Raw genomic sequence first — 434,701 nt, 5'->3', positions numbered from 1 at the left:
GAGGCAGTGTGCAGTGATGCCCAACACCTTTTTCTCTCTGACTCTGAAGAGGCAGGTGGGCCAGTGCCTCCGGTGACCACAGCGCAGTACGCATCTGATGATGAAACTCAGGTGCCGCTTTCTCGTGCGTACTGTGCTGCTGAGACTACCCAGGAGGAGCAGTTGGTGGCAGAGGGTAGTGGAGATGATGAGGTCCTTGACCCATCGTGGCGTGAGGAACAGGAAGGTGGTGGGAGCAGCTCAGAGGAAGAGCTTCCTCTTACGGGCCAAAGAGGGAGAGGGAGGGGGAAGACTGCGGAGCCTGTAGCCTCCACTTTGGCACCCGTTAGGAGCCTGTCTCTTTCCAAAGCCAAAAAGGGCGCTCCCAAGACTTGCAGTGCCTGGTCCTTTTTTGACACAGTTGCAGATGACATTTGTTTTGTCAAATGCAAGCTGTGTCATCATAAAGTAAAAAGAGGGAAAAATGTCAGCAACCTCAATACCACAAATATGTGGAAACATGTGCGGACCAGGCACGCGGTGGAGTTACAGAAACACACTGAAGATGTAGGCCAACCAACAGCGGCAGCTACCACCTCTTCAGCTCGTGTTGCCTCTTCCTCCAGCTCACGCACAGCTGGTTTGGCTTCCTCCCAGAGACCTTGTGTAATTCCACCCACAGCACCACCTTCCCAGTCATCCTCACACTCCCAGTCTACTCTACAGCCATCGGTAGTACAGGCATGGGAGAAAAGGCGGGCATTCTCGGCCAACCACCCCCGAGCACAGGCTCTGAATGCAGGCATTGCCAAACTGTTGTCCCTGGAAATGCTCTCGTTCAGGCTGGTGGAGACTGACAGCTTCCGTGACTTGATGGCATTGGCAGTCCCACAGTACAAGGTGCCCAGCCGCTTTTACTTCAGCAGGCAGGCTGTCCCTGCCCTGCACAGGCATGTTGAGGCAAACATAAAACATGCGCTACTGAACGCCGTCAGTAGCAAGGTCCACCTCACCACCGATGCGTGGACCAGTCAGCATGGACAGGGGCGATATGTTTCCCTCACTGCCCATTGGGTTAATGTTGTTGAGCCAGGTACAGATCGTGCGAGTGGCGCAGGACGTGTCCTGCCCACTCCAAGGATTGCAGGAATCCAGTCTGTACGCATCGACTCCTCCTCTTACACCAGTTCCTCTGATTCCTCTCTGCAGGATCCGTCACAGTCCACCCCCACATGGACCCGTGAACGTTTACCTATGACCGACATGAGCACAGCCGTGGCCAAACGTCAGCAGGCCGTCTTGAAACTAGTTTCATTGGGGCATCGAAGCCACACAGCGCAGGAGCTCTGGAATGCCATAAAGCAGGAGAGCGATGTGTGGTTACTGCCAGCGAATCTCCAGCCAGGCATGGTAGTGTGTGACAATGGCCGAAATCTGGTGGCAGCTTTGGCCCTTGGCAACCTCACTCACATCCCATGTCTGGCACATGTGCTCAATTTGGTTGTGCAGAGTTTTCTGAGGGACTATCCGGATCTTGATGCCCTGCTGCACAAGGTCCGCCTAGAGTGTGCTCACTTGCGGCGTTCCAGCTTGGCCAGATCCCGCATTGCTGCTCTGCAGCGCCGATTCCGCCTTCCGGAACACCGCATCATATGTGACCTACCTACCCGGTGGAATTCCACGTTACATATGTTGGAGCGGTTGTGTGAGCAGCAGCAAGCAGTTATGGAGTACCAGCTGCATCAGGCGCAAAGAAGTCGCAGTCAGCGCCGATCAGACTTCACAACCACAGAGTGGGCCACTATGAAGGACGTCTGCCAGGTTTTGCGTCCTTTTGATTATTCCACGCGGATGGCAAGTGCAGATGATGCACTAGTCAGCATGACTGTCCCCCTTATCTGCCTGCTTCAGCAAACTTTGCAAGGGTTAAGGGATGATGTGGTGGAAGAGGTGGAGGATGAGGAGTCACCTTTTCCATCAGCTTCTGGAGAGTCAGCGCCACGTGGTTCCTCACAAAGGGGTACGCAGGGGCCAATTTGTGAGGAGGATGAGGAGGAGTCAATGGAGGAGGAAGAGCTCCGTCCAGAGGAGGGAGCGACACAATTGTCCAGTGGTCAGTGTGTACAGCGAGGGTGGGGTGATGACGAGCGGGCAGAGATCATGTCTCAAGCAGGGGACAGCGTTTCTGGGCCGGTTGGCACTCTGCAGCACATGGTGGATTTCATGCTGCAGTGCCTGAGAAACGACCGCCGCATCGACCACATTCTCAACATGCCTGATTATTGGGTGTTCACCCTCCTCGATCCTCGCTACCGGGACAACGTCCAAAACCTCATCCCTGCGTTGACCCGGGAGCGTAAATTGCGGGAGTACCACGACACACTGGTGAATTCCATCATCTTCTCCTGTCCAACTGAGAGGAGTGCTGCTAGTGCTTTACAAAGCAGCTCAGTGCGTCGAGGCAGTGGGGGAGGCTCTGCCCAAAGAGGGAGCAGAAGCAGTGCCTCTGCCCAAGGCAAGCCCAGTATGGCACAACTCTGGCACACTTTTGTGTGCCCGCCCCAAATGTCTACACCATCACCGGCGGCTCCAGTCAGCAGGAGGCAACGGTTCCGTCAGATGGTGACAGACTACATGGCTTGCCCTCTTACTGTACTCCCAGACGGCTCTTCCCCGTTCAAGTTTTGGGTCTCTAAGCTGGATACATGGCCAGAGCTAAGCCAGTATGCATTGGAGGTGCTGGCTTGCCCTGCGGCTAGTGTCTTATCGGAACGTGTCTTTAGTGCCGCAGGTGGTGTACTAACAGACCGTCGCATGCGACTATCCTCCGATAACGTTGACCGGCTTACTTTCCTGAAAATGAACCAGGCCTGGATCTCGCAGGAATTTGCCACTCCTCTGCCTGATTAAGTAATTGGGTGTCATCCAGGTCTCCTGCTGTGTTCATCTTTCTACCACCTGAACTGCTATTCCTGGGCTCCAACACCGCCAGTTGCGGCTCAGAAGTGCAGGCTGCACAGTCAAAACATACGACCCAGTGTTATTGGGTTTCAGTAACGTCAGCTGATCCCCAGCTGTGTAGCCGGCAATGTGTCCTGCGACCGCCACGCTGGCACAACAACCTAAATGTAAGGGAACCTGTCCCCCCCCCCCCCCCCGTCGTTTGTTACTGAAAGAGCCATCTTGTGCAGCAGTAATGCTGCACAAGGAAAAGGTAGCTCTTTTTTTTTAGCTCTTTGCACACGCAGAACTTAACACTTATAAAATGTGTTCACTGATACCGTTATACCGTCCCGGAGCTGGGACTTTCCTTCGTAATGTGACGCAGCACAGCCGTCATTCCTACCCCCTTGGTGCCATGCGCTGCCTCCTCAGCGTTGTTTTAAGCTGTCACGGAGCCTGCGCTGTTCTGTTATCCCTTGGGCATGCCCTATTTGCGCTGCCTGTCTTCTGACATAATTTGGTGTCAGGCTGGCTGCGCCTGTGCGGCCGCGGTGCCCGAGATCCCGCCTCGCAGTGTCTTCTGATTGAGTCACACTGCGGGCCTGGGATCCATGGGCATGCGCAGTGCATATCTTCCCCTCGGGCTCTCGCTCATTTCCCTCCGCCTTCTTTAGACTGTGCGCCGTCAGCTGATCCCTAGCATGCCACGGCCGTGACACCGCACAGTCTGAAGAAGAGGGAAGGAGGGGAGTGAGAGTCGAGGTTATGCACTGTGCATGCCCATGGTTCCAAGGCCCGCAGTGGGATTACGTTAGATGAGACTGCGAGGTGGGATCTGGAGCAGCGTGGACGCACAGGCACTGACAGCCTGACACCAAATTATGTCAGAAGACAGGCAGCGCTAATTGGGCATGGCCAAGGGCTAACAGAACAGCGCAGGCTCCGTGGCAGCTTAAAACAACGCTGAGGAGGCAGCGCACGGCATCAAGGGGATAGGAATGACAGCTGTGCTGTGTCCCATTACGAAGGAAATTCGCACCTCCGGAACGGTTTAACGGTATAAAGGGACACATTTTTAGTGTTTACTTCGGTGTTTGCAAGGAGCATAATTAAAAGAGCAACCTTTTCCTTTTGCATCCTTAGTGCTGCACAACATGGCTCTTTCAGCTACAAACGTCTTGGGGGGGGGGGTTAAAGGTTTCCTTTCAACTTGCTCCAATCAGGCTTCGGCCTACACTCTGGTCCTCTGCTCCTCCTGCTGTCCCTGGGCTCTAACACCGCCAGTTGGTGCCTGGAAGTGCTGTGTGCACAGTCAACAGTCGCTCCTCTGTTATTGGGGTTCAGTAACGTCAGCTGATCCCCAGCTGTGTGTGCGGCAATACCTCCAATCTGCTCCTCCTGCTGTCCCTGGGCTCTAACACCGCCAGTTGGTGCCTGGAAGTGCTGTGTGCACAGTCAACAGTCGCTCCTCTGTTATTGGGGTTCAGTAACGTCAGCTGATCCCCAGCTGTGTATCCGGCAACGTGTCATGCGACCGCCACGCTGGCACAACTAAAATGTAAGGGGACCTGTCCCCCCCCCCCCCTAGGCGTTTGTTACTGAAAGAGCCACCATGTGCAGCACTAATACTGCACAAGGGAAAGGTCGCTCTTGAAATTATGCTCCTTGCAAACGCTGAACTACACACTCATGTAATGTGTCCCCTCACACCGTCCAACCGTCCCGGAGGTGGGACTTTCCTTTGTAATGTGACACAGCACAGCCGTCATTGCTACCCCCTTGGCACCGTGCGCTGCCTCCTTAGCGTTGTTTGATTCCGTCATGGACCCTGCGCTGTTATGTTATCCCTTGGCCATGCACAGTTTGCGCTGCCCGTCCTCTGACATCATTTGTTGTCGTCCTGGCTGCGCCTGTGCGTCCACGCTGCCCGAAATCACACCTCGCAGTGTCGTCTAATGTGATCCCACAGTGGGCCTGGTATCCATGGCCATGCGCAGTGCATATACTAGCCTCTCACTCCCCTTCTTCACGCTTCTTCAGACTAGGCGGCGTCAGCTGATCCCTAATAGCATGCCACGGCCGTGACGCCGCACAGTCTGAAGAAGCAGGAAGGAGGTGAGTGAGAGGCGATGATATGCACTGCGCATGCCCATGGATCCCTGGCCCGCAGTGGGACTACATTAGATGACACTGCAAGGTTGGATCTCGGGCAGCTTGGACGCACAGGCACTGCCAGCCTGACACCTACATGATGTCAGAAGACGGGCACCGCTAACTGTGCATGGCCAAGGGATAACATTACAGTGCGGGCTCCGTGACAGAACCAAACAACGTTGAGGAGGTGGTGCCCGGCACCAAGGGGGTTGGAATGACGGCTGTGCTGTGTCACATTACAAAGGAAAGTCCCACTTCCGGGATGGTTTGACGGTGTGAGGGGACACATTATATGAGTGTGTACTTCAGCGTTTGCAAGGAGCATAATTTTCGGAGCCACCATTTTCCATGTGCAGTATTACTGCTGTACAAGATGGCTCTTTCAGCAACAAATGCCTGGGGGGGGGGGTTAAAGGTTCCCTTTCAACTTGCTCCACTGCAGGCTTCGGCCTACACTCTGCTCCTCTTTGATTCCCTGGGTTTCAACACTGTCAGTTGCCACCTGGAAGTGTTGTCTACACAGAAAAAAACACTAGGTGATGTGTCAGTGGGGTTCAGCACCGCCAGCTGTTCCCCTGCTGTGTAGTCGGCAACGTGTCCAGCACAAGCCACGCTGGCACAACAGAACAAAAGCTGCCACCAGTGCAGGCTTCGGCCTACACTCTGCTCCTCTCCTCCTCCTGCTGACCCTGGGCTCAAACACCGCTAGTTTTTGCCCGGAAGTGCTAGCTGCACAGAGAAAAACACCAGCCAATGTGTTAGTGGGGTTCAGCAACGCCAGCTGTTCCCCTGCTGTGTAGCCGGCAACGTGACCTGCAAACGCCATGCAGGCACAGGAACTGAAATTAAAAGGGAACCTGGCCCCACCCCCCCAGGTGTTTCTATGTATAACAGCCACCTAGTACAGCAGTACTGCTGCATTTGTACAAGGTGGCTGACTTTTTCTCCTTGCCCACGTGGAACTCAACACGTACAAAATGTGTCTCATTGAGACCATTCCACTGTCCCTGAGGTGTGACTTTCCTTTGTAATGATACGCAGCACCCCCCTTGGTAGCGTTTCCCGTCTTTTGTCATCATGGTTAGCTGGCTGCGCCTGTGCATCCGCCCTGCTAGAAACAACGCCCCTCGTTGTCATATTTATTTTGTCAGCGAGGGTGTGGTTTATGGGCACGAGCAGTGCATATGTTCGCCTGTCTTAACTCATCTCCTTCCGCCTTCTTCAGACTGTGCGGCCTCCTGGCCGTGGTAGGCGATAAGGGATCAGCTGAGGCCGCCCAGTCTGGAGCAGGTGTAAGGACATGTGTAAGCGGCAAACCTATTTACTGCACAAGGCCACGAATCCCAGCCACGCAGTGTGATTTTTTGAAAACACACTGTGGGTCTGGGATTCATGTCCATCGCTAACCGCAACGGCCGACATGAAATGAGGTCAGAAGACAGGAAGCGCTCACAGCGCATGGCCAAGGGATCACAATAGCGCAGACTCCTGTACAGCAAATAACAACGCTCAGGAATCTGCGCCCAGTACCTAGGTGCAAATTTTGACACCTGTGCTGCGTCTCGTTAAAAAGACAAGTCACGCCTCCACAACTGTTTGACAGTATAATGGGCTAAATAGTGTACGTGTTTTAGTCAGCGTGTGCAAGGAGCAAAACAAATAGAGCAACCTTTTACTTGTGCAGCATTAATGCTGCACAAGGTGTGGCTCTTGTACCTTGCAACACCTGAGGGGGGGGTTAAAGGTAACCTTTGAAATTGGTTCAACTAGGCTTCGGCCTACACTCTGCTCCTCTACTCCTCCTGCTGACCCTGGGCTCAAACACCGCTAGTTTTTGCCCGGAAATGCTAGCTGCACAGAGAAAAACACCAGCCAATGTGTTAGTGGGGTTCAGCACCGCCAGCTGTTCCCCTGCTGTGTAGTCGGCAACGTGTCCAGCACAAGCCACGCTGGCACAACCGACCAAAAGCTGCCACCAGTGCAGGCTTCGGCCTACACTTTGCTCCTCTCCTCCTCCTGCTGACCCTGGGCTCAAACAACGCCAGTTTCTGCCCGGACATGCTAGCTGCACAGAGAAAAACACCAGCCAATGTGTTAGTGGGGTTCAGCACCGCCTGCTGTTCCCCCGCTGTGTAGCCGGCATCGTGTCCAGCACAAGCCACGCTGGCACAACCGACCAAAAGCTGCCACCAGTGCAGGCTTCGGCCTACACTTTGCTCCTCTCCTCCTCCTCCTGCTGACCCTGGGCTCTAACACCGCTAGTTTTTGCCCGGACATGCAATCTGCACAGAGAAAAACACCAGTCAATGTGTCAGTGGGGTTCAGCAACGCCAGCTGTTCCCCTGCTGTGTAGCTTGCAACGTGACCTGCAAACGCCACGCAGGCACATGAACTGAAATTGAAGGGAGCCTGCCCCCCACCCACAGGTGTTTCTATGTATATCAGCCACCTTGTACAGCAGTACTGCTGCATTTGTACGAGGTGGCTGACTTTTTCTCCTTGCCCACGTGGAACTCAACACGTACAAAATGTGTCTCATTAGAGACCATTACAATGTCCCTGAGGTGTGACTTTCCTTTGTAATGACACGCAGCACCACCCTTGTTAGCGCTGCCCGTCTTTTGACATCATTGGTTAGCTGGCTGCGCCTGTGCATCTCCCCTGCTCGAAACAACGGCCCTCGGTGTCTTATTTTTTTGGACAGCGAGGGTGTGATTGATGGGCATGTGCAGTGCATATGTTTGCCTGTGTTCACTCATCTCCTTCCGCCTTCTTCAGACTGGGTGTCCTCATGGCCGCGGCAGGCGATAAGGGATCAGATGAGGCCGCCCAGTCTGAAGCAGGTGTAAGGACATGTGTGAGCGGCAAACATATTTAGTGCACCAGGGCACGAATCCCAGCACCGCAGTGTGATTTTTTAAAAACACACTGTGGGTCTGGGATTCATGTCCATCGCTAACCGCAACGGCCGACATGAAATGAGGTCAGAAGACAGGAAGCGCTCACAGCGCATGGCCAAGGGATCACAATAGCGCAGACTCCTGTACAGCAAATAACAACGCTCAGGAATCTGCGCCCAGTACCTAGGTGCAAATTTTGACACCTGTGCTGCGTCTCGTTAAAAAGACAAGTCACGCCTCCACAACTGTTTGACAGTATAATGGGCTAAATAGTGTACGTGTTTTAGTCAGCGTGTGCAAGGAGCAAAACAAATAGAGCAACCTTTTACTTGTGCAGCATTAATGCTGCACAAGGTGTGGCTCTTGTACCTTGCAACACCTGAGGGGGGGGGTTAAAGGTAACCTTTGAAATTGGTTCAACTAGGCTTCGGCCTACACTCTGCTCCTCTACTCCTCCTGCTGACCCTGGGCTCAAACACCGCTAGTTTTTGCCCGGAAATGCTAGCTGCACAGAGAAAAACACCAGCCAATGTGTTAGTGGGGTTCAGCACCGCCAGCTGTTCCCCCGCTGTGTAGCCGGCATCGTGTCCAGCACAAGCCACGCTGGCACAACCGACCAAAAGCTGCCACCAGTGCAGGCTTCGGCCTACACTTTGCTCCTCTCCTCCTCCTCCTGCTGACCCTGGGCTCTAACACCGCTAGTTTTTGCCCGGACATGCAATCTGCACAGAGAAAAACACCAGTCAATGTGTCAGTGGGGTTCAGCAACGCCAGCTGTTCCCCTGCTGTGTAGCTTGCAACGTGACCTGCAAACGCCACGCAGGCACATGAACTGAAATTGAAGGGAGCCTGCCCCCCACCCACAGGTGTTTCTATGTATAACAGCCACCTTGTACAGCAGTACTGCTGCATTTGTACGAGGTGGCTGACTTTTTCTCCTTGCCCACGTGGAACTCAACACGTACAAAATGTGTCTCATTAGAGACCATTACAATGTCCCTGAGGTGTGACTTTCCTTTGTAATGACACGCAGCACCACCCTTGTTAGCGCTGCCCGTCTTTTGACATCATTGGTTAGCTGGCTGCGCCTGTGCATCTCCCCTGCTCGAAACAACGCCCCTCGGTGTCTTATTTTTTTGGACAGCGAGGGTGTGATTGATGGGCATGTGCAGTGCATATGTTTGCCTGTGTTCACTCATCTCCTTCCGCCTTCTTCAGACTGGGTGTCCTCATGGCCTCGGCAGGCGATAAGGGATCAGATGAGGCCGTCCAGTCTGAAGCAGGTGTAAGGACATGTGTGAGCGGCAAACATATTTACTGCACCAGGGCACGAATCCCAGCACCGCAGTGTGATTTTTTAAAAACACACTGTGGGTCTGGGATTCATGTCCATCGCTAACCGCAACGGCCAACATGAAATGAGGTCATAAGACAGGAAGCGCTCACAGCGCATGGCCAAAGGATCACAAGAGCGCAGACTCCTGTACAGCAACTAACAACGCTCAGGAAGCTGCGCCCATGCAAAAAGGTGTTGTTTTCGACACCTGTGCTGCTTTTCTTTAAAAAGACAAGTCACGCCTCCACTACTGTTAAACAGTATAATGGGCTAAATAGTCTACGTGTTGCATTCAGCTTGTGCAAGTAGACAAATTAATAGAGCAACCTTTTACTTGTGCAGCATTAATGCTGCAGAAGGAGTGGCTCTTGTTCTTTGTAACACCTGAGGGGGGGTTAAAGGTAACCTTTGAAATTGGTTCAACTAGGCTTCGGCCTACACTCTGCTCCTCTCCTCCTCCTGCTGACCCTGGGCTCTAACAACGCTAGTTTTTGCCCGGAAATGCTAGCTGCACAGAGAAAAACACCAGCCAATGTGTTAGTGGGGTTCAGCAACGCCAGCTGTTCCCCCGCTGTGTAGCCGGCATCGTGTCCAGCACAAGCCACGCTGGCACAACCGACCAAAAGCTGCCACCAGTGCAGGCTTCGGCCTACACTTTGCTCCTCTCCTCCTCCTCCTGCTGACCCTGGGCTCAAACACCGCTAGTTTTTGCCCGGAAATGCTAGCTGCACAGAGAAAAACACCAGCCAATGTGTTAGTGGGGTTCAGCAACGCCAGCTGTTCCCCCGCTGTGTAGCCGGCATCGTGTCCAGCACAAGCCACGCTGGCACAACCGACCAAAAGCTGCCACCAGTGCAGGCTTCGGCCTACACTTTGCTCCTCTCCTCCTCCTCCTGCTGACCCTGGGCTCAAACACCGCTAGTTTTTGCCCGGAAATGCTAGCTGCACAGAGAAAAACACCAGCCAATGTGTTAGTGGGGTTCAGCAACGCCAGCTGTTCCCCCGCTGTGTAGCCGGCATCGTGTCCAGCACAAGCCACGCTGGCACAACCGACCAAAAGCTGCCACCAGTGCAGGCTTCGGCCTACACTTTGCTCCTCTCCTCCTCCTCCTGCTGACCCTGGGCTCAAACACCGCTAGTTTTTGCCCGGAAATGCTAGCTGCACAGAGAAAAACACCAGCCAATGTGTTAGTGGGGTTCAGCACCGCCAGCTGTTCCCCTGCTGTGCAGCTTGCAACGTGACCTGCAAACGCCACGCAGGCACATGAACTGAAATTGAAGGGAGCCTGGCCCCCACCCCCAGGTGTTTCTATGTATAACAGCCACCTTGTACAGCAGTACTGCTGCATTTGTACAAGGTGGCTGATGTTTTCTCCTTGCCCACGTGGAACTCAACACGTACAAAATGTGTCTCTTTGAGACCATTCCACTGTCCCTGAGGTGTGACTTTCCTTTCTAATGATACGCAGCACCCCCCTTGGTAGCGCTTCCCGTCTTCTGACATCATTGGTTGGCTACTTGCGCCTGTTCGTCCGCCCTGCCTGAATAAAATGCTCCTCGTTGTCTTAATTATTTTGACTGCGAGGGTGTGATTGATGGGCACGAGCAGTGCATATCTTCGCCTGTCTTAACTCATCTCCTTCAGCCTTCTTCAGACTGTGCAGCCTCATGGCCGCGGCATGCGAGAAGGGATCAGCAGAGGCCGCCCAGTCTGAAGCAGGTGTAAGGACGTGTGTGAGCGGCCAAAATATTTACTGCTCAAGGCCACGAATCCCAGCACCGCAGTGTGGCTTTATGAAAAGACACTGTGGGTCTGGGATTTATGGCCATCGTTAACCGCACCGGCCAACATGAAATGATGTCATAAGATGGGCAGCGCTAACAGGGCATTGCCAAGGGATAACACAAGAGCGCAGACTCCTGTACAGCAAATAACAACGCTCAGGAAGCTGCTCCAAGCACCAAGGCGTTATTTTGGACACCTGTGCTGCGTCTCATCAAAAAACCAAGTCACGCATCCACTACAGTTTGACTGTAGAATGGGGTAAATTGTGTATGTCTTTCATTCAGCGTGTGCAAGTAGACAAATTAATAGAGCAACCTTTCACTTGTGCAGCATTAATACTGCACAAGGTGTGTCTCTTGTACTTTGTAACACCTGAGGGGGGGGTTAAAGGTTTCCTTTGAAATTGGTTCAACTAAGCTTCGGCCTACACTCTGCTCCTCTCCTCCTCCTCCTGCTTCAACACGGGCTCTAACATCGCTAGTTTTTGCCCGCAAGTGCTAGCTGCACAGAGAAAAACACACGCCATTGTGTTAGTGGGGTTCAGCAACGCCAGCTGTTCCCCCAGTGTGTAGCCGGCAAAGTGTCCTGCAAACGCAACGCAGACACAAAGCTGCCTCCAGTGCAGGCTTCGGCCTACACTCATCTCCCCCTGCTTACCCTTTGCTCCAACACCGCTAGTTGGGGCTCTAGGAAGACAATCTTTAATAGGCAAGGCAACGCATCCGGGTTCCAGCACCGCCAGCTGGTTCTCGGCAGTGTTCTTGTCACAGGTACTCCCTCGTGCCAAGCCTGGTTTCAGCACCGTCAGCTGTTTCCGGGTTGTGTCAACTTCACTGAGACGCCTATGCTTGCCCCGTCGTGGTGCGGTCGAGTTAGCCAACTCCAGGGTGCCTCCAGTTTAGGAGCTTCCTATGTGGGCTGCGTGAACTGGTAGTCAAGGCTGGTTCTGTAGTGCCAGTAGGCCCAGCTCCCCCTGTAGGACTGTTGGGGTTCGGTAACTGCGGCTGCCTCGCGGCCTAGCTGTTCTCTCCTCTCCTGTGGGCCTTGGGGTCCACCACCTGGTTCCAGCACCGTCAGCTGGTTCCGGGCCGAGCCTTTGGCTTAGGTGCCTCCTCCTGGGTATCCGAGTTCCGCCAACGCCAGGCGGTCCTTGGTAGTGCTTTTAAGCGCGGGCACCTACAGCTTAGTAACCGGGTTCCAGCACCGTCAGCTGGTCCTCGGTCGTGCCATTGGCTCTTGCACACTGGGGCAACGCATCCGGGTTCCAGCACCGCCAGCTGGTTCTCGGCAGTGTTTTTGTCACAGGTACTCCCTCGTGCCAAGCCTGGTTTCAGCACCGTCAGCTGTTTCCGGGTTGTGTCAAGCTCACTGAGACACCTATGCTTGCCTCGTCGTGGTGCGGTCGGGTTAGCCAACTCCAGGGTGCCTCCAGTTTAGGAGCTTCCTATGTGGGCTGCGTGAACTGGTAGTCAAGGCTGGTTCTGTAGTGCCAGTAGGCCCAGCTCCCCCTGTAGGACTGTTGGGGTTCGGTAACTGCGGCTGCCTCGCGGCCTAGCTGTTCTCTCCTCTCCTGTGGGCCTTGGGGTCCACCACCTGGTTCCAGCACCGTCAGCTGGTTCCGGGCCGAGCCTTTGGCTTAGGTGCCTCCTCCTGGGTATCCGAGTTCCGCCAACGCCAGGCGGTCCTTGGTAGTGCTTTTAAGCGCGGGCACCTACAGCTTAGTAACCGGGTTCCAGCACCGTCAGCTGGTCCTCGGTCGTGCCATTGGCTCTTGCACACTGGGGCAACGCATCCGGGTTCCAGCACCGCCAGCTGGTTCTCGGCAGTGTTCTTGTCACAGGTACTCCCTCGTGCCAAGCCTGGTTTCAGCACCGTCAGCTGTTTCCGGGTTGTGTCAACTTCACTGAGACGCCTATGCTTGCCCCGTCGTGGTGCGGTCGAGTTAGCCAACTCCAGGGTGCCTCCAGTTTAGGAGCTTCCTATGTGGGCTGCGTGAACTGGTAGTCAAGGCTGGTTATGTAGTGCCAGTAGGCCCAGCTCCCCCTGTAGGACTGTTGGGGTTCGGTAACTGCGGCTGCCTCGCGGCCTAGCTGTTCTCTCCTCTCCTGTGGGCCTTCGGGTCCACCACCTGGTTCCAGCACCGTCAGCTGGTTCTCGGCAGTGTCTTTTGCTCTTGTACCTTCTGCTCCCCATCCTGGTTCCAGTACCGTCAGCTGGTTCCGGGCAGAGCCTTTGGCTTAGGTGCCTCCTTCTGGGTATCCAAGTTCCACCAACGTCAGGTGGTCCTTGGTAGTGCTTTCAGGCACGGGTACCTCCTGCTTAGTAACCGGGTTCCAGTAACGTCAGCTGGTCCTCGGTAGTTCCATTGGCTCTTGGACCTTCGGCTACCCATCCGGGTTCCAGTACCGTCAGCTGGTTCTCGGCAGTGTCTTTTGCTCTTGTACCTTCTGCTCCCCATCCTGGTTCCAGTAACGTCAGCTGGTTCCGGGCAGAGCCTTTGGCTTAGGTGCCTCCTTCTGGGTATCCGAGTTCCGTCAACGTCAGGCGGTCCTTGGTAGTGCTTTTTAGCACGGGTACCTCCTGCTTAGTAACCGGGTTCCAGTAACGTCAGCTGGTCCTCGGTAGTTCCATAGGCTCTTGAACCTTCGGGTAGCCATCCGAGTTCCAGTTCCATCAGCTGGTTCTTGGCATTTTCTCAGCCTTCTTGTACCTTCTGCTACATTTCCAAGTTGAAGACCCTAACGTCGACGACCCGGAAGACCACCACGATGACGACGACACGGAAGACCACCCCGATGACGACGACGACGACGGCGGAGACGACGACGGCGGAGATGACGACACTGGAGACGACGACCCTGGAGACGACAACATGGAAGACCGAGAAGCAGAAGAACAAGAGGCTGCAGAACAAAGAGCAGAAGAACATTAAGCATAAGACTTAATATCAGAGCAAAAGATATTATCTAAATTATATGCAGAAGAAGACTAAGCAGTGTATGGGGGTGAGTCCGTTCCTCCTCGTGGTGCCCCTGGATAAAGCCTGATGCTGCAGGCCAAACTGAACGCGGACAAATGTAACTTTTGTGACTGGCAGAACGGAAGGTGTAATCTTCAAACTTTTATAGATAACAACTACGGGAATGCCTGTCACAAATGAGAATATGATGAAGAAGTAGAATAGGAAGAATAATAACAGTGGAATAAAAAGAATATGTAGAATAAGAAGAATAATAATAGTTGAATAAAATGAATATGAAGAATGTAATAAAAAAAAAAAATAGGTAGAAGATGAAGAAGAAGATGAATAAGGTGAAGAAGTTGATGTCAAAGATGCTGATGATGATGAAGATGAAAGTGTGGGAAAAGAAAAAAAAAAAGAAAAAAAAGAAGGGGAAGGGCGTGGAATAGTGAAACATCAATATCTGACAAAATAAAAAAAAAATTTACATAGTCAATATCTTTGTCACTCCGAACGTCTTAAAAAAAAACAAAAAACATGCTATTCTATTTGATTGGGATAAACCTCTATGACTTTAATGTCTCCGCCACCTCCCCAAATACATCCGGCATTATTCTTAGTTGTTTTCCTTCATGTAGAATGAACCTACAAGGAAAGAAAGGGTTTATTTTAATTCCGATATTTTGGTCCCATTGACTTGCATTGGGATCGGGTATCGGTATCGGCGATATCCGATATTTTTTGAATATCGGCCGATCCAAACCGATACCGATACTTTCCGATATCGGAAGGTATCGCTCAACACTACCTATTATGCATTAGTGTGCAATGTCTAGACCAACCATGCTTGATAAATCCTTTTAATGGGAATTTTAGGTGGCAGTGTAGGGTTTGTGTTGCTCTATCAACATACTGTTGTTTACAAGTGGATTGTATGAGGTACAACACATAACGGGATTGGCAACCCAGATGCGTTTTAAATGGAATAACCTCCCCTGTGTGAACAGACTGGAAGATTTGTGCCTCATGTGTGATACCAAACTTACAAATGACCAGACACGATTCTCATTTGGATTTAATATTTAAAGCAAATAGAAAAATGTGTATTAAATGATTACTTCACACTTACAAACATAAAAGTAACAGGAGTATTTATTATACATAATAAATAAAGCATCTATCATGAATTATTACACTGTGAGACAGATCTTGTGTCCTGCTTGATTTTTACCATCAATATAATTTTCTGCATGAATTTCACATCTCCAGGCCAGCATGCACAACCCAGGTCTTGATGAATCAGTCCCATTATTTATAAATAAAAGATGTCTGAATGCTGCAAATGACAGACGTCATTTTTTATTTCACAGGATCCCTAAGCTGTATGTTAATGGTGATTATAGTACATAGTGGGACACAGCATAGGTATTGATATTCTGCAAAACCGCAGAGTGTATGTTTACAGGGTAACAAAGACAATGGCCCCAATTCATCAAAATGTCAAGAAATCTGGAGTAAGACACTTTGAAAAATTGCTAATTTTTTGCACAACAAGGGGTTGCTAAAAAAAATAATAGACTTTTGTTGTTTTTACGCCAATTTCTGCCAGATCCGTCAAAATGGGTGGAGCAGGGGAGGGACGGGGTATGATGATGCCCACTCATCTAATTTATGATGAGTTGTGGAATACCTTATGCCATGACTATTACTCCAGTTCCCCTCATAGGGCAGACTCTGACGTCAGCACACCAATCTTGATGAATCAGGCCCAATGTGTGCGGTTTCCATCAATATATCAGCAGATATATTTCAATGCCTAACAAATTATATTTAAAACTTAAAATAACAGTGTAGTATGTGAAAAACACAAATTCTGTTTTTAAAAAAGTTCATATATATTTCAATGTATAAAATAACTGATTACAATTGTTCACACTAGTTGGTACTTCAACACAATATTTTTATACTTCCCTCTCTAGGCCAAGTAAGCTATACAGATTTGCGAATACATTTACAAATTTATAAGCATATTTATTTCCACTGGCTTTGTAACATTTTAAGAAGTGCTTGAAAAGTCATAATCTCAAACCATCACTTTTTAGATGACTGTCAAGAATAGGTGTCTCCAACTTCTCTTTCTTGTTTCTCATTGACCTAAAATGAAAAGTTTTGATTAATTATTTCTACTGAATAACAATCATCCTAAAACTCATGAAAATAAGAAAATAAAAAAATTGATAAATAAACTACAGGCTATATTGTACACTGTGTTCACAATTATTAGATAATTTGTATTTTTGATGATTACTTATATTATTAAACAACTACAGCGCTGTTGGTCAGTCCAAAAGGTTAATAAACCTGAAAATTTAAGAAGTTAAAAGTGAAGTTTTGTCTTTCGTGGGATAACATAAATAATAAGCCAAGTTTTTCAGCACATTTTTTCAGCTAAAAAAGCCCCCCTCAGCTTATACTCGAGTGATGGTCTCACAAGATGGAGGGGGAGTGGCAGCGGCAGAGCAGGAGCTAGCTGCTGTGGCTAGAGCCTGTGCCCGCTGCTAAAGAGAAATGAATATTCACTGTCCTGGCAGTGAATATTAATTTCTATTTAATAGCGGGCACAGTAGTTGCAGGCACCAGCTTCTAGCAGCTGCTGGGCAATCAAATATGCCCGCTACTCAAGTGTATGAATATTCACTGCCCTCCACTCCCATGGACGAGAGGGCAGTGAGTATTCTGGCAGCTGTCCTCTGCTTGTTAGCAGCACATTACATCACTGCCATGCACTGCTTACAAGCATAAATCAGTTGCTGGCATCGGAACAAGACGCTGCGAGGGAGCGCAGGAAAGTAAGTGGGATGTTTTGGTTTTTATTATGTTTTTGTGATGGGGCTATGCATACCAGGATAGGGATGAGGAGACCATGCACACCAGAATAGGGATGAGGGGGCCATGCATACCAGGATAGGGATGAGGAGGCCATGCGTACCAGGATAGGTTTTAGGGTGCCATGCACACCAGGATAGGGATGAGGAGACCATGCATACCAGAATAGGGATGAGGAGGCCATGCATAACAGGATAGGGATGAGGAGGCCATGCATACCAGGATAGGCTTTAGGGTGCCATGCACACCAGGATAGGTATGAGGAGACCATGCATACCAGGACAGGGATGAGGTGGCTATGCACATCAGGATAGGGATGAAGAGGTCATGCATACCAGGATAGGTATGAGAAGCCTTGCCTACTAGGATGGGGATGAGGAGACGATGCATACCAGGATAGGGAAGAGGAGGCCATGCATACCAGGATGGGGATGAAGTGGCCATGTATACCAGGATATGGATGAGGGGGGCATGCATACCAAGATAGGGATGAGGAGCCATGCATACCTGTATGGGGATGAGGATGCCATGCATACCAGGATAGGGATGATGAGACCATGCATAGCAGGATAGGGATGAGGGGGCCATGCATAACAGCATAGGGATGAGGTGGTCATGCATACCAGGATAGGGATGAAGAGGCCATGTATACCAGGATAGGGATGAGGGAGCCATGCATACCAGGACAGGGATGAGAAGCCATGCATACCAAGATGGGAATGAGGGGACAATATATACCAGGCTTATACTCGAGTCAATATGTTTTCCTAGATTTTTGTGGTAAAATTAAGTACATAGGCTTATATTTGTGTTGGCTTATATGAGTATATACGGTAAATCTTTCCATCTCAGTAATTTATTTTCATCTGTTAAAATGAGAATAATAACCATTGTAATAGATACCAATATAGCCGCACTTTTCAATAGCAGTTATTAACCTTCCATCTATGGAGTCTGTCAATTTCTTAATCTGTTGACTATAAACTTTTTGGCAACACCAACCACATCCTCCCAAACATTGTTCAGAGAGGTATACTGTTTTCGTTCACTTTAAATCTCTATTAAAAGGAGGGTCCACAAGATCTCAATAGGGTTTAGGTAATTTGAGAAAAGAGCCATGTTATAATTATTTCATCTTTAATATCTTTACAGGTTAGCCAAGGAGTGGAAGACTTCTGTGCATGCCTTGGAGCTTTGTCCTGTATAAAAATCATGGTTTTCTTGACAGATGTAGATTTTTCCTGTACCACTGCTTGAAGAATGTGTCTTCTAAAAATTGGCAATAGGTGTTAGGAGTCGAGTTTCCTCTGCTGCACAGGGGGAATCTCGATCCGTGTCTGCTGCGGTCTCCCATTCGGTATCGGCCGCAGTGGGCTCTGCTCAGCGGAGACGTCGCTCCCAGCGTCTCGCTGGGGCTGATTCGGTGCATAGGGTCACTACTGCCTTTTCTGGCTTTCCTATGGTACCCTGCACTGATCTGCGGCGAGCGAGCCTCTCTGGGACTAAGTCCTTGTTTACTCACACTGAGCATGCCCAGGGCAGGGTCTCCCATTGGAGGTCGAGGGCCACATGTTCGGTCACATGCTCAGGTGCTGCAGTACATTCCATTGGTCCTTCTGGAAGGTCCTGAAAGGGCAAAACATGCTCAGGTACTGCAGCACTTTCCATTGGTCCTTCTGGAAGGTCCTGAAAGGGCAAAAACTTCAGTAGCAGCTTCCTGTGCTGCAACTATATAAACTGCGCATGACCGCACGGCCATGCGCTAGTATCGTCTTTTGCTATATGCTTTGCGCCAATGTGGTCATGTGTTTGTATGTGTTCAGGGACCCGGCTGAAATAAGCCCCTAGAATGCTGGCACCTCCGGCGAGGAGATTGTGTATAAGTGTGTTCAGGGACCCGGCTGAAATAAGCCCCTAGAATGCTGGCTCCTCCGGCGAGGAGATTGAGTATGCATGCATGACCACTCACTGCTCACATCTGGGTAGTTGGCTTGTGCCTCTGTGAAAGTCTAACAGGGCACAGAGCTCACCTCTCGCGGTTACTCTGTGAAGCTAACAGAGTTAGTATATACCGCCATATAGGGCCGCCATTATTTAGCAGCAGGTACTTTCCTGCACGGTGGATCCCAGGTTGCGAACGCACCAATTCCTTTTAATAAACAATATATTTGGTGCGTTCCGCCAACCCTAACAGTATACTAGCGCCAGGATCTGGCTAAGTAATGGCGGATGAACAGCGATTGCAGGGGTACATCCAGCTGCTGGAGGGCCGGTTGGCGTCTCTTGAGCGTGCAACCTCGGCGGTGGATGTTACCGCAATAGCTGTTCAGGCTGCTAGCGTGGCTGCAGCAGCTTTACCCACTGCCACCTCTGTTCCGACCCTATCTCACCTTCCTTTGCCTGAGAGATACTCGGGGGACAGTAAGTCCTGTAGGGGTTTCGTGAGCCAATGTGGTATACACCTCGAGCTTCTGGCTGCACGTTTCCCTACTGAGCGGGCAAAGGTGGGATTCATAATCTCTCTCCTGTCGGACAGAGCGTTGGAGTGGGCTACGCCGCTGTGGGAGCGCAACGATCATGTGGTGCGGAGTGTTCCTAGGTTTCTGGACACTCTGAAACAGGTCTTTTTAGGACCTCAAGTCACCCATGATACAGCGCTCCAACTGCTGGCTTTGACTCAGGGTTCAACCATGGTCAGCCATTTTGCTGTTCACTTCCTGACATTAGCGTCTGAGTTGGAATGGCCAGATAAAACCCTCATTCCCGTATTTTGGAGGGGGCTGGCTGACCATGTGAAGGACGCTTTGGCCACTAGGGAGATTCCCGCCACACTGGAGGAGCTCATAGCCGTATCTACTCGTATTGACCTCCGTTTTAACGAGCGGAGGTTGGAGCGAGCCCAGTGTAGGCAGAGGTTTCGGCTGGCTCCCACCTTCGCCAAACCTTTGGAATCTCCAGTCCAGGCATCCGAGTCACATGAGGCCTTAGAGGTGACACGAGCGGGATCCAAGTCTCAGTCTGCCCGTGCACATAAGGTCCGTCATGTTTGCCAGCAGTCAGGACACCTTGCCTCCAAGGGTCCTCAGCGGTCGGGGAAACGTCAGCGTCTAGTGGCAGTTGGAGGAGGTACACTAGACACGGCGACGTTTGCCTCAAAGTTGTCCTTCAAGGGGACAATTACCATAGGCCCATCCACTCTTATGGTCGAGCTATGCGTGGATTCTGGGGCAGAGGGTAACTTTATGTCTTCCGCTTTTGCCCAGCGTCACGCAATACCCTTGGTGATGCTCGCCAAGCCGGTAACCGTTCGAGTGGTAAATGGGTCAACACTACCTTCACAGATTACCCACCAAACCATTCCTTTCACGCTATCTGTGTCTCCATCACATCAGGAGATAATCTCCCTATTAGTCATTCCTGAGGGAATTGATGAGGTCCTGTTGGGGATACCATGGCTTCGCTACCATTCTCCTCATATTGAGTGGTCCTCTGGGAGAATTTTGGGTTGGAGTAAATCTTGCGAGGGTAGATGTCTGAGGGAGTGCGTACAGTTTGCTACTACACAGGTACCCGCAGATCTTTCCTCTCTCCCCAAGCACTATTGGCCCTATGCAGACGTGTTCTCCAAAAGAGCTGCGGAGACCCTTCCGCCTCACCGCCCCTATGACTGTCCTATTGATCTCTTGCCTGGTGCTGAGCCTCCCCGGGGTCGAGTCTATCTGTTATCTCTCCCGGAGACGGAGGCAATGTCCCAGTACATCCAGGAGAATCTGGCAAGAGGATTCAATAGGAAGTCAGTGTCACCGGCAGGGGCAGGGTTCTTCTTCGTACAGAAGAAGACTGGAGACTTACGTCCATGCATAGACTACAGGGGTCTTAACGCCATCACCGTTAAGAACAAGTACCCACTACCCCTGATATCTGAGCTGTTTGATAGGCTACGGGGAGCGAGGGTATTTACAAAGTTAGATCTGCGGGGTGCTTACAACCTGATTCGCATCCGTGAGGGGGATGAATGGAAGACGGCTTTTAACACCAGGGATGGGCACTATGAATATCTGGTGATGCCCTTCGGGCTCTGTAATGCCCCAGCCGTTTTCCAAGACTTTGTGAACGACATCTTCCGGGATATGCTCACCACCTCGGTCGTAGTCTATCTGGATGATATTCTCATCTTCACTCCAGATATTGACTCCCATCGGAGAGATGTTCGCAAAGTCTTCGACCTCTTACGGGCAAACTCCCTCTACACCAAGTTGGAGAAGTGTGTGTTTGAGCAGGAGTCCTTGCCTTTCCTTGGTTATATCATCTCTGCCCAGGGTTTGGCTATGGATCCTGCCAAGCTACAGGCTGTAATGGACTGGCAGGAACCCCATTCTCTTAAAGCGGTGCAGCGCTTTATGGGGTTCATTAATTACTATCGCCAGTTCATTCCACACTTCTCAACTTTGGTAGCTCCCTTGGTTGCCCTCACCAAGAAGGGAGCAAATCCCAAGTTGTGGTCAGAGGAGGTCTCCAAAGCCTTTCTCTCGATCAAGTCACACTTCGCTAGCGCTCCCATCCTACATCGCCCCGATGTTGATAAGCCATTTATCTTGGAGGTGGATGCCTCATCCGTTGGTGCTGGAGCAGTCCTTTTCCAAAAGGATGCTCAAGGTCGGAAGCATCCTTGCTTCTTCTTCTCCAAGACCTTCACACCAGCGGAGAGGAATTATTCCATCGGGGACAGGGAGTTGCTGGCCATGAAGTTGGCTTTTTCGGAGTGGAGACATCTCTTGGAGGGAGCTCGCTTTCCCTTCCAAGTCTTCACTGACCACAAGAACTTGGTGTATCTGCACACGGCCCAGCGGCTGAATTCTCGCCAGGCTAGATGGTCCCTGTTCTTCTCCCGGTTCCATTTTACTCTCCATTTCCTCTCCGGGGAGAAGAACGTTCGTGCTGACGCTCTCTCCCGCTCCGTGGTGTCATCGGAGGAGGAGGAGGAGGAGCCTCGGCTTATTGTCCCTTCTGAGAGCCTGAGAACTGTAGCTCTGGTTTCGCTAGAGTCTGTGCCCCCTGGCAAGACTTTCGTACCAGCTAACTTGCGACCGGAGGTTCTCTCTTGGGCTCACTCCTCCAGAGTGGGTGGGCATTTTGGGACCAAGAGGACATCTGAGCTTCTGGCGAGAACATACTGGTGGCCGCATATGGCCCGAGATGTCAAGGACTATATTCAGGCGTGCGTTTCTTGCGCCCAGAATCGGTCTCCTCGGCAATGGCCTGCAGGGTTGCTTTACCCTCTACCGGTGGCAGACAGGCCCTGGGAGATGGTCGGGATGGACTTTGTGGTGGGTCTACCCAAGTCGCGTGGCTGCTCCATTATTTTGGTTGTCACCGACCATTTCTCCAAGATGGTGCATTTGGTGCCGCTTCCTCGGTTACCCTCAGCACGGGCCTTGGCGGTGTTGTTCATTAAACATGTTTTCCATTTGCATGGTATGCCTGATAAGATTGTCAGCGATCGGGGTCCCCAGTTCGCATCTCGGTTTTGGAGAGAGCTCTGCCGTTTACTCAGCATAGAGTTAAACCTCTCCTCTGCATACCATCCCGAGACAAATGGGTTTGTGGAGAGAACCAACCAGACTCTGGTGACATATTTGCGACATTTCGTCTCTGCTAGGCAGGATGACTGGGCATCTTTGCTACCTTGGGCGGAATTTGCCCTGAACAACGCCGTAGCCGATTCCACTGGTCAAACTCCTTTTCTCCTTAATTACGGCCAGCATCCGCGTGTCCCTGTGCCCATGCCCGTGTCATCCACCGATTCTAGGGTGGCAGACTGGGCGGTGGAGGCACGTGACATCTGGGACCGCACACAGGATGCCATCCGGGCCTCCAAGGAGAGAATGAGGGTTTCGGCTGATACACACCGGCGCCCCGCTCCGGTCTTTGCTCCTGGCGACTTAGTGTGGCTCTCCGCCCGTAACATCAGGCTGCGAGTTGAGTCCACTAAGTTTGCTCCTCGCTACATTGGCCCGTTTAAGGTTCTGGAACAGGTCAACCCTGTGGTCTACCGTTTGGCTATTCCTCCACGCCTTGGTATCATCGATACTTTCCACGTTTCCCTCTTAAAGCCCGTTCATTTGTCCCGGTTTTCCGAGTCATCTGCTGGGACATCGGGTTCATCCACGGATGAGTTTGAGGTGAATGCTATTGTGGGGTGCAAGGTGGTACGTGGCAAGAAATTTTATCTGGTGGACTGGAAGGGTCACGGCCCAGAGGATAGAACCTGGGAGCCTGTGGAGCACATTCGGGGTCTGCTGCGGTCTCCCATTCGGTATCGGCCGCAGTGGGCTCTGCTCAGCGGAGACGTCGCTCCCAGCGTCTCGCTGGGGCTGATTCGGTGCATAGGGTCACTACTGCCTTTTCTGGCTTTCCTATGGTACCCTGCACTGATCTAAGTCCTTGTTTACTCACACTGAGCATGCCCAGGGCAGGGTCTCCCATTGGAGGTCGAGGGCCACATGTTCGGTCACATGCTCAGGTGCTGCAGTACATTCCATTGGTCCTTCTGGAAGGTCCTGAAAGGGCAAAACATGCTCAGGTGCTGCAGCACTTTCCATTGGTCCTTCTGGAAGGTCCTGAAAGGGCAAAAACTTCAGTAGCAGCTTCCTGTGCTGCAACTATATAAACTGCGCATGACCGCACGGCCATGCGCTAGTATCGTCTTTTGCTATATGCTTTGCGCCAATGTGGTCATGTGTTTGTATGTGTTCAGGGACCCGGCTGAAATAAGCCCCTAGAATGCTGGCACCTCCGGCGAGGAGATTGAGTATGCATGCATGACCACTCACTGCTCACATCTGGGTAGTTGGCCTGTGCCTCTGTGAAAGTCTAACAGGGCACAGAGCTCACCTCTCGCAGTTACTCTGTGAAGCTAACAGAGTTAGTATATACCGCCATATAGAGCCGCCATTATTTAGCAGCAGGTACTTTCCTGCACGGTGGATCCCGGGTTGCGAACGCACCAATTCCTTTTAATAAACAATATATTTGGTGCGTTCCGCCAACCCTAACAATAGGTTTAGGAGTTGATTTTAACGTGACATTTTATCATTCATTTAATTTTTACATTGTGTTTGTTGCCATTTTTCTGTATCCTATTCTTGATTTACTAAATTTATTGTAATGGTTGCTGTGTTTAGTAAAATAACAATATTGTTGGTAGAAAAATGTATTCCTCTTAGTGATATATTAATTTTGGCATATATACAATTTTAGTAAATGTTATGTAACAGAGGAAAAGCTTTTTGTTGCTAGCTTCATGAGCGACTTGCCTGGATTAATTCATCTGACTTAATTAGCTTGGCATACCATTGAGCGTTAGTTTGATGTCAAGTCCTTTTCCTAAACTCTAGTATTGTTTTAGTTATTACTAGCTCTTTATTGTTTTTGACACTTACCAATAGAGATTGAATTTTCAAAAAGAGCAAATGTGCTGCCGCTAAGTATATTGGGGACTTTAACTTGACTGGAGTTGTGGGAAAAAAATCAAAATGGTCATGCTGGATTTTAACTTGAACAATATTTTGTTCTTACAGGAGAAAACTCTCTTTGAGATCGGTTTGACAATGGCCTCTCTTATGGCATCTCATTGCATAAATTGGGGTGCATTGTACTGCAGAATAAGCCAAGGTACCAAACACAGCCAATCATTGTCCAGATTGTCTCTGTGGCTTAGGAAAATGAGTCCTAAAGGGAAGTTCTCATTAGAAAATGACCTATTCTTTAGGCATTTTACTTAAGTGTATTTTTGAATATGCAAATACCCTCTTCAAAGACATTACATTAGCCTGCTCTCTCATGCCTCAGCAGTGTAGGAAATAGTGCAGGGCAAAGTTTTTTTTTTTACTGAGACGTGAATTGAATCTCAAAATGTTTGAATTTGAGTGAAACTCGATTCTACATGGATTGATCCACTCATCTCCTTTGATCTTGTCATGAAATTCCACACAGACTCAATAATGCTGAGATTAGGGCTCCGTAGGGCCCATAATATGTTAGCTATAAAACAGTATGTAATTCAGAAGTGTCGCTAGAGTTTTGGTTCTGGGCAGGGGCAAAACTTCTGAGTCGGTCCCTAACCACTTAACCCTGATTAAAACTATCGTGGCAATCCCTAAGGCTGGAGTGACACACAATGTATAAAAATACGGTCCATTTTTTACAGACCAAATACACAGAAATGTTCCCTGAACAGTGATCCCTATGTCATCAGTTGGAAAGGTGTGGCTGCATATTTTGCGCATGTAAACCTCCGTATGGCATCTGTACGGCGAGATTTTCTCGCCAGCTTGCAAAATAGACATATAATGGATCCATGGGCTCAAATATTTGTGAAAACATGTATACACTCTATATATATATACATATACACTCTATATATGTACCTATATATATATGTCAGTGAGACACATATATATTGTAACGTGGCTAAAGGTTGTGTAGTCGACGGGAGGTATGTGTCACATAGATGGCTTGTCGCTGTGATGTAACCTGGAGTGTTTTCTTTGATGCACATAACCATGCCTATCTATATGTGTTTCAGGACCTGTGGTGATGTCATAACCACATGTCTAATCATGTGATGGGTTCCTGGGTGTGGTTAGATCCATATAAGACAGGCTAATGCTTAACACAGAGGTGTGTGTGTGTGTGTGGAGGTGAAACCCTCCAGAGTGTGTAAAGGGTCCAGGACTGAGCCTGAAGGACTGGACGCTAGTTTTCCTTTTCCTGAGCTAAAGGCTATTTGCTTTTCTGTTATTTACTATGTGGTTTATGGAGCAATAAACCCTGTGAACTTTTAATGGAACGTGCCTCCTGAGTGTCAGCCGTCGCACCTGAGCGAGTACAATCCCTACAATATATATATATATATTTAATAGAGCGCTAGATAGCAGAAAAGCCGGTAATTCGATTGCCGGCTTTTGCTATCTCCTTACCAAACCCGACAGGATCTGAGACATGGTTTACATACAGTAAACCATTTCATATTCCTTATTTTTTTACATATTCCTCACTAATAATGTTAGTAGAGTGTGTGTGTGTGCAAAATTTGGGAGTGCTAGGTGTTAAAATAAAGGGTTAAATCACAGAAAAAACTGGCGTCGGCTCCCACGCCAGAATGGGAAAGACAGTGACTGAGGGCAGATATTAATAGCATAGAGAGGGACCATGGTTATTGCCCCCCCTGGCTAAAAACATCTGCCCCCCAACCACCTCAGAAAAGGCACGTCTGTAAGATGTGCCTATTCTGGCACTTAGCTGGTGGGATATGTGGTAATAAGGGGTTAATGTCACCTTGTTAATGTAAGGTGACATTAAGCCATGGTAGTAATGGAGAGATGTCAATAAGACACCTATCCATTATTAATCCAATAGTAATAAATGGTTAAATAAACACACACACATTATGAATAAAGTATTTTAATTAAATAAATACACATGGGTTTCAATATCTTTATTGCACTCTCAATCCAACTGACGACCCTCGATATTCTGAAAAAATTAAAAAAAAAAAAACCAAAACACAAATATCCCATACCTGTCCGCCGTAGTCATGTCCCACGATGTAAATCCATCTGAAGGGGTTAAATAATTTTACAACCAGGAGCCTGCTAATGTAGCTGCCCCTGGCTGTAAAAACTGGGGAATGAATGGAATGCAGCTTCGGTAACTTGCGGTGCTGCGCCCCCTGGTGGCATAAACTCATATGAACTCTAGCGTGGGAATTTTTCTGAATATTTTCTCACGCTAGCGTTCATATGAGTTTATTCTATGTGTAGACATTTATTTTAGCTATTCTATTCTAACCTGTCAGTGTGATTTTACTGAATTACCAGCTTTTCTATAGAACACTGGTGCGTATTTCTCGCAAGTCACACGCATGGTCCGTGTGTAATCCGTATTTTTCTCACCCCCATAGACTTTCATTGGCAGATTTTTCGCACAATACGCTGACAAACGAAGCATGCTGCGATTTTCTCAGCCCGTAAAATACGGCCGAGAAATATACGGCTGATGGAACCAGCCCAATATTGAAACCTTAGTCCGTGTGTAATGCGTTCTTTTTGCACCTCTCATACGTCCGTATTTCTCTCTAGTGTGACCCCGGCCAAATAGTGGATATAGCAGAACCTCAGCAGATGACCACGCTGTTACTAATAAAAATCTCAATACAAGGACCAACACTGATATTATCACCATATAGTGACCACATAGTGGTAGATACCAATCCTGCAGAACATGTAAGAGATTACAGGACAGTTATACAGTGGGTACAGAAAGTATTCAGACCCCTTTAAATTTTTCACTCTTTGTTTCAGTGCAGTAATTTGGTATATTCAAAAAATTACATTTTTTTTCTCATTAATGTACACGCTAGACCCCATCTTGACTGAAAAAAAACAGTAATGTAGAATTTTTTGCAAATTTATTAAAAAAGAAAAAAAATTATTAAAAAAGAAAAACTGAAATATCACTTGGTCATAAGTATTCAAACCCTTTGCTCGGACCATCATATTTACGTCACATGCTGCCCATTTCCTTGTGATCCTCCTTGAGATGGTTCTACTCCTTTATTGGAGTTCAGATGTGTTAAATTAAACTGATAGGACTTGATTTGGGAAGGCACACACCTGTCTATAAAATACCTCACAGCTCACAATGCATGTCAGACCAAATGAGAATCATGAGGTAAAAGGAACTGGACAAGGAGCTCAGAGACAGAATTGTGGCAAGGCACAGATCTGGCCAAGGTTACAAAAGAATTTCTGCAGTACTCATGGTTCCTAAGAGCACAGTGGCCTCCATAATCCTTAAATGGAAGAAGTTTGGGACCACCAGAAGTCTTCCTAGACTTGGCCGTCCAGCCAAACAGAGCAATTGTGGGAGAAGAGCCTTGGTGAGAGAGGTAGAGATGCAGTAGGGAGATGGGAGAAAGTTTCACAAAGTCCACTATCACTGCAGCCCTCCACCAGTCGGGCCTTTATGGCAGAGTAGCCCGACGAAAGCCCACATAGAGTTTGCTAAAAAACACATGAAGGACTCCCAGACTATGAGAAATAAGATTCTCTGGTCTGATAAGACGAAGATAGATGTTTTGGTGATAATTCTTAGCGGTATGTGTGGAGAAATCCAGGCACTGCTCATCACCGGCCCAATACAATCCCAATAGTGAAACATGGTGGTGACAGCATCATGCTATGGGGGTACATTAATGAGAAAAAAAAGTGAACTTTTTTGAATTTACCAAATGGCTGTATGAAGCAAAGAGTGAAAAATTTAAAGGGGTCTGAATACTTTCTGTACCCACTGTATTTTAGATGACCTACAGCTGACGTTCTTTTTGAGAGTCATTCACTTTTCCTGTCTTTTCCATCTGGCCCAGACTGACATGACAACTTTTACAGCCAGGACTTACAACAAAAACACATCTGACTTCTCACTTTTCAGGCACCGTCCCCATCTATCCCCAACCTTCAAAATCTCCTCATCTTGCTAAAAACCCCAATACTGAGCCACTGCTGCAGTATGTGTTCCTATTACTGCACCTACTGTGAGGTGCTGTGTGCCACCTAAATGGTAAAACAAACCTCTAGAATATATGAATGCCCTGTGCAAGTGCGCTAGAAAACAGTGTACACATTTTGCCCCCTAGAAAGTAATAATGCCTTTTGTGTACCCCTTTGACAGTCACAATAACCAGAGTGCCCCTATAACAATAAGTGCCCACTTAACATTTAGTAATTTTCTGAGTCCCCCATTCAGGTTCCCTCTACACTGCATGATTCTTCCCTATACACAGTACAATGCCCCCACACAGTACGCTGACCCCTTAGTATCCCCAACACTGTATGATGGCCCCCTCACTGTAATCTCCAGCACTGTATGATGGCCCCCAAATAGCCTCCATATAGTATAATGCATCCCATAGTCCTCCATATAGTACAATTCACCCATCGTAGACCGCTATGTAACGCTCGAGCAACTCGATGGCGCGAGCGAGGATTGTGGCCCCACTGCGCCACAAACCAGACTTATCCTGGAAAGGCGTGACTAAGCAGCTACCTTGGTGTTCACTGGAGCCTCTGATGGTGAGGTTAGGCTTGTGCGGCAGGTAGCTTCCAGGTACCACTCCAGGGCAGCGTCTGGCAGTAGCAGCTAACCCCTAAGGGAACAGGACATTGCAACGACAGGGGCTGGCAAGCAGGACTGCCACTAGGAATTTTGGGGCCCCATACAGGCAAAATTTTCAGGCCCCCTTGAGACACCGCCCAGGCTCAACCTCAGCTCCGCCTCCACCATTCCAACCATGTACCGTCCCACCGCCCACTCTTGGAAAACCTCAACTTCTTTACCACATCCTCAATTAATCAGATATTAACAGTTCCCATCAAACACCAAATCACATTCATAACCAGCAGCTTTTGTTCTGGCCAAAAGAATTTTTAAGCCACCACAATGACACGGTAGACTCTTTTGGTCGAGCTCTACTCTACTCTAACCTATTAAATATAAATATATTTGTATGTATTTTTCTTTAAGGGAATGAGTCACATACATTTTTAAAAAAAATGACCATTAATACAACATAGAAGGGACAAATACCATCACACCATGACCAGACCACATATTGCCACCACATAGTGAACAAATAATACCACATTCAAGGAATAAATACCACCACAGCATGACCAGATCACATAATGCCACCACAATACAGTACAGTATAATACTGAGCATTAATAAATACAAAACACAATACTAAATAACATCATACACAGGAACTCTGTATAAAGTGCCAGTGTAAAGGTAATACAGAGATCACCGGAGACATTATGCACAGGAGCTCTGTATATAATTCACAGGTAATACAGGGATCACCAGTGACATTATACACAGGAGCTCTATATATAATGTATAGTTTACAGGTAATACAGTGATTATCAGTGACATTATACACAAGAGCTCTGTATATAGTGTCCATGTACAGGTAATACTGTGATCACCGGTGATATTATGCACAGGAGTTCTGTATATAGTGTACAGGTAATACAGTGATCACTAGTAACATTATACACAGGACCTCTGTATACAATGACAGTGAACAGATAATATAGTGATCACTGGTGACAATATACACAGGAGCTCTGTACATAGTATACATATAGTGTCCGTGTACAGGTAACACACTGACTCACCAGTGACGTCTCTAGCTGAAGTCATTCATCTTTGCTTTTCTTTTTCATGCAGCGCAGACTGCCACCACTTCTTCCAGCCAGGACTCATCTCTGCATAAAATAACACATGAAGTTATCTAGAGCACAGCTTCCAGAGCACATTCCCTATTTTTTCCCTTTCTCCTACAGTACACATTTGAATACAGATGTGCACCCATAATTAATATGTAATTGGTTATTATGCAACCCACCATTCCAAATATAAATTATAATCTGCTTCTGAGCCCCTTCTAACTATACATAGCCACTTTCTCCACCTAATAAATATATAAATTAATTAGCACCTGTACTCTTTCCCCCAATTCATTACCAGCCACTGCATACTCAATGCCTCCCACTATGTACCTCCCACTCTAACCCTAAACCCGATTCATTATATTTACATTCCCCTCCTGCCTCAATTCACTGTCAAGTCTTCTCTCTCTCCCACCCTCTATTCATTATCAACAGCTCTCCCCCGCATTCAATACATAATTTTCTCCCTCACCCTCAAAATTCATCATTATTTGCTCTCCCCCAGATCATCATTTGCTCTCCCCACCTTACACCTTCAATTCAATTGCTGTCCCCCATCCCTCACTCTCAATTCATCATTTGCAGTGTCCTGACCACTCCCCCACTTCATCATGTGAAGTTCCCTTCCCCCACTTCATTATGTGCAGTCCCCTTACCCCACTTCATCATGTGCAGTCCCCTTTACCCCCCATTTCATCATGTGCAGTCCCCCTTACCCACACTTCATGTGCAGTCCCCCTTAGCCCCCACTTCATCATGTGGAGTCCCCTTTACCCCCATTTCATTATTTGCAATCCTCCTTTCCCCTCAGTTCATTATTTGCAATCCCCCTTCCCTCCACTTCATCATGTGTAGTCACTCTCACCCCCACTTCATCATTTACAGTTCCGCCTTCCCCCTCACCCATTTAATTCATTTAGGAAAGAAAACAAAAACTTTTTATGCTTACCTCACAGACGTTCCCCAGCAGCACAGCTCTGCTTCCAGCATCCGGTACATGTCAGCGCATACGCGATGACGTCACTGCGTACACGCCGTCACCTGACATGAAGTACACAGAAGATGGAGGGAGTGGGACTGTGCAGCCATCAAGGTAAGATTGCAGTGCACAGCTCCAAGAAAGCTCACGGGCCCCAGCCCTGAGGTGTGCGCCACAGCGCGTACCACTTTAATGCATGATGGGGCCTGTTAAGCAGAAACACAAACGGGGCCCCAGACCTGCGGGCCCCTCTGTGTTCTTCTGCTCACCGAGCCCCAAACAGCAGTAAGGGCAGTAATGCTTTGATGGTGGCCCTGTGGGCAAGTACTATAGATATTCTGTCTGGCTCAGCTGATGTATAGTTAGGCAAGTACTGGCGAGCATGGGTGATGTACAGACAGGCACGGTTGACACTCTGGCAGGCAGGCATGGCTGACACTCTGGCAGGTAGGTGGGTGGGCACAGTTCAAACTGGAGGGACAGGAACAGTTTCGAGAAGGACTGGGACACAGGCAGGTACAAGTGGGATACAGGGATGTGTAGGACCCAGTACAGATTGGACAGACAAGGAGTAACAGGTACAGAACAGATGCAGAGCCGCAGGTGTGGAACAGATGCAGAGCTGCAGGAGCGGAACAGATGCAGAGCTGCAGGTGTGGAACTGATGACAGGACCAGAATCAGGCAAGTACTTACAATGAAGTAGCAAGTGTACACAAAGAGCACTAACATTTTCCAGAGACAACAGAATAGAGATAGGTGCTGGTTCAGATATTGCAGGTTTTTTTTAGATAAGTGTCAGTAGAGACACTACAGGTCTTTAGCGATAGAAGCTGGTTCAGACACTGCAAGGGACAAACACAACAGGTAGGGAAGGATCCAGACTTGGATATAAACAGGTACAGGGATAGGCCCTAATTCAGACAAGGACTGATACAGGTTCAGGATACAGGATTCAGTAGTTGAACACAGACTGAAAGAGAATGTTGCTCAGGCACCTTCCCATTGGTGGAGATTATTGATGAGCAAGTATGCTCGTTACTCGAGTTTCTCTGAGCATGCTCAGGTGGTCTTCCAGTATTTCGGCGTGCTCGGGAAGTTTCGGGAAGGACTGGGACACAGGCAGGTACAAGTGAAATACAGGGATGGGTAGGACCCAGTACAAATTGGACAGACAAGGAGCCACAGGTATGGAACAGATGCAGAGCCGCAGGTGCAGAACTGATGACAGGACCAGATTCGCGCAAGTACTTACAATGAACTAGCAAGTGTACACAAAGTTCACTAACGTTGTGCAGAGAAAACAGAATAGATATAGGTGCTAGTTCAGATATTGCAGGTTTTTTAGATAAGTGTCAGTACAGACACTGCAGGTCTTTAGCGATAGAAACTGGTTCAGACACTGCAAGACTAGGTAATAGAGACAAGGACAAACACAACAGGTAGGGAAGGATCCAGCCTTGGATTTAAACAGGTACAGGGATAGGCCCTAATTCTTACTAGGACAGGTACAGTGTTATGACCTGGTGGTTAGGAGCACCAGGAACGACCTGATGGTTAAACTCACACAAGACAAGCTCTGGGATGTGGGAGCTCTGCTGACCGCAAGCCCTAATCCTATCACAACAACTAGAAATAGCCGTGGCACATTCCTGACTCTACCTAGACGCCTCTTCGCAGCACTAAGAGCTAGCTAGCCCTAGAGATAGAAAATAAAGCCTACCTTGCCTCAGAGAAATTCCCCAAAGGAAAAGGCAGCCCCCCACATATATTGACTGTGAGTAAAGATGAAGTCACAAACGCAGAAATGAAACAAGTTTCAGCAAAGGGAGGCCAGACTTACTAAACAGATAGAGGATAGGAAAGGAATTTTTGCGGTCAGCACAAAAACTACAAAAGACCACGCAGAGTGTGCAAAAAGACCTCCGCACCAACTAACGGTGCGGAGATGCCACTCTGCATCCCATAGCTTCCAGCTAGCAAGACAAAATCATGATAACCAGTTGGACAAGAAAACAATGAACAAATAATAACTATCAGGAACTTAGCTTCTGCTGGAGAAGACAGGTCACCAGGAAGATCCAAGAGCGAACTGAACCAATGCAGGAACATTGACAGCTGGCATGGAGTAACGATCAAAGTGGAGTTAAATAGAGCAGCCAACCAAAGGATAAACCACGTCACCTGTGCAAGGAATCTCAGAAGCAGCAGCTTCACTCACAGCCACCAGAGGGAGTCCATGGACAGAACTCGCCGAAGTACCATTCACGACCACAGAAGGAAGTTTGACAACAGAATTCACAACAGTACCCCCCCTTTAAGGAGGGGTCACCGAATCCTCACCAGAACCCCCAGGTCGATCAGGATGAGCCAAATGAAAGGCACGAACTAGATCGGCAGCATGAACATCAAAGGCAAAAACCCAGGAATTATCTTCCTGACCATAACCCTTCCATTTGACCAGGTACTGGAGTTTCCGTCTCGAAACACGAGAATCCAAAATCTTCTCCACCACATACTCCAACTCCCCCTCGACCAACACCGGGGCAGGAGGATCAACGGAGGGAACCATAGGCGCCACGTATCTCCGCAACAACGACCTATGGAACACATTATGGATGGCAAAAAAAGCCGGAAGGTCCAAACGAAATGACACAGGATTAAGAACTTCAGAAATCTTATATGGCCCAATGAAACGAGGCTTAAACTTAGGAGAGGAAACCTTCATAGGAACATGACGAGATGACAACCAAACCAAATCCCCAACCCGAAGTCGGGGACCAACACAGCGCCGGCGGTTAGCGAAACGTTGAGCCTTCTCCTGGGACAATGTCAAATTGTCCACCACATGAGTCCAAATCTGCTGCAACCTGTCCACCACCGTATCCACACCAGGACAGTCCGAAGGCTCAGCCTGCCCTGAAGAGAAACGAGGATGGAAACCAGAATTACAGAAAAAAGGAGAAACCAAAGTAGCCGAGCTGGCCCGATTAATAAGGGCGAACTCAGCCAAAGGCAAGAAGGACACCCAATCATCCTGATCAGCAGAAACAAAGCATCTCAGATATGTTTCCAAAGTCTGATTAGTTCGTTCGGTTTGGCCATTAGTCTGGGGATGGAAAGCCGAAGAAAAAGACAAATCAATGCCCATCTTAGCACAAAAGGACCGCCAAAACCTCAAAACAAACTGGGAACCTCTGTCCGAGACGATGTTCTCTGGAATGCCATGCAAACGAACCACATGCTGGAAAAACAATGGCACCAAATCAGAGGAGGAAGGCAATTTAGACAAGGGTACCAAATGGACCATCTTAGAGAAGCGATCACAAACCACCCAAATGACCGACATCCTTTGAGAAACAGGGAGATCAGAAATAAAATCCATGGAAATATGCGTCCAGGGCCTCTTTGGAACCAGCAAGGGCAAAAGCAACCCACTGGCACGAGAACAGCAGGGCTTAGCCCGAGCACAAGTCCCACAGGACTGCACAAAAGGACGCACATCCAGTGACAAGGAAGGCCACCAAAAGGATCTAGCCACCAAATCTCTGGTACCAAAGATTCCAGGATGACCAGCCAACACCGAACAATGAACCTCAGAGATAACTCTACTAGTCCATCTATCAGGGACAAACAGTTTCTCCGTAGGACAACGGTCAGGTCTATCAGCCTGAAACTTCTGCAGCACGCGCCGCAAATCAGGGGAGATGGCAGACAAAATTACCCCCTCTTTAAGAATACCCGCCGGCTCCGGAACACCCGGAGAATCAGGCACAAAACTCCTTGACAGGGCATCAGCCTTCACATTCTTAGATCCCGGAAGGTATGAAACCACAAAATCAAAACGTGAGAAAAAGAGCGACCATCGAGCCTGTCTAGGATTCAACCGTTTGGCAGACTCGAGATAAGTCAAATTCTTGTGATCCGTCAAGACCACCACGCGATGTTTAGCTCCTTCAAGCCAATGACGCCACTCCTCGAATGCCCACTTCATGGCCAACAACTCTCGATTGCCAACATCATAATTGCGCTCAGCAGGCGAGAATTTTCTAGAAAAGAAGGCACATGGTTTCATCACCGAGCCATCAGAACTTCTTTGTGACAAAACAGCCCCTGCTCCAATCTCAGAAGCATCAACCTCGACCTGAAACGGGAGCGAAACATCTGGCTGGCACAACACAGGGGCAGAAGAAAAACGACGCTTCAACTCCTGAAAAGCCTCTACAGCCGCAGAGGACCAATTGACCACATCAGCACCTTTCTTGGTCAAATCAGTCAACGGTTTAGCAATACTAGAAAAATTAGCGATGAAGCGACGGTAAAAATTAGCAAAGCCCAGGAACTTCTGCAGGCTCTTCACAGATGTCGGCTGAGTCCAATCATAAATGGCCTGAACTTTAACAGGGTCCATCTCGATAGTAGAAGGGGAAAAAATGAAACCCAAAAATGAAACCTTCTGAACTCCAAAGAGACACTTTGACCCCTTCACAAACAAGGAATTTGCACGAAGGACCTGGAACACCATTCTGACCTGCTTCACATGAGACTCCCAATCAACCGAAAAGACCAAAATGTCATCCAAATATACAATCATGAATCTATCCAGGTACTCTCGGAAGATGTCATGCATAAAGGACTGAAACACAGATGGAGCATTAGAAAGCCCGAATGGCATAACCAGGTACTCAAAATGGCCCTCGGGCGTATTAAATGCTGTTTTCCATTCATCGCCCTGTTTAATTCGCACAAGATTATACGCCCCTCGAAGATCTATCTTGGTGAACCAACTAGCCCCCTTAATCCGAGCAAACAAATCAGACAGCAGTGGCAAAGGATACTGAAATTTGACTGTGATCTTATTAAGAAGGCGGTAATCAATACAAGGTCTCAAAGAGCCATCCTTCTTGGCCACAAAAAAAAAAACCTGCTCCCAATGGTGACGACGACGGGCGAATATGACCCTTCTCCAAGGATTCCTTTAGATAACTCCACATAGCGGCGTGCTCTGGCACAGATAAATTAAACAGACGGCCCTTAGGAAACTTACTACCAGGAATCAAATTAATAGCACAATCGCAATCCCTATGAGGAGGTAGGGCACCGGATTTGGGCTCCTCAAATACATCCCGGTAATCTGATAAAAACTCAGGGACTTCAGAAGGAGTGGAAGGCGAAATAGACAACAATGGAACATCACCATGTACCCCCTGACAACCCCAGCCGGACACAGACATAGATTTCCAATCCAAAACTGGATTATGGACCTGTAGCCATGGCAACCCCAAAACGACCACATCATGCAGATTATGCAACACCAAAAAGCGAATATCCTCCTAATGTGCAGGAGCCATGCACATGGTCAATTGAGTCCAGTACTGAGGCTTATTCTTGGCCAAAGGCATAGCATCAATTCCTCTCAATTGAATAGGATACTGCAAGGGCTCCAAGAAAAAACCACAGCGCCTGGCAAACTCCAAGTCCATCAAATTCAGGGCAGCGCCTGAATCCACAAATGCCATAACAGAATAGGACGACAGAGAGCAAATCAGAGTAACGGACAAAAGAAATTTAGACTGTACCGTGCCAATGGTGGCAGACCTAGCGAACCGCTTAGTGCGCTTAGGACAATTGGAGATCGCATGAGTGGATTCACCACAGTAAAAACACAGCCCATTCCGACATCTGTGTTCTTGCCGTTCAGCTCTGGTCAAAGTCCTATCACACTGCATAGGCTCAGGCCTATGCTCAGAGAATACCGCCAGATGGTGCACAGCTTTGCGCTCCCGCAAGCGCCGATCGATCTGAATGGCCAAGGGCATAGACTCATTCAGACCAGCAGGCGTGGGAAATCCCACCATGACATCCTTAAGGGCTTCAGAAAGACCCTTTCTGAAAATTGCCGCCAGGGCACACTCATTCCACTGAGTAAGCACAGACCACTTTCTAAACTTCTGACAGTACACCTCCGCTTCATCCTGACCCTGACACAAAGCCAGCAAGATTTTCTCTGCCTGATCCACTGAATTTGGTTCATCATAAAGCAATCCAAGCGCCAGAAAAAACGCATCAACATCACGTAATGCAGGATCCCCTGGCACAAGGGAAAATGCCCAGTCTTGAGGGTCACCACGCAACAAAGAAATAATGATTTTTACTTGTTGAACGGGGTCACCAGAGGAGCGGGGTTTCGAAGCTAGAAACAGTTTACAATTATTTTTGAAATTCAAGAACTTAGATCTATCCCCAGAAAATAAATCAGGAATAGGAATTCTAGGCTCTAACATAGGATTCTGAACCACAAAATCTTGAATGTTTTGTACCCTTGCAGTGAGATGATCTACACAAGAGGACAGACCTTGAATGTCCATATCTACACCTGTGTCCTTAACCACCCAAAGGTTTAGGGGAAAAAAAAGACAAAACACAGTGCAAAGAAAAAAAAATGGTCTCAGAACTTCTCTTATCCCTCTATTGAGATGCATTAATATTTTGGGCCAGCTGTACTGTTATGACCTGGCGGTTAGGAGCACCAGGAACGACCTGATGGTTAAACTCACACAAGACAAGCTCTGGGATGTGGGAGCTCTGCTGACCGCAAGCCCTAATCCTATCACAACAACTAGAAATAGCCGTGGAGCGTTCCTGACTCTACCTAGACGCCTCTTCGCAGCACTAAGAGCTAGCTAGCCCTAGAGATAGAAAATAAAGCCTACCTTGCCTCAGAGAAATTCCCCAAAGGAAAAGGCAGCCCCCCACATATATTGACTGTGAGTAAAGATGAAGTCACAAACGCAGAAATGAAACAAGTTTCAGCAAAGGGAGGCCAGACTTACTAAACAGATAGAGGATAGGAAAGGAATTTTTGCGGTCAGCACAAAAACTACAAAAGACCACGCAGAGTGTGCAAAAAGACCTCCGCACCGACTAACGGTGCGGAGATGCCACTCTGCATCCCAGAGCTTCCAGCTAGCAAGACAAAATCATGATAACCAGCTTGACAAGAAAACAATGAACAAATAATAACTATCAGGAACTTAGCTTCTGCTGGAGAAGACAGGTCACCAGGAAGATCCAAGAGCGAACTGAACCAATGCAGGAACATTGACAGCTGACATGGAGAAACGATCAAAGTGGAGTTAAATAGAGCAGCCAACCAAAGGATAAACCACGTCACCTGTGCAAGAAACCTCAGAAGCAGCAGCTTCACTCACAGCCACCAGAGGGAGTCCATGGACAGAACTCGCCGAAGTACCATTCACGACCACAGAAGGAAGTTTGACAACAGAATTCACAACAGTACAGGTTCAGGATACAGGATTCAGGCCTGGGTATACAGCCCCCAGGGTGACAGAAAATAGTACAGGAACAGTACAGGACCTGGCAACTCAGTAGTTGAACACAGACTGAAAGAGAATGGTGGAGATTAGTACTGAGCGAGTATGCTTTTTACTCAAGTTTCTCCGAGCCTGCTCGGGTGGTCTCCAAATACAGGTAGTCTCCTGTTTGTTAGGCATGTATTCAAGCTGTCTAGCAGCCACAAATCATGCAGCTGCGTCGACATAAACTAAATATCCGAGCACGCCAAAATACTCAGAGACCACCTGAGCATGCTTGGAGAAACTCAAGTAATGAGCATACTCGCTCATTACTAGTGGAGATGCCTTAAGTACCAGGTGCCTCTTGGCAACAGGCTGGGGACACATTAGGGATGCACACACTGTCTCTTTAATCAGGAAGAGTAGGAGCCGCCGCTCTAAGCATATAGCCAGGACATATGCACACAGCAAGCAGAGGACATATGGTTTACAGCATACAGCAAGCAGAGGGCGGAACTCAGTGCATGACCAGAAGTCGGTGTATCTGCCTATTGCGGGATGGGAAGGCAAGCAGTGATGCTGGCAGGGATGTTACACTCTATATAGTTTAATGCACATCACATAAGCCTCCATATGGTATAATGCATCCCATGGTCCTCCATGCAGTATAATGCACTCCCCATAGGCCTCCATATAGCATAATACACTCTCCATAGACCTTAATATAGTTCGATGCACTCCCCATAGGTCTCTATATAGTATAATGCACTCCCCATAGGCCTACAAACATATAATGCACTCTCCAAGGCCTCCATACAGCATGATGCACTCCCCATAGGCCACCATATAGTAAAATGCACACACCATAGGTCTCCATATAGTATAATGCACTGCACATAAGCCTCCATTTAGTATAATGCACTCCCCTTAGGCCTCTATATAGTATCATGCACTTCCCATAGGCTTCCATATAGCAAATGTACTCCCCATAGACCTCCATATAGTGTAATGCACTCATAGTAGGCCTCCATATAGTATAATGCACTCCCTATAGGCCTCTATCTAGTAAAATGTACTATCCATGGGACTCTATATAGTACACTTCACTCTCTAAAGGTCTCTATATAGTATAATGCACTCCTCATAGGCCTCCATACAGTATAATGCACTTTCCATAAAAAATACAATACGCACCGCTCCTCCTCTCAGCACAGAAGACGCCAAGTACTGACATAATCGTGACCGCTGTCAGTGTCTGTGCCATTGACTTCAGAAGCAGAGGGAGAATGATGGGAGAGGGGCTCTCTGTCTTATCATTGCTTTCAACTGTATCGTCATCCATCAAGTCTCCCTGCTCTGTCACAGAGTGTATGGGTATACTGCGCACGCTAATACTGTTACAATAGAGTAGCTCCTGGTGGGCCCCTCAGAGCGTGGTCTCCGTGGCGACACCCTCTTTTTCCCCCCTCCGGTAGCTATGCTACTGATACATATATACTGTACCGTATATAAATAATAAATTATATAAAACAGATATAGGTTTCTATACAGTAAGTAATCAGCCCACAAAGAATGATAGATAACCACTAGCGATGGAAGTAAATATTCAATGGTAAAACAAAGGCTCACCCTCCAAATGGTGGTGAGCATTTTATATGGTTGATATTTTATATATACTGTTTTATATTTAACATAATACAGTGTGTTCTATCTTCATTACCCTGGGGTTCCAATGGTAGCTCACCCACCAATTGTACATCTGGAATTATTGACATTTTACTGTTTTTAGTATTTATATTCTAATAAAATTTGTAAAAATTATTATTTGAAACTTTATACTTTGCACTAGCACACATTTTTGGCTAATATTTGTTGAATTTGCCTCTGATGGTGATACTAATATTCATTATTCTGTAAGATTACAAATTTCAGGTTTTCATTCTTTTAAAACAGTCTTTCTCAACTCCGGTCCTCATGACCCACCAACAGCTCAAGATTTCAGGATCTCTTAGTATTTCACAGGTGATAATTTCATCACCTGCTTCAGCATTAACTCCATCACCTATGGAAATCCTGAAAACTTGGCCTGTTGGTGGGACTTGAGGACTGGAGTTGAGAAACCCTGGTTTAGAATAAATTTGAAGCCAGACAGACATCCTCTTTATGGTATTGCATTATAGATAAGTATCTGCCTATATTTCTCAGCATTGAGGACATTTAAGAAGTGGCATTGTAGAGGATTGTAGACACAGTGAGTGGACCAAAAAAACTTAACACAACAGATGAAAGGCACATCAAGCATATATTCCCTAAAAATCAAAAGATGTCCCTTAGCGCCAGCAGCTCAGAACTGGCAGCAACACCCTACTACACCTATCTACTGCTTGAAAAAGTCTTCCACTTCGAGAATTCCATTCATACAAAGACTACAGCTTAAAACTATACCTTCAATGTGGAAACAAGCCCAAGCGACTCAACAGTCCGCAAAAATATATAAACTGGGGTGCAGGAAAATGGCAGCAAAAAGGCAGTTTGTTTGCCAAAGATTTGTTTGTTTGTTTGTAGGCAACATTAAAGTACGCATGTGAGGTTGAACGGAAACATCCCCGAAGCAAAGCATCCTGAAGATAAGTATCGAGAGAGCAGTTATTCCATGGCAAAGAACTGACATCCATCTTCTCTCTTCACACAAGTACAACTTCTGACCTCTGATTGCCGTCTCATCTCCTTAAAAATATTCTAATGGTACAACTTCCCACCTCTGATTGCTGTCTCATCTCCTGCAATATATTCTAATGGTACAACTTCCCACCTCTGATGGCTGTCTCATCTCCTGTAATATATTCTAATGGTACAACTTCCCACCTCTGATGGCTGTCTCATCTCCTGTAATATATTCTAATGGTACAACTTCCCACCTCTGATTGCTGTCTCATCTCCTGCAAAATATTCTAATGGTACAACTTCCCACCTCTGATTGCTGTCTCATCTCCTGTAATATATTCTAATGGTACAACTTCCCACCTCTGATTGCTGTCTCATCTCCTGCAATATATTCTAATGGTACAACTTCACACCTCTGATGGCTGTCTCATCTCCTGTAATATATTCTAATGGTACAACTTCCCACTTCTGATTGCTGTCTCATCTCCTGCAATATATTCTAATGGTACAACTTCCCACCTCTGATCGCTGTTTCATCTCCTGCAATATATTCTAATGGTACAACTTCCCTCTACTTGCTGTCTGCTGTCTGTCATCTGCCGCTTTACCATCTAGAAACATATTTTAATGTGCCTGCTGATTCATTGGTATAATTCATTTGGTGCATTGTACTTAATACTCACAATTGCATAACCATGACTGGGATCAGTGTAGATGTTATCTGGCGGAAGGTGCTATAGCAAATAGCTGTAGCCAGGCCCAATGTCTTTGATCATCTAACCACCTGGTGTGCTGGCCCCAGCTTCCAAATTATCCCTGATCTGTTCCCACAATTCATCTCTTCTGACCCAGTATTCTGGACTATAAATTTAGACATCTCCTTGTGATGGTGCCCCCATGTGGGGGTGCATGCAAACATCCCTGAAGCAAAGCATCAAAAAGATAAGCATCGAGATAAAGCAATTATTCCTATTCCATGGTTAGTTAGGGCAGGAGTCAGGTAACTCACACATTGCTCTCACTTCTATCCATGTGCTTTATTCCTATCCTCCTATTTCGCCTTGCCATCCACATTCACGGCACCATTCCCCCTCCATCACGACTCATATACATCAGCTCCTCTCCTTCCCTCTCCCATGTACAACTCCCATGCACTTCACACCTTCCTGAAAAACCTCAGCCCATCTTGCCCAAATACACTGCACAAAATATCTTCGTACAATTCCAATGCCTACTTGCTCTTTATCTTCCTACTCCTACTGATTTCAGGGGACATCTCCCCCAACCCTGGTCCACCATCCCCCAACCTCAACCCCTACCCTACCTCACATCGAAACTTTACTAATCTTACTAATACTCCCGGCTTTAAAAACTGAGGTAAAAATATTGCGGTTCAGATCTATCACAACCTATCGAGATACATGACAGGAAATCGGGCCTCCTGATGAGCCAGAGAAGCGAAACGCATTGAGGCTAAATATATACTAGGCAGGCGGCATTGCACCTGAACGATGAGTATTAACTCTATCTATATTTGTATGCTCTAGCTCTTGCAATGTGTTGTGCATCTGAAATGGGCAGAAGCCTGTTGGCTAGTGATTGATCAAGTATATCTGCATTGCTTGGTGTTCACCATTTTTTTCTATTCAAAACCTAATCTATTTGGTGAAAAATGTCATTTCAAATTGCATTGTAGCTAGGGCTAATGAAATTGCGGTTATTATACAAAAGGCATCTTTGTTAAATATCATCTATCATCAGGGTTATAATTGCATTTTCATTGCCGTAAAAACGCCTATGTACATGTTCTCTCATTGTTTTTATTTTTCACAGTGTGGGGTTTAGGTATCCCTAGTCACAGGTGTGTTCTATGTATAGCCTATAGGGGTACCTTTAGTGCAATATTGTTTGGGTAGAGGGACCCTGTGGGTCAATCAGGGTCAATCTAGGGACCCCAGCGCCAGCCATCGCGGAGCGGGGGCGCCAATACGCTTCCCCTAGGGTGCCAACCCCCGCACACAGGCAGCTTTCAGCATAGACACACATTAGGGCATGTCTCTTTCCCTATCCCAGTTTTTTTCACGGTGTGTTGTTTGTGTTTAAGCCATAGGTTGTTGGCATTTTAAATAATATTTAATAAAATCTGTATTTTAGGGTATTATATGATTATATACAAAATTATTGCCCCACTGTATTTATTTAAACTGAATAATCTTACTAATATTAGTTGCACTCCTTCATCTCCTTTTAATTGTGCCCTTTGGAATCCAAGGTCTGTATGTAACAAGCTTCCTTTCCTAAACAATTACATTTTGAAAAATGCTCTTAATCTTTTGGCCCTCATGGAAACTCTGACTCAGGACTCTGACACTGTCTCTCCTGCTGCCATTTCCCATGGTGGCTTACAATTCTCACATTCCCCGAGACCCACAAACAGACATGGTGGTGGAGTCGGCATACTCATATCCCCACAATGCACTTTCCAGGTCATCCCCCCAGTTCTATCACCCTCATTCCCTTCTTTTGAGGTCCACAGCATCAGGCTCTTTCGTCCCCTCTCTCTCAGAGTAGTAGTCATATACCGGCCCCCAGGCTCACCCACCGACTTCCCGAACCACTTCTCAGCCTGGCTGCCGCACTTCATGTCCTCAGAACTACCAACCCTTATCCTGGGAGACTTCAACATCCCCATTAACAGCCCCACTTCCACATCTGCATCCCAGCATCTATCACAGCACACAAAGACGGTAACACCCTTGACCTGGTCTTTGTCTGGCTCTGTTCAATCTCCTACCTAGATAAATCACCGCTTCCACTCTCTGACCACAACATTCTCTCCTTCACACTCACAATTACTTGCCCATCCCAGCGCACTCCTACCTACCACACATTCATAAATCTATGTGCTATTAACCCTCATACACTTTCAGACTCCCTACACTCATCATTGTCCCCAATCTCCTCTTTTTCCTGTCCTTAATCTGGCTGTACATCACTACAATGACACTCTTAGAAGCATCCTTGACCAAGTAGCTCCCCTTGCCCTCAGAACCTCCAAACACAGAGTAAAACAGCCCTGGCTCACATCGCAAACCTGATTTCTCCAGCTATGCTCTAGGTCTGCTGAACGCTTATGGAGGAAAACTTGCACACCAGAAAACTTCATACACTTCAAATTTATGTTGATAACCTATAATGCTGCCCTTTGCCTCTCCAAACAGACCTAGTTTACCACTCTGATCTCCTCACTACCCAACAACCCCAAGAAACTTTTTGACACCTTTCACTCCCTCCTTAGGTCCAAAAGCACAAGCCCCTATCACAGACATTTGTGCTGATGACCTGGCCTCCCACTTTATAGAGAAAATAGATAATATCCATCAGGAAATCTGCTCCCACCCACCAAGTGCAATGACTCCCATCCCTCCCTGCAATTCCCCTGGCTCACTCTCCACATTCGATCCCATCACAGAAGAAGAAGACTCCAAGCTCCTCTCTTCTTCTCATCTGACTACATGCACTACCAACTACAATCTTTAATCTCACCCTCTCCTCTGGCATTTTCCCCTCCTCCTGCAAACACTCTATCATTACTCCATTACTAAAGAAACCTGCCCACGACCCATCCTGCACAAAAAAACTATAGAGCAGTCTCCAATCTTCCCTTCATCTCTAAACTCTTGGAGAGCCTAATCTACTCCCGCCTTACCCGTTACCTCTCCACTCATTCCCACCTAGACCCTTCACAGTCTGGTTTCCACCCCCTACGTTCAACAGAAACTGCACTCATCAACGTGACCAACTACCTTCTGACAGCAAAATGTAACGGTGACCACTCTCTGCTCATTCTTCTCGACCTTTCAGCAGCTTTCGACACTGTTGACCACCCTGATCTACTCTCTAGGCTCCAGTCAATAGGCATTAAGGAAACTGTTCTCTTCTGGTTCTCTTCCTATCTTTCTGACTGCTACTTCAGTGTTCTGTTCGCTGCCCCCACTTCATCTCCTCTTTTTCTCACTGTCAAGGTAGCTCAGGGCTCAGTCCTTGGCCCCCTTCTCTTCTCTCTCTACACGGCCCCAATCAGTACCATCTTTATGCTGATGACACACAACTAGACAAATTCAAATGAAGAAAACTAGACAAGTCATCCCCTGACCTTACCCCACTGTACTGCAGAACGCCAGTGACTGTCTGTCCGCAGTCTCCAACATCATGTCCTCTCTCTATATGAAACTCAACCTCTCCAAAACTGAACTTCTTCTGCTCCCGCCATCTACTAACCTCCCTAAATCTGACATTTCCCTTTCCGTGGTTGGCAGCATGATAAACACCCCGGCAGCAGGCGCGCTGTCTGGGTGTTATGTTTGATTCCGATCTCTCCTTCACATCCCATATACAATTTCTTGCCCGCTTATGCTGCTTACATCTAAAGAACATCTCTAGAATCTGCCCTTTTCTCACCATGGAAACAACAAAAACCCTCACTGTCACCTTGATCCACTCCCGCCTGGACTACTGCAATGCTCTATTAATTGGCTTCGCCCTTACTCGACTTTCCCCTCTCCAGTCTATCCTTAATGCAGCAGTCAGGGTTGTCCATGTAGCTAATCGGTATTCAGACGTGTCCGCTCTTCGCCATTCATTACACTGGCTGCCCATTCATTATAGAATCCAATTCAAAGTACTTGTTCTCACCCACAAAGCTATCCACAGTTTTTGGTTTTATAATTGTTCTCTTGTTTCTACAAGACTGGGGAGTCCACCACTCCTCTGTGGGTCATTTGCATTGTAGCTGTTCCATCTTGCAAGTTCTACATTGATATTTTCTCTCTGAACCCTGTTCATACAGGTACTATACAGATGATCAGGTTTTTAAATACATCAGATAGGGATTATATACATTAGACAGGACTGCTCTATTATGGGTATACCTTGGCGATTGGTGGAGCAGCTTAACATACTTTTTTGCAAAAAAAGTATTAACTAAATACCCTGTATTTTTTCATTTTTTGACTAGCACTTGCTTATTTACTGTGACTTTTTTACAACAGAGTATTTTCTGACCTCTCTGTGCGCTTTTGTGTCTTCAAGTTCTTTGGTGGTGTGAACAGGTTTCTACAGACTTGTTCACTGTGCAAGTAGCCCATGTGTTTTTGGTTTTATAATTGTTCTCTTGTTTCTACAAGACTGGGGAGTCCACCACTCCTCTGTGGGTCATTTGCATTGTAGCTGTTCCATCTTGCAAGTTCTACATGGATATTTTCTCTCTGAACCCTGTTCATACAGGTACTATACAGATGATCAGGTTTTTAAATACATCAGATAGGGATTATATACATTAGACAGGACTGCTCTATTATGGGTATACCTTGGCGATTGGTGGAGCAGCTTAACATACTTTTTTTGCAAAAAAAGTATTAACTAAATACCCTGTATTTTTTCATTTTTTGACTAGCACTTGCTTATTTACTGTGACTTTTTTACAACAGAGTATTTTTTGACCTCTCTGTGCGCTTTTGTGTCTTCAAGCTTTCCACAGTGCGGCACCCCCTTACATCTCCTCCCTCATTTCGGTCTATTGGCCTAAAGGTACCTTCACACATAACGATATTGTTAACGATATCGTTGCTATTTGTGACGTAGCAACGATATCGTTAATGAAATCGTTATGTGTGACAGCGACCAACGATCAGGCCCCTGCTGGGAGATCGTTGGTCGCTGAATAAAGTCCAGAACTTTATTTCGTCGCTGGACTCCCTGGAGACATCGCTGGATCGGCGTGTGTGACACCGATCCAGCGATGTCTTCACTGGTAACCAGGGTAAACATCGGGTAACTAAGCGCAGGGCCGCGCTTAGTAACCCGATGTTTACCCTGGTTACCATGCTAAAAGTAAAAAAAAACAAACACTAGATACTTACCTACCGCTGTCTGTCCTCCAGCGCTGCGCTCTGCACTCCTCCTGTACTGGCTGTGAGCCGGAAAGCAGAGCGGTGACGTCACCGCTCTGCTTTCCGGCTCCCAGACAGTACAGGAGGAGAGCAGAGAAGCAGAGCGCAGCGCTGGAGGACAGACAGCGGTAGGTAAGTATCTAGTGTTTGTTTTTTTTTACTTTTAGGATGGTAACCAGGGTAAATATCGGGTTACTAAACGCGGCCCTGCGCTTAGTTACCCGATGTTTACCCTGGTTACCGGCATCGTTGGTCGCTGGAGAGCGGTCTGTGTGACAGCTCTCCAGCGACCAAACAGCGACGCTGCAGCGATCCGGATCGTTGTCGGTATCGCTGCAGCGTCGCTAAATGTGAAGGGGCCTTAACCGACCGCTGCGCTCTGCAAACGACTTTCTACTAACCTCTGCACTAATCCGTACCTCCCACTCCCGACTGCAAGACTTCTCCCATGCTGCGCCAATCTTCTGAAATTCTCTACCCCAAGATATTAGGACCACCACAATTTGCATAGTTTTAGGCACTCCCTCAAAACACATTTGTTAGGAGCGGCCTATCACTTTCACTAATCAAGTCATTTGATGTTTGTGTGTGTGTAGCCCATTCACCACTTCCATCTATCCCCCACCCCCTGAAGATGGCTGGACCATCATTGTAAATACATCATTGTAAATACACACATGTACTTTGTATCTCCCCCACCTCATTGTAGATTGTAAGCTCTCACGAGCAGGGTCATCTTATTTTGCTTTAATTATTGTATTGTTAACATTGTTACTTATGACTGTTGTGTTTGAAACTGTTAAACTGTAAAGCGCTGCGGAATTCGTTGGCGCTATATAAATAAAGATTATTATTATTATTATTAATAAGTATGCTGCAGGTTCCTTACAAGTTTGGGGCTGCATTTTAGAAAAAGAAGTTGGGATTTTGATAAAGATTAATGGTGCCCTCAATGCTGCGAAACGCAGGAAGATAACCTAACTTAACCATTATGCAATACCATGAGAGAGACGTCTGTTTGGCTTTAAATTTATTCTGCAGCAGGACAATGCTCCAAAACATACAGCCAATGTCATTAAGAACTATTACTAGGATAAAGAGGAATAAGGAACCCTGCAAGTGATATGGCCAAAACCGTGCCAAGATTTCATCATCGAGTCTATCTTTGATCATATGAAAAAGCAGGATTTGCATAAGCTAACATTCACAGAAGATATTTGGTTGGTTCTCTAAGATTTTTTGGAGTAACCGCCCTGCCAAGGTCATTCAAAAACTGTGTGTAAGTGTATCTAGAAGAATCGATGACTTCATGCTGTTTTGAAGTCAAACAGTGGTCACAGAGAATATGGATTTTATTTAGATTTCATTTTCTTTCCATCTTGCTGATAAAAAAATATTAACACTTCTATTGTTGAAAGCATTCTTAATTTGCAGCACTGCCAGAAACTTTTGCACAGTATTGTACATGTGACACAAAAACATAACTTTAAAAATAGAGAATTTTCTAATGATAGCTTCTTTTTAAAGAGCTAACTTAATATTATGTTTATTATGGAAAAATATAGAAATAGTATTTACCTTCCAAGATTTTCAACATCTTCAACTGTTTCTGGTAAAGAAATACCCATTGTCTCAGGCAATAACAATACTAGTCCACCACAAGCAAGGCCAAGTATACCTACAGAAAACAAAAATATGCATTGCATTATATCAAATAACCATTGCGTAGATGATTTTACAATGTTTGCTTTTTTTGCTTTTTTTCAACATGCTAGCTGTGTTACCAACATGGCATGATTAAGAAGGTGCTTTGGTCAGATGAGACCAAAGTAGAACTTTTTTTTAGCTAAATGCAAAATGCTATGTGTGGTAATAAAATAATTAACACTGCACATCACCTCTATACACTATCCCCATCGTCAAATATAGTGGTGGCAGCATCATGCTGTAGGGATGATTTTCTTCAGCAAGAACAGGGAAGTTGGTCAGAGTTGGTAGGAAGATGGATAGAGCTAAATACAGGACAATACTGGAGGAAAACCTGTTAGGCCGGTTTCACATGTCAGTGGCTCCGGTACGTGAGGTGACAGTTTCCTCACGTACCGGAGCCACTGACACACGTAGACACAGTGAAATCAATGCATCTGTGCAGATGTCATTGATTTTTTGCGGATCATGTCTCCGTGTGCCAAACACGAAGACATGTCAGTGTTCGTAGGAGCGCACGGATTACACGGACCCATTAAAGTCAATCGTATCCGTGTGCAGTCCGTGTGCCGTGCAGGAGACAGCACTACTGTAAGCGCTGTCCCCCCACTGGTGCTGAAGCCGCGATTCATATCTTCCCTGCAGCAGCGTTTGCTGTAGAGAAGATATGAATAATCATGTTTAAAATAAATATCCATGTGCCCAACCCCCTCCCACCCCCTGTGTGCCCTCCCGCTGTTGTTAAAATACTCACCCGGCTCCCTCGCTGGCTGGCGCTGCTTCCTTTCATGTGGGGCCGCCCATTACAATCATGAATATGCGGCTCCACCTCCCATAGGGGTGAAGACGCATATTCATTACTGTAAATGAGCGGCTCCACGTGACCGCTCATACAGTAGAAGGTGCGGCCAGGACAGGAAGCAGCGCCAGCCAGCGAGGGAACCGGGTGAGTATTTTAACAACAGCGGGTGGGGGCACAGGGGGTGGGAGGGGGTGGGCACATGGATATTTATTTTAAACACGATTATTCATATCTTCTCTACAGCAAATGCTGCTGCAGGGAAGATATGAATCGCGGCTTCAGCACCAGATGCAGGGGACAGCGCTGTCTCCTGCATGGGGCGTGTGGTACCCAGTGGGCACACGGGCGGCACATGTGTGCCGCACGTGTGCCACACTCATGTGCCACAGAAACGCACCGGCACACGGACACGGATAATTCGGGTACCAATTTTTCCGGTATCGGAATTATCTGGACGTGTGAGACTGCCCTTAGAGACTGCAAAAGACTTGAGACTGGGGCATAGGTTCACCTTGCAACAGGACAATGATCCAAAACATACCACCAGAATAAGGGTATGTGCACACGTATTCTTGGCCACTGTGGATTTTTCCGCAGCAGATTTGGTAAATCTGCAGGGCAAAAATGCTGCGTTTTTGCTGCAGATTTATCGCGGATTTACTGCGGCTTTTCTGTGGTTTTCACTGCGGTATTACAACTGCGGTTTTCCATAGGGGCAGCTGTAAAACCCCTGCGGAATCCACAGAAAGAAGTGACATGCTGCGGAATGTAAACCGCTGCGTTTCCGCACGTTTTTTTCCACAGCATGTGCACAGCGTTTTTGGTTTCCCATAGGTTTACATTGAACTGTAAACTCATGGGAAACTGCTGCGGATCCGCAACTGTAGAAACGCTGCGGATTTGCAGCAAAATCCGCATCGTGTGCCCATACCCTTACAGTGGAATGGTTGAGACTAAAGCGTATTCATGTGTTTGAATGGCCCAATCCAAGTCCAGACCTAAATCCCATTGAGAAAATTTCTATTCATACATAGTGATGAGTGGACCCGTGGATGTTAGGGTTCGACAGGTTTGACAAATATGCTGTTAAAAGTTTGGTTTAGGTCAAAACATGACCCCTAACTTGAACCCAATGCAAGTTAATGGAGACCCGAAGTTTGGTGCAGTAAAATGGTTCTAAAATGGCCATAGTAAGGGACAATTGCCCTGCAAACAAATATGGATAGGTAAATTACTTAAATCCCTTAAATTTCAGTAAACATTGATTTAATTAGTTTCCCCAACAGACTTGATAGCATGAATAGAATGGTATGAGGCTAGATAACACACAGTACAAAACAATGTAAAGGTACCGTCACACTGAACAATATCGCTAGCGATCCGTGACGTTGCAGTGTCCTGGATAGCGATATCGTTGAGTTTGACAGGCAGCAGCAATCAGGATCCTGCTGTGCCATCGTTGGTTGGAGCAGAAAGTCCAGAACTTTATTTAGTCGCTGGACTCCCGCAGACATCGCTGAATCGGCGTGTGTGACGCCGATTCAGCGATGTCTTCACTGGTAACCAGGGTAAACATCGGGTTACTAAGCGCAGGGCCGCGCTTAGTAACCCGATGTTTACCCTGGTTACCGGCGTAAACGTAAAAAAAAAACAAACACTACATACTTACATTCCGGTGTCTGTCCCCCGGCGCTGTGCTTCTCTGCACTGTGTAAGCGCTAGCCGGAAAGCAGAGCACAGTGGGCTGTGCTTTCCGGCTGGCGCTCACAGTCAGTGCAGAGAAGCACAGCGCCGGGGGACAGACACCAGGGTAAACATTGGGTTACTAAGCGCGGCCCTGCGCTTAGTAACCCGATGTTTACCCTGGTTACCAGGGGACTTCGCATAGTTGGTCGCTGGAGAGCTGTCTGTGTGACAGCTCTCCAGCGACCACACAACGACGCTGCAGCGATCGATATCGTTGTCTAGATCGCTGCAGCGTCACTAAATGTGACGGTGCCTTAAGTCAATGTGGACTATTCTTATCAATGTCATGTGTGAATATCCATACATTCATTGAAACCCATACAGAGTTAAATCACATTAGTGAGAAAAGCAGACAGCTGTGAGCTGTTGTTATTATTCTGGGAAAGGGCCAATATCCATGGATTTTCCCAACTTACTAATATCAGCTCACAGTTGTCTGTGTAGCCTTTACTGGTTATTAAAAATGGGGGTCCAAAATTAGAATGATGTGGGGTCCCCCCTATTTTTAATAACCAGCTGAGGGAAAGCAGACAGCTGGGGCTGGTGTTATTATTCTGGGAAGAGGCCAATATCCATAAAAGTTCACAGCCTATTAATATCAGCTCAAAGATGTCTGCATAGCCTTTACTGGTTATTAAAAAGGGACCCCCAAAAAGATTTTTGGGCCCCCCAATATTTACTAACCAGCAAAAGCTATGTAGACAGCTGAAGGCTGATATTAATAGGATCATAAGGGGCCATGGATATTGGCATCCTCCCAGACTAACAACATCAGTCTTCAGCAGCCCCAAGTGCAATTTCTGGCACTTAGCCTTGACGTGTCCCACTTGCCCTGCCCTGGTGTGTTGGCAAATAGGGTAATGGCTTGGGGGTTAATGTCAGCTATTTCATGTCCGCTGACAATAAGCCCAGAGGTTGGTAATCGAGAGGCGTCGAAAACACACCCCCATTACTAACCTCGTAGCCAAAAGTAATGAAAGGCACACACAGAGAAAAATCATTTATTTGAACAAAACACTACCCGAAAAATTCCCTCTTTTACCCAATTATTAAGATAAGATTAGAAATAGAAAATCAAAGTAATCCTAACTTGTTCACCATTAATCCATAATGATGAGGTCCCATGATGATCCCCAGGTGTGCTACATCCAGATGCAGTGCTGAGCGGTGACATTAGTAATGTGACCGCTCAGCACGAGCAGCTGGAATATACTGATAGTAGTGTGTGAATCTGGCTGCTGCGAGGAGCGATGACATCACTAAGGTTGTTACAGTTCATTGCCGATGAAATGCGGGAACCTTACTGAGGTCACCTAAGTTGACAGGTGCTGGTTTTTCTTGAGTACAGCGCAAGTGCCAGACTAATGCCGGACTAATGAGCAGTTGCTTATTTGTCCGGCACTCGCGCTGAACTCGTGAGAACTGGCGCACGTGAACTTAGGTGACCTTAGTTGACCTTACTAACAAACAGGCAATCCCTGCATGTGCTACCTCTGTCAAACAGCAGCGAGACATGAAGCCGCGAGTTCTCAAACATATTTTTCGAGCATACCGAAGGCACTCGGTTAGCACATGAGCATGCTTGGATGATACCTTAACCAAGCACAACCGCTCTTCCCTAGTACCTAGGTTACAGTTAGCACTCATATGTAGCAAAAAAACTGTAGTGGGGAGTGTCTACAACATGTCTCCAGAAGTGCAATGTCTCCAGAGGCACAAGCTGAGCACAATATATTGGTTTGGCATATTTGAAAGTCTCACTCTTCAACACCAACTGCTGTTTTCTCCTGGAAAACACCAAAGATGTTAAAATGTTACTATACCTATAGAACAATTCTTAAAGGGGTTGTAAATTTCAGAATGGGGTTATGTGGGCAGGGGTTCAGTCAAATAGTGTTCTTTTCCTCCGGAGCTCTGACATGTGACCAAACTGCACAACACATATCAGGTGTTGCCGCATTCATGGTACCATAACTGCACCCGCCCCAACCAATGACAAAATAACAACGACAAAGCAAAATTTGGCAGTAAAAGACCTCTTTGTATATTTTTGGGTTACCAATTAAATTAACCACTTTCTGACATCAGACATAATGATCCGTCCCTGTGCCCTGGGCCTATTTGACCAGTGACAGAGCATTACATCTGATCGATCACCCATGTACGCGGGGGTGTGCAGGCAATCGTCGCCGGGTGTTAGCTGATTCACAGACCGCTCCCGGAACTTTAACCCCAGAAATGCTGCGATCTAACAGCCTCACTGCCTTTGGATTGGAGACCCTGTGGCATGATGTGGGGTCCCGATTGTTGTCATGTTGACATGTTGTCATAATGACATCCGGGTCATCAGACCTAGCAAACTTGCTGATCATGCCCAGTGCATGATGAACAAGTGTGTCTGTCAGTGCAGAGCTGACAGTTTCTGCAGCATGGGGATGCTGCTTCATCTCCATTCTGCAGAAGTGATCAGCCTGTAAAAGATGATTGTTCCTTAGTGGAACAAAGTAAAACAATGTAGATAAAAGTAAAATTTAAAAAAAAAAATAATTGCTAAAATATGTATAAAAAATAAAAATACTACTACTACTACTACAACTACTACTACTACTACTACTACTATTACTACTACTACTACTACTAATAATAATAATGAAAAATCAAAAGATACTGCATCTCTAAATAAATATTTGAATGAAAAAAAAAACAATAAAAGTACACATATTTGGTATCGCCGGGTCTGCAAAGACCACTAGTTAAACCCTTTAGTGAACACAATAAAAAAAAATTAAAAAAACAAGGCAACAATGCTTTATCATCATACTGCCAAACAAAGTGGATTAAAACGCAATAAAAAGACAGATATAAATAAACATGGTACTGCTGAAAACGTAATCTTATCCCACAAAAAAGAAAGCCACCATACAGCTCCATCAGTGGAAAAATAAAAAAGTTATAGCTCTCAAAATAAAGCGATGCAAGCATAAATATTTTTTCTATAAAATAGTTTTTATTGTATAAAAGCGCCAAAACATAAAAAAAATATATATGATGTAATTGTACTGATCTGAAGAATAAAACTTATCAATTTTACCACACACGGAATGGCATAAACCCCCCCCCCCCCCCCCTAAAAAAATCCTGAATTGCTGTTTTTGTTTATTCGGACTCACAAAAATTGGAATAGAAAGCAATCAAAAAATGTCATGTGCCCAAAAATGGTACCAATAAAAACGTTAACTCGTCCTGCAAAATCAAGCCCTCACATGATTCTGTGGGCCATAATATGGAAAAATTATAGCTTTCAAAATTTGGTGATGCAAAAAATAGTTTTTGCAATAAAAAGCGTCTTTTTGTGTGTGTCAGCAGTCAGACATAAAAACTCGATGTAAAGCTGGTATCGCTGTAATCGCACTGACCTGAGGAATAAAGTTGCCTAATCACTTATACCGCATGAGGAATGGCGTAAAAAATAAACAAAAAACAATGCTGATTTTTCATTCTGCTTCCCAAAGATCGCAATAAGGCTCAGTGCACATTTATCCTGCGCTCTGCGCTGAGCTCTTGCACAGCGGTTTCTGTGTAAATCTCTGAAATATGTGCTTCAGACAGAACCCCTGGCGGAAGATTCCCTATACTGAGACAAATGGAGGCCGTGTGGACGGCATCTGACCTGTGATCCAGCGGTGTCCGTCTTGTTAGGATTGCATAAAAGTGCCGTCGGCCACAGTTTTGTGCACTTCTGAAAAGGACACCGCTAAACAGAGGCCAGATGGAGTCCAGAGTAACTCTGCTGTCTCATTATAGTGAATAGGTCCCTCAGGGATCTGAATCCCATCAGTCGGAGATTTGGATGGAAACCCCAAAGTAAGTGGCCAGTGTAGAGTGCCAGATAAATGTGAACCCAAACATTATGTAAAATGTTCCCAATAAAAGCTTCAACTCAATCCATGAAAAAGCAAATCTCCTCTCAGATCTGTCATCTGTTAATGGAAATATAGGGGGCTTCCAAAGGCTCTGGAAAAGTGAAATACCTACTCATACGCCAAAAGAAATTCAGCAAATTTTCCACTCCCACATAAAAATGCCCCCCCTCCCTTCTGAGCCCCACAATGTACCTAAATCACATATTGCGTCCACGGTTGGCACTTCTGAAGCGATGAGAGCCTGCCTAACTTACGGGTGCACGCCTCCAGAAAAACAGGTTGGGCATAACGTACTGGTGACTGCAACATACTAGTCACTACAGCATACTTTTCACTACAAAAGCAGTTTGCAATTCTCAACATTTATTGCTGCTTGTTTCAACATAAAAATACCCATGGGTTCAAAATCATTACTACACCTATAGGTAAATTCCCCAAGGGATATAGTTTTTCCTAATGGGGTCACTTGAGAGGATTCTGCTCTTCTAGCAATTAGGGGCTCTGTATATGGATCCACAAACAGTTCTAGGAAAATCTGCCCTCCAGGAGGCAAATAGCGCTCCGTTCTTCCTGAGTCTCTCTGTGTGGCTAAGTAGTACTGTACAGCCACATATGGAGTAATGCCACGTTCAGTAGAAATAGTGGGCCTCAAAAGTAGTATTCTCCCACATATGGGGGTATCGGCGCACTCAGGAGGAATTGTACAACAAATTGTAAGGTGCAATTTCTCCTGTTACCCTTATAAAAATGCAATATTTTGTGATAAAGACATATTTGTGGGGAAAATTGGATTTTTTTTTATTTTTACGGCTCAACGTTATAAACTTCTGTGAATCACATGAGGGTTCAATGTGCTCACCACACATCTAGATCAGTTCCCTGATGGGTCTAATTTCCAAAATGGTGTCACTTGTGGTGTTTTTTCAATCTTTAGGCACATCAGAGGCTTTCCAAATGCGACATGGCGTTCTCCAATTGTTCCAGCAAATTTTGCATTCAAAAATCAAGTGGTGCTCCTTCACTTCCGAGCTCTGCCGTGCGCCCAAACAGTGGTCTTCTCCCTCATTTGGGGTATCAGTATGCTTAGGAGAAATTAGACAACAAATTTTGGGGTCCATTTTTTCCTGTTACCCTTGTCAAAATAAAAAAAATTGGATCTGAAGTATTTTTTTTTTGTGAAAAAAAGTTAAATGTTCATTTTTTTTCCACATTCCAAAAATTCTTGTGAAGCACCTGTAAGGGTGATAAACTTTTTGAATGTAGTTTTGAGCACCTTGAGGGGTGCAATTTTTAGAATGGTATCATCTTTGGGTATCTTCTATCATATAGACCCCTCAAAATGACTTCAAATGTGATGTGGTTCCTACAAAAAAACGGTGTTGTAAAAATGAGAAATCGCTAGTCAACTTTTAACCCTTATAACTTCCTAACAAAAAAATGTTGGTTTCAAAATTGTGCTGATGTAACCCAGATATGTGGGAAAAGTTAATTGTTAAGTATTTGTGTGACATATCTCTGTGATTTAAGGGCATGAATATTCAAAGTTGCAAAATTTCAATATTTTCAAAATTTTTGCCACATGTTCGTTTTTTCACAAATAAGCGCAAGTCATATCAACTAAATGTTACCACTATTATGAAGTACAATATGTCACAAACAAAACATTCTCAGAAACACTGGGATCCTTTGAAGTGTTCCAAAGTTATTATCTCATAAAAGGACAGTGGTCAGAATTAAAAAATTGGCTTGGTCATTTGCCAGCAAACTACTCTCAGGGGTAAAGGGGTTAATAAATATTACTTTAAAATGTTCAATTCATCTCAATTCCAATAAAGAAAATATTAAAAACACATTAAGACCAGTGTCCACCTAGCGTTAGCTAGGCGACCTCCAACCAACAAAACAAAACACCTACCAGCAAAACACAACAATAGGGGCGGTCGGGACAATGATCTTCTTTCAGGATTCTGAGGTAAACTGCCCGGAACTGGCATATGCCGGGTTAAGTAGCGGTGTTTGAGCCTGCCAAAATACCCCTCTGCCAATCAGAATCCTATTGCCAGGCAGAAGCTAATCACGTGACCCCTGTTTTTTCCATAGCCAATGGGACACCAAATACATTCATTACCCTGAAAACATATCCAATTACCTGGTGCAATCATCAAAAACTTGATAAAAAAAATCATCAATGCAATATACCACCCTGTCCATTGTACTCCTTAGCAACAACCCACTGCAGAAAAGTGGAAAAGCAACTCAAAATAAAAACATGACAATGTGAAACCCATAGGTAATGACTTATTACAAAAAAACCTTTGTTAAACTGAAATCCTAACAAATTAAATCCCATAGGCGACACTGGTAACAAACTAAAAGCCGATATAATATCTGTCTTTGATAAGACCTCATGACCAAACTATCTCAACAAAACCAGTGCTGTATCAAATGATGAACAACACACTGATGCCTCTGATATATCCACTGAGTCATTTAATGCCGTCTTCAATGGATAAAACAAACCCAAGCGAGATAACCAAACATTCTTAAACGATGGTGAAGAAAATGGACCTTCCACCCTACCCTCCCCCACCTCCTTGCAAATTTTTGAAAGAACCACCTCTTTATTCAAATTGACAGATTTAGATTATCAACCCATGAGCATCCACCACTAGGGTTGAGCGAAACGGGTTGTTCATTTTCAAAAGTCGCCGACTTTTGGCAAAGTCGGGTTTCATGAAACCCGACCCGACCACTGTGTGGGGTCGGCCATGCGGCACACGACTTTCGCGCCAAAGTCGCGTTTCAATGACGCGAAAAGCGCCATTTCTCAGCCAATGAAGGTGAACGCAGAGTGTGGGCAGCGTGATGACATAGGTCCTGGTCCCCACCATCTTAGAGAAGGGCATTGCAGTGATTGGCTTGCTGTCTGCGGCGTCACAGGGGCTATAAAGGGGCGTTCCCGCCGACCGCCATCTTACTGCTGCTGATCTGAGCTTAGGGAGAGGTTGCTGCCGCTTCGTCAGAAGCAGGGATAGCGTTAGGCAGGGTCCATTAACCACCAAACCGCTTGTGCTGTAGCGATTTCCACTGTCCAACACCACCTTCGGTGTGCAGGGATAGTGGAAGCTACATTTTTTTTTTCCTCAGCGCTGTAGCTCATTGGGCTGCCCTAGAATGCTCCCTGATAGCTGCATTGCTGTGTGTACGCCGCTGTGCAAACCAACTGCTTTTTTCAAAGCACAAATCCTCTTGTTCCTTCCTTTCTGCACAGCTATCTTGTTTGTTTGTCCACACTTTTTATTTAATTTGTGCATCAGTCCACTCCTTATTGCTGCCTGCCATACCTGGCTGAGATTACTGCAGGGAGATAGTAATTGTAGGACAGTCCCTGTTTTTTTTTTTTTGTGGGAGATTAAGATTGGCAATTTGGCATTTCTGCTAGAGTGCCATCCCTGTGTGTGCCATCTCTCTCACATAGTGGGCCATAGAAAGCCTTTTCATTTTTCATTTTTTTTTTTTGTGGGAGATTAAGATTGGCAATTTGGCATTTCTGCTAGAGTGCCATCCCTGTGTGTGCCATCTCTCTCACATAGTGGGCCATAGAAAGCCTTTTCATTTTTCATTTTTTTTTTTGTGGGAGATTAAGATTGGCAATTTGGCATTTCTGCTAGAGTGCCATCCCTGTGTGTGCCATCTCTCTCACATAGTGGGCCATAGAAAGCCTTTTCATTTTTCTGTTTTATTGGGTTTCTAAATACTCCCAGAAAAAATAAAAAAATCAGTGGGAGATTAATATTGCCCTTTCTGCTTGTGTGCCACTCCTGACTCCTGGGTGTGCCATCTATCTCTCTCAAATAGTGGGCCATAGAAAGCCTATTTTTTTTTTATTGTGTTTCAAAATTCTCCCTGAAAAAATAAAAAAGAAATTAGTGGGAGATTAATATTGCCCTTTCTGCTTGTGTGCCACTCCTGACTCCTGGGTGTGCCATCTCTCTCTCTCAAATAGTGGGCACTGGGCCATAGAAAGCCTATTTTTATTTTATTTTATTGTGTTTCTAAATTCTCCCTGAAAAAATCAAAAAGAAATCAGTGGGAGATTAATATTGCCCTTTCTGCTTGTGTGCCACTCCTGACTCCTGGGTGTGCCATCTCTCTCTCTCAAATAGTGGGCACTGGGCCATAGAAAGGCTATTTTTTTTTTTTTATTGTGTTTCTAAATTCTCCCTGAAAAAATCAAAATGAAATCAGTGGGAGATTAATATTGCCCTTTCTGCTTGTGTGTCACTCCTGACTCCTGGGTGTGCCATCTCTCTCTCTCAAATAGTGGGCACTGGGCCATAGAAAGGCTATTTTTATTTTTTTTGGTTTCTAAATTCTCCCTGAAAAAATCATTTTATTTTATTTTGTTTCCAAATTCTTCTTGAATAAATCATTTTATTTTATTTTGTTTCTAAAGTCTCCCTGAAAAAAAAAATCAGTGGGAGATTAATATTGGCCTTTCTGCTTGTGTGCCACTCCTGACTCCTGGGTGTGCCATCTCTCTCTCTCAAATAGTGGGCACTAGGCCATAGAAAGCCTATTTTTTTTTTTTCATTTTATTGTGTTTCTAAATTCTCCCTGAAAAAATCAAAAAGAAATCAGTGGGAGATTAATATTGCCCTTTCTGCTTGTGTGCCACTCCTGACTCCTGGGTGTGCCATCTCTCTCTCTCAAATAGTGGGCACTGGGCCATAGAAAGGCTATTTTTTTTTTATTGTGTTTCTAAATTCTCCCTGAAAAAATCAAAAAGAAATCAGTGGGAGATTAATATTGCCCTTTCTGCTTGTGTGTCACTCCTGACTCCTGGGTGTGCCATCTCTCTCTCTCAAATAGTGGGCACTGGGCCATAGAAAGGCTATTTTTATTTTTTTTGGTTTCTAAATTCTCCCTGAAAAAATCATTTTATTTTATTTTGCTTCCAAATTCTTCCTGAATAAATCATTTTATTTAATTTTGTTTCTAAAATCTCCCTGAAAAAAAAAATCAGTGGGAGATTAATATTGGCCTTTCTGCTTGTGTGCCACTCCTGACTCCTGGGTGTGCCATCTCTCTCTCTCAAATAGTGGGCACTGGGCCATAGAAAGCCTATTTTTTTTAATTTTATTGTGTTTCTAAATTCTCCCTGAAAAAATCAAAAAGAAATCAGTGGGAGATTAATATTGCCCTTTCTGCTTGTGTGCCACTCCTGACTCCTGGGTGTGCCATCTCTCTCTCTCAAATAGTGGGCACTGGGCCATAGAAAGGCTATTTTTTTTTTATTTTATTGTGTTTCTAAATTCTCCCTGAAAAAATCAAAAAGAAATCAGTGGGAGATTAATATTGCCCTTTCTGCTTGTGTGTCACTCCTGACTCCTGGGTATGCCATCTCTCTCTCTCAAATAGTGGGCACTGGGCCATAGAAAGGCTATTTTTATTTTTTTGGTTTCTAAATTCTCCCTGAAAAAATCATTTTATTTTATTTTGTTTCCAAATTCTTCCTGAATAAATCATTTTATTTTATTTTGTTTCTAAAGTTTCCTTAAAAAAACAAAAAAAAAAAAAAAAAATACAGTGGGAGATTAATATTGACATTTGTGCTTGAGTGACAGTCCTGCGTGTGTGGTATCTCTCTGATTTGGTGCCACAGAAAACAGAGTGTGTAACATTGTGCCTGATTTTCCTTGCGGTCTCAACCAACTGTAAAGGGATATCTAAATCATACTGAAGTTATAGCTCACCGTGTAAGTTGTTTTACAGGAACAAATACCGTTACTTTGGTTAAGTTTTTAAAACAATGAGGAAGTCTGGTGGAAGAGGTCGTGGCCGTGGGCGTTCATTGTCAGCTGGTAATGATGGTAGTGGTAGTGGAGCATCAGGTGGTCGTGGGAAAAAAAATATTGCACCTAAGTCTAGAGCTGTGGAGTCAGGTTCGTCGTCTGGCTACAGAAGGCCTCGAACGCTCCCTTTTCTGGGAGTAGGAAAACCGCTTTTAAAGCCGGAGCAGCAAGAGCAAGTTTTGGCTTACCTTGCAGACTCAGCCTCTAGCTCTTTTGACTCCTCTTATGAAACTGGTAAATGTAAAAGCAGCGCGTCGTTAGTGGATGTTCACGGTCAGGAATAAGTCGCTTCCTTGTCCTCTTCAGCAAAAACAACAACAAGAGAGAAGGATGCAGCAGGTGACACAACGGGTTACTTCATGGAGCTCTTTACACATACCGTCCCTGGCTTAGAAAGTGAAACCGTTAACAGGCCATGCCCATTACAAGTAGATTCTGACATGGAGTGCACTGATGCACAGCCACAGCCAGACTACTATGCTGGTCCTTTGACTCAGACCACAACATTGCCCTCTCAGGGTACTGATCCAGAATCAGACCCTGATGAGACTATGTTGCCCCGTCACGAACACTATACCACCGACCTACACGGTGACACAGACGAAGTTGCACACGAGCTAGAAGAGGAGGTTATAGATGACCCAGTTGTTGATCCCGATTGGCAGCCATTGGGGGAACAGGGTGCAGGCGGCAGTAGTTCTGAAGCGGAGGAGGAGGGGCCGCAGCAGGCATCAACATCGCAACAGGTTCCATCTGCCGGGCCCGTATCTGGCCCAATACGCATGGCAAAGCAAAAAACTGTTGGAGGACAGCGTGTCCATCCGGTTAAAGCTCAGTCTGCAATTCCTGAAAAGGGATCCGATGCTAGGAAGAGTGCAGTCTGGCATTTTTTTAAACAACATCCAATTGATCAGCGCAAAGTCATCTGTCAAAAATGTTCAACTAGCTTAAGCAGAGGTCAGAATCTGAAAAGTCTCAATACAAGTTGCATGCATAGACATTTAACCACCATGCATTTGCAAGCCTGGACTAACTACCAAACGTCCCTTAAGGTTGTAGCACACTCGGCCAATGAAGCTACTCAGCAACGCAACATCCCTTCCGTCACTGTAAGGCCACCATTTTCTGCACCTCCGGCAGTATCTGTGCAGGTTTCTTTGTCATCCCAAAGCAGTCAGGGTCAGGGAATCACCAGTTTCGTAGGAGGAAATACTGCATCTAGGGCACCGGTGGAAACAATACAGTCTCCAACCGTCTCTCAGTCTGCCATGTCCACCGGCACACCCGCTAGTTCCACGATCTCCAGCTCTCCAGTCCAGCTCACCCTACATGAGACTCTGATTAGAAAAAGGAAGTACTTATCCTCGCATCCGCGTACACAGGGTTTGAACGCCCACATAGCTAGACTAATCTCGTTAGAAATGATGCCCTACCGGTTAGTTGAAAGCGAAGCTTTCAAAGCCCTGATGGAGTACGCTGAACCACGCTACGAGCTACCCAGTCGACACTTTTTTTCCAGAAAAGCCATCCCAGCCCTGCACCAGCATGTTAAACAGTGCATCGTCCATGCACTCAGGCAATCTGTGAGTACAAAGGTGCACCTGACAACAGATGCATGGACCAGTAGGCATGGCCAGGGACGTTATGTGTCCATCACGGCACACTGGGTGAATGTGGTGGATGCAGGATCCACAGGGGACATCAATTTTGGGACAGTTGTGCCTAGCCCACGGTCTAGGAAACAGTTGGCTCTAGGCGTTCGCACCCCCTCCTCCTCGTCCTCCTGCAGAAGCGAGAGCTCTTCCACAGACCGCAGTCGTCAAACCACTCCATCGTCAGCTGTCACTGTTGCACACCAGTTGTCCCATTATGGGGCAGCTACTGGCAAGCGTCAGCAGGCTGTATTGGCTATGAAGTGTTTGGGCGACAACAGACACACCGCGGAAGTTCTGTCCGAGTTCTTGCAGCAAGAAACGCAGTCGTGGCTGGGCACAGTATATCTTGAGGCAGGCAAGGTAGTGAGTGATAATGGAAGGAATTTCATGGCTGCCATCTCCCTTTCCCAACTGAAACACATTCCTTGCCTGGCTCACACCTTAAACCTGGTGGTGCAGTGCTTATTGAAAACTTATCCAGGTTTCTCCGACCTGCTTCTCAAAGTGCGTGGACTTTGCTCACATATCCGCCGTTCGCCTGTACGCTCCAGCCGTATGCAGACCTATCAGCGGTCTTTGAACCTTCCCCAGCATCGCCTAACCATAGACGTTGCAACAAGGTGGAACTCAACACTGCACATGCTTCAGAGACTGTGCGAACAGAGGCGGGCTGTTATGTTTTTGTGGGAGGATACACATACACGGGCAGGCAGTAGGATGGCAGACATGGAGTTGTCGGGTGTGCAGTGGTCGAAGATACAAGACATGTGTCAAGTCCTTCAGTGTTTTGAGGAATGCACACGGCTGGTTAGTGCAGACAACGCCATAATAAGCATGAGCATCCCCCTAATGCGTCTGCTGATGCAAAGTTTGACGCACATAAAGGATCAGGCGTCTGCACCAGAGGAAGAGGAAAGCCTTGATGACAGTCAGCCATTGTCTGGTCAGGGCAGTGTACAGGACGAGGTAGCGGGTGAAGAGGAGGTGGAGGACGAGGAGGATGATGGGGATGAGTATATTTTTAATGAGGAAGCTTTCCCGGGGGCACTGGAAATTGGTGGCGTGGCAAGGCCGGGTTCTGTTTTTTTGAGGGACACAAGTGACGTAGATTTGCCTGCAACTGCCCCTCAACCAAGCACAACCGCAGATTTGACAACTGGAACTTTGCCCACATGGCGGATTATGCCTTGCGTATCCTCAAAAGGGACACACGCATTACAAAAATGATGAACGATGACGATTACTGGTTGGCCTGCCTCCTTGATCCTCGCTATAACGGCAAATTGCTAAATATTATGCCACATGAGAACTTGGAACTAATATTAGTAACAAAACAATCAACTCTTGTTGACCGTTTGCTTCAGGCATTCCCAGCACACAGCGCCCGTGATCGTTCTCACATGAGCTCCAGGGGGCAGCAGACCAGGAGTGCTAGGGGTGCACACATCAGAAGTGGCGTTGGACAGAGGGGTTTTCTGACCAGGTTGTGGAGTGATTTTGCTATGACCGCAGACAGGACAGGTACTGCTGCATCAATTCAAAGTGACAGGAGACAACATTTGTCCAGTATGGTTACAAACTATTTTTCATCCCTTATCGATGTTCTCCCTCAACCGTCATTCCCATTTGATTACTGGGCATCCAAATTAGACACCTGGCCAGAATTGGCTGAATATGCATTGCAGGAGCTTGCTTGCCCGGCAGCTAGTGTCCTATCTGAAAGAGTATTCAGTGCTGCTGGTTCAATATTAACCGAAAAAAGGACTTGTCTGGCTACACAAAATGTTGATGATCTAACATTCATTAAAATGAACCACAACTGGATTTCTAATTCTTTTGCCCCACCTTGCCCGGGCGACACCTAGCTTTCCTATGAAAAGCTCTTGCCTGTGGACTACTGTGAATTACTTATCAAATGTCTTAATTTGCAGCAGCTGATTGTCCAGCATACGACACGTTTATGTGACGCCCAAGAGACCGGGGTACCCAGCACCGGACCAATGGGGTCTGTCTGTTGAGGGGGGTGTCACGGGTGGCTTGACCCGGTGCTGTGGCCTCAGGCAATGCACAGTGTAAAGGGTATCGTGAGGGAACAGGCACTTACTTGATCAGCAGCAGGTTCTCCCAGCGGTGATGATCCCAATCCTGGATAGATGGCTATTGTCCAAATGAAAGACTGAGGCACTGAAACGTTTAACCAGTTTACTTTAACAAAAAAGGATTTACAACCAGTCCTGTCACCGGAGTCTGTATGGGAACTCTGAGTTACTTTGACCCTGCTGGGGTCTTCGCCTCTTATTGTACGCAATATCTGTGTGGCCCTGCTGCTGTATGTGAACTGGCTGCCGGCCCAATCTGTCCACTCCGGGTCCTGGTTCGACGGGCAACCCAAGTCCTTTTATCGGCTTACCCCCTCCAGGAGTACCGCTGAACTCTGTGTCTGTTGCTGCGTCCGACCCTAGTGAAGCTGATATCACCTCACGTTTTTCCGGTTGCTGTATTATATGTAATGAATACAGCCACGGATCCGGTATCCGTCTTTGCGCCTGTTCTGGGTAGTGATTAATGCTACCCGGTTCTCACAATGTCCTTTTTCTCTATCCCTCTTCTCCTCAGGCCGGTGATTTGGGCCTGGTAACAGTCACAAGGCTGTTAGAGATTCAACTGTATGACCTCTCACTTTCAGCTCCTTAGCCCAACTGCCAGTTCTTCTCTCAGACCAGAATGGATCAAGGGGAGTCTCTGGAGCTCCCCCTTCTGGCCGGAGGTGGTAGTGCAGTCTTGCTATTTTAGTATTTGCATTTACTGTCAGTAACTATTTTTGTGGCAAATACCCCTAGGGGTGCCACATTTACACCTACCTAAATGGCCAAACTCCCCACACGGGGCCGTGGTATCGTGACTTGGCGCAAGCACCCGTGAGAGTGCTCTTTGTCTGAAGAGGTGGGTGTGCCCGCTTTTGGTCGACAGCACTGACACTGGGTCCCTCATAGTACAATAAACTGTCTCTGGCGGTGGTGGTGCGCACCCAACGTCAGACACACTGTTGTAACATGAGGGGCCCTGGGCCTGTACCTCTGGCCACAAGAGAGTTCACCCACCCCCAGGTCAAACATTGCTCTACCACTTCCACAATTATCTCTCACACTTCCACCAATGTTTAGACTATGCGCTGACATCCTTCCATTCCTGCCACTGACAATACCATTGTGTTGACATGTATGATGGTACTTAACATAGTGAGGGGCAGTGTCCTCTATTTACCCAAGTAATTAGTAGGTCAGAAACTACGCAGAGGATCCCACCCCTGTACCTAAAGATTGCACCCTTTTGTGTTTTCGTTGGGTTTTAATGTGAGACATTCACATTTATGTATTGTTTTGGACTACTAACTGGCAGACACTCATTACAATCAGCCTCCGCTGACCTGGCCACTGCTGCCCGTGTTCTCCTGGAACCAATTTAAAATTGCCTACAGCCAGCCCAATTTTTTTATGTTAGGCCTTCGAAGCCTGTCTGCGGTCCCTTCTTCCACTAGGTCTCCACTGACCAGACCACTGCTGCCCGTGTTCCCCTGGAACCAATTTAAAATTGCCTACAGCAAGCCCAATTTTGTTATGTTAGGCCTTCGAAGCCTGTCTGTGGTCCGTTCTTTCTACTACTACTACACTGACCAGGCCACTGCTGCCCGTGTACCCCTGGAACCAATTTAAAATTGCCTACAGCAAGCCCAATTTTGTTATGTTAGGCCTTCGAAGCCTGTCTGCGGTCCGTTCTTTCTACTACTACTACACTGACCAGGCCACTGCTGCCCGTGTACCCCTGGAACCAATTTAAAATTGCCTACAGCAAGCCCAATTTTGTTATGTTAGGCCTTCGAAGCCTGTCTGTGGTCCGTTCTTTCCACTAGGCCTCCACTGACCATGCCACTGCTGCCCGTGTACCCCTGGAACCAATTTCGAATTGCCTACAGCCAGCCCAATGTTATTATGTTAGGCCTTTGATGCCTGTCTGCGGTCCCTTCTTCCACTAGGCCTCCACTGACCAGACCACTGCTGCCCGTGTACCCCTGGAACCAATTTAAAATTGCCTACAGCAAGCCCAATTTTGTTATGTTAGGCCTTTTATGCCTGTCTGCGGTCCGTTCTTTACACTAGGCCTCCACTGACCATGCCACTGCTGCCCGTGTACCCCTGGAAACAATTTCGAATTGCCTACAGCCAGCCCAATGTTATTATGTTAGGCCTTTGATGCCTGTCTGCGGTCCCTCCTTCCACTAGGCCTCCACTGACCATGCCACTGCTGCCCGTGTACCCCTGGAACCAATTTCGAATTGCCTACAGCCAGCCCAATGTTATTATGTTAGGCCTTTGATGCCTGTCTGCGGTCCCTTCTTCCACTAGGCCTCCACTGACCAGACCACTGCTGCCCGTGTACCCCTGGAACCAATTTAAAATTGCCTACAGCAAGCCCAATTTTGTTATGTTAGGCCTTTGATGCCTGTCTGCGGTCCCTTCTTCCACTAGGCCTCCACTGACCAGACCACTGCTGCCCGTGTACCCCTGGAACCAATTTAAAATTGCCTACAGCAAGCCCAATTTTGTTATGTTAGGCCTTCGAAGCCTGTCTGTGGTCCGTTCTTTCCACTAGGCCTCCACTGACCATGCCACTGCTGCCCGTGTACCCCTGGAACCAATTTCGAATTGCCTACAGCCAGCCCAATGTTATTATGTTAGGCCTTTGATGCCTGTCTGCGGTCCCTTCTTCCACTAGGCCTCCACTGACCAGACCACTGCTGCCCGTGTACCCCTGGAACCAATTTAAAATTGCCTACAGCAAGCCCAATTTTGTTATGTTAGGCCTTTTATGCCTGTCTGCGGTCCGTTCTTTACACTAGGCCTCCACTGACCATGCCACTGCTGCCCGTGTACCCCTGGAAACAATTTCGAATTGCCTACAGCCAGCCCAATGTTATTATGTTAGGCCTTTGATGCCTGTCTGCGGTCCCTCCTTCCACTAGGCCTCCACTGACCATGCCACTGCTGCCCGTGTACCCCTGGAACCAATTTCGAATTGCCTACAGCCAGCCCAATGTTATTATGTTAGGCCTTTGATGCCTGTCTGCGGTCCCTTCTTCCACTAGGCCTCCACTGACCAGACCACTGCTGCCCGTGTACCCCTGGAACCAATTTAAAATTGCCTACAGCAAGCCCAATTTTGTTATGTTAGGCCTTTGATGCCTGTCTGCGGTCCCTTCTTCCACTAGGCCTCCACTGACCAGACCACTGCTGCCCGTGTACCCCTGGAACCAATTTAAAATTGCCTACAGCAAGCCCAATTTTGTTATGTTAGGCCTTCGAAGCCTGTCTGCGGTCCGTTCTTTCTACTACTACTACTACACTGACCAGGCCACTGCTGCCCGTGTACCCCTGGAACCAATTTAAAATTGCCTACAGCAAGCACAATTTTGTTATGTTAGGCCTTCGAAGCCTGTCTGCGGTCCGTTCTTTCCACTAGGCCTCCACTGACCATGCCACTGCTGCCCGTGTACCCCTGGAACCAATTTCGAATTGCCTACAGCCAGCCCAATGTTATTATGTTAGGCCTTTGATGCCTGTCTGCGGTCCCTCCTTCCACTAGGCCTCCACTGACCAGACCACTGCTGCCCGTGTATCCCTGGAACCAATTTAAAATTGCCTACAGCAAGCCCAATTTTTTATGTTAGGCCTTCGAAGCCTGTCTGCGGTCCGCTCTTTCTACTACTACTACACTGACCAGGCCACTGCTGCCCGTGTACCCCTGGAACCAATTTAAAATTGCCTACAGCAAGCCCAATTTTGTTATGTTAGGCCTTCGAAGCCTGTCTGCGGTCCCTTCTTTCCACTAGGCCTCCACTGACCATGCCACTGCCGCCCGTGTACCCCTGGAACCAATTTCGAATTGCCTACAGCCAGCCCAATGTTATTATGTTAGGCCTTTGATGCCTGTCTGCGGTCCCTTCTTCCACTAGGCCTCCACTGACCAGACCACTGCTGCCCGTGTACCCCTGGAACCAATTTAAAATTGCCTACAGCAAGCCCAATTTTGTTATGTTAGGCCTTTGATGCCTGTCTGCGGTCCCTTCTTCCACTAGGCCTCCACTGACCAGACCACTGCTGCCCGTGTACCCCTGGAACCAATTTAAAATTGCCTACAGCAAGCCCAATTTTGTTATGTTAGGCCTTCGAAGCCTGTCTGCGGTCCGTTCTTTCCACTAGGCCTCCACTGACCATGCCACTGCTGCCCGTGTACCCCTGGAAGCAATTTCCAATTGCCTACAGCCAGCCCAATGTTATTATGTTAGGCCTTTGATGCCTGTCTGCGGTCCATCCTTCCACTAGGCCTCCACTGACCAGACCACTGCTGCCCATGTACTCCTGGAACCAATTTAAAATTGCCTACAGCAAGCCCAATTTTTTTATGTTAGGCCTTCGAAGCCTGTCTGCGGTCCGTTCTTTCTACTACTACTACACTGACCAGGCCACTGCTGCCCGTGTACCCGGAACCAATTTAAAATTGCCTACAGCAAGCCCAATTTTGTTATGTTAGGCCTTCGAAGCCTGTCTGCGGTCCGTTCTTTACACTAGGCCTCCACTGACCATGCCACTGCTGCCCGTGAACCCCTGGAAACAATTTCGAATTGCCTACAGCCAGCCCAATGTTATTATGTTAGGCCTTTGATGCCTGTCTGCGGTCCCTCCTTCCACTAGGCCTCCACTGACCATGCCACTGCTGCCCGTGTACCCCTGGAACCAATTTCGAATTGCCTACAGCCAGCCCAATGTTATTATGTTAGGCCTTTGATGCCTGTCTGCGGTCCCTTCTTCCACTAGGCCTCCACTGACCAGACCACTGCTGCCCGTGTACCCCTGGAACCAATTTAAAATTGCCTACAGCAAGCCCAATTTTGTTATGTTAGGCCTTTGATGCCTGTCTGCGGTCCCTTCTTCCACTAGGCCTCCACTGACCAGACCACTGCTGCCCGTGTACCCCTGGAACCAATTTAAAATTGCCTACAGCAAGCCCAATTTTGTTATGTTAGGCCTTCGAAGCCTGTCTGCGGTCCGTTCTTTCCACTAGGCCTCCACTGACCATGCCACTGCTGCCCGTGTACCCCTGGAACCAATTTCGAATTGCCTACAGCAAGCCCAATGTTATTATGTTAGGCCTTTGATGCCTGTCTGCGGTCCCTTCTTCCACTAGGCCTCCACTGACCAGACCACTGCTGCCCGTGTACCCCTGGAACCAATTTAAAATTGCCTACAGCAAGCCCAATTTTGTTATGTTAGGCCTTTGATGCCTGTCTTCGGTCCCTTCTTCCACTAGGCCTCCACTGACCAGACCACTGCTGCCCGTGTACCCCTGGAACCAATTTAAAATTGCCTACAGCAAGCCCAATTTTGTTATGTTAGGCCTTCGAAGCCTGTCTGCGGTCCGTTCTTTCCACTAGGCCTCCACTGACCATGCCACTGCTGCCCGTGTACCCCTGGAACCAATTTAAAATTGCCTACAGCAAGCCCAATGTTATTATGTTAGGCCTTTGATGCCTGTCTGCGGTCCCTCCTTCCACTAGGCCTCCACTGACCAGACCACTGCTGCCCGTGTACCCCTGGAACCCCCATCGGGGACAGCGATGATAATGTGTGCAAAACTGTAAAGCGCTGCGGAATATGTTAGCGCTATATAAAAATAAAGATTATTATTATTTAACCAATTTAAAATTGCCTACAGCAAGCCCAATTTTTTTATGTTAGGCCTTCGAAGCCTGTCTGCGGTCCGTTCTTTCTACTACTACTACACTGACCAGGCCACTGCTGCCTGTGTACCCCTGGAACCAATTTTAAATTGCCTACAGCAAGCCCAATTTTGTTATGTTAGGCCTTCGAAGCCTGTCTGCGGTCCGTTCTTTCTACTACTACTACACTGACCAGGCCACTGCTGCCCGTGTACCCCTGGAACCAATTTAAAATTGCCTACAGCAAGCCCAATTTTGTTATGTTAGGCCTTCGAAGCCTGTCTGCGGTCCGTTCTTTCCACTAGGCCTCCACTGACCATGCCACTGCTGCCCGTGTACCCCTGGAACCAATTTCGAATTGCCTACAGCCAGCCCAATTTTATTATGTTAGGCCTTCGAAGCCTGTCTGCGGTCCCTCCTTCCACTAGGCCTCCACTGACCAGACCACTGCTGCTCGTGTACCCCTGGAACCAATTTTAAATTGCCTACAGCCCAATTTTATTATGTTAGGCCTTCGAAGCCTGTCTGCGGTACCTCCTTACACTTGTCCTCCACTGACCAGGCCAATGCTGGCCGTGTACCCCTGGAACCCAGCTGAAAGTGCATGGAGCCTACTTTTTTTCTTTGTTTTATATTTTTAAAAAAAAGATGAACTACTCTGTACCACGGTTCAAGCTACCCAGTCGACACTTCTTTTGCGAGAAAAGCCATCCCAGCCCTCCACCGGCATCAAAAAGTCTGCATTGTCATAGCACTCAGGCAATAAAACAGTAGAAAGGTGCACCTGACAAGAGACACATGGACCAGTAGGCATTTCCACAAAAAGTTACGTGTCCATTACGGCGCACTGGGTTAATGTGTTGGATGCATGGTCCACAGGGGACAGCCTACAAAGTCTATCTGCAGTCCCTAATTCAAATTGTCCTCCGCTGACCAGAGCACTGCTGCCCGTGTACCCCTGGAACCTATTTTTAATTGCATAGAGCATCCTTTTTTTAATAGTAGGCGTACAAAGTATGTCTATGGTCCATAATTTTAATAGTCCTCCACTGAACAGACCAATGCTGCCTGTGTACCCCTGTAACCTTTTTTTAACTGCATTGAGCCACATTTTTGGGTTAAGGCCTAATAACTGTGTCTGTCTGCGCCACTCAATACAGCTGTCCTCCTTTGAAAAAATCTGAGCATCAATAGTCTGGTTTTCAGCCTCTAGGAATTGGAAAACTGCATTGGGGCTACTACTTCGGTAGGGCCTACTAACGGTCTCTGCCGCTCCAAGGTGTTCTCCAGGTTTCCTCTCCATTGATTCAATCTTCATGCTCGTGTTTAGTAGTTGTTGAAACTACACTGCATTAGGCCTACATATTGGGTATGGGGTGTAGAGACGGTGTGTTCCACTCCAAGGTGTTCCCCAGGTTTCGTCCACATTGCTTCGATCTTCTGACTCTCGTTTAGTAGTTGTAGAAAACTACACTGCATTAGGCCTACATATTGGGTATGGGGTGTAGAGACGGTGTGTTCCACTCCAAGGTGTTCCCCAGGTTTCCTCACCATTGCTTCAATCTTCTGACTCTCGTTTAGTAGTTGTAGAAAACTACACTGCATTAGGCCTACATATTGGGTATGGGGTGTAGAGACGGTGTGTTCCACTCCAAGGTGTTCCCCAGGTTTCCTCGCCATTGCTTCAATCTTCTGACTCTCGTTTAGTAGTTGTAGAAAACTACACTGCATTAGGCCTACAAATTGGGTATGGGGTGTAGAGACGGTGTGTTCCACTCCAAGGTGTTCCCCAGGTTTTGTCACCATTGCTTCGATCTTCTGGCTCTTCTGAAGTAGTTGTTGAAAACCACACTGCATTAGGCCTACTAGTTGGGTTGGGGCCTTCTATCTGTGTCTGCCGCTCCTTGCTGTTCTCCTACTGTGAGCAAAGCTGTGCCGCCGGTTTACTACTGTTGCCAATTTTGAACTGCATTTAGAATACTTACTGATTTGGGCCTACTCTCTGTGTCAGCCTCTCATTCCAGTTGTCCTCCACTGAACAAAACAATGCCCCCTGTGTAGTCCTGTTACCAATTTTGCACTGCATTTAGCCCACTTTATTCTTTGTGCCCATATCTGTTTCCCCCTCATCCTGCCCATTGCCCAGCCAGTGATAGATGAGTCTGCTGGTACTTTGACCCATAACGCAACATTCCCTGTGCACGCTACACTGCAAGATTGTGACCCTGCTGAAAGTCAGGTCCCCCTTCCCGCATACAATACCACCTTACACGGGGACAAAGAGGAAGGTGCAGATGAAGGTGCAGGTTCATTCATCAGGTGGGGGGAGGAATACTCGTTGGCGACGTCACTGGCACAGGGCCCCTCATAGTACGCAAAAGTGTTGCTGCCGGTGGGAGGCGCCCCCACCGTGCAAACACACCGCTGTACTTTGAGGGGCCCTGTGCCAGTGCCAATGCCAACGAGTGGGCCCCCCTGCTTGCTCAGGATCACAGCACTTGCAAAGTTGAAATACCTACCTCTCCCTGCTCCACTGCCGTGACGTGGTCCAGATGTCCTTGGCCCACTAATTACTTGAACAAGCCCTACCCCCCACAACTTTAGCCAAATGACCCCCAATTTCAAATGCCTTACAATTATTATAAGCTAAATTACGATTGACAAGCTTCAGTAGCAAGAATGGATGTTTTTGCCAATACAATGGGCTCTGTACATGTTTTCCTGGCCTCTACTCACTGCCGACTATGCTCCCCCATTGACTTGCATTGGGTTTCGTGTTTCGATCGATCCCCGACTTTTCGCGATAATCGGCCGATTCCACTCGACTCGACTTTTGAGATAGTCGGGTTTCGCGAAACCCGGCTCGACTCTAAAAAGGTCAAGGTCGCTCAACTCTATCCACCACCATTAAATTCCACCAAAATATTTTTCCTAAACATGTAATCATATAATAACCGGGTGCTCCCACCAACATTCCTATTTGCTTCCAATATGATGTCCACATATTGGAAAAGACCTGAACATTTTTCAGGACACTTCTTTCCAATACAAATGGAAAAATACAGAATGCTTGCAACCAATGCTTTACAACAGTTTTTCTCTTCTCCTTCACCTCTTTTCCTTCAGTTTTATATAAATCCTTGCAAATCGGCAGGAGGGAAAACAAATCAATAGGCACACATCTGCAATGCCAAAGCCAACAATTCTGACTGGCACATTCCAATGACCAACATTAAGTTGATTAAATTCAGCAACATTCGTACCACAATAAATGGCAGGACTAACCCATGTAGCTGCAGCCCTACCACCCACACATGTTTTCCTTATTAGGCTTTTGTTACCTTCTGCAAATTTAGCTAGATCAGCTTTTGAAAAACATCAACATGTTACACTACTAGCCCCACTATCCATGGGACTACTACCTCTCATAACTCAGCAGCACTGCTAAAGAAAACCCCTCAGCACGCTGTGTTCCTGACATCTCAACCGCTGATGGGTCCAACTTTACGCTCTGCTCTGCTCCATCTACGCAGTGAATTGGATCTTCAGTCTTCTTTTCAGAGACTCTTGAGGTGAATAGCAATGGCATTGCTTCCGGGTCCTCTTCAGTAACCTCTAACCCGCAGCCACAGTATTGTCATCTTTTCTCACCACCTGTTCTTTTCTTCACTCTGATGTCGCAGTGACAACTTCCCATGCGCCTCTCTGGGACCGGAAAGATGGGCTTCATTTTCCTGCTGGTATCTTCGGAGCCATTCCTCACCCCTACTCTCTGCAGCTTTCCTCAGCAGCTGATTCTAAAGGTCTTCCATCAGAATGACAATGTTCTTCTTCCAGGATCCTGAAGTAAACTTCCCGAAACTGGCTGTGCAGTTGGGGGTAAAGTAGCTGTGTTTGAGCCAGCCAAAATACCCCCCTGCCAATCAGCAGAAGCTAATCACGTGACCCAAGGAAATAAATCACCTGTACATAACAAATCTTATAATACAAATTAACCCTATAACCATGAAACAAAGAGAGAGATAGGAAAATGGAGAGTAGGAGCGAAGAGGGTGGGGGGAGCACGATCACATGTGCCCCAAAACTATTTGTTTTCAGGAACTTTTAAGGAAAATTGTGTACCAAAATATGGGGACATTTTCACCTATTTCCTCTCTTGAAAATGTAAAATCTGGGACTAAACCAACATTTTAGTGATAAACATGCAATTTTTTGTCCTCACTGTCAAGGGGTATAAAATTCTATGGTCGCACCATGCTCCATACATTTCTATATTAATTATTTGAGTTATGTAGTTCATAAATGTTTGTAAAATGGGGTCACTTATGGGTGTCTCTGCTGTTTTGACACCTCAGGGGATCTGCTAATGTGACATTACACTCACATACCACTCCAGCAAGAACTTGCACTTCAAAATGGCGTTTCCTCCCTACGTTACTTTGGAGTGTGCCCGAACTGTAGTTTCTGACCACACATGGGATATTATCATGCTCAGGAAATATTGCACAATTTATTGGGTGATCTGTTTTCTGAAATTACTCATTGTGAAAATTAAAAATTGGGACCAAAGGAACATTTTAGTGAAAAAAAAAATTAAATTAACTTTTCAATTTTACAGCCACTATTTGTAAAATTCTGTGAATCACCCTTGAGTTTAAATTGCTGAATATAACCTTAGATTAATTCATTGAGAGCTGTAGTTTTCAAAATAATCACTTGCAGGGGGTTTCTGCTTTTTTGGTATCTCGGGAGCTTTGCAAATAGGACATGGCATTTGCAATATATTATAGCCAAAATTCAAAAAGTCATAGTGCTCCTTTCCTTCTGAGCTTTACTATGTGCCCAAACAGTAGTTTCTGATCACTTATAGGATATCAGTGTACTTAGTATAAATAGCACAACAAATCACAAAGTGCAGTTTCTACTGTTTTTTACTTTGAAAATGAAAAATTTGGAATTTAAGAAACATTTTTGTGGGAAAAAACTAAATTTTTCATTTTCATTGAATAATGTTTTAAAATTCCACAAAGCAACTGTGGATTCACGATGGTCTCTACACCCCTAGGTGAATTCCTCCATGGGTGTAGTTTCCAAAATGGGATCACTTGTAAAGGGTTCCTGCTGTGTTGACTCCTCAAATGCACTGCAAATGCAACATGACATCCATAATCTACTGCAGCCAAATTTGCATTCCAAAAGTCAAATAGTGCAGCTTGCGCTTACAGCCATGTTCCCAAATTGTCATTTCCAACAATATTTGGAATATTGGAAAATTTGGAAGAATGTGTACAACACTGTTTTTTCTCATCAGGGACATCAGCGTACTCAGGAAAAATCACGCAACAAATTTTCTGGTCCATTTTCTGCTGCTACCCTTGTAAAAATTTGAGGCTAAAGCAACATTTTAATAAAAAAATATAATTTGTCATATTTTTCTTCCAGTTTGCAATAGAGTTCTAATCATCTTCATATCTAAAAAACAAACAAAAAAAACAAAAACAAAACAGGAGCCTTGCACACTGGCCAAATTATGACCAGGGGAATATCTGTTGAAAAGGACTCATGGAATCGTTCCGTACCTGTTCTGGATCTTCTCAGTGTGAAAAGAACTCAACCCATTTAGGGATATCATTGTACCACTATAATTAGCTTGTTCATATCTTACCAAATATGATGAGAGGAAGTTCCACCCATAGTTCTGCTAATCGGAAAAGTAAAAATGGTGCAATAATCCCTCCCAGGTCGCACATGCCCGAACACAAGGATACACCAAAGTTTCTGTAACATTTAAAAGGGACTAAATTAGTTAATGTACATCTTTGAGTAAAATAACATACAACTTTTTTGCTATAATTATAAAAACATAGTTTAAACAATTTAGATGCTATTAAAAATGTATAAAATATAGCATGCAAAACTTTTAAAACTTCTAAAATACCTACAATAGAAAAATGATTTTATGCTTAGTTTTTTTTGCTATGTTCCTTGATTAACACTTTTATCATTGGCTATAAGTAATAAAACAATCAGATCATTACTTGACCTTCATTTACTTGATAAAATTGATAGATGTGCCCTCATACTGTATTATTGATAAGTCACCTCCTCGTCAGGTATTTGGTAGAGATACGTTCAGGATGATTTATTGTGCTTAGCAAAAACAGATGTTCACAGCTCAGCTCAAATTTGGGCAAAATTTACCATCCTGATATTCCCTAATAACAACGGGGCCGGCAGTACATTCATTTATATCTTAACAGAATTGATAGAGCTTGTATCTGGAATTAGTCACTGACACTGCTTGGCTCCAAGTATCATGAGAAGATCTGGTTGAGTAATATTCTCCTTTTCTCTGGCTTATTTAAAATAGTTTTGACATTCTGTGGTATTTCAGAAAAACTTTAGCTTTAAACAGATTTATCTACTTTTTAACTTTTGAAAATCTTTTTATTGATTTTCAACCAAGGAACATTAACATTGACAAAAGTGACAAACATATAGCAGATATTGGAGACACCGTAACACTTCAGATCAAGCCTCATTCAGACTTTTATTTTTGAAGTAAGTCTTATTCATATGTTTTCCATGAATAGAATAATCTATGGAGTTAATCACATGTTCATGTTTTTTTATAAACTGCACAGAGCAACTGGGTGCAATTCTTAGTGTGGCAGCCCAGGAGTCCGATTGCAACAGTGGCATTGCCTTCCTCAGGGGGGGTGATGCCATGCCTGGAAGCAAGGAAGGATCCCCTTAGCAGATAAGACAATCAGCATGCAACATCTTTCCTGACTCCAGACCAGAAGGGGGAGCTCTAACCCGGTTTTCAGGGGACCTTCCCTGTAAGTTCTGGTCTGGAGGCAGAGTTAGTCAGTTTCAGTTTCAGTCAGAGAGCAGACAGTGAAGGAGGAAGAGGCAAGAGTGAGGAGAATCTGGGGAATTGGAGCTGCGACTGAGCTCACTCCAGGACAAAGCGCGAAAGACCGGATACCGGAGTCCATGGTTGTGTGGGAACTACAGATCCCACAGCAAAATCCGGAGGGCAGGAGATTGCAGGTCTCCTGGCCCGAGCTGACACCCGGAGGCACAGCAGCATACTAGAGCCCAGAGTCACCATGAGGGAGTGACACCTGGAACGAGCTCAAGCTGCCTGTCATAAGGGTAGTGCTTCACTTAGTGGACAGAGAGGGACTTGGGGAGAACTAAAAGCACCAAGTGCCCAGAGGACAGCACAGTAGGAAGGCCTCCAACCCCACCTGGCTAGGTGGACTCTAAATTGCTTCCAGGCTGCCCGGATCTCCATCACCAGCTGTGACTTGTGCCCTGGACTGCACCTTCAACCTTGGAATAAAGGCAAAGAAAACTGCAACCCTTGTGTCCTCTAGTCATTCCCGCACCCTCAGTCCTGCACCCCAATGTCCACAAGTCCATTACAGAACTGTACCAGTAACCCTGGGGCCCCACTCCACCTGTGGGGAGCAAAACAGACCGCGGTCTCCTAAAGCAGTGTTGAACATTTATAGCCGAACACCACAGGTGGCATCATATACAATCCCTCAAACTACCCCTTTCTTATTTTTATTGCGCGCCCAAGGCCACGGACCAGGTCACTGCTGCCGTGACCTCCCTTTTAAGAGCTGTGCAACCCGGTTTTGAGTACCCCACGGCCCTAGCGGGTGTGGCATTAGCATCTGTATTATCCTGTATATATACCCTGCACAGTGCCACTTCTCCTGTCCCGTATACTGGGTGTAATCCTCAGTATCTGTATTATCCTGTATATATACAGTGCACAAACCCACTCCTCCTGCCCTATATATAAACTGCACAGTACCATTCCTCTTGTACTGTATACTGGGTTTAATTCTCAGTATCTGTATTATCCTGTATATATAAACTGCACAGTGCAACTTCTCCTGTCCTGTATACTGGGTGCCATTCTTAGCATCTGTATTATCCTGTATATATACCCTGCACAGAACCACTTCTCCTGTCCTGTATATTGGGTGTAATCCTCAGTGTTCCTATTATCCTGTATATATACACTGCACAGTACCAATCCACCTGTCCTGTATATATACACTGCACAGTACCGCTCCTCCTGTACTGTATACGGAGTGTAATTCTCAGCATCTGTATTATCCTGTGTGTATAAACTGCACAGTGTAACTTCTCCAGTCCTGTATACTGGGTTCAATTCTTAGCATCTGTGTTATCCTGTATATATATACACAGTACCACTTCTCCTGTCCTGTATATTGGGTGTAATTCTCAGTATCTGTATTATCCTGTATATATACAGTACACTGCACAGTACTATTCTCCTGTTCTGTATGCTGAGTGCAATTCTTAGCATCTGTTATCCTGTATATATACACTGCACAAGTACCACTTCTCCTGTCCTGTATACTGGGTGTAATTCTTAGCATCTGTATTATCCTGCACATATACACTGCATAGTACCACTTCGCTTATCCTATATACTGGGTGTAATTCTCAATATCTGTATTATTTTGATAATATATACTGCACAGTGCATGTTCTCCTTTCCTCTTTACTGGGTGCAATTCTTAGTATCTGTATTATTCTGTATACTGTATATACACTGTATTGTACTACTTCTCCTGTCCTGTATATGGAGTGTAATTCTCAGTATCTGTGTTATCCTGTATATATACACTGCACAGTACCATTCTCCTGTCCTTTATACTGGGTGCAATTCTTAGCATCTGTATTATCCTGTATATCTACATTGCACAGTACCACTTCTCCTGTTCTGTATTGAGGGTGTAATCCTCAGTATCTGTATTATCCATTATATATACTGTGAGGCATTGACAGGTGTTATATGCGAGGGTCGCTATATGTCACCCAGGATGCGCACTGAAACATATTAAGACCACTGGAGTCCATTTCAGTCATAGCTATAGCTGTGATTGCAGTGCAAAATAAAAGTAAGCTTGGTCTTGGGCAAGCTATTTGCCGAAGGCAGATTTAAGAAAACCCGGCAAGGGCTTTTATTTTTGTAGCAAACTACAGGATGGTAGTGGGGCAGTTCACTCCCTCCATCCCAGGTTTTACAACTGGCCCATGACCACAGAGTCCATGTTAAAATCCCTGCAGAAAAGGGTTGAGTGTGTCAGTTTGGAGTTTGCAAGTTGTAGAGCAGGTGGCTCTGTGCAACCCAGGTCTGTGTGGAGCTAACTCAGAGCCAGGAAACTCAAGGCGGCTGACGTACCCAAAAGACACGGCGGTGTCATTATCCATGGAAACAGGTTCTGAGTTCAGGACTGTGTTTACGGAAACCAGGCTGCAATCTGGAGGACAATATTCCTTTGTGTGAGTTTTTTTGGGAAATTAAAGACATTTGCTTTGAACTTTCCTGTGGTCCCTGCCTACCTGTCTCACTGCATCAACCTTGCTGCACTATATTACCCTGCACAGTACCACTTCTCCTGTCCTGTATACTGGGTGTAATCCTCAGTATCTGTATTATCCTGTATATATCACCTGCACAGTACCAGTTCTCCTGTCCTGTATAATGGGTGCAACCATATATACTCGAGTATAAGCCAACCCGAGTATAAGCCGAGGCACCTAATTTTGCCACAAAAAACTGGGAAAACCCATTGACTCGAGTATAAGCCCGGTATGCCTTGTCCCCTCATCCCTATCCTGGTATGCATTCTCCCCTCATCCCTATCCTGGTATGCATGGCATCCCATCCCTGTCCTTGTATGCATGGCTCCACATCCCTGTCCTTGTATGCATGGCTCCCATCCCTGTCCTTGTATACATGGCTCCCATCCCTGTCCTTGTATGCATGGCTCCCCATCCCTATCCTTGTATGTATTGTCCCCTCATCCCTATCCTGGTATGCATGGCATCCCATCCCTGTCCCTGTATGCATGGCTCCCCATCCCTGTCCTTGTATGCATGGCTCCCCATCCCTGTCCTTGTATGCATGGCTCCCCATCCTTGTCCTTATATGCATGGCTCCACATCCCTGTCCTTGTATGCATGGGTCCCATCCCTATCCTTGCATGCACGGCTCCCCATCCGTGTCCCTGTATGCATGGCTCCCCATCCCTATCCTTGTATCCATGGCTCCCCATCCTTGTCCTTATATGCATGGCTCCACATCCCTGTCCTTGTATGCATGGGTCCCATCCCTATCCTTGCATGCACGGCTCCCCATCCGTGTCCCTGTATGCATGGCTCCCCATCCCTATCCTTGTATCCATGGCTCCACATCCCTGTCCTTGTATGCATGGTTCCCCATCCCTGTATGCATGGCTCCTTATATGTGAGTCACCCACCAGGGCCTGGGGGCATTCGGTACCGCGTCAGGTCACACTTAAAGGGGATGTCACGGTGGCTGCGACCCAGTCCGTGGCCCTGGGCGCCCAATTAAAGGGGAAAGGTCTTTTAAAGGGATTTGTAATAAAGTTTGCGTTTGTGATGCCACCTGTGGTTCTCAGTCAGTAGGGACCGACGCTGTGATGTTACTGCAGCATAGATGGTAACCCTTTCCACAGGTGAAGCGGGTCCCCATGGCTCCCGATGTGCTGTGCAGAGATGATGTATGCTGGCAAATAAATGGAGCACACAGAGTTCTAACGTCGTTACCTGGTTTACTGATGATAGTAGTCCACAGTCCAGGGTACCAGGAACAGGTGGTGATGTGGTCTGGCCAGACTGGAGACAAAGGTAGATCCCTCTCCCAAGTGAGGTCCATAAGCCTTCCTATTCGCACTCGTACACGAGGTCCTTGCTGCCTGTGGCTTCCATACAAAGTCCTCTTTCTCCTATCCTGGGACAGTTACCTGTATGATGGGCAGTGTGAGCCTTTTTATAGGGTCTCTATCATGACCCGGGCTCCTAGTATACTGATGCACCTTCAGGTGTGGGTGCAAGCAAATAACATAAAGTCCTATGCCCTCCGGTTCTGCCGTGTGACCTGGAGTACAACACAGCCTCGGGTTCCCGGGGCCCGGTTCCTGCACTTCGGCTCTGACGGTGCCTGGTCACAGTTCCCCTCTGAGCCCCTTTCCTTCCTCTGTGCTTCCTCTGTGCTTCTTTTCTCTGATGCTTCACTACATCCAACCCCTCGGGTTCACTTCCTTTTCCTGGAGCTGCCGCTCAGTCATGGCTGCATGGCTCTGCTCTCTGCTCTCCACTCCTCTCCCTTCACTGTCTGCTCCAGACTGAGTTAACTCCTCCTCCAGACCAGAACACTTAAAGCTCTGGAAGCTCCCCAGAATCCAGGTTCAGAGCTCCCCCTTCTGGCCTGGATTCAGAATGTGCTGTATGTAGGTGCTTTACCTGGTAAAGGGAATCCTCCTTGCCTCCAAGCATGATATAGCCCCCTCCGAAAGGAAGGCAACATCACTGTAACAACCGATTACCTGGGGTGATACATATGCATGGCTCCTTATCCATTTTCCTTGTATGTATGGCTCCCCTTCCATGTTCTTGTATGCATGGCTCCTATAAAAAGAAAAAAAACACATCCTACTTACCTTTCCTGCGTGCCCTTCCTGCAGCTCCTCCAGCCGAGCGATCAAATGTCACGGCTCATTAAGGTAATGAATATTCACTCCACGCCTATGGGAGTGGAGAGAGGTGAATTTTTATTACCTTAATGAGCTGGGGACATTTGATCACTCGGCCAGAGAAGCTGCTGGCGCGGAACGAGATGCACCGAGGGCGTGCAGGGAAGGTAAGTAGGATGTGTGCTGGAAGCCGGGGGCTGTTACTGTAACTGTGCTCGCTATAAGAGAAATGAATATTCACTGCCAGCGCAGTGAATATTAATTTCTCTTTAGCAGTGGGCACAGGCTTTAGCCGCAGCCGACGGCTCCTGCCTCTGTGACCCTCTGCTTTGCCGCTCCCCCTCCCCCGCATTGCACAGTACCACTTATCCTGTACTGTACACGGGGTGTATTCCTCAGTGTCTGTATTATCATGTATATATACACTGCACAATACCACTTTTCCTGTCCTGTATACTGGGTGCAATTCTTAGCATCTGTATTATTCTGTATATATACACTGTGCAGTTCTACTTCCCCTGCCCTGTATACTGGTTTCAATTCTTAGTATCTGTATTATTCTGCATATATACACTGCACAGTACCACTTCTCCTGTCCTGTATATATACTCTGCACAGTACTACTTCTCCTATCCTGTATACGAAGTGTAATTCTCAGTATCTGTATTATCCTGTATATATACACTGAACAGTACTACTTCTTATGTCCTGTATACTGGGTGCAATTCTTAGCATCTGCATTACCCTGTATTCAGTTATATGAAAAAGTTTGGGCACCCCTATTAATCTTAAGCTTAATGTTTTATAAAAATTGTTTTTTTTTGCAATAGCTATTTCAATTTCATATATCTAATAACTGTTGGACACAGTAATGTTTCTGCCTTGAAATGAGGTTTATTGTACTAACAGAAAATGTGCAATCTGCATTCAAACAAAATTTGACAGGTGCATAAGTATGGGCACCCTACCAGAAAAGTGAAATGAATATTTAGTAGATCCTCCTTTTGCAAAAATAACAGCCTCTAGTCGCTTCCTGTAGCTTTTAATGAGTTCCTGGATCCTGGATGAAGGTATTTTTGACCATTCCTCTTTACAAAACAATTCCAGTTCAGTTAAGTTTGATGGTCGCCGAGCATGGACAGCCCTCTTCAAGTGATCCCACAGATGTTCAATGATATTCAGGTCTGGGGACTGGGATGGCCGTTCCAGAACAGTGTAATTGTTCCTCTGCATGAATGCCTGAGTAGATTTGGAGGGGTGTTTTGGATCATTGTCTTGCTGAAAGATCCATTCCCTGCGCAACTTCAACTTTGTCACTGATTCATGAACATTATAGTCAAGAATCTGCTGATACTGAGAGGAATCCATGCGTCCCTCAACTTTAACAAGATTCCCGGTGCCGGTATTGGCCACACAGCCCCAAAGCATGATGGAACCTCCACCAAATTTTACTGTGGGTAGCAAGTGTTTTTCTTGGAATGCTGTGTTTTTTGGCCGCCATGCATAACGCCTTTTTGTATGACCAAACAACTCAATCTTGGTTTCATCAGTCCACAGGACCTTTTTCCAAAAATAAATTGGCTTCTCCAAATGTGCTTTTGCATACCTCAGCCGACTCTGTTTGTGGCATGCTTGCAGAAACGGCTTCTTTCGCATCACTCTCTCATACAGCTTCTCCTTGTGCAAAGTGCGTTATATAGTTGACCGATGCACAGTGACACCATCTGCAGCAAGTTGATGCTGCAGCTGTCTGGAGGTGGTCTGAGGATTGTCCTTGACTGATCTCACCATTCTTCTTCTCTGCCTTTCTGATGTTTTTCTTGGCCTGCCACTTCTGGCCTTAACAAGAACTGTACCTGTGTTCTTCCATTTCCTTACTATGTTCCTCACAGTGGAAATTGACAGGTTAAATCTCTGAGACAGCTTTTTGTATCCTTCCCCTGAACAACTATGTTGAATAATCTTTGTTTTCAGATCAATAGACCGTTGTTTTGAGGAGCCCATGATGCCACTCTTCAGAGGAGATTCAAACAGGAGAACAACTTGCAAGTGTCCACTTTAAGTAGCTTTTCTCATGATTGCATACACCTGGCTATGAAGTTCAAAGCTCAATGAGGTTGGAAAACCAAAAAAAGTGCTTTAGTAAGTCAGTAAAAAGTAGGTAGGAGTATTTAAAACAAGAAAATGATAAGGGTGCCCATACTTATGCACCTGTCAAATTTTGTTTGAATGCAGATTGCACATTTTCTGTTAGAACAATAAACCTCATTTCAAGGCAGAAACATTACTGTGTCCAACAGTTATTAGATATATGAAACTGAAATAGCTGTTGCAAGAAAAACAATTTTTATAAAACATTAAGCTTAAGATTATTGGGGTGCCCAAACTTTTTCATATAACTGTATATACACTGCACAGTTCTACTTCACCTGCCCTGTATAATGGGTTCAATTCTTAGTATCTGTATTATTCTGTATATATACACTGCAAAGTACCACTTCTCCTGTCCTGTATATATACCCTGCACATGCACAGTACTACTTCTCCTGTCCTGTATACTGGGTGCAATTCTTAGCATCTGTATTACCCTGTATATATACACTGCACAGTACCACTTCTCCTGTCCTTTATACTGGGTGTAATTCTCAGTATCTGTAATATTCTGATAAAATATACTGCACAGTACTATTCTCCTATTCTGTTGTTGGAGAGGCGACATGAGACTTCGTGAGGGTCAGTATTGTTTTTTTATTATTTGTATTCCTATGAGCCTTTGGATAAGGGATGACTTTCCAATCGCTGGGGATTCGATGCTGGGACCTCCACGATCCCGAGAATCGGAGCTCTGTACAGCACCATGTAAATAGAGATGTGGTCAATCATACGCACTGTGGCACCATTCACATATGGCCAAGTAAAGCAAAATTCAGTGTTTGGTGGTGGGGAGTGTTATAGTATGTTGACTGGACGGGTCTGTGCGGCAGGGCAGCTTTTTTGTCTCAGTCCAGCCCTGCCCCAATGTATTTGTGTCCATTTAAAGCTCTCAAAATATTTGAGGTATTTTCATGTCATCAATGCGGGTCCTGATCAATGACTACCTTTTCCAAGCATTCTCTATCTCCAGCAGCACTAGGCAATGTTGTCCTTTGTCGAAATTATTGTTTATTCTTACTATGGATACATTACTCCAGAATCTCAGAGCATGCAATGAGTGCTGAAGGATGAGGTGTGGAGGTCTTAAACACAAAACAACAGCTTGCCTTGCTGAGAACTTGCCTTTGCTCATCTCTAGCCACTGCTGCATTGGAAATTTTAGAAGGATACACGAAAATCACTAATTTCAAGGTCAAAATGGAAAAACCTGCATTTACACTGCAAGATTATCGTGATCGATGATTCCTAGGAAAGCTCGTTTGAAGATAATCTTGCAGTCTAAACAAGATGTAAAATGTTTATTTATTGGGTGAAATAATATTTTGGTTTCCACAAAAGATCATTGTTCTTGGCAGTGCATTGTCTTGTGTAAACAACATTCGCAATGCTGAGGAGAACCATGACAGACTTTGTGCACAGAGTGAGCTATTACGGATTACTCAGTGCACTGATGAGTAATATTTACCAATCGGCAGTCATTTGATGCTGCCAAATTGGGTAATGTAAGCCCACCTTAAATTGTAAACACTTAATGACACCCTCTCTTCCAACATAAACACACAAGTTGCCTCCAATTCCCCCCTTGATTGGTCCTGCCATTTTCTACACATTTCCTTGGAATTAAAATATCACATAACCTGCGGGCGCTATACAAAAACAACTTTCCTCCTTTGCTGCAAAGCATATCAATGATGCTCTTGTCATGGTCAAATTTTATGCTTTCTGGCTTTGCAGAAAAAAACAAGCAAATTGTATTTTCTGGCCTAAAATGAAACACTTTCCTACAGGCCTTTGGTTTTGGGATACGGATAGTTGACATATTTGCTCTATAGTTTTATATAACTATTTTCTGCTATCTACAATGTCATGTCTGCAGCACCCTTGGTGCAGCTGTGAGGTCGGAGACTAAAGAAAGCTGCTCATTGTGAGATGCAATTTCTTAAATTTTCATATAGAAATGGAGTATTGGCATATGCACTGTTTCAAGCAACAGTTATGAGGCCTGGAAGTACGGAGTGGCCAGCTGATGTATAAAAGGCATATGGTTTTACGCCGATTTGACTATCTCTGTTAAAGAGGCCTCACTCCCAGATATTTGTCTGGGTCGGCCTCTACCGAGGACAGCAGAATAAAAATCGGAAAGTTGTGGAAGGGATGCAGGAACAGAATGTCTCAAAAAGCAGTGTACAGACCTCAGGTGCATGCAGGAAAAAAATCACTTTTACTGGAGCAGTTGATGATGGTGAATAACAGCTCTTCGCAGTTATTCAGTACACTGGGCCAACAGCCCCTCATGGTTTGATGACCTCAGCTCTTCTTCAGCAATGTGTAGCAGCTCTCCTCACTTTTGCTGCATATAGTGCTATATGTACACTAAAACTTCTCCCTGCCTGGACCTTGGCATCCACGGCACCTCAGGCTTACAGGAAAGCACCTCAGCTCTCTTCCCACCGCTGGCCACTAAGGATCGGATCAAGACATCTCTCCTCTGATCCCTAACCTACATCGTCTGGCAGTTGAGCACCTCTTGAACAGCGCAGGACACTATGTCCCTTGCGGCTGCACAGATTTTGGTGGAGTCCTGACAGCGATCACATGAAAGACACTGCCTGACCCCCTTGATCTCCAGCAATCACTCGATCCCAGGGATGCAGGGTTTCTCCTCCTTGACTCAGTAGTGCTCCTGCAGGGCTGCTACCCACCAGACTTCACAATAGCCCTTACACTAATTACATGTGTGTGTGTAAAAATGGTTGAAGAGCTGGCTTTTCATACCATCAGAATTCACAGACATTTGTGATGCCTGACTTTGCAGGGTGCCACACAATAATTGTATCATAAAGTAAAATTCTGAGCTTTTTATAGTCCTATACTTGCACTTGGGCTAGTTTAAATGGAACCTGTCACTCTTGTCATGCTGCCCAAACCACACCACGAGCAGCATGAATCAAAGCCTGGCTGCGTGACTGCAGCCATATATGTTTTCTCTGAAGTGCTCCGGTGTTTCAGAGAAAACATAGTTCAAAGAGCAGGGCGGGGACCATAGAAGAATACGTGACTAGTCTGGTGCCCCCCCCCCCCCCCCCACCGAACTGCATATGCTCTTGAAACTGTGTTTCTGAGAAAAACATACATGGTTTCAATAATATAGCCAGGGTCTGGTCCTTGCTGCCCATGGTTTGGACAACATGAATCGACTGACAGGTTACCTTTAAACTAGCCCAACTGCAGATATAGAGCTATATGTGACATGCAGAAGTAGTGCTAAATGCTGTGCTTCAAAAGCATCCAGCAACTAGAGGAGTTAATGTGATACTCCTGGTTCCTGGTTGTCACAGTGGTATTGCTTTCCTCACGGTAAGAGTGATGTCACGCTTGGAAGCAAGGAAGGATCTTCTTTATTAGGTAAACACAAGCATGCAACATGTTTACGCTCCAGGCCAGAAGGGGGAGCTCTGATCCAGCTTGTGGGTGGCTCCCCTATATATATTCTGGTCTGGAGGGAAAGTGAGTTAGTCCCTGTCAGAGAGACAGAGGAGAAGGGAGTAGAGGGGCCATGCAGCCACGAGGGTGCTGCAGCTCCTGAAAGGAAAGAGATAGAACAGAAAACTGAACAAGCTGTAGAGAGCATGGAGGGGAAGAGAAGTGCAGGAGAGTGAAGAACTAGGGGATTAGCTGTAACTGAGCTACCACTCTACTGAGCACAGATACCGGTAGCCGGAAGACCTGGGTTGTGTCATACTCCAAGTGGCACAGCAGAAACTGGCAGGACAGCTGGATTATATATCACCTGTCCGCCTTACCCCTGAGGGCACAGTAGCGCATAGAGCTCGGGTCGTGATAGAGACTCTGTGAAAGGGCTCGAGGTATCTGTTGTACGGGTAGTGTGCTACCAATCTGGAGGACAGAGAGAACATGTGAGGACCTTGTGAGAGGCTTAAAGCAGGACTACACCACAGAGCTAGAAAAAAGGCTTCTAACCCTGCCTGGTAAGGGGGACTCCCAACTTGCTTCCAAACCGACCGGACCATACCTGCACCTGTGATCTGGTACCCTGGACTGTGGCTGCCTGAATCTTTCAGTAAACCAGGTAAAGAGACTGCAAACCTGTGTCCTCTGTTTCTTGCTTTACCACCCACCATCTTCATCTATACACTGGGAGCCCTGGGGACTCAGCTTCACCTGTGGGAAGCTATACCATCTTAGCTGCCATATCATCACCCTAGAGGACCCCTTTAAGCAGCGTCAGTCATCACTGACCGAGAACCACAGGTGGCGTCACAAACAAACTTTATTCACAAAAACCCTTTAATGACATTCCTTTTTTACTTGGGCGCCCAGGGCCACGACTGGGTCGCCGCCACCGTGACATCCCCTTTAAGTACCGGACACGGCACCGAGTACCCCACGGCCCTGGCAGGCGTTCCATTAACACAGTCATAGGAGACAGGGAGTGGTTAGCACAGCCCCAGGGGGATTGTGGGAAACTTGTTTTCTATTCTGGCAGCAGCCAAAGGGATGAGTAGTGTGTTTCTGTGATCTGTCTCACAAAAGTTCAGGCAGGTGAACCATGGGGACACAGGATTCCATTACAGAGTGGAGTTGGGCTAACCCCCTGTACTGCTAGTTGAGAAAGTCTATCAGGAGCAGTAAGATAAGGACGTTGTGTTACAGGGATAATCTCCCTCAGCAAACCCTCCCCCCTCCTCCATTACACTGTGCTAGAAGGAATGCTGTGTACTACTGTGCCTTTGTAAAGAGTCTTCATCTGTGCTGAACTGTGCTATCAAAAGAGACTGTTAGTCAATGTGCCTATAAGAAGCAGCTGTACTGTTTATAAAGCCTGTGTGTAAGAGACTTGAATTATACTGAATGTGCTGTGACATTAATCTACACTGTTCATGTCCATGAGGACTCTGTCAATTGTATCTGTGTGAGCAAGAGGATCCATCTTGTGCCTGAGGAAGCTACAGTACATGGTCGCCCTGAGTAATGGTTCCCCCAGAGTTCCAAAGAACTCATGAGACCTGTTCCGCCCCTATCTGAACCTAACGGCGTGCTCGTAACATATAAAAAGCTCATAATATCAATTTATGATACAATTATTGTGTAAATATCTAATAGTACAGCTGCTTTAACAGGGTTAGTGGCTTTAAACCACTTTATACACATTCTGCAAAAAAGTTGTGGGTTCCAGAGTTGGAACTCACTGCTGATATACATTTATGGCTGATCGTGTCATATTAGCAACATTTCTATGTATTTATGTCATTTATTACCTCAGTGATGTTGGATATAGTTCCATATTTATAAAATAAACTATTTCAAAGGCCATGGTGATTCCCAGTCGTCCTAAAGTGGCTAGTGTTATTTTTAGCCACAAATAATCTGCAAATGAATAGATATTTATTAGAGTAGAGTCTGTAAAATGAAAACAGTGTATTTGTTTCCAAAATCAAGTAAAAGGTCTAGTAAGTGGTCAAGTCTGTATGTATGTCTATTTGAAATATACAAAATGGACAATTTATTAGAGATGCCCATGTACTAGCTTTGGTCTTTATGTGAATTTGTCACATCACAGATTCTAAGGGGGGACTGGATTCATCAAAGTTTTTACGCCAGTATTCAGGAGTAAAAAAGATGCTACTTTTGGCTTGCAAACTCCATTTTCACCCACCTCCGATAAAGTGGGCAGAGCTTGGTCAGGATGGGGTCATGGCAAACACCGCTCATCAAATCCTTAACAAGTGTGTTAGGGGTCGAGTTCCCGCTTCTGCACAGGGGGAATCTCGAGCCACTTCCGCTGCGGTCTCCCATTCTTGTCCAGCCGCAGTGGAGCCTGCTCAGCAAGGACGTCGGTCCCAGCGTCTTGCTCATTCTCACTCTGTTCTGAGAGTTAGTGCTGCTTCTCCAGTCTCTGCCTTTAAAGTCAGTGCTGGTCAGCAGCGAGCGGACTTCTCTGGGACTAAGTCCTTGTCTGCATGTACTGAGCATGCCCAGCGTAAGGTCTCCCGTTGGAGATCGAGGGTCATGTGCTCAGGCTCTGCAGCACATTCCATTGGTCCTCTTGGCAGGTCCTAGAAGGGCAAAAGTGCTGTGGCCACTTCCTGTGCTGCTGTTATATAAACTGCGCATGACCGCACGGCCATGCGCTAGTATTGTTTTACAATTGCTTATGTGTGTATGTTGTGAGTGCAAGTCGTCCTTGGAAACCCCTACCCTATTGAATGTCTGTTCGCGGAAGGTGTATGGCTGCTACCTAGCGCCCGACTTAGCCTACAGCACTAACACACATCACAGCGTCCTGTAGCTGTGCCTGCCAGTACGGCGCCGTGCGCCTGCCTTGCGCTTTCCATACCCGAGTCTGGGTGGTTAGTGGCGTCCGTTAGTGCGGCATCGCTCGCACTCTTGTGCACAGATTGCTTAAGGTTCTCTACACACCCAGTTGCGGTGTTACGCCAGCAAGGGTCTAATCGGGCTCCAATCCCTTCTGGGGTTAAGTCCGCTGACCACTTGCTCGCGCACTAGTGCGGTACTGCGGTCCTGTGAATTAACAGGATCGCTTTCTTCACGCTGGGTGAGGTTTAACCCACGCGTGTATACTTTAGTGTACCGCCATATTGTCTGCTAATTGCTAGCAGCAGGTTCTCACCTGCACGGTGGACCCCGGACTGCGAACGCACCTTTATCATCTGTCTTGGTGCGTTCCGCCAGTCCTAACAGAATACTAGCGCCAGGGTCTGGCTAGTAAAATGGCGGACGATCAGCGTTTACAGCGGTACATCCAGCAGCTGGAGGGAAGGTTGGCGGCTTTTGAGCGTTCAACCTCAGCTTTGGATGTTACTGCTGTCGCTGTTCAGGCTGCAAGTGTGGCTGCAGCTACCTTGTCCACTGCCGCTCCTGTACCGACGCTATCTCGCCTCCCGCTACCAGAGAAATTTTCTGGTGACAGTAAGTCCTGTAGGGGTTTCGTGAGTCAGTGCTCAATACATCTCGAGCTTCTGGCCTCTCGTTTCCCTACAGAGCGGGCTAAGGTGGGCTTTATAATTTCCTTATTGTCGGACAGGGCGTTGCAGTGGGCTACGCCGCTGTGGGAGCGTGGCGATCATGTGGTGCAGAGTGCTCCGTTATTCCTGAGCACTCTGAAACAGGTCTTTCTTGGACCTCGTGTCACCCATGACACGGCGCTCCAACTGTTGGCACTGACTCAGGGCTCGTCCTTGGTCAGCCTTTTTGCCGTCCATTTCCGCACTCTGGCATCTGAGCTGGAGTGGTCGGATAAAGCCCTTATCCCTATATTTTGGAGGGGGCTGGCTGACCACGTTAAGGACGCTCTGGCCACTAGGGAGATTCCCGCCACACTGGAGGAGTTAATAGCAGTATCTACTCGCATTGACCGCCGTTTTCACGAGCGGAGGTTAGAGCGAGCCCATTGTAGGCAGAGGTTTCGGCTGGCTCCCACCTTCGCCAAACCTTTGGAATCTCCAGTTCAGGCTCCTGAGGTTCAGGAACCTAAGGTGGTGTCACGAGCGGGATCTAAGTCCCAGACTGCTCGTGCACTCCAGGGTTGCCAGGTTTGCCAACAGTCAGGACATCTTGCCACCAGATGTCATCAGCGGTCGAGGAAACGTCAGCGTCTAGTGGTAGTAGGTGGAGGTGCACTAGACACTGCGACGTTTGCCTCCAAATTGTCCTTTAAGGGGACAATTACCTTTGGCTCATCCTCCCACTCGGTAGACCTCTGCGTGGATTCTGGGGCGGAGGGCAATTTTATGTCTTCTGCCTTCGCCCAACGTCACGCAATACCCCTGGTTATGCTATCCCAACCAGTAACGGTACGAGTGGTGAATGGGTCGACACTCCCCGCACAGATAACACATCATACCATCCCTGTTACTCTGTCCCTGTCGCCATCCCATCAGGAGATTATTTCTCTACTCGTCATTCCTGAGGGTATTGATGAGGTTCTGTTGGGGATACCTTGGCTACGGTACCACTCTCCTCACATCGAGTGGTCCTCAGGCAGAATTCTGGGATGGGGTGAATCATGTGGGGGTAGGTGTCACCGAGAGTGCGTTCAGGTTGCTACTACTGAGGTACCCGCAGATCTATCCTCTCTCCCCAAGCAATATTGGTCTTATGCAGACGTGTTCTCCAAGAAGGCGGCGGAGACCCTTCCGCCCCATCGCCCCTATGACTGTCCTATCGATCTCTTGCCTGGTGCTGAGCCTCCCCGGGGTCGAGTCTACCCATTATCTCTCCCGGAAACGGAGGCAATGTCTCAGTACATACAAGAGAATCTGGCAAGAGGGTTCATTAGGAAGTCAGTGTCACCTGCTGGGGCAGGGTTCTTCTTCGTGCAGAAGAAGAATGGAGAACTACGTCCATGCATAGACTACAGGGGTCTTAATGCTATCACAGTTAAGAACAAGTACCCTTTGCCGTTGATATCTGAGCTTTTCGATAGGCTTCGGGGAGCTAGAGTGTTTACGAAACTAGATCTGCGGGGTGCTTACAACCTGATTCGCATCCGTGAGGGGGACGAGTGGAAAACGGCATTTAACACCAGAGATGGGCACTATGAGTATCTGGTGATGCCCTTCGGGCTCTGTAATGCACCTGCCGTTTTTCAAGACTTTGTCAACGACATCTTCCGGGATATGCTTTCCACCTCGGTTGTAGTCTATCTGGATGATATTCTCATCTTTTCTCCAGATATTGACTCCCACCGGAGAGATGTTGGCAGAGTCTTCGACCTCCTACGGGCAAACTCTCTTTACGCAAAGTTGGAGAAGTGTGTGTTTGAGCAGGAGTCCTTACCTTTCCTGGGCTATATCATCTCCGCCCAGGGATTGGCTATGGATCCTGCCAAACTACAGGCTGTGATGGACTGGCAAGAGCCCCATTCTCTTAAAGCGGTGCAGCGCTTTATGGGGTTCATAAACTATTACCGCCAGTTCATTCCCCACTTCTCAACTCTGGTGGCTCCCTTGGTAGCCCTCACCAAGAAGGGAGCGAATCCCAAATTGTGGTCGGAAGAGGTCTCCAAGGCCTTCACTTCTATTAAGTCCCACTTTGCTAGCGCTCCCATCTTACATCGTCCCGATGTGGATAAGCCATTCCTACTGGAGGTGGATGCCTCGTCCGTTGGTGCTGGAGCAGTCCTCTACCAAAAGGATGCTCAAGGTCGGAAGCATCCATGCTTCTTCTTCTCCAAGACCTTCACGCCAGCGGAGAGGAACTACTCCATCGGGGACAGGGAGTTGCTAGCAATGAAGTTGGCCTTTTCGGAGTGGAGACACCTTCTGGAAGGTGCGCGGTTTCCCTTCCAAGTTTACACGGACCACAAAAATTTGGTCTATTTGCAGACAGCCCAGCGGCTAAATTCTCGCCAGGCCAGATGGTCCCTGTTCTTCTCCCGGTTCCACTTTTCCCTGCATTATCTCGCCGGGGAGAAGAATATCCGTGCTGACGCTCTCTCTCGCTCCCTTATGTCAACTGAGGAGGAGGAAGAGGAGCCTCGGCTTATTGTCCCTTCCGAGAGCCTGAGAACCGTGGCGCCGGTATCGCTAGAGTCTGTGCCTCCGGGCAAGACTTTTGTGCCCATTAATTTGCGACCGGAGGTTCTCTCTTGGGCTCATTCGTCCAGGGTGGGTGGACACTTTGGGACAAAGAGGACATCTGAGCTACTGGCGAGGACGTACTGGTGGCCGCATATGGTCCGGGATGTCAGGGATTACGTTCTGGCGTGTGTCTCCTGCGCCAAAAATAAATCTCCGCGTCAAAGGCCAGCTGGTTTGCTCTATCCCTTGCCGGTGGCAGATAGGCCCTGGGAGATGGTCGGGATGGACTTTGTTGTGGGTTTGCCCAAGTCTCGCGGCTGTACCATCATTTGGGTCATCACCGATCATTTCTCAAAAATGGTGCATTTGGTGCCGCTGCCGCGGTTACCTTCTGCACGGGCCTTGGCAGCGTTGTTCATCAGACATATCTTCCGCCTACATGGTATGCCAGACAAAATTGTCAGTGACCGGGGTCCCCAGTTTGCGTCTCGGTTCTGGAGAGAGCTCTGTCGTCTTCTCAGTATTGAGTTGAATCTCTCTTCCGCTTATCATCCCGAGACGAATGGGTTGGTAGAGAGGGCCAACCAGACCTTGGTCACATACCTGCGACATTTTGTTTCAGCCAGGCAGGATGACTGGGCATCCTTGCTATCATGGGCAGAGTTTGCACTGAACAACGCCGTTGCCGACTCCACTGGACAAACCCCATTCCTCCTCAACTATGGTCAGCATCCACGGGTACCTGTGCCTATGCCCGTGTCTTCCGCCGACTCCAGGGTGGCAGACTGGGCTGTGGAGGCACGGGATATTTGGGACCGCACTCAGGATGCCATTCGGGCCTCTAAGGAGAGAATGAGGTCCTCCGCTGATGCTCATCGGCGCCCCGCCCCGACCTTTGCTCCTGGCGACTTGGTGTGGCTCTCCGCCCGTAACATCAGGCTGCGAGTTGAGTCCACTAAATTTGCTCCTCGCTACTTGGGTCCATTCAAGGTCCTCGAGCAGGTTAATCCTGTGGTCTATCGTTTGGCCCTTCCGCCACGCCTGGGTATCACCGACACCTTTCATGTGTCCCTCTTGAAACCCGTGTATATGTCCCGCTTTTCCGAGTCATCTGCTGGGACATCGGGTTCGTCTACGGACGATTATGAGGTGAACGCTATTTTGGGGTGCAAGGTGGTGCGTGGTAAAAAATTTTATTTGGTGGACTGGAAGGGTTATGGCCCCGAGGACAGGTCCTGGGAACCTGTTGAGCACATTCGGGCCCCGCAGCTCATTGCTGCCTTCGAACGTAGCGAGGCCCAAGGAGGGGGGGGCCCTAGGAGGGGGGGTAATGTTAGGGGTCGAGTTCCCGCTTCTGCACAGGGGGAATCTCGAGCCACTTCCGCTGCGGTCTCCCATTCTTGTCCAGCCGCAGTGGAGCCTGCTCAGCAAGGACGTCGGTCCCAGCGTCTTGCTCATTCTCACTCTGTTCTGAGAGTTAGTGCTGCTTCTCCAGTCTCTGCCTTTAAAGTCAGTGCTGGTCAGCAGCGAGCGGACTTCTCTGGGACTAAGTCCTTGTCTGCATGTACTGAGCATGCCCAGCGTAAGGTCTCCCGTTGGAGATCGAGGGTCATGTGCTCAGGCTCTGCAGCACATTCCATTGGTCCTCTTGGCAGGTCCTAGAAGGGCAAAAGTGCTGTGGCCACTTCCTGTGCTGCTGTTATATAAACTGCGCATGACCGCACGGCCATGCGCTAGTATTGTTTTACAATTGCTTATGTGTGTATGTTGTGAGTGCAAGTCGTCCTTGGAAACCCCTACCCTATTGAATGTCTGTTCGCGGAAGGTGTATGGCTGCTACCTAGCGCCCGACTTAGCCTACAGCACTAACACACATCACAGCGTCCTGTAGCTGTGCCTGCCAGTACGGCGCCGTGCGCCTGCCTTGCGCTTTCCATACCCGAGTCTGGGTGGTTAGTGGCGTCCGTTAGTGCGGCATCGCTCGCACTCTTGTGCACAGATTGCTTAAGGTTCTCTACACACCCAGTTGCGGTGTTACGCCAGCAAGGGTCTAATCGGGCTCCAATCCCTTCTGGGGTTAAGTCCGCTGACCACTTGCTCGCGCACTAGTGCGGTACTGCGGTCCTGTGAATTAACAGGATCGCTTTCTTCACGCTGGGTGAGGTTTAACCCACGCGTGTATACTTTAGTGTACCGCCATATTGTCTGCTAATTGCTAGCAGCAGGTTCTCACCTGCACGGTGGACCCCGGACTGCGAACGCACCTTTATCATCTGTCTTGGTGCGTTCCGCCAGTCCTAACAAAGTGTCAACATTCGGTATGCCCCAAATCGTATTCTAGCATGGACTGGAGAAAAATTTGTGGCAAGGTGCACATCCCATCTGGCATTAAACAAAACATTAGGTTGTGTAGGTAGACATTTATAAAGGGCATTTTAGGTATTGCGCCACCACTTTAAGGACATATCACATTGCATCCCACCAACTGATCCCTTCTAATATCTTAGTACCTGTGGATATGGCAGCTGTTATTAAACATGCAATGCCTGCACCAGCATTACTCAAGGCAAATGGAAGTCTTCTGCCAACACGATCAATAGAGAAGAGAATAAGGAAGGCAGCTGGTAATTCCACAACTGCAGAAATAAAAAAGTCCATATACAGACTTCCAGATACAATCCCCAGCCGCATGACAAGACCTTGGTAGATGACGGCACTTGTGAACCTGCAGGAAACGAAAAGAAATGGAATGTTGGTAAGTTAGCCACGTGCAATGAAACCGCCATGTTCACATACATACAGTATATACAATGGGCCATTACTAATCAAGAGGTAGACACAACATGCTCAGCAGGGATAGAGATGGTGACACACGATCCCTTAATGTCCCCATCTCTATCGCTTAATGATCGGTGTATGCAGCCATCATTTTCCCCAAACAGCCGCTGGTGGAGCCAAACTATGCCTGTTGCTATTAACCTATTAAATGCCACTGTCAGTCTCAAGTTACAGTGTGTGGCCTGAGGATGCTGGAGCCCTTCGTACCTATCATTACAATGCTTCTATGAAGACCAGCCTCTGCTAGGCATTCATAGGAGACTGATTTTTACTATATGTTGTAATAAAGTTCAGGTTCAAGTCCCCTAAGGGAACTAAAAAATACAGTAAAAAAGTCAAAATAATATTTTAACCCCATATCCCCAAAGGCATTTTCATTTCTGCATTTTCGTATTTTGCTCCCCTTCTTCCCAGAGCCATAACAATATGTTTAGGTTCTTTTTCTATGTAAGTGGTGAAAAAAAATTCCAAAGTTTTTTTTTTTAATTAAATTGGGCCATTTTCCAATACCCGTAATATCTCCATTTATCGCGATCTAGGGTTGGGTGAGGGCTTATTTTTTGCGGGCTAAGCTGACATTTTTAATGAGGCTATTGCATTTCATTTCATTTTAATGCAATGTTACGGTGACAAAAAAAACTTAATTCTGGCGTTTTGACTTTTTTCTCATTACGCTGTTTAGTGATCAGGTTAATTCTTTTTTTATATTGATAGAACGGGTGATTCTGAATGCGGTGATACCAAATATGTGTATTTTTAAATTTGTTTACTTGTCTTATTTTGAATGGGGCGAATGGGGTTGATTTGAACTTTTATTTTTCTAATATTTTTAAATATTTTTATTTATTCTCCATGGGAGACTAGTAGCTGCAGTACTTTGATCTGCTCTCCTACACACAGACTCACTTGCTATGAGCACCGACCACCAGGCGGCGTTCATAGCAATCTGTCTATGACAACCATAGAGGTCTGCTTGAGACCTCTGGTTGTCATGCCAAACCATAGGTGAACTGCGATCACAAGACAGGGTCACCGATAGGTGAAATTTCCAGCGCACTTGCTGGAAGCGCAAGTTAAATGAGATTGACAGATGCATTTAACGGGTTAACAGCCGTGGGTGGATCGCGATTCTACCCGCGTCTGTTGCAGGCACATGTCAGCTGTATAGATCAGCTGCCATGTGCCCAGAAAGTGGGAGTCTTACATCGGTGTACTATTACGCCTGATGTCGGAAAGGGGTTAAAGAAAATTTAAAAAAATTAAAACAACATAAAAAAATTGATTCACACCCCTTTTTCCATATTTGGTATTTCCACTTGTGTAAAAGTTTAGCTATGAAAATATACGGTAATATTTATTGACCCACCCACTTTGATTTTTCTTTTGCCCATTTTCCTGCACATTGCATCACATGGTAAAATAAATGGTGTCCTTCAAAATTACATTATGTCCCATGAAAAACATATGGTTATGTCAGCAGAAAAATAAAAATAAGTTATGGGTCTTGGAAAAAGAGGAAATAAAAACAAACGTGCCAAAGCAAAAAAATCAAGGGTCCTTAAGAGCCATAAGGTGTGATATTATCATTGTATGGGAGCGGGAATCGGCAACATTATAAGCGTATTGTGGTCAGAATGAGGGATATTATAAGTGTATAGGGGCCAGAATGGGGGATATCATATATGTTTAAAGATTAGAATGGGGGACTTTTTAAGCGTATTGTGGTCAGATTTGGTGGGCATTGTAAGTGTATGGGAGATTTTATATGTGGAAATACGTGTAAGGTGCGGCAAAATAGGGGACATTAGTGTATCGGGTGCCACAATGATGGACATTAGAAACAATGCACTATTAATATGTGGTCATGGTGTGGTAATATCTGTACCTTGTACAGGTCCTTCTCAAAAAATTAGCATATAGTGTTAAATTTCATTATTTACCATAATGTAATGATTACAATTAAACTTTCATATATTATAGATTCATTATCCACCAACTGAAATTTGTCAGGTCTTTTATTGTTTTAATACTGATGATTTTGGCATACAACTCCTGATAACCCAAAAAACCTGTCTCAATAAATTAGCATATTTCACCCATCCAATCAAATAAAAGTGTTTTTTAATAACAAACAAAAAACCCATCAAATAATAATGTTCAGTTATGCACTCAATACTTGGTCGGGAATCCTTTGGCAGAAATGACTGCTTCAATGCGGCGTGGCATGGAGGCAATCAGCCTGTGACACTGCTGAGATGTTATGGAGGCCCAGGATGCTTCAATAGCGGCCTTAAGCTCATCCAGAGTGTTGGGTCTTGCGTCTCTCAACTTTCTATTCACAATATCCCACAGATTCTCTATGGGGTTCAGGTCAGGAGAGTTGGCAGGCCAATTGAGCACAGTAATACCATGGTCAGTAAACCATTTACCAGTGGTTTTGGCACTGTGAGCAGGTGCCAGGTCGTGCTGAAAAATGAAATCTTCATCTCCATAAAGCATTTCAGCCGATGGAAGCATGAAGTGCTCCAAAATCTCCTGATAGCTAGCTGCATTGACCCTGCCCTTGATGAAACACAGTGGACCAACACCAGCAGCTGACATGGCACCCCACACCATCACTGACTGTGGGTACTTGACACTGGACTTCAGGCATTTTGGCATTTCCTTCTCCCCAGTCTTCCTCCAGACTCTGGCACCTTGATTTCCGAATGACATGCAAAATTTGCTTTCATCAGAAAAAAGTACTTGGGACCACTTAGCAACAGTCCAGTGCTGCTTCTCTGTAGCCCAGGTCAGGCGCCTCTGCCGCTGTTTATGGTTCAAAAGTGGCTTTACCTGGGGAATGCGGCACCTGTAGCCCATTTCCAGCACACGCCTGTGCACGGTGGCTCTGGATGTTTCCACACCAGACTCAGTCCACTGCTTCCTCAGGTTCCCCAAGGTCTGGAATCGGTCCTTCTCCACAATCTTCCTCAGGGTCCGGTCTCCTCTTCTCGTTGTACAGCGTTTTCTGCCACATTGTTTCCTTCCAACAGACTTACCATTGAGGTGCCTTGATACAGCACTCTGGGAACAGCCTATTTGTTGAGAAATTTCTTTCTGGGTCTTACCCTCTTGCTTGAGGGTGTCAATGATGGCCTTCTTGACATCTGTCAGGTCGCTAGTCTTACCCATGATGGGGGTTTTGAGTAATGAACCAGGCAGGGAGTTTATAAAAGCCTCAGGTATCTTTTGCATGTGTTTAGAGTTAATTAGTTGATTCAGAAGATTAGGGTAATAGGTCGTTTAGAGAACCTTTTCTTGATATGCTAATTTATTGAGACAGGTTTTTTGGGTTATCAGGAGTTGTATGCCAAAATCATCAGTATTAAAACAATAAAAGACCTGACAAATTTCAGTTGGTGGATAATGAATCTATAATATATGAAAGTTTAATTGTAATCATTACATTATGGTAAATAATGAAATGTAACACTATATGCTAATTTTTTGAGAAGGACCTGTATGTGGTATTATTGGTATTTTGGTCTGGTATAGTGGGTTTTGTTTAATTACTAGATGGTGGTTATATACAAAAACTGTGTGGTGATAATATATGGCCATGATGTTGTACATATTTAAGCCCTTGAGTAGTGGTATTATTGGTAATATTGGCCTTGGTATATTGAATGTTTTTCAGTACAGTATGATGGTAATACAGTCATGGCCGAAAGTGTTGGCACCCTTGAAATTGCTCCAGAAAATGAAATATTTCTTTCAGAACAATATTGCTATTACACATGTTTTTTTAAACACATATTTATTTCTTTTGTATGTATTGAAATAACACAAAAAAACGAGAAAAAAGGAAAATTGGACTTAATTTCACGCAAAATCCCCAACATGGGCCAGACAAAATTGTTCATATCCTCAAATTAATGGGATAGTACGTCCGAGGTCAGATCCCCTGCTTTGATGCGGGCTCCGGCGGAGAGCCCACATCAAAGCCGCGACATGTCAGCTGTTTTGTGCAGCTGACATGTGCGCGCAATAGCGGCAAGTGGAATCGCGATCCACCCGCCGCTATTAACTAGTTAAATGCCACTGTTAAACGCTGACAGCGGAATTTAACTACCGCTTCCGGCCATGTGGCCGGAAATGCGCACATCGCCGACCCCGTCACATGATCGGGGGTCAGCGATGCATCGGCATAGTAACCAGAGGTCTCATTTAGACCTCTATCGTTGCTGATGCTGGCTTGCTGTGAGCACCACCCTGTGGTCAGCGCTCATAGCAAGCCTGTAATTCAGCTACATACTGTAGGAGCGATCTGATGATCACTGCTACGTAGCAGAGCCGATCAGGCTATGCTAGCTTCTAGCCTCCCATGGAGGCTATTGAAGCATGGCAAAAGTAAAAAAAAATGTTTAAAAAAATATGAAATAAAAAAATATAAAAGTTTAAATCACCCCCCTTTCACCCCATTCAAAATAAAACAATAAAAATAAAGTCAAATATACACATATTTGGTATCGCCGTGTTCAGAATCGCCTGATCTATCAATAAAAAAAGGATTAACATGATCAGTAAACTGCGTATCGAGAAAAAAAAATTGAAATGCCCAAATTACGTTTCTTTGGTCGCCGCAACATTGCATTAAAATGCAATAATGGGCGATCAAAAGAACGTACCTGCACCAAAATGGTATCACTAAAAACATCACCTTGGCACGCAAAAAATAAACCCTCACCCGACTCCAGGTCACGAAAAATGGAGACGCTATCAGAAAATGGGGCAATTTTTTTTTTTTTAGCAAAGATTGGAATTTGTTTTCACCACCTAGATAAAAAATAACCTAGACATGTTTGATGTCTATGAACTCATAATGACCTGGAGAATCATAATTGCAGGTCAGTTTTAGCATTTAGTGAACCTAGCAAAAAAGCCAAACAAAAAACATGCATGGGATTGCACTTTTTTTGCAATTTCACCGCACTTGGAATTTTTTTCTTATTTTCTAGTACACAACATGGTAAAACCAATGATGTTGTTCAAAATTACAACTTGTCCCGCAAAAAATAAGCCCTCACATGGCCAAATTCACAGAAAAATAAAAAAAGTTATGGCTCTGGGAAGGAGGGGAGAGAAAAACAAACATGGAAAAACGGAAAATCCCAAGGTCATGAAGGGGTTAATATTTGGTTGCACACCCTTTGGAAAAAAATAATTGCAATCAATCGCTTCCTGTAACTTTCAGGGTATGTGCACACGCTGCGGATTTTGCTGCGGATCCGATGTGTTTCCGTAGCTGCGGATCCGCAGCGGTTTCCCATGAGTTTACAGTACCATGTTAACCTATGGGAAACGAAATCCGCAGTGCACATGCTGCGGAAAAAAACGCGCGGAAACACCTGCTCCAATAGAAAACTGCATCTGTAAAGCCACAGCGGAATCCGCAGTAGAAACCACGATAAATCCGCAGGAAAAACCGCAGCGGTTTTGCACTGCGGTTTTTCCAAATCCGCTGCGGAAAAATCCGCAGTCCTCCAGAATACGTGTGCACATACCCTCAACCATCTTCTTATACTTCTGAACTAGAATTATGTACCACTTGTCTTTAGCAAAATGCTCCAGTTCTCTCATATTAGGAGGGTGTCATCTACCAACAGCAATTTTAATATCTCTTCCCAGGTGTCCAATGTGATTTAGATCCAGAATCATTGCTGGCCACTTCAGACCTCTCCAGTGCTTTGTTTCCATTCATTTCTGGGTGCTTCTTGAAATAGGTTTGGGGTCATTGTCATGCTGGAAGACCCAAGACCTAGGATGAAAACCCTGCTTTCTGACACTGGACACTTCATTGTAACTCACAATCATTAAGCTTCATATTTCAGTGTCAGAGGCAGCAAAACAACCCCACCATATTTGACTGTAGGTACAGCATTCTTTTCTTTGCAAGCCTCATTTCGTTTTGATAAACAGTAGAATGATGTGCTTTACCAAAAAGCTCTATCTTGGTCTCATCTGTCTACATGACGCTTTCCCATAAGGATTTTGGCTTACCCTAGTACATTTTGGTAAACTGCAGCCTAACTTTTTATGCCTCTGTGTCAGCATTGGGGTTCTCCTGAGTCTCCTGCCTCAGCTCTTCATTTAATTCAAATGGCAACGGATAGTTAGCGCTGATATTGATGCACTTTGAGCCTGCAGGACAGCTTAAATTTCTTTGGAACTTGATTGGGGCTGCTTATCAACCATTGGACTATTGTTGCGTTGGAATCTGTCATCAATTTTTCTCTGCCGTCCACATCCATGGAGATTAGCTACAGCGTCTTTGGTTGTAAACTTCTTGATTAAGTTGCGCACCATAAACAAAGGAACATCAAGATCTCTGGAGATGGATTGTTGATATTGTTCAACAATTTTGGTTCTCAAGTACTCAGACAGTTTTCTTCTCCTCTTTTGTTCTCCTTGCTTAGTGTTGCACACACAGGCAATTAATGCAAAAATTCAGTAAACTTCTCCCCTTTTTATCTTGTTTCAGATGTGATTTTCATATTGCCCACAACTGTTACTTTCCACCGGTGAGTTTGAATGAGCATCTCATGCTTGAAACAAAGTTGTTTACCCGCAATATTGGAAAGGTGCCAACAAGTTTGTCCTGCCTATTTTATCAGGTTTGGGTGAAATTATGTCCAATTTGCCTTTTTTATCAGTTTTTTGTGTTCTTCAAATACACACAAATAAACATGTGTATAACAAGACATGAAGACGTGTAATTGCAATAATTTTCTGGAAGAAATACGTACTTGATTTTCTGGAACAATTTCAAGGGTGCCAACACTTTCGGCCATGACTATATTTGCTATTTGGTAATTGTATGACTATTATTTAAAAGTATTACTTGGAAAATGATATCATAATTGAGTTTACTGTGAGATTTACTGTATATATTCTATCTGTATTTTTTGGCTCTAACAACACAACTTGGGCTCATGCATATGACCAACATTCTGGGGGGCAGCCCAGGTCCAAATCTTACCCTTGGGCCAATAAGATTCTAGCTATGCCATTTGAAGTGAGTTTTCATAATATTTGTCTCCTACTAGAATCAGGGTAAAGGGGGGAGGATCCTGCTGCAGACAGACACTGGATTGCCAGAAGGAGAGAGAAACGTCTGATTTCCTGAGACACATGTCAAATAATTTGTTATGTATTTCTTAGTTTTGATAGCAATACAAGACAAAATAAAACCAATGGACTGAAGGTGATTTAGAGAAAAATTACTGAGAATGTCCAATACTTTGTGTCCTTAAAGAGGTTTTCCAATGAACAAAATTAATTTTGAAGTTGATTTTAATCAATATATCTTGGAATAATAATAATTTCCACAATCAGATGTGTTTAAAAAATGTTCTTGTGATGAGGTAATCTTATAAATGTGCCCCTGCTGTGTACTGTGGAAATGCTGTGTCTCACAATGCAGGGTCATGGTCTGATCATACCACATTTCCCGGGCAGGGGAGGAAGAAAAAGAGACTACAGATAACACAGCATGGAATAACAGCTGATTCTTTTTGTGACATATAGTATTTCCCTTCCTGTTTTGTTTTAAAATGTTTTACCTCAAAGAAATAAACATTTGCAATCACCTGCTGTAATGTAAGTATACTTTTCTGCTTCCTCCTGTAATGACGCTGCCTGGTGTAATAGAAAGACAGCCTAGGGGGCACTAGCGGGAGCGCAGGGAGAGGGAGGAATGAGACACGCCGTGCACACAGGACCTGAACTAGGCTGGTCACGTGATCACTGCAGAGACAATGGGGCGGAGCTACCACGCGAGAATGGGGGGGGGGGTCTGCAAGAAATGCAGGACACAGAGTATAAAGACATAAATGTAGTCGAAGGACACAGTCAAATGGTCGGGAGCCAGACGGGAGCGAGGTGCCAAGGGGCAAAACAGCAGATTAGTCAGAGACAAGCCAAGGGGTCAGAAGCATTAAATAGCCTCCCCAGAACCAAAAAAGAGGCGGACTAATTTAACCCAGACCTGACCAGAACCAGCCCATCCAGAGTTATGACAGTCCCCCCCTCTCGAAGGGGGGCCACCGGACCCCCAGGTTTCTCAGGAAACAGCATGAAAAGACCGCACCAGACGGTTGTCATGAACCGAACGGGCAGGAACCCAAGAACGATCCTCAGGACCATACCCTTTCCAGTGCACCAGATACTGGAGAGTACAATGGACCATCCAAGAGTCCACGATGCCCTCCACTTTCTGATCATCGACCAACACGGGTGGTGCGGGACCCAATGACTCCTCATCAACGGCCCCCAATGGTTTCAGCAGGGACCTATGTAACACATAGGAGATCTTAAAGGACGATGGGAGACGCAAACAAAATGCCACAGGGTTGACCACTTCCATGATTTCAATGGGGCCAATAAACTTAGGTCCCAATTTCGCCGAAGGAACCCTAAGCCTAAAGGGAATCTGTCACCTACTTTTTCATATATAAGCTTCAGCCACCGCCACCAGGGGCTTATCTACAGCATTCTGTAATGCTGTGGATAAGCCCCCGATGTAACCTGAAAGATAAGAGAAACAAGTTAGATTATACTCACCCAGGGGCGGTCCAGGTCCGATGGGCATCGCAGGTCCGGGTCTGGTGCCTCCCATCTTCATGCGATGACGTCCTCTTGCTTCTGTCGTGGCTCCTGTGCAGGTATAAGAGCAAAGTACTGCAGTGCGCAGGTGCCGGGAAAGGTCTGACAAGCCCAGTGCCTGCGCACTGTAGTACTTTACGCTGCCCTCAACAGGGCATATAAAGTATGCCTGGCCAGGAGCCGCGACAGAAGCAAGGAAGAGGACGTCATCACATAAAGATGGGAGTCGCCGGACCCGGACTGTGACACCCATCAGACCGGGCCGCACCGGACCGCCCCCCCCAGGTGAGTATAATATAACTTGTTTTTATTATCTTTCACGTTACATTGGGGGTGTATCTACATCATTACAGAATGCTGCAGATAAGCCACTGATGGCAGTGGCTGCAGCTTATATATGAAAAAGTAGGTGACAGATTCCCTTTAATGTTCCTTGTGGACAACCAGACTTTATCCCCAACCCAGAGAGAAGGTCCCACAGCCCGTCTCCTATCTGCATAAAACTTTAAACTTCCTCTGAGCCTCCTCAATGTTCCTTTGGACCTCCAGCCACAAATCCCTCAACCACTGTACAGCAACATCAGCCCCAGGGCACCCGGAGTCCAAATGAGAGAACTCGCCAAAGTGTGGATTGAACCCTTAATTGCAGAAGAAAGGGGAGATGCCTGTGGAGTGATTCACATGGTTATTAAAAGGGAACTCCGCTAACAGCAAGGCATTATGCCAGTCCTCCTGTCGGGAAATGGAAAGACAGAGCAAAATTTGTTCCAACGACTGGTTGGTCCATTTTGTTGACCGTTGGTCTCAGGATGGTATGCGAGTGAAAAAGACAATGCAATACCCAATTTTTTGCAGAATGCTCTCCAAATCCTGGACACAAACTGCAGTCCACGATCAGGCACCACACTCAAGGGCACACCATGCAAATGAACCACATATTGTACAAATAACCTAGATAGGGTTTCTGCAGAAGGTAAAGCCACCAAGGGCACAAAATATGCTTGTATAGAAACCTGTCCACCACTACCCATATGACAGTATTACCCTTAGAAGAGGGAATATTGGTGATAAAATCCATTGAAAAATGTGCCCATGGTCTATCAGGAATTGGCAAAAAGTACCAATTCCACGGCCGGCCGATTATGTGAGTTGTTAGCGCGGGCACAAACTTCACATGCAGACACAAACTTCTTCACATCAGATGTAAGCAAAGACCCCAGGATGACCACACAATGCTGAGTCATGAAACTCCTGAAGAACCCTGAGACGAAATTGAATTGGGATAAATAATTTATCAACCGGTTTGGATGGGGGCATGAGATTGGGCTTCTCGAATCTCCCATTCCAATCCAGATGACACATCAGCCACCACCACCCCAGGTTGAAGAATCGAGGATGGAGGTTGGGGAGGAGAAACCGGATCCAGGCACTGGGACAAGGCATCAATACTTACATTTTTGGATCCAGAACGAAAAGTGATCGAAAACTGGAACTGGGAGAAAACAGAGATCATCTATCCTGCCTAGGGGTCAAACTCTTAGCCGATTCAATGTACGCCAGGATTTTGTGATCAGTAACAACCATAATGGGATGAGCCGCCCCTCCAAAAAATGCCTCCATTCTTCAAAAGCCAACTTGACCGCAAGAAGTTCCCGATTGCCCACATCATGATTTCTCTCTGCTGGGGAGAACTTCTTGTAGGAGAAGGCGCATGGTCTCAAATTGGTCAATGTGGCGGGCCCTGGGACAACACCTCTCCCATCCCCATCTCCGAGGTATCAATCTCTACTAGGAAGCGCTCAGATGGATCTGGTGTACCAGAACCGGAGCAGTCATTAAACATTTTTTAACAGTAAAAACGCTGCTAACGCTGAGGAAGACCAGTTCTTATCGTCAGCGTCCTTCTGTGTCAAATCGGTGAGGGATTTGACTACCTGTTAGAACCCCTTAATAAACCTCTGGTAGTAATTGGCAAATCCCAAAAGCATTGCAGTCCTTACAGGTCATGAGGCTGAACCCAATCTACAATGGCCTGAACCTTCTTGGGATCCATGCGAAACCCTTCCTTGGAGACAATGAACCCCAAGAAAGACACTTTCTGAACAAAAAATGAGCATTTTTCCAACTTAGCAAAGAGCAGGGTCTCCCCGAGTCTCAGGAGAACTGTCCAAAGATGACCAATATGGGCCTGCTTATCGGATGAATAAACCAGAATATCATCCAAATAGTAAACCTATAGGGGGGGGGGCAAACGAAATCAATACTCCGCCATAATATATATATAAGAAAACCAATGAAAGATGGACACCCGAGCTAAAATAAACAATTTTTATTGAAGACAAAAATCTAAAAAAGTATATAAATACAACAATACAGACAACAATAGAACAGATGCAATGAAAAAAGAAAGGCAACACTAGTGCCACGCACAAGAAAAGATAATCAGGTAAACTTTACACAGGATACATATAAATATATGCCTATAAATAATCAAAGTAGGTGAGCTGATTACTCCACATGCGTACAGATCCAAGATAATAATTGTGCATATAGCTAATAGAGCATAGGAGTAGCTACACCAACATTAAAAGGCTCCATGGCATACCACATCAAAAAAGGGGGGGGGGTCCAGAGTATACACATACAAGCAATTACTTTCATATAAACCTCGCACCATCAGGAAACCCATATAGCCTATTGAAAATAGTATGAACCAATATTATACCGGGGACGTCCCATAGATACACAGTGGGTAAAGCCAGGCTAGATCCCGGATGGTAGCAAAGGATAGAGGTGGAGAGTAAGAAATAGTAAAAGATTGAAAACACTGAACCAACCTGTTACTTGTGCGTGGTAAGAGGGGCCCCAACGCGCGTTTCGCATATGTTGCTTCCTCGGGGGGCGCCCCCCGAGGAAGCAACATATGCGAAATGCGCGTTGGGGCCCCTCTTACCACGCACAAGTAACAGGTTGGTTCAGTGTTTTCAATCTTTTACTATTTCTTACTCTCCACCTCTATCCTTTGCTACCATCCGGGATCTAGCCTGGCTTTACCCACTGTGTATCTATGGGACGTCCCCGGTATAATATTGGTTCATACTATTTCCAATAGGCTATATGGGTTTCCTGATGGTGCTAGGTTTATATGAAAGTAATTGCTTGTATGTGTATACTCTGGACCCCCCCCCCTTCCTTTTTTGATGTGGTACGCCATGGAGCCTTTTAATGTTGGTGTAGCTACTCCTATGCTCTATTAGCTATATGCACAATTATTATCTTGGATCTGTACGCATGTGGAGTAATCAGCTCACCTACTTTGATTATTTATAGGCATATATTTATATGTATCCTTGGTAAAGTTTACCTGATTATCTTTTCTTGTGCGTGGCACTAGTGTTGCCTTTCTTTTTTCATTGCATCTGTTCTATTGTTGTCTGTATTGTTGTATTTATATACTTTTTTAGATTTTTGTCTTCAATAAAAATTGTTTATTTTAGCTCGGGTGTCCTTCTTTCATTGGTTTTCTTATCATCCAAATAGATAACCACAAACTGCCCAATAAAATCAGAGAACACAAAATTGATGAAATTTTGGAAGCCCGCAGGAGCATTGGTCAAACCGAATGAATAACTAAATTTTCGAATAAACCTTCAGAAGTGAGGAATACATTCTTCCACTCATCCCCCTCCCGTACCTGAATCAGGTTATATGCCTCCCCCCCCCCTCAAATCCAGCTTAGAAAACCATTTGGCCCCAGACAATTGATTACACAAGTCCAGAATGAGTGGAAGGGGATATGTGTTTCTCACGGTAATCTTATTAAGTTCCCAAAAAGTCAAGGCATAGGCGGAAGCCACCATCTTTTTTAAAAAAAAAAAGAATCCTGTGGCAACAGGAGACACGGAAGGGCGGATATGTCCCTTGCGGAGACTTTCAGATATGTACTTCTTCATGGTGGACCGCTCAGGACCAGAAAGGTTGAACAATGGGGCCTTAGGCAACTTAGCCCCTGGTATAAGATCGATGGCACAATCAAAAGGGTGGTGCAGTGGCAACCCCTCAGCCTCACTTTCAGAGAACACGTCCTCGAAGTCCTTCAGGTACTCCGGAATATCCTCCAGACCGACAGACAGCACAGATACAGAAATCAAACAGTTATTTTTACATTTAGGCCCCTATTTAACAATCTCCCAGGCCTCCCAGTCAATGACTGGATTATGACATTGCAACCAGGGGAACCCCAAGACCAACCCGGCAGGGAGATTGTCCAGAACAAAGCAGGCTCTATGCTCCATATGAACACGGCCCACCTTAAGGACGAGCTCCTTATTAATGGAAAGGATCCCGTCCTTGGTGAATGGTGTAGAGTCAATAGCCATGCCCTTCATGGGTTTCTCCAATCTAACTGTCCCTATCTCACAATGGGCCACCAACTTAGAGTCAATCAGATTTACAGTAGACCTGCAATCCACAAAAGAAGAAGAGAGGAAAAAACAATTGCTCACACCAAGTTCCACTTTCAATAACAATATGACGATTGAGGAAGACAATACCTGTAAGTCTGGGCAGCCTTCTTGGCAGCTACCCAGACCTAAGCATTTCCTGAGACCTTGAAAACTGGTGGACAGGAGGGGCGGTCTCTTCTCCAATGGCCCGGAGCTCCACAATAAAAACAGAGATTTTTCTCCCTTTGGTGTCTCCTCTCCCTTTCCTTTGTGGAGACAGCCCCTACCTCCATGGGCTCAAATGATGATAAGGGTTCAGGCTTAATTGTTAACAACGGAGCCTCCTGATGCACCACTTCCCTCTCTCTCAGCCTATGATCCATACAAACGGCCTGTGTCACAGCTTCTTCCAGAGAGGTGGTGGATACAGGGCTAGTGCATCCTTTAAATGCTCAGACATTCCCTTCAAAATATCCCTCTGAGTGCCGAGTCATTCCAAGAAACCTCTGGGGCCCACCTCATGTACTCAGAACAGTATCACTTGGCAGAGAGCTTCCCTTGAGTGAGACCCATAATCGTGTCCTCAGCCAATCTCACTCGATCGGTTTCATCGTAAATGAGACCCAAGGCCTCGAAGAACCGATCCACAAACAATCTCTCAGAAGAGATTGGAGGTATGGAAAAAGCCCAGGACTGCGGGCCCTCGCATAACAAAGATATCACTATCCCCACCCTTTGACTCTCATCCCCCGAAGACCTAGGACACAGGGAAAACAATAACTTGAAACTCTCCCTAAAGACCCAGAATTTACTTTTACCCCCAGAAAAGGTATCTGGTAATTTGACCGAGGGTTCAGGAGAAGAAAGGGAAACATCTGAGACAACCCCATCCATATTGTCAGATGGAAATGAGGCACCCTGAACCTCACTAACTGTATCCGACAAATCCTTTTGCACCTATCAGTGAGAAGCAACCAAAGCTCTTTGCTCCACTGACAGATTCTGCATCATCATTTTGGTCAGGTTAGCTACCTGATCTGACAGAGCCTGGAGCGGATCCATATCAGAGAAAAAGGGAAAACAAAAATGCAGAATCTCCTTAAATGTTTTGGGTTGGTTATAATGTAATTATGCTGCTGTGCACACAGGACCTGAACTAAGCTGGTCACGTGATCACTGCAGGGACAATGGGGCAGAGCTACCGCGTGAGAATGGGGAGTCTGCAAGAAATGCAGGACACAGAGTACAAAGACAGAGACATAGTCAAAGGACAAGCCAAGGGTCGGGAGCCAGACGGGAGTGATAAGTAAGATTATCTCAGCACAGGAACATTTTTTTAAATACATACAATTGTGGAAATGATTATTATTCCAAGATCTATTGATCAAAATGATCTTTGTTCACGGAGCAACCGCTTTAACCCTGCTGTGGAACCATGGGGTCATATAGACCAGAGGTCCCCAACTCCAGTCCTCAAGGCCCACCAACATGTCATGTTTTCAGGATTTCCTTAAGGCCCCTTCACATTAAGCGACGCTGCAGCGATACCGACAACGATCCGGATCGCTGCAGCGTCGCTGTTTGGTCGCTGGAGAGCTGTCACACAGACCGCTCTCCAGCGACCAAGGATGCCGGTAACCAGGGTAAACATCGGGTAACTAAGCGCAGGGCCGCGCTTAGTAACCCGATGTTTACCCTGGTTACCATCCTAAAAGTAAAAACAAACAAACACTAGATACTTACCTACCGCTGTCTGTCCTCCAGCGCTGCGCTCTGCTTCTCTGCTCTTCTCCTGTACTGGCTGGGAGCCGGAAAGCACAGCGGTGACGTCACCGCTCTGCTTTCCGGCTCACAGCCAGTACAGGAGGAGTGCAGAGCACAGCGCTGGAGGACAGACAGCGTTAGGTAAGTATCTAGTGTTTGTTTTTTTTTACTTTTAGCATGGTAACCAGGGTAAACATCGGGTTACTAAGCGCGGCCCTGCGCTTAGTTACCCGATGTTTACCCTGGTTACCAGTGAAGACATCGCTGGATCGGTGTCACACACGCCGATCCAGCGATGTCTCCAGGGAGTCCAGCGACGAAATAAAGTTCTGGACTTTATTCAGCGACCAACGATCTCCCAGCAGGGGCCTGATCGTTGGTCGCTGTCACACATAACGATTTCATTAACGATATCGTTGCTACGTCACAAATAGCAACGATATCGTTAACAATATCGTTATGTGTGAAGGTACCTTTAGTCTTGCCCAGGTAATAATTGCATCACCTGTGCAATGCAATGGAAATCCTGAAAACATGACCTGTTGGTGGGCCTTGAGGACTGGAGTTGGGGACCTCTGATATAGACCCTAGCGCTGAATAAATTGAAATATTTCTAAAACTGCTCAATCTCAGACATTGACCTTTCAAGTAACATATTTCTGCATATGTTGATGATATTTTGAATTTGTTTTTCAATTTTGTTTCAAAGTTATTTTAAATGTTCTGTTTGGGACTCTCCTGACCCCGTAGTACCTTTATTGTCTGACATTCTTTTTTTGAAATTGTCCTGTTTATTCACAGGTTTTGTAAAACAATTGTAAATAAACAATGGCTAGTCACTTCCAAGTGACACCAGCAGTGTTGCAGGACAGCGCAAACGGTGCTATGTTTGTCCTCGGTCGAAGGACAAAAAGAAGAGATTTGTTTGCATGACTTCAAGAAGTTCATTTGTGAAAAACATGGCACTATGGCGTGCAGTGAATGCAAGGGCTAAATTTATTGCTAGATCATTTGTTGTCATTATGTTTTTACTAAAATCCACACAGTTGCAGTTACTTTGCATTTTTTTATTGAATTTGAATATGTTTAGTTATTAGTAAAGCATTTTGGTATAAATTTCAGTTTGTGTTTGGTGATGACAAATAAATCACTTCAAAGTTAGGTTTGATTTCATAACTGTGCTCTGAAATGATGGCAGAATACAACTTGATTATTCTGAACAGCCAGCATGTTCATTTTAATGAAATATGATGATTTTGAGCCTGGGGTCATATAGACCCCATGGTACCAAAGCAGTGATTTTTTTCATGGTTCCACAGCAGGGTTAAAAGCACATGCTGTACTAATGTAACGTTGCCCTGTGTGATACAGTCATGGCCAAAAGTATTAACACCCCTGCAATTCTGTCAGATAATACTCAGTTTCTTCCTGAAAATGATTGCAAACACAAATTCTTTGTTATTATTATCTTCATTTCATTTGTCTTAAATGAAAAAAACACAAAAATAATTGTCCTAAAGCTAAATTGGATATAATTCCACACCAAACATAAAAAGAGGGTGGACAAAAGTATTGGCAACGTTCGAAAAATCATGTGATGCTTCTCTAATTTGTGTAATTAACAGCACCTGTAACTTACCTGTGGCACGTAACAGGTGTTGGCAATAACTAACTCACACTTGCAGCCAGTTGACATGGATTAAAGTTGACTAAACCTCTGTCCTATGTCCTTGTGTGTACCACATTGAGCATGGAGAAAAGAAAGAAGACCAAAGAACTGTCTGAGGACTTGAGAAACCAAATTGTGAGGAAGCATGAGCAATCCCAAGGCTACAAGTCCATCTCCAAAGACCTGAATGTTCCTGTGTCTACAGTGCGCAGTGTCATCAAGAAGTTTAAAGCCCATGGCACTGTGGCTAACCTCCCTAGATGTGGACGGAAAAGAAAAATTGACAAGAGATTTCAATGCAAGATTGTGCGGAAGTTGGATAAAGAACCTCGACTAACATCCAAACAAGTTCAAGCTGCCCTGCAGTCCGAGGGTACACCAGTGTCAACCCATGCTATCAGTCGGCGTCTGAATGAAAAGGGACTGTATGGTAGGAGACCCAGGAAGACCCCACTTCTTACCCCGAGACATAAAAAAGCCAGGCTGGAGTTTGCCAAAATTTACCTGAAAAAGCCTAAAACGTTTTGGAAGAATGTTCTCTGGTCAGATGAGACAAAAGTAGAGCTTTTTGGGCAAAGGTATCAACATAGAGTTTACAGGAGAATAAAAGAGGCATTCAAAGAAAAGAACACGGTCCCTACAGTCAAACATGGCGGAGGTTCCCTGATGTTTTGGGGTTGCTTTGCTGCCTCTGGCACTGGACTGCTTGACCGTGTGCATGGCATTATGAAGTCTGAAGACTACCAACAAATTTTGCAGCATAATGTAGGGCCCAGTGTGAGAAAGCTGGGTTCCCCTCAAAGGTCATGGGTCTTCCAGCAGGACAATGACCCAAAACACACTTCAAAAAGCACTAGAAATTGGTTTGAGAGAAAGCACTGGAGACTTCTAAGGTGGCCAGCAATGAGTCCAGACCTGAATCCCATAGAACACCTGTGGAGAGATCTAAAAATGGCAGTTTGGAGAAGGCACCCTTCAAATATCAGGGACCTGGAGCAGTTTGCCAAAGAAGAATGGTCTAAAATTCCAGCAGAGCATTGTAAGAAACTCATTGATGGTTACCGGAAACGGTTGGTCACAGTTATTTTGGCTAAAGGTTGTGCAACCAAGTATTAGGCTGAGGGTGCCAATACTTTTGTCTGGCCCATTTTTGGAGTTTTGAATGAAATGATCAATGTTTTGCTTTTTCTTCTTTCTCTTTTGTGTTTTTTCATTTAAGACAAATTAAATAAAGATAATAATACCAAAGAATTTGTGATTGCAATCATTTTCAGGAAGAAACTGAGTATTATTTGACAGAATTGCAGGGGTGTTAATACTTTTGGCCATGACTGTAGCTGTAGGTGAGTGTCATGTGTCTGACACCCTGACACGTCACAGACAATTGTGGGTCCTGGCTGGGTGTCAGTGTTGTGAGGGCCTTGTGCCCGTGCAGGCGATCAGTAGCCGATGGTATTGGCCGGCCAGGACCATGAGTTTCACAGATTAATGAAGGACACTTCCATGCAAACATGGGAACTTTACTGAATTTAATAATTATGTACAAGGAATAGTGAGTACCCAGTCTTAAGCATGTTTCATTCACAGCAAGAAGCCTTTTCACAAACATTGTTTTCTTCCACGGTAGTCTGCTCCAGGGCCGGTACAGCACACTGTTTTGCCCTATTTCGTCACTGCCTAGCTTGTCGCCACAGTATAATTCAGTGAGTTTTTCTACACCCGCTCAGAGGCTCCACGTCCTATTACTATGGATGGTCTGGATCCACTGCTCGGGACCCTCACTAGTCCCACAGTCTCAGTCCGCTTTAGGTCACTACCTTCGGCATTTATAAAACTCAGGGTTGCTTCTTGCCATCCTATCCAAGAACCCATTTAAGGTGAAAAGCCGTTCTCTGTCAGTTCCCGTCTCCTTCTAGCTGTGGATCACCCTTTAGCAGCACTGCACACTCCTTGCTCTCCAACTTTTCACTGACTTCACTGACTCTATCCAGGAAGTAATCTGCCTTGCCTGTCACTATTCCCTCCCACTGTGGGCTATTCCCAAATATTAATTATATCATTACTCTCTCTGCCTCTGCCGGCTACCCGTGGCTGGGCAGACTACAGCTTCATACTAGCAATGCAAAACATCTCTATACACTAAACCTTTTACACTTATAATACTTATCCTATACTAACACATCCTGCACTGCACATTGCTTACGTTACTTAGGCAAACATCTTACTCTTCATGTTACACAATATGTACACAAGATGCAGGCCATTATTCAAATTACACATCACATCTTACACAGCACTGATGTCATCAAGGTGGAGCAGGGCAATATGTCCATCTCCTTACACTTACAAATCCTGCTAAATTTAAAAAAGCGCACAGAAGTCTGAATCTATAAGAAATGAAAATGTAGCAAATATTCCAGTGCTTGTCATTTTACAAAGGTATTTAATGCTTTTACTAATGATTAACATCAACAATACAAATGTTAGGCTAAAACAAAATTTTACAAGAATTTTTTAATTTAATTATGTCTTACCAGGCATACATCAAAATTAAAGTGCACTTCCTCATTTGCGGTGTTCTGACCAAATCCATGCAAGCAGGATTTGTGACATTCTCATCAGGAACAGTTATCTAAAGGGAAATGCAAAATGATGGCATGCGTGTTACAACAACTCATAAATACTAAATGCTGAAAAATTTTGTAAACTTAGTAGTCCGTACACAATTTGTGCCAGCAGTAAATAGATAGAAAAAAGCAGGTAGTCTGATGGATGTAGAATGTAATAAAAAGAATACGTATAGTGTCTATTCATATTAGTTTTTGTATTATTATAAATACATAGGCAAACAAGGCCTGGTTGAATAGTCACAATTGTCACCAGATCTTACCCAGAAAGAAAACAATTCACAATTGATAACATAATTATAATTCAACTGTATACCTACTTCTTCACCCCTTCCATACCTGTTATATATGTATTGTAATGCAACTACTTTCATGTACGTGCATTAATGACGCAAAGACCCAAGAAACTTAAATGTCTTTATTTGACAACTGTGGCTGTGATTACAACGCTCTCCAGCAGGCTCAGTATGTTTCTATGCACATCTTGAGAAACATATAATGACACTCATATATAATTCCTCTCACTCCACACGCCCCCGAGGAAGATATTATGAAACGTGCGTTGGGGTGGAGGGAAGAACTGCCAGACCCCGCGGCAACACGCTGGACCCTATATCTGGATTTCCATCTCCATAGGTAAATTCCATTACTTTTTCTTACACTTGTTAAGTATTTCATGACAGGATCTTTAGGCTGATATTGACAACACTATATGGGCACTTGCGCACTCTGTCTGTCATGCTGATATTTCAAAAGGAGACTGTTGAGCACAATCTAGTTTGGGATTTTTTTCACTATTTTTTTACTACATGGTAGATAGGTCTATTGACAGGCAAATAGGATATAGTCCAGTAGAGCTTATACTGACATTTATGTCAAAAAAACACACATGTGGTTGACTCTGTCAGGTCTTCCCTCACATAAGAGGCATCTTGTTAATATTTTTAATGAAGTTAATGTGTTTTAAGAATGTCTAATAAAATAATGTGATTTTTAAATGAACACATCTCTTGGAAGTGGTTTTTGTTGTATGTCCCTGGTAATGCAATGATCTAGGTCATACTGTTGGATTTCTTTGATGCGTTCATGTAACCACAATTTTTTGGACTCTGTTTGATAATCTTATGATGCCCCTCACTGACTCACATAACCCACTCTGTTCAAACTTGGGCATTGAACATCTGTTTTCATGCAAGGTGCCTGTGACAGGGCATCTTCAATTTCTTGCAATTTCATGGCTTTTCCACTGAGAAACTAAAGTTTTGGAATGACAAAAAACATCTGATGACACAGGCATTCCTCTCCTTGGCATTTCTCAACCACTCCAGAGGTAAAAGGTCAGTTACCAGGCAGAACTGCCGCTCGAGTAAGTAATAGCGTAGTAAACCCAAGGCCCACTTAATGGCCAAGCACTACTCTTTTACGCTATAATTTTTATGTGCCGGGGTACATTTTTTTACTCAAGAAGGTGACTGGATGTTCCTCTCCATGCACCTCCTGAGAGAGAACCACTCCTAAGCCTACTTTAGAGGCAACTGTTTGAACAATAAAACTGTTCCTAAAGTTGGTGCTAATGGAGACAGGCTGTAATCACGACGCCAGCTTCATGTACTGGATTGGTTCCTCCTCCTGAGAGTTCCACAGAACCATGACCAATTTTCTTCCATTTAAGTGATTGGTCAAAGGTGCCGATCTCCCGGCAAAATTAGATGTAAATTGTCAGTAATGCCCAATGATGCCAAGGAATGCTCTTACCTGTTTCGTAGTGAGAGGACGGGGACAGTTTTGAATGGCCTCAATTTTGTTTATTTGTTTTTTCATAGTCCCATGGCCAATTACGTAGCCCAAGTTACAGGCTTCTTTGAGACCTCTTGCACATTTTTGGGTTTTGCCATCAAGCCTGTGGCTGTGAGTGAATCCACTACCATTTGCACCTGGGACAAATGGGTATGCTAGTTGGCACTATAGATGATATCATCCAAGTACGCCGATGTATATTTCTGATGGGGCTCTAAAACTATGTCCATCAGCCTCTAAATTGTTGCTGCGGCCCCATATAACAAAAGAAAGAAATGTCCAGCTTCACCGAGTCCGTAAAAAAGCGTTTTCCTTATTCACAAACTTTAAACATGGAGGATACAGACTTCAGCACAACCATATGGGTAAGAATCTCAACGCGTTTCTGGAGACTAGGCTCCCATATAATCTAATAACCCAAAAGGCAAGGCAATATAATGATAGAGACTCTCCGGTGAAGGCGGTATTTTCTTTCACTGACTATGTCAGATGCATCTGCCAGTAACCCTTGGTCCGATCAAGTGTTGTGAAGCACTGGGCCTTGACACATCACTCAATTTTCGGAAATCGTTACAAAATCATAACGATCCGTCCGGCTTTGGAATCAGTACAATGGGAATAGCCCCCTCATTCTGGGACTCCTCAATCACTCCTAGCTGGAGAATTTGTTTCACCTCAGCCATGATGGCTTGCCTCTGGTCCTACAGCACATAGTACAGTTTCATTCGTACCCCTACCTCAGGCTCAGTAACAATGTCATGGTGGATCACAGGGCAGTTCTGAAAATATTTCTGTATTCTGCTGCACTAATTACCGAGCCTCCTGTTGCTCCTGTTTAGAGAGAGCGTCACTTATTTTTACTTCATTCTGGGCCTCCTTCCAGACCACTGTAAGAGAGTCCACAGTCGATACGACCGGAGTCGTGTCTGTAACCATACGTTCTTGAGGTTTCCACACCGTTAACAGGGTTACATGATATCGTTTCTTGGGTTTCCTCTTTCCGGGCTGATATACCCTGTAATTCATCTCTCCAACCTTTTCCCAGACTTTATATGGCCCTTGTCACTTGGCCATAAGCTTACTTTCTGCGGTGGGCACCAAAACTTAAAGATTTAAGGGTTTTGTTGAATCTTTCCGCTAGACCATCTGTCTGTGGGTGGGACACAGATGTGCACAATTACTTGATTTGGAGCAATTTACACAATGCCTTTGTGATCATGGCTATAAAAGGAGTTACTTCATCCATAAGGATCTCCTTAGGTACTCCAAGGCGACAGAACATAGCAAACAGCTCCAGATCTTTAAGTTTTGCCGAGGTGTGACAAAGCGGAATTGCCTCCGGGTAACTAGTAGCATAGTCTACTACCACTAATATATGATGGTGGCCATGGGCTGACTTTACTGTGGGCCCTAAGAAATCCATGGAAATCCGCTCAAAAGCTACCTCTATAATAGGCAGAGGGACCAATGGACTACAGAAACTTGTAGTGGGTGTGGTCAGCTGACTCTCTGAGCAAGACTCTCAACACCTCTAAACCTCTGCATAAATCCTGGGCCAAAAGAACCATTGTAGTATACTCTTTTGCATCTTTTTAACCCCTAGGCAGCATGTGTCTGTGGATCATCTCGAGCACCGCCCGGTAGTAAGATTGACGCACTGCCAGCTGTTCCACTACTTTGTCCTGGATTTTGCCAACTGGATATAGCAACTCTTGAGCCATCCCATTTACCTCTATCACCATTTCCTGTGCCCGGGTCAGTAGGGGATCCTGGAGCGGAGCTGTTCTAAAAGTCCCCCCGGAAACTTCCAGCTCCAGGATTTATGTGGTCTCCTTGACCTCTCCTGCCAATACTTCTAGGGGTTTACACTCTTTTCCCTATGAGAGTGATCCCCACGGCAGGTATCCCCAACTCATGATCTTCAGGTTCTACTTCCAGACAGACATTTACTCTCCCATAGGGACCAGAACAGGGGCAAGTCTCTTCCCAAAACATTCCCGTAAGGAAGGGTCTTTACTATTACTACCACATGATTAACGTCCTCGCATGGAGTGAAAAGGGTAACCTCCACCGTCTGATACTCCCGGAGTTCACCGTGTATACAAATGACCCCAATGTTCTTCTCAGCGGGTTCTAACCTGGAGATCAATGGCCCAAGGATGAGTGTCCCCAGGTTCCCTGAGTCCAAGAAAGCCTCAGCCTTGTGTCTGTTGATGTGCACCTGGAACAGATGGTGTTCACCAGCTGGGACAATGGTGTCCGTGTTGTAGAATGTCAGAGCACACATTGAAACCCTGCAAGTATACCCACAGCCCATGGGTTCAGCAGTCAGGGGGCAGTTGACAGCCACATGTCTTGGTCTTTGGCACCACCAACACCTGATAGAGATGGCACCGCTAGTCCATGAGTCCGGTTTAGGTGAAACTGGTCTCCTGCCACCCTCATTCCGGGGAACCCCCTCATTACGGGCTCAGTTCCAACTAACCCCAGCAGATGGTTCTGTCCCTTTTCCAGGCTGTTGGGCTTGAAAAAGTCAATGTGGGGCAGAGGCCCTATCCTGGATGGCTATATAACACTCGATCAGGCACATCAACTGATCTAGGTTAGCCGGGTTCCTTTGTCCCACCCAGCGCTGTATGGCTATCGGCAGAGTTCATACTACGTGGTGGACTACTACCCTCTCTATCATCTGGGCTGGGCTCAAGGTCTCAGGCTGGAGCCATTTTTTCACTAAATCCAACAAGTTGGGCCTTCATAAAGGTACACTGGAATACTCTCTGTATCCATACAAAAGTATTAACCCCCATCCGGACGAAGATCTCACCTTTGAGTTTTCTATAGTCCTGGGCATCCTCCTGGGTGGGGTCAAAATAGGCCTTCTGAGCATCTCCCATCAGGAACGGGGCTACTACTTCAGCCCACTGGGAGGTTGTCAATTTCTCCTGCTCTACTTCCAGGTCATCCTCCAGACTCGGGATGGACTTGGGTCGGTGGTGGGGGGCGTCTCTCCCAGGGCCACAATCTGTTGTAGAATCAGGCTGTTAGCCTGCTGCTGCTGTTGTTGCGTGTTTCAGCACTCTTGGCTTCAACGAAGGCAGAGTGCCGAAACACGCATCGGGATGGATCCAGGAGAGGGAGCTTTGCATTATACCTGTAAACACTCTCATTATCGTTCAAGCTTTTTCACACTATTATGAAATACTTCTCCTTTTAAACACTTGGCTAACATGTTGTTTCACCATGCCCTAATACTACTCTTTAGCACTATGACCATGTATACTAATACTGTGGATCAATAGTGATACCTACTGGAGATGTGTTACACCAGCACTTTATTAATACTTGTACTATCCCTGTCCAACACCTTGTGTATATTTCAAATGCATGACTGATCCTTTATATACTTGAATGCATAGGTCTCAGCATTTTGACTTACTATTTAACATTTAGCCTTTTGCTCACTCTAGACTTTTTCATGTCTGGGTCGATTTTCCATGCTGTTGCTGTTGTTGTTACTGCTGAAACTTCTGCTTTTGCGCATTGGTGAGGACCAACTGCTTCAGTAATTCCTCCTCTTGTTCACAGGCCTGATTTGTAATGTTACAGGCATAATCACGGACATGCAGCTTTCTTTGTGGTATGCCTTAGTTCACATTGCCCACAATCTCCACCATATATAAGGCTGCAACTTTCATGTCTTTCAGTAATGAGGCAGTGACCCAACAAATGCCCTGTCACAGGGCATTAAAGTCCTCTTTTTTACATCTTTTTGTGCTGTTTCCCTTTTTGTTTACTGTCTGAAAGGCCATTGGAATGCTGGTCCGGGAAGCGTGCACGCTTTAAGGTATTTTTTCTGGTGCTGTTCCTCTTTTTCTACCTACCTATATATATATATATATATATATATATATATATATATATATATATATATATATATATATATACCTTGACTACTGCAACATCCTTTTCTGTGGCCTCCCTGCTAGCACCCTTGTACCTCTCCAGTCCATCCTTAACCCTGCTGCCGACTAATTCATCTCTCTCCTCGCTACTCCTCCGCTTCCCCCCTATGCAAATCCCTTCACTAGCTCCCATTCCCTCAGCATATCCAGTTCAAATTACTAACACTGACCTACAAAGCCATCCATAATCTGTCTCCTCCATATATCTCTGAACTAATCTCCCAATATCTTCCCTCACGTAATCTCCGGTCCTCCCAAGACCTCCTTCTCTTCTCCACACTTATCCGCTACTCACCCAACAGCCTCCAAGACTTCTCCAGAATATCCCCCATCCTGTGGAATTCTCTGCACCAACACATCCGACTATCAACCACATTCGGATCCTTCAGATGGAATCTGAAAACCCACCTCTTCAGGAAAGCCTACAGCCTGCACTGATCCCGCTGCCCCCTCACCACTTCTGAGGCTACCGCCTCACCAACACCGGAGCTCCTACAACCCTCAACCTATTGTCTCCATCCCCACCATCCTGTAGAAGGTAAGCCCGCAAGGGCAGGGTCGTCACCCCTCTGTATCAGTCTGTAATTGTTAGTTTGCTTACTGTAAGTGATATCTGTAATTTGTATGTAACCCCTTCTCATGTACAGCACCATGGAATCAATGGAGCTATATAAATAAATAAAAATAATAAATATATATGTGTATGTGTTTGTGTGTGTGTGTATATATATATATATATATATATATATATATATATATATGTATATATATATATATATATATATATATACAGTACAGACCAAAAGTTTGGACACACCTTCTCATTTAAAGATTTTTCTGTATTTTCATGACTATGAAAATTGTACATTCACACTGAAGGCATCAAAACTATGAATTAACACATGTGGAATTATATACTTAACAAAAAAGTGTGAAACAACTGAAATTATGCCTTATATTCTAGGTTCTTCATAATAGCCACCTTTTTCTTTGATGACTGCTTTGCACACTCTTGGCATTCTCTTGATGAGCTTCAAGAGGTTGTCACCGGGAATGGTCTTCCAACAATCTTGAAGGAGGTCCCAGAGATGCTTAGCACTTGTTGGCCCTTTTGCCTTCACTCTGCAGTACAGCTCACCCCAAACTATCTCGATTGGGTTCAGGTCTGGTGACTGTGGAGGCAGGTCATCTGGCGTAGCACCCCATCACTCTCCTTCTTGGTCAAATAGCCCTTACACAGCCTGGGTCATTGTCCTGTTGAAAAATAAATGATGGTCCAACTAAACGCAAACTGGATGGAATAGCATGCGGCTGCAAGATGCTGTGGTAGGAATGCTGGTTCAGTATGCCTTCAATTTTGAATAAATCCCCAACAGTGTCACCAGCAAAGCACCCCCACACCATCACAGCTCCTCCTCCATGCTTCACGGTGGGAACCAGGCATGTAGAGTCCATCCGTTCACCTTTTCTGCGTCGCACAAAGACCCGGTGGTTGGAACCAAAGATCTCAAATTTGGACTCATCTGACCAAAACACAGATTTCTCTTGTCTAATGTCCATTCCTTGTGTTCTTTAGCCCAAACAAGTCTCTTCTGCTTGTTGCCTGTCCTTAGCAGTGGTTTCCTAGCAGCTATTTTACCATGAAGGCCTGCTGCACAAAGTCTCCTCTTAACAGTTGTTGTAGAGATGTGTCTGCTGCTAGAACTCTGTGTGGCATTGACCTGGTCTCTAATCTGAGCTGCTGTTAACCTGCGATTTCTGAAGCTGGTGACTCGGATAAAGTTATCCTCAGAAGCAGAGGTGACTTTAGGTCTTCCTTTCCTGGGGCGGTCTTCATGTGAGCCAGTTTCTTTGTATCGCTTGATGGTTTTTGCCACTGCACTTGGGGACACTTTCAAAGTTTTCCCAATTTCTCTGACTCACTGACCTTCATTTTTTAAAGTAATGATGGCAATTTGTTTTTCTTTACTTAGAATTTGTATTATGGCAAGAAAAAAGCAGCTAACAGTCTACTCAGTGAGACTATCAGCTGTGTATCCACCAGACTTCTGCACAACACAACTGATGGTCCCAATCCCATTTATAAGGTAAGAAATCCCATTTATTAAACCTGAGAGGGCACACCTGTGAAGTGAAAACCATTCCTGGTGACTACCTCTTGAAGCTCATCAAGAGAATGGCAAGAGTGTGCAAAGCAGTCATCAAAGCAAAAGGTGACCATTTTGAAGAACCTAGAATATAAGACATAATTTCAGTTGTTTCATACTTTTTTTGTTAAGTATATCATTCCACATGTGTTAATTCATAGTTTTGATGCCTTCAGTGTGAATGCACAATTTTCATAATCATGAAAATACAGAAAAATCTTAAAATGAGAAGGTGTGTCCAAACTTTAGGTCTGTACTGTATATATATATAGTACTCAGCATAAAAGCATAAATGAGCATGCCCCCTCTGAGAAGCAAGATTTAATTAATATCCCACTGAACACAAACTCAATTTCCAAATTGTTGACAACATTGAGTTTCATAGAAGTAAGGTTTATATTATAACTTTTATTACAAAGGCTTAAGCTTTTTCCTCAAATTAATTGATGCAAAAATGAATACATTCCACAAAAAAAAACTACATCTAGTATTTTGTATGACCTCCATGATTTTCAAGGGTATCACCGAGTTTTCCAAGTCTTGAGTCATGGATTGAACTAGTTGGTGACATATTGAAATATTTATCTTTTTCCATTCTTCAAAAACAGCCTCTTTCAGAGCCTGGATGCTGGATGGAGAATGATGCTCAACTTGTCTCTTCAGAATTCCCCATAGGTGTTTAATTGAATTTAAATGAATAATAATAATAATAATTTGGGTCCAATCAGGAGACATCCTTGGCCACCGAATAACTTTCACCCTGTTCTTGTTAAGAAATACAACAGCACCTTAGATGTGTATTTTAGATCATTGTCACATTGGAAAAGTGAACATCTACTAAGGACACAAAGTGATGGTCGCACCTTCTCTTTCAATACTGAGCAATATATCTGTCAATTCATGATACCATCTGTTAGGAGTCGAGTTTCCTCTGCTGCACGGGGGGAATCTCGATCCGTCTCCGCTGCGGTCTCCCATTCTCCTCCAGCCGCAGTGGAGTCTGCTCAGCAGGGACGTCGATCCCAGCGTCTCACTCAGTCTGACTCTGTGCGAATAGTTACTGCTGCTTTTCCTGCTTCTGCCATTGAAGCCAGTGCTGGGCAGCGGCGAGTGGACGTTTCTGGATCTAAGTCCTTATTTGCACACACTGAGCATGCCCAGGGCAAGATCTCCTGTTGGAGATCGAGGGTCACATGCTCAGGTACTGCAGCACATCCCATTGGTCCTTTTGGCAGGTCCTGAAAGGGCAACACTTCTGTAGCTGTTTCCTGTGCTGCAGCTATATAAACTGCGCATGACCGCACGGCCATGCGCTAGTATTGTCTTGTAAATATGTGTGTGTGTTGTGAGTGAAAGTCACTCTTTAAATAACCCTCCCTATTGAATGTCTGTTCGCGGAAGGTGTATGTTTGCTATCTAGCGCCCGACTTATCCAACAGCACGTAACACACATTACAGCTACCAGTTGCTGTGTCCGCCTGTACGGCGCCGTGCGCTTGCTCTGCGCTTTCCTGACCCAAGCCTGGGTGGTTAGTGTCGTTCATCTGTGCGGCACCGCATGCACTCTTGTGCCTTAATGTTATTATTTAGTTTCCTTACACACCCAGTTGCGGTGTTGTGCCAGCAAGTGTCTAATCGGACTTCAATCCTAGTTGGGCTTGAGTTTGCTGACTCCTTGCTCGCGCTCTATGTGCGGTACCGCGGTCCTGTGACGCAACAGGATCGCTTCCTTCACGCAGGGTGTAGTTAACCCGTGCGTGTATACTTGTAGTACCGCCATATAGTCCGTCTTACTAGCAGCAGGGTTTTTCCTGCACGGTGGACCTCGGACTGCGAACGCACCTGGTTCCATTTCATCTTGTACTTGGTGCGTTCCGCCAGTCTTTAACACCATCAATGAAATGTAGCTACCTGACATTAGCAGCACTCATGCAGTCCCACATAAGGACATTGCCACCATCATGTTTCACTGTAGGCACCATGCATTTTTCTTTGTTCTTCTCACCTTTGCGATGGCAAACAGTTTTGGAGCCATTAGTTCTAAAAACATTTATATTTGGGTCTAATCACATATATAGTATAGAGTTCCAATAGTGTTCATATTTTTCAACATGATCCCTTGTAAATTGTAGGGTTTTTTGTTCATGTAATCTAGGAAAGACTTCCTTCATGGACAACACCCATGCATGCCATTCCCCTGAAGTGTACTCCATATTGTGTCATTTTGTACTATGGTATCCAGTAGAAAATGTTGACTGTGAAAGGAAACTGAAAGGTTTTCTGAAAAAATACAGTATGTTGGGATATACTAATTTATCCTGAACACTGAATATACAAACACACATGTACATATATTTTCTTATTTATAGCTCCTGTGGAGGGCTAACCACAAACTGCTTTTTGTTTAACCATCACCATACCCCAAAATCCACAACCTAATCCGGAGTGCGAAAGAGTACATCTATTAGGTCCAGCGAAAGCCTAATTGGGTGTAAGAATGACAAGCAATGATAAGCAATACAGGAGAACTGCAGTGTAGTAAGCAAGTGATCAAGCATGTTCTAGTACTGGAAGATGAGGAAAAAGGTGTGTACTCCAGCTCCATAAAATCTTGAAATTTTTTATTAGTGCATATAAATGTAGCGTGATTAAAATCCTTGCTCAAAGGTGGATGCAGTCATGAGGATAGACAACGCGTTTCGATCGATGCGATCTTAATCATGTCTAACAGCATATGAACATTGCCAGTATTTATAGTACTAAGAAACCAATCACTGTGGATTTCACAATCACATGACTGAAAAGTCGCAGGTCCTACTACATAACCATCCAACAATAAAACTAAATATAGATAAATAAAAATCATTCAACAATAATGATATAATATTTTGTTTTTCTTATTTAAACCTAACGGTGATCTTGTTTGTAAAGTGTATATCCAATACGCCTCCCTGGTAAGTAAGCGTCTTTTGATATCCCCACCACGATTAGAGCATTTAACCAATTCTATGCCCTGAACAGCCATCGCTGCAATGTTACCTCCGTGGCAAGTAGCAAAATGTCTGGCAACCATAGATACATTTCTATTACCACCATATAAATTACTTGTGTCTCTTAGGGTACGTTCACATTTGCGTTGTTGTGTGTTGCATCGGCGACGCAACGCACAACGCATGCACAACGCATGAAAAAATGCATGGTTTTGTGATGCATGCGTCCATTTTTGGCTTGCTTTTGGACGCAAAAAAAAATGCAACTTGCTGTGTCCTCTGCGCCCTGACGCTTGCACCAAAAATGACGCATGCGTCACAAAACGCAAGACAACGCATGTCCATTCGCCCCCATGTTAAATATAGGGGCGCATGACGCATGCGTCGCCGTGGCTGCGCCCGACGCAACGCTAATGTGAACGTAGACTTATGTGTTCTGAATGATTATTCAACTGATAAGGTATATGAATGGGGACAATGGGAGAAATCTCGCAAATCTCCCCGTCCAATTTTAAAACAGCATTTTGCTCAGAAAAAAACAACATATAGACTGCAAGTGAGCTTTATGTCCTCAGAATCTGATTTAACGGACACATATGCAAGTACATCGGATGCCTCAGTTGAATATAATACAAATGAAAATAGGAAGAGAAACTATAGGATGTCAAAAAACGTAAGAGGAGAGGAGGGAGAAAACATAAAAAATCCACCAGGAGTAACTACTCGCCACAAGAAAAAATTCAAGTAAATGAAGAAAATAGTGTGGTGAATTTATCCAAACGTTAATTTACAAAAGATCAACTAGGAGTGCTTGCCTTAGGTTTCAATTTTGTGCCTGACAAGAACTTTAACCATTTCATGACTATTTTAGATATCAATAAATTCATTAGAAATCTTACTATCAAAAAACATTTTTTCTCAGAGGAAATTGAAAATGTCATGGCGTTTGGGGAAAATAATGAAAACAAATACGAAAACTTTGACTTTAAAGATCAAATGGCACTTATTACTCTGCAAGGTCTATCATCTGAACAAGTCCCAATGGAAAAAGAAAAAAAGAATCAATCTGATAGCCTCAAAATAAAAAATCCTTACTTCTACCAATACAGACCAAAGTGGAATGTATGGAGGATTTCCAAGAAATGATAGAAAAAGATCTAAGAAAATTAAAAGAAGAATGTGATCAAAAAATAATTACCAAAAGATCCAATCTGACATTTAATAAAAAAAAAAAGCCGTCCAAGAATTAAAAGACATGAAGAATGTTGTGATAAAAAGAAGTGACAAAGGAGGAATGATTGTCATTGTAAATGAAGTAGATTATATCACCAAAGTGGAAGAACATCTTGCAGATTACAACACATATGAAAAACTTGACAGCAATACTACTAAGGAATATAATTTAAAGATTAGTAGAATGATTGAAGAAGGCTTGAGCTTGGGTGTTTTTACACAAAAAACAAGCAGAGCATTTATATGTACCATTTCCTATTTTACCAACACTATATTAGACCCATAGTTTCAGGGGTCGGATCTATGACTGAACATATGTATGAGTGGTTGGATTCATCATTGCAACCGTTAGTAAGAAGGACGCCAGGTTACATCAAAGACTCTAGAGAAGTACTAAAAACTTTCTCCAGAAAAACATGGCAAGAAGGTTTTTCGTGGCTCTGTTGTGATGTAATTTCACTTTACATGAGCATACTACATGATGTCGCCATGAGAGCCTTGGAGTTTCATCTTAATAACTATAACCTTTATTAACAGGATTTGATACAGTATATATTGCAAGTGAAATTTTTTTACTTAAGCATAATGTTTTTTCATTTAATAAGACTATTTACAGACAAAGAACTGGAGTTCCTATGGGAGCTAAGTACTCCCCATCGCTTGCAAATCTCACCATGGCTTTTTGGGAATCTGTGTACATTTATTCTGTTGATAACTCGTTTCTTGATTTTTTGTTCTGGTATGGCAGATACATCGACGACACCCTCATTATTTGGGAGGGGGGGCGATGTGTCTGCCATACCGGAATTCATGGAATATGTCAATGGTAATGATCTTGGTATTAGGTTTACGTACAGGCACAACAAAAAATGTATATCGTTTCTTGATCTGGAATTGGAGGGTGAGTGCGGTAAATCTATTCATGGTAAAACGCATATTAAACCCATGAGTGGAAATACGGTTCTACACACCAAGAGTAGTCACCCCTCCCACACAATTAAATCCATACCGGTGGGAGAATTCACCAGACTCAAGAGGAACTGCAGCAAAGCAATAGATAGAGAAAGAGAGTTTGACAATTTGGAAATATGACTTGATAAGCGCAGTTACCCTAAATGGTGTCTAAAAAGAGCTCAAAATATGGTAGATAAAAAAGAGAGAGAGAATTTATTAAAATCTAATCTTAAATCTAAAAAAAATAGGGCAGTCAAGCAAAATCAACCGTATGTTTGCCTTCAGCATAGTTCCCATTTTAATGAGATCAAATCTATTATACAGAAGCGGCTACCAATTTTAGAACAGGATGACATTTTGTCAAATATACAAAATGACGGCATAAATATAATAGCCAGAGGAGCTCCAACCATAGGGGACATAATTTCTCCAAGTCAATATACATCCAAATCCAGATCCAATGCATGGTTGGAATGCAAAGGCTTCTATAAATGCGGCACTATTGCATGTAGCACATGTGCATCAAGCCAATCAGGCAATATATTTACTAATTATGACAACTCCAAAAGCTATAACATTAGAGACTTCATAAATTGCCGCTCTAAAAACGAGGTATATAAGATCAATTGTACATAGTGAAAAGTTTCATATGTGGGATGTACCACCAGAAAGCTCAAAACGAGAATCTCTGAACACATAAGAAACACAAGTAATTTTTATGGTGGTAATAGAAATGTATCTATGGTTGCCAGACATTTTGCTACTTGCCACGGAGGTAACATTGCAGCGATGGCTGTTCAGGGCATAGAATTGGTTAAATGCTCTAATCGTGGTGGGGATATCAAAAGACGCCTCCTTACCAGGGAGGCGTATTGGATATACACTTTACAAACAAGATCACCGTTAGGTTTAAATAAGAAAAACGAAATATTATATCATTATTGTTGAATGATTTTTATTTATCTATATTTAGTTTTATTGTTAGATGGTTATGTAGTAGGACCTGCGACTTTTCAGTCATGTGATTGTGAAATCCACAGTGATTGGTTTCTTAGTACTATGAATACTGGCAATGTTCATATGCTGTTAGACATGATTAAGATCGCATAGATCGAAACGCGTTGTCTATCCTCATGACTGCATCCACCTTTGAGCAAGGATTTTAATCACGCTATGTTTATATGCACTAATAAAGAATTTCAAGATTTTATGGAGCTGGAGTACACACCTTTTTCCTCATCTTCCATTGCTGCACGTCTTGGTCGGGACGAGATCTCCGTGCTCCTTCGGTCTGTCGGTGAGCTGGCTGTGGCTTTTAGCCTTATTTTTTTTATATACATCTTCTAGTACCCTAGTAGGACTAAGAAAAAGTAAAACAAAATTTAATATGGTGTGATAAAATACTTAAAAATGGCAAGAACTGCTTAATTGTGACAAAAAATAAAAAGTTTGCATAATTACCATTATCTATATTGACCTGAACTATTAAGTGAATACCATAAAAAGATTAAAGGGAATCTGTCACCCCAAAAATCGTATATGAGCTAAGGCCATCGGCATCAGGGGCTTATCTACAGCATTCTGTAATGCTGTAGATAAGCCCCCAATGTAATCCGAAAGGTAAGAAAAACAGGTCATATTATTATACTCACCCAGGGGCGGTTCCGCTGCGATCCAGGTCCGATGGGCGTCGTGGTCCGGGTCTGGTGCCTCCTATCTTCATACGATGACGTCCTCTTCTTGTCTTCCTGCCGCGACTCCGGTGCAGGCGTACTTTGTCCTGTTGAGGGCAGAGCAAAGTACTGCAGTGCACAGGCACTGGGAAAGGTCAGAGAGGCCCGGCGCCTGTGCACTGCAGTACTTTGCTCTGCCCTCAACAGGGCAGACAAAGTATGCTTGCGCCAGAGCCGCTTCAGGAAGACAAGATGTACTGGAGCCGCATCAGGAAGACAAGAAGAGAACATCATCGTATGAAGATAGGAGGCGCCGGACCCAGACTGCGACACCAATCGGACCAGGACTGCAGCAGGACCACCCCTGGGTGAGTATAAAATAACTTGTTTTTCTTACCTGTCAGGTTACATTAATATTATTACATAGGGGGCTTATCTACAGCCTTACAGAATGCTGTAGATAAGCCCCTGATGCCAGTGGCCTTAGCTTATATACAATTTTTGGGGTGACAGATTCCCTTTAAACACAACATAATAGCATGGCAATACTCAAAGTATTAAAATGGAAACAATTTTATTATAGAATATAGACAGTAAACATACAGAAGGTGAAATAAATATTGAGCACTCACCAATTTTCTAAGTATATATATTTCTAAAGGTGCTATGGACATGAAATTCTCACAAGATGCTGGTAATAGCTCATGCAATCCACACAGGAAAAGACATCAAACTATAAATATCCATAAATTATTTGTGGATTGGATGGTTTTGTTACCAACATCTGGTGAGAATTTTATGTCAATAGCACCGTTAGAAATATATAGTTATTGAGAAAATTGGTGACACGTTGAATACTTACGTCACCCACTGTCCATGTAACAGAGCTGCATCTGCTAATAAAATATATTAGATATTAAATGTAAGAGATTAAAAAAAGAAATTCAGATAAAATACAAGTGCTTCTCACTAAATTAGAATATAATCGAAAAGTTAATTTATTTCAGTTCTTCAATACAAAAAGTGAAACTCATATATAGAGTCATTATAAACAGAGTGATCTATTTCAAGTGTTTATTTCTGTTAATGTTGATGATTATGGCTTACAGCCAATGAAAACCCAAAAGTCATTATCTCAGTAAGTTAGAATAGTTTATAACACCAGCTTAAAAGATGATTTTAAAATCCGAAATGTTGGCCTACTGAAATGTATGTACAGTAAATGCACTCAATTCTTGGTTGAGGCTCCTTTTACATCAATTACTGCATCAATGCGGTGTGGCATGGAGGCGATTAGCCTGTGGCAGTGCTGAGGTGTTATGGAAGCCCAGGTTGCTTTGATAGCAGCCTTCAGCTTGTCTGCATTTTTAGGTCTGGTGTCTCTTCTTCCTCTTGACAATACCCCATAGATTCTCTATGGGGTTAAGGTCAGGTGAGTTTGCTGGCCAATCAAGCACAGTGATACTGTTGTTTTTAAACTAGGCATTGGCACTTTTGGCACTGTGGACAGGTGCCATGTCCTTCTGGAGAATGAAATTTCCATCTCCAAAAAGCTTGTCGGCAGAGGGAAGCATGAACTGCTCTAAAATTTCCTGGTGGATGGCTGCACTAACTTGGTTCTTGATAAAACACAATGGACCTACACCAGCAGATGACATGGCTCCTCAAACCATCGCTGATTGTGGAAACTTCAGACTAGACCTCAAGCAGCTTGGATTGTGTGCCTCTCCACTATTCCTCCAGACTCTGGGATCTTGATTTGAACAACCATCTAATCATAAGCACCTACAGCTGCAATGTTCACCATATGCACCCAGGGTTAAATCACAAACTGTGAGTAACCCAATATGGATGAAGATTATTTCCAACCAAATCATCTTGACTTTGGATTTAATTTAATAACAGGAACGGACATTTTTAACATCTTATTGCCACACGTTAGAATCAAAACATTCTGTTCATGATATGCTGGAACATTAGTTTTTTTCTACTGCGATGGCCCCATAAAATACTAACAATTCTACTTTTAGTACAATATACTTGACTAGACTGTTTTTATCTGAATTTTGTATTTATTTCTTCCATTTACTATCTAATATATTTTATTAGCAAATACAGCCTCATTTAATAATACATGCATATTTACTGTCTATATTTCATAAAATTGTTTCATTATTAACACTTTGAAAGTTAGCATACTATCCCATTGTGGTTTTTCTGTTTTCACATATTTAGGTATATGCCTTTCTGACTATCTTCTTTTTGAGTGCAGGAGTATCTCACACACTTTTGTATAAACCGTAAAAAATAGGGAAGCACGGTGGCTCACTGGTTAACACTGTTGCTTTGCAGTGCTGGGTCCTGTGTACAAACCACTTACTACTGGATTAGCTTCCTCCATTCTTTCACGGCAGCGCAGAACAACCTGCTTTTTATTCTTCTGATCTGCATTTTTCATACTGATCATGACCCCTTACATTTAAAATAAGCTCTGGAAGCAGATTCTCAGGTAGATCTGTGTCCCACCCATATATCTTAGCAGCTCATTTACATACTAAGAAAGATATGGATTTCTCTGGAATAAGACTTTTGATCGCATATATGAAAATATTTTTTCCACTTTCTGTGACCTGCATGCCCATGTACACGGCTTAGGAGGGTTGATCCTACTGATAGATTCCCTTTAAAGTGCTTTTATTGTGCAAAAGTAGTATCTATATATATAATTGCCTAAGGGGTACTTCCGTCTGTCTGTTTGTCTGTCTGTAACGGAAATCCCGCGTCGCCAGTCAGCGTCAGGCACAGTCCCGCCACGAATTCGCCCTTCCCTACTCCCCTCCAGTCAGTTCCCCCTCACTACTCCCCAGTCAGTGCCCCCACAGCGGTTTAGCAGTCCGTTAAATGGAACGGAGATGACCGGAGATGACGTAGTGGTCTCGCAAGACTGCTACATCATCACGTGTTATTGCCGCAATGCATTCTTGGGACCGGAGCATCGCGAGGAGCATCGCTAAATGCCTGGGCTGGATCCAGGGGCCACCGGAAGGTGATTATATATCTATTTTTTATTTTAATTATATTTTTAACAGGGATATGGTGCCCACATTGCTATATACTACGTGGGCTGTGTTATATACTACGTGGGCTGTGTTATATATTATGTGGGCTGTGTTATATACTACATGGCTGTGCTAGATACTACGTAGCTGTGTTATATACTATGTCGCTGTGTTATATACTACGTGGCTGTGCTATATACTACGTGGCTATGCAATATACTATGTAGCTATGCAATATACTACGTGGCTGGGCAATATACTACGTGGCTGGACTATATACTGCATGGCTGGGCAATATACTACGTGGGTGTGCTATATACTACGTGGCCTGTGCTATATACTACGTGGCCTGTGTTATATACTACGTGGCCTGTGTTATATACTACGTGGACCGTGTTATATACTACTATACATATTCTAGAATATCCGATGTGTTAGAATCAGGCCACCATCTAGTAATATAAATAAGTACATACATTTAGTAACGCCATAAATCATACTGACCCTGAAAATGAAGTTAACATTTTCTAAATAAATAATAATAATAATAATAATAATAATATTTACATGACATGGTGAATGTCAAAAAAGAACTAAAAAAAAACAATACCGGAACTACTGTTTTGTGCATCATGTCATGTTCCAAAAAATTGAACAAAAAGTAACTAAAACCCCATACGTACTCAAAAAATGGTACCAATGAAAACTACATATCCTGCAAAAAAACCAAATCTGTTTACAGCAGTGTGTCAACATGTGGCTCTCCGAATTGAAAGAGACAAAACCAAATGTATTTTTTACGATGTTTTCATGCAAACTCCCTTAATTGTTTACTTTATTTTGTGCATGGCTGGGACACATCATATTCCTGTAAAGAAGCTCCTACAAAGTGACTTGCAAAGATCACATGTGAATAAACAACCCCTCCTATGTGCAATAGTGTCTCCCTAAAATCAGTATTTGGGGATCCATTTTTTCGGAATGTATAGCAGTAAATGAACCCCTTAGCAAAACTACGGATTGTTTCTAGAGGAAATTGTAAGTGCGTGAAAAGACTTAGGCTGATATGGAATTGCTTTTCTTGGTTGCTTAATATAAAAGAAAGAGATTGACAAGGTGATAAACTTTTCTGCATTTTCTCTGTAGAAACACAAATAACCAAAGTTCCCATTGATCTCTCTTGGCACATCTGAAAGGCGATGAATTCCCTTAATTGTAGAAGAATGCTACATTGTGCTGAATGAGCTGTTGCTTTATGCCAATGAGTCATTGGAGGAGCATCAAAAACCTTTATCCTGCTTTTATCCAGCTCAACTTTGCAGGCATGCTTCAGATCTAATGTTATGCAGGATAAAGTGACATAGCTTCTACATGAAAGAGGTTCAGTCCAAGGAAGCAACAGTCTGAATCTTAATGTGAAGAAAATAAAGTGACTGTAAGCTAATGACTGTGAAGTCAACAGCAAAAAGTGAGATGGTGTGGAAGCAACAAATAGCACAGAAAATATATTAATATACACTGCTGTGCAAATTAATTGGGACAAAGCAAAAAAATAAAATCTTATAATGCACTGTTACATACTAATTCTGAAAATTACCTTTTTCCACTGGCTAGTTGACCAATATTTATTTATTATATATTAAAACTGGTTTGAATCACTGACTGGTAACCAGCTTACAATTTTATTTAAAAAATGCTTTGTCCCAATTAATTTGCACGGCACTGTATATGTTGGTGGCTAAAATTTTCACTTGGGGTACCTGGCAGTAGTTTGGGGTGAGATACCTTCCATTGTGTGTAGCAATGTCGCCCATTATACGTAAAGCCTTGTCTTTTTCTTTCCGTATTAGCAGCCATCGAGGAGACTCTGGGATGAACCTATAAATACATCACATAGCAGATGGTTATATTTTTAATTTAAATTTGAGATGGATATTGCCATAACATTTACAAAAATATCTTCTATTTCTTCATTGAATCTGGCCTAAGCGTGATATCAAATATCTTTCTTGTGCCAAGAAATCCACACATGTATTAAATGAGTGCTGATAACCAAAATACCTATAATATTTATGCAGTTTTAAAAGTAGGAAAGCCACGTAAAAAAGCACAGTTGCGCTTGCTAAATTTTAACAATATAAATCTTAATTATAAAGTAAACACAAAAGCCTAGATAAGCCAAAGAAAACTATTTAAAAATGGACACATTGCACCAGAACCTTTAAGGTACCGTCACACATAGCGACGCTGCAGCGATACCGACAACGATACGGATCGCTGCAGCGTCGCTGTTTGGTCGCTGGAGAGCTGTCACACAGACCGCTCTCCAGCGACCAACTATCCCGAAGTAAAAAAAAAAAAACACTACATACTTACCTACCGCTGTCTGTCCTCGGCGCTCTGCTTCTCTGGTCTGGCTGTGAGCGCCGGGCAGCCAGAAAGCAGAGCGGTGACGTCACGGCTCTGCTTTTCGGCTGACCGACGCTCACAGCCAGAGCAGGAGGAGAGCAGAGCACAGCGCTGTCGGACAGACGGCTGTAGGTAAGTATGTAGTGTTTGTTTTTTTACTTTTAGGATGGTAACCAGGGTAAACATCGGGTTACTAAGCGCGGCCCTGCACTTAGTTACCCGATGTTTACCCTGGTTACCAGCAAAGACATCGCTGAATCGGTGTCACACACGCCGATTCAGCGATGTCTACGGGGAGTCCAGCGACGAAATAAAGTTCTGGACTTTCTTCCCCGACCAGCGATCTCCCAGCAGGGGCCTGATCGCTGCTGCCTGTCACACTGGACGATATCGCTAGCGAGGACGCTGCAACGTCACGGATCGCTAGCGATATCGTCTAGTGTGACAGTACCTTTACTTTAGGGATACAACCCATGAGATCACCATGATAACCAATAGAGACATAGAAATATCTGAAATAGATATTAATATACACTACCCTAAAGTGATGTCAAATAGCATTTAATAATGAAAAAAGGTGCAATGCACATGTACAGATAATAATACATAATGTCACGGGGTTACCGCATCAGAGAGGAGCCAGAAGACTACAACGTCTGATTGCTCCTACTCCTACGCTGAGAAGAAGCACTTCTTCTTTTTAATGGTGCTTTTTTCTTTTGGCAGAACAGGGGTTACTTGTCTATGTTGAAAACACTGAGCTCTCAGCTGAGTTCAGCTAGCCACTCTCATCCCCTGTATAATGTGGGTCCTGATTCAAACCCAAGTCAGAGCTAGCTTTTGCTGCATGGCTTAGGAGGAGAGGTATTCATATGAGAATAAGCTTTGGAGGAGTTATCGGTGACTGTTGCGTGGTTTGTAAGTGTGGTAATTCCCTTCCTTCCTCTTACTTAGCTTTTTCCCCCAACTTCCACTTCCCGGTGCATTCCTCTGTTTTATGTGAGTGAATACTTGTGTACCTGGTATTTTCAATTACCCCCTTGTTTGTGTAGCCTTGTTTGTGGGGTTGGTGTACTGCAGTGCACAGTAGTGCCTTGCTTCCCTGGGTGGGGGAAGAGAATAAACAGTGGGCTAACTCAGGAGATAAAATATGCAGTATCAAAAAATATGAAAGAAGCCATGACAATAAAGTGCCACCTGCATAGTCACTCAGGTGAATTTGCTGATAGGGAAAACATATTGCTGTAATTAAATATCTATTTGTATCTAAAGTTACAAATCTAGATCCTACAACTGAAAAACAGATCTTATTTAGGTGGAATTACCCAGAAAAAAACTTATTTCCCTTGCAGCAGCACAGCAAACTGGGAATTTCTCTGATAGAACAGGTAGAGATTTTAATTGATACCCAAACAATACATTTAAACACTTTGCATTTCTTCTGTCCAACTAAGCTCAATAGGTCGAATGGGAAGCAGACTGACTAAGAGTGTGTTCACACAGCTTATTTTTCCAACATTTAAAAACAACCACGTTTCAATCAGTAGATGCATCCTTTTCTCTAGAGTTTTGTAAACTTGATGCCTCTTTTGCTATCATTTTGGGTAGTTCCCAGTGTGTTTTTCTGTGCATTTTTCTGGTACTATTCTGTTGCTTTTAATCTTTATAAAAAAAATTAAAACTTTTATGAATTGCGCAAAAATAAAAAGCTGGGGCCATCTTTTATTTCCTTGCCTGTCTCTTTCAGAACCAATTCTTATGTAAAGTGATGGGAAAGTAAGGGAATTGTTGAAGTAGAATGTAAGTTTGTTTTCCCTTAGTCATGTCAGTAGCACAAGGCTCCATCCCCTACAATATTTTTAATCAGTCTGCTAATAACATGCACAAAAGGGTGGAGTTGTGTCACCTTATATTGTGTCCAGGTGTCAATTAGAATTTCCACCAGTCCTACCAGTCCTTCCCATCGGTTGTACTGCTGACAGGACTAAGGGAACACACATTTACATTCTAAATCATAACATCGCCTATTCACAATATAGGTGATAGATGTATGATCTTTGAGGGCCCCACTTGTGGCACTCCCATGTTTATTACATTAGAGGTCCCAAGTTCCACCTTTCTTTTACAACATTAAATCACATAAGATTGATTGAAGTATTGGTCGACCATGCACATTGCTGTTCTATTTAATGTCATTGGTACTTTATATGGCTTTGGAAAAAGAAGGAATAGGGAATTCATAACCCACATTCTAAAATTTGGTAAGGATCCCAGTGAAGACACTTGCAGCAATAATAAATGTATCACCTAGCTATACTGTGTGTCACTGAGACTTTGAAACGCGTTGAATAAGCCACTATTCCTTTTATGAAACATCTTTGGATTTATCATCTATCTGCAGCGCAGACCATATCCACATTAACCCTTTCATTCATTTATATCCATAGAGGGGACATATCACCTGCACAGTGAACATATGGGATTAATTACTAACACTTCAACCTTCAATGAAGTAGGATTTACATTGACCATATGGGATTAATTGTGTCTGGGAAAAAATAAAGTAATCATAACTAGAGAAGTGAGACAGAGAACTAAAACTCAATTGAAGTAGGGACGTCCTGCATTGACCAGGTAATTACAGTGGATAACTATTTTGAGAAAAGACAGCAAGTCTGAGATTTCTTTATTCAGAGGTGGGGAAGTACGCTTCTCAGGATAAGTTTCCTCTGATCAAAGCCAGGTTTGTAGACCATTTGTTGCCAGTAGTGAGTGATGAATATTGGGGTTTTGTAGCAATCTGATATTTATTTAGATATGTTTTCTGCGTCGTGGCGAAGGGACAGACAAAACACATTCATTCACATCACCATAAGGCCATTCTAACCCCTCCAATTTAATATTCGTCCAATGGATGGGGCTATCCATGTCATGTTTTGTTTCTATAGAGAGGTAAAATAGCAATAAGAGTCATGATGACAATATCTTTTGCCCGGGACATTCAGGGGTGAAGATATCTTGTAAGTTGGGGATCTCATGGAATTCAGAAAGACCTAGCAAATTCCACAGCCTGAATGTGAGCTCATCAAGGGGAGGCGGGTGTGGGCATAGCATTGGGCAAATAAAAATGAATGTTTGGGTCTCTGTCTTGGTGCATTCTGGAAGTTCTGAGGAGTTTCTGTGACATCAGGTTTAGTCATTTTCTTTCACTATTCTTTTTTTAATGAAATTATACTGTATATCATATAGTATTGTTCCCATTTTGTATCATCTCTATATATTTTTTATAAACAATGCCTAACATTCCAGATTAAATATATAAAATGTAATAGCTCTGTTCCTCTTGCTCTGTAAACTGCACCCCTGAAGCCATAGGCTATCTGTCCAATCGGCCTGTATAAATGATTGGTGGTGGCAGCTAGTTGTCCTTCCTTTGTTTTGTTATTGTAGAAATAACAGTGACAGTACCGGGGTTTATATATATTCCATGTGTTGGAATCGGAGCTGTATATACCATACGCTCATTGCGAATTCCCAAACAACTGGCCTAGTAGTGGAAGCCGTGGCATTCTCGTCCATCACTCATCAGCCAAATGTGTTATTGTCCTGACAATTGAAGGCAGTGGAGTTGCGTTCCCCTGACAAACTGGTGGCAGAAGTTGGATGTGCATGATATATTCCCCCCCGACTCTTATCCCCGACCATTGGTGACAGCAGCAGTGTGATCTGCCTGACACCCCAACTGTTATCCTTAACTCTTCAGCATCAATTTTAGACATCAACTGAAATAATTCTGGGCAACCATCCAAAAATAATTTATTGAAAGTAACTCAATATGTTATATATATACCATAAAATGGTGCCATTGAAAAATTATACTGTACTAATAAAAAATTAAAAAATTACGTCTGTCAATGACAAAAAGAAAAATATTTGCTAAAATAGGCTTAGTAATAAAGGAGGGGTAAAATGCTCATGTACTATAGACTGTGTTATAAGAACAGATGTTTTACGGTTTTCCATGTTGTAGTTTAGATCATGACAATGTTGTAAATACTGTAGTTTAAATAGTGATAATTGGATCCTCGCGTTTGTTTCTGAGAAATGATCACTGCTGCCGATTTATAGTAAACTGTAGTCTAAACAACTTAGCCGCAACTTTAATGACTAATTGAAACATAAATCAAATGATAATTGTTAGGATTTTCGACTGTTCAGTTTACTTTCTATGAGTGGTTGTTTAATATTATGTTCTGTAGAAGCAAAGACTACATGGGTGAATTTATAAGGTATGTTTTTGACAGTGCAGTCAACTATTCCATCAAAAATCCAGTTCTAGCACATTTTGTACGTGTGAATCTCGTGTGCTTAATCTGTGCCAGCATACTCAAAAACAGCAGTGCAAAATGAATACTGCTTTTGATGCAGTCTTTGACAGCGCAGTTAAGTCAGTCAAGGCATGTTTTATGACAATAAACCCATAACAAAAATTTGAAAGTCAACAGCTAGTTGATATCAATCATTTAGCAAAAGGCAACTGACATGTTAAAGGGCCACTGTCACCCCCCTTCAGCCGTTATAAACTAAAAGAGCCACAATGTGTAGCAGTAATGCTGCATTCTAACAAGGTGGCTCTTTTAGTTTTAGGTTCAAGTATACCCCAAATAAAGCGTTTTTATACTTAGCCACAATTCCTGTCTCTAGCCAGGGAGGCGGGTCCTCACTCCCCAGCTCTAACCGCTCCTCTGCCGTCACTCCAATCTTCCTGAGCTTTTGGCGCCGCCCCCTCAGCGCTGTGTACGTTTCAAAACCGGCGCCTGCGCAGTGTACTGCTGTGCTGCGCAGACGCAGTAAGCTCTGGCCGTCTGACCTCCCAGCCAGGCTTGCAGACTGCGCCTGCGTGGGCATTGCGGCCAGCCACCTTTGGAATCCCCGCCCTGCACTGTGTTATGCATTATGCACAGTGCGGGGCGGGGATTCCAAAGGTGGCTGGCCGCAATGCCCGTGCAGGCGCAGTCTGCAAGCCTGGCCTGTGCGTCTGCGCAGCACAGCAGTACACTGCGCAGGCGCCGGTTTTGAAATGTACACAGCGCTGAGGGGGCGGCACCGAAAGCGCAGGAAGATTGGAGTGATGGCAGAGGAGCGGTTAGAGCTGGGGAGTGAGGACCCGCCTCCCTGGCTAGAGACAGGAATTGTGGCTATGTATAAAAATGCTTTATTTGGGGTATACTTGAACCTAAAACTAAAAGAGCCACCTTGTTAGAATGCAGCATTACTGCTGCACAAGGTCGCTCTTTTAGTTTATAACGGCTGAAGGGGGGTGACAGTGGCCCTTTAATCTAGAATTTGAAATGAGATGGATATAGTTTAGAATTCTACTTTCTAACCCCTCAGTGACCAATACGTCTTTTTACTGACCTGAGATATAAGAGAATAGCATTCTCCGATGGGTGAAAATGCAGCAGCTGTCAGTTGTACACTATATCTGACCCTGCTGCATCAGTCATAATTGGTATTTGCACCGACCAAAGCTGTTTAACACCTTAGATGCTGCTAATAGTGACTATGGTGTCTAGATGATTAACTGAGTGAGGGCTCTTTCTTTAACCCCATTGGAAACCCCAAGATCTTGATTGTGTGGTCTTGATGGTTGCCATGGCAATTGACAGCCACTCAATGGTTAGCACTGCAACCTTGCAGACCTGAGGTTCAGCATAAGTACATGTGGAGGTTGCCTGGTTGCTAGGGAATCCCCACGTGTAATCAAGCTGGCTAACAGATGTACTGTAAATCATTCAGCTGAGGTGAGGAAAACTAAATCTCCGAGCACTAAAAAATACTCGGAGGAGAAACTGGGGAATAACGGGGAGAAATGTGGATTAGTTGGGCAGCAGAGTTTAGGATTGCGTGGGTTTCCTCTGGGTTCTCCAGTTTCCTTCTACACTCCAAAGACATACTGATAGGAAATTTAGATTGTGAGCCCCAATGGGGGTGCTACTGATAATAATGTCTGCAGAGCGCTATATAAGTGAGTAAAAAAATAAATAAAACTAGTTGACCCATGCGAAATTTTCGCACATTGGTTGTCGGGGATGCAGGCAATTTCAGGAAAATCAAACTGGTCAAATGCTAAAGTATTTAATGAGATGATGAACACAGAGAGGTATTTATATATGTAGATTGGTAATGCAATAAATTTGTTTGATAAGTAGAGGCTAAAAAAATGTCTTGAGGTTGTTGTGCCACCTGCCGGTTGTTGCTTTTTTTCTGCAGGTTTCTGAAAATTAATGTTTAAACTGTATTTATTAATCAACTCGTGAATGTGTGATTTGTTTGTGTCTTTTCTTGCTGAAGAGGGCAAGTTTTCCCTTCAAATGGTGTATTATTTGTGTGGGGTGAAGTAATCACCGAAAAAGCAGTGCATGTTTACAAATGTGTTTGCATATTTGACTCACTTGCAGTGAAATGTGCAATCCTCGAATTTGCCTAATATAGGCTGGGCAAGCACTTCGGCAAGCTGGAAAGACCCCACGGTCCCGTGACTTCCCCAAAGAACTGTCTGACCCGGTTCTGAGTACCCCATGGCCCTGGTGGGCGTGTCACTACCACTATCTGTATTCGCATATCTGACCACTGTATATATGTTATCATTGTGTATATAGTGTATTGTGTAGTGTGCCCTTAAGGTAATTCAATATATAATTTAAACTTGGGCTGCTCTTTTATCTTCATGCATGAATCCACACGCCCATTTCTCGTTTTAATTTTCCATTCTTCCAGGGCTTGTTTCTAGTCCCATATAATCCAGTTAATTGACCAGGTTTATATCTAACGAGGAACTGGTGGCACTTCTACCAGACTGAAAAGGTTCTGTTTCACTGGGACTAGTGAAAGTGGCCTTTCAGACTGTCATGGTTGTGGGCGAGTGTGGTGCCACATCAGTGACTGTCTGGGTCACATTTTCTCACTCCCCATGCCTTCCTGGGCCCATGTGGACAATGGGTGTGTGAAAAACTGCCAAGCTGACCTTTTGTGTCCCCAGAGGGTGCGAAACGTCACGTTGGTACAGGTGGAGTGACTTACCACGTGATCTCGCTGATGTAATATTGACATCAAGCTGGGTGGTGAGGTGTGGATCTTTCACACTATCTATATCTTATTCCCAGAGGTGTATCTAGGTTTTCTGGCACCCGTGGCAAGAATTCAGTTTGGCACCCCCCCCCCTCCAAAGCACATATGCAATTTGCATACTTAGTCATGTACTGACGTGCTGCTCTCCCTAATGCTCTCAATGTTCAATGAAAAACTAAGAGAAGCAGGAAGAGAAGCTCTTGCTACAGGACCATAATCATGAAAATCGCATATGAGTGAAGTATCCATGTGATGCTTACTGGAACCTGCAAAGCTGAATCCTGACATTGCAGGCTTCTGAATTCTCACAATGAATGCACAGCACATTTTTAGGTTTCTCCCTTGCTGGTGGACAGTCATGTCAGCACAAGCATGTGATTTATATACTTCTGGCCACATTCTGACTAGACGTGTCTAGTGAGTGAGGCCACACATGTCTACTCAACTGTAACAACCCTGCTGGCATCACTGTGAGGCCTCCCATCCCCCACCTGCATTACACTCAAACTCACTTACTTCTCTGTGCCTTGTTGTGACTTCTCTCTGCTGCCAGCTCCATGCAGTGTGCCTCATGTCTGCTGCTTGCTCTGTGCATGCTCTGTCTGTGTGCATAGGGGGGCAGCGCCGGCAACTCATGTGTCTTATTGAGTCTGTGTGCACCTTGCTAAGGTGTCCCTGGCCAATTGCTATGAGGCTTCCTGTATTTAAGACTTCCCCACCCATTGGTGGGAGCCTGTGCAACTTACTCCCTCACTCAGTTCTTAGCTGCTGAGGTGCCAGGCCCTGTCTCTGTTATTCTTATGTCCACCACCCAGGGGGGCATTGTACCCTGGTCTGTTTCCTGTGTTTGCCATCCAGTGGGGCCTCGTACCCTGGCCTATGTCCGCCACCTAGAGGGGAGTCATACCGTGGCTTGTGTCCATGTTTCTGTTCCTTGACCTGTTCCTGACTTTGTCTTAGCCTAGTCCTGTTCCTGTGTCTGTTTATATCCCTGCATTGGTTTCCTTTCCCTGCTGTGCGTTCTCTGTGTCTTGCTTTGCTCTGCTTTTCGCTCTGCTCTCTGCGACCTTGCTTTGCTCCTTGCTCTGCATTCTGTGACCTTGCTCTCCTCTCTGTGGTTTTGCTCTGGGCTCAGCACTCTGTCTTGCTCTGCACTCTGACTTAGCTCTGCTCTCAGCTCTGCACTCTGTGGCTTTGCTCTCAGCTCTGCACTCTGTGTCTTGCTCTGCATTCAGCTCTGCACTCTGACTTTGTTCTGCTCTGCACTCTGTGGCTTTGCTCTCAGCTCTGCTCTCTGTAGCTTTGCTCTGCACTCTGACCTTGCTCTGCACTCTGTGGCTTTGCTCTGCGGCTCCGCTCAGCTCCCGCTCTGTGGCTCCGCTCCTTGTGGTTCTACCTGGCTCCGCTCCTTGCGGTTCTACCTGGCTCCACTCCTTGCGGTTCTATGTCTCTTGCTCTTGGCTCCGCCTCCTGTGTTTCTGTACGTGCCTCCGCCTCCTGCTCTTGGCTCCACCTCCTGAGTTTATGCATGTGGCTCCGCCTCCTGCACTTGGCCCCGCCTCCTGCATCTCTGTTCTTGGCTCTATCTCTGGTGCTTTCGCTCTGCATCTGCTCTTGCGGTCTTTATCTATTCTTAAGTCCTCCTGTTTGAACAGGTTCTTACCTGTTTTATATACCTGCCTGCAGACCGGTCCCTACTGGTTCTTCCAGTGTACCAGCCTTGTCTTCCTGTCCTGCCAGAGAGCCACCCGTACCTGCCTGCCAGAGACCCAGCCGTGCCCGCCTGCCAGTGTCTCTGTAGTACCTGCCTGCCAGAAAGCCAGCCATGCCCACCTGCCAGTGTCTCTGCTGTACCTGTACCTGCCTGCCAGAAAGCCAGCCGTGCCCGCCTGCCAGAGTGCCAGCCGTGCCCGCTTGCCTGTCTATGTTCCGTTCCCCAGTGGGATCAGCAGCCACAGCCAGAAACCACCCTGGAGTGGTACCTGGTAGCTTCCTATTGCACAAGTCTGACCTCATCATCAGAGGCTCCAGCGAACACCTAGGAAGCTACTTAGTTACACCTCTTCCAGGAAAGTTTGGTCTGTGGTCCAGTGGGGCCACACCCCCAGACTCCCGCGTCAACCAGTCTCGGTGCAAGCGTGACATCAGCACAAAACTGCATGCAAGTAAATCGCGGTATGAGAGAATCCTAACAGCGTGCAGTGAGCACTGTGAGAATTCAGAAGTCTGAAGTCACATAGAATGACTGCAGACTCAGCACAAACCTGGACAATCCTCTTAATGCTCCTAACATAAAGAAAAACATGAGAAAGTCAGTATCACAAATAATATTTACATCCAGGTACCTTATAGATGACGCTGTTTCTGGAGTCGTTCTTCTTTTCTTCATCTTGTCCAGACCCCATGATGAGTTTTCTCATCCACAGCCGTCTCTGCAGACTTCCATCTTCTCCGGTCTTCTACTGCAAATCTCCATATGATGCCCTTAAAGATAGGAGTGTTATTATAATGCTCCTGAATAAAAATATCTGCCCTACTCTGAGCCCCTGAATAAATAATTGCCCCTCACTATATTGTCTGCACAAAATATGACATCTACACTGTCCCTCTTATGGCACATGCCCTCCACACTGCCTTCTCCTTTCCATACTGGGCCCGCTCTTCACACTGTCCTCTCACACTGTGTCCTCCCTATAGGGCCCAGTCTCTATTGTTCCCTCTCATCACACTCCCCCCTCCTTGGAATACTGTTCCCTCCTGGCTATACCCTTGCATTGTCCCCCATGCTACGCCCCCACTGCTCAGTATCTATTCTTTGCCCGCTCACTTTTCTCCCCCATACCGTCTCCTCACACTATTCCCCCCCTCCTCATACTATCTCCTCTCACATCCCACCTGTTTACCATACCATCTCCTCATATATCTACCCCCTCCCTCTCTATACTGCCTGCTCACACATACCCCCGACTCCACATACTGTGTCTGCACACATCCCATCACCCTCATTCCCCATACTGTGTCCACATACATTTTCCCATCACTACTCATACTGTATTCGCATACATTCCCACATTCGCCTCCATATTGTCTCCACCCATCCCCTCACTCACCATATTGTGTCTGCATCTATCCCCCATACTGTTTCCTCATACATGCCCCATACTGTTTCCTCACACATACCCTAAATCCCCCCATCTCCAGTACAAGTCTCCCCCCGCACATTAAATCCCCCCATCCCCAGTCCAAATCTCTCTCCACACATTAAATCCACCCTTCCCCAGTCCAAATCTCCCCACACACATTAAATCCCCCATCCCCACTCCAAATCTCACATCACAAATTAAAGGCCCATCCCCACTCAAAATCTCCCCACACATTAAATCCCCACTACAAATCTCCCACCACACATTAAATCCCCCATCCCCACTCTAAATCTCACACCACAAATTAAATGCCCCATCCCCACTCCAAATTCCCCATCCCCACTCCAAATCTTCCCACTCACATTAAATCCCCCCATCCCCACTCCAAATCCACCATCTCCACTCCAAATCTCTCCATTCCAACTCCAAATCCCCCCATTCCCACACTAAATCCCCCGTACACTTAATCTTTGGTGTCTTCAGCTCCACTGGAGCACTTACCACCAGTGTTCGCCCCTGCAATGCAGGCCAGTGACATCAGCAGCATGATCACATGACCTGATCACACTGCTGGCATTGCCCTCACCCGGCGGTCAGAGCTTCAATTGTACTTACATCTTTTAGACGTGAGTACTATTGCACTTGACAGCTGGCACAGAGGACAGCCAACTACCAGTCAGGGGTGACAGAATGCAGCCACCAGAGGAGATACTGTGGACCCCACTGTGAGGCGCATTAGGCTGTGCGACTGCGCCCCACTGCTGGCTGCACCTGGGGCACATGCCCCTGCTGCCCCCTCTAGATACGCCTTTGCCTATTCCAGTGCAAACCCTGATGGTTTAATAGATTAACCCCATTGATTTGTAACGGTGTGACAGGGACTGTCATATACATTCCCCTGAAGACAACAATTCTAGTGTGAATACTAATATGTGGTGGCATTCTGTTTGTATGGTATAATGTAAAATGCATAGAATGTTATAAGTACTGATGCTGCTCTGTGGGTACTGTATTGGTAATGCCTAAGGTAACCAGGTACACTCAGCTCAAGGGTAGAGACAGTATAGCACATGGTTAAGTGTTGTTAGAGAAGGTTTATAACATATAGGAACATTAGGGCAAATATGAAGTGGTGGGTCTTATTAGTGTACAGTATAGGATACAATTAAATGTTTGGGGCCAGCCCATCATGGGAGGGGATATGTCAAGCAAAAAGTGGAATCAGTTCCTGATTTAGTGAGTCTGAGTTCAGGTTCATGCTGTAATGGGATGGAGGCATGTGGAGTACATAATGTTCTGTAACGTCCGGGGCCTACTGCTCAAACTAGGCACTGGAAAGTGTGCTTTAGTCCTTTCTATACAGAGGAAGCCAGACAGGGAAACGTCTGAGGGAAATGTAGAGGATCTCAGGAGTCCTGTGGTGCCGGACAAGAAATTCCTGGGGATGATGAGAGGATCAAGTGTAGGGATAGTCCAAGGTGAAAGGAAGCAGAGGCTTGAAATGTACTGTTGAGGAAACTGGAACTGGAGTGTGCTGTGCCTGGACCTGCGTGTTAAACACTGATATACATGAACTGTCCAGTAAAGATGAACTTGTTATAGCGAACTGGGTGTTCCATGATTTGTGTGCAGCTGATCCTGGACCTGAAAACAAGATGTAACAGAGGCCTCTGACATAAAAGTGAGTGCAATACAACGTTCCAAGACACTACATATGGACTTGAACACTGTATATGTGCAGTGCCAGGGTATGGAGAAGCAGCAGCTTGCCCACAGCTACCGCCCTAGGCACCTTACAGACTGATGAGCTGAAAGGCATAAAACATACAGTACAAATTAGTTGTGAACAATAACTTAACAATGACTAGGAAGTTGACATTCCTGTCTATTGTTTGGACAAATAAAGCAATTTCACCGACAATGTAGAAAACATATATTACTGAAAAAATATATTATTGTTGGAAAACATATTTTTGAGTGTATTAAAAATCAATATTAGTAATTACCAGTAATAAAGAAGGAAGAAGAAGTTTGGCAATGAAATGGCGAGCTGAATGCCCCGCCATGTAGGAATCAAGTAAGCAATGCCAGGGATTATCATTACTCCCAATGTGAAAAACATCTGAACCACAATCCCAACGATACGTCTCTGTTTTGATCCAACCAGCTCGGTTACTGTGGAGAAAAAAAAGACATGCAAACCAATTTTATAGTGCACATAAATAACTAATTTCTTACCTCCAGTCATAACATTCTTAGGCTATGTGCACACGTTGCAGATTTGTTGCAGATCCGCAGCGTTTTTTCTGTGCAGAATTTCACCAAATCCGCAAAGGATTGTTTAAGCAATGTTAATCAATGGGAATCCAGAATTGGTGTGCACATGCTGTGGAAAATTCCATCCTGATCCACAGCGTTTTATTTTCCGCAGCATGTCAATTATTTTTGCGGAACTGCAGTGTTTCTGCACCCATTGACTTACATTGAGTCAGTCAAATCTGCAGCAAAGCCACAGGTGTAAAAAGGTTTACCAATTTGCTGCGGATCTGCATGCCAAAAACGCTCAGAAAGGAAGGAGAAAGAGTCTGTGGGTGGAGAATATGTGTGTAGGCGGAGACTACGTGTGAGCGGAGAATATGTGCGTGTCTGTATGTATCTGTCTGCGGCTGTCTGTGTGTGTCTGCGAGTGTCTGTGTGTGTCTGCGGGTGACTGTGTGTCTGCGGGTGTTTGTGTGTGCATCTGTCTGCAGGTGTCTGCGTCTGTCTGCGAATGTGTGTCTTTCTGTGGGTGTTTGTGTGTGCATTTGTCTGCGGTTGTCTGCATCTATCTGTGGGTATGTGTGTGTCTGTCTGCAGGTGTCTGTGTATGTGTCTGTCTGTGGGTTTCTGTGTGTGTACCTGTCTGCGGGTGTCTGTGGGTATGTGTGTGTCTGTGTGTCTGTCTGTTTGCGGTTGTCTGTGTGCGTATCCAGGCATCGTCTGAAGGGACTACTACTTCCATCTGGCTATGTTTGCTGTCACATATAACAGTGACAACATGAGCCAATAATGGGACAGTAGTGCCATCATCCTGCGACTGTGTTCAATTGTCAAACAAAAAGAAAATATTCATACTCACCAAACACTTAATCCCCGATGCGGGCATCTCCTGCAACAAAAATAAAATAAACCAACATGTAATGCTCCCTGTCTGCCAAAATCCATTTAATAACAAGTGTCCCACGATGATCTCACATGTAGAACAGTCACATCGGGAGATGTGACTGCTCTACCCATCCTTCGGAGATACACTGACAGGAGGTAGTCCTCCAGCAGTGTATCGCCTCACTGCCATGAGAGTTCACCGGAGTTCATCAGCTGATCAGCTCCAGTTCTTACTTGTAGCACCGCTGCGTGAGAAAATTCTCACGCAGAGGTGCCGTAAGTGAGAGCACGAACTCCGGTGAACTCTCAGTGATACACTGCGGGAAGAATTACCTCCTGTCAGTGTATCACCAGAGGCCAGGTAGAACAGTCACATCTCCTGATGTGACTTCTCTAAACTCGAGATAGTCGTGTGACCCTCGGTAAATGGACTACGGCGGACAGGGACTATTATATGTTGGTTTATTATTTTATTTTTCTTGCAGGAGATCCAGGGAGTCGGGGATTAGGTGATGCAGTAAGTATGGTAAATTAAGATTCAATAAAGGAGTCTGTGTGATTATTTCAATTAAAGGACTTTATTCTGGCTGTGTCTTTATTTACCATTTAACTATAGGATTAGTAATGGATAGGTGTCTTATTGATGCTTATCCATTACCAATTTGTGGGCTTGATGTTACCAGACAATACAAAGGTGACATCAACCCCACAAATATTGCCCCACTTGCCAGTGCTACAGGGCAAGTGGGAAGAGCAAGGCTGAGTGCCAGAATTGGTGCATCTATAAGATGCGCCATTTCTGGGGTGGCAGAGAGCTGAGGTTTTTAGTTTGGGGGTGCCAATATCCATAGCCCCTTCCCAGACTATTAATATCAGCCTGCAGCTGTCTGCCTAGGCTAGTTCGATTTTATAGGGGGAACCCATGTTAATTTTTTTTTGGGGGGGTCCCTTGTAAACAAACCAGTAAATACTAAGCAAACATTTGTGAGCTGATATTAATAGCCTGGGAACCTTTCAGGCTTTTGGCTCCGTCCCAGAAAATTAACATCAGCCCTCAGCCATCAGCTTTCCCTCTGCTGGTTAAGAAAATTATGCTGGAGCTCACGCAATTTTTTTTAAAATTTGATAAAAAATAAACATAATGCGTTTCATGCAGATTCCGTGTGCGTGTCTTTATTTATCTCTGTATGTACCATTTTAATAATGAGGGTATCTGGCTGACACCAGTTCAATGCTAAACCACGGGCTTGTTATTACATACATATATAAATATACTGTTTATATATATATATCTACTATATAATTGTCTAAGGGTCACTTCCGTCTGTCCTTCTGTCTGTCTATCACGGATATTCATTGGTCGCGGGCCTCGCGGCCTCTGTCTGTCATGGAAATCATGTTATTTATTGCTTGCGTTGAGAAACACGTGATGGTGTCTCTGCGGCTTTTCTACATGCATTTGCATTTTTCCCATAAGGGATGGGGGCAGTGTTCTGGATCACTGCGTTAAGAAACACGTGATGGTGTCTCCTTGGTGTTGGATGTTTTGATCTCCCCAAGGTCATTCATGCTTATGTTTATAGAAATCCAAGTCGCTGATTGGTCGTGGCAAAACAGCCACGACCAATCAGCGACGGGCACAGTCCGGAAGAAAATGGCGCTCCTTACTCCCCGCAGTCAGTGCCCGGCACCCGCATACTCCCCTCCAGTCACCGCTCACACAGGGTTAATGTCGGCGGTAACGGACCGCGTTATGCCACGGGTAACGCACTCCGTAACCGCTGCTATTAACCCTGTGTGTCCCCAATGTTTTACTCTTGGTGCTGCCTATGCGGCATCAATACTTAAAAAATGTAATGTTAAAAATAATAAAAAACAAAAAACCTGCTATTCTCACCCTCCGTAGTCCGCCGAGCTGCACGCACCTGCCGCCATCTTCCGTTCCCGGTGATGCATTGCGAAATTACCCAGAAGACATAGCGGTCTCGCGAGACCGCTAAGGGTATGTTCACACGTTCAGGATTTCCATCCTTTTTTTTTTCCTGACTGTTTTTTAAAAAACTGCAGCTCTTGGCAGAAAACGCAGGTCCTTTTTTTGGTCCTTTTTTGGTCCGTTTTTGATGCGTTTTTTGATGCGTTTTTTGATGCGTTTTTTTGATGCAGTTTTCTAGCCAGAGTCTGTGTGTTTTCTAGGAATTTTTTTAGGGTTAAAATGGCTGAAAATACCCTAACCCTACCCCTACCCCTAACCCTACCCCTAACCCTAACCCTACCCCTAACCCTACCCCTAACCCTACCCCTAACCCTACCCCTAACCCTAACCCTAACCCTACCCCTAACCCTACCCCTAACCCTAACCCTACCCCTAACCCTAACCCTACCCCTAACCCTACCCCTACCCCTATTCTAACCTTAGTGAAAAAAAAAAAAAAAAAAAATTCTTTATTTTTTTTATTGTCCCTACCTATGGGGGTGACAAAGGGGGGGGGGTGTCATTTACTATTTTTTTATTTTGATCACTGAGATAGGTTATATCTCAGTGATCAAAATGCACTTTGGAACGAATCTGCCGGCCGGCAGATTCGGCGGGCGCACTGCGCATGCGCCCGCCATTTTGCAAGATGGCGGCGCCCAGGGAGAAGACGGCCGGACGGACACCGGGACGCCGGGTGAGTATAAGGGGGGGAGATTAGGGCACGGGGGGGGGCATCAGAGCACTGGGGGGGGGCATCGGAGCACTGGGGGGGGCATCGGAGCACGGGGGGGCGGGATCGGAACACGGGGGGGGCAGCCACACTCCGCCCACGCACTTCCGCCCGCTCCCCGCACTTCCTGCTGCAGCGGTTCTGCACATCAAACCGCAGTAAAACCCGCAGATATATTTTTGATCTGCGGGTTTTACTGCGGTTTGGACCTCACAATGGAGGTCTATGGGTGCAGAACCGCTGCGGCTCCGGAAAAAGAATTGACATGCTCCTTCTTTTTTCCGGGAGCTATTCAGCGCGTCTTTTTTTTTACAATTTCCGGACCATGTGCACAGTGTGTCCTGTTTTCCATAGGGTACAGTGTACTGTACCCTGCATGGAAAACAGCTGCGGAACCGCAGCGGCAAAACCGCCGCGGTTCCGCGGTAAAAAACGCACTGTGTGAACATGGCCTAAGTCATCTGGGTAATTTCGCAATGCATCCTGTGAACGGAAGATGGCGGCAGCTGTGCGCGTATCGCCACAGCTTCGCTGGATCCCAGGGGTGAGTATATAACTATTTTTTATTTTAATTATTTTTTTAACAGGGATATGGTGCCCACACTGCTTTATACTATGTGGGCTGTGTTATATATCGCGTGGCTGCTATATACTACATAGGCAGTGTTATATACTATATATACTGTATATATATACAGTATATATATATATATATATTATATTCATTATATTCATTTTGAGTGTGTAAACATTATATTTGAACATGGTATGCAATTGTATATGGTCTTCAATAGAGAATGAAAAAGAAGAGGTTGGACAAGGAAATTACATCACAGTTCTTTTTTTGTTGTTAGATAATATATCTTTATTTAGCTTACAAAAACTCATACAAAACCGCGTGAAAAAAAGCACATGAAAATCCACATCAAATCCGCATCAAAGACGCATAAAAAAAGCTGGGAATTTCAACTGCGTTTTTTGCCAAGAAAGGCAGAATCTGCGTAGAATTTTACAAAATCAAGTCCGCAACATGTGCATATAGCCTTATTGTCATTAAAAAATCACTATTGGACACTTGGTTTATCTGATTTTAGAAACGAAACAGGTCTTATGGTGCATGATTAATGTAAGTTGACAATATAAACATAGACAATTTACACACTGCATATGTACAGTAGCCAACAATTGTGTAAGTTCTCTCACTTAAAAATATGAGAGAGGCCTGTATTTGACATCGTAGGTAGACCACAACTATAAGAGTCAAAATTGAGAAAACAAAGCCAGAAAATCACCTTGTCTGATTTGGCAAGATTTATTTTTCAAATTATGGTGGAAAATAAGTATTTGGTCACCTAAAAATAAGCAAGATTTCTGGCTCTCACAGACCTGTAACTTCTTCTTTAAGAGGCTCCTCTGTCCTCCACTCATCACCTGTCCTCATTCTGTCCACATCTACTCTCCCTCCAACCTCCAAGTGGCCGTCATATACCGACTTCCAGACCCAGCCATTGCCTTTATTGACCAATTCTCCACCTGGCTTCTTCACTTTCTCTCTTCTGACATTCCCACCATCATCATGGGTGACTTAAACATCCCCATTGATACTCTTCAGTCAACAGCCTCCAAACTTCGGTCCCTTACCTCATTCTTTGGACTTACTCAGTGGTCCTCCGCAGCCACCCACACATACATTAGACCTGGTATTCACCCGTATCTGCTCTCTATCTAACTTCACCACCTCCCCTCTCCCTGTATCCGACCACCATATGCTCACCTTCTCATCCCTGTCCTCCTTACCGGTCACCCATGTCCAGCAAAATGTGCACCCCCGCAGAAACCTTGCACACCTAGACACCCACACACTCTCTGACTCTATCCCACCAATGGCATCCATATCCTCACTCCACGACACAGACACTACCACTGCTTTCTTCAATGCCACTCTCGGATCAGCTATTGACACAGTTGCCCCTCTCGTCCATGGCAGAGTGCGACGTATCAATAGACAACCTTGGCACAATAACACCACTGAAAAGCTTCGGCAAGTGTCCAGGATTGCGGAGCAGCGTTGGAAGAAAACACATTCGCAAAATGACTTCACTGCATTCAAACAGGCAACACTTGCTCTCAAATCTGCTCTCACCTCTGCTAAACAGGCCTACTTCACAACCCTCGTATCTTCCCTATCCTACAACCCCAAACAGTTATTCAAAACCTTTAACGCCCTCCTCCGCCCCCACTACCTCCTCCAACCTCCCTCATCTCTCCTGAGAACTTTGTCACACACTTTAAAAATAAGATGACCAGACAAGGCAAGTATTCATTGTTCAACCACCACAACCCCTTTGTATACTAGACCAATACCCAAACCCCATAACCTCCCTATCCAACATCCCTAATTGTCTCCTCTCCAAATCGCACCTCACCACCTGTGGGCTCGACCCCATCCCATCCCACCTCCTCCCCAACCTCACCACCACATGAATTCAGTATAAATAACCATGGTACCGCTGAAAATGTAATCTTGTCCCTCAAAAAACGAGCCATGACACAGCGTAATCAACAAAAAAAAAAGTTATAGTCCTCAGAATAAAGCGATGCAGAAATAATTATTTTTTCAATAAAATTGTTTTTATCGTATAAAAGCGCCAAAACATAAAAAATGATATAAATGAGGTATCGCTGTAATTGTACTGACCCGTAGAATAAAACTGCTTTATCCATTTTACCAAACGCGGAACGGTATAAACGCCTCCCCCAAAAGAAATTCATGAATAGCTCTTTTTGGTCATTCTGCCTCACAAAAATCGGAATAAAAAGCGATCAAAAAATGTCACATGCCCGAAAATGGTACCAGTAAAAACGTTAACTCGTCCCGCAAAAAAAACAAGACCTCACATGACTCTGTGGACCAAAATATGGAAAAATTATAGCTCTCAAAATGTGGAGATGCAAAAACTATTTTTTGCAATAAAAAGCATCTTTTAGTGTGTGACGGCTGCCAATCAGAAAAATCCACTAAAAAAACCTGCTATAAATAATAAAATTAAAAAAATGTATTTATTTCCATTTTCCAATTAGGGTTAGGGCTAGGGTTAGGGCTAGGGCTATGGCTAGGGCTAGGGTTAGGGCTAGGGTTAAGGCTAGGGTTAGGGCTAGGGCTAGGGTTAGGGCTAGGGTTAGGGCTAGGGTTAGGGTTAGGGCTAGGGTAAGGGTTAGGGCTAGGGTTAGGGCTAGGGTTGGGGCTAGGGTTGGGGTTTCAGTTAGAATTGGGGGTTTCCACTGTTTAGGCACATCAGGGGCTCTAAAAACGCGACATGGCGTCTGATCTCAGTTCCAGCCAATTCTGCATTGAAAAAGTAAAACAGTGCTCCTTCCCTTCCGAGCTCTCCCGTGCCCCCAAGCAGGGGTTTACCCATACATATGGGGTATCAGCATACACAGGACAAAGTGGACAACAACTTTTGGGGTCCAATTTCGCTTGTTACCCTTGGGAAAATAAAAATTTAGGGGGCTAAGAACCCATTTTTGTGGGAAAAAATGATTTTTTATTTTCACGGCTCTGCGTTATAAACTGTAGTGAAACATATGGGGGTTCAAAGTTCTCACAACACATCTAGATAAATTCTTTCGAGGGTCTAGTTTCCAATATGGGTGTACTTGTGGGGGGTTTCTACTGTTTAGGTACATTAGGGGCTCTGCAAATGCAATGTGACACCTGCAGACCATTCTATTTAAGTCTGCATTTCAAATGTCGCTATTTCCCTTCCGATCTCTGCCATGCGCCCAAACGATGGTTCCCCCCACATATGGGGTATCAGCGTACTCAGGACAAATTGGAAAACAACTTTTAGGGTCCAATTTCTCCTGTTACCCTTGGGAAAATACACAACTGGGGGCTAAAGAATAATTTTTGTGGGAATTTTTATTTTTTATTTTCACGGTTCTGCGTTATAAACTGTAGTGAAACACTTGGGGATTCAAAGCTCTCACAACACATCTAGATAAGTTCCTTAGGGGGTCTACTTTCCAAAATTGTGTCACTTTTGGGGGGTTTCAATGTTTAGGCCCATGAGTGGCTCTCCAAACGCAACATGGCATCCCATCTCAATTCTAGTCAATTTTGCATTGAAAAGTCAAATAGCGCTCCTTCCCTTCCGAGCTCTGCCATGCACCCAAACAGTGGTTTACCCCCACATATGGGTATCGGCGTACTCAGGACAAATTGTGCAACAATGTTTGGGGTCCATTTTCTCCTGTTACCCTTGGTAAAGTAAAACATATTTGAGCTGAATTAAATTTTGTGTGAAAAAAGTTAAATGTTCATTTTTATTTAAACATTCCAAAAATTCCTGTGAAACACCTGAAGGGTTAATAAACTTCTTGAATGTGGTTTTGAGCACCTTGAGGGGTGCAGTTTTTAGAATGGTGTCACACTTGGTTATTTTCTATCATATAGACCCCTCAAAATGACTTCAAATGAGATGTGGTCCCTAAAATAAATGGTGTTGTAAAAATGAGAAATTGCTGGTCAACTTTTAACCCTTATAACTTCCTAACAAAAAAAAAATTTTGTTCCAAAATTGTGCTGATGTAAAGTAGACATGGAACATGTTACTTATTAAGTATTTTGTGTGACATATCTCTGTGATTTAAGGGCATAAAAATTCAAAGTTGGAAAATTGCAAAATTTTCAAAATTTTTGCCAAATTTCCATTTTTTTCTCAAACAAACGCAAGTCTTATCAAAATTTTTTTACCACTATCATGAAGTACAATATGTCATGAGAAAACATTGTTAGAACCATCAGGATCCAATGAAGTATTCCAGAGCTATAACCTCATAAAGGGACAGTGGTCAGCATTGTAAAAATTGGCCCGGTCATTAACGTGCAAACCACCCTTGGGGCTTAAGGGGTTAAAAGAACCATACATTGGTTCACACGAAACAAGTGATTAAATCAAAAACCAAAAGTGCTCAAAAATCCAGTTTAAAACTATTGGAGTAAACTAGACATCCCTACACTGGCAAAGTAATCATCCAATCCCTCTTAAAAGAGGGATCCCCAAGGGCCAATTCCTTAGGTTGAAGAAGAATTGCTCAAGAAATGATCTTTTTTATAGTCATGCAGGGGATATGATATGTTTAAAGACAAGGGCTAACCTAGACATGTCCTTGATATAGCGTATGAGTTTGCAAAAAAAGCGAATTGACAACAACTTCTGCAGAAACGCATTGATAGTAGTCCCTCGGAGATCATTAGGATTATTGGCGCCTTTGATCTTAGACATCAAGAGGTTAGGCAAGTCCTCACAAGACACTGGGACATTTTAAGATTGAACCCAGATCTTAATGATTTAGTGGGTGAATGTCCTAATATTACCTTTCGAAAAGGGAGATCTTTAAGGGACATGCTGGTGCATAGTCAAAACAAAAGGCGAGTAGCAAATGGAACATGGCTGGATAGGAGACCATTTGGTTTCTATAAATGTGGAAATAGTAGCATGTGTAAATGGGTGAAACCCAGATAGTCATTTCGGAGCTCCCATACAGAAATTTTTTTTTTACCAACATGATTTCTCCAACTGTAGGGCCACAAGGGTAGTGTACATGGCTACATGTTCCTGTCATTACATAGGCAAGACAAAAAGAGACTTTAGAAGGAGAGTTGGGGAGCATATGGGTGACATTATAAATAACAGGGATACCCATTGGCGAAACACATGCAGACTTTCCACAATGGAAATCTTGCCGAAATTAAGTTTATGGTTATTGAGGTAGTCAATGTCAACCCTAGGGGGGAAAACATTGACAAGGCTTTTTTGAAAAGAGAATGTGAATGGATATTTAGGATGGAGACTCTGAAGCCTAATGGGATAAACGAACAGTTGTCTTTTGCCTGTTTTCTATAGTCATTTTGGGAATATGTATTCTATGACCTTTTTTGATAAAGCTGGTCTTTTCCATGTTTAGTATAGTTTCTCTTATATAATGGGAGTTTCATAGATTACTATGAGAGATCAATTTTTTTTTAATTTTTCCTCCCAATACTGGCCATAGGATTTGTTTATTTGTAATGATCGATTGCCCAAGAGGATAGATACATTGACTTGGTCCCCCTCATTTCAACTTTGGCTATAAAGCATATGATATGATAAAAGAAGTTTAGTACATCAAGTATGCGCTGTGATTGTCAGCGATCTGTTTGATTTGACAGATATATTTTTATACATGGCGGCGTTTGGCATTTTCCGCATATAAAGCCTTGAGTGGAACTTTTTCCTGGGTGTTATAAACACAAGGATTACCCATTATACATGTCCTGATAATATAAAAAATGTTTTCTCATGTCAGCGATCTATTGCCTTGACATACAGTTAGGTCCATATATATTTGGACAGAGACAACATTTTTCTAATTTTGGTTATAGACATTACCACAATGAATTTTAAACAAAACAATTCAGATGCAGTTGAAGTTCAGACTTTCAGCTTTCATTTGAGGGTATCCACATTAAAATTGGATGAAGGGTTTAGGAGTTTCAGCTCGTTAACATGTGCCACCCTGTCTTTAAAAGGACCAAAAGTAATTGGACAGATTCAATAATTTTTTAAAATGTTCATTTTTAGTACTTGGTTGAAAACCCTTTGTTGGCAATGACTGCCTGAAGTCTTGAACTCATGGACATCACCAGACGCTGTGTTTCCTCCTTGTTGATGCTCTGCCAGGCCTTCACTGCGGTGGTTTTCAGTTGCTGTTTGTTTGTGGGCCTTTCTGTCTGAAGTTTTCTATAACAAGGGAAATGCATGCTCAATTGGGTTGAGATCAGGTAACTGACTTGGCCATTCAAGAATATTCCACTTCTTTGCTTTAATAAACTCCTGGGCTGCTTTGGCTTTATGTTTTGGGTCATTGTCTGTTATGACCTGGTGGTTAGGAGCACCCGGCACGACCTGATAGTTAAACTCACACAGGACGAGTTCTGGGATGTGGGAGCTCTGCTGACCGCAAGCCCTAATCCTATCACACACACTAGAAATAGCCGTGGAGCGTTCCTGACTCTCCCTAGACGCCTCTTCACAGCCTCAGAGCTAGCTAGCCCTAGAGATAGAAAATAAAGCCTACCTTGCCTCAGAGAAATTCCCCAAAGGAAAAGGCAGCCCCCCACATATATTGACTGTGAGTAAAGATGAAAGTCACAAACGCAGAAATGAAACAGGTTTCAGCAAAGGGAGGCCAGACTTACTAAACAGACAGAGGATAGGAAAGGTATCTTTGCGGTCAGCACAAAAAACTACAAAAGACCACGCAGAGTGTGCAAAAAAAGACCTCCGCCCCGACTCACGGTGCGGAGGTGCCACTCTGCATCCCAGAGCTTCCAGCTAGAAAGACAAAATCATGATAGCCAGCTGGACAAGGAAACAATGAACAAATAGTAACTATCAGGAACTTAGCTTCTGCTGGAGAAGACAGGTCACCAGAAAGATCCAAGAGCGAACTGAACCAATGCAGGAACATTGACAGCTGGCATGGAGTAACGATCTGAGTGGAGTTAAATAGAGCAGCCAACCAAAGGATAAACCACGTCACCTGTGTAAGGAACCTCAGAAGCAGCAGCTTCACTCACAGCCACCAGAGGGAGCCCATAGACAGAACTCGCCGAAGTACCATTCATGACCACAGGAGGGAGTTCGACAACAGAATTCACAACAATTGTCCATCTGTAGTATGAAACGACGACCAATCAGTTTGGCTGCATTTGGCTGGATCTGAGCACACAGTATGTCTCTGAATACCTCAGAATTCATTCAGCTGCTTCTGTCCTGTGTCCCATCATCAATAAACACCAGTGACCAAGTGCCACTGGCAGCCATGCATGCCCAAGCCATCACACTGCCTCCGCCGTGTTTTACAGATGATGTGGTATGCCTTGGATCATGAGCTGTACCACGCCTTCACCATACTTTTCTCTTTCCATCATTCTGGTAGAGGTTGTTTTTGGTTTCATCTGTCCAAAGAATGTTCTTCCAGAACTGTGCTGGCTTTTTTAGATGTTTTTTAGCAAAGTCCAGTCTAGCCTTTTTATTCTTGATGCTTATGAGTGGCTTGCACTGTGCAGTGAACCCTATGTATTTACTTTCATGCAGTCTTCTCTTTATGGTAGATTTGGATATTGATACGAGAGTGTTGTTCACTTGGTTGGCTGTTGTGAAGGGGTTTCTCTTCACCATGGAGATTATTCTGTGATCATCCACCACTGTTGTCTTCCGTGGGCGCCCAGGTCTTTTTGCATTGATGAGTTCACCAGTGCTTTCTTTCTTTCTCAGGATGAACCAAACTGTGGATGGATTTTGCCACTCCTAATTTTGCAGTAATTTCTTGGATGGTTTTTTCTGTTTTCGCAGCTTAATGATGGCTTGTTTCACCTGCATGGAGAGCTCCTTTGACCGCATTTTTACTTCACAGTAAAACCTTCCAAATGCAAGCACCACTCCTCAAATCAACTCCAGGCCTTTTATCTGCTTAATTGAGAATGACATAAAGAAGGGATTGCCCACACCTGTCCATGAAATAGCCTTGGCGTCAATTGTCTAATTACTTATGGTCCCTTTAAAAACAGGGTGGCACATGTTAAGGAGCTGAAACTCCTAAACCCTTCATCCAATTTTAATGTGGATACCCTCAAATGAAAGCTGAAAGTCTGAACTTCAACTGCATCTGAATTGTTTTGTTTAAAATTCATTGTGGTAATGTCTATAACCAAAATTAGAAAAATGTTGTCTCTGTCCAAATATATATGGACCTAACTGTATATATTCTCAGACATGGCGGAGCGTTCCATCTTGAGTCTGTGCTTTGGAATATGACAGCCGACATAGGGGAAGTTTGAGTTCCACAGTATTGATCCGGATATAACACCGGGTGTCCGGAGCATGCGCAATGGGTTGGCGCGAATATCGCAGTATCTCCTCCATGAAGCGGAACTTAAACACTCGGTATCTGAATGGTGGCAGGATCTCTGCGTTTCACTCTCTGGCAGTGGATTGGCTGAATAACATATGGGTTCCAGCTGGGGTATGCGCCCTGAACATTAGAGACGGCACTATTATGACGTCCGGTTTGTTGACAATGGGTGGGTATTTTGAACATGGCTATGGCGGTAGGTTTAAATGAAGGGTCCTGTTCATCATTATTTAGCTACTGTACCACATCGGGACACATGATATCCAGGCGAAATGCATTGAGGCATAAATATATGCATGGCCGGTGGCGGGTACAAAATATGAGTATCAATATGTTTTCTATCTGATGTGCTCATTCAGCATTCTTTCCTTTATGCATCTGTCTAACCTTTTGATAGTCTCATATGTCCATATGTCAGTATGCTGTAGAGACGGTGTAATTTGATTGGCTGAATCAATTACTATGGTTTAGTCAGTGTGATATATGTGAATCTATTTAGCTTCAAGACTGACCCTTGTGTGCCAATGAGTTTATCATGGTATGATGCCATCTCAGGAGCTTAAAATCATTGTGTGACATTAACAATATATTGAGATAGTCAGTATGTTTAAACCTTTCCAACAGCAAACTTGGTATTGGTGTGGTGTTTTTGATTCCCACCAACATCAAGACTTTTATCTGTGAAAGGCTCTTTTTCATTGAGATTTTTCACCATTTGTGCCACTGGTTTACCTTATGTGTTCATTCTTATTGTTTTTAATGTTTTGGGGTCTAGGGTCTCCTCTAGCATAGGTTTTATCTGTGTTTACTGGTAGGGGTCCCTCTAGAGATTGGGTAGAGGGATTCCCTAGTGGCTGCAGGGTATATCAGGGTCTCAAGGGATATACATTGTGGAGCAAGGGCGCCATAACGTTACCCCCTAGGGTGCCAGCCTCCGCAGCCAGGAAGGTGTGAGCTTAGGCGATACACCAGGGACGTTTACCCCAATAGTTTTAAACTGGATTTTTTAGCACTTTTTTGTTTTTGATTTAGTCACTTGTTTGGTGTGAACCAATTTTTGGTTCTTTTAATCAATAAAGTATCATTTGAATAGGGAATTTACATGAGTTTGTTTTTGAGGCCCAAACCATATCTCTACTTGAAGTGAATTTTCCATATTTCGGCTGACAGAGTCATGTGATGGTTTGGTTTTTGCGGGACGAGACAATTTTTTTATTGGTAACATTTTTGGGCGCATAACATTTTTTCATCGCTTTCTATTCCAATTTTTGGGAGACAGAATGGACAAAAACCAGCAATACAAGAATTGTTTTTTTGTGTTTTTTTTATACCATTCCACATGTTTTAAAATTGATAAGGTAGCTTTATTCTTCTCTTCCTGGCCAGTGAAAGTTTACTTCCTGGTTTGCTGGAGTTGCTGTACAGAAGTTGAAGATCATTTTTACTGCTGAAGATTGTCGTATGCGGTTTTTGGGTGTATGCTTTCCTCACTGTCCTATTCCCATTTGGTTTATACATTCCTGCCCATAACAATATTCTTCTCTACCTTTGGTATTTTGTATGTTAGTTGCTTTTTGATATCCCTGTTTGTCTTTCATGTTTATACACAAGAATTTCTGTTCCAGGCTTCCTGGCAGAGGGGAAGGGGAAAGCTAAGGGTCTAGCAGGAGAACAGTAAGGCTGGTTGCCCAAATCTCCTGTATTGCCAAGATTTTAATACTAAGGTTCGGATATGGCTTTAAAGAAGGCTACTATATGCAATATAACACAGTTTTATTTTAAAGTACTATTTTACCATACAAAGGATAAGTACATATAAAAATTAAATACATATGAAGATTACGTACATATGCTCAAATCATCACCAAGGAGCTTTTAAACATCATCCGTCTGGAATATCAGAGAAGCAAGCACCAGAGTTCTGAACTCCTGGGAAATTCACAACACTGCATGTGTCCCCACTTATGCAGGTATCACAACACTGTACACGTATAAGTTAAGGTACCCAACTTTCTACTTCTATCTTAGTCATGTTTCTCTGGCCTTATATAGTGATTTGCACTATGCTGTAAGGGGAAATAAACTCACACAATATAAAAGCTCCAAAGGATTACATGAGTATACAGCAGACAGAGGTTTAATAAACCTCCATGTTTTACAAAAAAAACAACAAACAATGAAAAACAGAACTATTTGTGAGGTAAAAGCTTTCAAACAATAAGTAAACAGTTCTCAAGATTATGTCACCATGAGCATTGTCTATCTGTAAATGTATGACCAGCAATGCTGTTCTATCATGGTCTGAATGCATTCTGTATATTTCAATATTGACTGAAAATAATCTATTTTTTTATTAACAATACACCTCCTCACCTTTAGAGGTACCTTTGGGAGCAGGGATAGTTAGGGCCCCTGCTCCAGGGACGGTGGAGGGCCTCTCTGCTTAATCTCATACAGTTGCAGCATGACAATATGCTGGTGAGATACATATAATCAGTGCATTGCATTTGCACTTTCCCGTACTTGTATTTATCTAATAATTACCGTAAATAAATTAATTAACAAAATAGTGTGAGGTCACATTTATTTTTATTAACCAGCAGGGCTGGCGTCAGCACCTGGCGTACCCGGGCAAGTGCCGGGGCCCTGGCGAGACAGGGGGGCCCATTCAAGGCCGGCGTTAGGGGCAGGCAGCTGCCAGTGCCTAGGACCACCGCTCCCCCAGGGGCCCTCAGCTAGTGGCACATCACGCAGCTGACTCAGCAGGGGAGGGGGAGCTGTCTAATTATACTCACCTACTGGTGCGGTCCCTGGCTCCCCAGCTTCTTCCTGTACTGTTAGGGGTCGAGTTCCCGCTTCTGCACAGGGGGAATCTCGAGCCACCTCCGCTGCGGTCTCCCATTCTTGTCCAGCCGCAGTGGAGTCTGCTCAGCAAAGACGTCGGTCCCAGCGTCTTGCTCATTCTCACTCTGTTCTGAGAGTTACTGCTGTTTCTCCAGTCTCTGCCATTAAAGCCAGTACTGGTCAGCAGCGAGCGGACTTCTCTGGGACTAAGTCCTCGTCTGCGCATACTGAGCATGCCCAGGGTAAGATCTCCAGTTGGAGATCGAGGGTCATGTGCTCAGGCTCTGCGGCACATTCCATTGGTCCTCTTGACAGGTCTTGGAAGGGCAAAAGTCCTGTGGCCACTTCCTGTGCTGCAACTATATAAACTGCGCATGACCGCACGGCCATGCGCTAGTATTGTCTTGTAAATATGTGTGTGTGTTGTGAGTGAAAGTCGCTCTTTAAATACCCTCCCTATTGAATGTCTGTTCGCGGAAGGTGTATGTTTGCTATCTAGCGCCCGACTTGTCCAACAGCACGAAACACACATTGCAGCGTCCTCTTGCTGTGTCCGCCTGTACGGCGCCGTGCGCTTGCCTTGCGCTTTCCATACCCAAGCCAGTGTGGTTGGTGGCGTCCGTCAGTGCGGCATTGCTCGCACTCCTGTGCATTTATATATTTATTCTTAGTTTCCTTACACACCCAGTTGTGGTGTAGTGCCAGCGAGGGTCTAATCGGACTTCAATCCCAGTTGGGGTTAAGTACGCTGACTGCTCGCTCGCGCTTTAGGTGCGGTGCTGCGATCCTGTGACGCAGCAGGATTGCTCCCTTCACGCTGGGTGAGGTTGAACCCACGTGTATATACTTTAGTGTACCGCCATATAGTCTGCTATTTACTAGCAGCAGGGTTTCTCCTGCACGGTGGACCCCGGACTGCGAACGCATCTTTCTTGGTGCGTTCCGCCAGTCCTAACAGAATACTAGCGCCAGGGTCTCGCTAGTGAATGGCGGACGACCAGCGTTTACAGAGGTACATCCAGCAGCTGGAGGGAAGGTTGGCAGCTCTTGAGCGTACAACCTCAGCTGTGGATGTCACTGCTGTAGCTGTTCAGGCTGCTAGTGTAGCCGCAGCCAGTTTGTCCGCTGCCACCCCTGCTCCGACTTTATCCCGTCTCCCGCTTCCTGACAAGTTTGCTGGCGACAGTAAACAATGTCGCAGATTCGTGAGCCAGTGCTCCATACATCTTGAGCTCCTGGCGTCACGTTTCCCTACGGAAAGGGCGAGAGTGGGATTTATTCTATCTCTCTTGTCGGGCAGGGCGTTGGAGTGGGCAACGCCACTTTGGGAGCGAGATGATCGTGTGGTACAGAGTGCTCCTCTCTTCTTGGACACTCTGAAGCAGGTCTTTTTAGGACCTCGTGTTACCCACGATACCGCGCTCCAGTTGTTGACTATTATTCAGGGCACGTCCGTGGTCAGCCAGTTTGCCATCCAGTTCCGGACTCTAGCTTCTGAGTTAGAGTGGCCAGACAAAGTTCTTATTCCGGTGTTCTGGAGGGGACTGGCAGACCATGTGAAGGACGCCTTGGCCACCAGGGAGATACCCGCCACACTGGAGGAACTTATTTCAGTATCTACTCGCATCGACCTCCGTTTTCACGAGCGGAGGTTGGAGCGGACCCAGTGTAGGCAGAGGTTTCAGCTGGCTCCTACCTTCGCCAGACCTCTTGAATCTCCTGTCTTGGCGTCAGATTCCCATGAGGCCATGGAGGTTTCTCGAGCGGGACCTAAGTCTCAGGCCGCTCGAGTACCCGTGGTTTGTAAAAACTGTCATCAACTTGGACATTACGCCAATAAATGTCCGCGGCGGTCGGGAAGACGATCGCGTCTAGTAACAATTGGGGGAGGTTCATTAGACACAGCAGCATTTTCCTCCAAACTGTCCTTTAAAGGGACAATCCTGTTAGGCTCCTCCACTCTAACAGTCGAGCTTTGTGTGGATTCAGGAGCAGAGGGAAACTTCATGTCCTCTGCTTTTGCTCTACGCCATGCTATACCACTAGTCATGCTCGCCAAACCAGTTACAGATAGAGTTGTGAATGGGGCGACACTTCCACTGCAGATCACACACCAGACAGTTCCGTTCACGCTGTCCATGTCCCCTTCCCACCAGGAGATTATTTCCCTTCTTGTTCTTCCCGAGGGAATGGATGAGATTTTGTTGGGAATACCCTGGCTCCGTTTCCACTCTCCACATATTGAGTGGTCCTCAGGGAGAATATTGGGTTGGAGTAAGTCTTGTATGGGCAGGTGTGTGAGTGAGTGTCTACAGGTTTCTACTACTGAGGTACCCACAGACCTTTCATCTCTTCCTAGGTGCTATTGGTGCTATGCAGACGTATTCTCTAAGAAGGCTGCTGAGACCCTACCGCCTCATCGCCCCTACGACTGTCCTATAGACCTCTTGCCTGGAGCTGAACCTCCTCGGGGAAGAGTATATCCCCTCTCTCTCCCAGAGACGGAGGCTATGTCTCAATACATTCAGGAGAATTTGGCAAGAGGGTTTATAAGGAAGTCGGTGTCTCCGGCAGGGGGCGGGATTCTTCTTCGTACAGAAGAAGAACGGGGAGTTACGTCCTTGCATCGATTACAGGGGTCTCAATGCTATCACCATTAAAAATAAATACCCGTTGCCCCTGATATCGGAGCTCTTTGACAGGCTAAGGGGAGCTAAGATATTCACCAAATTAGATCTGCGGGGTGCCTATAATCTGATTCGTATCCGTGAGGGGGACGAATGGAAAACGGCTTTCAATACCAGGGATGGGCACTATGAGTACCTGGTGATGCCCTTCGGGCTCTGTAATGCCCCAGCCGTTTTTCAGGACTTTGTCAACGATATCTTCCGGGATATGCTTTCCACCTCGGTTGTAGTCTATCTGGAGGATATTCTCATCTTCTCTCCAGATATTGACTCCCACCGGAGAGATGTTGGCAGAGTCTTCGAACTCCTACGGGCGAATTCCTTATATGCAAAGTTGGAGAAGTGTGTGTTTGAGCAGGAGTCCTTACCTTTCCTGGGCTATATCATCTCAGCCCAGGGATTGGCTATGGATCCTGCCAAACTACAGGCAGTGATGGACTGGCAGGAACCCCATTCTCTTAAAGCGGTGCAGCGCTTTATGGGGTTCATAAATTACTATCGCCAGTTCATCCCCCACTTCTCAACTTTGGTAGCTCCCTTGGTATCCCTCACCAAGAAGGGAGCGAATCCCAAATTGTGGTCCAAAGGGGTCTCCAAGGCCTTCGCTTCTATAAAGTCCCATTTTGCTAGCGGTCCCATCTTACATCGTCCCGATGTATATAAGCCATTCCTTATGGATGTGGATGCCTCATCCGTTGGTGCTGGAGCAGTCCTCTATCAAAAGGATGCTCAAGGTCGGAAGCACCCATGCTTCTTCTTCTCAAAGACCTTCACACCAGCGGAGAGAAATTACTCCATCGGGGATAGGGAGTTGCTGGCAATGAAGTTGGCCTTTTCGGAGTGGAGACATCTCTTGGAGGGTGCTCGGTTCCCATTCCAAGTCTTCACGGACCAAAAGAATTTGGTCTATTTGCAGACAGCCCAGCGGCTGAATTCTCGTCAGGCCAGATGGTCCTTGTTTTTCTCCCGGTTCCACTTTACTCTACATTATCTCGCCGGAGAGAAGAACATTCGTGCTGATGCCCTCTCTCGCTCCCTTGTGTCAACTGAGGAGGAGGAGGACGAGCCTCGGCTCATTGTCCCTTCGGAGAGTCTGAGAACCATAGCTCCGGATTCGCTTGAGTCTGTGCCTCCGGGCAAGACTTTTGTTCCCATCAATTTGCGACCGGAGGTTCTCTCCTGGGCTCATTCGTCCAGAGTGGGTGGACACTTTGGGGCAAAGAGGACATCAGAGTTGCTGGCGAGAATGTACTGGTGGCCACATATGGTTCGTGACGTCGGAGACTACGTTCGGGCATGTGTCTCTTGTGCCAAGAATAAGTCTCTCCGTCAACGGCCAGCTGGGTTGTTATACCCTCTGCCGGTGGCAGACAGGCCCTGGGAGATGGTCGGGATGGACTTTGTGGTGGGTCTGCCCAAGTCTCGTGGCTGTACCATTATTTGGGTAATCACCGACCATTTTTCTAAAATGGTGCATTTGGTGCCGCTTCCTCGGCTACCTTCTGCACGGGCCTTGGCAGCGTTGTTTATTAAACACATCTTCCGTCTTCACGGTATGCCAGACAAAATTGTCAGTGATCGGGGTCCCCAGTTTGCGTCTCGGTTCTGGAGAGAGCTTTGTCATCTTCTCACTATTGAGTTAAATCTCTCTTCAGCATATCATCCCGAGACGAATGGGTTGGTGGAGAGAGCCAACCAGACCTTGGTCATATATCTGCGACATTTTGTCTCTGCTAAGCAAGATGACTGGGCATCTTTGCTACCGTGGGCGGAGTTTGCTCTTAACAATGCTGTAGCTGACTCCACTGGACAGACCCCATTCCTCCTTAACTCTGGTCAGCATCCGCGGGTACCTGTGCCCATGCCCGTGTCTTCCGCCGATTCCAGGGTGGCAGACTGGGCTGTGGAGGCACGGGACATTTGGGATCGCACTCAGGATGCCATTCAGGCTTCCAAGGAGAGAATGAGGTCCTCCGCCGACGCACATCGGCGCCCCGCTCCAACCTTTGCTCCTGGCGATTTGGTGTGGCTCTCCGCCCGTAACATCAGGCTGCGAGTTGAGTCTACCAAGTTTGCACCTCGCTACTTAGGTCCTTTTAAGGTCCTCGAACAGGTTAATCCTGTGGTTTACCGTCTGGCCCTTCCTCCACGCCTTGGTATCACCGACACCTTTCATGTGTCCCTCCTTAAGCCCGTCTACATGTCCCGGTTTTCTGAGTCTTCTACTGGGACGTCGGGTTCGTCTACGGACGATTACGAGGTGAACGCTATCTTGGGGTTCAAGGTGGTTCGTGGCAAAAAATTTTATTTGGTGGACTGGAGGGGTTACGGTCCTGAGGATAGATCCTGGGAGCCTGCTGAGCACATCCGGGCTCCGCAGCTCATTGCTGCCTTCGAACGTAGCGAGGCCCAAGGAGGGGGGGGCCCTAGGGGTGGGTAATGTTAGGGGTCGAGTTCCCGCTTCTGCACAGGGGGAATCTCGAGCCACCTCCGCTGCGGTCTCCCATTCTTGTCCAGCCGCAGTGGAGTCTGCTCAGCAAAGACGTCAGTACCAGCGTCTTGCTCATTCTCACTCTGTTCTGAGAGTTACTGCTGTTTCTCCAGTCTCTGCCATTAAAGCCAGTACTGGTCAGCAGCAAGCGGACTTCTCTGGGACTAAGTCCTCGTCTGCGCATACTGAGCATGCCCAGGGTAAGATCTCCCGTTGGAGATCGAGGGTCATGTGCTCAGGCTCTGCGGCACATTCCATTGGTCCTCTTGACAGGTCTTGAAGGGCAAAAGTCCTGTGGCCACTTCCTGTGCTGCAACTATATAAACTGCGCATGACCGCACGGCCATGCGCTAGTATTGTCTTGTAAATATGTGTGTGTGTTGTGAGTGAAAGTCGCTCTTTAAATACTATTGAATGTCTGTTCGCGGAAGGTGTATGTTTGCTATCTAGCGCCCGACTTGTCCAACAGCACGAAACACACATTGCAGCGTCCTCTTGCTGTGTCCACCTGTACGGCGCCGTGCGCTTGCCTTGCGCTTTCCATACCCAAGCCAGTGTGGTTGGTGGCGTCCGTCAGTGCGGCATTGCTCGCACTCCTGTGCATTTACAGTGGGGCAAAAAAGTATTTAGTCAGTCAGCAATAGTGCAAGTTCCACCACTGAAAAAGATGAGAGGCGTCTGTAATTTACATCATAGGTAGACCTCAACTATGGGAGACAAACTGAGAAAAAAAAATCCAGAAAATCACATTGTCTGTTTTTTTATCATTTTTTTTGCATTTTATGATGGAAAATAAGTATTTGGTCAGAAACAAACAATCAAGATTTCTGGCTCTCACAGACCTGTAACTTCTTCTTTAAGAGTCTCCTCTTTCCTCCACTCATTACCTGTAGTAATGGCACCTGTTTAAACTTGTTATCAGTATAAAAAGACACCTGTGCACACCCTCAAACAGTCTGACTCCAAACTCCACTATGGTGAAGACCAAAGAGCTGTCAAAGGACACCAGAAACAAAATTGTAGCCCTGCACCAGGCTGGGAAGACTGAATCTGCAATAGCCAACCAGCTTGGAGTGAAGAAATCAACAGTGGGAGCAATAATTAGAAAATGGAAGACATACAAGACCACTGAATCTCCCTCGATCTGGGGCTCCACGCAAAATCCCACACCGTGGGGTCAGAATGATCACAAGAACGGTGAGCAAAAATCCCAGAACCATGCGGGGGGACCTAGTGAATGAACTGCAGAGAGCTGGGACCAATGTAACAAGGCCTACCATAAGTAACACACTACGCCACCATGGACTCAGATCCTGCAGTGCCAGACGTGTCCCACTGCTTAAGCCAGTACATGTCCGGGCCCGTCTGAAGTTTGCTAGAGAGCATTTGGATGATCCAGAGGAGTTTTGGGAGAATGTCTTATGGTCTGATGAAACCAAACTGGAACTGTTTGGTAGAAACACAACTTGTCATGTTTGGAGGAAAAAGAATACTGAGTTGCATCCATCAAACACCATACCTACTGTAAAGCATGGTGGTGGAAACATCATGCTTTGGGGCTGTTTCTCTGCAAAGGGGCCAGGACGACTGATCCGGGTACATGAAAGAATGAATGGGGCCATGTATCGTGAGATTTTGAGTGCAAACCTCCTTCCATCAGCAAGGGCATTGAAGATGAAACGTGGCTGGGTCTTTCAACATGACAATGATCCAAAGCACACCGCCAGGGCAACGAAGGAGTGGCTTCGTAAGAAGCATTTCAAGGTCCTGGAGTGGCCTAGCCAGTCTCCAGATCTCAACCCTATAGAAAACCTTTGGAGGGAGTTGAAAGTCCGTGTTGCCAAGCGAAAAGCCAAAAACATCACTGCTCTAGAGGAGATCTGCATGGAGGAATGGGCCAACATACCAACAACAGTGTGTGGCAACCTTGTGAAGACTTACAGAAAACGTTTGACCTCTGTCATTGCCAACAAAGGATATGTTACAAAGTATTGAGATGAAATTTTGTTTCTGACCAAATACTTATTTTCCACCATAATATGCAAATAAAATGTTAAAAAAACAGACAATGTGATTTTCTGGATTTTTTTTTCTCAGTTTGTCTCCCATAGTTGAGGTCTACCTATGATGTAAATTACAGACGCCTCTCATCTTTTTAAGTGGTGGAACTTGCACTATTGCTGACTGACTAAATACTTTTTTGCCCCACTGTATATATTTATTCTTAGTTTCCTTACACACCCAGTTGTGGTGTAGTGCCAGCAAGGGTCTAATCGGACTTCAATCCCAGTTGGGGTTAAGTACGCTGACTGCTCGCTCGCGCTTTAGGTGCGGTGCTGCGATCCTGTGACGCAGCAGGATTGCTCCCTTCACGCTGGGTGAGGTTGAACCCACGTGTATATACTTTAGTGTACCGCCATATAGTCTGCTATTTACTAGCAGCAGGGTTTCTCCTGCACGGTGGACCCCGGACTGCGAACGCATCTTTCTTGGTGCGTTCCGCCAGTCCTAACATGTACTGAGCGGTAACATGGTACCGCTCATTACAGTAATGAATATGGGGCTCCACCTCCCATAAGGGAGGAGCGGCATATTCATTACTGTAATGAGCGGTAACGGTGACCGCTCAATACAGGAAGAAGCAGCAGCACCGGGAAGCAGGGACTGCACAGCGCCAGGAGCAGGTGAGTATAACGGGGAGGGAAGCGCTGCGCGATAATCACCTGCTCCTTGTTCCAGCCCCACTCCATCTTCTTCAGCGTCTTCTGCAGTGACGCTGAAGTCAGAGGGCGCGATGACGTGGTTAGTGCGTGCCCTCTGCCTGAACGTCAGTGCAGAAGACACTGAAGAAGATGGAGCAGCGGCTGGAACGAGGACAGGTGAATATTGAAAGTGACGGGGGACTGAGCGATGGAGAGGTGAGTATGTGAATTTTTTTTTTTATCGCAGCAACAGCAAATGGGGCAAGTATGGAGCATCTTATGGGGTCATAACATTTGTTCAGCACTATACGGGGCAAATGTCTCTATGGAGCATCTTATGGGGCCATTATTAACCTTTATGCAGGATTATATGAGGCATATTTTGTATGGAGCATTATATGGGGCCCATCATGAACTGTATGGAGCATTATATGGGGCTCCTGATTCAATATGGATATTCAAAAACACTTAACCTACCGATGTTTCAATTAATTTTACTATTATTGGTATCTATTTTAACATTATGGGGATTCAGGAATGTACCTTGGCTTGGTCATACAGTTTCAATAGAGTTAAGGTTCAAATGGGAAGGGGTTTGGGGGGTGCGCCAAACTGATCCTTTACCCCGGCCGCCTGTCGCAAGCGCCAACTCCCCCGCCGCCGCTTTGGACTTTACCGGCGTCTGCTGCAGTGCAGCGGCAGCTGCTGAGACCGGAGCAGGGAGGAAGCAGCACGGTGCGGGAACGTTGGGAGGTGAGGAGTGTTTTTTTTTCTGTAACTAACAGTGTGTACTGGACTATGGGGCCATTCTTGGGGGGAGGGGAGCTGTGCTGTATACTACATGTCTGTGCTATATACTACATGGCTGTTCTATATACTATGTGGGCCATGTTATATACTACGTAGGCTGTGCTGTATACTAGATGGCTGTTCTATAAACTACGTGGGCCATGTTATATAGTATGTGGCTGTGCTATATACTATATGGGCTGTTATATGCTACGTGGCTGTGTTTATATGCGATCATGAATCGTGGTATGTGTTAAAAAGGGGGCCCACTGAGACTCTTTTGCCCGGGGCCCTCAAAAACCTGGAGCCGGCCCTGTTAACCAGCTAAGGGAAAGCAAACAGTTGGGAGCTGTTGGGACTTCAAGCTGTCATTGATGTTAGAGGGGGCAATATACGGTATTAGGAAATGGGGTATGTGAACTTTTGATCAGGGTTATTTGGATGTTTTGGGTTACCATTATGATTTATAAAGAGAAAATACAGTACTGTAGTTTGACAATAAATGGCTTCACCCAACCACTAACCATGAGTGGAGAAAAAGGTTTGGTGTTATCATTCATTTTCTCTGAAAAAAGGACAGAAAGGCAAAATTCTTCAGGGGTATGTAAACTTTTGAGCACAACTGTAGACAGCTGCGGGCTGATATTAATAAGCTGGGAAGGGACCATGCATATTGGCCCCTTCCAAGACTATTATCACCAGCTCTCAGCCTCCCCAGAAATGGCGCATCCATTAGATGCAGCAATTCTGGAGCTTAGAGTATATAAGGCAGTACCCCCATAGGCAGATCCTATAGTATATATGGCAGCACCCCCTTATAGGTAGATCCTATAGTATATAAGGCAGCACCCCCCATAGGCAAATCCTATAGTATATAAGGCAGCGCCCTCCATGGGCAGATCCTATAGTATATGTGGCAGCATCCCCCCATAGGCAGATCCTATAGTATATATGGCAGCACCCCCCATAGGCAGATCCTATAGTATATAAGGCAGCACTCCCCCATAGGCAGATCCTATAGTATATAAGGCAGCACCCCCATAGGCAGATCCTGTAGTGTAATAAGGCAGCCCCCATTATAAAAAAAACACAATAAATAAATACTCACCTCTTTTCCTCCTTGTTCCAGTGCTGCTCTCTGCTCCCGCTCTTGTCCTAACAGCGGGCGCCAGGCGGTGACGTCAGACGCTGACAAGGGGATGATGAGGGAGGGAGCGCAGCACAGCGCTACTTCCCTCATCAATCCGGTGAGCTGTATTGGCTAGATGCAGATACAGCTCACCATGCGATGACGGGTGGGGGGCCCACTGCTGGCACCCCCGCCTGCTCAGGGGCCCCATAGCGGCAGAGCAGGGTGATTGATTCTTCCTGCTCTGTGCAAAATGCAACTGCATCGGCGCGCTGTGCACCGATGCAGTAACTGTACAGTAGAGTCGCTCCAGGTGGGCCCCTCAGAACGCAGGGCCCGGGGAGCCCGCTCCCTCTGCCCCCCCCCCCCCCCCGATAGCTACGCTACTGAAAGAAGGACCTGTAAAGATGTCTACTTTTCATTGGTCAGCATGAAACAGGAGGCAAAAGTACATACTCCCAGTAAAATCTATCTAATAACATCCACTTGGATTTAACTAAAGTTAACTCATTATGTGCCAAATACTTATTATATTAACTAATATCTCCACAATGGAGAAGCAAAATTAAAAAACCTAAGTTTTGTACCGCTCTGCAGCCATTATTACATCACATGTCCTGTTAAACTTGAAATAATTGGTGAAAGGTCCTCTTTAATAGAGATGAGTGAACTTGCTTGAAAATCGTTTGCCAATTTCAAATTCGGGGAGAACATAGCACATTCGGATTCGTGTTTGCTTTCATGACCATTTTTACTCAAGTTGGCAAAATTCGGTCACAGTTCAGTAAATCATCACATTTCCACTAATGTTTTTGTTATTACTTTGGCTAGGTTATTGATGCTGTATGGGAGGATGGGGGGACATGTTTGATGAGGGGAGGGAGGGAGAAGGTTAGAGGAGCGTTCTTTTTTTCCCCCTTAACTTTATGTGTATTGATTTCGGCAGCCAATCAGAGTGCAGAAACCATCCACAATGTCATAACACAATGTCTTCTGTGATCGGCTGCTGAAGTCACATGTCCCTGGCCATATTAAATCAGAAATCTTGTTTTGCTGGCACCATTTTCTCAGTGTCACAGTACAGAGAAGACACTCCTGCAAATGAACTTGTCAGTTAGCTAAAGAAGATCCTGTCCTGTGTGAAATTGATCTTCCAGCATCTAACTAGATGTGCAACAATTGTGTGGTAGTCTCCGGAGGCACCATTTGCTAGTCCAGATCGTTTGTGATAAAACTGTGTTTCAGTGGCAAAGAAGGCCAGATTTCCTCTTAAAAATCATTAGGCCTAATATTGGGGTGAAACCTGGAGGGCCAATTAGCTAATCCAAATTGTTTGTGATAAAACTGTGTTTCAGAGAAAGATTAGAAGGCCAGATTTGCACATAAAAATAGTTAGGTTTAATATTGGGGTGCAGCGAGGAAGCACAATTAGCTAATCCAAGTCGTGATAAAACTGTGTTTCAGTGAGAAATCAGAAGGCCAGCTTTCAAAGCAGAATCCAGACCCTCGTCACCAGATGTTAACCTCTGGGGGTGGAGGTGATCCTGATGACATTCAGATACCAAAGGCACACACGGACTGTACTGTGTTCTCAGGGCAGCAAGAGGAGGAGGGTGACACTCAGGGTAAGGAGTGTGAGAACATAGAGGAAGATGATGAGGTTATAGCTCCCATTTGATGTGAACCCAGAGGTATGCAGCTGAGTAGCTCAGCAGTGGAGTAGGACGAGGAGGTTCCCACTCAGACACAAAATGATGAAACCATGACAAACACTGAATCCTCAGCCCCAACTCTGGTTGTGGCCAGCACTAGTCATGAGTGTGAAGTCCGCAGGGGTGGCACGGGTTGCCTAGTCTGGGCCTTTGGTAAGATTGAAAAGGATGACTTAACTCAAGTTATCTGCCAAATTTGCAAAAAAACTCACTAGAAGCAAAAATTGCAATAATTTGATTACTACATGCATGAATCGGCACATGTGCAAACAACATGCCTTGGTGTGGGAATCTCACTGCGCTAAAATGGCGACTAGCAGGCCTCGCCAAACACCGTCTGACCCATCAACCATATCTGCTGCTTTTTCCTACTCTGTCACAATGTCATGTCTTCTCACACAGGTCTGTGGCCGTAGAAACTCCACTTGTTTACCTCCTATAGTTGGTGTGCAAACCTCGTGGCATCCATATGCTGGGGCAACCTCACACTCGTGTCTTGCATGACCCACATCCTCAACCTGGTGGTACAGCAATTTCTCCGCCACTCTCCGGGCTCAAATGTGCTGCTGCAAAAAGCACAGTGGCTGTGTGCTCACTTTTGCTGATTGCACCCCACAGGTCATCGACTTGCATCGCTATCGAAGTCTTTTTGCCTACAGGCTAACCTTTTGATTTGTGATGTGACATTGTGGAATTCTAGTCTGCACATGTTGCAGTGACTGTGGCACCAGTGACTGTGGGAGCATCGATGAGCCCTGGTGCTTAGCCTTGGCCAACGCAGTATGGATGTGGTGCAATTTACGCATGCGGAGTGGGCACAGATGAAGGACCACTGCACCCCTCTGCACTGTTTTGAAATGGCTACTAAGATGGTTAATGCTGACTATGCCATCATCAGCATCACTATTTGGGTCATCTGCCTGCTAGAGTCTGCATGAGAAGGTGGTGGTCCCAGAGAAAGATAGAAGCAGAGGAGGATGCATAAGGGATAACAAATCTCTGGACTGTCGTAACACAGGCGGGTTCCATGTAAGGGTGACTTACAGCAATCGAGGTGGGCTCATGGTACCAGACAAACTGTTAGTGAAGGTGCAAGAGCCGAGGGACAAATTGAGGAGGACGAAGTGATAGACACGCAACCGTCAAGAGATGAAACAGATAATGACTCCCTCTTTGTTGTCCATGATTTCCGGGAGGGGACAGTGTCCTTGAGTGTTACCCCGCCACCAACACAGCATGGACTTGGACCTCATTAAGGCGTCTGACACACAAGTGCCTTCTTGCTGCACTATCTTCAACATGATGCCCGTATTCTTAGGGTTAGAAATAGTGCTGACTACTGGGTTGCCACTCTGTTAGATCCACAGTATAAGGCTAAATTTAGCCAGATGCTTCCCCTCCTGGAAAGGGACGTGTGCATGCAGGAGTATTGAAACAAGCTTGTAGATAGCAGTGAGGCAGCTCTAGACTTCCAACCCCAAGAACATCAAGGCACAAGCAGTAGTGTAAGTGGCATAAGCAATTTCTGTTGAGTCATTTCACACCTTTTTTAATCCAGCCTGTGCACAAGCAGAACAGAGTACATGTCTGACACATTGTGAACAACTGGAGAAGATGGTGCAGAAGCATCCGGAGCTCAGAATCAATGACATCAGGGGAGTTTGGACCCTTTTGCATTTTGGTCTTCAAAATGGAAGAGTGGCCTGAGCTCACCTGTCATGCCTTGGAGGTTTTGTCATGCCCAGTAGCCAACGTTCTCTCAGAATGTGTCTTCAGTGCTGCCAGTGGTGTCCTGAGGGATAAGCACATCAAGCTGTCCCCTGAAAGTGCAGACCACCTAACTTTCATCAAAATGAACAAGTCATGGATCTCCTCAGTCACAGACTTGGCTGACTAAGCTATAGTGTAGCTTTTAGTGTTATGCATTGATCTCGCATTATTGCAGTCTGTGCCACCTTTGGGGTGGCTTCTGTGCCTGCTACTGCTGCTGATGTTATAAACAATATTTTTACATGTGGAGACTCCAAGTTGGGTCTCCATCTGTTGAGTTGCCTGTAGTAGAAGGTGTTTCATAAGCCTATTATACTGTTTCTACTCCATGGAAATTAATCCCACTTTAGTGACAATTATTTTTTGAAATGTCGAGACTCCAAGTTGTGTCTCCATCTGGTGGGTTGCCTGAAGGTGTATAAGTTAATTATTGGTCTGCACTCAAAATAAAAAATTTAGGTGCTGGAGGAGTGGGTTGTAGGCCCGGTATATAGAAAGGAATATCCAGTGCACTCTCAAAGTCGATATATTCAAGATATTTGGTAAACATCAAAGAAGCATGAACCAGTTGAAAACAGATTAACAACAAAATAAGGAAGACATTTCAACCCGTTCTGGGTCTTTATCATAAGGTTGCAGTATATCTGAATGACTGAAATACAGCATATGGAGGCATGAGCTTATTATATAGGGATAACTTAGAAGAGTCCATCCATCTGGGGAAAAGAAAAAAGTAAGGCAGGCATATCCCGTGCCACTGCAGTGTCAATGGCACGGGATGTGCCTGCGGTCCTCTCTTCTATTCCCCATACAGATGGACTCTTCTAAGTTATCCCTATATAGTGGTGTATGACATTTATTTTTTGAAATGTGGAGTCTCCAATTTGGGTCTCCAACTGGTGGGTTGCCTGTGAAAGTAGGGCTCCCAGACAGGCAAGCCTGCACTTACTTTCAGTCAACTCCCTGTGTTACTTTCCGTACATTTTTGTACCAATCATACTTTGAAACTGATGTTTGTGCCATCTGAGTGTGGCTGGAAATAACAAAAAAAAATGGAGATGTTGCATGAGGTATCAGGGCTCCCAGCTAAGAAGGCTTACACTGCTCCCTTAACCATCAGGTCCTCATTGAAACTACAATTCCAATCTGTAAATGCTGAGCCAGACTCTGATACCATGGTTGACTGCTGCTGTGCCATTTGCAAATTTCAACTGTGGGTCAATTGATGCCACTTTTCATGGTGTCTACCCCTAATTTTAGCTGTTTGGGAAGCTTTTTATCACCCCTTAAGGAGTTGTGTATATGTTTGGTTTGGCCTCCCATTGAATCTAATTGGGTTCGGGTATGTTCGTCAAACTGTTCAAAGAACACGTTCGGCAAATGTTCAGCATATCGAACCAAACCAAACCTTGAAAGGTTCACTCATCTCTACTCTTTAAGACTCATGGTTTACAACTGTAGTGCATCCTCTTACTGGAATTGTATTCTAATTTAACATGCCTATATGCCATGTTAGGGCATGTTAGGTTAGGCTATGGGTTGAACTAGATGGACTTAAAGTCTATCTTCAACCTTAATAACTATGTATATGCCAAAAATATAAAAATATACTAAGCGGAAGTACCTATGTCATTGCACATATTGTACATATAAAATATACATGAAGGCGTTAATGCATCAAACAGTTTTGGGCTGAATTTTGTCGTAAAACTGTTTGAAATGAGGCCAAATATTTGTGCAATTTGCACAAATCCTAATTTACACCAAAAAAAGTGGCTTACATTACAATTGACTGCGGGACATTTGTTGCCGTGACACATGGTATTTCATTGAGAGGGGCATGCCCATAAATTTGGTGCATTTTACTCAGGTGCTTTGTTCATCCTGACTGGTGTGTAAAACTCCAGTCTTGTTGAGGCTACATGTTTTATGCATGGCTTGAATAAAAATATATATCCTTATACGTACTTGTAGACTCCTAACATGTTTTTAGTCTCATGGGTACGTTTTTAACACCATTTTAAACACTTGTACCATATGTGTCAGTCCTGTGGAAGAGGCCCTGTCATTATAAAATCCTGAAATGTTGGAAATACAAATAAGTTGACTATGGTTCTTAATTCATGTGCATATTGTTCTTACCGTATATACTCTTGTATAAACCGAGTTTTTCAGCACATTTTTTTGTGCTGAAAACTGCCCCCCTCAGCTCATACATGAGTCATTGTCCCAGAAAGACAGCGGGGGAGAGGGAGCGATGGAACAGCGGGTCACAAAGGCAAGAGCCGGTGGCTGCAGCTAAAGCCTGTGCCCATTGCTAAAGGAAATTGATTATTCACTGCGCTGGCAGTGAATATTCATTTCTCTTACAGCATGCAGTTACAGACGCAGTCGCCAGCTTCCAGCACACATTCTACATAACTTCACTGTGCCTTCACTGCATCTCGTTCCAGCTGGCGCCAGCAGCTCTTCCGGCAGAGCAATCACATGTCCCCCGCTCATTAAAATAATGAATATTCAAGTATCTCCACACCCATAGGAATATTCAAGTATCTCCACACCCATAGGCGTGGAGTGAATATGCATTACCTTAATGAGCGGTGACACGTAATTGCTCGGCAGGAAGATCTGCTGGCGTCGGAAAGAGATGCAGTGAGGGCGCGCAGGGAAGGTAAGTAGGATGGATTTTTTTTATAAGAACCATGGGATAGGGGATAAGGAACCATGCATACAAGGACGGGGATAAGGAGCCAAACATACAGGGACAGGGAGACATGCATACAAGGACAGGGAGCCATGCATACGAGGAGAGAGGATAAGGAGCTATGCATACAAGGGTGGGGATAAGGAGCCATGCATACAGGAATGGGAAGCCATCCATACAAGGACAGGGATAGGGAGCCAAGCATACCAGGATAGGGATGAGGGGACAATGCATACCCGACTAGAGTCAATACGTTTTCCCAGTTTTTCGTGGTAAATTTAGGTGCCTCGGCTTATACTCGGGTCGGCTTACACTCGAGTATGTGTGGTAATTCCTGTGCATATTATTTGCATATTATTAACATGATTTCTATCACATTAAAGATGTGTCTGTATAATTTTTATGAAGAAATCTATATTGGCTTATAGTTTTAGACAAAATAATATTGTGTTTACTTACTAATAACATAGCATGTCATCCATGTTCCTTTCCCAAAAATACCTTGTAGAAACCGGAAAAACACCAATACGTAAAAGTTCGGTGCAAATGCTACTACAACTCCACACAATCCAACTCCAAAAGACGAAATCAGGTATGTGATTTTTCTTCCATATCTAATATTAAAAGAAAGCAAATAAACAGATATAATTAAAATAATAATTTTGTTTCTATAATGAACAATTGTGTTTTACATACAGTAACTAAAGGGAATCTTTCAGTAGAATCAACCCTCCTAAGCCATCTACATGGATATGTAAGTCATAGAGAGCTGAATAAAATACATTGATATCTGTAATATGATGTTTTATTCCAGATAAATCTATGTTTTTCCGATTATGCACACACAAGGTCAAAATTGTTCGTACCCATCGTTTAATTACAGAAAAATCCACAATGGTCACAGAAATAACTTGAATCTGACAAAAGTAATAATAAATAAAAAAAATCTATGAAAAATGAACAAATGAAAGTCAGACATTGCTTTTTAACCATGCTTCTCTAGAATTTTTTTTTAAATAAAACTTATGAAATAGGCCTGGACAGAAATGATGGTACCCTTAACTTAATATTTTGTTGCACAATCTTTTGAGGCAATCATTGCAATCAAATGATTCCTGTAACTGTCAATGAGACTTCTGCATCTCTCGACAGGTATTTTGGCCCACTCCTCAAGAGCAAACTGCTCCAGTTGTCACGTGTTTGAAGGTTGCCTTTTTCATATGGCATGTTTCAGCTCTTTCCAAAGATGCTCAAAAGGATTTAGGTCAGGGCTCATAGAAGGCCACCTCAGAATAGTCCAATGTTTTCCTCTAAGCCATTCTTGGGTATTTTTATCTGTGTGTTTTGGGTCATCCTGTTGCAAGACCCCTGAACTGCGACTGAGACACTGGGCAGCACATTTCTCTCTATAATCCCTTGATAGTCTTGAGATTTCATTGAACCCTGCACAGATTCTAGTAACCCTGTGCCAGATGCAGCAAAGCAGCCCCAGAACATCACAGAGCCTCCTCTATGTTTCACACTAGGGACAGTGTTCTTTTCTTGATATGCTTCATTTTTCCATCTGTGAACAAAGAGCTGATGTGCCTTGCCAAAAAGTTCCATTTTTGTCTCATCTGTCCATGGGACATTCTCCCAGAAGCTTTGTGGCTTGTCAATGTGAGAGGCAGAGTAAGGGCCATAGTCGTGGCTGAGTATATCTGATTAAGCGCGCCCTGGCCTCCTGTCACATATTAACAATGTCCCTTTTCTTGCATACCTTCTGCTGCACCCTCTGCACCATCAGGGTCCCAAGAGGGCTGCTGAAGTTTGGCTGCTGGTGTTGAGCACAAAGAGACAGAGTCCAATTCAAACTGTAAGCGAAGAACTTTACTTGGTTTCAATCACATCACATCCACATCAGTTACAGCATCAATACAGAGTATGGCATCTTTCACATCTTTTACTTTCCCTGTGTCTTCTCTTATTCCTTCCAGGGCTTCCCTGGGTCGTACCGAACTGTTCGATACTGCAGCATCCTCCTTGACCAGCATGACTACTCTTAGAGTTCCCTGATCTGTTTTGCACCAGACAGAAGGGCTTAAACACATGCAGATAGCTACCACATTTTTCGAGCGACCTGCGTCTTTATCCTGCTGCACTTCTTTTGCTGTAACTCTCTGACCCACTGGCACTGGACGGCTGGGCCCTTTTCATAGGACGCTGCGTGTCTGCTGCACTGTCCTGGTCTTTTAAGCCCCTCTGGATGCCGGGGGCTCCCTGGCCCTCCGAGCAGTCTCAGCTCCCAGTCTTCACTGAACTCTTGATACGAAGTCATCCTATCTTATCCCCCAGCAACCCCTCCTATGAACTAACTGTACACTAAAATGCCCCATCTAATGCCCCAACTAAGGTACTACACTTTCCGTATAATAATTTAATTCACATTGTATAGCAGCATAAAAAATGGCATATTAATTATGGCAACATAGCAGCACACATGAACATATCAGCATTTACAATTATATAAAACATCCACACGTTATAATGAGAACCAGGTCAGTTCTTAAAGGGGCGAGGAACAGTCCTTAGAGCCCATTATCAACATGCAGTTTGGCAAATTCCAGTCTGGCTTTTTTATGATTTTTTTTCAACAGTGGTGTCTTCCTTGGTTGTCTCCCATGATGTCCACTTTGGCTCATACAACGACGGATAGTGCGATCTGACACTGATGTTCCTTGAGCTTGAAGTTCACCTTTAATCTGTTTAGAAGTTTTTCTGGGCTCTTTTGTTACCATTCGTATTATCCGTCTCGATTTGTCATCAATTTTCCTCCTGCGTCCACGTTCAGGGAGGTTGTCTACAGGCCCATGGATCTTAAATTTCTGAAAATATGTGCAACTGTAGTCACAAAAACATCAAGCTGCTTGGAGATGGTCTTATAACTTTTACCTTTAACATGTTTGTCTATAATTTTCTATCTAATCTCCTGAGACAACTCTTTCCTTCCTGTGGTCTATGTTGAGTGTGATACACACCATGTCACCAAACAGCACAGTGAGTATCTGTAGCCCTATATACAGGCCCACTTACTGATTCCAAGATTGTAGACACCTGTGATGCTAGTTAGTGGACACACCTTGATTTAACATGTCCCTTTTCTCACATTATTTTCAGGGGTACCATCATTTCTGTCCAGGCCTATTTCATTAGTTTTTTTTTTTTTTTTAATTCTGTGGAAGCATGGTTGAAAACCAATGTGTGAATTTCATTTGTTCATTTTCATAGATCTTTTATTTATTATTTATTTTGTCAGATTCAAGTTATTTCTGTGACCATTGTGGGTTTTTCTGTCATTCATTAAACGATGGGGTACCAACAATTTTGACCATGTCTGTAAATGGGCTGTCAAGATCTATTGGCCGAATTCTGATCTGCATGAGAATCTGCCTCCAGAACATATTTTAAATTAAAGGAGATGTTACCAGTGTGAGACACGTAGATCAAAAGAGCGGACTGTCAGTCATTACATGTAGATTATGGATTATAAATGGGGATTATGTAAGACAAAGAACTGAATTGATATGTTGTGGGTTTAAAATCCATAAATCTTATTAACTTTGCTGCTAATGTACTGTACAAATTTCTGCTTACACATTTTTTTATTGGGCAAAACAACATCACATCTGCTATACCTGGGTATATCTTATATTGCTGCATGCTTTAGATCAGGGGTGTGGACCTCAGGCCCCAGGGCAATTTACGGCCGTCAATGACCTTTTATCAGGCCCCCAAGCAGATTGTCATGGACTGCATTCTTAGGCATGGAGGTATATTTTTATAAATCAACTCAATGATCCACAATATAAATGTGCAATAACTTATATCTCTTTCCGTCCGTATTACTTATAGCTCACAAGGGCCGTAACACAGAAAGCACAAATACTCCTTAAATAAAATCAATTTTTTTATTAAATATATCAATAAATAAACCACACAATATAAATACAAATCAGCCTCAATATCTCAAACATGAAGGACCGAACAAAATACTAATCATACACAGCGCAAATTTAGCAATATATACTATATTCAGATTCATGGGCTCTATTATGCAATGGTTTCCAGAACCCCTCTAGTAGCATAAATCCAAACACCAATGGATATTTAAAGAGGGGTGGTAAACATAGCAGCCCCTTATAGAAAAGCTCCCAGCTATCGCCACATTATTGGCAGTATATCATACCTACAAAGCACCATTCAGGTGCAATTTTTTTTTTTTTTTATGTCTCCATTTAGGCTACACATGCAGCAAGCACCTGAATGGTGCTTTGTAGGTATGATATACTGCCAATAATGTGGCGATAGCTGGGAGCTTTTCTATAAGGGGCTGCTACGTTTACCACCCCTCTTTAAATATCCATTGGTGTTTGGATTTATGCTACTAGAGGGGTTCTGGAAACCATTGCATAATAGAGCCCATGAATCTGAATATAGTATATATTGCTAAATTTGCGCTGTGTATGATTAGTATTTTGTTCGGTCCTTCATGTTTGAGATATTGAGGCTGATTTGTATTTATATTGTGTGGTTTATTTATTGATATATTTAATAAAAAATTGATTTTATTTAAGGAGTATTTGTGCTTTCTGTGTTACGGCCCTTGTGAGCTATAAGTAATACGGACGGAAAGAGATGGAAGTATATTTTGACTACAACCAGCTCATTAATTTCTTCTTGCACTATTAGCACAAACACACAGTGTTCACTACTGAACACTGAAGGGCATGCAATGAAAGATTACGTCCTGACTCCAGTGCCAGAGTCATGATGCATTTTGTGGGCGGAGTTTGTACGGCCCCCGAAGGATGGTATAAATATCCAAATGGCCCTTGGCAGAAAAGATACCTTACCCCTGCTTTAGATGAGTATGGATATACATCACCCTGTTATTCACCAAAGGTGCCCAGATAGGATACCACTACTTAATAATAAATAAAATGGAATCTGGCACTCTTTGTTTTAATAATGTAACGTTTTGGTAACTAACATCGACCTTCATAAGACTGAAATATACAATAAAAGAAACAAATATAAGAAAAATAAGGAAAATTATACATACAGTTGTGGCCAAAAGTAGTGACACCCCTGCAATTCTGTCAGATAATACTCATTTTCTTCCTGAAAATGATTGCAATCACAAATTCTTTGGTATTATTATCTTCATTTAATTTGTCTTAAATGAAAAAACACAAAAGATAATGAAGCAAAAGCAAAACATTGATCATTTCACACAAAACTTCAAAAATGGGCCAAACAAAAGTATTGGCACCCTCAGCCAAATATTTGGTTGCACAACCTTTAGCCAAAATAACTACGACCAACCGCTTCCGGTAACCATCAATGAGTTTCTTACAATGCTCTGCTGGAATTTTAGACCATTCTTCTTTGGCAAACTGCTCCAGGTCCCTGATGTTTGAAGGGTGCCTTCTCCAAACTGCCATTTTTAGATCTCTCCACAGGTGTTCCATGGGATTCAGGTCTAGACTCATTGCTGGCCACCTTAGAAGTCTCCAGTGCTTTCTCTCAAACCATTTTCTAGTGCTTTTTGAAGTGTGTTTTGGGTCATTGTCCTGCTGGAAGACTTATGACCTCTGAGGGAAACCCAGCTTTCTCACACTGGGCCCTACATTATGCTGCAAAATTTGTTGGTAGTCTTCAGACTTCATAAAGCCATGCACACGGTCAAGCAGTCCAGTGCCAGAGGCAGCAAAGCAACCCCAAAACATCAGGGAACCTCCACCATGTCTGACTGTAGGGACCGTGTTCTTTTCTTTGAATGCCTCTTTTTTTCTTCTGTAAACTCTATGTTGATGCCTTTGCCCAAAAAGCTCTACTTTGGTCTCATCTGACCAGAGAACATTCTTCCAAAACGTTTTAGGCTTTTTCAGGTAAGTTTTGGCAAACTCCAGCCTGGCTTTTTTATGTCTCGGGGTAAGAAGTGGGGTCTTCCTGGATCTCCTACCATACAGTCCCTTTTCATTCAGATGCTGACGGATAGTATGGATTGACACTGTTGTACCCTCGGACTGCAGGGCAGCTTGAACTTGTTTGGATGTTAGTCGAGGTTCTTTATCCAACATCCACACAATCTTGCGTTGAAATCTCTTGTCAATTTTTATTTTCTGTCCACATCTAGGGAGGTTAGCCACAGTGCCATGGGCTTTAAACTTCTTGACGACACTGCGCACGGTAGACACAGGAACATTCAGGTCTTTAGAGATAGACTTGTAGCCTTGAGATTGCTCTTGCTTCCTCACAATTTGGTTTCTCAAGTCCTCAGACAGTTCTTTGGTCTTCTTTCTTTTCTCCATGCTCAATGTGGTACACACAAGGACACAGGACAGAGGTGGAGTCAACTTTAATCCATGTCAACTGGCTGCAAGTGTGATTTAGTTATTGCCAACACCTGTTAGGTGCCACAGGTAAGTTACAGGTGCTGTTAATTACACAAATTAGAGAAGCATCACACGATTTTTCGAACAGTGCCAATACTTTTGTCCACCCCTTTTTTATGTTTGGTGTGGAATTATATCCAATTTGGCTTTAGGACAATTCTTTTTGTGTTTTTTCATTTAATAATAATAATAATAATAATAATTTTATTTATATAGCGCCAACATATTCCGCAGCGCTTTACAAATTATAGAGGGGACTTGTACAGACAATAAACATTACATCATAACAGAAATACAGTTCAAAACAGATACCAGGAGGAGTGAGGGCCCTGCTCGCAAGCTTACAAACTATGGGGAAAAGGGGAGACACGAGAGGTGGATGGTAACAATTGCTTTAGTTATTCGGACCAGCTATAGTGTAAGGCTCAGGTGTTCATGTAAAGCTGCATGAACCAGTTACCTGCCTAAGTATGTAGCAGTACAGACACAGAGGGCTAATACTGCATAAAGTGTATGAGAACATGATGCGAGGAACCTTTTTTTTTTTTTTTTTTTTTAATTATAAATAGGCCACACAGGGATCGTTAGGTTAATGCATTGAGGCGGTAGGCCAGTCTGAACAAATGAGTTTTTAGGGCACGCTTAAAACTGTGGGGATTGGGGATTAATCGTATTAACCTAGGTAGTGCATTCCAAAGAATCGGCGCAGCACGTGTAAAGTCTTGGAGACGGGAGTGGGAGGTTCTGATTATTGAGGATGCTAACCTGAGGTCATTAGCGGAGCGGAGGGCACGGGTAGGGTGGTAGACTGATACCAGGGAGGAGATGTAGGGTGGTGCTGAGCCATGGAGTGCTTTGTGGATGAGGGTAGTAGTTTTGTACTGGATTCTGGAGTGGATGGGTAGCCAGTGTAATGACTGGCACAGGGTAGAGGCATCGGTGTAACGGTTGGTGAGGAATATGATCCTGGCTGCAGCATTCAGGACAGATTGGAGCGGGGAGAGTTTTGCAAGAGGGAGACCGATTAGTAGAGAGTTACAATAGTCCAGACGAGAATGAATAAGTGAAACAGTCAGAGTTTTTGCAGAGTCGAAATTAAGAAAAGGGCGAATTCTAGAAATGTTTTTGAGATGCAGGTAAGAAGAGCGAGCCAGTGATCGGATGTAGGGGGTGAATGAAAGGTCAGAATCAAGGATGACCCCAAGGCAGCGGGCATGTTGCTTTGGAGTAATGGTGGAACCGCACACGGAGATGGCAATGTCAGGCAAAGGTAGGTTAGTAGAGGGAGAGAACACGAGGAGTTCAGTTTTTGACAGGTTTAGTTTCAGATAGAGGGAGGACATGATGTTAGAGACAGCGGTAAGACAATCACTGGTGTTTTCTAAAAAGGTCGGTGTGATATCGGGAGCAGAAGTGTATAATTGGGTGTCGTCAGCATAGAGATGGTACTGGAAACCAAATCTACTGATTGTTTGTCCAATAGGGGCAGTATACAACGAGAAGAGTAGGGGGCCTAGGACTGATCCTTGAGGAACCCCAACAGTAAGGGGAAGGTGAGAGGAGGAGGAACCAGCAAAACATACAATGAAGGATCGGTCAGAGAGATAGGAGGAGAACCAGGAGAGAACGGTGTCCTTGAGGCCGATGGAGCGGAGCATAGTGAGGAGGAGCTGATGATCCACAGTGTCAAATGCTGCAGAGAGATCCAAGAGAATTAGCATGGAGTAGTGACCATTAGATTTAGCTGTTAGTAGGTCATTAGAGACTTTAATGAGGGCAGTTTCAGTAGAATGTAAAGAGCGGAAGCCAGATTGAAGAGGGTCGAGAAGAGAGTTATCTGAGAGATAGCGGGTAAGACGGGAGTGGACCAGGCGTTCGAGGAGTTTAGAGATGAAGGGAAGATTAGAGACAGGTCTATAATTAGCGGCACAGTTTTGATCGAGGGATGGTTTTTTAAGTAATGGATGTATGATGGCATGCTTAAATGAGGAGGGAAAAATACCGGAAGTGAGGGAAAGGTTGAATATTTTTGTTAGGTGAGAGGTGATAGCCGGGGAAAGGGACTGGAGGAGATGTGACGGAATGGGGTCACTGGTGCAAGTGGTCGGGCGCGAAGATGCAAGGAGCCTGCTTACTTCTTCTTCTGTAACTGCTTCAAAGTCAGAGAGTGAACTAGATGCAGTGGGGGAGGGAGGACAGTGCATGGTATGAAGAGATTGGGAGATGATTTCCTGTCGAATGTGGTCAATTTTTTCTTTGAAGTAATTGGCCAGATCGTCAGCACGGAGATAATTTAAGACAAATTAAATAAAGATAATAATAACAAAGAATTTATGTTTGTAATCATTTTCAGGAAGAAACTGAGTATTATCTGACAGAATTGCAGGGTGTCAATACTTTTGTTCACAACTGTATCTTATGTAAAAAAAAGAACATTATAGCACATATTGTGGGCAAGGCCGTGGCCATTTGTTAATTCAGGTAAATGCCAGAAGGACCTGTCTAGTCGTGGCCTGCCTTGTCCGCTACATTGTTAACAGATTTTGCATCCTCAAGACTCCCATACGGTTAACAGTTGCGATGGAGCACAAAGTTGCTGACTCCATCACTTACCCCAACAGGTTGTGGGTGTCCCTTCGACCTGCGACCTGCCAGAGGCCAGCATCAACAGGGAACGTCGGCGGTGCAATGATGTCACAGCATTGTGCCACCAGCATCCACTGCGAGAATGGATAGAAGAGGATGGAGGATGGAATGTCTGGATTAGGTGAGTATAGGGATTTTATTATTTTGGGGGGTTGCGGGGAACCATTACACTATATAGGGCGCTGTGAGTTGGACCATCATAGTATATAAGGGGCAGTGGGGTGGACCACCATACAATATAGCGTACTGTTGGGCGGACCATCATACTACCTAGGGGGCTGTTGGGAGGACCATCATACTATATGGGGGACTGTGAGGTTGACTGTCATACTATATAGAGGACTATGAGATGAACCATCATACTATATGGGGGCTGTTGTAGATACCATCAAACTACATAGGAGCTGTGAGGTGTACTATCATAATATACTGTATAAGGAGCTGTACCATATGTACCATCATACTGTATGTGGTGATGTTGGGAGGACAGTTATACTATATAGGAGACTGTTGGAGGGACCATCACATTATATGGGGAGCTACGAGGTGGACCATCATAATATATAGGGGGCTGTGTGTGATGTGGACCATCATACTATATAGGGGTCTATAAAGTGAAACATCATAATATATGAATGGTTTGGGGAGGTACTATAATACTATTTAGGGGCTGTGAGGTATACCATCATAATATATAAGGAGCTGTGAGGTGTACAATTATACTAAATGGGGAAGTGTTGGGGGGACCAACATACTATATAGGCAGGTGTTGGAGGGACCATCATACTATATGGGGGCTGTGCGGGGACGTCATACAGTATTTAGGTATGGAGGATCTTCATAGTTAATGGGGATTTTCCATACTGTGTGGGGTGGCTGTGGGGGGGACCATCTTATTGTGTAGGGTGGTTGTGGTGGAAATTACACTGTGTGGGGTGGTTGTGGTGGACATTATACTGTCTGGAGGTCTATGGGGTACATTATATTATGTTGGTGCAGTGGTGACCATCATACTGTAAGGGATGGTTATGGGTGACATCATACTCTATGGGGGTGTGGGGTCCTCATACTATACTGGGGGCTTTGGTGATCATCACACTTTATATAGGGGTGTTGAGGGAGGATCTAAATTGATCCTTCACGGTTGACTCAGTGATTTCCAAATTAATCTACAGGGCATTGCTGGCAACTGAAAATGACCATACGGAGATGCGTGCCTCTGTATGGGGGATCGAGCAGATCTCTGGCCCCCCATTTATTGTTAAGTAAAACACAGTAGACCCTTATTGTATCCACAAATTCTATATCTCCAAAATATATTTTATTAAGATCAGAAATATACCAGTAATAGGGTGCACTGTGAAAGCACCAGTGAAAAACCACTGTGATGAAGAGACCAAACACCTAACCACCATGGGATAAGAAATCAGCAGAAAGTCTTAAAGCTCAGGAGTCTATAATATGCCTTTATTTAATGAAGTGGCAAATATACGAGGTTCATACAGCGAGTTATGTATAAAAATGGTTTGTTATAACTCTAAGAAAAGGGGAGGATTCAGCCTCTGAGTGAGGTCACCACAGAGGGAGTGCCTTGGTTTTAAGCTGGGAAATAAAATGAAGCAGCAGTCTTCCAGTATCTTTTGTCCGTGGGTCTAGCTGCTATACAGATGTGTGCTATGTATCTTGATGTGTCCCCTGGGCACATGGTCAGCCAGGAGACTAAATGTAAGTGTTTTTTCAACTTTAAACCCATTTTATTTGTAATTGTATTGTACATACGATACTTGTCTTCTTTATAATATCTTTTTATACTTCTGTAAACACAGCCTACCTTTTTTGGAGTAAAATATAAAATTACTAGCTTTGTCTCTCTTTGTTCTATAACATACAGTCACGTCCTCTGAAGTGAATTACGCTACTAGGTTTGGCTCCGGACCCCTTAATAACTAAGAAATCGAAGCTGGTGGCAGCGGGATTTGTCATGTGCATTTGGGAGGCTTTGTTGCGACTGGCGGTGTTGATAATTATTGTTCCTGCCTGAGTGGGAGTAGTTATATTGCCCTCACTGCAGTGTGCTCATTAGCCAGTACAAAGTAAGGCAGCCTTTCTGGCGACTAATTATCCTAGGTGCATTACACTGTCTGACCTGAGGGTAAGGGTGGCGCCAGAGAGCTGGAAGTTCCAAACCGGAACTGGGAAGTGGGATATAGATAAATCCCCTTCAGAAAAGAACTGGGCAACCCCGGTTCATGACAAATTGGTGTTAGCGGTGGGGATGATAAAGGTATCCTCCCTGTGAACTGTGACAAGCTATATCGCAACTTGTTTTTTGCAGAAAAAGATTACGTTTTCAGCAGTACCATTTTTGTTTACATCCGTCTTTTTGATTGCTTTTTATTGCACTTTTTGTTTGGTGGTATAAAGATAAAGCATTGTTTTTTGCCTCTTTTTTTACGGCATTCAATGAAGGGGTTAACTAGTGAGCAGGTTGTTACGGATGCGGTGATTCCAAATATGTGTACTTTTATTGTTTTTTTTTTTACATAAATACATGTATTTTTCTTTATTTGGGGATTTAAAAAAAATATATTTTTACTCATTATAATATATAATATAATATATATATTTTTTTAACTTTATTACATTGTCCCAGTATGGGACATTACTTTATAATGTCAGATCGCTGATCTGATACTTTGCACAGCAGTGTCAGATTAGGATGTGACAGGCCAGGAAGGAGGCATTCTGGCGCCCGCTGAGCCACCTTCCCTTCAGTACCTGGAAGGACCCCGTGGTGCTGGGGGTCTCTGTGGAGACCATCAGAACAATGCATCATTTTGTTCTGAGGGAAGCATGCAGGAAGCCCCCTCTCTGCATAGTGATGTTTCTCTATGCTGCTGTCACTACGGACAGCGGCAACAGAGGGGTAAATGCAGCAGGGGAGGGGGAGGTGCTTTGGGGTGTCAGCTGTCACATACAGCTGACACCCGGGGGCATGGCCAAGACTCTGATGCGGTAAACAGCAGAAGTCGGGAGCTCTGAAGAGTAAACCTCTAACTCAACATTAATAGCTACTAGAAGTCTTTTTCCCCAAACATTTATATAATAGACTTGTTCAGTAATTCACCAGGAACATTTTGAGATCTTCCATGAAAGAATTGGATTCTCCAATCTCAAGTTATTTACCTCAGAAACCAGCAGGTAAGCTGAACCGCAGGCCAAAGACATAACTGCCATAAGCGCAGTTCAAACCGCTGACAAGCCGCCATCTTGTAAAACAACGTATCCCTGACAACAAAATACACTGATCCTGAGGTGAATAAAAAAAACGAAGCCCTGACTAGATCTGTCCCGTTGCCGCTTCAGCTTTCAAGCAACCGACCTGAGTGACAGCAGATGTACCGGGAGTCAGGAAAGTTGCAGCTGAGAGCACCAGAGTGAAGCCGCAGGCAGCGGCTGACCACAGCGAGAGCTCTTTACAGTAGCTCTTCGCCGAAAGTCCCGACACAGCAAGATAAAGAGTCTATCTTGCCTATATGAGGCTATACTGAGTGACAGCCGCGGACCGGGAACCAGGAGAGCTACATCCGGAAATACCACAATGAAAACACAAGTAGCAGCTGACAACTGTAAGGGTACCGTCACACAGTGGCATTTTGATCGCTACGACGGCACGATCCGTGACGTTCCAGTGATATATCCGTGACGTTCCAGCGATCTCGCTGTGTCTGACACGCTCCTGCGATCAGGGACCCTGCTGAGAATCGTACGTCGTAGCAGATCGTTTGAAACTTTCTTTCGTCGTCTAGTGTCCCGCTGTGGCGGCATGATCGCATGGTGTAACAAAGGTGTGCACGATATTATATACGATGTGCGCATAGTAACCAACGGCTTCTACATCGCACATACGTCATGAAATTATCGCTCCAGCGTCGTACATTGCAAAGTGTGACAGCAGTCTACGACGCTGGAGCGATAATGTTACGATGCTGGAGCGTCACGGATCGTGCCGTCGTAGCGATCAAAACGCCACTGTGTGACGGTACCCTAAGAGCCCATACCAATAGCTTATCGCAGGAAAACCTGATATTGTAAGATAAGAAGTCCTGCAACGCTTGCCTCTATGAGGTTATACTGAGTGGCAACCACGGATCGAGATACAGGAGAGCTACAGCCGGGAGCACCGGAGTGAAAACGCGAGCAGTGGCTGACAACCGTGAGAACTCTTTACAATAGCTCATCGCTAGAAGACCTGTCATCGCATGACAAAGAATCATGCAGTGCCTGCTGCTGTGCTGCTGTATGGAATGACAGCCGTGGACTGGAGCTTAAAGAGATAGGAGACTGAAGCCACCGGAGAAGAGCTAAATGCCGCGATCAACACCACAGAAGATTTACCTCGCTATCATCTACCGGAGAACCCAAGCCCAAAGACAGGAAGCATCGGACACCTTCAACTTGGTCAAAGACATAGGTAAGAGGAAGAAACATCAGGACCCGAGAATAAAAAAGAACAGACCATCGGTGAAGAACACACATCACAGCTGAAGCCGGCACTGACTCCCCCAAGAGCAGACAGCGGCAGTCTTATCACCCAAGACAAAGGAGCACTATTCCTGTAGAATGTAAGCCCAAAAGCGCAGGGTCCTCGCCCCTCTGTATCAGTCTGTCATTGTTAGTTTGCTTACTGTAAGTGATATCTGTAATTTGTATGTAACCCCTTCTCATGTACAGCACCATGGAATCAATGGTGCTATATAAATAAATAATAATAATAATATTTCAACTATACAACCCTACAAATTCACTTGTAATATCTATACGATATAGGAGCCTGAACAGAATTAACCAGACATACAGGTTAAAAGTTATGTGCGGCTTCTGACAGCAGAGGCTGATAACAGCGAGAAACTTTTAGCAGCACTTAATTTAGCAAACATTTTGTATAAGCCTGTGGATCATTAATAGCAGTGTGACACAGGCCCTATGCTCCACCTCCACCGGAATGATTAGAGAGTAGACCGGAAAGGTATAGATTATTACATACATAATAGTAACATTGGAGCCTGAGGTGAAAGTCTTATATATATCAGGGGAACTGAGGTAAAACTCCTCTTTTATCATTTCTGATAGCTTAGACCAATTGAGCCACATTGCAGTTCTCATTAAATATATAGCTGTGACTATTCCTACAACTTAGATTATTATCTACTCAATTAAAAGCTTGGTCTTTTTGATTTATAGCACCAAAGTAAACCTTTTATTCTAGAATAGAGTACAGACCAAAAGTTTGGACACACCTACTCATTTAAAGATTTTTCTGTATTTTCATGACTATGAAAATTATACATTCACACTGGAGGCATCAAAACTATGAATTAACACATGTAGAATTATAAGTGTGAAACAACTGAAAATATGTCTTATATTCTAGGTTCTTCAAAGTAGGCACCTTTTGCTTTGATGACTGCTTTGCACACTCTTGGCATTCTCTTGATGAGCTTCAATAGGTAATCACCAGGAATGGTTTTCTCTTCACAGGTGTGCCCTGTCAGGTTTAATAAGTGGGATTTCTTGCCTTATAAATGGTGTTGGGACCCTCAGTTGTGTTGTGCAGAAGTCTGGTGGATACACAGCTGATAGTCCTACTGAATAGACTGTTAGAATTTGTATTATGGCAAGAAAAAAGCAGCTAAGTAAAGAAAAACGAGTGGCCATCATTACTTTAAGAAATGAAGGTCAGTCAGTCCGAAAAATTGGGAAAACTTTGAAAGTGTCCCCAAGTGCAGTGGCAAAAACCATCAAGCACTACAAAGAAACTGGCTCATATGAGGACCACCCCAAAAAAAGGAAGACCAAGAGTCACCTCTTCTTCTGAGGATAAGTTTCACCAGTCACCAGCCTCAGAAATCATAGGTTAACAGCAGCTCAGATTAGAGACCAGGTCAATGCCACACAGAGTTCTAGCAGCAGACACATCTCTACAACAACTGTAAAGAGGAGACTTTGTGCAGCAGGCCTTCATGGTAAAATAGCTGCTAGGAAACCACTGCTAAGGACAGGCAACAAGCAGAAGAGACTTGTTTTGGCTAAAGAACACAAGGAATGGACATTAGACCAGTGGAAATCTGTGTTTTGGTCTGATGAGTCCAAATTTGAGATCTTTGGTTCCAACCACCGTGTCTTTGTGTGACGCAGAAAAGTTGAATGGATGGACTCTACATGCCTGGTTCCCACCGAGAAACATGGAGGAGGAGGTCTGATGGTGTGGGGGTGCTTTGCTGGTGACACTGTTGGGGATTTATTTAAAATTGAAGGCATACTGAACCAGCATGGTTACCACAGCATCTTGCAGCGGCATGCTATTCCATCCGATTTGCATTTAGTTGGACCATCATTTATTTTTCAACAGGACAATGACCCCAAAAGCACCTCCAGGCTGTGTAAGGGCTATTTGACCAAGAAGGAGTGTGATGGGGTGCTACGCCAGATGACCTGGCCTCCACAGTCACCAGACCTGAACCCAATCGAGATGGTTTGGGGTGACCCGGACTGCAGAGTGAAGGCAAAAGGGCCAACAAGTGCGAAGCATCTCTGGGAACTCCTTCAAGATTGTTGGAAGACCATTCCCGGGGACTACCTCTCGAAGCTCCAAACAGTATACAAAAAAGCAGCAACTGACAGCTCTTCAGATGGTCGGCATGCACACTTCAAAGTCCATAGACCCAATTTGGACAAATACTCACAACTAAAGAAAGGCGAGCAGCATCCAATCCAATGATAGGTCTGTTCATATTTAAGCGCCAAAACAACATCGTTTTGTGACTGCGTAAAGGGGTTGTTTATATGGGGGAATACGCCGATTGGTGAAATGTAACCTTGACAACCAGATAGCCCTAAGGTGATTGGGATGTATATACAGGGGGTGTGTTTTAGTATAGTGTACCTAACGTCTGATGGATAGATATTTATCAAATGTGTTTTCTAGATTAATATTGGGGCAATATGATACATGTTTTGTACATACTGTGATTTTTTTTATGTTATTTATGTGTATTTAATAAAGCCTGTTCCTTGATGGTTATTGGTGCTTATTCAGCTCCACACTATATAAGGTGACCATTTGTACTTCTTTGTGTACTTGACAAAGACCAGGTTTGGTCAAAACATTGTATGTATTGATGGCAGAATATAGAACTTTTTACTTTTTCACCTGGATTGGATGCTGCTCGCCTTTCTTTAGTTGTACCTCTTGAAGCTCATCAAGAGGATGCCAAGAGTGTGCAAAGCAGTCATCAAAGCAAAAGGTGGCTACTTTGAAGAACCTAGAATATAAGATATAATTTCAGGTTGTTTCACACTTTTTTGTTAAGTATATCATTCCACATGTGTTAATTCACAGTTTTGATGCCTTCAGTGTGAATGTACAATTTTCATAGTCATGAAAATACAGAAAAATCTTTAAATGAGAAGGTGTGTCCAAACTTTTGGTCTGTACTGTATATTTCATCTATTTTATGGTGATATATGGTATTTACCAATAGACCGTAGATGAAGTTAAATTTGCATCAAGAAATTCATAAGTAGACTTTATATCAAAAGATATCACATTTTAATATTTGCTTTCCACTCATAGTGAGACTGACTGGCGCATTGTGCAAATTTTCTTGATATCTAGTCCCATAATTACTGACCTAGGTGCTATTTAAGAGATTTTGCTTACTCTAAAAATATCAAAATTTGCTCTAAAGGTGCATCCTTTCTTTCTCCTTTTGTGGATACTTATACTTACTGAGATATATATACTCTCTACTCTGTACCTGAATCTAGCAACCAGTAGACTTCATACTTTCTCTATATTATAAGTGAAGGTCTATAGTTACTGATGTTGATCTTTCTTTATTCAGAGCTATTGTGAACTATAACAATAGGATTTATCCTTCCTATTACATTTTCTGAATTTTGAACAAAACTTTACTTGGGTATAACGTAACTAATTGTTTACATAGAATTAGGCCATATAGTCTTTATTCAGCAACTTTAATATTTTTCAGTCTAATAAGGAACTATCGTACTGCTACCCTTTCACCAAAATGAACAAAAGCAGTTCAGAACCTAAAGGTACTGTCACACTAGACGATATCGCTAGCGATCCGTGATGTTGCAGCGTCCTCGCTAGCGATATCGTCCAGTGTGACAGGCAGCAGCGATCAGGCCCCTGCTGGGAGATCGCTGGTCGGGGAAGAAAGTCCAGAACTTTATTTCGTCGCTGGACTCCCCGTAGACATCGCTGAATCGGCGTGTGTGACACCGATTCAGCGATGTCTTCGCTGGTAATCAGGGTAAACATCGGGTAACTAAGCGCAGGGCCGCGCTTAGTAACCCGATGTTTACCCTGGTTACCATCCTAAAAGTAAAAAAACAAACACTACATACTTACCTACCGCTGTCTGTCCTCCAGCGCTGTGCTCTGCTCTCCTCCTGCTCTGGCTGTGAGCGTCGGTCAGCCGGAAAGCAGAGTGGTGACGTCACCGCTCTGCTTTCTGGCTGCCTGGCGCTCACAGCCAGACCAGAGAAGCAGAGCGCCGAGGACAGACAGCGGAAGGTAAGTATGTAGCGTTTGTTTTTTTACTTTTTAGGATGGTAACCAGGGTAAACATCGGGTTACTAAGCGCGGCCCTGCGCTTAGTTACCCGATGTTTACCCTGGTTACCGGGGACCTCGGGATCGTTGGTCGCTGGAGAGCTGTCTGTGTGACAGCTCTCCAGCGACCAAACAGCGACGCTGCAGCGATCCGGATCGTTGTCGATATCGCTGCAGCGTCGCTATATGTGACGGTATCTTAAATCTAACAAACCATCTATCTCTCATAAAAACAATCTCTCACAACATCACTCCCATTGAAATCCTTCAGAAAACCTACCAAACACTATCAGCCCATTTAAATCTAGATCTCCTCTAAAAAGAGATGAAAATACATATTCTATTAAAACAAATATGACTCATACCTACAACAAAGCTGATAAATCTTGGGTTCCTTTAAAACCCCAGACAGAAAATTTATCCTCAGACCCTCAAACAGAAAAAATTGTAGACAAAGAGTCAAACAAATATTTACACTCAAAAATTCCACTGGTAAAATCTTTAGATGAAGAAATAGACATATTTATATCATCAAAAAGGAAAGAACCAGGTGACTGGGGTCACAAATATTCCTCATCTCGGGAGGTCTCTGAGGTGGAGGATGAATTTGACGACTCCTCCCCAAATTTAAGTCCAGACAAAAAAACCCTCTCAAAAGAGACCTGGTTCTTCCTACTAACATATGAAATAAAACTAATCCAGATAAGCCCACAGAGGACCTGCCTTTACTTAGAACTAACAACACAGAATCCTACATAATGGACCTTGCTAGCAAAATTAACGAAAACATGAAATTAGGCTTTGAGAAAAAGGCAAAACTCTTTCAATCTACTTTTAATATTTTTAATAACAAGCTAGCAGACCACGAGAAAAGAAAAAACTGAAAAACTATCTAAAAAAACAAGACTTAAGTCTTGAAATAAGCCAACTTAAATCCAAGTTAGCGGACCTAGAAGACCGCAATGGTAAAAACAACCTAAAAATCTGCGAATTTCAGAGACAATAGCTCCAAATAACCTTTCTGACTATGTTAAAACACTCTTCAAGAAGTGAATCACATCTCTTACAAATTCTGAATTGATCATTGACAGAATTCATCATCTTACCCATCCAACACACATTCTGATAGATATCCCTAGAGATACCATCCTCCAAATACACTTCTTCAATACTAAAGAGAAAATTCAAAATTTCATGAGAGAAGAAAAAACTTTCCCGGATCCATACAATTAACTAAAAATCTTTACAGATTTATCTAATACAACAATTGAAGCCCGAAAGACATTTGTTGAAACTACAACTTCCTTTAGAAACATGGGAATTCCTTATAGATGGGGTTTTCCTCTGAAATGACGTGTTTCATTCAAAGGAAAAGCCATTCCTCTTTTTTCACCTGAAGAGGGATTCAAATTCATCTCCTCACTAAACGATGCTCCTTACACAAAGACTAATCCCCCTCTCAACAGTAAACGCTGAAATATACTCACCAAAATTTATTTCATACGTCTAAATTATTTAGTTACCGTAGTTAAAATTTTGCTCCTTGGTGATAACTGATATACTTAAAATACTTTTCTTTTATACACTTTCTATTAACAATGTTTAGTTAATTGTTACATTTTCATTTCACTCAAGTCTAATATACCAATGCTGTTTTTTACTATTACTTGATATTGTTTTTATTACATGTTTATAATCTTGAAGTAGTGCAAATACTTTGATTCCACATACTAGAGGTTACTAGCTCAGGAGCTCTTTCGACATCTTATTTCTTTCCCACAAAAAAGGAGAATCCTCTAGTGGTTTGGGATAACTTCTATATGACTCTAGTTTATTGTTTTACTGTGTATTACTTTGTTTTATTATATTTTGTCTACTTTGAACTCTATTGTAGAATTTACACTCTCGGTCTGCAAAATATTTTGAGGTACATTTCTGAGACACTTGGTTAATTCAAATTCTAACTTTCCAATTCTAAACTATCAAAATGTATAAAACTCATGACCTATGAAGTAAGAGGCCTTAACAGCCCTCAAAAAAAATTTACTCTTTGGAAAGAAACTAATAATTTACATGCTGATATAATATGCATTCAAGAAACAAAATTTATGAAGGATAATCATCATAAATTTTCTCATAAAACATATTTGAATCTACAAACCCCAAGAAAAATGCTGGAGTTATAACTGTAATAAAAAAAACTCTGTATCTTTCGAGATTATTGAAGAGCACCAAGATGCCTGAAGCAGATATCATATACTAATCTGTCATCTAAACAACAAAATATGCACAATAGTTAACGTTTACTCTCCAAAGGTCATATGAAATTCCTAGGAAAACTATTAAAAAAGTTACATCAATAAGAAGGGGAGAGTTAATAATATTGGGGGATTTTAACATAGTCCCATATGGTCACTGAGATTCTTCTTCAACTAACCGATACAAGTCCACCACCCTCAATAATTGGTTATTCAAAAACAAACTTTGACATTTTTAGATGCATCAATACTAAGGTTGAGCGAAACGGGTCGGCCAGATTCAGAAGTCGCCGACTTTTGGCAAAGTCGGATTTCATGAAACCCGACCCGACCCCTGTGTGGGGTCGGCCATGAGGTCGGCGATCTTCTGATCTGGAGTCGGAATTCCGATACCGAGTTCCGATATGTTTAAGATATCGGGAATCGGTATCGGAATTCATATTTAAGTGTAAAATAAAGAATAAAAATAAAAAAATATTGATATACTCACCCTCGGATGCGCCCTGGTTCTTACCGGCAGCCTTCCTTCCTAAGAATGAGCGCCTGAAGGGCCTTCGATGACGTCGCGGCTTGTGATTGGTCGCGTGACGCCCATGTGACCGCTCACGTGACCAATCACAAGCCGCGACGTCATCGAAGGTCCTTCAGGCGCTCATTCTTAGGAAGGAAGGCTGCCGGTGAGAGCCAGGGCACGTCCGAGGGTAAGAATATCAATATTTTTTATTTTGATTCTTTATTTTACACTTAAATATGGATCCCAGGGCCTGAAGGAGAGTTTCCTCTCCTTCAGACCCTGGGAACCATTAGAAACCCAATGCACTGCATTGGGTTTTGTGTTTCGGCCGACCCCGACCCCTGACTTTTCTATAGGATCGGCCGATTTCACTCGACCCGACTTTTGAAAAAGTCGGGTTTCGTGAAGCCCGACCCGATCCTATAAAAAGAAAAGTCGCTCAACCCTAATCAATACCACTTCAAAAGAGTTCACCCATTTTTCTGATGTTCATCAGTCGGCATCATGTATTGATTTATTGGTCACCAATATATTCACTCTTCCCAAGTTCAAAAAAGTTACAATTGAACCAAAAACCATTTCAGATCATACCTCAGTCACCTGTGAATTTCTACTAGGCCCACCTTTTAAAAACAACTTCTTGTGGAAATGTAATTCTACATTTTTTTATAACCCATCCCATAAAGAAGTTCTAGAATCTTCATTAAAAAATTATTTTGAGGATAACAGTTCTGAGGCAATTAGCCCATTCACATGTTGGAATGCACACAAGGCCATTATGAGAGGCATTATGATACAACTTTCCTCTAGAGAAAAGAAATTAAGAAGGAAAAAAAATCTCAGAACTTCAATTCTGAACTTCAATTCTTCATAAAAATCAAGAAATCAATACAATCTAATCTTTCTTCTCCCTCACTACCAATACCAAATTTCCTCAGCTAGCATCCCAGCAGGAGCAGCTACGATTGTAGTATGATTTTGATTTTTTTTTCCTCATCTAGTATTCCATATCTTTCCTGATTAATTAATATAATGAGTATTTACATATCCTGTTTGCATTCATTTGAATTTCTGTATGTATACGCTCTAGCTGGCCCCGTGTATAGAATTGTTTTTGGTTAGAGGCACAATTTTTATCTATTTGTATATGTATTTTATAAGTGTTTTAAATAAAGTTGTATCTTTTAATCAAAAAACAAGAGACACTTTTTGACTGATTATAGCTTAATAGCAATTTAGTCAGTATGTTTGGATATGTAGCAGAGTGTTGCTTCCTCCTAGTATAGGAGAATCGGCTTAGGTTATATGCTTACATCCTGTAACAAAACTACCAGATTTATGCTAAGCCAACTTAAAAAATTAAGGCAACATAACAGAATAGATAAAAACACCTCCACGCCTCTTCTACACCCATAAGATATAGTAGATGCATTTGCCAAATTCTATCATCATCTATATCATATTAATTTACAGCCATCTTCCCCTCAACCAGAAAAAACTGTCATAGAATCTTTTCTGTCATCCATTAATCTTCCTAAGATATCCCCAAAAGATTTAGATACACTAACATCTCTTTTTACAAATGAGGAAATAGTCAAAATCATCCATTTAAAATACTTCAAATCCCCAGGCCCTGATGGCTTCAACAACGAATATTATAAAATCTTCAATAAGCTCCTATCACCTCATCTTTCCCAAATCTTTAATCTAGCATCCTCCATAGGCTCCTTTCCCACAGAAATGTTACAAGCCTCTATTATCCTAATCCCAAAAACAAAAGGAGACAAAGATAAAGTAACAAACTATAAACCAATATATCTAACTAATTCTGCCATTAAAATATACTTAAAATCATAGATAACAGATTGAGCCTTATTCTCCCACAAATAATAAACAATGATCAAATAGGCTTTGTGAAAGGGAGACAAACCACTGATGACACCAGAAGAATAATTAACATTATTAAGATTATCAACTCTTCCAAACTCCCATCAACCATAATTACACTCGACGCGGAAAAAGCATTTCACTAACTAAATTGGAACTATTTAAAACTTTCACGTATAAAACTTGGCTTCGATGAAAAATTCTTATCAATCATAATGGCACTATATTCCAACCCTAGAGCCAGAATATATTCAAATAACCAATTATCAACTCCATTCCCTACAACCAAAGGTACCAGACAGGGTTGTCCCCTTATGTTTATATAATTTTGGGGGCAAAAGGTTCCATAGCTAAGAGATAATCAAAAAATATTAGGAATACAGACACCATTTCAGCAATTCATAATAAGCCTATTTGCTGATGACTTAATTTTACCTCTTTCTGACCTGTTAAACTCAATTATTGAACTTCAAAGAACTCAAACTTTTTTCTGATGTATCTTATGTCAAAGTAAACGCGATAAATCTAAGACCCTCCTTTTCAATCTAAGCGACACACAAATCAATGAAATCACAGGTATATTAGCTTTCTGTTACACAGAAAAAAACATTACATATTTAAGCTTAGCATCACGAAAAACCTTAACTTTTTAATCCCCACTTACCTGAAATCTTTAATTAACACTACAGTCATGGCCAAAAGTATTGACACCCCTGCAATTCTGTCAGATAATACTCATTTTCTTCCTGAAAATGATTGCAATCACAAATTCTTTGGTATTATTATCTTCATTCAATTTGTCTTAAATGAAAAAAACACAAAAGAGAATGAAGCAAAAAGCAAAACATTGATCATTTTACACAAAACTCCAAAAACAGGCCAGACAAAAGTATTGCTACCCTCAGCCTAAGGCTGCCATCACACTTGCAGTCTTTGGTCAGTATTTTACATCAGTATTTGTAAGCCAAAACCAGGAGTGGAACAAATAGAGAAAAAGTATAATAGAAACATATGCATCGCTTCTGCATTTATCACCCACTCCTGGTTTTGGCTTGCAAATACTGATGTAAAATACTGACCAAATACTGCTAGTGTGACAGCAGCCTAATACTTGGTTGCACAACCTTTAGCCAAAATAACTGCAAACAACCGCGCCGGTAACCATTAATGAGTTTCTTACAATGCTCTGCTGGAATTTTAGACCATTCTTCTTTGGCAAACTGCTCTAGGTCCCTGATATTTGAAGGGTGCCTTCTCCAAACTGCCATTTTTAGATCTCTCCACAGGTGTTCTATGGGATTCTGGTCTGGACTCATTGCTGGCCACGTTAGAAGTCTCCAGTGCTTTCTCTCAAACCATTTTCTAGTGCTTTTTGAAGTGTTTTTTTGGGGCATTGTCCTGCTAGAAGACCCATGACCTCTGAGGGAGACCCAGCTTTCTCACACTGGGCCCTATATTATGCTGCAAAATTTGTTGGTAGTCTTCAGATTTCATAATGCTATGCACACGGTCAAGCAGTCCAGTGCCAGAGGCAGCAAAGCAACCCCAAAACATCAGGGAACCTCCGCCATGTTTGACTGTAGGGACTGTGTTCTTTTCTTTGAATGCCTCTTTTTTTCTCCTGTAAACTCTATGTTGATGCCTTTGCCCCAAAAGCTCTACTTTTGTCTCATCTGACCAGAGAACATTCTTCCAAAATGTTTTAGGCTTTTTCAGGTAAGTTTTGGCAAACTCGAGCATGGCTTTTTTTATGTCTCGGGGTAAGAAGTGGGGTCTTCCTGGGTCTCCTACCATACAGTCCCTTTTCATTCAGATGCCGACGGATAGTATGGGTTGACACTGTTGTACCCTCGGACTGCAGGGCAGCTTGAACTTGTTTGCATGTTAGTCGAGGTTCTTTATCCAACATCTGCACAATCTTGCGTTGAAATCTCTTGTCAATTTTTCTTTTCCGTCCACATCTAGGGAGGTTAGCCACAGTGCCATGGGCTTTGAACTTCTTGATGACACTGCGCATGGTAGACCCAGGAACATTCAGGTCTTTGGAGATGGACTGCTCAATGTGGTACACACAAGGACACAGGACAGAGGTTGAGTCAACTTTAATCCATGTCAACTTGCTGCAAGTGTGATTTAGTTATTGCCAACACCTGTTAGGTGCCACAGGTAAGTTACAGGTGCTGTTAATTACACAAATTAGAGAAGCATCACATGATTTTTCGAACAGTGCCAATACTTTTGTATGTTTGGTGTGGAATTATATCCAATTTGGCTTTAGGACAATTCTTTTTGTGTTTTTTCATTTAAGACAAATTACATTAAGATAATAATACCAAATAATTTGTGTTTGCAATCATTTTCAGGAAGAAAATGAGTATTATCTGACAGAATTGCAGGGGTGTCAATACTTTGGCCATGACTGTATAACTAAAGAGTTTTCCTTCTACGGCAATAAAGACTTATCATGTTGGGGTAAAACCTTAACAGTCAAAACTTTTATTCTTCCTAAAATCCTATTCATCTTTAGAACTCTCCCTCTTATAATTTCAACCTCCTACTTAACAAGTCTTCAAACTTTAATTAATTCTTTCATCTGGAGCAATAAAAAAGCCAGAATCTCGGCAAACATTTTATACAAAAATAAGTTATTTGGTGGACAGGGACTCCCAAACATCACAGCATACTACTCTAGCAACGTTATTAAACAAAGTATACATTGGCTGTCCCCTGATGAATCTCCGACTAGGCTCGAATTAGAAATCACATTGAATAACAATAAACATCCACATGAATTACTACTCAAACTCTTACTGAAGAAAAGCTCAAATGTTCATGACCACCCTATCTTCATGGCGTCCATCTACGCGTGGTCAAAATCATATGAAAAAACCTCAGTCTAAAATGGTATAATTTTATTAGTAAAAGCAAGGCAGACAGACACGCCTACAAAACCCAACACAAAAATACAACCAAAAAACGTGAACAAATGTGTAACAAAAAAAGTAAAAAACTAATGGGAAAATCTAGATCACCCTACCTAGGCCACTAGTTTGCCCCTGCCTATCTGCGGAGGTAGGCACCCTAGGGGGGAGCGTTGTGGCGCCCCCGCTCCTCGATGACTGTCCCTAGGAGCCCTATGAAACCCTACGGCCACTAGTGTAAGCCACTACCCACATACTAAAGGGTCCTCTAGCGCTAGACAGAAAGATACTCTTAAGGATGACCTAGTTCCCAATAGTAAAACGCTATATACACACACACATATGGCAATATGAATATCACAGTGGTATAGTAATTCACAGCGGCCTCAAGATATTAGACACAGTGTAAATACACTTTTGAGATGGATGCAACCAGATCATCTAAGCATATATAAATACTCTATTCTCATGGGCTAACATTTATATAGATGTGGATGAAGATCAAAATCATACCAGCCAAATTGGCTCTAATATCATGCATGGGTAGTATCCTGCTACCTCACTCCAATGTCCCCACACTATTTAGACAATGCTAACAGTAGCCCATACATAGCCCCGAGACAAGGCTATGAATACTCATCTGAGCCGCTGTGTACCACCGAACGCCATATGAAAAGCATGCCTCAACGCGTTTCGCCTCTGCAGGCTCATCAGGAGGCCTGATAGTCCGATATGTTGTGTCACATCAAAATTGTGGATAGCTGAATGGCCCATGCCGCACTACTCACATTTATATCTGCCGCCAGTATCAGACACAAGATGCACCTCCTCGCTACTTCCTGTAGCGTCTGGTAGACTGTATTGCGCATGTCCGCATAAACCATGCGCAGACAGAGCCGCGATTTCGTGCCTCTGCGCATAGAATCGCCATAACATTACTGCGCATGCTCCCGGAGTCGACCCTCCCATCTCTTCACAGCGCTTGCTCTGGAAAAATACGGGGCATGCGTTGCCGGGATACCAGCTGTGCCGCTCAGATGTACTAAATTCCTGCGCATGCCCAGAAAGCCGGACATACTTTGCTATCACCGCTCATGGTTCAGAGCCTTTGGGGAATACAGAGACATTATGTCCCACCGGATCTTTTTAGTGTTACGCTATGTATTTCGCACACCCGGCTCCTCTCTAGATCTATTACATATGCGTTAACACAACTTATTAACTCATGCAGAGTCGATATACCCCAAAATACATGTTGGTGACGCGACCACTCTCTCCTAAAATACACCGCCTATGAGGGAGGGGTTACCGTGCTCACTATAGTGACCGATATCTATTTCCATAGGCGGAAGGACCGGTCCAAAAAACAGATAAGACAAACGGCCGGCATCCTATTAACACAGCATACATCAAAACCTGCTGTAGGGATGTCAGTCATCCCCATGCTTTCGCTGGGGTTGGACGGTGACTAAGCCGCTATGTATGTTCTCTGCCAGCGGCTGGTACCAGTATAGAACAAAGTGCCAATCATATAACTGGTCCCGGAGGATGTGTTTGTCGGCAGACCGTGTTGAAACTAGTGCAGCACATTATGCAAGATACAAAGTACAAAATGCAAACAAAATGATTTCTCAACAGATACTTCCATGGGAATCCATGTGGGACCTCCAAAAGGAGGATCCCCATCGTAAACATGGTACAGACCTGTCTCTTACTGAACCCGTATACATTTATTCATTTAGGCTTATCCGACGCATAGAACAGATGCATATACAGTGGGGCAAAAAAGTATTTAGTCAGTCAGCAATAGTGCAAGTTCCACCACTTAAAAAGATGAGAGGCGTCTGTAATTTACATCATAGGTAGACCTCAACTATGGGAGACAAACTGAGAAAAAAAAATCCAGAAAATCACATTGTCTGTTTTTTTAACATTTTATTTGCATATTATGGTGGAAAATAAGTATTTGGTCAGAAACAAAATTTCATCTCAATACTTTGTAATATATCTTTTGTTGGCAATGACAGAGGTCAAACGTTTTCTGTAAGTCTTCACAAGGTTGCCACACACTGTTGTTGGTATGTTGGCCCATTCCTCCATGCAGATCTCCTCTAGAGCAGTGATGTTTTTGGCTTTTCGCTTGGCAACACGGACTTTCAACTCCCTCCAAAGGTTTTCTATAGGGTGGAGATCTGGAGACTGGCTAGGCCACTCCAGGACCTTGAAATGCTTCTTACGAAGCCACTCCTTCGTTGCTCTGGCGGTGTGCTTTGGATCATTGTTATGTTGAAAGACCCAGCCACGTTTCATCTTCAATGCCCTTGCTGATGGAAGGAGGTTTGCACTCAAAATCTCACGATACATGGCCCCATTCATTCTTTCATGTACCCGGATCAGTCGTCCTGGCCCCTTTGCAGAGAAACAGCCCCAAAGCATGATGTTTCCACCACCATGCTTTACAGTAGGTATGGTGTTTGATGGATGCAACTCAGTATTCTTTTTCCTCCAAACACGACAAGTTGTGTTTCTACCAAACAGTTCCAGTTTGGTTTCATCAGACCATAGGACATTCTCCCAAAACTCCTCTGGATCATCCAAATGCTCTCTAGCAAACTTCATTCGGGCCCGGACATGTACTGGCTTAAGCAGTGGGACACATCTGGCACTGCAGGATCTGAGTCTTGTTACATTGGTAACTGAGGCCTTGTTACATTGGTCCCAGCTCTCTGCAGTTCATTCACTAGGTCCCCCCGCGTGGTTCTGGGATTTTTGCTCACCGTTCTTGTGATCATTCTGACCCCATGGGGTGGGATTTTGCAAGGAGCCCCAGATCGAGGGAGATTATCAGTGGTCTTGTATGTCTTCCATTTTCTAATTATTGCTCCCACTGTTGATTTATTCACTCCAAGCTGGTTGGCTATTGCAGATTCAGTCTTCCCAGCCTGGTGCAGGGCTACAATTTTGTTTCTGGTGTCCTTTGACAGCTCTTTGGTCTTCACCATAGTGGAGTTTGGAGTCAGACTGTTTGAGGGTGTGCACAGGTGTCTTTTTATACTGATAACAAGTTTAAACAGGTGCCATTACTACAGGTAATGAGTGGAGGACAGAGGAGACTCTTAAAGAAGAAGTTACAGGTCTGTGAGAGCCAGAAATCTTGATTGTTTGTTTCTGACCAAATACTTATTTTCCACCATAATATGCAAAAAAAATGATAAAAAAACAGACAATGTGATTTTCTGGATTTTTTTTTCTCAGTTTGTCTCCCATAGTTGAGGTCTACCTATGATGTAAATTACAGACGCCTCTCATCTTTTTAAGTGGTGGAACTTGCACTATTGCTGACTGACTAAATACTTTTTTGCCCCACTGTATATAATTATTCACTATAGCATTACAACAATATATACACCAGAGGTGCCTCAAACCGCTCGGGAGGCTACAGAAAGCACGCATAGGATAATTGCTCGTTAATTCCCTTGGGTGCTAAGGACTCCATCCTAAAAATCCACTCGCATTCCCTTCTGAGGATCATCTTATCAAGGTTGCCGCCTCTCGGGTTTACCCATACCACTTCTATAACGGCAAATTTAACTTTTGTTGGATCTTCTCTATGATAAGCATGCATATGTTTAGCAAGTGGGGTATCCCTGTTGTTCCGAATATCCCCCATATGCTCCCCCACTCTCCTCCTGAACTCTCTTTTAGTCTTCCCTACATAGTCCTTAGGGCAGGGGCAGGAGGCTACATAAACCACCCCTGTTGTTTTACAGTTGGAAAAGTCTCGTTGGTAGAAAGTTTTACCAGTGGTGGAACTCTTAAAACATTTGCATGGTCTCATCCACTTACAGAGACTGCAATCACCGCATTTATAGAAACCACAAGGTCTCCTATCCAGCCATGTTCCTCCAGCCTTCGGGCGCTGATATTGGCTATGTACAAGCAAGTCCCTAATAGATCTGCCCTTCCTGAAAGTGATATTAGGGCGTTCACCTATCACATTTGCCAGGTCCGGGTCAAACTTCAGGACATCCCAGTGTCTAGCAAACACCCTCCTGATGTCCTGATGTTGTGCATCGAACGTGCCAATGATTCTGACAGTATCATCCCATTCGGTTTTAACTTGTTTCTGTAGCAGACTCGATCGGTCAGCCTTACTGATCAAAGGACCAATTGAATAAATTGATAGAACGGGTTCTGAAACATAAAGCCGACCCCAACTTTAATAGGGAAGGATTGCTACAGACGGCAGTAGAGAGATACCAGGCTCTGTTAAAAGAGAGGAAACATCTACAGTTTCAAAGAGACCTGAGTGAGTATAAGGAGAGCCAAATTCCAGGTGCCCCCATAGAAAGACAATCGGAAGCATCCTCATCCGATTTAGATTTATCTGACACTGAGAGAGTTGAAGTAGCAAGTAGTAGCAATAATACACATTTTTTCAGAGATCAGCAGACTAGACAAAGATGGCAGGGTGGAAGAGGAAAATCTGGAAAGAAGAGGGGAAGAGGAAAGTATCGGTCTGGAGGAGGTCCCCTGACCCCCTTTCTGACACCGAGTCCAGCACCTGGCCAAGTAACTGGAGCATCCTCCTCATCATCGGTTTCTTTTTTGGAGCGCAGTGCGAGAACGGGTTACCAGCTCAGAACCAGGATCAACTAAACAGAGGCCAAATTATCAATCTGTCCTCGCACACGCTCTCCAGTGATGAGTATAGGGTCTTGCAGAGAGGTCTCAATTTTGTTCCAACTAATCATTTTAACTGTTTCGAGTGGGTGAAAGATCTTAATCTCTTTTGTAGAAAACTTAAGTGGAGAAAATTCTTCAAACACAATACTCGTGAAGAATGTGGGAGGCTAGGGCTTGATCAGGAGGACATGGAGGGTTTTGAGGCCCTATGTGGCCTACTCCAGGAGAACGAGAGGACCCCCGATGAAGGGAGAGGCCCATTTACTACTCTCAAAAATAAGAGCGAGAGAATGCCACCACAATGTGATGCGAGCAATATTGATTTATTTGCGTCATTAGTTGAAAGGGATCTTAAAAAACTAAGCAAATTAAGTTGGGAAACGGAAGATAATCTTGCGGAGAGAGAACGGAGGGCGCTTGAGGGTCTGAGAAAGAATGACCAGATAATTATAAAACCCTCCGACAAAGGGGGCAATCTGGTCATCCTTGATCATCCAGAGTATCACGCTATTTGTAACTCCATTTTGCAGGATAAGACCACGTATGAGATACTTACCACAAACCCACTCGAGAAGTTTAAGAATCTGTTGAGACCGGTTCTGAAAGAGGCCCTTGCACATCTACTCATTTCACGAAGTGAATTTGAATTCATGCTACCTAAATATCCCTTGATGGCAACTTTTTACGCACTCCCTAAAGTGCATAAGGGTTGTCATCCATTGAAGGGACGACCCATAGTGTCCGGGGTGGATTCCCTCACACAGAATTGTGGATTATATATAGATCAGGTCCTTCGTACCTTCATTACATCTATCCCGTCTTACTTAAGAGACACATCCGATTTGCTACTCAAGCTTGAGGGAGTCCATCTGGGTCAGGATGTTTTCTTAACGTCTATTGACATAGAAGCACTCTATAGTAGTATCCCACATCAAGCAGGGATTGAAGGAGTTAGCTACTTTTTACAACAAAGATCGGTTAGGTGTAGGGAACACAACAACTTCGTGCTTACCCTACTTGAGTATGTTTTGACCCATAATGTGTTTACGTTTGACGGGAAGTACTTCCACCAGCTCAGGGGCACAGCGATGGGGTGTCCCTGCGCCCCATCGTATGCTAATTTGTTCCTGGGCCGGTGGGAGGAAACTATCGTCTTTGGAGGGGAGGACAAATGGTGGCATGAATATATATCTATATGGTATAGATATATTGATGACGTTTTTATGGTGTGGACGGGTACCAAAGAAGAGTTCACAACATTCATGGGGCTTCTTAATGTAAATGGGGTGGGCCTCAAGTTCACGTCGGAGATTAGTGAAACAGAACTGGCCTTCCTGGATTAGAAAATTAGAAAAGAGACATATGGGGAGATTTCAACCAGTATTTACAGAAAGCCTACGAGTACTAATAATCTGCTACACTGGGAGAGCCACCACCCTACCCCCCTTAAAAGGGGGATACCCAAGGGGCAGTTCCTCAGGCTCAGGAGGAACTGTTCGGGGAGTGATACCTTCCGAAGTCAAGCAGGGGACATGTTTGATAGGTTCAAAGAAAAGGGTTACCCGAGACCTGTTTTGAATAGGGCATTCGTGGCAGCCAGTAAGGCTGACCGATCGAGTCTGCTACAGAAACAAGTTAAAACCGAAGGGGATGATACTGTCAGAATCATTGGCACGTTCGATGCACAACATCAGGACATCAGGAGGGTGTTTGCTAGACACTGGGATGTCCTGAAGTTTGACCCGGACCTGGCAAATGTGATAGGTGAACGCCCTAATATCACTTTCAGGAAGGGCAGATCTATTAGGGACTTGCTTGTACATAGCCAATATCAGCGCCCGAAGGCTGGAGGAACATGGCTGGATAGGAGACCTTGTGGTTTCTATAAATGCGGTGATTGCAGTCTCTGTAAGTGGATGAGACCATGCAAATGTTTTAAGAGTTCCACCACTGGTAAAACTTTCTACCAACGAGACTTTTCCAACTGTAAAACAAAAGGGGTGGTCTATGTAGCCTCCTGCCCCTGCCCTAAGGACTATGTAGGGAAGACTAAAAGAGAGTTCAGGAGGAGAGTGGGGGAGCATATGGGGGATATTCGGAACAACAGGGATACCCCACTTGCTAAACATATGCATGCTTATCATAGAGAAGATCCAACAAAAGTTAAATTTGCCATTATAGAAGTGGTTAGGGTAAACCCGAGAGGTGGCAACCTTGATAAGATGATCCTCAGAAGGGAATGCGAGTGGATTTTTAGGATGGAGTCCCTAGCACCCAAGGGGATTAACGAGCAATTATCCTATGCGTGCTTTCTGTAGCCTCCCGAGCGGTTTGAGGCACCTCTGGTGTATATATTGTTGTAATGCTATAGTGAATGATTATATATATGCATCTGTTCTATGCGTCGGATAAGCCTAAATGAATAAATGTATACGGGTTCAGTAAGAGACAGGTCTGTACCATGTTTACGATGGGGATCCTCCTTTTGGAGGTCCCACATGGATTCCCATGGAAGTATCTGTTGAGATATCATTTTGTTTGCATTTTGTACTTTGTATCTTGCATAATGTGCTGCACTAGTTTCAACATGGTCTGCCGACAAACACATCCTCCGGGACCAGTTATATGATTGGCACTTTGTTCTATACTGGTACCAGCCGCTGGCAGAGAACATACATAGCGGCTTAGTCACCGTCCAACCCCAGCGAAAGCATGGGGATGACTGACATCGCTACAGCAGGCTTTGATGTATGCTGTGTTAATAGGATGCCGGCCGTTTGTCTTCTCTGCTTTTTGGACCGGTCCTTACGCCTATGGAAATAGATATCGGTCACTATAGTGAGCACGGTAACCCCTCCCTCATAGGCGGTGTATTTTTGGAGAGCGTGGTCGCGTCACCAACATGTATTTTGGGGTATATCGACTCTGCATGAGTTAATAAGTTGTGTTAACGCATATGTAATAGATCTAGAGAGGAGCCGGGTGTGCGCGGCGAAAAACATAGCTTAACACTAAAAAGATCCAGTGGGACATAATGTCTCTGTATTCCCCAAAGAGATGGGAGGGTCGACTCCGGGAGCATGCGCAGTAACGTTATGGCGATTCTATGCATAGAGGCACGAAATTGCGGCTCTGTCTGCGCATGGTTTATGCGGACATGCGCAATACAGTCTACTAGACGCTACAGGAAGTAGCGAGGAGGTGCATCTTGTGTCTGATACTGGCGGCAGATATAAATGTGAGCAGTGCGGCATGGGGCATTCAGCTATCCACAATTTTGATGTGACACAGCATATCGGACTATCAGGCCTCCTGATGAGCCTGCGGAGGCGAAACGCGTTGAGGCGTGCTTTTCATATGGCGTTCGGTGGTACACAGCGGCTCAGATGAGTATTCATAGCCTTGTCTCGGGGCTATGTATGGGCTACTGTTAGCATTGTCTAAATAGTGTGGGGACATTGGAGTGAGGTAGCAGGATACTACCCATGCATGATATTAGAGCCAATTTGGCTGGTATGATTTTGATCTTCATCCACATCTATATAAATGTTAGCCCCTGAGAATAGAGTATTTATATATGCTTAGATGATCTGGTTGCATCCATCTCAAAAGTGTATTTACACTGTGTCTAATATCTTGAGGCCGCTGTGAATTACTATACCACTGTGATATTCATATTGCCATATGTGTGTGTGTATATAGCGTTTTACTAGTGGGAACTAGGTCATCCTTAGAAGAGTATCTTTCTGTCTAGCGCTAGAGGACCCTTTAGTATGTGGGTAGTGGCTTACACTAGTGGCCGTAGGGTTTCATAGGGCTCCTAGGGACAGTCATCGAGGAGCGGGGGCGCCACAACGCTCCCCCCTAGGGTGCCTACCTCCGCAGATAGGCAGGGGCAAACTAGTGGCCTAGGTAGGGTGATCTAGATTTTCCCATTAGTTTTTTACTTTTTTTGTTACACATTTGTTCACGTTTTTTGGTTGTATTTTTGTGTTGGGTTTTGTAGGCGTGTCTGTCTGCCTTGCTTTTACTAATAAAATTATACCATTTTAGACTGAGGTTTTTTCATATGATTTTGAGGACTTATACCTTGAGTTTTTTGGATCATTTTTTGAGAATAAGGCCTCCATCTACGCGTGGAAAAAAAATGGCTAAACCTAAAAGAGGGATAAATAAATACAATTCTTTGCAAAATCTCCCAATATTGTTTATTTCCTCTTTATACAATCACATATCTTCCCCATGCTAGTCTATGGTATAAAAAAAATTAAAAGATATTTATGATGGGAAAAATTTCTCTCTTTTTAGTAATTTAAAAAATACATTTAAACTTCCTTCAACAAACTTCTTAAATTATATGATTTTGAAGGACCAAATTAGAGAATTCCTCCTCAAAAAAACTTATTTTTCCGAAGCTACAATAAACCTCTTGTGCAACATCAATCACAAAGTATTTTGGAGCTCTAGGAGCATATATAATTGGTTTAATAATGATACTGAGCTAAGTAAAAATTCTTATATGGTCAAATAGGAAGCAGATCTAAAAGTTGTCCTTTCCTCCCGGAAAATGGGAAAATGCATTAGCATACTCATGTACATCCAATATTTCCAAGTCACTTCAGGAATCCTTTTTCTAAATTCTTTCAAGGTGGTATTACACCCCCGCCAGACTATTTCAAATCAACCCAAATAATTCCTCAATATGCTGGAGAAACTGTGGCAATACAGTAATATCCTACATAGCTTTTGGAAATGCCTATGCTTATGGGCCCAAATTTTCAATCTTATTAATAATTTATCAAACAAGAATATCAAGATCTCCCCTCAACTAGCTTTACTATCTTTAGACATGGAAGATATTGATCTCTATTTTAGATCTATTCTAATTCATATTTTCCTAGTAGTAAAAAACGCAATCGCATTTCACTGGAAGCAACAAGACCCACCTAAATGTTCAGATTTATTAGAAATAATTTCCCTCCATAAAACTTATGAACATAGGTTTGCAATAATCAATAATTGTTTTGATAAATACTCTAAAAAATGGACATGCTGGTCTGAAACCCATCTTTGACCTACTATCTTTGAATTTGTGCCTCAGATCTCTGTTTCTTAAGAGTGTTATAGATTTCAATTGTTATATAAATGTATAAAAATGTAATTCTGTTTCAACAAATTTACATAATTCTAATGCATCTCATTCAATACAAATGAATGTATATCTCCATATATTTACATTTAATAACTCAAAACTTCTGAGTTCTCCTCTGTGTCCCTCCCCTCTTCTTCCAATTCCCCTACCCTCTTCCTTCCCCTTCACTTCTTTCCTAAAGTTATGTTATATTTTGTTAATGACAAAATGTTAATAAAAATTATTGGAAAGCATAAAGCTGACACCTGTACGCGATTGCCGCGGCGCTCAGCATGAGGCCGCAGTGATCGCGGCGCCATACTAGTACTGCTCTGGGCATAAATGCACCTCCCACAGAGCAGTACTAGTACGGCGCAGGGGTTAAACACATTAAAGTAACACCATTACATTTTATGAGTAAGTTTTATGAGTACTCTCTATGTGTTACATTTTCCTCATATCTAAGATTTCCTGTGGAGTCACTTTTAATTATTGCTGATGAGTGCCATCTTTTGACATCATTATCACACACCATTTCTTTGCTTTGCGACTGTTGGTGCTTATGGATTTTGCTGCAATTTTTAAATAACCAGTATAACAGATTACTTAAAGGGGTTGTCCATTTATATAGTAACTAGATGGCAGCCCGATTCTAAAGAATCGGGAGTCTAGAATCCATATGTACTTTATTTATTCAAATGTAAGAATAATACAATTAATAAATAATAGTAAGAAAGAACAAAAATAATAGGCAGTATATGGAGAAAACACCAAACAAAAGTTCAAAATTGGTGTGAAAATGTCACTGAACCACTTCACAACTAAATATATATAGTTTTGGTAAATGGTATTATCATTTTTTTGACGAAATTCGGCAGGAGCTTGAAGAGCAACGTCACTGGGCCCGCCTCCACGCAGTAGAAACTTGCTGTGAGGTAAAAATTCAAAAATCACACCAAAATGGCGGGCGGAGTGTGTCACAGTACGGCACGTTTCTGATTGGTCGCTCGCAGCAGGCGGCAACCAATCAGACACTGGACACTGTTGACGTCACTTATCTCCGGACATTAGCTCCGGACATTAGCTCCGGACATTATCTCCGCACATTAGCTCCGGACATTAGCTCCGGACATTAGCTCCGGACAAAGCCATGGAAGTTGGCAGAAATTGCAGGAAGTAGTATTCTAGGCAATTAATCTCCGGACATTAGCTCCGGACATTAGCTCCGGACATTAGCTCCGGACAAAGCCACGGAAGTTGGCACAAATTGCAGGAAGTAGTATTCTAGGCAATTATATATTAGATGATGACCTATCTTACATCGATGGTCATCAATATCTGATCAGTGGGGTTCCAAAATCCAGTTCCCCCATTGATAGAGTTGCAGAGCTCCATTCAATGTGCAGCGGCCGCTACTGAGTACTGCAGATCGGCTTCTATTATGCACTACTTACTACAAGATTTAATATCACCATGTTGCTGATATGCTTTTGTTGTCTTCATCCTTTCTTTGTTCCAGCAACAGAAACACCTGTGATTTATACCATTGGCAGACACAGACTGAAGAGGACCCCTGTACACAAACAGTACATATCCTTTTTTTATATGCATGTGACAGAAGCTGGCTGCTGCTTTACATATGGATGTAGGTCCCTTCCACTGTCGGTCCCCTGTGTGGTCGCACAAGATGCACCAATGGTTTGTCCACCACTGCATCACTGATTCTAAGCTCCCGCAGCAGAAATAGCCCCATGTTCTGTTTACAAAGCATACTATTTAGAATGAAGTCTCTAAAGCAAATCCACTAATTACTACCGGAGCAGCACTGTGGGGCTACCTACTGGAAAAATATATTTACAGGTACCGAGCTTGTACAAGGAAAAACCCAGGCTGCTTTCACAGGTCAGGTTTGATTGAGGCACAGAACAGACATTGCTTATGATTAAAAAGTGCAGGACACAAATCTCTTTAAAAATATATACAATATATAAGTTGTATTGTTTCCAGAGGCGTAGCTAGGGTTTTGGTTCAGGGGCGAAGCTTCTGAGTGGGCTCCTAACCAGGTAACTGTGATTACAACTAGGTGATGCCCGCTAATAGTGGAGGAGAACCTCAGCAGATGACAGCAATGTTACTGAAAATAATCTACTAAATAATTGTCTAAGGGTCACTTCCGTCTGTCTGTCTTTCTGTCTGTCTGTCACGGATATTCATTTGTCGTGGCCTCTGTCTGTCATGGAAGTCCAAGTCGCTGATTGGTCGCGGCAAAACAGCCACGACCAATCAGCGATGGGCACAGTCCGGAAGAAAATGGCCGCTCCGTACTACCCGCAGTCAGTGCCCAGCGCCCGCATACTCCCCTCCAGTCACTGCTCACACAGGGTTAATGGACCGCGTTATGCCGTGGGTAACGCACTCCGTAACCGCTGCTATTAACCCTGTGTGTCCCCAACCTTTTACTATTGATGCTGCCTATGCGGCATCAATAGTAAAAAGATCTAATGTTAAAAATAATAAAAAAACAAAAAACCTGCTATTCTCACCCTCTGTAGTCCGCCGAGTCGCTTGCGCCTGCCGTCATCTTCCATTCCCAGCGATGCATTGTGAAATTACCCAGAAGTTTTAGCGGTCTCGCGAGACCGCTAAGTCATCTGGGTAATTTCGCAATGCATCCTGGGAACGGAAGATGGTGGCAGCCGCTCGTGTATCGCTGGTGCTTCGATGGATCCCACCAGGTGAGTATATAACTTTTTTACTTTAATTATTTTTTTAACAGGGATATGTGCCCACACTGCTGTATACTACGTGGGCTGTGTTAGATACCGCGTGGCTGCTATATACTACATAGGCAGTGTTATATACTGTGTGGGCTGTGTTCTATACTGCGTCGGCGGTGCTATATATTATGTAGCCACTGTTATATACTGTGTGGGCAGTGTTATATACTACGTGGCTGCTATATACTGCGTGGGCAGTGTTATATACTACGTGGCTGCTATATACTGCATGGGCTGTGCTATATATTACTTGGCCAGTGTTATATACTGCGTGGCCTGTGTTATATATTATGTGGCCAGTGTTATATACTGCGTGGCCTGTGTTATATATTACGTGGCCAGTGTTATATACTGCGTGGCTGCTATATACTGCGTGGCCTGTGTTATATATTATGTGGCCAGTGTTATATACTGCGTGGCTGCTATATACTGCGTGGCCTGGGTTATTTATTATGTGGCCAGTGTTATATACTGCGTGGCCTGTGTTTTATACTATGTGGCTGCTATATACTGCGTGGGCTGTGATATATAGTACGTGGCTGTGTTATATACTGCGTGGCCACTGTTATATATTGCGTGGCCTGTATTAACGCATCGGATATTCTACAACATGTATGTATATAGCAGCCACATAGTATATAGCACAGGCCATGTAGTATTTGTCTGCTATATACTACGTGGCCTGTGCTATATACTATGTGGCTGCTATATACATACATAAATACATATTCTAGAATACCTGATGTGTTAGAATCGGGCCACCATCTAGTCTCTATATAAAGACCAATATTGATTACTGCCGATCAGTGATAAATACCAGTCCTACAGAACATATAAGTGATCACAGCACAGTTGAAGATAGTGACTTACCACTGATGTTCTTTCTGATGGAATCGTTCACTTTTTACATCTTTTCCATCTGGCCCAGACCAACATGACAACTTCTTCCAGCCACGACTCGGCTGCAGAGGCTACAACAAAGACATATTTCACTTCTCATATTTTCAGCACCATCCCTAATGGGACTATTCCCAACCTACACAAACTGCTCATCCTGCTGATACCTCAGTGCTGCTGCCGTATGTGTCCCTATTACTTCACCTGCTGTATGGTACAATGTGCCTTCTAAATTCTAAAGCAACCCTCCAGAATATAGTAATGCCGGGTGCAAGTGTCCCAGAAAATACTGCCCACATTTTTTCCACTAGAAAATATTATTGCCCTGTGTGCTCCTTTGACAGCAACAGAAACCTGAGTTTCCCTATAACAATTAGTGCCCACTTTACATTTAATAATGTCCTGTGTCCCCCATTTAAATCTTCCCGTTACACAATATGATGCTCTCTTATACAGTCTAATGCTCCCTCACTATATATACTGGCCCCTTAGTATCCCCCAAACTGTTTGATAGCTCTAACACTAATCTCCACACTGTATGATGATCCACTAGATAGCCTCCATATAATATAATGCACCAGACAATCCTCAATATAGTATAATGCACTCCCCATAGGCCTCCATATAGTATAATGCACTCCCCACAGGCAGATTCTATAGTATAATGTACCCCCCATAGGCAGCCTCTATAGTATAATGCAGCCCCTAATATAATGCACCCCCATAGGCAGACTCTATAGTGTAATTCACTCCTCGTAGGCAGACTATAGTATAATGTACTTCCCATAGGCAGCCTCTATAGTATAATGCAGAACCTAGTATAATGCACCCCCATAGGCAACCTCTAGAGTGTAATGTAGCCCCTAATATAATGCACCCCATAGACAGCCTCTATAGTGTAATGCAGCTCCATAAACAACCTTTATAGTATATTGCACCCCCATAGGCTGCCTGTATAGTATAATGCATTCCCATAGCTAGCCTGTATAGTATAATGCATTCACATAGGCAGCCTGTATAGTGTAATGCATTCCCATAGGCAGCCTGTATAGTATATTGCACCCCCATCCATAAGCAGCCTGTATCGCTTATTGCACCCCCATAGGAAGCCTGTATAGTATAATACACCCCCATAGGCAGCTTGTATAGTATTATGCACCACCATAGGCAGCCTATATAGTATAATGCATCCCCATAGGCAGCCTGTTTAGTATAATGCATTCCCATAGGCAGCCTGTATAGTATATTGCACCCCCATCCATAAGCAGCCTGTATTGCTTATTGCACCCCCATAGGAAGCCTGTATAGTATAATACACCCCCATAGGCAGCTTGTATAGTATTATGCACTACCATAGGCAGCCTGTATAGTATAATGCATCCCCATAGGCAGCCTGTATAATATAAGGCACCCCCATAGGCAGCCTCTATAGTATAATGCAGCCCTAAGATAATGCACCCACATAGGCAACCTCTATAGTGTAATTCAACCCCTAATATAATGCACCCCCATAGGCAACCTGTATAGTATATTGCACCCCCATAGGCTGCCTGTATAGTATAATGCATTCCCATAGCTAGCCTGTATAGTATAATGCATTCACATAGGCAGCCTGTATAGTGTAATGCATTCCCATAGGCAGCCTGTATAGTATATTGCACCCCCATCCATAAGCAGCCTGTATCGCTTATTGCACCCCCATAGGAAGCCTGTATAGTATAATACACCCCCATAGGCAGCTTGTATAGTATTATGCACCACCATAGGCAGCCTATATAGTATAATGCATCCCCATAGGCAGCCTGTTTAGTATAATGCATTCCCATAGGCAGCCTGTATAGTATATTGCACCCCCATCCATAAGCAGCCTGTATTGCTTATTGCACCCCCATAGGAAGCCTGTATAGTATAATACACCCCCATAGGCAGCTTGTATAGTATTATGCACCACCATAGGCAGCCTGTATAGTATAATGCATCCCCATAGGCAGCCTGTATAATATAAGGCACCCCCATAGGCAGCCTCTATAGTATAATGCAGCCCTAAGATAATGCACCCACATAGGCAGACTCTATAGTGTAATGCACTCCCCATAGGCAGACTCTATAGTATAATGTACTTCCCATAGGCAGCCTATATACTATAATGCAGAACCTAATATAATGCACTCCCATAGGCAACCTCTATAGTGTAATTCAACCCCTAATATAATGCACCCCCATAGGCAGCCTTTATAGTGTAATGCAGCTCCATAGGCAACCTGTATAGTATAATGTATCCCCAAAGGCAGCCTGTATAGTATAATGCACCCCCATAGGCAGCCTTTATAGTGTAATGCAGCTCCATAGGCAGCCTGTATAGTATATTGCACCCCCATAGGCTGCATGTATAGTATAATGCATTCCTATAGGCAGCATGTATAGTATAATGCATTCCCATAGGCAGCCTATATCAGGGGTGTCAAACTGCATTCCTCGAGGGCTGTAAACAGGTCATGTTTTCAGGATTTCCTTGTACTGCATGGGTGATAATTTAATCACCTAAACAAATAATGAGTTGGTGATTAAATTATCACCTGTGCAGTACAAGGAAATCCTGAAAACATGACCTGTTTGTAGCCCTCGAGGAATGCAGTTTGACACCCCTGGCCTATATAGTATATTGCATCCCCATATGCAGCCTGTATAGTATAATGCATTTCCATAGGCAGCCTGTATAGTATATTGCACCCCCATCCATAGGCAGCCTGTATTGTATATTGCACCCCCATAGGAAGCCTGTATAGTATATTGGACCCCCATAGGCAGCCTGTATAGTATTATGCACCACCATAGGCAGTCTGTATATTATACTGCACTGACATAGGCAGCCTGGATAGTATAATGCACCCCCATAGGCAGCCTGTATAATATAAGGCACTCCATAGGCAACTTCTATAGTATAATGCATCCCCATAGGCAGCCTGCATAATATAATGCACCCTTATAGGCAGCCTCTATAGTGTAATGAACCCCCATAGGCAGCCTGCATAGTATAATGCATCCCCGTAGGCAGAGGTAGCCTGTATAGTATAATGCACCCCCAGTATATTGCAATCTCATCCATAAGTAGCCTGTATATTACATTGCACTTCCATAGGCAGCCTGTATAGTATATTGCACACCCATAGGCAACCCAAATAGTATAATGCATCACCATTGGCAGCCTGCATAGTATAATGCACCCACATAGGCAGCCTGTATATTATATTGCACCCCATAGGCAGCCTGTATAGTATATTGCACCCCCCATAGGCAGCCTGTATAGCATATCGAACCCCCATAGGAAGCCTGTATAGTATATTGCACCCCAATAGGCAGCCTGTATAGTATATTGCATCCCCATAGGCAGCCTGTATAGTATAATGCACTCCTATAGGCAGCCTGTATAGTGTAATGCACCCACATAGGCAGCCTGTATATTATATTGCACCCCATAGGCAGCCTGTATAGTATATTGCACCCCCATAGGCAGCCTGTATAGTATATTGCATCCCAATAGGCAGCCTGTAGAGTATAATGCACTCCCATAGGCAGCCTGTATAGCATATTGAACCCCCATAGGAAGCCTGTATAGTATATTGCACCCCAATAGGCAGCCTGTATAGTATATTGCATCCCAATAGGCAGCCTGTATAGTATAATGCACTCCCATAGGCAGCCTGTATAGCATAATGCACCCCCATAGGCAGCCTGTATAGCATGATGCACCCCCATAAAAAATACAATTCTCACCTCTCTTCCTCCTGGTTCCTCCGCTGCTTTGAGTGTCTGCACACATCTGGACAGCGGGCGCCGAGCTGTGACGTCATTGCACCCACTGTCAGAATTGGTGTCGGTGACGTCAGAGGCTGACAGGGGGATGATGGGATCAGGGGCCCCATAGAGGCCGGACGGCAGAGCATGGAGATTCTCCCTGCTCTGCTGCAGAATGTAACTGTATTGGCATGCTGTGCACACCGATACAGTTACATAGCATAGCTGTAGGTGGGCCTCCTCAGAGCACGGGGCCCGGGGCGATGGCCCCCTCTGCCCCCCTGGTAGCTACGCTGATTGTTTCTTATGCTCATAAAACATAAAGTTGAAATGAATAAACAGCACAACGAGCAATCTAGGCCACATATAATAGTATAAAGTCATATGTATACCTCAGTCAATTGCAATAAATACCAATTATAAAGACAAATCACACTAAGCATAACTACAGCTAAGTCTCTTATAATGGGTTAAGTTTGGCTTATGTTAACATGTACTTGCAGTTATGTAGTATATAATGTATGTAGAGTTGCTTTGGTTGCTGAGTTGACAAGTCCATAGGATAGATGGTGGAAGTATATTATCGCTCATTGACTGACCTGTGAGACCACCACCGATCTTAAAAACAAAAGTTCTAAAGTCCCCTGCTTGGCGGGAGTTGTAGTGCACATTACCAGGCATGCAAACCACCACTCCATTCAAACATGGGTCTGTTGGGCACCCCATTATTGAGATTAATGAGAGAGCCCATGCTATTATGCCTTTATCCGCTATTCGGTGGATAGGTGACAAGTGTGTTTTGTGGGACAATGTCTTTAATTGTCAGTCATAGTAGGCCAATCATGCCATACACATCTACCTTTGCTAAAGTCAGATGATCATTTCAAACATGACTGATCACGTTAATATAAAACTTTAAAATAATGGTTGACTAAAATAGTTAAAGGGAACCTGTGATGTAAAATAACTCTATTAACCTGCAGATATGGGGTTGATCTGCATTTTAATAGCATTCCGACACCGTGAGGCGCCAACACAGAAAGCCCCGCACCCGAGAGGTATTGACCTTTATTCCCCTGGCAGCATTCAGCTCCCAGTCATAGAGAAGGCGTTGGCACGGTTTCAGTCATCGACCAGTGTATAGAGTGTGTTGGCAGACTGATAGTCGTCCTTAATGCTGATTCTGCTGTCAGTCAGTGCCCGGATCGCGGTTACACCTTACACTCTCTATATACAGAGTGGTAATGGAAACCATGTCAGCGGCTTCTTTATGACTGGAAGCTGAATACTGCTGGGGGGAATTAAATTCGCCAGTGCCTCACAGAGCACTATTAATCGGCAGGCTTAATAGCTTTTTTTTTACATGGTTGGTTCCCTTTAAAATCTACTCTCTGCCAACTTTTGTGTGTTTTCTGATTTAAGTAAAACTTACTAAAATTGGCGAATGGGACACTAAGAAAAAAGTTGAATTGAATTTTCTTACAAAGATTTATTGCAATATTATATTATTTGTGACTTTTACACAATGCATTTTGGCAAAGAGAAAAGCATATTGCACTTGGTTATGAAACTGAAATATTGTTTACACCAGAAAGGTTTTATCCTTATCAAATAAAGTACATGAAGAAATAGAATAGCAGGAAGTAGGCATGCGGTATTTACCTGTCAGCAGCATAACCCAATGTCAGAGCCCCTATCAAAAATCCCAAGTTCAGTGAAGCTTGTGTCAAGTCAAGTTTCCATGCATCTTTGCATACCAGGTTGTACTATTGGAAAACAAAGCACAGACCTGTTAATTCTTCTGATTAAATGAAAAAAAAAAAAAATAACAATAATGCAAAGTAAATTGCCGTTTTATTGAATTTGAAGACAAACCAAAATTAAACATTCAATACAATACAAAGTTAGGTAAAATACTGTAAGTATATAAATGGTGTCTACTGCTTTTTCAAGATCAGTTAGATTCTTTTTACTAATATTTAAAAAAAAGTAGGAACGAGTTTAGGTTGTCAGCAAAGTAAGGAATATATATTTTTTTTATTGGGAAATGCTATTTCTTATGCTTTCTAGTATAAATGAAATGCTAATCTAAATGTTCTTTGATATGGTGCATGAGAAAATTACATGACCTCTGCAAAAACAGCTACAACACCATACAAATAAAAAATGTCTGCTGCAATACAAAGGAGGGTAAGGACAAAAATACATTTTAGGCCACGTTCCCACGGTGAGTTTTTGGTGAGGTTTTGAAGCGGTGTATTTTTTTTTAAATGTAAGTAACCTATTTTACTGGGTGCAGAAATGGTGCAGAATAACTGCAACATCAAAAACTGACTGAGGCCACGTGCACATATTGGGCATTTGTGGAGTTTTTTGCCTCAGTAAGTGTAAGCCAACAACAGGAGGGAAACAGTCAGAGGAAAACATGTTGCCACTTCGGCATTTTTTACCCAATCCTGCTTTTGGCTTACAAATACTGAGGTAAAAAAATCACCAAATACTGAACGTGTACACGAGGCCTTACTTGTCTGAAATTGGCTGTCCCCTTGCTATATTTTCATAGCACTTCTCCTTACTCCTTTTGTTTGTATTGGTTTTCAATAAATTTTGTGGCGATTTTACATTCATAGATAACATGTTTACTTTGCTTTGTTTGTAGTCAGGGTCATTTTGCTCTACATACACATTAGACTAATGTCAGCATTATCCGCCAATATTGACAGGTTCAATCAACACTGTAATGTGTATGGGGGCACCGGACAACTAAAGGTACCTTCACACATAACGATTTCGTTAACAATATCGTTGCAACGTCACGCTTTTTGTGACGTAGCAACGATCCCGCTAACGATATCTTTATGTGTGACAGCGACCAACGATCAGGCCCCTCCTGGGAGATCGTTGGTCGTGGGGAATGATCAGGACCTTTTTTTGGTCGCTGATCACCCGCTGTCATCGCTAGATCGGCGTGTGTGATGCCGATCTAGCGATGTGTTCACCTGTAACCAGGGTAAACATTGGGTTACTAAGTGCAGGGCCGCGCTTAGTAACCCGATATTTACCCTGGTTACCATTGTAAAAGTAAAAAAAAAAAACACTACATGCTCACATTCGGATGTCTGTCACGTCCCCCGGCATCAGCTTCCCTGCACTGTGTCAGTGCCGGCCGGCCGTAAAGCAGAGCAGAGCGGTGACGTCACCGCTCTGCTTTACGGCCAGCGCTTACACAGTGCAGGGAAGCTGATGCCGGGGGACGTGACAGACATCAGAATGTGAGTATGTAGTGTTTTTTTTTAACTTTTACAATGGTAACCAGGGTAAATATCGGGTTACTAAGCACGGCCCTGCACTTAGTAACCCGATGTTTACCCTGGTTACCCAGGGACTTCGGCATCGTTGAAGACAGTTTCAACGATGCCGAAGTTGTTCCCCTGATTGTTGGTCACTGGAGAGAGCTGTCTGTGTGACAGCTCCCCAGCGACCACACAACGATTTACCAACGATCACGGCCAGGTCGTATCGCTGGTCGTGATCGTTGGTAAATTGTTTAGTGTAACGGTACCTTAACTGTCCAAAGGAGATGTTGATCTGATATTGGACTGCTGATCTTTTTGTTCTCCTCCAGATAAGCACTACAGGGAGGTCTATCGAGATGGCTGTTGTCCGAATAATCAGTCGAAACATTGGTTGTCAGCAGCCACGTAATGTGTAATGATGATTGTAGCTTTGGCCAACAATCTAACAACAAATGAACACTCAGCTAAGTGTTCCTGTATAGGCAGGAGTCAGGATAAAAACAGTTAGTCAGATCATTAAGCTAACAGCTATCTAAAGTGTATGGCAAATTTTTGCAATGAAATAACCGCTGCATGGTGTTGGAAGGCTATTAACCTGCAAATCAACCCCTTATCTCAAAGGGAAAGGTTATTTCCAGGACTTTGTGAAAAACTAAAAACATGTCTAAGCACTATCATCCAGGTAGTTTCTACCAGTGCCGTTCTTTGCCAGCACAGAGCGGTCACAGACCACTCTGGCTGGAGATTCAGCTGCTTCTTTTCCACTCTGCTCTGTTGATGGGGTGTAGCTTCCAACATCATTCTCATTCATAGTCGGCTCTTCCAGTTAGAGAGCAGGAATCTGGCTGTCAATCAAAATGACATTGAAGCCCCACCCATTCATCAGAGTGTAGTGGAAAAAAAGCAGCCGCTCAGTCAGTAAAATCTGCTGAATTCCTGGCATGAATGGTCTGTGACTGCTCTGTGCCAGCGATAAACTGCATCAGGCACAACAGGCAGGTAGGTAGCAACTGTCTGCCTGTTAGTGCTTAAGCATATTTTACATTCCTGAATATATCCTTTAATAGCGTTACTTTACATGACAGGTTCCCTTGAACTATTTTATCTTCAAGTATCTGACCCCGAACTTGGCCTCTGATAATCCGTTGTGACAGAGTCACTGGTAACGTAATAGAGGGGAGATATGTTTCACTACGCCTAATGGCACAGTAAGTGTTATGAGGGTTAAGTTATGATATGGGCTGCTTTTTAGGGGGACATTCATAGAGTGGGTGGGAGAGTGTCGCCCCCATAACTCCCCCTACAGAGCTAGCACCACTGTGTGCTGACAGGACCTTGGTGAGGTCACAGTCATGTGATCAGTCACGTGTTTGAGGAGTCACATGGTCTGGGCTTAAACGGCTGAAGGAAAGAACTTTTAGTGTTCAGTGTTTTCACCTGGAGAAGGAGCACTACAGGAGAGTGCTGCATGGACTAGTGAACTTGAACCTTATGTGTTCTGTCAGCCATGAGCGGGAGGACTCCCGCTCATAGAAGGACTGTGTTTTTTGTTCTGCCACCATTTTGTTTTATTTTGCTGTTTTGCCCAGAGGGCTGTATTTTCTTTACTATACCGTGGTTTATGCTGCCTAAAATAAATCAAAGGAAGTTCTTAAAGCTGCAGTGTAACCGTGTCTACCTCCGTGTGCAGCTGAGTGACCTGCTAAACCACACAGTGTGTTTTACTCTCTTGTCTTGACTTACCCTTCTGGCATTTGACCCATTACTGTTATCAAACCATGCCTTGACCTTACCCTTCCTAGTATCTGACCTCGTACCTCCTGATTACCCTGTCTCAAGGCTTGTCAGTGAGTAGTGACTCTGCGTCACAAGTCTATGAAGGGCATTATACTGTATATAGGGAGGCTGTGGTGCCATTATATTGTGTATATGGTGACTATGCGGCTGTCATACTGTATGTATGGGGCTGTGCGGCCATCATTCTGAATGCAAGAGGGATGTAGGTTCATCACTGTGTATGTAGGTTCTGTGGCGTTCATCATTCTGTATTTAAGGGGCTGTGAGATCATCATACTGTAACTATGAGAGCTGTGGGACAATCATTCTGTATGTAGGGAGGCTATGGAGCCATTATACTGTAAATAGATGAGCTGTATGGTCATCATGATGTATGTGGTGAGGCTATGGGGCCATCATACTCTATGCAAGGGTGTTTGGTAGCTTTCATTCTGTATGTAAGGGGGCTGTTGAACCAATATTTGGTATATTAGAATCTGTGGGGCCACCATACTGTATATAAGAGGCTGTGGGTCAAACACATCATCTGTAGGGGACTATGGATCCATCATATTGCATGTCAGGTGCTGTGAGACTATTGTACTATATATAGGTAGGCTGTGGAGCCATTATACTGTATGTAGGGGCTGTGGGGCCATCATACTGCATGTAGGTGGCTCTGGGGCAATCATATTCTATGGAAGCTGTTGATGGCATTACACTGTGAAAAGGGAGTTGTAAAAACATCATATTGTGTAAAGGAGCTGTGGCACTATCATACTAAATATAAGGGTGGTGTCGGGCCATTATACTGTATATAGGGTTTGTGTGTTTGCAATACCCTAGGCATCACAATGCAACATCATTTACGTACTTGTATGACACTGTGATGTAGCAGAAATGAAGAAAATCCAGCTCCATGAACCGTGATTACTTTACTCACACAAAATAGTTGGAGGACATACAGTCAGCAATACATCTTACATGACACACGGCATCAATGCATTTCAGATATCTCTGCACGAATATTTAGCACAAACTTTTATTTTCACAAGATCTAATAAGAAAAATAATGTACTACACAATATTATACTCAGCCTGTCCTGAGTACTGTAATATTGCATCTTTGATTTCTTTAATAGCCCCATATGTAGTAAAAGTCCCCAAAATGTCACCATCAAGGCTGCATCTACGGTGACTTGCTTATGGTAATCTTACAAATGATTATGGTGACTTTTGGTGAGAAAAACACTGGATATATGCATGAGTCTGGGCCATTACATTACTGTGTTCTGAAAGTCTTAAAGGTAGTAGTAGGCGTAATATTAAGAATATTAGCAAATACCTTCAATTAGAAATTTAGTATAGATCTTCTAATTTGCTATGTCCCTTACCTCATGTGGGGCATTGCATTAGCTTAGGTATCCATGGTTACAACGACAAACTGTCACTATATGGCCAGGGTTACACTTGCGAGTGTAATGAGAATAACTCAAGCGAGTCTCTCGCATCAATACCCGGAACTGTCACTGGCACTCGGGACTGGAGCGTGCGGCTGCATGGAAATTCATGCAGACGAACTCTCCGTTCCCTAGTTCCGGCAGCAGTGCCGGGTGTTGATGCGAGAGACTCACGTGAGTTTCTCACATTGCACTCGCAAGTGTGACCCCAGCCTATGAGAATAATGAGTGACCATAACCATGGATAACAAAGCTACTGAAATGCAAATTAGAAGAACTATACTAAATTTCTAATTGGAGGTATCTGCTAATATTATTAATTTTATGCCTACTACATATTAGGATGGCATCTTGGTGATGGAAATATCTCTTCAATGTTTTAATTTCTCAGGTGTATGGGTAATTACTCTGGCAGACACAAACAGAAAAGGGCCTCTGTGCAAGAATAATACATGGGCCCTTTGCAGCCCAAGACTTCCTAAAAATGCAAAATTTCTTTGGAGGTAGAAATGGACCCCCATACATTTTGGGCCCCTGTGCAGCCACAGAATGTACCAATGATATGTCCATCCCTGTGTGATTATATTTTTCCAATTTGTATTTGGGAGTATAATGTGGAATATGTATTATTTATCTACACTGTGTGCAGAATTATTAGGCAAGTTATATTTTGATCACATGATACTTTTTATACATGTCGTCCTACTCCAAGCTGTTCAGGCTTGAGAGCCAACTACCAATTAAGTAAATCAGGTGATGTGCATCTCTGTAATGAGGAGGGGTGTTGTCTAATTACATCAAAATCCTAAATAAGGTGTGTTTAATTATTAGGCAACTTCCTTTCCTTTGGCAAAATGGGTCAGAAGAGAGACTTGACGGGCTCGGAAAAGTCCAAAATTGTGAGATGTCTTGCAGAGGGATGCAGCAGTCTTGAAATTGCCAAACTTTTGAAGCGTGATCATCGAACAATCATACGTTTCATGGCAAATAGCCAACAGGGTCGCAAGAAGTGTGTTGGGCAAAAAAGGCGCAAAATAACTGCCCATGAATTGAGGAAAATCAAGCGTGAAGCTCCCAAGATGCCATTTGCCACCAGTTTTGCCATATTTCAGAGCTGCAACGTTACTGGAGTAACAAAAAGCACAATGAGAGTGACTCTTGATGGGCCAGATGGATGGGCCAGAGGCTGGATCAGTAAAGGGCAGAGAGCTCCACTCCGACTCAGACGCCAGCAAGGTGGAGGTGGGGTACTGGTATGGGCTGGTATCATCAAAGATGAACTTGTGGGACATTTTCGGGTTGCGGATGCAGTGAAGCTAAACTCCCAGACCTACTGCCAGTTTCTAGACGACAACTTCTTCAAGCAGTGGTACAGGAAGAAGTCGGTATAATTCAATAAAAACATGATTTTCATGAAGGACAATGCTCCATCACATGTCTCCAAATACTCCACAGCGTGGCTGGCCATTAAAGGTCTCAAAGAAGAAAAGATAATGACATGGCCCCCTTGTTCACCTGACCTGAACCCCATGGAGAACCTGTGGTCCCTCATAAAATGTGAGATCTACAGGGAGGGAAAACAGTACACCTCGCGGAACAGTGTCTGGGAGGCTGTCGTGGATGCTGCACGCAATGTTGGTCATAAACAGATCAAGCAACTGACAGAATCTATGGATGGAAGGCTGTTGAGTGTCATCATAAAGAAAGGTGGCTATATTGGTCACTAATTTTGGGGGGGGTTGTTTTTGCATGTCAGAAATGTTTATTCCTAAATTTTGTGCAGTGATATTGGTTTACCTGGTGAAAATAAACAAGTGAGATGGGAATATATTTGGTTTTTATTAAGTTGCCTAATAATTCTGCACAGTAATAGTTGCCTGCACAAACAGATATCCTCCTAACATAGCCAAATCTAAAAAAACCCACTCCGACTTCCAAAAATATTAAGCTTTGATATTTATGAGTCTTTTGGGTTGATTGAGAACATAGTTGTTGATCAATAATAAAAATAATCCTCCATACACAGTGTATTTTTTATGGAGCATGGATGTGGCAATACCAGTTTCATGTATGTTTCTTGTTTTTCTTTTCTCATAAAAGCTACGCTTTTAATGGCAAAACATATTTTCTTTTTTCCCCTTTTTATTTACTTCTACAAACTTTGTTGAACTTTTTTATTTAACTTTTTACTTTGTTATTGGGCTTGAACATTCAATAGATTGATTTATTGTATAATACACTATATGCAATACATTAACACACAACCTATTAGACCCAGCTTATGGCGATGCCAAATTGGCCAACATTGCTAACAGACCCACAGCAACCATCGTCACCCCAAACTTGGTTTGCAAGGGGACCAATGGGGCGAAAGAGATTACACACTCCTTTTCTCAACCATCTAAATTCTGCAGTCACTATTAATCATGATATCTAAACAGATTCATTGTAACACTGGCTATTGCTGCAGAAGCTCAGCAGTCTGATATGTCAAGCTCCAGTGCGATGCTAGGCACAGCTCTTATACCTGCCTCTGCCAACCTATACATGTACTCCCATTTGCACAAAGAGCTTCCCTACCATACCGTACATGTACCTCCTGTGTAGAGAGGGGTTTAAAAAATACACACAAAGAAATAAACTTTGGAAAAAATATTAAAGGGGTTTTCCCATGAACAAAGTTCATTTTAATCAACAGATCTTGGAATAATAAGAAGTTCCACAATTGGATGTGTTAAATAAAGTATACTCTCTTTTCCTTCCTCCGCTGCCCAGGGAGTATGGCACTGCGATCGCGAGGGCTCACACTGAGCGCCACCACGATTGAGTACAGGTGTCAGCTCTATGTGAGAGCTGACACCCTGCAGCAATACCCATGATTGGGGCTAGCACCGATCATGGGCATTTAACCCCTCTGACACCGCTGTCAGTAGGGACAGCAGCATAGAAGAGCATCGTGCAGGGAGTGGGCTCCCTGTGTGCTTTCATCAGGACAACGCAATGCGATTGCACTGTCCTGATGGTCTCCATGGAGGCCCCCGGTCGCAACATTTCGGGGTGGTCCTTAGGGGTCCTGCAGAGAAGGTGGCCTTGTGATTGTCTGCTGAGAGCAGACACATAAATGCCTCCTTCCCTGCCTGTTAGACGCTGCTCTGATGCTCTGCAGGGCATTATATCAGCAATCTGATGCTGTACAGTGATGTCCCATCCTGGGACAATGTAAAAAGGTAAAAAAATGATTACGAAGTGTAAAAATATTTAAAAAAATCCCCCAAAAAGAACACATATATATTATTCCAATATCCAATAAATACATTAATTTATGTAAAAAGTAAATTAAATAAAAAGTACACGTATTTGGTATCACCGCATCCAGAAAGACCCGCTTTATAAAACTGTCCCACTAGTTATCCCCTTCGGTGATTACTGTAAAAAAAATAAAATAAAAAACAATGCAAAAAATAATGCTTTATCATCATACCGCCGAACAAAAAGTGCAATAAAACGTGATCGAAAAGACAAATGTAAATAAAAATGGTACCACTGAAAATGTCATCTTGACTCGCAAAAAAAAAAGCCATAATACGGCTCCATCAGCGAAAAAAAAAGTTTTAGCTCACAGAGTAAAGCAATGCAAAACTAATTATTTTTTCTATAAAATAGCTTTTATTTTGTAAAAGAGACAAAATAAAAAAAATAAATCTAAATTGGGTATCACTGTAATCATACTGATCCGAAGAATAAAGCTGTCTTATTAATTTTACCACATGCAGATGGTATAACACAACAAAACAAAGCAAAAAGCAATTCCTGAATTGCTGGTTTTTGTTCATTCTGTCTCCCAAAAATCGGAATAGAAAGCAATCAAAAAATGTCATGTGCCCATAAATGGTACCAATAAAAACGTCAGCTCGTCCCTGATGAGCCATGACATGTCTCTATCGGCCAAAATATTGAAAAATTATTACTCTCAAAATATGGTGATGCAAAAACTATTTTTTGCAATAAAAATCGTTTTTTAGTGTGTGACAGCAGCCAAGTATAAGAACCCGATATAAATCTAATCTCGCTGTAATCGTGTAAGGAGGTGGAAGGGACCCTCACGTGCCTCCACTCCCCTGGTCACTGTTCAAATATTACATGCGGCACCTCATGGTGTATTAATGTGAGATGCAACGTTTATACATGTTTACTGATATTTGTGTACTGCAATGTAAAAGAATTTGCTATGTTTTGTGCATCGGCCTAGGCAAAGGTTAGGAAGTAGTATAGGACCAAGGGGATTAGAATAGACATAGGGAATAGGATAGCATAGAATAGACAGGAGTGCTAGTGAAATACAGGCAGCATAAGAGTTAAGCAGTTGGGAGGAGTTAGAGCAGGGCAGTGCAGAGCCACAGGGATATAGAAGCACTTCCTGTATAGGCAGCAAAGCCCGGGCAGTGCAGCAGTGAGAGCAGAAGGTTCTCAGGCCGTGGGGATAAAGCTGCTGGGCAGTAAGGGGGCCCAGGCTGGAAGTCATGTAGGCAGTCATCAGCAAGAATAGAAGCCAACCTGAAGAGGATCCGGGGTCTAAGACTGGAGCAGGAGGAGCTGAGATGGTGATTCTGGCACCTTTCCCAATTGGAACCGGACCTGGGACTGATAGTAAGCTAGTGGGCCTGGAGCACAAGTGGGAAAGAGATTGTCCAGAAGAGGTTCAGTGATTGTCCAATAGTGGGTCACAGATTGACCAAGAGTGAGACAGAGGCTGCAAGGATATAGACAGAGGTTGCAAGGCTATAGACAGAGGCTGCAAGGATATTGACAGAGTTGCCAGGAAGAACCGAGTTTGCCCAGAAGGCAGGGAAAGATAAGATGTCTCTGTGTTTAACTTGTGCTGCCTGTGTGAAGAATGCAGATAAGAAAATGTCTCTGTGTTTGAACTGTGCTGCCTAAGTGATGAATATACTGCTGTCTAGCAAAGTTAAGCTGTTGGAAAGAGACCACATCTCAAAATTGATTTGCAGAGCTCATGAATGCAGAGCCGACAAGACAGCAGCCGAGAAACCCCTCACCACAACCGTGAGTGTGTTGCTGCGCACGCAGCAGAAGGAACACTGTATTTCATCTGTAGGGTGCCAGGGTGTGTGAACAGAACAGCCCACTGCCACAACTACCACCCTGGCAGCCTTATAATTGCACCGACCCAAAGAATAAAACTGCATAAAAAATAAAACCAATTCTTTAACTGCTGTTGATTTTTTTCATTCTGCCTCCCAAAGATCACAGGAAAGCTGGGTGCACATTTATCCTGCACTCTACACTGAGCGTTTACATCGGGGTTTCCATGTGCATTTCTGAAATACATGATTCAGACAGAACCCCCGGCAGAAAATTCCCAATAGTGAGGCAGATGGAGGCACTGTGGATGCCATAGGACTGGTGATCCGGTTGTCTCCATCTTTTTAGGATTGTATAAAAGTACCATCAGCCACAGTTTTGTGCACTTCTGAAAAAGACACCACTGAACAGAGGCCAGATGGAGTCCAGAGTAACTCTGCTGCCTCATTGTAGTGAATGGATCCATCGGGGTTTCATCTGTCACGTCACTCGGAGATTTAGATTTAAACCCCAAAGTAAGTGCTCAGTGTAGAGCGCCAGATAAATGTGATCCCAAATGTTATATAAAATGTTCCCAATAAAAGCTCCAACTCAATCATCAAAAAAAGCAAGCCCTCACTCAGGTCTGTCATTTGTTAACGTGAATATAGGGGGCTTCCACATTACTCGTAGCACAAAGGCTCTTGAGAAGTGAAATGGCTCATCACCCCCCAAAAGGAATTCAGCAAATTCTGTGCTCCCAAATCCAAATACCCCCCCTTATGAGCCCCAGTGTCCCAGTGTGCCTAATCCACATTTAGCATGCACATGATTGTCATTTCTGTAGTGATGAGGGCTAATTTACAGGTACATGTCTCCAGAAGCATGAGCTGGGTGTAATGTACTGGTCACTACAGCATATGGGTCACTACAATGACAGTTTGCAATTTTCACTCAGCAACATCCACTGTTGCCTGTTTCTGGAAAACACCCATGAAGTCAAAATCGTCATTACATCTGTAGATAAATTCTCCAAGGGGTATAATTTCCAAAATAGGTTCACTTGAGGGGGATTCTGCTTTTTTTTTTTAGCACTTAGGGGCTCTTTATATGGAGTCTGCAAACTATTCTCTCAGTATGGCTAACCAGTACTGTACATCCACATATTGGATATTTCTACATTCAGCAGAAATTGTTGGAGAAATTTTGGTGCCATTTTTACCCATTTCCTAGTAGAAAAATGTAAAACTTGGGGCTAACACACAATCTTTGTGGTAAAAATGTAAATGATTTTTTTCTTGACTTCACAATGGTATAAAATTCTGTGACACACGTGTTGTCAGTATAATCACTGAACCCCTAGATGAATTCATTGAGGGGTTTAGTTTGTAAAATTGGGTCACTTATGGGGGGTTCTGCTGTTCAGTCCCCCAGGGGCTCTGCCAATATAACATGGCACCCTCAAACAAGTGCAGCAAAATCTGCACAGTAGTATGACATTTCTTCCTTTCTGGGGTATTGGTTAACTCAGGAGAAATTGCACAATACATCTTCAGGTCCATTTTCTCCTGTTAAAGGAAAAAAATGTAGTCAGCTTACCGATCTTAGAAGGAATCCCCAGACCTGCCAACGCCCAGCATGGATAGGGGTGGGCGCCCACAGCAAATGGAGATAAGAAGAGAAATCCAGCTGAAGGCGGAGGTGGTTCACACTTTGTGCGACTTTATTAGACAACTGAAGCCATAAATCGTTTTAAAAAAAGTCTTTGCATAGCAATCACCTGGGACACCAGTAAGGAGGATCAACGCGTTTCAACTATGAAGTTTTACTCATGATCTACCTAATAGTGCAATGGAAACATATATATATATATATAATGTGCACAAGACATTGATTGGACAGACAATTAAAAATGCAAACAAGCATGTATAAATGTATAAAGAAGTAATCACCAGTTAGGAATATCATAGAAATGACTTAAATTGACATAGTAAATACCCTTAAGGAACATTGCTTGAACATTACTTAAACATTAATTAGTATTGCTTTAATAAATCATGTCTAGCATTAAGGCCATAGGGAATACGTGTGTCAAGCATAAACATCCAATACGTTTCCCGATTGAAAAGTTTCTGTAAATTACCTCCTCTCGGAGGTTTGTAAACCTTTTCTATTCCACAGAATCTGAGACTAGTTAAATTACCTTTGTGCAAGTTGTAAAAGTGTCTGGAGATAGCTAAAGCAGAAAGGGCTTTAGAATTTACGGCATCTGATAGGTGCCGTCTCACTCGTACTTTTAATGGACATGTGGTGCAGCCTATGTACTGAACTTTATATGTAATGTAATACATTCTATTAGATACACTACATTTTCAGGGTTGCAATTAATGTAATCATGTATATCAAATTGTTTGTGATTATGAAAAGATGAGAATTTGTTTGTTTTATGCACATAGTTACATGTTTTGCAGCGAGTGGCTCCACATCCGAAAAACCCTGTGGCGTTGAGCCAAGTAACTCTATTAGTATCTCATAGAGAGCTAGAGAATAGACTTGGGGACAGGATGGAGCCCAAAGTGGGTGCTCGTTTAGCAACAAATTTGATATCGTTCTGTGTTAGAATTCGTTTTAATTTGTCATCTTGTTTTAACATGGGTAAATGATTTTTCACAATATCCACAATCTGCCTATATTGTGAACTATATGAGGTACTGAATACTACATTATTGTTGCTTGTCTGTGGACTATTATAAGTAGATTTATAATTTTTTGTCGTTAATAGATTTTTGCGATCTACTTTGGAGATTTTTTTACATGCTTTGTCCAGATTCCATTTAGGATATCCTGTATTAGAAAGACGCTCACAGGTTTTCTCTGTCTCTGCCAAAAAAAACATCATTTTCTCCTGTTAGCCTTGTGAAAATACAAAATTTGAAGCTGAAAAAGTTGTTTGTGGGAAAAATTAGTTTTTTTTTTTATTTTCACGGCTCTACGTTATAAACTTCTGTGGGCACCTGAGGGTTCAAGTCGCTCAATACACATCTAGATAAATTCCCTAAGGGGTCTAATTTCCAAAATGTTGTGACTTGTGGGGGGTTTCCATTGTTTAGGCACATCAGGGGCTCTCCAAACGAAACATGGTGTCCGCTAATTATGCAAGTAAATTTTCCATTCAAAAAGTGAAATGGTGCTCCTTCCTTTCCAAGCTCTGCCGTGTGCTCAAACAGTGGTGTCTCCCACATATGGGGTATCGGCATGCTCAGGAGAAATTGCACAACAAATTTTATGGTCCATTTTTTCCTGTAACCCTAAAGGTCTAAAGGAAAATTTTTGTGAAAGAAAGTTAAATGTTTATTTTTTTTCCTTCCACATTCCATTAATTTCGGTGAAGCACCTGAAAGGTTAATAATCTTCTTGAATGTGGTTTTGAGTACCTTGAGGAGTGCAGTTTTTAGAATGGTGTCAATTTTGGGTATTTTCTGTCATAAAGGCACCTCAAAGTCACTTCAAATGTGATGTGGTCCCTAAAAAAATGGTTTTGCAAATTTTATTGTAAAAATGAGAAATTGCTGGTCAACGTTTAACCCTTATAACTTCCTAACAAAAAAAAATTGTGTTCTAAAAATTATGCTGATGTAAATTAGACATGTGGGAAATGTTTTTTAACTATTTTGTGTGATAAGACTCTCTGATTTAAGGGCATAAAAATGAAAAGTTTGAAAATTGCAAAATTTTAAACAATTTCACCAAATTTCTGATTTTTTCATAAATAAACGCAAGTCATATCAAATAGATTTTACAACTATCACTAAGTACAATATGTCACGAGAAAACATTCTCAGAATCAGTGGGATCCATTGAAGCGTTCCAGAGTTATGACCTCATAAAATGACAGTGGTCAGAATTGTAAAAATTGGCCTGGTCAGGAAGGTGAAAACAGGCTTTGGGTGAAGGGGTTAAATAATTATTCTTTTAAGTAACTCTTCAGAATAACCTGTCATGTGTTTTTTCAAGAGGAATAAGACAGTTTCTAGCTTCTTTAATCTCCATTTCTCCACCTGAGGCCGGCGTCACAGTAGAGAGTTTTACGGACGTATGAGCGCATAAAATACGTCCGTAAAACACGCATTACACACGACCCAATGATTCTCAATGGGTCAGGTCCTATCAGCCGTATATTACGCATCCATATTATACGGCTTTCTACGGCCGTAGAAAATCGCAGCATGCTGCGTTTGTCAGCGTATTGCGCAAAAAATACGCCAATGAAAGTCTATGGGGGCCCACAAAATACAGGAATGCATACGGACCATGCGTGTGACTTGCGAGAAATACGCTATACTCTGGCAGATGTCCGGAAATGTCCAAAGGCCTCAATCAGGCAGGTGAGACAAGCTAATTAGCTGAAAAAGCCAGACAGTGAACCCGGAAGTCTGCTGCACGCCTCCACGGAGTGAGAATCAGCAGGGCTAACATTATAAATGTGGACATGCTCATAATTTTGGTGCAAGAAAGGCCAGTAATTTGGGACCAAAGAGATCCCAACTATGCCAACAGGGTCCAAAAAGAGGCAGCATGGAGGAGTGTGTGTGGGTCCCTATTCCCACATTTTGAGCAGCAGCCACGTGAGGCACAAAGCCAAATAAGTAAGTACACTCATGCTTGTAATTTATTTTTCTTGTGAAACAGCATTATCTAACTCCTTTGAAGTATTCTACATGAAATTGTTAATTAGTTCAGAAATGAATTTAAAGAACACCAGTATGTACATGGTGCTGTACATGATAAACGGATTAAATAAATGGTTGTAACAGAAGTCCCTTACAGTGTTAACCAGCAAAATTACATTCTGGGATAGAGGGTAGAGGACTCTGTCCTTGTGGCCTTACATACAAATTGTATTATTTGATCACAATTACTAATAAATGTATTCCACAAATGCATATTCCTATGCTACACTAAAATCTGTGTAGTCAATTACACCTTGTGTGACCACTGTGCATAATGGGGTAATCAATTTGTTTATTGCATTTTGTTTCAGTGGGTGATGTGATGACAAGATGGCGGAGCATGCGCGATCAATATAGGAGGGAGAGGCAGCAGCATGACAGGAGTGGGGCAGGCACACGTCCAAAAAAAAGAAAATACATATATTTTGACCGTTTGACCTTCTTAAATCCCAGCATGGATCTCAGACCGTAAGTACAAACCTCACAATACATTTTCAACATATGTTTTTGTTTTTTTTATATTTAAACATTTAAATAAATACTTTAATTACAGAACACAGTCTAACCTCACTGAAAGGGAGACAGGGTCGGATTCGGAGGTGGTCATAGACCCAGTTGGGGAAGGAGAAGAGCTGGCTGGCCCATCTTCTGAGCCGTCATGCTCCATCCCTCCAGGATCCTCGTCATCTGTCCATCCAGCTCCAGCAGCACCAGGACAAGAAGATGCCCCACCATCAACATCAGCAGGAGCAGCAGCACAACCAATCCAGGATGACCCTGTAAACAGCAGCAGACCTACTGTTGCCCTGGAGCGCTCACCACAGGCTGCAGTGATATCACAGCGTGCTCGCCGTGAAGAGAGCTACTCCAAAGTAGGAGAAATGTTGATGCTGGGGTGTTGAACTACCTGGCAAGGGTTCGTGAGGATGATGGTGAGGAGGGCTTTACGAGGAGCCTGGCCCGATATTTACGTCCCCTAGTGCGTGAGGTGAGGCTTCGTGTGAGAGGGTGCATTCAGATCCTTATTGATGCATGCACCCCCCCAAATAACCCATACCAGCTTATGGAGACCATTGAAAATTTGCAGCTGTCAAAATCTCCTGCGGCTGCAAAGATGTCAACAGGTGCATGATCAACAGGGATCTGAAGCACCCCATCCACGTGAGCCTACACCTCAACCCCTACCCACACCCAACCCACTATGGCAACCTTAGTCCCATATGGCAGGCTATCAGCAACCATCCCAATATGGCTACTTGTCCAGACCCATTGCTGGAGGCTGGTCCCAATCTGGGTTTGGACGACATGGCAATATTGGGTTTGGATATGATTCCAGGCCATATTTTCCCAAACATGAGGGATTTGGTCAAAATCCTTATGTGTTGTGAATTCTGTTGTCGAACTCCCTCCTGTGGTCGTGAATGGTACTTCGGCAAGTTCTGTCTATGGGCTCCCTCTGGTGGCTATGAGTGAAGCTGCTGCTTCTGAGGTTCCTTACACAGGTGACGTGGTTTATCCTTTGGTTGGCTGCTCTATTTAACTCCTCTCAGATCGTTACTCCATGCCAGCTGTCAATGTTTTTGCATTGGTTCAGTTCGCTCCTGGATCTCTCTGGTTACCTGCCTTCTCCTGCAGAAGCTAAGTTCCTGATAGTCATTATTTGTTCACTGTTTTCTTGTCCAGCTGGTTATCATGATTTTGTCTTGCTAGCTGGAAGCTCTGGGATGCAGAGTGGCCCTCCGCACCGTGAGTCGGTGCGGAGGTCTTTTTGTACACTCTGCGTGGTCTTTTGTAGGTTTTTGTGCTGATCGCAAGGTTACCTTTCCTATCCTCTGTCTATTTAGTAAGTCTGGCCTCTCTGTGCTGAAACCTGTTTCATTTCTACGTTTGTGACTTTCATCTTTACTCACAGTCAATATATGTGGGGGGCTGCCTTTTCCTTTGGGGAATTTCTCTGAGGCAAGGTAGGCTTTATTTTCTATCTCTAGGGCTAGCTAGCTCTTGGGCTGTGACGAGGCGCCTAAGGAGCGTCAGGAGCACTCCACGGCTATTTCTAGTGTGTGTGATAGGATTAGGAATTGTGGTCAGCAGAGCTCCCACATCCCAGAGCTCGTCCTGTATGAGGTTTAACTATCAGGTCATTCCGGGTGCTCCTAACCACCAGGTCATAACAGTACAGCTGGCCCAAAGTATTAATGCATCTCAATAGAGGGATAAAAGAACTTCTGAGACCATTTTTTTTTCTTTGCACTGTGTTTTGTCTTTCTTTTCCCCTAGACCTTTGGGTGGTTCAGGACACAGGTGTAGAGATGGACATTCAAGGTCTGTCCTCTTGTGTGGATCATCTCACTGCAAGGGTACAAAACATTCAAGATTTTGTGGTTCAGAATCCTATGTTAGAGCCTAAAATTCCTATTCCTGACTTATTTTTTGGGGATAGATCTAGGTTCTTGAATTTAAAAAAAAATTGTAAACTGTTTCTAGCTTTGAAACCCCGCTCCTCTGGTGACCCCGTTCAACAGGTAAAAATCATTATTTCTTTATTGCGTGGTGACCCTCAAGACTGGGCATTTTCCCTTGCGCAAGGAGATCCGGCATTGCGTGATGTTGATGCGTTTTTTCTGGCGCTTGGATTGCTTTATGATGAACCAAATTCAGTGGATCAGGCAGAGAAAATCTTGCTGGCTTTGTGTCAGGGTCAGGATGAAGCGGAGGTGTACTGTCAGAAGTTTAGAAAGTGGTCTGTGCTTACTCAGTGGAATGAATGTGCCCTGGCGGCAATTTTCAGAAAGGGTCTTTCTGAAGCCCTTAAGGATGTCATGGTGGGATTTCCCACGCCTGCTGGTCTGAATGAGTCTATGTCTTTGGCCATTCAGATCGATTGGCGCATGCGGGAGCGCAAAGCTGTGCACCATCTGGCGGTATTCTCTGAGCATAAGCCTGAGCCTATGCAGTGTGATAGGACTTTGACCAGAGCTGAACGGCAAGAACACAGACGTCGGAATGGGCTGTGTTTTTACTGTGGTGAATCCACTCATGCTATCTCCGATTGTCCTAAACGCACTAAGCGGTTCGCTAGGTCTGCCACCATTGGTACGGTACAGTCTAAATTTCTTTTGTCCGTTACTCTGATTTGCTCTGTGTCATCCTATTCTGTAATGGCATTTGTGGATTCAGGCGCTGCCCTGAATTTGATGGACTTGGAGTTTGCCAGGCGCGTGGTTTTTTCTTGGAGCCCTTGCAGTATCCTATTCCATTGAGAGGAATTGATGCTACGCCTTTGGCCAAGAATAAGCCTCAGTACTGGACTCAATTGACCATGTGCATGGCTCCTGCACATCAGGAGGATATTTGCTTTTTGGTGTTGCATAATTTGCATGATGTGGTCGTTTTGGGGTTGCCATGGCTACAGGTCCATAATCCAGTGTTGGATTGGAAATCTATGTCTGTGTCCAGCTGGGGTTGTCAGGTGGTACATGGTGATGTTCCATTGCTGTCAATTTCGCCTTCCACTCCTTCTGAAGTCCCTGAGTTTTTATCAGATTACCGGGATGTATTTGAAGAGCCCAAATCTGGTGCCCTACCTCCTCATAGGGGTTGCGACTGTGCTATTAATTTGATTCCTGGTAGTAAGTTTCCTAAGGGCCGTCTGTTTAATTTATCTGTGCCAGAGCACGCCGCTATGCGGAGTTATATAAAGGAATCCTTGGAGAAGGGTCATATTCGTCCGTCGTCGTCACCATTGGGAGCAGGGTTCTTTTTTGTGGCCAAGAAGGATGGTTCTTTGAGACCTTGTATTGATTACCGCCTTCTTAATAAGATCACAGTCAAATTTCAGTATCCTTTGTCGCTGCTGTCTGATTTATTTGCTCGCATTAAGGGGGCTAGTTGGTTCACCAAGATAGATCTTCGTGGTGCGTATAATCTTGTACGAATTAAACAGGGTGATGAATGGAAAACGGCATTTAATACGCCCGAGGGCCATTTTGAGTACCTGGTTATGCCATTCGGGCTTTCTAATGCTCCATCTGTGTTTCAGTCCTTTATGCATGACATCTTCCGAGAGTACCTGGATAGATTCATGATTGTATATTTGGATTACATTTTGGTCTTTTCGGATGATTGGGAGTCTCATGTGAAGCAGGTCAGAATGGTATTCCAGGTCCTTCGTGCGAATTCCTTGTTTGTGAAGGGGTCAAAGTGTCTCTTTGGAGTTCAGAAGGTTTCATTTTTGGGTTTCATTTTTTCCCCTTCTACTATCGAGATGGCCCCTGTTAAAGTTCAGGCCATTTACGATTGGACTCAGCCTACATCTGTGAAAAGCTTGCAGAAGTTCCTGGGCTTTGCTAATTTTTATCGTCGCTTCATCGCTAACTTTTCCAGTATTGCTAAACCGTTGACTGATTTGACCAAGAAAGGTGCTGATGTGGTCAATTGGTCCTCTGCGGCTGTAGAGGCTTTTCAGGAGTTGAAGCGTCGTTTTGCTTCTGCCCCTGTGTTGTGCTAGCCAGATGTTTCGCTCCCTTTTCAGGTGGAGGTTGATGCTTCTAAAATTGGAGCAGGGGCTGTTTTGTCGCAAAGAAGTTCTGATGGCTCGGTGATGAAACCCTGTGCCTTCTTTTCTAGAAAATTCTCGCCTGCTGAGCGCAATTATGATGTGGGCAATCGGGAGTTGTTGGCCATGAAGTGGGCATTCGAGGAGTGGCGACATTGGCTTGAAGGAGCTAAACATCGCGTGGTGGTCTTGACGGATCACAAGAATTTGACTTATCTCGAGTCTGCCAAATGGTTGAATCCTAGACAGGCTTGATGGTCGCTCTTTTTCTCCCGTTTTGATTTTGTGGTTTCATACCTTCCGGGATCTAAGAATGTGAAGGCTGATGCCCTGTCAAGGAGTTTTGTACCTGATTCTCTGGGTGTTCCGGAGCCGACGGGTATTCTTAAAGAAGGGGTAATTTTGTCTGCCATTTCCCCTGATTTCCGGCGTGTGCTGCAAAAGTTTCAGGCTGATAGACCTGACCGTTGTCCTACGGAGAAACTGTTTGTCCCTGATAGATGGACTAGTAGAGTTATCTCGGAGATTCATTGTTCAGTGTTGGCTGGTCATCCTGGAATCTTTGGTACAAGAGATTTGGTGGCTAGATCCTTTTGGTGGCCTTCTTTGTCACGGGATGTGCGTTCTTTTGTGCAGTCCTGTGGGATTTGTGCTCGGGCTAAGCCCTGCTGTTCTCGTGCCAGTGGGTTGCTTTTGCCCTTGCCGATCCCAAAGAGGCCCTGGACGCATATTTCCATCGATTTTATTTATGATCTCCCTGTTTCTCAAAAGATGTCGGTCATTTGGGTGGTTTGTGATCGCTTCTCTAAGATGGTACATTTGGTACCCTTATCTAAACTACCTTCCTCCTCTGATTTGGTGCCATTGTTTTTCCAGCATGTGGTTCATTTGCATGGCATTCCAGAGAACATCGTCTCGGACAGAGGTTCCCAGTTTGTTTCGAGGTTTTGGCGGTCCTTTTGCGCTAAGATGGGCATTGATTTGTCTTTTTCTTCGGCTTTCCATCCTCAGACTAATGGCCAAACCGAACGAACTAATCAGACTTTGGAGACATATCTGAGATGCTTTGTTTCTGCGGATCAGGATGATTGGGTGTCCTTCTTGCCTTTGGCTGAGTTCGCCCTTAATAATCGGGCCAGCTCGGCTACTTTAGTTTCTCCTTTTTTCTGTAATTCTGGTTTCCATCCTCGTTTCTCTTCATGGCAGGTTGAGCCTTCGGACTGTCCTGGTGTGGATGCGGTGGTGGACAGGTTGCGGCAGATTTGGACTCATGTGGTGAACAATTTGACATTGTCCCAGGAGAAGGCTCAACGTTTCACTAACCGCCGGCGTTGTGTTGGTCCCCGACTTCATGTTGGGGATTTGGTTTGGTTGTCATCTCGTCACGTTCCTATGAAGGTTTCCTCTCCTAAGTTTAAGCCTCGTTTCATTGGACCATATAAGATTTCTGAAGTTCTTAATCCTGTGTCATTTCGTTTGGACCTTCCAGCTTCTTTTGCGATCCATAATGTGTTCCATAGGTCGTTGTTGCGGAGATACGTGGCGCCTATGGTACCCTCTGTTGATCCTCCTGCCCCGGTGTTGGTCGAGGGGGAGTTGGCGTATGTGGTGGAGAAGATTTTGGATTCTCGTGTTTCGAGACGGAAACTCCAGTACCTGGTCAAGTGGAAGGGTTATGGTCAGGAAGATAATTCCTGGGTTTTTGCCTCTGATGTTCATGCTGCCGATCTTGTTCGTGCCTTTCATTTGGCTCATCCTGATCGGCCTGGGGGCTCTGGTGAGGGTTCGGTGACCCCTCCTCAAGGGGGGGGGGGTACTGTTGTGAATTCTGTTGTCGAACTCCCTCCTGTGGTCGTGAATGGTACTTCGGCAAGTTCTGTCTATGGGCTCCCTCTGGTGGCTATGAGTGAAGCTGCTGCTTCTGAGGTTCCTTACACAGGTGACGTGGTTTATCCTTTGGTTGGCTGCTCTATTTAACTCCTCTCAGATCGTTACTCCATGCCAGCTGTCAATGTTTTTGCATTGGTTCAGTTCGCTCCTGGATCTCTCTGGTTACCTGCCTTCTCCTGCAGAAGCTAAGTTCCTGATAGTCATTATTTGTTCACTGTTTTCTTGTCCAGCTGGTTATCATGATTTTGTCTTGCTAGCTGGAAGCTCTGGGATGCAGAGTGGCCCTCCGCACCGTGAGTCGGTGCGGAGGTCTTTTTGTACACTCTGCGTGGTCTTTTGTAGGTTTTTGTGCTGATCGCAAAGTTACCTTTCCTATCCTCTGTCTATCTAGTAAGTCTGGCCTCTCTGTGCTGAAACCTGTTTCATTTCTACGTTTGTGACTTTCATCTTTACTCACAGTCAATATATGTGGGGGGCTGCCTTTTCCTTTGGGGAATTTCTCTGAGGCAAGATAGGCTTTATTTTCTATCTCTAGGGCTAGCTAGCTCTAAGGCTGTGACGAGGCGCCTAGGGAGCGTCAGGAGCGCTCCATGGCTATTTCTAGTGTGTGGGATAGGATTAGGGATTGCGGTCAGCAGAGCTCCCACATCCCAGAGCTCGTCCTGTATGAGGTTTAACTATCAGGTCATTCCGGGTGCTCCTAACCACCAGGTCATAACACTTATGGCCATTACACAACTGGCCCACATGAGTCCAGGCAGAATGTTCCTCCAGCCCACACATCATCCACACAGGGTGAAGGACAATTGGGCCAACAAAGGCCACCTGATGAGGACCCTGATCTACCCCCATCTCCACCACCTAGGTACCAAAATCTGTGATTTTGAAATTTTATTTTTGTAGTTTTCTGGACATCTCAATGTGTTGTTTATGTTTGTGCTGACATAGCACTTTGTTAATTTGTTCTTGTTTTAGGCATATATTGCCAAAAATTGAATTTGCTAAAAAAAAAGCAAAATAATTTAGAGTTCCAAAAAAAAAACCTCAAAAAGGCTTTTTACTTAAGTAAAATTCAACATTTAAAAAGCCTAATTATAGTTGTGGTCCAATCATTCTTACATCACACACACATGCTATGCTCATAACCATATGTGAATTAAGTAAATCCAACACACTTTTTTTTTTGGCAAATTTAAATTGTTTATGAATTTTTAAACATATTTAGAAAGCAAAAAAATCAAACATGCAAAATTGCATAATCTTGCCAGGGAGTTGCACCTTGAGAAGAAACAAAAAAATTGGTGAATACATCCCTAACTTTTAGGCCAGAAAGGGGATGCCGGAGGGCCATATGGTGTAGGCCTAATCACATTGCTCAACAGGTGTTCACCAATATCAACTGAGGAACAATCATGTATGCGGGTAAAATTGTGCAAAATAACACAGGCTTTTATTACTTCATTGACTGTAGCCTCACTGAGCTGAATGGCAGACTGGAGAACACGCCATTTTGCAGCCAGTATCCCAAAGGCGCATTCCACCAGTCTCCGTGCCCTGGAAAGACTCATATTAAAGACCCTCCGACGGTGGTCCAGGTTTTGCCGGGGATAAGGCCTCATGACGTGCCTCGTCAGTTGGAAAGCCTCATCTCCAACCAAAACAAAAGGCACTGCTTCCGCATTGGAGCCTGGGAGTTGTTGTGGTGGTGGGAGGTCTAACTGGTTGTCACATAGCCGACGACCCATTATGGACGAATTGAAGACCCTAGAGTCTCCAGTTCGCCCATAGACCCCAATGTCTACAATTATAAACCTGGAGTTACTGTCAGCAACAGCTAACAGAACTACAGAGAAAAACTGCTTATAATTGTAGAATTGGGAGCCAGAGTTCGGCGGCTTACGCACCCTGATATGTTTCCCATCCACAGCTCCAATGCAGTTAGGGAAGTCACAAGTGTTCTGGAATCCACGGGCGATTTTGAGCCAATCCTCCTGTTTGGGCTCAGACATAACAAGTTCCTGAAGTTTCTCCCATATTTGAAAACAGGTTGAACGAACAATGCCAGAAATTGTCGACCGCCCAATCAGAAACTCCAGGTGTAGTCCCGCATACAACAAGCCTGTGGACAGGAAGCTGAAAGACAAATAAAGATAATATTAGGTATTTAACATGAGTACAAAGAAAACATGAAGAAGCACAATTGCATAGTATATTTCCAAATACATTATTTTCATAAAAAAAAAAACCTTGGTTACTTTCCTACAACATTAACCACGGTTTTGTTGATGTGCTTGTGCCATAATGTCCACATATACTTTCCAAAACATGATAAAACACAACACATAACCAAAAAATATCATCAACATACAATATGTGAGAATGTTGAATACATACCGTAAGGTTAGGAGAAGACGCTCCTCAGCAGATATGGCTTTTCGCATCCTTGTGTCCTGATAGGTGATACCTGGACGTAAGATCTCCAACAAGATATCAAAGGTACTGATGGTCATGCGACAGTACAGATAGAACTTGTCAGGATGTGACCTCAAAGCTGTATAGAGCCTCTCAAAATGTCCTTTACTGAGGCGTTGGGTCAATAGAGGATGCACCCACAATCTTCGTCTCCTCCTTCGCGGATCAACATTCACCAGATATGGCTGCCCAAAGCGACGTAACAACATCCAGTGAAGTAACACCCGCTGAGTTGTGCTTAAAGACACATGGTCAGACATGTTTGGAAGGTACAACCAACACAGCCAAAATAAGCACAACAAATAAATGGGCAGATAGGAGGGTGCCATCTGTTGTAGAGGGCTTAAATAGTGTTGTTGAGGATGATTTGAATAATTTGCAGGCCAGAGAACTGTTAAATGTCCATTTTGGCATGTTGCGTGAAAAATACGCCCTACGGATCAAATACGGATCACACATGCAACAGTACATGCGCAAAATACCCGACTACACCTAGGCAACGGATTACCTATGGAACAATATTTCTGTGACATTTCGGCGTATTACGCGTGTATTACGGCCGTAAAATACGGACCATATTGTCTTACGCCGAGTGTGACGCCGGCCTGAGTCATTGCCTCCTTTTCGCCTTTCCATAGACTTCAATATGCTGTGCAGCCTGACACCTCAATGTGCTGCCAGTCCGTCTTTTGTTGAGCAATTCGGGAAATGAGCTGTTTTTCAGATTGAATAATGAGTTCAGGAGACAAGGGGGTAAGGAAGAAGTGGCTGAAAAGTGAAAAAAGATTTCTTTAAAAAGAAAAGAAATATTACAAAGTTTCTCTATTCTCTTACACTATATTATATTTGTTTAACATTTTCATTTAAATTAGTTTCTTTGTTTCTTGAAAATTAATGGCACTCTGTAAGATAGGCCAATATTATTAGATTGTGGGGGTCCATCTATCGTCACCCCCACAATCACCTATTTAGAGGGGCTTTACTGGCTCTATGAGTTCTAGAACACCTTTGTCATTTACCAAGCACAGCTCTGAAGTCCTCAGGATAGTACATCGAGTTCTAAACCCTTCATGACCTTGCAATATTACATTTTTGCGCTGTGGTTTTTTCCTCCCCTTCTTCCAAGAGTCATAACTTTTTTTTATTTTTTCATCAATATAACCATATGAGGGTTTGTTTTTAGCAAGTTGTATTTTTGAGTGACAGTGATTTTATCATAGTGTACTGGAAAATGGGAAAAAATTCCAAGTTCAGTGAAACTGCAAAAGAAACCTGCAATTACACAATTGTTTTTTTTTAAATTTCCATGTTCTTCTGCAGGCTTACTGCTGTCATGACAACCCATTGATGGCCTGTGATTACATAACAGAGGAGCCGATGAGCGGGATTTGTGACGCTCTTCCAACTAGCGTGTGTTAAACCCAGCTGTCAGTGTTTGACAGAGGGATTTAACAGATTAACAGCCGAGGGCAGAGGTCCATCCACAACTGTTAGGCCGGGATCACACACAGCGAGATACGGCCGAGTCTCGCAGGTTAAAACCAAGCTCTGGCACCGGCACTCCAAAGCGGAGTGTGTGGCCGCATAGCAATACATGGAGCCGCACGCTCTGCTCTGGAGTGCCGGTGCTAGAGCTTGTTTTTAACCTGCGAGACTCGGCCGTATCTTGCTGTAGTGTGACTCCAGCCTTAAATACACTTGATGACTGATTAAATCTGCCATAAAGTGTAAGGAAAGATGCGGGATCAGGGTTGAAACCTGTATCAACCCTTACTGTAAATATATGTCAAAGGAAGGTGTTGAAGACATGAAGAGGTTAAAGAACCGAAAACCTCCTTTAATGAAATAAGTCATGAATACTCCAATCCAGTGAATAAAGGTGGACTAAACGACTATGACCATGGCGCCAACAAAACAAAATCATATTTACTGCTGTAATTATATATGGTGTTAGGCCCTTCAAGAGCAAATTAAAGAAGTGGTAAAGGTGAAAAATCACTTGAAAGGCTTGAAAGCAGCAAAGACACAAGATACTGGGTTGCACATAAACTGCAGTGGCTATGCCAAGGGCAGACATCTGGCTAGGATGTATTCTGGGCTGCATTCCCAGAATGTCCTCTGTAGCAGGTGAATGTTTGGACATGCGTTAATAGAGGAAGACGTAATTTGGGCATCAAGGAGAGATCATTCTGGCCAAAACACCTGTTGTGCTATATGCCGGAGCCATCTCTTCAATTATTTTTTGTTTTACACTTTAATCTCCACTGTTATGACCAATCCCAAGATACATAATGACATCTAGACCAGATATTTTCACCAGTTATCACAGTTACATAAAATTAATTTGAACGGTATTTAAATATTGCTTAGTAAACAATGGCAACTGTTCTAAAATATCTGAATTTCTCTATCAGGTGACTATATGCACCTAAAATGCTTTCCTTCACTACCCTGAAGTATAAGTTTATACTGTATAGATTGTCATTACTATATAAGTATCATATTAAAATCTGTGACAGTTTTGAGTACAATCCATGGCAAAGAGGTTTTTAAAAATGGCATCCATACACATTGGAGAAAAGTCTATGTTAAAATATGAGCATGCTGAGAAGTGTTAAAGGGAACCTGTCACCCCGAAAATCCGGGGTGAGGTAAGCCCACCAGCATCAGGGGCTTATCTGCAGCATTCTGTAATGCTGTAGATAAGCCCCCGATGTAACCTGAAAAGGGAGAAAAAGACGTTAGATTATACTCACCCAGGGGCGGTCCCGCTGCTGGTCAGGTCGGATGGGCGTCTCCGGTCCGCTGCGGCGCCTCCTATCTTCTTTCCATGACGTCCTCTTCTGATCTTCAGCCACGGCTCCGGCGCAGGCGTACTTTGCTCTGCCCTCTTGAGGGCAGAGGATAGTACTGCAGTGCGCAGGCGCCGGAAAGGTCAGAGGCCTTCTTGATTTTTCATACACTTGACTGAAGGCACCCTTAGACTGCTGGCACCATGGACAAAGGAACATCAAGATGTCTGGAGATGGACTGGTAACCTTGAGAGAACTGTCCTCACACAGTTTTCTTCTCTCCTTTCTGTTTTCCATGCTTAGTGTGGAACACAGGCAATGCAAAGATCGAGTCAACATATGTGGTATTGGTGTACTCAGGAGGAATGGCACAACAACTTTGGGGGTCTATTTTTTTTTGCTACTATAATTATTTTTGTAATATAAACCTCACAATCAAAAAATACATACATATCTGCTATTTGCATCTAATCTCGTCGCCTCCATAATAAATGGGATATTCTTATGTATTAGGACACTTACTCCTATCACATGCGATGAATAGACTGAGTGAAACCCTTCCCTCACCCATAACCTCTTTATTAGGCCGGGGTCACACTAGACCGTAATACGGACGAGTGCAATGCGATAAAAAATCGCATAGCACTCGTCCCAATGTTAATCAATGGGGCAGCTCCCATCATCCGATATTTTCTCGGCCGTATTCAGGATCCGAGTGAAATCGCAGCATGCTGCGATTGTCAGCGTTTCTCGGCCGAGAATCGCCAATGAAAGTCTATGGAAGCCCCAAAAATACGGATCACACACGGACCAGCAGTGTGACTTGCGAGGAATACGCAGCGCTGTTAGAGAGAAAAGCCGGTAATTCAGTGCGGTGTACAGTAAAATCACACTGACAGCTTACAGTAGAATAGGTCGAATAAATGTGTACACATAGAATAGGTATATATATATATATATGTCAGTAGACACATATATGTACCGTATATACTCGAGTATAAGCCGACCCGAGTATAAGCCGACCCCCTAATTTTGCCACAAAAAACTGGGAAAACTTATTGACTCGAGTATAAGCCTAGGGTGGAAATGCAGCATTTACCGGTGAATTTCAAAAATAAAAATAGATAATTTTTTCCCCATAGCTGTGCCATATAGTGCTCTGCACCGTTCATATTTCCCCATAGCTGTGCCCCATACAGTGCTCTGCACCGTTCATTTTGTCCCATAGCTGTGCCCCATATATGCTCTGCACCGTTCATTTTGTCCCATAGCTGTGCCCCATACAGTGCTCTGCACCGTTCATTTTGTCCCATAGCTGTGCCCCATACAGTGCTCTGCACCGTTCATTTTGTCCCATAGCTGTGCCCCATACAGTGCTCTGCACCGTTCATTTTGTCCCATATCTGTGCCCCATACTGTGCTCTGCACCGTTCATTTTGTCCCATAACTGTGCCCTATATATGCTCTGCACCATTCATTTTGTCCCATAGCTCTGCCCCATACAGTGCTCTGCTCTGCACCGTTCATTTTGTCCCATAGCTCTGCCCCATACAGTGCTCTGCACCGTTCATATTGTTCCATATCTGTGCCCCATATATGCTCGGCACCGTTCATTATTGTCCCATATCTGTGCCCCATATATGCTCTGCACCGTTCATTATTGTCCCATAGCTGTGCCCCATATATGCTCGTCACCGTTCATTATTGTCCCATAGCTGTGCCCCATATATGCTCTGCACCGTTCATTGTGCCCCATATATGCTCTGCACCGTTCATTGTGCCCCATATATGCTCTGCACCGTTCATTGTGCCCCATATATGCTCTGCACCGTTCATTGTGCCCCGTATATGCTCTGCACCATTCATTGTGCCCCATATATGCTCTGCACCGTTCATTGTGCCCCATAGATGCTCCACATAAATCTGCGCCGCTGAAAAAAAACACATACTCACCTCTCTTGCTTGCAGCTCCCAGCGTCCGGTCCCGGCGCCTCCATCTTCCCGGCGTCTCTGCTCTGACTGATCAGGCAGAGGGCGCCACGCACACTATACGCATCATCGCGCCCTCTGACCTGAATAGTCAGAGCGCAGATAGACGCCGGGAAGATGGAGGCGCCGGGAAGATGGAGCGGCGCCCGGCGGCTGGAACGCGGACAGGTGAATATAAAATACTTACCTAGTCCCGCCGCTCCTGACGCTGCCCCCGCCTGTCACAGCTGGTCTTCGGTGCCGCAGCTTTCTCTATCAGCGGTCACCGGCACCGCTGATTAGAGAAATGAATACGCGGCTCCACCCCTATGGCAGGTGGAGCCGCCTATTCATTTTTCTAATGAGCGGTCCCACGTGACCGCTGAAGAGGGGAAGAAGCTGCAGCACAGAAGACCGGTACCTCGGAAGGTATGTATATTGTTGGTTTATTATTTTTTTTTTATTTACAGATCGAGGGTCTTCAGTGAGTGGATTGAGAGTAGAATAAATTAATACAACAACATTTGTTTTTATTTCATTAAAATAATTTTTAATAATGTGTGTGTTTTTTTAACCCTTTACTAGTATTGGATTAATAATGGATAGGTGTCATAATTGACGCCTCTTCATTATTAATCTGGCTTAATGTCACCTTACAATAGCAAGGTGGCATTAACCCTTCATTACCCCATATCCCACCGCTACACGGGAATGGGAAGAGAGTGGCCAAGTGCCAGAATAGGCGCATCTTCCAGATGTGCCTTTTCTGGAGTGGCTGGGGGCAGGTGTTTTTAGCCAGGGGGGGGCAATAACCATGGACCCTCTCCAGGCCATTAATATCTGCCCTCAGTCACTGTCTTTATTTTACATAATATGTATATAACACTAATTGTTATTTGTGTTTGATTACAGTTTGAGAAAGACCCGAGGCAGGGTCGAAACGTTACTACTCCGTTTATACTCCCTGCTGTGTGTGTGTATATATATGAAAATTTTGTCTCAACACATGTGAATAAATACATCACATTTTTGCAAAGATATACCATAAGAGTGCGGCTGATTATTCTATATTGGACTTGTTGTTGGGTTTCTCCCAAGTACAGCCAGCACCAACCTAAGATAGCTGAGTGCGCTCCTTTTTTCTTAATATACTGGCTTTACTACTCTGGCGGAGAAAATTGTGCGGGAGCCCACGCCAATTTTTTTCCGCCATTTAACCCCTTAATTTACTAGCTAGAACGGCCAAATTTTGCATATACACACTACTGACATTAGTAGTGTGGAATATGCAAAAAAATGGGGATATGAGATGGTTTACTGTATGTAAACCAGGTCTCATATCATGTCGGGTATTAGGAAGGAGAAAGCAAAAGCCGGTAATTGAATTACCGGCTTTCTGCTATATCGCGCTGGATGAAATATTAATATATATACATATATGTGTCTACTGACATATATATATATATATATATATATATATATATATATATACAGTATATATGGGTTTTTTTTTTTACACATGGATCCCTTGTATAGCCGTATGTCGGTTTTGCAAGCCTGCGATAAAAACACGCATTACGGCTGCCATACGGATTACATACGGAGGATGCCATGCGCAAAAAACGGTGACACACCCTGCCTACGGAGGAGCTACGGACCACTATTTCGGGACTTTTCAGCATATTACGGCCGTAATATACGGACCGTATTTTCATACGCTGAGTGTGACCCCGGCCTTAGATGTAATCTGTCTTTAGTATACCAGGCTGATATTGGCTTAAGCAATCAAAAATCACCCCCATTTTGACCCCCTCCCCCAATCCTTTAACATTCCGTGCCACAATGTTAACAATATTCACCATTCCCAATATTGATTCAATACATGACAGCATAATTCCTGACTCTCGAATGTACACTCATGTATATTGTGTCACTATTTCAAAAATTTTTCTGACGTTTTGTTGTTTTTCTGGTTAATAAACCCCTTTTTAAAACCATAACAAATATAAAACAACAAAATGTTACACTTAAACCTCCTAACCAGTGAAAGGCAGGGCTATTAAAGGGAACCTGTCACCTGAATTTGGCGGGACCGGTTTTCGGTCATATGGGCGGAGTTTTCGAGTGTTTGATTCACCCTTTACTTACCCGCTGGCTGCATGCTGGCCACAATATTGGATTGAAGTTCATTCTATGTCCTCCGTAGTACACGCCTGCGCTGTGCAATCTTGTCTTGCGCAGGCGTGTACTACGGAGAACATAGAATGAACTTCAATCCAATATTGCAGCCAGCATGCAGCCAGCGGGTAAGGAAAGGGTGAATCAAACACCCGAAAACTCCGCCCATATGACCGAAAACCGGTCCCGCCAAATTCAGGTGACAGGTTTCCTTTAATTTGCCTGAGTTTAGAATCTATGACCAATGTCATTTTCCTTTAAGATTTATAGAAAACCGAACAGTCAAAGCACATCCCGCAGAACTTAAATCCCCCTAGTTACAAGGGATCCATACAACAGACCAGATCTGAATTAGCCAGATCTTTAAATACTAGGAGACAAGATAAAAACCCAGTATCATAGAAGCGTGATCAATGCCCCATCCTACAAGAAACGCCTCAATTTCCAATTTCATGGAGCAGGGACAATTCATTAAGGTACCTTCACACATAACGATATTGTTAACGATATCGTTGCTATTTGTGACGTAGCAACGATATTGTTAATGAAATCGTTATGTGTGACAGCGACCAACGATCAGGCCCCTGCTGGGAGATCGTTGGTCGCTGAATAAAGTCCAGAACTTTATTTCGTCGCTGGACTCCTGCTGACATCGCTGGATCGGCGTGTGTGACACCGATCCAGCGATGTCTTCACTGGTAACCAGGGTAAACATCGGGTAACTAAGCGCAGGGCCGCGCTTAGTAACCCGATGTTTACCCTGGTTACCATGCTAAAAGTAAAAAAAAACAAACACTACATACTTACCTACAGCCGTCTGTCCTCCAGCGCTGTGCTCTGCTTCTCTGCACTCCTCCTGTACTGGCTGTGAGCCGAAAAGCAGAGCGGTGACGTCACCGCTCTGCTTTCCGGCTCACAGACAGTACAGGAGGAGAGCAGAGAAGCAGAGCGCAGCGCTGGAGGACAGACAGCGGTAGGTAAGTATCTAGTGTTTGTTTTTTTTTACTTTTAGCATGGTAACCAGGGTAAACATCGGGTTACTAAGCGCGGCCCTGCGCTTAGTTACCCGATGTTTACCCTGGTTACCGGCATCGTTGGTCGCTGGAGAGCTGTCTGTGTGACAGCTCTCCAGCGACCAAACAGCGACGCTGCAGCGATCCGGATCGTTGTCGGTATCGCTGCAGCGTCGCTTAATGTGAAGGGGCCTTTAGTGTCCATCCTAGCCAATGCCTCATTAGCATTACCAAACAACTGAATTTTCCCTGCTGCTGCCACTCTAAGAAGTGCTCGATATAAAATAGAATATGGGATTTGCATGCAGTCTCCTTTTTACATCCATTAATTGTGCTCTCCTCCTTTGCACCTCTGATGAAAAACCCGAATATGTGGACACACCAACACCAATAATGGTTAAAGCTTTGTGGTCTCTTGCTTTGGGAAGGATCATGTCCCTGTCGCAAAAATGAAGGAGTTCCATTATAATAGGGTGAGGTGGTGCTCCAGGTGGACTTGAACGTGCAGGGACTCTGTAGGTGCGCTCTATGGCAAAGAAGGGGACACAGCTCTCTTGCCAAACATGTCCACAAGCTAGGATTCAAAATTAACAAGTGGGTCTTGATCCGCTGCCTTTTCAGACACCCCCACAATACGCAGATTGTTACACCGTGACCTATTTTTAGGTCATCCATCCTATTAAGAAGCATATTAACCCCTTTCTGACCTCGGACGGGATAGTACGTCCGAGGTCAGATCCCCTGCTTTGATGCAGGGCTCCGCGGTGAGCCCGCATCAAAGCCGGGACATGTCAGCTGTTTTGAACAGCTGACATGTGCCCGTAATAGGCGCGGGCAGAATCGCGATCTGCCCGCACCTATTAACTAGTTAAATGCCGCTGTCAAACGCAGACAGCGGCATTTAACTACCGCTTCCGGCCGGGCGGCCGGAAATGACGTCATCGCCGACCCCCGTCACATGATCGGGGGTCGGCAATGCGTCAGGATGGTAACCATAGAGGTCCTAGAGACCTCTATGGTTACTGATCACCGGTGGCTGTGAGCGCCACCCTGTGGTCGGCACTCACAGCACACCTCCATTTCTGCTACATAGCAGCGAACAGCAGATCGCTGCTATGTAGCAGAGGCGATCGAGTTGTGCCTGCTTCTAGCCTCCCATGGAGGCTATTGAAGCATGGCAAAAGTAAAAAAAAAAGTTAAAAAAAATGTGAAAAAAATAAAAAAAGTATAAAAGTTTAAATCACCCCCCTTTCGCCCCACTCAAAATAAATCAATAAAAAAAAATCAAATCTACACATTTTTGGTATCGCCGCGCTCAGAATCGCCCGATCTATCAATTAAAAAAAAGCATTAACCTAATCGCTAAACCGCGCAGCGAGAAAAAAATTCGAAACGCCAGAATTACGTTTTTTAGGTCGCCGCGACATTGCATTAAAGTGCAATAACGGGCGATCAAAAGAACGTATCTGCACCAAAATGCTATAATTAAAAACGTCATCTCGGCACGCAAAAAATAAGCCCTCAACCGACCCCAGATCACGAAAAATGGAGACGCTACGAGTATTGGAAAATGGCGCAATTTTTTTTTTTTTTTTTTTTTTTTTTTAGCAAAGTTTGGAATTTTTTTTCACCACTTAGATAAAAAAATAACCTAGTCATGTTAGGTGTCAAAGAACTCGTACTGACCTGGAGAATCATAATGGCAGGTCAGTTTTAGCATTTAGTGAACCTAGCAAAAAAAACAAACAAAAAACAAGTGTGGGATTGCACTTTTTTTGCAATTTCACCGCACTTGGAATTTTTTTCCCGTTTTCTAGTACATGACATGCTAAAACCAATGATGTTGTTCAAAAGTACAACTCGTCCCGCAAAAAATAAGCCCTCACATGGCCAAATTGACGGAAAAATAAAAAAGTTATGGCTCTGGGAAAGAGGGGAGTGAAAAACGAACACGGAAAAACGAAAAATCCCAAGGTCATGAAGGGGTTAATATTAAGATATTTTATTTTAATCTAGTTCTGTACGACAGGAACAATGTCCTCCACCACACCACTGCCTTTCTCCACTTCCTCCTTACTCTCATGGAATTTATGCATATACTGTCTAAAATAATTGATATCCTCTTTAATATCACCAACTTGCAATCTGAAGCCATCTATAGTGGAGCTACAGCCTTTAATAGCAGTGTAAATTTCTCTGAGAGATGGCTCCTTTTCAGTCTCCTGTGTCAAACCCATGGCTGCAAATATGGGCCTCCTTTTGGGATTTGGCTCTATCTCCCTCAAATGCAGCTGAGGAAGTGGTGCCATTACCTCCTGCTGTAACTCCATAATGTCCTCCTCACCGTCTGAGTCTCCAGTTCCTTAGATGCTTATGGAGCGCCCCGTCAGGGCATGGGGGTACTCGGTACCAGGTCCTGCGGCTCACAGGGGGATGTCACGGTGGCTGACCCGGTCTGTGGCCCTGGGACGTTCGTGTAAAAGGGAAAGGTCTTTGCAGTAAAAAAGAGTTTATGTTCCTGATGCCACCTGTGGTATACGGTCAGGGTGACCGATGCTGCTTTTAGGGGTCCACTGGGGTGATGCTATGGCAACTAGATGGTATACCTTCCCACAGGTGGAGTATGTCCGCAGGGCTTCCCGGTGTGTTGATGGTGGTGTGGTGAGAGGCGCAGAGAAGAACGAGGACACAAGGTTGCAGTCTCTTTACCTTTTACTGAAAACTTCAGCATCCACAGTCCAGGGCACCAGATCACAGGGCAGGCAGAGTCCGGCCAGTTTGGAGGCAAGTCCAGAGTCCCCTTGTCCAGGTGGAAATCAGTAGCCTTAAATTGCGCTGTGGTGGTGTAGTCCCTTACTGCCTATGGCTTCACATAAGGGTCTCACAGATGTGGTGTTCCACTCTCTCTGTCCCCCATATAGGATAGGACAAAACCCGTATGACTGGTGACTTGAGCCTGTTTATAGGGTCTCTTAGATAACCCGGCTCTGTAGGTGTCACCGTGACTCCTGGGTGTAGGTGCGGACAGGTAACCTGCAATTAGCTGTCTTGCCAGTCTCTGAAATAAGGCGTAGAGATCCTTACTCCCTCGGTGTCCCAGCTACAGGAATTTCGCGCCTCAGAAGGAGGCAGCCTGAGCGGTGCTGGTCCCCTTTTGGTATCCTCTCCTTTGCTTTGACTTCCTTCACGCTCGCTGCAATACATTCTGCCTTTCAATATCTCTTTCCGGGAGCTGCAGCTCTGAGGGCATGCACAGCTCCGTTAACCTTCTGTCCTCCTCAGACTCTGGTCTGGAACTAACTGAGCTGAGCTCAGCCAGCAACTGACTAACTTTCCCTACAGACTACCAGTTATATATAAATGGGGAGTGACCTAATAAATGGAGCAGAAGCTCCCCCTGGTGGCCTGGAGTGTGAAATGTGTTGCATGTATGTGATACCTGGATGCAGTTATTCTTTCTTGCCTCCAAATGAAGTATCACTCTCCCCGAGAGGAAAGCAATACCACTCCGACAACCAGGACTCTCTGTTGTGAATTCTGTGGCAGAGCTCCCTCCTGTGGTCACAAGTGGTACTTCGGCTGATTCTCTCTGTAAGCTTCCGTTGGTGGAGGGAAGTGGTACTGCGGCTTCTGAGTTTCCTCCCTCAGGTGATGTGGTGAGGTCGTTAGGTGCTGCTCTACTTAACTCCACCTAGTGCTTTGATCCTGGCTTCCTGTCAATGTTCCAGTATTGGACTTGTTTTCCTCCTGGATCGTTCCTGTGGCCTGCTGCTCTGCATAGCTAAGTTTTCCTTTGCTATTTTGTTTGCTTTTCTTCTGTCCAGCTTATCTATTTGTTTGCTGGAATCTCCGGGACGCAGAGGGTGTACCTCCGTGCCGTTAGTTCGGTACGGAGGGTCTTTTTGCCCCCTTTGCGTGGTTTTTAGGGTTTTGTGTTGACCGCAAAGTTACCTTTCCTATCCTCGCTCTGTTCAGAAAGTCGGGCCTCACTTTGCTAAATCTATTTCATCTCTACGTTTGTCTTTTCATCTTACTCACAGTCATTATATGTGGGGGGCTGCTTTTTCCTTTGGGGTATTTCTCTGAGGCAAGGTAGGCTTATTTTCTATCTTCAGGCTAGCTAGTTTCTCAGGGTGTGCCGAGTTGCATAGGTAGCGTTAGGCGCAATCCACGGCTGCCTCTAGTGTTGTTGGATAGGATTAGGGATTGCGGTCAACAGAGTTCCCACGTCTCAGAGCTTGTTCTATGTTTTTGGATTATTGTCAGATCACTGTATGTGCTCTGACCTCTATGTTCACTGTGGTACTGAATTGCTTAATCATAACAGTACAGGAAGCCTAAGTACTAATGATTCTCAATAGAGGGAAAAAAGAAGTTCTGAGACCATTTTTTTTCTCTGCACTGTGTTTTGCCTTTTTTTCCCCTAGACATTTGGGTGGTTCAGGACACAGGTGTAGCAATGGACATTAGAAGTCTGTTTTCATGTGTGGATCAGCTCTCGGCAAGAGTACAAAAGATTCAAGACACTATTGATCAGAAATCTATGTTAGAACCAAGAATTCCTATTCCTGATTTGTTTTTTGGTGATAGAACTAAGTTTCTGAGTTTCAAAAATAATTGTAAACTATTTCTGGCCTTGAAACCTCGCTCCTCTGGTGATCCAGTTCAACAGGTTTTGATCATTATTTCTTTTTTGCGTGGTGACCCTCAGGACTGGGCATTTTCTCTTGCGCCAGGAGATCCTGCATTAAGTAATATCGATGCGTTTTTCCTGGCGCTCGGATTGCTGTACGATGAGCCTAATTCTGTGGATCAGGCAGAAAAAAATTTGCTGGCTCTTTGTCAGGGTCAGGATGAGATAGAGTTATATTGTCAGAAATTTAGAAAGTGGTCCGTGCTCACTCAATGGAATGAATCTGCGCTGGCAGCTATGTTCAGAAAGGGTCTCTCTGAAGCCCTTAAGGATGTCATGGTGGGATTTCCTATGCCTGCTGGTTTGAATGAGTCTATGTCTTTGGCCATTCAGATTGGTCGACGCTTGCGTGACCGTAAATCTGTGCACCATTTGGCGGTATTACCTGAGCTTAAACCTGAGCCAATGCAGTGCAATAGGACTTTGACCAGAGTTGAACCGCAAGAACACAGACGTCTGAATGGGCTGTGTTTCTACTGTGGTGATTCCACTCATGCTATCTCTGATTGTCCTAAGCGCACTAAGCGGTTCGCTAGGTTTGCCACCATTGGTACAGTACAGTCAAAATTTCTTCTGTCCGTTACCTTGATCTGCTCTTTGTCATCGTATTCTGTCATGGCATTTGTGGATTCAGGCGCTGCCCTGAATTTGATGGACTTGGAGTATGCTAAGCATTGTGGGTTTTTCTTGGAGCCCTTGCAGTGTCCTATTCCATTGAGAGGAATTGATGCTACGCCTTTGGCCAAGAATAAGCCTCAGTACTGGACCCAGCTGACCATGTGCATGGCTCCTGCACATCAGGAGGTTATTCGCTTTCTGGTGTTGCATAATCTGCATGATGTGGTCGTGTTGGGGTTGCCATGGCTACAAGTCCATAATCCAGTATTAGATTGGAAATCCATGTCTGTGTCCAGCTGGGGTTGTCAGGGGGTACATGGTGATGTTCCATTTCTGTCAATTTCGTCATCCACCCCTTCTGAGGTTCCAGAGTTCTTGTCTGATTACCGGGATGTATTTGATGAGCCCAAGTCCAATGCCCTACCTCCGCATAGGGATTGTGATTGTGCTATCAATTTGATTCCTGGTAGTAAGTTCCCAAAAGGCCGATTGTTTAATTTATCTGTGCCTGAGCACGCCGCTATGCGCAGTTATGTGAAGGAGTCCCTGGAGAAGGGGCATATTCGCCCATCATCGTCGCCATTAGGAGCAGGGTTCTTTTTTGTAGCCAAGAAGGATGGTTCACTGAGACCTTGTATAGATTACCGCCTTCTAAATAAGATCACGGTTAAATTTCAGTACCCCTTGCCGTTGTTATCTGATTTGTTTGCTCGGATTAAGAGGGCTAGTTGGTTCACCAAGATAGATCTTCGTGGTGCGTATAATCTTGTGCGAATTAAGCGAGGCGATGAATGGAAAACTGCATTTAATATGCCCGAGGGTCATTTTGAGTATCTAGTAATGCCATTCGGACTTGCCAATGCTCCATCAGTGTTTCAGTCCTTTATGCATGACATCTTCCGAGAGTACCTGGATAAATTCCTGATTGTGTACTTGGATGACATTTTGATCTTCTCGGATGATTGGGAGTCTCATGTGAAGCAGGTCAGAACGGTTTTTCAGGTCCTGCGTGCTAATTCTTTGTTTGTGAAGGGATCAAAGTGTCTCTTTGGTGTGCAGAAGGTTTTATTTTTGGGGTTCATCTTTTCCCCTTCTACTATCGAGATGGATCCTGTTAAGGTCCAAGCCATCCATGATTGGACTCAGCCGACATCTCTGAAAAGTCTGCAAAAGTTCCTCGGCTTTGCTAATTTTTATCGTCGCTTCATCTGCAATTTTTCTAGTATTGTTAAACCATTGACCGATTTGACCAAGAAGGGTGCTGATGTGGTCAATTGGTCTTCTGCTGCTGTGGAAGCTTTTCAAGAGTTGAAGCGTCATTTTTCTTCTGCCCCTGTGTTGTGTCAACCAGATGTTTCGCTTCCGTTCCAGGTCGAGGTTGATTCTTCTGAGATTGGAGCAGGGGCTGTTTTGTCGCAGAGAGGTTCTGATTGCTCAGTGATGAAACCGTGCACCTTCTTTTCCAGGAAGTTTTCGCCTGCTGAGCGAAATTATGATGTGGGCAACCGAGAGTTGCTGGCCATGAAGTGGGCATTCGAGGAGTGGCGTCATTGGCTTGAAGGAGCTAAGCATCGCGTGGTGGTCTTGACTGATCATAAGAACTTGACTTATCTCGAGTCCGCCAAGCGGTTGAATCCTAGACAAGCTCGTTGGTTGTTTTTTTTTTGCCCGTTTTGACTTTGTGATTTCATACCCTCCGGGCTCTAAAAATGTGAAGGCGGATGCTATGTCTAGGAGTTTTGTGCCCGACTCTCCGGGTGTATCTGGGCCGGCGGGTATCCTCAAAGAGGGAGTAATTGTGTCTGCCATCTCCCCTGATTTGCGGCGAGTGCTGCAAAAATTTCAGGCTAATAAACCTGATCGTTGTCCAGCGGAGAAACTGTTTGTCCCTGATAGGTGGACGAATAAAGTTATCTCTGAGGTTCATTGTTCGGTCTTGGCTGGTCATCCTGGAATCTTTGGTACCAGAGAGTTAGTGGCTAGATCCTTTTGGTGGCCATCTCTGTCGCGGGATGTGCGTACTTTTGTGCAGTCCTGTGGGATTTGTGCTCGGGCTAAGCCCTGCTGTTCTCGTGCCAGTGGGTTGCTTTTGCCCTTGCCAGTCCCGAAGAGGCCTTGGACACATATCTCTATGGATTTTATTTCAGATCTTCCCGTCTTTTTCCTCGGCTTTCCATCCTCAGACTAATGGCCAGACCGAACGAACCAATCAGACCTTGGAAACATATCTGAGATGTTTTGTTTCTGCTGATCAGGATGACTGGGCGTCCTTTTTGCCTTTGGCTGAGTTCGCCCTTAATAATCTGGCCAGCTCGACTACCTTGGTTTCGCCATTTTTCTGCAACTCTGGGTTCCATCCTCGTTTCTCGTCAGGACAGGTTGAGTCTTCGGACTGTCCTGGTGTGGATACTGTGGTGGACAGGTTGCAGCAGATTTGGACTCAGGTAGTGGACAATTTGACCTTGTCCCAGGAGAAGGCTCAACGTTTTGCTAATCGCAGACGCTGTGTGGGTCCTCGACTTCGTGTTGGGGATCTGGTTTGGTTATCTTCTCGTCATATTCCTATGAAGGTTTCCTCTCCTAAGTTTAAACCTCGTTTCATTGGTCCGTATAGGATTTCTGAGGTTCTTAATCATGTGTCTTTTCGTCTGACCCTTCCAGATTCTTTTTCCATACATAACGTATTCCATAGGTCATTGTTGCGGAGATACGTAGCACCTATGGTTCCTTCTGTTGACCCTCCTGCCCCGGTTTTGGTGGAGGGGGAGTTGGAGTATATTGTGGAGAAGATTTTGGATTCTCGTGTTTCAAGACGGAAACTCCAGTATCTGGTTAAGTGGAAGGGTTATGCTCAGGAAGATAATTCCTGGGTCTTTGCCTCTGATGTCCATGCTCCCGATCTTGTTCGTGCCTTTCATGTGGCTCATCCTGGTCGGCCTGGGGGCTCTGGTGAGGGTTCGGTGACCCCTCCTCAAAGGGGGGGTACTGTTGTGAATTCTGTGGCAGAGCTCCCTCCTGTGGTCACAATTGGTACTTCGGCTGATTCTCTCTGTAAGCTTCCGTTGGTGGAGGGAAGTGGTACTGCGGCTTCTGAGTTTCCTCCCTCAGGTGATGTGGTGAGGTCGTTAGGTGCTGCTCTACTTAACTCCACCTAGTGCTTTGATCCTGGCTTCCTGTCAATGTTCCAGTATTGGACTTGTTTTCCTCCTGGATCGTTCCTGTGGCCTGCTGCTCTGCACAAAGCCCCTCATATTACGACGGTGTAATATGAGTTGTGGTTCAGTGTCTCCCCCCAAAAAATGAGGAAGTCTGGTGGAAGAGGCCGTGGGCGGGGGTTGCCAGCTGGTACTGATGGTGCTGGTAGTGTTGCATCTCGTGGTAGTGGCAAAAGCACAGTAGCACCTAAGGCTGGAGGTGTTCAGCCTGTGTCATCGTCTGGCTACACAAGGCCTTGAAGGCTCCCTTACCTGGGAGTAGGAAAACAGCTTTTAAAGCCGGAGAAGCAGGAAAAAGTGTTGTCTTTCCTTGCTGACTCACCCTCTAGCTCTTTCATTTCCTCTTCCCAAAGTTCTAAATGTAAGAGCAGCCAGTCGTCAGTGGATGCTCCCGGTCAGGAAAAAGACGTTTCCTTGTGTCCTTCTCCCAAACCAAAAGTGAAGGATGCAGCAGGCGACACTACAGGTTACTCCATGAAGCTCTTTACACATACCGTGCCTGGGTTCGAAAGGGAAATTGTACACTGCCAATTACAAGAAGAATAGGACATGGAGTGCACTGATGCACAGCCACAGCTAGATTGTGATGCTGTTCCATTGACTGTGATCACTACATTGCCCTCGCAGTTTACTGAGCCAGAATGTGACCCTGATGAGACTATGGTGCCCTGTCCCGAACGCTATAGCACCTTACACAGTGACACTGAGGAAGGTGCACATGACATTGAGGAGGAGGTGATAGATGACCCAGTTGTTGACCCAGATTGGCAGCCATTGGGGGAAGAGGGTGCCGCTGCCACTAGCTCAGAAGCGGAGGAGGATGATCCGCATCAGCCATCTACATTGCAACAGCTGTCATCTGGCAGGCCCGTATCAGGCCAAAAATGTTTGCGAAAAACAAAAACAGTGTTAGGAGAGCGTGGTCATTCGGTGAAAGTAGCACAGCGTACAATGCCTGAAAAGGTTTTCGATAGTAGGAAGAGTGTAGCGTAGCAATTTTTTCACCAAGATCAGAATGATCAGTCAAAAGTTATCTGTAAGAAATGCTCCAAGACCTTTAGCAGAGAGAAGAATCTTCAAAATTTAAATACAACGTGCATGCTTAGACATTTAAACACCATGCACTTGCAAGCCTGGACTAACTATGAAACGTCCCGTACCGTTGGTTCACCTACTTGGAGTGAAGGTAGTCAGCAATGCTACATTGCTTCCCTCACTGTAAGCCCACCGGTTAGGACACCACCAGCAGCAAATGTGGAGGTATCGTCGTAAGGCCAAAGCAGTCAGGGAATCACAAGGTTATTGGTAGGAAAGACTCTATGTTGGGCAAGAACAAGAATACCATAACAAACTCTCTCTCAATCCGCCATGTCCACCACCACCACCGCTAGTTCCGCCATATGCAGCTCTCCAGTCCAGCTCACCCTACAAGAGACTCTCGTTAGGAAAAGAAAGTACTCATCCTCTCATCCGCGTACACAGGATTTGAATGCCCACATTGCTATACTAATCTCATTACAGATGATGCCCTACCATTTGGTTGAAAGCGAAGCTTTCAAAGACCTGATGGCCCACGCAGTACCACGCTATGACTTACCCAGTCGACATTTCTTTGCGAGAAAAGCCATCCCGGCCCTCCACCAGCAGGTCAAAGACTGCATTGTCCATGCCTTGAGGCAATCAGTCAGTGGAAAGGTGCACCTCACAACAGATGCATGGACCAGTAGACATGGCCGGGGACGTTATGTGTCCATCACGGCGCACTGGGTTAATGTGTAGGATGCAGGGTCCAGTTCAGCCTATCCCACAGTCTCAGGAAAAAGTTGGCATACGGCGTTCGCAACTCCTCCTCCTCCTCCAGAAGCAAAAGCTCGTGCACAGAGCGCAGTCGCCCTACCACTCCATCCGCAGCTGCCAGTATTGCACATGGGGTGTCCCATTATCGAACAGCTAGTGGTAAGCGTCAGCAATCTGTGTTGCAAATGAAGTGTTTGGGCGACAACAGACACACCGCGGAAGTACTGGTGGAGTACTTGCAGCAACAAACTCAGTCATGGCTGGGCAGTGTACATCTTGAGGCAGGCAAGGTATTCAGTGATAACGGAAGGAATTTTATGGCTGCCATAGCCCTTTCAGAACTGAAACACATACCTTGCCTGGCTCACACCTTTAACCTGGTGGTGCAGGGCTTCCTCAAAAATTATCCAAAGTTACCAGCCCTGCTCCTGAAGGTGCGAAGACTTTGCTCGCACATCCGCTGGGTGCCCATACACTCCAGCCATATGCTGAACCATCAGCGATCGCTGAATCTTCCCCAGCACCGCCTAATAATCGACGTTGCAACAAGGTGGAACTCCACACTGCACATGATTCAGAGGCTGTGTGAACAGAGGCGTGCTGTTATAAATTTGTGGGAGGATACACGGGCAGGCACTTGGATGGCAGACATGGAGTTGTCTGGTGTGCAGTGGTCGACGCCATCATAAGCATTAACATCCCACTTATGCGTCTGCTGATGCAAAGTTTGACGCACATTAAGGAGCAGGCGTCTGAAGCCGAGGAGGAGGGAAGCCTTGATGACAGTCAGCCATTGTCTGCTCAGGGAACTGTACAGGACGAATTGGCGGACGAAGAGGATGAGGAGGAGGATGATGGGGATGAATATGTATGGGAGGAGGATGATTCTCAGGTGGCAATAGAAACTGGTGGCATTGCAAGGTCTGGTACAGGTTTATTGCGGGACACTTGTGATGTTGATTTGCAAGAAAGTGGGCCTCAACCCAGCAAAAACAGTTAATTCACACCTGGAACATTGACCCACATGGCTGAGTATGCCTTGCGTATCCTAAAAAGGGACCCCCGCATTTTTTAACTGATGACCGATGACGACAACCGGTTGGCCTGCCTCCTGGATACAAGATATAAAGCAAAACTGCAAAATATCATGCCACATGAGACCTAGGTCAAATATTGGCTACCAAACAAGCAACTCTTGTAGACCGTTTGGTTCAGGCATTCCCAGCACACAGCGCCGGTGATGGTTCTCACACGAGCTGCAGGGGGCAACATGGCAGAGGTGCTAGAGGTGCAAAAATCCGAAGTGGCGTTGGACAGAGGGGTTTTACGACAAGGTTGTGGAATGATTTCGCAATGACCGCTGACACGACAGGGACAGCTGCATCGATTCAAAGTGACAGGAGACAGCATTTGTGCAGTATGGTTACAAACTACTTTTCCGCCCTTATCGATGTTCTCCCACTCAGGTCATTCCCCTTTGATTACTGGGCATCTAAACTAGACACCTGGCCTGAATTGCCAGAATATGGATTACAGAACCTCGATTGCCCTGCTGTCAGTGTGCTTTCAGAAAGAGTGTTCAGTGCTGCTGGTTCAATACTGACCGAAAAAAGGACATGTCTGGCTACCAAAAATGTTGATGATCTAACCTTCATTTAAATTAACCAATCATGGATTTCACATTCTTTTGCCCCACCTTCCCCTGCTGACACATAGCTTGCCTGAAAGATGACTTGCTTTTGGGGGGGAGACACAGAACCCCAACTCTGGCCCTGTGGTATAACACAACACTATGAATGTGGAAGAAAGTGTCTGCCTAATATACGACGCACTAGCAGTACAGCTGAATATACACTGTGTGAGAATTTGAATCTCCATTTTTGGGGGGGGAGACACTGAACCCTAACTCTGGCCCTGTGGTATAACAGTAAACTATGAACGTGCCAGAAAGTGGCTGCCTGATATATACGACACACTAGCAGTACAGCAGAATATACACTGTGTGAGAATTTGAATCTCCATTTTTGGGGGGGAGACACAGAACCACAACTCTGGCCCTGTGGGATAACACAACACTATGAACGTGGAAGAAAGTGTCTGCCTGATATACGACGCACTAGCAGTACTGATGAATATACACTGTGTGAGAATTTGAATCTCCATTTTTTGGGGGGAAACACAGAAGCACAACTCTGGCCCAATGGTATAACAGTAAACTATGAACGTGGCAGAAAGTGGCTGCCTGATATATATGACACACTAGCAGTACAGCAGAATATTCACTGTGTGCGAATTTTAATCTCCCTTTTTTGGGGGGGGGAGACACAGAAGCACAACTCTGGCCCAGTGGTATAACAGTAAACTATGAACGTGGCAGAAAGTGGCTGCCTGATATATATGACAAACTAGCAGTACAGCAGAATATACACTGTGTGCGAATTTTAATCTCCCTTTTTTTTTGGGGGGGGAGACGCAGAAGCACAACTCTGGCCCAGTGGTATAACAGTAAACTATGAACGTGCCAGAAAGTGGCTGCCTGATATATACGACACACTAGCAGTACAGCAGAATATACACTGTGTGCGAATTTTAATCTCCCTTTTTTTGGGGGGGAGACACAGAACCACAACTCTGGCCCAGTGGTATAACAGTAAACTATGAACGTGGCAGAAAGTGTCTGCCTGATATATACGACACACTAGCAGTACAGCAGAATATACACTGTGTGCGAATTTTAATCTCCCTTTTTTGGGGGGGGGGAGACACAGAAGCACAACTCTGGCCCAGTGGTATAAGAGTAAACTATGAACGTGGCAGAAAGTGGCTGCCTGATATATATGACACACTAGCAGTACAGGAGAATATACACTGTGTGCGAATTTTAATCTCCCTTTTTTGGGGGGGAGACACAGAACCACAACTCTGGCCCAGTGGTATAACAGTAAACTATGAACGTGCCAGAAAGTGGCTGCCTAATATATACGACACACTAGCAGTACAGCAGAATATACACTGTGTGCGAATTTTAATCTCCCTTTTTTTGGGGGGGAGACACAGAACCACAACTCTGGCCCAGTGGTATAACAGTAAACTATGAATGTGGCAGAAAGTGGCTGCCTGATATATATGACACACTAGCAGTACAGCAGAATATACACTGTGTGCGAATTTTAATCTCCCTTTTTTTGGGGGGGGGGACACAGAACCACAACTCTGGCCCAGTGGCATAACAGTAAACTTTGAACGTGGCAGAAAGTGGCTGCCTGATATATACGACACACTAGCAGTACAGCAGAATATACACTGTGTGCGAATTTTAATCTCCCTTTTTTTGGGGGGGAGACACAGAACCACAACTCTGGCCCAGTGGTATAACAGTAAACTATGAACGTGGCAGAAAGTGGCTGCCTGATATATACGACACACTAGCAGTACAGCAGAATATACACTGTGTGCGAATGTTAATCTCCCTTTTTTTTGGCGGGTGAGACACAGAACCACAACTCTGGCCCAGTGGTATAACACAACACTATGAACGTGCCAGAAAGTGGCTGGAATTATTATTTTTAAAAAAATAAATAAATAAAAAATAAAAAACAAGCTCCCTACAATGAGCTCAGGACAAGGATGGCAGCAATAAAAAGGACTGCTTAACTTAAAAATGTGAACAAATAAACAAGATAGGTAACTGTGCAGAAAGGAGCAACAGGAATTTTGCTTTAAAAAAAGCAGTTGGTTTGCACAGCACCGTGCACACAGCTATGCAGCTGCTGCACTAAAATATGACCTCCATTGTCCCTGCACAAAAAGGTGGTGTGGGACAGTGAAAATTGCTCCAGCACAAGCAGTTTGGGGGTTTATATTTCCTTCCTAACTCTGTCCCTGCTTCTGACTAACTGCAGCAACACCTCTCCCTATGCTCAGATCGACAGAAGTAAGATGGCGGTCGGCGTTCACGCCCCTTTATACCCCCTGTGACGCCACAGACAGCAAGCCAATCACTGCCATGCCCTTCTCAAAGATGGTGGGGACCGAGAACCATGTCATCACGCTGCCCACACTCTGCGTCCTCCTTCATTGGATGAAAAATGGCAATGACAGCGTCATATGAAACGCGACTATGGCGCTCTGATCGTGTACCGCATGGCCGATCCCACTGTAGGATCGGTTCGGGTTTCATGAAACCCGACTTTGCCTAAAAGTCGCCGATTTATGAAAATGACCGATCCATTTCGCTCAACCCTAGTGACCACCTACTCCAGTGAAAGTTTTCATGCTGCTCCAAGGTCACCGTATCATAACAGTACAACTGGCCCATAATGAGTTAAATGCATCTTAGAAGAAGGGAAGAAAGGTCTTGAGCCATTTTTTTTCTTTAGTCTACTTTGTCTTCTCCTCCCTCTTAATCTCTGGGTGACTGAGGAGCGTTGTGCTAGCATGAATGTTCAGGAATTAGCTTCTCATGTAGACCAGCTTGCTGCTAGGGTACAGGGTATTTCTGATTATATTGTTCAAACTCCTGCCTTAGAACCGAAGATTCCTACTCCTGATTTGTTTTCTGGTGACAGGTCTAAATTTTTGAGTTTTAAAAACAACTGTAAATTGTTTTTTGCTCTGAGACCTCGATCCTCCGGTGATTCCATTCAGCGGGTAAAGATCGTAATCTCCCTGCTGCGTGGTGACCCGCAGGATTGGGCATTTTCCCTGGAATCTGGGAATCCGGCTTTGCTTAATATAGACTCCTTTTTTCAGGCTTTGGGATTATTATATGATGAACCTAATTCTGTGGATCAAGCTGAGAAGACCTTGTTGGCCCTGTCTCGGGGTCAAGAGGCAGCAGAATTGTACTGTCAGAAATTCAGAAAATGGTCTGTGTTGACTAAATGGAATGATGATGCTTTGGCGGCAATTTTCAGAAAGGGTCTTTCTGAATCTGTTAAAGATGTCATGGTGGGGTTTCCCACGCCTTCTGGTCTGAGTGATTCTATGTCTCAGGCCATTCAGATTGACCGGTGCTTGCGGGAGCGCAGAACTGTGTGCGCTGTGGCGTTGTCGTCGGCGTTGTGTATGTTTTTCCTCTCCGACTCACCGCCTATATTTGTGGGGGGCTGTCTATCCTTTGGGGTTCTGCTCTGAGGCAAGATAGTATTCCTATTTCCATCTTTAGGGGTATTTAGTCCTCCGGCTGTGACGAGGTGTCTAGGATTGTTAGGTACACTCCACGGCTACTTCTAGTTGCCGTTTTAAGATCAGGTTTGCGGTCAGTATAGTGACCACCTACTCCAGTGAAAGTTTTCATGCTGCTCCAAGGTCACCGTATCATAACATTCTGGGTAATTTCGCAATGCATCGCCGGGAACAGAAGATGGCGGCAGGCGCGAGCGCATCGTCGGACGACGGAGGGTGAGAATAGCAGGCTTTTTGTTTTCTTATTATTTGTAACATTATATATTTTTACTATTGATGCTGCATAGGCAGCATCAATAGTAAAAAGTTGGGGACACACAGGGTTAATAGCAGTGGTTACGGAGTGCGTTACCCGCAGCATAACGCGGTCTGTTACCGCCGGCATTAACCATGTGTGAGCGGTGACTGGAGGGGAGTATGCGGGCGCCGGGCACTGACTGCGGGGAGTAAGACCCTTGACCTTGACCCTTAGACAATTATATAGTAGATGTAGCTACAGAGTGGGCCCAAAGAATGATTTTCTCTGTTGGGCCCAAGGTGCTCCAGTCCGACGCTGGACAGACCTGCACAAGGCTGGAATGGGCTACAGGACCATAGGCAAGCAGCTTGGTGAGAAGGCAACAACTGTTGGCACAATTATAAGAAAATGGAAGAAACACAAGATAACTGTCAATCTTTCTCAGTCTGGGGCTCCATGTAACATCTTGCATCCTAGGGTAAGGATGATTTTAAGAAAGGTCAGGAGTCAGCCCAGAACTATACAGGAGGACCTGGTCAATGACTTGAAGAGACCAGGGACCACAGTCTCAAATATTATTGTTAGTAACACGCTACTCTGTTATTAAAAAAAAATCCTCAGGGCACGCAAAATTCATCAGGGCACGCAAGGTCACCCTGCTCACACCAGCACATGTCCAGGCCTGTTTGAAGTACGCCAATGACCATCTGGATGATCCAGAGGAGGCATGGAAGGTCATGTGATTAGATGAGACCAAAATAGAACTTTTTGGTAGGAAGAAGAAGGATAAGTGCAATCCCAAGAGCACCATCCCAACTGTGAAGCATGGTTGGGAAAACATTATACTTTGGGGTTGATTTTCTGCAAAGGGGGCAGGAAGACTGCACGGTATTGAAGGAAGGATGGATGGGGTCATGTACTGGCCAACAACCTCATTTCCTCAGTAGGAACATAGAAAATGGGTCATGGCTGAGTCTTCCAGTGTGACAATAACCCAAAACACACAGCCAGGGCAAATAAGGAGTGGCTACATAAGAAGCATTTCAATGTCCTGGAGTGGTCTAGCAAGTCTCCAGACCTAAACCCAATTGAAAATCTTTGGATGGAGCTGAAACTCAATTTTACCCAGCGACAGCCCCAAAACCTGTAAGATCTGGAGAAGATCTACAGGTGCATCTCACAAAATTAGAATATCTTCAAAAAGTTAATTTATTTCAGTTCTGCAATACAAAAAGTGAAACTTATATATTAGATAGAGTCATTACAAACAGAGTGATGTATTTCAAGTGTTTGTTTCTGTTAATATTGATGATTATGGCTTACAGCCAATGAAAACACAAAAGTCATTATCCGAAATGTTGGCCTACTGAAATGTATGTTCAGTAAATGCACTCAATACTTGGTCGGGGCTACTTTTGAATCAATTACTGCATTAATGCGGTGTGGCATGGAGGCGATCAGTCTGTGGCACTGCTGAGGTGTTATGGAAGCCCAGGTTGCTTTGATAGCAGCTTTCAGCTCGTCTGCGTGGTTGGGTCTGGTGTCTCTCATCTTCCTCTTGACAATACCCCATAGTTTATCTATAGGGTTAAGGTCAGGTGAGTTTGCTGGCCAATCAAGCACAAAGATACTGTTGTTTTTAAACCAGGTATTGGTACTTTTGGCAGTGTGGACAGGTGCCAAGTCCTGCTGGAGAATGAAATTTCCATCTCCGATAAGCTTGATGGCAGAGGAAAGCATGAAGTTCACAAAAATTTCTTGCTAGACAGCTGGACTGACTTGCATCCTGATAAAACACAGTGGACCTACAACAGCAGATTACATGGCTCCCGAAACCATCATTAATTGTGGATACTTCACACTAGACCTTGGAAATCAAGGGCCCAGAATCTGGAGGAAAAGTGGAGAGACAGACAATCCAAGCTGCTTGAGGTCTAGTGTGAAGTTTCCACAATCAGTGATGGTTTGGGGAGCCATGTCATCTGCTGGTATAGGTACACTATGTTTAATCAAGACCAAAGTCACCGCAGCCTCTATATGGAGGAGTGGGTCAAAATCATTGCCGCAGTGTTTGCTAACTTGGTCAAGATCTACAGGAAAAATCTAACCTCTGTAATTGCAAACAAATGTTTCTGTACTAAATATTTTGTTTTGTTTTTCAATTCTATTAAATACTTATTTCATGCAATAAAATGCAAACCAATTATGTAAAAATCTGTTTTTTATTTTTAAATTCTGTCTCTCACAGTTGAACTGTACCTACGATATAAATTACAGACCTCTCTATTTCTTGTAGGTGGGAAAACTTAGAAACTCGGCAGTGTATCAAATACTTATTTTCCCCACTGAATGTACAGTATATTCACAGTTTTTGCCCCCTACCTGATTTCCTATTCTTTTGCATGTTTTCCACACTTAAATGTTTCAGATCACCAAGCATATTCAAATATTAGTCAAAGATAACACAAGTAAATGCAAAATGCAGTTTTTAAATTAAGGTCTTTATTATTAAGGGAAAAATATTCAAACCCACAGTGCCCTGTGTGAAAAAGTGTTTGCCCCCTTAACCCCTTCATGACCCAGCCTATTTTGACCTTAATGACCTGGCCGTTTTTTGCAATTCTGACCAGTGTCCCTTTATGAGGTAATAACTCAGGAACGCTTCAACGGATCCTAGCGGTTCTGAGATTGTTTTTTCGTGACATATTGGGCTTCATGTTAGTGGTAAATTTAGGTCAATAAATTCTGCGTTTATTTGTGATAAAAACGGAAATTTGGCGAAAATTTTGAAAATTTCGCAATTTTCACATTTTGAATTTTTATTCTGTTAAACCAGAGAGTTATGTGACACAAAATAGTTAATAAATAACATTTCCCACATGTCTACTTTACACCAGCACAATTTTGGAAACAAAATTTTTTTTTGCTAGGAAGTTATAAGAGTTAAAATTTGACCAGCGATTTCTCATTTTTACAACGAAATTTACAAAACCATTTTTTTTAGGGACCACCTCACATTTGAAGTCAGTTTGAGGGGTCTATATGGCTGAAAATACCCAAAAGTGACACCATTCTAAAAAATGCACCCCTCAAGGTGCTCAAAACCACATTCAAGAAGTTTTTTAACCCTTCAGGTGCTTCACAGCAGCAGAAGCAACATGGAAGGAAAAAATGAACATTTAACTTTTTAGTCACAAAAATTATCTTTTAGCAACATTTTTTTTATTTTCCCAATGGTACAAGGAGAAACTGAACCACGAAAGTTGTTGTCCAATTTGTCCTGAGTACGCTGATACCTCACATGTGGTGGTAAACCACTGTTTGGGCGCACGGCAGGGCTTGGAAGGGAAGGAGCGCCATTTGACTTTTTGAATGAAAAATTGGCTCCACTCTTTAGCGGACACCATGTCACGTTTGGAGAGCCCCCGTGTGCCTAAAAATTGGAGCTCCCCCACACGTGACCCCATTTTGGAAACTAGACGCCCCAAGGAACTTATCTAGATGCATAGTGAGAACTTTGAACCCCCGGGGGCTTCACAAATTGATCCGTAAAAATGAAAAAGTACTTTTTTTTCACAAAAAAATTCTTTTAGCCTCAATTTTTTTCATTTTCACATGGGTAACAGGATAAAATGGATCCTAAAATTTGTTGGGCAATTTCTCATGAGTACGCCGATACCTCACATGTGGGGGTAAACCACTGTTTGGGCACATGGTAAGGTTCGGAAGGGAAGGAGCGCCATTTGACTTTTTGAATGAAAAATTATCTCCATCGTTAGCGGACACCATGTCGTGTTTGGAGAGCCCCCGTGTGCCTAAACATTGGAGCTCCCCCACAAATGACCCCATTTTGGAAACTAGACCCCCCAAGGAACTTATCTAGATGCATATTGAGCACTTTAAACCCTCAGGTGCTTCACAAATTGATCTGTAAAAATGAAAAAGTACTTTTTTTTCACAAAAAAATTCTTTTCGCCTCAGTTTTTCATTTTCACATGGGCAATAGGATAAAATGAATCCTAAAATTTGTTGGGCAATTTCTCCCGAGTACGCCGATACCTCATATGTGGGGGTAAACCACTGTTTGGGCACACGGCAGGGCTCGGAAGGGAAGGCGCGCCATTTGACTTTTTGAATGGAAAATTAGCTCCAATTGTTAGCGGACACCATGTCGCGTTTAGAGAGCCCCTGTGTGCCTATGCATTGGAGCTCCCCCACAAGTGACCCCATTTTGGAAACTAGACCCCCCAAGGAACTTATCTAGATGCATATTGAGCACTTTAAACCCCCAGGTGCTTCACAGAAGTTTATAATGCAGAGCCATGAAAATAAAAAATAATTTTTCTTTCCTCAAAAATGATTTTTAGCCTGGAATTTCCTATTTTGCCAAGGGTAATAGGAGAAATTGGACCGCAAATGTTGTTGTCCAGTTTGTCCTGAGTACGCTGATACCCCATATGTGGGGGTAAACCACTGTTTGGGCGCACGGCAGGGCTCGGAAGGGAAGGCACGCCAATTGGCTTTTTAAATGGAAAATTAGCTCCAATCATTAGCGGACACCATGTCACGTTTGGAGAGCCCCTGTGTGCCTAAACATTGGAGATCCCCCACATATGACCCCATTTTGGAAACTAGACCCCTAAAGGAACTAATCTAGATGTGTGGTGAGGACTTTGAACTTCCAAGTGCTTCACAGAAGTTTATAACGCAGAGCCATGAAAATAAAATAAAAATTTTATTTTCTCTAAAATGATTTTTTAGCCTGCAATTTATTATTTTCCCAAGGGTAAAAGGAGAAATTTGACCCCAAAAGTTGTTGTACAGTTTCTCCTGAGTACGCTGATACCCCATATGTGGGGGTAAACCACAGTTTGGGCACATGTCGGGGCTCGGAAGTCAAGTAGTGACATTTTGAAATGCAGACTTTGATGGAATGCTCTGCGGGCGTTACGTTGCGTTTGCAGAGCCCCTGATGTGGCTAAACAGTAGAAACCCCCCACAAGTGACCCCATTTTAGAAACTAGACCCCGAAAGGAACTTATCTAGATGTGAGGTGAGCACTTTGAACCCCCAAGTGCTTCACAGAAGTTTATAACACAGAGCAGTGAAAATAATAAATACGTTTTCTTTCCTCAAAAATAATTTTTTAGCCCAGAATTTTTTATTTTCCCAAGGGTTAAAGGAGAAATTGGACCCCAAAAGTTGTTGTCCAGTTTCTCCTGAGTACGCTGATACCCCATATGTGGGGGTAAACCACTGTTTGGGCACACGTCGGGGCTCAGAAGGGAAGTAGTGACTTTTGAAATGCAGACTTTGATGGAATGGTCTGCGGGCGTCACGTTGCGTTTGCAGAGCCCCTGGTGTGCCTAAACAGTAGAAACCCCCCACAAGTGACCCCATTTTGGAAACTAGACCCCCCAAGGAACTTATCTAGATATGTGGTGAGCACTTTGAACCCCCAAGTGCTTCACAGACGTTTACAACGCAGAGCCGTGAAAATAAAAAATCATTTTTCTTTCCTCAAAAATGATGTTTTAGCAAGCAATTTTTTATTTTCTCAAGGGTAACAGGAGAAATTGGACCCCAGTAATTGTTGCCCAGTTTGTCCTGAGTACGCTGATACCCCATATGTGGGGGTAAACCACTGTTTGGGCACATGTCGGGGCTCGGAAGTCAAGTAGTGACGTTTTGAAATGCAGACTTTGATGGAATGGTCTGCGGGCGTCACGTTGCGTTTGCAGAGCCCCTGGTGTGCCTAAACAGTAGAAACCCCCCACAAGTGACCCCATTTTGGAAACTAGACCCCCCAAGGAACTTATCTAGATATGTGGTGAGCACTTTGAACCCCCAAGTGCTTCACAGACGTTTACAACGCAGAGCCGTGAAAATAAAAAATCATTTTTCTTTCCTCAAAAATTATGTTTTAGCAAGCAATTTTTTATTTTCTCAAGGGTAACAGGAGAAATTGGACCCCAGTAATTGTTGCCCAGTTTGTCCTGAGTACACTGATACCCCATATGTGGGGGTAAACCACTGTTTGGGCACACGTCGGGGCTCGGAAGGGAAGGAGCACCATTTGACTTTTTGAATAAAACATTGGCTGGAATCAATGGTGGCGCCATGTTGCGTTTGGAGACCCCCTGATGTGCCTAAACAGTGGAAACCCCTCAATTCTAACGCCAACACACCCCTAACCCTTATCCCAACTGTAGCTGTAACCCTAACCACAACCCTAACCGCAACACACCCCTAACCACAACCCTAACCCCAACACACCCCTAACCCTAACCACAACCCTAATTCCAACCCAACCCTAACCCTAAGGCTATGTACCCACGTTGCGGATTCGTGTGAGATTTTTCCGCACCATTTTTGAAAAATCCGCGGGTAAAAGGCACTGCGTTTTACCTGCGGATTTACTGCGGATTTCACCTGCGGATTCCTATTGAGGAATAGGTGTAAAACGCTGCGGAATCCGCACAAAGAATTGACATGCTGCGGAAAATACAACGCAGCGTTTCCGTGCGGTATTTTCCGCACCATGGGCACAGCGGATTTGGTTTTCCATAGGTTTACATGGTACTGTAAACCTGATGGAACACTGCTGCGAATCCGCAGCCAAATCCGCACCGTGTGCACATAGCCTAATTCTAAAGGTATGTGCACACGCTTCGGAAAACGCTGCGGATCCGCAGCAGTTTCCCATGAGTTTACATTTCAATGTAAACCTATGGGAAACAAAAATCGCTGTACACATGCTGCGGAAAAACTGCACGGAAACGCAGCGGTTTACATTCCGCAGCATGTCACTTCTTTCTGCGGATTCCACAGCGGTTTTACAACTGCTCCAATAGAAAATCGCAGTTGTAAAACCGCAGTGAAATGCGCAGAAAAACCGCGGTAAATCTGCCATAAATCCGCAGCGGTTTAGCACTGCGGATTTATCAAATCCGCTGCGGAAAAATCCGCAGAGGACCAGAATACGTGTGCACATACCGAAACCCTAACCCTACCCCTAACCCTACCCCTAACCCTACCCCTAACCCTACCCCTAACCCTAACCCTACCCCTAACCCTACCCCTACCCCTAACCCTAACCCTACCCCTAACCCTACCCCTACCCCTAACCCTACCCCTAACCCTACCCCTAACCCTAACCCTAGTTCTAACTCCAACCTTAGTGAAAAAAAAAAAAAATTCTTTATTTTATTATTGTCCCTATCTATGGGGGACAAATGGGGGGGGTCATTTACTGTTTTTTTATTTTGACCACTGTGATAGATTATATCACAGTGATCAAAATTCACATTGGAACGAATCTGCCGGCCGGCAGATTCGGCGGGCGCACTGCGCATGCGCCCGCCATTTTGGAACATGGCGGCGCTCGGGGAAGAAGACGGACGGGACCCCGCCAGGATCGGTAAGTATAGGGGGGGGAGATCAGGGCACGGGGGGGCGTCGGAGCACGGGGGGGGAGGGATCGGAGCATGGGGGAGAGTGATCGGTGTGCGGGCGGGTGGATCGGTGTGCAGGGGGGTGGATCGGTGTGCAGGGGGGGTGGATCGGTGTGCAGGGGGGGTGGATCGGTGTGCAGGGGGGGTGGTTCGGAGCACGGGGGGGGGATCGGAGTGCGGGGGGGTTTGATTGGAGCACGGGGGGGTGTGATTGGAGCACGGGGGGAGCGGGCAGGAGGACGGGGGAGCGGAGCACAGGACGGAGGGGAGCGGGCCACAGATCGGGGGGCTGGGGGGGCGATCGGTGGGGTGGGGTGGGGGCACATTAGTATTTCCAGCCATGGCCGATGATATTGCAGCATCGGCCATGGCTGGATTGTAATATTTCACCATTTTTTTAGGTGAAATATTACAAATCGCTCTGATTGGCAGTTTCACTTTCAACAGCCAATCAGAGCGATCGTAGCCACGAGGGGGTGAAGCCACCCCCCCTGGGCTAAACTACCACTCCCCCTTTCCCTGCAGATCGGGTGAAATGGGAGTTAACCCTTTCACCCGGCCTGCAGGGACGCGATCTTTCTGTGACACAGCATATGCGTCACAGGTCGGATTGGCACCGACTTTCATGACGCATACGCTGTGTCACAGGTCGGGAAGGGGTTAATCAAGAAATTACTTAAATAGGACCTGCCTGAAAAAGCGAAGTAGACCAAAAGATATTCAAAAGCTACAAATCATGCCACGATCCAAAGAAATTTTGGAACAAATGTGAAACGCAGTAATTGAGATCTATCATTCTGAAAAAGGTTATAAACCATTTCTCAAGCTTTGGGACACCAGGGAACCACTGTGAGATCCATTATCCAGAGATGCTGAAAGCATGGAACAGTGGTGAACCTTCACATGAGTTGCCGGAAGACCAAATTTACCCAAAGAGGTCAGTGAAGACTCATCCACGAGGTCATAAAAGACCTGATAACAACATCCAAACAACTGCAAACCTCACTTGCCTCAGTTAAGGTCAGTGTTTATGAATTCACCATAAGAAAGAGACTGGGCAAAAATTGATTGCAGTTGTTGCTGTGAATGGCTAGCCCAACCAGTTATTAGGTTTAAGGGGCAATCACTTTTTCACACAGGGCCCTGTGGGTTTGGATTTCTTTTTTCCTTAATAATAAAGACCTTTATTTAAAAACTGCATTTTGTGTTTACTTTTGTTAACTTTGACTAATATTTACATTTATTTGGTGATCTAAAACATTTACATGTGACAAATAGTGTTGAGCGATACCGTCCGATACTTGAAAGTATCGGTATCGGATAGTATCGGCCGATACCCGAAAAGTATCGGATATCGCCGATACCGATACCCGATACCAATACAAGTCAATGGGACACCAAGTATCGGAAAGTATCCTGATGGTTCCCAGGGTCTGAAGGAGAGGAAACTCTCCTTCAGGCCCTGGGATCCATATTAATGTGTAAAATAAAGAATTAAAATAAAAATATTGATATACTTACCTCTCCGGAGGCCCCTGGACATCACCGCTGGTAACCGGCAGCCTTCTTTGCTTAAAATGAGCTGCGTTTAGGGCCTTCCATGATGTCACGGCTTCTGATTGGTCGCGTGCCGCTCATGTGACCGCCACGCGACCAATCACAAGCCGTGACGTCATTCTCAGGTCCTAAATTCCTAGAATGAGGAGTTTAGGACCTGAGAATGACGTCGCGGCTTTTGATTGGTCACGTGGCGGTCACATGAGCGGCACGCGACCAATCAGAAGCCGTGACATCATGGAAGGCCCTAAACGCGCTCATTTTAAGCAAAGAAGGCTGCCGGTTACCAGCAGTGATGTCCAGGGGCCTCCGGAGAGGTAAGTATATCAATATTTTTTATTTTAATTCTTTATTTTACACATTAATATGGATCCAATACCGATTTCCGATACCACAAAAGTATCGGAACTCGGTATCGGAATTCCGATACCGCAAGTATCGGCCGATACCCGATACTTGCGGTATCGGAATGTTTAACACTAGTGACAAACAAATATGACTCCTAAAACAGTAATAGCACAGTGTTAAAACAAACAATAGTTTATAGCTACTGAACACGATTATACAATTCTGACTGCATGCATCCAGCACAAGGGGGAGCTCATAGCATATATATTTTCATCGCAGCTTTTGAAATCAGTAGAAACTTCATTAATATTTATGCAGCAAACTCCCCAGAATGGCCAATGCCTGAAGGCATTTAGGAATACTTGCCTAACCAGCTAGGAGACTTTGCTTCTCTTTTGGAAGTACGACAGATTATCTAAGCTGGTAAATATGATTAAGGCACATTATGAAATCCATAAAGAATTGCATTCAGGCCAGAAAAACTTACTTTCCAGGGACACACACAGACAAAAGAGTACCATGTGCATGAACAGTAAATGGGCCTTTTGCAGTCTAATAGTTTATCATAATACACCCTGTTTGTGTATGTCTGTGACAGATGGTGTTTGCAGCTCTGCTACCACTTGGGTCCTTGGCCAGCCACTCAGGCTGACTTAGTGTGTGTCATCCCCTGATTTTTAGGGTAGTTATCATGGTCGGACTGGCCTGGCAGAGTATCAGGAAAATTCCCGTGGACCCTGGCAGTGGACCAGATAGATGGCGGTGAGAAGAAGACGGAAAAGAAAAAAAAGTCTGTGGATTTAGGGGCATGAGCCCTTTAAAAGTGCAGTCAAAGTATGTGAAGGGGAGCACGCACACAGCGGTCATTACCTGAACCACCGCATCGCTTTTCCCGATGAACACTTATGGGGGCCTGTCAACGCCGGCGTATGATGTCAGTGTCATGTGCCGCATGCCTCTGCTAGGTTGGCACCAGAACTGCAAAGGAGGACGCCACCCGGCGACAACAGCTCAGGCAGGTAATAGGATTTTTTTTCTCTATCTCTCTGTGCATGCAGCTAGGATAAGGGAGCAGGATGGATGTTATGGGGAGCCAGGATATATATATGGGGGGCCAGGATAGATTTATGGAGGGACAAGCATGGATATATGGAAGGGCCAGGATAGTTATATGGAAGGAGCCAGGATGGATATATGGGGGATGCAGGATGGAAATATGGGGGAGCATGACAAGGGACAAATAGGAGCTGGTTATGAATATATAGAGGTTAGATATATGGGTGATCCAGGATGGATATATGGGGGGCCAGGATGCTATATACAGATGTGCATAATATCAATAGTGATGATCACTGTATTACCTGAACATTGACACTATATAAAGAGCTCCTGTGTAAAATGTCACTGGTGAACACCTGTACACTATACACAATATACAGAGTTCCTGTGTATAATGTCACCGGTGATCACTGTATTACCTGCACACTCATAATATACACAGAGCTCCTGTGTGTAATGTCATTGGTGATCCCTGTATTACCTGTAAGCTGACACTATGTACAGAACTCCTGCATATAATGTAACTGGTGATCACTGTATTACCTGTACACTGACACTATATACAGAGATCCTGCTTATAATGTCACTGGTGATTGCTGTATTACCGATACCCTTATGCTAATACACTGTATACTATATACAGAGCTCCTGTGTATAATGTCACTGGTAATCCCTGTATTATCTGTATGCAGACACTATATACAAAGCTCATGCACATAATGTCACTGGTGATCACTGTATTACCTGTACAGTTTACATTATATACAGAGATCCTGTGTAAAATGTCACTGGTGATCACTGTATTACATATACACTATACACTATATACAGAGCTCCTGTGTATAATGTCACTGGTGATCACTGTTTTACCCGTACACTGACACTATGTACAAAGCTCCTGTGTATAATGTCACTGGTGATCACTTTATTATCGGCACACTGAAAATGTATTCAGAGCTCCTGTGTATAATGTCACTGGCGATCACTGTATTACCTGTACACTGACACTATGTACAAAGCTCCTTTGTATAATGTCACTGATGATCACTATAATATCTGTGCACTGAAAATATATACAGAGCTCCTGTGTATAATATCACTGGTGATCACTGTATTACCTGTACACTGACACTAAATACAGAGCTCCTGTGTATAATGTCACTGGTGATGACTGTATTACCTGTACAGTATACACTATATACAGAGATCCAATGTAAAATGTCACTGGTGATCACTGTATTACCTATACACTATTTACAGAGCACATGTGTATAATGTCACTGGTGATCACTGTATTACCTGTACACTGACACTATATACAAAGCTCCTGTGAATAATGTCACTGGTGATCACTGTATTACCTGTACACGGACATTATATACAGAGCTCATGTGTATACTGTCACTGGTGATCACTGTATTACCTGTACACTGACACTATATACAGAGCTCCTGTGTATAATGTCACTGGTGATGACTGTATTACCTGTACAGTATACACTATATACAGAGATCCAGTGTAAAATGTCACTGGTGATCACTGTATTACCTATACACTATTTACAGAGCTCATGTGTATACTGTCACTTGTGATCACTGTATTACCTGTACACTGACACTATATACAAGTACACGGACATTATATACGGAGCTCATGTGTATACTGTCACTGGTGATCACTGTATTACCTGTACACTGACACTATATACAGAGCTCATGTGTACACTGTCACTGGTGATCACTGTATTACCAGTACAATAGCATTATATACAGAGCTCCTGTGTATAATGTTACTGGTGATCACTGTATTACCTGTACACTGATACTATATACAAAGCTCCTGTGAATAATGTCACTGGTGATCACTGTATTACATGTACAGTTTACATTATTTACAGAGATCCTGTGTAAAATGTCACTAGTGATCACTGTATTACCTATACACTATATACAGAGCTCCTGTGTATAATGTCACTTGTGATCACTGTTTTACCTGTACAGTGACACTATGTACAAAGCTCCTGTGTATAATGTCACTGGTGATCACTGTATTATCTGGACACTGAAAATAGATACAGAGCTCCTGTGTATAATCTCACTGGTGATCACTGTATTACCTGTACACTAACACTATATACAGAGTTCCTGTTTATAATGTCACTGGTGATTACTGTATTACCTGTACAGTATACACTATGTACATAGATCCAGTGTAAAATGTCACTGGTGATCACTGTATTACCTATACACTATACACTATTTACAGAGCTCCTGTGTATAATGTCACTGGTGATCACTGTATTACCTGCACACTGACACTATATACAAAGCTCCTGTGAATAATGTCACTGGTGATCACTGTATTACCTGTACACTGACATTATATACAGAGCTCATGTGTATACTGTCACTGGTGATCACTGTATTACCTGTACACTGACACTATATACAGAGCTCATGTGTACACTGTCACTGGAGATCACTGTACTACCTGTACAATGATATTATATACAGAGCTCCTGTGTATAATGTCACTGGTGATCGCTGTATTAACTGTACCCTTACACTAATACACTATATACCATATACAGAGCTCCTCTGTATAATGTCACTGGTGATCACTGTATTACCTATACCCTTTATACAGAGCTCCTTTGTATAGTGTCACTGGTGATCACTGTATTACCTATACACTATATACAGAGCTCCTGTGCATAATGACACTGGTGATCACTGTATTACCTGTACACTGACACTATATACATAACTCCTGTGTATAATGTTACTGGTGATCACTAAATTACCTGTACCCTTACACTAATACACTGTATACTGTATACAGAGCTCTTGTGTATAATGTCACTGATGATAATAAGTGTTGTTAGTATTGTGGTTTGTATTCATGGTCAGTATTGTAGTATTCGGTCACTATGTGGTGGTAATTTGTGGTATGCTCATGGTGTGGTGGTATTTGTCCCTTGTATGTGGTATTATTCGGTCACTATGTGGTATAATATGTAGCCTACTTATGGTGTATTGGTATCTCTCTTTGCATGTAGCATTTTTTTGGTCGCTATATGCTGATAATTTGTGGTATTATTCAGTCACTCTGTGGTCTGGTCATGGTGTGGTGGTATTTTTTCACTGTTTGTGGTATTATTGGTATTGGTATAGTGGATTGTGTTGTGTATGGAGGTCATTTGTTCTCTGTGATATTAATTAGGAGAAGATTCTTTATTTACAGTAGAGATTAAATACTTGGAACACAGTGACTGAGATGCACTTACATGGGTTCTCCTGTGAAAAAAAGTAATCACCTCTCCACAGGATAAATGATAATGTATTGATTGATGGGCGTCTGACTGCTTGGAGCCAATCGGCAGAATGTGGAACTTTTATCCCCATTAGACTGGAATGACAGGCTCGACTTGACCACTGATTCATTCATTCTCTCCTGCGAGCGTTGCACTTGTTTTTCCTGGAAGTCCCAAAGAGAATGAATGGAGCTGCGGTCAGGGATAAAAATTCCTCATTCTTCCGATCCATGCAATTTCTAATGGCCGACCTAAACAATCACCTATCCTGTAGAACCCATGGATCGGTGACAACTTGTTTTAACCAAAGAAGACCTTTAATGTAAACTACAGTAATTGTACATCTCAGTTATTGTGGCGCACAGCAGATGTGCAGATGTCACCTATATTTTACAGTCAATGCTCCACTATAACAGGGATAATGGCTTACAGGTATTTGCATATAGTTGTAGGATGGGCCCCTAGGGTCACTTCCCCCTGTTGCCCTCAGACACCCCAGTCCGACCCTGGCAGTAATAAATCCAAAAAGATAGAGAAACACAGTGACAAGCAAATGTAACAATGTTTTGTACTTCTGAATTTCAGGCTCCATATTTCGCCCTCCACTACTGCTTAATTTTATAGACAATCATCTTGGCCATCTCATACTTACATTTGATTTGCAACTATTTAGAATATGATTAGTTATGCAGATTCTAGTTATGTCACTGCATTGTTTCTGTTTTGCTCCTAAAAATCTACATTTTATTTTTTATTACTTTGTTACTTTTTAAGAAATCCACTTTTGGCTTTCAACACTGCCTGAATCCTACTGGCCATGCTCTCGATCAGTTTCAAACATGTCTCGACAGAAATGTGATCCCAGTTCTCTTTTACACATTCCCAAAGTTGGGGCATACTGGTCGATTCACTTGGGTATGTATACAGTTTATTATTCAACTCTACCTACAAGTGTTCAATTGGGTTGAGTTCTGGGGACTGTGGCACCAAAGCAGCACTTGTACTTCATTATCATTGAACCATTTCTTTGCCAATTTCGACATACTGTATGCTTCAGGTTGTTATCCTGCTGGAATGCTATGTTGTCCTTTTCATACCCATAGTACTCGAGCGTATGAAGTAATTCATCTTGTAAGATACTCACATGTAGCATCGAAACCACCATCAATCCACGTCAAGTATCCAATGTCTTTGGATCATCATCAGGCTTGTCTGTTCCTTCGATTTCTTGATTTGTTAGCCCCTTTTTCCCTAGTTTATTCTAGTCTATTGACTTTCGGTTCATCGGTCCAATCTTCTACTGTCCACTTTCTGTACTTTTTTGCAACCTCGAGCCAATGCTTCTTATAACGATATTATACAGCCAAAATTCCAGACTTGTGTAATGTGTGTCACATGGTGCTTGCATGGATGTCTGTGATTTCAGTTTTAAGAAGCATGCGAGCTACCTCCGTTCCCATATTTGTTGCATCAGAAATGATAGACTTTGTAATGATCCAACTTGTTGAGTTCAATATTTTGCATGGAATTCCACCTTTTGGCTTTTGAATGGTAGGACGGACTTCATTTCATATTTTTTTTTCATCTGTAAGGCACTCACATGATACAAATTTATGTATGAGATTTAAATATCACAAATTTATGTATGAGATAGCCAAGATGATTGTCTATAACATGATGGTAGTCACATATTCAAAGCCGTAGTGGATGGTGAGATGTGGAGCCTGAAAGTCAAAAGTTAAAAATATTGTTACCCTTTTTCTTGTCACTGTATAAAAAAGAAAAAAAAACAAGTTGTGAGAACGAGGCTTCATTGGTGTGTTAATTACATGAATTTAACATGTTTATGTTTGCTAAAATGTGACAAGACAGTGCTAGTGCATAGTCATAGGGATGAATAATTCTGATATTATGCATCATTTGTGCTGAGACGCAGTCACTTATTATAGTAAAGGCTCGTGCATATGACTGATTATCTCGGACGACTGCTATCCATAGTTTTCACGGATAGCACTCATACCCGTGATATTCTACGGGGCTGTGAAAATGTCCAATTTTTTACCCAGAATAATTCGTCAAAGGAAAAAATCAGAGATGTCAGATTTTGATCAAAGTGTAGGATAAAAATTGGCAATGTATAGCTATGGGTCAGTGGAAAACATCTGATCACACTCAGACGGTATCCGGGTGTTGTCTGGTTTTCATTGACTGATAGAATGGAGAAGGTGGAGAAAGAGTTTTTTTCTCTCCATCTCTGAGAAAAACTGATGTCAATCTCATCAAAGTTTAATCAGAATGATCAGTCCGTTTTTCTCAGTTGGTTAAAAAACGGCCATGTGACCGTACCCTTAGGCCGATGTCACACTTGCATGTGCAATGCGCAAAACTTGCGCGAGTCTCTCTCATTAATTCCTGGCACTACCGTGGGTGGGTCGGACCAAAGCGTTCAGCTGCATAGAAATACATGCAGCTGCACACTCCAGTGCCGGTGGCAGTGCAAGATACTGATCCCAGAGACTCACGCGAGTTTCCAAGTGTGATCCCGGCTTTACAGTGAGTATTCAGCATCACCACTGCATCTTTCAGGTAAATTAGGTTACTTGCGTTTTTTAGCGTATTTTTTACATGTGTTTTATCCTGTTTTTGAGGCTATGTTTGTGTCTCCTTTTGGTATGTCATGTATGAAATAAATCTGCTTGGTTTTTGATACTTTCTGGTATCTGAATTTGACGAAACATTATTGAGACGGTAACGAGTGGATTTTATGTGTTTGCAGTGTATTTCTGCATATACATTTTTCACTTGTGCATTTTCTGTATCTAATGCAATTCTATGGGGATAATGTGGACATAAAACTCAGCGTACCCACAAGAGAAATTGTTGCTGATTTCAAAAATGCACAGCAGGTAACATGATGCCACAATATCACAAAATTGCAAGCGGACTCCTATACACCTGCCACGAACTCCTCTCTGAGGCTCAAGTGGCAAGTTTCTTTGAAGGTCTACAAGATACAGTGGTTACTTAATCTTAACATTGGTAGTTTCATTCAGTCTCTTTATGAGCCATCACTGCTGCATAACATTTCTGCGCTGTCTCTTCCGGAGCTCTCCACGCATGTGTTGTCTATCTCTCTACAGACTGTTCACGTAGGCCACCTCTTCTTCCCGCTTTTCCAGCTCCCTTTTCCTACTTGTCAAAATACAGCAGCGATAAACTCCTTGTCTGCATAAGCTGCATAGCTGCATACCGGAAGGGAATCCTGCCTGCATCGCAGGCTAGAGAATGCATGCAACAAAACACACAGCCAGGACACCTATATGATCCTCAGCCTCCTTCACAAAGTGGCATGATTTCTACACACTCCTTATCTTTGACCTGGTGTCTCACCAACTGATTCTGCATTCTCTACATTCTCTTTCATATGATTTCCTTCAGCATCTGAATACGCTTTAAACGACATAATCAATCTTAATGATGCTAAACCAATGGTTAGCTTACTATCTGCTCCATGATATGCTGCTGGCACCCCATTGGCAAAGTTGTCATACTGATTTCTGGCACTTGGCCTCAGTTTACCACAGGCATACCCATATTCAATTACTACATACAGTTTTAGACACAGTGGAGCCCTGGGCAAAAATTTAAAGTGGGGCCCCAAATGCTCACATATTGCTCCATCACATCAAAATTTTGGATATATTTACACTAGCTATTGTGTATGCCCCACATGTTGCTCCATAAAGGTTGATTGTCTTATAAGATGCTCCATAGCATAATATGCCCCACATGCTGCTCCATAAAGGTTGATGGCCCTATAAGATGCTCCATAGCATAATATGCCCCATATGCTGCTCCATAAAGGTTGATGGCCCTATAAGATGCTCCATAGCATAATATGCCCCACATGCTGCTGCACAAAGGTTGATCGCCCTATAAAATGCTCCATAGCATATTATGCCCCACAAGCTGCTCCATAAACGTTGATGGCCCCATAAGATGCTCCATAGCATAATATGCCCCACATGCTGCTCCATAAAGGTTGATGGCCCATAAGATGCTCCATAGCATAATATGCCCCGTATGCTGCTCCATAAATGTTGATGGCCCCATAAGATGCTCCGTAGCATAATGTGCCCCACATGCTGCTCCATAAAGGTTGATGGCCCCATAAGATGCTCCATAGCATAATATGCCCCGTATCTTGCACCATAAAGGTTGATTGCCCTATAACATAGGTCCCCAACCTTTCTGACCTTGAGAGCCACATCCAGCACTGAGAAAGGGTCACGAGCCTCATTCAGCCTTGAAAAAGGATCACAAGCCACATTCATCTCCCGCCCCCTCACAATAGTAGCAACCAAAGCCCCCATTACAGGCATAATGGTAATTCAAGCTTTTCCACAAAAAAAGCAGTATACTAAGATCCAGGGGTTCCCACAATACACCCCATTCAGTATTCTCCTATAAAGCACTCCCAAGACACGGTCACATCCAGCTTCAAACACCTCCTCTGACATTTGGTATCAACTTGTCTCCAGCATATCAAATAATCTCCAAATCACTAAGACCAGTATAAATGCATCCAGATCTGCTACTTCTATGCAGGGTTGCGCACAAAATTCACCATTTTTAGATGTGCTCTTCATACCTGTTTGCTAGACCTGGAGCTACTGCACGAAGCTGACAGACAGCCGCGAGCCACAATTCATGGGACCACGAGCCACATGTGGCTCCCGAGCTACAGGTTGGAGACCCCTGCCCTATAAGATGCTCCATAGCATAATATGCGCTGCATGCTGCTGCTGCGATTAAAAAATATAAATGACATACTCACCTCCCATCATTGGGTGTCGAGTGCCGGGGACCTGAGCAGGAGGGGACACCGGCATGCTATGGGGGCCAGGTGCCGGAGCCACCGCTGGCTCAGGGCCCTGGCACTTGTGATATCCATCTGTCCCCATTCCACTGCTGCACGCTGCTGTGTCTTCCGGGTCTCTGCAGTGACAGTTCAGGCAGAGGGTGCGCACTAACCACGTCATCACGCCCTCTGACCTGAAGACACAGCGCAGCGATGGAACGGCGACAGGTGAATATTGCATGGCTCACCCTCCCCGTCCTACTCACCTCATCCTGGCACGTCCCTGCTTCTCCTTCATCCCAGGCCGGCAGCTCCTTCCAGTGCTGAGCGGTCATATGGTACAGCTCATTAAAGTAATGAATATACGCTCCACGCCTATGGGAGTGGAGTCTCGTCCATATTCATTACTTTAATGAGTGGTACCACATGACCGCTGAACAAAGGAAGAGCTGCAGGCGCCGGAGAGATTGCGGTATGCATTTAGTGCTTACGCATACCGCGATCTCCTAGGCTGCGTCAATCTGTGGAGTGCAGACTGTGCAGACGCATCGCGCTTGTGCAGTCTATAAAGATTGATGCTCCCAGCGTTATATTATAGATGTGCTGAGTTCAGGCACAATGTTAAATGAGCATGGTTGACAATATTGCAGTCGTTCACCATTTGTTTCCCGGCCTCTTTACACCAGCTGAGGAAAATTGATGTGCACAAAACGATCACTAGTAGATCAATATGTCCCCATACAGTATCATTTTATCAGCAGCATATCTGCAGTTTTCACCGTGTGATGTGCTGCTGAGAACAATGATTTCTGTTCCGGCACAAACATTACAATCACTCCATGAATAGGCAGCATTTGGCTTGTTTAGATAATGCGCCGTATAGTCATCCACATAGTATAATGCGGAGAGCCTGCTAGGGCCGTTGGATACTCGGTCCGGGTCCGATGGTTCTTAAAGGGGTGGTCACGGCAGCAGTGACCCGTTCCGTGGCCCTGGGCGTCCAATAAAAGGCTATTTGAAATTAAGGGGGAATAAAGTTTATGGGGAGATTGTTCGTGATGCCACCCGTGATGTTTGGGAATGAGTTGGACCGCTGAGGCTGATGGTGATGCAGCAGAGTTGTTACGGCTCTCCATGAGTAGAGTTGGGCCCCAGGCAATTATTGTGTTAAAGTCAATGATGGTGATAGTGAATGTTGTAGTGCAGGGCAGGGGACACAGCAATATATCAGAGGACACAGCAGGGTGCAGTTTCCACACTTTACTCACAGTTCGGATGTTATTCCCCAGCCCGGGTGCTGTGTCCTCCAGGTCAGTGGTCCAACCAACTTTCAGGTAGTTTGGGATGCACTCCACCAGAATCCCATTGTTATGTTCCTTCCCTGGCCGTCTCTCTGCGCTGGCTCTCTCCTGCCCTGCGCCTTCACACACAGTGTCCCAAGTCTGGGGGCCGGTTCTCCCACTGCGACCTGGTCCCTCCATCTGACTACGGTCGGCTTGGATGCGGGCCCCACAGGTGGATTCCTCACTACCTGTGCCCCTGTTATGGAAATTTGGGTTGGATAAATCTATCCCTGTGTGTGCTGCGGCCGTTACCAATAAGACTGAGCATTTTGAGCGCTCAAGAATGAGACTGCACACCATTGTGTCAATAACATTGCATCAATACTGACGATTTATTGTACATACATAGTTTTATAATTGCATATAGAAAGGAGTGGTTAGGGGTGGTTAGTTAATTACCATATTGTCTAGCTCCTCTGTTATTGATTATCTAAATATATATGGACTATTGTGATTAATGCACATATGAATGCTGATTAAGCAACTAAAATGTAGTTCTCTGCATCTAGGACAAAGTTGAGACATCTCATCAGCACTTAATACATCTGGAGTTTTTCCGCTTTTCGGGTGGAAATCACCAGTCTGTCTGGCTTATATCAGTTTATGTCAGCCATTCTAAGCAATTGATTATAGTGTATATAGATATATTTGCGTTTATATGAGTATATATGATTATAGAGGAGTATACATGCAAGTGAGATCTACATGATATAAATATTTCTATCACACCCCTAGGACCCCTTCTTTCTCTTCTTTCTGTCAGGAGCTTCTCTCTATCTTCCTTGTTTTCTCTTTCTGTCCTCTGGTGCTGGAACGAGCTCCTCACTCCTCAAGTCCACTCCACTTCCCCTCACATCTGCTATCCTTCACTCCTTCTCACCAACTCTCCTTTTCAGAACCTTCCTGACTCCTCCCTCTTCTTTCCATGACAACCCCTCTAACTGTCACTCTCTCCACTTTCTCCACCCACACCCCCCTACCTAGCTCCTCCCAGGCCCTGAGAGGTCTGGGGTTGGATGTAAGTGTGTGGGTTCTGGATCCTGCCCCCTCCTTACCTGAGAGCGGAGCACCACACCACCGAATGAGGTGCAGTACCTCTGTGGCGACTGGACATCAAGAGCGCCACATAATGCACACCCCATAATCCACCATATAGTAGAATACACACCCCATAGTGCTAAATATAGTATAATACACACCCATAGTGCTCCACACAGCATAATACACACCCCATAGTCCTCAATATAACATAATGCATAGCTCATAGTACTCTATATAGTATAATACACTTTCCATAGTGCTCCATACTGAATAATGCCCAGCACATAGTCCTCCATACAGTACAATGCACAGCCCATAGTCCTCCATACAATACAATACCACATAGTACTCCATACAGTACAATACACACACCATAGTGCTCTATACTGGACAATACACACGCCATAGTGCTCCATAACAGTACAATACACACAATATAGCGCTCCATACAGTACAATGCACACCATAGTCTTCCATACAGTACCATGCACAGCATTATCCTCCATATAGAACAGTGCAGCCCCACACAGGAATACAGTGCAGCTCCACACAGGAGTACAATGCAGCCCCATAGGGGTGTAATGCAGCCTCATAGGAGTGTAATGCTACCCATTTGGAGTGCAATGCAGCCCTATAGGAGTGTAATGGAGCCCCATAGGAGTGTAATGCAGCCCCACAGGAGTGTAATGCAGCTCAATAGGAGTGTAATGCAGCTCCATAGGAGTGTAATGCAGCCCCATAGGAGTGTAATACAGTCCCATAGGTGTGTAATGCAGCTCTATAGAAGTGTAATGAAGCCCCATAGGAGTGTAATGCAACCCCATAGGAGTGTAATACAGTCCCATAGGTGTGTAATGCAGCTCCATAGAAGTGTAATGCAGCCCCATAAGAGTGTAATGCAGCCCCTTAGAACATAATGCAGCACCATAGAGTATAATGCAGACCTATAGAATGTAATGCAACCCCATAGCATGTAATGCAGCCCCATAGAATATAATGCAGTCCCATAGAATGTAATGCAGACACACAGAATGTAATACAGCCACATAGACTGTAATGCAGCCTGTAGTGCAGTGCGGTTGGTTCAGTGTGACAGACAGTGACCACAGGAAAAGATCACAGCAAACATGTTTAATGTACACACTCACACAGTGTACAGCATACAATATCCTCTGAATTGCAGCCGGGAAACAAAACAGCCTGTGGGAGTCCGGTTGCCAGGGGCAACAGCACCACCGTATAACGCTGCAGGGTGCCAGGACTTTGCTCTGCTGGGTCTGTGTTAACTCACACAGGCTGAACTTCTGCAAAGTTGTCTGCTCCGCAAGTTGCAAACTCCAAACTGACACACCCAATCCTCTGCTGCAGGGGTTTTAACAATCAACTTGTGGCCGTAAGCCACATGGAAAACCCGGTTGGGGAGGAAACGGACCAACCCTGTAGTCCGTTTAAAAAGTAAAAGCCCATGGCAGGTTTTCCTAAATTTGCCCTGGACAAATAGCTTGCCCAAGAATACACTTACTTTTATTCTGCATTGCAATCACAGCTACGCTTGTGACTGCAATGCACTCTCGTGGCATCTATACCCTTCTTAGTGCATCCTGGGGGACACATAGGGACCCTCGCAAAAAACGCCAGTCACTACCTCACAAGCCCCATAGATTGTAATGCAGACCCACAGAATATAATTCAGCTCCATAGGGTATAATGCAGCCCCAAGAATATAATGCAGCCCCATAGAATGCAATCCCATAGAATGCAATGCAACCCCAAAGAATGTAATGCAGTCCCATAGAAAGTAATGCAGTCCTATAGAGTGTAATGCAGCCCAATATAATATAATGCAGCTTCACAGAGTATAATGCAGCCCCATAGAGTATAATACAGCTCATAGAGTATAATGCAGGCCCATAGAATGTAATGCAGCGCCATAAAATGTAATGTAGCCCCATACAGAATAATGCAGCCCCAGAGAATGTAATGCAGCCCAATAAAATGTAATGCAGCCCCAGAGAATGTAACGCAGCCATACAGAGTATAATGCAGCCCCATAGAATGTAATGCAACCCCATAGAGTTTAATGCAGCCCCATATACCGTATTTTGTTGATTATAAGACTCACTTTTTTCCCAAAAATTTGGGGGGCAAAATGGGGGTGCATCTTAAAATGCGTGTATACCTTATTGGCGCTCCGCTGTCGGTGTGCGGTGCTGTTTCTGCGGGTGTCCGATTCTGCTGCTGCTGCTCTGTGTCCGGCGCTACTGCGGGGGGCTCTGCCGACTTTTTGTGAAAGGCCAGAGCCCCTGCAGTACCGTGGTTTCCCGTGCGGTGGACTACAGGAAAATGGCCTCCAGGGGGCGGTGCATGCGCAGATGGAGATCTTGGTACCAAGATCTAGATCTGCGCATGTGTAGCCCCCGATGGCCATTTTCCTAGAGTCCACTGCACAGGAAAACATGGAATTGCGGGGGGTTCTGGCCTTTCCCAAAATGTCAACAGAGCCCCCTGCTGCAGCACCGGACACAGCGCAGCAGCACTGGACACAGCGCAGCAGCTCTCTCTTCCATCACTGCTTTCAACTGTATTGGCATCTATGTTGCTGATACAGTTAAATGCGTGATGCGAGGGTGGTATCGGGCCCCCTGACTCACGGGCCCCATGGCGCCTGTGTCGTGTGCCGCTATTAGCATACAGTTTATTGCCTCCTCAGCCACATTCATCAGACCCAACTTCCCAATACAGTTGAATCACTTTGAACTGTATCGACATCAGCATGTGTATATATACGGTATAAATATGTACACTTGCAGAGATCGGGATGTCGTCACGGACAGGAGGCAGAACAAGAGTTAAATTTATTAACAGATGATTGCTCCACACAGGGAAGAAATGGATATGGGAGGCAAGGGATATAATGATATGGGCACTGGAGAGGAGAACAGGGTAAACAGGTGTTATGCAAATGTCCAAAAAGGGGAAAAGGAAGAGTACAACTTATCAGTCTGTCAGCTTCTTGATTGCAGCATCTCGGGTTCTAACGATGGCACCGACAACAGTGGCACGTCATGTCTTGAGGTGAACCTGGATAGACAGATGTCCGGCTCCTCAATGCAGATAGAGAGTCTTTGCCACACTAGGCGGGTTCCTGTACCCGTGGTTTCCTAGTACTGGTCTCAGTTCTCCATACAATAGCACCGGAGGTGATTTTGCTCCGCAGTGCAGGTGGGGTATAAGTTGGTACATCCTGGCTCAGTCACCGGTACAAGCCTAGGTCGCACGCACGTGGAAGTCACTGGTCTCTCATGTGAGTAACCTCCCGGCACGGGGGACGTCAGGGAAGTCGCTGTCTGATGTCAGCAAGCAGTAGCCCACTAGGTGGGTCTAAACTCACATGGGGCTCTGCTATCAAGGCCTGCACCTCATCCTGCTGTGCACTCTGTCTTCCTGCCAGAAGTCCCCTCTTTCTTCCGCGTGTAATGTGGTCCTTTTTTTTTTCATACTCTTTATACATTCAGGAGGCCATAATGGCACAACGTAAATAAAATATGTAGATTAGGACTGCCCCATTATGAGAATGCCGTGAAGTGGCGGGGTAGCTCAAAGAATTGATCAATTGTTTGCTAAATGTCTCATTTTTTAAATACAGTTAGAATTTATGTGCAATTGCACTTCAGTTATTGCGTTCTTACCATATGCAGTGCTGGCTTCTTCCCTTTTTTTTTCTTTCTTCCGCGTGCAGCCCTTTTTATCTCCGCCCCACCCCTGCTGGTTAGTGTAAAGCTCTCCCCCATGCAATATTGGCCACACTCCCGAAAGTTCCGCACCCAGTGCAAGAAAGGTACCCCTGGTCTGAATCATCCTCTTACAAATGTATATATATATATATTGTGAGGCAGTGGCTTGTGTCACAGGTAGGGGTCGCTGTGTGTTCTCCCCAGGTTGTGCATGGAGACGGATGAAGTCCATAGGAGTGCATGGCAGTCATGGATTTCCGGACTGTTTTGTTTGTTAAAAACCCTGCGGTAAGGGGTATGGGTATATCAGTCAGGTGCAATGTCAGTGTCAGTCTAGTGTGTGCTGTTGTGCAGAGCAGAGGCCTGCAGAGCGCTGGCTATGTGTGGCAGCACAGGCCAGCGGAGCCAGCAGCTATGGCAGCTGAATAGCCTGGCACCCGCAGCGTACACAGTGATGCAAGTCATCCATGATAACTGGTCTAGGATGTGGACAGTCCTTTTCCCAGACGTGCCGGAGGTGGATGTCCTGTGCCTGAAAGAGTCGGATGTGGACAGTCCTGTGCCCAGAGGTGAACCGGAGGTGGATGTCCTGTGTCCGAAAGAGGACTGGCATGTGTAACGATTGCAAACAGGTGGATATGGTGCCTGGCTGATATCTGGAGGATATTCTGGGCTGTGTATGGCTGTGTGAGTAAAGAGTCTATGATACAGCAGTGCAGGACACCCACGGGAACTAGTCAGAGGAGGATTGGCATGTATAGTGTCTGCAACATGTGAAGCTGAGTTTAGAGACTGTAATATGGCGTGTGGTTGCCCCACGGATACTGGACAAGGAGAGGTCCGGCGTGTATAGGGACTGCAATCTCAAAGCCATATGATGTGTGGTGCTATGAAACCGGCACTGAGACGAGCTGAAACTGTGTGTATTGAACTTTAATGATGTGTACTATGAAATGCTATGCACCTTTATGTGTGAAGTAAGACATTAAAGAGACTTTTGTGTTGAACTTTGTGGGTCACTGCCTCTCCACTGCGTACGGTGCTACCGCAGCATTACATATGGTGGAGAATGCAGGCAGTGTGAAGTGATTCATTCAAAAAAGATTACCGCACACTCAAGACTGGTAAGATGCAAAAGGTGTATGCCAATTTTATTGAAGAAAACAAAACAAAAAAGAAGTGGTTGCCACATTCATATTCATTTGAAATAGACAAAAACCCGACGTTTCGACCCTCCCAGGTCTTACTCATGGGGTTACTCAAGTCCTTTGACATAGATGCATAATAGACCCCCCAGGACATCGCAGCAAGGCGTGGGATGCGCCGCTAATCCTCCCAGGGACCCTTTTCAGGTTGTGCCTTAACAAGGGATCGGTCGTACACCCCCTACCACTGCCACTATTATGCATCTATGTCAAAGGACTTGAGTAACCCCATGAGTAAGACCCGGGAGGGACGAAACGTCGGGTTTTTGTCTATTTCAAATGAATATGAATGTGGCAACCACTTCTTTTTTGTTTTGTTTTCTTCAATATAATTGGCATACACCTTTTGCATCTTACCAGTCTTGAGTGTGCGGTAATCTTTTTTGAATGATTGACTTGACCTTACGGTCAGTTTACCAGCACCTCCTTGTCCCTGACCTGAGTGCACACCATTTTCCTTGTCTGGGCAGTGTGAAGTGAGGCATACCCCAATGTATGCTGCATTTCATTGTGCAAATCTGCTGGAAAATATTTTCAGGACAGCTTGCTGTGACTCGGCATGGCCACGAAGATTGAAGGCTTGTGTGGCAGCAGCAGCGGCTTGTGATCAGCATCCGGAGATGCTGGCAGTTTGTGGCTGCAGCAGGAGCTGTGGTAGGGACAGCAGGAGCTGGAGAAGTGTTGTGAGAGGACATTGGTCCAGATTGTGCAGACTCTTAATGGGCTAGAGCAAGCCCAGAGACATATTGGTGTACTCTGTGAACTGGGGCCTGAGAGTACCGTGGGGAGTCCACGGGGTGTGCCCCAGGGAAGGGGTGGTGTCCCTAAAGAGGGTGGTGTCTCAAAAAGGGAGCGGTGAACCAAACAGGGGTGGATGCCCAAAAGGGGGCAGAGTTCCAAAAGGGGGCGGTATCCCAAAGGGAGTAGTTGCCCAAAAGGGGGTGGAGTCCCAAAAGGGCCTAACAAAGGTGTGATGCTGAGTGAGGCCCAAAACCGACTGAGACGGTCCTCTTGACTCGTAGGGCAAGGTGACATGGGTACCTGGTCTCAGGACCCCTGGCTTATGTCAAGTGTTCAACCCCATATGTTTGAACAGACGGCGAGGGTATGTGGTACAGTGACCCATGTTACAGCCAGGGGGCGCTGTATGTGCTCCTCAGGATACGCATGGAGGCATATATGTAATGGTGATAATGAAACTGTGTCTGGCATGATTGTACATGGCCTGTATGTGTCGCAGAGGAAGTCTGCACTGTAAGCCTGAAGTAATGTTGTTCTGGGAACTGTAGTCCCACAAGTATTTGTAGTTGTAAAGGGAGGCATGCAGGGTTGGTCGGAGAGCTGGGCGGATCTGGCCAACCACACACACCTCCCATCCAGGGGAGGGGTTATAGGTACATAATGTGACCATGGTGTGGTCACATGGTTCAGAGTGTTTGGACCTGAATGGTCTGTGTTGTAGGTCCTGAAAGAGGTCAGGTCAGTGTTGGCGAGTGGAGACTTCCTGAAGAGCACGTGGAGAGACCGTGGACCTACAGAGCCTGGGACAGAGTCAGTGTGAGGAGCGCAGCTCCAGGAAGGTAACCCCAGACAAGGGGGGTTGTAATACATGCAGAGAAAGTTTCTCTGCTACATGAACAGACTGATAGTCATGTCATGTTTGGGGATGTAATGAAATGAACTTCACGTTATCTGGTTTATGCAGAGTTAATGAACCAAATAGACTGATTTATGTGAGAAAACCGCTGTGTGCTTTGATCCTGTGCCAATCACACTCAGTAAGCACTATATATATGTATACACTGCTCAAAGAAATAAAGGAAACACTTAAACAGCACAATGTAACTCCAAGTCAGTCACACTTCTAGCTGAATGTAAATAGCAGGTAGATTTTGGAAGTCAAGGGTTCACATTAGCGATGGAGGTATAGGGGCGTATGAGAAGACATCTCTTGAACTCTTCAGATCTTTGCAATAACAATATAATCTGAGTAATCCAACAATAAACTTGTGATCCTTAAAGGAATAGGCAATAATAACAAATACATCTGCATTCCAAAAAGTTGTAGGTAAAAAAAAAATCATCCTCTTACACATATACCCACAGCAATTCAATAGATATTTTTAAATTTGATTGAAAACCAAAAAATATGATTATATAAATTCTTTAGTGAACATTTTCAATGTACTCTGAATATACCTTTAGATTTTGGAGGTAACCTGCAGTATATCACAAAAATGAGAACACTCCTCATATTTTTGGAAATATTTTATTATATCTATTCATGGGACAACACTGAAGATATGATACTTTGATGAAATGTAAAGTAGTCAGTATACAGCTCGTATAACGGTGAAAATATGTTGTGCCCTCTAAATAACTCAACACAGCCATTAATGTCTAAACTGTTGGCAACAAAAGTGTGTACACCCCTAAGTGAAAATGGCCAAATTGTGTCCAATTAGCCATTTTGCCTCCTCGGTGTCATGTGACCCATTAGTGTTACAAGGTCTCTCGCGTTATTGAGGAGCAAGTAGGTTAAATTTGATGTTATCACTCTCACATTCTCTCATACTGGTCACTGGAAGTTCAACAGGGCACCTCATGGCAAAGAACTCTCTGATGATCTTAAAAAAGGAATTGTTGCTCTCCATACAGATGGCCTATGCTCTAAGAAGATTGCAAACACCCTGAAACTGAGCTACAGTACGGTGGCCAAGACCATACAGTGGTTTAACAAGACAGGTTCCACTCAGAACTGGACTTGTCATGGTTAACCAAAGAAGTTGAGTGCATCTGCTCAGCGTCATATACAGAGGTTGTCTTTTGAAAATGAGTGCTGCCAGCATTGCTGCAGAGTTTAAATCTGTGGGGGATCAGCCTGTTAATGCTGCATCAACTTGGACTGTACAGCTGTCGTCGCAGAAAGAAGTCTCTTCTAAAGATGATGTACAAGAAAACCCTCAAACACTTTTCTAAAGACAAGCAAAGGATATGGATTACTGGAACCATGTCCTGTGGTCTGATAAGACCAAGATAAACTTATTTGGCTTAGATGGTGTCAAGCATGTGTAGCAGCAATCAGGTGAGGAGTACACAGACAAGTGTGTCTTGCCTACAGTCAAGCATGGTGGTGGGAGTATCATGATGTGGGGCTGAATAAGTTCTGCCGGCTGTGGGAAGTTGAAGTTCATACAGGAAGCCATGAATTCCAACATGTACTGTGTCATACTAAAGCAAATCAGGAAAACTGTGCCACAGGGCAGTATTCCAACATTATATGACCCAAAGCACACCTCCAAAATGACTATTGCCTTGCTAAAGAAACTAAGGGTAAAGGTGCTGGACTGGCCAAGCATGCTTCCAGAACTAAATCTTATTGAATATCTGTGGGGCATCCTTAAATGGAAGATGGAGGATTGCAAAGTCTCTAACATCCACCAGCTCCATGATGTCATCATGGAGGAGTGGAAGAGGATTCTAGTGGCAACCTGTGAACCTCTAGTGATCTAATTGCCCAAGAGAGTTAAGACAGTGCTTGAAATTTTGTGGTGTCCACACAAAATATTGACACTTTGGACTCAATTTGGCCATTTTCACTTAGAGGTTTACTCACTTTTGTTGCCAGCGGTATAGACATTAATGGCTGTGTGTTGAGTTACACTGACTACTTTACATTACATTACTTTACATTTACTTAACATTGTGTCATTTCTTCAGTGTTGTCCCATGAAAAGATATAATAAAACATTCACAAAAATGTAAGAGGTGTACTCACTTTTGTGATATACTGTATATAATCTCACTTTACATAGAAACTAAGATATCAGCTTTTCTTATTTTGTCTCTGCATCCTTTGCAGCATTGAGGATCAAGTCTCCCATACCAGAACAGGTGTAAGGCAAACGTCAGACCAACAGCAGCCAACTTTTCACTCCCGACTCATATTACTGTCTACGCATTAGCATATGCAACACTAAAGGCATCCTGGCTTACTCCAAGGTATTTGCTGCTTGTCAGTTCAGGCTGGAATGTACAAGTAACATACTAGACTCTGCAGAATGGTGTAATACTTTTAAAAGAAATGCTACACAGAAATTTACACACGGCACAGCTACTGGGGGTTTAACGTTTCATGTCCATTACGTCACACTCTATGCTATTAACACACATTTTGCACTTACAGACCTTGCATGCCAAAAGTGCCCAGCGGCAGTTGTCTTTCGCCCACATCCCTAATTTAAGGTATCTTCAGCTATTGCGTACACATTCACATTTCAACTTTACCTACCAACAGCTCCCGTATAATACTACGGTGTATGTTATCACGCAAGGTATATATGTCACTAAAGTGCGGTGCTTCCGCAGCAAGTACAGACTCTGTTGTTTTCTACCCACGTTTTATCCACTATGACATTACAACTCTTAATTGGCTCCTAATTTCTATTATAGTAGGCATTATCTGCATATTGACCTCTTCTTGGAATTTTATTCTATACAAGTTCAGCACATTAAGGTACGTTATACTTATACTACTCACCTCTTCGGCATGAGTCTCACATCCTTTATCGTATTGATTATACATCCACCTTAATTATGCGAGGATATTATGATAGGTTGATACTTTTCTGCTTTTCTATCTTGACACGTTTATGATTAATTGACCTTATATTTTGATCATGCACAGTATATACTTTATTTGCAACCACATTTTTGTTTTTGTCTCGTTTTGGTTTATTTCTGTAACCTTATATTGACTTTGTTCATCTATTGTTGTAGTGACTAGTGTTGAGCATTCCGATACCGCAAGTATCAGGTATCGGCCGATACTTGCGGTATCGGAATTCCGATACCGAGATCCGATACTTTTGTGATATCGGGTATCGGTATCGGATCAATAGGGATGTGTAAAATAAAGAATTAAAATAAAAAATATTGATATGCTCACCTCTCCGGCGGCCCCTGGACATCACGCTGCTAACCGGGAGGCTTCTTTGTTTAAAATGCGCGCCTTTAGGACCTGCGAATGACGTCCTGGCTTCTGATTGGTCGCGTGCCGCCCATGTGACCGGCACGCGACCAATCAAACGCTGTGACGTCATTCGCAGGTCCTCAATTCCTAGAATTAGGAGTTTAGTGAATGAGAATGACGTCGCGGCTTCTGATTGGTCGCGTGCCGCCCATGTTACCGGCACGCGACCAATCAGAAGCCGCGACGTCATTCTCATTCACAAAAACTCCTAATTCTAGGAATTGAGGACCTGCGAATGACGTCACGGCTTCTGATTGGTCGCGTGCCGGTCACATGGGCGGCACGCGACCAATCAAAAGCCGGGACGTCATTCGCAGGTCCTAAAGGCGCGCATTTTAAACAAAGAAGCCTCCCGGTTACCAGCGTGATGTCCAGGGGCCGCCGGAGAGGTGAGCATATCAATATTTTTTATTTTAATTCTTTATTTTACACATCCCTATGGATCCCAGGGGGCCTGAAGGAGAGTTTCCTCTCCTTCAGACCCTGGGAACCATGAGAATACCTTCCGATACTTGATGTCCCATTGACTTGTATTGGTATCGGATATCGGTATCGGCGATATCCGATATTTTTCGGGTATCGGCCGATACTATCCGATACCGATACTTTCAAGTATCGGACGGTATCGCTCAACACTAGTAGTGACTGATGAAGGTCCAAAAGGACCGAAACGTTTCGTTCATGTGCTACAATAAATTAATTCTCTTGCATTTAAGTTGAGTGCTAGATTTACTTCTACTAGCATAATTCATCTAGGTCATAGTACGGTAATATTACCTTTTCCAATGACACCATCAGCTTAACCAAAAGAGGATTCATTTTTGGATTGTTTTTTCTTTTTTTTAAATTCCAAAAAATATGAAGTCTGTATGTTGTATGATTAAATGGGCTGTCGGTTACTACAAGGTTATTATTTATTATTATTATTATACATTTTTATAGCGCCATTTATTCCATGGCGCTTTACATGTGAATACGAGGCAAATATAGACAAATACATTAAACATGAGCAGATAACAGGCACACGGGTACATAAGGAGGGAGGACCCTGCCCGCGAGGGCTCACAGTCTGCAGGGGATGGGTGATGAAACACTAGGAGAGGGTAGGGCAGGTTGCGCGGCGGTTCAGTAACTTCAGGATCACTGCAGGCTGTAGGCTTGTCGGAAGAGATGAGTCTTCAGGTTCTTTTTGAAGGTTTCTATGGTAGGCGAGAGTCTGATGTGTTGGGGTAGAGAGTTCCAGAGTATGGGGCAAGCACGGGAGAAGTCTTGGATGCGGTTGTGGGAAGAAGAGATGAGAGGGGAGTAGAGAAGGAGGTCTTGAGAGGATCGGAGGTTGCGTGTAGGTAGGTACCGGGAGACCATATCACAGATGCATGGAGGAGAAAGGTTGTGGATGGCTTTGTATGTCATTGTGAGGGTTTTGAACTGGAGTCTCTGGGCGATAGGAAGCCAGTGAAGGGCTTGACATAGGGGAGAGGCTGGGGAATAGCGGGGAGACAGGTAGATTAGTCGGGCAGCAGAGTGTAGGATGGATTGGAGCAGTGCCAGAGTGCTAGAGGGGAGTCCAGAGAGTAGGAGGTTGCAGTAGTCAAGGCGGGAGATGATAAGGGCATGCACTAGCGTTTTTGCGGTGTTGCGGTCAAGGAAAGCACAGATCCGGGAAATATTTTTGAGTTTGAGACGGCAGGAGGAGGCAAGGGCTTGGATATGTGGCTTGAAAGAGAGGGCAGAGTCGAGGATCACCCCGAGGCACCGGGCGTGTGGGACTGGGGAAAGTGAGCGCCATTGACATTGATGGATAGGTCTGGTGGAGGGGTAGAGTGAAATGGGGGAAAGATGATGAATTCTGTTTTGTCCATGTTCAGTTGTAGAAAGCGAGCAGAAAAGAAGGCTGAAATAGAAGACAGACAGTGCGGGATTTTGGTAAGCAAGGAGGTGAGGTCAGGTCCGGATAGGTAGATCTGCGTGTCATCAGCGTAGAGATGGTACTGCATACCGTGGGATTCTATGAGCTGTCCCAAGCCAAAAGTGTAGATGGAGAAGAGTAGGGGTCCTAGAACAGAGCCTTGAGGAACACCGACTGACAAGGGGCGAAGTGAGGAGGTGGTGTGGGGGAGGGAGACACTGAATGTTCGGTCTGTCAGATATGACGAGATCCAGGAAAGGGCCAAGTCTGTGATGCCAAGAGATACCATCCATTTCAAGGGGAAGGGCACTTTGATATTACCAAGGCTTTGTTTGCTCTAAAGAAAATGAAAGGGGTTGGATACAGTACGAGGTGACCTCAGACTATTAAACACATAATTTCATAGCAATTGGAGCACCCACTATTTGCAACAAACCAATTTTTCATTAATTCACCGAATGCGGCCAATTAGAATTTCAAAAGATTTGATCATTTTAAGGAATTGTAGTTTCAGTAAATAAACATTATTATTTTTAGAATGAAAAGTTAAGCTTATGAAAAATTAATAATTGGATTTAAGTTTACTGCCAAGCTGTGATCAAACTGTGTTAGGTTTTGTTTTTGGCACAAATATTGTAAAATCAACACTGTTTTAGTCAGTTTGGATAAATGAGGCCCAAAATTTCTATGAGAATATTGCAGTATACAAAAATCAGAAAAAAGCAAATGAGTCAATAAAGTCTATTTATATATTAGAAATTTTTTTACAACTTATGATATAAAAGAAACATTTACAAAATTACTTTGCATTAAAAATGTTTAACCAAACTCGCTTACGCTCTATCATCCCAGACGACAATCCTATGTGCTGGAGATGCTGTGCTGAAGACGGGGACTTTCTACATATTTTTTGTATGCAAATTGCCTCTTCAGAGAAATAGAGGACTTGAACTATATAGTGCCACCTGTTGGAAGTACAGATCCTACAAGTCACAATTAACCCTTTAACGAGTCGTGCAATATGACTTAGGATAAAAGCCAAATCAGTATCTCAATTCGCAGACATGGTGTTTTGGGCTTTTGGCCCTCATCAGTGTGAAGCATGAGAACTGATTTGGCTAGGTGAGAGGCTCTGGACTGGGGTCTAAGGGATATCGTTTCTCCTTGTGGAGAGTGACATACCAGCTCTGGCTTGTCAAGGTAAGGAAGCTTGTTCGCCGGGCAATGCTCCTCTGGGAAATTTAATCATTGCATGGCGAATAAGCATCCTTACCTTGACAAGCCAGAGCTGGTATGTCACTCTCCATAAGGAGAAACCTTACCTCTTAGACTACATATTTTTTGGTCATACAGACTTCTTACTCATTTTTGGTTAAAAGTGCAACAAGCTATAAATAAGATCACTGATCTTACATTTAATTTAAATCCAGCACTTGTCCTTCTCCATTCCCATAAATTATATAGACACTATGCTAAGATTTTTAGTCAACCTCTCTCTGGTTCTAACAAAGGAATGAAGTTATGCTAATGGAGGAACTCTTCCCCTCATTCAACAACTCTTATGAGAGATTATATAAGACCTAGTTCCATTGGATGGAGTTTAAATCCTCTGTGGAATATTAGACCCTCACGGTGGGGGGGAAATGAAGTTAGCCATTACAGAGACTCACATCTTCCTCTCCCCCCAGTCTTTCAGATGTCCTCCTACCGCTCTCCCCATATTTATTTTTCTTTCTCACGTTTCTTCTCAACCTTCCATTCTCTTCTTTTCATAACCTTTTTCTTCCTCAAATTTCCTTGGTGTTAAATCTTACTTACTGCTAAATGTTGAGGGATCTCTTTACCTGGTTTCTTTATATACAACTGTGTCTATAGACATAGAGTGCCACTAAGATTTCAATGTAACCGTAACTTATCCATGACGACTGTTCCATTTTTTTGTTTTTGTGTTTTCTATGCGTTTTTAATTGCATTAAAAAATAGATTTAGAAATTTATTAAAAAACAATGCTTAACCGGTTTGCTTTTCCAGCGTGTATGCATTGTAATACATTGCAAGTTGCAAAATCTTCTGACTTTTTGTAAACAACTGGTTGATTGAGCGTACATGTTAATTTTACTTAACAGAGATGGGAAACGAGCCATTGGCAGATGCTTGTAACAGACACTGACAGCGGCTTATCTGCAGCGCAACCAAGGATTAGGCAGGCTGAAATCCAACCTATTTTATTTATATTTTCCTTTATACAATTCAAATTATGGACCCATAACATCTGCTGTGCTTGGCCACTTTATGCTTGTTTGCACCAGAAAATCGTTACACATGACTATAAATCACATCATGTTTTAGAGAAAGAAAACAACCTACTACTCACTATGCTGCATATCATTGCACAATGTCCAATTGTTTTGTTCATTTAGGTTTTATTGGAATTTTATGTGACATACCAACACAAAGCGGCAAGTATTTGTGAAGTGTTAAGGAAATTAAATATGGTTTTCTAAATATTTAAAAAATGTAAATCTGAAAATTGTGACATGCATTTGTATTCAGCCCCCTGTAATCTGATACCTTATAGGACCACCTTTTGCTTCAAGTCTTTTGGGGTATGACTCTACCAGCTTTGCAGATCGAGAGGCTGAAATTTGTAGACATTCTTCTTTGATAACTAGCTCTAACTCAGTAAGATTGGATAGAGTCCTGTCTGTGAACTGCAATTTTATGGTCACAGATTCTCAGTGGAGTTTAGGTCTTGACTGTGGCTTGGACATTCAAACACATGAATATGCTTTGATATAAACCATTGCAATGTAGCTCTGGCAGTATATTTAGGGTCGTTGTCTTACTAGAAGGCACCCCAGTCTTAAGTCTTTTAAAGCCTCTAACAGGTCCTACAGGATTGCTCTGTATTTAGCGCCATCCATCTTTCCATCAACACTGACCAACTTCTCTTTCCCTGCTGAAGAAAATCATCCCCTTTGTATGATGCCTGCAATAAAATTGCTGTGACCAAATCAGAGGAGCTGTAATCAGCTCCTTGCCCCGCCGAGAACTCCAGCAGATAGCAAGCCACTTCTAGCCTGTGGCTTGTTGGAGACAACGCATGCAGGGGACATTGAATGGTTCAATGTTGGCTGTTTTGACATTACAAGGGGCTGGCTGTATGGACATTATGTGAAGCTGGCTGTGTGGACACTGAAGTGTTGCCTGTGTGGACATTGTTAGGGGCTGATTGAGTGGACATGGAGTGGATGGCAGTGGGGCATTATTAGGGGATGGCGGTGGTGGACATTATGAGGATCTTACTGTGAGGACATTACAAGAGGGATCAGCTGTGTGGACATTACAAGAGGGGTTGTGTTGTGAATTCTGTTGTCAAGCTCCCTCCTGTGGTCATGAATGGTACTTCGGCTGGTTCTGTCCATGGGCTCCTTCTGGTGGTTGTGAGTGGGGCTGCGGCTTCTGAGTTTCCTTCCACAGGTGACGAGGTTAATTCGTTAGCTGGCTGCTCTATTTAACTCCACTTAGACCATTGCTCCATGCCACCTGTCAATGTTCTAGTATTGGTCTAGTCCGTTCCTGGATCGTTCTGGTGACCTGTATTCTCCAGCAGAAGCTAAGTTCCTGCTTGTTTTTTCTCTTGTTTGCTATTTTCCTGTCCAGCTTGCTATTTTGATTTTTGTCTTGCTTGCTGGAAGCTCTGGGATGCAGAGGGGCGCCTCCGCACCATGAGTCGGTGCGGAGGGTCTTTTGCGCTCTCTGCGTGGTTTTTTTGTAGTTTTTGTGCTGACCGCAAAGTTACCTTTCCTATCCTCTGTCTGTTCAGTAAGTCGGGCCTCTCTTTGCTAAAATCTATTTCATCTCTGTGTTTGTGATTTTCATCTTAACTCACAGTCATTATATGTGGGGGGCTGCCTTTTCCTTTGGGGAATTTCTCTGAGGCAAGGTAGGCTTATTTTTCTATCTTTAGGGCTAGCTAGTTCTGAGGCTGTGACGAGTTGCATAGGGAGCGTTAGAAGCAATCCACGGCTATTTCTAGTGTGTGTGATAGGATTAGGGATTGCGATCAGCAGAGTTCCCACGTCCCAGAGCTTGTCCTGTATTATTGTTACTATCAGGTCTTTCCGTGTGCTCTTAACCACCAGGTCCATTATTGTCTGTTATGGCATTTGTGGATTCAGGCGCTGCCCTGAATTTGATGGACTTGGAGTTTGCTACGCGCTGTGGTTTTTTCTTGGAGCCCTTGCAGTATCCTATTCCATTGAGAGGAATTGATGCTACGCCTTTGGCCAAGAATAAGCCTCAGTACTGGACCCAATTGACCATGTGCATGGCTCCTGCACATCAGGAGGATATTCGCTTTTTGGTGTTGCATAATCTGCATGATGTGGTCGTTTTGGGGTTGCCATGGCTACAGGTCCATAATCCAGTATTGGATTGGAAATCTATGTCTGTGTCCAGCTAGGGTTGTCAGGGGGTACATGGTGATGTTCCATTTTTTTCAATTTCGTCGTCCACTCCTTCTGAAGTCCCGGAGTTTTTGTCGGATTACCGGGATGTATTTGATGAGCCCAAATCCAGTGCCCTACCTCCTCATAGGGATTGCGATTGTGCTATTAATTTGATTCCTGGTAGTAAGTTTTCTAAGGGCCGACTGTTCAATTTATCTGTGCCAGAACACGCCGCTATGCGGAGTTATATAAAGGAATCCTTGGAGAAAGGTCATATTTGCCCGTCGTCATCACCGTTAGGAGCAGGGTTCTTTTTTGTGGCCAAGGAGGATGGTTCTTTGAGACCTTGTATTGATTACCGCCTTCTTAATAAAATTACAGTCAGGTTTCAGTATCCTTTGCCGCTGCTGTCTGATTTGTTTGCTCGTATTAAAGGGGCTAGTTGGTTCACGAAGATAGATCTTCGAGGGGCGTATAATCTTGTGCGTATTAAACAGGGCGATGAATGGAAAACAGCATTTAATACGCCCGAGGGCCATTTTGAGTACCTGGTTATGCCATTCGGGCTTTCCAATGCTCCATCAGTATTTCAGTCCTTTATGCATGACATCTTCCGAGAGTACCTGGATAAATTCCTGATTGTATATTTGGATGATATTTTGGTCTTTTCGGATGATTGGGAGTCTCACGTGAAGCAGGTCAGAATGGTGTTCCAGGTCCTTCGTGCGAATTCTTTGTTTGTGAAGGGGTCAAAGTGTCTCTTTGGAGTTCAGAAGGTTTCATTTTTGGGTTTCATTTTTTCCCCTTCTTCTATCGAGATGGACCCTGTTAAAGTCCAGGCCATTTATGATTGGACTCAGCCGACATCTGTGAAGAGCCTGCAAAAGTTCCTGGGCTTTGCTAATTTTTATCGTCGCTTCATCAGTAATTATTCTAGTGTTGCTAAACCGTTGACTGATTTGACCAAGAAGGGTGCTGATGTGGTCAATTGGTCTTCTGCGGCTGTGGAAGCTTTTCAGGAGTTGAAGCGTCGTTTTTCTTCTGCCCCTGTGTTGTGCCAGCCAGATGTTTCGCTCCCGTTTCAGGTCGAGGTTGATGCTTCTGAGATTGGAGCAGGGGCTCTTTTGTCGCAAAGAAGTTCTGATGGCTCGGTGATGAAACCATGTGCCTTCTTTTCTAGAAAGTTTTCGCCTGCTGAGCGCAATTATGATGTTTGCAATCGAGAGTTGTTGGCCATGAAGTGAGCATTCGAGGAGTGGCGTCATTGGCTTGAAGGAGCCAAGCATCGTGTGGTGGTCTTGACGGATCACAAGAATTTGACTTATCTCGAGTCTGCCAAACGGTTGAATCCTAGACAGGCTCGATGGTCGCTATTTTTCTCCCGTTTTGATTTTGTGGTTTCGTACCTTCCGGGCTCTAAGAATGTGAAGGCTGATGCCCTGTCAAGGAGTTTTGTGCCCGACTCTCCGGGTGTTCCTGAGGCGGCGGGCATTCTCAAAGAGGGGGTAATTTTGTCTGCCATCTCCCCTGATTTGCGGCGGGTGCTGCGAAAATTTCAGGCTGATAGACCTGACCGACCGTTGCCCAACGGAGAAACTGTTTGTCCCTGATAAATGGACTAGTAGAGTTATATCTGAGGTTCATTGTTCGGTGTTGGCTGGTCATCCTGGAATCTTTGGTACCAGAGATTTGGTGGCTAGATCCTTTTGGTGGCCGTCTTTGTCACGGGATGTGCGTTCTTTTGTGCAGTCCTGTGGGACTTGTGCTCGGGCTAAGCCCTGCTGTTCTCGTGCCAGTGGGTTGCTTTAGCCCTTGCCGGTCCTGAAGAGGCCCTGGACGCATATTTCTATGGATTTTATTTCGGATCTCCCTGTCTCTCAAAAGATGTCGGTCATTTGGGTGGTTTGTGATCGCTTCTCTAAGATGGTCCATTTGGTACCCTTGTCTAAATTGCCTTCCTCCTCTGATTTGGTGCCATTGTTTTTCCAGCATGTGGTTCGTTTACATGGCATTCCGGAGAACATCGTTTCGGACAGAGGTTCCCAGTTTGTTTCGAGGTTTTGGCGATCCTTTTGTGCTAGGATGGGCATTGATTTGTCTTTTTCCTCGGCTTTCCATCCTCAGACAAATGGCCAAACCGAACGAACTAATCAGACTTTGGAAACATATCTGAGATGCTTTGTTTCTGCTGATCAGGATGATCGGGTGTCCTTTTTGCCTTTGGCTGAGTTTGCCCTTAATAATCGGGCCAGCTCGGCTACTTTGGTTTCGCCGTTTTTCTGTAATTCTGGTTTCCATCCTCGTTTCTCTTTAGGGCAGGTTGAGTCTTCGGACTGTCCTGGTGTAGATACTGTGGTGGATAGGTTGCAGCAGATTTGGACTCATGTGGTGGACAATTTGACATTGTCCCAGGAGAAGGCTCAACGTTTCGCTAACCGCCGGCGCTGTGTGGGTCCCCAACTTCGTGTTGGGGATTTGGTTTGGTTGTCGTCTCGTTATGTTCCTATGAAGGTTTCCTCTCCTAAGTTTAAACCTCGTTTCATTGGTCCGTATAAGATTTCTGAGGTTCTCAATCCTGTGTCATTTCGTTTGACCCTTCCAGCTTCTTTTGCCATCCATAATGTGTTCCATAGGTCGTTGTTGCGGAGATACGTGGCGCCTGTGGTTCCATCCGTTGATCCTCCTGCCCCGGTGTTGGTGGAGGGGGAGTTGGAGTATGTGGTGGAGAAGATTTTGGATTCTCGTATTTCGAGACGGAAACTCCAGTACCTGGTCAAGTGGAAGGGTTATGGTCAGGAAGATAATTCCTGGGTCTTTGCCTCTGATGTTCATGCTGCCGATCTGGTTCGTGCCTTTCATTTGGCTCGTCCTGGTCGGCCTGGGGGCTCTGGTGAGGGTTCGGTGACCCCTCCTCAAGGGGGGGGTACTGTTGTGAATTCTGTTGTCAAGCTCCCTCCTGTGGTCATGAATGGTACTTCGGCTGGTTCTGTCCATGGGCTTGCTCTGGTGGTTGTGAGTGGGGTTGCGGCTTCTGAATTTTCCTCCACAGGTGACGAGGTTAATTCGTTAGCTGGCTGCTCTATTTAACTCCACTTAGATCATTGCTCCATGCCACCTGTCAATGTTCTAGTATTGGTCTAGTCCGTTCCTGGATCGTTCTGGTGACCTGTATTCTCCAGCAGAAGCTAAGTTCCTGCTTGTTTTTTCTCTTGTTTGCTATTTTCCTGTCCAGCTTGCTATTTTGATTTTTGTCTTGCTTGCTGGAAGCTCTGGGATGCAGAGGTGCGCCTCCGCACCGTGAGTCGGTGCGGAGGGTCTTTTGCGCTCTCTGCGTGGTTTTTTTGTAGTTTTTGTGCTGACCGCAAAGTTACCTTTCCTATCCTCTGTCTGTTCAGTAAGTCGGGCCTCTCTTTGCTAAAATCTATTTCATCTCTGTGTTTGTGATTTTCATCTTAACTCACAGTCATTATATGTGCGGAGCTGCCTTTTCCTTTGGGGAATTTCTCTGAGGCAAGGTAGGCTTATTTTTCTATCTTTAGGGCTAGCTAGTTCTGAGGCTGTGACGAGTTGCATAGGGAGCGTTAGGAGCAATCCACGGCTATTTCTAGTGTGTGTGATAGGATTAGGGATTGCGGTCAGCAGAGTTCCCACGTCCCAGAGCTTGTCCTGTATTATTGTTACTATCAGGTCTTTCCGTGTGCTCTTAACCACCAGGTCCATTATTGTCCTAACCACCAGGTCATAACAGGGTTGTGTGGACAATACAAGAGGGGCTGTGGGGAACATCAAAAGAAGGGATGTGGGGGACCTCATAACATGTGGGAGACTGTGGTGGACATTATACTGTGTATAGAGAGCTGTGGTGGAGACCACACTATATAATGGGGGGCTGTGGTGGACATTAAACTTCATAGGGAACTGGGGTGGACATTGTAGTGTATATTGGAGGGCTGCTGTGGATATACTGTATGGGCGGCTGTGGTGATCATCATACCATCTAGGTGGACGGTTTGAGAGGATACAGTTTGGAGAGGACAATGTGATGGGCAGAATGAGGACATAGAATGAAGAGGGGGACAGAAAGGATATAGAGAGGGCGCAGTGTGAAATGTGGGCACAGTATGCAGAGAGGTTAGTATGGCAGAGGATAGTGTGGAGATACAGAGAAACAGAGAACAGTGGATAGGGGACAGTCATGGTGTAGGCTGTAGTTCACAAGGATGAATGGTGTTGCAGTTTTAGCTGATAATGACAGACAGTGGGGTGATTATTGTTATGTCCGCAGGCGGCACATATAGTTTTGTGGACCCACTGTGCCATGGGGCTGGGCTTGTGGACCCACTGTACCATGGAGCTCCTGATCGTGAAGTCAGACTTGGCTGCGAGTCCCCAGTACTGCAACTGCTAACTCCAGGGGTCAGGTATGCAGACACGGATAGGACTTGGGTTCCATTAAGGCTACTAGGTTCAGGATCCACTGGAGAATGGTTACTGACACAAAGACTCAGACAGGGCTGATTCGAAGCCTGGCTGTAGCTGTCCAGATATATGGGGAACTTGGATAGGCTCACATTCAAACACATTGGCCTAGAATACCGATTCAGGAACTGGCCGCACACAGACCGGGGAACGAGGTTCATACGCTGGCTACACTCAAGCAAGGGACTTTGCTTTCAGGATTGGCCACACCAGGACCAGGGACTTCAGGTTCAGGACTGGCCACACTAAGACCAGAAACTTCATGTTCAGGACTGGTCGCATAAGTTCCAGGGATTTCGGGTTCAGGACTGGCTGCACAAGGACCAGGGACTACGAGTTCAGGACTGGCAGCATAAAGATCAGAAGCTTCGAGTTCAGTACTTTGGCCACAACAGGACCAGAGGACCTCCCTACTCATTAGTAGACCACCACACTACCTGTTATGATCAGGTAATTCAGAACCACAATGGACCTTGAAGTTCAGAGCACACAAAGTGACCTGACATTTACCAAAAACATATGACGAGCTCTGAGACGTGGAAACTCTGCTGACCGCAATCCCTAATCCTATCACACCACACTAGAGGCAGCCGTGGATTGCGCCTAACGCTCCCTATGCAACTCGGCACAGCCTGAGAAACTAACTAGCCCTGAAGATAGAAAAATATGCCTACCTTGCCTCAGAGAAATTCCCCAAAGGAAAAGGCAGCCCCCCACATATAATGACTGTGAGTAAGATGAAAATACAAACACAGAGATGAAATAGATTTAGCAAAGTGAGGCCCGACTTACTGAATAGACCGAGGATAGGAAAGATAGCTTTGCGGTCAACACAAAAACCTACAAACAACCACGCCGAGGGGCAAAAAACCCTCCGCACCGACTAACGGTACGGAGGTGCTCCCTCTGCGTCTCAGAGCTTCCAGCAAGCAAGAAAAACCAATATAGCAAGCTGGACAGAAAAAAGCAACAAAATAACACAAGCAAAACTTAGCTTATGCAGGATAGACAGGCCACAGGAACGATCCAGGAGGAAGCAAGACCAATACTAGAACATTGACTGGAGGCCAGGATCAAAGCACCAGGTGGAGTTAAATAGAGCAGCACCTAACGACCCAACCTCATCACCTGAGGAAGGAAACTCAGAAGCCGCAGTACCACTCTCATCCACCAAAGGAAGCTTATAGACAGAACCAGCCGCAGTACCACTCACGACCACAGGAGGGAGCTTGGCCACAGAATTCACAACAACTACCTAATGATTCACGGATGCTTTGCACCTCCCTATTGGGGAGGGTGCCTTTTAAACAAGATGCCTCCCAGCTATTGGCTGGGAGCCATTTTGATGTTGCATTCTAATACTAAATGCCTTCCAGCCATTCAACTACGTGCATGTGCTGCCCCTTGAAGAGCAGGGGAGCGCGCGCATGCTAGACGTGTCACCGGGAACTGCGGCACCCACACAGCTGGAGACAGGAAGCACTTTGGGACCACATCATGTAGAGGGCATTTTAATAAAACTTTCATTTTTAAGGGCACCATGTTGTAATTTGCAGCAGAAGAGCGGAGAACAGGGAAGTCTGCAGAGAAGTGCTGTGAATGTCAAAAGTCATTATGGCATCTGGACAAGACTGAGTTGAAAAGAAAGAAATTACTCAATCATAGATGTCACCTATAAGGTACCTGGCTTTAAATGTGTACTTGCTATGTTTCATCAGTAACTGTAGCATCAACTTCCATCATTTCAATAGAAGTAGATTAGGGAGACAAAAAGCGCATATAGGGTCTTATCCTTAGATTAAGTGGAGTTTTTACAGGGAGCTGCTCACCTGATGGTTTAAAGCAAAAGCATGTGCGTATTGGCTGCTGCAGATCCATGGGCCGCCCACGCGACCTTCTCAGAGACATTGTGCAGGATAGTATGTGGATTAAGTCCACGCTGCCACAATAATACAGATTCATATGTAATGAAAAGCTCTGGTGGTTTATTCAACGCGTTTGAAGGTCTATCTGACTTCAAAGATGTCTTTGTGGTATTCTCCTGATCAAGAGGTCAGATAGACCTTCAAACGCGTTGAATAAACCACCAGAGCTTTTCATTACATTTGAATCTGTATTATTGTGGCAGCGCGGACTTAATCCACAAACTATGCTGCACATCATCTCAATAGAGACATACTGGGAGTTGTAGGTTCATGAGATACAAATGTATATGGCCCTGACATTGTAACTGATTGCTGTACTAAGCTTGGTGATGTATTTATGTATCTATGGTGGCGCTGGTCCTGCATTCATGTACTGATAATGGATCTGGTGACATTACATGCATTGATGATAGTACTGGTGCTGTTAGTGTTGTATTTATTTACTGACGGTGGTTCTCATGATGTATTCATGTACTGCTTATGGTTCTGGTGATGCATTAATCTACTGATAGTAGTTCTGATGATGCATCCATGTACTGATGGTGGTCCTGGTGATGCATTGATCTACTGATGTTGGCTCTGGTGATGCATTCACATACTGATTTTGGTTCTGGTGCCATATTCATGTATTGATGGTGGTTCTAGTGAACTTATTACTTACTAATGATGGTTCTGGTACTGTATTTATGTACTATTGATGGCACTATTGTTCTATTTATGTACTGATAATGAATTTTGTTTCGTATTCATATACAGATACTGGTGCTGGTGATGAATACAACACCAGAACAACCATGACTACATGAAAACATTTAAACCTACATAGAAAAGAAATACCAATAATATCTTTTAATTAGAAAAATAGGATACTGAAATCTAACATATAAACCCAAAAGAAAGCATCCAAAATAATATAACAACATATAAATTTTATTAAATAAAACATAACACTACATGATTGTACAACAATATATTAAAAAACATGTACAACATGCTGTAACGAAACATAAAAACAAACAATTCATAAGAGGTATATACAATATATATGTAAAGTCATAAAGAGGGAGTGGGTGTGAGCACTGGTGGGTTACACGGAGGGTTAATGAATACGCAAGATAGTACCAAAAATCATTTATATATAACAGTAAATATTAATATGTAAGGTACATCTAATACATATTTATAAGGTGCAAGAAAAAGGAGAGATATGTATATCTCTATCCAGAACACAAGTAACCATATATTATCCTGATTAATTCATTAAATGACTGCAAAAATACATAATAAAATATTAATCCAAAAAAGTATACAAAAAAGAAGTAATGGTTACTGTGCACTACATGGCATTGATAAAACTAGCACAAGATAGTCAAATTAACATTGAATATTACAAGCCATGTTTGGATAGGGTGTGAATATAGCACCAAGTGGCTCTAAATATCATGCCACAATTAATAACCCTGCGAGCAAACCAAAATAATGAAATAATCACAATAAATGATACTGACCAGTGTACGCAGCCCGCTCCCTCACTACACTCCAACGCGCGTTTCGCTTCCGCTTCGTCAGGGAGTGAGGGAGACAGAGACTGAGGGCAATATATAGTTGTAACGCAGCTGCAATCAATTGGAGACGCCATAATTACCGGGCGCCGCACTCACCCACGCACCAGCGGCGCATCCGCCAACCCGGAACCGGAAGTACGTCACCGAGTGCGACGTAAGTCACAGTCGGCGACGCACCTAGCAGCACCAGGCAACGGAGCACAGCCGACGCATGCGCGGAGCGGCGCACAGCGTCACCGCAGCCATGATGAAGTGTGGAAGATTGCCAGAAATACAGATAGCACAGGGAACCATACAAACGAATAAAAAAATGGAAAAAATAAACAAAAAAGTAAAGATGTGGTAAGGATAATAATATAAGGAGAACAAAGAACTAAAAAAAGGGGGAGAAGAGTACAAATATTAAACTTAATATGATAAATAAAATAATTAATAAGGAAAAATAAACAAAATAAATATATAACAAAAATAGCGAAGTGCTAATTTAGAGAAAAGAGAAATGAATAAATGTGAAATAATTGCAAAAAAATAATGAAAATAAAAAATAAGAAATAATAATTAATAAAAAATGAATGAAAATAAAGAATAAAAAATAAAAATGAAAATAAAAATAAAAAATATGAATATAATGAATGATATAAAATATATCTCAAATGTCATTGTCATTATGGTATGGTCCACCTATAAGAAAAGATAATTGATTGCACATACATATATATGTATATATACACAAATAAACCACCATAAACGTACACACATACAGGTCCTTCTCAAAAAATTAGCATATAGTGTTAAATTTCATTATTTACCATAATGTAATGATTACAATTAAACTTTCATATATTATAGATTCATTATCCACCAACTGAAATTTGTCAGGTCTTTTATTGTTTTAATACTGATGATTTTGGCATACAACTCCTGATAACCCAAAAAACCTGTCTCAATAAATTAGCATATCAAGAAAAGGTTCTCTAAACGACCTATTACCCTAATCTTCTGAATCAACTAATTAACTCTAAACACATGCAAAAGATACCTGAGGCTTTTATAAACTCCCTGCCTGGTTCATTACTTAAAACCCCCATCATGGGTAAGACTAGCGACCTGACAGATGTCAAGAAGGCCATCATTGACACCCTCAAGCAAGAGGGTAAGACCCAGAAAGAAATTTCTCAACAAATAGGCTGTTCACAGAGTGCTGTTTCAAGGCACCTCAATGGTAAGTCTGTTGGAAGGAAACAATGTGGCAGAAAACGCTGTACAACGAGAAGAGGAGACCGGACCCTGAGGAAGATTGTGGAGAAGGACCGATTCCAGACCTTGGGGAAGCAGTGGACTGAGTCTGGTGTGGAAACATCCAGAGCCACCGTGCACAGGCGTGTGCTGGAAATGGGCTACAGGTGCCGCATTCCCCAGGTAAAGCCACTTTTGAACCATAAACAGCGGCAGAGGCGCCTGACCTGGGCTACAGAGAAGCAGCACTGGACTGTTGCTAAGTGGTCCCAAGTACTTTTTTCTGATGAAAGCAAATTTTGCATGTCATTCGGAAATCAAGGTGCCAGAGTCTGGAGGAAGACTGGGGAGAAGGAAATGCCAAAATGCCTGAAGTCCAGTGTCAAGTACCCACAGTCAGTGATGGTGTGGGGTGCCATGTCAGCTGCTGGTGTTGGTCCACTGTGTTTCATCAAGGGCAGGGTCAATGCAGCTAGCTATCAGGAGATTTTGGAGCACTTCATGCTTCCATCGGCTGAAATGCTTTATGGAGATGAAGATTTCATTTTTCAGCACGACCTGGCACCTGCTCACAGTGCCAAAACCACTGGTAAATGGTTTACTGACCATGGTATTACTGTGCTCAATTGGCCTGCCAACTCTCCTGACCTGAACCCCATAGAGAATCTGTGGGATATTGTGAAGAGAAAGTTGAGAGACGCAAGACCCAACACTCTGGATGAGCTTAAGGCCGCTATTGAAGCATCCTGGGCCTCCATAACATCTCAGCAGTGTCACAGGCTGATTGCCTCCATGCCACGCCGCATTGAAGCAGTCATTTCTGCCAAAGGATTCCCGACCAAGTATTGAGTGCATAACTGAACATTATTATTTGTTGTTTTTTTTGTTTGTTATTAAAAACACTTTGATTTGATTGGATGGGTGAAATATGCTAATTTATTGAGACAGGTTTTTTGGGTTATCAGGAGTTGTATGCCAAAATCATCAGTATTAAAACAATAAAAGACCTGACAAATTTCAGTTGGTGGATAATGAATCTATAATATATGAAAGTTTAATTGTAATCATTACATTATGGTAAATAATGAAATTTAACACTATATGCTAATTTTTTGAGAAGGACCTGTATATACAGCCAAAAATAAATGCAAATAATTTTATTTATAATAACAGGTAAAGGCAATAATATATGAAAATAACAACAAAACAAATGCGCAGATACGAATCAAGGCCGAAGGACAACTCCGCACCATTACGATGGTTCAAAGGAAACTCGCAAAACCCCATTGTTCATTCAAACCACTAGGGGCCATACTCCTAAGAAGGGTTATCCACCTACATTCTTTCTGTGCTAATTTTGTGCTTAAGTCGCCCCTCCGATTACCAGGATACAGGCGATCAATGCCTCTAACTCGCAGCAAATGCACCACCCTAAATGGCGGCGACTTTTATAGTGCATCATGACATCATTTCAGCAGCCAATCACAGCCATGCCAGTAGTTACATGCCTACCATGCAGAACAGGATATGCCCACACTTATAATCATTCCTCATTGGCTGAATTCGGGCTCTTTGAATTATGGGAACTTCCAATTCCGGTATCCGATATACTGAAAGTATCGGTACTCGGTATCGGAATTCCGCAAGATTGCCTTGCGCAGGCATGTACTACGGAGGACAGAGAATGAACTTCAATCTAATATTGCAGCCAGCATGCAGCCAGCGGGTAAGGAAAGGGTAAATCAAACACCCGAAAACCCCGCCTCTATGGCTGAAAATTGTTCCCTCCAAATTCAGGTGACAGAGTCCCTTTAATATTAAGCACCTTATCTATGTGTGTTATTATCATTTTTTTGTAACATGGATTCAGGGGTGGTGGCCTATGGTTCTGTATTCAGGCCTTTTAAAATGGTTTTACTGTGTACTTGTCCTTTTGAGGTGAATAAAAGTTTTTGATATTTTGTATATTCTATGGGTGTGCATACCGTTATTGGTCTAGTCTTTTTCTTCCTTGTTTACGAACACTACCGTTATCTACGAACTCTGCCTTTTAGTTAGGCGCCCCTCATAGGGCCACGGTCCGGGTCGGGCCACCGTGACATCCTCGCTGAGGGAACTGAAGGACCCGGTACCGGCTAACCCATCGCCCTTACGTGGGGGCGATCCAATAATTCCGTCACCTTTGAAATCTTGAATACATGATGTGTTGGGGCCAATGAGGACTGGTGTTTGGGAAACACTGCTCTAGAAAAACCAATGGCTATTTTTATAGGTTTAAGGCTTTTTCAGGGTACTAATTATCTACGGAATGAAAGGGGGAGTTCAGAATTTTATTTTTTACAAATACCCTTATTTTACAGGGTGAGAGGGCTTTTATTAAATATGGTCCTTGCTACCTTCTTACTCAAGTAAGATGCTTAATGATTTTCTTCAAGGTCAGCAAAAAAAAGGTTGAATATGCATGCTCCTCACATGTGAAATGTGGGCTATACTCACAGGAAAAGCCTCTCTGTGCAGTGTATGTTCACATCACTGTATGTTTGGAGAAAAAAAGGGACAGCACTCGCACCAATGTTAATCAATGGAACTGTTCATATAACCTTTTTTTTCACAGACCAAATAATGGATGGAAAAAATGTAGCATCCGCTGATGAGACTTGCCTATCCAAAAGAAAAGTCAGATGCCTGGATCACCAATTTTTGCTGATACATTGCAGTTCTGGAACATTTTCGATATTGTAAATGTTAATAACTGCTGATGTATTTACGTCAGATGTCACACTGATGACAATACAGATGAAAAATCATCCTTTTTTAGTGTGAAAATAGTACAAGTTTTTATATGCCCGTGTATTCTAGCCTATGTGTGGGGGAGGAGAGGGCACCGATTTACAGGCTTGAGAACAGGCAGTGTAAGCATGTGTGCCTAATTTACAATATTCTTTAGGAAGGCAGAAAGGGCAAATATGACATGGCATTCAAAGACTATTCCAACATACTCTGTGGAGCAAAGGTCAAATAGCACTCTTTCCTCTCTGAACACTGCAGCATATCTTAACAGTAGTTTACAACCACACATGGGAAGTTGCTGTACTGGGGAGAAATTATGTAACAAGCTATGGGATACTTGTTCTCTTAGGCCACGTTCACATGTTCAGTATTTGTTCACTATTTTACATCAGTATTTGTAAGCCAAACCTACGATTGCTTGGAAATTACAGAAGTGGTGCACAAATTTCTAATACACTTTTCCTCTGATCTGGGCTGCTGCCAAGAATTTCAGGGCCCCTTTGAGACTTTACGAAGGATCCCCCCAGCCTCACTTCCACCCCTCAAACCTTCCACAGTCCCACCGCCCACTCTTGGAAAAACTTCACTTCTGCACCACGTCCTCACCAATCAAACATTAACAGTTCCCATTACCAGATCACATACAAGCCAGCAGCTTTTGTTTTGGCCAAAAGATTTTTTAATCCACCACCATGACAAGGTGGACTCTTGTGGCTGGGCCCTACTCTAACCAATTAAACATTTTGTAAAATATGCAATGCTCTTTAAGTATATTATTATTTATTTATCAATTTTTAAAATGACCAATAATACCACATACAAGGGCCAATTACCGCTGCACTATGACCAGACCAAATATTACCACCACATAGTGACTGAATAATACAATATACAAGGGACAAATATTTCCACACCATGACCAATCCACATATTACCACCATATAGTGATTGATTAATACCACACGCAAGGAACAAATACCACTTCATCATGACCAGACCACATATTACCACCATAGTGACGGATTAACACCACATGCAAGGAACATATACCACTACACCATGACCAGATCCCATATTACCACTTTGTAGATTGTGAGCCCTCACGGACAGGGTCCTCTCTCCTCATGTACCAGTCGTGATTTTTATTGTGTAAGATCACTGTACTTGTTTTTATGTATACCCCTTTTGACATGTAAAGCACCATCGAATAAGTGGTGGTGCAATAATAAATAATAATGATATAAGAATATAATGATCCAATAACACCACATACAAGGAAGAAATACCACCACACAATGGGTGGACCACATATTACCACCATGCAGTGACCGAATGCTACAATACTGATCATTAATTTAAAAAAATAACCACAATACTACTATTACTATAAGTGCCACTATATTCAGGAACTCTGTACATAGTATACAGTGTAACTGTACAAGTTATATAGTGATCACTGGTGACATTATACACAGTAGATCTGTATACAGTGTGAGTTTACAGGTAATACAATGATCACCAGTGACATTATACACAGCAGCTCTGTATATAGTATCACTGTACAGGTAATATATTGATCACCAGTGACATTATACACAGGAGCTCTGTATAAAGTGTCAGTGTACAGGTAAGATAGTGATCACCAATGACATTATACACAGATGCTCTGTATATAGTGCCAGTGTAAGGTAATACAGGGATCATCAGTGACATTATACACAAGAGCTCTGGATATAATATACAGTGTATATTGTAAGTGTACAGGTAATACACTGACTCACCAGTAACTTCTCTAGTTAAAGTCCTTTATCTTTGCTTTTCTTCTTCATCCAGCACAGACTGCCATTATTTCTTCCAGCCAGGACTCATCTCTGCAGAAAATAACACAGTTTCTGTATATAGAGCACCGCTTGCAGAGCACATTACTTATTTTTTCCCAACTTATACACTACACCAGATGAAGAAAAAAAGGCACAGTACCAGCATCTCCCCCCACTGAAAACAGTATCCTCAAAAGTAAAAACATCACTGCAGTAATAATATCCCTTAACTAGCCCATACAGTAATAACATATCCCATCCTGGCCCCCTTGTATCTCATTCCTGGTTCCAGCTATATATTCTCCCATCCTGGCCCCATATGTTCTCCCATTCTTCCCCATGAGGTGTCCCATATGATCTCCCCATCTGTGTCCCATGATCCTGCCCCTTCTGTGTCCCATGATCCTGTTCCATTTGTGTCCCATGATCCGGCCCCATCTGTGGCCCATGATTCTGCCCCATCTGTTTCCCATGATCCTGCCCCATGAGTATCCATCCTGCCCTATGTTCCTCCGCTATCTGTCTGCATCTTGCCCCATGATCCAGCACCATGAGTCTCCATCCTGCCCCATGTGTCCCATGATGCTGCAACTGCCCCATCTGTCTTCATCCTGCCTCATCTATCAACATTTTGCCGCATCTGTCTGCATCCTGCCCTGTGTCCACATATTGCAGTTTGCCACTTTCAGTAAAAAAAAACAATCACTTTCTCCTTACCTGTCCGCTGTTCAGTGGTGTAGTCTCCTCCGTAAATGTGAAGTGTGGACTTACGGGTGCATTACAGTGATGTAATATGCCAGCGATGTGCTGCTGTTGTTAGCTACCGGCTTTTATTGTCGTCTGGGCCCACGTTGCAATAGATTTTAAACTCCACAGGAGAATCCTGCCACAGGTGCTCGGTGAACAAAGGGAGGCCTGGTCCGGGCCACCTCTGCTCACCAGGCTCCATACGCCAGTAAGGGCAGTAATGCCCTGATGGTGGCCCTGCCTCTGATTGTTCTACTCCTGATTTGGCTCACAAATACTGATGTAAGATACTGACCGGAAACTAAATGTGTGAATGTGGCCTTATACTGTAGTTATTGTAAAAATGAAAAAATATTGAGCAAAAATAACATTTTGTGGAAAATGTAATATTATTTTTTACTACCCAATATTTTCAAATTAATGCAAAAATAAGGCTCTTGTTAGTTTCTCCCATTTATTAGCACTTACACTTAGGAAGGAAAAAGGATCATCCCTGCGCTGCCGCAAGAAGAATTCCAAAAATTGTAGAGGTTTCAATGTTGTTTATTCTACGCGTTTCAGGGTTCAGGTGACCCCTTCATCAGGACATACCACAAATATTGTACAAGAGTCATAGGTATCACGTCAGAGAGAAAGGGAAGCATATGGATTTTTATCCTCTGTCTGCTGAATTATTGGACTCTCATCTCCTTGGACATTTTATCCTGTTACTGAACTGCATTCGTGTTCTGGACTATTGTATCCTCAGTGTGGTGGATTGTTTATGGACCTTTTCATTTTGCCTATAATAAAGGTCTTGGGATTGCGCTCTGTTGATTGTGTGGTATCGGAGAAGGACCCCGTGACAGATGGTATTTTGTGCTGTGCAAAAGATTCATTGACCTGATGAATGAGCATTTTGCTTCCTCATCTTGTGATTGTCAACCTGTTTGCACAGCAAGATAAACATGAAAAGAGGGGTTTTAGAATGCTCGGTCATTAATGCCTTTCAGTGACTTGTGTTTAAGTGTAGTAACAGGTAACAGAGTACTTTTTATTTTCTTGCCATTTTGAAAACCTACAGAATTTGTCCAAAGCCACTGAGCTAAGGCTAAACTAAGTATACTGTTTGCACCAGGATTGAACTCAGGAAGATGGCAGCTGACCCTCAAGGAACCGGAGGCAGGAACAGCCAGGAATGGTTGACTTGGCAAGTAAAGGCTGGCATAGTGACTGGCATGACAGACACACAGGAAGGCAGGTACTTGCAGACACGACATGTCTTGCAGACATGTTATCTTGGCAGGCAGGTATAGGTGGACACAGCTAATTGACAAGCAAGCAGCTGGACACAGCAGATATACAGGCAGGCGGGCATGGCTGATAGACTGGCAGGCCGGCATGGCTAATAGTCAGGCAGGTGGGCATGGCTGAAGTACAGGACAGGTATACAGGGATATGAGAACTGGAACCTGAGAACTAGTAAGCATGTTTTAGAAACAGACTAAGAACGTTGCACAGGCACATCCCATCAGGTGGAGGTGCGTTGAATAACAAGTATCTCCCAGCCATCGGCTGGGAACACTTTATGATGGCGTGCGCTGTCCCTTTAAGAAGGTGGAACCATATGAGCGCCCTAAGCCCAGTTCCTGGGGATCTATGAGCCATGTGCAGACCCCGAGCAGCAGCAGCAGGAGAAAAAGGAGGGAGCGCACGGCCACAGTGGTAAGTGAGTCGGTGTCCCTGCAAGTGGAGGGGGGCAGCATACAGGGATGCCGGCACTACAACATACAACCTCAATAATCAGACTCAGATGTGTCAAAGTAGACCTTAAAAGACCTTGGGAGATGATGAGACTGGGAAACAGCGGGACCCTTGAAAGGCTTGACAAGGAGCTCAACAAATGGTGGCAACCATAGGGTAAGTGAGTGGAGCAAGTTTATGAATCCATACAAATTGCAACACAATGTGAACAGACTGAATAACAATTGATAATACTCACAGTAAATGATGGGTTAACCACCAGGTCTGCTGAAGCATTAGGTGCTCATTGTAGAAATCACAGGAGTCTGGGAGATGATAGCAACAGAAAAAACTTGGTAGTGGCAATTTCCAAACAAATGGAAAAGGACAGGGCCGGCATCAGCACCCGATGCACTCAGGCAAGTGCCGAGGCCCTGGTGAGATGGGGGGCCCATTCATGGTACAGTACACCGAGGCTCAAGGGGGCCCCTGCGGGCAGGCAGCTGCCTAGGGACCCCACTCCCCCAGGGGCCCTCAGCTAGCAGCATATCCCACAGCCACTATGGGGCCCCTGTGAGGCAGGGGGGCCCGCCTGCCGCCAGCACTGACTCCCCTGCCGCCGCATTGAACTATACCATGCATCTGCCGATACAGTTCAAAGCAATGATGGAGGAGAGAATGTCAGCTGACGTTCCCACTCCCATCATTCCCCGCTCTTCCTCTGACACTGCGGGTGTGCGATGATGTCATCGTGCACTCACTGTGTGCCAGGAAGTGCAGCTGCTGAGACGGGAGTAGCATGGGCACGATGAGAGGTGAGGAGTGTGTGTGTTTTTTTATTTTATTTTTACTATGTCAGTGAATATTGGACTGTGGGGCCATTCTCGGGGGGGGCGAGATGTGGGCTGTGCTATATACTACATGGCTGTGCTATATACTACGTTGCTGTGCTATATACTACATGGGCTGTGTTATATACTACATGGCTGTGCTATATGCTACGTGGCTGTTATATACTACGTGGCTGTGTTATATACTACATGGCTGTGTTATATGCTACGTGGACTGTATTATATACTACGTGGCTGTGCTATATACTACGTGGGCTGTGTTATATACTATGTGGCTGTGTTATATACTACGTGGCTGTGTTATATGCTATGTGGCTGTGCTATATGCCTACGTGGGCAATGTTATATGCTATGTGGGCTGATATATACTATGTGGGCTGTATTATATACTACATGGCTGTGTTATAACCTATGTGGGCTGTGTTAAATGCTACGTGGCTGTGCTATATACTACATGGGCTGTGCTATATACTATGTGGCTGTGCTATATACTACGTGGCTGAGCTATATACTATGTGGGCTGTGTTATAAACTATGTGGCTGTGCTATCTACTATGTGGGCTGTGTTATATACTACCTGGCTGTGCTATATATTACGTGGCTGTGCTATGTACTATGAGGGCTGTGTTATATACTACGTGGCTGTGCTATATACTACATGGGCTGTGTTATATACTATATGGCTGTGCTATATACTACGTGGCTGTGCTATATAATACGTGGGCTGTGTTATATACTATGTGGCTGTGCTATATACTATGTGGGCTGTGTTATATACTACGTGGTTGTGCTACAGTCATGGCCAAAAGTATTGACACCCCTGCAATTCTGTCAGATAATACTCATTTTCTTCCTGAAAATGATTGGAAACACAAATTCTTTGGTATTATCTTCATTTAATTTGTCTTAAATGAAAAAACATAAAAGAGAATGAAGCAAAAAGCAAAACATTGATCATTTCACACAAAACTCCAAAAATGGGCCAGACAAAAGTATTGGCACCCTCAGCCTAATACTTGGTTGCACAACCTTTAGCCAAAATAACTGCGACCAACCGCTTCCAGTAACCATCAATGAGTTTCTTACAATGCTCTGCTGGAATTTTAGACCATTCTTCTTTGGCAAACTGCTCCAGGTCCCTGATATTTGAAGGGTGCCTTCTCCAAACTGCCATTTTTAGATCTCTCCACAGTTGTTCTATGGGATTCAGGTCTGGACTCATTGCTGGCCACCTTAGAAGTCTCCAGTGCTTTCTCTCAAACCATTTTCTAGTACTTTTTGAAGTGTGTTTTGGGTCATTGTCCTGCTGACAGACCCATGACCTCTGAGGGAAACCCAGCATTCTCACACTGGGCCCTACATTATGCTGTAAAATTTGTTGGTAGTCTTCAGACTTCATAATGCCATGTACACGGTCATGCCTCTCTTTTTTCTCCTGAAAACTCTATGTTGATGCCTTTGCCCAAAAAGCTCTACTTTTGTCTCATCTGACCAGAGAACATTTTTCCAAAATGTTTTAGACTTTTTCAGGTAAGTTTTGGACACAGGAACATTCAGGTCTTTGGAGATGGACTTGTAGCATTGAGATTGCTCATGCTTCCTCACAATTTGGTTTCTCAAGTCCTCAGACAGTTCTTTGGTCTTCTTTCTTTTCTCCATGCTCAATGTGGTACACACAAGGACACAGAACAGAGGTTGAGTCAACTTTAATCCATGTCAACTAGCTGCAAGTGTGATTTAGTTATTGCCAACACCTGTTAGGTGCCACAGGTAAGTTACAGGTGCTGTTGATTACACAAATTAGAGAAGCATCACATGATTTTTCGAACAGTGCCAATACTTTTGTCCACCCCCTTTTTTATGTTTGGTGTGGAATTATATCCAATTTGGCTTTAGGACAATTCTTTTTGTGTTTTTTCATTTAAGATAAATTAAATGAAGATAATAACAAATAATTTGTGTTTGCAATCATTTTCAGGAAGAAAATGAGTATTTTCTGACAGAATTGCAGGGGTGTCAATACTTTTGGCCATGACTGTATATACTACATGGCTGTGCTATATGCTACCCATTTTGCACTTTTACAAATGTTCTACGTTAATACTTTCTAATGTTTACTTTAAAAAGTTTTCCATTAAAAAATTGTCATATTCAATGTATGCAGTTTTTTCTTTGCAGCAAGTTCAGCTAACAATAAAATGCCTACTGGTAACTGAGGAAGAGGGAGTAGATCACAAAAATTGGCATATAAGGGGTTGACTTATATAAAGCCCCTGTGCTGTATGATATTGTAGAATTTACAATAGCTATGACTCATGTAAGAAGTAAAATCTGGCATTGTACTATACCTATATTTCTCTGCTGTATCTGTGCATCATGAATCGTGGTATGTGTTAAAGGGGGGGGGCTCACTGAGACTTATTCGCCCGGGGCCCTCAAAAACCTGGAGCCGGCCCTGGAAAAGGAAGATACATAGTCTCAATATCAGACACAAAAATGTCTCAAAGTAGGTCATAAAAGTCATTGAGAGATAATATCACTGAGGAACAATAAGCCCCTTGTAAGACTTGACATGGAGCACAACAAGGGTCGACGGCCATAGGGTTAAGGGTACCGTCACACTATACGATTTACCTACGATCACGACCAGCGATATGACCTGGCCGTGATCGTAGGTAAATCGTAGTGTGGTCGCTGGGGAGCTGTCACACAGACAGCTCTCCAGCGACCAACTATGCCGAGGTCCCTGGGTAACCAGGGTAAACATCGGGTAACTAAGCGCAGGACCGCGCTTAGTTACCCGATGTTTACCCTGGTTACAAGCGTTAAACTAAAAAAAAAAAAAACAGCACATACTTACATCTGGTGTCCGTCAGGTCCCTTGCAGTCTGCTTCCCGCACTCAGTGACTGCCGGCCGTAAAGTGAAAGTGAAAGCACAGCCGCTGTGCTTTCACTTTCACTTTACGGCCGGCAGTCACAGTGCGGGAAGCAGAGACGGCAAGGGACCTGACGGACACCAGAATGTAAGTATGTGCTGTTTTTTTTTTTTTAATTTAACGCTTGTAACCAGGGTAAACATCGGGTAACTAAGCGCGGTCCTGCGCTTAGTTACCCGATGTTTACCCTGGTTACAAGCGAACGCATCGCTGGATCGCATCGCTAGATCGCTAGATCGGTGTCACACACACCGATCTAGCGATGACAGCGGGAGATCCAGCGATGAAAGAAAGTTCCATACGATCTGCTATGACGTACGATTCTCAGCAGGATCCCTGATCGCTGCTGCGTGTCAGACACAGCGATATCGTAACGATATCGCTGGAACGTCACGAATCGTACCGTCGTAGCGATCAAAATGTTATAGTGTGACGGTACCCTAAGGTACTGAAACCCCACTCTTATCATGAGACAGATGAATTAAACACATCTTATGCCCCTTGCCTTTCATTTATTGTATAATGTATGGAACAATTTGTTTTCAGTACCTTATGGGAAACCAAACTTAGAAGTTTAGAAAGTCACAGCTGGAAGCCAAATAAGCTCCCTGCACGCCCTACAGGCTTGCTACTGTTTGGCTTAATACTAAACTGTTTTTCACATACGGTACTTTGATATTGTAGAAAGGCTTGCATGTATTAAATAAACTAAATTTAATAGGACTGTCAAATTTGCTTCAATAAAACTATATTAAAACAGAAAAAAGTAACTTTAAACAAGCCAATGCAGGATTGGTATAGTCTGCACTGGGAAAAGTAACCTTCTGAAAATTACCATCCTTGCCAAATACCATCCTCCCATAAGAGAAAGGGTTATGTATTCCCACCTCTTTAATTTGGAGAGTTTATTTTTTAAGTGGTGTTAGTAGAGTCTGTATAATGATTAGGCCATTCTTCTCACAGGTACCTTACAAGCGTGAAAAGAAGCACAGTATGCACTGGCAGCCTCAGGCTTGTCCATTTTCCAGGATCAGGTCTAAGAGCTTGCAGTTAGATATTTTTACTTAAAAAACCTGATTAGGAGCTGAAGGTTTTTAAAAATGCAAAAAACACACAGAACACTGACTGACAACAGGGAGGATGAAAACGGGGGGTTTCTGGAAATGAACATCTTATGGAGAGCAATTCATGGCCTGAGATAAAGCCAGGTGCTTACAGGTGCTTCTTAAAAAATTAGAATATCATCAAAAAGTTCATTTATTTCAGTTCTTCAATACAAAAAGTGAAACTCATATATTATATAGAGTCATTACAGAGTGATCTATTTCAAGTGTTTATTTCTGTTAATCTTGATGATTATGGCTTACAGTCAATGAAAACCCAAAAGTCATTATCTTAGTAGATTAGAATACTTTATAACACCAGTTGAAAAATGATTTTGAAATCCGAAATGTTGGCCTACTGAAATGTATGTTCAGTAAATGCACTCAATACTTGGTCGGGGCTCCTTTTGCATCAATTAATGCATCAATGCGGCATGGCATGAAGGTGATCAGCCTGTGGCACTGCTGAGGTTGCTTTCATAGCAGCCCTCAGTTCGTCTGCATTGTTGGGTCTGGTGTCTCTCATTTTCCTCTTGAAAATACCCCATAGATTCTCTATTGGGTTAAGGTCAGGCCAATCAAGCACTGTGATACCGTTGTTTTTAAACCAGGTATTGGTACTTTTTGCAGTGTGGATAGGTGTCAATTCCTGCTGGAGAATTAAATTTGCATCTCCAAAAAGCTTGTTGGCAGAGGGAAGCATGAAGTGCTCTAAGATTTCCTGGTAGACGGCTGTTCTGATTTTGGTCTTGATAAAACACAGTGGATCTACACCAGCAGATGACATGGATCCCCAAACCAGCACTGATTGTGGAAACTTCACACTAGACTTCAAGCAGCTTGGATTGTGTACCTCTCCACTCTTCCTCCAGACTCTGGGACCTTGATTTCCAAATGAAATGCAAAATTTACTTTCAGCTGAAAACTACACATTGGACCACTGAGCAACAGTCCAGTTCTATTTCTCCTTGGCCCTGGTAAGACGCTTCTGGCGTAGTTTATTTGTCATGAGTGGCTTGACACAAGGAATGCGACACTTGTTGCCCATGTCCTGGATACATCTGTGTGTGGTGTCTCTTAAAGCAATTACTCCAGCAACAGTCCACTCCTTGTGCATCTCCCCCAAATATTTGAAAGGCCTTTTCCTAACAATCTTTATCTTTTCAAGGCTGTGGTTATCCTGGTTGCTTGTGCACCTTTTTCTATCACACGTTTTCCTTCCACTCAACTTTCCATTAATATTCTTGGATACAGCACTCTGTGAACAGCCAGCTTCTTTAGCAATGGCCTTTTGTGGCTTACCCTCCTTGTGGAGTGTGTCAATGAATGCCTTCTGAACAACTATCAAGTCAGCAGTCTTCTCCATGATTGTGGAGTCTACTGAAACAGACTAAGGGACCTTTCTAAATGATTAGGAAGTCTTTGCAGGTGTTTTTTTAAATTATTCTAATTTACTGAGATAATGACTTTTGAGTTTTCATTGGCTGTAAGCCATAATAATCAACGGTAACAGAGATAAACACTTGAAATATATCACTCTATTTGTAATGACTATATAATATGAGTTTCACTTTTTGTATTGAAAAACTGAAAAAAAAATTTTTTTAACTCCTTAAGCCCCAAGGGTGGTTTGCATGTTAATGACCGGGCCAATTTTTACAATTCTGACCACTGTCCCTTTATGAGGTTATAACTCTGGAACGCTTCAACGGATACCGGTGAGTCTGACACTGTTTTCTCGTAACATATTGGGCTTCGTGACAGTGGTAAAATTTCTTTGATATTACCTGTGTTTATTTGTGAAAAAAACGGAAATTTGGTGAAAATTATGAAAATTTGACAATTTTCCAACTTTGAATTTTTATGCCCTTAAATCAAAGAGATATGTCACACAAAATACTTAATAAGTAACAATTCCCACATATCTACTTTACATCAGCACAATTTTGCAACCAAAATTTTTTTTGTTAGGGAGTTATAAGGGTTAAAAGGTGATCAGCAATTTATCATTTTTACAACACCATTTTTTTAGGGACCAAATCACATTTGAAGTCATTTTGAGGAGTCTATATGATAGAAAAAAACCAAGTGTGACATGACTCTAAAAACTGCACCCCTCAAGGTGCTCAAAACCACATTCAAAAAGTTTATTATCCTTTCAGGTGTTTCACAGGAATTTTTGGAATGTTTAAAAAAACATGAACATTTAACTTTTTTTCACAAAAAATGTATTTCAGTTCCAATTTGTTTTATTTTACCAAGGGTAACAGGAGAAATTGGACCCCAAAAGTCATTTTACAATTTGCCCTGAGTATGCCGATACCCCATATGTGGGGGTAAACCACTATTTGGACGCATGGCAGAGCTCGGAAGGGAAGGAGCGCCATTTGACTTTTCAATGCAAAATTGACTGGAATTGAGATGGGACGCCATGTTGCGTTTGGAGAGCCCCTGATGTGCCTAAACATTGAAACCCCCCACAATTGACACCATTTTGGAAAGTAGACCCCCTAAGGAACTTATCTAGATGTGTGGTGAGCACTTTGACCAACCAAGTGCTTCACAGAAGTTTATAATGCAGAGCCGTAAAAATAAAAAATCATATTTTTTCACAAAAATGATCTTTTTGCCCCCAATTTTTTATTTTCCCAAAGGTAAGAGAAGAAATTGGACCACAAAAGTTGTTGTGCAATTTGTGCTGAGTACGCTGATACCCCATATGTGGGGGTAAACCACTGTTTAGGCGCATGGCAGAGCTCGGAAGGGAAGGAGTGCCATTTGACTTTTCAATGCAAAATTGACAGGAATTGAGATGGGGTGCCATGTTGCGTTTGGAGAGCCACTGCTGTGCCTAAACATTGAAACTCCCCACAAGTGACACCATTTTGGAAAGTAGACCCCCTAAGGAACTTATCTAGATATGGGGTAAGCACTTTGACCCACCAAGCGCTTCACAGAAGTTTATAATGTAGAGCCGTAAAAATAAAAAATATTTTTTCACAAAAATGAATTTTTTGCCCCAAATTTTTTATTTTCCAAAGGGTACCAGAAGAAAATGTACCCCAAAATTTGTTGTTAAATTTGTCCTGAGTACGCTGATACCCCATATGTGGGGGTAAACCACTGTTTGGGCGCATGGCAGAGCTCGGAAGGGAAGGAGCGCCGTTCGACTTTTCAGTGCAAAATTGACTGGAATTGAGATGGGACACCATGCTTTATTTGGAGAGCCCCTGATGTGCCTAAACATTGAAACCCCCTACAAGTGACACCATTTTGGAAAGTAGACCCCCTAAGGAACTTATCTAGATGTGTTGTGAGAGATTTGAACCCCCAAGTGTACACTACAGTTTATAACGCAGAGCCTTAAAAATAAAAATTCTTTTTTTTTTCCACAAAAATTATATTTTAGCCCCCAATTTTGCATTTTCCCAAGGGTAACAGGAGAAATTGGACCTCAAAAGTTGTTGTCCAACTTGTTCTAAGTACGCCGACACCCTATATGTAGGGGGGAACCACCATTTGGGCGCATGGCAGAGCTCAGAAGGGAAAGAGCGCCATTTGGAATGCAGACTTAGATGGATTGGTCTGCAGGCATCACGTTGCATTTGCAGAGCCCCTGATATAAGTAAACAGTAGAAACCCCCCACAAGTGACCCCGTATTGGAAGCTAGACCCCCAAGGAACTTATCTAGATGTGTTGTGAGAACTTTGAATTCCCAAGTGTTTCACTACAGTTTATAACGCAGAGCCATGAAAATAATAAATAATTTTTTTCCACAAAAATTATTTTTTAGCCCCCAGTTTTGTATTTTTCCAAGGGTAACAGAAGAACTTGGACCCCAAGAGTTGTTGTCCATTTTGTCCTGAGTACGCTGATACCCCATATGTGGGGAGAACCACCGTTTGGGTGCATGGCAGAGCTCGAAAGGGATGGAGCGCCATTTGGAATGCAGACTTAGATGGATTGGTCTGCAGGTGTCACGTTGCATTTGCAGAGCCCCTGATGTACCTAATCAGTAGAAACCCCCCACAAGTGACCCCATATTAGAAACTAGACCCCCCAAGGAACTTATCTAGATGTGTTGTGAGAACTTTGAACCCCCAAGTGTTTCACTACAGTTTATAACGCAGTGCAGTGAAAATAAAAAATAATATTTTTTTCCACAAAAATGGTTTTTTAGCCCCTCAAGTTTTTATTTTCCCAAGGGTAACAAGAGAAATTGGACCCCAAAAGTTGTTGGCCAATTTGTCCTGAGTACGCTGATACCCCATATGTTGGGGTAAACTCCTGTTTGGGCGCACGGGAGAGCTCAGAAGGGAAGGAGCACTGTTTTACTTTTTCAATGCAGAATTGACTGGAATTGAAATCGGATGCCATGTCGCGTTTGGAGAGCCCTGATTTGCCTAAACAGTGGAAACCCCCAATTGTCATTGAAACCCTAAACCAAACACACCTCTAACCCTAATCCCAACCACACCCCTAACCCCAACCACACCCCGAACCCCAACACACCCCTAACCCTAATTCCAACCCTGACCACACCCCTAACTCCAACACACCCCCCACCCTAACATTAACTTTAGCCCGAGCCCTAACCCTAACTTTAGCCCCAACCCTAACTGTAGCCCTAACCTTAGCCCCATCCCTAACCAGGGGCAGACTGGGCCGGGTGGCAGTAATGCATATGCCCCCCGGGTCTGTGCCTAAACAGCTGCACAGGGCCGCTGAAAGACTGGCAGCGATCTTAATACATAGCGTGCCGAATCCCTCCAGCCGACTCTTTAAAACTTAGCCAGGTCCTGTGTGCAAGCGTTGCCTGCGCTGATAATGTCACGGCGGCCCACGCTAGTGCGTGAGCACGGCCGTGGTCCTAGTTCCTGCGCATGCTCGTCTGCTGCCTGTGCCAGTGCGGGCAATCAGGAGACCACGCGTGCACATGGAGTTATTTGTAAAGGCCGGCGCGCATAGGGCGCATCCACCTGACTGTGTCTGACGCTGGCCGGCCTGCACCCGCATCAGAAAAGACTGCTCACCAATGCCTCTGATCCTCTTCATCGCCGACGCTGGACAGGACCCGACCCACCTCAGCTCTTCATCCTCCCGACCTCCCCCCCAATCTCAGGGACCTGGGTGAGTCCCAAGATGATTTTTTTAATGTATATACAGCAGTTGCACATATATAATGTGTATAGACTGCTATATATACACATTATATAGGTGATACTGCTGTATATAATCACTATACCACTATATTGTATGTTTAGCAGTCTATATCTTATATAGGTGACACTGCTACTGATGCGTATATACCTTATATAGGTGACACTGCGGTGTGTTTGTGTGTGTGTGTGCGTGTGTGTATAGTACTAGATGGTGGCCCGATTCTAACGCATCGGGTATTCTCGAATATGCATTTCCACGTAGTATATTGCCCAGCCATGTAGTATATTGCCCAGCGACGAAGTATATTGCCCAGTCACATAGTATATTGCCCAGTCACGTAGTATATTGCCCAGTCACGTAGTATATTGCACAGCGATGTAGTATATTGCCCAGTCACGTAGTATATTGCCCAGTCATGTAGCATATTGCCCAGTCACGTAGTATATTGCCCAGTCACATAGTATATTGCACAGCGACGTAGTATATTGCCCAGTCACGTAGTATATTGCCCAGTCACGTAGTATATTGCCCAGCCACGTAGTATACAGCACAGAGCCACGTAGTGTATTGCCCAGTCAGGTACTATATTGCCCAGCTACGTAGTATATTGCCCAGTCACGTAGTATATTGCCCAGCCGCGTAGTATATTGCACAGCCCACATAGTATACTGCCCAGTCACGCAGTATATTGCACAGCGACGTAGTATATTGCCCAGTCACGTAGTATATTGCCCAGCCACGTAGTATATTGCCCAGCCACGTAGTATATTGCCCAGTCACGTAGTATATTGCTCAGTGACGTAGTATATTGCCCAGCTATGTAGTATATTGCCCAGTCACGTAGTATATTGCACCACCCACGTAGTATATTGCCCAACCATGTAGTATATTGCCCAGCGACGTAGTATATTGCCCAGCGACGTAGTATACAGCACAGAGCCACGTAGTATATTGTCCAGTCACGTAGTATATTGCCCAGCTACGTAGTATATTGCCTAGTCACGTAGTATATTGCCCAGCACCGCAGTATATTGCACTGCCCACGTAGTATATTGCCCAACCATGTAGTATATTGCCCAGCGACGTAGTATATTGCCCAGCGACGTAGTATACAGCACAGAGCCACGTAGTATATTGCCCAGTCACGTACTATATTGCCCAGGTACGTAGTATATTGCACAGTCACATAGTATATTGCCCAGCCACGTAGTATATTGCATAGCCCACGTAGTATATTGCCCAGTCACGTAGTATATTGCACAGCGACATAGTATTTTGCCCAGCGACGTAGTATACAGCACAGAGCCACGTAGTATATTGTCCCGTCACGTAGTATATTGCCCAGCTACGTAGTATATTGCCTAGTCACGTAGTATATTGCCCAGCCACGTAGTATATTGCACAGCCCACATAGTATATTGCCCAACCATGTAGTATATTGCCCAGCGACGTAGTATATTGCCCAGCGACGTAGTATACAGCACAGAGCCACGTAGTATATTGTCCAGTCACGTAGTATATTGCCCAGCTACGTAGTATATTGCCTAGTCACGTAGTATATTGCCCAGCCACGTAGTATATTGCATAGCCCACGTAGTATATTGCCCAGTCACATAGTATATTGCACAGCGACATAGTATATTGCCCAGTCACGTAGTATATTGCCCAGTCACGTAGTATATTGCCCAGCGACGTAGTATATTGCCCAGCCACGTAGTATATTGCCCAGTCACGTAGTATATTGCCCAGTGACGTAGTATTTTGCCCAGCTACGTAGTATATTGCCCAGTCACGTAGTATATTGCACAGCGCACGTAGTATATTGCCTAGCCACGTAGTATATTGCCCAGCCACGTAGTATATTGCCCCAGTCACGTAGTATATTGCCCAGTGATGTAGTATATTGCTCAGCTACATAGTATATTGCCCAGTCACGTAGTATATTGCACAGCGACGTAGTATACAGCACAGAGCCACGTAGTATATTGCCCAGTCACGTACTATATTGCCCAGCTACGTAGTATATTGCCCAGTCACGTAGTATATTGCCCAGCCACGTAGTATATTGCATAGCCCACGTAGTATATTGCCCAGTCACGTAGTATATTGCACAGCGACATAGTATATTGCCCAGCGACGTAGTATACAGCACAGAGCCACGTAGTATATTGTCCCGTCACGTAGTATATTGCCCAGCTACGTAGTATATTGCCTAGTCACGTAGTATATTGCCCAGCCACATAGTATATTGCATAGCCCACGTAGTATATTGCCCAACCATGTAGTATATTGCCCAGCAACGTAGTATATTGCCCAGCGACGTAGTATACAGCACAGAGCCACGTAGTATATTGTCCAGTCACATAGTATATTGCCCAGCTACGTAGTATATTGCCTAGTCACGTAGTATATTGCCCAGCCACGTAGTATATTGCATAGCCCACGTAGTATATTGCCCAGTCACGTAGTATATTGCACAGCGACATAGTATATTGCCCAGTCACGTAGTATATTGCCCAGTCACGTAGTATATTGCCCAACCATGTAGTATATTGCCCAGCGACGTAGTATATTGCCCAGCGACGTAGTATACAGCACAGAGCCACGTAGTATATTGCCCAGTCACGTACTATATTGCCCAGGTACGTAGTATATTGCACAGTCACATAGTATATTGCCCAGCCACGTAGTATATTGCATAGCCCACGTAGTATATTGCCCAGTCACGTAGTATATTGCACAGCGACATAGTATTTTGCCCAGCGACGTAGTATACAGCACAGAGCCACGTAGTATATTGTCCCGTCACGTAGTATATTGCCCAGCTACGTAGTATATTGCCTAGTCACGTAGTATATTGCCCAGCCACGTAGTATATTGCACAGCCCACATAGTATATTGCCCAACCATGTAGTATATTGCCCAGCGACGTAGTATATTGCCCAGCGACGTAGTATACAGCACAGAGCCACGTAGTATATTGTCCAGTCACGTAGTATATTGCCCAGCTACGTAGTATATTGCCTAGTCACGTAGTATATTGCCCAGCCACGTAGTATATTGCATAGCCCACGTAGTATATTGCCCAGTCACATAGTATATTGCACAGCGACATAGTATATTGCCCAGTCACGTAGTATATTGCCCAGTCACGTAGTATATTGCCCAGCGACGTAGTATATTGCCCAGCCACGTAGTATATTGCCCAGTCACGTAGTATATTGCCCAGTGACGTAGTATTTTGCCCAGCTACGTAGTATATTGCCCAGTCACGTAGTATATTGCACAGCGCACGTAGTATATTGCCTAGCCACGTAGTATATTGCCCAGCCACGTAGTATATTGCCCCAGTCACGTAGTATATTGCCCAGTGATGTAGTATATTGCTCAGCTACATAGTATATTGCCCAGTCACGTAGTATATTGCACAGCGACGTAGTATACAGCACAGAGCCACGTAGTATATTGCCCAGTCACGTACTATATTGCCCAGCTACGTAGTATATTGCCCAGTCACGTAGTATATTGCCCAGCGACGTAGTATATTGCCCAGCCACGTAGTATATTGCCCAGTCACGTAGTATATTGCCCAGTGACGTAGTATTTTGCCCAGCTACGTAGTATATTGCCCAGTCACGTAGTATATTGCACAGCGCACGTAGTATATTGCCTAGCCACGTAGTATATTGCCCAGCCACGTAGTATATTGCCCCAGTCACGTAGTATATTTCCCAGTGATGTAGTATATTGCTCAGCTACATAGTATATTGCCCAGTCACGTAGTATATTGCACAGCGACGTAGTATACAGCACAGAGCCACGTAGTATATTGCCCAGTCACGTACTATATTGCCCAGCTACGTAGTATATTGCCCAGTCACGTAGTATATTGCCCAGCCACGTAGTATATTGCATAGCCCACGTAGTATATTGCCCAGTCACGTAGTATATTGCACAGCGACATAGTATATTGCCCAGCGACGTAGTATACAGCACAGAGCCACGTAGTATATTGTCCCGTCACGTAGTATATTGCCCAGCTACGTAGTATATTGCCTAGTCACGTAGTATATTGCCCAGCCACATAGTATATTGCATAGCCCACGTAGTATATTGCCCAACCATGTAGTATATTGCCCAGCAACGTAGTATATTGCCCAGCGACGTAGTATACAGCACAGAGCCACGTAGTATATTGTCCAGTCACATAGTATATTGCCCAGCTACGTAGTATATTGCCTAGTCACGTAGTATATTGCCCAGCCACGTAGTATATTGCATAGCCCACGTAGTATATTGCCCAGTCACGTAGTATATTGCACAGCGACATAGTATATTGCCCAGTCACGTAGTATATTGCCCAGTCACGTAGTATATTGCCCAGCCACGTAGTATATTGCCCAGTCACGTAGTATATTGCCCAGTGACGTAGTATATTGCCCAGCTACGTAGTATATTGCCCAGTCACGTAGTATATTGCCCAGTCACGTAGTATATTGCCCAGCCACGTAGTATATTGCACAGCTCACGTAGTATATTGCACAGCTACGTAGTATATTGCCCAGTCAAGTAGTATATTGCACAGCCCACGTAGTATATTGCCCCAGTCACATAGTATATTGCCCAGTCACGTAGTATATTGCTCAGCTACATAGTAAATTGCCCAGTCACGTAGTATATTGCACAGCCCACGTAGTATATTGCCCAACTATGTAGTATATTGCCCAGCGACGTAGTATATTGCCCAGCCACGTAGTATATTGCCCCAGTCACATAGTATATTGCCCAGTGACGTAGTATATTGCTCAGCTACATAGTAAATTGCCCAGTCACGTAGTATATTGCACAGCCCACGTAGTATATTGCCCAACTATGTAGTATATTGCCCAGCGACGTAGTATATTGCCCAGCGATGTAATATACAGCACAGAGCCACATAGTATATTGCCCAGTCACGTACTATATTGCTCAGCTACGTAGTATATTGCCCAATCACGTAGTATATTGCCCAGCCACGTAGTATATTGCACAGCCCACGTAGTATATTGCCCAGTCATGTAGTATATTGCCCAGCCAAGTAGTATATTGCCCAGCCACGTAGTATATTGCCCAGCCACGTAGTATATTGCCCAGTGACGTAGTATATTTCCCAGTGACGTAGTATATTGCCCACCTACATAGTATATTGCCCAGTCACGTAGTATATTGCACAGCCCACATAGTATATTGCCCAGCCACGTAGTATATTGCACAGCCACGTAGTATATTGCCCAGCCACGTAGTATATTGCCCAGTCACGTACTATATTGCCCAGTGATGTAGTATATTGCCCAGCTACGTAGTATATTGCCCAGTGATGTAGTATATTGCCCAGCCACATAGTATATTGCCTAGTCACATAGTATATTGCACAGCCCACGTAGTATATTGCCCAGCCATGTAGTATATTGCACAGCCACGTAGTATATTGCCCAGCCACGTAGTATATTGCACAGCCCACGTAGTATATTGCCCAGTCACATATTATATTGGCCAGCCACATAATATATTGCCCAGTCACGTAGTATACAGCACAGAGCATATTGCCCAGCCACGTAGTATATTGCCCAGTTACGTAGTATATTGCCCAGTGACGTACAGCACAGAGCCACGTAGTATATTGCCCAGTGACATAGTATACAGCACAGAGCCACGTAGTATATTGCCCAGCGACATAGTATACAGCACAGAGCATATTGACCAGTCACGTAGTATATTGCCCAGTCACGTATTATATTGCCCAGTGACGTAATATATTGGCCTGTGACGTAGTATATTGCCCAGCCTAATAGTATATTGCCCAGTCACGTAGTATATTGCACAGCCCACGTAGTATATTGCCCAACCACGTAGTATATTGCACAGCCACGTAGTATATTGCACAGCCCACGTAGTATATTGCCCAGTCACATACTATATTGCCCAGCCACGTAGTATATTGCCCAGTCACGTAGTATATTGCCCAGTCACGTAGTATATTGCCCAGCCACGTAGTATATTGCCCAGTTACGTAGTATATTGCCCAGTGACGTACAGCACAGAGCCACGTAGTATATTGCCCAGTGATGTAGTATACAGCACAGAGCCACGTAGTATATTGCCCAGCCACATAGTATATTGCCCAGCGAGCCATGCACACAAGAACGGTGATAAGGAGCTATGCATACAAAGACGGGGATGAGGAGCCATGCATACAAGGACGGGGATAAGGAGCCATGCATACAAGAATGGGAATAAGAAGCCCATGCATGCAAGGATGGGGATAAGGAGCCATGTATACAAGGACGGGGATAAGGAGCCATGCAAACATGGACGGGATAAGGAGCCATGGATACAAAGATGGGGATAAGGAGCCATGCATACAAGGATGGGGATGAGGAGCCATGCACACAAAGACAGGGGCGAGGGAGCCATGCAGACAAGGATGGGGATGAGGAGCTATTCATACAAGGATGGGGATAAGGAGCTATGCATACAAGGACAGGGACGGGGGAGCCATGCATACAAGGACGGGGATAAGGAGCCATGCATACAAGGACAGGGATGTGTGGGACAATGCAAACCTGACTTATACTCTACTCAATGAGCTTTCCCAGTTTTTTATGACAAAATTAGGTGCCTCAGCATATACTTGAGTCGACTTATACTCAAGTATATACGGTATATTGTGGAGCTGTGTATACTTCTACTGTCCTGCATAAATGGTGTAATTGTTCTGTCTCCGCCATCTAATATTGTTACCCTGATTATTTGCTTGCATAATTGCAGTTTACTCAGTATACAGTATTGATATATTCATGCCTTTATTCATCTGTGATGCTTTGGCTCCCTCTAGCGGTCAGAGTTATGTTGGCAGTTCAATCTTGTTTTTGTATTATCCATGTCTGATTCTCCTCCTCCTTTGCAATGCATTATGGTAGCTCAGCCTCCATTTCCCTCCATTTTTCCTTTCACTTTCTTCAGTTTGCCTTCAAGGAAAGACGCTTCACTTCATCCCCCTTGCGATTGCATTGCCGGTATGTCTTTATGCTTCATATAGATATTCCTGCTCTATATTAGCTTAGTTTAACCAGTTGTACTCCCAGTTTAGTCACTAGCTTTCTAAATGTTATGCATAATGTATATCATGTGTATTATGTATCTGTTCTATGCCATGCACTGATTCTATGTATATCATTGTTCACAGTTTCACCGCATCAATATACCACTACGTTTAATAAAGCACAGACTCAACCACAGTCTCCTTATTGGACCCCGGTATAGCGGTTTAGCTGACTGTATAGCTATGTGAGCCTGCCTTATTTAGTGAGGACAGAACAGTGAAACGGCAGCCATCCAACTAGTGGGATTCAAGTCACCGGCTACACAGAGACTGAATACAGCTGCAGCAATCTCTGCACAGCCAAGCACTCTCCCAAGACACCATGTCTCACAAATCACATAGGACAAGATCTGTTACTTCCGTCTCCTCCAAGACAACATCCATCAGCAGCGAGGTCGCCATTGCCCGCACAAATGCTGAAGCCGCCAAAATACGAGCGAGCTTTGCTGACCAAGAGATGCAACTTAAATTAGAAAAAGCACGCCTAGATGACGAAGAGAGAAGGTCACTCTTAGAGAGAGACGAGCAAGAGAGAAGGTCGCGCTTAGAGAGAGACGAGCAAGAGAGAAGGTCACGCTTAGAGAGAGCCGACCAAGAGAGAAGAACGCAGTTAGAGAAGGCACGTGTGGATGCCGCTTTAGAAAGCCTAGCAGCAAAAAGGGAAGCTGCCGTAGCCCTCGCCGAAGCAGAATCGATAGAAGCCGCGCAAAATCCCAAGCTGCATAGCCAAAGCAGTATGTCGAGTCTGGAGTTTCCACTGCAAGCCTCACCACAACGCACATCTCAGTATGTTAATGACCTTCCTGATCCAAACTATAACCCTGAACCAGTACCAAAACCAGAATACGACACCTCCAGCGAAGTGAGCGAGAGTCGTCACGAGGCTCAGGACAGAAACAAACTCGAAAATGTGAGGCAAAACAACTCTGCTAATGACTACCTTGCCCCTCATCAGGTAACCAACGTGGATCACCCTGCTGACGCACCGTACATCAGGCCGAAGCAATACGACACCGGCTGGCGCCACCATGAGGACACTAACAGGTACGAACGCACCTCACATCACTATCAGGGCGACCCATCACCAGTATACTCTGCTGACAACCGGTTCACGACAGAATTTGCCAAGTTCTTCACACGACGTGAACTGGTTGCCAAGGGACTCATGAAATTCACTGACCGAGCTGAAGGTTACAGAGCTTGGAAAGCTTCCTTCCAAAATGTCATTAGAGACTTGGGGCTACAACACAGGGAAGAGATAGACCTGTTAGTCAAATACCTGGGAGAAGAGTCAGTCAAACACGCAGTAAGGATCAGAGACATTAATATAAACCGCCCTGAGACTGGCCTCAAAGAGATCTGGAAAAGGCTGGATGAGTGTTACGGCTCAGCAGAAGTAATAGAAAGAGCCTTGTTCAAAAGAATCGATGACTTTCCTAAAATATCTAACAAAGGTCTCCAGAAACTTAGAGAGCTAAGCGACTTGCTAAAGGAAGTCCAAGTTGCCAAATACGAGGACGACCTACAGGGACTTGCATTTCTCGACACAGCCAGAGGTGTTAACCCTATAGCCCAGAAGTTGCCCTACAATCTACAGGAGAGGTGGCTCACACATGGTTCCACGTACAAATACAAACACAGCGTTCCATTCCCTCCCTTCTCCGTTTTTGTAGACTTCATACACCAACAAGCGAGAATTAGAAACGATCCCAGCTTTGACTTTGCAATACCATATGCCCCACCATCACCACCTGCAAATCCACGCAGAACATCTGTGGAAGTACACAAGACTTATGTTTCTTCTCCAGGTTCTAATTACAGGTCTGCTGGCTGCTCCCAATCAGAGACAAAGGTGCAGGACCCTGACAAGCAGTGCCCAATTCATCAGAAGCCTCATCCTCTTCTGAAATGCAGAGCCTTCAGAGGAAAATCTATGCCAGATCGCAGAAGCTTCCTGAAAGAAAACGGTATCTGCTACAAGTGCTGCTCGTCCACAGCTCATCTCGCCAAGGATTGCAAGGTCAGTGTAAAATGCACAGAATGTGGCACCACAGATCATAACACCGCTCTACACCCTGGCCCAGCTCCATGGAGTACACAAAACACGCCAGCTGACAGTGAGCATGGCGGGGAGGAAAGGAACACTGATACAGCTACGCCAGAGATCACTTCACAATGCACCGAGGTCTGCAAAGGGACAATAGACAGTAGGTCCTGTTCAAAAATATGCCTCGTCAAAGTATACCCGAAGGGCCATAGAGACCAAGCTGTAAGACTGTATGCTATCTTGGATGATCAAAGTAATCGATCCTTGGCTAGGTCAACGTTCTTTGACCTATTCAACATCAAAGGGCCAAGCACTCCCTACTCCTTAAAGACGTGTGCAGGTACTGTGACAACAGCAGGCAGGAAAGCTACTGACTACCAGATCGAGTCTTTAGACGGACAATTCTGCCTACCGCTACCTACGATCATCGAATGTAACCAGATCCCAGACAACAGATCTGAAATCCCTACGCCAGATGTAGCAATCCATCACGCTCACTTAAAACAAATAGCACACCTCATACCGGAACTCGACCATCAGGCCCAGATAATTCTGCTGTTGGGGAGAGATATCCTACAGGTTCATAAAGTGAGACGTCATATCAACGGACTCCACAATGCTCCCTATGCCCAAAGGCTAGACCTAGGATGGGTCATAATTGGCAACGTATGCTTGGGACGCATGCACGCCCCATCTTCTGTGACAAGCATGCTGACAAATACATTGGAGAAAGGACGTCCATCTCTGTTTCAACCTTGTAACAATGAGTTCCATGTCAGGGAACTGCCACACAGCATCCAACTACCTGATCATTTAATAGACTTTACTCACGACAGCAGTATAGTGTCGGGAAGCTATGAGGATCAGTTAGGGGGCACAGTCTTCCAGAGAACTAAGCAGGACAACCAAGTGGCAATGTCGGTAGAGGACAAGTTGTTCTTAGAGGTAATGTACAAGGGACTCGTTAAAGATGAGACCAACAGCTGGGTCGCACCTCTTCCCTTCAAAACCCACAGACCACGTCTACCGAACAACAGAAATCAGGCATTACAACGTTTCTCCTCTCTCATTCGTAATCTGCAAAAGAAACCAGAGATGAAAGATCACTTTTTCTCCTTCATGTCAAAGATTTTTGAAAACCGTCACGCAGAACTAGCTCCCACTCTCAAAGACTCTGAAGAATGCTGGTTCCTACCCATGTTCGGAGTATACCACCCTAAGAAACCAGGCCAGATCAGAGTCGTGTTTGATTCCAGCGCTAAATTTAATGATGTCTCCCTGAATGACGTTCTGCTGACAGGACCAGACCTCAATAACAAACTACTGGGTGTACTTATGCGCTTCCGTAAGGATTCCATTGCCTTCATCGCTGACATCCAGCAAATGTTCCATTGTTTCCTTGTGAGAGAGAGAGACAGGAACTTCCTAAGATTCTTCTGGTACAGAGACAATGATCCTACTAAAGAAGTCACAGAGTATCGCATGAGAGTGCACATCTTTGGCAACAGTCCTTCACCTGCAGTCGCCATTTACGGACTCAAAAGGTCAGCTCAGGAAGGAGAACCAGAATACGGAGCAGATGTCAGACAATTCATAGAAAAGGACTTTTATGTCGACGACTGTCTAAAAGCCATGCCTTCAAATGAGACTGCCATCAGTCTTCTCAGGAGAGCTCAGGACATGCTTGCCTACTCGAACCTTAGGCTTCATAAAATAGCCTCAAACAGCCAAGAACTCATGGAAGCGTTCCCTTCTCAAGACCTATGTAATGGTCTCAGAGACCTGGACCTGGGGTCAGACCCCGCACCAATGCAACGCAGCCTCGGGCTTCTCTGGAATCTACAATCAGACACTTTCACCTTTCAGGTCAGCCAGGAAGAAAGGCCTTTCACACGTAGAGGCGTCCTGTCTACCATCAACAGTCTGTACGACCCCTTGGGTTTCGCAGCTCCTGTTACTATACAAGGCAAGGCCCTACTAAGAGACTTAACTAGGGAAACATCTGACTGGGATGCACCTCTGCCACCTGATAAGAGGATCCAGTGGGAAGAGTGGAAGAACTCGTTAGCGGCACTCTCCAACTTGCATATGCCAAGACCATACACCCCTGTGCCATCTACTGAGATACAGAGCCAAAGACTGTACGTATTTGCAGATGCTTCTGTCAAAGCAATTGCCGCTGTTGCCTACCTCAAAACTGTAGACTCCAAATGTCAGTGCCACATTGGTTTCGTCATGGGAAAGGCCAAACTCGCACCACAACCAGAGCACACTATACCCAGGTTAGAGCTTTGTGCCGCAGTCTTAGCCGTTGAGTTAGCGGAGTTCATCGCATCCGAAATGGATATCGACCTGACACAAGCCAAGTTCTACTCAGACAGCAAAGTAGTCCTGGGATATATCCACAACGAAAGCAGGCGATTCTACGTTTATGTCAACAGAGTGCTACGAATCAGGAGATCAGTTCACCCACAGCAGTGGCATTACATACCCACAGACCAGAATCCCGCAGATCATGCAACTAGAGCAGTTGACGCAAGTCGACTAGGAAGCACAACGTGGCTCTCTGGACCAAAACTATTGTACATTGAGGAATGTTTTCCAGACACCTTTGAACTTGTAGGAGAGGACTCAGATGCTGAAATCCGCCCTCAGGTGTCTACACTACATACAATGACCTCTGTTATCCAGCTTGGATCTTGCAGGTTCAACAGATTCTCAAGTTGGAAGTCACTTACTCGAGCCATTACCTGCCTGACACATATAGCTCGCTCATTCATGGCTACCAGAACTTGTGGCACAGAAAAATGTAAAGGTTGGCATCTTTGTAAAAATACCTACGTTACCTCCGACTTAGAGTTCTCTAGAAATCACATCATCCTCACTGTTCAAAGAGAAACCTACTTGGCAGAAATCCAATGTCTTACTAACAAAGCTCCAATACCAGCGAGCAGCGTATTGAGAAAACTCGACCCATTCATCGACAACAACGGCCTGCTGAGGGTAGGAGGCCGACTCAAAGAAGCTGAGATGGAGTTTGTGGAGAAATTCCCTCTTATACTTCCCGGAAAATGTCATGTTGCCTACCTAATCATACAACATTACCACAATCTGGTCAAGCACCAAGGAAGACTATTTACAGAAGGAGCCATCAGATCTGCTGGCTTGTGGATCATCGGTGCAAAAAGACTCATCAGTAGTGTCATCTACAAATGTGTTACCTGCCGTAAGCTTCGTGGTTCAACTCAAACCCAAAAGATGGCTGACCTACCAGCAGATAGACTCAGCCCAGACCCTCCCTTTACTAGCGTTGGTCTCGATGTGTTTGGGCCTTGGTCAGTTGTTACACGTCGTACGAGAGGCGGCCAAGCCAATAGTAAACGTTGGGCAGTCATGTTCACTTGCATGTCAATCAGAGCCGTCCACATAGAGGTCATCGAGTCCCTTGACACGTCAAGCTTCATCAATGCCTTAAGACGTTTTATGGCCATCCGTGGTCCTATCAAGCACATACGTTCAGACAGAGGTACTAACTTCGTTGGTGCAGCAAAGGAATTAGGAATACCCTCAAATCTAAACTATAAGACTCTCGAGAGGTTCCTCAGTGACCAAGGCTGCACATGGTCATTCAACCCACCTCACTCTTCACATATGGGAGGATCTTGGGAACGAATGATTGGTCTAGTACGGAGAATTCTTGACTTCACTATTCTTCAAGAAGGAGCAGCGAGACTCACCCACGAAAGTCTCATCACCTTCATGGCTGAAGCTGCAGCTATAATTAACGCAAGACCCCTGGTTCCAGTTCCTAACGACCCTGAGGAGCCTTTGTTATTGACTCCAGCTACTTTACTTACCCAGAAAACAGGACTGTCCAGTGCCCCTCCAGGAGGATTCGACGCGAAGGACCTCTACAAGCGCCAATGGAGACAGGTACAAAGTCTTGCAAATACTTTCTGGGACAGGTGGCGCAAACAATATTTGTCTACCCTGCAGCCACGGACGAAGTGGCAATCTACTAAACCTAATCTGAACATAGGTGACCTTGTTCTTGTGAAAGACTGTCAGATTCACCGGAACCAGTGGCCACTTGGTCTAGTTACCGCAACGTTCCCGAGCAAGGACGGCAACGTCCGCAAAGTTGAGCTAAGGATGACCAAAGGGAATGAACCTAAGACATTTTCCAGACCGGTATCTGAACTGGTCCTATTGTTGCCTTCGGAAGAAAGGAGTAGTGACATCCGTTGATGCCAGACGGGGAGTGTTCTGTCTCCGCCATCTAATATTGTTACCCTGATTATTTGCTTGCATAATTGCAGTTTCCTCAGTATACAGTATTGATATATTCATGCCTTTATTCATCTGTGATGCTTTGGCTCCCTCTAGCGGTCAGAGTTATGTTGGCAGTTCAATCTTGTTTTTGTATTATCCATGTCTGATTCTCCTCCTCCTTTGCAATGCATTATGGTAGCTCAGCCTCCATTTCCCTCCATTTTTCCTTTCACTTTCTTCAGTTTGCCTTCAAGGAAAGACGCTTCACTTCATCCCCCTTGCGATTGCATTGCCGGTATGTCTTTATGCTTCATATAGATATTCCTGCTCTATATTAGCTTAGTTTAACCAGTTGTACTCCCAGTTTAGTCACTAGCTTTCTAAATGTTATGCATAATGTATATCATGTGTATTATATATCTGTTCTATGCCATGCACTGATTCTATGTATATCATTGTTCACAGTTTCACCGCATCAATATACCACTACGTTTAATAAAGCACAGACTCAACCACAGTCTCCTTATTGGACCCCGGTATAGCGGTTTAGCTGACTGTATAGCTACGTGAGCCTGCCTTATTTAGTGAGGACAGAACAGTAATTCTCAGTATCTATTCTTATTATGTATGTGTGTGTGTATCTGTCTATCACTCCGATTAATTGTGAGAAAAGTAGCGTACTCTTTACTGGCCCATGTGGCAACATTTCGGATCCATAACTGCACATTTCTCTGATATGGAAGTGAAATATTGCAACATGGACTAATAAAGAGTATTAAAAAAAAAATCGGTTCCATTTTCTTCCACAAAAGTGGTACGATTCTCTTCTCACTTGCTGTCCGTGTACAGTCGTTTTTTTTTTCTCAGCAGATGTTGCAGTCTGATACACAGCGAGTCAGACCATTGAAGAGACGGAGAAATTAATTTCTCCGTCTCCTCCACACCTGTGCTGCGAGAGCATTGGAGCAGGGACACTTGGCTTACCCTCACAGCAGAGCAAGAGCCAAGTATCATTGGCATATCACATCTGATGCCATATGTTACTGTGATTCCACCCTAATGAGCACCTGTAATAAAGGGAACCTGTCCCCCCCCCCCCAGGCGTTTTTAACTAAAAGAGCCACCTTGTGCAGCAATAATGCTGCATTCTGTGAAGGTGGCTCTTTTAGTTTGGGTTCCTTCCAACGCTGAAATAATCGTTTTTAGAATTTGCCTGTCATACCTGTAGTTTATCAGGGGGGCATGTCTTTTCCCCCCCTGACACAAACGCCTCCCAGCCATCACTCAGTACTCTGCGCGCCGGGCGCCGCCTCCTCTTCCTTCATTAGCGTCCCCGGCGCCTGCACTGTAAGTTTTTTTTCAGGCATGCTCAGTTTGCGCTGCCCTTCAAACTTACAGCGCAGGCGCCGGGGACACCTATGAAGGAAGAGGAGGCAGCACCTGGCTCCGGAGCAGAGACTGCTGGGCGGCAGGAGGAGTGCTGGTCCCCTGTTAGGGAGATGGTGCCTGTGCTGTGACTATTCTGCAGAGTGGTCACTGGGCACTCTCCTCCTCAGTCCTCTGCCATCTTCTGGGTTCTCCTCATCCCCAGGGTGTACCCGGCGCCTGCCTGCGGTGTAAAGAGCACCATGTAAATGGGCCTGTGGTCGATCATGCGCACTGCGGCGCCATTCACATGTGGTTCTTCAAATAACGCCTTTAAGAGGAGTGTTGAAGGGCAGGACAAAGTATAGCAAAATTCACTGATCGGGGATGGGGAGTGTTAGAGTATATGGGGTTTGTGTGGCAGGGCTACTTTTTTTGTCCGAGTCCGGCCCTGTGTGTGTGTGATTATACAGTGTGTGTGTGCGTGAGATTATACAGTGAGGTTGTGCGTGTCATTATACAGCGGGGCTGTGCCTGTCATTATACAGTGGGGTTGGGTGTGTGACTGTCACTATACAGTAGGACTGTGTGTGTGTGTGTCAATAAATATATATATATATATATTTTTTTTTTTTTTTTCACATGCTTGCAGTCACAAGACCACCTGTTCCCGGTGCCGGCACCAGAGAATCCTCACAGTGCGCATGATATGAGGATTCACACATAGTGACTGTAGACATATAGCTTAAAATCCGACAACCCCTTTAAGGATGGGCCGCGACTCATGTGCCACTGCTGTGTGCTTGCCCCTCAGGCTAAATTTTGCCAGCCAGCCCCTGACCCTAACCCTAGCCCCAACCCTAACCCTAGCCCTAACCCTAATGGGAAAATGGAAATAAATACATTTTTTTTATTTTATTATTTTTCCCTAACTAAGAGGGTGATGAAGGGGGGTTTGATTTACTTTTATAGCGGGTTTTTTAGCGGATTTTTATGATTGGCAGCTTTCACACACTAAAAGACGCTTTTTATTGCAAAAAATAGTTTTTGCGTCTCCACATTTTGAGAGCTATAATTTTTCCATATTTTGGTCCACAGAGTAATGTTAGGTCTTCTTTTTTGCGGGACGAGGTGACGTTTTTATTGGTACCATTTTCGGGCACGTGACATTTTTTGATCGCTTTTTATTCCGATTTTGTGAGGCAGAATGACCAAAAACCAACTATTCATGAATTTCTTTTGTGGGGGGCGTTTATACCATTCCATGTTTGGTAAAATTGATAAAGCAGTTTTATTCTTCGGGTCAGCACGATTACAGCGATACCTCATTTATATCTTTTTTTATGTTTTGGCGCTTTTATACGATAAAAACTATTTTATATAAAAAAAAAATTATTTTTGCATCGCTTTATTCTGAGGACTTTAACTTTTTTATTTTTTTGCTGATGATGCTGTATGGCGGCTCATTTTTTGCGGGACAAGATCACGTTTTTAGCGGTACCATGGTTATTTATATCCGTCTATTTGATCGCGTGTTATTTCATTTTTTGTTCGGCGGTGTGCTAATAAAGCGTTGTTTTTTGCCTCGGTTTTTTTTTTCTTACAGTGTTTACTGAAGGGGTTAACTAGTGGGATAGTTTTATAGGTCGGGTCGTTACGGACGCGGCGATACTAAATATGTGTACTTTTACTGTTTTTTTATTTAGATAAAGAAATGTATTTATGGGAACAATACTTTTTTTTTCTTTATTTAGGAATTTTTTTTTTCTTTTGCACATCTAAAAAAAATTTTTACATTATCACATTGTCCCTGGAGAAGGGGATATCACTATATAGTGACAGATCGCTGTTGTAACACTTTGCACAGCACTGTGTCAGATCAGCGATCTGACAGGCAGTGCTCCAGGGTTATAGGTGCCTGCTCTGAGTTCATCAAGAGAATGCCAAGAGTGTGCAAAGCAGTCATCACAGCAAAAGGTGGCTACTTTGAAGAACCTAGAATATAAGACATATCTTCAGTTGTTTCGCACTTTTTTGTTAAGTATATCATTCCACATGTTTTAATTCATAGTTTTGATGCCTTCAGTGTGAATTTACAATTTCTATAGTCATGAAAATACAGAAAAATCTTTAAATGAGAAGGTGTGTCCAAACTTTTGGTCTGTACTGTACACTATGTAAAAAGGTACATATGCATGTCTTTCTCAATATCTGACATGAAATCGGAATAAATCTTTCCCGTTTTAGTTCAATTAGGATTATCATAATTATTAATGTTTGCCAAATGCCAGAATAATGAGAATGAGAGAATGTTTTAAGACATTTTTAGAACTTACAGCAAAGTCAAAAGTTTACATACACTAAAATGTATATGCCTTTAAACAATTCTGGACTGCCCATATGATGATGGCATGTGTTTTGTAAGCTTTTTTTGGCAACATCTGAACTATTTAGAGACACACCTGTGGATGTATTTAATGCACACCTGAAACACACTGCTTCTTTGTCTAGCATCATGGGAAAGACTCAAGAAATCAGCCAATATATCAGGAAGAGAATTCTGGCTCATCAGTCTGGCTCATCCTTGGGTACAATTTCAAGATACCTGAAGGTGCCTCTATCATCTGTACAAACAATTATACGTAAGTACAAACAGATGGGAATGTCCAGTGATCATACCGCTCAAGAAGGAGACGGGTTCTGTGTCTCATAGATGAACGTGCTTTGGTCCTTGGGTTGCATATCAACCCAAGGAGAAAAAGCAAATGACCTTGTGAAGATGATGGTGGAAGCTGGTATGATTGTGTAAATATACACAGTGAAACGAGTACTGTATTAAAATGGGCTGAAAGGCCACTCTGCCAGGAAGAAGCCATTACTCCAAAAGAAGCATAAAAAAGCCAGATTAATATTTTCAAATGCACACAAGAACAAAGACCTTAATTTTTGGAGACATGTTCTGTGGTCTGATTAGACTAAAATTGAACTTTTTGTGCATAATAACCATTGTAACTTTTGGAGGAAAAAGGGAGAAGCTTGGAAGTCTAAGAACACCATCCCAACTGTGAAACACGGGGGTGGCAGCTTCATGTGCGGTTGTTTTGTTGCAGAAGGGAATGGTGCTCTTCACAAAATAGATGGCATCATGAGAAAAGATTATGTGGCAATACTGAAGCAACATCTCAAGACATCAGCCAGGAAGTTAAACCTTGGGCGGAAATGGGTCTTCCAAATTTTCAATGACCTGAAGAATATGGCCAAAATGATAAGAAAGTGGCTTAAGGATAACAAAGTAAATATTTTGGAGTGGTCATCACAAAGCCCTGATCTCAGTCCGATTGAAAATTTATGGGCAAAGCTGAAAAAGGCAGATGAGAGCAAGGTGACTTACAAACCTATATCAGTTACACCAGTTTTGTCAGGAGGAATCGGCACAAATTCTGACAAACTATTGTAAGAAGCTTGTGGAAGGATATCCCAAACGTTTGACCCAAGTCATAGTTATTAAGGTTGAAGGAAGACTTTAAGTCCATCTAGTTCAACCCATAGCCTAACCTAACATGCCCTAACATGTTGATCCAGAGGAAGGCAAAAAAAAACCATGTGGCAAATAGTAAGCTCCACTTTGGGGAAAAAATTCCTTCCCGACTCCACATACGGCAATCAGACTAGTTCCCTGGATCAACGCCCTATCAAGGAATCTAGTATATATACCCTGTATACTTTTCCAGAAAGTTATCCAGTCCCCACTTAAATTTAAGTAATGAATCACTCAATACAACATCATACGACAGAGTTCCATATTCTCACTGCTCTTACAGTAAAGAACCCGCGTCTGTTATTATTCTTAAACCTTCTTTCCTCCAGACGTAGAGGATGCCCCCTTGTCCTTGTCTCAGGTCTACGGGCATTCAGTTTAAGGGCAATGGTACCAAATACTAATGAAATGTATGTAAACTATTGACTTTACAGTAAGTAATAAAAATGCCTTAAAACATACTCTCTCTCATTATTCTGGCATCTGGCAAATATTAATAATTATGGTAATCCTAACTGACATAAAATGTCATGGTCCAGTCTGGGGTTTGTTTCTGATTATTCTCTACCCGGGATGGTCATGCAGGGGTTAAGCTTCATGGCCTCGTTTTGGGATCGGTCTGGCTATTTCAGTCCACTGTTACCTGCAAGCGGTGTCAGTTATAGTTGCTGTCTCTGGCTTGAGCAGCTGACCCATTATACCCCGATTTGTCCTCTGCCCGTTTACCTAGGTCCTGTTCCTGTGTTCCCCTGTGACTTTGCTCATTGTAGTACTTGGTCTCCATGTTGTGACCCCTTGGCATTTGACTCAGCTTGTCCTCTAACCTGTTTGACTGTCTTGCGTCTCTGGCTTTCCTGCTCCCAATCGGCTCTGACTTCTTTGTCTTGTTTCTGACCATGTGTATTGCTGTGACCTCTGGTACTTCTTTCCCTCTCTGTGGCTGACCCAGCTTTTTCTGTCTACTCTTTGTCCACCTAGTGGTTTTTGCTTACTGCTCTGTGATTTCACTCTGAGTGTACCTGTTTTCCTTCACCCTCATCCCCGGTGGAGGTTGTCTGCTACTGCGCTGCAGCAGGCATTACATTATAACTGACCAGTTTATTAAGAGGGGTTTATTCACTCTTTTCCCCTGGCTATGGATCTACTGCGTAATCTGGTTGACCAGGTGTCCAGTTTGATGCAGATGATGCAGGAATCATCAGTGGAACATAGGGCCCTGGCCACGTCGCCTACTCAATTACAGAAAGAAATACCAGAGACTGGGGTGTATGCACACTTTCCAGCAGGGTAACAATAGTAAACATAATGCCAGAGCTACAATGGAATGGCTTACATCAAAGCATATTCATGTGTTTGAATGGCATAGTAAAAGTCCAGACCAAAATCCCATTGAGAATCTGTAGCAAGACTTGAAAGACTCGCTGTTCATAGGCGTTCTCCATCCAATCTCACTGAGCTACAACTAGCTTGCAAGGAAGAATGGACATACAGTACATTCCAGCCTGTAGGTGTCCAATGCATGTAGAGATATACTCCAAAAGACTTGCAATAGAAATTGAAGCAAACGGTGATTATACAAAACTAGATGGTGGCCCGATTCTAACGCATTGGGTATTCTAGAATATGTATGTCTACGTAGTATATTGCCCAGCCCCGTAGTATATTGCCCAACCACGTAGTATATTGCCCAGTCACGTAGTATATTGCCCAGTCACGTAGTATATTGCCCAGCCACGTAGTATATTGCCCAGCCACATAGTATATTGCCCAGCCACGTAGTTCATGTACTATATTGCCCAGTGACATAGTATATTGCCCAGCTACGTAGTATATTGCCCAGGCACGTAGTTCACGTACTATATTGCCAAGTCACATGGTATATTGCCCAGCTACGTAGTATATTGCCCAGTCACATATAGTAGATAAGGAGTCTAAGGGGTTAATGGTGGGGCGGTGACGTCAGAGGACGGGGCTGTGTGGCCGCCGCTCCTGTCTGTCTGGGATCATTGATTATTAGCCGCGGTCAAGTGGTTACCTGGGGAGGAGGTGAAGTTCCGGCCGGCGCCGCTCACAGCCTGGATGTGGAAGTGTTGGATGGGCAGGGTGATGTCCGCCTGCAGCCCCGGCCCCCACACCAGGCTCCGCTCCGGGCTCACAGCCTCCGGACACCCGGCAGCGAGGAGGCTCCCTGCACAGAACAACAGGAGCAGCAGCAGCGGCGCCATCCTCCTCCTGGTTGCATTGCGGTCTCGCGAGATGATGACATAACGGTCTCGCGAGACCGTACGTCATCATCTCGCGAGACCGCAATGCATGTAGCAGTCACCGGGGCATCGCGCGCAGCGGGAAAGGCCAGTTCCTGATCCAGGGGGGCCACCGGAGGGTGACTATGTAACTATTTTTTATTTTTTTAAATTATTTTTAACATTAGATATTTTTACTATTGATGCTGCATAGGCAGCATGAATAGTAAAAAGGTGGTCACACAGGGTTAATAGCGGCGGTAACCAAGTGCGTTACCCCACGGTCAACGCTGCCATTAACCCTGTGTGAGCGCTGACCGGAGGGGAATATGCAGACGCTGGGCACTAACTGTGGGGAGGAAGGAGCGGCCATTTTCTTCCGGACTGTGCCCGTCGCTGATTGGTCGCGGCAGCCATGACAGGCAGCTGCCAAGACCAATCAGCGAATGAATGACCGTGACAGACAGAAGGACAGACAGACGGAAGTAAGATAAGTGAAAGCAGTCAGAGGAGAGCGCAGAGGAATTGACCCAGGGAAGGGGAGATGAAAGGGAGTTGTCGAGCACCACTGCAGCTCCACCTGAAGAAGACGGTGTTTACCGTTGAAACGTGTTGTGGCAAACGACATATGTTGTCTGAGTTTCCTTCAGCGCTCCTGGGACTGATTTCTATTTGACAGACAGACGGAAGTGACCCTTAGACAATTATATAGTAGATATTGCCTCAAGGGAACTGAGTACAAATCCACATCACAATTTTCTGATTTAATTTATTAAACTATTTAGAAAACCATTTATCATTTGCTTTATACTTGACAAATACTTGTTGCTTTGTGTCACTGCTTCGGCTGGCTCCCTGTACTATTTGCAGACTACTACACTCATCTTCTTCAATGCTGCAGTTGTACAACACATGACCTGTCCGGAGTATTTGTCCAATGTTCTAGTGCTTTTTCTTCCAATCTTTGTTGTTGAACTGTGAGCTCTGTAATGTTTTCTACATCTGCAGAGCCAGTGAGTTCAGTAATTACCTGCAGTGGTGTTGTGCACTGTGGTTGTGCATTACTCTGCAGCTTGTAAACAATCACCAGAGCTAGAGTGGAGGTGTAGCGCTAGCCCTAAAAAGGGTGAGTAACAGGACTTTATATTATTTTAATCCAAGGAATGGCTGATTGATGAACAAAAGAAAATCCAGAAAAACCCCTCAGAATAACCTATAAACAACATACAATAGAGGTTCATCCAGCCACTGGACTGTGTCTCACCAGTAATTCGCACGCATTCTCAAAGCCATCCATCCAGCCACCCTCATCGCTTTCACTGCTCTGATTCCCCCAGTGTCATGCCATCACGTTGAACGGTCTCTTGCTACATTTCCAGCACTGCAGTATCCTCGGGTGGCTGGATGTTCTCCACCTGGCCTTAGGGAGGCATGGCCAGACTGTGCAGTAATTTATCCCACTGGGTCCTACAGAGTTTTGGTTGCCTGGCCAATCTCTTGCTAGCAGGAGATATATTAGGCAGCTCCTCCCCTACACCTTGCCTAAACTTTGGTTCCTAGTCTCAGTCTGATTCTAGAGTTCTGTCAAGGTGCATGATTGTCCTGACTCTGCTGATACTGATGCGACTTGTCCTCTTGTTTTGTCTGGCCTCTCTGCTCCGAACCCCGGCTTTGTATTTTCACCTTGTACTGTCCGCCCTGACCTCAGACTGACTATGTTTCTGTCTTTGCCCTTCGCGCTTTGTGTTGTGCCTCTGACCTTTCGGTCAGCTGCTGCAAGTCTGGAGACTGCCCTGGAGTGGCACCTGATGACTAACTAAACATACCAATCCTATCCTCACCATCACATGTAGTGAAGACCAGGTAGTCACTTAGTCATGCCCCTCCAGGGTAAGCCCAGCCAGTGGCGCAATGGGTCCAAGCCCACAGTCATCACAGACTGTAATTCGCTATTACTATACTTGAAGGTTTTTTTGACTTTCTTTCAATCACTTTTTTAAATGTACCCATTCACTGTACAGCTAAGTCAAGTCATCTAATAAAATAAATGCATTATTAATTTCACACGATGTATTCATTATATGCATTGTTCTTATCATGTGCTTAGCAGCCTAGGGAAGCTGTGGGATAAAGTTGGCAGAATACATGACTTATAACATATGGACAGCAGAAAGTCTTTACAAATGTATATCTGATATCATTATGACAGCTCACTTGATTAATCCTCATGGTTACAATCTGAACCCGATCTTCCAGCGTCCAGTTATTTTATTCTCACTGCTGTACAGTCACACTTGGATTTAAGATTTAGAGAGAATTTAGCTTTCATATATTCCTTCAACATGAGTAGAATGATAAATATACAAGCGTGTATTTGTCTGCTTCATTCACACAGTGTACACTTTTGGATATTGGATGAAGCTACAGAGGCTGCAGGGCTCTAAATGGCTTCATTTACCAGTCTTACAGTAAACTAATTCACTGCACACAAAGGCGCATCTGGTATCCAAAAGCGTGCCCGCATCTGTGTCGCAACACTTGATAATGTCCAATTTACTCTTTAGAAACTAGGATTTAAAAAAAGAGAATGGGACTGGCATTCAGCCACTAAAACGAAATACCATTTTATTAGTTTGCTCAGTTGTTTTCACTCTACGTTACGGTACAATCCTCAGCATGTACCCTAAATTATACTAGATCAGTATCATAGATAGTATTTCACTTCATTAGAAATGAATAACTAGCTCAAAAACAAATGGAAAAATGTAGAAAAAAATGTACATGTTTTTAAACTGTGGGTAGCATCACAGCTACGATCAATTATAAAATCACAAAACCATTCACAAGTCGATCCTAACATGCTGATATAATATTTTATCCTAAGCAACTTTTTTTTACTTTTTTATTTATTATAATATAAATGTAACAATAAAGAAAAAGGTGAAACAATCTACAAAAGATACATTTGTCATTTTAACATTATGGTAATGGTAATTCAATCGTTCCAGGCAGATACATACAAATGGAATGAATATATATCCCGAAAGGCCACCCTCCAGAGGAGAACTGGAACATGGAGAAAAAAGGGGGTAGATATCATCCAAGCACTGGGATTCAAGAAACCATCCGGATTGAGAAATAGAACATCATGTAATGGCACTACACATGCAATTGAAGAATCCCTCACAGCTTTTTCCCCTTAGTGACCGGGCTAAATTTTTGAAATCTGACCAGTGTCAATTTATATGGCAATAACTCTGGAATGCTTCAACAAATAATACTGATTTTGAAACTGTTTCTTTGCGTCATATTATAATTTATGGTAATGGTAAGTTTAGGTCGATATTTTTTATAAATAAGCAAAAACATAACAGAAATTTGACAGAAATGTCAAGAAATTTGCAATTTTCAAACTTTGAATGATTATCCCTGTAATCCAGATAAATATACCACAGAAAAACATTAATAAATAATATTTCCCACATGTTTGCTTTTAATCAGCGCCATTTGTAAAATGTTCTTTTATTTTGTTAGCATTTTAGGAGGTTTCAAAATTTAGCAGTATTTTTTCATTCTTTCAAGGAAATTTACAAAAATAATTTTTTAGGGATCTATCCAGGTTTGAAGTGTCTTTGGGGGTCCTATATATTGGAACCCCCCAAAAGTGATACCATTTTAAAAACCGCACCCATCGACATATTGAAAATTGTTGTCAGGTAGTTAATTAACCCTTCAGGTGATTTTCAGCAATTAATGCAACATGGCATAACAAGAATGAAAAATTGTATTTTTACCACCTAAATATTTCTTACTTTTAAATAGGTCATTATATTCGGCAGACTCTGAGGCCGCAATTTGACTATGAATTGTCATGGCAAACATCAGGACCACACAATCATAAACTTAGTGTGCCGATGTAGATAAAGAAGGAGCCCTTCATACTCTGTTAACCATTTACATGATGTAGTCACTTTTGACAGCAGCATCTAAGGGGTTAAACAGATATCGACAGTGCCAATACTAATTGTGGCTGTTGCAGCAAGTTGCCAGCTATAATGTACAGCTGACAGCTGCTGGATTGTCACCTGTATGGGGAGGCTATTCTCTCATGTCTCAGGTCAGTAAAAAGACGTATTGGCGGTCATTAACCAGTCATGACATAAGGTTGCAATAAAAACAATATTAAATGTAACACATCATAAAAGGCACATGTCAGTCACATTGTCAGGAGCTTGTTCATATACCCAATTAATTAATATAGAATTATATAAAATGTAAAAAAATAAACATTTGTAAACATACACACACATATATACACTGGCATATAAATATTTGGTCACCAATGATCAAAATTACATGCTTTTGTAAACAGTTAATCAAGATGAAGATGAAATGATCTCTATCTAAAAGACCTAAAGTTTAAGATGATACATTTCCTTCATATTTTAGGCAAAAAAAATGTTTCTTCTTTTACATTTTAAAAACTAATAAAAGGCAAATGTGTTGATGCACCCTGCATGGTTAGTACCTAGTAGTGCCCCCTTTTGAAGGTATCACGGCTTGTAAATGTTTTTTGTAGCCAGCTAAGACTCTTTCAATTCTTGTTTGAGCGATTTTCATCTATTCTTCCTTGGAAAATCCTTCCTATTCTGTCAGATTTATGGGTCATCTTACATGTACTGGTATTTTGAGGTCTAGCCACAGATTTTTAATGCTCAGACCAGGGGACTGTGAGGTCCAATGTAAAACCTTCAGCTTGTGACATTAGAGGTAGTCTATTGTGGATTTTGACGTATGTTTCGGATCATTATCGATTTGTAGAAGCCATCCTCTTTTCAACTTCAGCTTTTCCTGAAATTCTGTACCCTTTTTTCTTCACATATACCTTTGATCACTGTGGCAAAAAGTTCTATTTTAACCTCATCAATCCACAGGACTAGTTTCCAAAAAATAAATAAGACTTTGTTTAGATTTTCTTTTGCATACTTCTGACTTTTATGGTGAGGATGTGGTAGAGGTTCTCTTCTGATTATTCTTCCATGCCATCCATTTTTGTTCAGGTGTCTCTGAACACTATTACAATGTACCACAACTCCAGAGTCTGCTAAATCTTTCTGAATGTTTTTTGCAGTCAAGCGGATCTCTGATTTGCCTCTCTAGCAATTATACAAGCAGCTCTCACTGAAATGTTTCTTGGTCTTCCAGACCTTATCTTGACCTCCACTGTTCCTGTTAACTGCCATTTCTTAATTAGATTTCGAATAGAGGAAAGAGCAACTTGAAAACGTTTTGCTATCTTCTTATAGCCTTCTCTTGATTTGTGAGCCTCCACCATTTTCATTTTCACAGTGTTAGGCAGCTGATTAGAAGAACCCATGGCTGCAGTTTTTTGGCACAAGGTTAGAGGAGGCTTGGTTTTTATAAAGCTGGGAAATTTGAACTTAATATTTGGTACTGAAACCTTTGTTTGCAATTACAGAGGTCAGAAAATTCCTGGAGCTGGTAAATTTGCATCAACTGGTCTTTCCTAACGATGATAGTGAACAGAGTGCTTTCTCTGTTTTGTCTTCCTTACACTCTAGATGAGGATATTATAGTAATCCAGGAATAAAGGATAATTTAGAGTTACTACAAGTATGACAATTCCAGGAAAAACACTTCTAAAGGCACTCATAGAATTTCAAAATGATCCTCAAAACAGACATACCCATGCATACCCACTATAACATCCAAAGAAGAGGTGCAATAAGATACAAACTGAAGTAAAACCCATTAGCTAATAATCTAGGCAGATGCTTCAACAACAGTTCTATCCTGACATTCAAGCTAGAGTGACCAGATCTTCTCAAATTTCCTTGACATACAAAGTGTCATAACTCCTGTGTATACTGCTTGTGGGAAGAGCTGCGCGCTGCAGCAAGTGAGCTGAGAGTAGAGCGGCGGGGAACTGACCGGGTAACAAACAAGACCTGAACCATGTGACAGGGAAGGAGGTGGTCAAGGGCGGTGCCAGACGCCGGAGTGCAGAGGAGACGATATACACTGGAGAGTAGTTAAATGTGCCAAGATCAAATCCAGGAGATAATGAGGTGATGGGGTGAGGTGGAGGGATAGTCAGAAAGGGAGCCAAAGGTCAGAAAACTAGCAGAACAAACAAGCAGAGTAAAGCATGGAGAGCAAAGCAAGCAAATGCAAACCGAGCATACACTCAAGGGGTAAGACACACAGACTAAACAAAAGTATAGCTGACAGGGAATCCTAGTCTGGACTGTGCATAAATACCCCTCCCAGATCCAAAGAGAGGCCAGCAATATTAACCCTGAGAGAGCATTACATGAACCATGTCCTATACCATGACATAAAGAACTCTGTAGAAGGCAATTTGTTAACTAGATTAAGCCAATGACACAAAGAAGGAATATGTGACAACTTCCACATCATTATGACCACTATTATACAAAATAAGAATGCAAAAGAAGAATTGTTTGTACGAAATCTGGATCAAATCATCCAAGACTAGGAGACACAGTTGTGAGAAGAGGACCCTAGGGAACCAATGTGGATATGGATGAAGAGGACTTTTCTCTGACCAGAATGGTGAGGTTTGTGACAGGACCAGATGGCATGTTTAATAGTTCCTTGAGCTACTCAACATCTAAAGCAAAGATCTAGATTGGAGATACTCATTTTTCACACTCTAGTGATGGAGTAGTATACTGTATGTAGAAATCTATGTTATAAAAGAATATCTTTTGAGCTCATCACAAAAGAGTCCTCCACTTCTCTACAATCAGCATCCTCAAACTCCATACTCAAATTCCGACATAACCCTCTCCACTTAACCAGGGCATTTGCAAAGGATTTAATCTAGAACTCTAGTGCCACCTATTGAGAGTTCTAGCTCTCTTCCTCTCTGAAGAGACAATTTGCATTATTAGCATATTACCAAGAGGAGCATTGCAACTTTAAGTCTCCTCATCCCAGCATGCTTAGCATGTTGATCTCCGCAAGGAGAAACGATACTTCTTGGATAACGGTCTGATACCTCTCACACAGCCAAACCACCAAACCAGATCTCCGCTTTGCACTGACGAGGGGCAGTACCCCGAAACACAGTGTTTGCAAATTGAGATTCTGGTTTGGCTATTATCCTAAGTCATGTGATAAGGCTCGTTAAAGGGTCAATATTGACTTGTAGGGTTGCTACCTTCCAATAGGTGGCACTAGAGTTCTAGCTCTCTTCCTCTCTGAAGAGACAATTTGCATAATTAGCATATTACCCAGAGGAGCATTGCGGCTTTAAGTCTCCTCATCTCGGCATGCTTAGCATGTCAATCTCCGCAAGGAGAAATGATACTTCTGTCTTAGATAAACTCTCACTAGTGCCAAGGAGATCTCCATGTAAAACCAGGACTGCATTACTCATATCTAAGTCTAGCCACAAGTTTTCATATACTGTGCTGCTAAATAATAATTATGCATATAAAAAGCCACTAGACCTTCAGACTCTTCATGGACCTGCATAGTCACCAGCTTGAATATATGGGACCTGCCCTGCCAGGATAATATGCAAAACAATTCCTTTCCTTAGAATAATACCACACCAGAGATTTTTATCTTTTAGTTTTATCCCCAGCTGGTTTCCAGAAATCATCTGATGGAGAGATGGGGTTAGGATGTCACTTGTGGTTGTCTATAGCATTCAGATTTCGTCAAAACAGCAGCTGCTAATTATCTGCTGTGGTTACGTAATGTCTCCCACTAGAAAGGAACCTATGCATTTTATTAAATCCATATCCCCATCAGACAAAAGCTATCCACTCCTGTCTCCTTAAGTGTGTACTTCTCAGAGGTCTATGGAACAAACTGTGGGGGTCTCAGGACCCATAACCCAATAAATCTGCAATCTGCAGCCAATTAAAGTCCCTGCAAAATATGAAAAAAACATGCAAACATTTAGTCACTCTTTCATCAAAAATATGCTGCAATAAAATTAAGTTATCATAACCCCCCTCAGGGTGTACAAATTAGTAATTAGGATAATATTTTTGTTGACAATTCCAAATTTTTATCCTCTATATTGATTCTTATTTCTTTCGACTCTACTTGATCTGGAAAAACATCTGCCATTAATAATACTCATTTACTTTTATTTATTTGAGGTATTTTTTCACAAATCCAGAAAGTTCAGCTATTAAGCAAAACATTGCTCTATGCCATTTTTGTGATTTGTGTATCTGCAATGAGATAAAAAGTCAACATTCTGTGACAGAGTCACTGCGCATGTCATGTCACTGCGCATGATGGCATCAGTGATATAAAACCAGAGTAGTATCCTCCAGCACACTACATATTGAGAGGATGAAATGAGAGTTATGTTATGGGCTGGTTTTAGTGGACCTCCATAGAGCAGGTGGGAGGGGGTCCACCACATCTCAACATGCAGAGACCTGACAGGACCTGTGTGGTGTCAAGATCATGTAATCAGTCACATGATGGAGGAGTCACAAGGTCTGGGGTTTAAATGGCTTTCAGTGTTCATTGTGGCCCTGGAGAAGGAGCACTCCAGGAAAGTGTTGCATGGACTTGTGAATCTCAATAGTGTGTATGTTCTGCCAGCCATGAGCTGGAGGAACCCAGCTCACAGAAGGACTGTGTTTGTTCTGCCACCATTTTGTTTTGTTTTCCTGCTTTGCACAGTGGACTGTATTTTCTTTACAACGCCTTGGTTTATGCTGCCTACAATAAACCAAAGGAAGCCGCAGTGTACCCGTGTTTACCTCCATATGCAGCTGAGTGAGCCGATCTACCACACATGGTGTTAGAAGTGCGGGCAGCATTTGCAGTGAACGCGTGGGACAGCTGCAGCGCCCCAGAGATCTGGTTGTTGCAGTATGACACTCCGCCACTAAGGGGAGTGATGGTACGTCTGATGGCACTGAAGAAATTCTACTGACCAGGTATCACCAGCACACATTACACTTCACACTCCGGCCACGAGGGAGAGCAAAAGGCTTTATTTATTGGGCCACTCCTCACACTGGTAAAACTAGGGGTTGGATAGGAAGTTAGTCAGAAGCTGACTGGGTTGGATTGAGGCAACATCCCGTGGCAGCGGGTGTTGCAGGGAGAAGACACAGGGGGGTTCCTGTCAGGCGTGGGAACCTGGCAGGTGCCTAGCGAACAGAGCAGAAAGTAACGGAACCGCGCCTGCACACCCCCCGGCGGTATCCAAGAGAGAGACACGAAGGGAAGGATATTGTGGAACAGTGAGAAACGAGATCAAGCACAAAGGAGAACCAGTAGGAGTCGTGCCGTGAGACTGAGGCAACATCCTACTGAGGCGCGTAGCCGGTGGCCGGAACACCGCGGGAGTTACTGACTCTAGGCCTTACTTCGAACTCCGCAGGACAGTTAATTATAGGTTGGCTGTCTACCTTAAATTTCCTATGAAAACATAGGGGGCAACGCGTGGAGAGGGGCATCTCTAGGGTCCCGGAAGAGCTCCGAGCCTTCCCGTCATACGGGTGCGTCCTAGCCATAACATACCTGGGGGACGAGAAACTAGTAACATCTGGAACTAAAGAGAGAGAGAGAGAGCTGTAGAGAACGAGCAAACGAGAACAGCAGTTGTGAGGACTATTCCGAATGCTCAGCAGGGTAGCACTACAACACACAGGCGCTAGTGGTAGGCACTGATTTCCACCTGCAAAGGGAACTCTGGAAGTGCCCATCGGACCGGCCGGTCTCAGATAGCCCTGTTAAGCATGCTCTGGATTGAGGATCCTGAAGTCATCAGTAAAGAGGTAAAGAGACTGTAACCTTGTGTCCTCGTTATTGACTGCACCTCACACCATCACCATCCACCTTACTGGGAAGCCCTGGGGACATACTTCACCTGTGGGAAGTTATACCATCCAGCTGCCATTCCATCACCCCAGCGGACCCCACAGCAGTGTCGGTCACCCTGACCGAACACCACAGGTGGCATCACGAAACCTTGACAGACTCCTATCACCCTTTTATTGGACGCCCCTTAGCAGGGTCGCGAACCGGGTCTAGCCACCGTAACAGCCTCAGAACCGAACCAGAGAGGCCCGGTACCGAGAACTCGTGGCCCTGTGTCTGGGGGCGCTCCACAGCCACAAGCCAGCGTATGAAGTCAAACAAGATGGAGGACCTGCTGAAACATATGCTACAGGCGTAGCAGCAACAGCAACTACAGAAGCAGCAATTACAGCAGCAACAGATGCGCAGCAAGAGACAAGTAAGCTGCTTATGCAGCAGATGCAGCAGCAGCACCAGCAACACCAGAAGCAGAATGACTTGCTTACAGAGGTGGTTTGGGGAAGACCAACAGCTCCTCCCCCAAGTCCAGGTGACGAAATGTACTTCCGGAAGGTGGTAAGACGAGCTATGCAAAAAATCAAAAAATGATCCTGAGTGACGATGTTGAAGCATTTTTGACTGTATTTGAGTGGGTGGCAGAGTTTGAGAAGCTACCACCAGAGCAGTGGGCAGAGGTGCTGGCCCTCTATTTGACTGGTGCTCCCCGGAAGGCCTACTATGATCTGGCATTACAGGATGTACAAGAGTATGCCAAGTTAAAAACTGAAATTTTGGCACGTGCAGGAGTGACTATGTGACAGCACAAAGGGTTCACCACTAGGCTTATTGTGGGGATAAACCGCCTCGGTCCCAAATGTTTGACCTACTACATCTTGTGCAAAATTAGCTGCAACCAGAATCTTCCACTCCAGCCCAGATGGTAGAGCGATTGTCGTGGACAGATTCGTGCACTCTCATTCTAGGTCGGTGAAGACCTGGGTTGCCCAGGGAGATCCCCAAAATGCGGATGAACTGGTGGGCCTAGTGGAACGGTTCCAGGCTATCAAAAGGTCCCTAAGGAAACCAGGTGTTGGTGCATTCTCATACTGGGGTACCCAGTGGGAACCTGAGCCCCAAAAGAGGGGTAGTAGAGCCACCACTGAGGGAGTCATAGATCCCAAGGGGTCGCTAAGGGGTTGTCAAACACCATGGGGGGAGACTTGCTTTGCTGGAAATGTCATGGTCCAGGACATATAGCTGCCCGTTGTCCCTTGTCCCACGAAGAGATGGATTGCAGCCTAGGAGGCTCTGCTCCTACTATGCATATCCCACCTGCAGTGTGACTAACAGACCAGAGAGGGGCCGCAGTCATGTCCTGTGACTATAAAAGGAGTGCTGATGTCAGGACTGTTAGAGTCAGGGAGCTTGGTGACCCTGATAAGGGCCAAACTCCCCCATCAATTAGTCCCAGGAAAAAACGTGGGCATCCGCTGTATCCACAGGGATGCCAAGTACTATCCCATTGCCAGAGTGACTATAAAAACTAAATGTGTGGTTGAGTTGCATGAGGTCAGGGTGGTTAAGGACTTGCTACACCCGGTGATAATAGGGCGGGACTTTAGCCTGTTCTGGGACTTGTGGGAGAAATCGGGGTTTAACAAGTCTTCCAGAAAGAAGCCGGCAAAACCCTGAGGAAACCCAATTGCAGTTGGAGGTGGATGAGTTCCCCTTGTGTGTCCTGGCTGGTGACGAGGATGAGACGGTGACCAGTGAGGCCAAGATTCCTGGACTGGGGGTTTCTGGTGGAAATTTTGGGACTGCTCAAATGCGGGATCTTACCCTAAAAGGGGCATTGGAAAATGTGACCATGATAAACGGGGTTACCACAAGGTTTCCACATTTTGCATTAATTAGAGAGTTGCTGTATCAAGTCACTAAGCTAAGAGAAGAAGTGGTAGAGCAGTTGTTAGTACCGGGTCCCTATAGACGCAGGGTATTAGACCTGGCCCATTCCCATATCTTGGGTGGACATCTGGTAGTAAACAAAACACAAGAGCGGGTCATTAGGAAGTTCTACTGGCCTGGGTGTCACAGGGAGATTGTTAACTACTGCCGGTCCTGCTTTACTTGTCAGATTACAGCTCCCATGTCCCATTTCCGAAGCCCCCTAGTGCCACTGCCCATTATAGGGGTCCCATTTGAAGGGATTGCCATGGACCTTGTGGGGCTCCTGGCTAAGTCCGCCAGAGGGCACCAATAAATTCTAGTGGTTACTACCCATTAGAAACTCCTCCGCCAGGAGCATAGCCCAAGAATTAGTCCATATTTTTCTCAGACGGGCCTGCTGAAAGAGATCCTGATGGACCAAGTCACACTGTTTATGTCCAAAGTGATGAGGGAGTTATGTAAGGCTCTTAGGGTTACACAACTCCGCACGTCGGTGTACCATCTGTAGATGGACAATCTGGTGGAGAGATTCAACAAGACAGTAAACAGTCCAGGTTTCACTGGCATAAAGAAGTCTGGCAAGGACTATCATGCAGCAAACCTTCACCTTGGTGGTAAGGCTGAGTCCCCTTCATTACCAGACATCTTATCATGTCTCCCGAAGGCAGTGCTGGCTTTGACAATTCCATTGTTGACCTCCGCATCTATGGTCATTACAAGAGACAGTGTGCTGCCCAGGTAGGTGAAATTGTCATGTGTGTGTGTTGACGTGTGAAAGTCGCTCATTAATTATCCCCTCCCTTGTGTATGACTGCTCGCGTAATGATTGCTATTTAGCACCTGACTTAGCTATCAGCACGTGACACACAAAACAGCGTCAAATTGTTGTGACCGCCAGTGCGGCACCGTGCGCTTTCACAGCGCTTTCCTTACCCAAGCCTGGGTGGTTAGTGGCGTCCACCAGAGCGGCACCACATGCACTCCCATGCATCTAAATTATTATTTTGGTTACACTGACACCCCAGTTGCGGTGTCGAGTGCAAGAGGTCTAGTTGTACTCTAATCCCGAGTCTAGGGGTAGAGTTCTGTGACTCCTTGCTTGCGCTCTTTGTGCGGTACCGCGGCCCTGTGACGCAACAGGGTTCGCTTTCTTCATACTGGGTGAAGTTAACCTGCATGTGAATATTGTACCGCCATAGAGTCCGTCATTACCTAGCAGCAGGTTCCAGCTCTGCACGGTGGACCCCGGGCTGCGAACGCACCTTACTCTATCTTTCTAATTATTTGGTGCCCTAACACCCGAAGTTGTCAAAAGCTTGTGAAAAACAGTCTATTTCATGCTGCATCTGCTGCTATGTGCTGGCATTAAGTGCCCAGACATCAGTAAAGACTGATTACAGTCTCACACACCTTTGTAACAGCCTTCAGGCATCTAGGGTTGACTAGCTTGCAGTCAGTCATGGATTTTATCTTCACAGTTGCTAAAGGCATCTCTCAACATGGCAAAAAATAGCATTCTCAACAGGGTCGGGGCAAGTACACAACCTTGTTTTAAGCAATTTGCAACTGGAAAGACCTTCGATTCATCTCCATCACTCAGTACCTTCACCATCATACCATCATGTAGCTGCCAGATGATTGTGATGAACTTTCTCGGCCTCCAGAAGACACACAACTAAACTCATTAAGTCATTAATTTATCCTTGCGAGTACTGACCAATACAGAAATTAAAAGTCTTAAGAAAAGGTTTGCACTTTATACCTACATCTGATTTTGACATCTCCGACTGAGTAAAGGATCTACATCTGTTTGCACGAAAGCTTAAAGGGACACTGTCACCTGAATTTGGAGGGAACAATCTTCAGCCATGGAGGCGAGGTTTTTGGGTTTTTGATTCACCCTTTCCTTATCCGCTGGCTGCAATATTGGATTGAAGTTCACTCTCTGTCCTCTGTAGTACATGCCTGCACAAGGCAATCTTGCCTTGCGCAGGCGTGTACTATGGAGGACAGAGAATGAACTTCAATCCAATATTGCAGCCAGCATGCAGCCAGCGGGTAAGGAAAGGGTGAATCAAAAACCCCACAACCCCGCCTCCATGGCTGAAGATTGTTCGCTCCAAATTCAGGTGACAGTGTCCCTTTAAGTGGCATAAGCATTTTGCGAGACAAAATAGATAGGTCTATGTAGCGATCTAGGTATACCTTCTGATATGTTAGAAGATGTGAGGTTATTGAACAGCTTGGCAGATTCAGAACCAAATCTAATGGAGAAATGCCCTTTTTCAAGTTTAAAAAAGAAAAGTAGTCAATGTTATTTTTAATGTAACTGTAAGTACGAATTTTGGCTATGCCTACTGTTTAATGCTATATGCAGTGTGATATGTTTAATGGATTCCCTTTTAACACAACTGAAATTGTGATGGTTAAGACACTTGTATTTGTGTTTTGAAAATTTAATAAAAGTTTTAAAATAAAAAAAAAAAGTGAGATGCTACCAACTACGAGTGACCTTTCTAGCATCAATATATTTTTTTAATATGGTGACTGAAGATCTGCAGTCTCTTCATAGAACATACATCTCTCTTAAGCTAGGTTTCACATTTCCGGTTGATTCCGCAGTGTATCATCCGCAACCGCATGCAAAAACTTATTCAAACGCATGATAACGCAGTGTTTATTATCCGCATCAGCTTACGCATCACGGGGAAAAATGCAGTGTTTGCATGCGTTTTTACATGCGTTTGCGCTTTTTATGCGCATGCGTTTGATATTTCCAGGAGGGCGTGTCTCAATGGGCATGTCTCAATCAGTTCCTGGACATGCGCATTCCGAAGTACGCAAGAGCATCGAAGGCATGCATACGCAAAGACATGTGTACGCATGTGTTCCCATAGACAGTAATGCGTTTTTTAACGCACTCATCCACATGCGCATGCCTTCGCATATTAGAAGGAAATTTGCTGCCTCAAAAATTCCAACATGGTGCGTTAGCCGCACACCGCGAAAAAACGTATGCGTAAGCAAACGTGAACGAACGCATGCAAACGCATGCACCTCCGTCTACAATGTTAAAGATAGGAAATCAAGACGCATGCCGATGTATGCATCAGAAAAACTGAGGACACAACCGCAAATCTGAAACCAGCCTTAGGCATAATTGCAGTCATAAAGAGATAGAGCAGATAGAGGCCTAGAACGGAATCGCTACATTGTCATAACATTTTCTGAAAAAGGTAGCAATGTGGTGGTCATTATTAATGCTGATGACTATCACAATATGTGACTAAATATATTGCAAGATAGGGAAGGTTACAGTGTTCTGCGTAAGGATTCCACATTACAATTGTTGGGGGAATTGAGAACCATCTTAAACGATGGTCTAACTGCTGAAGTAATTGATATATCTGAATACGACTTCATTCTACCTACTAATCCACAAACAGTGACTTTTTACAGCCTTATAAAAATACATATGTGCATTGAACCCCTGAGGGAGCACCCAATTGTATTAGACCATTTGTTCAGGTTCTACTGTCCTACACCAGAGATACAACTGACCTATTGTGTAGACTGTAGAATATTGCTGCAAATGATAGTTGTGTCCTGGCTAGTATTGATATAGAGGTGCTCTACTCCTCTATACTTCACGATAAAGGTAATCTCATGGTAAGACACTATCTTCTAACAGGAGGATGTCAGTTTCATTCTCACAATAACTTGAATTTTGCTTAACTAGAAATTTCTTTACTTTTGACTAGACTACTACCACCAGCTCAGGGGCACAGCAATGGGTAGACCTTGTCCACCAAGTTACACTAATATGCGCCTGGGCTGGTGAGAGGAGACAGTTGTGTTCATGAACGTAAATGAAGTCCACACAAAGAAGTTAGAAATGTGGAGTCTTAAATATAGACAATGTTTTTTTTTATTTGGAAAGGTACCCCTGAGGAACTTAATGATTTTACATAGTAACACAGTAACATAATTTTTAACGTTGAAGGAAGACTTTAAGTCCATCTAGTTCAACCCATATCCTAACCTAACATGCCCTAACATGTTGATCCAGAGGAAGTAAAAAAAAACATATGGCAAACAGTAAGCTCCACATTGGGGAAAAAAATTCCATCCCGTCTCCACATACGGCAATCAGACTAGTTCCCTGGATCAACGCCCTAACAAGGAATCTAGTATACATTTGTGGCCAAAAGTATTGACACCTCTGCAATTCTGTCAGATAATACTCAGTTTCTTCCTGAAAATGATTGCAATCACAAATTCTTTGGTATTATTATCTTCATTTGATTTGACTTAAATGAAAAAACACAAAAGCAATGGCTGGGAACCGGTGTAAAAGGCTGCTACCAATTTGACAAATGTGTTTCTTGTCCCTTTATCAAAACAGGGAAAAGTTTCCAGGGAAATGTCAAGCTGGAGGAATATGCCATCAGAGATTTCATGAACTAGTGCAAGGGGGTTGTATACAAGGCCACGTGCTTCTGTGGCCTTGAATACATAGGAAAGTCCAAAAGAGAACTCAGACGCAGAATTGGTGAACACCTTTGTGACAATAAACAAAAACGAGACAACCCCCTTGCTAATCATGTGGTCAAAAGACATCTATCACTTTTATGGGGATAGACAAAATAGCTCAGCCCACTAGAAGGGAAGACTGGGACCAATTGATCCTTAGAAGAGAGATAAAATTAATCTTTCACCTAAAGATGGTCTCATCCTCAGGGTTCAAAAAGCAGCTGAATTTTGGCTGCTTCATTTAATCTTATCTTGGGCTAATTGGGTCTTCCTTCTAGAGACCTGTGATGACCGATACTCTGTATATTTTCCTTGGTGTGTGTTGTGGACACTGTGTAGATATAATCCTGACATGTACTTACCTCTCCTATCCAGACCCATTTATTGGAGTCTTTCTTTATATGAGAATCCCTTAATTTAGATCTATAAAGGAGTTTATTACCTAATTTGCTTTTTGAGGAGGATTCGGCCCTTAAATGATAATCATATACTAAAACTGAAATACCTTTCCTTTAGTCCCCCAAAAAACACAAGAATGTTCTCTAGTGAGATCCAAGCAGGGAGAACGATGGGTTGGGACTAAGGTCATAAACAATAATGATCCCAAAATAAGGTATTGGTTTCCTGGTATACCCCTACACCTACGTTTCCCACCCCTTTATGGTTTTTCATTCCCCTATCTACATTGTAATATACATGTTAATGAGAATGGGCAGGAAATACCTTTTGTATATACACATTTTGTGTGTTATGCTTTCTTAAACAGGTCTCCAGCAATTTGGATCATATTTCTTCGGTTTGGAGAGATGCATCACTGATACTCAATAAATGGCCCTGACTGTTACTATGGGTACCATTGAATATGATTTAGGCTGACGATAACGTGACCATACCCTGTGACTTTGAAATGCATCACATGATGGCTGATGCAGCCTATGACCTGACCTTTATGGGTGGGGCCATGCTGGATATACATCAGTAAGGGAGGAGTATACTTCCCCTTGGTGTGCATTCCACTGAGCGATCACATACAGTAGCATGCGGCGTGTGGGTCAGCAGGTAAGTGGAAATGGGCTCTAGCCTTAAACACATTTTGATTACATTATTGAAGTGGAAGTGTTTGGGGATTAATGACCCTGAGATTGGTATAAAGTGAAGCAATAGACAATGTCCTCTGCCACACTGAGTTTTGACTACTGAAGGTCACTGTTAGACAGGTGGACACCTTTGCCCATGAATTTAGGACACATACTGGAGCTCTACCCTGATGACATAACATAGGAGAAACGCATCAGAAGTCACGTAACGGCAAATTAGGTGTTAGGTCTCGAGTTCCCGCTTCTGCACAGGGGGAATCTCGAGCCATCTCCGCTGCGGTCTCCCATTCTTATCCAGCCGCAGTGGAGTCTGCTCAGCAGGGACGTCGGTCCCAGCGTCTTGCTCAGTCTCACTCTGTACAGAGAGTTACTGCTGCTTCTTCAGCTTCTGCCATTAAAGCCAGTGCTGGTCAGCAGCGAGCTGACTTCTCTGGGACTAAGTCCTTGTCTGCACACACTGAGCATGCCCAGGGCAAGATCTCCCGTTAGAGATCGAGGGTCATGTACTCAGGCTCTGCAGCACATTCCATTGGTCCTCTTGGCAGGTCTTGGAAGGGCAAAGTTTCTGTGGCCACTTCCTGTGCTGCAACTATATAAACTGCTAGTGTACAATTGTTAATTTGTGTATGTTGTGAGTGAAAGTCGCTCTTTAAATAACCCTCCCTATTGAATGTCTGTTCGCGGAAGGTGTATGTTTGCTGTCTAGCGCCCGACTTATCCTACAGCACTAATCACACATTACAGCGTCCAGTTGCTGTGACCGCCAGTACGGCGCCGTGCACTTCCTCTGTGCTTTCCTTACCCAAGCCTGGGTGGTTAGTGGCGTTCGTCAGTGCGGCACCGCATGCACTCTTGTGCTTTAGTATTATTATTTAGTTTCCTTACACACCCAGTTGCGGTGTTGTGCCAGCAAGTGTCTAATCGGACTTCAATCCTAGTTGGGGTTGAGTTCGCTGACTACTTGCTCGCGCTCTATGTGTGGTACCACGGTCCTGTGACGCAACAGGATCGCTTCCTTCATGCTGGGTGAAGTTTAACCCACGTGTGTATACTTATGAGTACTGCCATATAGTCCGTCATTACTTGGCAGCAGGTTCCATCTCTGCACGGTGGACCCCGGGCTGCGAACGCACCATACTCTATCTGTCTTATTATTTGGTGCGTTCCGCTAGCCCTAACATTACACTAGCGCCAGGGTCTGGCTAGTAATGACGGACAAACAGCAATCCTTGTGATATATCCAGCAGCTGGAGGGTAGGTTGGCGACTCTTGAGAGCGCAACCTCAGCTGTGGATGTTACCGCAGTTGCTGTACAGGCTGCTAGCGTGGCTGTAGCAACCCTGTCCATTGCCACCTCTGCTCCGACATTTTCTCGCCTCCCGCTGCCAGAAAAATTTTCTGGTGATAGCAAATTTTGTAGGGGATTTGTGAGTCAGTGCTCTATTCACCTCGAGCTCCTGGCTGCACGTTTTCCCACAGAGCGGGCTAAGGTGGGATTTATAGTGTCTCTCTTGTCAGACAGGGCGTTGGAATGGGCTACGCCGCTGTGGGAGCGTGGCGATCATGTGGTGCAGAGTGCTCCGCTGTTTCTGAGCACTCTGAAACAGGTCTTTTTAGGACCTCAAGTCACCCATGATACTGCGCTCCAACTGCTGGCATTAACTCAGGGTGAGTCCTTGGTCAGTCATTTTGCCGTCCAATTCCGCACTTTAGCTTCTGAGCTGGATTGGTCGGATAAAGCTCTTATCCCCATATTTTGGAGGGGCCTGGCTGACCACGTTAAGGACGCTCTGGCCACTAGGGAGATTCCTGCCACACTGGAGGAGTTAATAACTGTCTCCACTCGAATTGACCTCCGTTTTAACGAGCGGAGGTTAGAGCGAGCCCAGTGTAGGCAGAGGTTTCGGCTGGCTTCTACCTTCGCCAAACCTCTGGAATCTCCGGTCCTGGTTCCTGAGTCACATGAGGCCAGGGAAGTGTCACAAGCGGGATCTAACTCCCGGACCGCTTGTGCACTCAAGGTCTGTCATGTTTGCCATCATTCAGGACATCTAGCCACCAGATGTTCTCAGCGGTCGAGGAAACGTCAGCGTCTAGTGGTAGTAGGTGGAGGTACACTAGACACGGCGACGTTTGCCTCTAAATTGTCCTTTAAGGGGACAATTACTATAGGCTCATTCTCCCACTCTGCGTGGATTCTGGGGCGGAGGGCAATTTTATGTCTTCTGCCTTCGCCCAACGTCACGCAATACCCCTGGTTATGCTAGCTCAACCAGTAACGGTACGAGTGGTGAATGGGTCGACACTGCCCTCACAGATAACACACCAGACCATCCCTTTTACTCTGTCCATGTCGCCATCTCATCAGGAGATTATATCTCTGCTCGTCATTCCTGAGGGAATTGATGAGGTCCTGTTGGGAATACCTTGGCTACGATACCACTCTCCTCATATCGAGTGGTCCTCTGGCAGAATCCTGGGATGGGGCGAATCTTGTGGGGGTAGGTGTCAGAGGGAGTGCGTTCAGGTTGCTACTACAGAGGTACCCGCAGATCTTTCCTCTCTCCCCAAGCAGTATTGGTCTTATGCAGACGTGTTCTCCAAAAAGGCGGCGGAGATCCTTCCGCCCCATCGCCCCTATGACTGTCCTATTGATCTCTTGCCTGGTGCTGGGCCTCCCCGGGGTCGAGTCTATCCGCTATCTCTCCCGGAGACGGAGGCAATGTCACAGTACATCCAGGAAAATCTGGCAAGAGGATTCATTAGGAAGTCAGTGTCACCTGCTGGGGCAGGGTTCTTCTTCGTGCAGAAGAAGAATGGGGAATTGCGTCCATGCATAGACTACAGGGGTCTTAATGTCATCACCGTTAAAAATAAGTATCCTTTGCCCTTGATATCTGAGCTCTTCGATAGGCTTCGGGGAGCAAGGGTATTTACTAAACTAGATCTGCGGGGTGCTTACAACCTGATTCGCATCCGTGAGGGGGACGAATGGAAGACGGCTTTTAACACCAGGGATATGCACTATGAATATCTGGTGATGCCCTTCGGGCTCTGTAATGCCCCAGCCGTTTTCCAAGACTTTGTGAACGATATCTTCCGGGATATGCTTTCCACCTCGGTCGTAGTCTATCTGGATGATATTCTCATCTACTCTCCAGATATTGACTCCCACCGGAGAGATGTTTGCAAAGTCTTCGACCTCCTATGGGCAAACGCCCTCTATGCCAAGTTGGAGAAGTGTATGTTTGAGCAGGAGTCCTTACCTTTCCTAGGCTACATCATCTCTGCCCAGGGATTGGCTATGGATCCTGCCAAACTACAGGCTGTGATGGACTGGCAGGAACCCCATTCTCTTAAAGCGGTGCAGCGCTTTATGGGGTTCATTAATTATTATCGCCAGTTCATTCCGCACTTCTCAACTTTGGTAGCTCCCTTGGTTGCCCTCACCAAGAAGGGGGCGAATCCCAAATTGTGGTCTGAGGAGGTCTCCAAGGCCTTTAACTCTATAAAGTCACACTTCGCTAGCGCTCCCATCCTACATCGCCCCGATGTTGATAAGCCATTTATCATGGAGGTGGATGCCTCTTCTGTTGGTGCTGGAGCAGTCCTCTTCCAAAAGGATGCTCAAGGTCGGAAGCATCCTTGCTTCTTTTTCTCCAAGACCTTCTTACCGGCAGAGAGGAATTATTCCATCGGGGACAGGGAGTTGCTAGCCATGAAGTTGGCTTTCTCGGAGTGGAGACATCTCTTGGAGGGAGCACGTTTTCCCTTCCAAGTCTTCACAGACCATAAAAATTTGGTGTACCTGCAGACAGCCCAGCGGTTGAATTCTCGCCAGGCCAGATGGTCCTTATTCTTCTCCCGGTTTCATTTCACCCTCCATTTTCTTTCTGGGGAGAAGAACATTCGGGCCGACGCTCTCTCTCGCTCCGTTGTGTCATCTGCGGAGGAGGAGGAGGAGCCTCGGCTTATTGTCCCCACCGAGAGCTTGAGAACTGTGGCCCCGGTTTCGCTAGAGTCTGTGCCCCCGGGCAAGACTTTTGTTCCATCCAGTTTGCGACCGGAGGTTCTCTCTTGGGCACACTCGTCCAGGGTGGGTGGACATTTTGGTACCAAAAGGACATCTGAGTTACTGGCGAGGACATACTGGTGGCCGCATATGGCTCGTGATGTCGCAGAGTATGTTCGGGCGTGTGTCTCTTGCGCCAAGAACAAGACTCCTCGGCAACGGCCAGCTGGTTTGCTTTATCCTCTGCCGGTGGCGGACAGGCCCTGGGAGATGGTCGGGATGGACTTTGTGGTGGGCTTACCCAAGTCTCGTAATTGCACCATTATCTGGGTGATCACCGACCATTTTTCCAAAATGGTGCACTTGGTGCCTCTTCCACGGCTACCTTCTGCACGGGCGTTGGCTGTCTTGTTCGTCAAGCATATCTTTCGCCTACACGGTATGCCAGACAAAATTGTTAGTGACCGGGGTCCCCAGTTTGCATCTCGATTCTGGAGAGAGCTTTGTCGTCTACTCAGTATTGAGTTGAATCTCTCTTCGGCATATCATCCCGAGACGAATGGGTTGGTAGAGAGGGCCAACCAGACCTTGGTCACATATTTACGACATTTTGTTTCTGCCAGGCAGGATGACTGGGCATCCTTGCTACCGTGGGCAGAGTTTGCACTTAACAATGCCGTAGCCGACTCCACCGGTCAGACTCCATTCCTCCTGGCGACTTGGTGTGGCTCTCCGCCCGTAACATCAGGCTGCGAGTTGAGTCCACTAAGTTTACTCCTCGCTACTTGGGACCCTTCAAGGTTCTCGAACGGGTTAATCCTGTGGTCTACCGTTTGGCTCTTCCTCCACGCTTGGGTATCACCGACACCTTTCATGTGTCCCTCTTGAAACCCGTATACATGTCCCGGTTTTCCGAGTCATCTGCCGGGACATCCGGTTCGTCTACGGACGATTACGAGGTGAACGCTATTTGGGGGTGCAAGGTGGTACGCGGCAAAAAGTTCTATCTGGTGGATTGGAAGGGTTATGGCCCAGAGGACAGGTCATGGGAGCCTGCTGAAAACATTCGGGCCCCACAGCTCATTGCTGCCTTCGAGCGTAGCGAGGCCCAAGGAGGGGGGGGCCCTAGGAGGGGGGGTAATGTTAGGTCTCGAGTTCCCGCTTCTGCACAGGGGGAATCTCGAGCCATCTCCGCTGCGGTCTCCCATTGTTATCCAGCCACAGTGGAGTCTGCTCAGCAGGGACGTCGGTCCCAGCGTCTTGCTCAGTCTCACTCTGTACAGAGAGTTACTGCTGCTTCTTCAGCTTCTGCCATTAAAGCCAGTGCTGGTCAGCAGCGAGCGGACTTCTCTGGGACTAAGTCCTTGTCTGCACACACTGAGCATGCCCAGGGCAAGATCTCCCGTTAGAGATCGAGGGTCATGTGCTCAGGCTCTGCAGCACATTCCATTGGTCCTCTTGGCAGGTCTTGGAAGGGCAAAGTTTCTGTGGCCACTTCCTGTGCTGCAACTATATAAACTGCGCATGACCGCACGGCCATGCGCTAGTGTACAATTGTTAATGTGTGTATGTTGTGAGTGAAAGTCGCTCTTTAAATAACCCTCCCTATTGAATGTCTGTTCGCGGAAGGTGTATGTTTGCTGTCTAGCGCCCGACTTATCCTACAGCACTAATCACACATTACAGCGTCCAGTTGCTGTGACCGCCAGTACGGTGCCGTGCACTTCCTCTGTGCTTTCCTTACCCAAGCCTGGGTGGTTAGTGGCGTTCGTCAGTGCGGCACCGCATGCACTCTTGTGCTTTAATATTATTATTTAGTTTCCTTACACACCCAGTTGCGGTGTTGTGCCAGCAAGTGTCTAATCGGACTTCAATCCTAGTTGGGGTTGAGTTCGCTGACTACTTGCTCGCGCTCTATGTGCGGTACCGCGGTCCTGTGACGCAACAGGATCACTTCCTTCACGCTGGGTGAAGTTTAACCCACGTGTGTATACTTATGAGTACCGCCATATAGTCCGTCATTACTTGGCAGCAGGTTCCATCTCTGCACGGTGGACCCCGGGCTGCGAACGCACCATACTCTATCTGTCTTATTATTTGGTGCGTTCCGCTAGCCCTAACACTAGGCAAGTCTACCTGTGGGCTGCCCTTGTTAGGCCAGGAGTCTTGTGAGCGCTAGAGTTACCTAATGTCAACCTAGGGCACATTAGGGTCAGCTCTAGACTCTGGCTCTTATTCTGACCAGATGAGGGCTCTGCAAACAATCGAGCAAAGGAAGGACCTTGCATACTTCATGTGGATGAAACAGATGGTTGAGGCGCTTCCTATTTTTCAATAATTTGTGTGTATTTACTCACCCTCATTATATCATGATAGAATATCTTGCAGTAGTCTACATATCTTTATACATATTAGTTTGATGATCACTGTTATTCAGCTGTAATTCTGAATCTGGTCTCTATCTGCTGAGACTTTCTTTGACTTAGAGTTCACCACTGTGGAGAAGTCAATACCAGATAACTGGGAAAAGTAGGGTATTTTTAATTTTTGTACGTGATACTTCACATCATGTTATACACATCTTTATTAAAGGTTAATTTTTAATTCACTCACTATTGGTGCCAATACATATAAATGAATAAGTGAGGTATGGGGAGACTCTCCTAAGCATCTAGTCCCTTGGTCTGATTACACAGGTCTGCGACTAAAAAGCTGTTTGATTATTTTCATCTAATTTCCATATATTTTGGTGTGCTGAAAACGAAAAAATATTGAAAAAAATCCTGGATGTCAGGATTTGCCACAAAATGCAAAATTCTCTTCAAATTTAGTATATTTTTCTCAATTTTGGGTATTTTTTTTTATCTTAGGGTTTTGAAAGTCAAAATTACTATTAATTAATTCACATCAATGCATTGAAGAGATACAAGACCCTGACTACAAAAAAATCGTCGGACGAATGCTGAAAGCATTTCAAACTTTAGGTTGCCTGATGAGTTTGAAAGTGCATTTCCTCCATTCCCATAGTTACTTAAATTGTCAGAAAACGTGATGTCCTATGACAAAACGGAGGTCATTTTCGGATTCAGCGCACTTAAAAACATAAAGATTACGTGGAATAACCAAAACAGCTCTTGAAAAAAAATTTTTTGTAGACCTGTGATTATTGTTTGGTGCTTATTCTTGCTACTAATGAACTTACTCGGGCAGCCAAACTTTGCCTTGATTTTCCACAGGTCGTTTCTGCTGACTCTGTGGAAAGCCTTGGTCAAGTTGACTAAGGCCATGAAAAGGTCGCTACATTGCTCCTCTCACTTTTCCTGGAGTTTATGTGCCACAAAGACTATGTCTGCCATCCTACATTCAGCACGGAAGCTGCACAGGTTTTTGGGTAGTAGATCTTGCTCAAGGTGCTGGAGGAGACGGATGAGCAAGAGGTGAGCCAGAATCTTCCCAGCAGTGGCCAGAAGGGTTGTTGCATCAATGGTTGTCACAAGATTGGTTGCTGCCCTTTCTCTTGTAGATGTGGATTATGCTGGCATCTTTCAGCTGTTGCAGAATCTGTTCCTTTTTCCATATATACTTAGTTTACTCATCATTTGCATCAGGACAGGACCACCTACTTTGTATACCTCAGCAGGTATAGCATGGTTTCCTGGCGCTTTGCCACAGAAGAGTTGTTTTACTGCCTTCCTTACTTCACCTTCAATGGGAAGAACATCGAGGTCCTTGTTGATTTTTACCTTGGGCAGGCAAGAAATATACTCGTAGTTAATAATGACAGTGCGATTAATCACAATGTTGAAATGGTAAGCCCACCATTCAGAATATGTTTCTTTTTATCAGTAGCTTAATTTTGTCGGCAGTAAGTAGAGATGAGGTGTTGGATGAATGAATCCATATCCAACCTTTAGGGTATGTGCACACGTTGCAGATTAGCCTGCGGATTTTTCTGCACTAAATCCGCAGGTCTTGGCAGAAAACGCAGGTGCATTTTTGATGCGTTTTTTTGCGCGGTTTTTGATGCGGTTTTTGATGCAGTTTTGTATGCGTTTTTGAAAGCTAAATAAAGATGTATTATTGAACAAAAAAAAAGATTTGTGATGTCATGTCTTGTCCAACCTCCTCTTTTACATTTGTCCAACCTACACTCCATTACACACATAGATAGATAGATAGATAGATAGATAGATAGATAGATAGATAGACAGACAGATAGATAGATAGATAGATAGATAGATAGATAGATAGATAGATAGATAGATAGATAGATAGATAGATAGATAGGGCTGATTAAATAAGCTCTTTTTCACTACAAACGGTGTGCTGCCTCCATCTTTTCTTTTTTTATAATTGAGGTTTGGTATTTGCCTGGGGGGCTCTGCACCCAGACTTTTTCTTTGTGCTGCTCTAATTCTCTTTTTTCTTAGATAGATAGATAGATAGATAGATAGATAGATAGATAGATAGATACATAGATTGACAGAAGGAATGAGATAGATAGATAGATGTATATAGATATATCTATGGATAGATATATATATGGATAGTTAGGCTACTTTCGCACATCAGGTTTTTGCCGTCAGTCACAATCCGGCAAGTTTTGAAAAAAACGGATCCGTTTTTTTTTCGCCGGATCCGTTTTTTTCTCAGAGTTGTATTCGTGCCAGATGGCCACATGTGTCATCCGTTTTTTGCCAGATCCGTTATAAAAAAAACTGTTTCCGCCGGACGGAGATAACATACAGAGGAAAGTTTTCTCTGTCCAGTGAAAAAACGCGCAGCAACGGATCCAGCAAAAAATGTATGAAACAGATGTGAAATGATGAATCCAGCCTCCGAATTGGGTTTTTCATGATTTTTTCCCATTGAAATCATGCACATTTTCTGTTCTCTCTCTCTAAAAAACGAATCAGTTGCATCAGTTTTTCACTATTTGCAACGGATCAGTTTTTCCACAAGTTCACCAGATCCTGCCAGACGGAAACAAACTGATGTGTGAAAGTAGCCTAACTATCCATATATTTATCAACATCTATAAATCAGGCAGGATCCGGCAAATTTTTTAAAAAACTGATCTGTTGCAAATAGTGAAAAACTGATGCAACTGATCCGTTTTTTTTTTTTTTAGAGAGAGAGAATGAAAGATGTACATGATTTCAGTGGAAAAAATGCATGAAAAACCGGATTCGGAGGCCGGATTCTTAATTTCACATCTGTTTCATACATTTTTCGCCAGATCCGTCGCTACGCGTTTTTTCGCCTGACAGAAAAACGTTCTTCTGTACGTTTTCTCCATCCACCGGAAACAGCTTTTCTGATGGATTCGACAAAAAACAGATGAAACTTGAAGCCATCAGGCGCAATCCAGTGCTAGTACAACTCTATGAGAAAAAAAGGATCCGGCGGAAAAAAACGGATCCGTTTTTTTTCAAAACTCGCCGGATTGTGCCTGATGGCAAAACCTGATGTGTGAAAGCAGCAAGATATATGGATAGATACATCTATGTATCTATAGATATATCTATCTATAAATACAGTGGGGCAAAAAAGTATTTAGTCAGTCAGCAATAGTGCAAGTTCCACCACTTAAAAAGATGAGAGGCGTCTGTAATTTACATCATAGGTAGACCTCAACTATGGGAGACAAACTGAGAAAAAAAAATCCAGAAAATCACATTGTCTGTTTTTTTAACATTTTATTTGCATATTAGGCCGGCGTCACACATGCGAGTTTTACGGACGTAAGAGCGCAGAATCTACGTCCGTAAAACTCGCAAAAAATACGGCACAATTATTCTCTATGCCCCTGCTCCTATTTGCCGTATTTTACTGATCAGTATTATACGGCTTTCTACGGCCGTACAAAATCGCAGCATGCTGCGTTTGTCACCGTACTGCGCAAGAAATACGCCAATGAAAGTCTATGGAAGCGTGAAAAATACGGATTACACACGGACAAGCAGTGTGACTTGCGAGAAATACGCAGCGCTGTTAGAGAGAAAAGCCGGTAATTCAGTGCGGTGTACAGTAAAATCACACTGACAGCTTACAGTAGAATAGGTAGAATAAATGTGTACACATAGAATAGGTATATATATATATATATATGTCAGTGAGACACATATATGTATATATATTAATATTTATTCCAGCGCTAGACAGCTTGAAAGCCGGTAATTCAATTACCGGCTTTTTCCTTCTCCTTCCTAAAACCCGACATGATTTGAGACATGGTTTACATACAGTAAACCATGTCTTCTCTCCATTTTTTTTGCAGATTCCACACTACTAATGTCAGTAGTGTGTATCTGCAAAATTTGGCCGTTCTAGCTCTTAAAATAAAGGGTTAAATGGCGGAAAAAATTGGCGTGGGCTCCCGCGCAATTTTCTCCGCCAGAGTAGTAAAGCCAGTGACTGAGGGCAGATATTAATAGCCTGGAGAGGGTCCACGGTTATTGGCCCCCCCCTGGCTAAAAATATCTGCCCCCAGCCACCCCAGAAAAGGCACATCTGGAAGATGCGCCTATTCTGGCACTTGGCCACTCTCTTCCCATTCCCGTGTAGCGGTGGGATATGGGGTAATGAAGGGTTAATGCCACCTTGCTATTGTAAGGTGACATTAAGCCTAATTAATAATGGAGAGGCGTCAATTATGACACCTATCCATTATTAATCCAATACTAGTAAAGGGTTAAATAAAACACAAACACATTATTTAAAATTATTTTAATGAAATAAAAACAATGGGTGTTGCAGTATTTTATTCAACGCCCAATCCAGTCACTGAAGACCCTCGTTCTGTGAGTAAAAAAACATAATAAACCAACAATATACTTACCCTCCGCAGATCTTAAGAGCTAGAACGGCCAAATTTTGCAGATACACACTACTGACATTAGTAGTGTGGAATCTGCAAAAAAAATGGAGAGAAGACATGGTTTACTGTATGTAAACCATGTCTCAAATCATGTCGGGTTTTAGGAAGGAGAAGGAAAAAGCCGGTAATTGAATTACCGGCTTTCAAGCTGTATAGCGCTGGAATAAATATTAATATATATACATATATGTGTCTCACTGACATATATATATATATATATACCTATTCTATGTGCACACATTTATTCTACCTATTCTACTGTAAGCTGTCAGTGTGATTTTACTGTACACCGCACTGAATTACCGGCTTTTCTCTCTAATATATGTGTCTACTGACACACACATATATATATATATATATATATATATATATATATATATATAGACAGTATATATATATTTTCTTTTCTTTTTGGGACACATGGATCACTTCTATAGCGGTGTGTTGGTTTTGCTAGCCTGCGAGAAAACCACGCAGTACGGATGCCATACGGATTACATACGGAGGATGCCATGCGCAAAAAACGCTGACACACCCTGCCTACGGAGGAGCTACGGACCACTTTTTTCGGGACTTTTCAGCGTATTACGGCCGTAATATACGGACCGTATTGTTTTACGCTGTGTGTGACGCCGGCCTTATGGTGGAAGTGCATTTGAACAGCAAGGTTGATTGCTGTTGAGGGGAACTAGAAAAAAAAAATCTATAAATCTTCAGCAGAGCGAGTGTGAGCGAGCTGAGTGTGACCTGAGTGTAAGTGTGGACGGCGGTAAGTGTGACTTGTGATTCAGTGACTTTGGAGTCAGGGAGTTTCCAAGGGAGGAATTACTGAATTGTGGTCTGATTTTTATTAATACTTTGTATTTATTTTTATTTTTTTATTGAACTGTTCTGTCTGGTGCAATCCCCATTAGGAAATGTGCTCCACGATTGTTAATGCCATCCAGTGCACATCTTGCCACATGTATGCAGTCCTTGAGCAGCCGATCGAGGGTGCATACTGCTGTGCGAGATGTGAGCACGTTGTGCATTTGGAAACCCAGATTCTGACTCTAAATGTGCAGCTGGCAACACTGAGATCCATAGACAACATGGAGAGGAGTCTTCTGCTCACGGAGCAGACGCTCAATGGGACAGATGAGGGGGGGGATGGTAGGATGGAGCTGCAGGATGGTGAAGTAGGAAGCTGGGTGACAGTTAGGAAGCGGGGTAGAGGGAAGAGTGCCAGGGAGGCTAGTCCTGATCTGGAACACCCCAATAAGTTTGCTAAGTTGGCAGATGTGGGGGGTGCCAGTACAGGGGTAGCACTGCTGCAGCCAGGCATGTCCTCTGAAAGCCGGAGGAGTGACTGCTCCAGTAAGGAGGGAAATAGGAGAGCAGGGCAGGCCAGACAGGTGCTGGTAGTGGGCGATTCAATTATTAGGGGAACAGATAGGGCAATCTGTCACAAAGACAGGGATCGTCGAACGGTGTGCTGCCTACCTGGTGCTCGAGTCCGACACATCGCTGATCGGGTGGACAGATTATTGGGAGGGGCTGGTGAGGACCCAGCGGTCATGGTGCACATTGGCACTAATGACAAAGTTAGAGGTAGGTGGAAGGTCCTTAAAGATGATTTCAGGGAATTAGGCTGCAAGCTGAAAGCAAGGACCTCCAACGTGGTATTTTCCGAAATACTGCCGGTACCACGTGCCACGCCAGAGAGGCAATGGGAGATTAGGGAGGTTAATAAGTGGCTCAAGAATTGGTGTAGGAAAGAGGGGTTTGGGTTCCTGCAGAACTGGGCCGACTTCTCAGTTGGCTACAGGCTCTACGCTAGGGACGGGCTGCACCTCAATGGGGAGGGTGCAGCTGTGCTGGGGGAGAGAATGGCTAGAAGGTTGGAGGAGTGTTTAAACTAGGAATTGGGGGGGAGGGTATTCATTTTATAGGAGGGGAAGATAGTGCAGACAGAGACCTGGGCACAAATAAGGAAGTTGGGGGTGGCGGTGGCATGGGGGGTGGGGTCAGAACAGTTAATAATTTAAGAAATAGAAGTACAGAGAGGAACATAAAGTGCATGTATACTAATGCCAGAAGCCTCGCCAACAAAATGGACGAATTAGAACTAATGTTGTTGGAGCATAATTATGACATGGTGGGGATATCTGAAACGTGGCTGGATGAGAGCCATGACTGGGCTGTTAACTTGCAGGGCTATAGCCTGTTCAGAAATGACCGTACAGATCAGCGAGGGGGAGGGGTGTGTCTATATGTAAAATCATCCTTAAAACCCATCCTGCGCGATAATATAGGTGAATTTAATGAAAATGTAGAATCCCTGTGGGTGGAGATAAGGGGAGGGGGAAAAAATAATAAATTACTGATAGGGGTTTGTTATAAATCTCCAAAAGTAATGGAAGCAATGGAGAATATCCTCGTAAAGCAAATAGATGAAGCTGCGACTCAAGGAGAAGTCATTATTATGGGGGACTTCAACTACCCTGAAATAGATTGGGGAACAGAAACCTGCAGTTCCAGCAAAGGTAATCGGTTTTTGACAATTATGAGAGACAATTACCTTTCACAACTGGTTCAGGACCCAACAAGAAGGGGGGCACTGCTAGACCTAATATTAACCAACAGGCCAGACCGCATATCAAATATAAGGGTTGGGGGTCACTTGGGAAATAGCGATCACAAAATAATAAGTTTTCATGTATCCTTTAAAAAGATGTGTAGTAGAGGGGTTACAAGGACACTAAACTTCAGGAGGGCAAATTTCCAACGGATGAGAGAGGATCTTGGTGCAATTAACTGGGACGATATCCTGAGACACAAAAATACACAAAGAAAATGGGAGACGTTTATTAGCATCCTGGATAGGACCTGTGCACAGTATATACCGTATGGGAATAAACATACTAGAAATAGGAGGAAACCAATATGGCTAAATAGAGCTGTAAGGGGCGCAATAAGTGACAAAAAGAAACCATTTAGAGAATTAAAGGAAGTAGGTAGTGATGAGGCATTAAATAAATACAAAAAATTAAATAAATTCTGTAAAAGCAAATCAAGGCAGCTAGACTCATTGCCAGAGAGAGAGTAAAAATAATCCTAAAATATTCTTTAACTACATAAATAGTAAGAAACTAAAAAATGATAGTGTTGGCCCCCTTAAAAATAGTCTGGGTGAGATGGTGGATGAGGATGAGGAAAAAGCCAATATGCTAAATGACTTTTTTTCATCAGTATTTACACAAGAAAATCCCATGGCAGACAAAATGTCTAGTGATAAAAATTCCCAATTAAATGTCACCTGCTTAACCCAGCAGGAAGTGCGGCGGCGTCTAAAAATCACTAAAATTGACAAATCTCCGGGCCCGGATGGGATACACCCTCGAGTACTGCAGGAATTAAGTACAGTCATTGATAGACCATTATTTTTAATCTTTAAAGACTCCATAATAACAGGGTCTGTGCCGCAGGACTGGCGTATAGCAAATGTGGTGCCAATATTCAAAAAGGGAACAAAAACTGAACTCGGAAATTATAGGCCAGTAAGCTTAACCTCTACTGTGGGTAAAATCCTGGAGGGCATTCTAAGGGACGCTATACTGGAGTATCTGAAGAGGAATAACCTCATGACCCAGTATCAGCACGGGTTTACTAGGGACCGTTCATGTCAGACTAATTTGATCAGTTTCTATGAAGAGGTAAGTTCCGGATTGGACCAAGGGAACCCAGTGGATGTAGTGTATATGGACTTTTCAAAAGCTTTTGATACGGTGCCACACAAAAGGTTGATACATAAAATGAGAATAATGGGGATAGGGGAAAATATGTGCAAGTGGGTTGAGAGCTGGCTCAGGGATAGGAAACAAAGGGTGGTAATTAATGGAACACACTCGGACTGGGTAGCGGTTAGCAGTGGGGTACCACAGGGGTCAGTATTGGGCCCTCTACTTTTTAACATATTTATTAATGACCTTGTAGGGGGCATTCAGAGTAGAATTTCAATATTTGCAGATGACACTAAACTCTGCAGGGTAATCAATACAGAGGAGGACAATTTTATATTACAGGATGATTTATGTAAACTAGAAGCTTGGGCTGATAAATGGCAAATGAGCTTTAATGGGGATAAATGTAAGGTCATGCACTTGGGTAGAAGTAATAAGATGTATAATTATGTGCTTAATTCTAAAACTCTGGGCAAAACCGTCAATGAAAAAGACCTGGGTGTATGGGTGGATGACAAACTCATATTCAGTGGCCAGTGTCAGGCAGCTGCTACAAAGGCAAATAAAATAATGGGATGCATTAAAAGAGGCATAGATGCTCATGAGGAGAACATAATTTTACCTCTATACAAGTCACTAGTTCGACCACACTTAGAATACTGTGCACAGTTCTGGTCTCCGGTGTATAAGAAAGACATAGCTGAACTGGAGCGGGTGCAGAGAAGAGCGACCAAGGTTATTAGAGGACTGGGGGGTCTGCAATACCAAGATAGGTTATTACACTTGGGGCTATTTAGTTTGGAAAAAAGAAGACTAAGGGGTGATCTTCTTTTAATGTATAAATATATGAGGGGACAGTACAAAGACCTTTCTGATGATCTTTTTAATCATAGACCTGAAACAGGGACAAGGGGGCATCCTCTGCGGTTGGAGGAAAAAAGGTTTAAGCATAATAACAGACGCGGATTCTTTACTGTAAGAGCAGTGAGACTATGGAACTCTCTGCCGTATGATGTTGTAATGAGTGATTCATTACTTAAATTTAAGAGGGGACTGGATACCTTTCTGGAAAAGTATAATGTTACAGGGTATATACACTAGATTCCTTGATAGGGCGTTGATCCAGGGAACCAGTCTGATTGCCGTATGTGGAGTCGGGAAGGAATTTTTTTCCCCAATGTGGAGCTTACTCTTTGCCACATGGGTTTTTTTTGCCTTCCTCTGGATCAACATGTTAGGGCATGTTAGGTTAGGCTATGGGTTGAACTAGATGGACATATAGTCTTCCTTCAACCTTAATAACTATGTAACTATGTAACTATGAAAATAAGTATTTGGTCAGAAACAAAATTTCATCTCAATACTTTGTAATATATCCTTTGTTGGCAATGACAGAGGTCAAACGTTTTCTGTAAGTCTTCACAAAGCTGCCACATACTGTTGTTGGTATGTTGGCCCATTCCTCCATGCAGATCTCCTCTAGAGCAGTGATGTTTTTGGCTTTTCGCTTTGCAACACGGACTTTCAACTCCCTCCAAAGGTTTTCTATAGGGTTGAGATCTGGAGACTGGCTAGGCCACTCCAGGACCTTGAAATGCTTCTTATGAAGCCACTCCTTTGCTGCCATGGCGGTGTGCTTTGGATCATTGTCATGTTGAAAGACCCAGCCACGTTTCATCTTCAATGCCCTTGCTGATGGAAGGAGGTTTGCACTCAAAATCTCACGATACACGGCCCCATTCATTCTTTCATGTACCCGGATCAGTCGTCCTGGCCCCTTTGCAGAGAAACAGCCCCAAAGCATGATGTTTCCACCACCATGCTTTACAGTAGGTATGGTGTTTGATCGATGCAACTCAGTATTCTTTTTCCTCCAAACACGACAAGTTGTGTTTCTACCAAACAGTTCCAGTTTGGTTTCATCAGACCATAGGACATTCTCCCAAAACTCCTCTGGATCATCCAAATGCTCTCTAGCAAACTTCAGACGGGCCCGGACATGTACTGGCTTAAGCAGTGGGACACGTCTGGCACTGCAGGATCTGAGTCCATGGTGGCATAGTGTGTTACTTATTGTAGGCCTTGTTACATTGGTCCCAGCTCTCTGCAGTTCATTCACTAGGTCCCCCCGCGTGGTTCTGGGATTTTTGCTCACCGTTCTTGTGATCATTCTGACCCCACGGGGTGGGATTTTGCGTGGAGCCCCAGATCGAGGGAGATTATCAGTGGTCTTGTATGTCTTCCATTTTCTAATTATTGCTCCCACTGTTGATTTCTTCACTCCAAGCTGGTTGGCTATTGCAGATTCAGTCTTCCCAGCCTGGTGCAGGGCTACAATTTTGTTTCTGGTGTCCTTTGACAGCTATTTGGTCTTCACCATAGTGGAGTTTGGAGGCAGACTGTTTGAGGGTGTGCACAGGTGTCTTTTTATACCGATAACAAGTTTAAACAGGTGCCATTACTACAGGTAATGAGTGGAGGAAAGAGGAGACTCTTAAAGAAGAAGTTACAGGTCTGTGAGAGCCAGAAATCTTGATTGTTTGTTTCTGACCAAATACTTATTTTCCACCATAATATGCAAAAAAATGATAAAAAAACAGACAATGTGATTTTCTGGATTTTTTTTCTCAGTTTGTCTCCCATAGTTGAGGTCTACCTATGATGTAAATTACAGACGCCTCTCATCTTTTTAAGTGGTGCACTATTGCTGACTGACTAAATACTTTTTTGCCCCACTGTATATCTATAGATTGATATTTCCATAGATATAAAATAGAAAGGCTGATGTTTCTTAATGAGCATTTAATTAAAAAAAAATGGCGTGGGCTCCCATGCAATTTTCTGCCCCAGACGGGGAAAGCCGATGGCCGGGGGCCAATATTTGTAGCCTGGGAAGGGGTTAATACCCATGGCCCCTCCCAAGCTATGAAAATCAGCCCGCAGCTGTCTGCGTAGCCTTTACTGGCTATTAAAATAAGGGTCCCCCTATATTTTATAACCAGAAAGGCTGATATTCATAGCCTAGAGAGGGGCCATGGATATTGCCCCCCCGGCTACAAATACCAGCCCGCAGCCGCCCCAGAAATGGCACATCTGTAAGATGCGCCAATTCCGGCACTTAGCCCCTCTCTTCCCACTCCCGAGTAGCGGTGGCATAAGGGGTAATAAGGGGTTAATGTCACCTTGCTATTGTAAGGTGACATTAAGCCGGGTTAATAATGGAGAAGCATCAATAAGACGCCTATCCATTATTAATCCTAGAGTAGTGAAAGAGTTAAAAAAAATTAAGACACAGCCAGAAAAAAGTATTTTATTATTCTTAATTTAACCATACTTACCATACTCAATCGCCTGCATAAAACGTAAAATAATAAACCGTATACTCCCTGCCCGACGCAGTCCAATTAATAACGAGTGTCCCACGACGATCTCCCCTATAGAACAGTGATATCGGGTGATGTCACCGCTCTATAGGACCTCCAGTGACACACTGACAGGAGACAATGGCTCCTGCAGTGCAGCACTGAGGTTACCTCAGTTCAGGTTCTCACTTTATGCCATTGCTGCATGGGAACTTTCTCACACAGCAGTGCCAAAAGTGAGACTAGGGACTATTTTTTACAGTGGCGGAGGAATACAGTGCGGAAGGATATCTTCTGTCATTGTATTTCTGGAGCCCGTAGAGAGCGGTCGCATCAGCTGATGCTGCTGCTCTCCACAGGAGATCGTCGTGGGATACTCGTTTTTATTGGATTTCTGCGGATCAGGGAGTATAGTGTTTGTTTATTATTTTAATATTTTTTACAGGTGACACTGGCTTCGGGGATCAAAGTGAAGAGTGATGGTGAGTATGTACTCTATGTTATATGCACTGTATGTTATATATATGTATTGTATGCAATGTATGAATGTATTGTATGTAGTATGTATGTAGTATGTCACACAGCTACCGGGTTCAACAACCAGGAAGATGAAAGCTGTACTTGGTCTACGAAGTCAACCTTATCAGGACATGGCAAGACAGGGAGCTTATTGAAACTCCATATTTCCTTGTTTAGTCAGAAGGGGACATTGCAGCTGTCACTGTAGCTGAGATGCTGTTGAAGGCACAAAAACAGCAGTGTCTGTAACATTAAGTCTTTTTATTCCATGTTTCAGGACATGGACAGGGTATGCAGGGAGTTCAGGGGGGTTCAGGGAGGAAGACGTGAACTCCCTGCATACCCTGTCCTGAAACATGGAATAAAAGGACTTAATTTTCATCAAAATGGTGAGTGCTGCTTTCTTTATTCTTCTGCTCGCAGTGCCATGCGATTGTTTATAGCTGTGCACTATACACCTTACCTATCGATAAGCCTGCTGTAAGTTTTCAGATGCTGTTTTACTAACAGAAAGCACTGCAAACTTTGGTGTCATGTTATCTTTTTTGAACCTTGTAGTTCACTTCACCCAGCTTCTCTATCACCTAATAGGGGCCTTGACATTTGACCAAAAACTTACTCTGCACTGTGGGAATAAGCACGAGGACTTGGTCCCCTAGGCTGAACTGCCTCACCCTGGCTGATTACTGGCAGACCCGGGATTAAGCCTTTTGTGCCTGGAGGAGATGTTCCTTTATCATGGGCATTACCTTTGCAACCCTCTCGTGCATCTGGGTGACGTGCTTGATGATGCTCCGATGTGGCGTGACCTCGGATTCCCAAGTTTCCTTTGCTATACGAAGGTGAGCACATGGATGTCAGCCATACAGAAGTTCAAATAGAGAAAATACGGTAAAAGCTTGCGGAACCTCTCCGATTGAGAATAATAGATACAGAAGGAGACAGTTCCAGTCTTGACCATCCTTTTCTATGACCATCTTAAGCATACTCTTAAACATTTTATTGAACCTTTCCACAAGGCCGTCTGTCTGGGCATGGTAAACTGTCATCTTCAGTTGTGTAATTTGCAAGGTCTTAAATAGGTGGGGCAAACCTCAAATTTTCTATGATCACCCCTATCTCAGGAATGTCGGCCTCAGGATATACTACCTCTTCATCCCCACGATTACACAGACGTGAAACCCATCAGAGTCTGAGCATGATGAGATCTTTAGGGTCATCCAGTCCCTTATCTCAGCAACAGAGGCCTCTCCCATTCCCCCACAATTTCCAACACAAAGTCCTGATAATTGGGTGCAATAAATCCTGGACAGTGGGACAGGATTTACAGTACAGACCAAAAATTTGGACACACATTCTCATTTAAAGATTTTTCTGTATTTTCATGACTATGAAAATTGTACATTCACACTGAAGGCATCAAAACTATGAATTAACACATGTGGAATTATATACTTAAGGGAAACCTGTCACCTGAATTTGGCGGGACCAGTTTTTGGTCACATGGGCGGAGTTTTCAGGTGTTTGATTCACCCTTTCCTTATCCGCTGCTACATGCTGGCCGCAATATTGGATTGAAGTTCATTCTCTGTCCTCCGTAGTACACGCCTGAGCAAGGTTTGCTTTGCTTTGATGACTGCTTTGCACACTCTTGGCATTCTCTTGATGAGCTTCAAGAGGTAGTCACCGGGAATGGTTTTCAATTCACAGGTGTGCCCTGTCAGGTTTAATAAGTGGGATTTCTTGCCTTATAAATGGGGTTGGGACCATCAGTTGTGTTGTGCAGAAGTCTGGTGGATACACAGCTGATAGAAAAAAGCAGCTAAGTAAAGAAAAATGAGTGGCCATCATTAATTTAAGAAATGAAGGTCAGTCAGTCCGAAAAAATGGGAAAACTTTGAAAGTGTCCCCAGTGGCAAAAACCATCAAGCGCTACAAAGAAATTGGCTCACATGAGGACCGCCCCAGGAAAGAAAGACCAAGAGTCACCTCGGCTTCCGAGGATAAGTTTATCCGAGTCACCAGCCTCAGAAATCACAGGTTAACAGCAGCTCAGTTTAGAGACCAGGTCAATGCCACACAGAGTTCTAGCAGCAGACACATCTCTACAACAACTGTTAAAGGGACTATGGAGGACAGAGAATGAACTTCAATCCAATATTGCAGCCAGCATGCAGCAGGCGGGTAAGGAAAAGGTGAATCAAACACCCGAAAACCCCGCCCCTATGGCTGAAGATTGCTCCCTCCAAATTCAGGTGACAGAGTCCCTTTAAGAGGAGACTTTGTGCAGCAGGCCTTCATGGTAAAATAGCTGCTAGGAAACCATTGCTAAGGACAGGCAAGAAGCAGAAGAGATTTGTTTGGGCTAAAGAACACAAGCAATGGACATTAGACCAGTGGAAATCTGTGCTTTGGTCTGATGAGTCCAAATTTGAGATCTTTGGGTCCAACCACCTTGTCTTTGTGCGATGCCGAAAAGGTGAACAGATGGACTCTACATGCCTGGTTCCCACCGTGAAGCTTGGAGGAGGAGGTGTGATGGTGTGGGGGTGCTTTGCTGGTGACACTGTTGGGGATTTATTCAAAATTGAAGGCATACTGAACCAGAATGGCTACCACAGCATTTTGCAGCGGCATGCTATTCCATCTGATTTGCATTTACAGTAGTTGGACCATCATTTATTTTTCAACAGAACAATGACCCCAAACACACCTCCAGGCTGTGTAAGAGCTATTTGACAAAGAACAAGAGTGATGGGGTGCTACACCAGATGACCACAGTCACCAGACCTGAACCCAATCGAGATGGTTTGGGATGAGCTGAACCGCAAAGGCAAAAGGACCAACAAGTGCTAAGCATCTTTGAGAACCCCTTCAAGATTGTTGGAAGACCATTCCCGGGGACTACCTCTCGAAGCTCATCAAGAGAATGCCAAGAGTGTGCAAAGCAGTCATCAAAGCAAAAGGTGGCTACTTTGAAGAACCTAGAATATAAGACATAATTTCAGATGTTTCACACTTTTTTGTTAAGTATATAATTCCACATGTTAATTCATAGTTTTGATGCCTTCAGTGTGAATGTACAATTTTCATAGTCATGAAAATACAGAAAAGTCTTTAAATAAGAAGGTGTGTCCAAACTTTTCGTCTGTACTGTATATATATATATATATATATATATATATATAATTTATACATAGGGTAGGCCATTTATATGGATACACCTAGGTAAAATAGGAATGGTTTGTGATATCAACTTCCTGTTTGTGGCACATTAGCATATGAGAGGAGGAAAACTTTTCAAGATGGGTGGTGACTATGACAGCCATTTTGAAGTCAGCTATTTTGGATCCAACTTTATTTTTTGAATGAGATGAAGGTCATCAAAATTATTGAGAATTTCACAAGAAAAACAATGGTGTGCTTGTTTTCAACGTAACTTTATTCTGTCATGAGTTATTTACAAGTTTATGACCACTTATAAAATGTGTCCAAAGTGCTGCCCATTATGATGGATTTTCAATGCAACCCTCTTCTCCCACTCTTGACACACTGATAGCACCACTGCAGAAGAAATTCTAGCACAGGCTTACAGTATCGGTTGTTTCATATGCTGCACATCTCGTATCGTCACAGCATAGATAAATACCTTCAGATTACCCCAAAGATAAAAGTCAAAGGGGGTCAGATTGGGAGACCTTGGTGGCCATTCAATTGGCTCACGATGACCAATCCACTTTCCAGGAAACTGTTCATGTAGGAATGCTCGGACCTGACACCCAAGATGGTGCATCACCACATTATGGGTGTCAGGTCCGAGCATTCCCACCCTGTATGTATGTATATATATATATATATATATATATATATATATATATATATATATACAGTATATATGTGTATGTGCCACTGCAGTCTGTTCTCTCTCCTTACCTCCAGACCCACCTGTCTGCACACTGCAGCCCTTTCTACCCCTCTGCTTTCAACTGTCTCTCCCTCTCTAGCCCCTCTCTGCTTATTGCTTATCCTGCAGCCAGCCTCCCTGCACAGCATAATCCACATAGTGCACCTCCTGCACCTTAACTTCTGATGCTGCTTCCAGCCTGCAGCCACAGCAGCCCGCTCCATACCTCAACCATCAAGGAGCTGCTCCTCCATCTCTGCAGCAGGATGGCTAAATATCACTGCTATTAATCCCCAATGTCCCAGAGGGACAGTCAGTGATAGGCGGGTGGGTTACGATGTTTTAGGTAAGTGGGTTGGAAATAAAATTAGGTTATTGTGGGGTTAATTGTAAATTAGTATATTTTTGTATACGGTGTTAGTGTGATTATTTAGTAATATATAACGGTAGAAGTGTGTAATAAATACCTTTTATTGATGCACTGGTTTTATCTCAGTAAGTCACCGTTCAGAGTTAGAATATAGTGCAAAGGAATCTGAGTAGTAACAGGTGAGGTACTGGCCAAATATTGATTGTTAATAGTCAAGCCTCACATTAATATACGGTATACCGCCCTGTAATACTGACAGCCAGACGCACTGTAGAGTTGGTGGGTGCAATTACTGCCTAAATTACACACGTGGTCAAAATTGATTGTACCCCTCATTTAATGACAGAAAAACCCACAATGGTCACAGAAATAACTTGAATCAGACAAAAGCAATAATACGTAAAAGATCTATAAACTGAACAAATGAAAGTCAGACATTGCTTTGTACTTGGATATAATCTAAGACCAAGACACTATAAACCATGGAACAGATTGAATAAGATTCCACACATGGTACAAATTGTATTAAATACATACCTGCATGGATTTCTCAGGTTTTATTTTTCAATGTTAAATTATAATTCATGCATATGTATCTTACCCAAGAATAAATACAAACTCAACAGTCTGAAATGAACAATTACATGGCATATCATATACACCTCCTTTCCTTAGGAAAAATAAAAGCATACTCTGTAATATCTGCATTATCTACATTTCATGTGATACTGAAAAACAAAGTAGCCTGCATTATTCCTAAATTACCATTCTTATGCCGTGGAAGAAGGGTACAAGAGGAAGTTGGAAAATGTTAAAATATAACTTTTACTGTGCAATTAGAAACATGGCGAGACAAAGCAAAAATATAAAAAAGATTGAGGATCCATAAGCGTAAACGCTTCGGGTTAGAAATCTTTATGCAGAGCTGTTGTAGAAAGAGCTATCTTTCTGTACCAGATATGAATAAGGGTTGCAAAATGCGTAAGCTAACAGATTCACATTTTTTTAATCGTTTTGCTGTTTCTCACCATGTGTTTAATTGTACAGTAAAAGTTACATATGTTTTAACATTTTCCCATTGGTGTTAGAGCCCAGTCCTCATGGACACTTCTTCCATTTCTGACCTGGATACCAGTCTGGTATGTTCTTGCACCATATTCTGACCAAACAATGTCAGGGTTCCTATGTGAATACAAGTGGTTTTCACACTGAATTGTCATTTCTGGATGGTGAACTGATTACCTTAATTTCCTTTCCAACTTCTCATCAAAGTAAGTAGGTAGCAGTATTTGCTTGGATACTATTTTTCTGAAAGACAAGTGTATCTTTCAAATGTCATGTGAAGGAGCCTTAAAACTGAGTTTAAACAGCAAAATTGACCTCTTCATCTACCACCAGGTAGATTAGCCACTCCATCAGCATCGACCACCCAGGAAGTTAAAGGGAACCTGTCACCCCCAAAATCGAGGGTGAAGTGAGCCCACCAGCATCAGGGGCTTATCTACAGCATTCTGTAATGCTGTAGATAAGCTCCCGATGTATCCTAAAATATGAAAAAAAGAGGTTATATTATACTCACCCAGGCACGGTCCTGGTCCCGGGCCGGTCCGATGGGTGTTGCGGTCCATTCCGGCGCCTCCTATCTTCATCAGATGACGTCCTCTTCTGGTCTTCACACTGCGGCTCCGGTGCAGACGTACTTTGTCTGGCCTGTTGAGGGCAGAGCAAAGTACTGCAGTGCGCAGGCACCAGGAAAGGTCAGAGAGGCAGCCTCCCAGAAAAGGTGCATCTGTTAGATATGCCAATTGTGGCGCTTTGCCCGGCTCTTCGCTCTTGCCCTGCAGCGGTGGCAAGTGAGTTCATATTTGTGGGGTTGATATCACCTTGTATTGTCCTGTGATATAAAGCTCACAGATAAGTAATGGAAATGCATCAATAAAACGCCTATCCATTACTAATTCTTTAGTTGTATGGCAAATAAATACACAGCAAATATAAAGTATTTTATTTGAAATAAAAACAAAGCACACTTTTCCCTTTTTATTTAAAAATAACAAACATGGTTATCCTCCACTAACCTCCATTCCATTGAAGCTCTCATCTCCTGTAATAAAACAAAAATAAAAACAACCATATCCTTCACCTATCTGTCGTCCTGTCCCACACCGTAATCCATGTCTGGAGTTAAACCGCTTTCAACTTGGACGGTGTCAAAATGCGACTGTCCAGGGTGAGAATCACGGATGAATGAGCTGATGTGAGCTCAGCCTCAGTGACTGGCGATGGCATCATCGAGGTTACCGCAGGTTAGTGAGGCTACATTCCCAGCTGGGACCCTGACCTGCGGGGACCTCAGTGAGATCACTGCTAGCACAGTGAGAAAAAGTCTCACAGGGCAAGTGGGAAGAGCTGGGCATCTAATAGATGTGCCTTTACTGGTGTTGGTGTGGGCTGCTATTTTTTGGCTGGGGGCCAATATTTTTACCGGCCTGAGAATACCAGCCTCTAGCTGTCTGTCTGCTGGTTGTCAAAAATGGGGGGAAATCCACGCTGTTTTTAAAATTATTTATTTAAATAATTTTTAAAAAATGTGTGGGGACCCCTCTAAGCTTGATAACAAACTTTGCTAATGCTGATAGCTGTCAGTTTGGCCTGGCTGGTTATCAAAAGTAGAGGAGAACACAACACCATTTTTTTTATTATTTATTTAGAGTGCAGGCACCGGCTGATTAATACTCCCATCAGCCACCGCCTGCTCTCACTGTTATTAGCAGCAGCAGACATAGGCTGATGAGAGCAGTAGTCCCATCAGCCAACACCAGTGACCAAAGGTAAATTTTTACCTCCGATCTCAGCTCTGGGCTCATTCACTTGTTTGACAGTGTGGGAACAGCAGCTGTCTGACCGGCGGTAATCATTTTATCGTCGATCAGAAGCAATGTTTGCTGCACTGTCATGCACATGACAGCATGGCAAACACTAGATGTTCGGCCCCTTATTCAAGTGAATGGAGTCTGGGTACTGTTCTGGTACCCGAATCTGAACTTTTTTTAACTGTTCGGCCGAATTCGCCGGACCCGAACATCCAGGGGTCCACCCGTCTCTGCTTCCAATGTATTTATTAAAGGGGTTGCCCACTACTTGGACAGTTCCTTCTCATTGTTAATGTTTGGTCCTGCTAAAATAAAAATACCTATACTCACCTCTGGTGTCAGCGCAGTTACAGCGGTGTCAGCACTCACTTTCCCAGGGCTCATATGAGGTTGTTAAGTCATGGGGTAGCACGGTGGCTTAGTGGTTAGCACTGCAGCCTTGCAGCGCTGGAGTCCTGGGTTCAAATCCCACCAAGGGCAGCATCTGCAAGGAGTTTGTAAGTTCTCTCCGTGTTTGCGTGGGTTTCCTCTGGGCACTCTGGTTTCCTCCCACATTCCAAAGACATACTGATAGGGAATTTAGATTGTGAGCCCCATTGGGGACAGCGATGATAATGTCTGCAAAGCGCTGTGGAATATGTTAGCACTATATAAAATAAAAAAAATAAAGATTATTATTATGTGATTCCTGACCCAATTAGTACCAGGTTCACTATCCCCACCTTCAGACAAATTGAACATAAAGAGAAAGTCAGTGTGCAGCCGCAGCTCTGTATTCCTGTTGATGTGCTATATGTCCAGAAGCAGGGACAGTGAAGCCAGTGGTGATTGGGCGCAAAGCTCGTGTGACATCAGAACCTCACATGAGCCCCAGGAACGCAAATGCAGACACCATTTGAATGCCAACCGAGGTGAGTATAAGTGTTTTTATTTAACTAGTCTAAAAATGAGGAGTGAGAAGGGGAAAACCTTTTTAAACAGATTTATCTAAATTGTATGGGTGACATTTGCCATTCTTAGATATGCATCACAGACTGTTTAACCCCTTTAACTACCACCTTCCTTACCAGGCCCAATTTTACAATTCTGAGTTAATAACTCTGGAGCACTTCAACGGATCCCAGTGATTCTGAGAATATTTTTTTGGTGATACATTGTATTTTATGTTTAGGTTGATACTTTTTTGGTTTATTTGTGAAAATTGTGAAGTTTTATGCCCTTAAACCAGATAGTTATGGCACACAAAACATTTAATAAACAACACTTACCACATACAGGTGTGTGAAAAAGTGTTTGCCCCTTTCTGATTTCCTTTTGTTTTGTATGCTTGTCGCACTTAAATGTTTCAGAGCACAAAAAAAATTTAAATATTAGACAAAGATAACACAAGTAAACACAAAATATAGCTTTTAAATGAAAGTCTTTATTATTAAGAGAAAAAGAAATCCAAATCTACAGGGCCTTGTGTGAACATATGATTGCGCTCCCTTAAAACATAAATTAACAGTGTTTTATAATATCTTTGAGAAGCTGACTTCAAATTCCCTAGCAACACGCAGGCCTGATTACTGCCACACCTGTTAGCTATCAAGAAATCACTTAAATAGGACCTGCCTGACAAAGTGAAGTAGAGCACAACATCTTAGGGCATGTTAGGTTAGGCTAGGGGGTTGAACTAGATGGACTTAAAGTCTTCCTTCAACCTTAATATCTATGTTACTATGTTACAAAATCAATATCTGAAACAGATATTGGATGCCTTGTTGCGTTTGGAGAGCCCCTGATGTGCCTAAACAGTGGAAACCCCCACAAGTGACTCTATTTTGGAAACTACATCCCTCAAGGAATTAATCTATAGATGTGGTGAGCACCTTGCACAAACAGGTGCTTCACAGAAGGATAACAGGAGAAAATGACTGTACAATTCGCTGTGCAATTTCTCCTGAGTACTCCAATACCCTATATGTGATGGAAAACTACTGTTTGGACATACCGCAGGGCTCAGAAGGGAATGAGTGCTATTCAAGCACAGGTTTGGCAGAAATAGACTACTGCACACGCCATGTCGTATTTGAAGATGGTGCCAAAACAGCAGAAACCACCCACATGTGACCCCATTTTGAAAAGTACACCTCTTGAGGAATATATGAAGGGCTGTAGTGAGCATTTTAAACCCACATATAATTCACAGAATGGGTTGCAGAATTGAAAATTAAATTAGTTCTACTAAATTGTTGTTTTAGCCTCAAGTTTTTAATTTTCAAAACAGCTATTAGGTATAAATGGACCACATAATTTGTTGCACAATTTCTCTTGAGTTTGTCAATATCTTATATGTGGTAGGAACCTATTTTTCATGCACAGTACAAAGCACAGAAGGGAAGGATTGCCATATTAAAATGCAGATTTTGCTGGAATGGTCATGTCACATTGGCAGAGCCCCTTAGCTGCCAGAACTGCAGAACCCTTTGTAAGTGACCCCATTTTACAAACTGTACCCTTCAGTGGACACAGCTAATGCTTCAGTGACAAGGACAGTGACACCACAGGTGTGTAACATAATGTTATACCATTCTGTGGTGAAGAACTAATAATTGCATTTTTAGCACTAAAACATTGTTTTAGCCCAAGATTTTTCATTTTCACAAGGGCAAATGGCTAAAAAAGGCCTCATAATTCGTTACACAATTTTTGCTGAAAGTGTAAAAAAACATTTAAGGCTGTACAGTACTGTATGGCCACATGGCAGGGCTGTAGAGTTAAAGAGCCGTATTTGACTTTTGCGGTGTAGATTTTTCTAGAATAGTTTGAAGTCTCCATTTGCAGAGCCCCTGTTGTGCCTTAATAGTGGCAACCCCCCCCCCCCCCCCTGAAGTGACTCCTTATTAGAATGTACATGTTAATTTACAATTTGAGTGTAATGATTTTTACGCCATGGGTGTTTTCCAGAAAGAAACACACAGTGGGCGTCGGAAAATGAAAATTGCAAATATGCCATTGTTGTGACCAATACATTGTAGCACCCAATACAGTGTGCCCAGCTTGTGCTTAGAGAGCCACATACCCATAAAATAAGTGGCATCTCCTCACTACGTTAAGTTCAAACATGGGTATGCTAACTTAGGAGTGTAGATTTCAGTAGATTTCTTTTGGTGGGAGCCATGTCACTTTTCCAGAGCATTTAGGCTACCAGTAACTTGGACACTCCCTTTATTCCTTTCTGATTCATCTCTATTTAGTGGTGTCTGATTTTTCAGAGGTGAATAAAACTGTGGCCGGTCACGTTTTTGTGCACTAGTATAAAACTCCTAAAAAGACTGACACCGCCACATCATACTCCAGGCATCATCCATGGTGCCTCCGTCTGTCTCATTATTGGGAATCTTGCACTGGGGGTTCCGACTGAATCACGTATTTTAGAGATTTACACAGAAACCCTGATGTAAGGGCTCAGCACACAGTCCAAGATAAATGTGAGCGGAGACTTACTGCGATCTTTGGGAGGCAGAATGAACAAATCAACAGCAGGTGAAGGATTGCCTTTTTTTATTTTTTATGCCATTCCTCGTGTGGTATAAGGGATAAGATGACTTTATTCTCCAGGTCGGTGCGATTACAGCAATACCATAGTTAAGTTATATAGTTTTTAATGTTTGGCTGCTGTCACACACTAAGAAACTTTGTTTTTGCAAAAAAAAGTATTTGCATTGCCATATTTTGAGAGCCATCATTTTTCTGTATTTCTGCTGATAGTCATGTGAGGGCTTTTTTTTTTTGCTGGATGAGTGGGAGTTTTTATTGGTACAATTTTTCAGGCACATATAATTTTTTTTATTGCTTTCTATTCCGATTTTTGGAAGGCATTATGAACAAAAAACAGCAATTCAGAAATTGTTTTTTTTAGACATTTCGCATGTAGTAAAAGTGATAATACAGCTTTATTCTTTAGGTCAGTACGATTACAACAATACAATATTTATATTTTTTCATGCTTTGCTAGTTTTGCACAATAAAAACTATTTAAAAAAAATTATTTTTACATCGCTAAATTCTGATAGCTATAACTTTTTTTATTTTTTATGCTGATGGAGTTGTATGACAGGTTGTTTTTTAAAAGACAAGTTGTCATTTTTAGCTATACCATTTTTATTTACATTCATCTTTTTTATAATGTTTTATTCCACTTTTTGTTTGGCAGTTTTGTGAAAAAGCATGTTTTGCCATTTTTTCTTACAGTGTTCACTAAAGGGGTTAAATAGCATGACAGTTTTATAAATTGGGTCGTTACAGATATGGCAATACCAAATATGTGTACTTTTTTTGTATAAATATAGGTATTTATTGGCATAATATTTTTTCTGTTTATTTTGTGATTTTTTTTTTAAAATAATTTTACAATTTCTTAAAACTTTTTTTTCTTTTTTACTTAGTCCCTTTATTTCCATTCTTCAATGGATTCTATATTAGGGTGTAGTAAGATGGCCATATAAATCATACCATGATAGGATCAAAATGCATGGACTGGCTGGCGGCTCTCACAACCTGTGCATGACAGCTTCCTATTATTCTATGCAGCTGTCCCTCTTGGGTCGGGACAGCACTGCGTTATAATCTCGTCTGATTTATATGGCCGTCTGACTGCACCTGTACAGTGTTTTATTCTATTCGGTCCTCATACTCAAATAAATAAGAGGGCTTTTCCATTACTTGCTTTGTGCAATGTATGGGACAACATAAATAAAAAGTTGAGGAAGAACATGTATGGACAATCCAGCAAAGCTCATTTCAAAGAGTGGCTACATAGCCTTTTGCACACTGTAGGCCTTACACTTACACACTGATGTATTCCCATGGAATTGAGCTGAAAAAATTACGGTAGTTTAAACCATAAATCTTTGCATCAAAAAGTCAGTATGCATACCCATCCTCATGGATCTCAAAGAAACAGAATGACTGAGAGCTCTTGCACAGAGGCTGTTAGGAAATGACAGTGGCTGCAAGGCAAAGGCCAAACCTGTACAGCTCCTTAGTGTAGAGCCATACAGCCTCTGTGAACTGGTTTCGTGCTCTGTCAGATTCCATGTGCACTTCTAGAGAATACATTCATACATTAACAGTTTCTGAAAATCCTGCACCTCTGCCTCCAGGACTGCAGTCCAGTATACTTTTATACCAATTAAAGGATTTCACTTGGCATAGGTGAAAATGAGGACAAGATATTAAAGGACTGTCCTACCATTTAAATTGCATTATTTTGCATAGATCATAAAAATTATCGGTGTATGCCATTTATATATGAAATCTACTATATAATTGTCTAAGGGTCACTTCCGTCTTTCTGTCCTTCTGTCTGTCTGTCACAGATATTCATTGGTTGCGGCCTCTGTCTGTCATGGAAATCCAAGTCGCTGATTGGTGGTGGCAAAACAGCCATGACCAATCAGCGACGGGCACAGTCCGGCGGCAACATGGCCGCTCCTTCCTCCCCGCAGTCAGTGCCCGCTCCGTACTCCCCTTCAGTCAGCGCTAACACAGGGTTAATGGCAGCGTTGACCGCGGTGTAACGCACTCAGTTAACGCTGCTATTAACCCTGTGTGACCAACTTTTTACTATTGATGCGGCCTATGCAGCATCAATAGTAAAAAGATCTAATGTTAAAAATAATTAAAAAATAAAAAATCATTATATACTCACCGTCCGTCGGCCCCCCGGATCAGGAACCGGCCTTTCCCGCTCCTCGTGACGCCCCTGTGACCGCTCCATGCATTGCGATCTCGCGAGATGATGACGTAGCGTTCTCGCGAGACCGCTACGTCATCATCTCGCAAGACCACAATGTACTCATCAGACCGGAGCGCGCGAGGAGCGTCAGTAACCACTTCGATCCGGGGGCCAACGGAGGGTGAGTATATAACTATTTTTTATTTTAATTCTTTTTTTTAACAGGAATATGGTGCCCACATTGCTATATACTGCGTGGGCTGTACTATAAACTACGTGGGCTGTGCTACATACTACGTGGGCTGTGCAATATACGCTGTGCAATGTACTGCGTGGACTGTGCAATGTACTTCGTGGGCTGTGCAATATACTATGCGGGCTGTGCAATGTACTTCGTGGGCTGTGCAATATAGTTCGCGGGCTGTGCAATATAGTATGCGAGCTGTGCAATATACTGCGTGGGCTGTGGAATATAGTACGTGGGCTGTGCAATGTACTACGCGGGCTGTGCAATATATTGCATGGGCTGTGCTATACACTACGTGGTCTGTGTTATACACTACGTGGCCTGTGTTGTACACTACGTGGCCTGTGTTATATACTGCATGCGTGGTACTGAGCGGGCTGTGCAATATACTATGCGGGCTGTGCTATATACTCTGTGGGCTGTGCTATATACTCCGTGGGCTGTGCTATATACTCCGTGGGCTGTGCTATATACTCCGTGGTTGTGCTATATACTACGTGGCTGTGCTATATACTACGTGGCCGGCCACAAACAATCAGCGACAGGCGCAGTCCGGCGAATTGGCGCGGGATTTGAACCACGCTTCGCTAATTGGTCACGGCCAGCCGAATCCTGTGTATCCAATGTATTATTCTAAAATCTTCATAAATATCTTCATAAATAAAATCTTCATAAATAAACTACATACATATTCTAGAATACCCGATGCGTTAGAATCGGGCTACAATCTAGTGAATTTACAGTATATTTACTCCCATAGTATACCGCCACCCAGTGTTCAGTATGTATAGCAATGTTAACATCACCTAGTGATCTGGTGATGAGTGTTGGCTTTCAAGCTATAATCACTCAGTCACTCTCCCCACAGCCAGGTCTGTACATTGTGATCCTCTGTTTACTACAGAGCAGTCACCCGAGAAAGCTTCCTGCCCTGCATGTCAGGGAAGCAACAGAGCCTCTGTAGTGCCATATAAATAGTATAAAAAATAAAATACATTATTTATACTATTTTTTATTATACTGTTTGTCTGATACATGGTGGTTCCTGTACTGGACCATCACCTGGGGCAAGCTGCAGCTGATTCCCTCCATCTTTGGATTTGAAACAGGGTTGTGCCGGGTATTTGCACATCCCTCCAATGTGAGCACACTACCACATGTCCTGTCAGCCATCACCATCTCCCCTTTTGAAAGGAAGTAAGAAGGGACTATATTGTCAGATGCCAGAAGAGGAAGTAGACTGATTTTATCAATTCTGCCACCACCACTTTCGGCAATACAGATTACCAAAAGGGAATACAAATTATGAAAAAGGTATATTTTAAGATAAACTACACATTAATTGTAAACTGTTATTAACAGTTTTGCAAAATTTTTGGAATGCTGATGATTTATAGGATAATCCTTTTAGAGAGGTTAAGACAGTTGGGCCAAATAGCTCACTTGACCAATTGTTGTGAGATGGAGAAGAATACTGGTACCTTTACCTACTGCACAAGCTGATGCTGTGAATCACAAAAGCCACCAAATTCACACAAAGCAATTTAGTAATCAGAACACTTTATCAATTTGTCTATAAACAATAATGGAGTGTAAGTTATAGTAAACGTTAAATTACCTGACTTATGATGGTAGTGCGGTATTCTTCATACACCCATCCATCCTCACACCGCTTTATGGGCAGCTTCTCCAAGCTTAGATTTGTGGCAGCGTAAATGGGGTTCTCACAGTTGAGTGATGATCTATTGGTAGGCCAGGTGATGTCATAGGTGTGACATAAGATTTGTTCAGACTTGTCTACATGCAGCCTTGGTACAGTGAAGTTCCTCTCTTCTTCTGGACTCCATCTACAACTCTTACTAAGTTCTGCCACCTCTGAGCTCCTGCACCAGTAACTCTCTGGTATTTCTCCCAAGAACACAATGGCCACAAAGGAAAAGGCGAATGTTATGCCCGTCATACAAAGCAGGAGGAAGACCCTTTTCTGGTAGCGCCCAAACTCTCCAGCCTCCTGTAGCACTTCATCAAAAGTGGGCATGATGCTCTTACCCTAGATGGGTGGCCCAAGGAGCTAAATAAAGCTCTTTCAGTCAGATATGGTGGTATATATACAGTCCGATAAGCAAGCATAGCATATGGGACAGGTGTAGTTGACAGAATAGCAGTAGGGCATTACATTCAGTCGTCCTGGAATATGTTGTGATGAGGAGATAAGGATGCTTCTTCTGATCACCTTCGTCTTTCCTTCTTCACCCTTTTCCGTTTCTCCCTGGCTGTAGGAGCAGATTTGGCAAGGAGTACAGTTTGTGTAGGAGAGGACTGCAGAGGTTCAGCACTTAGTTGTATGACTGCCCTGAACACAAACCCAGAACTGAGTGTGAGAAGAGAGGGAGGAGAAGACAGGCTGCTGGCAGCTGCATGTACTTGAGGAATGGGAAGGGGGCGCTGTTCACACACGTCATAGTTTGCCGTTTTGTTTGCTCACATAGCTGCACAGTACACAGGTTACAGCTCGGTGAGGTGCTTCTCATGGTATCTCATGCACATTCCTTACAGCTCTTCAGTCCCAGCTTTCACTCAAGAACTCTCTGTTCTGTAACAAATAGTGTTAGCCATGCCACTATTCATAGTCTGCAACAAAACAAGCCGATAGGCCTTTCATAATGATGAGATACTTGTGAAGAAAACTTTGAAAGTAATTATATGCTCCACGCTCACCGAAAAAGAATGACTTGTTTACATAAAACCTAACGTTTGTTAGATCATTAGTGCTGGACAAAGCAGACCGGCATGCTATTTATGAACCATGAAGGACTGCAAACAGCTCATTATAGAAATTGTCAGCTCCATACGTGAAAAGAAGTATCTCAGTTTTGGTAAAAGACTATTTTAAAGTTGACAGAAGAGACGTTACTCAACGAGAAAATGTCACATTTCAGTTTTGCCTTTCCTACAACTTTGGTTTGGGTCTCCATACTCAACTTTCTTTGGACAATACAAAAAATCTCTGTCACAAAATGTTAAAGGAAGAAAAAAACCATAGTGAAGTGACAGATTGACAGTGGCACCTAAAGACAAGTAAACGTCTAGCTGGGTCCAGTTGGGTTGCTTAAACCGAATCTGTCAGGTTGGATAATGCAATTAACCTGTAGATATGTGGTTAATCTTCAGATTAATAGTGTTAGGCCAGAGTCACACTAAACGTATGAAAAATTAATCCAAGTCTCCCTGCCGAGAGTCACATGAGGGTTCTCAGTGTGTAATGCATTTTCAATGCGATGATGCGATTTTCTCCCACCCATGTATCCCCAGTGGCATCCATATGACATGCGTATGGCTTTACATTTCTCACTGATTTTCCCCATTAAATGGCTCAATGGTCGCAAATGAATCAAAACCTAATTAAGGAGCCCGTATATTAATTCCACAAGAAGTTTCCTCCTCCAATCTTTCAAATCGAGTCCCTGCTGGTGTCTTGTTTTTGCTGGTTTGTGACAAACATGTGTGAGAGCCTAATCTTAAACACAACTGAGCGGGCTCTTCTACAATGGGTCTTGTCTCAACATTTTGGGGAGCCTTACCCAGTGATTGTGGATCCCAGGAGGCGCAGATGCCGGCTGACTAAAGGACACTTCCACCAACCTTATGGTTCTCTACGCAGCCCCATCTTGACAAGTTTTATCAGTACTGTCGGATGAGCATCTCTACATTTGACCTTATTTTGGAGGCAGTGAGACCTGGCCTAACCTTCAAGGACACAAAGATGCCCAAATGTATTTCATCAGAGGAATGTATTTCACTTACACTACAGTATATATTCATACTTTATTTGTGGCATATTAAATGTAATTATCTTTTTTAAAAACCTGCTCCAGCCATACGTTTATTAAAAATATTGTGTGAATGTTTATGGCATCTTTACTTCAATTACTTAATCACATTTTGTCATTATCACTCCCTGATGTTTGACAAAATGAACTATTCCTTAGCATGTAATTGTGTTGACCCAGGGCTTAGATTGCTATGTTAACACTAGGACTACTGGACTCGTGACCCCGCCTAGAACTACTGAAAGGAGTCATTTTGACTCCTTGCTTGTTTTCGTTTATTTTTAGAGTTTCATTTGTGGTTATTTATTAATAATTATATTTTTTGTAATGTATTATTATTGTGAGATCCAACAGTAATGCTTTTGATTGTTTTTTTTCTGCTTTTCTTATTTTTCTACAGAAAATAACAATAATTATAATAGACGTTTTTCAAACATTTTTTTTTATTCAAGTGCACACATATAAACAACAACTGAAGAACAAAAAGCAGAGAAAATGTAGGTGGAGGAGCATAAAAATGAAAATATGGCGCAGAATTCACCTTCTAAACATTTGGTGTTTCGCATTTTAGGCATTGCCTTTGATTTATGGCAGTACATTGCCCACACAAAGACTTACCACAAGTCTTACAATTGCCGACAGATCTATTTTTCTTGCACTTTTCTTTGATCTGGCAAAATTTTGTTTGAACCATCACTTCTGAACATGTAGAAACTTGGGACGTGGAACCCTTTTCCCTATCTGTGACATAAGGACCACTCAACTCTCTCACAAGCGTTTGCAAAAATGCCTTGCGTGACATTTTTTGGTGGGTAATCTCCTTGAATATTATACATGCATTTATACCCGCAAAGTCTAAGGCATTTTCAAATGCATGAACAGGCCATCTCCTTGTGGATGTTCGTGTGGTATATTTTCGTGCCATCTGATCCACTACATCTACTCCATATTTTGTTTCATTGTAAAACTTTACCGTTTCTGGAGTTTTTTTAGCGGAATCAGACGCAACAACAACATCTGGATGGACGGAACTCAAAATGACAACATTTTTGTTGGGCTTTCCTTGATATACTGTAAGTGTAAAATTGTCTTCATTTCTAAACACTTTTGTGTTGTACAATTCCTCTTTCATGGATTTTATTTCTTTAGGCACTTCTCGCCTTATCTTATTCAGTGTTCCCACGATGGTTGTTCCTTTGCTTTTTAGCTGTTTAGCTAATTTTAATGAAGTAAAATAATTATCGGTTGTAACATTGCGACCTTTTTTCAAAAACGGGTCCAATAACTTCATTACCACATGGTCAGCTAAACGGTCCTCAGCACGGCGTGTGTCATCTTTGCACATAAGGGAAGCCATTTGCCAGATATTTGCTCTCCTTATCAACAGCTAGCCAATATTTGTGGCCATATTTATCTGGTTTGGAAGGCATGTACTGCGTGAATGGACACCTAGTTTTGCTTGGGAAAAGTTTCTCATCCACCGTTATGTATGGGCCAGGTTTGTAACACGCAATACAAATTTCAATAAACCTGTCCCACACAGTAGAAAATAGAGCAAACTTGTCCGTTTGCAGTCTCTCCGATCAAGTAGATTTCTCATCAAATCTGAGAAACCTCATAATTTCAACAAAGCGGTCCCTAGACATTGTCGCTTTGCAAAACGGTATTCCCCAGTAATTACACCAAATACTGCTAATCGAGTGACGGTTCGTGCCAGATATTCCACGAGCATAGAATATCGTAATGAATGCATCTAGCTCCTCATCAGATAGAGTAAACTGTAAATTATTGTTCCTGCATGCTTCTGCAAGCGTACAGTTCTTTATATGTGTCAATATATATGAATCAAAAAATAAACGCCATGCGCTCAAAGGACTATCGATAATGATATTTCTTCTGGCGTATCCTGTAGGGCCAGGTGCTTCTCGAAGAATATTTTGGCTGTCACGCCTACCAGGCAAGTGTTGTCCAATTTCAACAGGTTTCCATTGAATACCATCCGCTGAAACTGGTATTCCTTCAGATTCGCCTTCTCTGGTGTTTGTTGTTGCATTACCTTCACCGCCATCGTTATCTGTTGTTCTTTCATTTCTGGGACGTTTTGCTGATTTTTTCTGTCCACGACCAGGAGGATGGTCACGAGGCAACATAACTGCATGAGCCCGATCCCCAGTTGATGTGCTTGGAATATCTGGAAAAAAGTTGATGAATATTTAGAATTTTTGTTTTGTAAGGGTCCGTGCACACTGGCTGGATTAGCGGCGGAATATCCGACCGGATATTCTCACCACAATCCGGCCCGTACCTGCCCGCTCAGGTACAGAGCGGAGTTTCATACCTGAAGCTCCGCTCCGAACCCCGGGCTGGAGCCGCTGTCTGGGACGGAGCCGTGCTCGCGCGTAAGCAAGCGCTGCTCTGTCCCTGACAGCGGCTCCAGCCCGGGGTTCGGAGCGGAGCTTCAGGCATGAGCGGGCAGGTACGGCCTGTATTGCGGCAAGAATATTCAGATGGCTATTCAGCCAGAATTCTGCTAGTGTGCACAGGCCCTAACTCAGTGTGTGAAAGAACAAATAAATACACATAACTACTTACCTTCTGGATTTGTTCCTTCTGAGTCTTCAGATTCACTTGATATGTTCTGAGGAATGAAATCTTCATCACTGTCAGAATCAAATACATGTTCCTGCAATTCGGATTCCGATTCATCCTCCGGTATGGATTGCAAAGTAGCCAGAATATCCTGAGGCTTTATCAAACGTCTTCTCTCCATATTCCTCACAAATTCCATAATTCTATATAGTTCCCTGCTGAAAAATAGAAATTAAATGAAAACTAAAAGAAATAATAACTGTTCTGCCAACTTCAAAAGTAGGTGGGCTGAATCAGTTGACAGACAGCTAAACTATTTCATAACAATTCATACCTGTATGAGTCTTCAGAGCTCGTATGTCTGCGTCTGTTCTCTTTGTCTCTTCAGCTGAACTGAAAGTAAAGTTACTATCCAGAATACTGTCTCCTGCTAGGACCTTAGAAAAACACCACCCTTCATTAGCATAAGATAAGAGCCTAGAGTAAACAAGCTATTTTGTTCAGCATTACACAGTAATACAAGCAGGTAAAACACAAGGAAAATGTGAAAAGTTGACATGTAAATTGAACTACATCTATATGAACATCAGGGTAAATAAGACAGAGTGAAAAAATTATGCACAAAACTTTATAGCAACATTTAGTGACAAAAGGACCTCAAAATATAGTAGGGAGTCAAAATGACTCCCTTCAGTAGTTCTTGGTAAATTTTGAAAAAAACGCGCAAATTTTTTACCAAAATTATTTATTCTCACAAAATCTTTTTTCACATCATATTTGAGGAAAAGTCGCCGAGTTTCAAGCCGGAATTCTGAAAAATGTAGTCACAGAAGAGAAATAAAAAACGAAAGGAGTCAAAATGACTCCATCAGTAGTTCTAGTGTTAAGTACTTTTATAATGGCCTACATTGTTAATATAATGCGTTGAGTAGTTTTTTTTACTGAATTTGTATTTGTTTATTGTTAATTTTAGATTTCTATCCACCATTCTCTCCTATGCGGCATTTCGTCTGGAGTTTCTGATTGGGAAATTGACCATCTCAGGCATTGTACGTTCCACTTGTACTGAAATATGGGCCCGCCTTCATAATTCCGTTCTGCTTGAGCCCGAACAAGAAGACTGGTTGCGGATAGCCTGTTTCTTTGAGCAAACATGCCAGTTCCCCAACTGCATTGGATCCCTGGATGGGAAGCACATCTGTGTTCGTAAGCCACCAACTCAGGGTCCCAATGTTACCAATATTATTATAACCAATTTTTTTCCATAGTGCTGTTGGCCCTGGTCGACAGCACATGCTGGTTTATAATTGTTGATATTGGGGCCTATGAAAGAACTGGAGACTCCAGAGTCTTCAATACTGCCATAATGGGTTGACGAATGCGAAATAATGTTTTGGACTTCCCACCCCCATGTGTTCTCCAGGGTTCATGTTTGGAAGCGGTTCCTTATGCTATGGTTGCTGATGAGGCATTTCAATTGAGCTGCAATGTAATAAGACCATATCCACGGAGAGGCCTTGACCACTGGCTCCAAATCTTTAATTATCAGCTATCCCACGCACGACGATTGGTGGAGTGCACCTTTGGAATCCTATGTGCAAAATGGAGGGTCCAGATGTCAGACATACAATTCAGTGAAGCAAATGTCAATGCTGTCATTAAAGCCTGTGTCATCCTTCACAATTTTACAAGGATACGTGAATGTCCATCAAATGATGTTGATGATGGAGACTATGGCTCCAACACATGTTCCCAATCCACGTAGTCAGCCATCTGGCCTTAAAGTGCGGGACATATTAACAAGTTATTTTCTATCACAAGAAGGATATACTCATGGCAAGACTATGCTGTGTCTATGTTATAATAACCTTTGTTCAATTCTTTTCATTAAGACACTGTTATGGAGCAAAATGTGTGAAGACAATTTATGAGTTGAAATACACCCTGTATATCATAAGCCTCGACTATATATTTGTAAAAACCAAAATCACACATTCAAATAACAAGTTTATTTTGTACAACTGTATTACAAAAAAAATATTCAAATCATATGGAAACTTAGGATAATATGCCATGGAAACATGACGCATTTCTGGCCCAAAGGAGCTCCCTGTTTTGGTACATGGTATAGGCCACTTGGATAATGGTATTCATTAGAGTTGAGCGACTTTTACTTTTTTCGGATCGAGTCGGGTTTCGCGAAATCCGACTCGGGTGAAATCGGACGATTATTGCGAAAAGTCGGGGGCCGACTGAAACATAAAACCCAATGCAAGTCAATGAGGAATCAAAGTCGGCAGTGAGTGGAGGACAGGAAAACACAGTGCCCATTTTAATGCCAAAAACATCAATTCTTATTACTTAAGCTTGTCAATCTTAATTTACTTTATAATAATAGTTAGGCATTGAAAACTGGGGGTCATTTGGCTAAAGTTGTGGGGGGGGGTAGGGCTGGCTCAAGATTTTCGTGGGCCCAGGAGACGCGGAATACGTCACGGCGGTGGAGCAGGGAGAGGTAAGTATTTCAACTTTGCAAGTGCTGTGATCCTGAGCAAGCAGGGGGGGGGGGCACTCGTTGGCACTGGCACAGGGCCCCTCATAGTACGGCGGCGTGTTTGACGGCGGGTTGCACCTTCCACTGCCAGAGACACTTTTGCGAACTATGAGGGGCCCTGTGCCAGTGACGTCGCCAATGAGTATGCCCCCCACCTGATGAAGGAACCTGCACTTTCATCTGCACCTTCCTCTTTGTCCCTGTGTAAGGTGGTATAGTATGCGGGAAGGAGAACCTGACTTTCAGCATGGTCAGATTCTGGCTGTGTAGAGTGCAAGGTGAATGTAGTGGTCTGGGTCAATGTACCAGCAGACTCATCTAGCAGTGGCTGGGCAATGGGCAGGATGAGGAGAAAACACAGATATAGGCCCAAATAATAAAGTAGGCTAAATGCAGTTCAAAATTGGTAACAGGACTAAACTGGCGGCATTGCTTTGTTCAGTGGAGGAAAACTGTAATGAGTGGCAGACACAGTTAGTAGGCCCAAATAATAAAGTAGGCTAAATGCAGTTCAAAATTGGTAACAGGACTAAACAGGCGGCATTGCTTTGTTCAGTGGAGTAAAACTGTAATGAGTGGCAGACACAGTTAGTAGGCCAAAATAATAAAGTGGGCTAAATGTCTGCCAAAAAATTGTTCATAAATAAACAGGCGACATTGCTTTGCTCAGTGTCGGAAAATTGTAATGAGTAGCAGACAAAGTTAGTAGGCCGAAATAATAAAGTGGGCTAAATGTCTGCCAAAAAATTGTTCATAAATAAACAGGTGGCATAGCTAGGTACAGGGGTGGGCTCCTCTGCTGAGTAGCAGACAGTGGTAGTAGGCGCAAAGTATTAACTGGTCTAAATGGAGGCCAGGGCCCCTGTATATTTTAACTATCATCTATCATTTCAACAAATTTGTATCGGCAGTGCCATTGAAGGATTTAACAGCACAGACTACACAGTGGTGGAGCAGGGAGAGAGTATTGCAAGTGGTAGAGCACTGTTCGAGCTGGTGGGGAACTCTCTCTCGTGGGCGGCGGTAATTTGCCCAAAATTTTAAACATTTCTCATTAAATCACAGAGATATGTCACACAAAATAGTTAATAAGTAACATTTCTGACATATCTACTTTACATCAGCACAATTTTGGAACAAATATTTTTTTGTTAGGAAGTTATAAGGGTTTAAAGTTGACCAGCGATTTCTCATCTTTACAACAAAATTTACAAAACCATTTTTTTAGGGGCCACATCACAATTGAAGTCACTTTGAGGGGTCTACATGATAGTAGATACTCAAAAGTTATATCATTCTATCTGATGTGCCTAATCAGTGAAAATCCACCACAAGTTACATTATTTTGTACACTAGACCTCTCAGGGAACTGATCTAGTTGTGTGGTGAACACATTGAGCCTTCAGGTGCTTCACAGAAGTTTATAAAAGTAGAGTATTGGTCTGCACTCAGCTGGAAACAAATAGGGGGTGCTGGTGTAGTGGACAAAAAAGTCCCAACTAATATAAATCTAGGAAATACACCGCACTCACTTGTGGAATATGATGCAGAAAAATTTATCAATTTATTGTGTATATAAGCACATCAATTGGTAACAAATACATAAAGTGAGAAGCGGATTCTTATTCATATAACGCTGTAAAAAGAAAAAGCAAGTATACCAAACATATAAATAAACATAAAAATCGAATATCATGATAATAATAGTATATAATGGGCAAAAAGTCCCAAAGGGTAGCCCCAAAGCGTAGATACATTGAAGAAATTGAAAAAACACCACCTTACAAAACATGTGTCCATAAACAAAAATCACACATGAGAGAGGAAGAGAAATTGGTCAGTACCTTTCACAAAGTATAGCCAGTAATGCTATGTACCCAAGGGGGAAGTATACACTGTATTCAGGAAATGTGCTGTAGGGAATGATGTGATAATTAGAAACTAACGTGCTGCCAGTGTAGAAAATGTAAAAGGAACCACCTCCTCACCTCGCCCCCTATCTGTCGGAGTCCCGCAAGGTTCAGTTCTAGGACCCCTGCTCTTCTCCATTTACACCTTTGGCCTGGGACAGCTCATAGAATCTCACGGCTTTCAATATCATCTCTATGCTGACGACACACAGATCTACATCTCTGGACCAGATATTACCACCCTACTAACCAGAATCCCTCAATGTATGTCTGCTATTTCATCCTTCTTCTCCACTAGATTTCTAAAACTTAACATGGACAAAACAGAATTCATCATCTTTCCCCCATCTCACCCGACCTCCCCAATGAACCTATCCATTACAGTAAATGGCTGCCCACTCTCCCCAGTCCCACAAGCCCGCTGTCTTGGGGTAATCCTTGACACTGATCTCTCTTTTAAACCACATATCCAAGCCCTTTCCACTTCCTGCCGCCTCCAACTCAAAAATATTTCACGGATCCGCACATTCCTAAACCAAGAATCCGCAAAGATCCTAGTCCATGCCCTCATCATCTCCCGCCTTAACTACTGCAACCTCCTGCTCTGTGGCCTCAGGCATCAGGGTGACAGCTGGACCTGTAAAGACGTGTATCCGGTCAAACACGGGGTAAGTATAGGGTGAGAGGAAAATGCTCCTAATATGAGCCCCTGTATATTACCTTGATGAGTAGTCAGGAAAAGCGGCGCTCCCGTGCCCTGCTCGTGCTGTGTGTGCATGTGAATGGCCACAGCGTCTATATGCCAGCGTCCGACCCGGAAGAAGCACCCACCGGAAGTGACGCGGCGCGAGATACCACGCAGATGCCGTGGTTGTTAGGGACGCTTCCCAGAGTGTAAACCCCTAACCGCGCTTGCGCAATCAGCGCTGGAGCAGTGTAACGTAGTGAGTGTGGGTAACGGCAGCATATGTAGAAGATAAGCCTGATGTTGAACATAAGGAAAATAAATAAAGCGCCCACAAATGGAACAGCGCTAGTACCATTACACTCTACAGCGTTTAATCCACAACGCTGTTCCATTTGTGGGCGCTTGATATATTTTCCTTATGTTCAACATCAGGTGCTTTCTCTCTCATTATATTAGGGCTCGAGTACTATTACACTCTACAGCGTTTAATTCACAACGCTGTTCCATTTGTGGGCGCTTTATTTATTTTCCTTATGTTCAACATCAGGCTTATCTTCTACATATGCTGCCGTTACCCACACTTACGCCATTAAACTACGTTACACTGCTCCAGCGCTGATTGCGCAAGCGCGGTTAGGGGTTTACACTCTGGGAAGCGTCCCTAACAACCACCGCATCTGCGTGATATCTCGCGCCACGTCACTCCCGCTGGGCGCTTCTTCCGGGTCGGACGCTGGCATATAGACGCTGCGGCCATTCACATGCACACACAGCACGAGCAGGGCGCGGGAGCACCGCTTTTCCTGACTACTCATCAAGGTAATACACAGGGGCTCATATTAGGAGCATTTTCCTCTCATCCTATACTTACCCCATGTTTGACCGGATACACGTCTTTACAGGTCCAGCTGTCACCCTGATGCCATACGCCATTACCCTAGGTATATCATATGGTTCCTTTTACATTTTCTACACTGGCAGCACGTTAGTTTCTAATTATCACATCATTCCCTACAGCACAATTCCTGAATACAGTGTATACTTCCCCCTTGGGTACATAGCATTACTGGCTATACTTTGTGAAAGGTACTGACCAATTTCTCTTCCTCTCTCATGTGTGATTTGTGTTTATGGGCACATGTTTTGTAAGGTGGTGTTTTTTCAATTTCTTCAATGTATCTACGCTTTGGGGCTACCCTTTGGGACTTTTTGCCCATTATATACTATTATTATCATGATATTCGATTTTTATGTTGTTTATTTATATGTTTGGTATACTTGCTTTTTCTTTTTACAGCGTTATATGAATAAGAATCCGGTGGATTCGAAATGTAATGTATTGATGAAACGCTTCTCACTTTATGTATTTGTTACCAATTGATGTGCTTATATACACAATAAATTGTTAAATTTTTCTGCATCATATTCCACAAGTGAGTGCGGTGTATTTCCTAGATTTATATTAGTTGGGACTTTTTTGTCCACTACACCAGCACCCCCTATTTGTTTCCAGCTGAGTGCAGACCAATACTCTACTTTTACTATTATTATCTTGGTTTTTGCACCTGCTATAAATCCCCCATGTCAACTGATACGTTTGCTTACGATACAGCTACTAGTTCCAGTATACTCTCACAGGTTACTGGGTCCAGTGATTTCCTTAAAACTCCCGCACAGGAGTTGAGGACGAGAGATTATGAAAGAGAGAAAAGACGTCTAATTTCTCATGATCTCCACTGTACGACACTGGCGGAATATCACCGCCAGAATAAAATCCCGAGGGGTCTTAGAAGCAATTTACGCCCTACTTTATTCGCTGACAACGAGGAATTTTGTGATAAGTACAAAAAGATTTTGAATAAATGCTCCCTTGACATTATTGTACTCACAGTGGAATATCTGCAGAAAAGTATAGCTGAGACTAAGGCAAAAATTGAAGCCATTGAAACACAGCTCAGTGCCACTCTCTCATCATCTGAATGGACTTCTCTTAAAACAAAGACTGATAAGATTCTGGCTGAGCACGAGAAAACTCTTCAAGAACGGAAAAGGCAAAAATTTCATAGAGACAATGAGGACTACACAAATAATTGGGTCTATAGATGGAACGAATCCTACACTTGGCGTCAACCCTCCACCCAGAGAATATTCGGCTCCTTCAGCTCCAGTGGGGATTCTTCTGCAGGAACAAATCGGACACGTTTTTTAGCGAAAAGCTGCAGGGGAGGCGCACACCAGGCAGGCCCACGAGATGTTCAAGGAGAACGAATGGCAACACGTTCCCAGGTAGGCCATCCTACCTGGTGATCAATATCTCTAGCCATCTGCTCTCCCCTACGGAACTGTCTGTGCTTGAGAAGGGTTTGTCATTTTGCCCTACTCCGAGCTGGAATGCTTTCCAATTCGAGAAGGATCTACATAGGTTCTATCGCTCAATTAGCTTGAAAGCCCATTTTGGGCTCCTGTCTACCCCCACACATCAAGTGACACCCATATCAGGTGAGGATGTCCAATCAGAACTCTCCATCACCACACTGGGCCTTTGCACCCCGAGCCGTTTCCAACCACCACGTACACATCATGCAGTGGAAACATTTATCGAACTTGTGGACCGGGAGGTCAAACAACTGTCACACGAACACAAATTGGGATTCTTTCCAACTCACTCCAATCTCTCATCAAGCAAAAGAATAGCATTAAAATCCCTGCACGATAATAGACAATTGTGACGCCCAGGAGACCGGGGTACCTAGCACCGGACCAATGGGGTCTGTCTCTTGAGGGGGATGTCACGGGTGGCTTGACCTGGTGCTGTGGCCTCAGGCAATGCACAGTGTAAGGGTATCGTGAGGGAACAGGCACTTACTTGATCAGCAGCAGGTTCTCCCAGCGGTGACTATCCCGATCCTGGATAGATGGCTATTGTCCAAATGAAAGACTGAGGCACTGAAACATTTAACCAGTTTACTTCAACATAAAGGGATTTACAACCAGTCCTGTCACCGGAGTCTGTATGGGAACTGTGAATTACTTTGACCCTGCCGGGGTCTTCGCCTCTTATTGTACGCAGTTTCTGTATGGCCCTGCTGCTGTATGTGAACTGGCTGCCGGCCCAATCTGTCCCCTCCGGGTCCTGGTTCGACGGGCAACCCGGGTCCTTTTATCGGCTTACCCCCTCCGGGCGTACCGCTGAACTCTGTATCTGTTGCTGCGTCCGGCCCTAGTGAAGCTGATATCACCTCACGTTTTCCGGTTGCTGTATTATACATAATGAATACAGCCACGGATCCAGTATCCGTCTTTGCGCCTGTTCTGGGTAGTGGTTAATGCTACCCGGTTCTCACAATGTCCTTTTTCTCTGTCCCTCTTCTCCTCAGGCCGGTGATTTGGGCCTGGAAACTGTCATAGGGCTGTTAGAAATTCAGCTGTATGACCTCTCACTTTCAGCTCCTTAGCCCAACTGCCAGTTCTTCTCTCAGACCAGAATGGATCAAGGGGAGTCTCTGGAGCTCCCTCTTCTGGCCGGAGGTGGTAGTGCAGTCTTGCTATTTTAGTATTTGCATTTACTGTCAGTAACTATTTTTGTGGCAAATACCCCTAGGGGTGCCACATTATTAATTATCAAACCGGCCGATAAGGGGTGTGCAGTGGTAGTGATGGACCGGATGACATATTCCCAGGAGATCCACCGCCAACTCTCGGACCATGACACGTATAGGGTCATCCGTGGTGATCCTACTTCAGAGATTAGATCTAAGATTGAGAGAGTGATTACACATTACCTGGACAGACGCATTATTGATAAAAAGATGGCCACTTTCCTTTCCAACCCCCACCCTATAACGCCTGTGTTTTATGTATTGCCTAAAATACATAAATCACTAATCAATCCACCTGGCAGGCCGATCGTAGTATCGACCGACTCGATCCTATCATCTCTTTCCATCTTTCTTGAAAAGTTGATAACACCACTCATTAAGAAAACAAGATCCTTCCTTCTTGATACAGGACACTTTGTACGGATCATTAATGATCTGGGACGCATACCTACTACTAGCTGGTTGGTCACATTTGACGTCACCAGCCTTTACACATCCATCTCACATGTTAGGAGTATGGAGGCCACCAAGTCCCTTTTATCCACATCCGATTTACCTGACGGTTCAATTCAGTTCTGCATGGAATTACTTCAACTTGTCCTTTATGATAATTTCTTTCTCTACGAGGACACCTTCTATATTCAGAAACGCGGGACCGCCATGGGGTCACATGTAGCGCCAGCGTATGCAAACGCATTCATGAACGAGTTCGAGATTCAGCATGTTTTCAATAATGCCTTGTTTCAACAGCATGCCTCACTCTATCTACGCTACATTGATGACATATTCTGTATCTGGACAGGACCTCTAGATTCGCTTACAGCCTTCCACGAATTTCTCAACTCAACCTTACCTGATCTTCATTTTACTATTCAGCATAGTATGAAAGAGATTCCTTTCCTGGACACATTGGTGCTTAAGGATGATATGGGACTACTTACACTTGATCTATACAGCAAACCAACAGACTGTAACAGTCTGTTACATTATTCCAGCTGCCACCCTAGAGCCACCCGGGAAAGTCTACCTCGGACACAACTCACCAGAGTATCTCGGATAGTCACGAATCCCAACACACGCAGCAACAGATTAGATGGGATGCTTAACAAATTTAGGGAGAGGCAATATCCTACCAGACTACTGGCGAAGGAGAAAGCACGAGCGATAACTCCACCTTCCCCTGCCCCACCGTCCCGACAAATTGAGAAAATACCATTTGTTCATACTTATCATCCTTGTATGTCCAAGGTATATTCAATTATCAAAAGACACTGGTCAATTCTCTCCAAATCATACCCTACAATTGAATCTTTTAGTGTACCCACACTAATCTGTACCAGGAGGTCCGACAACGTGAGGGATTCGGTGGTACGGGCTGACATAGGCAGCACACGCGCAACGACTACCCAGAGATTCCTGGGTACTAGACGTACAGGCATATTTCCCTGTCTGGGTTGTGCTGCCTGCTCCAATCTCACTAAGGCAGACAGTGTCACTCACCCCAGAACTGGTTAGAGTTATCCTATCCGTGACTATTTCACCTGCGACTCAAACTATGTAGTGTACGTAATCAAGTGTCCGTGTGGGCTCTTATATGTCGGCGAGACTACACAACATATACGGGACCGTATAGCGAGCCATAAGTCCACGATTAGATGTAGCAAGAACTGGCTCCCTTTACCTGACCATTTCAGTATAGACTCAGACACTCAGTGGCTCAGTTATGTTTTCAAATCATTGAACAAGTAGTCCGTCCTAGGAGAGGTGGTGACTATATTAGGCTTCTTAAACAAAGGGAGACCTACTGGATTTACACACTCGGTAATTTAGAACCCAGGGGCCTGAATAGAGAGATAGACTGGCACCTATGAATGTTCATTACTGACTAATAATTTTCTCTCCCCTTTTTTTCACTTTTTAGACACGCTGACTTGGTCGCTCCTCAGGTGAGTCTGTGTTCTGCTTAATATTAAGTATAGCTTATATTGCATTTTCATTTTTTATTTATTTATTTATTTTTTTTTATTATATTTTTTTATTTTTATTTTTATTTATTTTTTATTTTATATTATTTTTTTCATTTTCTTCCTTCTTTTTTATTTTTTCATTTTTTTTCATTTTTTTCACGTTTTTTTCAATTTTTTTCAATTTTTTTCATTTCTTTAATTTTCCGTTCTCTTATTTATATTTCTTATTTTTTAAATTTTAATTTCTTATTTTTTATTTTTTATTATTTCCCATTATTTTTTCCTATTTTCCTTTATTTTTCCTTTTTCTAATTTTATTGTTCATTTTTAATTTTTATTATTTTTTTTCCCTCTATTGGCTTTCGCCTTTTCCCTTTATTTTCCTCATCATTATTTTTTTGTTTTTTATTATTTCACATCATTTCATCTCCATATTATTTTCCCACTTTTTCCTCTTTATTTTTCTGTTTATTTTTCTCATTATTCCCTCTTTTCTTATCTTTAGTTTATCAGTGCTATGTCTCTCATTATATCATGGCTCTAGTAACATTACACTCTACAGTGTTTAATCCACAACGCTGTTCCATTTGTGGGCTCTTGATATATTTTCCTTATGTTCAACATCAGGTGCTTTCTCTCTCATTATATTAGGGCTCGAGTACTATTACACTCTACAGCGTTTAATTCACAACGCTGTTCCATTTGTGGGCGCTTTATTTATTTTCCTTATGTTCAACATCAGGCTTATCTTCTACATATGCTGCCGTTACCCACACTTACGCCATTAAACTACGTTACACTGCTCCAGCGCTGATTGCGCAAGCGCTGTTAGGGGTTTACACTCTGGGAAGCGTCCCTAACAACCACTACATCTGCGTGGTATCTCGCGCCGCGTCACTTCCGGTGGGCACTTCTTCTGGGTCGGACGCTGGCATATAGACGCTGCGGCCATTCACATGCACACACAGCACGAGCAGGGCGTGGGAGCGCCGCTTTTCCTGACTACTCATCAAGGTAATACACAGGGGCTCATATTAGGAGCATTTTCCTCTCACCCTATATTTACCCCATGTTTGACCGGATACACGTCTTTACAGGTCCAGCTGTCACCCTGATGCCATACGCCATTACCCTAGGTATATCATATGGTTCCTTTTACATTTTCTACACTGGCAGCACGTTAGTTTCTAATTATCACATCATTCCCTACAGCACATTTCCTGAATACAGTGTATACTTCCCCCTTGGGTACATAGCATTACTGGCTATACTTTGTGAAAGGTACTGACCAATTTCTCTTCCTCTCTCATGTGTGATTTGTGTTTATGGGCACATGTTTTGTAAGGTGGTGTTTTTTCAATTTCTTCAATGTATCTACGCTTTGGGGCTACCCTTTGGGACTTTTTGCCCATTATATACTATTATTATCATGATATTCGATATTTATCTTGTTTATTTATATGTTTGGTATACTTGCTTTTTCTTTTTACAGCGTTATATGAATAAGAATCCGGTGGATTCGAAACGTCATGTATTGATGAAATGCTCCTCACTTTATGTATTTGTTACCAATTGATGTGCTTATATACACAATAAATTGTTAAATTTTTCTGCATCATATTCCACAAGTGAGTGCGGTGTATTTCCTAGATTTATATCACAGAAGTTTATAACGTTGATCCGTAAAAAAAAAATCACAGTTTCCTTGCAAAAATGTTATTTTAGCCCCAATTTTGCGTTTTCATAAGGGTAACAGGAGAAATTGCACCATATATTTTGTAGTGCAATTTCTCCTGGGTACGCTAATACCCCATATGAGGGAGAAAACTATTGTTTGGGTGCATAGCAGAGCTCGGAAGGGAAGGAGCGTCATTTGACTTTTTGAATGTAAAATTTCCTAGAATCTTTAGTGGACTTCATGTCTCGCTTGGAGAGCCCCTGATGTGTTTTAAACAGTGTAACCCCCCACAAGTGATCCCATTTTGGAAACTAAACCCCTCAGAAAATGTTTTTAGATGTGTGGTGAGCACCTTGAACTCCCAGGTGCTTCACAGAAGTTTATAGAGTTGAGCTGTGAAAAAAATATTATATTTTCCCCACAAAAATGTTATTTTAGCCCCAAATTTGGCATTTTCACAAGGGTAACAAGAGAACTCGCACCATACAATTTGATGTGCAATTTGATACCAAATATGGAAAGACGCGCCATATTGGAGTTCAGATTTTGCTTGAAAACTTTTGTAAGGGCTAATAGGAATATTTTTTACAACAAACTGAGGTCCATTTTTTCCTGAGTGTGCCAATACCCTACATGTAATCGAGAAATATTTTTCAGGCACAGTGCAAAGCTCAGAAGGCAAGGAGTGATAGATTTTACTGTTATGGTTTGCAGGTACCATGACCCACTGGGAGAGCCCATGAAGTGCCAGAACAGCCGAACCCCCATAAGTGTCCACATTTTTCAAACTACACCTCTCAATTCATCTAGGGGTGCAGTTATCATATTTCCACCATTGGTGTATCACAGAATTTTATACCATTGGGCAGTGAAGAAAAAATAACTACCGTATTTTTTGAACTATAAGACATACCGGACCATAAGACGCACCTAGGTTTTAGAGGAGGAAATTAGGAAAAAAAATTGAAGCAAAAAAATGGTCAATTCTGTACTGTAATATCCCCTAGCCTCGTATATATGGTCCCCTCATCCCCATTCTGATACACATGGGCCCTCATCCCTATCCCATATTCAGAATATAAATTTCTCTTAAATATCGGCACACGTGAGCTACTTACAGCAGAAAGCCGCTGGCTGACACTGTGCGCTACTGAAGAGGAATGATTACTCACAGCTCTCTGCAATAAACGGTCCCGGTGAGTATTCTGGTAGCTGCGCTCTGCTTGTGAGCAGCGCATGACGTCTCTGCCATGCGCTGCTTGCAAGATTTAAGCAGCTGCTGGCACTGGAGCAGGACGCTGTGAGGGAGCACCATGCAGGTGAGTGAAATAGTTTAGTTTTTTAACCTTTCCTGATGGGGCCATGCATACCAGGAACAGGATGGGGCCAACTATAAAAGAAAATGGATGGGACCAATCATACCAGTAACGGGATGGGGCCAATTATACCAAGATGCCAGAAAAATTAATATGCATTGCCCTCCACGCCCATGGCATGGAATGCAGTGCATTTTTCATTTCCCTTTAGCAGCGGGCACAGGAGTTAGCCGGAGCCGCTGGCTCCAGCCTGCTGTGACCTGATGCTCTGCTGAAACCGCTCCCCCACTTCCCCACTACAGCCAGAGTCCATACATCCGGACTATAAGACACACCCACCATTTTCCTCCACATTTTTGGAGGGAAAAAGTGCGTCTTATAGTCCAAAAAATACGGTACATTTTTACCACCAAAATTTTGTTTTAGCCCCAGATTTTACATTTTCACACAAGAATTGGGTAAAATGGCACCAAAATTTGTCCCACAATTTCTACTGAACGTGGCAATACCCCATATGTGGCTGTACAGTACTCCTTATCCATACGGAGAGACTCGGGAGGGACAGAGCGCTATTTGCCTCCTGGAGCGCAGATTTTCCTAGAATAGTTTGCGGACTCCATATGCAGAGCCCCGAATTGCTGAGCAGAATTCCCCCTCAAGTGACCCCATTTTGGAAACTATACCCCTTGGAGAATTTATCTACAGGTGTAGAGATGATTTTGACTCCATGGGAATTTTTCAGAAAAAAACAACAATGAATGTTGCCAAGTGAAAATTGCAAACTGCCGTTGTAGTGACCAGTACGCTGTAGTGACCAGTACGTGTCAGTCACCAGCACATTATTCCCAGCCCGTGCTTCTGGAGACATGCACCCATAAGTTAGGCAAGCTCTAATTGCTTCAGAGATGCCAAACGTGGACGATATATGTGGTTTAGGTACACTGTAGGGCTAAGAAGGGAGGGGGACATTTACATTTGAAAGCGCAGAATTTTCTAAATTTCTTTTGGCTGGTGAGGAGCCATTTTGCTTTTCCAGAGTATTTGTTCTACCAGTAACATGTAAGCCCCTATATTTCTGCTAACAGATGACAGACCTGAGTGAGGACTTCCTTTCTTTTGTGGATTGAGTTGAAGCTTTTATTGGGAACATTTTACATAACGTTTGGGATCACATTTTTCCAGTGCTCTACACTGACCACTTACTTTGGGGTTTCCATCTAAATCTCCAAGTGACATGGTTCAGATGAAACCCTGAGGGATGATGTGACCGCTCTACACAGCTCCGGTGATACAATGATGGCAAGTATCCTCCCGCAGTGGATCACTCTGCTGTCAGAGGTCACTGGAGTTCATGCTGTCACTTGCAGTACCGCTGCGTGGGAAAATTCTCACACAGCAGTGCTGTAAAACGACAGCATGAACTCCAGTGAATCCTCAGTGATAACATTGCAGGAGCCATTATCTCCTGTCAGTGTGTCACTGGAGGGCCTGTAGAGCGGTCACATCTCCTGATGTGACTGCTCTATAGGGGAGATCGTCGTGGGACACTTGTTATTAAATGGATTACGTCGGACCAGGGAGTATTTGTGTTGGTTTATTATTTTTTCTTTTTTACAGGAGATCGAGGGCCTTGAATGGATTAGGCGTACAAAAAAGATGGGAAACTGTGTTTAGTGTTTTATTTCATTAAAATACTTTATTCTGGCTGTGTGTTTATTTATCCCCTTAACAACTATAGGATTAGTAATGGATAGGTGTCTTATTGACACCTCTCCATTACTAAGCCGGCTTGATGTCACCTTACAACACAAAGGTGACATTAACCAGACAAATATTACCCCATATGCCACCCCTACAGGGCAGTTGGAAGAAAGAGGCTAAGTGCCAGAATTGGTGCATCTTAGAAATGTGCCATTTCTGTGGTGGCTGTGAGCTGGTGTTTGTAGCCAGGGGGGCCAATATCCATGGCCCTTCCTAGGCTATTAATATCAGCCTGCAGCTGTCTGCATAGGCTTTTCTGGCTATTAATTATAGGGTGACCCCACGTTGTTTTTGGGGGCTCCATTATTTTGATAGCCAGTAAAGGCTAAATATACAGCTGCGGGCTGATATTCATAGCCTGGGAAGCTCCATGGGTATTACTCCCTTCCCAAGCTCTAAACATCAGCCCCCAGTTGCTGGCTTTCCCTCTCTGGTGCAGAAAATTGCGCAGGAGCCCACGCCATTTTTTTTTTTTTTAAATTAAACAGATATTGTGTTTAAGGCCGGTGTCACACTTGCGAGAAACTCGCACAAGTCTTGCACTGCAATACTCGGCACTGCAGCCAGAACTCAGGACCGGAGTGTGCGGCTGCATGTATTTCTATGTAGCTGAACGCTCCAGTCTGAGTGCCGGCAGCAATGCTGGATACTAAGGTGTGAGACTCGTGCGAGTTTTTTGCAGGTGTGACCCCAGCCTGACACAGATTTTGTGTGTATCTTTATTTAACTCTTTATGTACCATTTTATTATGTTTGTTACTAAACATCGGTCTTGGTATTATCTATCTATAGATCTATCTATCGATCTATCTGTCTATCTATAGATCTATCTATAGATCTATTATTTACCTATCTATAATCTATGTATTATCTATCTATCTATCTATCTATTATGTATCTATCTATTATCTATCTATCCATCTATCTATCTATGATCTATCTATCTATCTATTGTCTATCTATAGATATATCTATCTATCATCTATTATCTATCTATTTATCTACTGTATCTCTCTATGTGTGTAAACATTAATCTTCAATGGATGTAAAATAAGAGGTTGGCCAAAGAAACTACATCACAATTCTTTTTTTTGTTGTTGTTAAATAATAGATCTTTATTTAGCTTACAAAAATACATAAAATCTGCATGAAAAAAACACATGAAAATCTGCATCAAAAACGCATCAAATCCGCACAAATTTTCACCTCGTTTTTCTGCCAAGAGAGGAAGAATCTGCGCAGAAAATTCCACAGGCTAATCTGCAACGTGTGCGCATACCCTAAGCCTTCTTAGCTGGGAGACCTGATACCTCATGCAACACCTCCATTTTTTTTAATTCCATCCACACTCAGATGGCACAAACATCAATTTCATACAGTACTATTGGTTGAAATATGTAAGGAAAGTCACATAAATACTTGACTGATCAATTGACCCACAGTATAACCTTTTATGTTGGCACAGAATCAGTCAGCCATGTCCCATACATGAGGTATCAGGGTCTGGCCCAGCATTTACAGCTTGGAATTGAAGTTTCAATGAGGACCTGGTGGTTAAGGGAGCCGTACAAGCCTTCTTAGCTGGGAGACCTGGTACCTCATGCAACACCTCCATTTTTTTAATCTTTTTTTTTCCATCCATGCTCAGATGGCACAGATATCAGTTTCATACAGTAATATTGGTAGAAAAATGTAACACAGGTAGCTGACTGAAAGTAAGTGAGGCCTGCCTGCCTGGGAGCCCTACTTAAACAGGCAACCCACCAGATGGAGACCCAACTTGGAGTCTCCACAATTCAAAAAATAATTGTCACCCCCCCCCCACTAAAGCGGCATCAATTTCCACTAAGTAGAAACAGTATAATAGATCTTGGACATACCTTCTACTACAGGTAACACACGAGATGGAGACCCAACTTGGAGTCTCCACATTTCAAAAAATAATTATCACACACCACTAAAGTGACATCAATTTCCACAGAGTAGAAAAATTATAATAGGCCTCTGACACACCTTCCACCACAGGCAACCCACCAGAACTTGGAGTCTCCACTGTTACGCTCTCTGAGACGAAAGCGAGAGTGGACCCTCTGGACCGTAGCAAGGTACTATCTCCGGGCGAGCGACCAGGTGTTAACCAACCCCTATACAGGGACTGGCTGGGGCAGACCCGAAGAAGACCCTACCACGGTAGCAGATACCAGAAGGGGCGGCTCAGGAAGAAACAATAAAAAAGACACTAAACGGAACACAGGAGCGGGATACACGGAGGCAGGGAAGCTGGAGCAAAATGAAGGACACAAGGACTGGTAGACAAGCTGAACCGGAGGGAAGCAGGAGACGAAGGCGAAACTGCAAAGACAAAAACGGAAGGGATGACGGGAGGACGAGAAGACACACAGGCGGAGGGAACACAAGAAGTACTGGAAGGTACGAGCACAAGAGCAGGAAGAAGCCAGAGACAAAGCAAAAAGCAATTGACACTCAGGCACCTCCTAGCAGGGGAGGTGGCCTGAAATAGTAAGGGTCTCACCGGGATTGGTTGGAGTGCTGAATCCCGGAAGTAGGAGAAACCAGACAGGAGCGTAGGCGCCCTCCAGAGACCCCCGCGCGCCGGCGCAGACACCGCACATCCCCATCAGGACGAGGAGGAGGCGGGACCAGCAGATGATGAGCGCACCGTCCCCCGGAAGTAATGCGGCGGGGACGAGCAGCGGCGGAAGGAGCCGGCGCCGCAGAAGAAGCAGGAGACACGACGCGCCGAGACCCAAATGAAGCGCGACCAGCGCAAGCAGGAGCAGCGCGCCGGCGGCCAGAAGCGGCATGACGCGGACGAGCAGCGGTAAGCGTAACAGTACCCCCCTCTTTAAGATCCCCTCTCCCAAAACTAGATAGAAATTTGTTTAGAAGACGAGGTGCATTAATATTCTCCAGCGGCTCCCAAGATCTCTCCTCGGGACCGAAACCCATCCAATCCACCAAAAATAATTTTCTCCCTCGAACCCTCTTCATAGCCAAAATATCTCTCACTTCAAAAACGTTATCAGCACGAGCGGGCTGAGGAGAGATACAGGAAGATGTATGGAAGCGGTTAAAAATAACAGGTTTGAGCAAAGACACGTGAAAGGTATTGGGAATACGGAGCGAGGCGGGCAGCTTCAGCTTGTAGGCAACATCGTTGACTCGACTCAGAATCTCAAATGGACCGATGTAGCGAGGACCAAGTTTACAAGAAGGAATCTTTAGTCTAATGTACCGTGAAGAAAGCCAGACTTTGTCACCGGGAGAAAACGGGGAAGAATCTAAATGTCTTTTGTCTGCATGTCTTTTCACCCTCAGAGATGCCATCTTAAGTGCTTCTTTAACCTCTCCCCATATAGAAGAAAAGTCCGAAATTACTGCATCAGCAGCTGGTACTGCAGACGCTGAGGAAACTGGGAGAGGCATATTCGGATGTTGACCAAACACAATGAAAAAAGGAGATGTTGCAGAGGATTCTTGAGAGTGATTATTGTATGCAAACTCAGCCCAAGGCAAAAGACTGACCCAATCATTCTGGTGGACGTTAGAAAAGTGACGAAGGTAGGCGGCTACAATTTGATTTGTTCGTTCTGCTTGTCCATTAGTCTGAGGATGGTAGGCCGAAGAAAAGTCTAAAGTCACTTTTAAGAGGTTGCATAAAGCCCTCCAAAAATGAGATGTAAATTGTACACCTCTGTCAGACACGATGTTTTGAGGAAAACCGTGGAGTTTGAAGATTTCTGAAACAAAGACCTTCGCCAACTTTGGAGCCGAAGGTAGACCGGACAGAGGAACAAAATGGGCCATCTTGGAAAACCGGTCCACCACTGTAAGGATAACTGTACAACCTGAGGAATTCGGTAGATCGGTGATGAAGTCCATGGCTATATGCTGCCACGGACTAGACGGGACGGGAAGAGGAAGCAGGCCTCCGTGAGGAGATCGTCTAGGCACTTTATTCTTAGCGCAAGAAGAACAAGAGGCGATAAACTCCTCGATATCTTGACGTAACGCTGGCCACCAATAGTAGCGGGTAATGAGAAGGTGGGTCTTCTTTATGCCAGCATGGCCTGCTAACTTTGAGGAATGTCCCCAGTGAAGCACCTTCTCTCTGTCCCCCTCGGCCACAAAGGTCTTACACGGAGGAGGATGGATCATGCTTACAGGAGCCACCGTGACGACTTTGCAAGGATCCAGAATGTAAGCTGGTTCTTCATCGACCTCCTCAGGCTGCGAAAGTCTGGAAAGTGCGTCTGCCTTGATATTTCTGTCACCAGGCCGGAAGCGAAGCTCAAAGTCGAAGCGAGCAAAGAACAAAGACCATCGAGCTTGTCGTGGATTTAGTCTCTGAGCAGTTTGAAGATAGGCCAAATTTTTGTGGTCAGAGAAAATAACGAAAGGATGAACTGCTCCCTCTAGAAGATGTCTCCACTCCTCCAGAGCCAACTTGATAGCCAAAAGTTCACGGTCTCTGATGGTATAATTGCGTTCGGAGGCAGAAAATGTTTTAGAGAAGAATCCGCAAGGAACCAGTCGACCCGTAGAGGATCTTTGAGAGAGCACCGCTCCAGCTCCCGTGGAGGAGGCATCCACCTCTAGAACGAATGGCTTGTTAACCTCAGGAGGGTGCAATACTGGGGCGGACGAAAAAGACTGCTTCAGAAGAACAAAGGCATTCTCGGCCTCCGGGGACCAAGTCTTCGGGTTGGAGCCCTTGTGGGTAAGAGCAGAAAGCGGCTGAATCACAGACGAGAAATGGGATATGAACTGCCTGTAGTAATTAGCAAATCCCAGGAACCGTTGGATAGCTTTTATTCCATAGGGCCGTGGCCAATTGAGAATGGCATTCACTTTCTCAGGGTCCATTTTGAGACCGGAATCCGAGATTATGTAACCAAGAAAAGGCAGCGAGGTCTGTTCGAAGAGACACTTCTCATATTTAGCATACAGACGATTCTCTCTCAATCGTTGCAGGACCAAACGAACACTTCTTCTGTGGGATGGCAGATCCACAGAAAAAACCAGGATGTCATCCAAATACACCACAACACAGGAGTAGAGAAGGTCACGGAAAATATCGCTAACGAACTCCTGGAAGACTGCTGGAGCGTTGCAGAGGCCGAACGGCATGACCAGGTATTCATAATGGCCATCTCGGGTGTTAAAAGCGGTCTTCCATTCATCGCCGGCACGAATACGAACAAGGTTGTATGCTCCCCGGAGATCCAACTTAGTAAAAATTCGGGCCCCTCTAAGTCGATCAAAGAGCTCTGGAATGAGGGGTAGGGGGTACTTGTTCTTGACTGTAATGTTGTTCAAGCCTCTGTAGTCGATGCAGGGTCGAAGCGAACCATCCTTTTTCTTGACAAAGAAGAATCCCGCACCTGCAGGCGAAGAAGACTTACGAATGAAACCTTTAGCCAAGTTCTCTTGAATGTATTCAGACATTGCTCTGGTCTCAGTTGAAGAAAGTGGGTAAATTCTTCCTCTAGGTGGGATGGACCCGGGAAGAAGTTCGATCGGGCAATCATAGGGACGATGTGGCGGAAGAGTCTCAGCCTCTTTTTTATCGAAAACATCGGCAAAAGTCCAATAAGGAGAGGGCAAACCGGAGGGAATGGAAACTGTCTGAGGAGGAACTACAGGACTAACGGACAATAGGCATCGCTTATGACAAGTAGATCCCCAACGGAGCACATCACCCGAATGCCAGTCCAGAGTGGGTTCATGAGTTCGAAGCCACGGCAACCCAAGTAACAAAGCATGGGCAAGGTGAGGCAGGACATAAAAGGTGATCTTCTCCCGATGTAGGGCCCCGATCTGTAGTTCGACCTCCTCCGTAATTGGGGTGATGGCATCTTGCAAGGGTCTCCCATCCACGGAAGCAATCAGACGAGGGGAATCCAAAGAGATAACTGGTATGCGAAGTCTCCGAACTGCCTCAAGACTGATAAAGTTGCCCGCCGCACCCGAATCCACATACGCAACCTCGGAAAATCGTTTAAGATTAAGAATAAGTAAGACAGAGAAAAACAGGGGTAGAGAGGAATCAGAAACACCTAGGGAGGCCTCTCTTACCTGTCCTAGGGGGAGGAGTTTTCCGGACGATCAGGGCAGGATCGCAACAAGTGAGCAGCGCTACCACAATAAAAGCAGAGCCCTTGGGAACGTCTCTCTCTACGTCGCTGCTCTGCCATCTTGACACGATCTACTTGCATGGGCTCAGGTCCAGAGAGAGCAGAGGACGTCACAGGGCGCGGACTCCCCGACCTACGGACTGGTGGTAGGGAGCGAACAGGTTTCCTCTCCTTGGCAGTTTCACGGGTTCGCTCTTGGAAGCGTAGATCGATCCGCGTAGCGAGGGCTATGAGGTCCTCCAAAGAGGTGGGAGTATCTCGGCCAGCCAATTCATCTTTTATCCGACTGGACAGGCCACGCCAAAAAGCCCCGACTAAAGCCTCGTTGTTCCAGCCCAGCTCAGAGGCTAAAGTGCGGAAGCGAATAGCATATTGGCCTACCGTTAGAGAGCCTTGCTGGAGATTAAAAAGAGACTCCGTAGTGGAAGCTAAACGCCCGGGCTCATCGAAAACCTTGCGAAAGGTCTCCAGAAAAAATGCTAACTGAGAGACTATGGGATCGTCCCGCTCCCAGAGGGGATTAATCCAGGCTAAGGCCTCTCCCTCTTAATGGGAAAAAATAAAAGCCACTTTGGCTCGATCAGTCGGGTATTGCTGGGGAAGGAGTTCAAAGTGGAGACGGCACTGGTTTAGGAACCCCCTACAGAGTTTGGGGTCACCGCTATACTTGGGAGGTTTGCCGAGACGAGGCGGCGGGTGAGATAAGGAAGAAGAGTTTGGGTCCTGTGATACCACCTGAATAGGGGGCGTAGGGACAGACTGTAGATTGAACAAACGGTCGTCAATGGAGGCCATATACGTCAGCATGCGTGCCTGCGTATCACGCTGCTGGGAGAGCTCTTGCTGAAGGCTCGCTAGATGTGAAGCACTAACTGGGTCGGCGGCCTGTAATGTGGTCAAACGGGACTCCATATTTTTCAAAAACGACATGATGCGCTGTTGATTGTAGCGCAAATGTCCCAATTCCTTTTGGGCAGAAAATGCGGCACCTGCGGGGTCCATGGGCTGAGTGTTCTGTTACGCTCTCTGAGACAAAAGCGAGAGTGGACCCTCTGGACCGTAGCAAGGTACTATCTCCGGGCGAGCGACCAGGTGTTAACCAACCCCTATACAGGGACTGGCTGGGGCAGACCCGAAGAAGACCCTACCACGGTAGCAGATACCAGAAGGGGCGGCTCAGGAAGAAACAATAAAAAAGACACTAAACGGAACACAGGAGCGGGATACACGGAGGCAGGGAAGCTGGAGCAAAATGAAGGACACAAGGACTGGTAGACAAGCTGAACCGGAGGGAAGCAGGAGACGAAGGCGAAACTGCAAAGACAAAAACGGAAGGGATGACGGGAGGACGAGAAGACACACAGGCGGAGGGAACACAAGAAGTACTGGAAGGTACGAGCACAAGAGCAGGAAGAAGCCAGAGACAAAGCAAAAAGCAATTGACACTCAGGCACCTCCTAGCAGGGGAGGTGGCCTGAAATAGTAAGGGTCTCACCGGGATTGGTTGGAGTGCTGAATACCGGAAGTAGGAGAAACCAGACAGGAGCGTAGGCGCCCTCCAGAGACCCCCGCGCGCCGGCGCAGACACCGCACATCCCCATCAGGACGAGGAGGAGGCGGGACCAGCAGACGATGAGCGCGCCGTCCCCCGGAAGTAATGCGGCGGGGACGAGCAGCGGCGGAAGGAGCCGGCGCCGCAGAAGAAGCAGGAGACACGACGCGCCGAGACCCAAATGAAGCACGACCAGCGCAAGCAGGAGCAGCGCGCCGGCGGCCAGAAGCGGCGTGACGCGGACGAGCAGCGGTAAGCGTAACATCCA

General features: G+C 44.2%; 1 protein-coding gene and 1 long non-coding RNA gene across 3 annotated transcripts; one reads left to right on the top strand and one right to left on the bottom strand.

The window, feature by feature from the left end:
• Positions 1 to 15,117: 15,117 nt before the first annotated feature.
• Positions 15,118 to 407,227, bottom strand: SLC22A3 (solute carrier family 22 member 3). Of its 2 annotated transcripts, XM_069769517.1 has the most exons (12): positions 406,451 to 407,227; positions 224,267 to 224,370; positions 180,472 to 180,626; positions 148,378 to 148,546; positions 135,449 to 135,566; positions 115,781 to 115,878; positions 96,395 to 96,609; positions 89,601 to 89,709; positions 76,278 to 76,390; positions 48,729 to 48,828; positions 30,188 to 30,277; positions 15,118 to 16,214 (listed from the first exon to the last, which is right to left on the bottom strand). In XM_069769517.1, the coding sequence occupies exons 1-11, from the start codon at positions 406,868 to 406,870 to the stop codon at positions 30,232 to 30,234; spliced, it is 1,647 nt and encodes a 548-aa protein (XP_069625618.1). In that variant the 5' UTR covers positions 406,871 to 407,227; the 3' UTR covers positions 15,118 to 16,214; positions 30,188 to 30,231. The 2 variants fall into 2 exon arrangements, with proteins under 2 accessions (XP_069625618.1, XP_069625617.1); XM_069769516.1 differs by lacking the exon at positions 30,188 to 30,277 and having other exon boundaries at positions 15,122 to 16,214; positions 406,451 to 407,225.
• LOC138681729 (uncharacterized) lies at positions 298,981 to 301,998 on the top strand. The gene is made up of 3 exons (XR_011321973.1): positions 298,981 to 299,059; positions 301,342 to 301,481; positions 301,932 to 301,998. It is a non-coding gene; the product is annotated as an uncharacterized lncRNA (long non-coding RNA).
• Positions 407,228 to 434,701: the final 27,474 nt, after the last annotated feature.

The sequence above is a fragment of the Ranitomeya imitator genome, chromosome 5, assembly GCF_032444005.1.
Source record: "Ranitomeya imitator isolate aRanImi1 chromosome 5, aRanImi1.pri, whole genome shotgun sequence".
NCBI lineage: Eukaryota > Metazoa > Chordata > Amphibia > Anura > Dendrobatidae > Ranitomeya > Ranitomeya imitator.
This window is presented reverse-complemented; position numbering and strand designations above follow the sequence as displayed.

Excerpts from the sequence above, each read along its gene's own strand:
- SLC22A3 (XM_069769516.1), bottom strand. The coding sequence starts at position 406,870 with ATGCCCACTTTTGATGAAGTGCTACAGGAGGCTGGAGAGTTTGGGCGC. Across the intron at positions 76,391-89,600 it reads CTATATCCAACATCACTGAG|AAACTTTGGTGTATCCTTGT; the intron begins GTAATAAATGAC and ends TAAATGTTACAG. Across the intron at positions 16,215-48,728 it reads GATGTTGAAAATCTTGGAAG|GTCAATGAGAAACAAGAAAG; the intron begins GTAAATACTATT and ends TTTTCATTTTAG.